At 38.4% G+C, this 576,716-nt stretch overlaps 4 protein-coding genes across 5 annotated transcripts in view; 2 read left to right on the top strand and 2 right to left on the bottom strand.

The window, feature by feature from the left end:
• Nucleotides 1–39,371: 39,371 nt before the first annotated feature.
• HS6ST3 (heparan sulfate 6-O-sulfotransferase 3) lies at nt 39,372–367,072 on the bottom strand. The gene is made up of 2 exons (XM_062575798.1): nt 366,516–367,072; nt 39,372–40,083 (listed from the first exon to the last, which is right to left on the bottom strand). Exons 1-2 carry the CDS (start codon nt 367,070–367,072, stop codon nt 39,372–39,374), a joined length of 1,269 nt encoding a protein of 422 aa, XP_062431782.1.
• An 18,730-nt stretch (nt 367,073–385,802) lies between these two features.
• Nucleotides 385,803–484,318, top strand: UGGT2 (UDP-glucose glycoprotein glucosyltransferase 2). Its single transcript, XM_062575806.1, has 39 exons — nt 385,803–386,003; nt 387,551–387,633; nt 393,817–393,947; nt 395,128–395,240; nt 399,260–399,434; nt 401,806–401,902; nt 402,915–402,993; nt 405,366–405,466; nt 408,128–408,227; nt 413,427–413,487; nt 420,237–420,328; nt 422,680–422,830; nt 423,844–423,963; nt 426,983–427,068; nt 432,069–432,204; nt 433,656–433,787; nt 435,083–435,247; nt 435,692–435,815; nt 435,893–435,991; nt 438,516–438,610; nt 441,200–441,406; nt 442,022–442,153; nt 444,175–444,302; nt 446,659–446,754; nt 448,074–448,176; nt 454,672–454,751; nt 456,377–456,566; nt 457,415–457,573; nt 460,043–460,128; nt 469,173–469,257; nt 471,056–471,141; nt 473,240–473,338; nt 474,286–474,370; nt 474,801–474,983; nt 476,196–476,356; nt 476,645–476,759; nt 480,782–480,898; nt 481,726–481,870; nt 484,122–484,318. Exons 1-39 carry the CDS (start codon nt 385,861–385,863, stop codon nt 484,142–484,144), a joined length of 4,563 nt encoding a protein of 1,520 aa, XP_062431790.1. The 5' UTR covers nt 385,803–385,860; the 3' UTR covers nt 484,145–484,318.
• Nucleotides 484,319–492,997: 8,679 nt separating this feature from the next.
• Nucleotides 492,998–531,713, bottom strand: DNAJC3 (DnaJ heat shock protein family (Hsp40) member C3). The gene is made up of 12 exons (XM_062566845.1): nt 531,483–531,713; nt 525,016–525,126; nt 521,169–521,293; nt 520,391–520,465; nt 507,883–508,035; nt 506,340–506,521; nt 504,241–504,360; nt 503,285–503,390; nt 503,068–503,188; nt 496,677–496,809; nt 495,701–495,849; nt 492,998–493,228 (listed from the first exon to the last, which is right to left on the bottom strand). The coding sequence occupies exons 1-12, from the start codon at nt 531,562–531,564 to the stop codon at nt 493,071–493,073; spliced, it is 1,515 nt and encodes a 504-aa protein (XP_062422829.1). The 5' UTR covers nt 531,565–531,713; the 3' UTR covers nt 492,998–493,070.
• Nucleotides 531,714–540,735: 9,022 nt separating this feature from the next.
• The window catches only part of DZIP1 (DAZ interacting zinc finger protein 1), a 42,426-nt gene continuing 6,445 nt past the window's right edge, over nt 540,736–576,716 (top strand). Inside the window, exons 1-15 of one of the 2 annotated variants that reach the window (XM_062575807.1) lie at nt 540,736–540,865; nt 545,805–545,951; nt 546,031–546,540; nt 551,926–552,010; nt 553,630–553,754; nt 558,503–558,664; nt 559,379–559,516; nt 560,738–560,800; nt 562,076–562,216; nt 563,832–563,880; nt 564,726–564,782; nt 574,867–575,012; nt 575,348–575,543; nt 575,940–576,069; nt 576,274–576,324. In XM_062575807.1, the coding sequence (XP_062431791.1) occupies nt 545,949–545,951; nt 546,031–546,540; nt 551,926–552,010; nt 553,630–553,754; nt 558,503–558,664; nt 559,379–559,516; nt 560,738–560,800; nt 562,076–562,216; nt 563,832–563,880; nt 564,726–564,782; nt 574,867–575,012; nt 575,348–575,543; nt 575,940–576,069; nt 576,274–576,324 (1,856 nt within the window). In that variant the 5' untranslated portion in view covers nt 540,736–540,865; nt 545,805–545,948. Of the gene's footprint in view, nt 540,866–542,685; nt 542,749–545,804; nt 545,952–546,030; nt 546,541–551,925; nt 552,011–553,629; nt 553,755–558,502; nt 558,665–559,378; nt 559,517–560,737; nt 560,801–562,075; nt 562,217–563,831; nt 563,881–564,725; nt 564,783–574,866; nt 575,013–575,347; nt 575,544–575,939; nt 576,070–576,273; nt 576,325–576,716 lie in introns of those variants that run through there. The other variant, XM_062575814.1, reaches the window with a different exon arrangement.

The raw sequence follows: 576,716 nt of genomic DNA on the forward strand, positions 1-576,716 counted from the left end.
AAGCATGACAGTGGCAGATTGTCAAGCCTGTCCCACGTTGCTGCTTGTTAGTGACGTGGGGCTCAGGGACTTCACGACTGAGCCTGTGAAGAAGGGGGCAAGGCTAGTCCTGTCAGGTGTACAACACATGTTCCTCATTTGGTCCTGTCTCTAAGGAGCTAGAAATATCTCTGTTCTTAGGAATGCTTAAAGAGCCCAGCAGAAAGTCTACGCTTGTCAGTTTAAGTAGCCTCAACTGACTCCAGATCCATATGGATTCAGGGGCTGGAGTGCGTGAGGGAGAGTGAAATGGGGAGATGAGGAAACCTGCCTCAGGTTTGACACATAGATTCACGGCTTCCACCTTCTCTGAATGAATATGACCCCCTTTCCTTTTTAACTTTTTTTTTTTTTTTTTAATCTTCTCTGAGAGTTCATGCTTTGGTATCCCATGCAAACCCACAAAGGAGCAGGAGGTATCGGTCTCTGTGCCCAGGCAGCTGTGGGAAGGGAAGACACCACACACAAGGATGTCTGATTTTGTATAGCATCCCACAAAATCAACGCAGCTTGTCACATTTGGTTTAAAAGTATAACCACACCAGGTCAGACATAAAAAATGCTCTTTGGTCTTGGGGAGGGAGGAAAAGCCTCTGCCAATTCATCAGTGATTTCCATTATCAAGGAGTAAATCTGAGCCTCAATTAAACATGTCATCATTATTTAATTACTGCATTTATAAACTATGAATGTCAGTAATATCTCTCTCTGTAAATGTACAAATCCTATACAAATAGCTCTCTAGCATATCCCCACAGATCCATCAGCAGATTTCCACTTCATAAAACCACCTACCCAAACATCAACCTCAGTGACTGTTCATAGGTTTGCATATGCAAACCCTGAGGAGCAGTGACGAGGATGACTAAACCTGCAAGCAAGCACGGTCACTAGGCTTAGAGCCTAAAACTGGGGTTCAAGTGTTAGCCACAAATTACATCGAAATTTTGAACCTTGTATCTAGAGCCTTCCTGAGCTCCTGTGGCACCTTGGGCCTGCATCACTAAAATAAATTATGATTTCGTACAGTAGAAGGAAAAGAGGATATTAGAGATTTCTGAATTTTACTTAAACCTATGAACGGAGGGACCGTGTGCAATCGCATCCATCAGTGGCTTTTGCTGTCGCTACGGCAGACCGCAGTCGCCACAGAGGGTGCAGTTCCTGCATGCTGAACAGAGCAGCTCGCTTAACCTGCTCTTCGGGTCGCTTGGGTAATTCCTCGCCAGGCACAGGGAAACACACGCGTTTTCAGCACCGTGTTTCTCCCCCGCTACCCAAAAAGCGGGGCTGAATTGAGCGCATGAGCAGCGGTGGGCTGCCTCTTCCCAAGACCAGTAGAGCTGATACAAATGCTGAGAACCCCTGTAAGAGTCACCAGAGCAAAACAGAAAATAATTGCAGCAACATGCAAACTCTTCTGAAGCAGTTTTCAAAAGTTTGTGATGACCTGCTGGACTGAATAAGCATGATTACATTTCAGATCTGATTTTCTGCTAAATATTGAATTAGCAAGGTTTTTCTGTAGTTTCCAAGGCCCGTCTCTAAGTGTACTGTTTGGTTTATATTTAGGTTAAGTGGCACCTGGCTACTTAGCTTCTTTTCTGTGCCATGGAAACAAGTTGTATTTGCCTATAGGATAAATGATAATGTTCCGTTCTAAAATGGATTTGGGTGTGTATTCAACTGTGGGGTATTTGCTTGTGTAAATTTTGATGTAAATTTTGGTATTAAGAGCTGATATTTCAAAATGGTTTTGTGGTTCACTTCTGTGCTGCAAAATTAAGTGTCTCCCCCTGTCCAAGCAGTGTAGATTTAGTCACATATTTAAACAGAATACAGGGAGCATATTTATCTGATCTGTTTAAAATGTATAGCTTAAGTTGAGCTGTTTTATCCTGCGAAGGTGACTATTTTGCCTCATGTAATACAAAAAACTGTTTTTTTTTCCTCTGGAAAAAAAACACTCTCAGTCATTACTTTTTATTTTATTTTAATTTTTTTAATTTTTTGTTTTTAATTTGGGGTAAAATTTCTTCAACTAAGTTCATGTAATTTAAAATCCTACCTGTGAGCTAGCTGCCTAGGAGGGGGTTATAGTCAGCAGAGAGAAATGGGAGCTTGGAGGGTCCAGTTAATTCTCTCTAAGGTGCCCAAACTGTGCCTCAGAAGTGCCTGTGTAGGGAGTCAAGGGGGTCCACATTTCTAATGTCCAGGCTTTGATAAGATGAGACTGGTCCGCTGTGTGTCAGCATTAGGCTCATCCTTTTCTTTCCTGTCCTGAAAAGTCTGGCAAAAGTCAGGCATAGGTTTTTGATGATATGATGATTTTTAAAGTGTGTCTACAGGGCACTTCAGCGAATTTTTACCATGTCCTTTGGCTAATCATTATCTTCAGGTAACCCAGCTGAGAGAATGTTTTACATTCATTTGCCCTGCTGAATGAGAGGCTTTTGGGGAAGGAGAACAGTTATGTAGAAAAGCAGAGCTACATTCTGATGAAGTACAAAATGTATAAAAATATATAAGCCCAAGAAAGACCCAGCTCGGATAGAGGGAGAGTGGGAGTGCCCCAGGGTCTCCGCCGCCGTCCCGAGTGTCCCCTCTGGGGGCTGGCCCTCCGTGGGGCAAGGCACCTTGTGCTAACCAGGTGCTGATGGGACCGTGCTGCGGGGGGATGCCAAGGGAAGGGGGCTGATTTTTATGCAGATCTGTGCTGGGGTTTGGGCCTGGGCGCTGAAGAGGGGCGAGAGGGGGACTGGGGGGAATGGAAGGATCCCTGCATAGCACTGGGAAGGAAGAGCTAGCGAGGGACAGCAAAAAGCAAAGAGTGGGAGATTATTTGAGTTTACAGGATTCAGAAAAGGTACAAAAAGTGACAAGCAAAAAATAAATACATAAATAAATAGATAGAAATAAATACAATAAATGGACAGGGAGCCATCATGAAGGAAAAAGGCAGAGACTACAGTGTGTAAACTGGAGGCAGGCACGCACACACGCACACACACAGTGCTTTTAAGAGCCTGAGAAGGTGTTTAGAGGGGTTGCGCATGCCTAAGTCCTACTTGTGCATGTTTGAAGTGTTAAACTCCTTGAGTCTGCTGAAGACCAGAGCTTTCCTGAATGACCCTTAGCAGAGCTTGTCAGAAAAGGACTTTTCATCATGCGCTTTTAATTTGCCATAGCTCTAAGATAGGACACACTGTGACCAAGATCCTAAATGGAGTAGAAAAAATATTAAGGAAGTTCAGAAATCCAACTTACAGGAGATTCCTTCCTGTAATGTGATCAAACTATTAATTTTTTTCATGAAATTTCTGAAGCACACAACTTTCAGCAGCAAAATTGAGGGACTACCAAGTGCATGAGAAATGTAGGTAACATGGAGATTAAAATGAGTAGCAGCCTGCAGGGTGACAGCTGCTGGAGAGATATCTTCACCACCTGTGGACCTACTCTTGAACCGACAAGCACTCATGCTCGTTCCTAACACTCCCTAATCTGGGAGCTACATGTGTAGTTAAGAACTGACACAGCTGAAAATTTCTCTCAGTTGCACCCAAGTAACACCCACATCAAAGGATACAATATAAAAATACATTACATTTGCACAAAGATAATTCTACATAATGGCTTAGGCAAACATTGTAATAAGTGTATGTGGAGGAGAGCTGTTAAGGGATGTGACTTATTTCTCATGTCTTAAAGCCTTTACCATGTCTTGTTGATCCAGCTGTTTTCACACTGCCTATTCAACTTTACCTTTGTCCTTTAAAATTTACAAAGACATACCTACCAATCACAGCAACAAATCAGTAGGAGAATAGAGAGCCCATTACCTACCCGAAGGATCCATTGCCCTAACTCTTCCTAATCTAAGTTTATACAGACACCCAGAAGAGCTCATAAATAAAGGTCACTCTGATAAAACTCCTCATCTCACTCACACTTTTTTTCCCTGAGAGAATTATGCTTTTTCTCCAAGCGGGGGGTTCCTGGGAGATCACAAGGCAAAGAGACACCTCAGTGAGTCCTGTCTCACAAATCATGGAGGTCATGCAACCATGCATTGAAACCCACCTGGTGAGACTAGGACCTAGCTTCTGCCTCCAAGTCCAATGCATCTGTCCCCTCAAAATTCATGTCTCAGTCCCCAGCAGGAGAAAGGCAGCTCCTTTTGAAGGCTGGCGGGGGAAAGGCCTGTGCAATAAGACAAGTTGCTCATGGGTGCGTCTACCCATGCACTTCGAGCTGCTCTGCTGGCACAGTCTTATTCTTCCCCTCATCCCAGCTGCTACAGCCCTTATCTTTGAGCTAGCACCGGGTATCCTGGCACCTTGGGAGCCAAGCTAGCTGAAACCAATTGCATTTTTTCCTCCACATTGTGCTATCATTTTGGGCCGAGCCAGAACCCTGGGTGGCCAAAGAGTGCCAGTGCTGCCAGGAGGAGGACAGGGAGGTGCAGGTGTGAAACGCAACCCAGGTGGCCTAGGCCTCCCTCACCATAACCTTCTGCAGAGCCTCTCCTTCTGCTTGGGGCATCAGGTCCCCTCGAGAGACCTCCCAAACTGCTCCATGGGGCACATGGGCAGCAAGGACACATGCAGGAGAAGTCTGCACCGCTCTCTAGCTACCAACAGCTTTGACCAGTGGCCTAAGCTGGTCTTCTCAGTCCGTCTTCTGGTGAGGGGAACGAGGTTTCCTCCGCAGGCAGCTGGCACTGGACATTTGTTAAGTCTCCTCTCCAGCCTTGCTGTCTGTAAGAGAGACTGGACACCTGTAGGTCACACACCTGCATGCAGATAGCACTGTAGAAACTTCACAAGACTAAATCACTCCCTAAACACACTGAAAAGCCTAGATCTTCCACTCATGCCTAAGTCAACATTTAGTTTTGTGAAATCAAGGGCACTTCTGCCTGAATTTCTCTTGACAGTCCATGCGGAAAGACAGAGTCTGCAGTGTTACGCAGTTATTGCCAGCTGCTGTGACACTGACCAGCCAGGTGCCCATCACGCTCACCATCTGTGCCCTCTCCCCAAAAGGCACACAGCAGGGGACTCTTCGTTTTCCACTGACCCTCTTATTTTCAGGTTTATCTTCACTATTCCCTTGCATTCCTGTGTGATCCCTTTTAACTCCAAGCTGAAGATCTACTTATTATTCAGCTTTAATTTCTGAGACAGTGCTCATTTGTCATAGAGTATGTGTCTATATAAATATGACCTCGTGGCTGTCATCCTCACCTGTCTGGGACTGTGTTTTCTGACACAGACAAATGACACCAGAAGTGGCTAGTGCAGCACCACTACAGGCTCTCATCTCTATGGGTTATCACTGCGATAGCGTGTCTGAGTGTAACTGCTTACTAAGATGCAAGGTCAGTGGGAAAAGGACTGGAACAGTGATGAAAACCAAACTAGGGCAAGTTCCTGCTAGCATAAACTTCTTTGCTCATGCAAACTCCTTCCCTTTAAACAACTTGGCCAGTACTTGTTCTGTTCACATGCTTTTCAATTAAAAGCACTTCCACTATCAGAAGATGGGTTTTTCAGATACATGGAACATACTGTGCCAAAAGCACCCTTCGGAGCCAGAGAATTTATTTACATTATCCTCGGCAGAGAAATGTTTTGTTAAATCTGGCTGCAGCTGTCATATGATAATGAATGTACATATCTTCTATCCGTGACTATTATTTGAATAAGCACCTGTGTCTGCCCCCAAAATTGCACATCAATTACATAGATTTGTCACTGAGAGATAAATGAATCCTATCTTCAGAATTCATGATTCATGTGCTACCCTGGAAAACCAAATGCTAAGTTTAATTAGCTCCTGGACTAATTGCTTAATTCAAAAAATAAAAATTCCTCCAAAGCTTTCCTAGCCCAGCATTTGTAAGACTGCTGCTTGGCTGAATGGTGCTGAATGACGACCAACAGAAGACAGCATCAACTGCAGACCTAGTGACCAGGCAGGTTCCTTCTTGCCCAACATCAAAGTGCCCCTGTCCAGGCCAGGTTACAGGAACAAGTGGTGGAGAAAGGTATTGATTGTTTGGGGGCTTTTTAGTGCCTTCTTGCTGAAGTAAGTCCACCTACTCATACAAAATGCTTCTGCCTGCAGTTGCTTGTGTTCAGAAAACACATGAAAGCCTTCTTTTATCCATTGAAAGCCAAAGGGCTTGTTATTGTATCTTCGGCCCTGTCTGGCACTGACTGAACCTGAAGTTTTCATAGAAGAGATGGAAGCAAGTGAGCAGCTGATATTGGGTTCCCTGGTATGGAACTGAACACTAAGATAAGCATGACTGAGCAGAAGGATACTGTCCAAACAGGAAAATCTGCTGGCTAAACAGAGGCCAAAGATACACTGGAAGAAATACATGGAAGACACCTCATGTTTAAACCTATTCTTAGTTTCACTGTCAGTGAGATGTTTATTTAAGTAAGTAAGTGATGTCCGGGATTGGGATTAGGTAAGTATCTCCATGTATAGAATCATAGAATCAGTAAGGTTGGAAGGGACCTCTGGAGATCATCTAGTCCAACCTCCCTGCTCAAGCAGGGTCACCTAGAGCATGTTAGACAGGGCTGCATCCAGGCAGGCCTTGAATACCTCCAGAGAAGGAGACTCCACAACCTCTCTGGGCAACCTGTGCCAGTGCTCCGTCACTCTCACAGGGAAGAAATTCCCCCTCACGGTCAGGCAGAACTTCCTTTGCTTCAATTTCTGCCCATTGCCTCTTGTCCTGTCACATGACAGCTGAAAAGAGTTTGTCCCCATCCACTTGACACCCTCCCTTCAGGTACTTGTACACATTGATAAGATCCCCCCTCAGTCTTCTCTTCCCCAGGCTAAACAGGCCCAGCTCTTGCAGCCGTTCCTCACAGGGCAGGTGCTCCAGCCCTCTGATCATCTTCATAGCCCTATGCTGGACTCTCTCCAGTAGCTCCATGTCTCTCTCCATGAGATGGACGCAGTACTCAAGATGAGGCCTCCCCAGGGCTGAGGAGAGGGGCAGGATCACCTCCCTCCACCTGCTGGCAACAGTCTTCCTAATGCACCTCAGGAGACCATCGGCCTTCTTGGCCACAAGGGCACACTACTGGCTCATGGTCAACTTGTCATCCACAAGCACTCCCAGGTCCTTCTCTGCAGAGCTGCTCTCCAGCAGGTCAGCCCCCAGCTTGTACTGGTGCCTAGGGTTATTTCTCCCTAGGGGCAGGACTCTGCACTTGTGCTTATTGGACTTCATGAGGTTCCTTTCTGCCCAATTCTTCAGCCTGTCCAGGTCTCTCTCAATGGCAGCACAGCCCTCAGCTGTGTCAGCCACTCCTCTCAGCTTGATATCATCCGCAAACCTGCTGAGGAGGCACTCTGTCCCCTCATCCAGGTCTTTGATGACAAAGTTGAACAGGATGGGACCCAGTACTGGGCCCTGGGGGATGTCACTAGCCACAGGCCTCCGACTAGACTCCACACTGCTGATGATGACCCTCTGAGCTCTGCCTTTCAGCCAGTTCTCAATCTACCTCACTGTCCACTCGTCTAACCCACACTTCTTGAGCTTATCTAGGAGGATGTTATGGGAGACAGTGTCAAAAGCCTTGCTGAAGTCAAGGTACACAACATCCATTGCTCTCCCCTCATCTACCCAGCCACTCATTCCATCACAGAAGGCTATCAGGTTGGTTAAGCAGGATTTCCCCTTGCTGAATCCATGCTGGCTACCTCAATCACCTTCTTTTCCTCCTTATGTCTGGAGATGACATCCAGGAGGAGCTGTTCCATCAGCTCTTCAGGGATGGAGGTGAGGCTGAGCGGCCTATAGTTGCCTGGGTCCTCCTTCTTGCCCTTCTTGAAGGCTGGAGTGACACTGGCTTTCTTCCAGTCCTCAGGCACCTCTCCAGTTCTCCAGGGCCTTTCAAAGATGATGGAGAGCGGCCTGGCAACAGCATCCGCCAGCTTTCTCAGTACCCCTGGGTGCATCCCATCTGGGTCCATGGATTTGTGAACGTCAAGCTTGCCCAGAAGGTCTCTAATCCTATCCTCCTCAACCAAAGGAAAGTCTTCCCTTCTCCAGACTTTCTCCCTTGTCTTCAGGCTCCGGGATTCTTGAGGGCTGCCCTTAGCAGTGAAGACTGAAGCAAAGATAGAAGATACTTACATAGGTAAGAGTTTTAATATCGAGCTTTTACAGCTAGTAATATTTTTCAGATCAATAATTCAGGTAAATTATATTAAATAATGACTAAACAGTAAAGGTAGGACATTTATTGAATGCGCTTTCAGAACAACTCTAACAAAACCTATTGAAAGAGTTGTCAGGGCTCAGTGAACCTGAACACTTAAGCAGTTTTGAAGAGAAAGGAGACTAAAATCAAGTCTGCATGCTCAAACCAGAAGTGATTATCTGAGTATACAAAAAGATATAATATTTATCTGTTATTTTAATTGACTGTAACTTTAATTGGTATTTCAGTGCTCTACAAACTCACAAAATACCATCTCGTACCATTGCAGGCACTTCTTGAGGTGTCAGGCATCTCAGGTGACAACCACAGCTTTTCTTCCTTTTGCCCTGAAGTTTCTGACTGAAACAAGAGCCGTGGCTCTCCCTGGGACTAGAGGACACACACACACACACACACACAAAACCCTTCTCAAAACTCACCTGATGCCAGGAGCTGGAGCTGAGAAGAAACCTATCAACCTCAGGCTCTTGTGATCCGCCTTGCGGCTCCGGGGATTCCCTGTGCTCTGCTCCATGGAAAGGCGCTGGCCAATGCACATGCCAATGCATGTGTACGACCCTAACAGTGAGACACTACACCAGTGGCCTATAGAAAAGCAGGAAATATCATCTACAAGTGTTGTGAAACAAGCTGACCCTAAGGTACAATGACCATCTGTGCAATGTCTAAGGTACACTGCCATTTATATGCCTAATCCAAACTAGCTCTTTTCAGGGCTTACACAAACATCACCCGCAGAGCTGGGCAAAGCCTCAGAGCAAGACATAAGTCTAACAGTTCTCAGCAGCTTTCTTCTTGCAGTCTGTAGCACACATTAAAAAACAAGGAGAGTCAGTGAACCTACGTATACACAACAAAACTCTTGTCTCACTCCTTGCTTGTTTTACCAAGAGGATGTTTGGTCAAGTAATAAGCATTCCTCTAAGGAGTGCAGCTCCGGTCTGAGCTGCATCCCATCCACTCAGACAGTACTGAGGTCTACAAAGTTCAGTTTGCACACGCAACCTCCAGGTAGGCATTTGTTTGCTGTGAGTTGCCTAGCTGTCCAACCTGCACATTGACATCAATACCTAATTCAAAATAAAAAATAATCAGTTATAGATCCCTTTTAAAAACAACCAGGACAGTGAAGCAATGCATAGAAAAAGGCACAGCTCTTTCTAGGTTCCCTATGCCACACTGTGCTCAGGGAGCCCTCAGCCCCTGAAATGCAAGAGTTGTAGAGATTTTGTCCTACGGGGATGTGCAGCTGCAGGTTGGACTCCGCATTTTGTGAATAATCTTCACTTCTCAGCAATTTGGCCTGCGGAATTTATTTAGCTGGCACCTAACTCAGAGCCAGGGGATCTCAACTCAAGGTGCCGTCCTTGCCTGAAAAATGGGAAATATCCTCAAGAAATTACTGAAACAATTAAGAAGCAAACAATGAATTATCACTTGCTTCAGTGCTTCTGACAGTGTGGGGGCTTCATGCCAGCTTCTCATGGTCATTCCCACCCCCTCCCTGTGCTCTTCCTTGTTGTTTCTTTCACTAGCACTCTGAACATATCTTTAGCACAAATACTGAAGGATTGTAGCATAACAACATGAGCAGGAACAACACTATTTTTTCAGCCAATAATTCAGTTTCTTGGATTGTCAGGATAAACTACGTGGCCTTGTAGAGTATTCACCCACTTGGGAATTGGATTACAGCCTCATAAAATAGCACAGCACTCCTATTATCACTTAAATAAAGCTGCCATCATTCTGGAACAAATAGGTGGAAGTAGTCAGTCACTGAGTATCTAGAGTTGAAGAGAAGAATAATAAACTGATATACAGGTCTTAAGAAATACTTCACAAGGAGGCAGATTTAATGCCCTGAAAGCTAGGGTTTTACACACTCAGAAACACACACTCATCTTTTTTATCACTGTCTTATCAAAAGCACTGAGTGCTCTGCAAAGACAGGATCCAGGTGCAATGCTTTCTGAATAGCTGATGATTACAATGCATTCACAATATTATCCTCTGTCATAAGAGGATGCCTGAGAAGTTGCTCAGCATTTATAAGCTAGAAGAGGAGCTGCTTCTGTTGCAGCTGCTTGTGATTGTATCTGGCTCAATACAAAATCCTGGCTGATTAAAAAAACCTGATCTCCTTACACGTTTATGTAGCTTGCCGTTTAAAATGACCTAGTGAAAACCAAATTCTTCTACAGTGTCAGCTGGACCCTGTTCTGACTCCACTGCTGATCCACCGTGGGGCACTGAACAAGTCAGTTTAACTTCTTGGCATATGTATAAAATGGAGCAGACTCATCTTTTTTTTAAAAAAAAGTTGTGCAAGTAACTATGACAATGATCTGTAAGAATGGCATCCTGTCACTATTTGCTCTCCTTTGGATGAGAAGGAAGGAATCATTGATCCTTTGGTTACTTACATTTGCGAAATAAGGATGGACAATCCCCCTAAAACACCTTTTAGCTAAAAGATCAACTCCTTTTTTCTTTTTTCTTTTTTCTTTTTTCTTTATGGAAATGCTCACTCAGTTGTTTCACAAGGATTATCAGATAAGGCTTGTTTCAGGACCATATCATTGTGGAAAAATATTATTATTTAAGGCCTGGCATCAGTGTTTGTGAGATTGTATCCCTAGAACATAGGAGCTTGGGAAGAGGCAGTCTCCATGGTCACGAACCATAAAACCGCTGGAGCACACATGGCTGTAGGGGAGTGCCAGAAGAGGTGCTGTGTTGGTTGGACCATGCGTGGACACCAGAAGGGAAAACTACTGCTCCTGCCAGGGAGGCAGTCCCCACGTTCCCCAATGCTTACCTTGTGCCAGCAGGTGACAGACCCTCTGTGAGCCACTCTCTCTTGCAAAATTGTAGAAAACAAACTAACTCCAGGAGGGAAAACACACACAAACACACATACACACACATGCAAAAGAACCTGTAATTTTCTGCTATTGGAGTCAATTGCAGCAGCTCAGACAGGCAGCAGAATAAGAGCAGGAATTGCCCACGCAGGTAGGGAGTACAGGGAGAAGAGCAGCGATACAAAAGGGATCTGGGAAAGGGAACAAGCATCCCCCCCATCAGCATCGAAAAGCAATGAGGAGTGGTGGGATTGGCCCATCTGCCTGCAAAGTGGCATCTGCAGGAACTCTGCCAGCCCCCAAGTGGTGGGACAGGGATTTTGGCTGAGCGCAAAAAGGTGCTGTAACCCTTGCAAACTGCACTGTTGGGATCAGTATGAGGCAATGACACTCACTCAGGTACCCACACTTTAAGTATTTTTTTAGATACAGGTTTCAAAATACAGTTACAGAGCAAGTACACTGAGAAATCACTGAAGTTCAGCCTATTAAAGAAGAGGTTATATGGGGTTAGTCTCATTTCAGGTGTACCTTCCTGAGGAAATTGCTGATTACAGAAAATTCCAGAGGCAGGAAATAGCTGAGATTCAAAATGAGGTGCATGAATGCCGTCAATTCCCCAGTACTTAAAGTGTTTAAATCAAGGCTGGATGGCTTTCTGAAACTCGAGCAGAAGTTACAGCTTGATGCAGCAACCACTTGATGCAATTGTATGGACTGTAAGTCCCTTCTTGCCTTCGAAATCATGGGAAGACACAACCAAGAGCAAGAGGTGGATCTCTGGCATTAGGCCGATGCTTCTCCTGCGGTGCATTAGGCTCCCACACTGCCATACGCTGTATTTGTGCCAGCATTCACCCAATTCTGCTCTGCAGCCAGGTGTAGGCTGCATTTTTGCAGGCAGTATTTTGCAGGTGTAAAAACACTTCTTTAACCTGATAAAACTATGGAACTGTCTAGACTCCATAGAATATGCTGGACTGCCACTGCTGTGTATAACATAAGCACAGCCCCACACTTTTCCCCAGCCTGGCAGTCTGGGATGTGAAGGGGGTCGGCTGGCCCAAACCTCTGCGCTGGGCTGCCTCCCAGCGAGCACAGGAGGGGAGAGCCTGTTGGTGTTAGCAGGGCCGTGCTGTGGGCACCGAGGGCCCTGCAAGGGAGCAGCCAGGGAAGGAGAGAGCCTGGGCCGATGCCTTCGGTACCACAACGCTCACGTAAAGCTGCTCAGTTCTTATGTTTGGGGCTTGGATTGATTCTCTTGCTTCTTACTGACTTTGCAGACTTTAGGTCTTTTTGGTTCTCACCTGTGAAAGAAATGGCGTTGTGATGTTTGAACTGCTGGAGTTCGCCCCTCGGAGCACCCATCTCTGTGCTTCCTCCTGTCTTTTGGGTGCATGGATGCTATCCCCTTCCCATTCTATGTCCCCAGAAGAGACTCTCTTGTGGTGCTGTTTATACCCTGCTATGAGCACATGACAGGCACTGAGGGGCCTTGCTAGGTCTGGGCACATATGCAGTGTGTGCCTGGGACCTTGTGTGTGTGTGTGTGTGTGTGTGTGCATGTGCATGAGAAGCAGGGGCAAGGGAGTAGAAGAAAGCACATATGAAAAAGCCAAGTGCTGCCTAGGCACAAGGGGCAGGAGAGGAAAACTTCACTGCAGAGCCCTTCTCCCTAAATACCATTGTGAGCATCCTGCACTGTGATAGGAAGTATCTCTCTCCTGGCTTATGCAAACACCTTATGAACTCCAGCCAAGGTAACTGTCCTTCAATGCATCACAGACTTCTCCAGTTGGCATACATAAGGTTTGTTTAAACATTAAAGAAATATTTTACATGTTTGAGCAAGCAAATAAGGTTAGTGGGACTCAAGGCCACAATGGCTACCTGTTACAAGTAAGCGACCTTATGGTCCAAGTTACTATCTAGAAGCCCCCAGATGTCAAAGAGGAGACAGTGAATCATGGAACAAAACGAAGTCCTCCAGCTTTAGGGGACAACTGTTAGGTTCCTGATGGGGACACCTGCTCAGCACTGGGCCACCTCCTCCTTGCAGCAGCCCTTGGGGGTAGCCATTGGCACCTCCAGCTGGGCTTTGTGGCAGGGCAGTCTTGACCCTCCCAACCTTGATAGCCCATAATGCACAAGTAGATTGACTTTTTTCCCCCAGACCTCTAGACCCATTTCTCTGTACATATCCTCACCATTTTTTAAGACTCAAAGTGTTGATCTTACCCTTGCAGCATTTAATAGGGACATAACAAGCTCAATAGCAGCTCAACGTCCTTTCTAATCAGTGGATCGCCTGCCTGACCAATGAGGCTGTGGCAGCATCGCGGGGTGTTATGACCTCCAGTGGTCACATGGTGAATCACCACTTATTTCCAAGTTCCCTTTTCCCAATTAAAAGCCTCCCCCATAGGACTGGAGACTATGTCCTCCTTTGTACTGGAAGGATGTGGAGTTTGTGGTCAGCTTCCAGTAGAAACGCTGCACTCGAAAGAAGTAGGTTTTAGCTAATGCTCAAAACCTGTTTGTTTGCAAACCTATTTAACCAGCAAGGCAATAACTCATTGAGGGGAACAGCTCTCTGCTAATCGTACCTTGGGATGGAGAAGCAATCCAAGGACAACATCAGAAGCAGATGATGTGCTCTCGGAGTATATGGACTTCATCATTTTCCCTCTTTTCTCTCTCTGACTCCAGAATAAGTGCATAAAAACTGAGTATTAACCTGCAAACCAGTCTGCTCAGCAGCTCCTGGGGGTAAGGTCAGAAGGACCCCAGGCCCAGGAGCAACTGGAGTGACTGAAGTGAGTGGCCTCATCGATTCACATGGTTAATTCTAGGGAGAGTGTCTGTGCTTTATTAAGCATAAATAAAAGAAGCACAATTAAAGAAGAAACTTAGGAGAAATGATATAGCTGATCAAGATATAATTAATTTTCCAAAAGGACAGCTAGTGATATAAGCAGAATTATTACTCACTCTTTTCTTTTTTCTCAAATGCACTGTTCTTTTAGAGCCTTTGGGGTGGCGGCTTCTTTCTTGAGTGCTGAGTTTGCTTCACTCCCACTCATGTCAGCACATTGACTCACAGATGGTTTTAAGTCTTTTAGCCAAAATTGCACCTTTTTTTCCTCACAAGTGCTCTTGCTAGGGAGCCTCCCTGAAAACTGCAGCAAGAACTAGATTGCTCAGGTTTACAACAAATTAGGGAAGATGGAGTAAGAGCAGCAAGGCAGCTGCCCCCAACTGAATGTCTCAGTAAGCACTTGCCTGCCAAGGACACCTGAATTTCTCAATATCTTGACAATACTGTGGACCTCAAAAGCCTCTTTCTGGAACTGAAATAATAATTAAGCAGTCATCAGCCGTGGACTATGGTCTTTGCTTTTTATGTGTAGACAGATACTGAAGAATAATGTAATTTCACACAAAAAAATGGAAAGATAAAGCTTTCATTTAAACAGAAGTCCCTGACTCCGGCACAAAACTGGTATTCCTCTATGCTACAGGGCCAGTATTATAAAGTTATCACTTCTGTACATCTGTCATTTTTATATGGCATACCCAAGATACTCTGTTTTTTAAAACTCACTGGCTGTCCGTGTGATTAACCCTCCACCTCCAAGCTGTGCCAACCCTTAGCACCATGGATTGAGATTAGAGGAGAAATGGGCGAGAAAACTCTGCCTCCCATGCACACTGAGAATGCAATGATACGGAGAGGTGCCAAAACTTGGGCTGAGAGGTTGGGTGGCTACTGGGAAATGTAACCCAGCTTTGGAGCTAGTACACCTCACACTTGTGCTGGAAGGAAACATATGGTGCCCTGAGCTTGTGTGTGTAGACTAGGGAAAGAAGAGGGCTGCTGGAAAGATGTCCAGAGGGCTGGTCCAGTCTGCAGAAGAGGAAACAGGAGGCAGCTCTCTCCTGTTAGGATCTACTTTGCTTATCTGTTTTTAAGAAGAGGTGCCTAATGCATCAGGCCTGCCTTCTTTAAAAGACAGGCAGTATAGATAGTTGAGCAGTTACAACTTTGCCAAGAAGAGAGAAGGGTTAACTTGGATTCACCTTGGTTTTAAAAATGCCGGTGTCCTGAACATCTTGGCCTGAGCATCCTGGATTGGGTGGCTCCAGGGCACTCCAGGACCAAGAAAGGGCAAATGTTGGACATCAGGTCCTCAATAAATTAGAGCTGGTCATGGGAGAAGGGACCACCAGGCACGGCAACTAGGCTAAATGCCAGCTCCTTTTTGAATCTGCTCTTTTTATTCTGATTTCCCTTTGTGCTGCTCTGCCAGGCTGCAAGCTGCAGGGGAGGCTTTGCAAGCAGCTCAGATGTCTGTTCCTCACCAGCAGCCACAGCATTTGATGAGTCAGAGGATAAGGAGAATGACCAGAGGTGGTAACAGCTTCAGCTGTCCAATTTTAATCTGCAATTTCAAGGTTGTCAGAACCCCTAATCCCAATTTGGGAAGACTAGATCTCACTTGTAATAAGAAAAGGTAAAAAACAGCTTCCTAAGCTCTCACCTGACTGTGAGTGCTTTTAGCCCATTGCATGGCAGAGTCAGATGTTAACAGTGATTTATGCTAGCTTCTTGGATATTGCATTGAAGCAGACCGGGATCAATGACTGGAGGGCTATAGCACAAAGCTGAGGGCTTTAGGAATCTCTCCCCTGCCTGATGTTGTTACTTCTTCCTCCTGTCAGGCTATATGCTTACTTTCTCTGTTTCAGCACAACAGCCAATGTGCTCATTTAAACGCAATGTACACTGACAGAAGAGGAGCCTTTGTACAATTAGGCACAGCTCAGAGGAGGTTTAAGTACTCTACTGCCTCTCTGCCATTAGTGGCTGCTTCCCAGCTGAGACGTAGGATCTGGTGGTCTGTTAATTTGGATGCAATAATTAAAGGCTGAGAGCTCTGCTGGGCCGGATCCCAGCCACAACATGCAAAGTGTTTCTGTCATTTATGTTAAAAAAAAAGAAAAAAACAAAAAAACAACCAAAAAAAAACTTTGAAAATGCCAGATTGAATTTACACCCTTCATTTCCATCAAGGCTCTCCTTGGTGACAGAAACCATTTGCCCAGATAAGAGTGCCCACTGCTCCCAAATCTGAGGATTTGAGCATTTAAACCTGCATTTGAGGCTGAGATTAAAATCTGGGGACTTTAATAGCTGAGTCACTTTTGAAATAATAATAGTAAAAAGGTCAGTGTAAGAAAACCTGCTGCAAGAACCTAGGGGGAAAAAGGGTATAGAAAGGACATTATAGCCCTACAAAAGCCACCTTAAAAGAGGAAATATGTTAGGGTGCAGCATCAGACTTACTTCACACCTGCAAGGTACAAGTGCAAGCTTGACATCTGGGCAAGGAGAGCAAGGTGGGAAGACCAATGCTACTATTTTGGCATGACCCAGAACCCACCTCTGACCCATGGCCTTCTCTGTGGGCCATGCAAAAGACTGAAACCTCATCTTCTCCAGTATGAGGTAAGCACCCTGACCTCAGGCTTTCCTTGTACTGGGGGTTTGTGCAGGCCTGGCAGGGCCCTCCTGGGTGGCCCGGACCTACTTCCTATCACCACCAGCAACAGCATCCCCTCCACAAGTGGCCTGCAGGTATCCTTAAGAAGTGTCTCCTAGGCTGATCTTCTGGCATGTTATCTTCCCCTCTGATGTGGTGCTTAATCAAGAACATAAATTATAATGTAAATCCTCCCTAGCTCACTGGAAACAGCTTCACCTGATGTCTCTGCTCTTCACCCACCAGCTGTGTGTGATTTTTCCCTTCCCAGCTCCTAGCCAGCTCTCCCAGAGGACATATAGGCTGGTTGTGATTTTTGGTTTAAGCAAGCTTTTGCTAAGAAGAGGTATCTGAGATGTGCATATACTGTTCTTTAATCCTTTACCTCCCACACTTCTTTCTTTTCTTAAACCAAGCTGTTAATAAGAATGCAGATTACTGTAGCCAGAATTTATAGCAAGAATTTGCAGTAACCAAGTATAAATTTAAAAAGCTGGCAGCAGCACGATCAAACCACAGCTCCACTCATAAACATTTCTACAGTGTATTATTTTTCCACAGCTTATCTATCACAGGTTATAGTCACAGATACACCTTTAACTGAGTAGGCCTGTTTTTAATGCTTGCCTGTGTTATGGGCAACAGAGACAGCATATTATATTTCAGTGTATTTAAAACTACAATAACTGAGATGTCCCAATGTGATTACCAAATGTAAACAGTAAAAATGAAAAGAAAGAAGTAAATCACCTCGCAACTCATACTGAAAATAGAGAATGTAAGTTCATCTCTGCGTAGCCGCAGTGCAGGGGAGGAACTGGGGGACTGTGTTCCCCACTGAAACGGCAAGCGCAGCTCAGAGAGGCCTAAAAGGCACACCAGTATCTTCCCTCGTATGAAACTGTATTGAGCTGTATTGAATGCATTTATACGCATTTTTCTTTGTGTTTTATAGCTTGCACCCAGCAAAAAAACTTACAATTAAAAATAGTTTAATGGCGTAATTTAACCTAAATGCACTTGTTACGCCAGAGTATAATGCCATTTTTTCAAAAGGCAGAAACGCAATACCCCAAAGGCCTATGCATTATTAACAATTACGTTACTTGTGCGTATTTAATAGGAAACTTCCAGTAAGCGACAAGGCCGTTGTGTCTCAGTTAAATTCACATGTGCACATTATGCAGATCACACGTCACCTTCGTGGCCTCGTTTACCGCTCACTATAATTTGCTGCATCACAGGACTTCTCATGGTGGTTTGCCCTGCAAGAGGCAAAGTGGAAGGACACCCCAACACCCGCTGATGCCCACAGTGTGTTTGTGCGGCATTTAGCACGTGCACCCTTCTTCAGATTGGGATAGCTGCCATCAGTGGAACTGATAATAAATTAAAATGAGAAAAGTTATTGGCTATGTTTTTGAGGAATAATTTTATGTAAAAATTGTAAGAACATGTTCATGACTAAAAAAGCACAAAAGCAGGAGATGTGACAGTGCATTCATTATTTAAAGACCCGTGTCAGTCAGAGAAAGGCAATGCTTGTAAAAGCACAGAAGATGAAGCACGTTTTAAGCATGTTACGTTTCCCAGTTCACTGCTAGGAGCACAGATCACAGCGTCTGGACAGTCTGTGATAGTAAAAATCAATGGTTTACCAATGGCTTTCCACCACACTTCCAAGTCTCTCCAGATGGGAATGGGGATGTGAACTCTGGAAAATTAGTGCCCCCAGCATGCTCTAGTCAAACTGATTTTGCTGCTGGTCAGAGAGATGCCTGGGAGCTGAAGGAAGCCCACTTCTCTCTCACTTTCCTAATCAGGCTTTTTATGCCATTCTGATCGAACCTCCCCAATAACCTCTGCTCATAGCACCTCCTGCTAAGGTATAGCTGCAGAAACTTCAGGAAGACATCGAAAGCTTAGCCCCAAATGTTGTCCTCATCAGAACATGCACCCACCGTTATGTGATGAACATACATGTTTTGGGGGGGTTTACACAAGGTTGTACACTGTTATCTGTCCAGCTCAGTGTTATTCACACAGCTCCTGAGGGTGCAGCCTCATGTGAGGAGACATGGGAGACCCTCCCAGGCACCCAGGGCCATGAGGGTGAGAGGTCTGCCTGCTCAGCAGCGGGCCCTCTGCTGCGGTGCCACACGTCAAACATGAGTCTCATGATAGCACCCCAGCCTGGGGTGGGAGTGCAGAAGGAGTTGGGTGCAACTCACAGCATCCATCCTTCGTGTGTGCCCTTGCCTTGTGCCTTGCTGCAAGGCAACATCAATGAGAAGAGCTGGCTCCTGCCTCTATCTGCTTGCCTGGAAAAAAAAATAGGCCTTGTCCTTCTCCTGGCTTTATAAAACTACATCTGCCAGGTTCTGCATTTAATAGTTGCATCAATTCTTGCTGTAAACGCAAGCAACAGCCAAAACTGTGCAGCCTATTTCCATGTGCTTCCACAAAGGGGCTGCTGCAACCCCCAGAAGTGTATCAGCCCCAAAATGACGTTTTCCCATAGCATGCTGGAGAGCTGGTAACACCATGTGTTTGAGGCACCTTCAAGATCTAGCCATAGAGGAAGATGTATGAACAGCAACAAGTAGATACTACTGTGCAAATGAAAACAGTAATAACCTGTTTCTTTGCCTTGGGCATCCTAAACTGCCTCTTAGAGAAAATGCTTTCATCAGACAAACTGTACATCAAACCACAAGCCCTGACTTTGAACTCAGATAACTAGTAGTATTCATGGGAAGGGAGAAAAAAAATCTCTCTCACCTTGTCAGGAATCATCAGGAGAAAATGACATACTGTTCACATACCATTAATTATATCAGCAGCTGGCTAACGAATTAAACAGCTAGGCTAACCATCACCACACTCAGGACGCTGATACTAGGAAAGGCCTTTTTAGTTCCTGGGCAACACCTATTCAACAATCGTGTAGTCTGTTGACTATAGACCATAATATATACTGTAGTACAGTGTGTTTGTGTTCACTGCATGATTGCCTGTGACTATCTTATGGCATAAAATGCAGGATATCATATATTATAAACTTGATGTTCTGTTGTTATCCCCTACACGATTCTCTTCCAAAGGGAATTTATGTCTTCAGACTTCTGTTCCCCAAATATGATGTTTATTATTTCTTAAGACAGGCCATATCAATTACAGTAGCTGAAGAATTCAACTTGCCGTAGTTTTCCCAGAACTTCCTTGATATTCATTACTTGCTTGGCAGATTGCATTAATTTGGATGGTGATTTACAGAACAGAGCTTAAAACCAGTGTGATATATGTAGCTGGTTGGAAGATGGAACACGCAGCCCCATTTCCAGTTTTACTGAAAGGAAACATTAAATGTTCAGTTTTATTATAGCAGCTCTGATAAGGACCATGGCAGGCTTAATAACAACTTCTGTATTAGCCCAAATAAAGGGCTAGGAGGTCCCAAACCTAGCAGGTCCTCTACTTTTAATAAAACAGTAATCATAGTAAGATATGTAGATTAAAAAACTCTACATCTCACTTTACCATCCTCTCTTCAAGCCCACAACCTTCTCTATTCTCCACAATCAAACTCCTCCAAACCTCATGTTTTTTTACCCTCATACACATCCTCCTGGGTACGCTGTCAGTAGAGTTTCCAGATGCAGCGCATTTCCAAGCAAGAGGTCCGGCACAACTGCAAATGACCTACCTGGCCAGTACCAGTTCTTGACCTTTCTCAGTGTTAATGATGGACCTGTGGCCTCCTTCAAAGCCATTATTTAGCTGGTGGCTTAGGTTCAGCCAGCAGTAGGTTGCAGAACTACTGTCTCACATGTCTCAGGAGGGACCTCAGAGATGGTGACTCCAACAGATAGCTCCATGCAGTAAATCAGCACATGGAATATGATTTGTGGATATAAGACAAATTGATCCAGATCTTAATGTCTGGCGGGCGGGGGAATCAACCCTTCTCGTATCCAAGCAGATCATCATGGAAAAGAACATTAATGTTTTCTCTGCCATTTTGGAGGCCTGTCACATGTTAGACTGACCCAGCCACAGGCTCTTGTATTTCCTAGTGCTTTAAGGCACATTCTTGGAGATGGAGTGAGTTTTCCAAAATGATGTTGAACTCCAAGGGCCTCTTACAAAACATTGGCCTTGAAATGGCAGCTTATGTGCAAGAAAATATGTCTCTTTGTGCTGGATACTTTTTTCAATTTAAAAACAAACCAAGAGCAGAAATATGATATCTGTGGCAAAAAGATCACAAGCTAAGATCCCTAAAAAGCCTTTCCATATAAGTATGAACTGATCCAAACAAACCACAGACCTTAGCCAGCCACTTTCCCTAGGAAACACAAGTATCCAAACTTCTTTTCTGAGATGACCATCTAAGAGGTCATCTCCTTCACAATTGCCTGGCTGGGTGGAAAATGAAGAGGGGAATGTTGCTTACTTGCTATTCACACTCCTGCTGCTCCTCCAGCTTAACTTTGCCCTCAGTTTAACAGATGGCTATGTCAAGGTCTGGGAAGAAAGGGTCAGTAGATTTGAATCTCCTTGGGCCAGAAGGATTTAGATCTTCAATTTATACATCTCAATCTCGCTTCCTCCTTCAGAAGGAACATGTTGCAAAGAAGAGACAAGCCAGTCATCTAGACCACGTGCATGACATAGGCACCAGAGCACAGGGAACAGTGTTTGGTTCTGCACCCCAACGTGGTAGAACTGCCCTGCTGCAACTGGGTGCTTGGTGCCAAGGTGGAGGGGAAAGTTTGGACATTGTCCCCTCCTGGGCATTTCAGACAGGCTACTCTGGGACTCACTGCTGTGAGGGATCCCTCCTGGAGCACCAATCTCTAAGTCAGCACTTGAATGCCACTCCAGGAGATGACTGCCAACTTTTAAGCATTTCAGTGCTAATATCACAAAACTTGCTTCAGTGGTGGGTACTTACAGAAAATTTCTGCATTTGACCTGGCACACTGTGTTGGCATTGGCCTTTGCAGCAGAGTAGTACTCCTCCTCTACATTTAAGGCACAGAAGTTTACAGAGATCTCAGTGACAAATGACATCTCTCAGTCATACAACTGCAGCCATCACACATCCTGCAGCTAAAATATTGATTTTCATCTTCCTTACAGATGAGATTTTATCAACAAACAATAAAAAAGACCAAAAAAAGTAAGAGCTAACTCTACCGTGGCATATGTCTACAGAAAGCTTGTGAAGCTTACTGTAATTGAAGACGTTTTGTGAATACTTTATCTTGTTTCACTTGTCTCAGACAATACACCAAAGGCAGGAATTGTTGCCCAGAGAGGGATGTTTCCAATTCTCAGAGACAGGAGAAAGGATAACCAGAACAGTTTGTCTTGATCAGTAAAAAGTCTGGAGGGCCTAAGAAATTAAGAAATGAGCCTCTCCCCCCCCAGCACCTGACTGCTTACAGCTGTCACTGCTATCACCTGCACGGCAGCGGCTCGGCTGGCAGCAGCCACCCTGGGAGCCATGTGCAGCCACTCGCCATCGCCCTCTGTATACTTTTCACCTCCGCAAAAGCAAGATGCCCTTTCCCAGCTGGCCTCAGAATGATGAACTGATCATGACCAAACCCTCTTTGAGCTTGCCGTGGGGCCAAAATACAATATAAGGAAATGAAAGAGATGCACAGCAAAATTATCCTCTGCATTCACACATCAGAGGACTCTGTTTTTAATGGACTATAACAAGGCTTTGTTAGAAGAAGAATCAGTAATAAGGGCCAAGTGTGGGAAAGGAGCAGTTTGACACTAACAATGGCAGTCTTTGGTACAGGCAAACCAAACAGGAAAGTGCCTGCCAAATCAGTGCACGCCATAACTCAGCTGCCTTTCCCCATAAATTACTGCCCTGGGCCTATTCACCTTTCTCAGAGCAAGGTCTGCTCACCCATCGGTTTGTTGGTGCAAGAGCACCAGCACACTGGGCTTGGCCGAAAGCATTATTTCCCATCAGTCTGCTACATAGACCAAACAAGTGCAGCAGTTCACTGTCCGACAGCATTGCTAACGCACAAGCACCCCAGGCTATGTTCATGCCAGTAAATACATGGACATGGACAAGGTTAAGTGGCACAGTGTGGCTTTTATCTAAACAAATAAAGGTGTCCTTCGCACTCCCATCCCAAAGCAGGGTGACCTTGTCCAAGCTGCTTTGAGGATACTCTCTGGCCCAGACTGTTTCTCAGCCTGTGCCTGAGCACCATGTGGAAGGTGCCAAGTGGCATGGGCACACCAGGTAGGACACCAGAAAGGACAGACCATGGATGTGCCATGGCCCTGTTTGGTTCAACACTGGAGATACAGTGCCAGATAACAAACTGTCTGATAAAGCCCAAGGCCCAGCAGCCTCTGCTCAGTTGTACTGGCTCTACTAGATCATTAAGACATTTTCCTCAACTTTTGGGTTTGTCTATGAAGGAACATGTTTCTGGTGTAAGTTTTCACATAAACTTATACTGGTGGGACTATAATGAAAAATACATCTAGATGGCTTTGTCTACATCAGGTTAATTTGCCTCACAGGCGAGATTTTGAGGCTACATTGCCCTGAGCTACCTAAAGTGCCATAGATGTTCCCATAGGGTGGCATTCCATGCATGATGTCCTGCTGGGCCATTGCATGGCTAACGAGTTGCTAAAGTTTGAGGGTCTCATCCGTCTACAGTATCGCAAAGTGTTATCATTACCCAAACAGAAAAGACAAACTGGGAGTTCATCAAAGACTTAAACAATTAATAAGATAAATTTCTGTCCCTCCTCACTGAGATCTCAGTGTTGTCAGAAAGGCACCAAGGATTTCTTCTTTGTTTATTGGAATTAATTTACTTGTTCCCCCAAATGGCAACTGTAGCTTGGTTAAAGCAGTCAGTCTCACACTAATTTATTTGTTCAGCAAGTGCCATTCAGATCCCTACAGAAGTTGTGAAATTAAAAATTGTCAGTTTCTGTAATGGCCTGACCTTTTCAAGCTGAAAAAGTTCAAAGTCTGGCCCACTGGGTCTGAAAGTAAAGCTGCCAAGAGCAGCTGCCCACCTTAGAGCATCAATGTAAATGTTCCAACAGGTAAATAGTCACTTGGAGAGCTTAGGAAAATATCTTGCAAGTTGAACAAGAAGATAAGGTGTCATGTATAGAGAAAATTAAAAAGGAAATAGCATTTTAGTGATATATCCTAGGGAAAAAACAGAACTCAGGTTTCTGTCTGATCAAACCTAGACAGTAGAAGTTAATTCGTTTCCATACTCTTAATTCAAACAAAAGAGGAATAACCAAAAATCCAAGCTTGCATGAACAAGAGCTATTAACTCTCTTTTGGCTGGTTTTCCTTTTAATTAGTGTCCTATTCACTCGTTGTCTTCAACAACTTTAGGCTTCAGTAACACTTAGATCCATTGAGGTTTGTTCAGTACAAATGTCCACCTGGAGACCGTCCACGTGCTGGCAGAAATTTCTTCCTTGCTCTGCACTCCCCACACCATCCCCCCACAAGATGCTGCTGAAAGAGGTAACCCCAATCTCCACCTTAGTCCCCCTTTCCCTTAGGGCTGATCAGGTGCTTGTGCAGCCCTAGAGTGAGTTGGACCAGCTTTAAACATTTCTCCAGGTGTCCCACGGCTGTGCCAGAGTTTGCTCCTGCGCCGAGGAGGTGATGGGAACACAGCGGCGCAGGCACGGGACAGCAGCCCTGGCCTCTCCAGAACAGCCCACTACTTGAGTAGGGTCAGTATAATATAAAAATACATCCAAATGCCCCAGTCCTGCTCCACTTGATGTTTGTGAGCAACCCTGCCAGGCTGGAGAGTCTCACACCCCCTTGTGTAGTGGTAGGGTGAAGGCTAGGGATTTTAGTCAAGTGTGGATGAAGAAAATGAATGTGGTGAAGACAGGAGATTAGCAAAAGCAATGCAACAGGGTTCAGTCCCTGGGCTATTTGTTACTGCTTGTTCTAACATGAATCTGTTGAATGAGTTTGGGGTTTTGTTTTCCTGATTTTTTGGTAATCCTTGGAAGTGCTATGTGGGAATCCCATGACTTCTTCAAACAGATGACTTTTAGTGTAAACTTGCTGACACATTGCAGTGTGTAATTTGTTAATGATCTTCCCACTAATGACACAAATTAAAAACAACAGCTGGCAAATCCTTGTCCAGAGGAGAGGGTCACTCTCTTAGAGGCAGCTAGGAACAGTGAGCAAATCTGAAGGAGGAATTCATGAAACAGTCTCTGCCTTCCCTACAACTGTTGCAATGATAGGGTGAATGCACACAGGTGCTTAGGATTTATCTTACATCTTTGATGAGAAGTGAGAAAGAGGGGATTCGCTCTTGCCTTTTCTAAGTCCCTGATAAGTTTCTCAGGGACTAGAGATTAACTTCTGGCCTCTTGGCATGGCAATTACCAGTTTAAATAACATTTGCTCCTTAGGATGCTCTCTGCATTGACAGAAAGCACCTTTGGTGTTTTGGATTTTTTTTTTTAATCAGTCATTCAGTTACATTCAGCCAATAGCTAAGAGCCCAAGTTGAAAGCTACACGGCCACGTGCACTAATTACACTATTTGTAATCACAGCAGGGATCTTAGGAGGTTTGAGTATTTGGACAAAGATTTTGAGTTTTTCAGTTTTTGACGAAAAGCAGAGGGTGTTGAAAATGGAGAATCAGCAATGAGCTTATAGACTAATTACAGCCTAGCAAATAGCATTTTTAGTCCCTGAGGTTACTGTATTTTGATTGATGCACTTCAATCTGAGTCTTTGGTTCTACGGATCTCTCTGTAAACATCTTTCCAGTGGAATTAGGATGTCAATAATTGGTGTTATCAGACCTCCAGAAATTTCTCCTGCCTGCCAGGCTTTCTCTTATGCATGTGGCAGAAAGTGATCAATGTGGTTAGCTTTTTACTTACTACAGATACATTCTTCATGGATAATCTGAATTACCCTGCTTCCTACAGTTTTGTCCTGGTGTCCAGCAAACCCCTCTTGGCTTTCTTCCTCAGAGGTTCATGTCAATGGAAGTTCCTCCCCGAAAATGTGTTTGGCTCCCTTTGGATCCCTCCTCTTGGCCTGTTTTCGGTGTAATGCCAGCAGTAAAGACAAAATAGCAGATAGATGTCCTCTGTGGAAAGTACCTGGTAATTTCATGCATGTATCTTTATGATTAATGGCACATGGCCTGAAGAACTGTTTATTGTACAGGGAATAGCATGAAAAAATGTACCTTCTCATCCATGAAGTTGCAGGGGGGCTAACTTTGTCTTTTTTAGTTCTGAGGTGTTGGATGAATTTTGGGGGTATACTTCAAAAAATCCTAGGTGACTCCCCCAGTAGGTGAAGCATAGGCACAACCTGAGCAAATTTAGGTTTACCCATGCTGCATACCTCGCACACCGCACTGAGACTTCCCCTCCAAGGGGCGAGGGGGTACTCCTGCTTCAGGCAGATCCTCTTGCTCCCTGCTCAGCCTGTTAACAGCCAGCAGCTAACTCCCCACTGAGAACTGAAGTAAGATAAATCGTTGCAGATCTTAAAACATCTGTCAGCCTGCGGTTGCTTCCTGGGCTCTTGGTAAGATCCAAACCACCGCAGCAGCTGCCTGAGGCGACCAGGCTCCGAAATTCCCGTGGGGCAGAACAAGCCCTTCTCCTCACAGCCCCACTCCAGAGCCACCAAAAGCCCGTGGGCAACGTAGCTTTCCTTGCCTGTTTTAAGAGAGAGTGTATCAATATTCGCTATGTGTTTACAGCCTTGGCATGGAAATGCATCTCCAAACGCTGCTATATTATTTATAGGCTAGGCCGAACACCAGGATATTGAAGTAAGGCTGCGAGACATTTTCAGTTTCGGAAGTGGCTCATAAATAAGAAGTTAAGTCTTATATTTTAAGAAGAAATGTTAAGGTTCTTATCCTTGAGCCTTACAAGAAAGAGCTGAAGAAAATACACTCCGCAATACTGGCAAAATCTATTAACCCGATTCTTCTCCAACTCACCTCTGTTGTAAACCAACGTGATCCTGGGGCCATCTTGCCAGCAGAGGGGACCAAGACGGCTGCTGTCTCTGCAACGAAAAGGCTAAAGGAAGGATGATTCCCCCCCAACGAGTCACCCTCCCTCCCCTGCAAGAGCTCCTTTCTCCGGTAATCTTTTGCTCCTCTTCATTTCCTGTCACTCTCTATTAACTGACCTCAAGGAAAGAGACGACTGTTTAATTTTTCAGCTGTTACGTTCTCCTCCTAATCGGGGATCTTTGGCGGACTGGCTTGTGAAACCGGCTTCATTCGTGATGAAGGCTGGCTTGCTTCCCGCAAGTGAGGAGCTAGTGATTTACCTCGAAATGGCTTCGGTATCCTTGGGCATAAACCCTGGCTCATCCGCACAGGTGTTCCTAAAGCACGAGCACCACAAATAGACACGGGGCAGTGGGGTGGTATCTCAGCTGATCCCGCTTTTTATGGCTTCTTGACGGGGAGCCTCCTCGCTCTTGTCTCCCCACTGCAGTCATCCAGAGAAATAAATGAGCCTCAATTTGTGCACACTATTGAAATATAAGTATTAAATCACTGTAATTATACCTTTCTGGCAGCTGCTAGGATGGCAAGTTTGATTTTTGAGCTTCCAAACCAAAACATAATTAATGAAATTTTTGCAAAACTAAAAGCAACCCCTCTCCTCTTGACAATCTCTGCGTGTAGCTAAGCCTTGCTTCCTCCTGCGTGTAAATAATAATGCGGCTATCAAGGCATTTTTTGCTATAATTCCTAAATGCAGTTGCAGCAAATTAAATCAGAACAGAAAGTTTATAGCACTTCACATTTTTCCATATATGGTTTCATGCTGGGTTATACACAGTGTTCATCACATTCTTTGTACCTTATTTGCTGTGAGATATCAGAAATTCTTTGTCTTATCTGATCCATGATTTAAGATTCTGACCTTTTCAGCTTTCTGTAATTTTACTGCCAGCTCACTCAGCATGCCTTTGTTTATAGCCTTACAGCAGAGAGAGGAAGTGAAGACAGGAGCTGCTTATGTGCTGGAAAGGCAGAAGTTTCGATTTGCCAAAATCTGTGTGAAAGAGGGAAACAAAGACATAATTTCAAAAGTTTTCACAAAAAAAAAAAAATCTGTGAATACAGATGAGAAAACAGATTAAACACCCTTCCACTATGAATCTCTGCTAAAAGAAAGAACTACGAAGCGATACCTTTCTGATTATGGTGACCTGTATGAAAAGCAATTTACAACACTAATAAAAACTGATTTTCCACCTGCAAGGCAAAAGCAGCAGAATGGCAGCATACATCTCAGCACTTTTATCAAAATGGTTGGGAAGGCAAATGAAACCTTTATATCTGCTACTGGGATATTATGTCAGCTTGCCTCCAGTTCTGCTCCCTGCTGTCTAGTCAAGTTGCAAAATGAGCTGTGGGGATACTAATCTGGGCTGGAGAATAGTTGCTAAATTATTCAGGGTACTAAAGACAAGGACAGAGCGTGAAATGCAGCAGGCCCTGATGATACAGAGCAATGGTGATAAAATGACTGATGAAACTGAACTTAGATAAATTTAATGTGAGGCATGTGGGGAAAAAAACAATCCTATTTTTTCATACACTGTGATGAGTTTAGAGTTGACTGTTACTACCTGGAAATGAGATCTTGCCATTATAATAGATAATTTTACAAAAATGCCAGCTTTGTGCTCAGTGTTGGTCTGGTCAGAAAACCCCCAAATTCAATTCAAGGAAATATTATGAAAGAAACAGAGAGCAACACAGAGAATATCATTATGTCACCATAAATACTGATGGGGTGTTTGTGTCTTGAATATTGTGGGCAGCCCTCATTCTCCATTTCCAAAGGAAGATGTAGTAGAGCAGAAAAATGGTGCAGACCAGCTCAACAATATACTCAAAGACCTGGACACCTACTGAATTGCCTTGTACACTTTAACCTGGTAAAAAAAATGTGAAGGAGAAGAATTATGACAGAGGACCGTAAAATCAGGAATTGCATGACGATTTGTCAAGCAGAGATTTGTTCAGTGCACCTTCCAATACAGGGCATGCTAAATGAAACTAGGAGGTATCTGACTCAAGGCAACCCAAAGGAGGTAGTTTTCTTTTGTGTTCATAAAATTTTATTGCAGTTAAGCTAAAAGGCTCTCTGTTGAAGATGCTAGAAGTTAAGTTCAAAAAGCAACTGAGCAATTCACAGAAGACGAAAAGTCCATGAACAACTGTTAAATTCAAAGACACTAAATTTGATCAAGAAGTCCTTGCCCTGAAAATGATTGGCAGCTAGGAGAGAACTGAGGGGAAATACATATGCTTTCCTGTTCTTACAGGCTTTCCGAAGAAGCCACTTTGGCTGACATCAGAGAGAGGATGCTGGGCTAGATGGTCCCAGTGAAGCTCTTCTGAAAACTGTTTTTAGAATAAATCTTCGTAATTTTGTTCCAAGGATGTTGTTGGCAGATGGGGAAGCACATAACTTAATTTCTCTGTTACATTAAAGTGGCCACAATAAGCCTGAATTGTACAAGGCTCTTCCAGTGGGCATGACATTGAAGCAGATGAATTAGATTTTAGATTTCTTCAGGTTACCTCCCTTTGTATTATGCAGAAAGAAGAATACAGATTAGTCATAATTTCCTGGGTTAGATAGCTGTCTCAGGAGGTAAATCACCCTCTAACAGTGCCTACATTTCCCAAGCCTGGGGCCAGTGTGATGCTCCTATTTTGCCCAGGAGTACCAGAAATACATATTATTTCCCATATATTCATTTCTCCAAATGCTTATTCCATTTTGTGATTTATTTAAGTAGGTTTAAATATGGCATAAACAATGTTGACAGACAAATTCTGCTCTGAGTTTATAAATAAAGATAATAAAACAAAATCTGGCAAAGACGAGCCTGGCTAAGACCCAAGAGGAACAGTTTATATTCAGTTAGTGATTTGCTGAGCCAGCTACCCAGCTGATCCAAACAGAAGAGGAAACATACTGTGATTGTTTATCTAAATCTCTGATAAACAGTAATTCATTTATTTGCAGTTCAGTTCTCACTTTTTAAGCATAGAGCTGAGTAAACCTATGTTTGTGTAACATATGTGGTCCTATCCCAAAGTCTTGGTCACTACATGAATCCCTGCAGCTGGAGCTCCCTACCAGCCCTTTGGCTGTGGTTTTCCCTGCATGGAGAGCAAGGCACTTGGAGAGGACGAAGGTATGCCTGCATTCGCCCTGATATTCAGCTGAGACCCAGAAGCTGAGGAAAGTTCCCAGTTTATGCATAGCCACAGGAATTAAGGGTTTGTGCAAGTATAATCAGAAGTCAAAGTTACTCACAGAGTGAGGAAGGGCGATCAAGGAAGCTGCAAGATCAGCTAAGGTCCAAAAAAGCTCACTTGAGATAGGGATTTACCCCATGCTTCAGAAAAGCAGCTTGATTCATGGTAGGAAGCATTAGCCCCAAGAGGACATTGACACAAATACTAGAAGATTTGTAGGCCGAAGAACAGTGGAGAACTGGGGAAGGGATTTAGTACTTCTTACTTTACCTTCATCTCTAATGTGAGCATTAGCTGCATTGGGAGTGCTCTGCATAGTCATTTGCTACTGCCAGCTAGTATTTTAAAGGAGCAGAGAAAGAACAGAAAGCTCACAAGACTCAAACGTGTGGAGGGGCACTCTCAAGGTGGTTGGTGATTGCTGAGTTTCTGGCAATATCCCTGGAGGGGAAGGAAAGTTCTCGCTCATAGAAGTTTGTCCCTGGTGGAGGATAAGTTCTCTGCTTCTGCTCCGCAAATAAAAACAACCTCCCACCAAAGCCAGATACTCGGCTGGTCTCTCTGACTGGTGACAGGACCCGTATGGGTTCAGTATGCAGGAAACAACCCAAATGGTAGGTGAGAGGCCAGCAGTGGCATTTTTGCAGATGCAACCACAAGCATCCCCACACACGTATTAACCTTCAGTCGTTCACAAGGACTATTGCCTTCAACCTACCCAGAGACCACGACCGGAGCTGGGCAGCGTTAATACCTTCCATGCTTTTTCAGCAGTATTTTCATGTGATGTCTGCTGAAACTCTGTTCAAACTGGAATATCATGTATCTGCAGGCCAGTTAGTCTGTATTGCTAATTATAATGATAAAATTTTATTTTGGTCTGTTGCTGATGGATTTCACCTAGGGTTATTTTTGTTTTTATTATTTAATATCTAGTTGTTAATTAACATTTATATTCCTGCATCATGTTAGTCACAAACATTTTAACTTCTGTAGCTGTGACATTGTCATTACTGCTTATCATAGCATCACCAGCCCCAGATTTACAATCTCTTGACACAGCAATCCTGACTTTAAACTTGCCATAGACAAAGTGAGACATTGTTTGGTCTCTGCGTGCCTATGTGGTAAGACAAGGCTCCTTGTCACCTGGCTGTATCGCCACTGAAGTGAAATCCCAGAGGGACCAGCCTGCTTTTGGCAGGGCACAGTCTCTATCTGCCTGCAGATCCCATCTCAAGAAGTTTGACCTAAGGATCTATTAAGTACTCGATATAAAATTTTCTGAGTTAAGATGGAAATTCCCCCAAACCTATTCTCCATTATTTCCGTGAAATCTATATAGCTAAGTAGACTTTTTCAGGGGAATCTTCCCATCCACTCTTTCCTTTTGCAGCTGATGCATCGTTGGCTTTCTGATTCTCACACTCCTTCCCACTTCTTTTCTCCTATCTCTTGGTTTCCTCACCCATTCCAGTGGTTTTGATTAGCGTCTTTCTACAGAGGGTTCCCAAATCAGCTTTCAGTCCTTGACTTTTCTCCCTCTGAACTCTGTTGCATCCTAAACGTCCCTAAACCTATCTGCCTAGAGGTCTTACTTCCTTTTCAAACTCAGTCTTTCCAAAACCAAAGACTCCTTGTCCTCTGACATTGCTGAGGCTCTACCTCCTCTAAAGTACACTGGAAGTTTTTTTTTTTTTTTTTTTTTCTGTTTACAAACAACTGGGGAAAAGAGCCAATTCTGCAGTTACATTTTGTTTTCCCCTTTATAAATGTCTAAAGCTGGCCAGATGCTTATGCCCTGAAAGTCTATTTGTCCCCATTGCCTGGGAGGGGCTGGGAGTTGTGTGATGAGGTTGGGTGCTGGCTGAGCTCTAGTTACGTGGAAAAAAATGTCACTCCGTATGTTTCATAAAGACGTGGTAAGCTTCTTACCAAGTGAACAAAATACGGCACTAGCTCGCTTGTCTGAGTAGGGTAGATCTTATTTATTCTCATCATTATATTTTTTTCAGCACTCTGCACTTTTCTAGAATAGTAAGATTTATAATAATCATTTACTTACCTCTCTATTGTATAATCTCATATTCAGAATTTTAGGGGCATACTCACAAATTTCTTAGCAAATGCTGAAAGGTGTCACACCTTGTATAACCTCTGGAGTTAAAATAGAAGTGAATGTGAATAAAATCTTAAAAATCAAAGCCTTTCTCCGGCCATCTGTAATACAGTCCAGCAACGTTCGTTCTCGCTCTTGCTTTTAACTGTGCCGTAAACTACACATTACATACACATTACAATATAGTTTTTTGATGAAATCTTGAAATGCAACCATGTATGTTAAAAAAAGTGTCTGTCTTTTACAAAATCCTTTTCTACTTTTTTTTTTTTTTTTTTTTTTTTTGCTGTACAGTAATACTTATCAGCAACACAGACATTTACTTCATTTACCATCTTGCTGCCCTTGCTTCGTAACTGCTTTCACCAGAGTGCAGGGGTGCAGGGCCTGGAAACGAGACGCTATTCATTCTGCCTTTCCATCTCTCACGCTGCCATGCAGTGCACTTAAGTCTGTGCTCACAACTGATGATCCCTGCAGACTCTCAAGCTTGCATCTAGATTGTCTCTAGTCATGCCTTCAAATGGTACAAACACCACAGAAGCAATGTGGGTTCCTAAATATAGGTCTCAAGGGTCATTTTGGGGATTGGCATCTGCACAGGGCTTACATATATGACACAAGATCGATGCTGAGACCCGCATCCTTCTGGAGCAGTGGCCGGAGGCCAGGGGTAACTTCAGGGTGGCATAAATGCTGCTCGATGATTCTCAGTAGCAGACTGAACTGCTCCCTAGCAGTATGAACTCCCTACTCTGTCCAGCCTTCACCATTAGGATCCAGTCTTCATATTCACTCAGTCAACAGCTTCTGCAGGTCAGGTGACTTCCCAAGGCAGACATCTGTCTCCTAGAAACTAATCTTATTTCACATCAGCAACCAAACATGCAATGCGATACCACCACCACCACAATTAAGAGAAATCTGGAGATTACATACAAAAAGTCCTCTGAGCCTTTTGTTTCACTAAAATATTATGTCCTAACACTGGTACAGGGGGCATGAAAATAAAAACTTGTAATGGTGACTTCACTAATAATAGTCCTTCACTGAAAAGGACTGCAAGAGGGTATCTAATGCACTGCTGTTGCAATACATATGTATAACTATACATACTTCTTAATGATGGTTAATCTGGTCATACGGTCCTCTGATAGTTAAAGACTCCAGATGCATATACATACATCTATTTACAAAGAGTTTAAGAGTAGACCAGGAGCACAGATGAATTCAGAAGTGAATGGAACTAGAAGAATATAAAACTGGGGGAATGGTGTAAGAATACATTTCCAAAATCTACTGATCATAGGCTCACCTCACAATACTTCTGTCAGAAACAATTTAGAAACAAAAACTAACCTGAATCTTTGAGAACTTTCTTTCTTCTGCTGCCCTCATCACATGGTAGTTTCATTGTGTCCCAAGAATTATTTCTGATGTAGACTATGTTATTCCTTTACCATTAATACAGTTTTCCATGGGACTTAGCACAGGTCAGTGGATTCTGATCAAAAATGGGTAGGTGACAGTCACTCCATGACAGCACCCTGCCACAGGGTGTCCTCCCCTTTTAACTAGACTCATACACATATTTACAAAGAGTTAGGAGTAGACCAGGAGCACAGATGAATTCAGAAGTGAATGGAACTAGAAGAATATAAAACTGGGGGAATGGTGTAAGAATACATTTCCAAAATCTACTTCCAAGGTTGTAGCATGTATGCAACATTTGCTGTTGGAAATGAAGTGGTGTGGGGAAGTTTTGATCTGCTAAAATAGTCATAGAGCAAACAGAGGCCAAAAATATTCTCTGAAAGAGCAGACTGAACAGAAGTTACTCTGCAAGACAGAGGTCAGTATTTCCTCCTTGCCCAAGTCTATCCATGCACCTCTGTGTTCCCACCTTGCTCCTAACTCATGGTATTCAATCACTTACATGGCTTAGTAAGGCTGAAAATACACGATCAGTTAGTCCCAAGGTCCATGCCCTCACAGAACACGTAAGGGCATGCATGGTAGGCTAACAGTGCAGTAACAACCTGCAAATTCTCATTTCCTTCCCAACAACAGCTCACTAGATTATCCTGACAGCTCTGTGTGATCATCAGTGACACTGGAATAAAAATGAAGTCCAACGAATTCACTAGCACTATTTCAACTAACTATTTGCATACTTAAGTCTTATTTCACTCTAATTATGCAAATTCTGACACTGGGGTCACTTGAATTAATGCTAGCAGCTATTCAAATCTCAAGTCTCATGTCTTAATTCAATCTGAGATAAAGCCTACTAAAGTCAATTGCAATCATGAGATTAGGGGGGATTGGGCCCCAATATAATTAAATACTAAGTTATATCAAGGTATTTGCTTCCATGGATGGTTTGTTAGAAAAAAATCATAATTATGTGCATGGTGGAGCTTTACTAATGCTTAAAACCAGTCCAATAGACGTGTTCCTATTCATTTTTTATGGTGATGTAGATAAGAGAGAACCTTTAGTGTTTCAAAAATGCAATCAATGTTTATTTGTTGCTCATAAGTAATTCATGGACCTAACAATATTCAACAAAATTTCTTCATTTTTAACATTTTTCATAAAGAGTATCATTTTACAGAAAACCACCAACAAATAAATATATGAAAACAATTGCTTTTGACATCACAATGGTTAAACACATTAAATAATTCATTAAATTGTGCTTTACATTAATGAAAATCCCTAGGTCTACAACCTATCTTTTAATTAGGAATAAAAGTAGATATGGTTACTCACAATACAATCCCTTAGTAGCAGAGTTCACACACATTATTGCACAAACAGAAGGAAAATAAAATAATTTACAATCTATTAACTTACCCTTTCATCTTAAACATGGCAACTGATGAGAACTCCTGACATCTTTTTTCACTTCAAACATTTATTTGAAATCACAGAGCTAGTGAGGTGGCCAAGGACATTTTAGGCTATAGAATCCATTTCTCTCCACAAAATAACAACATAGAAAATAATACAAGAATGAAACTGATAGAAGTATTTTAATGCAAACTGAGTATCTTTTCTGAGTATGCTTTTGCTATGTGTAGGGAGGATGCAGCAGTCTATTCTAGCAGAATGATTCTATTGTAATGACTGTTCATGTCGGGGCCTTGTACAGGGCAATCTTCACCAGCCAGGAAACTGGATATTCCGTATCACAGAGCAAAGAAAGAAAAATTCCATGTAAATCAGGGAACAGCGGTGGAGGAAAAAAACAGTGTCAGTGAGATGACACATTTCATAATATCAGTGCTCAGTACTAAGGCTGCACATGGGAAACAAGAACCCACCAGCGCAGAGGGAAGCATGTGTTAACAAGAAAGTCAGCTTAAGAGAGGCCCCCGTCAACACACACTCACTCAGAGCAATTAATACTTGGGCCTCTTCCAGCACTTGTAGAAACAAAGCCACCCCGGTTGGTAGTGGGCACTGAGTCTGCAGCATTTCCACATTCAAAGGTCACGTGGCCTCTTTGGTATTGCTGAACAGACACGCTGAAGCTAGGAAGTTTGGCTCTGCATCTGACTTCCACCAGCTCTTTTGCTCCGTATTTCTGTTTTTCGCAAACTGCAAGTAACTACCACATATTGGGCAGAAGCCCTAGCAGGGCTATTACAGCCTGATCATTTCTACAACTGCAGTGAAGAACACCAAGCATGAGAACCTACAGGGCTAATTTTCTCCCTCTCTTGGTGAAAAAGTATTTGATTGTTAGCACTGAGGAGAAGGGAAGGGAGGACAAATTTTCATTTCTTAATAAAGTCCGGCCCTATAGGCAATAGTCTGAGTTCTTGGATCAGACATCGAATTATCAGGAACAGGAGCCCCAAGTTTTAACAACACAGCATGTTTCTCTGTCTGCTCCAAGCCTACAGCAAATTATAACTGGGAAAGACAGCCAGCACTGAGGATGTGATGGGAGAGATTAGTAAGTACATCTCCATTACAAAAGAATGAGATTCGTTCAGCACCACAGTAGCAGAAGCCAAATTGCCTTGTTTAAGCAATAAAATAATGCCAGGAAGATGGACAGAAATCCTATAGCGTTGTTGTTCACAAAGGTTTTGAAGGGAACACACTGAGCTCTGATCTTACATAAGCCAGTGTAATTACAGTGAAGTCCGTGCTGTCAGAGCAATGAAAATCTGGAATAACAGAGATATGAACCAGGGCCTTTATTTCGCTTCTGCGTTACATTAGTTTGGGCATGGCGCCCAAGAGGAAAAAACTGCAAGCCCATGTTTTAGAAGAAGTCAACTTGAAAGTATTTCAAAACTGCTTTATTTTGATGTGCCAGGAAATTCTGGTCAGAGTAACAGCCCCGTTGGTGCAGTGAGTTTGCCGGGTCTGCTGCCGTAGCTGCCGGGGGATGGCAAGCTCTCAGCCCCTCAAATACTCCTGCACAAACAGCAGTCTGCGCTACACATGCTCTGGAAAAAAGAAAGAAAGAAAAAAAAAAAAAAACTTCAGTTCTAACTAAATCCCAAGTGTTGCAGCAAATCCTGTAAGCGTGGATGCTACAGCACATTAGCAGCTCTTCAGGACCCTAATCGTGTCTCCTGGGAAATGACTGACTAAAAGGTTAGGCATAGCATTAAGGTATTGCCAAACTATTAAAGCAAATGTAAGCCGCCCAAAGACCGCTCTAATTTTCCTCATTAAGTTTTGTTTTGTGTCACGCAGCAGAAAGAGTCTGGAGAGCTATCGGTGTGCTTAGACAGCTGAAACTGATGCTTACAGTAACCCGTGAGGCTGCAGGGAACAATTTCTCATCTCTCCCTCCTCTGCCCTGAGAAGATAGTACTCCATTTCCAAAACGAGAAACGAGGCCCCTGTTGCTGCGAGCAGTGCAGGGAGGCAGCCCGCAGGGCGCAGAGGCAGAGGAGTGAGGAAAGGGACCCTCCTTGGGCTTTGAAGGGGGGGGGGGGGGGAAAAAAGGAGGGATGCTTTACGAAGAAAGGGTGGGCTGCGACTAGACTTGTTTTTCTTCTTCCTTAATCCAAATTTGCCTCTCTTTTAATGACCTCGCTCTTCCCATGCCCAGGACACACAGAGTGTGATTCAGCTCCGGACTGTAAAAGCTTTGATTTAAATGCCTGAATATCCATATGGGAGTGAGGTGCCTAAGCCCCTATTCCCAGCCAGGGGGATTTAATCAGTACAGTCAGTGGAGGCCAGAGAGCAGCTCAGTGCTTCCCGCGGCAGCTGCAATAACTATCCACATCCCTGCATTTTCCCTTCTCAGTGCAGAGGTGTGAGGAAATGAGTGTGATCCAGCAACAGAACAGACATTAGGGACCAAAAAAATATTGCTACTTATCCAAAAAGTACCATACTGATAATCAGGCATAAACTAGAAAATTACTAATGAACTACATTGATAGTAAGGCATCCCTTTAGCCCTCTTCTCTTCTTAATAGTCTTTACGATATATTACCGTATATTTTGTGTGCACAAACTCAACAGGTCCCAACAAGACCATTGGATCATCTTTTTGACAATGTTGTGCATAGATAAGTAGCAATAGCATTGCTGGAAGAAAAAAAGATACAGCACAAACAAAAAATACAAGATTTAGAAAGGAAGGGACAAATTTGCAAAACCGGCCTCTTTTACTGTAGCACATTAAATTTTTACTGATTGGCTTAAAAATTTGAATTCTGAAAACAAACGAGATGTGCATCCACACTGGGTACTCGGGTATCTCTAATCAGCAAATCTGTAAGGCAAAAGCCATTCATGCGTGCAATAATATACTTTCAGCATTTCGGTTTAGCAGCCATGTTGAGGCACTTAAAGTTTCCTCCTAGTGCTTGAGATTTATGCTAGAAAAAGAAGGAAAAATACTTTCCGAAAAGATCTATGATGCACAGGTTTCTCTTTCTGAAACTCTACTATTACAAATAGAGACAACATAAAATCTTGGAATAAATAGATGCAGTTTAGCCACACGAATGTAACATGTGGAGGAAGAATCTATTCACTTTTTTTTCTAGATAAGGAAAAGAAAAACAGGTACAGATATCTGTGTTCATGAAAACAATACATTTACAAAGAATCTTTATACAGAGTAATAAATATCAAGACTTTTCAGATGTTCATTATCTATCCTGTAAAAATGAAAGCTGATTTTTTTTAGCCACTACTATAGTTAGAGAGAAAACCAATTTAAATTGTATTCTCTTGGCATCAATGTATTTTAAGAGACAATATCATAAACCTGCCTACCTTCACAGATTCTGTGTATCTCCAGGCTTTTATGGCAAATCTGGAAAATGTCACACTAATGTTTAAGCTTTCCGTGCTTTCTTTTTCCTCTTTCCTGTACTTTGCTTGGCCCCTCTTCACCTCTTGTGAATGTGAAGACCGATTTCATCACCTGCAGCCAGATGATCTCTGCAATGTGTGCCCAGCTGCACTGTGGACCTCATCTCTCAGTTTTTGCACTCTGGCTTTCCCTTTGCCACACACAGAGAAAAACAGCTGCTACCTGGCTGGGTCTGGTACTCTTAACATCTGCAGAGGAACAAGCTACATCCCCCATCTCTTCATTTACAAACCAGCCCTGACTGCAGTCTTAAAAAACTGAACAAGCAGTGTACCAATCCCACAATGTTCCTTGGCATTTTTCAATCACCTCAACAAATTCTTTCCTTAATCAAAACACAGCATGTATAAGTTTGAAGAGCAATATGGTTTTCTCCATTTCATTCACTGGAAAGCTATGCCACTACAGTTGCAAGAGACAGTAGGAAATAAGCCAGAGCCATCACAGAGGAACCAAAAAAGATTTTTTTTTTCAACTTTGATTCATGTCTGTACAAGTTGCAGTAGCTCAGATTATATAGGGTACATCTGTTAACGCAAAGGAAAGAGCTCTCTCTCCAACCCATTCTCATAGCTTAGGGCTTTGAAGGAAGTCTGTTTGGATAGGAATCTATTCTACTGCCATTTAATAACACTGATTAATGTCTATTGAGAAAAAAAATACATTCTCCTCACTGACAGAAATCAAGAAAAACTGAGACAACGAAGGGTAGTTGTCAGACTTGTCTCATTTGCTGAAGCAGGAGGCCTTCCTTGGCTGATTTACAGGCAGCCAAGTTGCACAAAATACCAGCCTCTCTGATGCGCTCATCATCTAGACAACAGGAAGGAGCGTCACCATCTTGCAACCTGACTATTGTAATCTTCGGTTACAGCAGCTTGTGCTGCTGACGCCTCTTCCTTTGGCCACTGGCGTGCTCTCTGCTCCCGCAGCAGCCTCCGCTCTTCTCGCCTCTTTAGTCGGTTCTTCTGATGCTCCTCTTGCTTGGAGTACTGGAAGCGCTGCAAGAAGAGGTCTTTCGCATATTCATAGAGCTGCATGTCCAAGAAATTCAGCTCCTCTATCCGTTGCCGCACGTCCTCATCTATGTCCACGTTAGAGGCCCGTGTAACGTTGAACTGGGTGAACGGGGAAATGAATTTCAGGTTGAATGTCCTCTCAAAGAGATACTGTGTTTTCCTCTGAAATTCTGTGAGTCCAAAGAAGGCCATATTTTTCAGATTGTTCTTGGCGCTTTGGAGAAGGATCGTATTTCTTTCACTCTCATTCATAAAAGTCAAGTTGTAACATCCCACCAGGCTGAGGTCTGCCAGCATGCGCACCTGGCGGTTGTTGGCTAAGTTGTAGCTACAATCCATGAATTCCTGTAAACTGACTCCAGACCAGTCTTCTCCCTCATAACAGGTCGGAAGCTCATCTGGTGTTGGGCTTCTTCCATCGCACATATGAAGGGAAGTTTTCCATGTCGCACCTCTCTGGACATGTTTCCACTCGCTCAAGTACCGTGACACCGGATCCCTCAGCATTGTAATGTAATAGAAGTTCCTGAAACACATCATTAAACACCATTTTCAGATTTAGCGGATTTCACTTTATTATTCACCAATAAAATGATTACCAGCCAACACCACCCCCCCCTTCACTTTTCCCAGTGGAATGTAGGCAGTTAGAGTGCCTACTTGTCAGACAGCAAAAACCTTTAAGCTTGGTAGGTACTATGAATAAAATGCCAACTAAATTGGGACAAAGAGAAAGAAATGAAAGGTAATAAGCAGCTAACAGAAAAAGAAATTACTTTGACCTCTCAACTGCTCAGTGGTAGTTACTTCATGTAGAAACCAATTAATTGAACTCTACTCCCCTCTATTTTGAAAATGCTAAAGTGTAGTAATATCAGAAAAAAGTGGCGAAAAATTGGCTACAGCTGAAGGACAACATAGAGAACTGATACAACATGTCCTATCTTCTGTTGGCACTGAGAAGCCCAACAGACCTCGAAAGGACTGCATGGTATTACCATTCTTTGCCACTTCTCTTTGGCAAGATAAATCTTGCCATTTCTCTTTGGACTGAGACATGCAAATACAAGATGATAATCCATATAACAGTTGGTCAGTCTGAGAGGCATGAACAATAGCATAGAGATGCTGAAAGCACTAAAAATAATGCCACATCGAAGACTGGCATGAGCGATCTACGTAAGAAGAACCCTATCATTAAATGGGTTGGAGCGAAGATAACGAGAGGATGAAAATCCATTCACATGACTTAATTTTAACAAGTGCTTGATTAAAATCAGTTATAATCATGTAGTATAAAAGCATTGGTTGATATAAAGGTTACCATTATTCAGCCTCACCTGTCAGGAATACAAAAGAAACACCAAGAAATATTGATTTGAAATAGAGCAAATAACTGCAGAACTCACATTATCAATTCATCTTTAAGCTGCTGAATTGAGAGTTTGTACATCTATTTATGGCAACCTGAAATGAACTGCAACAGAGTATGCTTAAAGTAGGCTTTCACAGTTTCACCCGATAGTTTTTCATTGAAAAATGTTTTATTCAATAACAACTAACCTAAATTACAGGGTGATATCATAAGGATAAACCAAAACCAAAATACTTACGATTTCTGTCAGCTAGAACAACCAGCAGAAGATTCATGACTAAAATTAACACACAGTATGGTACGGAAATAGGCTCATGAGTTTGCATGACTCATCTGACTGCAACCAATGCATTAATAAATCATGAGTCCTAAGATTTCTTCAGAAAGCTCTAATCTCAATATTATTTCTTGAGTCTACATGAGGATGAAGCAAATAAGCAATGATGGAGACAAGTTACCCTATAAACAAGCCAGCACTTGTGAGGGCTATCTTACTCAAGAGCTCACTTTAGCTGAATGAAAAATCTAGAAACTATTAAAAATACATGTCTTTTTCAGATATCATCCATTTTCTATCACTGAAGACTCCCTACAGCTTCTCCAGAAACTTCAGCTTTAATTTGTCATAAAATCAGCCAAACAGAGGATCCCATAACCATTCATGGTCGGATATTTCCAAAATCTGTCTTCACTACTCCTGTAGACTAGGAAGTATCAGAATTCTTCTCATGTGCTCTGCAGCAGAATAGCTCCACTGTGAACAGCACTGTCTTTAAGCACACCAAGTATAGCTTTCCTTTCTCAAATTCAATGTTCTCCTCACCTTGGCTCTACCTTGCATGTATGAGAGCATACTCAGAATTTCTTTCCAATGAGCAGAACAAAAAGTGGACATTTCGCAAGTGCTGTGCAGATAAAGCCACCAAAAAATTGTATCTCCCTCTCAAATGCCCATTTGAACCTGAGACACTGTTACTGCAATATCCAGCGGACACTGATAGAATAGTTATGACTGAGGCTCCAGGCAGCCGAAATAAAGAAATGGACAAAGATTAAGAGATAGTTGCCAACATCTACACCAGCAGAGATGTGGTATTGTTTCAGTCCTTGTATTACTGCCTTTCCTATTTTGGGATAATTTTAGATGTTGATATGTGATAACAGATGTGTTTAAAAGTTGCTCTTCACAATTATTTATACCACTAATAACAGTTCTGTCTTTCTTCACCCACTTCTAGCATTCCCATTCTGGCATGACTCAGGGCAACAACAATTAACAAAAATACCTCCTTTGCATCAATCATTTCCATTTCATTGCCGGATATGTAAATGCACTTAATGTGCAATAAACAAGCCTATGAAGCAAATGCAGGGAAATGAGAAAAGTGTCTCTCTGTATAACTTATGCAGATTTTCTTACGCAGACTGGGCAAGAAACTTTCTGCAATCTGCTACTGTTCCTCCGTATGAGTACCTGGCTTCTACATCTGTTTTTGCTGTCCTGATTGATTTGCTCATGGTCTGTGCATCTTTCAGAGTGTTGCGCCTTTGTGAAAAAGGCTGAACGGCTTTTTCATCTGGAAGGCAATCTTTAACAGCAGCCTGATACATGCTTAGTTTGTGAGGCACTGATAACTAAGAGTCCTGCCATCCTCTCCATGTTCACACTTCACAGTCTTCTGTTTAACCTTCTGTTCGTGACTCTCCATTACCCTTAGCAATCTAAGGTTGGAAGATCTAGATTTCTTCCACCTCATCCTGGGCGCTGTCCAGATGACACTATCACAAGCTACCAGGAGGAATGGGGGATGCTGTATGGCAGTCATGGCACTGGTGTCACAGATTTTTCTTTCAGGGGAAAGGATGTCGTGTCTCTAGAACAAAGATATAAATAAAAATACATTGGTTATGCACATTTGCTTCAGTTGGAAAATTATCAAAATTATCTCAGGAAATTGTTTTCAAATGTTGACAGTTATGGATTAAATATAGCAGCATTTCAGAGCTCTCAGTTCTCAACAGAGTTTTCAGCCCCACTTGGAACTGCTGATGAGTCAGTTCCTAGCAAAGGCAAGAGATAGTTCATAAAAAAGGAAACTAAAGATGGTCTTCAGCTTCCTCATTCTTTACTGTTTGGTAAACGAGTGGCAAGTCAGCCAACTACTGAACGTGCTTGAGCCAATCTGAATACAGACCTGCACTTTTTCTCTTTTGTGTATATGACCTCCCTGCTTCAAGCATGCTCACACTTATGTGGCTATGTTAAACTCCACAGTTACCCACTGCAAAAAATACACAGCAAAGAATTAACTATTAACTTCTGTTACCCTCTTTGACAAAGAGAACGAACTCATCACAGACTTCTCAGCTTCATTTCAAAGGACTAGCACCATTGCTTACTCAAGGCTTCAAGGCTAACCAAGCAGAGATGTTGGTATGTCAATGAGAAGATGTTTTACACAAAACCTTCCAAATGAATTAAAAAACATAAGATGACATATATATAATATATATATATATATATATATATATACACACATATACATATATATATATGCGTGCATGTGCATGTGTGTGTGTGCCTACATAAAAATTTACATGGGAAGCTGACAGCTGTTAATGAAAGAGAAATCACAGTGCGTAGTTCTGCCAATACATCTTGTGAACATGTAGATATGGATGAACAATTTAGATTACATTTCAAACAATCTCTATAACAGTACCAGTCCACTAGTCATGGCATTAGATAGTCTGAAACAAACAAAAAAAAAAAAAAAAAAAAAAAGAAAAGAAAAGAAAAGAGAGAGAAAGAGGAAAAAAACAAATTAAAACTTCATATAACTTTCCTAGAGTAAACAGTCTCTTTTGGAGAATAATACACTGAAGTCAATCGGTTATTGAAGTTGCCACTTTGGAATGGTTTGTTATTGATCACATGATAAACACTATGATGGTCAGACTAAGTCATCCATGCAAGGGCCCAAATAAACATCAGAGTGAAAGCACCATGCAGCCCACACAAGGAGTTATGCTAGCAGACAAAATCCCTGGGATATTAGCGCTGCCGGTGTACCACTGCCCTGTTCCCAGTAGTGTGAGAACTCTGTATTTGAAACGTTACCGTTTACACTAGAACTAAAAAGCAACTGGAAATGCAAAAGGCTCTATCCCAGCAGCATGAAATCCAGTCTCTTCATTAGCATTAGGCAAAAAAAAAAAAAAAAAAAAAAAAAAAATTAATTAATAGAATGGTTAAAATGAGTTTCTAGTTATAACCTAGGAACACGTATTTCTTTCACATTGTAAGGTATTTTAAAATAAATACTCTAATCTTACGTTAATCCTTCCATAGTATTGCTCTGATTTAGAAATTCATTTCAGAGCAACAGACTGATATTAGCGGAGGTGATCCCAAAGCAGGGCATTTTGCCTTCTCTATCACCATGTAACAGACATCCCGGCTGAGAGAGATTTACTAAAGACGTGAAGGATCACTGCAAATCGAGAACAAAAACATCCTGCAGGGCCTCCTGGGAAGAAGGATGAATGACATCTTTGCTGTCACTCTTCTCGTGTGAGCAGCCAGCACACGGGAGAGCTTGCATAGCATTCTCAGAATGGGGAAAATGCAAGCTATCCCTTCTCAGTTCAAGGAGTTAGGACCTTACATACTAAAGGTGATGAGCTTCATAAAAGGAGAACAGCACACTCATAGCAGCAGACGCAGGGATAGAGGAATGGAGGATTATCTGAGGTGGAGGAAAAAAAGAAAACAGAGTCACTGGAGAATATTTTGTAGGGCAGTAGCAGCCAGAAGAAAGAAGAATCTAAATTACTGAAAATCCCAAGTGCATCATAAGAACATCCAGATTCTGGTTCTCCCTGGGATTAAGCAAAATAAAAAGACCTGAAGCGGTTTATGACCCAGGTTGTGACAAGAAGCTTCAGGTTTTAACCCTGGAAGTGAGTTTCCTCCCGTGGAAAGTACTGAGAGACTCAGCAGAAGCCAGCCTGGTGGTACATCTCTGCTGATGACAGAGGCAGTGGCTAAGAAGATCCGGTATTAGGAGAACAAAGGCTTTATGCTTCCCAATTTTATCCAGCAGCCCATTTTCTTACACGTAATAACGGAGTTAACCACTGAGCAGCAATTGCTTGCTCAAGCAAAGTACAGTCAGTATGGGTAATGGGGAATACAGGAGGATAAACAGATGAAACAAAAATCCAGATAATGTAATTCATGAATAATTAGGGAATAAGAGCATACAATGATGATAGTAAGGGAGACGGAAAGCTAAGTAACGTTGCTGGGCTAGTGCTGATCAGAAGGGGTGAAGTCATCCTAGCATAATGCAGATGCACCAGCTCCTGGCTGCCAGCATTACTGTGCTGAACGTCTCTGCATCCGTGCTGTACTTAATTTACAGTTAACCTGCCCAGCATCACAAGAACTGACTGCATACTCCTTATTCCTAACAAAAGTGCTAAAGTGAAAATGCTATCAAACAGGGTACAAAAAATATGCATGTCCATATGGCTGCAGAAAGCATCATACAGTTTATCTATTGAGCCAAATACATACAAGCTAGCTCATAAACGTTTGTGAGGATGATACACTACACACGTTTCTTAAGTTTAGCATCTGCCACAAAATGATAGACCCCTGGGATGCGAATATTCTTCTAAGAGCTACTTTACAGAAGTGAGTGACCTTAATATCATTACCTGTTCATCAGGTTGTCATGGGTTTGTTTATACAAACTTTACTGAGGCAGTGTCATTAAGACACTAGCCACCATTAAGAGGTCAATATTTATCTGTTCTTACCACATACGTTGCCCATTCAACGTGTTGGAAAAAACCTTCACTGGCTGATTTTTCAGAGGCTCTGAGCACCCACTCCTTTTATTGTCTTTAACTGGAATGGTGAACACTGTGCTTGCCTAAAAGAGTGGCTGTCACATCCTATAGCCAGTCCAGTACTCAACATTAAAGGTGAACTTGCCATTTACTCCTGTAGAGCAACTCAGAGAATTAAGCTTTGCATTTTGAGGTGAAAATTTATTATTTTTTTGTTAAGTTTCATTATTCCTCTGACCACTGTTTCTTGATACCACAGGCTTTTGTGGGTGAAGAGGTGAAGGGACTAGACACTGCTCCTGGGGTAAGACATCTAAATGTAGGCATCTATATATAAGCTACATGTCTAAGTGCCCACTAAAGCCAAAGGGAGCTACTCAACACAGTGGTGTCTGGAGAGTGATGCAGCTCACCAAAGGTAGGTGCCAACTCCAGCATGAGTTGTGTCACTCTAGAGGCCCCCAACTCAAAGCATTGCACACACTGACCACAGCGCGAGCCTCAGTACCAGATAACTTGTAGACATCTACATTGGCAGGCTCTACATATAAGCGTCTCAATCTGCAAGGTGAATCCCATGCCAGGAGTCAAAGACCTTGCCTACACAGATCTATTTGCATAGTGCAACCCATGTATTCAGGCAACTTGGAAAACTAACCAGTAACATAGTATTTTGTAATGAGTGAGAAGTAACTATGGAGTTACCCACATTTCATTGCTTTTTGCACTCATTATACATTTCAATCATGCCAGGATTTCTAAGTATGTTTTTAAAGTTGGAACATTCCCAAGAGAAATAAAAACTTTAAAGAAGTTTTGTAGTTTTTCACAGAAATCTACAAAGGGGCAGTTATAAAAGCACTCTACCATAATTTTATTTATCCTTGCTGCTATACATAAGATGGGGGAGGGCTTGGAGTTGGACACTTTGGATTGTATTTCTATTTCTGGAAAGCTGGGGTGATTGCTCAGGAAGTTACTTGTAATGACACAGAGTCTGTTACTGTCAACAGAAATGTTGGGCACTAGGAAGCTCTCAAGAAATGGCAAACCTCACATTTTGTTGCCTATTAGGAGGGATATTCCCTGTCACCAGTTTCAGTTTCTTTTAAAAGAACTTGTAACTTTAGGACTTATTATAAAAATATTCATTTTATTTTTTAAAAATTACAAACATCACTTTATTATTATTATTATTATTATTATTATTTTACAAAATAGTCTCTGAAGGTCCAAACTGAAGTTCTGTATCTCCACTATGAGAAAAACTTGAGGAAAACTTTACAGTACTGCATGGCTGCTTCTCAGATTAGTGTCCCACACCTGATGAAATGTCAGATGAAAAAGAAAGTCTTCAGAGATCACTCACTCTCTGACATCAAACAACATTAAAAGGAGGTGATTTAGTGCAGTCCAGGAAAGTAGAAGAAAGAGAGCTAACCTGTGGTAACACAAATGCTGCATGGGTAACTTAAAGAATTTTTCCACTTAAAGGTTCTAATTTACCTTGAAGTGAAGCTAGGGTAAATTCAATAACAGCGTGAAGTTACATTAATATATGAGAAGAATAAGATGCGTGATAAGTTACTGAACAGGGCATTATCTTGTATTATATATAGAAGATACGACTTCAAAAATCCAGTGCCACATCTGTACCACAACCAACCATAACCAACAGGTTTATGAAGAGTTTATGATCTTTTTTTTTTCTCCTTACATGTTAAATACTTTAGGAATTAAGAGAATTGGCCTGGGGCCATGCAAATTGGTGACTTTCTTTTCAAAGACTGTAAGCTTTTAGAGTTAGGACCTGTGATTTTCTACATGCATCTACTAGATGCAGCACATTTTGAAATTAAGTAATGAATAATCATTGAAATAATAATCATTTTTTCTACATATCAAGTTGCCACAAGCTCTTCAAAATCTTTAGTGAAAATGGAGCTTAGGACCTACTGCTGCAAAAAGAAAATTAAGGGAGTTCAGACTTCTTTTCTTGAAATAGTAGATTATATTTGTGAGAATGCAGATACTAATGCAGTATTTCAAAGACATGTCTAAGACATTGCAGGGGAACAAGAAGATGGAGCCAAGAAGATGGAGCTAGGATCCTCACTGAGGTGCCTGGTGGAGAAATGGAGAGACAGTGGTCATAAATTGAAAAAGGACAGGTTCAAACTCAAAATGTGGAAAAAAAGCTTTCACTGTGAGGATACCTAAGTGCTAGAACAGAGAGAATTTGGCCTCTCCAACTTTGGAGACTTGGAAGATCCAACTGGTCAGAGCCTGAGCAATATGATCTGAATTCAGTGGTCATCCTGCTCTGAGAAGCGGGTTGGACTAGGGACCTCCTGAGGCTCCTTCCCACCTGTGTGATTCTGCAGGACAGTGCACAGTCACTCTGTGACCAAATGTACAGGCCTAGCAAAAAAACCACCAAACTGATCCGCCATCCAGATCATACCTGTCCTCCCTTGTACTCTCCTGACTACCCAAGACACAGTATAGGGAATGTGCTTTGCCTTTTATATGAGATTTTTTTGTAAAGCGTTTTCAATCTGTCTATAGCACTCTGAATCACTACACTCTGAATTAATGAGCAACTCCATGAATATTTATTTCAGTGACACTTCGTTCAATATAGAATCTCTAGAAATTGGAGAGGACAGTGTAACGACCACATGTCCCTGAAGAAATTAATTCTGTTCACAGGTATCAACTCTGGGTCCTGAACAATGCCTAGACTAATGAAATGATCCAGCTACCCGTAGCTTAATCCCAGAATTTTAGAAAAAGCAAATGGCATAGGAATATGTGTAAGTGTTCACAGCTAATATATGATCTTTCTGTGTGCTATTAGGATTTAAGCAATTGCCAAACGCAGTGCGTAATGATGTTAGGCATCTAACTCCACATTTAAGCATGCAGACAAACAGCCTCATCATGAGCGTAGAAAATCCACAATAGTCAATAAGGGCTAAAGATGCTCAAGCACCCAGAAAGCATGGTCTGCTGATTTATTTAGGAAATGGAAGCTCCCAGGTTCATTGGAGTTCCCTTCCGTGCCAGCACAGATAACAGCACTCTATCACGCCCTTCATAAGGCAACCTAGCCCCTTTTGAAATATTCTTTTTACTCCATTGCTGCTACTGGGAAGAGCTTCCAAAGGTTGCTTCTCATGTTTAGGAACATGTTTCTAATTCCCAGACCAAACCTGTTTCTGGCCTACTTGCATCCAGTCGTTCTTCAGTTAACACTGAAAATACATCAAGGGGACTTATAACATCAGAGGAGGAGAAAAGGCATTTAAGTTGGAGAACAGAGAGCAATCACACCTCTCAACCTTCAATTCACTAAGTTGATCTAGTTCTTATAGTCTCCTCTGATGAGACAAGTCACAAGTGACCAGGTTGCAATCCTCTAAGACCCTTTGGTCTCTCTGAGACCTTGGGAAATTCAAGTGTGGTTCTCTTTCCCAGGGTTGCATCACTTAACTGGCAAGGGCGTGCTGCTGCAAAGGCTGTAGCATAACCTGAACTCTTGGTTCTGGGAGGAAGGGAGCTGGCAGGGAAAAGCCAGCCATGCTGACCTTACAGAGTGGCACTGGGACCGCTCGGGATCCCTCCCTTGTCACCTTCCCAACCATTTCACCCCAAGCTTTCCAACACTTTGCCTTTCTGTGCCAGCCTCTGGTAGGAGACTCGCAAGAGTAAGAAATGGTGAATGCACCTGAGGTTGGTTCTGTTTTCTGATCATCCCAAGCAGCCTTTCTTTGCGTCTGGCCTTGCAGCACATCATGTTTCACAGAACATGGCTAGAATTGGGCATATTTAATACGAGGCCTCACAGGTGCCTTGTATGATGCTTCCCTATCCCCACTGGCAATGTATTGTCTGATACACCCTCCTGTTGCATTTACTTTTTACAGGGCCATGTAACTCTGGGAATTCACACTCACTGTGTTATTGTCTAATATACAGAAGTCTTACTGCTCCTCCTTTTTCAGCTGATAAGCATTCAGTTTATAGAGGAAACTGGGTATCATCAGGCCTCAAATGCATGATCTTGCACTTTGTACTACCAAACTCCATCCCATTTCCTTTACTGAAATCCTCAAGGTCATCTAGTAAATTCCATTAACATACTTCGGCTTTTTGTGCCAACATCATTAATGAAAACATGAAATAGGATCAGAGTTAAGACCAGCCCTGAGGAAATTCATTAATAACTTTCCTTTAGCCAGAAAGTTCCTATTTCAGCTCCTCTTGTTCTGTTACCTTCCATCTACCAGCTTCTTATCCATCTGAAATTTATTTTACTCGGCCTTGTCTTGTCTGCCTTGTATAATAATTTCACAGATGTCATTCTATCAAATATTTTACTGAAGTTAAATATCTATTGATTGGTACAGTTATCCTATCAGAGAAAGATGCTGGGTGTTGCATGTCTCAACCCAAGGGCTGAGAACTGTGGTCTCAGTTTTGCTGAGAGGGAGCACACAGGTCAAACAGGGAAATGACAATTTACTTGAGAGTGAAGAGGACTGAAATAGAAATGTACAGATCAGGTAATTTGATGGAAAAACAAATATGCTACTTTCCGTCAAACAACCTTGATACAAATTGTTGTAAATCATTTATTGATGAGACAGAAATCTAGCAAAGTTCCCACTACATATTCTTGTCTTGCCTAAATTATATAGGGCTCAATTGTTCTAAGTGTTTAAAATGCTAAAGGAGTAATGTAGCAAGAGCTTTGTTGAAATAGATATAAATATAAAATGCAATAATGGAATGAAATAATAAGAATTTGGTTATTCTATCAACCAAACGCATATTAAAAATCCTGCATCTTGTAAAAGACTGGTGGACGTACACGGGAGGAAATACCATCCAGAAGCAATAAATACATGTAGTTCCCACACAATTTTTTGAAAATTTTAAAAGCAAGGCCATGCATGCCTTTCTGCCCAAAAGGTTAATACATCCACTGTGGCCAGGAATGAAGAAGAAGGAATCCATCCCTCACATCGCCTTCATTATATCTCAGCCCTGTCATGCACAGATCACTGCAGGAGTCTCGCAAGGACTGCAGAAATCTGGGGAGTATGTGACACCTTCACTCAAGCATGTTACTTCTCTCTGTCCCTGTGCTATGCTGCTGCACAGAATGGAAAAAGAAATAAGGGCGTATTTGCACTACTGTCCTCTGTTCCTTCTGCTCAAGCCGGCCCTAGCCCCAGCACGGGGAGGAAGCACCGATCTTACCTTGCTCAGAGAGATGTTAGGAGCACGGGAGAGTCAAGTTAAGGGGATGGCCCGCAGCATCAAGCAGCAGTAAATAAGCCCTGGCCTCAGAAAGTGGTGGTGGTGACAGGCACGGGGCAGGAGAAATGCAAACCTGGGGACCAGCTGGCAACAGGCATCCACAGTTTTGCCAGCTGCTCATCCGAGGGTTACAAAACCAGGCTTGGAAAGGGACCTTTCCAACCACCAAGCCTGATCTCTGCAATTACAGGTAACAGTTTAGCCCAGAAAGATTCAGGAAATATCTGTTATGTACAGGACAAGCACAAGGACTGTTGTCATGATCAGGCCCCCACCTCTCAGCAACGTAACAGGATTTCCCTGTTTCGGGAGCAGTCTCCCCAGTGCTGGACACAGCGTGAGTGACCGGGTGAACAGGCATCTCCAGCCCTGAGCACACACACCAGCATGGGTGGTGCAAAGAGACGGGGACAAAAAAAAAAATCCCTGCTGATGCGATAACTTAACAACAGTATACGGCCTTTTGTTACAGGAAAAACACGTATTTTGTCACAGAAGTAGGGGAGATCTGTTATCACCGGAGTCCTGACTGCCTGCAAAAATACACCTGATTGATTGGTAAAATTCAACTTCAAATGGACTCTGAAAACAGGGATACTGCCAGGCACAAAAAAAAACATCCAGAACACACAGGCACAAATGGAGAACAAAACTGGGGAAACAGAAGAAAAATAAAAGGCAATCAGATCCTTAAACCTTTTGAGGTTTATATTTTTGTTCAGTCAGATTCTGTTTGAGAAAGAGCAGAAATATTTCTGTTAACTTACATTTATTACGCCTCCTTTTACCCTCTTTCTCCTCTTCGAAGGAGCTGTTACTGTCCCATTTTATTTTCTGGCTAGGCAAGACGAGTAGCGCAAACGTCCCCAGCGCTGTTCTGTAGCTGGCTTGGTTGGAAAGCAAGTTTTGCTGCAAGTGGCGAGCATCCAGCCTCGCTCCTTAACCAAGCGCTCGCTGATCTCCAGCTGATTGATAATTCAAAGACGCTCGCTTCTAAATCAGAGCTGCTCGAATGAGGCTTCTCCGGGATTGTTCACTGCCACGGACTTAGACTCAGCATAGTAATTCCGCCCAATTAATAAAGTAACTAACAATAAAAGACCCAGTAATTGAAATCCCTTTGAAAATACATCAATTTACTCTAAGCTTTGCCTCAAGTCTTTATTAATTCTGACATCAAGCACAACGACCTTACATTTTAACTGAGCATCGCAAAATTCAGACGTAGCAACTGTTTTCTTGCCCTATATGCCGAGTCTTTAGAGCATCTAGGTCTGGCAAAAACCTGTGAGATTTGCTTCCTCAAGGTAAACAGTACGGCAGTATGGATTTTAAGGAATTTCAGGTGATTCTATGAGTGAGAACACTGAAACTGGAACAACTGGCACGCAGAAACTAAGGAAATCGTTCAGCTGTGAGATGAAATGTTAACTGGGCTTCTCAAAAGTTCTCCTAGAAACTCTTCTTCCTGTGACATAGCTGTACGTTTTTTCCCGTAAGACAGTAAGGGCATTTGAATGTAACAATTATAACACAGACCACTGACTCGACCACTGACCCACTTTACGTTGCACTTTGTGTTCTCGCAAAAATACTTGAAAGCATCTAATCAAAATCAGAAATGTTTGTTATGAATAAAACAACTCGAAGCTATAAGCAAAATTGGAATCTTTCCCTTTCCCGTCCATTGACTTCCTAAATTTCTTTCCATGTCGGTTCAGGCTATGTTTATAATCTCCGCAAGGGGGCTCTCTTATCTTCCTCTTGTCTTATATTTGCAAATCTTAGCAAAGGTTTGACTAGATTTCTAAAAAAATCTGTGCTATGATGCTTTCGTCTCCATATCCTACACCATTTTAAGAACAAAGTTTTTAGCAACTACAGTTTAGTTAATGATGGAATTTTATGCAAAACTTTGTAATTTGAAAGCGAATCGAGCTTTATGCTCAATTTCCACTACATACCTGGCATACAGAGGGCTCTGATAGAGATTTCTAAGTTGTACTTGCTGTGTTTGTCCCAAATGAGATCTTTCGTACAGACACACACACACACACACAGAGTCAGCTCACACTGCCACGGGGCGACAGCCTTGGGCTGGTTTTATATTATATTGTGGTTTGTAAGGTAAGGCCAGAGCACTGTTAGTGATTTCAGTTCTGTGTGAATGCACCTAATAGCCACAACAGTTAAGGTACAAATGATATTTAAGCTTTTTATACTGTCTTCTCACTTCCTAACAGGTGCGGAAAACATATCCTTTTTTTGTAGTATCTTCACATTTTCTTTAATATTCTGAATATTTTACAGAGATGGTGTTATACATCCTCATGTTCTCAATTCTAGCTCTGTGGAGTTCTTATTATTTACCATCCCTTTAACCTTGGGCTATGTTACAGAGGTTGAACCATCACTTTCTTCTGACCTCCAGCCTTAAACAAGTCGAGCCCATGAGGCACATGCCAGGCTGTGCACTGTATTGTACCACTATCAGCTGTGGATGCTATGCACTGAGAAAGAAACAAAAGAGGTAATAAGATGAAATAAGGATGCCTAGGCTTATATTCACCAACTTTTATGAGGGCTGCTTTACCTTTCAGGGAAGCTGGTGGGAAAGCAATTACGCGAGTTCAGCCTTGCTGATACAGCGCAAAGCTGCCAATCTGCTAACTCACTCGAGTAAATCTCTGCACCCTGCTCCAAAGTGCAAACTTTAAGCAAAGTTTTCAGGATCATTCAGCAATGCTGCTGTATGAGATGGTCCTGCTTAACCCACATTGATAACAAAGTTCAGTCTACAGCAATATTTATGCATTCAGATAAAATAAAATATCCAAGATATTGATGAGATTCCCTATGAATTAGTTTCTGCAGCAAGTCTCACATGTCTCTAGCCTTCCTTGGGAATGGACAAATCCGAATCAATGAAGCACATCTGTACAGTGGAGGAAAAGCACTTCCCAATCCCTGCAGGCCATGAACTGACTACTTGAAGCATGACATTTGATTAGCCTTATTATCTCAACTCATTTATATATAAATGTTGTTAGGGACCACGAAGCAATCCAACCCTTACTAAAATCCAGCTACAGTCTCTGAGCTGATGTTCCCACTCTTCCTTCTTGTCCATAAAAAGAAGGAAGAATTTCTTCTCTTTTGAGCTGCGGGTTATAATCTATGTAACTTCATTATCGCAAAATAACATTCTCCTCTTACATTAGTGCAGCAGACAGTTGCTGCATCTCCTCACATATGCAAATGGGTCAGGCTTTCTAGTCTTTCCCCACAGAGAGAGCTGACATTGAGGCTCAACATGATCTAGCATCGTTCTGAACTAGAGGCCAGGGGAATAGTATGCAGGACTTTATTATCAAATGTATCTTTCACTGAAATTAATGAACATCTGTGCAGATGCTGAACATGAATGTAGGAAGCAGAAACAAAACCCATCTGAAATGAAGCATAAGATGTAGGAACATCTAACAGTATGGTTCTTTAAAGCTTGTGATTTCTTCTTTTCCCTTTGAAGAGACAGAGCACTTTTCAAGTCACAAACCTCTCTTCGTCTAAAGGAAACAGGATGGTAACAGAGTTACAAAAGATATTACTGCATTAACAAAGATCAAAGTTGCTGACATATACCCTGAGTAACACAGCCATTTGAATATGAAGGATTCCTTAGGATTCCTTTATAGACTTCATAAATTCTCTTTTTTCATAGAGAATATTATAGTCAATACAGTTCGGTACTGGTACAAACCACCTCCCCCCAATTCAGGTAAAAATGTTATTATATCATAAACATTTTCCTATAATTGTAATGATTTAGATGCTACTAACTTTTAACCAATGCAGCAAATTACTTAGACCTTACATTAAAACTGGGTCAGTTTTACTTTTGATACACACATTGAATATTCAATAATTTTACATAGATTAACACTTGTGGACTTCAAAAAGAAATGCCATCATGTTTTCCTGAGGAACCGAAGATACGCTACCTGCCTTACCTGCCTATCTAATAAAAATAGCCAAAAAAAAAGAAAAGGATGCAAATGAATCTGGTTTTGCTTTTTCTGCTTTGATGATGTTCCTTTTTGACTGGCTTTTTCAAAGGTAAAATTTTTGTTTACAATTGTATCACTTTACAGCTATGACAAAACTATGCTTTTCTCATCAAATGCTGTTTAGCACCGGCATCTTCCTCCTCTTGAGACAGAAGCAGCTGTATGTGTAGGCTAATCTAAGACTTTGCCTAGATGAAAAGGAAGTTTGCATGTACACAGACCTTTATTCATGACACTTGAATTTGCTCCGTGGCCTCAATAATAAACACTGACATCAAGCATACTCATGCAAGCCATTTTTCTAAAAATAACTCACTTTAGACGTTTTTTTTCCACGCTGTTTTCAGCAGGTGCACTCTCACCGCTAGGAACAATGATTATCACAAGCAGGCATTTATCATCAAGGAGTCATCCCTGGAAAAGCAGCGGGGGGCTAGCTGAAGGGTTGCCTCAGCAGTCCCTGAGCACTAATGGCAAAAAGCCTGCCCGTGTGGCTGGGCCACTCCAGTGGGCACGGGCGACCCTCCCTATTCTTCACGCCAGCAAACGCGCGGGCTGCGGGTAGCAGGCACCGACCGGCAAATTCTCCCCAAAGTGCCCAAGGCGTTTTGCTTGAGGGCCAGAAATCCTGCCCACCCCTTTCCAGCACTCTTCCACGGCCAAATCTCCCCTGTCCAGGCTTCATGGGCACTCGCAGGTGCCCCCACGCTACCTCGCGGGCCATACTCGCCTTTGCACTTCACTTTGCAAAGAAAAGTGTAACTCTGCCCTAATCTAAGTGCCTTTTTTTTTAAGTCCATCCCAGTAATCTTGACAGAACAAGAAGAAATTTTTACAACAAAATGCTGTGCAAACGGTAACACACAAAGGAACGAGAAAAGAATATACAGGTTAGGTATTCCTGAAAGATTTTTCTCTATTAAATGTAATTTTCTTATTTCACCCCAAAGCATGCTTGTCTTTATTGTAAAAGGAAAGAAACCTGTATTTTCAGAACAAACTAATGCCCTATAGACCTACATAAATCAGAGACTCTGATTAAAAGAAAACAAAATCTTAATCTGACTTTTAAGAAAAATCCATGTTAAATGACTTTGAGCAAAGAATCTGTGTACTAAATTCTCGTATCAGAGACCCCTGAGCACAGTATCAACACTCAAATTGGGAAGACAAAGTTGTTATTTGTCATATTATGAAAAGTACAGTGTTTCTCTCTTACATGCACACCACATATGCCATTCGCTTTCCTTTTTTTTCTCCTCCCAGTGTCTCTCGTACTCTTTTTGGTACCTCCTTTTTCCCTTCTTATTTTTCTCCTCATTATTTGCTCTCTCACACAGCAGTAGCATAATTTTATGCCTGGAGGAGCTGCAGAGGAAACAGAGCCATTCCTTGTGCAATGGACTGCTGGGCTGAAACAGAAGAAAACTGACTTTTCCCAAGCTAGAGTTAAAGCAATTTGCTCCCGCACCAGGTTTCTCTGCACATTGGGCAGGCTGCAGAGGAAAAAGGAGTGCGATGGCATCACTGCAAACACGGTAGCCACAGCACTGTGCTGGCTGCTTGCGGGCTGTCAGAGCAGGGACTTGCTGAGCTACGTGGGGGTATACGCACGGGGCAGCTCTAGTCCACCACAAAAACTGCACTTCTGAGCAATGTGGAAGTAACAAGTGTTGATTTGAAAAGTTCCCATCTTTGAACTAATATCTTTGTTAGTAACCATAATGAACATGATGGCAATATCCTGACACTTGAAGAAATTCCAAGCAAACATGTTCTTTTTAAAGGAAAGAGGGGAGCACTCAAAAGTTTGAAGAAAACCAAATTAAGGCCCATCAGCAGAGCCAGAATCTGCAGTCTTGAGCAAAACTCTTCCTCAGCAGCAGCAGTGAGCGCTGCCCGCTGTGCTACACCTGGTCAGTCTGGTCTTCCAGCTACAGATACACAACTCGGCATTAAGAGATGTATTAGATCTTTGAATTTTTGCTCACTGGAACTGGACCTACCCAGTTCTTGCCTCCCAGATAGGCTCTCCAAAGGTTCAGAGTCTAAACTGACCTACATCACCTACATTATGGTCAGTATGGTCGTCTTAACAAATTTGAAAACCAGAAATGGTTTTGAAAAACCTCAGGGTAACTTCCAATGCTGACTGAAGTCTTACAACTATTACAATCTATAATATTATAACTGAACTTCATTCTCTTAAATCTAGCCTGAAAGTGGCTTCAGCTTTACAAAAAGGCTCTATAAGAATTAGGTTTTGTATAAACAGTTAAACAGAAAATGTCTCAGTAAAAAGGAAGATAAGCTCATCAGGAGCTATTAAACACAGAGACATCACCACGAAGCAGGACATTCTCAAGCCTTGAATTTTTAGACACAGGGAACACACTCAGGGGTGTTATGCCTGGCCTGTTCTTGGCCTCCTCCTTGCACATCAGTTGTTGGCCACTGCCAGAGGCAGGATATTAGGCTAGATGGACCTTTGGCCTGACTCGGCTTGGCCATTTCTATGTTATTAGGGTTTTCTATCACTCTGCCCACATAGTCACACATTTCAGGCTTGCTTTTTTTTAGTAATGCTGATGAGAGAAATATCTCACATGCTGATATGAGATTATTTCAAAGCAAAAAAACAAAGACAAAAGATCTGTTCATTTTGTCGTAAGTATAAAGAAGAAATCAGATGTCACGCTTGTCATTCAGAGAAAATTCTCCCTCACCTACAATAAGAAACCTGTTTTCTATTTTCCTAAAAACCCATCTTGCAATGCAGGTGTCACAAACGGCAATTCTTTCTCTACTGCTGCAAAAAATGAACACCCTGCATTCAAACACTTTCCATTCATTTACAAAAAGACTATCAGGAAGCATGTTATTACCACCGGGTGGTAGGAGACAACATCAAAGAGCCTGTCAGCTCGGAAAGAGGAACGAACCAGAGAAGCAGCGCTGAGCGCAGAAGCTCAGCGCTGAGGGTCACCGCGCGGCAGAGCAACATCCCACGGGGGCAACAGGGCAGAAAGGGAAGCTAAGGAGATGTTCAGGTACGTCGGAGGACAGGCCACCCCTCCCGCGCTGGGTGTTGGAGCCGCGGCTGGGTGGCCGGCCCGGCGACGCAAACGTAAGCCACGGCAAGCGCGGGCGGACAACCGCCGTTCTGCAAAACTAGCAAACGGAGGGGACGTGGTGCCTGCGCCGTCTACACGCGTCTACGTGCGCCAGGAGCGAGGGGACAGACGATACCCGGTGGGGCACGGCGTGACGCAGAGGGAAAACGCCTGCTCCGGCATAAAGCCCTTCGGGCACACAACTGAGCCAGCAGCTTCTCCCGAAAAGCGCCGACGGGCCAAGCGCGGCTGAGCTGGACTCGCACTTCGCATCGTTTGTTCGCGCCGCTTTGAGCAAGCGCTCGGCGACGTGAAGCCAGGTCCACCGTGTTGGCACACGATGGCCTCAGCATCGAGCCTCAGCCCCCCACTGCACTCAGGTTACTTTGAATTTACGAGCAGGCAACCGTACCCAGGAGATGATCCGCTCAATTTTGCTGCCCCACACATTTGGTATATCTGTCCTAACTTAAACGATGTAATTTTTTTTTCTACCCAGCGTATATTTACTCGCTCTAGGGTACTAAAAATATATGAGTGAAAAGCTAGTGAATGGCACTACTGAGATACTACATTCCTAAATGCTAGCTATCACATAAAAACAATTTAAGAGGATATAAAATAACATAAATAACATAGCTTTTGCAGATTTAATTTGGCATTATGACACAATATTTAGTTGCAAGAAAAATCCTTTTTTGCTACTGGTCCCCTGCTTTGATCAGTGCACAGAACAGGCAGTACTCAGCACGTAAGATGACTGCTCAATATTCCTTTTTATCATCACCATACAGTGTGTAGTTCAGTGTTTTATCCATTGCATGTTGCACAGACTCTGCTCAGGGTACGGAATCTCACGCTTCCTTATGGCCTTCACTGTCATACTCATCCTCGCCATGTTTTAGGAATTTTTGTGTATGTGTGCATTATTTGTTACAACTCCTATTAAGAAACTTGAAGTAACAAAAAAAGAGAAAGAAAGAAAAAGAATAAAGAAAGATAAAGGAGCTTCCTTCTGGCAAGCTGGAAGGGGCAGTGCAAGGGGAACCGCTGCTGTGTCTTACTTCAAGGGCTGAGGTTCACCAGTAGGAGCCAGGACATCATTTACGTGCTAATTTCCTGGCCTGATTACTTTGGCTATGGAGTCATATTCTCACACTTTGCTCCACTGAATCTCATTTCCTTTTTTCTTTCTTTTTTTTTTTTTTTTTTTTTTTCTTTCGGGGAGGGGGGAGATGAAAACAAATCGGCATCCAAAAACTGGGGAGAATTTCCTTCCTCAGAGGAGGCAGGAGCCTGGGAGCTGTGACAGTCTTCTGGGCAACTAGATTTTAAAATAGCAGCACCTTGAGGATCAGTAATTTACCTACCCCACAGTCTTACTGTAGGTACTGATTACAAGCGAGTACATCCCAGGAAGATGAGCTGCTTATCAACAGGAAAATACTACTGCTATTAAACAATCTATTTTCTCCCTTTCTCTCACTTTCTGTTTGGAAATGGCTGTCTCTTATTTTTCATTGTATCCTTCACACCGTACAAATCTAAATAAAGAAATGACTGACATTAATAAGGCAATCATGTGGTTTCAGAGCGATCACTTAGTTAGCAGACTCTAACAAGAATAACTAAGATGCTGGTAATGGACAATTAAAAGGAGGATGTTTATGTGGCACTGCTTATTTTGTCCCTGTGTTTCTTGTCAAGAAATACACTCTTGAATGCAATAATTGTCTCCAAATGGTGGATATGGAAAAAATGCCCTCTGTAAAAGGAATATTGGATACATCCATAACTACTACAAACTTCCTTTCCTTTTTTTTTTTTTTTTTTTAACCCAGAGGATATATGGGCTAATATATTGTCAATCAATCAAAAGTAACATTAACAACCTTTAAAAAGAAGTATATCTATGCTACATATAGGAAACCGGATTTTAAAACCAGCCTACTATTTTATACTCACAAATAATGAGCACTGCATTGCAAGCAAAGTTACCTGAAAACAAAAAAGACAATCAGATGAGTTAGGGGGGACCAGCTGGCTATCTTGTCGCCATTACTATTTGTCCAAAGGTAAAGATGGCCCCGTGCATTTTGCTGAACAAAGCCAAGCTTTAACTGCCTTGCTGAACTGAGATTTCAAGTATTCGTGGAAATTAAAAAAGTTATTATCTAATTCATTATGCAGAGAGACAGTTGTGAGCATAGTAAATTAGCTAGATGATAGGTGGACTGGACATGCTCTGAATTAAAGTAATTACTGTTTTATTTTCTCAGGCAGGGATTTATTCAGTCAAAGCACAAATAAATGATGTAAATAAGGATAAACAAATAATTATTGTATAATTGCTTCAGTTGTGGGGATGTTTTACATTCATTTGTGTTTGAAATTTGACCACTTTGGATCACAAAAGCCTATGAGAGGGAGCAGTGTGCAGTGTGCACAGAGAAGCCAGGAGAGGGCAAACTAGAGTGCTTCAAAGAAAACAGACTCTTTCAATTTAATTTCACAGACAAAGTGGATTTTTTCTTTCATTAATAAATGGAAATATAGCCAACATACAATCATATGCATCTCTGTGGGATAAAATATCAATGAATATGAACAAGATTATGACTACATGTCTCTTTTTGAGACAACCAAAGTATTTAGATGCTCTTTGGAGCCAATAATTCAATAAAACCTTTGCTTTCTTGTATTTTCTCTGATTTTTGAAATCTGCTGGACACCAACACACTCCTAAATGTCTCTTTTTTTCTTGAGCCCAGTAAGTCAAAATACTGATTTTTGTGAGATCTCATCTAAATGACCATTGCCTTGACCTATAAACTCTGTTGTCCAAATTTCTTCTCCTTCTTCTCAGTTGTGACCTCAGAATTGTCACGTGTGCGTTTTGCTGTGAAGCACTGAAAAAACTGATCTCTGTAAAGGGTTTGGCTTAAATGTCGTTGCTCTGGAAGCCTTGGAAATACATTCTGCCGGGGCACTGCAGTGCAACATAGAGCTCAGCAATACGAAAACAGCTTTTTCTGATTCTCCTTTCCCTTTTGACATTTTATTTTAATTAAATTATGTGGATAAAAAACTTTCCCCTTGGGAATTTGATACTGGGAAAGGACTAGCATTCATCTAAGAGAGAAAACATAGAACTTTTAGAGATGTCCAAACAAAGCTTTTCTTCTGAGGTTCTCCTTTAAACATTAGCCTCTCCCCATTTCTAATTTGTCTTACAGCAATGAAAATGGTTAGGATAAACACAAATATTCAAAGCATCTTCAGTTTAACATACTGCCTTTTTACTTCTGCTAATACTGACTTCTTCCCACAGGATGTTCAGGTTAAGAATTATTTCACCTGGCCTCAGCCAATGTTAAATATTTAGTCCCATCTAAGCATCTCAGCTCCCTCTGCAGTCAACAGCAAGCAGAGATTATCTCCATCTCCAGAGATAATTTATCCCCTCCAAGACAGCTGTCTAACACACGTGGGATGAATCAGTCTCCAAAGGCGTGCGCTAGTCGAACTCCACGCAGTTATCTTTACCTTTGTTTGCAACTTTCCCTGTCTTCAGTATCACGAGGTTAGATGAAATGCAAGTGAATGACTGACAGCCACCACACTGACTGCTTTGCTGCCTTCACTTGGTAAATGCTCTTTCCATTTCCGTAACCAGTGAGCAACATGGTGATCAGTAATAGTCTCTGATGACCAGCTGGTAAAGCCATTTTCCCCAGATGACTTGCATTACAATATTGGAAAAATGACATAGTTGCACCACTTCTTTTATAAAACATTGACTTTTAAAAGATGATTATCTCTTTGGTATTTAAAAAGTTGAGTGCTCCTTGTTCTGTTTCCTTGTTGTGCCGAGTTCTTCTGCTTTATAATTGTACCTGCTCAGTGATCCATTGAGTTATTGGTTTATTGCCATATCATTCAAAATAAATGATGGTCGAATTCATTTTTAAACTTCTTTTGTGTCTGAGCTTTTGCCAAGACCTGTTCATTGCTGTCACTTGGCAGAGGAAATTATGATGCAGTTTGGAGTGTGCATGGTAAGTGCGGGGTTATTTAGTCCCTTCTATTTCTGATAAGAACCAATAACACTGAGGGATTTCATTAAAGAATGCAGTGATTGGTGGTATGAGCCAACAGCTTGATAAGTGACAGCAATTTTGCCCATAAATTGTAAGCTCAGACAGCAAGATTTTTAGAAACAGGAGACAGAAATTAGGCTTTTAAACCTTTATCTAGATTTCAGCACTAGAAGACTGATTTCCAGAAGTGTGCAGTAGGAACTTCCAAAGATCTCAATCACCACATGGCAGATATTAGAGGAGTGCAATCAATGTGTATGAACTGCTGTAAAATGTTTAATGTTGTCCCATAAAGCCATGAAAAAAATACTAATGTTTCTTAGCTAGTGGCATGTTCATATATACTAGTAATTATATGACAGGGAAAAAATAGAAATTAATATCAAGCCTGGAAATACTGCAAAGAGCAGTTTATAATGGGTGCTACTTTGATTAGTGTTATTGGATGCAGGGTTATCCAGTGTAATTTAATATGGTTAATTACTTTAAAAGAAAAAAATATCAAGTGCACTTACTGATTGTGAAGATGACACTGACTTGGAAGATGCACCAAATAATGGCATGATCAGAACACAATATATTTAGAGAATTCTGGGGGAAAATCAACTTAGATAAATGGATGGAAATACGTGAACGAAAATAATCTGAAACATGGGATGGAAATATTTTAGGAATCAGAAATGTGGAAGAAGATTAGGACAGGAAAGTGCTTTTTACATATACACTTTGGGAAAAAAAGAGAATTTTTGACTTCACACTCAGAGATATCCTATTGTATGGCATGACACTGCTGACTTACAGCATGTGGTCCTGAATGTCTTGACGTAAGAAAAGATGCTGACAATCTGGAGGAAATGGTAGCAAAGTGATGACAGGACAGGTTGAAATCTATGCAGTGTGGCTGTACTAATTTTTTCCTCTGAGCCCTGAGGCTCAGTGGAATTTCTGCTGCATTACAGCATCACAGAAGAGAGGAGGTGAGAAATCACCTCTGGACATCATCCAGTCCATCCCCCTCCTCAAGCAGAATCAGCTACAGCAGGCTGGTCAGCGCTGTGGCCAGTCAGGGTTGGAGTATCTCCAAAGATGGAGACTCCACATCCTCTCTGTGCATACTGTGCCAGTGTCCAGTCACCCTCACAGAAAGAACCTTTTTCTTATGATCAGAAGAAATTTCTTGTGTTTCAGCTTGAGCCCATTGCCCCTTGTCCTGTCACTGGGCACCACTGAAAAGAGTCTGACTGTCTTCTTTAGTGCCTCCAATCAGGTATTTGGTAAGATCCCCTGTGAGCCATCTTTCATCCAAGCTGAATAGTTCCAGCTCTTTCAGCCTCTTCTCGTATGAAAGATGCTCCAGTCCCTTTATCATCTTTTGGGCCCTTCGTGTCACTCTCTCCAGTGCATTCATCTCTCTTGCACTGGGAAGCCCAGCAGCGGACACAGCGCTCCAGATGTGGTCTCACCAGTGCTGAGTAGAAGGGAGGAGTCAGCTGCTTTAACTTCAATGGTTGTAGGACAGGGTCCCTTATGAATGACACAACTTAAGAATGATACAATTTAAATATGTATAATTTAAAGCATCAAAAAGGCAGGGAAAAAAATTATTCAGACAAATGTAAATGGCTAAACAGTAAGGTATTACATGACAATAATCAAACAAAATTGTAAACTGAACAGAAGAAACAAGTACTGGATGTTGGAGTCACTGTTTTCACTGAGAAATTATGACAACTCTACTACTTGAAGTCACTTGGAATTGCACTAAGCATAGCCAGAGCTAAGCACAAGGAACAAAAATGCACAGGCAGAGAGAAAAGCAATGCTAAAAAATGCAATATGTCTCTTCCATTTTTAACTTCCAGGAACATGTGTTCCTTCTCTTCTGAGCGCTAGCAGATGTCAGCAGCCCGCAGACTGGTTTCTCAGTGGAGGAGAAACCAGAGCGGATATGCTCTAAAGGCAAATTGAGTAATTTACATTTAGACACTCATACTGGAGCAGAGATTGTCACAAGTAGCACGCAGGCAATCCCTTCTTTCAAGAATCTCAGCCAAACCCCAATGCCCTGTGCCCAGGGAGCAACTTCAATCAAAGACATAGGCCGAAAACAAACTTTCTGGCCTCTCACACAGTGATACCCTCATCAAAAATGTGTATTAAAATATCAGCAGGAAAGAGATGCCAATCTCTGCATTTCCAAGCAGACAATGACATTTTGAAAGCAGTGCCACCTGGTGACACCTGCCAAGCAACATTCCCCTGCTCAGCGGAGCATATGCTGCCTCAGAAGTACCTCAAAGCAGGATGCAGAATTGAATGAAACAAAAAAAAGTGTAATTACTTTTGTATTTCCTATTATTATTCCTTGTCAAGTTGCCACATGCAAAAACCTGGTTTATTTTTATCTGAACAGTGGTGAAAACAGGCAATGGGTTTAATCATTGGTGCCAGGTCCTGTCCCGCCTGCTGGTACCACAGTTTATCTCAGTAGACTGCAGCCCTCCCCTTCCATAAGCTGCCGTGCTGCCAGGAGCTTTGAATGCTTGTGCGAACAGCGAGTGGGACCCATAACCGACTGCATCCCCATTTAGCACAGAGCAGGTTTTGAAACACGGTGAAGCTGATGTAGGAGTGATCACGCAGCCTTTAAATGCTGCAGACACCCAAACAGCCTGGAGCGGCTTCTCATTCTCGCACAACCAGTGCGTTGGTTTCACGATACCAGCAAATGCGAGAATGAACCGTCTGCAGTAGGCGCGACCCCAGACGTATCTGTGGATTCATCTAGAGGAGGTGGGACAGCTCTCCTCTGGTTCAGAGGAGAGGAAACCCCATTCTCATTCACTGTTTTTCATTCTGCTTTCTGACTAAGCTCACTTCTTTCTCAGCTTCCGTTCCAGATTAAGCTGCAAACTGTAAGTATAAGGGAGCCAAGAACCAGAAGCTCGAGAGGCGAGCCAAAGTAATACCTTTTCCATAAGCATCTCAAATATATGTCAGGGCTGTTACAACCCAAAAGCTATCGCTTTAAATCGCCGTGTCCTTGGCCTACTGCAAAACTAGTCTCTTATCTGTCCTCTGGCTCTGTTTTTACCTGCCAGCTCCCAAGCATCAACATTCAGCCAGTGCGGAGGAGTCTGCTGCTGCTGCCGGTCTGTGTGACTAAAACCCCCCTTAGGTCCAAGGTCTGCCATCCTCTCTGTCCACTGAATGATTGACATTAATTACTTCATGCACAGCATGGACACAAGCCCTGGTGAAAGGCAAAGAGATTAAAACAGAAGCAAATGGAGGAACCACTGAGAACTTTTCTGTGGAAGGGGGCAACACCTACAGACTCAACAGCAGTTTCTGCCGGAGCATTGCACGCCATGAAAATTGATCCCCATGCTAGACCTATCTGGATATTTGTGTGCACCCAGCCATTGCAGCAAAGAATGAATGTGGCATCCCATCCAAGGATATATATCAATATATCAAAGATGATATGTTATCATCTTCACCTTTGGAGAGAGAGATTAAATAATCTCAAAGTCACACTATCAGTCCAAGGAGAGAGGAAAAAAGTATTCAGACTCCCCTTGCCTCTGGTCATTCCTGATCCATCAGCTGGCCTTGCCAGGATCAAATAATCACATATTTCTGGATAAAAAAGCCACTTCCACTTCATAACTTCTTGACTAAAGAAGAGACAGTAGGTGAGTGGACACTGAATATTCATATCCAGCATATTTTCCTTGCACTGTTTGTGGATTGGCATAAACTCAAACAGCCAGGCAGCAGCCCACCTCTTTGTGTTCATATTGTCTGCAGTGTCACATCACATCTGACTGATAAAATTCACATGGCAAGTTTGAAATACAAGAGAAAATTCAACTAGCCTAACCTAGGTCTCCCTGTCCATTAAAGACAAAACTGCAGAAAGGCAGCTTGCTAAACGCTTCAGGTCTATTGACTGTTTTTCTCCAATTTCCAACTTGCAATCAAAAGACTTGATCATAAAAAAAATTAGGAGCAGGCTCTGAAAAACAGAACACATACAGCTCGGTACACATACAGCTAATAAAGCCATCAGAAAGGAAAAATCACTTTTCAAATTTCCTTTAGACTTGTGGTTTTTTGAGAAACAAATGTTAATTGGATCAGATCTGGGAGGTGCTTCTGACACATGCAACCACCCAGCTCCTGAAGACAAGAGTAGGCTGAGAGAAACTAGGGTACAGTCATGAAAGGTTTGAAGCTCTTTAAAAATGAAGATTTTTCTTCCTATTAAATAGCCATTAAAACAAAGAGACAGCTAGTGTCAATCCTTGTTCTGGCTCTAAATATTTTAAAAGGCAAGCAATAACCCTGAAAATATTTAGATGCGTACATTCCACCAAGAGTCATTATACTTTAATATTTTGGTGTCTGGCAAATCATTGAGTGCATCACTATCTACCCTGGAAAGATAATTACGTTTAAAAGTCATAATAAATGTAAAATAAAACATAATGAAACAATCTATAAGCTAGGCACTTATATTTTCCTTGGAATATTTTCTGATTACCCCTTTGCAAACTGTCAGCTACCCAGCCATTGTAAAATTGTTTGAATAATTTTAAGAGAAAAATCAAACACATTAACTTTTAATAATATTTTATGAGACACATAATTCTTTGGGATGTAATAAGCTCTTATTCTACTACAATTAGTCACTTGGATCCATCATGCTGGTCCCCTGGTATTCAAGACAATCTAAATTTTGAGTAATACTGGAAAAGATAATAGAGATCCAAAATTAATACAGTCCTTTGTGCTTGTAATGTTGTCCCTAATGGAAGTTTCTTTTTTTTTTCCTTTAAACTGAACCAGGGAGCAAATTGTGAAGAGCCAAAGGATGACATAATTTGCAGGGGACAACACTGTGATGGGATCCTGGTACAGGGATTTAATTATTATCTTGAATAATCACCGTTCTAATGATAGCTGTTCGAAATGACACTCGACACTGAAACTCCCCACTGTCAAGGCCAGAAGCAAGAAGGAGGAAGACAACAAATCCCTTTTCAGCTTGATGGAGTGCAGGGAAATACCGTGTTAACATCAGCAGCCCACAGCTCGCCAGCTCCACCATCTCTGACTGTGGGAGGTCGTCGGTACTCCGCAGAAGACTGCCGCATTTCTTCTGCACTCCTGTCATGGGCACCACTCACAGTCAGGTTTATCAGTTTAATACCTTGGCTAATTTCACCCCAGAATAATGTTTGTTTACATAAATCTATTCTCCCTGGTAAAATAGCTAACGCCCGAGCGTTTCAAATGTTACTCTATTAACGGAAGACAGGATGGCGAGAGCAGACGTCCTGTAGAAAATCACCACGCTCTCCAGTTGCCTGTGTTAGTCCAGACTGCCGGTAAGTGGTGATTAACACCCCACTGGCTGCAGCTGTACTTCTCAATATAGCTTCTCTGAGTAGGAGGATGCACAGAGAGTACCTCATTACTATGTCTTTAAAGCTATAAAGCAAGGAATAATGCAAAATAAATCCTTTAAACTAAAGGTCATAGACCAGAATATGTCGGCATGAGCACCTGCTCGCACTTCCTTCTGATAAAATCACAAAGATAAGTGACTTATCTGCTTTTCTTCCATTCCCTTTCATTTGCAGGTACGCAGAGGCCGCACAACTGAATATTAGTATTTTGCAGCCACAGCAGTCTGTTTTTATACAACGCCAGAAGAAAAGCTTAGGAGCTTAGTTAACTATCTGTTTTGCAGGCTGCTGGCTGGGACAGCAGAGCTTGCACTAGCTGTTTCCCCTTCCTGCCCCACGCTTTCAATCGCCACGGGCTGTGGGAAAGCAGAGCAGCCACCCTGTTCCTGCTACACCGCTATCACTGAAAGGTTTGACCAGATTTAAGCCCTTCTCATGTGCACATTTAGACTGTGAACTGTCAGAAAATCTGGCCATATTGCTGGCCTCTAAAACCCAGTACCAAAAGACTCAAAATTTTTGCCTGCTAGCGTAAAGGAGTTTGCGTGGTCACCACCTTAGTAGGTTGTGGCCTCTTGGCTGATGATGCTTCTGGAGTCACTGTTCCCTACCCAAGCATGGACTATACAACGTAGTGATGTTCCCGTTGCAGTCAGATCAGCTCGCTTTCTAGTTTGAAACAAGCGCTTTTGCCTGCACTAGCATGTGCCCCTGAACGCTGCTGACAGCGGTAGGAGCCCAGCCCCGACGTGTGGGGGACAGTCTGACCGTGAGGCCAGGTAGTCACAAAGTGATTTCCTGCGGAGCCCAGCACCTCCCCACCCCGTCCCCAGCTTTTACTCCTGAAGCACAAAAATAAAATGGCTAAATATTTGCAGTGAGTACAAAATTATTTGGAGAATCTGGCTGGTTCTTTCAGAAACCTGTGTAGAAGCTGAACTCTTTTGGAAAACCTAGTTCCAAATACGAGCAGTAAGAGTATCTAAAAATACACCCATAAATGAGTAAGTGAGGCACAGTCATCTTGCCTTACTATGTGCTAGAGGCACTATGGAATAGACGCAATTTCTGTCACTCCATCTGCTGCAGAGGTGAAAGTGAGTCTAAGGCAGCCACTAAGCAAAAAGAAAGAAAAAAAAAAGAAAAAAGAAAAGAAAAAGAAAAGAAAGAAAAGAAAACCTGATTGTTGCTGGTGAAAGAAATGCAGACTGATTCAGGAGGACTTGGACGCGAAAGATTTTTATCCAGCTGAGTCACTGCCAAGAAAGAAGCAAAGCTATCAGATCTGCTGCTATCACAGGACCTCAGCAAAGACCCCCTCCAGACCGGAAAGGACTTGTAAGGAAGACATTTAAATTGAGCTATCCCCAGAAGACACCACCTCTCACTGCATAAAATTATCCTCCCATACACAGGGTGCACCCACGTCCAGTATGGCCTTACAGCCTGCCAAGAGCTGTGCCAGAAGGAGAATCAGGAAAACATCCACCTTGCATTTCAGTGATTCAAAGAAACAGGATGATGTAGCCTGAGCAACAGCTCAGAGAGCTCTGCAGAGCTGCGAGATGATTTCTCATGTCCTGGTTGGAGTATTGCAACATTTAGGGGTCAAGAGTTTCCTGAGGTTCCCCACTATTTTGCTGTTCAGCAAAAAAAGATGCCAGTGACATTAGTCCTGTCTGGCTCTGTGATCAACCAGTATCTACCTTCAATCCTAAAACTCATCAGACTACACCCAGAATTTAAGAAATTATCATATTTCTACAAAATTCACAAACCACCGCTCAGTGTACAACCTCCCTCTTCTAGTAGTTTCTCAGTTAATTTGTTCTAAAAACAGGCACAGGTGGTCTGGCTAAGAATCAGGATGATTTTGAGTTGGGCTGATGACTTTTGCTGAGATGAAAGTCCTTCTTTCCGCAACTAAGGAAAATACGACCTGCTGGACTCCTTCAAGAGCCTGCTGCCTCCAAGAGCGCTGCTGATGCTGCATGATGAGCAGTCAGCTAAAGTCAAATCCACGCAAGATGGATGTGTGGGTTGAAAGGAAATAGGCTGCATTCTCAAGGATATGAAACCCTGTAACAACACACTGCATCAAGGGCACCGCTCCTTAATCCCGGCAGATTCAGGACCCCTGGGACCCTCAAGCAGCCACAGAAGCCAGCAGCACCAGGTATAATCAGAGTCTGGAAATTTACTGCCTACCTGTCGTGTTGACTCCTATATGTACAACCTCTTGGCTGGGTTAACGCAGCTCCTATGTAGGTAAGAAGCTGCCTGATAAAAGACATAAGACTAAAAACTTCTAAGATATGATGGAGCCAGCACCTGGGCACATATTCCATGCAAGCCATGCAGTGTGTAGTGTAATTCAAGCTTTCTGAACTGATATTTAATATTTACATTTCCCTCCAGTGTGCATCGGATTATGCCTGGATACCTGACAAGCCACCTTGCACGCTATAATCACAGCTGCCCATTAGGATAAGTAAACTGTCACCTAACAGGGGGAAGCTTATGAGTGCAGGGGACAAACCTGATTAAGAACCATACTTGGGCTATGGAACAATTTATTTATTTATTTACTTACTTACTTATTTACTTATTCTGCAAGAGATAAGAATAGTCATGAAACACTTGCCAAACTAACTACAAAAATTTAGCGCAGCTTTTCCTTGACATGTAATTTATAGAGAGAAGCTCAGAAAACCTCTAAGTCCTAAGAACTCATCACACTTCCACATAGAGAATTAAAAGAAATAGAGTATTTTTGTTTTTAAATACTTGGGAGACACTAAGACATTCTGGTGACATCACAAGGCTTTCAAACAGATTTGACAATGCAAATATGTCAAAATTGCCCAGCTGGAGAAATGCAGTACAACTAAGATTAATAAACAGGTCACCAGCAAAGGCTTATGTACCAGGGTCTGCAAATTTGCAGCTCAATTTTTTGAGGCCTTATTGAAACAAATCCTTATAGAATGAAAACATGATAAAAGTTCAGAAAACAGAGTTCTAACTGCAGTTGTCCTTATGCACACTCAAGTATTTTGACAGGGAAAAAACTGTTTCTCCACATTATTTTAAATCTGAGGAAACCAAATGGGCCCTCTGGGCTGCTCCCAGGCAACAGGGTCTACCTTCACTGGAAACCTGTATCCTTCGGAAAGCAGAAATCTAAAGGAAAAAATTGAAATACAAATGACTTTCATATGCCTTTTTGGCTGAAATGATAAATAAAGCAAGCCCCAAGGCAGCTGCAGAAGCAGCAGTGAACCCCTTCCTTCCCAAAAGTTGAAGAGCAAGATTGGAGCACTGGCACAGGTTGCCCAGAGAGGTTGTGGAGTCTCCTTCTCTGGAGATCTTCAAGGCCCGCCTGGATGCAACCCTGTCTAACATGCTCTAGGTGACCCTGCTGAGCAGGGGTGTTGGACTAGATGATCTCCAGAGGTCCCTTCCGACCTTACTGTTTCTATGATTCTATAGCAGAAGAACCTGAGAAGCAGTCCTGTGTTATCACAAGCAGCCAAGATCATTAGAGGGTCCTGAAGAGAAATTATTATTATCCACGACAACTGGAAGAACATCAGAGTAATCAATCACTGGTCAAGATAAGCCCCTCAAAGCCTCCAGGCTCATATCGCTGTGTTTTAAGCCTGTTTCCTTGCCGTTGCTGTTTCAGGAACTGGCCACTCATCCTCCACCTGAAGTCAGGATCTGTGCCAAAGGAGGGACCACAAGCCATCCTGCACCCAACCAAAATTATGATGGGTAAGAACAACACAGCAGCTACTTTCCTATACCCCACATGCCCTGCTGAGGCACTGGCAGACCAGGCTGCAAAGTGTCCAAACCGACCGCCAAAAAGAGGAGGAGGGCAACGCTCCTACATCTCGGACACACTTTTCAAGGCTGGCTGGAAGTACATGCTGAGGGCCCCATCACTCACATTCAGTTCCCTGGTTCCCTGGCTTTTCTTGCTAGGTTTGGGAGCCAGAAAAACACTTAGTAAAGAAAAGCAGGGATTGCGATGCCATCACAGAGCTCAAGCCTAAACATTTGCCAGAAGGGTGATGCTACAGCTAAAATTACAGCTGCTGAGGACTCGGAATTGAGGATGTGCCACGCAGGCTACATGGAGATCATCTTACCAACTTCTGCTCCATCATGCACATGTGAAATGCCTTTGATTCCCTTAAAACTGATTATTTCTTATTGCATTAAAGACATAGTTTGCCACGAGCCACCAAAAGTCATTACAGATATTATTCCTCGCCTGAGAATGAGCTGCAACACTTAAATCACATCTGAACCATGGCATAATTACTGCTTTTCTCAGCAATGAGAATAATGTTTAATTAATCATTTTTTAACTTTTAAAATCAATTAACTAATTGAAGGTAATGCTTTAACAAATTTTAAAAATATATATTTTCATTTAAGATCTATTATTCAATTTTTAAGTAAAAAAGGGAAAGGCTCACCATTTTTTGAGTGCTTCCATAATTTCAGTTATACTCAAAAAGTAATTAATGATAATGTAGTAAGTTACTTTGGAGTATGAATACAGACTGTCCAAAACAGTTTAACACTTTTTATTTAAGTCTTTTTGCTACTTTCACAGTCAGTAACTATAATTCAGTACTACACTCTTGGGAGCTCCACACCCAATTACCTTTTATATGTAGGTAAAAATTTATTTAAGTATTCATACCAAATGCTTTCTCTTCCGAAAAAATGTGTCTCAAAGCAATACTAATGCAAAATATGCACAAATAAATGTATCTGTGCAGGATTTATAGTGGGTTATTGATGTATTAGAATGAAGACTACCAAAAGTATGAGAAAACCTGACATTTTTCTTAAAAAGAGCTCCCTCCAGAATATATGCATAGTCAATATTCTGCATATACATAGGAGTCAAATAAAAGACTTTCAGGAACTGCTACATTCTTCATTATGGAAGAAACAATATAAAACATTTTGTGTTATCAAACTTCTGGCATGTCCATTAGAATTTTTAGTGTGAATAGAGAAGCATTAAATTGCAGTGTGTGAGTTACCCAGCTACTATAACAAGAAACAGTGCATATCATCCCATTATTTTAATTCTGCAATATGGATTCTTCATGAAGTCACTCTGCATGGTTTTTTTTTGCCATATGAAACACAAAACTTTCAATAAAAGGAACACACTGTTCAGAAATAATTATGGTTTACAAGGCTTAAAATATCCTTTTATCAAATTTTATTTAAATATATGAAACTCTAAAATAGATGTCCATTTGACAAATCATGTTCTGTATCTATTACTAGATGCTGTTCTCACTTGGCAATTGTCTTCAATGACATATCCGCTACTTTGTCACAACGGGATAAGCAGTCAGCTTAATATAGCAAATCAGGCCTGATTAATCCTGTTGATTGATACAGCCGTAATCCTAATGCTTATTTGAGAACAAATATAAAGAGAAAGCATAACTTCTAAGACACTGACTAATTCTACAGAATGAATAAGCTACTTCCCTACTGCTTTTCTAACTAAAATTGCAGAAGCTTTACACAGTTATCATAGCAGATTAATCAGTCCTACCAAAGTTTTCAGCAAGTAAAGAAAGTATCAGAGTAAGTGATTTTTAGCAGCAGTCTGCTTACCAACTAGTGCTGCAGGAAGGGTTGGGTTAAGAGGCTAAAGGAAGGGGGAAGCTCTCGGCGATGGAGTGGTGCTGTGTAATTTATCACTGAGCAGCTACAGGTTATGACTATGGCCCTCGCAGTGAAGAACCTCAAGGCAGCTTGGTAGGGCTCTATGAAGATCAATGATACACCAAAGAATACTATTAAAAGGCACATTCATCTTCCGCTAATCAATAATGGCCTTAAAATGATCTCTGTGACACACTGTTCTTACAAGGATTGCTGCTGGGCTTCTTCATCTCACTTGTCATCCTCTGACTCAATTCTTACTATGGGCAACTACTTCACATGTTCCCCTTAGTCAAGGGATTTGACTTCCACCGAAACTTAAAAAACAGAACAAGGAAATATAAAAGTGGCAACAAACTCAATCAAGATACTGAAGCATGTTCAGTCTGTTCAATAGCTTCTGCCACAAATAGTGCAAGTGGCAAGTAGTTTTTTGTTCCTTTTATCAGACCAAACCAGTCTCTGGTTACATTGTTCATAGATTTTAGCAAGCCATTGTCAAGGGGATTCAGAATTAATGAAAAGCATCTTCTGATCTGAACAACTAGCAATTAAGGAGACAGAAGCAGCAGAGCTTGATTTATCTGTTCATGCAAGCGAGGTGTTATTGTGAATTTGTGTTCCCATCACCCACAAGGGAGTCTCACCCTCCCGGGATGAGCTTCATCCTTTGCATGAGAGGCTGTGGCCTGGCACTGGACAAAGCCATGGACTCAGTCTGTGTTTCCAGGGCACTGGCATCCCATACGGTTCTGGGTCAGCTGGCCAGTGCCAAACTGCCTGCAAGAATGAAAGTTGCTAGTGGCCCATGTCCTTGCAGCTTGGCTGTAAGCAGGGTTCCTCATAGAGAGCTTCATGCTCCCCAAAACTTCCTGGAGAGCAACATGAAGGGTTCCTCTGTGGTCAAGAGAGTACAGAGAATGGTAAAATTTGCTGGCAGTCAGGAAGGGCACTTACTGGGAGACCTTCCTCAATTTTGGGAAAGATAGATAGACTTCCTCCATCCTCCCACCAGGAAAGGATCTGTCTAGGCTATGCAGCAATTCTCTCCCTGAACAAAACACGATGTTTTTTTTTTTCAGCCAAGACAAAAAGTGCTGTTGTTGGCGGTGGGGAGGGGTCTAACACATGAGTTTAAAAATTCCAGATAAAGTCCCTTCATCTTCATTGATCTTTCTACACCTGCTTGCTCAAACTGCTAAATTAAGATATCTTGATCGCTGATGTCAGAGGGACGTTGGCTCATCTTCCCTATAGTGTGTTTGGTCAGTGTTACTTAGCAGGGTTTACCATCACAGTCTTGAGGGGAGTGATTCAAAAAACACTTAAAAGGGCCTCTCACAGTCAGTGTTCACCAGTAATGCTAAGGGACCTCCTGTACATATGCCACACAGTTGTGGGTCTACACAAACCATCTGATACTACCATACCTGACTTACCACTCCATAGAGCTGTGCTGAGCACACATAGGAAGCCCTCTGCTTTACTGTCTCCAGGACTCCTTGAGTTGATGAGAGTTTAGTTTTACTTCACCAAAACATGTCACTTGATTTAAATGAATGAGATTCCACTAGGATCTTGATAGATGCTCACTTGGTAGGGGTCACAATCATGACATTATTTATCTATTTTTTCCTACCCCTAAAACACAGTTCTGCCCAAGCTACACACTTCAGATCTGAACCCATTTTTGTGGGAAACCAAAAAAAATCATGTGCATGTTTCAAATCAAAATTCTGCTTGAGAGGTGTATTGTAATGGACTGCACTGAGAAGCTACATCCGGCCTCTCCAGAGTGCTACAGCCTACCAGCAGCAGGAGCTTTTCAACTGAGCCTTTGCCTGAGATCGCTCTCCACCTGATACCAAAACTTGCAACTGTGATAAGGTTTATATATACTTAAAAAACAATTACAGCTAGTGATGCAGAAATAATTCCCATGCCAAAAATATTTCAGAAATTGGGAGAAAATATAACTCAATTTTGATTATAATTGGGTTTCCTGCAGTTAGTTTAATGTTTTCTCATTTACCCGTCCCTTCCACTAGTGTAATCAACCACCTGGTTCTTCATGAACTACACCATGGTGTATACATAAAAATGGCAGGAGACAGTCTCAGGACCAGCTTCCACAAATGTGATGCCCCTGGCATGAAATGAGCATGGGGCACATACATATTAAGAAAAATAATAATAATAGTAATTAAAGAACACAGCTTAGCTTCACTTTATTACTTAAAACTAATATAGTTATTATACCAAGCGACAGGACTTTTAATTTCTAATTACAGTATTTATTTTCCTAAACAGATTTTGAAGTTGTTGTAAAAACCTGGATAATTGTTTCACATGAACAATTAAATATTAAGGCTAAATAAACAGTATTCATTGGATAATTATGTTGAACTATGTAATTATTTAGGGGAAAAATCATAGTTTGCATTTTCTAGCCTTTGGGGAAGAAACCATTTTTGAAGTTTCTTATTAAAAATGGAAGGATTTTTCATTTGCAGTAAAACTCAAACTTAAGCTAGTTCAGAGAGCTATTTGCAAACTAAATCAGTACATCATAACACTGTAGAAGAAGGCTGAAAACTGGTCACTTTTAGCAGGAGGAGAAAGGCTCTTACTCCTCCTGAAGACTCACAATTGAGGTCTGGTTTAGTGCCCTCCAGGCTGAGGAGGAGCTGGGCATGGCATCAAGGGAAGAAACTGGGCCGACAGACCCTATGCCATGTGGGAACATCTGGATGAAGCAGGGAGTGATTTTCCTTAGTCGAGGAGGATTGGGTTACAGATCATTTAGGAACACATATCCATGGGATGCACCCACAAATGCTGATGGAGCTGACAGATGTTATTGTAGGCCACTCTCCATCCTCTTTGAAAGGTCATGGAGAACTGGAGGGGTGCCTGAGGACTGGAAGAAAGCCAGTGTCACTCCAGTCTTCCAACAAGGCAAGAAGGAGGATCCAGGAAACTATAGGCCAGTCAGCTTCACCTCCATCCCTGGAAAGGTGATGGGACAGCACATCCTAGAAGCACATGGAAGAAGGTGATCAGGAGTAGTCAGCACGGATTCACCAAAGGGAAATCCTGCTTAACCAATCTGATAGCCTTCTATGATGGAACGACTGGCTGGGCAGATGAGGGAGGGCAGTGGATGTTGTGTACCTTGACTTCAGCAAGGCTTCTGACACTGTCTCCCACAACATCCTCCTACGTAAGCTCAGGAAGTGTGGGTTAGACAAGTGGGCAGTGAGGTGGATTGAGAACTGGCTGAAAGGCAGAGCTCAGAGGGTTGTGCTCAGCGGGCGCAGACTAGTTGGAGGCTTGTAGCTAGCAGTGTCCCCCAGGGGCTCAGTACTGGGTCCAGTCTTGTTCAACTTATTCATCAATGACCTGGATGAAGGGACAGAGTGCCTCCTCAGCAAGTTTGCTGATGATTCAAAACGGGGAGGAGTGGCTGATATACCTGGAGGCTGCTGCCATTCAGAGAGATCTGAACAGGCTGGAGACCTGGGCAGAGAGGAACCTCATGAAGTTCAACAAAGGCAACTGCAGGGTTCTACCCATAGGGAGAAATAACCCTATGCACTACTACAGGCTGGGGGCTGACCTGCTGGAAAGCACTGCAGAGAAGGACCTGGAAGTGCTGGTGGACAAAAAGTTAACCATGAACCTGCAAAATGCCTTGTGACCAGGAAGGCAAATAGTATCCTGGGATGCATTGGGAAGAGTGTTGCCAGCAGGTGGAGGGAGGTGATCCTGACCCTCTACTCAGCCCTGGTGAGGCCTCATCTCGAGTCCTGTGTCCAGTTCTGGACTCCCCAGGACAAGAGAGACATGGAGCTACTGCAGTGTAGGGCTACTCAGATGATTAAGGGACTGGAGCATCTCTCCTATGAGCAAAAGCTGAAAGAGCAAGTCTTGTTCAGCCTGGAGAAGAGAAGACTGAGAGGGGATCTTATCAATGTCTACAAATATCTTAAGGGAAGGTGTCAAGCTGATGGGACCAGACTCTTTTCAGTGGTGCCCCGCAACAGGACAAGAGGTAACAGGTATAAACTGAAACACAGCAAGTTCCACCTGAATATGAGGAAAAACTTTTTTACTGTGAGGGTGATAGAGCACTGGCACTGACAGGTTGCCCAGAGAGGTTGTGGACTCTCCTTCTCTGGAGATATTCAAAAGCCATCTCAACACAATCCTGGGCAATGTGTTGTAGGTGACCCTGCTTGAGGAGAGAGGTTGGACTAGATGATCTCCAGAGGTCTCTTCCAAGCTTGACCATTCTGTGATTCTGTGAGTATATGATATGACTCTCGAGCGAGATTTTTTTTCCTTTGAGTATGTGAGTACATTTTTATTGTGTTGGCAGATAGTGAATATTGAAACTTCTCAAAATCATTCTGTATTTGTTTCCATTCCAACTTCCTTGTTTTGCAGGACAAATCAATAAAAACATATTCACACCTTTTAATGAACACAGAAGTTCCAGCCAGTACCTCATTTACCACAAATTGGTATATTAAGATGGATCTGTGAGATTAAGTGGTTGTATATGATCTCACCGAAGCTCATTGGGTTCTGGGTTCCTTAGCACAGCTCTAATTCCAAGATTACTATCTGGGTTTCCACATAAATACTGTTTTTCATCTCTATGCAGTTGCATAAAGCGTAGTATAACATCTATCCTCTCTTTTGGCTACAGTTAACTTTTGCAGTGCAATTTTAGGTGCATTGTCCTATGTCATTTTAAACTTTAAGAACCTGAATACCATCTCAAGTGAAGCGTTTGTTACATCAAGACATCGATCTTTCATTGCTTTTTATCACTTTGAGACTGGAAATAAATAAAAGCTTTTTTTTTTTTTTTTTTTTTTTAATCTTTAATTGTTAGCTGGCAAGAGAATAGCATCACAAAACCATATCAACTATTCCCTAGATAATTATATGTATTTGTGTATCCATGTGTGTTCATCTCAATATATTATCAGGATTAACCAGCTGTTCTCTTTACTAAGTGCAGGAAATACAAGCAGTTCTCTAAATGTTGACATTGTCACATCTAATTACCCCAAATAAACTTGAAAATCTTCTAAGGATAACATAGACATCATTACATCACTGAAGGCTGTCTAGTGAACAGTCAGAAATGGGGCTTGAAATAGTAGAAAACACCAGTGTTCCTGCCTAAGTTTAAAACACAGCACACTTCTTCACAACTAGTAATTATGAAATTTTGAGCCTATAGACACTCCTCTCTCTCAGTGCATATGCAGTTGTAGATGCACAGGAACATAGCCAATGGAGTTGCCTATCTGCTACCTGATGAAGAGGTTTCCAAAGTATTTGAAAATTTAAACATTTAAAAAACACAAAAAAGAACAGAAGCTTAAATACAGTAAATAATGCTCTCTAAATTGAAAATCTGTAATTTTTTCCTGATCTTTTCTCAATTATATAAACAACTTTTTTAATAATGAAACTTGTGTATCCTTTAAAAAGTCCTAGTGTAGAATGTAATATTTATCCAGTAGGACAAAAGAACTGCGATAGCACCCAGATATATTTATCACTTCCTTTTTGTGTCGAGTAAAACTTTGTGTAAAGCAATAATTCCCCAAAAGAGTCTTGTTTGCTTTCACATATTTGCCCAGGTTAAAGAAAAGAAAGACATGCACCCCGAATCTGAGGATCTGATCAAAGGTAACTATTTGTTCAATGAGAAGAACGATATGATCCCACTATATGATCCAACTATCCTTAGGCTGAGTTCTGATTCTAGCAACAATCCACATGCTCAGAATAAAATAAAATAAAATAAAAAAACCCCACAAAACACACATCCTTCTCTCTCTCCCTTTTTTTAAAGAGTTTATTAGAGCAGTGCCAGTAATAAACTCTACATTCACAAACAACTGTTACTGTTATCCAAATACAAAACCCAGTTAAGAGTCCTTAATGCAATCTGCTAAGGAAACTATGATGTCATTAGATTTGAGATACTTTCCTTCACATTTTTACTCATCTTTAAAAGCAGAACAATTCTAAACCAAGCCAAATTTCAAGGAGCTCAGGTATTTGAGTATCTGAGTTTTTCCTTCTTCTTCTTCTTTTTTTTTTTTGGGGGGGGGGGAAGGAGTGAGGGAAAAAAGCAATGCAAAATCTTACAGAAATGGAGGAACACTTCACATGGGAGGCATGCACAATAAAGCATCTCATTTAATAGAAATCCAGACATGTTTTTTAACTAATGTCTTCAAAAAAGGAAGCAAATTTCAGAGCCAGAAACCCGTGAGCACAAACAGTCCTAGACAATTTATAATTCTGTACTGTAAATAGCTGGTCCATAATTCACTGATGGAGAATTAATGAGAATATTTGTTACTAATACCCATAAGAAAGATAAGGGGTGGTATAATGTGGTTTTTACTTTCCTAAAACGCTTTTCAAGGACAACAGAGAAAGCTTCCTGACAGCAAAAAAGCAACAAGAAATATTGCACTGACCTACTGATTTCCTACATTCCCATCAAAGTAATCCATGTGTAGAGACATTAAAGAACAATTTATCCCAACTGACAGTTTCCAAATAACTAGATGCCTTTTAATTGCTGGCATCATTAACCTTAATAGTATAATTGTGTAGCTACAAATAATAATAATAATAATAATAATAATAATAATAATAAAATATCCCCACACTCCCAATTTATTCAGCAAAACTAGAAAAAATGAAGTACAGAATAAATTCTAAGGAAGAGAAAATTTAAAAGGGAGAAGAATTCTGAACAGATAAAACCAGGAACTTTATCAGTTTTATTTGCCACAACTCCCAACATTTAAGGAGTAAGTGTATGCAAGTAAACTTCTTCAGACAAGTAATAAATATTAATAATTGCTAACTGCCTATAGATTTTAAGTGACCTTTTCAAAGAACATGCCAGCTCTCTCCATCTCGTTTAAGCACTGTAGAACATCTTTTAAAATCAGTGTTGCTTTGAATGATTCATTCGTGTGTACATTCAAGGTTCAGCAACACTCCCTGCTAGAATAACCTCTAGTGAAGATATCTTGACATACTCTTTTATTACTAAGTTTAATCATGTGTGCAGTAAAGGAGGTATTTTTGCTTCTTTAGGAAGGAGGGGAATATATGATGAAATGTTTCTTCTCCCTAAACAGCAAGAAAGGCCTATCCCACCTCATCTGAAATTCCCGAGACACCCAAGGAAGGGTACTGGTCACTACAAGTTACTTCTTCACTCAAGGGGGAGGGACAGACACCTCCAAAATGTTCAGATCACCTTCAGATGTTCAGAGATCTGAGTGACCTGACAGATGTAGATGGTTCTGTCAGCACCTAAACACAGATGGGATGCACCTGTGTTAGAAACATCCACAGTGTTTTAAACAGAGCAGCACATGCCAAGGAAAAGGAAAATTCATTTTGCCAGATAAATCTGACTCTATCCTGTCACTGGTATAAATAACCAGCCTATTCTCTCGTTTTTTCCCGCAGTCATCTTACTGAGAAAGAAAGAATCTCGTAGACCTTCGTTCTTCTACGTTAAGGAAGCTAATGTAGCAAATGTCTGATTCAGCATATAAACATCTGGGTAAATTGCACTGGGCTTAATGCGATACAGTTGCTCAATGTTTGAAGTTAACTACATGCTTAAGTGCTCTGTAAGATATAAAACCCATCCTACGCAGTTCTCTGTCAAGAAAAAACACAGGAGGGCTGAAGGATATAATCTGATTATTAACCTTTGAGAGAAAATCTCATTAGAAAGCAAAAACTCACAAAGAATAACCTACTGGGCAAGGCATGAGGTTGGTCCTTGGTCATGTTCCTATTGTGGTCATTGTAATACTCTTCCAGCTGTCCTTTAACAATCTCTTCATCATCTCATGGCCCTTTCCTCACACATAAAACAGAGATAATGACTTTTAGCTCCTTTATGTAGTGCTTGGAGAGCCATTGATAAAAAGCTAATCACTATAATGAGGGTTTCTACGGTAGCTACGATTGGCCTGAAAGACGATACAATATGCAAAGAGGACAGTCCATCAGATTTGAACTGTAAAGTATGTTTTGCAGAAATAATTAGTTAATTAAAGTGTCATTGCCTAAATGTTAAAAATTCAACACGGCAGGAAGTTCATGAAATTTCTGATTCTTGTACCTTCAATTCTGCATTAGGTATACTGATTTTTCAGCAAGGAGCTGTATCAAACAGTAGTGTACATTTCCTTTTTAATCTATATTCTCTGATGAGCAAAACTATACACTGTGTCCTCTGCAAACGTATTTCCAGGGAGGAGGTCAAGCTTTTTTTTGCTTGAAACCCAGAACAATGCCCAAAATATCCAGATACCGCTGGTTTTGGTTTTGGCCTGACTCTTGTTTGGGTTTAAGAAAATGGTCCACCCCATTCTGCTGTACAACTGGAGGTAACAACTGCTTTCCACAAACTTCCTTTTTTCCCTGGAGTATAATATGATTAGTAAAAGGTCCTGGTGTAACCGTGTAACCTCAGGACCAAAAAAAAAAAAAAAAAAAAAAAAAAAAAAAAACAGGACAAAGGCATTTAACTTCAAGCTCAGCTTGGTCACAGATATATTTTATTTCCTAAGCAGAAATGTTATGGAGTAGTCTGAAGACAGGTATATGCACTGTCTCAAATATTTTGATATTTACCAGTTTTGCTAAATACAGCATCTTCTTCCCCATTTTACACTCAGGTGTATCATATTATGGGACAGATCTACCAAAAATTAAGGGAATTTAATTCTTTGATATGGCATTTTCTTAATCTTATTTACATCTAAACATATACATGAATACAAACACACACACACACATATATGATTTGATTAAAAAAACAAACTTGAGTAACAGATGTCCCCATAAAGGCTTAGCTCTAGTAAAATTATCTCCTGTGCCTTATGAATATCCTTGTTAGAAGGTATATTTAAAATACTGTGCTCCCTCGAGCTGCCTGGCTGAGATGTACATACCATGAACATTACAAAGAGAACTCTCAGAAGAAAAGTTGAAAGCTTGAGAGATCCCATAGACAATTGGTAGCAATCATGTCATCAGTCATCTTCAAATTTTATCCAATCCTGTCTCATTAACTGTTATTTAATATGGCTTTGACCGGCTAGAGCTCCTAGGAGAACTCCTGCTTCCAAATAGAAAAAAAAAAAAAAAGACATGTATTGCTAATCTTTCATGCTAAAGAAACAAGACTGAACTAATAAAATACAATTAGCAAATCTGTTCAGTGTTGTGAAATCCAGCCAAGCCTGCTGCTTTAACGTTTTTGTTAATGCCAATTTTTTTCTCTTGCATTCTTATGAGTTCTAATTATTATTATTATTCTTATTATTATTATTATGTAGTTGCATGGTTTAAGCTGTTATATTAAGATAATTGGACATGGGCACTGGGGCATAAACATTCCTTCATGAGAGACTCCGGAAAGGTGGGGCAGACTGCATTTTTTCTGTGCCATTAAAGACCCATTTTGTCTTGATCTTCTCTGTAGATGCCCTTAGGGTTACGAGAAGAAAATCATCAAAAAGAAATATACAGGTTGTCTCTTACAGAATGCTGATATCAGCAAAGCACGGACTTTTTGTATATGGAGCTGGTATTTTCATACATTAATACCTCAACTAAATGTTATTGCTTTTTATCACCTATAAAAGTTATGTCTATTTTTTGGCTGCAGGTTAGCAGTTATGTATTGGAAGATAGTTGCTACATGTTGCACAGCTGTTTGCTGACATTTCTTGGGATCAAGTAACCACACCTACAGAGTCCTGTGTTGTAACGTCTGACACTCAGAGATGTTGTTAATTAAGTTTGGACAGCTATTGTCAAGTCTTTGCTTCAGAATGCATTGCAAAAGTAAAAATATACCAAGATTGAAGGTAAGTTTCTTAAGAAATTACTCTAAATGAAGGTTGCTGCAGAAGAGTTAGCAGAGAAAAAAGTTGGGTTACTAAAATCACCTGAATAATTGTGACCTTCTGTTAAGCTCTCAGGAGAACCAAGTGCAACTAATGAGATTGACTGAGTTACACCCCATAGTTTAATTGCTAGGTTACTGACTGATACTTCTCTTGTCTGTTGCAATTGTAACTATATTTTTATGGATTTTTTCCCTCCTTTTCTTCCGCTTTGGCAAATGGATGTTATTTATACATGCATAGATATATAAATACTTGTGAAGAAGTACACTTTGCATTTTAGTCCTTAATGGATCAAAGCATCCTGTAAGCAGAAGATAAATGTGTTGTAGGCTTCCTTACTTAAGCCTACCAGATGGCCGCATTATCCAACTGGTTGAATTGTTCCTAGGTGACATAGAAAGACAAGACCAATAAAGTGTGATATAGAAAATGATGATGAAAGACGAGCTAAAGAGAAGAAAAAGGGGTTATTGCTTCAAGTTTTCTCTAAGGGAAGGAATTAAATCCGTTTGCCTGCAATCACTTACAGTATTAAACTACACAACTGTGATTTGGCCTGCTAGTCTTATTCTCTTTTGGCATCCTTGTGTTGATTGGAACTTCATCAGGGAAGTTATATCGCTTCCCATGCAAGTCAATGGGCCAGTAAATAGCAAACAGATCATAGTCCCAAGAGGAAGGCCCTCATTTTCAAAATAAGCAGCTCTGTTCCTATGAAAATATTGGAATTTTATTTCCCAGATGACATATTAACCAATTATATTCAGCTAAAAGCTTACTAGATCATCTCAAAATTTTCTTTTCCCTTTGACTTTCATCTAAATGTGTCTAATTCTTTGAAGGTTTTTCAAAAACAACAAGTTGTCTTACTGCAAAAAAAAGTCCCTTCAAACTAAGTCCCTTCAGAAGACCTAGGCAGCCCCCAAAATCACTTGAGGTAAACAGAATGTAGTTAGCATTTAGGCCTCTTTGTGGTCTTCAACCATAAAACTATGAGATGTTTCTTTCTTCAAAGACTATATCATGTTTATAACTAACGTGATAAATTCTAGATCTGAACAATAATGAATTACATTGGAAATCACTGCTTAAGTAGCAGCTGGACTCCTTGAGAAAACTAGTAGGTCTAAAAGCATGCATGAAATGTTGCCTGTCCAACATACAAAGAATTTCTATCAAACTATCTGTCAGCCCTTGGAGGTTGGACCATCATATATACAAATAATGTAAAAGAGGAACAGACTTCCTCTTTTAAAATATAGCTTACACATTTATTGCAATCCGCTCTTTCTACCACCATTTTCCTGCTAGGAAAAATATCTAAGAAAAAGAGGGAAGAATTCACTTTTATGGGCCAGTGTGACCTTGTTTGATTTAAAGGCTTTTTATCTGCAAAAAGCACAGTAACAAAACACACAATGTGGTTCCTGTTTACTTAATGTGCTATTTCCTTCCAAATTCCAGTAGGGTCGTATATGTAATTTTTTCATTTAATTGCTTTCAAGATACTTCCATTTTCAATAACTACAACAGAACTAAGTTGTTTACACAGATTTTGCCCTTTTCCCACTCCATAAACAATTAAGCCTCTATGATGGTAAGCAGTGTCAACATTTTTATGAACGCTGCTCCTGTAATAACTCAGTCTATGCTTCACTTTGTTTTTTTGAAATAGGCCAAAATTAGGCTGTTCAGGGGAGGAATATCTGGCACTTCTGTATATTTTATATATATATATATATATATGCAAAATTATTCTTTCTTTTTTTTAAGGCTACTCTCAGCCTGACAGATGAAGCAGAGAGCCAGTCAGCTTCTGTGCAACCACTCCACTCTCGGGGGGATTGTGGGTCCTTTTGTCACCAAGCTGTGACCAAGGGGCCAAGGCTCATTTGGGAAGCACAGACAAGTAGGTGCTATTTTAGAGGAGTTGCTCCAGATCCCTTTCCCAGGTCTGCTGCTCCTTGGGGAGCTGGCTCAGGAAAGGACACAGCTCCTGCTAGACTCCAGTTTAAGGTGAATCTTAACCAAGACAGTCTCTTGGTTTTGGGATTAGGTTGTCCACTGCCCTTCTAGAAGTAACCTTATGTCATGGTCTGGGGCCCAGCTGTAAGCACCAACCTAGGTCTGAATTCTCCAGTGAGGCCTTGGACTTTGATCTTTCTACCTGTCAGCGGTAAAGGACTAAGCATATTTCTTTTTCATGGGGGTCAAGCATGTCAAAAGGATTTGGTCCAGCTAGATGAGGAAATACCTGTTTCAGGAGCGCACTACCAGGATGCTGACAGTAGCGCTTAGGAGCACTTAGATGGACCTCTGCATTCCCACCACCACAAGGGCAAAAAGCAAGGCAGAAAGCTCGTAACACATCAACGGCAGAGCTCAGCACTGCTGAAGACCTGCATCAAGATGGCTAGGCATAAGTCTAGTTACATCCGAAAGAAATTTAGTAAGTACTACTATTATGACACAACTTTCTTTTATAGTTTGGAGAGCAAAGAGGACATGAATAAGTAATAACAACCATAATTTATTTTTTTAGTCTATCCAGAGGTCATATTGCTACTACATTTACTTTTCATTACTTTTACACAAAGTATTAGAAGTCTTGTTTACTATTATGAATATCTGAAAACAGTATGGCATTTATAATTGTTTATTGACTTGTTCTAGGGAGGAAAATAACTTTTTATGTTTCTCCAACATATTTATATGGCTTTACATCTTCCTATCAAAGCAGAAATTCTTAAATATTATGTCAGTATTCTCAAACCTAGACACACTTCAGATTTCCCCTACCGCTATACAGTGTTTTATCTAAGCAGCTTGCTTCTTAGCAGTAGATATGCTCCTTAGGCCATGATGTACTAAAAAGATTTTTAGTAGAGGACTTACAGTGGAGAATTGTTGTCATTGATTGGCTAACCACACATCCACATTTCCTCCATGACTTCCTCAGATCCAAAAGACCTGCAGGAATGAAGCTCCTGCCAAGGATGGAGCAAAGGGGGATGGGAGACAAAAGATGTCCCTCCAAATGAGTCTAATGGTCCTGAAGATGGCGCAAGGAGAAATGGCTTCTCTTCCAGCTCACAGGCAGAAATACTACTACAAATGTGGCATGAATACAAAGTTTTAAATTCTCATTTAGTTCCCTACATGAAGTCTGCTTATCCTTGACTCAAGAAGAGCAAGATGAATTTCACTCATGGAGAATTTCAGGACAGTATGCATCAGGCTTGATGCATACTGGCTTTATAATTAAAAACACACAACTGAAGAAAAGATGGTCATAAAATGTTGCCTGGGGCTGTATCTAATACATGATGTTGTTTTAGTTTCCTTCTTGCATTATATTTTTATCATCAACGCAGGGAGTTCATTAAATCTGTAAAGCTGTTGAAGTTATCTGACAGCGGATTGTATTACTAGAGAGAACTATTGATCCAGGTTACTCTATCCCATTATAACACGCTACCATAAAGCTTGAGAGAGTGAACAATCTGTTGCTTCTGCACTGACTAGTTATTTCTCATGGCTGGAATAATGAAATGTTTTCTGATGTATAATCATGACAGATTTTATCTGGAATGAGTAAAACGAGTAAAAGCCAGTCATAAAACACAGTATGGCTGGAGTCAAAGGAAGCAAACTCTTCTGCTCTTCCATCAGACTGACAAATAACTGGCGCATTGTACAGCTCTTTGTATATGACATTAAAACTCAATCAGCCGGTTTCTTGCTGTGAGATTAAAATAGAATAATTTATCTTGAATATCAAAGAGAGCACTATATTGTGAACTCTAAACTTCTTGTATGGGTGCAGTGTATTTCCTGATAGACATTGAACAATATCAAATGGACACTCTCATTTCCGAAGATGTAATACATGAAATCTTCACCAGCACAGGGAACCACCAGGTAAATCTTAAAAACAATTACTGAGCTGGACTTATATGTAAAGATTTACATATAGTCTTATGACTGGCTAAAACTCACTGAGAATAACTCAATTTGAACACATTTAAGGTGAAGGACTCACAGGGATATTTCTACCAGGTTTTCTATAATTTAATACATGCTCTAGGTGACCCTGCTGAGCAGGGAGGTTGGACTAGATGATCTCCAGAGGTCCCTTCCAACCTTATTGATTCTATGATTATACATATACTATATTTTTGTTACTATATTGACAGTTGGCAGCCTCACATCCCACTAAAGCACTACCCTACTTTCATCTGATAATTTTAATTACTTACAATTTAATCAAAATTGAATTTTTGAGGCAGAAATTTTCAAAGGCTTGTATGTGTTCCATGTGATTTTTTTTTTTCCTGAATAATTTATCTGTCTTAGAGAAAATTTTGATATTTTCTTCTAATATCCAGTTCATGTAAAAGAATTCCAAATTCAATTCCTGGAAAAGTCTTAATATGATCATGCTTTGGAGCAACAACCATCTTAGCTGCTGCCCTAGTATCAAAACTTACGCACTTTGAGGTGCTGCCCAAATTTGGCCATGTTATAACCCCCCCCCAAAAAAAAAAAAATAAAAGGTTTAGCAGGGGCTTGCTCAAGGCTAACAATCTTCATTGACACACTCCAGTCTCTGAGAGCTCATTTGCTGAAACCTGGACGTGCCATCGCAATGCTCTAAGCTATGGGCTTTTCTTGACGTTGCTTCTCACACTAGTTTGAGGCCTCTGGGGCTGGCAGGATCTTCTCCATTTTGTTCTAAATATTCCCCCTGCTGGGAAGAGGGCTGGGGCACTCCAATTTTTGCGAGAACGTGTCATGCCGACACAGACAGGACTGACCATCTGGCAAAGGGAAGGCAATGCAGAAGAAGGGCAAGGAAAGACTGAGAATCCATGCAGCACATCTCCACCCAAAACTTCCACACTTCCAGCCCAAGAAAGGTCTGGCTTCTGCTCCTATCCACAGTTTATGTGAGACAGTTTATAGCAAGTGTTGAATTCTGAAGTCTTGCCCTGCCACCCACCTGACTCTCTCCCTTCCTATACACACTTTTTGGAATATTAAGAATGAGTTAGAAAGCAAATAAAAAAAAATACTAAGGCTGTACAGTACAGCTGGCGAATGGAGAATTCGGTATTTCACAGGCTTAGCCACTTCATAACATAGTTCTTCGAGCTCTGTCTCACAGTGATGATAGAATAAGCCAGTATTCTCCTGAAAATACCTAATAGGCATCTGTTTATATAACATCTGTACTATAAAGCACACACATGAAAGAACTAAATTACGACAACATTAAACAGTTTTACCTCTGGCATTTTGTGACTTCCATGTGCTTGATTTGGTATTGTTACTGTCTTCTAAGAGCCTTTTTTAATATGCAAATGTATCTACATCTTACATTATTACCAAGTACTTTATACTTCCATTGCATCCTACAAAGGCTTGTTTAATGTTTTGGTATCACTTAGAAGGAAGCACAGTAAAATGCAATTTAATATGGAAAAATGCAATTTAATTTGGAAAAAAGATGCCCTACAGATCACTGTATGAAAGGAAGCAAAATGCAGCACTAGAAGTTACATATGAGGCCATGGCATCAACAAGTAAATAGGAACAGAAGTTGTGCCTCTGAGCGATGGTTCAAGCTCCAGCTGCATCCACTTCTCGTAGTCAGAACATGCAAAACCTTTCCCATGTTCATATTCTGCGATGGGGGACCTACGCTATCGACCTACAAGACAGAGCCTCCCCATCCAGCTGCTTGTCTTTATGAAATGTAGACAAGCAAATTATCTCCAAGACCTTAGCATATAAACTGGAAATACTAATAGCATCCCGAAAAAATGACTTTGATAAATAGTTGTTGAGGGCCCACCAGAATCAGCATTCAGTAACTCAAACCCTACGATTTGACAAGCAAATTGGATTTGAAAGACAGCTGGCTGCAGAGACTCCATGTGTATTGTACATGATGGTCAGTTCTATAATTACAGACGTGTAAAAACATCCTCGGTAGTGGTGTCCTTAGATACTACCAAATTATTTCACAAATGGCGTCTTGATACTTTTGCACAGCAGGCTTTCAGAGGCTAGATCAGACCTTTATTTCTGAAAATCTGACCTTGAACTCTGTAGCTGCTCCCCCCCCCCCCCCCCCCCAGGGTTTAAGAATTAGCTGAAGATGAAGCACAAATAATTCTAGCAGGTCTCCTACTGGCAATAAAGCAAAAGTACAGAACACAGTAGATCTTCTCCTGCAGTTAAAAGTGCCCATTTCTTCCATAATCTCTGGACTGTCACATTAAATTTTTATTTTCTTCTTTGGCATGTAGTTTTGCTATTTACTAGAGGCCTACATAAAAGATATGTAAATTAAGGAGGCACTGTCCCTTCTCTTCTCCACTAGTTAATGATAATGTGTCCCTTTTCTCTCAAAAATGTCAGGGGAGTTGGACTGACAGGAGATGTGAGTCAGAAAACGTGGCAAAGATATCAAATGTGACCCTTGGTTGGATAAATGGAGCAACAACCATGAGAAAGATAACTTAACCTCCAAATACTGTATTGACAGGAGTGATATCAGACTACCACATAGCAGTCTGGCATTTACCTTTTACAAAGAATAAAGAAAAGCTGGAGGACACACGTAACACTTAACTGAGGTCTTGGAAAAATGTGTTGTAGTAAGGGACATGAGCAGTTAAAACTTGAGCTTATCAAAATAAGACCAAGAGGAGATTTGATTAAGCATAGCTGTACCTTTCCAGGGAGAAAATGCCAATATTAAAAGCCTACTTAATCTAATGGAGAATGACATAACAAGAACCAATGACTAGAAGCTGAAGCTAGATAAATGAGAATTAATGCCTCTACTTCTAGCAGAGATGGTGACTAACCTTTGAGACAAACTACCAAAGAAAGTGGTATATATCCCGTTTATTGAAAACTTCAAATTAAGACTGTGTGACTTTCTGGAAAATATCCTTTAGTCAAACATGCCAATGGGCTCCAGCGGGGGAAGTGTTTCTGTGACTCCATTAACAGTGGAATCTACTTTAGCTCTTGAATTAGCTCTTGAATTACAGCACTACAATCTTACATGGCAACAGTTTTAAAAATCTTAGCTTCCTCCAAAGTAAGAACAGCTTCAGTGTATTTTACAAAGAGATGAATGAACCATAGACTAAACTGCTCCTCCTCCCGTCTCTCTCCACAAGTTCGTTAAGGCAAACTAGGATGCAGCTCCCAAGATCTTCCCCGCCAGTGCCTCCAGCTGGATTTCCAAAGCAGGGACCAGCGGCTTCCGCACCGGCCTCGCAGCAGTACCCTGACGAACGGGCACGCGGTGTTGGTGAATCCCCTGCTGCTCTTTGCGTCTGCTTCCGCCCAGCCCCGGTCAGCCATACCCCTCCCGAAAGGGCATATAAACACTACACAGAAACATTATTAGTGCTCTGGAGAGCACCTCGCTGGTCTCGGGTCCTCGGATTGCCCTGTTGCCTCCAAGCGCGCAGCCTCCTGCGGGTGGAAGCGGCTTCGGGAGCAGCGGCGACGCTTATCACACCGAGGGAGGCTGCAGCGCTGATGCAGCACGGGGAGCCTCTCCCCAGCGCCTCTCCCCCAGCACAAGACCCAGAAGGCCAGAGCAGCCGTGAAGTCACAGGTTTTAAAGGACGTTTCATTAAACAAGGTACAGAGAGTTTAACTCTAGCGTCACGCCTGCGTCATATGGTGTGAAAATGTAATGTAAAATTGTAAAATTTGTTTAATGGGAACAAACCGCACCTACAGAGGTTTGATTCATTAAAAGTTCATATGAGGAGAAGAAAAAATTTGTAGGATTGTGCAGTGCTGGCTATTCTTGCTATCTGCTGCTTACTCAGGTGCCTTTTAGAGTAAAAGAAGCAGTATGGGTGGAAGGAGCCAGCACAGGACTGGCAAGAGCAACTCCCCCACCAGCCACATTGCTCCTCTCCAGAAAGATGCTGCACAAGACTCAGCCAGCCCTCATGTATTTTTTCCAAAGATGTCCAGACTCAGCTTGACTTTCTGCTGCATTTAAAAAGCCCACCCCACTCAGTGGGCATTTCTGACTGCAGTGGTATTTCCTGTATGCAAAGGTGGGGGTTGTCATGCCACAAATCATATAAAATATGTTATAAATTAAAAACAAATATATAAAATAAAATAAGTTGAAAACATAAATATAAATAAGATATATGATATATTTATATTATATATTTTAATATATATTTATATTTTAGATTATGTATTATTGTGTTTAAGTATTATGATAATGTATTGTATAACAATACATTATATATATAATATACATATACAAATATTTTATAAAATATTCCACACTGCAAAACCTCAAGTCCACAGTTGTTTATGGTTCCTAGAACATATGTTTAAGTTTCTCTTTGTTTTGTGTATGCTTTTTTGCAGTATGCTTCCCTCTACTTTGGCTCTACTTTTTCAAATTAACCTTGGCTGCCTATACTGACAGTGTTAAAAAACACTTGCCTGATTTGTCAGGGGCATTCTCAAACATAAATCAGCTAAGTTTGCATAAGCAGTTCCCCTCCTGCAATATTTAAGTAGCAGGTGATTCGTGTGTTATGATAAAACTGCCTGATCCTGACAGCTCTGAAGGTTGCAATGCAAAGAGTGTAACTGATGGAAGGAAAATTCCTATAATTAGGTCAAAATGTCTTCTGTAGCTCTAGCATCAGAAAACTGCATTATATTTTATTTTACTACATAAACTAGTAACAGAAATGTAAACTCTAATTTCGCTTCTGACATAGATGTCTGATGACATCTTAGCTCTCCAAGAAAAAAAACACAAAAACCATACCGGGACTGACTAAGTTTTCAAGTTTTCAAGCTGTGGCACTTAGAAAGTTTTCCCTCATTCTCTGAGGTATTTCTGACTGCACTGGTATTCACTGTATGTATAATATATTGCTGGGGAAAAAAATCAAAATTGAATATTTAAGTGTATTAATTTATAAAGCTTACTATGGCTTGACAGAAAAATCAAAAAGTTGCTTGCCTTGTTGTCTAGACTAATTTCTTACAAGCTACCTGAGTATAGCCAAAGAGTAAGTACCAAGCACACCCCTCTTAAATAACCAGAAATTGTGACTGGTGAGCAACAGTTAACCAAAACAGCTCCCCTCTCACCTACATGCCCAAGCCAAAATATGACCGGAAATAAATTTTTATGATGTCTTGTCAGGTCCTTCAAAGCCATGGCTTGACCAGGAAGCTGGCTGAAATTCTCAGATGAAAGAATTCCACCCAAAAATGCCACTGTTAAAATTTTAAATGATTTTGTGGAGCTGTCAATTTTAATGAGACTGCTGAAGGAAATGAAGTATGTTTCTTCGTTTCTTCATTGACCATGAGCCAGCAATGGGCCCTTGTGGCCAAGAAGGCCAATGGTCTCCTGGGGTGCATTAGGAAGAGTGTTGCCAGCAGGTGGAGGGAGGTGATCCTGCCCCTCTCCTCAGCCCTGGGGAGGCCTCATCTCAAGTCCTTTGTCCACTTCTGGGTCCCCAGGACAAGAGAGACATGGAGCTACTGGAGAGAGTCCAGTGTAGGGCTATGAAGATGATCAGAGGGCTGGAGCACCTGCCCTGTGAGGAACGGCTGCGAGAGCTGGGCCTCTTTAGCCTGAGGGGAAGAGAAGACTGAGGGGGGATCTTATCAATGTGTACAAGGACCTGAAGGGAGGGTGTCAAGGGAATGGGGACAAACTCTTTCAGTTGTCCTATGTGACAGGACAAGAGGCAATGGGCAGAAATTGAAGCATAGGAAGTTCTGCGTGACCGTGAGGGGGAATTTCTTCCCGGTGAGAGTGACGGAGCACTGGCACAGGTTGCCCAGAGAGGTTGTGGAGTCTCCTTCTCTGGAGGTATTTAAGGCCTGCCTGGATGCAACTCTGTCTAACATGCTCTAGGTGACCCTGGTTGAGCAGGGAGGTTGGGCTAGATGATCTCCAGAGGTCCCTTCCAACCTTACTGATTTTATGATTCTATGATTCTTACAAAGGCAAACACATCTCCCTCATCTATCTGTAATCACTTGGCAGAAGTTGAGAAACAGTAAAATATTCCTTATTCCTCCTAAAGCAAAGGAGATATTTTGCATTCAATGCTTTATTCACCATATTGCATAAACACTCCTGGACAGAATGTTTGTTTTAAAGCTCTAATTTATAGGGATCTTTGCACAGGGTAATGCTTACATGGGGAACCAAATCCCCCAAACAAGATGGTTGTTTGCTGTCCATATGGCAACAGGAGTTTCCATTTGCAAGTGTCCATGCAATAACGTCTTTAGCCAGATCAGGTGAGTTCAGCTGCTGTTGCTGATTTGTTACATCCGCCAGCCCAAGCTCCTGCATCACCCCCGAGCACAAGCATGGTCCCTCACTATAGACTTAAAGTATTTGCAAAAAAATTCCTATCTATCTCAACTATGCTCAAAAGATGTTCTTACATGACGATTTTGGCACCAGCAGGAATAATTTCCATTGACATTACCTATATATGATCTGCTTAATTTGGCAGAAGGAATGACCTGAGGGAATCTCAAGCAACTAGTCTCCCCACCTAGGATGGTAACCACCACCCTAAGCTACACAAGGAGTGCCTACAATGGGTGTGGACGTGGCAGGAGCTGCCCGGGTCCATCTCAAACTGTGTCTAACTCTTCCCACCTGAAGAGCCCCTGCACCAGTGTGTCAAATGCTTTTCTGTGAAGGTAGCTAGGAGCTCAGTCAATCATCTTGTCTTGGGTTGGTCCATTGTCTCAGACCAGTCTATTGTCTCATTGTGCAGAGAACTAGCTGAGGAGCTCCTGGACCACACAAGAAATTCCTAAAATAAATGCGCTCAGTGTGCACACAGGCAAAGCCCTGATACCCAACTACGCCAGTTATAACTGTGGGACAAACCTGAATTTCATTCTTGCATCTCACTTACAGTTTCAACCTCATAGCTCCTGTCACAATGGCAATCCCTCTCCCCAAAACACAATACTTTTCACCTAATGATATGTGAGCAGTAACTGATACTTAGCTTTTAAAGAGTATGATTTACCAACAGAAATCAGAGGATTAATATTATCCCCTTTTTAGAAAGGGACTTTACGGGTAGCTGTAAAAGGGGAAAGTGACTTCCTCAAAAAACTGACACAGAACTGACACAGAAGTGAGAACATATGTAACAGAGCAGGTAGCAGGTTTAATTACTGTATTTCCAAATACATTTGGAAATCAAAAATAATGGAAAAAAAATGATTACTGACATGATCTCCTCATTTCAGCAACAAGGGCACACCTAGGAGTTGTCATGGGATGTGACTAGGAAACTTGTGGCAGTCACTAACAAGACTCACATTCCTCTTGGCTCTGTGTTACACGATTCATTTTGGGGCAATTTTCTAAATATAAGAAAATATATTTAGGATAAAAAATATACATCCTATCTGCCTGGATATAAGACAGAACCGAAACCAGGTTCTCAGACTGGTAATCTTGCCGTCATTGAAATAAAGGAACTTGAAGACAGAATGCAAGAGAAAATAATGAGACTTTTCCTTAAAGCAAAAAAGCCTCCTCACCTTTAAAATGCATCCATTAGGATGCTCTTCTCCCTTTTAAGTAACAGAAATGGGAACAAAACCCATCATGATTTACAGGAACCATTGATAAATAAATTATACTTCAGTACTACAGTTTTCAGGGTACATGGTTCTTTTATTAAAATCAGCCTTCAAGCACTAAAATGAGAAATCACTGGAAATTAGAACTATGTTTCTACTGCAGTGCAACCAGAAAATACAGAGCACCCCCTGATTTACAACACTGACATTGCAGATTCTGCAAACTTATGACTACCTACAGGCTTTTCTGTTTGCTTGAAATAGTGCTGAACTTTAGCCAGCGCAGGAGTTTGATTATTGAGGCAATCTCTTCTTGCCCTATTCATTATGCTGATAAAACAGCAGCTACCACTTTACATTAGGCAGAACTTCTACTTTAATTACAGGATTTTACTAAAGCTTGTCTTTCAGTGACATTTCAGGAAATGTGGAGTCTGCATCGGCAATGTAAAAACAACTAATTGATTCTGTATCACTGTGCCTGCCCCACTACTTACAATAGATTATGGTTCTTGGTATTCAAAGTGTGGAGAAGCATTATAGTGACATCCACCTCCTGCCTAAGTAAATATTCTGTGTGAAAAAAAGATCTTTTCCTGGCTGGATGCTAATGCAAGCATAGAATTAAGCTCTTTTATTGTATTAGATAAAAGTTTCTCTCACCTATATGAAAGTTTGATTTGAAGAATATTTAGAGAAATGGTTATCTATAGATGACGATAGATTACTGAAGTTTAAAAACTGAGTCAAGAGTGTTGAACTCAATCAATGTGTGATTGCAATGGCAAAATCGGATTCATAGAAGTTATTTGGAAAAACCTGCTAGGAATAAAAAACAATTCTTAACTATCAGCAAGATGCACCTCACACGAATGTCAATCTTCCCAGCTTTAGCAGTGAACATAAAGAAACACAGTTAGCAGCACAACATTGAATAAGTCCTATTGTTCTGCATTCTTTGGGCACCTTAATGAAGGTCACAGGCTACATGGCATTACAAAGACTTCCAACATTAAGTGATTTTTTTTTTCTTTGAAGCAAGCCATTTTCAGGAAGCACTGTTTGGCTTTGCCTCTCCACAGTTCATCACGCCTTCAAGGGATCGTCCTGCCTATTTAAGACATCTGCAAATGCAACCACCTCTAGTCCATTAAGTCACTAGAAATGGGCACTCATGGGTCACAATCATCTAACTCATTTTAGATGCCTAAAGACATTCTTTTAGGATGCAATGAATTGTGCCCCAAGAGAAAGTAGTTCCTTCCCTAGACTCTAAGAGTCTGGACAGCTAACTCAGATGCAGACATCTGCACTCACAGAATCACAGAATGGTTGATGTTTGAAGGGACCTCTGGAGTTCATCTAGCCCAACCTCCCTGCTCAACCAGGGTCACCTGCATGTTAGACAGGGTTGCATCTAGGTAGGTTTTGAATATCTCCAGAGAGGGAGACTCCACAACCTCTCTGTGCAACCTGTGCTAGTGCTCTGTCACCCTCACAGGAAAGAAATTCCTCCTCATATGAGAATATGAGTTTCTGTGTCTCAGTTTGTGTCCATTTCCTCTTGTCCTGTCACTTGGCACCACCGAGAAGAGTCTGGCTCCATCCCCTTGACACCCTCCCTTCAGGTCCTTGTACACATTAATAAGATCCCCTCTCAGTCTTCTCTTCCCCTCAGGCTAAAGAGGCCCAGCTCTTGCAGCAGTTCCTCACAGGGCAAGTGCTCCAGCCCTCTGATCATCTTTGTAGCCCTACGCTGGACTCTCTCCAGTAGCTCCATGTCTCTCTTGTCCTGGGGAGCCCAGAACTGGACACAGTACTCCAGATGAGTATACTCAGTCAGATGAATCCCACTGTTAGCATCCCCACAGAGATTCTACACCCAGGAACCTGGATAAACACTTCCAGTACAAAAAGGATCAATGTTTTCAATGCTTTCAAGTATAAAAGCAAAACTTCTTTATCAATTTCACTATTTGGAAATAATGTAACATAGGTCTGTACCTATGTGTTACATGGGTAAGAAGTGATCTGACACAGTAAAATACATTTGACAATCAAGAGGAGACCCCAAGTAACAGAGATACTGTCTTTCTCCCCTCTTGGGAGGGTCTAAACACATTACAGGAACAGGAACTTGATACCTTTTCCCTTTGGGTTGTACAATATAATCTAATCAATGCCTTAAAGACACTGCCACTTTTCAAGTCTAAGACAGCTCTGTTTGTACTATTGTAATTCTGAGTTTGTTAAAGGACTTAATTTAGCCATCATTCCCTACCTCACCCCTAGAAGGAACACAATCACTTCACTCAACATTTCTAGTAGAAAAAAATACCAATCTTTTCCAGAAAATTACTGATCTATGCATAAATTTCATAAATTAACAGTTCTGTTTACAGAAGTGATCTGCCAGTCATAAATGTAGATATCGAATGCCCTGACATCAATAGCAACACTCAGCACCAGACTATAAATGAGATCTGATGTAATGTACCCTTTCGTGGGGGTGACCCACGTCTGCCCAGCTGCCAGAATGAGTAAAGCTGAAATAGTCTCCGAAGCCTTATGTAGAATAGTCTGTTTGCAGAGCAGGAGGTCAATTAAGTGCTCATTAAAAAAAAAAGCATATTTTTGCAAAATTCTCTGTAAATAGAATAAATAGAAAAAGGCAATATATAGATTTAAAAGTGGTACTTATCTGCCCCCCTCTAGAGCTTGTTCCATGCTTCACTGGGCTCAGTGGTGGCTGCTGCATCACCAGTATGCAGCATGCTGGATCATCATTTGAGTGGGAGCCAGCAAGCCATGGCAAGGATAGACTTATGGGTACTAAAAAGAAAAAAAGTCAATTTTGAGGTAATTACATGTTGAATGCCCTTCTTAGCCTGAAGCTGTTGGGGCCACTCAGCACATATGGTTAAGGTTGATGAAATTTTTAAAGTCTCTGAAATTTATAAGGTTACCTTGGCAGGTCACCCAGCTTGATTTTTTTTTTCTTATGTACAGAAACAGCTGAGAGCGAGACTACACACAGTTATTGACTGTAAGAGGGTAATGCAGTCGTGCTGCATTAGGAACTGCTCAAGGATCAAAAATGAACCAGAACTCTTCAGTGCTCCAGGAAAAATGACTGAGGAAGAAAGGAGGAAGGAGGGAATGATTATTCGTGGCATTCTTTATCAGGTGTAGAATCACAGTCCTGGCTCTATTCATTCCAATTCTCCAGCCTCAAAAGAAATGGAAGCATTTGTAAATAAAGAATTGTAAAGAAGGAATTGTAGAACAACTGTCAAGAATTCCCTTTCCCATTTGTGCAGGACATTTGATGTGGATGGATGTTTCCTGCAGTGCATATGGGAATTCCTTATGGCCCTTAAACTATTTGTTTACTCTGAGGAATCTTGACTTTTTTTTTTTTTTTTTTTTTTTGAATCTTGAATTTCTTGATGAAAAATTCCTTGAGACTGATCACTTTTTTTTTTTTTTTTCCTCTCCCAAAGAAATACAGGACAGGAAGGGATTGACTTATGGATTCTTCACCACTTGCCATTCCCCATACATTTCTATTATACATCTGGAGACACCAGGTGTGTGGCTTCAAATATAGTTGAAGTGAACAGTTTTAGAAAGCCACTATCACCTGAAACAGGCTGCAGTCAGTTGGGGTTTCCATTCTAGTCAGTTCTTCATGCCATTCCTCACTCTTGCACAGCTGAACTTTTGGCTTTAAGAGAAGCCAAGCACTGAAGACCTATCAAGATCCATCAAGCTTTTGTGGCCCTAGTTACACCACTAGAATTCCCCTGTCTTACCTCTCTCCCTCTTCTGCTCTCTGTTAACTAAGGGCCTTCAATCACAGCCTGAACTTAAAGTAGCCATGATCCTGCTCTCAAAAGTTCACTTGTAGAGGAGAAAATATGTTCTACAATTTTTCTTAACTTTCTGAATCAGTCTTTAAACCACTTTTGTTGTGTGTACACCAACAGCTCTCACAAACAGCTGTACAACATAACAATGAGGTGATAGCAGAACTGGGAGTAAGGCACAAAAGAATCTTCTCCTTCACTTTCCAGCTGGGTGATATTGCATATGTAAATGAAGTCAGTTGACTTGAAGGATCTGAAATGTGCTGCCCCTACAAGAGGATGTGGTTCCTTTGCATTTATCACTTTGCATGAGGACTCCAATCTTCAGCCACATAAAACACAAGTTCAGTGCTATTATAGAATATTTCCATGCAAGTAACTTTGGAATTGTGTTGGCATTTTCAGAAAACAAATCATGATAAATGGGTTGCAAGAATTTTTACAGCTTTCTAATGAGTAAAAATGTAGAGCTGGGTGATTTGTAGATGCTGCAAGCTTTGTATTTTCAAAGTTTGCATTACAGGAAATCATAACATTAGGATAACATTACTGAGTCCTTGCCACATATACTCCTTTATATCCTGATACAACAATATATAAATAGAGCTGCTCTTCGGTAATCTTATCCTCTTTTATTGAAATTCCTTGCAAATCCTTGATTACTTAAAACCCTGAACTTCAATGGTGTAAGCAGTAACAGAAGTCTTCACTTGGAGGACCTGGTTAAAACACACAAAATCTTCACTAGAAGCTGCGATTATTGAAGGAGCTCAAGGCAAAAAGAGGATCTCCATATGTGTAGAGAGAAATAAGCAGTTTATCATTAATGAGCACCGGCAGGGAGATAGAGTTTAACTTGGGATACAGAAGAAAGAAACAAAGGAACCACAAGACTGATTCCAGAGGGCAAGATAAGGGAGTAAAAAAGCCAGACAACTCTGTAAGAAAGAACTAACCACAAAGACTGGTTCCAAGGACAAGATAAAGGAGCAAAAGAGCCATCTACAACTACGCAGAAGTGAGACTAAGAAGTAAAGAACGCATCTGGAAACCAAGGAAAGGACCAACTGGGAGCTGGAAGACCCCAAACTCAGAACTACAGAGTGGATACTAGACTGGAAAGGTACAATTACCCAAGGGTTTGTTCAAACACAGTCCCTCTTTGGAGGCACCCAGCTCAAGCTGTTATTACAATGTGTGTGCCATTAAAAGTTATTTTGCTCTGATTTGGCTTCAAACCTCTATCTCAGCAGGAACCTAGGGTTGGACCCTGTTATGGCGGCCAATGAGCCTAATTTTCCATAACAGAATATATGGTATTAATATTGAGGAGTACTTACAGCACACTCAAACACATTCATGTCTACATGCAGTTGGTTCCATTGAATAGTTTCACAGCATTGCGGACAGCTGAACAGCCATATATCAGATCACTGGTAAAACTGGGTAAGTAAAGTATAATAAAATAGATAAGCACACTTATTGCAACCTCAACTTATCTGCATATTTTGACATAACATAGGGCTTGAATGAGCTAAGGGCAGCTTTAAATACAGCAAGTGAAAAATTACGATATAATTGTCTCTTTTGGAAAAATAGACTTAATATTTTAGTGCTGATCAACTTCTACAAACAGACCAATCTAGCAATAGAAGAAGAGCAAAAGGCAGCCACAGTGACAAAGAGAGTCAAACGTCAGCATTTGAATGGAGGTACCAAGACATCTTCAGCTTTAAGAATTGAGATTGAGTTAGAACTTCTGCACAGACAAAACTTTAAAACCTGACAAATATAAGTCATCTACAGAGGACAATGAGGCAGAAGTATCAAATATTAACCAGGAGATGAACGTGAATCACCTTCTGTTAACAGCTTTCCATGTAAACATTATTAGAAACTCTTTATGCTTTGCCCTGGCTGTCAAGAAAGCAGACTAATATAAGTAATTTTGGAAAAGAAGCTATATGAGATTCAAGGTGTGTAAGCCGACTGATGTAGGTTAACCATTCTGGTTGTTCTGCTGTAGAAAGTTTTACTGTAGCTCTGTTCTCTTTAGAAAAAAAGAGAACAGGAAGCCACTGCTGAGACAAAAAGCCACATAGTGGTTTCAGGAGAGTCCTTCCCAGATAAAGCCCACTATTTAAAGACAATTAGTATTCAAGAGCAACGATGGTGTTCTCCAGCCATGTTCCTTAATGCCACATCCTGAAACTCTTCGTGAAGTATAAATTAGCCTACACAATACAAATAGTCTAGCTGGAGCTATTGGTAAAAATTAGAGAGTAGAGTGCTGGCTACCGATGTCTTGTTATTGCACATGATTAAGAAGATTTAAAAAGTAAGTATATAGTCAAGCTCATTTTTAGGCAAATCAGTAGGACTTCCTAAGCTGAATTATATTAACATTATGAGGGACCTTCTCCAGCCTCTGAAGCCAATACAGATCTCCTGACTGGAAGGAAGGCAGTAGAGCTGCTTGTTGCTCCATCCCCTCCTGAATGGAGTGCAGATTTGGTGTTATGTCCCTACGACTTGCTGACTGAAAAGAATGAGAAGAAAGTGAGCTTCTCTTCCACAACCTCCAGGCCAGTACTTTCTTCTTTTGCACAATGCCTTTTAATATATCTGTCTTGAGAGGTGAAAAGCAGAAAGGGGCTTAAGTGAAGAGCCTTCTCTGCTCTCTTGAGTGGAGACAGAGAGCAATGGCATGTCTGTATAGTGGAAAACTAACTATGTTACGAAATGAGAGAAGATAAAAGAATTTTTCCCAAGTTAGGCTTGAAACTGAAGACAGCTGAGCGTCTACCACAGAAAGAATCTCTGCGGAAAAATGAAGAAGACTGCAGAATCAGTGAGGGTGGCAGCAGACTTGCAAGAAGTCAGCCAAGGATTTTGTCTGAGCTAGGGACCAAGACCAAAGAGAAAACAGGCAAAATCAAAGAGAAGACTGACAGGAAACAGACAGTGAGAAAGAATTTCATTCAAATAAACTGCCAGCTAGAGGATATTGAAGCGAGGAAGCTTGCTGGTTCAAACCTGTCTGCCTTCTGTAGCCCCATCACTCAGTGTCAAGCTATCGTGCCCATTTGGCCTAAGCCCTGTGCCCAATATTCAGTATTTCTTACCCACAGAAAAGTCAGATTGCCGTGGGTAGTTTTCTGCAAAGGAAGCAGTTAATGCTAAAAGTAAAGCTAGTTTTAGTTAAAGTTCTCCTGTTGCCTACAGGAGCTAACTGCAGTCATAGAATTCCTCCTTTCCCAAAGCACTAGCAATAGGTAATGGAAACATTTGTCATAATTATCCTTTCTGAAGAAGCACAAATCAAATAAAATCAGCACAACACTAGCTGTCTTGAAAAGGTATCAAGATATCTATTTATAAATGTTGATATATAGCTAGAGACTAAGAGGAAGCATTGCCTGCTCCCACAGTATAGTCCTATTTACTAACCAGACTAGGAATACTGTGAGCATCTTTTCTTTTGAAGAACTGGGCAAAAGGAAATCAGAGAAAGGGAAGTCTGGAAGAACATCAAGTGGTCATCTATGTAGCCCATCTAGCTCCCTACAGTGATCTTACGTAGGAGCACCAGTGTCCTGTGTGAGGCACTTAACGAGACCCATATGTTACTACTATACTCTTAACAATCTTTTAAGTGCTCATACTGCACCGGTAGCGTGGGAAGTGTGTGACAGATACACAGTTTGTGTTTCCAATAGCGACACGGATGAATGACACTCCATTCAAACCGTTCAGACAACAGTGATAAAAATAAAAGGCACAATAGAAGAGAAGGGCAAAGGGGGCAAGGAACTACCTGTAGCTTGAATGATGTAGGAATAATAGCAGCAGAATTCAAACAAATGTCAGGCAAGTTTGAGGCAAACAGGCTCATAATTCCTTTGATCACAGTGCTTTACAGTATTTAGCATGTGGGGGAGGACTTTCACTTGTTTATGGTAAAGAAAGTAAGGTACAGATTATTAATCACTTATTTAACAAGTATTAAAAAAAAAAGTGGCAGGAGGTAGGGAGCAGCAAGTAGTGCAATGGCTGTTTGGAAAGCTTGCCTCCTTAGGAAGGTTTAAAGGAAAATCACATTTAGCCTAAGCCACTAAAAATCTTTTAAAAGATAATGCACATTAGCGATGCCGTTCCAGGGCAATCTCCCCCAAATCCTCCAGTGAAGCAGAAAGAAGGAAATCAGCAGCTCAGCCTGTGCTTTGTCATTCCAGCCGCTGTCCGCAGCAACCGAGGCTTCCTCCTCAACACACAAGAACTCTCCAGTTTGACTCTCTTAGTAAATCATCAGGAAGAATAATCTGCTTTTGCTAGATCAGAATAGGAATAAAGTCTTCAGATCGGCTGAAAAACAGAAGAAGAACTGGCAGAATTGGCTGGCAGAAAGAAGGAACCAACTGGGAGCAAAAGCAAGACAAAAATTAATGCCTCTGTAGCATCCACTCCCTATCAGATCCCTGGGAAGCTTAAATACCTGAGTGAAAAAAAACACAGGTATTTCCTCTGAGGCTGCCCAGAATCTGAGTCTCAAATTCCATGACTGTTAGTCTCAAGAATCAGGCTAAAACTTTTAGTCCATCCATTCGTGATCTGAGAGGCTGACCAGAAAAGCTGTTAGGAGGGAATCGGGTATGAGTGCTGGTCAAGACACCTCATGTACCTCAGGCACTCATTCACTGCTTCCTCCTCTCCCTTACAGCTCAACTGTACTTATGGTACTCCTGACAGATATTTGTCCAGTCTATTCCTAAAGAGCTCTGTGAGCTCCAACCCTTCCTTCATTCTCAAACTGTTACAAAGTTTGCCTAATATAGTTTGCAGCTGGCACAAAATACCAATTCCTTCCCTGCTAGGCAGAGACTGAGCTTGTTGCAAGTCTCCGCAGGTGCACTTAGATTTCTGTGTCTACCTGTATTTTTAGAAGCATGCACACTGCTAAGCATGTGTAAACTAAAATAAGCAATAAGTTAACCATGACTTACATTTTAAGACTCTCTAAATAACAATTCAGACTACCTAAGAACCTAAAGTTGCACTTTAACTACCTATATAGAAAAATCATTTCATCCACCAGTAATAATCAGGCACCACTGGGATGAAACACACCATCTGTTTAACAGAGCTCAGTGACACTATACAACAGTTTATGATAAAAGTGAGATGCCAGGAGGAAAGCAAACTGATTTTAAAAAAATCCTCAGTCTATTACTCAACAGCTCTCCCTGTGCGTAGTTCTAGTAACATCTGCTTCCCTTGGTGTCTAACATCTCCTTTTATTCCTTTTATTTCTACCTAACCAAGACAGTTATGGCAGAGGAAGCACCAGCTCTGGCTCGTACATCATCAACAGAATTGTTAATTAAATTGCAGGGCCAGATTGCACCTTCACTATTCCAACATAATGGAGTATATAACCTTACCTTTGGAGCTCAACAAACCTGAGCTGAAAGCAATGGAAACATAAAACATTTCATGTCTCATTTTTATTTTCATAGGCTTTCTTTAGTGGATAAACCTGCTCTTGTGAAAACTTGTGTGAGTTTTAGCATCAGTTTCAAAAGAATTCATGGTTTTCATCATAAGAACTGCAATTTTCAGCATAAGAATCTGGCAAAGGTATGCAAACCACCTATGGTACAATTTGTAGCACGATCCTCAATTAACAGTTCCAGAAAATCATAGAATCATAAGGTTGGAAGGGACCTCTGGAGATCATCTAGTCCAACCCTCAGCATAGCCCATACAGAGATTGAACCCGCAACCTTGGCATTAGCAGCACCACACTCTAACCAACTGAGCTAAACCTGCCCCCTCAAATGACACTGAAACAGCTTTGGTTTGACCACACATAGAGGTGCAGCAATAAATTTAAGGCAACAAGCTCTCCTTACATGGGTGCTATTCTATATGCATCTAGCTATTTCTCTAAAAATGAAGAAAAACAAACCCTAGTCTGTGTAAAACACCTTTATAGAGATGAGCAGTCATGTTTTTAATCATTAGTGGTTGTTAATATGGTTAACAGGTATTAATTATGGTTAACCATTATGGTTAAGAATTATTAACTACTACCGCTTCCTGAAGCTCCTCAGTTATTTTCCCATCCGAATGCTAACTACAGGTTTACAGGTGATTCTGCCTAGTTAGAAAAGTCTAATGAAGTCATAGTCCACGTTGTTGTAATAGTAATAAAAAGTCAAGAAATGAGGAACTGTGCTACTAAATAAACATCATGAAAACAGTAAATGTGTCAGAGTTTGCAAATGGGCTGGGAAGTATTCTAAAAAGTGAGCATTTTTCTTCCACTTCCAGATCAGCACTTTCTAATTAGGAACAAACTACCAATAACAGACACGTATCTAGAGACATCGGATTTTGTGGGTCTTTCTTGTGTGAGACAGAATTTCTATTGAGGTAAACAATATAGCACACTCCGCAATGCACTCAGATTTAAAACAACACTGCCTACGAGTGCACAAGGTAGATTTCAAGCAGACACTGGCACTTTGTAAGGAAGAAACCAGGATTTTGCTATACTGGTCACTTTTTAAAGAACAACTGAGGGTTGATCTCAAAATCTTTTACAGTCAGATAATAAAAATATTGAGCTCCTTAAGAAAATCTTCCTCAGTAGCTGCAAAATGTATCTGAAGCAGAAAAAATACTTTTAAAAACAGAATGAACAAGTAACTTTTTTTCTTAGAGATTTGTATCTCTTTTTTATATATTAAGAAAAGAGAATGAAAACCTACAATTTTAATAGTGTCCTTGCTTGGGTACATTCTTACAGTTTGCATCTACCTTCCCACACTAGACTGCTAGCTGGTTTCTGGCACCAAGTGGATCAAGCATCACTTATGTCCTCGCCTTGCTGCCAGTTATGCTGTGCTAATCCACTTAGCGCACAGCTATCCATCTGCTGGCCTCAATCTGCCCCATCATGCTTCCTCAAAGGCTGAGATGAAACCTTGTTACACTCACGCAGGTTAATCCTACTTTAATTGTGGAAGCCCTGGAAGGCTGGGTGTTAGTTCCCTGCTCACACCTAAGAAATGTGGACTGTAGCAGGAGAGAAATAATGAGCTCCTGAAGGAGACCAGATAACACTCTTCTCTGATTTACTCAAGGCATGCATTCCCCAACTTTCACATGGGGACTGAACCTTGAGTAGAGGAAATTTCTCCAGCAGAAGCCACTTAACTAACATGAAAAAAAAAATAGCTACAACAGTGCCAGTTTCTATGTGAACAAGTCCTAACAGTGAGATAGTCAACAGAGGTCCAGAAAGCAGTCACTTGCACTGAAAATAACGATCAGCTGCTCTCTCCATCCTTTTTTTCTTCAGCTACTCTCTATTAGCTCACAAGCCTTAATTACCCATCTTGTCAGGGCAGACTTTAAATTAGCTTAAACATTTACAGAGTTATATTCAGCCACCGGAATGTTTCAGTTTAGACAAGCAATGTCATCATCTATAACCAGGATAAAGCTGATTGATGCAAGACATGGGGCCTTCTTCAGAAGCAAGTCCCAGGCTGTGAAATAAGCTCCAGTAACGTCTGTGAATCAACGCAGAGCAGACCACCTTCTGCTCCAGGCGCAAAGCACACATCACTGACGCTACCCTCTGCAACAGAAGCACCGAGCCAGAGCGGAAGAATTATTAAAGAAACCCAAGCCGCAGTGTGCTTTAATTTTCCCTCAGAAAGAAGGAATGTGAAAAGAAGGAGTGACATATGACACAAGTAGCTTGGTGTACTCTAGGAAATACTATGGTACACTGATGAAGTGCCATAACCTTTATGACACTGGAACTTCAACAGAGGGAAAAATGATTCAGTTTGCACAGAACTTAATTTTTCCTTTGCTGTCATGCAATTTCTAGATTATTTGAAGTTGATTTTTTGTATGATTATAGCTTTTATCCTGCCTTCTCAGTCGTTACTCCCTCTCAATACACATATTCCCTATTCTTCTGTTATATAGCGAAGTTTTCAAGGCAATTATGCTGATACTCCGTATGCATAAGTGTTTCCTACAAACTTGACTTGCTTCCTTGTTTCTTCTTCACAGGAATGAATGAATGGTGGCTTTAGATCCACACTCCCAACAGCCTTTCACATTAAGTGGCTCAACTTCTACTCTCCATTCCTCTGAAGGTCCTTGAGGTCATTTTTACATCCAGGATCATGTCCTCTTTTCAATTCTCACAGCTGTTGCAAACTTGAATATTCGGTGCAAGGTCAAAGTATTGTCTTCTGTTGTTTTAAGCTTGACAGAGGAAGCTTTTTGGGGGGGGGCTTTCTGTAAGAGTGGGGCTGTGTGGAAGCTGATCTGAGGCAGCGTGTTTCAAGATTACAGAGCTCTGCAAGCGTCATTCTCAAATTTAACAGCCGTCTTGCCTTGTGGCATCTTTAGACCACTTCACCTCAACCCCTTCACTTGTTTTAACTGGAAGAAGCTTCACTTCCTATTAGCTTTGATCCATTTCATAACAAATCATAATTAACGTAGGCTAAGGAAGCCAAAGAATCAGAAATGCATTTCCAGCATCCTGACACATAGCCTCTAGGGAATTATTAGGCTTAGTCTCCAAGACTACTACAAGGTGCTGAGACTTCACTGGACAAAATGTTATGACCGTAAGTAAAAGAGAACTACTGAAAGAACAGAAGTACTCTGCTGTGATTTAGGTTTAAACAAGGACATAGATATTAGGAAAGGATTTGAATTGTGGCAAACATGAACAGAAATAAAATAGAGTGTGTGGTGCTATTTCACGACTCACTGTGCAAATGTTGCTGTAGGCACCTGTTTTTATTGCTCGTTAGTAAATAATCAAGTTAAAAATAAGATGGTTGGGAAACTGCTGATTGATGAGGAATAAAATAACATGACATAAACATCTGTCTCCCAGTCTAATATGTGTTAGTAGTGGAAGACATTTTTAAGGCACTTGAATGCTCAATGCACTGATGTATTAGTGATTACACTGGAAACAGTGTAAAACAACTAGAGCTGCTGTTCTCTTCCCCACAAGGGGAACATTACAGAAATGTGAATCCTGATTGTTTACTTCTAGAATGTCTTTAATCCCCAAAGATTGCCACATGGTACAAGCTTTCTTTCTATATAATTTTATATGCCCAAGCTAGAGAGCCCCCGGCTTCCAGGCTCTTGAACTGTTTTTACAAATGCTTCTGTGCCACATGAATCCCTCTTTCCCCGGAAAACATTATCCCAGCTACAGAAAGTGACATCCGAAGGACTAGAGGTCCTCAAGCACTGTCAATTCTATTTGCTCTTATGTAGGCAAAGACAGATCTGGGCAGCAAGAAGCTTGGCAAGGCTTAAATGTTCACATTTAAGAAAGATATCCATAGCTCCCACAAGCATCCCTACTTCATTAAAAACTTCCCTGGCAAAGGAGGAGTGAAACACAGACTCTCCCACTGGAGTATCTTTCTCCATGATTTTCTCTGCCAGACCTACAGGAGTGAAATTGGTAGGAGTCGTGTTGCTGAACTTAACAATTAGTTGAAGTGGATAAAAGTTGCATTTTCTCCGGATGCCACCCACTCTCCGTTCTTTCTCCCTGTGTTCATGTAAAGAGAAAAGGCAGCATTTGTACTGATCATCTTTGTATCGTTAAAACTACGATTACTGCATACATATACAAAATAGCCTCACCCTTTTCCTCAAATAAAGATCAGAAGACTGAGTCAACGTCTAGAACAGACAAACAGCCGGTTCTCACAGCTCAAATTGGTGCTTTGTATTTTCCACACAAAAAAAGAAAAAATAAAACATGAGCATGGAAAGCATGGAAACATAAACATTAACAAAATCCCAAAGCCAAGTAAATATATGACAGTATACCAAATAGAAAAAATTTTCAAGATTCTACCATCCACCTCAGTTTATAATACACTAATTCAGCCTCTTTAACAGGCCAAAATTATGAGTAAACAGATACTGTCTTTATATTTAAGCAATCTGTCTGCTTTCCCTCAACACACCACTAAAAATGGAACTGTTTATCTATGCAAGTATTAAAGACAAAACATAAGTTACTACCAAGAATATCAAAATTTGGCTCACAAAGAAGAAATTGGTTTTTTTGCTTTGCTTTTTTTTCTTTTTAAGAAGTTAGACAATCAGTAAGAGAATGAAAAGTGGCAATAGATTTAGAACTAAGTCAGAGTAATAGTGTAGCACCACACAAAACTCTACCTGAAAATGAATGCACACATTGAAAACTCTCTGAAAGAATATGAACAAAGACAGCTAATAGATGCGTGCCCCACACATAATCAAGCTCCACAAAATATCTAGGATCACAGACCTTTTCATACAGCCACAGCCAGCATCGGCAACCCAGGCAAGAGCACTGCTTTTTGATGTCTTTTTTTTGAAGAGGAAACTGCAGGAAGTTTTAGGGAGAATTATGGTATTAGGTTCATAACTACGAAGAAGTGCTGAGGTGCGACTGAGAGGCTGCTGTACGGTTATAATTCCAGCAAGGCCATGAGCTGCAGGAGAAATTTTCTATGAAGCAAAGAGAGCAGAAAACACCCCTCCACACCCTATGCAAGCAGTTAAGTCAGCTCCCAAGGGCACAAGGGGTGCACCATGATGCCATCCTAGGTTTTGGCCCTAAGGCTAAATACTACGTGGTCCTTCCCCTCCCCTAAATGTAGTATTTAGGGACTGATGGCACAGAAATGGCACTGCAGCTGTAACCTGCTCTAGGTAGGTGGCAGCAGGCCCATAAGGAGGCTACAGCACCTCACAGCAGACGCGGTACACTGCAGGTGTGGAGAAGAGGAAGACCATAGTCAAAAGCTTCTGCCAGGTTATCACTGCAACTGGCTAGGGCTCAAGAGTAGGAGACTCTTGACCAGGAGTGGAAGCTCCTGTGGAAGAGACTTCTGCTTCCCTCCAGAGACTGCAGGCCTTTTTGCTAAGCAGCAGGTTACTGCTTGCTACAGGAAGAGCTGGCGGACAAAGCACCTTGGCCAGATGCAATGCCAGAGCTTCAGCACTGGCTGGTGAGTGGTTGTGTCAGCCTATACCACAGAGCCCCTGCCTTGGCAAAGTAGGCTGGGATGACGGGGCATGGTCCTCACAACTGCAGATGTTCTAGATAGTCCATGCTGACATGGTGTTATTAAGTTTAGTTCACAAACAGGAACTAAATTTCAGTTCTCACTGGGGAAGATTCCCAAAGGAATTAGCCATCTATATTCATGAACTAAATGAAATAGCATTCATTGAGCAGCTGATAACAGCACAGTTGCAGAACAGGCCAGTTCTCAAGTCTAGTAGGAAATCTTTGCTTTCTTACTGCAGGTGAAGGATATTACCTATGGGCACAATAGCTTTCCACTCACTTCCCTTTCTCCTTTCTCCAGTATTTCAATCTCTTTCTCAGCATAATTGATATTTTAACTAGTACCACTAGACTAGAGTATGTTTCATGGTAGCACCACGAAAATGTCCAAAGTCCTAAGAGAATTTATTTACAAAATACACATTAGTCACTAGTAAGGCAAAACGCAAACAGCAGGTAGCTTCTGAAAGTCTTGCTGTTTGGACATTTCTGCTGATCCATTTGTGATTGCTTCCAAATCAATCCTTAATCTTTTCCTAAAGTTTTTTGCCCTCTTTATAAGCACGTTCTTTGGTTGGGACAAGGCAGCAGGAACCTAGGGAAGATAGTCCGGGGTGTTGATGGCCCACCACAAGGTGGTAAGGGCACAGTCAAATCCCATGTTTGGTCTTCACATAGGACTTGGCATGCAGAGAGCCCAGTACTCCGTGTGTTGAAAGTGGAGGTTGGGACTGAAAAGCTCTGGCTATGAAGGCCCTCTGGGGTGGGAAGCATTGCATGCCCAGAGGGAGATGGGAAAGGAGAAATTATTCTCTGAACAGAGGGTTTCAGCCCAAAGCCCAGATATAGGACAGATGGGTAGACTCTCCAGAGAGCTGAAAAGGAGGGTTAGGGAGATGGGAAAGCAGCTCTAATCACACTTGGGGAGAAGGAAGGGAAAGTTTTCTCAAGGGTCTCTTTTTCATCCTCCAGGGCCTTATTTGCCAGTTGTATCCCCATCCTCCTTCCTGCCTACTATGTTTCACCTCCCAAGCGGCAGCAGCTGTTCTCATAGTCTTATGTAGCTTGCCTTCCCTCCTACTGTCTCCTGTCAGCTCTTTACTGAGCCACAAATAACTAAAAATAAGGTCCTCCTAACCTTCCCATGCTTCCTTCAGAGCTGAATGCAGGAGGACTAATAAACCATCAGGTGTCCTCTGTGGGCAGTGGCCTTATCTCAGGGTGGGAGAAGTGTCCTGTAACTGGAAACACAGAAGATCTTTGAGAGTCACGCAAAGGAAATCTCTCCAGCTCATACTGAAATCATGAAAGTTCCTCCCTCAGCCTTCTTGCTTGGAGATTTCTACACATTTTAACTTTTCTTACACGTATGAAGAAGCTTGGTCTACACTTGTCAAAAGTGCAGCCACTTTTTTTTTGGGGGGGGGGGAAGGGGGCCAGAAGACTTAAAAGCTTCTTGACACCATTAGATACGATTTTGCAGTGGTCACACCCTGTTATTTTTTGTGACTCTTTCCTTCTGTGATTCACTCTTTCCACATTTTGCATTGCTATGCTGTGTTGATACACTTGATATTCTTCTACTTTCCGATGCAGTGGAATTACACAGTATTCTTTGCCATTCTGTACTTTACCATGCAGAAAAAGGAAAGGAAAGTTATTTATATCTCTTCTGAGATTATCATCTGAAGGTCAGTTTCACAATTTCTCCTGTTGTCAGTCAGCCCTGAATGCACTTATGTGCAATGCTTAACTTTAAGCATGGTAATCATCCCACTGTATAGTAATTTCCATAATGAAGGTAGAGTGAAAACTCTCTCACCAGCTGCCTCAAAATCAAGAGACACGGAAGGTCTCAAATCAACCACCCAAGTACATAAATTCATAACCACTCTCTTTAAAGGCCTCATATTTATTAAAGCAAAGCTACTGCAGTCTTAAGAACCCTATTGTCAGCATCCTTTCCTTCTGAGATTTCCATTTCCCTCCAGTGAATAAAATCAAGCTACCACAAACTGAGCAGAATTCTGCTATTAGTGGTGGTTGTACACATGCTTTATATTAATAGAATCAGTTGCCCAAAGGAATTAGCCATCTATATTCATGAACTAAATGAAATAGCATTCATTGAGCAGCTGATAACAGCACAGTTGCAGAACAGGCCAGTTCTCATGTCTGGTAGGAAATCTTTGCTTTCTTACTGCAGGTGAAGGGTATTACCTATGGGCGCAATAGCTTTCCACCCACTTCCCTTTCTCCTTTCTCCAGTATTTCAATCTCTTTCTCAGCATAACTGATATTTTAACTAGTACCACTAGACTAGAGTATGTTTCATGGTAGCACCATAAAAATGTCCAAAGTCCTAAGAGAATTTATTTACAAAATACACATTAGTCACTAGTAAGGCAAAACGCAAACAGCAGGTAGCTTCTGAAAATACTAGATGTCTTGCGATCTCAAATGTTATCTTCAACTCAGCTTATTGTATCATGATTATATTGTCAACTAGGAGTTCAACACTTCCTTCTCTCAGATACAAGTTTCCATGTCCATTCATAAACTCATTTAAATACAGTGAGGCATTCAATGCACAAAGCAAGAGTAAAAAAGAACAATGAATGGGCACAGAACTGATTTAGCATGATAAAGAAAGGAAGAAAGCAGCACTTACAATCAGGTGCTAAGTTAAGTACAGCTTTTTAATTATCTTTTTAAGATTTTAACTCTTTTCATTTCCATTTTCATCTTTACATCTTTTTCTTTTTTCAGTGACTCTATTACAGTGTGACACGTGAACCAGCTTCTACGGAGAAAGGGGTTCAGAAGTTACCTTCCCTTTATTCCTAAGGCTGACTTCAGGAAAAAAATCTCACAACAGATTAGGGAGACCAAATGAAGGCTGAATTAGAACAGATCTATCTCCAACACACAGATGTACAGTCACTGGATGTCAGTCATGCGTGCCGCCTTGATAGAGGTGTTTCACTTGGAATGTATCCATGCACCAATTCACTAGGCCAATGGGCTCAAGAGCTTTCCCTGGTCTGGGTAAGATCTAGGATTTGGTCTTGCCCTGGCTTTTCTGAAATTTCTCTTGGGCACTGGCTGTTCTCCTATGGTCACTTTACAAAAAAAAATCCATACCTTAGACGATCTGCATCCTCAGGACTTGTGCTGTCCCCCCTTGTCCTTTGCCCAACAATTTTAAATAACCGCAGTTTTCTCCTTTAGTGTGAACCTCATCATCTCTCAACTGAGAGTATAACTTCCATGGGGCCATGTAAAGCTCATTGCATGCACAGACTTGGTGCAGGAGTCTGAAACATATTATACACTTCTGCACTTCCCTCAGTGCTTAGGAACATTTCACCTATAGAAGCGAGCTCACAGCTCCCCCTGTGTCTCCAAATCGTGGTGGAGATTGTTCCCAATTTCTGGTCAGGACAGCACTCTCTGGCAGTGGCTTAATGTTCAGTTAAATTCAGTTAAACAGAATTCCTCCTCACCTCTTCTCCTCGACTTTGTCTGGAGCAAACAGGCTCCTGTTTTATTCTCTCTTGCCCAGAGCTTCGGAGCATTCTCTGCATGTCTCTAGAGTTCATGCTCCCACACACTGTTTTTCTTATTCTGCAATTAGTTATTCACACAGTTCCTAACCCATCCCTGGATATCCTCCTAATACTCCTGTTGCCTGGTCATCATTACAATGATTAAGGTAAACACATCCCCACTACTCCTCATCTAAGCAGTACATGTGGAAGAACTGCAGGAAATTTATGTATGCTAAAGATAATTTCCAATCAAAACAGAATTCACAAATTTTGCACAGCCAGAGATCTCATCTGTAGCAGCTGCAAATGTACAAGAGGTTGCAAGATGATACAAAACTATCTATACTCTACTTCAAGAAATACCACAGAATGCTCTGTCCCCTCAGCCCAAGGAAGCACTGCCCTACTTCCATATCACTCTTTTTTCTATTTTTCTAGAAATGATAAACATACTCCTTTTTTCCTTCCTCTCAGCCCAACACCATGCGCACAGTAATAAAAGAAAAAAAAATCATTTCTTGAATAGTTTCGCAGAAGTTTAGAAAGAAAGAAAATGAAGCAATTTGACTTACCCCAAGCAAATGATTAAGAACTTTTTTTAACTTGACACTGAAGCTTTAAACAAAGTAGAGTACAAAGAATCCTCTATCATGATGGCACCTGCCAGGTAGTTGATGAATATACCTTTTTCCCTCTGAACCCAACTAATATCACTTTCATTTAGCATTTCCCATTTGACAGCTATTATTTTGATAACATTACATCATTATTGATTATTTTGGCTGAATCCAAATGAGTAACTTTAAGATGAAAAGTTATATATCCCATTTGTTTCTCAGTTCTTTGGATAAGCACTTCTGCCTCAAAATCATGCATCAGTTTTGGACATAGAAGCCACAGTTGTTGACAGGCAGAAACAGCGTTCGCTGAGGCGTTGCCAGTGCACTCCTCAGTTTGACTAATTACACACAATCAACCGATTCTCTAACATCAGGATGCTGAATGTTGCCTTAAAATCAATTGCAGATACACTCCTACTTGATAGGAAACTTTCCATTACCTAAAGAGTTGAAAGTGGTTGAGTTAGCAATGAAAACCAGATTCAACTTTTTGAGAGCAATCTCTTGAATGCAGCTACATAGAAACGAAGATCTTTTTAACACTTTTCCCCTCCAGTCTTCCCCAAAAGCCCTCAGCTGTTTTTTTCCCTTTCCTACAAAATTGAATAAATAAAAGACATTAAAACCTAACCACAGAATATGCCAATCTGTGCAATAAAGTGTTGTAAAAACTCTTAACTGATTAAATTTACACTCTAAGACACTGGAAAGTCATTTACTAGAAAACAGCAACAGCAATTCTGTCTCTTTATTCAAGGCACACAATTCCACGCAAAATTCCACAAGCTACTGATAATAATATACTTCTATGTATAATGCAGTAGGGTCATGTTCTAAAATCAGCTGTAACCTTCTCTCTCCATACAGAGAAAATATTTTAGCCCCTACTCTCCCGCTTGGTGTGGGCTACCAAAGACCCAGAACTTTCAGTTACTTTTCAGAGAGACAATGACTATAATCTTATTATCAGTGTCAAAGAGTGTCTTATTTCCCAGGTTCCAAGTGTGTATAGGATGTACAGTGCATCTCATAACACAAAATAGACATGAATTAGCTAAAATATTGCTGGACAAAAGACACCTTGTAACTCTGGCTATAATTAACACAGGGGAACCTTGTAGAGGGAAACTGTTCTTGAGTTTGTAAACTCCTGTAGATATACAATTGCTACGGAAATAGCAAGACCACAAGGCCAAGGAATGCAGAAGACCATAAAATAGACTAAGCTGAAGTTATTGATAACAAGCTTCCTAAAACAAACTGTACAAACTGTACAGCATCATTTCCCAGGCTAAAAATCAAAGAAAGATATTTAAATTTTACAAATCTATAGGATTAGGAAATTTGACCAATGTGGTATCCAGACATTTAATACTGAAACAATGGAAAGGAGAAATGGATGGACTACAGCAGGCTACACCTAAACCACACCAGTTCCCCTGATCTGTTCTTGGTTGTGCTTCCTTACACCAGCCTTGCAAAGGGCCTACAGCAACTATAATGGGACTTCTGGGTAGGTCCAAGACTCAACCTTCAAAACACCCATGTCTTCACATTTTAAGCCATTTAAGGCAACTCCCACCCCCCCCCCCATCAAGTTTGATACTGGCCACTGTACCCAGACCTTCATTTGGATGAGTAGCTCAAACTTTGTCCTTCAGAGTTATGACTCTTCTCTCATTGGTCCTCATCCTTTAACCTGCTGTTCTTTTGAAATGCTTTGTTTCATAAAAGAAAGAAAGAGGGGAGGAACAAACAGCCCCTAAGCCCAAATGAGCCAGTTCCCTATAGTCTGGGGTTGGGTTTAGGCTATAACAAGATTTTGCCATGCATCTGTTTTCAAAGAAGAGCACCTGCGTAAGACTTCAGGAGAGGGTCCAGGAGCATCTTTCAATGGCTCAGAGCTGGCGATTAAACCTCTTCTGGACAGGGTCAGAATTTAAGACGCAGCCTTAACTGCAGCATTCACATTTCTTGACTTAGGCCACTGCCTGGCCAGCTTGCTCTGTACTGTGGATCTCTCATGAGTAAATGTTACAAACAGAATTCAGGCACCGCGGTCACAGTACAGATGCTATTCCGGAGGCCTAAAAGCTGGGCCTAGAAACGTTGCGCGTCATCAAGAAGGTGCTTCACAAATGTAATGCAAATGCACAGGGCATCATCCATGTGGGCAAAGGATTTGGATTTTTCCTGGCATTTCCAAAAGCAGTAAAAAATATAGCACTGACTGCCCTTGTTTCCAGAAGTAGGAAAACAGAGATTCATGAACAGCCTCCGATCTCAGGATCTCAGCTAAGTTCAGGGGAATTGCACTGAAATCACCCCCCAGAAGATAAAACTTTTTCTCTTGGCTATGCATCACTGTAACTGGAAATGGAACTGCCGCTTTGTACTTTAAAGGCCAAATCCCTCCCCTCCCCCCCAAATTAACATTTGAAACACTTGAGAATGCTAATTGGGTTTCACTTCATTCAGACAGGAAATAATGACCTCAAACTAACAGGACAAGTTAACAGTCCCCTGCAGGTAAATTAACACCAGACCAAATGCTTGAAGACCTTGAGGATCACAACTGTTAAAACTTAAGTATACATTCAAAGCAACTCTGAGCATGTAACAAAACAGGTCAAAGATAATAAATCAGAACTAGTGAAAAAAAAAAAGAACCCCTCAAAAAACAAGGAACTGCAGAATGCAGAAGGTTAACTGTAATGCAACCAACGAAAAGATTTTAAGAAAAGCTGAATGTGCAATATATATGGAGAACTGTTTAATGAAGGCACTAACTCATTCCAAAATCAAACAAAAATATTTCAGCAAGCCATCTATCAGAGACAGCTACCTTTCTTTTACAATAACAAAGCATTTTCTTCTTGTAATCACTTTACAGGCTTCCAAATACAAATTTTATATTATCTGTATGAAGATAAAATGCTTACAGAAATCATAATGCTGTTTAAAGTCTCAGCACAAACATTAGGTAACCCATAAACTGAGAAGTGTTATAAAAGTGACCAAAGTATAACAGTCACTCCACAAATCATCTTGATCTCAAGGTGGGCAAAAATGCAGGACCTAAAAATAACCATCAAAAAAACCTCTCTCCAAAATAAATTTGTTGACAATTAAAATGAAAATTTTGACAAAGTACTAAGGTCTAAATTCACAGTTATCTATTAAAATAATATTTTTTAAAAAGTTAACATGATGTCTTGGTGAGTCATATACACATTAAATATTGATTTAAAAATTTATAAAGAGAATTATGAAAATATCCACAATTTGGGTGTTCAAATAGTTTTATAATTATCACAGTGTCTTCTAATCCTTTAAGTTTCTAAATTAATTCAGTGTTTAGAAAGGAGAAAAGCTGCTTTTTTCAATTTTCTAGTTTTTATTTAGGGCTTTTTCCTTAATTACTTTCAGTATCAGTAGAACTAGCAGGTGCCAAGAGCGTATTTTCTTTGCTTCTACAAGTTCATCAGAAGTTGAGAAACCAACAGTTGCAGAAAAGCTTGTTCTCCTCTTCTAATATAAAAATGCAAATGATATGTTAAGATGTGAGATCTAGTAAACTTAAAAACTTGAAGAAAATGCCTCCAGGTATTCATGGGTGTGTGAGGGTACAGGAGGCAAAAGCTGATGGGTCCTTCAGATGCATCTCAGCAGACTCTGTACTTCCATGGCATTATAATCCATGGTTTGTTTGGTGCTGGGAACTTTGTTGAAATCTCTACATTAATAACTGCTTAGACAGCCAGGAAAATCAGTGCAGTAGTGACTAGAAACAATAAAGAAAATTTAGTAAATCTCTCATTTCTAAACGAAGAACAGATATTGATAATACTACAGTAAAAGAGATGAAATAAATGCAACTAGTAAGAATCAGATTCAAAATTCTAGCTTTTTTAGGCTCCCACTTTCCATCCAAATGGGAAGGGCACAAATCTTGACTGAAATAATAAGCAAATATGAAATACCAACAGCATTTTCTGCATAATAAAATTGAACACAATAATCTGATTGAGTGCTTGAAAATGATTAAACTGCTTAAATCAGCATTCTATATATTCAGAGTTTGCAAATAGAAGACTCAAAATTAAGAGTGATTTTTTTTTTCAATTAGAAACAACTGTATTCAGGTGGTTACGGTTTTTTCTTGTCTTTTGGTCTGTCTTCTGGAAACAAATGCAAAATGAGATTAAAACAAACCACTTACTGAAAACCTACTTGCTTATTTTATCACTACTGTCATTACTTTCAGTGATCAGTGAAGACTTGAAATCTCTTCTATTTAAGCCTGCTCATCCTCGTCCCTTCTGTGCTATTATTTCCTGCATAGCTCAGTTCTGTCTTGTAATCATTTTGGTTTAGATCCCTTCTGAACATTATGAGAAGCATATTTGGAACAGATTTTTCCAGTTTTGTCTGCAGTGGTTACATGCATCATAGCAGGACTTTCCCGCATGATACTATTATCTTTCAGTTCTGAACGAAGCTTTGCAATGGAGAGGCTGCATCGTGCCAGTTCAGTGTGAGCCCTCAGGAATCTGAAGTGCCTTCCAGGGGCTTAATACAAGTGTATAGTACAGTATCTGGCCCAAAAAGCAAAAAAAAAAAAAAAAAGCCCTTCAGAATAGAGTTCATATTTATCTCAACATTTTGCTGCAAGTGCCCCAACCTTAATGTGAAAAGCAGTCAGAGCACCCGCCTGCATGCAAGCGCATCCTGGAGCATGAGAACAGCACTGGTACCCTTCCACACATCATTCTAGCTCTAAATTGGCTGGTTGCCTTCTCCTCCCGAACGTCAGTGCCACTTTCTGAGCCCCCAAAAGTCCTGTGTAGCAGCTCACCTGTGTTGCTTTGCAACTTCTTTGAAATGAGAGTTCTGTGCTTTTACAACAAGTATTAGCGTCTATTCCAGTTTCCTAGTACCAAAAAGGGTGAAAATCTATCCTGGCCAAAGAAGCATGTGATTAGAGTATAGTAGGAATAAGCCAGACGAGCTTAATTAGGTTTCTTTTCTACTAAACCAAATGGGTATTTCGATTGCCTTTCAACTGGTTTAACTAAGTTATCTTAATGTTTAGAGCAGGTTTAACTCATCTCAAAGTCTCCCAGACTTCGCATCATCACTCTAAATGCGACTGAATTTCACCACGTTCGCTAGATGTGAAGTTCAAAGATATCTGTGCAGTATTTACAGCATTTTATATTGACATGTACAACACAGTTCTTTCTAGAAGCACCTTCATACATAAACAGATTGTATTAGGAAACATCAGTTTGGTTAAATTATCTAGTACAACTTGTATACAATTCAGTTCCAGATATGATACTCAAATAAGACTTAATTTTTCACCCTGAGGTATCAAGCCAGAGTTGTTCTGATTTATTGATTTATGCCAAAGAACTTCAGATGCTACAGTTCCTTGTTTAGTGAGAGAAGAGAAACTTATCCAACTCCATACAAGTTTTGAAGAATTATGCACAGTTCAAACCAAATTCAATAAAGATTCATATTATTCTTATTTAGATGCACGTATGTAATAGCTGAATTCAAGAACATCAAATATCTGCTTAAAGAATTTCAGTGCCCAATGGGTTCAGTCAACTCGAAAAAATCATCTAGCTGTATGAAAATAGACATTCCATTGTTACAACCATCTTCCATGAAAATGACTGAATTTTAACATTTCCGTATGCACTTTGTCAGATTTCCTTCTGCTGTCATAAACTTCCACAGACAAGCAGAAAGAATTATAAAAATGGTACAAGAATATTTCCTTGTTAAAAAAATGAAATCTCGTTTGTCTTCTTACTGCAAACTCTCATCTTCTTCCTACTACCAGCATCTCTGGCTACCCAGTTGCCTTCTATTTTCTTTCTTTTTAATTTCTTCATTTTTTTAGGCATGGGAAGAATTCACCATGGAAACTGCCAGCTCATAGTGTCTTCCAGTTCCTTCTTTAATAACATCTTCTGTTGTGAGGAACATGTATTACTATTTTGACTTAATTTATGAAAACTGTCCTCTGTTTTCAGTGTCTGTGCCTCTGTCTATATTCTATCCTTTCATTCATGTTGCATAGACAAAATTATCTGAACTTGGGCCAATTTGTGTATTGTTTTATAGTGCTTGTCTGATTCAGGCCTTTAACTGAGATCCAAAGACAGGCTGTACAGAATTAAATAAAAATATTTTAATACAATAATATTTAATAATAGATATATTTTAATAAGATAATTTTAATGGAAGAACACTTTTAATAGGAGCTGGACTGTTACAAAATTTCTTCTACAACCTAAATGTCCAGGGATCAGGCATGCATTGTGCTTTTTCCTATGCATCCTTAGACAGCAGTTTCCTGAGTAACAGTGAGGACCCCAAATACAAGTGGTCAGGAGCCTTAAAGAAGTGTAGCAGTTCTTGAAATCATTTCAGATAATAAAACTCACTAGAGCAAGGGTTGCAAATAGAAATGAGTGGCACTGAGAAATATTTGGAAAAAGAAGGTGCATAGCGTTGTGCATCATTCTGTACTGTCACCTAAGCACTTGCTGCATGATTGATCTCTGTCTCTGGTGTCTACTTCCAACCTGAGAGGACAAAGCCCATAGAAGGCAATTGCTCTTCACCTAGCTTGTTTTCAAGTTGGCCAGCTGAAGACCAAGTAGACAATACTCCTTAATTTTTTTTAAACACACAATTGGTAAATAAGAGTTTTTATTGGTATAAGATAGCTTTTTGTCTCACTAGCAGAAAGTTGTCAGTCCTAGTTAGCTTCTGTGCTTCTTTGGAGATCTACACTTTCTGCATATCCTGAAATGCAGATAATTAATATTTTTACATTAACTTTTACTCTACTGCTATCCAACCTTGGAAAAATATCAATATTCTTGTAAGAAACATAAGAGCTGAATCCAGCTCACCTCATTTACATGCCTAACTTAGTTATGTGGGTCTGAATAGGGGAGCAGGGAATATTCTGTCTGCCCACCACAACTGCCTACATTTCGTCTATGGAGCAAATAAATCCCTCTGAAAGTCCATAAAACTTGAGTATTTCCTTCTTTCTATTAACTCATATGGAACTTGTGCAGTTCCAGAGGGAACTTGAGCCTGCTCAAATTGAGTATTTATTTTCTTCAGTGAGAGTACAGGGAAACAACTGGAAATGTGAGATGCCTTCAGTCACTCAGATGAAGGATTGGATTTAGCTTTTATTAGTAATGGTGCAATGTAAAATACATCCATTTTCTGGGGACCTAAGTGGGGAAGATCAGTTCTACAACCACCCTACCAGCATTCTTCTTACCTGCACTCTTTCTGGAGCCAGCTTCAACAGTACAGAAGGTGAAAGCTCTTGCTGAGGACAGCTCAAGGTCTAGTGGTCAGGACAATCCCCTTACCAGGAGATAAGGTCATTCTCCTTCAGGTTGATCAATGATTGCAACCTGCGTCTGCTGCTCCCTCACTGTCTGCTCTAACCACGAATGATTAGAAGTGCCCACAGCCAAGTTCATTACAGACAGGTCCTTATCATGTTTACCATGCCTCCCCGGAAGATTTCCACATCACTCTCATACCTAACTTAATTAGATAACATCCATAGGGTCTGAACCTTCCCTGGCCATTGGAATTAAGCATGGAGAAACTTTTCAGAATAAGCAATGAGTTCAAAAGCATTCAATTAGGCAACCCTGGCAAGTCATCAGGCTGGATCTCTGTCCAGACTTAATTTGTAGGTACCAAAGTCTTAATACAGCATGATTTAGGAGTCTGATCTCATACCGACTCACTATCATCTATACATCAAAGGAATGGCATGATGAGTACACCCAGGCTTCAGCTGAAGCCAGGGATTCCACAAAAACAGAAAGAAGCTGTACACTATGGCTTGGCATTGCCTATCTCAAGGCCCATCTGTATATATGAAATATTGCAAAAAACTCAAAGTGTGTTTTAAGAGGTCATCTAGCCATTACTATGCACAAATGCCTTCCTGACAGATATTCTTAAAAACATTCATCATTACCTATGAAAAATGTGGAGTCACCTCATGCATTCCAGTGCTTCATTGCCCTTACTGTTAAAAGATATTCCTAATACCAGAACTGAATCTTCTTTGCTTACCTTCCTCTAGGCAGCAGCATTTCATGTATAAAGACTACAATTTTAGATTAAAAAATCATTATACATTTAAAGTCTCTTCTTAAGATTCCTGTCTTAAGAGTCTATCATTGCTGCCAGTGTTATAAATCTCTGCTTCATAAAGCGTAATAGCTGCTTCATTAACTCAGACAGTGTAATTACAGTCATTTCAACAAGTCTGAATTACATTCCATCCAACAAAGTGTAACAGCACGATCAAAAAAAATTCTCCACTGCAATTAGCTACTGTTCTATGTATCTCAAACTACCGTGACCTCTCTGACACCTTCGAGGGTCACTGTTCGGTTCTCAGAACTGATAACCACATTACAGAAAATATCACAGAATATGGTAACCTTTTGGAAGAGACTAAAGGATTGAAGGTCGTTGAAGTTCTCACCCACATGACACACTGTCCAATTTGCTGCTTTATCTGAGTAAAATCTGGAGGTCAGGAACGACAACCAGCACCCTCCCTAAGCCTCGATTAACATTAAACAATTGTGCAAAAGGGGATACTTTCAGAAGAGAGACATTTTCTACTATAACTTTAGGGCAAGAAACATACAGGCTGCAAAAAATCTTATTTCCTCTTATTAGCACGAATCTCTCTCTAATCAGGGCTTCTGATCATTAGACTGTTTTATTTTTATTTATTTTTTGTGAAAAGAATATAGTTCTATATCCTGCACCTAGTGTGCTTCTGCCTTAAATTGGAAAAAAAAAAGCAAAACAAAATATGCATTACAAAAGAGCTACCTATCAACTTAATCAACTCTCACCCTTTGCTCATCCACTTTTCAATAGCTGGGGAAAACAGAATTGAGCTGTAAAATTCCTGGGCAGGAACTTGGCATCTGCTGTAAAGTCAGAGTCCAGAGCAAATTAGTGTCACAAATTTCAAATAAATTGACTTAACTCACATAACTCATAAACATAGCTTTGATTTAAAACATACAGGACTAAATCCTGGCAGGCAGTAACACCTATGCATGTGGCAGGAGGGGTTCTGGCAAAGCCAGAACAAGGGTGAGAAAAGTGCTGTCCCGATGCTGGCTTCATTTCCCAAATGATTTTGCCCTGGTAGAGGGATGGACCTCTTTTTCACTGCTAGTAAGAGATAAAAATAACATTAATCAATCTCTGTGTCTCCCTTGTGAAATATTATTTAATTGAAAGCCTCCAAGTACTGCATTCTTTGATTCCATCCTTTTTGACTAGCAATAGAAGTGTCTCAGATTAAATGTTGGTGGAAGGCCTTTGACTGTGCTCTAGAAATGTTATTTTCACTTATAATTAGAATTAAATAGCAAATATCAGTCCTGTATCTCTCATGCATTTCCCAGTTTAAAAAGGATATAATGGAAGTTAAAATACGATGAACTCTCTATTCTCTAATAGGAAGCCTAAGTAATACAAAAAATTAGAATCACAATTGCACAACTGTACAAGAAATATTTCATAGTCCAGAGAATCCCAAAGATTATCCTACTCTTGGAAAAGTAGAATTGCAAAGAGTAGGACTAAAAAAAGATTCTTCTTTCCTGGTAGATCATCTCTGTATAAACAGTTCTCAGAACAGAGAGAAATACTGAGATTCTTCATAGAAAAAATATCCAAAATTCCAGACAATTTTATTTTTGCTTAAATAAGTATCTAATAATGTCTCAAAGGGTGTTTCATAACATTATAACAATGGAGCATTCACAGAATTTGCAGTAATAAAGAGAAGGTGAAATACCTTCTTATTAGTATGCTTCATCACTTCGTAATCTGAAACACTTCTTTTCAAAACACTTCTATCAGTCATCATAGATTACTTTACATTCTTTAAGGGAGAATTGAATTAATATGGCATTTGCCCTACCTCTCTTCAAAAATGATTCATGCTAGCACAGCTCCTGTCTTCTTATGTTAACTAATACACCTACAGTTAGCTCTGCGTCAAAACTGTATAGTAACTTCTACACAGTGAAAAAAATTCTGGGTTCAGTATTTTTAAGAGTCAGATTTAAGAAGCAGTCAGCACTCAAAAGACTTCATCAAAAAAGGGGCCAGATTTCCACAACAGAATAGATTCCCAAATTAAGTAAACCAGATCTAAAATATTGCTCAGCACTCAATAGCTCAGACAAAAACCACCACTGAAAGCAGTGCTTATTCTATGGCTAAATGTTATTTTGGTAAAAAGACTTGCAGAATAGCATCTTCACCTATTTTCTGAGTTGTTGCCTTCCCCAGAAAGTATGTACAACTTAAATTCTTTTGGTAGAATAATTCACAGCTGAGATTCCCAGTCTCCTCCTTCCCCCTGTTCATCATGGTTTCAGGACAAGAAACAAAACCTCAGGGCAGTTTGAGGGCAGTCATACTACCACCAGTACCTATCCACTGCCTGTCTTGTCCTGGGGAAGCGGTCTCTCTCTCTCTCTCTCTCTCTCTCTCTGTTCAAAGAACGGTTTGTAGGATAGGTCAAGAACGAAGGTAGGACTTGGCTAAGGCAATTTCATCCATGGGAAAGGTATAATGTTTTATTTATAACTCTGTACCAAGCTCAAACGCATTTTAAAGCCCCAAATAGCTTTTTCCATTCATACATGTTTTAAATGCTGCAATTTTAAAAATATTTTCACTACATGGTACAAATTTTGCAAAGCAAGCAACAATGTGCATGATTATCTCCTACAGTTATTTAAAATAGTTCTCATACAATTTCTTTTCTAAATTACTTTACCGGGCTTTATCAGTTCACAGCTCTGGAACCATTACAAACTATCATATTATTCAATTAGCCAGTTTCTTCCAATTCAGATTTGTAATTAACACCTCATTGCTCTTCAACTCAGTGTAATTACTAACAGCTCACTTGAAGTCCAAACCAAACCCAAATCTTTTAATAACCTGCTATTTTGGCAATAGTGCAGAAATGTAATGACTTAATAATTAAGTATTTCTTTGGCTAAACGTACCTATTTCAAATGAAGAACTGGTTCTACAGTCTAGTGGCAGAATACTTTTATACACACTGGGCAAACATAAAAATGAAGTAAAAAGCCCAGGAGTGCAACACTCTCTTTTTCAGAAACGGAAGTAACTGTATAGGAAAAAAAGGGGGAATGTTGTATTCTATGTAAAAAATGCATGGTCTTGCTTGAGGTTCTGGAAGAGGAGAAAGGCAGGACTGCCTCTGGTTGAAGGAACATGGCTAAAGTCGTGGAGGGGAGCTACTGTTTTAAGAAAAGGTGAGTGAGACTCCTTACTCCACAATCAATGGAAATGTTTAGGAGACGGTGCAGGATACGGGGTGTACAGATGCTGACTGTCTGTTCCTTCAAATGAAGAAAGCTTCCAGAGAAGCAAATAATTTAGATTTGATACGGAGTCATGGGAAATAACAGGGGAAACTAATAGTGGAAGCAAGCTGGGTGAAGCTGAGCGTGAAGAAATAGCATATCTGCTATTTTAAGGAAAGGAATCAGTGAGAACAGAAGAAAAGGGCAAAAGTCTTAAAAATTCAGCCTAACCAGGGAACAGGCTGAAAGGGCCTCCTGGGAGAGAAATCTAAAGGATGGAAGCGTCCTAGAGAGCTGAGAGCCTGTATTAAATGCAACGGCAAACAACTATACTATTGCAAAAGGATACAGAGAATAGTGATAAAACAATATGAAAATAAAAGCTGAAAATAAAAAGAAACTATACAGAAAGCAGAAGAAAGGACAGACTTGTCCTTTTAAGGACAACTACAGAGGAATAGCACCAGCATGTGGGAGTAGCACTGGAAAGGTTATGACACAGAATAAGTTATAGTTTCCAAGGGACACGAGAGCCATCGAAACAGGTTCTATAAAGACAGTAGTCAGAAGAAGACAGGGAAATACAGTTTGTTTCGGTAACAGGTAAAGAGAGCACACAACGGATGATGCAGAGAATCCTTATACTCAGTGCCTGCCTGCCTTCATTTATTTATTCTGCCCTGTTCCTCCTGAGGCCGTATTAATTAACCTAGCTTTAGTGGCTGGACAGGAGTGTGAAGGAACCAGCTCAAATATAAGCAGTAAGTTGGAGATTTTCAAGTCAGAATGGCCTTCTGAATTTAAACTCTGTAAGGAAGAAGCTGAAGACATCTCTGGACCTTATCCGCATCCAAATACTCTGTCAGCAATGCAAATTATTTGCTTAAAGGCAAAAGAATAAAGCTGAAATCCCTTCTCTAAGTAAGGCAGAGCAGAGATTTCAGGCCAAGCCTCCTTTCTAGGTAACTATCCTGGACCCACAGATTATGCAGGAGTCTAAACTGGTGTCCTTAATTTTTGTTGGAGCTGTTCCCCTTCACACAAAACACTTAGCTAGCCCACGAAACAGAGAGCAAGAGAAAATCACTCTCTAATTTAGGTGGTAGACTGTCGGGCATCTGGGTGCCAGTCCTTGCTCTGGTGACTGTTCTCTGTTCCCAAGCAGAAACACATCAGAAGGAAAGGCAGAGGATGGGATCTGGTGCTTAGGTGTTTTTAAGATGCCAAAGGTTTGGGATGGCAGAGGCAGAAAGAGGAACTGAATATGGTCCTCTCGCATCAAGGGTGAATGCCCTGATCACCAAATTAGTTATGGGATTAACAAAGGAAAACTTCTTCCAATTAGGCCTTGGAGTTTTTCCAGCCATGATTATTTCATGAATTCAAATACTTTTGAGACTTTAAATCACACTGTTCAGCAAATTTGCTGTTTCTCAGTAAATAAACACACACTCATGGAACCCTAATGATTTTTGCCTGAAGGTGATCAGAGAAGCAAAGTAAAGTTAAAATTAGTTGAACAGGGATACAACTTCCAGGGAAAATGTTCAGCTGCCAGTTGTGGCCCTCAGCCCTGCCATCTCCCTTCGCCCTGGGTGCTTTTGGTGGACAGGCGCGCTGCCAGCTGGAAAAGTGCTGTGCCTCCTGCACAGCCGCGACCCGACTGTAGGGCAGCAGCCAGCTCCCAGGCCCAGCAAGGCTCTTTCAAATGGTGGGGATTGCTACAGCTGCTTCTTCATAACACCATTTACCTTGCATAAACATGGAAAATTAGAGTGTATTTCTCATACAAGATACTTAGGAGCAATATCTGTTGCTGACAGTGTTCTCACCTGGAGTTCTCACTCTTTTGACCCTTTCTCATCTTCACGCATGCAAAAATGATATTGAGTTATTATTCTGCCTTCTTCTTTATATAATGAAGGCATATGTGGAACTCTAATTGGCAAGAAAGGGTGAAAGCAGCATATTAGTTAATTCTTGAAAATCCTTCTTTTTTGAATATGCATCATCTCCTTTTGCCAGGCTTGCATCTGAGTCAGCTGTTTTGCACAGGCATGTTGCAGGAGCAATGCAATATTCAGGTGACAACACTGGCATCCACACTGTCTTCACATTCCATGTGCACAGAGAAAGAGGGGAACGAAGCCAGATTCAACCCCGAGAAAAGGTCTGGCGAAAGCAGCATGACTGCTCAACAGATTTGGGACTTCTTCATCTCCCCTCTTGAGTGCAAACCATCAGCATGTTGCAGGGGATTGAAGCCAACCATTCCAGAACTGCCAGTTTCTCTGCCTTTTTTCTGTGGTTACAAAATACTCGTTATTGAAGCCATCTCCACGTAGTTTTCTTATGAAGCTGGGGAGCTGACAGAATTCGCTGGAGTTAGTTGTTCTCCCCCTTTCTTGCAGCTTCGCATGAGGAAGCCATTGGTAACAAGCTATCATTTTAAACTGTTAAATGCTTTTAAGTTGTGCCTGAAATTTTGTGTATTCTATATATTTAAAGCCAATCATCGGTTTCTGCTATGTGTCAGCTATGTTTTGCCTTGTGTTTCTGATTGCAATAAAACAGTTTAAAAGAGAAAGAGTCTGAATGGTCAAATTTTTACTAAATCATAGGCTGTGAATACACAGCAGTTTCCCTTTTAGCTTTATAAATTTTCTGAAGAGTTTTTGTGGGTTTTTTTCCCCTAGACAATACTCCTAGATTATAGTTTTGAGAAACCTAAATAATACCATTTGAACGTCAACTTAATTACATTATGAAAAATTTTATCGGACCTCCTGTCAAAATCTCTATAGCTATACTTCACTTTTGGAGGAGGTTTATAGCTGTCCTCTACCAGATTAATGGAAAAGAAACTCACCGTGTGACTATAAGACTGTGCAACTATTCTGTGCACAGAACACTGAACTTACTGAACCTCTCATTTTCCACTGCAGGAACAATTACGACAAATGCGTGTTTGCGCTAAGAGAAGTAAGATCCCTTGCACAGCAGATTTAATCCATGTGTATCATCTTGTGTAAGTGTGTAACTGAGCCTTGCAAAAAGGCAGCCTCAATATCCCTCAGGCTCCTAACTGCTAGTCCTTGATGACAAGGAACTGGACAAAACTTGAGAGGTTTTTGAGTGACGTGGCTCACTGAACGCCGAGAACCCAAGCCAAATGCGTGTGCTAGGTATGTGCCTTGTACTTTAATGTCACGCAGTATGCATTGAAAAAATGAATCCAAACAGGAAGAGTGAACATCTGCTCCTGAGTGAAAAAATATTAATATTCACGTGGGAATAGATGTATTTCAAGCATTCCCTATGGAATCTTAACGTCCTTTAGTTGTATTTGTTCAGGATAAGCTGAAGCACTTTAAAGGCACCCTGTGATTAATATCACCTAAGGAAAATTAAAAATTTGCAGCCAGCTGTAATCGTGGTTAATATACTAGAGACAACAATTTGTTTTAATGGAAGTTACTCTCAGCTTTAACTAGCTTGAGAAGACAAAAATAAAAAAACCCTCAGGACACCACACTAGGTGTCCAGAAAAGCACTTCTCAAAGATTTATTGGGAAGAAGCAGGTATTTTGGAAGGCTTTCAGAAGGAGAACCTCTCTGCCTAATTTTAAGCCTTTCTGTTACCAGTCATGTTTGTCCAACATGTTTAAAAAGTTCTAGTTAATCTTCCTTGCTTTCCTACTGGATGCAGTCTTCCTTCTAAGCCTCTGTCACTGAAAAAAAAAATTAAAGACTTGATTTCAGACTTTGGTAGGTGTTAGATTACTGGAAAGTTTCTGCACAGGAAAGGACCTGATAAGAGCAATGGGAGACAGATACAGCAAATTACTTTTGGCAAAATAAATAAAGAAAACAGAGGAAAATTTGATATGCTGGAAAAAATGGTAAATTTGGTATATATAATTTTCTTTTGTTTTATGTGCATATCTGTAGAATACCTCAAGCAAGGAATGCTTATTAATACTGAGAGAAAGAGAACAAGCAAACATTACTGACTGGCTTTAGTTCATTTGTGTAACAAAAATAAACAAGTTACATAAAACTATATTTTCAATTTCATCTTGATATATATGAAAAAAGGGTGCATCTCTGCTGCTCCTAACGTTTTTCCAAAAAAAAAAAAAAAAAAAAAAAGCAGTGTAAAAGTCATTATTAATTATGTAAATCTTGGAAATTTCTGGTAATCTAAAGACTGCGATCACTAATGACTGCAGAGCAGAAAACATGCGCTATAAACCTAGCATGAGAAGCTTCAGCTATCTGAAACACTAATGAGCTGTAAAGGTCCCGCTTCCCCGCACTCTTCCTAATGCCTTCAACTTCTGCCAGTCCGACTTGTTTTCGTTCCTTTTCTCCAGTTTCTGAGGTCTGCGTTCAACCTGGAGCCGTGGTTCATCTTTTCCATTCACAAAAGCCCATTCACCCAAGTCGATCTTCATGCATCTCTTGGAGGCCTCCTTGGCACCATGTGCCCTTGTCAGGCCCCATCAGTGCTCCTCATCACTTGCCCCTGCTTATGTCCTGGTGGCCATAAGCAGGGGCACGCAGGTGGCCAGCTTGTACCCCACTTCCCCCGCATTGAGACCGATGACTTTTTTTCAGAAGATTCAAGTCTTCTCCATTGGAAGAGCTGCTGAAACTTTGCATCTTACAGTCACCCCCATGATCTCGCTGCTGCTCCCTTCACACGGCCCACGCTGCCAAGCCCTGTGCCTGGATCATGCCAATATTTGCTTCCTCCACACCTACCTTCATGCTACAAAGTACCTTTGGATACACTGCCAAGTCTACATTGCAAAACATCACTAGTGAAAAAAACATTCACCACCAGTGATTCACTCACTGTTCCTTTAGGTCAGCCATTTGCTACCTAAACGGTACCTTCATTTTAACTTCATGGCCTCCCACTCCGGCAATGCCAGTCACCTTTCAGATATCTAGGATTCGTTCCTCAAAATGCCCTACCATTCCCTGCCTCTGGTTCTCTCTCCACACAGAATCTTGCTGATTTCTTCCAAAAATATTTAAAGAAATATGACTGTGACCTTTTTCTTCTTCCTCTCGCTCTGGCTTTCCATGGAGAGAAACAGGTCAAACTGGCTCTGCACTGTGTATGACACGAAACTCAGCAACAAATTCAGATGTAGTTGTATAAACTTAAGCAACAAAAATAAAACTCTGGCTTATGTCCCTAACTATCCTGCAGCTGTCAATGCAAGCTCAACATGGCTGAGCAAGTTTTTAATCTTTTCCCTGATGCCTCTTCTTCTGCTTTTTCTGTACACCATCACCACAATACATCCCCTGCAATTTGTACAATTTGTACATCAGACGTTATTCTGATTTTTCCTTTTTTTTTTTTAAGATCTGCATGTTCAGGAGCTATCTAAGCCCTGCACATGCTTTCTATTAAATACAAAACTGCTCTTCCAATCTCTCCCCATAATTTTCCTTTGCCTCCAAATTCAAAAACCTGGGCAGATGTTACTTTGCTCTTGTGTCAAGGTCATCGTTTATCATGCTTACCATACGGACTACTGACTAATACTGCATTGCTTTCTTCCTTGTTATCCTGAGACTGTTCCCTGTCTCTTATCTTAAATTTAGATCATAAATTCCTATGGGCAGAGATTATATTTCTATTCTGCATTTGTCCAGCACTTGTTACAGTGGGTATCATACAATTACATTTTGTTTTTGCTTACAGCTATGCAATTTTGCATGGGCATTAAGCAAAGCAAAAATTAGTCTCTGCATATGCAAATGCTTCTGTGAGACCCCAAAATATTTTGAATATTTCTGTATATTAGAAGTGCCCCACAGCGAAGAGAAGAAAAGTAATAGCAGAATATTAGCAGATTTACCAAAGGACCATACACCACAGATTTATCACTAATTTGTAGGGCTCAGAACAACACTTCTCCATGTTTACTTTCTTCTCTTTTTATTGACTCTGTTTTGGTTTCCTCCTTTTGCAGTAGCTCACATGCTTGATGGACTTGACAGCATCAGAAAAATAAGGCAAGCCTGCAATCAAGACTTTTTCTGAAATCATTCAGCTCTAGGAAAAATATTACAAGAATGCCCTTCTTATTTTGATATTCTGCAATTGTTAACCTTTCAAGGTTTTCAAAAGTAAGGTTTTAAGAGCAATTCCTTCCACTTACCAGAGGTTATTTAGTTATTCCCATCCTTCAGTCAAAAATCAGTAACTGCCTTCTTGAATGACAAGCAAAAGACTAAGCAGAGTTACCATTGTAATCTGAAGTCCTTTAAGCTGTACTAAGCTATTTTGTAATTCTGTTTATTAGTGATGCTACTGTAATGGGATTTTTTTTCTCAAAATAAAATCATTAGATTAATATTGGGGAGGCATGAAGATATGAGGAAGCTTACAACCTTTCATTAGGATATGGAATCATACAGCCTCTTGGCGATATATACATAACAGCAAGCAGTGTCTTTTTTTTCACAGTTTTAATTTGAAGAATTTTTTTCCTTTCTTTAATTATTGTTAGAAATCTGAGTCATAACGTTGCACAGTTCTGTCTTCTAATTACTGCACATTATTAACACAACCAATGGCAGTAATTTTTCACAGCAATATAAATCAACATAAAATAACACTTTCTAATTATTTATTCCTTCACATGTGTAACATAAAATACAGCTGAGGTATATTAGAAATTCATCTGGATTCCAATAATGCAGTTCATATGCAGGCAATAATACTGACCACAGTCAAGGGACAGTTTCACAAGGAAGTAAAGCTTTAACAGCTCCTGCTGGTAAAGCAGGAGGATCCTACTATAAGATTATATTGTAACTTGTTCATCCTTCTGCACTTGTGTAAAATGTTTCAAATAAGTGATAAAATTCATTCTTCAAACCATAAAAGTTGAGGAAAATGATCATCGAGGTACTTTTTCAACCTACTAAAAAAAGTAGTAGTCAAAGCCCAAGCCAGGCAGGACCAACATAAAGCTGTCTGCATAAGCAAGAATCTCTGTCCTGCAGCTGATGATAATGTGAAAAGATTGCTATTCCTACAGATACCTCTTCTGAAGCCTGATAGGAAAAAAGAGAATTTATGACACAGAATTTCTATAGTAATAAAAATAATTACAGTTATGCACACATTACAAAAGCTACTTAACTATGTGCAACTTCCAAATAAAATGAGATTGCAACTCAGAATTTTGCAGAATAATACACTTTTGAAGATTAGCTATTACATGGAAGCAAACACTTCTTAGTATAAAAAAGCCAAATGCAAGGACTTTTTATACAGGTGCCCTGTGCAGGATTGAGTCACTCTTTTCAAATAGCAGAAAAGAAATACAGATCTATTCTATCATGATTACTCTAATGCATCAACTGCTAAAGATCACCTAGATTTACTTTGGGGTGATTTTCTTTTATTTTGCTTTGTTTCTGTTGCCAGCAGATCTACGTCCTTGGGCAGCCCGTGGCCCATGCTCAGTATTCTCCTCCATGCTGCCCTGTGCACTGAAAGGGAAGGAGAAGTCAAACCCGAGAACATAATCAAACCAACCCAAGAATCAGAGACAAGGCTTCAACTGTTTGTAATACCTATTTCCTACTCCATCTCTTTTTATGCCTCGTTCAGGCCACTTCTTCCTTGATGAATAAAGAATTACCTTACACTGCACCCTTCTGCAATGGAATTTCCTTCTCAACCTTCAACTGCCCTAAGGCTCACTACTAAGGCATCTTTACTGCAATTTAACACTTAGTTTGTGAGCTGAGGCTAAGCTGTTGATATCCACTTAAGATAACTGTTCTTTGTACACTGCATATTGTTGAGCAAACCTCTTGGATTGCCAATAAAAAAAGAGAAATAAGAAGCATAAGCATTCAGAAGTCAGCATGATTTTTAAACACATTTTGTGAGATTTTCTTGTCACATTCACCTAGGGGAGTTTTATTTTCCTGAGATGTATATTATTAATCTTTCATTTCTTCTCTCAAGTACTTTCTGCACTCCTTTTAATGATTCCTAACACTGAGAAAACTCTGGAAATGTGACGAAATTCATCAGTCCTGCATTTAACAAACTTCAAGAGGAATAAAAATGCTGTTAAAGCTGCATAAATGACAACTTAATCCCACATCAAATGGAGGTAAACAGAGCAAGGAGCCAAATTAAATGCCATTTCTTTTTCTGCTTTTCTCTTTGGACTGCCACACAACAAACATTTGATATGATCTATGAGGTTTCTGAGATAATAAAGCAAAAAGATGCATTTGACTAATTCTTTTTGTATTTACAGCAAGATAAATTGTCTTGTTTTGAAACACTAAGGCTGAGTAGAGTTGTACAACAGGGTATAAAACTGTCACAGTAGCAGTCTGGGTTTGCATGTAGTCAAATACCACACTCACAGTACCACACTAGCAAATACCAAACTAATAGGAGTTGATTGCACTTTGAACAAATTGTATCTACATGTTGTTATCTGAACTAAACCCCTCATCCATACTTTAAAATTACAAACTTGTGATTTTACCTTGTTTCTAATGTCTACAGATTGATTCAAAATGCAATTGCAAGCCTGGAAGAATATCAGAAAGTTATTTTTACCTATTTTGTGCTGGCTCTGCTCAGATGCTTTAGTATTTACAAAAATGTGTTTTCTGTTTACAATTTTTTTACTGCTTGTTCTTTGAAAAACTGATGTTATAGTAGCTAATGTTTTCAGTGGTAGTGCCTGAAATTAGGCTCCTAGACATAAGCTTAAGATCTCCATAAAAGCAACCATATCTTAAAAGGCACTGGAAACCATCCTGTTTTCATTAAACTGACCAGTAATAATTTGAAAATTTGGCATTTTAATGACCTAGTAAGGCCAGATGCTGACTTGTGATATAGTCCACTTACATGGCACCTGGATCCCCAGAAGTGCCCACCATATTTTGTGTCCATGTAGAGAAATCTCTAGCGTGTTTATAAGTTGTCTTACAGACTCCTGAGGTTGGAGACCCAGCAGCATTTTCCACTGTGTTGTGTAGTTGTACAAAATAGCTAGGATTCAGGTTCTCAGTAGGACTGGTTCATTTAACAGAAGAAAATGAGAACAGAGATGTTGGGTTAGCTAGAGGATCTATACAGCCCAGCATCAAGATGCTGCATAGAGAAAAGTTTAAGTATAGCACGAGCATACACTCCTGGCATGCAGCAACTAGAGATTCATGTACTTTCTAACCCAGAGGTGGCAACTTTCTACTTCAATGGATTTTTCTTTCATTAATTTATCCAATGTCTGTTTGAACCTCTATAAACTCTTAGCATCCATTGTCCCCCGAGGGAAGAAATTCTATAGCTTTACTACATGTTGTGTGAAAAGTATTTTTCTTCCAGAGTTCTGCTCATTTTTATCAGCTACCTCCAGAATTACATCTATTGACAAGACATCCTATCCAAAATGGACCTTAAAATACAAAGACTCCAGTCTTAAAATACAAAGATCCAGTTCTTAAAATCGCTTCTCCACTGAAGTGAGCCACGAAATCTCTGACACTGAACAGCAGCTTATCATTCCTCCTCACTGCACAACAATATAAATCTAATAAGAATGACTGAAAACTTCCCTGCCTACCTGGTGAGGGTACAGAATGTTATTTGATGTCTGTACTCCGTACTGTAAGTGGTCTGAGTGCACAAGATAAAAAATAAAAAGAAAAAAAGAGAGTGAAGCCAATTCAAGGTATAGGAAGAGAAAATGCCCTTCACATACTTAGCAAAAGCCTCATGAATTAATTGCTTGAGGTGATTAGGAAAGCTGACAGAAAATAACAACACCCACAATCTTTCTCTCACCTCTTTGTGGAGACAATATTGATTAGCTTTGTATACAACTGTTACATCAGGCAAAATGAAAACAAGCTTTGTAAAATGATTTTTTGAGCTGGACCTGCTAGATGTCTTATGACAGAACAATCTGTGTGTCTTCACACTGCAGGGCTCCCATTATGCAAGCAGACAGGTACTTATTTGCCCAACACAGAGGCATTCCTATCATATAAACCAATGTATGCAGAACCACAGGTAACATGACCCTACATACGTACCCTTATCTGAGAGATTCTCAAGCAAGAAAAACCCAGGAAGCTGACTGTGGGTCATATGAATTGTAACATTGTGCTGTATGTTGTCCATGGGCTGGACATCTCTCCAAACTCTAGGATATCTGGTTGCAATATTCTGCTGAAGTTGATGAATAGTTATCTTATTTTCTACTAGAGAAATTCTTAAATTCTTAAATTCTTATTTCTAAGTTAAAAATGTTCTGACAAAGGTTAAGAGGTAGAAGTATGAGTGACAGTTACAGAAATGCAGTTTACTATAAAGGGATTCAGAGAACATTATCAGTGGTAGTGGTTCATTGAAGGTACAGACCTTCACGGCAGATGACACTATGTCACTGACAATACTGTTTCCTCTGCTGCTCTCCCCCACAATTAAAGAACATATGTACTAAAGGGGAAGTATATGCCTTTATATACTAACAAAAGCCTTTACCAGTTACTGGATTTTCTGGGACATGCTGGTCACCCTGGCACCTGCAAATGCCACAATCTTTGCAGCAATATAAGGAGCAACAGAGCTTAAGGTAGGTCCAGAAAATAAGGTCTTCCTTGTTCTGCTGCTTTCTAGGAAGCACGTTCATGATAGTAGTTTGACTCTGCCACTCCATCCAACACTTGTCCAAAACTCAAGTGCTTTCTGTAGAGCCTCACTGGACAATTGGTCACTCTCATCTAAAAATGGAAGGGTATTTCATAATTTGACATCTGCAGTTTAGAGTTCTGTTGAACTTGTAGGGTCCAACAGGTAAGATGTTGGCTCACAACTACCCAAACCTCTTTGCAAAAGCTTGGCACTTCCTTTTTGCCTATTTTGGAGTTTGGGGTGGGAGCTAAGGGCCAGCAAGTCAGCATGCATCAGTCATCCCAGCAAGTCCAGCTAGGCTTTCCCTGATTACAGTCATACTTCTGCCCAACACAACAACATACATGATGATTAATGCCAACCCTTGTTTTTCCCTCAAGGGTATTACCAATTATTTCCTTCAGAGTCTCAAGAGTCTGTCTCTTAGTTCCAGATTGCAAGTATTCACATGTGAACTAAGCGATAAAGCTCCCACTATTGATTAAGCTCTCTGCTGATCCTACAGTCAACAGCGGAGCCTAGCATACTTTCAGCTGATCAGAGGTAGCCATTTACTTTACACTCAGCTGAATCCATTCAGACTATCTTTTGAAATGGTTCTGCATATGTCCTGAGAAACAGAAAAAGGAAGTTATCTAACAGAGTCTGAGAAGTTCAAGAATCAAAAAAAAAAAAAAAAAAAAAAAAAAGTAGCCTTCACACTAAAGTACCCTGAGACTTTCTGTAGCAGAGGTTGAATGAATTGTAACCTGTTCCTTGAAGACAGACAGCTTTGTCTTGCTTTTCCAGTAGCACAGACTGCTTTTTCAGTGGTAGTGAAAAACAAAAGGTTAACAGATGAATGGAGGGGGACAAGCATTCTAGAGGATGCCAATTAGTTGCTCCTTGAAGAGTCTCAACTCTTTTGATTCACCTCTAGGATATCTTCTGATTACTTCTTACTACAATAGCTATGATAATGAGGAAGAAGACAAAGAACATATGCCTAGAAAGATGATGAAAAAGTGCAGAGTTCCCTCACTGGAGTGTAATGTTCAAGGTGTGATAAATACCTTTGTCCTGTAGACTCTGCAGAGTCCTGTAGACTCCTCGGCAGAGCTAGGACAGGCAGATCGCTCTCTGGATCACAATGTTTGCTACTTAAGTCAGTACTCCTGGGGTGTCTAAGCCAAAGGGAAAACTCATCTGGTTCTACTAATGGCTTTGGTGTCAAAATAACCTGAACTAGCCAAGTGGTGGCAAGGAGGACCATTCAAAGACATCTGTGGGGAGGGGCACCAAAGCTCCTGGTGCTGCAGACTGCTTGACTGGGCATTGTACTGTCATATTACATGATACAGCGTGATCCTCTTGAGACAACAGGGTTATTAATGTTGGCTTGCTTTTCCCTATCTACAGGCTATCTCTAACATCTATCACATTACTTTCACTTCTCTCTCCAACAAACACTCAGTGTCACCAAACCAGCTTTCCAAAGCAGTGTTCAGACCAGCAGACTGGCACATCAGACTGTCATCCATTTCAGTGACACACTATGGCACAAGCATTTTACAACTGGCTAGATAAATTCAGAGACAACATGCAGGTCAGATCTAGTAGATTTTTATTCACATTAGTGTGCCTATGCTTTGATTCTCTTCAGCTTAAACAGGATTTAAGAAAAATCAATAGCAGCTCTGCATTTAAGCCTTGTTTCCGAGAGCTAAAAGTGACCCTTTAGCCTGCTAATCCATAAATGGCTGTTCCCCCATTCTTTTCTTTTTCTACTTTCATACCTTTGATCCTCTCAAAATCTATTCTCCCCTGGCACTTGTGTCTGTGATTAATTTGGATATTTTGCACTTTGTTGTGTATGGGAGTCAAGTTTACTTACAATCGTAAACGAACTAGGCTATAAATACAGTCATCACTGCACAGTCTGATTCACAGAGCTCCTTTCCTCTTCAGTTTTTTTAAGATATCTACAGCATCTGTGTTACGGGCTGTCAGTTCAAATTAGAAGAGGATCAAGAGGCATAGGGCTAATTTCACCTTGCGTAGTTATTTGCCACCAGACAAAATGAATAGAGAAATGTAGGTATTCTGTTGTGATAAGATTTAAAAACTTGCACCTACAAATCCGGAGCAGCTACCCAGCTATAGCTTCATTATTAATTTTTAAAAAGGAGATGATCATTACATTTTTCCCTTAATAAAGCTGTGTAAAATAATAGAAATTCTTAATCAAAATTTTAATTTATTCTCTGGTGTCCTAAATAGTCACAAATAACGAGATAGGTACAAAACCCTCTCCTCCTCATTGTTTCATTACTAAACAAATTACTGAAAAACTGCATGTTTACTTCCATTTAGTCAAGGATCACTGAGAATCTCACAGTATGTTTCAAACAATTCCAGAGCAGCAAAGCATCCCAAAATGTTTGCAGAGGATAAAGCACTCTGACAATAGACTGCTGTCTGCTCATCCAGTGTAAAAGTAACACAGATGAGAAAGGTAAAAGGCTTAGTAAGAGGCGAATTGTAGAAACTCATCCACTCTTCAAATAATCAGACGAGCTAATAAGAGGTATCATCTCCTCTGTAAATCCACGGATCCCAAGGATTTGGGGAACAGCAAGCCAGTCAGCTTCACCTCGATCTCTGAGAACATGATGGAGCAATTAATCCTGGAAATCCATTTCCAGACACATGAAGGATAAGAAGGTGATTGGGAGGCAGTCAGCATGGATTTGTGAAAGGGAAAACATGCTTAACCAACCTGATAGCCCTCTAAAATGAAATGACTGGCTTGGTGGATGCGGGGAGAGCAGTGGCTGTTGCTTATCTCAACTTGAGTATGGCTTTTGACACTGTATCCCATGTCATCCCCATACACAAGGTGATAAAGTACTGGTTAGACAGGCAGACAAAGAACTGGACTGGAAATTGGCTGAACTGCTGGGCTCAGAGGGTTGTGATCAGCGGCACAATATCCATCTAGAGCACTGTCACTAATGGTGCCCTGAGAGGTCAATACCGTTTAACATCCTCATTAATGACCTGGATGATGGGACCAAACACACCTTCAGCAAGTTCACAGATGGTACAAAACCGGGAGAAGTGGCTAAGGGCTGCACTGCTATTCAAAGGGACCTCAACAGGCTGGAGAAATAAGCTGACAGAAGCCTCATAAAGTTCAGCAAAGGGAAGTTGAGTCGCGCACCTAAGGAGGAATAACCTCACACACCAGTACACACTAGGGAATACAACAGGCTGGAAAGGAGCAGCTTGGCAGAGAAAGACTTGGGGGTCCTGGTGGACAAGAAGTTGAACATGAATCAGCAATGCACCACTGCTGCTAAGAAGGCCAACAGCCTCTTGGGCTGAGCTAGGAGGAGCATAGCCAGCAGGTCAAGAGAGGTTTACTCAGCACTAGTGAGGCCATATCTGGAGTGCTGGGTCCAGTGCTGGGCTGTCCAGTACAAGAAAGACATGGATGCACTACAGCAAGTCCAGTGAAGGGCCACAGAGACGATTAAAGGACTGGAGCATCTCTCATAGGAGGAGAAGCTGAGAAAACTGGGACTGCACTGCCTGGAGAAGAGAAGACTGGGGGGGAGGGGGAACTTATCAGTGTGGATAAATGTCTGATAGGATGGTATAAAAAAGATGGAGCCAGACTCTTCTCAGCAGTGCCCACCGGCAGGACGGGAGGCAACAGGCACAAACTAAAACACAGGAAATTCTGTTTGAATATTTAAAACCTTTTTTTTTTTTTTTTCATTTCTCTCTCTCTCTCCTTCTTCTTCTTCTTCTTCTTTTTTTTTTTTTTTTTTTTTTTTTTTTTTTTTTTTCCCTGATTTTGCCTAGAGAAGCTCTCAGGTCTGTATCCTTGGAGATATTCAAAAGCCATCCGGACAGAGTCCTGGGCAACCTCCTCCAGCTGACTCTGCTTAAGGAAGAAAGCTGGATTAGACAATCTTCTGAGGTTCCTTTCATAGAATCATAGAAGCAGTAAGGTTGGAAGGGACCTCTGGAGATCATCTAGTCCAACCCCCCTGCTCAACCAGGGTCACCTAGAGCATGTTGGACAGGGCTGCATTCAGGTGAGCCTTGAATATCTCCAGAGAAGGAGACTCCACAACCTCTCTGGGCAACCTGTGCCAGAGCTCCGTCACTCTAACAGGGAAGAAATTCCTCCTCGCGTTCAGGCAGAACTTCCTGTGCTTCAATTTCTGCCCATTGCCTCTTGTCCTGTCATGTGGGATAATTGAAAAGAGTTTGTCCCCGTCCCCTTGACACCCTCCCTTCAGGTCCTTGTACACATTGATAAGATCCCCCTCAGTCTTCTCTTCCCCAGGCTAAACAGGCCCAGCTCTCGCAGCCGTTCCTCATAGGGCAGGTGCTCCAGCCCTCGGATCATCTTCATAGCCCTACGCTGGACTCTCTCCAGTAGCTCCACGTCCCTCTTGTCCTGGGGAGCCCAGAGATGGATGCAGTACTCGAGATGAGGCCTCACCAGGGCTGAGGAGAGGGGCAGGATCACCTCCCTCCACCTGCTGACAACACTCTGCCTAATGCACCCCAGGAGACCATTGGCTGCATTGGCCACAAGGGCACACTACTGGCTCATGGTCAATGTGTCATCCACCAGCACTCCCAGGTCCTTTTCTGCAGAGCTGCTCTCCAGCAGGTCAGCCCCCACCTTGTACTGGTGCCTAGGGTTATTTCTCCCTAGGTGCAGGACTCTGCACTTGCCCTTGTTGAACCTCAGGAGGTTCCTCTCTGCCCAACTCTCCAGCCTGTTCAGGGCTCTCTCAATGGCAGCACAGCCCTCTGGTGTGTCAGCCACTCCTCCCAGCTTGGGATCATTGGCAAACCTGCTGAGGAGGCACTCTGTCCCTTCATCCAGGTTGTTGATGACAAAGTTGAACAGGATGGGACCCAATACTGAGCCCTGGGGGATGCCACTAGACACAGGCCTCCAACTAGACTCCACGCCACTGATGACAACCCTCTGAGCTCTGCCTTTCAGCCAGTTCTCAATCCACCTCACTGTCCACTCGTCTAACCCACATGTCCTGAGCTTATGTAGGAGGATGTTACGGGAGACAGAGTCAAAAGCCTTGCTGAAGACAAGGTACGTAATGTCCACTGCTCTCCCCTCATCTACCCAGCCAGTCATTCCATCACAGAAGGCTATCAGATTGGTTAAGCAGCATTTCCCCTTGCTGAATCCATGCTGGCTACCCCTGATCACCTTCTTTTCCTCCATATGTCTGGAGATGACATCCAGGAGGAGCTGTTCCATCACCTTCCCAGGGATGGAGGTGAGGCTGACCGGCCTAGTGTTGCCTGGGTTCTCCTTCTTGCCCTTCTTGAAGGCTGGAGTGACACTGGCTTTCTTCCAGTCCTCAGGCACCTCTCCAGTTCTCCAGGGCCTTTCAAAGATGATGGAGAGAGGCCTGGCAACAACATCTGCCAGCTCCCTCAGTACCCGTGGGTGCATCCCATCTGGGCTCATGGATTTGTGAACGTCAAGCTTGCCCAGAAGGTCTCTAATCCTATCCTCCTCAACCAAAGGAAAGTCTTCCCTTCTCCAGAGAGAAGGGAAGACCTCTTTCAACCTCAACAACTATTCCATGATTCTGTAAACCAAGACTCAAAAACACACACAAAAAATATTCAAATAGCAAATGAAGCCTCTCAGAAAAATGTACCAGAAGGAACAAGCACGGGGAAAACTCAATTCCTCTTTAAAAGATAGTGTATGGCATTATTACATACAAAAGAGATAAATTTAAAAAATTATGAAAAATATCAAAAAAAAAAAAAAAAAAAAAAAAAGAAAGAAAGAAAAGAAAAAGAAAGAAAGATAATTCAAAAGAATCCTTTACATAAACTTCCTCCTGGAAAAACTGATTGGTGAGAACTTCAATAAAATAAATAGAAGCCCCCAGCCCCTCTGGAATGCCTCTGCATTTACAAGTTAAAAAGATTAAAAACATAGAAGCTAGGTTAGGTTGGAAGAGAGGAAACTTTGCTCCATCCTGTCATACTGGATAGAAATGCCCATAATTAGTAATGACTTATGCCTAGAGCATTCTAGGAAAAGCTTGCTTGAAAATTAATTTTAATGCACCTTTAAATACAAAAGATCCATATTGTAAAGACAAATTGACACCCCAGGCAAGCCATTTTCTTCTAATGTAAGAACCAAATGCATGTTTCTTTATGTCCTATTAGGCATTCTAGCATTACTTTTCATTTTGTTTCTATATGCAGTCTTCCGTTCTTAAGATTTTCTGTGAAAGTTTCGTGCATGTTTATATCTGTCCTGGAAACTAACCTAATATTCAGTGTTATTCCAGGACCAAAAGCACTGCAAAGTAGTTCAGTTAGACGTGTATCAGCGTCAGCTATGGGGCTGGAACAGTGTCCACTGCCAGTGGTAAAGTAACTAAAACCATTTAGCTCAGTCAAGCAGTATTAAAACCTGTATGAAAAACTACTTATGATCTATGTTAATTTTTTTTTATTTAAATTTTTTTAATGATTATTTTAAAAAGTCATTCTCTGAACAGTGTAATCTTTCATGGCACTGCCTATAGAACTAGGCCACATAGGAGACTCGTGGCCAATCTGATTTAATATGAGCCAGTAGTGACAAAAGAGAACTAAATTCTAAGGTTTTTTGTTTTTATACACTGTTATAGCCTATCACATCCTATATCCTCAACTGCCACTTAAAGAGAGAAAGAACAGAAGCAATTTATTCACTCATAACCACTCCTTCATATTCCACTATTTTTTGGCTTTAGGTACCACAGTTACAGAAATAGGAGTTGGATTAGGTGTTATTTTTCTGTAGTCACACTTACAATTTCTTGTTGGTATCTATTAAAAATACAAGTATCTTCTAATTGGACATGATTCACAAAAGGAAGGCAAGTATCATAGAATCAGTAAGGTTGGAAGTGACCTCTGGAGATCATCTAGTCTCTTTAAATGTCGGTGACACTTCAGCATACAAGATATATTTAACTAAAAATTTAGACCTCCAAAGCAGGAAGGAGAATTTCTCTCTTGGACATTTTTCACTAAGGTACATTAGTTATGGATATACAATCAGTAAATTATAAACATTTTTATAAAAGAAAGTGAATGGTGTTCTATGTTTTATGAAACAGACAATCCATAATACAACTGTTCTTTCATTTACTGGGTTCAATGTACAGTAAGTGCCATAACAGAATGAAAACATAGGATATTCACAGAAGCAATGAATTATATTTTAGATTATATAAGAAAACAGATAAAATTGTTTTTCACATTATTACAAAAAGACATTTATTTTTCTCATTATCGGGGTAAATTAAGTTATCTATTTTGAAAATTGCACAGACATTATTTTTTTCATTTTTTCATGCAAAATTTCAACATGATCAAGTACCATTTACTCAAAAGTAATGATTCATGAAACCTTATTACGGCTCTGTCACTAATGCTGGTTCTTTCAACAAACCTGCGCTGAGTATACTGATGACAAATAAAACCCTGTCTTATTATTTTAATCACTGTAGTACCGTTCCCAACTTAACACTATGCACTGACATGAGCTAAGGAGTGTTTAAAATACTGAAATGACACACGCTGAGGTTAGCATGCCAGTACTTCATATTAGAAACCCTTCACTTTTCTTCATTTCAGGGCTTTGAAGAGCCATCAAGGACACCAGCACTTGTCATTTTCTGGTTCTTAAAACAGAAATAGCTTTTTACACATGAGGCTCGCAACAAACCAAAGCAAACACACAAAATCACCCAACCAGACCCCATAGCATAACAACATGCCTATTAGGCTGAGAGAAGATTTTCACCTAAATTCTTTTTCTTCACTTTTAGGAACGTGAACACAGGAGCCAGGTGTGAGCAAGCAAGCAGGAAAATGGCTCCATATATCTAAACCCACAGAGCTTGTAGACCCACCACCTGGAACTCCTATTTTTGTCAGAATTTTTACTACATGGGAAAGGTTTCTTAAACTCCAGTTTCTACAGAAAAGTACAGACTCTCAGTCCTCATTTATACACATACACATATATATCCCAATCTATATTTGCTTCACTTTCATGAGATTATCTTTAAATTTGTATGACTACATCAAAACAAGAAGTGAAAAAAAAAGAGATGTGTATTCATCACCAACAAGGCAGAAGTAATGTGGGCTTGAGGGTAAGGGATGGCCACACCACACTGCGACAACAAGCTGGCACGCAGAGCACAGCTGTATTCTTGGCAGCGAAGGCAGATGCCTCATGTGTCCTCACCTCTATAAATCAGATCCCTATGGTCCCCAGTTTTTTCATCAGTTGCATTTTCTTTCTGACCTACATCTGTGTGTGTGGTGCTTCTTACTGTGCACCATGAAAAAGATGGTATAGAGAGCTAAACCACTATAAATTTTCTCTTCACCTCCTCATTTCTCTTAAAACACATCCAACATGTTTCTTGTACCCTCTCTCCATGCCTTTTCAGACAAGTAGTGGCAATACAGTGAACTAAAAGTTTTGTGAACTGGTGAGCAGGAGCAGAAGCAGAGACTTAGAAACCCATTGAGTAATTGACTTAAACTCACAGCTTCCAGCCAACGAGGCCATATGGGAAATCAGCGCTTGTATTTTCCTGGGGAACAGACCCATCCCGCACTTTACTGCTTCCCTAGCAAGTCTGTCTGCAAAATGTAAGAACTAAAACCAAAAACCACTACAAAACCCCAGGGATACAGCTTGGGAAGTTCTCGAAACTGAGCAGATTAGTCATGGACTTGCTGAAAATGATCCTTGCTGGTAAACTTTCAATCATCACACTTCAGAAAAAATCCTCAAGCCTCTTTTTGGAAATATTTGTGTTAATGCTCCTTTTCTCATAGAGGAAAATATGCTGCCAATTAGTCATCTCAAAAAATACCTTTCAATCACTCTTTTATTTCACTGTTTCATTTCTAGGAGTGTAGGTGAGCAGACAGGCTGAGAACATTTGACCTACCCAATACATTTGAGTAAAAACGTCCAGTTACGCTTTGCTTGATTTACTCTCTGCTGAAAAGATTATGTAGCTTTTCAACAGCAAAACTGATGTTTCTCATTTAAATACTTTAACATTTATGTCCTCAAGTGTCTGTCCCCCTTGTGGTCCTCCTGCTTTTACTGACACTTAAGTGGCAGATGGTACAAATGGCTTGACATATGTTTGTTGCCTCAGTGCAAAAAAGAAAATGACACCATTGCTGCAGCCTTGGACATGGCCCTCTGGAGCCAAGACTAGCGGGCTAAAACCAGCAACATTTGAATATTAAGTTCTGAGTGTTTGGATGACTACGTTCTTCATGCTATCTATCATCTCTAACTTCTCAGATCCTTTCTTTTTCCCTTTTCCCTTTTTGCCTCTTCTATACTTACTCATTAAACCTCGCGCTGTTGTATCAGAACATTCCACTATTGATTAAAAGACACCTTGTGAAACAGAACATTATTTCCAACACTTGATTCTAGATTCTTGCAGGAATAGGAGCAAACAACTCATGGCTAATTAACCAAAACCTTCCCTGCTTCAAGTAAGTGTCTTCTGAAATATTTCTTGAACTAAACGGATCTATTTAACTATTGCGTTTAATGCATAAATGCTTCTAGTAACAATTCCACCTACCAGAAGGCAAACTGCCCCTTTTCTTAATTGGGAATACAGGAAAGAGCAGTGAGGTAAAGAGAATCAGTGTCTTTGCTAATTCTGCTTAATAAATTAAGTGGGAAAATCTGATCTAAGCTGCAGCTTCAGAACGGGCTCAAGGAGAATGATTTGGAAAGTAGCACAGATAACTTGGGATTAGCTAGAAAAATCTCATATTGGTTAGCTGGTCAAGAGTTACAAGAGAACTTTTCTGACTAGAAATCTCTTCTCAGTACATTTGCTGTGAACATTGCTTGGAGAACAGGTTTTTGTTGGAAAGTCAGATTCATTGAAATGGAAATACTTTATGGAGACACACTGCCTCAAACTAGCTTCTGAGGAAACACAGAAAGATAGAAAAGTTTCCTCCTAACTCATGCTATGAGTTGCGGAAAAACTCAGACTTCTTGGCGCTTCTGCAACGAAGGGAGGATGCAGGAGCCCAGCTTTCCAGCAGGGTTCCTTGCCATTCTGGAGCCACAGCTAGCACCAGGACTTGCGAGGGGCTCAAGCTCTATACTGGGAACAGGTTAGGAATCGGGTAAACTAGAAGTTATAGAAATTGTGCTGCCAGTGCAAACTTGCATTTTAAATTTTTGGAACTGAATATTTTTGCATTATTTTGAAATCCTTTTTCCTAGAAGTTTTTGTCAACGGAAAAATTTTCAATTTTCCACTCCAATCAGGAAACTGAAATGGAATGGATCATCCAACTATGAAAGCTGGCTATTAACAACAAAAGTTTAAGTAAGTAAACAGATTATATTTTGGCTATGTGGGTGTGCATACTCCACAAACAACCTAAAACAGCTTTCTGTTTCTCGGAGTCCAGTGTTCAGAGATCCTAATTTCTCTGAGATTGTGAGATTTCCAAAACAATTCACAAAAAACAAAGGGAAAGAAATTTAGCCACGCTTACATTTTATCTGAACTTGCAACTAAGCATTGCAGTAGAAGGAAATATCAAGAATACCATCAAGGATACCAAGACAGCAGTTGGATAGTTTGAAATGTGGAAGAGAGAAAAGCATACAGAAATATGTACTCACAGGATACAGCATGTCTACTGTGTCCCACGTTGTGAGCTTATATCTGCATTATGACTGTTTTAGCAAAATCTTGGTAGTTGCATTGGTTTGCAAAGTAAAAGATTTTAGGGAATTAAGTGTCATTTTGTTCCTCCAAGCATTTACATTAATTTTGTATTATGCATACAATCCTGTACTTTCCTATTGAACAGATACATAGTAAACTAATTTAAGGCAATAATATACATTAATAGCCTCCAACTGTATGTTTACCAAGGTATTTTCAAGTACATGATGCATAGCATCAATATTTTACAAACCATTTCATCTCAACATGAAGATCTGGATATTTTCCTGCCAGAATAAAGGCAAGTTTACAATACCAACATCTAACTCATATATACTGAGAGGAAATTCTTTGTTTTCTAAATGCTGTCAGCATTCGTATGCTAGAGGGAATTGTGGGACTAACCAGATCATGTTCTAAAATTTTACCACAATAGCAGAAAAGGCAATGTTATTTTTTCCCTCACCTTCTATGTAAAGGCAAGGCTCCCCTAATAGGCAACCTTTGCCAGAGACTATTTCATTGGAAAATTGCTTCTCAGGTGCAAGCTTTTTCCCATGTGATTGTCTCCAGCAGCAGACTAATATTCTAAGATTACAGACATTTAAGAATTGCTTTACTTCTTCTGATTTCAAATTACATATATTAAGCATTGTTCTGTATTACTCTCTTCAATATTTTCAGTGTATTTTTTCCAGTACTATAACTATCCTGAATCATTACTAGGAATATAAATTCTGTCCAGGTGTATTTTCTCCCAGCTTAGTTATGATTCTCTAAGGCTTTTACATAGTCAACCACTGCAGTAAGAAAGAGCTCCACATAAAGAACATAAAGATGAGCAAAAAAAAGTCTTCTCAATTATTCTAGGAAGAAACAGGCAACTTCTGTGGATGGACAAGAGGTGAGCAGATATCAAATAATATCATAGTCTTTCTAAAATAATAACCAAATAAGCAATTTCTCCAATATGTCAGTATCTTTTCTACTAATCTATGTATCAGCGTATCTGATCTTGCTCAAATGAGGGAACACATTTTGTAGGAGTCCTTGATTAAATTGCACATTACACATCATTGAAACTATTGGTGCTACCTCTGGACGGCATCTCATAATCAAGCTGACATGAAAGTAGATTATCTTTGCCTATGAGGGGCTAGATATTTGCATCTCCCATCACATTTGTATGCATTTTTGTGCAGTGTAAGAGGCATCATTGAGAGAAGCAACTTCTGTTGCAGTGGTAGAATCTATTATTTTCTCAAACAACTCATAACAAGTGCCTACAAGAGTGCATGTGTAGAGTTGCACTTTGCACAAAATAAGCAGCACATATTGCTTATCTCTTAAAGAACAAGAAAGAGTCTAAACAGGAGCTGTTTAATAGAAGCCACTTAAAGAAAGATAAACTCATTTGATTGATAGCATTCAAATTATCACTGCTGAAAACATAAATAAAAAGTTCTTTCAGTACAACTGAAATTTGCCAGTCATTATCACTTTTGCGGAAGACTAAACTATTTGCTGCTTGTCACTGAAGGGAAGAATGTAGACCAAATTTAAGAAGTGGACAAGTTAGATGACAGAAATGAATAAAATTTATGTTCTTATGAACCTAATGGCAAGTAATTATCTCTGAACCAGCAGTACAAATGTGCTTTTTCATCATGAATACCTGACATGTGTATTAGAAATTTTCAGAAGACGTATTATTTATACAGTGAAGCAACAGAGTGGAAAACTTGTTAAATATATGGCTTCTGCATTCAGCATTTAATAGAAAAGTTTAATTGAGTCCTGAACCTTTGAGAAGATTTTATGCCACGTTAAAAGGCAGATGCTAAAAAACAACAACAAAAAAATTCCCCTAAGTCAATATCTTGCGCTTTTTTAACATTTATCTGAGCTTCCAATTTGGTTGCATCATAAGCTCTAGTCACAGACTCCAGCATTAACAAAGGATGTTATAACAGGAACATATGTATGTGTGTCTATGTAACACAACAGAAGATACTTTAAAATATGCTGTAAGAGCACCATTAAAGCTGTCAAGTCATGTGCCCAAAAGTTGTGGAAGTCAGAATTAAGGCAGATAGTCATAGCTTTGCTCTGTCTCATGTGCTTTTATGAACTTACACTCTCATCACATGAGCTGATATTCATACTTTTCTTCTTCATAGGAGTTCTGCCTCATTTGGATGCACAGCTCTCTATTCAGCATTTTGTGTATGAACCTATACCTCATCTAGTAAACAATATTCAGATCCTGCTAGAAAGACTGAATGCTTTATTTCCTTGTAGACTTTACTACATTACTCATCCCTTAAGTACTTAAGTGCTTCACTAATAATTTATCCTCACAATATCCCTGAAAGATGAACAGCTGGCATTATCCAAATTTGCAGATGAGAAAAAGCCCAGAGAAATCAAGGTCAAACATACCTGTTAAATATGGGTGCCTATTCCAAATACCCAGATTATGTTACTGCAGAGGATATAGCATTATTTCAAATCTACCCTGACTATAGCTGTGAAGATTTAAGAATAGCAGGTGACAGGAAAGCTCCATGAGCTCCTTCAACACTGTGCTGAGCCATGCTCAGGCACTGTCAGTGACAGCCTGAGGCCAGGCACTCCAGGATAATTTTCATGGAGTGGCAAGACGCTGCAGAAGCTGCAGGAGATCTATGCCCTTCTGCAGTGGCAGGTATCCTGCGGTGACTCCATGACACTAGATGCCAGCACGTGGGCAACTGCACTGTGCCCATAGGTGGTTTGGGAGTGTAATTTTCTTTGGGGGAAAAAAAAAAAGGTTTCATTTAGTAGTTATGCATAAAAGAAAATCATTTTCATCTTGAGCAATGCCAGAAATTCAAAACATGCCCTGTGTGTTAGCCTCCTGAGAACTTAAATGTGTGTGTCTTAGAGGTTTTAAGGAACAAATATCGGGCCTATACACTATATTTGGTTTTAAAATACTTTTGCATGAATTAAGCATTTTTAATTTACATACTACAAGTTCTACTAGTAAAAAAATTATCTCAAAGAACATCTTATATACAAAACAGGCAGGCGTTGATAACTGATTTCTGGAGTTGATACATGCACAAGTGATGAAGCAAGTACATCTGATACTTTGATAGTGCTCCTTTCATATAATAATACTTCATAAAAATGCCTGAGCCCCACCAAATAGAGGAAGCCGTGTACCAGAACAACGCTTTCAGGGACTACACAAATAGCTCTTCACAGAACTGACAATTCCAAGTGGATATAAAAAACTACATTGGCCAGATTGCCTTGGGCTCTTCAATTAAATAGTAACTGAGTCCTTCCTTCCCAGGAGGAAGGAGGTAGATGAGACTGAAGAGAAGCAGTGCTGAAGAGAACTACAGCTACTTTCATAAGCACTGCTTTATTATTCTTCTCCGGGAGAAGTATCCTGTTCTCTCATTAGTTAGCAGTACATTGCTGCAGGAAGGGGGACCCAGGCTTTCTAATGAAATAGGAACGAAAGAATTGATCACCCACAGTAAACACCCAGTCAAGATGCTAGACAGCAGCAGTAGTCACAGAAAACAGTTATCCTCCCTACACCACAACTGACTGTGATGAGGAGAGGAAGTAACGGCTTTTAAGCACCATTACACTGCCTAAGCAACACAGGTTCTTAAGAACTTTTGAGAAAATGAGGAAAAAATATTTTGAATACATTCCAAGAGTACTTTGATACCACACAATTTTAGCATCACAGGTACATCTTACTGACCTTTGCGGATTTTCTGCAAGGATGTATTAGTTAGACAGGAAGACTTGTATTTTTTTGACTCCTTTTTGACATCTAGAGAAGATGCACATTATCTGCAGTCCTAAGAGTGGGATCAGCCTAGTTCTTCCTAAAGCTTCCAGTAGAGGATGAAGAGCAGACAAGCAGACAGAGAAGCACATGTTCTCTGAGGTTTGGATAAGTGCTCACTAAGTGTATGAGGACAATACACATGATCTTGCATGTACTTCACTTTTTTAAGTGCTACCAATATATGCAACTTTCTCCTTTCCTGCTAGATAAGATATTTTTCACCTAGAAGTTAATATGAAAATTCTGCTCACCAATACCAATTAGTTCTGTCTTACAGTCAAACCTGCTCTACCCATCACAACAACTGAAGATTACTTACAACTATCAAGAAAAAAAAGCTCTTTTCTATCTGCTTTTCTCTAGTCTTTACAACAGTGTTTCCAAATTACATCATAATAAGTCTCTTTTTTATTGGTTAACCCCTTTCAAACTAGAGTTATATTTATATGTCCTTGGCATAGGCTCTGAAGAACTGATCACGACACAGTTTCTCCACAGAATGGAGACATTGCAGTCTGGCAGGACTGATGTTAAGAAGAGCTGTTTCGTAACACTTTAAAACACTGGTGATTGCAGAATTAAATTTTCCAGAGTTCTGCATGTTATTGACCTCGGTAATATTAAAACACCCTTCCCATCAACAAGAGTACAGTAGCAGTGATTTTGTTCTCTTTCATTGGTAGGTAAGCATGTACAATTGTAAAGCAATATTAATTACATATGAAGGCATTGTATATTAAGTTATATTAAATGTTAGCTTACATTACCTGAAACACCAGGAAACACTCATAAAATTGACTATTAATAACATATATTAAGGGTATGGTTGTCCTTAGACTGAAAATATCTAAATTTGAGTTCTTACATGTAGGCATCTTCTTCTCTACAGGTGTCTACACTCCCGTTACAGTCAGTGGAGATCTGTTGTCTACCTACAGGTGTCTAATGCTATTTCAGTGCCCTGCTGTGGCCTGAACAGCCTCCAGCTGCCACTCCAAAATGTCTAGATATGTTTTCTAAAATCAGAAGCCAAACATTATCCTAACAGTCTGTGCATTAGCTTGTAGATTTGAATGCTAGACTTTACACAGAGCTTTTCCAGGTTTCATCATGACATTTCTCACCATCCGTGGTGGGGTTTTATGATTGCAAAATGAAGGGGCACCTAAGTGATGAGGCTCTCTCCTTTCCATAATGTAGCTAACAGTATGGAGAGTCTGAAACCTTCTGAAGTGAGAAGAAGCATTACCTCTGAATTGTTTTCCTTACATGTTAAAAACATCAGTGTGTATAGACACTGGGTAATCAAATAAATTATCTGAAAGACTGTACACCTAAAGCAGTATTACTCTAGGCTCTTCCATATTGTGGGCTAAGAAGAGGATTCTGCTTTGATTTTCTCATTTTTTAAAAATGCTCTCTATCACAGGTAACATTAGTGTGGGGAGCCAGCAGTATACTATTTTTTAGGTGGAATCTCAGAAAGAATAAACATTGCTGTGAGATCAGTTAACTGAAAATAAACTTGGTAAAAGATAATATGATTCAGTAATCAAGGAAGAAAAAAAAAGAGCTTTATCGTACTATTTCAGTCTTTACTGCTTGCTCCATTATCAAAATTTGCTGAACGCTGCTTGAGAGTATCAAACTATATTACCACAGCATTACCAACAACAGTGGTATCAAGAAGGAAATTTTTTTTGAAAAGCAGAAACCTCTCATAGCTTGCTATCTAAAGTTTGCACTCCAGAATAAATGCTTTCCATTTTATCGCATGAAAGTATATTTCTTTCAGGAAGATGCTTTGCTTTCACTGCATTATTTCATGTTATAGAGATAATACTTTTTACTGGCAACAGAACTACAAAGTTTACATCTTTAGCAAGTATAAGGCTGCATTTTATTGTCTGCCACATCCATGAAAGACTGACAGGTATTAAAAAAACCCAGAATTTCTCTTGTATTACTTTTATGTCACAGCAGGACAATAACAGTGAAGAGCTGTAGGGTAACAGAATTAGGCCATGTCCATCTTTCTCCTAATAGAAAAGTAAAATATATTTTCTAAGCAGCTATCTCTCAGCCTGTACCGCACCATTTAGACTGTGGATTCTTTGCTGAGTTTGTTTTTCCACCAGCAGAAGGAGCTATTTATTAAAGGAAAATTATACTCATCAGTTTGTTGGAGGTTTACAGCCTTTTTGGCTCCTCCTAGCCAAAGGTTAAAGACATTAACATACATAGTTTATTTGGAAGAAAAAAACAAAAGAAAAACACATATAAGAAGAGGCAGTATGTTTACACAATCACCTTCTGAAAAATATTTAGTAGTTATAAAACACACATGTGAGAGCTTACCAGGAGGACTGCCAGTAATCTAAGCATGTATAAATGCTACTAAACTAACTATGTGAAGTTGCAGCACAGCACAGAATTAGTTTAGACATAAAATTTTCCCTTAAAAAGTAGAGGTCTTTTAGAAAGAGACCTGATGTCTGCTATTAGGTGTGGGAGTATGGGCAAAAGAAAACTTGAACTAGGCATTGCAAATGCATCTTAGATCTCTGAAAAGCCAAAGGTTCCCTAAAGATTCCTATTACAGTTTCTCAGCAGGCCTATACACGCATTAGCAATTTTGTGCTACCAAGCAAAAATACTCAAGGTTTAAGATCAGGCTCTCTTGTCCTAGGAGGAGAGATAAGATAAAGCTCTAAACAGCAGCTATCTTCAGTTACCTGGAATTACATGAAACTAAGGGAGTCTCTCTTATTTCAAACCCATGCTGGGCAAATAGAGTTATTTTTTAAATCAGAAGACTCTGCTTTATAAGCTTTCTGCAGATAGTGGTAATACATCATTACTGCTGTCATTACAGTAGGTTTTTTCTATTTCCTATAAGAACCATACGCAACCATACAATTTTAGAAAGTTTCTCCATTAGATACAGCTATCTGTTTCTCTTCCATCTATCTTGTCTGAGGGACAATAGGTAAAAGCTCTCATTCAAGTGAATGCGTGATGCTTTCACTTGCTCTGTTTTCAAGTTTCTAGTCTTTTCCTTCTCCTTTTTTTTTTTAAAGCTAATGTGAAATATTGTCACGTTGGTTTCTCTTAAAAATATTTCAAATGACACACTTTTGTTGAGACTGTAACGTTTCAATCATATGCCATGGTCCCAGCCTGTGTAAAGCGGTATAAATTCACTGATTTTAACTTCATGTTTTCAGTGGGATTCATTTCACCTAGCTACACCCGAGAATTTCATGTCTACTTTATAAGACAGAGACATGCCACAAGGCAATTCGTCACAGAAACGTGTGGCAGCTACATGAGGGTGGAACAGGCACACCGTGACAGGATCAGTCCCATCCTTCGCCGCCACAGTCCCAGCAGCGTACAGCTACAAAAGGCCACTTCAAGAGCTTTTTTGACTTGCACCTCCCCATGGCCAAGGTGCTACCTGGCACACTCAGCAAGCCCGCTGCCCCAGACCTGTGGGTCTCATCTCATCCTCCTTTATCTTCCAGACGGTGTGAACCACGTCTGTGCTCTGCTAGCCCTAATGCCTCACTGCACCGTTCCTCTGCAGAGCACATTTTCTCAGGCTGACCCTTACATGGGGAAGGAAGTGCAATCAAAGCCTTTAAATAACGTCCCTGTCCTCCTTCCAGTTCTCCATTAAAATGCATCCACTGTGGCCTCTTACAAAACACAACAGCTTTGCACTGATCAGGTCACTACTAACTCATGCCTACTAATTTATACAAATAAGGTTTCCCTTCCCCTCCGAAACAAAAAGCTCTCTTCCCAAAGCTTCCCAAAGTCACTAAGCAAATGTATTTTATCTACCTGTTGAATCCTTCCACAATCCTAAACTGGAAGCTCACTGGGGAGAAGGTTGTTTTAAACTTTATTACTGTATACTCTACACGTGATAGTTTAAGTCTCTATCCAATGGCTATTGCTATGCACATTATTACAAATAGCCATTGCAGTTGTTCTTTTAATGGAATTTGCCTTTAAAGAGAAGATTTGTTCTTTTAATGGAATTTGCCTTTAAAGAGAAGATTATATTGTCTCTCAGTTTCCCTATAACCTCAAAGGATTTATCAGATACCGAGAAGAACATTTTGTGTTAAAAGTATTAGTAACCTATTTGTAGTGTAGTCACATCCTTTGAGGATTTTACTGCAACTTCAGTATGTTTTTAAAAGTCCTTCTGGAGTTGTAAGTGTTTGCAGTTATCTTTCTTCTCACACAAAAGAAAGAGCTAAGCATCAATTTATCCCACTAAACCTTAATCATTTAACTAAGGTGAACTAATTTAGGACTATAAATATCTCTGAAGAGTGTTTCACATCTCAGCTACCTAGTTTTGAACGGGCCTATCTTTCTCTATTGACTAAAGGGGAACTATAAGCAATTGCATTGCTAATGCAGGTATTTCAGTGAAATGTGTGAAGGTAGGTAAGACAAACATATGCCTCATGACTATGATGTGAAGCTTGGAAACCCAAAGTCTACATGTCTGATTTATAAATGAAAGAAAAAAACCTCAACATTAAGTGTTTTTAAAAATCCTTTCATTTCAAAGACAGTGTAATAGTTCCAGAATCGAATTCATGATTACCAACCCACCACATTTTGGGGAAAAATAACCAGGCGCAGCGCTTTTGCAAAAAGTGTGATGGGATAATTTATGTCTAGGGAGACATGCTGAATGCACATTCTTCTCCATGTCAACTGAGCAAAACTCAGTGTAGTAAATTAAGACAGATGAAGAAAGGAGGTTGTGAGAGTCTCTCGTTTTGTGTGTGAAGCTGAGCTCATTAACCATGCCTGAAAAGTTCCGCTTCCTGAACAGGATTCTAGCCTGGGCTTGCTGTTTGCTTACATTGTAGAAGACGGTAAGTATTACTATTAGGTCAGCCCTTTGGCCTGTTCTTTTTTCTCTCTCAATTTTATTTTGTCACACATGCACATTCCTTAGTAGTCGCTGCCCTCATTTGGACTACACTTTCCCCTCAGCCCGACCTTCAACGAAAAATCGTAGCAGCATCAATAGGCAAATGTACTAGTATCCACCAAGGCATTGAGGAGGTAAAAGCTCTGGTTTCTCTGCCCTGTCATTCATCAAAGACAGACATAACCAAAAGAAAGGGCACGTTCCAGTGCCATGCATCCAACAAATGGGAAACTTGTCACAGCCAGCAGCAGTTTAGCAGTTCTTAATCACAGTACATAGCATTTATACATGTTGCTTACTCTGGCTCCTGGAAATCTGTTCATTTGCCATAATTCCTAGTTAGCATCCACAGTGACCCGAAGACCTAAATTTTGCCCAGTTAGTAGTTGGCTTGCTTATGCCCATCATTTCTCTTTAAGTGGCAAATGAGTAATTTTTTGATGACTGCCAACATTCAAATACACGTTCACTTTCACATGGAAGGAAAAGAGCTTCTCTTCCATCAGAACAGAAAGGAATAAGTGCTGAGTCTGTTGGTGTGACACTGGGTTTTCTCTTTGGGGGATTCGGATGATCTGATTACAGACTCAAAGAAACTCCTTTTTCATCTTTTCTAGTGCACTATCAGCGGTGATAAAGGATGATAAAGGAATGAAGTGGGGAAAAAAAAGGTTACCTTGCCCTATTTAGCACTCCATTGACTTAAGAGGAGAGAAAGGAAAATGTGACATCTCAAACTGGGTGCCCTGCTCAGAAGCAAAACCTCTGTTCTATGCCACCCTGCAGAACCAGGGAATAGATGAACTCAAGTAACTCTGCAGAGCTGCACTCATTAAAAGTACCAGTCTCAAGACAGATGGAGAAAGAACAAGAAGAAAGAACATACAGAATGGTTGAAATGAAAAAACAAACAAACAAACAAAAAAAAACAAACGAGAGCTATTTTTGTGGCTTGCCAAAGAAACAAAGAAAAGATGAGATCTCTTCCTCTCCCCCAGAAAAAGAAAAATGATAACTTTATAGTACCAAAAAAAAGAGCTGGATAAAGGAAGAGAGAACACAGCAGTGAGCTAATAGATGAGAGGTAATCCAAAAGCCAAGATAGGACAAGGTTTAAATTAAAAGATTAAACTAAAGGGTTCTAGAATTAAATGACTGTGCTGGAATAGGCAATTGTGTGACCACAGGTAAGCTGGTTTAGGATTAATCCTGCTGAATAGCTAATTTTCTGGGTTTTTTTTGAAGGAATTGTAGAGGAGAGCTTGGTTATTTTTCGGCCACTTAAGTCCCTATCCTGTACGGCTTCACAAGTGTTCGTGCCAGCACAGTACTGAGATAGGAATGAGCAGGAACTACTTTTTTTGGTGATGAAGCTGGCTGAAACAGCAGGCAGTTTGTACTTAGTGTGGAAAATATTCTCTTTCTGTAGCTGGCAATAGCAGTTGGGATAAAGCAGCTGAGAGAACGTGGGAGCTAATGGCAAAATACTGGTCATGCAGAAAAACTATTTCCCACCATTGTAATTTTAACTTCAAGCATTTAACTTGGTTGCAAACACCTTAAGAATTGCATGACACAAAATCTGCATTTTTTTCCTGCCCCAATTTTAAGTCAGTACGCTTTAAGCGAATGTTCTGTAACACTTCAACAATGACTGCTCCAAATACTCATCTGCCGTTCCTTGTGTACAGCACGCCTGTAAATCTCACACTTTGATTTCATTCAGAGGCCCCTCTGGTTGTTCCTGTGTCTCAAGACATGGTACCAGATGGTTTTGCACATCACGAGGACATAAATTAGAGAGCTCTGAGGCAATATTCCTGAAAAATCGTGAGATCTGCCACTTGATCTTGCTCACCTCCTGGTCGCTGTAGGTCTCAACACCAGTATGCAACAAAGCACAAACTTGCAGATACTAGGATGTGCTATACTGTTATGCCAGCCATCCCCAAACCTAGCTAGCAGAGCAACTAACTGAACTGCCTAGAAAAGTGTTGATGAAGCCAGCTCTGAACCCGAAAGCAGCACAACTAGAGCAGTACGCTGCCCTAGTTAGCCTGAGATGAGGCCTGCTGAGATCACGTACAGTTTCTGTTTGTTTAGTTTTGCCCATCTGTCCATGTTCTCTTAGCCTGGCAAATAATTGATCGTATAATGACTGCAAACATTAGAATGAATGTCAGCTTTCAGATGAAAAGGAAATAAAATGGTAAAAAACATGGTGAAACCACAACAGTTTTGTCTAAGGACAGAGAATCAATCCTTTTGCATCACTAATATTAATCCTCTCTTGGTTTCATAGTTACAAGAAGTAAAAAGGAAGCAAGGGTCCTTGCTTCATATCCGAAGGCAGACCTAAAATTAAATACCTAAAGTAAGACCAAAACATCTAACAAAGCCAACCATAAAAACCTTGTACAGGTGCCCAATGATCTGTTGCTATCTGTATTCAGTTACGGCAACATCTTGACTAAGTTCACAGCTTAGACTCCACGGGAGTCAAAACAAGTTGCTGTTGTGCTTAAATCCACTCAGGGGTCAATCCAGTAAGTGCTCAGATTTTCCTCAGCAAAGGAAAGGCAGCTCTTGGTAGACTCTGATCTAAGAGACCCAACATACTCACAGGTTATGGGATACCTGGGCTCTGTTGGATCCACAGCTCTCACTTCTCATTGCAGAGCCTGGTCACCAGGCTAAAAGCAAAAGGGCAGGGGGTTACCTATGCTCAGACAGATGGGCCATGGTGCAGCTCCAGTCTGCACTTCGCTGCACTGAAGATGGAACAAAGATGTGCAAATCTAATACCAGATTCCATATGCGTTTGTATATTCCATATTATTATTATATTTCTAGATAGGTCAAATTCAATGCCATACTGCTTGACCCTATCTTTTGGTGAAGCACATTATTGACACATTTCTTCTTAGTTCTACACTTCAGTTATCTTCATCTGACTGCCACAGACTTCTTTTCTGTAGTTTTTCTTTGAAACTGTATGGTTGATGTGCAGGACCAGGCGCTCACGCAAGCCTGAAGGAGCAGTGTTTATTAGCTGATTCAGGAAATTGTCCTGGAAGTGAGTAAGGACAAGTCTCTGTGTATGTCTCATATATTGCTAAAAACTAAATTCTCTTTCTCAGGGATAGAAAGCAAATAATCTTTCTATCACCCTACACTTCCCCTGATTATTCCACAGGAAGCTGTTTGCCCATCTAACCCTAAGCACTAGGAAAATCTGTCAATCACTTACCTGACCTCCGAGTAAACTCTTATCCCGAGAACCTTCCTCCTCAGCATTACAGACTGGCAGCACTTGCTGCTTTGCACGTTAGCAATGCCCAGAGACACTGGGACATTTAGCATACCATTCTTTGATCAGAAAGAGAGATTTATTGCCTCTTTTGGACTTGGCAATCAGCTCAAGTACTAGTTCAGATAAAACCAGCAGAAGCAACAAGATGACCCAAATTCATGCTACTGCAGCACTACTCAAACCTATCGTGTAATTTTGGGTGATCTTCACAACAGCAAAGTTCAGGGCTGGTCAGCAACTGACTTGCAAATTGACCAGAGACCTGTAGATCAAATCAAAGATTTTAATTATCTTGTATCTGCATGAAATCACTACATCTCCTATAATCACCACTTGTAATATTATTGTAGGAATAGGGAACTTTATAACCATCTCTGAGGCAGTCAGGCATATTACTCTGCCTCCTCGGTATCATTCATGTCATACATTGCTCAGTATCACTCATGTCTTACATTACTATTAAGCAGCCAGGTCTGACACTTGTCTCTTTAACAAGTGGCAAGACCCACTCCCATAGATAACCACCTAAGCCTCCATGTAAAAGATTAACACTCCCCTCTCGTGAAGCTATACATCTTTGCGCTCAAGTGAGAATAACTGCTTACACTATCGCAAATAATAAAATGTGTCACTCAATCCTTGTAATAAAAGCTTAACATCAAATTGCGAGATGATGTGGGTGTAAGTCAACATGAGCAAGCCAGAGTCAAAGGAAGTTTAACACTATTCATGGGTTTGAAGATGAGTAAATCAGCTCTCCAGGTCTTCATATTTTATTCTCATCTTCAAATTCAAATTTCTACAAATAATAACCTATTACACTCTACAGAGAGCCCCACAGTGATTGTTCCTCTCTGTCTAATCTCCTCTCTTAATTCTGGCACATAAATTATGCCAGCTCTGGTTCACAAGCTAAAATTCAAAGCTAATGTGTAAAACAGTGTAAATAACTCACATTTAACACCCATCAAAAAGCCTACTTTTACAGTCTTGTTTACTGACCAGTACACATAATATCAGGAAGCAGCACAATATTCAAGGAGATATTTACAAATACTCACAGATCTAACAGCAATGTATTTGTATTTCAACCTTTTAACACCGTGGAGGTTTCTAACATGTATAAAGACAAGTATATCACCTTTGGTTGCAGAAATTCAACCCCAAATGACTGAGCTCCAGAGCTGCATGTTTCTCTTAACAGCATCCTATTGTGAGATATTATAAATTAACTTATATTTTAAAATAATCTGATATTATTTAGTTAGAAAACAGTTTATCTTCCTATTACTTCACTCTTCCAGGATAGCACAGTCTGTTTCTGACTTTAAAATTCTGCTCGAGGAATCATGATGCATGACCTTTCTTCCCTTTCACTAGAATAACATGTTTTTAACAGAACCCACACTATATTTTACTCTTTACAACTACTGTTAAAAGTGTTCTTGTTCTTTTCCTGGGATCAAGCAAGCATCCACTAGGGAGAATGCTTAAAGACAGAAGAAATCAAATCTCCCACTCTTAAGCATTCCTGATTCTGGATTCAATGCTAGTGATGACCAGTTCATGTAACTTTGTAATACTGTTTTTTTTTTTTTTTTAAAAAAAAAAAAAAGCCTAAAAGGCCAACAGATAGAAAGGAATCAAGTCATATTGGTAAATTTTCTAAGACAACAAAAGCAAAAGACATTCAGAAAGATAGTCAAGTCTCCCTTTATAGGGAGGAAGCACTGCACCAAAGTGTTTAAAGTCTTACACAGCTACTATTTACACAGATCTTTTTGTGAATACATTCATATAACCTGTAATCTCTAAGCCTTGCCCAACCTACCCAAAAGGTGTTCTAAGGGCTCATATGCCATTTCCATGGGAGATGGAACATTAAAATAAAATATATTCCAGCTCTTTGATTCCCATTGATTTTGTGGGTAATACAATAACCAGAATGAGATAGCTGAAACCAATAAAATCTGATTTATAACATTAAAGGCATTCTTTATAGCACTTATTTATGGTACATTACATCTGAAATCCAATTTCACAGGCTGCTGTTTGAAACTTTCTGTTCAATCATAAATACACTACATACAGCATACCTCAGTGCCATAGAGTCAGATTATACAAATGCCTGTGTTCCCAGAAGGAACTGCACTTCTGCTGCAATTGTGGTAAATGAGTTTGACAGTAATTTTTCCCAACCAACTTCCAACCAAAAAGTTACAGTCAGCACTCAATAAATATAGAATATACAGTTACTACTTTAATCATAATAACCATCTATTTATTCACATACTTCAGTTATTGAAAAGACATTAACCAAAATCATGGAAAACAAACCTGGCAGGTGTTACACGATAAACAACCAAATGTATTAAAGCATGCTAGCAGGGCTCTCATTTCAAAAGTGTGCACAAGAATTCATGTGCACCACTGCCATTTCTGAGCATAGGGACATTAAAATCCTGCTAGTTTAATTTTAGAAGGAGAAAAGAAGGAGCCTCCTAAATGTGTCTCCAGCTGTACACTTCAAAGGAATAGACTATATTCAGGTCACTTACTGTAAGCATTGTCAAGAAAAGGGCAAAAAATCAGATCTGACTTTTACAGAGGCACTGTCATTTGAATCAGGAGCAAGTTCATATTTATTTGAAAAGGCTTTTCCCTGAAAGTAAAATCACCGCAAACTATGTTTGTCAGACTTTATATAAATTCAAGTTGAAAGATGTCTTCTCCCTGCCTGTGATATGAAGGCAGGCCCTGTCTTTGTGTGATGTTTCACTTCTCAGTAATAAGAGATTTTTTTAAAAGATCCAACTACAGTGACGTGTTACAAAAGAGCATACCTGTAGAGGTGATGCTTACAGAAATAATGAAAAAAATCCTATAGTGGCATATTATGTTTTGCTCCTCAAGAGAAACTACTCTCTCTCGAGAGAGAGAAACAGAGACAGTCAAAATTAGTCTCCAAACACACAGGAACATTCTGGGTCTTTGGTGCCTCAAATATAAAGCCACAAACTCCTTTGGGGAACAAAGAATATCAGTAACGTAAAAGCAGACAATGGCTGGAGACCTAGCAAGCACAACCAAAAGTATACGAACTTGGTGCAGATTTGGGAGGTAGAAGGGAGAAAGAGCAAAGGGAACGTATAGCCCAGGCTGCCAACTGAGAACGGACTGGAAGGGACACGTGTAGTAATACAAACCTCTGAGGGATGGGGATGGGGAGAGGGGGAAGTGCGCTTTCAGCAAGGAAAATTTGAGACTGCAAAGCCTCAATCATTTCACATCCAGTCTTTCAACTCCAGAACATCAGTTGAAATCCAGTTCGTGTCGTCTTTGACCCAAACTTATTAACTGGTCCATATGGTGAAATGCTAATGGTAGTCTTACTTTCTAGTGCACACGAGATAAAGCTGGCCACTACCTTTGACATCAACAGCAAAGGGGTGAAGACTACAGCTGTGAAACACTCCTCCAGAAGAGACTCCTCCAGGGCAAGTTGGGGTGGCTCCCAGAAGAGGTACTCACTTGTACTGCAAATAAAAGGAGCTCCAAATCCTGTGACTTACCCAACATTAAAGCAATATTAAAAATAAATTGAAGAGAATTTGTTAGTTTGCAGCATGTATTCTTCCAAAGAAAAATTACTGTATAAACTAGAATCTTTTCGTTTGTTTGTTTGTTTACTTGCTTGCTGTCTGGAGACCCTGCCTTAGAACTTACTCAGCTCAAACTGAAGATCTTAAAGGATCTCAAGGATCCACAAGGATCAAAAGAGGAAGAATGGAAAATAATTGCAGATCACCTTATTCAGTTCCTGATCATAGGCAGAGAAATATTTTTCCATTTTCCATTGGTACCACTGAAAATGAACTGTACTTGAGAAAATATGCAATTGTGTATCATCTTAGAATTTTTCTGGACATGAAGCACAAACAGAGGGGCCTCATAGGAAAAAAAAAAAAAAAAAAACATTTATATATACATGTCCCTGAAATGAAAAGGCACCATAGTGCCTGTTTTGAGCTTTAATGAAGTAAAATTCACTAGGCTTGATCACAAGCTGTCTACATCCACACCAAGGTTTCACCTCAAGACAAGGCATGCCTAAATATGTAAGAGTACAGTATTTCAGAAAGAGATTTTAATAGTATTTTCAGAGCAAAACCCCTTCTGTAGCTTTTTATTTTTAGATAAAATGAGATGCAGAACAATGAAAGAAATATTTTTCCATTTTTCAAGCCTAGTGTTTTGCTTACTATGATTGCAATTGAATTTGTACAAAAACTTGTGAAGAGTCTGCTCAGAATATTAATTCCAAAATGTAATAGCAATTTCACTTTAACGACCTTTCTTACACAAAAACACCTCCAATCAATCGACTAAAAAAGCCATCTGGAGGCATAGAAATTCTGTAATATGGTTATATCATTTAACATATATTGACGATTTCAAGGAGAGATTAACAGAGACAGCAAAATTTGCAAATTACACAAAAAATTCAGTTAGTCAATCAAGACCTTGAAAGACCTGAGATCATCAGAGACACTTAACTCAGCTAGATCAATATACAATATTATTGAAGACAAATGCAAAAAACGATGAGCGCTTAAAAAATTTACTTGAATCATTCATACTTCATGAATTCTTTATTAAACTCCAATAAGAAAAGAGTGAAAGTTATAGTAGATCGTTCAATGACAACCTCTGTTTCATGTAGAGATGCCGTTAAGAAAATGGAACAAATTTGAAAAAGAATAAAATACTAAATCATTATTTTATTTTATAGATAGCAAACATGTTCTGAATTCCTCTCTTCAGTTCCAGTCAAGTCTTTTTCAAAGAACATACAGGTGTCAGAGGGATCCAAAGATACACAATGAAAATGGTAAGAGACATATGAGAACCTCTTTGAGAGGATAAATGACATAAAATGAGAAACTATATGTCTCTATTTACATTCTTACATTCTTACATTCTTCTTTATGACAGATTAAATTCAAAAGTAATACATTTTTAGTCTGATTGAAAGAACCTTTTTTCAAATATAACATATACCGATAACATACTCTGCAAACTCGGCTGTTAAAAATTCAAAAATAGAACTCAAAAACATTTTACTATTTTTTTCTTTTAAATTAAATACATAACTTCTCAGACTATAGAAGATGACAAACACAATGCTGGTGCAGGTGTAATGCTTCACATTGACACGCAACTTTTCTTTGAATATTTGAGCAGGTAACTAACAGCATAGCAGGCACCAAAGTAAACATGGATGGAGCTCACGAAATTAGGTCCATCTGGCTACTCAAAGAAAAGCAACACGGAATCATGAAACAGATTCAGCTGCAGCAGAAATAGAACTTCAGTCTACCATCTTTGGGATAGACTGACAGGTAGAGGCAGTAAGAACCTCTTCAGCGAATGCTTAGCCTCCAGCATCAAGTCAGTTTAAAAATACAAGCGATTTCCCTGTTTATGCATTGTATTCATAATATTTTGAAAAATGATTTGTGCCTGCTGAGTTTAAATATTGAAGGGCCAGGTAAGGGCTCACCACTCCTTAGCCACTGGCTGAAATCGTTCTCCAGCCTTGATCTCGAATAGGTTGACTTATAACCCTGAAGGCGAGTAGCAGGCACTGTCCTCCGGTTCTCAGCCAAAGCGCATCTGAACTTTGTGAAGCAGTTTTTTTGGACAAAGTCTTGTCATTATTCACTTGCATTCAGCACAACAGGACACGGGTCCTTTCATACATTACTATAAGATAAATAAATAACAATTATTTCCATCTGTTTTGGAAAGTTCCTCCAAAAGTCAAAAAAATAACTGAACTGGAAACTTTACCACTGAATAGGATGTCTTGATTCTCAAATGCCGTTACCTCTAGTAGCAACTGCCTCTACTACATGATCCCTCTCATGAGTAGATTAAGCTGTATTTGAAAAAGTCATCATGTATACAATAGCTATACAATCTCATGAATATTAAAGATACGCTCTATGTGAAGACTTAGAACAAAGGAAGTAGGCATATCGCACAAAATTTATACCAAATGACAGCATATAAATCCAAGAGGACACTTTCTTCCAATTGACCTCATAGATGTTTGAAGTTATGCCTGTATTGCAAAAGGAGGACCAAGGTCTGATTCTTGGTCCCACTATTAGCTTCATTCTCTCCTTTGGGCTAGTCTCATCTAGCCCAGACTGGACTAAATAAAATTATTTTTGTGTGTTTCCAAAGCACCTGAAATGGCCATGTTGCAATAAAGTAGAATATTGCCTTATAGGAGAAAATGGGTATATGCACTGTACGCTGTGGTAGGCATGTGGAAGGCATGTGAACATATCCAAGAGTGCAAAGCCTGCTTGGATAGTATCAGGAAACTGTAAGAAATAGAGGAAGACATACCTCATGCACTTTCGTTCATAATCTCATCTGAGAGCAGTCCCTATAATGAACCATCCCCATACCATGCAAATCCATACTTGGTAAAAGCACATGCCTTCAGGAATGTGAAGCATTCCCCAGGCATACGTCGTTGCTAAAAAGGTAATGGGTAACTGCTAAGATGATCTTCTCATCAAAACTAGGTATGTCAGAAGTGTGACAAAAGGTGGAGAGGTAGTCCAGAGTATGGGAAGGGCATCAAAAATATTCTGAGGATTGGTTATTACATACATCAGCCCTGGGTTACACGTTCACAAAATCCACTGCAGAGACAAGGAGAAAAGTCATTCAGACTCTGAAATCATTCTGAAGAGCTCTCTTGCTTCTTGTTCTGAAATCATACAGGTATGGCTACAATCTAATAAACTATTCCCTGGCAAAAAATATTTTTTGGTATTTAGCTCTGATTTGCATGGCAATTTAAAACTTATTATTTTCCCCAAGTTCTAAAAGACAACCAAAGACCATTTCCAATTTTAACCTAGCTGGCATGTGAACAAGATTAAAATCTGAATTCTCAATATTTGCACCTATCATAGAAGATCTTCTTTTACAATAAAATAAACAGATTAGGAAGGATAAGATAGTGCAATATAAAGCAGATTTTAAATGGCATTCCAAATACTGTAGAGCAAACTTGTATTTAATGTACATATTATGCATTTTCCTCATTTTTCCTTTCATTAGAATCTCAGAAACAGACATTTCATTACTGCACAATTCACTGTAATTCAGGCACTGAAAAAAGTATCAGTCTCAGCAATTCAGAGCTAAGATTTAATAGGGTAATGCTGAAGCATGCTATGAAGATTTATAATTATTAAAGCAAGCTATACTATGTGAAACAAATGAACACAAAATACATCTAAAGACTTTATTATGTTTTATTTGCTAATTCATTAAGATTTTAAAATTTGCAAAGAGCTTTCAATTATTGATGTGACTTATACTCCAGAACACTCAACATATTCCTGGCCTGGCCTCATAATCTAAAGCCTTGGGGGTCTTAATTAGTTTATGTAACTCCTGTCCAGTGATTACTAGAGCTGTGCATATATACACAAAAGAATGGAGACACCCCAAACCAGCTATCAACATACTGTATAGGATCTGTGGTAGTTGTTTAACCTTGATTTTTACAGCCTGATGTTAAACACTCTGATGTTAACATTGCTTGGGGAGCTAGCTCAAAAAATGCAACACTTTTCAAAAATGTATTTTCTATTGGATCCAAGCAGGGATGTCTTCAATAATCAGTATTTAAAGGAAAGATGTTATTACGAATGTTTCTGCAAATGCAAATTTTAGAGGAAAGTTTTACTAGGGTTGAAGATAGGATGCAAATGGGTAAAAGAATGATTTCCTTTAAATGAAATCTATATGAATTCTGTGTTTGAATAAATTGGAAAAAGAAGTCAGCTGTCAGAGCCTGATATCCTTTCTCCTTAAAGACAGAAAAAAGCAACCGAAGACAATTACATGAAGTGAGATATTACACATTCACTGCAGGTAGAAATGCTCTCATTAAGTCTACAAAGAACACGGCTTTCGTAAGACGCTTTTTGCTGCTGAATAGGAAGATGGTGAAAAACCCGTACACAGTGGCTGCAAGCATCAATGCCAGCAACGAACATCTAAGGTCTTTAGGAGAGCAAACAGCTTAATAACAATATTTGGGACTCAAGAACAGTGTTTGATGAGTCTGCATTTGATAAATACCCACAGTTCAGGAACTATCTTGACTATATTGAAGGCATGAAAATAAGAGTGATTTTTCTGAATACTCCTGGGAAGCAACTGGATGCAGTATAAATACATCTACCTGTGCCCTTCTCACTCTTTTGTGTTACAAACGTACTGAGGTTTACCCCATCTATGGAGTATCACTGCACAAGCATTCCTACCCGAGTCTGGTGCAAAGAAGCTGTCTCAGTTTGTCTACTCCAGAAATGAACTGTTTCAAGTGAAATGCAGATATGTGTACAACAAGTTCTAGAGTTGTACTGCTTTCTCTTGGTAGGTAGGTAAGTACAAAGCAGATATTTCACACTTCTCTTTGTTCCAAAATAGGAACAGATCCTCAAGAATGCATTTGCTCTTTGCTACACTTGGCTTCCTACAAGCAGGTTGACAGGTGCAGCATGAAACTAGACTCTGTAATCCACATATGTAATCCACTGACCTCTTTGTTCCTAAGCATTCTTGCACACCAGAACATGAAAATGCAGTCCAAAGTGTGCTAGGAAAAAGGAAAAAAAGAAAAAAAGAAAAAAAAAGAAGAAGGAAAAAAAGTTCCAGAAGAACAATCAATTCGAGCAAATGGTTTCTGTGATGATTTTAAGCAATATGAAATAGATAAGTACAAGAGACACATTTCTTTCCAGAAACCACAGGGAGGGTGATATAATAATAACTGGCAAGTGGAGTCATCCCCTAGACACTGAGGTTGGGATACAGCATATTTCCTTTTCTTTCTGGAGTACATGTAACCACAGAGGGCACACTATCACCAGAAATCTATCTTACATATTTGAAGAGCTTCACCCAGTCTTTCTGTAAGCTGTTAGGACCTTTAAGTGAGAGAATCTTTACCAGAGAGTGTTTTTCTTCTTAGCATCTGTGACAGGTAAACAAAATATATTTGCTGAACTATCTTTAAAGATTTCATAGAGCATGTGCCCTATCTTGAACAATTAGAAATTCTCATTTTTAAGTGGCTTTCTCTAATTAATGATTGAAGATGCTTCCTATGTCCTTATGACCATTGTAAATAAAGTCCATGAACCTACTGTAATTGGGAAGGTTACAGCGTGCCAAAACTATCTTGTAATTAGACATTCTAAGCTGATGAATAATTTGTTGACCAAGTAGGCCCAAGACAATTCAACTCATTTCAAGTTAGAAGTATTCTAAAATTGTCTGTTATTAGCCATACCAGAGGGCAACCAACATTGCTCTTTCACGAAGGTTCATAACATTCCTTTCATTAGTCTTTGTGGCTATTGAAATGCAGTATAATATATTTCTAAGCATCTGGGAGGGTTTCTTTGACTGAAAAAACAAGTCACCCCTGCACAGACAGAATATAACCTAATATGTGCAGCCTTACAAACATCTTCAAATGGGGCCAACATTTATTCCACCTTTTTATTAATTTTTTAATATTTTTGTAGTCATTAAGCTCAGATGGGACTGAATGGATAAAAAAAGAAAAAAAATACTCCAAGTGATGACTTGCAGAAATAGGTCAGAGGTATGTATTCTTGCAGCTGAACTCAGCAGTTGAGAAATTAATTGTAGTAATCTGTCAAAGCTTTCTACTGGACAATACAACTATATGAAACGTTCTTGCAATTAAGAAAGCAAGACCATGTTCCTCTGTTACCTGCATGCTTGACTGGTACCACTTTAACTTTAACCATTGGAGCAGCAGGACAGAAGTGATCCAGCAGAAGCTCACTTAGGTCATGCCATTCTGACATGACGAAGTTGTACACCAGCTTCTGCAGTTTGCAATATGTTTGTAGTGAAATTCTCACTGCAAGCACAAACCCTTTGGATAATGATGATGTACTCTCAAAATGCTTCACAAGTTCCCACTCTCAGCTCGGGAGTTTTTTGAGCACAGAGCTGAAGTTGCAACCAGAAGACTAATCTTTGATTTGTGTACGGTGCTGGACAAGTTCCCCACAGCCATTTGCTCTACAATGTTCCTACTGAAGTTCTCTATCAAGGGAGGCCTCACCTTCGACTTTTTGTTTCCCCTAACAGAGGTACGTCCAAGCTACGTGGGCAGGGATAAAAGACCGACATGATGAATACCAAGGGATGAGCATACCCAACCCAGCTTGCTTAAACTGAGCAAATACATTTTGAGGCAAATCATTTTCCTAAACAAAACAAATACTAAATCTGCCCATTATGAACAGGAAATGATCCCATAGCAGGACAGGGAATTTGGGAAGAATTTTAACTTCTGAAGTTTTAAATATTCTTTGCTCCAAAAGAAGAAGGGAGAAAGGCAAAAAGCCCGAGAACCTGCAAGACTAACTGAACTCTGAAGGAGATGCCAATGGATGAGCACTCTAAAATTTCTACGTCAGAAATACATATAAAAGCCAGATGACAAAATAGCTCTAATTGAGCCCAACACTGAGTAGCCAGCAAGCAGACAGGAGCACTGCAGAGCCTGGGGTTTATATTGTGAATTTATGGAACAGCAGAAAGACCTCACGAAACTGAGTGATTAGCCAATAAAATGGCAATTGAAAATCAGTGTAAATAACTGTGATGCATGCGGGGAAAAAAGTAATCTGAACTGTACAGTCAGCGTAGCAATGAATTCTAAATTGGCTGTTTCCACTCAGAAATGAGATCATGAGATGACAAATTTCTATGAAAACATAAGCTCAGGGCTGATCATCTGTGTAAAATCCAGCGTTAGTGGGTCAACCAGACCCAACCCAACCTCAACCAGATGTCTCTCTTTCAAACAATGTATCCAAATGGCTCTCTGCAACACAGTTTTGTTGCAAACATCAGATTCTGAGGCTTCGGCGGTAACTTGCTTTCTGCTTCTGCATTGTTTTCGTCACTACATGGGAATGGTAAAATATTCTATTAGGCCTATATAGGTAAATCCTGCTATTAGGTTTATTAGCTTAGTGTAATACTATGGTAAATCATTCTTCGGCCATCATCTCATCTTAGAAATAACACCACAACATTTAACATCTCTTCCCCTTTTAAAAAATCGTGCTCTTGCCCAGGACTTACCTTTCATGGAATCTGCTTTACCCCACAGCTGGAAATGTTTATTCTTTAAAACAATGCTCCCTACAACATATTACAAAATGAAATTATACTGCTTATTCTAATAGGTAGAGAGTAACATATATTTACAGAAGCCTAACTTTTCTGGTGTTGCAGCAGAACACAAAGCTGAGGGCCAGGCTCACAGAATAAAGAGGCAGTCACACACTAGCTGCTTCTCCAGTGCCGCCTTTGGTATGAGAGAGGAGAAACGGAGAGGAATTAAAAATGTTTTTCATAAACTTCATGCTTCTTTGCCTGCCATCTCTGTTAATCACAGCAAAAGGAAGGGTCAGAGTAGCCTAGGAGCTATCCAAATTTATACCCTGGCAGCAACAACATAGAAAGTCCATCTAGCAGCTGAGAGCAATGAGAATAAACTGCGCCTTCACCCCTCGCTCCCTTACCCCCAGCAGATAGGATTGCCCAGAAGAGGAACGTATAGGATTGCCCAGAAGAGCGAACGCGGGGCAGGCAGCCAGCAGAACGACCAAACAGCCGGTGACAGGAGCCCGCTGTCTATTCGCCCTTTGCAGCTCCACAGCAACATAAAGATGATTGTGTGGAAAACAGCAGCAAGCAGAGGGAGGACTGGTAATCACAGCCAAGGCTAACAGGAAAGGTATATTTTATGCCATTTGTTACACTATATTTCGTTTTTCCTCTCCATCCAAACACTGTCCCCTTCCCACACAGAAAGCAACCCTTTCTCATGATAGGTAGTTTAGTGGTATGAGAACTTTAATGAGCAGATGGAACAGCAATCCATTACCCATTAAAATATTGCAGTAGGTTAATTCAGCAAATAAAATTGCAGAATGAAGCAGATGGCCGTTTATAGTTCTCTTGATTTCTTAAATACTCCTTCTCAGTGCACAGCCATTCTTATATTTAACGTGAAATGCACAGTTCTCACCATGTGCACATTATGCAACCACTCATATGACCTCATAAACATTACACGTTATAGAGCAATTATTTTTTATGCCTTTTTTAAAGGAAACCTGCATCATTTCACGGCAAATTATTCCCAGACCTCAGATTTCTTGAAATAATTTGAAATACCTGCCAACAGCAAATGATAAATCCACCAAATGCAAATGCTTGCTCAAGACACTTTTTGGACGTATCTTAATTTTCTGGATCCAGGAAATAATACAGGAAAAAATATTTTGAAAAGGGATTTGGGTGCAACATTTCAAGTATTTAGTATTATGTCAAACACATGCCAGGACCTATCTGAGCTCCTCTCACAGTGTGATAAACTGGAAACCGCTGTTTCATCAAAGCAACTACAATTCATAGCAAAACAGCAATTGACAGCTATCACTTTGGATTTCACCAAAACACACTCTCTGTCACTAAAAAAAGCATATATAGAACTAAATGATGGCCTCTTACTCATTTGTATACATGACAACCAAGTCCAAAGCTAGTCCATGTTCCTTGAAAAAGGTGACTGTATACTTAAAAATATATTTCCTCTATTCAGAGACCCATGCAAAATTAACATCACTTCTTAAAATAAGTACTATTATTAAGACGCATTAAGACATTAACACATCAAGTGCAAGTAATACATCAGGACTTGTATCTGCTGCATGCATAAGGCCAGTATGAGCCTTATACACCAACTAATCTCCAAGTATTATACCGACAGGTAAAGTGACACCTAAATGGTACACACTTTTTGAAATGGGGCATTGCCTACTACGTTAAAAAAAAGAACCTGAGCTGCCGTCTTTGCAAGCTTTGTAGTTTGTTCTTTTTATTATGTTTTTGGTCAACTATCATATTGTTTTCTACCATGTTACATTTGGATCCAAACTTATTTCAAATTCACATGAACAGTTTCAGTTTCTTGGAAAAGAGATTAAAGAAAGAAGACTTCTGAAGTACTTAAATGCAAGATCCCAAACTCAAAACATTCCTACCACGTACTCATGGCACCGAGGTTTGGTCTGAGCACTACAATTAGAGCCACTTCCATTCATTCAGGTGGAAGATGAAGACTATTCTGCAAAACCATCTCCTTGGCACAGCATTCAGTCCAGATGTGAAGAAGGCAATGGCCTTAGCTGGGTTGGGGGTGAGGAGAAAGGCATCCAGTTCATTCCTCTGCCCTGAAGGCAAGTAGGCACCTCTAAGAGGTCAGCCAGAAAAGAGCCTGAAAGTGAGATGGTGGGATGCAGGGAAGAAACACTGGCATCCGCAGTCCCTTCCGTGCTGGGGCACAGTGTGGGAAAGCCCCCAGGAGAGTACAGGACAAGGTTGCTCTTTCTTCCAGAGATAGAACAAAGCCCTAGATTTCCATGATCCACCACTGGCAGCAAGTCTGTGGGAAGCAGCAGAGGATGAAGCTGCTGGCTACTGAACTGGCTCAGATAACACAGTCAATCTCAGTTTTTCAGCTCTTCTGATGACCCAGGCGAGTGCTGACATATTTTCTGCTTTTTCCCCAAAGAATCATCTAAAACTGCATGAAGAAAATTTCCTTGTGATGATTTTAAGTCAAGTACTTCAGAGATATAATACCAGAAATCGGTTTCCATCTGCAAATTTAATTTATTCTTCCATGCATTCACACTATAATTCAGTCTTCAATTGCCCAGTCTCAGTAGTTCCTGGCAGCTGAATCCAAACTGTGGGATCTATCTGCAGACTGATGCCAAACAAAATCCCACAGCAGCAGTCTGGCTGGAAGTGATGTCTTGGGAGGGAAGATAAGGAGATATTTGCATTTTTAGGCAGACACTACTCACCTGTTGAGAACCACACTGGTCAACTGAAAGCACCATTAGGACAGGTAAAATCATCTAGCCCACAGGCATACCAATGGGACCATGCTGATTACTCGCTCAAATATATCTCTTTTTTATTTACTACACAGAATAGTCTACAAATGAATCTGATGCACAGAGAAGGAAGATGTTGCACAAGCTTGGTGATAATGACAGTGTATGATGAGTGAATAGTGAACAAGGAGTGAAAAGGAAACATCATGGTTATTGTGATTACAAAGAGATCTTACACCTCTAATGTACATATCCAAATAATCTGCTATCAGACAGCATGAATCCAGGCCTGCAATCCATTAATCTGCGTTGATTTCTAGAAATGCTATCACAGTTTTGTCTGAAATACCAAAAGCTCTTTCTTGTAATGCTGAAAAAATGTCACAGCATTACACAATATTTTGCAAAAGACTTTGAAAATCTAGGTCCTACATGCCTGAATACAGTCAACTCAAGCATAATAAATGTCCCCGTAGTCTCACAGCACCTCACTCCATCTGCTCCATAAAACAGGCAAAATACAATTCTCTGATACTCTGACAAAAATAAACATTTGTGAAACAAACAGATCTTACTGTGATGAGGGCCATAAGAAAATAAATTTATCATCACACAGTGAAGTTCGAGAAATATTAGTAACTTCAAATATGGAGAACACGCTGAACAAGAATGAATAAGGACTCCAAAGAGTAAGGAAGACATTCTGCAGGAAAAGAATAATATGAGATCATTTAATTTAACATTTTCACAGGCACAAAGATTGTACATTGCTTTTGGAAGCTTATTATGGCCTTTTAAAAATACTTATTTTTGCAACGATTTTATATTAATATTTACGTTATACACTGAAGTAGGGCAGATGCATTTAAACCGGAAATAAATGGTCTTCTGATGTAGTTATTTATAGTCAGCCTTTTATATTTGTTTCTCTATTTCATATATTTAATTTGCATTTATTTTGGATTATGTAGAATAACTAAAACAGGTATTATGAAGCTGAAGATATTCTCAGAGCATGAAAGATTTTGAGAAGAAAGACTTTTCAAACTGGAGAAAGCATAACTGAATAACAAGAAGAAATTTTAACCATCTAAAAGAATTATATAATTAGAACCCATATCAGAGATGAAAAATTCGCAGTCTAGAGTGGCCATGATGAAAATGGTAAATAAGAGTTGTCATACTTTACTTTAAAAGGAGTGGAAACGGAGTGAAAGCATTTATTGTTAAAATATTCTTAGCACTATAATTATTTTTATTGATTAAAGTAATTATTAATTCATAAACAGCCTCTAAAATGTTGATACTGTAATTTACGAAATGAAAAAAAGAATACGCTATCTCATTTATTCATGAAACTCTTGGAACTCCATAAATAGATCTCTATTAATGTACACTAGTGAAAAAAAAAGCATCCCCCAATCCAAGATAAACTTCTGAAAACATTGCAGCTTCCACAGGGCAGTGCCTCACAGAGCGTAATTTGCCATGAGAGTTGAGCCCACCATTAAGTTACAGCGTTGCTGAATCACGTGCCACATGCGAATAGCTTTTGAGCTGAACCGCCTTCAGTTTTAGCCTGCTGACAAGGAATAACGCCCTGTTTACAAAGCAGGATCTCTCTTATTCCAAATCTGTCCTGTTTTTCCTTCTTGAGTTTTTTGGTCTGGAAAAAGAGAGAACTTGTGTCAGGATTTGCAGACACCAGAAGCTTCCTCCCCTCAGTGAGTTCCAAGTATCGGGGACATTTTGGTCCTACTGTACATACGCAACCTGTTCTGGGCAAGCTGGACTCCCCGAGGAAACGCTACAGCGTGGATGCACACAAGGACTGAAGTCCCCAGCTGTGCCAGGCCTGCCTCCGTCTGCACACAGCCTCCCTGCACAACGTGCGCGCGTGCTTTGTACGTAGCTGCACAGTATTCACCGAACTCCCTGCACACCTGCTGTAGGGCTGGCCTCTCCCAGCGTACTTGATCCAGCACATCCCAGACGGGCGGGTGTAGCTTTCTGCACATCGTCCGTGCACCACGGCTCTCTGAACACGCGGAATTTCTATTTCTTGCCTAGCGAGAGTGCGTCGTAGCATGCAAACCCTCTCGAACTTCTAGTGACGCCAGAGGGTACGTCCCCCACCGTGGAATTACCGGGAGCAGCAAGAAGCCTCCTAACAGCCTGGAAATAACCCCACATTTGGTGGGGGCTGACTGATTTGCAAACGTACAGCCATGGCTGACATTTAAGGTCACGAATTTCCAAGTGGTGTCTGATACGACGAGAGGGGGCTAGTATAAAAGTTGCATCAGCTGACAGCCAGGTGGATACGAATTCTGTGACAGCATGACTGCATGACTGCAAGCAGGATGTCAAAGAGATTTTAATTATGCAACAAGTTAAATGTAAGTAACCAAAAGAAAAAAAAAAAGGAGCCTCATTTTGAGGATGTCAAGAATACTTTCTGTGACAGATTACTACAGTCTTTGTTTAAGATGCTACACAAGGGTCATAAGTGAAAAATAGAAGGGGCATAGTAACTACTGATTTCTTCTTAATACTCACAATTTTTCTTGCAGATTAGCTTTTTACAGGGTGAGAATCCTCCAGGAAAGAAATAGAGGGGAGTTTTACAAAGCATATCATGCTCACATCATCTGTAATCACGTAACTACTTCCATAATACAAGTACCGCTAGCACAAGCAGGGGGGGAAAGACTCAGAAGCTGGGTGATCTTTGAATTTGCCACCGTATTTTAAGAACTGTTTGGCCAACATACTTCTCTGACATTAGACTATAACTCCAGTAATGGAAAATTATGTATATACAAGAAATACAGGCACTGTTCCTTATTCATGTGTCTTTATTGTACATATTTGGGATGCATACCTATACATACCTGTACCTCTGACCTTTAGCATGCACTGAGATAGGCATTTACTGAGTGAGTCCGTACTACACAGCACACTACCCAGTCTACTGGTTTAAAAAACAGTCCATTTTTTTTAAAAAAAGGTGTGCAAAAAGTCCCTGGTGAATTGCAAGAAACAGATGGTCTCTAAAGGAATTTGTTTGCAGATATCACATTTGGACTAGTGAATATTCTAAAAGAGAGGGCCAGCAAGCCACTGAGTGCCCAGCACAATCTTGTCACCCAAGTAAGGGGGAGAAACACGGTGGACAGAGACAGAGCCACCCCAAAATCCTGCCTCTGCCATCTCCTAGTTCTAAAGGATACCATGATAAAAGTTTTAACCTTTGCTATCAGGTGGTAAGATCTGTTTGCCTTCAAAAAAGAGAAGTAGAACAAGGACCAACCCCATAAGCTGCAACTGATCCCGAGCCCCAGCAACACCATGGGAGCAATCCGCACCATCCACGTCAACCAGACGCCGTAAAGTCCTGCAAGACCCCCGCGTGCCATCGTTAATACCCTTGATAACCATTTTGCTGCGTAAGCCCTGTGGAACCCTTTGCGTTTTGAATTAAGTGTCGTCCGGACTGATGGACACCACAGTGGCCTCCGAAACTACAACTGCCATCACTGGCAGGAGAAACTCTCCACTGAAAGCTGCCGTGTGACAAACAGGAAAAATCCATTCATTTCCAAAATTTGCTTTAGTCCTCCGAGGTTTCCACAGACATCATCATCCAGAGATAGGCATCTCTTCCCATCTGCTTTTTCAGGAAATGGAGATAGAGCCTTATTAAAAAGAGATGATTAATCATTTGTAGAAACACTCTCACTTCCAACTATAGAAAAAGAAAAGGACATTAGTTAAAGTCGGGCTCTCTTATCTCTTCCTCACCATGAAAATGCCTACCATAATCAAGAGTCAAAGGGAAGCCTTCTCCTCATGCAAAGGAAGACAGAGATTCATTCTGCTAGAAGTGACGGAAGTAATAAAGAAAGAAAGAAAATTAGAAGTAGTTAATATCCTGGCTACAACCAGGTTTCAGAGTCGTTACTGCAAGAGAGAAGACCTGAAAAGCTGCTTTGCAGAGAGAGGAGAGACGGGCCAGAAAAAAAAATTTTACATCACACATGGCTTTGACTGTCAGATGAATAAATCTCATCCTGTATTGCTGGACTTGTACTTCTGGTGTGAATAATCATTTGTTTTTTCACAGGATTTTTTCTTTTTCTTTTTTTCTTTTCTTTTTTTTTTCACTTACCACTACTATAATCATATATCTGAAACCGTATTTACTTAACCTTGACAAAATTAGATTTGAGTAATTCACCCAAGCAGATGAAAATTTTGAGGAAGAAAAAAGATTTTTTTTAACATGAAATGTCTACATACCCCTTTAAGTTAGTAGAGTATTTATTTTATTTTAAAAGTAAAAGGTAGTTAATTTGCAAACTCCACAGCCAGAAGTGTTATCAAATTTCACAACAAGTAGGACTGCTAGGACTCCAAAGCTGTTTCAAGTTAGGACTTTGCTTGAATCCTCTTATCAGTGCTGAAATTAGACTTGTCTTTAAAGGACAGCAACATCAGGCAAGTGATTCTGAGTTGATCCTACAGAATTAAACACTGCTCTAAAAAGCTGCTGATATTAAAATGCAAAGGTACTGTGATTCCAGACCTGCAAATGTGAGATAGCACTGAATTAGTCTTTGTATCTTATTTTTACAATACACTTAAAACCAAAAACATTTCCTTCTAAAATGCAAAAGTAGATTCCTCTATTGATTGGGGTGTCAACAGAACTGAACTTCTGCTACAACAGAAACAAATTATAAATGTACCATCATTTTATCTGATATTTAAATATGGATAAAGTTCCCTGACTGAAATTAAACATGAAAAAGAAAACTGAATTGCAATCTTGCATGTCTCGAGAGATAAAATAAAGGAAAACTCACAGCCCAAAAGAGAAGAGGGGGAAAAGGGAGGACATTCCCTTCCTCTGTCCCCTTATTAATTACTGAACTACTTTGGGGTACAAACTGTACAATAGGTATAGAACCAAATAAAAGTGCTCTACCACATATTATCGAGAAAAGAAAGCTCATCACTTGCTAAAAGTATGCGTTGGGTTTTTTTAGCACTCAAATGCCCATTATTAGCTAGGATGAGAAAAAATTCAGGGAACTAATTAAAAGAAAAAGCCCAGAATAGCTTACCACTAAAACAGTACCAGTAGAGAAATCCATACAAATTACTTTAAAGTATAACGGCTGTCAAGTTGTGTATTAATTCAAGTTCTGTAGTATTACAGATATCAAGAAAAAGTCTGCAAATAGTTTTGCAAAATTTGCAAGCCCTGGTAGGCAATCACATAGCTCAAGGTGAATCGCCCCAGCTCATAATCTGCCGGTCTTTCAATGAAAAAGAATGTCAGGAGTAACCAAAATAAGGTAAGAGAAAGTATTAAAAACACTTTTATTTTAAAAATCTCAATGTCTTTCACCAAACTGGTACTGAACAACAGATATATTCTTGTTTTCTTACTCTCTGCTAACAGAAAGTTGATGTAGTCATTTTTATGGCATTGATGATAAGTGCTTGTGAGTGTATCTATACAGCAGAATATTCTAATTATTTATTTAAATGTTGTTCTGTTTCCTTTTTATATTATCCTGTTACTAGCCTAAAAGAATCAAATAGAGAAGGAAACATGTACACTCATAATAATTTAAGCTCAACAGCTTAGTAAACCATGCATCTGTTGTGAAATTCTCTGGAGTTCCAAAACAAATAAAATCTAGGTAGACAGTCACTGAAGAGATTTGATTTCTAAGCCCAAAAGACACTCGATTAACACTCTCTGTATCAGAATCCTTACAGACTTATGAGCTGAGCTATTCTACTGAATTTAAGTATCAGAGATGCAATGAAGAGGAAATAAACTGTTCAGTGTTTCATTCTAATTATTCTTTTAGATACTCTACTTTGTAGTCAAATTTATATAGAATACAATTGTAGTTTTGGCATTGCAATTTAAAATTCCAAGCAAAATCAACCAAACCAAAACCAAAACCAAGCAAGATCCTCAGCCTGCTTGAATTGTCATTAAATTTGCAACCAAAACTATATTCAAGGCAGAAAAAAGAACAATGCTCAGATCATGTCCCTTCAACTGCACTTAGGTACATGGTCACAGATACTATTGCCTTACCTAGGATATTTGAGCATGTGCTTTTAATCACTTCTGTTTAGCAAATTAACTAAACAAATACTGAATGCAACTACAAATGACAGTTTTGCCAAATAAGACCACAATATGTAAGATGAAGTGCTTAGAAAATCAGATATTCTCAGTGATCAAGGCGTAGTTCCACTGCACATCCCCTGTACACCAGCCGGTGCCCACCGCCAACAAGAGCGCTTCATTCTCCTCCTCGATGGTGCCTCCTGCTGCAATGAAACGCTACGGCAGCTAAAGTCCTTTCAAACAACGCGCTTTCCCCTACTCAAAAATGCTGGTCCTTCCTATGTTGCCGCTACAAGACTCAGAGAAATTACTTCTCTCAAAAAACAAATGGGATGTGCACAAGAAAGGGAAAAATAAGCAAGCATCTTCCAAACCCTGAGACTAATTCACTCTCACAAGCACCCTCCTTCACTTCCCAACATGCACACTAAATGCAAAATGGTTCTCTCTGGAAACATGTTATTAAGGATTGTCATATATGGACATAAAGAAAAAGCAGAAGAAGATTAAAGCAAAGCAGAGACCCATTACAGCTTTGCAAGTTTTTCTTCATAAAATTTTGCGTTTTCTAGCAAGTATCCTACATATTTTAAACATAAAAATCAAAAAATTTAAAAAAAGTAATCCCACTGTACACCATAATCTATCAGACAGTGGCAATGTCTTAACTACCAATACATTCCACCACTGAGGGGAATTGTTCCATTTTGTATTCATTTTTCTGTCTAGAAAATAACATGTGGAACGAAATAGGAAAACACCTCAGTAGAGCTTCCTCATTCTAGGAATATTTCATTTAGAAGAGCTGACAAAACTCTCCCTTTGAACTGTCTTGTTTAGAAGAACATCATTTTGGAAAACTGCATGAAGTGTGTGTGGGGGGTGGAATCAGTATGCAGGCTCAAGGGAATAATTTTTATTTCCATATAATTTTGAACACACACATAACTTAATTGAAAAGCCTATATTAAAAGCTGATTACATCATTTCTGAACCATTCTGGTCTGCTTCTGAACAACCTCAACTCCCTGCTCACTGTCTAGGAAGCCTAACACAACCACACTTTCAGCTTGGATGCTTAAAGGCAACAGGTATGAATCTTCCACTCTCTCCAGCTCTTAAAGAATCTGCTAAACAAAGTGCAATGATTTTTTTTTAATTTTGTGTTTGAAAGTCATATTTGCAGTTTACAAAGCATCTTTTATTTTCGAAAAAAAAAATAATTCACTAAACCACTGAGGAGTTCATGAGAAGTGAACGAAAGACTCCATGAAAAATAAAACAAGAAACATTCATTTATTCTTCTATGACAGTAAAAAAAAGATATTACTGTTGTGGAAATACTCCAAATTAATTCATACTTGGTTGCCCAAATCACTGCCAAAATACACTTAACTTAAGAAATTGTAAGCGGCTGAAGACTGAAAGAATGATTAGCTAGTCTCACCTGTACCTTGCACTAAAGAACTCACTGAAGTCTATGGGCTTTGCTCAGGACAGTTAGGCACACGTTATCATTTACACAACTCTATCACTACTCTCTGCACTGCAGAAGCTTGACATTTCTCAAAAATAATTACTACTGCATATTAACCAAGCATAGGAAGGAGTGTAGCAAGTACAGAGAACAAAATAAGTGAAATCCTTCAGTGAAATTCCATCCTTAATCGAGCATGTTATTCTTCGGATTGCAGGAAGTATGCAAACAGTGAATAACATATTCCATATAGCACAGTAACTTGGAAAAAGCAATTTAACGGCTTTCATCCTCCATAATGAAGGTTTACCTTTACATTTACTTAGCTGAATTATACTCCTCTTATTCATTTCATGTACTACAATGTTCTACAAAATTTGGTATTCTGGTGGACTTACTTCATGTAGAAGCCTCTTTTGACTGCATAAGAAGTATCAGCTAAGAGCTCTTTTCATAAAGAGTTTTTTGATTGATGAACAGACGCTTTGATGCTAATGATATTTCTGAGGTTACTCTACTCTAAATGAAACTCATACTCAGATTAGCTAATTTTTAGTCTCTAAAGAATCATCTTAAGCAAAGGTCACTGAACTTCTCACTATGCAATTAATAGAGATTCAACTAGTAATTCCTTGATCAAATATTAGTAGTTTTGATTGGTCCCAGAAGAAACACCTTTTTTAATGTAAACTTGGCTCACAAATCAGAGCCACAGCTGTTGCTTGATATAATCAGTGTACAATATTCTAATCCCATGAACTCTGACTCAGCAAGCATCTGCTTTCCAAATAAACTTTATAAAACATTGGGTTTTTTTTAGAGCTAATTCTGTCAGCCAAGGTTTAAATGGAGACAAATCCCCAAACCTTACACAGCAACGCTTCAAAGTCAACCACTACACTTTGACTTCTTTTCAAAAGGCGTTTGCCAGGCTTTCAAATGGTTAAGACACAGTGCTGTGAGTTACAGTGCTTAATTAGTAGAGAGATACTGTTAAGATTTTTACTTAAATTATATTTGGGTTTAGTTAAAGGACCTCTTGGACCCACAATGTTTGATGAGCAGGTTTTAAATCCCAATATTTATTTTATTATACCAAAAGTCCCATGGCTAAAGTAAATTTATAACACCTGCACTCAAGACTCTATGTTGATTATCTGTTTCTAAGTACAGTTAGAAAGCTATAAATAGCCTAGGTCCAGGGCCTGAGATGGCAGCTATCATCCTCTCCTTCTGTCTTATAATTAAAATCACCTACAATCTTCTAGAAAGTTTTTATAATGAGACCTCTCCTACCATCAACAACAACAAAATTACTTTTAGATTCTTTTAGAATTGGACAGTATGTTAATACTTGAATATAGAGATCTTCCAGGTGAGGCATAAAACTGATTTTTCTTATCTTCTTGCATTAATGCATTCCATCTGCAAACAATCCTTGGGATTGGAAACAAACAGTAAGATCATTCTCAATAGCTAGGGAGGAGCTAGAAACAAGTTTATCACAGTAACATCATCTTCTAAAAAGGAAAAGCATAAAAACATAGAAATGGTGGTTGAAAGGGACCTGTGAGGTCCATCTAAGCTTCCACTTGATTCTTTATTATCACCGTTACACCATAAGGTCAGCTGTGGCTTTGTCTAGCCAAGTCTGGAAAAACCTTCAAGAACGCAGACTCTACTACCTCTTTGGGTGTCTTGTTCCAGTGCTGCACTACCTGTCTCGTAAAGGTTTTTCTAATGTGCAGTCTAAACCATCCCCATCCACAATTTCTGACCATTGCTCCTTGCTACATCCTCTGGCACAATAAAGAAGAATTTGTTGACTTTGTAAATGCCATTCAAGAATCTGAAAGCTGCTATTAAGACGGCTACTAGCCTCTGTTTCATGACCAGAAAAGCCCAACTCCCTCAGCTTCTCTCACACAGGACATGCACTGTAGGTCCCTGACCATCACAGCAGCCCTCCACTGGACTTCACCACTTTCTCAAGATGCTTTCTGCACCAGAGAGACCAAACCAGAGTATCCTGGTGCAGCCTCACAGTGTCAAGGAGAAAAGAATAAAAGCTTCTCTCCATCCACTCTTAATGTAGCCTAGGATAGGGTTCATCCTTATCGTGATGAGAGTCCTTACCTTGACTCTATACACCTGTGAAGAATCTCTGAGGAGGGAATTAGATTGCCATTAAGAAATACAAAGGAGTCTTAGCATATTGCACTCCATTCATTACACTGGTAAGTGCACAGTTGAAATGAAATACAGAACACAGTGACTTATGTTCCATTGCTTCCTCTTCCCAACTTAATGCAGATTGAGTTTCCAAACAATTTTGTGCCACCATGAAGAATACGCTTTCTCTTCAGCCATTGTTATTTTTTATTCCCAATATCTTGTCATACAATTTTGGCTAATTATAGCAGGACTTAAATGTATAAAAAAGGCAGAATTATTCAGCAGAGTATTTGTTGTTATATGCACGTTATCTGCTACTTTGTACAAGGAAAGAAGGGTCACTAATCTCCTTCAAAAGAATCTCTAGAAAGTATTTTTAATTCTTTTCAGAAGACTCTGCAGATTTTCAGATTACCCAGAGCTGAAGGAGCCATGGAAAACAAAGAGCCACACCACTGTATTCTTCTCCACTTTGTATAGCATGGACAATTTGTTCTCTGGATGCTCAAATTTGTCTCCTAAGTTCTTTGGCAAGTGGTCTGCTAAATGAGAGATCAGAGGTGAGGTCTATGTGCTCCAGAAGGCCAACAACGGGAGCACAGGCAAATCCTATGAAGGGTATGAATTCCTGCATTGTTGTTCATATTATGATTGCTCAAAAGAGTGCTCATTGCCAATGACACTCACTCAGATTTTACGATTCTGCAGGAACCAAACCTCTTAAACTGAATCCCCGAAACAGGCTATATTGTCCCTACGAAGATCTGCGCTTTGGTATCATCAGTTTTATACTTGTATAGAAGAGTAGTCCAGTCCTTCCTAGAAAAGCAGTTATAGTCCCACTGGTGCTATAAGCTTCCTAGGATGGAATTCATCTCGCTGAATTTTAGTAGTCTAAATATAAGCTGGTCATCAAGGCTGTTTTGACAGTTAATAAATCAGTTGGGATGAATCAATTTTTGGAGCAACCATCTTAGATGGCTGGCTATTTTAGGGTGGATTAATTACCCCCTGAAAGCCTCTCTCTCATTCAAGGAGAAGTGGAGAGAATCTAGGGCTGAGATTCACTTTGCTTCTGTTATAGCTCTACAATACAGGCATTGACAGCTGAACTAGTCATTTAGGGTGGATCCATACAGCACAACATTTTCACAAAGGATTTTTTTTAACCAGAACAAGCATCTCTTTCACAAAAATGTCGCATTATATCCTTGCAGTGACTGACAGGTTTGAAGATACCCTAGTAAAAGATAAGACAACTTACAGTCAAGTTATTGTTATAATTAGTTACATTATTGTTCTCTATCCAACATATTTTACATTAAGAACATTCCATAATCATTCAGTCAATCAATCAATTCATCAAAAATAATGCTCATATTGAGATTATATAAAGTTTCTGGTTCATTTTCTAAAAAAGATTATATTTGCTTGTTTAATAAGCCAGAAAAGATCTATTATAAAATATCTACGCCTTTCTCAACATGTTACACATTTAAAATAATGGTCTATCTTTGACTTGTAGTACTGAACATAAGAATTAGCATAAGAAGCTATCATTAAAGTAAAAATTAGCATAAGAAACATTATTACTCCTTGTTATTTCTAATAATTGCTAATAAGTTGACTATAAAGTATTATATACTAGTTTTATACTAGTAACTTAGACTTTATTTGTATTTGTACTTATACTAGATGAATAATAAAATATGTTTTCCTACTACAAAAATGTAATAATTAAATTAAGTAGAGTGAGGCCTTATAGAATTCAGTTTTGGTATCAAGAGTTGGGAAACTTCAGAGTTCTGAGACCATTTTTTTTTAGCTATCTTGAGTAATATATTCTCATTTTCAAAAAGCTATTTGTACAGGCAAAATTTGATATTTTTTATTAAAAATTTTGTTCACCTCACAATTTAATGCAGTTTTACTGATAGTGATATATGTCATTATTTTTAATCTACCATGCTCTGAAAAGCTTCTGCAGTTCTATAATTGTTAATGACTAGTTTCAGACTTTGTTGAATTAGACCCAGCTAGCAGGTCACAGGCCACGTCGTCATCCTGAGGATTTAAATTTTATCTATGCCCCAAAGGCAGAGCTAAAAGTAGTCCGGAAGTCCATCTTACACACTGCTCTTGGCAAGAAGAAAGGGAATTCACATTCCCAAAATGCCACCTGATGTGGGGAATGGAAGGAACAATCAGGCTGCTTAGACTGCTGGCCTTGAAAATCCCCAGTCTTCATTCAGCTTAAACAGTCTAAAATTGCAGGTGGTGTAGGAGGTGATGTGGCTAGAATATCTGCCTTCAAGATTTGCTCCAGCAGGGAGCCAGAAAAGATGGAGAAGATGCCGACATGGTAAAGAAAACGGAGAGCCTCCAAGGAGTATGCAGGCTGAAAAAGAGGAGTCTGTCCGGGGGAAGTAAGATTTCTCTGGCTATCAAAAGGTGAGTGAATACAGAATAACAAATCTGAAGCAGAATGGATGGAGAAGAAGGAAGAATATCAAAGTGGGATGTCCGTAAAGAAAAAAGGATAAAGAATACCAGGTGCTGACAGGTAAGAAAAAGAGTAACAAGAGGAAGCGGAAAAAAAGTGAGAAACTGGATGAAGCAACAGAGAAATCCAGCACAGAGAAAGCAATACTGAAGTCACAACATTTTATTTATTTCGGATTTATGCATTTCTGTATTCATCCATTGAAGGCAAGATTCCTTTTGAACTATCAATCATTTCTGCAAGATGTGACAAGTAGTTTTTCATCTAGACTCCCTTCTCCCATTTCCTTCTGTATGCCTTTTCAAAGATCGACAGATCACTTCACTAAGCTATCTATCACCACCACTGTATGGCAAGGCAGTAATTTTGGGTGCACATACAAACGCATACACACAGTCTCTCTCAATGATGCAGTTGTTTTGCTGATTCCACCAGTATCTGCAGCTTTATACCAGTATTTTTTTTCTTATATGTCTTTTGAGGCCATTACGCTTAACTCCTGTTCTTTCATGTGCATTGGACACAGCAACTTAATTTTGAATGCATGAGTATCTGATGCTCTGCAGCCAGTCTCCATAAAAGTTATCTTCTGTCAGGGCAGAGCCTACCACCTTTAACTGAAGCTTTTAAGGCCACTACTGTCCTGACAACCTCCTTTAATTCGTTTATCTCAGATTCTGGGCAGAACTAGATCCGTAGAGTGAGACAGAAGACATTGTCAGGGAATTGATGCATGCAAAAGGTTCTTCATTCCTTCTGTTTCAAAACACTATTTATTCTACAATGAAAGGCAGTAGGTTCAGAATTTCTCTAAACAGAGAGAGCTTTACTCAAGTTCACACCATCCGCCAATGGAGCAAGGGTTTTTGGAAGATACAAATAAATTAAACAGGTGGGTTCTCTGCAGACCTCCAACACTGATTGCTCAACTAACCACAGGAAGCAGCCTGGAGCTCTAATACAGAAAGCAAGATACCTGCCACAGGGAGATGTATATTCAGAAGAAGGAAGTTACTAGCTTGGAAACGAGTTAAAAACTGCCAAAGATTCAATTCACTCAGAATACAAAATGAATAGAGAGAAGGTCTGAAAGACTTCATTCTGCTAGAGTAAAAGCACAGAGTTTCAGTGGACCAATCTGTATCGCTATGAGTTAGCTGGTGAGTGAAGAGTATGTTTAGGGGAAAAGAGGAAGTCTGGAGCTAATATCTATCAGCAATTTAGACATGTCCCTGTGTTATAATTGTCTCAGATGGCTCAGACAAAAGACCTCCATGCCATCCATCTCCTAGAAGATGTGATGCATATGGCAAATACATGTTTTTGCAAGCTGGTTGTGATCAGTTTATATACATCCTTTGAAATCTATTAGGACAAAATTTGACCCCTAAAAATAAACAGTTAAGATGTGACAGTCTTCTCATCACAGACGTAGATAACCCATCAATGAATGGAGATGAAAAGCTGACATTCTAATCTTGAAGAATTCATATATTAGATGAAAAATGTCACTGACTTTTTAAGATGGAACAAGTACATTTGTATTCCAATAGAGTTATGCTGTGGCTACGAACCCAGTGCAAAAAATTTCTCAATTTAATAAAGTATTTGCTCCTTTTGGGTTCTTTTCTGCATTTCAGCAAAACACCCTGAACTGCCTGTTTCTTTTCTGATTAAGCTAGCCATTCTGCAAGAATAAGAATAGAGAAACTGACTGTAATACTGAGATATCAGATACTCCTTCCCTAGTGGTAGGTTCATAATCTGTTTTTAGAGTGTGACAAGGTAGAAGAGCTTAACTATTTCATCTGTCTGAGACTATGAAATAATTATTAACATTGCTTTCCTTCAGTACAAGCTTTACTTTGGTATAAGAGGGAATGCAGGAAAAGCTCAAATGCATACGCTTTTTTGCCCTTATATATACATACGTACATACACACACACACACACACACACACACACACATGTGTGTGTATGTGCACGCATGTGTGTGTGTATGTATATACACACGCACATACATATATATACATATAGATAATTATTTTTAGCACAGCTGCATTACCTTCCTTCAAAACAGCCAGTAAGGGAGAGGAAGAGAGGGAGACTGCTCTTCTGGGAAACTAAGCATGCCCAAGAGGACCCTCCAGAGACTGTAGGGCCTGGCAAGAGAAAAGGGAGTCACAGCTCAGACTGAGGGTGCTGCAGCTCCTGTAGGGACCGTACAGAGCCACGAGCAAACAACATAGACCTCAGAGAGATGGAAGGCAACTTCCTCAGGATCAGAGGGGTCTTTGCAGCATTCTCCACTATTCACAATCATTAAACTGACAGCTAGCAAAAAAAGCTTTTGCATGTACACAGTAGGTAAGAGGGATTTTTTTAATATATATATATCAGTAAAAATACCTGTGTACCTTTTATTTTCATTCTGCATTACCTAGCTACTTTGTGTTGTCCAGATTCAAGAAGTTATTTATTCTAGCCGTAACTCAGATAAAATCTGGCTTGAGTTCAAAAACCTATGGTCATCTTTGGAGAGCTTATTGGAGAAAGTACCTCTACTTCAAAGCTCTGAGTCAAGGCTCTATTCATAGTATAAATTAGGGAACCAGTAACAAGGCTCTACCTGGAAAAGACCTTGTTTTGCCATGAACAGAGTCATGTTTAGGATCTCCCAAAATTTTCCTCTGCCACTTTGTGATCCTGATGGAGCATGCTGCTACAGAAGTACGTTGCTAAAGCACGTTCATGTTCCTGGAGAGCATGAAAGTTGGAAATGAACCTCACCTCAATCCAGAAATTCCAGGGAGACTTCTTGACCTGAGGCAGAGCAGTACAGAATACAGCAAAACTATTCAGTGTAGCTCAGTCCAACCCTGACTTCCCAAGTAATATAGAAATGATGACAGTTCTTTTCCAACAGCAGCGTTAGGGAAAGCAGGCTCAGGACCGGCTAATTGGCTGCCCTTGAAAAGAGCAGACACAGGATGTAAGAGAGAAGAAATGACAGAAGTCAGAAACAGGAAGAAGTCTTCTCTGGGATTTGGATTGTCTCAAGCAGTTCACAGCCCACTAGACCTGGATAGATGGATAGTACTGAGGAGGTGTTGCCTCACAAAGCTGACTCAAATATCCTTAGTGTATAGGACACCAGTAAGGGGGACTTCAAGGATATCACTGTGACTTCTCATGTTTAGCAAGAAAAAATTGTCTAGGATGCTTCTGAGTAATATCCTGTATGTAGCTGAGAAGGCTCTATCGTTATGAACTTCTGTGTTTGTAAGAGACAATTTCAGTATCTTCCAAATCTATCGAAATCTTCACTAAAAGAGACTACTTAAAGGCAGAGGTAGAACACTAGGGGCAGTACCAGCTTCATCATACAAAAGTCTTTTGGAAACACAGTGATGTCCAGTATCTCTCCTTTGACTTAAATAACTGAAGAGGAAAGGATGAGCTGAAGCTGATTTTGATTGACTTCAACTGCCAATTCATGGACATACCATGTACCTTACTGATGAAGACCTTTTTTCCTTTTCCTCTGGAGTTCCCTAAGAGAACACAACAGACTACAAGTGAAGATCACTCCAAAATGCAGACAGGACGCTCAAGGATCACTGGCAGCCACAACTAAGAAACAACCAAAGTCTAGAGGTCTGAAATTCAAGGGCCTGATAGCAAAATAAAATTTAAAGAGATTTTTTTTTTCCTTTAGAGACAGAAAATAACACGGGTCCTACTACATTTAGGTCACTAGTTATATTAGAAGTCTTGGTGCTTTCCTGTATAGTGGGACAGGTGTGTGCTTTTATTAGTTTTCCACTTCCCTCCCCGTGCTATAAGAAAAATGACAAAAAACCTTAAACTGACAGAAATAGCAACAGCTTGCGTTCTTAAAAACACAGCCTTCCACAAGTAATCAAGCAGCTATTTTTCCATCCCCCTGAAGCATCTTTTCTTTCAGAAATGTATGTTCTAACTTGGATTTGTTGGAATAATGAAATTGTCACTTGAGCAAAGTAAGATGCCCTGGTCTTTAAAATGCATTTGCACAAGTGGTGGTGATTGATGAGCACTGGCCTGGAAATGTTTCCTGCTGCTTCATGCATTACTCCTCCCTTATTAACCTGCTCTAAAAATACTACATTTAATTTAAAACTTGAGATATGTGTACATACAGAAGCAAAAGTCAAAACAAATTGTGTTGTATTACTGTTGAAATTCTCAAGACCATCTGATTACAGAAAGATCTCTGTGCAATATTAACATAAAATGCTGAAAAAGCCTTTGATTTTCAGTGGAGTGGGATAATATCCTAAGACTCTCCAAATATTGCATTATTCAACTGGGTAAAACTTGGCTTTAGTGACTAAAAGACATGGAGGAAAGAACAGTATTTTCACTGTGCTCAGTACCACATGCGCCTATTCCTTTCTTTTCTGCACTGACCATATACAGCAGTTATCCAATCTAAAACAGCAATTTTTGTTACAGCGATATCTTAGAAAACTGTCACGACATTTTAAATCTTCATGAATTTTACAGTTTCAGGATACTATGTCTGGCAACTTTTCAGTAAAAAATCTTACAAAATGTATTTGCGTTGAAATAAATTGGAATAAAATTATTTACCAATAAAAATCAGCTGCATGATATTTATTTTCCATTATTCAGAAATTTGAAGACAGCTTCTACTTCTTTGCTAGACTGGACAGCTACAATCAAAATGAATTTTCTGCCTCAATTCACCTATTTATTCCAGACATTTCTAATTACACTTTTCTCAGGAATGGAAATGAGTGAAGAATGCAAACGTAAAAGATATTTTCCCTAATGTGAAAGAAACAAAACATATGTGCACAGTCTTACTATCCATCATACCTGGAAAGACAGCAATCCCAAACATAGGTCGATTGCTATTCCAGACACTTAAATTACTATTAACAACCTTCTGCTTAATCTAGATGAAATTCAGTAGATTTTGCATTGAAAAGTTGTTTCAAAATCCAAGAATAGACTTGTTTTCAAAATCTAATAAATTACTTTGCTGGCATGAAATAAGAATACACAAACTGAGCAGTTTCTTCCCACCACTACTAGTTCCTAAAGGAGCAGCCTAACATTCAATTCAGGCATACATAAACAAATGAATTTTCATATTGGGCAAGATTAAGAGGCACACAAATTAGGTCAGCTGTATATGACAGCTACTCTAAGGGGACTGAAAGTTACACTTTTTTGACTACTCCAGTCAATACTTCACCTGTTCTTTACGTAACAGACACCATAGCTACACTTCATCTTACCTAATTCAGGTGTTGAAAATTTAGATTTCTAAATTTTGTGTTACTGTTATCACCTTGAGCGTACCTTTAAGCTATATGACCTATATAGAAGAAGCAGGATCAGCAAGCAAGACCTGATACCTGATGGATACATATCAATCCATACTCAGATAATGGTCAGGCCCAGTGACAAGTAATTATGAATTATGCTGACTGTTAACACAAGAGGCTGTGGTTTGAAAAGGACAATCTGATAACCAGTGTAGGAATAGACTCATCATAAATCATGCAGACCAGCAAATCAGACAGCAGAAAAAGTCATAAATCTTGAACATTTCTCGGCCTTTGGGAAGAAACCTCTTTTGGTGTTGAAAAGTAAGCTATATTCCATCAACTTGATATTTTTCTAAGAAAAATAGAAATAAAACAGTCTGACAGAGTCAAAACTGTTGTATCCTTAGGGACTGATTACTTCTTGTATGCATTCAACTGTCAGTTTACACAAATGTCCCTGATACAGATGTCCAAGTACAGAAAGCAGAAAATTCAGAGTATGTCTTGCGGGCAACTAACTAGGAGAGTAAGGGACAAGCTGGAGCGGATAAGCCTTTATACACACATTTAGCTTGGGTAGCATCAGTACAAATCACAGAATGAGCTCCATGCACGCACACATAATCTCTCACAGCTTTCCCAGCGGTAGGTGTGTGATACGTCTGTACTGTATCAGAGGTGCTAGTGATACATCTGCATCACTGCGCGTATCAGAGAGGCAGCACCTTTGGAGAGTTTCCTCCTCAAACTCCACTCATCACTTAACGTTCCCAGGCAACATCATTCATCCTAGGCACCTTTTAGAGCTGAAAGAGAATTACACCTTCAGAAGGTGATTCTCCCGGCCTATTTTAGATGCCTATCTTAAAATGGGTGAATCACCCTTTGGAAGTGCCTGTTTCTCTCCACTGACTATAAATAAGTGAATCATCTCAGAGGAATTTGCCAGTTGGTTCAGATTAACATGTCTAACTTCAGACTTTTAAATTACATGGAATAAATATGACCATATATCTTAATTAAAAGGCTGGTTTAGATTGATGGAAAAAAGTTTGCATTTTTATTCAGTATCTGTAGGTTATAGATATAGCATAGTAGCTATCTACATAGAGAGAGACATAGATACAGCATATCTATATAAATTTTCTATCACTGAAAATAAATTTGTCTCAAGGAAAGAGGAAAAATTAAAGTATCATATCTCAATAGGAATTACAAAAATTGTGCTGTTATGTTCATGTCCAGAAGAAAAACTTTTGGACTCACAGCTGAGGAGGCATTAACACATCAGATGAAATTTAGCAAGAATAATAGCAATAGACAGTCATGTTACAAAATACACGCTTGGCCATTCCTAAATAGAAGTTGGAGAAAAAAAATAAAATAAATAAAATAAAAAGGTTTTTTTTATTTATTAAAATCTTTGCTCTTTATCCAGAGTAGTTTGTGTTAATGAAAATTTATGAGACAAAAGTTTTTAAAGTAAAACATCTGCAAAACAAAGACAACTTTTTCAATGTTTTATCTAAATTTGAATACTTCAAATGCTGTCTACAATATTGCTTGGGAATGAACAAAGCAGTTGATCTCATCCTTATGTGTCTTCTATATTGCTTCATTCCTTAAATTATCTTTCTAACAATTTATCTTTCAATTTCTAACAAATTATCAATCTAACAATTTCTGAGATTTCTAACAATATGCTGTCAACCTGGTACCCTGTTCTCTGTGAAGGTAGAAAAGATCTGAATTACATTAAAGTATCAGAGAAAAATAGGCAACTGATAGACAGAAATAAATTACAGTACACAGCTGAGCTGGTCACGCAGGTAAAAATAGGCAGCCTGGCAGATATGGGATTCCAGGAGAAAGAGTAGGAAAAGCAGTGCCTGATCCACAAAGACAATATCCAAAAGCCTTTCCCACATCAGGCATAGTGACTCAAAGCCAAATGGAGTAAAACCTTGCTTCCAGATAGAAGGCTGTTGGGGATCACTTTAATAGAGAACACTTAAGTCATCATCTTTGATAGGTGAGACTGCATCATTTATCAAAAATCTATGGTTAAATTTAATTTTCATGTGAGTCAAAGACAGTAGTGGCAGCACTGCTCCTTGTTGCTGATCTGCGCCTGTTGATGCTTTCTGAAGTGGAAATGATGGATGCCACATGTTCGAGCTGTGATTAAATTTGCTTTGACAAAGCAGCATGGAAATCTGATTTTCAATAGACTCTTGCATTTCACCTAGTGCTGAGTAAACAGATACAGAACATAATGCTATATGGTTGTCAAGCTGATGGCTAATTCATTGTGCCAGTCCAATCAATCTATCCATTAAAATATCACCTGTCAATATCAAGTAGGTTCAGTCTGGAAATTATATGGAAACAAGAAGCTGTTTAGAAGTAAACACAGCCAAAGTGGAATGTGTCAAAAGTTATTTCTGCAGATTCTCCCAACAGCTTACATCAGCCCCAGAAACAAGTACTGCAGAAGATCTTTGCTTCAGTGTGCTTGACACTTCTTCAACGTAACTGCCACCATCCAATTACGCTACAAAATGAAGGCACAATATACCAAAGTTCTCCCTACTGTTCAAACAAACTCCGTGTTACTGTTTGAAGAGAATGAAGCAGAAAATCACATTAAAAGTAAAGCTTATCTAAACCCTATTATCCAAATACTTGAAAATACTGTACTTTTAGTGACATCAGAAAGAGAAGTCTTCATACCTTGACTAAACGGGAGTAGGTGTGTGCAAGAGAGGCATCGTTGAGCTCTTCCTCATAGTTGAGGTCTTTGACTGCACTGAGCCCAGTACCCTTCATTTGGATGAAATTCAGATATTACCTGCCTTAGCGGCAGTTCTATAGACATTTCTGTCCTCTGTACAGTGCCTGAGGTCCGCTGTCATAACTACATACGGGGAGCATGTGGCTCTCAATATTACGTCTGCTTTCAGCATTCAGCCCCTAATCACACCACCAATCGCCAAGGCATGGCAAAAGGTATTTACATATACTCTGTAAAAATGTCTAAATCATCAATATAATGACCTTTTTTATTCTTTTCTTGGAAAAGGATGCCTAGAACCAGAGTAGCATGGATGCTACATTGTAAAACAACCCCTAGTCATTTGACAGGCTCAAGTACAGTAGTAATTAGAAAGGGTTATTTTAAGCTTAATTGAATCATGATGAAAAGAAAAAACATGCTAATAAGGACTAACAGTGGCTGCGATTTCTCTCTCCTCTATTCAGACCTTCACTACTTGACAAACCAGTCTGATTTAATACAGTCGTCTTCAGTAGGAGAAAGAGGAAAGGAAAAGATTTAGTTCAAATTAAACCAAGAAAAAGCTGAAAGCTCTTGGCTCAGAGTCACATGATATAACAGGAGTCACATCCAGTACTTGGCTTTATCAGAAAACTACAATGGAATAATGCTATTTTATTTACAAAAAATTAAGAGATACTCCGAGTTCTTTTAAGTTTATGCAGTCAACAAATGACAGAATAAGACCATTACCATTTTCACCGATATTGCCTTCTATTCCTAAGTGTGACTGTATCAACAGTTTGTTGTCCATATTATAAAGCTTAACACACCTGGAACTGGTAGGTTCATTGTCAACAGAAAGGTCAAAGCACTGAAGAACACTGAAAGTTCATACCAAGTGAACTGAGCAATAATTAGCACTTCGAATTTCATCAAGATAAAACATCTACCAGGATGCTTATACAATACTGTTAATACACAGAAAAATTACCAAGTTTAAAACCTGAGTATTACTTTGGACCTTTCAGAAAACTACTGCAAGCTTGAAATAAAGCAACTTTAGCAAGTGTTTATATGGTACATCTAGACACACATCATTTTGAAATATCTGCTTTCCCCTTTATTTGCTGTTGTACTATGTCATATTAATTGAAGTTGAAACAGTAATTTCCACACCAGATCACACCAGAGTCTGCTCACTCAAGCATCTCATCTCTAGTAAGAACAGTGCAAGAAAAAAATTTTACACAGCTATACAAATCTTACAGAAATTTTTAAAAAGATTCTCTAAAGTAAGTTTTATCTTGACCTGAAAAATTACCTTCAGAACTTACAGTGTGATGATTCAGAAAGATGAGCAGATGAACATGAGATTTAAGTCCAAATCCCAAATAGAGAGATTCCTGTCAAAATCTTAATCTGTGAAAAGATGGATGATAAGCATTTACTTTTAATTTTGCTGGTCATGTTTCATGACTTGTTGAAAAAATCCTGGAGAATTAGCTATATTTATAGAACTTGTGCCAAACTTCTCTGAAACTACTTGAAGTCAACTGCTTGAATACCAGGCAATGGATTATAGGATGCAGATGGCTTAAGCCAGCTCTGACCCAAGCTAACACATCCATATGGAGCAGCACTTAGCAGGTTAGAGATAGTAATTTGGGTCCAAAGGAAGGTAGTTTCCTACATATTAAATGTAGGAAAGAACCCAAAGCTGACAAGCTCTGTCTTTTTGCAGTCACAGTTTTCAATTCCATGCTAGTCTTGATTGAAGACTTGCCCAGGGTCATCAAATGATCTTTTCACTTTGGTAAAGACATGTCAGGTCCCCCAGAACCACCTCATGTACCCAGATATACATTCTGGAGGTTTGCTGTCTAATATATGAAGCTATTTTCACACAAAACCTGGCTGAATAGACCTTTTTCTGAAGTGGAAGCAGGGATGGTAGTAGAAATGCACTGTTAGTAGCTTCCTGTGTATGCCTTAGAGTCCTTCTTGTTACTGTTGGTAACTAGAAGACACTTCTTCCTCTCCTAACTGTGGGCATCCTGGTACAGGTGCCTTCTATAAATGTGGCATCTTTTCAATCCACTTTAAGAAATGAGCTGCATAAGTATGGCTTGTATCACAGTGCAAATTTTCCACACATTCTGATTTGGAAACTTGTTTTGTTTTCAGCTAGTTCTCTTGAAATCACTCTTTATTCAAAATAAACCAAGATTAAATACTAATGTAAATCTATTATATTCAAACCAGGCAACACAGCTACAAATATTTATAAGAGACAAAGATGAGGAATTGAAGGAAAAATGTATATTTAGTCTACTTAACCCAAAGATCAAAAGAAAGCACTCTCCTTCAACACACACCACTAAGACTGTCTTTCTGCATACCCTATCCTAACAGATTGCCTCCATTATAGAGAACCCACTCTAGTGGAATGCATGTGTCTGAGCAGGCAATTTCCTCTTTGCAGTCCCCTGCACGTCCAGATAGAATTAACTTTCCCTACTTCAAATGTATTTACTACTCCCTGCTCCTTCCAGTAATTTAATTACTTCCAATTTATTCAGAGGATAGCCTCACCACTCCTTGAAAACAACCTTTTTTTCTTCCTTGGATATGCAAGTCTTAGATTAGGCGTCATCTCTCCAGTAGTTGTAAGCAGCTTCCAGTTTCAGTTACAAGTAGAATTCTTCCAGCCCTCCTCACCTCTATAAACCAATGTATAAGTTTCAATCAGAAGCATCTCCATTCCCTGAAGTCTACATTTTGTATCCATGTACATTAAGAAATGTACCTGGAACAAGCAGGTATTTGGGATAAACGCAAGAAGCTCTCCATTGGCACTTGAGTATGTCCAGGGACAACCATCATTCACTGCTCTGGGAGGGCAGTGAGTTGACCTAAATCTGTCTGGTGAGATAAAGGAAATGATTCCTGCTAACACTGAGCTGGTGGAAGTTACATGGCTTCAAGACAGGTCTTACATGTGTTCAGAGGCCTAATGCTAGACAGACTAATAGGGGAATTTCTTCCCTGTGAGAGTGCTGGACCAGGTTGCCCAGAGAGGTTGTGGAGTCTCCTTCTCTAGAGGTATTCAAGGCCCGCCTGGATGCAACCCTGTGTGACATGCTCTAGGTGACCCTGCTGAGCGGGGAAGTTGGACTAGATGATCTCCGGAGGTCCCTTCCAACCCTACTGATTCTATGATTCTAATAAAACTTTGGAAACCACAAGAATCAAGCGAAAATCTGAGAATCCGGTTTCTCCAGGCCCTTTAGAAGGGATTACACCCTAGATTCTCAACGTCTTATTGCTTTGAAGAGAGGGGAATCAAAACCACCCATCCATCCTTTGATAAGGGTCACTTGGAAGGAGCACTATGTCAACAGATCATTCCTCTCTGGCTTCTTGACTGGATTTTCTGCCTTTTATTATGCCAGAATCCAGAAGACTAGGAACACTGAGCAGCCTGACAGTTACGCTTATATTAAGTATTTGAGTAAGTTCTTTGGTTGATGTTTGAGTTACTGAGAGAAATTCCACGCAAAAATGAAAAGATAATGTATCAAAGTATGTGAAAAGCTTCACCAGGAGAGGTACAGAAGTTGCCAGGTATACACAGCACATGGAACAGTTACAGCATGTTCGATAGTTTATGATTTGAAGCCTTAAAGGATTTTAATGCATTGTCCAATGTTCATGGGGCATGAGAGAAAAATTTTTTTCTCAGACACATTTTATTAAAGGCTGTATTATAACTTAAGTAAAAAAGAAATGACTAAGCCTGAGACAACGCCATACAGGCAAGAAGCTCTGTAACTGGTAGGAAAGGCATAATTCAAACAGCACATAATTTTGCTTCAATATTAAAATACTAAATTTTAATTTAATGACTCCAACTTGTTTTATGTATTTAATAAAGAAGGTCCAAGACTTTGGCTCAATAAATTAGCACTGAAACCTGAGATACCATCACCAGTACTTATGCAACAATATAATATACAATTAAAAGCCCCAATAAAAAAGCTGCACTCTAAAACGTTTCCAAAACAATTTAACTTCTGTCAGCTGTTACAAGTTTCAAAAACACTTTCATAATTAACTGTCTGATCTGCCTAAGTTTCTGCGAGAAAATTGAGCTATAATTGTTGAAAATTATTTTTGAAGAACCAACACCATTGCTAGAGTAGGGGAAACAAATATTAAATTTAAGCTCTGAGTAAATTTACAGCAAATAGGAAAGCATTAATTCAAGTGTCAAAATAGGCTCTGGACAGAAAAAAAAATGAGGCACTAGGAATACTGTTAATCATGTCTTAACCAGAATAGCATTAAAACTATGAGATAAATTAACCACAAGACATGAAGTAGTAGCATTTCCCTCAAAACCAACACAAACAGAACTAGCAAATTTATCTTTGACAAAATAGAAACACCTCCCATAATTAAAGGAAAAACAGGGTAATATTCAATGAAAGCAGAATAAAACACTATCATCACCAGCACAAGGGAGGAAAGAGGGAGAAAAGAAATACAGGTTTAACAAACCACAGAAGAAAAGCACTACGTGAAAAACCTGTAGTTAAAAATTGAAGATAACAAAGAAAAAAATCCAAAGATGTCAGCCCAAAATATTTTCCTTGGGAAATTTTGTAGGAATGAACTCAGTATTTACTCTTTGAAGGCACAATTTTTACAAAATAGAAGTTCTATTGATTTGGTTAGTGGAAAAAAATACAATATTTTAAAAAATAAATTTGGAGTAAGGACAAAGCAATACTTTCTCTATATGAAAAAACTATATCGTGGTTATGTCAGCTGCACTTGCAAATATTGGTGATAGCTGTTTACAAAAATAGGAATATTTTCTATTTTCAAATTATTGCTTCCAATTTAATTCCTGTTTCTCTCAGTGCAGTCAAATTGTTGCAGAAATCCAGATGGTTATAGGACATTTTTACTTTGTAAGAAGGAAATAAAAGGAATCAAAAGTAGCTCGCCAAACAAAAACAGGATTACCCTTCTCTGAAAGAATTACATAGTCTGACAAACATTTTGAGAGTGGAACTTCTTAACATTTTTAAATTTCCCGCAGAATGACAGTTTTGAGCTTCAACTACAAATGACACAAAAGAGTATTTAGGATGCACTTTTGAAGCCTTTCATTTATTATCAGTATGGCCAGATGTCACAAGCAAAATAGTCTTGACTCGGGGAATTTTACTTTACTTTTCCTCCACTGCTCCTTGTTTTACACTGCTCCCCTGCTCCTGCGTGGGTCCCCCAGGGGCCACAGTCCCTTCAGGGGTGTCCCTTCTCTGGCAAGGAGCCTCTCCTTCCAAGAGCCCCTCTCCAGCCATGTCCCCGACAATGTCCCCTTTTGCACGTCTCCCCCATTTCTCCTCTCTTTTCTCCAAATGTGTGACTGGCGAAAGGCAGGCCGTGGCTTCCCACCCCCAGAGATCACCTCGGCCGCCCCCAGCCAAACCCTGCAGCTTACGCCCAATGCCCCAGAATTCCAGTAAGACTCAGAAGATTTCACATTTTCACCGTAACGGCAGGAAAGAAAAACTACACCCAGTGACTGTAGAGGCATCAAGCACCAGAACATGGGAGCGAGAACCTTCCTACTTACCACAGGGTATCAACTACATGAGGGTTGAGGGTGACCCAATCCTAGTAACAGAATAACAGAAGGGTCTTTTTTTCTTGACAGACTCCAGAGTGAATTGACAACATGTTCACCAAACTGAAAATCCGTTCATCCACTGAATATTGCTTTTCTTTAATTTGTGAATAGATGCTTGTTTCCATTTCACTATTCCATATGTAAGGATGCTCCAAATCAAACAAACAAATAAGCCTTCACACTCAAGAACATTTGGCGTGGTTGCTCGTTCTTCATTACACATTATGCATGATTTGTCACCAATTCGTATCCTGCTGCTTCTATCTGGATGGCAGCACTTCACAATCCAGGAAGCCAGCAAAGGCAAACTGGCTCAGGAGTTCAGTTTTAGCAGGGAAGGGAGAGCTACTGCGGGGAGCAGGCCCTTTCAATGTTTTCAGTTTGGAAAAAATAGTCTAATTTTTCAGTCAACATCTTCAGAGTTTTTTACTGTTTTTGACACAGATCAACTGCCACTGGTAGCTGGGGCTATTTCTGCAGCATTGCATACTATTCAGGAGTCAAACAGTGTAACAAATCTGGCGTTATCTAAATTCTAGAAGAGCAAGGATGATGTGTCTCTCTAGGATAGTAATGGACATACTATGGGCTGTATCTTAGGTTTGCCAATGGTATTTTAAGCTTGTTTTGTTTCCATTCTTTGGACTCCACAAGCAACCTATCTGCTCAGCTGGAAAGACCACATACGATTTACCGGTGCTATTGGCTTCTCATGGCACAAATAATTTGTAAGTGTAAATTGCTTTTGTCATTATACAGTGGTAAAATAATGCTTTGAAACCATCTATCAATTCAGAGAGCAGTTTTGCAGCCAAACAAATCCACACGCATGAGTAAAGAGGAATAATTTAATCCAGAACACATGCAGGTTCCCTTTTTTATGAATATTAATTTGATTCTAGGTTATACTCCCTTTGAAAAAAATTAAAATAACTTACAGATTAGCAACAGATTATGAAGGAGAATAAGCCAACATGAATGCATTGCTAGCAATAAGGAAACATGAAATTCTTTACACCATTCTCTACAATAACAAAATAAAATAACTTTTACAGCAACTTTTGCTTTGACCCGTAGTATTTGATAGGTAGCATTAATACATTGGCAATAGCTCAAAGGTTTCACCTGACCACCCAAATCAACAAGAATTTTATTGTTATTCATCCACAGTCAGGGAAAAATGTGTGTAAATATAAATCATAATGCTATCAAAAAAGTCCACAGCAGTGGGAGACTGAATACAAAATTAAAAGAAAAAAAAGTTTTGTGCAAGAACAGTTTATCAGCAATAAATAAACAATATGCCACTGAGGTTTGCTATATAAATCAGGAAAGTACTGGCTAAGACAATATTAGTCTAATTCCTTAGTTAACAGCCTGCATCAGAGACCTGCTCACGTCACTGTCAGTGACCATAACGAAATATTTTATCCTTGTCCCTGGCAAGGTCAGACCCAGCTCTACTGGCCATTAACGACCGCGCCAGAGGCGCAAGGCACATGGAGCAAGGCAGTTGTCACACACATATTGTTACCAACTACTGTATAACCTGCTGCTGACACACATCATTATCTTCTCCATTAAAAGCCTAGGAAGGTTAAACAACATACTGTATAGAGCTTATGCATCACATTGATACACACAGTAACCCATTTAGATATAAGACACATCCTGATAACACTTGGCTATTAATGTTGAGCAAGGTCTAGCAGATCTATAGTCAGGTATCTTGCATACAATTTCCAATCACAGTGAATTAATAGTACATTTTTTAAATCTTATTAGCAGATTAATCTTTTCATTGTCAACTATTAGCTGTCTCTTTCATCTTTAAATTCATGCATGAAATACTAAGGATACAAACAAGCTATAGATATAGTATGTTAATTCCAACGGACATTATTCACTTTTTATGTAAAAAATATGAACAAGTTCATATTTCTTTTCTAGATACATGGTCATCCAGGACACTGAAACCTGAATCCCAATTAACTCAACATTTGCCTTTAAAGTTCATGAGTTAAATTAGATCAAACTCTCTGATTTGTAATATAAGTGAGCACACTTAGGTTTATCTCAATTTTTAAGTGAATTAAGATAAATCAAGTAAAGGCCATCACAATTCTGAACCAGAAAGGTTAAGCAAGGATTTAATCTAATTTAACTAACTTAAATTTGGCTGCTTAGTGAAAGCAAAGAGTTGGAGCCTAATTTAATCAATCTACTTTAAAAATCAATTTGGATTAGTTTTCCTGAATGACCCTGTGTAGACAAACCTCTGCTCTCCCAACACAGATAAAAGTATCATTGTGCTAGCCTGCACAGTTTGATAAGAGAGTATTAGCTTTTAGGTAATAAAAAAGTGCTGGATCAACAAACAAATATCCCAGGTAGCAGCATATTCACGTACCTCTGCTAATCTGACCAAATTACAACGAAGTACTATCAGTGAAACCATGCAGAGAAGCCAGAACTTCCTACAGACTTCCCATGCTCGCTGTCCTGGGATGATTTTGGTACTGAGGCACTGGCTCCTGTCATTGAAGTAGCGATGGAGCAACACCAACCAGCTCTCATCAGCCAAAGCTGCTCCCTTGGTGGCGCTAGCACAAGTCCTCGACAGCATCCAAGCCTCAGCCAAGAGTCGCACAATAAACTCAGGTGAGTTAATGCCAAGAGCAACTGTGCTATGTCATCCTCAGGCGCTAGGTAGAAATCATAGATCTGCATCAGCTCCTATATGCCCTATGCCTATATGCACTGCAGGATTAACCCAGATAGCTGGAAATACTGGAGAGGGAGAGAGAAAGAAGTGTACTCTGCTGTATCTCAGCACTTGCCTTGTAGCATACATTGAGTTTTCAGTGAAGACTAGATTCACAGTTTGTACTCACACCTGCACAGTTTTGTCTGCTGGACTTCAGAGAACTGGGACTTTCTCCTACATTTTTTTACAATACCCAATATTGATTGGAACAATTCTCCAGTTTATCTTATTCATGCTGCAACCCACTTAGGAGAACAGTGATCACCAAAACACTGATTAGAGCAGGAATTTTAAAGCCTTCTGTTGAAATTGTGCTGCTATGCAGAAATAAAAACTTTATTCTGGGTTCAGAGATAGTAAATAAGTAAGACCAGGAAACCACAATTCAGCAGTGAGGATATTTAACTTGTGGGCAGAGAAACTGAAATTCTGGACCTGACTCTCTTAGCTACTGGTCTGCAAAAAGAGTGCTAAGAGCAGAACAGGCTAGATATCCCACCACTGGGATTCACTATTGAGCATTCACTCTGTGGCTACAACTGTCTCTTCCTAATCTGTCTGCGTCAGAAGCAAAAGTGATCTGTACTGCTGTCATAAAAACCACTTCAACGTCCCTCATTTCTCCTATTCACTATATACAGAATAAAGGTACAACTTCAGATACTGAATTCTATCTTGAGGGCCAAATGTCTAAAGCTTAGGTGCTGCAATGCTGAAACCTGTAAGTCTAAGTGCTGTAGCTAGAACATCAAGGCTGATAAACTAAAGAAGCTATCCTAAAGCTGATCGTGAGTTTGATGCTGAGAATATCCACAAGCCTCTGCTTGCTAATGGCCCCTGCAGATCTGCAGAATTTAAGGCAAAATGGAACTAATAACCAGGTATTGCAAGAAAATAGGATCAAAAGAGAAAAAGTTAAAGGACAGAAAATAAATTTTCAGCAGTGGAGACAATTAACCTCTTTTTTTCAGCATCTCTGCCTCATAAGGACGACTGCACCTTAGAGTTTGCTATTTTACCATTGACAAGAGCCTCAGGACTACCAAAAATTTACATAAAAACAAATTAGCGTTTTCATCTGGGAAGAAAGCTTCTGTAGTTCCCAAAACTGCCATAGATTCAGTTCATCCAGCTATTTAAAACTACAAAACTAGCTGCCTACAGCTTGATAGAAGAAGCTGAGAGATTACCAGATACTTGCTGCAGCAGAGTCCTCTAAAGCTTTGTTCTTAGGAGTCACTGCAATAGCGCACAGCAGGGAGCTCCTATCCTCCAGCCACAAATACAAGCAGAGGCTCTACTTTTAACTACAAACAATCTAGCCACTGTATTTTGTTTGTCTTACAGAAGAGGAGCAAATCCCAGAACTTTCATGCAAGCACACTCAAAATCAAACCTGTTAGAACACAGCATCTTCCCTATGAGGAAAGCTTGAGAGACCTGGGGCTGTTCAGCCTGGAGAAGAGAAGGCTGAAGGGAGATCTTAGCGATGTGTGTAAGTATCTGAAGGGAGGGTGTAGAACGGATGGGACCAGACTCTTTTCAGTGGTGCCCAGCAACAGGACAAGAGGCAATGGGCACAAACTGAAACACAAGAAGTTCCACCTGAACATGAGGAAAAGCTTTTTACTGTGAGAGTGACAGACCACTGGTACAAGTTGCCCAGAGAGGTTGTGGAGTCTCCTTCCCTTGGAGATACTCAAAAGCCATCTCAACACAATCCTAGGCAACGTGCTGTAGGTGACCCTGCTTGAACCAGGTGGTTGGACTAGATGACCTCCAGAGGTCCCTTTCAACCCTTCTGTGATTCTGTAATAACGGTGGAGAGGTTTGCAAGGATTGCACTGGCCTGTTTGAGAACAGGAGTGAAAGCTAAGACATTTCCGTTGAGGGGATTCCCATAGAGTGTGGTTCTGTTTCTTTTCTTCTCTCTCTCTCTCTCTCTTTTTTTTTTTTTTTTTTTTTTTTGGGGGGGGTGGGGTGGGGGGGAATTTAACTAAGATACCTGCAAATACACCTTCACTGTTTACTGCCTTCCCAAAGTAGGGCATTCTTGAATTAGTTATGTCTATAGTTCATTGCTATTGATATTTTCTTAAACAAATAGCACAAGTTTAACCCCAGAATGTGGATGTACTGTTTTATTTCAGTGTTTTCTCCTCTCAAACTACTAGCAGCTACTCAACTCCAATTGCTTTCCCCTCCTTGTCACAAAATTGCTTTAAAGCTCACTAGGGAAATGCTTGCTCAGGCCTTTGGGTAATTAACCGAGAACATTCACTACTGTAATATGTATAAACTAGCTCTAACGTATTTGCATCCAAATGCTGATCATTAATTAAATTCATCAATCATTTTTTTAAACAATTAGACTTTAGGATCACTTTCTAGGAGATTCTTGCTGGTTTGCTAATAATTTCTCCCCCAAAAATTTCAGATACAAATATGCCCCCTTATTTAAACTGGTGGCAAGCATTAAGTAACTTGGTGCCCATATACCAGGTCACTCAGAATCATCAGATTTGGACCTTCCACTTTTCCTCTTCTGTTTGGGCATCCAAATTCCTAACAAACATTCTTGACAAAACACAGATGGTATAAACATCTCAAATTTTCTACGTCCTCTCTAAATTCAGTAGATACAAACTACTACAATTAAATAAGTATTTACCAACTAATAAACATTCAACAGTTAAGAATAAAGGGAGTTTATCTTTGGCTTGTGTGCCTTGTGCTTTACACCTACATTATTCTGTATCAAGCCTCACCTGTTGTGCAAAAGGAGAGGAAATATATGTTCTTTCTGTGTGACTATTAAATTAAATATACTTCACAGCTCTAATGCTGTAAGCAAGGGCAGGACAACTGCAAAGCTACATGGAAGCTCCTATACCAAACATTGATGAAAGGGAGTTGGAAAGGTTAGGGGGAAGGAAAAGGGTTGTAGCCTCCTTCACACCCACTCCCACTGGGTCCATAAATCCTGAAAAATCCTGTTTAAAACCTGTGCTATCTTGGCAGCTCACACCATCCATGACTATAGATGTAAAAACACCCTAAGTTTGTACACTACAATGAACCTTTTCAAACAGGCCACTTCTGCATAAACTAGATTCAGAATAGGAGCAAAGGGAATAAGCTGAGGAAAGAAAATACCCAGGTAATGATCTTAAGGCATCAGTCCCCACACTATCATTTTAAATTTCCACATTAACAGTCAGCTTCTTTTTTAACTATCTTTTTATATATCAGAAAACCACCATCCTGTGTGTCAGGCACTGACCATCCCTTCCTTGAAAAAAACTATATAATTTTTTTCACATTAGGCATCTGACCATCTGATGAACATCTGCACACACCACATATTAAAACTTGTTTGATCTAAATATCAAAGTGAAGCATAGACTTTTTACTGCTGCTGCTGAAACTGAAATATTAACAGAACTACGTCCAAATGACTATTTGATTCTTTCACACTGCTTTACAGTATTATAATGACAGTCATCAATTTTGGCATTCAAGGACAGCGGATGATTCATAGCAGACTACCCCCAAACGAATTAAAAGTGTCTTCCAAAAGTGCAAGATGGAAATACTGTGATATGCTCTAAGTAGAGCAGAGGTGAAAATTATGCCAGAGAAATGCTGCAACCAAGTTTCTTACCTGTTAAAACTGACTACATCCTAAGAACAATATTCCCAGTGTTCACACAGAAGATGATGGATTTGCCACTCAGGACAATCGGATCAAAGACGAAATTCAATAAGGAGTTATAAATTCAACACTGGTATCTAAGCTCCCACCTAGCACTTTTCATCAGTAAATATAAAAGCACTTGATTATAATCACAAAAAACTAGTAACTAACTTTTCATTCTATAATCTACCAGGTGTTTTTACAATTCTCTATGCTAAAAGGACTTGTGGACTTCTAATAAGACCAGTGATAGCAAACCTGGACTTTTATCACCATTTTCCAGCAAAGTGAGAGCATAGAACACTGAAGATGCTAATGGCAGTGTGTTTTCCTTTTACTTGATACATTTAAGTTCTGATTTAAGGATTCTCTTCTCTCTGACATAGCAAATTGCTAACTGTTTTTCTTCCAAAAATTTCAGTCCTTCCCAAGTATCATTTGTTGTGATCAGCAGGGGTCATGGCCAAAGGCACCAAGCAGGGTCTTATGCTGGATTTCCAGGAGAAACAAAGAGGAAGGCACACAAACAATATGAACAACAGCGTTTTCTCATGAGCAGCAGCACTGCATAATCAAGCCTGTAATGAAGGAAAAAATATGGCTAATGGTAGAATAGTACTGTATATGCTGCCTAAAACCCCTAGACATGCTCTTGAGACTAAGCAATAGATGTTCCTGATCAGCAGTAGTCTTAAAGATATTTGCAAGAGGTCAGGCAAGACCACTCCATTACTAAGAAACAATCCGGAAGAGAGTATCTAGCAAGGTGTGTGCGTGCAGGGGGGCTTCCCACCACTTGGATTACTGATTTGATTCTTTTTTTTTTTAAACAGATCAACGCTCACATAGCTTTGCAATCGCTCTTTTTGCTAGAGAACGTTGCTGGAGTTCCCAGCTTATCCTGAAACTAGTGTTCTCCAAACAATTTTCTAAAAAAGTCAAAAACCAGAACGTAAAACTCCCCAGCTCTTCTGGTTGATATTTCCTTCGAACACACTTCCAGTGGGCCACAGCTCCACATATAAAGCATGAAACTTGTTTGTGCTCACTTTTTGCATGAGCTTTTGTGCACAGCAGCAGTGCAATTTTTGTTCACTTAAAAATATGACCGAATTCATGCCAAGTATGCTGTTCAGTCTTTCAGGAAATGAACAAAATCTGACTTTTTAATCCAGCTTCATCATTCTGTAAACACCAGAGGGTAATATGGAATAAGAAGTTGGTACTTCCTATCATATCTATCAAAAACAAAGAACCGTAGCAGGTGGCATGCAAAACAAAAAAGCAGACGATTTAAAAAACAGAGGCATTTAAGGTGCCTCATAAGGAACAGAAAGCTGAAAGATTAGAGGAGGCTGTAAGAGAAAAAGGATATATAATAAACTACTGCAGAGATAATAAATTGACTGCTTTCTGTTTACAATCTCAGAAAAGCGAGGGCATAAACAGTGAAATCAAAGGGCAAAAGTAACGTATTTAATATTAATAAAAAGATTTATTTAGTATTTTAAATCATGCATAATTAACCATGGAAGTCATTCCATACACAAATACCACAGACATATGTCTCTATGTTATCCAAAAAGCTTAGAAGGATTTGGAACAAGATTAGATACTTAGAACGATGATGGAAACACGCTATTACAACAGATAAGATAAAAGTAATATAAAAACTTGCAATGCTTCAAAGAGCAGGCTGTGACAGACACTTACTGTGCAGCACTGCCAAATATGGGATACTGGACAGAAGACATTACCGGTTTGCTCCAACACAGCCATTCCTAATTTCCTTCACTGCAAACGCTGAAAAAGGTCAGGGAACAGGCAAGAGATTTACTTGCATGTGTCCCAGTTGAACCTGCTAGTTCTAGTTCTGTGTGAGAACAAGGAAAGTGTTGGTATGGGATGTTTCAATCATTTTTGCTTAGAGTTTGACCTTGGAGTGATCTGATGGTCCTAAATTCTCAAAAATTTTCAGGATCTCATTCTTGTTCCCTGCTCCCTGCTGACACTCTGCTGGGCCAGGCTTGGATCACTGCTTTCTGTGTGAAAAGGGGATGAAAGTCCTGGACTTTGGGGGGAACATCCAAAAGCTGAAAGAGGTTTTGAAACAAATGCAGAAAAGGGTAACACTGTGTTGAAGCACTAAAACCTAAGTTTTTTTTAGAGAACAAGGAGGAACATTTATAAAGACTCTTCAGCATTACAATAATCTACTTCAAGGTTTCAGGCAAAAGGGCACCAACTCACAAGAATGATAGGGATGTTTGGGGATGATCAGACTTCTTCATACACAAGAATGCCTTTCGAGCCAAGCATTTATTATTGAAAACCTGTCAATTAATGGAAAACCTGAAAGGACTGCAAAGAGTTGATGGCAGTCCTTCTCTGTAGAGCTCTGCAAAACAGTTTGATTGGCCCACTGAAGGCTGAGAGGTAGCGCTTACCTCTCAAAGAAACTCTTTCCAGAGGTGCTATCAGCAGAAGAAAGCTGCTTTTGCACCTTTCCGCCCCTCAGTAACACTGTCATCAGAGTTGGGCCAGCGTTAGCCCCCCCCCCCAGGAATCCTGCCAGCTTGTGCCAGCCAAACCCAAAAGCCAAGCAGAGCTCAAGAGCACCAAAGACAAGGGGTGGCCATGGGGCCAGGTGTGAATCTTTGAAAGCCCACCTTGAGCCAAGGATCCCTGCTAAACAAGGCAGATAGCTACAGAAAGTATGTATCATCAGTTGGTGGGAGAGGGGATGCGTGACTATAGTGAAACATCATTTTAGTTGCATTATTTTTTCTCCACAAATTCCTTGGGAAGGAAATACAACTAATGGCAAAAAATCCCAAACAGATCAGAGAAGAGACGTGAAAGGCAAAAATGGGTAAAGGATGAAAAACAGAGATAAATATTAGCAATAAAAAGAGAAGAGAGGTTAACTAAAGAAAACTATTTATTTTAAAGAAATTTACACTTTAAGGGGATTTATGATTAATCAGGCTCCAAAGAAGCTGCAGTGTTACATAGCATTCAAAGTAAGCCACTCACACTTACTCGCACTTACTCCCTGCAATCCCTGCCTGGAACGAGCTGAATCAGCTGTTAAACATGTTCCCAAATGTTTTACACATCAATATATATGCTTGCTAGAACTCACCTACAAACAACTTGTTGAAGTAATACTCCACTCCACAAAAACACTGTGACTCTTAGCATTCTGGGAAGTAATCAAAATCAAAGTAGATTAAATAAATCAATTGATGGCATATTACTATTACAGTCTTTCTAATTACAGGAGGAAAAACTATAAGCAAAATATAATTGCCTCATTAAACTCATATGGAAAAAAATCACTTCTAGAAAAATGAATACACCCATTTCTGCAAAATGGTCTTTTTCCATAGAAGGCCTAGATGCTTATATCTGATTTCTCAATCATAAGAGTCAAGTTCCAATCCTGGAGAAATTTCTATCTTCTCTGAAAAGAAAAACGAACTTCTGTAGTGGTTCAAAATGAGTACCAGCTAGGTACATACAATTTGTCCCTGAGCAGAATCTTCTTTTGCCTCCAGTAGCAAGTTGAGAGAACGCTGATCTGAACATCATGTGAAGCCAAGACACCAAAACAAGAACGTGTTTCAAAAAGGTTTTAAAAAATGTACCTACCAAAGCAATAAACTCATTCTATACAGCCAATCATTCCTGTATAATGCACTCCACAAGGCTTTCAACAACCTTCTCTCCCCACAAGCCACACCACAACAGATAACATTGGCTCCTAACCCTGTTATCTTAGGCAAAGGCCCAACGCAGGCACCCCAGCTACTTTCAGTGTAAGAGGCAGTAAGCTGAATAAAGCTTACTTTATTCAGTAGGGCTAGACAGTAGCTCCCCTTTACAGTCAAAAAAAGAGCAGAGCGCATCAGACGGGCTATTCACAATGAAGAGCCCACATGCCACGCAGCAAACTGTTATGTTTGCCGTAGCCACGAGCATGTTCGAAATATCACCCCTATGTCAAACTTGGACTCCCTATTCCATTAATTAGGTGAGTCCTTAGCCTTGAGATCCAGTCCCTGGGACTCTTCAATATGGCAGGACCCTGTTTAGGATAGGAATGTTAAAGGCTCTTGAGGAGCACGCACTAAGCTCTCCACAGGAGTCTCCCAAATCTCTCCTGCTTCTCTCTTTGACCCCATGGCTTTCATTGGAAAGACCTACCAATTCATCAGTCTTCACCTCCTCCAAAGCAAGCAGTAACCACTGCGGGAGGAAGGGGCATACTTGCACAGACTGCTACTCTCTCTGCCTCCACCTCAGACAAGACCAGTTCCCACAACAGAAAAGCCTGCAGATCTGGTCTGAGATGGGGGCCTGACCTACCAGCAACCTATTGCCAGCTATGTTCTCCCCCAGCAGCCGTGGCTGCCTCTGCTGTTCAGTCAGGAACCCAAACCAGCTGCTCACCCAGAGGTGCCTGGGGACAGAAATGATAGGGATGCTACAGCTGCATGAAATTGTAACCTTCAGCAGTAGTTTTTCTTCCAGTTCAGAATGATGGCCCTGGGAGAGGAAAGACCTTGCAGGCCTTCTCACACATGCTTGCATGCTTGAGAGCTGAAAGCTCTTACGAAAAATATATTTTCTCTTTCACTCAGCTGTAGAGTGCTCCCTCCCTTTCTGCAGATTCATGCCCTGGTTGTGCATCTATCAGGAGGAGTGGTTGATACAATGTTTAAAAAGCCAGAGGCACAGTTTCTCTGCTAAGCCAGTTAGGATAAATTTAACATTTTCTTTTGGAATTGAAGATATCTTCTCTAGTGCTGAATATAATGCATATAACTGAATAGTGCTTCAGACTTCAAAACACAGTGTGGACAGCAAATTCTTCCTGCTTTACTACTGTCTCTATAATATTCTGTGTACAAACCTCTTCTTCAGCTGAACCTTTGTGTCTTTCACCTACACCACATTCACACCACAACTCTCCAGTTCTGCTGTGTACAGAATGCTCTGCCTCTCTTCACAAATACAGACAAGGGCCACTACCTTACCTGGGTCTCAGAGATCTATATTCCTCCATCCTTTGTTTTAAAATACCTTTCAAAAATGCATTTTCTTCTTCTTAAACTTCTTTACTGACTTCTGACAACCAATCTCACATTTCCCCTCCTTTAAATCCTCACTTTGCAGTGGCTATCAAGGGTATGAAACATTAAACTCATTAGAACTTCTCACTAAACTTCCTTTTTCCTCTTCTGCTTTAATCACTTCCCATCTCGTTTCAGATCTCAAAAGACCTTTTTTCCCTCCCTCTCACTTGCTGAAGTTTTCCTTCCTTCTGTTGCTACTATTTCTGTAGTTACGTTATATAGGCCTGCAGAGGTTTTGAGAACATAAAATCCATGGACAATACAAAATATAAGTCCAACAGACTCTACGATCTGTCATGCTGTATTACTGAGGACAATGAAAGGAAGCTTAGACTCATTTCTAGTAATAAAAAAGACAGGCAGGAGATGAAAAGGGTCTGGCCAAAAATCTTTGATGGGTTGGTGTATTATAAAAATCTATTTAGTTGTCCGTTACAACTGAATGAACCTAACTGCACTGCTCTTTTGAACTCCAGCTTCCTACACACAGAAGGGACAGCCAGCTCCATTATAAATGCAAACAAAACACCAGTGTTCATGCTACATCAGGCCACAGGTCATTTAGCCCAGGATCTTCAGTAAAAGAGCAAGCAAATATACAGAGGGATGATCCAGGGATATTGTCCCACCTTCCAGCCATCTGCAGACCAGCAGCTTCCTGAGTCACAGGCATGGCATCTTTGTGCTTAGAGAGAGATTTTTGTCGCTGATTAGTGACTTTTTTTTTTCCATTTTATTCTATTTCACTTTGGTTTTGGGACCCATGTAAAAATTTGTAATGCTCAATATCCTTGACTGCAGGACATGTGCAACATCTCCTTTGCTATGAACTTGCCATCTGTTAGCTTCATTTGATGTCTCTGAGACCTAGTACAAGACAAGTTCTCATATTGCACAAGAACCAGTCACTGTTCACCCTTTCTGATGCTGCTTGTGCTTCTATAGAGCATAATATGTCCAACACTCAATCATCTCTTTCCAAGGCTGAGGAGTCCTGGTTTATGTAAGCTCTACCTGTGCAGGAGCTATTCTATGCCTCTTGTTGTCCCTGTTACTGTTTATTGTACCTTTTCCAGTTCTATAAAATCCTTTTTAAGATGAGGGGTACAGAACGTACACTGTAATCTATATGCAGTCAAATCATGGATTTCTGCAGTTTTTACTCTCCTCATAATCATTCTAAATATTCTGCATCTTCAACTATTGTTGAGCACAGGGGTAATGTTTTCATGGAACTACCTAATGTAACTCCAATATCTCCTTCTTGAATGGGAATTAAAAAGCTCAGAGTTCACTGCTACATATATGAAGTTATGATTGTTACTTCTGCTCCCCCCCATGCCTTTATATTTTATAAAAGTACTAAAGTTCACCTGCCATTTTTCATCCAGTCACTGAGTACTTCTCACCATATAATTATATTTCAAATTAGCATAAAGCTGTATACTTTCTTTTACCTGTTAGTTTATACTAGTGGGCTTGCATAGTTTAGATTTCACTAAGCAAATAATAAACCTTCAACACAAAAAACAAATACTTGTTAGCTTAAGGACTGTTAAATCTCCCCAGTATAAATTTGTTTAGTTCAGTTATTACCTATACATTATTATACAAAGCTCTACTTCCTTGATGTTTCATTATACTGTATGCAATCTCCTTCTAAAATGTCTTGCTCCTACAGTGCAGATTTGCTGTTGAACCACCGCTGATGCCACATGTCAGAATCAGGCTTCACAACATCTCCATGCATGAGACTTCATTTTTAACATTGTGTTTTCTATTAAAGTCATAAACAGGTTATAGTGTACAGTATATTTTTTTCCTAACTATAAAAACATCACATACAAATTTATGGGGTCTATGAATGATCCCCTTTGACCTCTGCCTGCAGTCAACATCAGCAGCCAACATATCAGTAGATCCAGCAAAGGAGGTAGCAAACGTGTAACAGGGAACAAAATACACCAGCGAGAAGATGGATGAGCTGACGTAATAAGTGGTTTTCTTTTCTGTGATCGTCTAACAAGAATCCTCTTCTTTCAAAATGAACATAAATGTAAAATCTGTAACTGACCAAAACTTTCACAGTTTGATTTGTGGACTTTTAACCTTGCCTACATTATTTTCTGCCTTGTCAAAAGCTCGGTGAGCTTTTCTATTTTTTTTTTATTATTATTATTTCCTTCTTCCCACTTGGGAACTCCTGGGGATGTTGCAGGTTTTGAAGTAATCGTCCTGGGCTTCAGGCCATGTCTGAAATCTCAGCGTCCAAAGGCCAAACTGCCAGACACCTCGCTACTGAAGCGCAATTCCTAGAGCTGGGCTAGGTGCCAAGGCTGCTGAAGCAGGGCCGGCAGCAGCCAGAGAGACCTTGCAGTGCCCACACCGGTACAGGGCGATTCTTAAGACTGCCCATAGACAGGAGAAAGCCTCTCAAAGCCTGCCTTTTCCAGGCTCACATCTTGAGAAACTGTAGACTCAGGCTAGTAACTTGGGACTGTGGCAACACCTACATCCCTCAATGGCTGCTCCTCACCTACAGGGATCCCCCTGGCCCACCTGCTTTGGCTTGCAGGAAGCCGGCGGGAGCGCATTCACTGCGGCACTTTCATCTTGACCCAGTCACCGCTGTCCTTTTAATGGGAGGAGAGGTGGGGGAGAAGCAAAGGCCACAAACCCGCTAGGTTTCCAGAAGGAAGCAGAGCAGCTTCTGCCACCACATTTTTTTTCATAAGACAAGGTGGAAATGACTGAAGACTAAAATCAGAGAGCTTGGCCTTCTAGGGACTTGGTAAAATTAAAGCAGAGAAACACAGAATAGCAAAGAAAATGAGCAGGCCTGTGCAGGTTAGAGAAGTTGATTAATTTGGACTGAGAGAAAAATTAACTTGGGAAGCAGTGAACTGATTTATGTGTAGAGTCGATGTACCTGGGCAAGCTGTCCAAGCAACAGGTCAAAGGCCCAGCAAAATGAATTCAAGCTTTTTGTTCTTACATTCGCAAACTGAGCATTATGCAATTTCAGCAGAGCGCCAAAATCTCAAGCCTAAAAGCCTTTTCACAAAGACAAACATCTTTGGTCTGTAAAAGAGGCTTCATGAAGCTCCTTGTCAATTTGAATAGACCAACTTGCAAAATCACAGTCCAAGACTGTCCAGGCAGAACTGAACGCACGACGACATCTTTTTTTTGTCCTCCCCACGCGCACCACCGCAATATAAAAACGTAGAACAACAAGGGAGATGACTGCAAAGGTCTCCTTGATGAACAGCAGCTGGCTGGCACCCATCCAACTGGGAGGCTCTAAGATGCAGATACTTCCTCATGATCTTTTTTTAAGTGCACACACTCTAAAAATATCAATGAGCATTTTTTTAAAATTGCACATTCATGCACTATGGCACATTTTGGCTATTGGACAGAACCCAAACTGCATTGCCACTAGCAGGCTGGGTTAAAATGGAAATCTATCTTACAGATTATTAAAGTATTAAGTCATGCAGTATGTATGCTGTTTGAAGCATTAAAGGGACAGACAACTACTGGTTACAAATAAATACCTCTTACAGTTTGCAAATACATACATCTTTAAATCTAGGTTAAGATTCAGGCTGCCAAATTTAGACACCAAGATTACGTCTCAGCTATCATCCCTCTGTGCATCTCAGTTCCTGAACCCTTGTACCAGGTGACACCCCAGCTCTGCATTCGACCATGCAACAGGACTTGTTTTTCAGTGGGGCCCAGCTTTCACGGAAAGGAAATGCAAGTGAGCACCAAGAGAGGAGCTACGGCACATCCTGTGAGCGTCGCTGGCTAAAACCTTAACGACGCAGTTCTGTAGCAAATGCCTTTACTCACTAGACAGGCAACGGTAATAAGTAGATCCTGTTTAAGTTAGATACCTAAAAATTAGGTGAAAATTGGATGTCTAAAGCTTTTTTCAACGGTTGTCACTAATAGCACTTTTATAATCAGTAGAAATTAAAAGCAATGTAGATATCATACTTCCCCCCCTTTTTTAATGTCAATTTAAATTCCTGCTCCAAAAATAGGTATGAAAAAATACAAATCAGCATTATCCTCTGATCAGTTTTCCATTCTTCATACAGCACAAAACTGTAAAATGTAGGTATTGACCATTGTTTGCTGCTTAGAGCCACATTCAGAGAAATACAAACAACTGCTTTTGATGCACATCTGATCCAAAGTTATTCTTTTAGAAAGATGCCGAAGTTGTTTGGTTCCCTCTTCCTTTTACAGTGGATGAAAGTCTAGACGAGGAGAATGCAACATGTCTGCAGTGCCTCAGTGATTTCTGCATCTGCTGTCCACATTACCTACTGCAATGGATTTAATGCCACCTCCACAATAACTGGGATTTCTTTTTTCTGTTCTTAAAATACTACGCACGGAAAACTAGCCCACTTGCCAGTTCAGTGGGTACATTCACACAAGCAACGTTAGGCATATGCGAAAACATAGCAGAGATGAGGTGCCTAGACGTATGGGTCAGATTCTGCTATGGACTCCCTTTAAAAATATCCACATTCTTGTTATGCTGTAAGCTCCTGGTTCTCACAAAACTTAGTTTAGGGCATCCTCGCACTCATAAATTGAAGCTATCCACTAACTAATACACAAGAACAAACTTACTTCAAAGAAAGTCACTTGTGGCATTTCATGCTAGAGGAAGACGAGTTCTAAAAATCACAACAGCGCTTAACTGTCTGAAATCTGGCTGCCGGTAGATTTGGTAATCTTTTGCTGATTTGTGTAACTTCTTGCTTGCAATATACAAGAAATAATTGTAAAAAAGCAAAACCAAAAAAACACCAAAAGCAGTCCACCCAGAAACGCCACAGGATATCCAGAGATAAAGTATCAAGGAAGATGTATGAAGATTCAGGAAAAATAATTTCCCCTAACACAAGCTTCAGTGGCTCCAGTGTAACCTTAACTTCCTCATAAAAGTGCGCTTTGATTTTAGTGTAGAAGCTCTTTAACAGGCAATGTAAATTAAAAACAAGGAACAATTTTCCCCATAATTATTATTAGATGACCCTTTAAAAATAAAATAAAATAAAACAAAATAGAAGAAAAATAACTGCTTGCAAAAGAAATGGCAAAAAAAGAAACATTAATGGGCCAGAGATACTGAAATATTAGTTAGCTAAAATTGTCTATCCAGAACAATTTATTTCTACTAAGTGCTTCATTTAATGCTCCCCTCCCCCCCCAAAAAAAAAAAGTTTGTCTACATTTTCCAATTTATAAGGCTAAAAGGAAAGCAGTATTGTGCAAGGACTTGTTTACTAGGGCAAGAAACTCCGGGGGCTGGAGTTTAAATTGGCCTGAGCGATGGTAAGCAGGCAGAAGTACCGCCCGGTGAGCCTCGTGCCGCCCTGCGCTTCTTGAGATGGAAACTCTTTTCTCTGCCCTTCCTCTGGTTAATAAATATGTAAATATGTTGTTGTGGCATAGGTATAAAGCGTGGGAATTAAGTGAGCCCCACGGTGAGAGGGGGAGAAGCCTGCTGCCCCGCAGCCAGGCTACGCTGAGAGCCTCCCCTCTCAACAGGTCGGGTGTGCTGCAGAACACGCTGCAATAGAAACCTGCAAAGACAGTCCGTGCAGCCACGACTTCCCTGCTAATGTCCCAGCGTAGATCAAAAAGAAGGATTCAGCTAAGCCAATGATGGAGAAAAACTAATTTCATGGTAAAATAATTCTAAAACGTATTTAAGGTACATTGGCACAGCTACCTTAAAGGGAATCTGCATTACAAAACACATAAGGGAACTGAAGACTATATTGTGATGTTCTCTGTCTGCTAAAAAAAAATGTTATTCTTCATCACTTTCTGACTACGGTATTTTATGTAAACAATTTTTCTGAGAAAAATACTTCTTCCTTCCTTTGCTTTATTGGTTTGGTCTTTATTTTGAAGACAGAATGGGAAGAGCTTCTTGTTCTCTACAGGCCAGCATTTCTTTTTTCTCTTATAGGACCCAGAAAAATAAGATGCAGAGAAACATTTAAAATATTATTACAACAAAAAAGGCAACTGTCTAAATATGAATCCAAATACCAGGTTACAAGAAGTTATTTAGAACAAATATAAAATTCTGGCAGGATCCCAAGTAACTGCTCAAAACTTGTCAAAGCAACTATAACTGAACTTCGCACATTTACAGAGCAAGAAATTCTGCACTCACTGCTGCAGCAAAATTTTTGGAAAAATAGTCAACTTATAGTCAGACAAAAATGGAACAGCTAGGTGGTCAAAACTACGTTAGTTCATAGAGTTCAAGAGCAAAACATTAGAGGTTGGAACAACACCTGGGATCCTCAAATTTGGAGTTATCTTTGACTAGAAGACAGCAGAGTGCCTGAGAATAAGATTAGAGATTGTAGATTACTGTATTGCCAGGCAAAAAAAAAATACAGTCAAGATCAAATTATATATTGGTATTTTAAAGGTAACTGTGACATAATTTTTTCAAAAAGAAGAATTCCAAGTCAGGTAAAAAAAAAGAGCTAAGACTCAACTGAAATGAAATAAAAACACTTCTGAAGAAAAGAATAAACAAAAGCATTGCCATTCAAAAGCCAAATTTCTAGTTAATGTTCATTCAGGTTTAAAATACCAAACCACATTACAAATATTAAGAGACTTTAAAAATATTAGATTTTTCTCTCCATTTGTGCATGCCAGTACTGGAGAGCCAAGTCCTTTGGACAGATGAAGATAATCTAAAAACACATTATTTAAATTACTATACTTTCCTATAATTGCAAAGTTTTTTACAGTTAAATGTGATGCCTCTGGGAAGCATAAGTCAGATGTAACACTGAATCTGCAGACCAGAGCCGAAAAGGCATATTAATTTAATTTCCATAGTTAAAAAAAAAAAAAAGAATAATCAAAATGGATCATACATGGAGATAAACTGGTTCATTTTCATTTCATGTATAATGTGAAATTAAATCGTCAATCAATGAAAGATGAGCACAATATGACACTACCCAGTTATTCTTTCTTTATCAATTCTTACTTATATGCAAGACATATTTTGTAGTATGGATTTTGAAATTAATTATAAGGTCCATGGCCAGTTGCTCTAGAAAGGCTCCAGTGGTAAAAAAATAAAAGAAGAAAAAAAAAAGAAAAAAAAGATTAGTGTACCATTCTCTTTTTATAGGCGCAAGCCTATAAAGGCAACTTTTCCTATTGCTTTCTGCATATCCTTTTTCATATCATCAGATGCTGGAAATAGTTATTAAGGAAGTCTCATAAATGCAGACTTGTACTGCATCTTGATACATGTTACGTGAGCTGCACTGCAAGCAAATCAACCTTCATTTTGTTCTTGACATTGATCTATGCCAACTGCCTGAAGAACTCCAGTGGTCACTACAGCAATACTGCTGAGGACAAGTTTTACTCATGTTTTGAAACAGTAAAATACAATCAGCTCTGCTCTCAGTATCCCCCATTTAGCCATGGACATTTTTCTTCAATGTTTTCTGTGTTTCTCTTAAGAAAACTTTGAGATTATGGTTATTATTAGCTCGCTGGTTTTCCCACACCTAAGGGATTTCGCAGGTGCTAATACACCTCTAGCTCAAGCACTGTCTTAACCTATGAGTTGTGCTCCCACCTTGTATTTTCCACTTCTGTATTCAGCCTTACATCAACTTGCAGTGTAGTCCCTGTTTGTTTTACTAATGGACTTGTTTCCACAGAATGCATAAAGTAATAGTAATATGATCAGGGAATATCAAGTCCCCAAAATGCAATTCAGATGCTTTGGTTTCTACAGTACATTGTTACTATAGCAAGTAAAAAAAGTTTGCAGCTGAGTAAATGCTTAAAGTAAACAAAGAAGCCTGAAAAGCAAAATCAGACACTGCAGCTTGACCATCAGAAATACGTATTAGTGACTCTTTACCTATTTGTATTTATCTTGCCTTTTTTTTAACTGCAGTATTTTATGTTCTGAATTTTAATCACTCACTGCAGATTACAAGAAAATATCACCTGGCTGACACCCTTTAACAATTAGATTGACAGACTACCCTTGCAAAGGACTTCAGTCCTAGATGTTATTGAACTTTACTTTCGGTTCCTGCGACTGAGCTGAACTGTGGCCCTAGGCAAATCAATTCATCTCACTTCATCCCGAATTTCTCCTTAAGAAGTTATACTATTACCCATTTATCTAGTGGACAGAATCTGTGAGTTATGTTGGTAAAAATTCAGAATGTGAAATTTTGCATCAAAGACCTTCCAAATTAAACTTTGGCTCACTAGGGCTGTTTTCAGTTTTCCTTTTGATATAGGAGGAGTGATACATAGCTCTTGCTAAAAACGAATTGGTTTCAGATGAAATGTTTACAAAGAGAGAGAATCATTATACACAGCTAATGAAAGATGGATAAAACATGTCAAAATTAATACTATGAATGAACTAAACTCCTTTTAAAAAAGATCATCAGGGAAAATTCAAAAAACATTGATAGATTTTCATATATTTTACCAAAATGCATTTTATATTCTACCTCAGCAGCATATAATGATGATATTTCCAGAGCTAAATTAACAGCCAACTTTCTGCAACATAAATAGGCTCCTATTGATTAAATTAAGCATGGGGTGAACTTAAGCTGTTTTATCTGACTGTCAGTGAATGTTTTGCTAGCTAGGAATGTCCCCAAAGAGGAACAGAAGTGCATAGAATCAATACTGTCCAATCCAATTTTTTCTCATCGTTATCAAGGACAACTCTGTAATTAAGAAGCAATTCCATTAAACCGTCCACCACATAGTACACAGGAATCGGAGACTAAGACAGATTCTCAGAGATACAGTTTGCACCTTGCCTACTGGATTTGAATAATGTATTACCCAAGCACATTCTTAGGCATATATAAAAGATGGCTTCATTGCAATTAAATTTTATTTGCCAGTTTTAAGATTGTTTTTCATATTTACCTTGGTTTAAACAGATGCTACCCTGAAGAACACAGGGCATATTAAAAACGTTATGAAACATCAAATTGGGCTGAATTTTTAGCTCTGTAATAGCTTTGATATCTAGGAAGTCCCAGCTATATTGCAAAACTACCCAGAAATTTACTGTAGACCATAGAGATAATGCAGCTTATCCATCTCCCTAATAACTGCTGTGACGTTTGACTCAAGGGATTCTGTCTTGCAACACTCCAGCAGTATATTCACTAATTTCATTACAGCAGTGGCTGCGACACATTCTCACAGCATTAAGGTTCTGCCCATGGTCCCATCACAAACCTCCCTTCTGAGACTGCAGGTTTACAGAACATTTCCTGTGCTGGTCTTACTTTTGTACCTTGTCACTACCACTATACTTATATCAAGAGAGGAAACAATTTTCCCTGCCCGCAACTCACGAAATTTTTTTAAAAAAGCCAACCCAACAACCTGAAGTCCTAAGTATGATGAAGAGTTCCTGAAATTATTACTAAATAAAAAAAATGAATCAAACATTTTATATGTAAGTTTACTTTGAATTTCTAAATGAAAAGTTATTCAGTTGAACATCTCCACCTACCTCAGGCTTTTGGGGCTTTTGTTTGTTTGTTTGTTTGTTTTTTAAGCTAGTTTATCCATATGAAACTTTTTAGATCACCTCTAAATTTGGCAGAGTTTGGAGTTACAAGTCATTTTATTACAAATAAGGAAAAATATTGTTCAGCTTTTAATACAGCTCATGAAAACAACTGTACTACAAATGTTTGAATCAAATTTGTTAGAATTAGCACCTGTCTTGACAAAAAGCATTGATTATTTACTAACTCTCAATATTGAATTGTTAGGAACATAGTAAATGGGAAATAAGTTGTGGCATTTTGTCCCTTGCTGAGAAGCTAATTTCATCTTATTAGGTAAATGTAATGCAAAAAAAATATATTTTTTCTAAGACAAATTTACCTGTAAAGTGGTATGTTTTTTTTGCTGTACACCTTAGAACCTGAAAAGGTACAAAGACACGACTTCTCAGAATGAGTAATGAAGTGCAGCAGTTTGGAAGAAATGAAGCACTGTAATTTAGCCTTATTATTCATTAATACTTCAATGCCCTGCAGACCCGCTTCTTCTCACTGATCCAATATTTGAATAATGTGTGGTTCCAGAAGTCCTGCAGCTCCATTATGGAACATCATCAACCTTATAAAAAGGAAAAAGTGGGTAAAAAGGGATTGCTTATGTTAGATGGTGTTTTAAAACCATTTCAGATTTCAGTTATGAGATAGAAAAGGCAAATGAGGGAAAGAAATATTCTTTAATAAAGGAGACTGGAGATCCTGAAATCAGGTATGACCTATATGTTTTTGTCAGGCAAGACATACAAGAGAAAGGAAGCATCAGCTAGACAGCTGTGAAAAAGAACAGAAGACAAAGTTCCCCCAAACTCAGAAAGTATTTTGACGCAGCTCCGTCATTATCCATCAATACTGGATGAGCTGTACCATATGTTCTAGTAAAGTATGGGTACAGAAAAGCAGCAAATAGAAAAACACTAAACCAGTGTGAAAAATCATTTAATATTATGATTTGGCTAAGAACGTATCTAATTTAACTGAAATTACTGAAGTTACTTCTACTCAGTGTGGGGAACAGAGCAATATATATTGAGTTTTTCAGGCTAAGAATGTACACAGCTGTAATTTCAAGAAGATATCAAAACCATAGATCTTAAAGAAAATAGTTTGGGCAGCTCAGTTCTCTTTTTCTAATATTTTTTTTCGCCTTATAGTAAACACTGGACAGAAATTGGAGAGAGACTAGACAAGCTCTACTTGGAGCTGGCAATGCACATGTTGATACAAATGACTTCCTCTACCCTGCAATCCAAAGTCAGCTAAACGAAGGACCAAGGCTATCCCATCTCCAGAATAAAAAATAAAACAACAACAATGCAAAGATACCACAGAAATGCTCAGGATAAAGACTAGTCTACAAGAAAAACACCAGGTGCCTTCTGCTCCCAAAGGCAGAAAGGTACACAAGACAAGGTTCAAGAGAGACAGAGGGAATAAAATTAGGGAGCAGGACTCTGTGGGAGCATGAGGCACTGGCTGGGAAGGAATAGCTTGCAAAGTTCTTGCTCCTGAAATCCAATGGCTACTTCATCAGGGAAAAGAATATGAACAGACTTGGATCAGGAAACTGGACACAACCCCTTCTCGTTTTGAGACTCCTAAGCACTATACTGCTGAGTAAGACCACCGTATTGAGGTGATTCTTTCTTCTCTGCTTCTGAGTAACAACAACACAATACGTCATTCACTCTTTTACGTGTATACAGGGCCATTTGAACATACTTCAAGGGTTCTTCAGATAGGAGGACACATGAAAATATTCAAAATCATGTATGATGGACAGGCCTTTCTGTTAAGACAGCTAGATGCATGCAAAAATAGACTTTCAGCCACCAAAAGAATTTACCTGGAGCTAAATTAGTTAAAGTGCTTGTGGGTTTGGTGTGCGAGAGAAATTTGGCAAAGGTTAGGAGGATACTATTGGACTCTTGCACTTAAATTCCATTCAGGTCCCACTTCAGGTCTATCGGCTGTTCCAAGAGAAGAACAGAATCAACCTAAAATCAGGTTATTATTAAAAGCCAATGCCTATATAGAAGAAGAAACACTCGTTTATTGCAAGCTTAGCGGGATACCTGGGAATGAAAGAGGAACCCTCTGCTCAATATAAAAAGATGCTACTGAACCCTGTAGAGGAGAGTTCATGAACTTCTTGCATTCAATAAAGAAGAATATTTTTAGTCTAACCTAGTAGACCTGAATGTCACAGAGAAATGGATAAAAGTAGCAAAGAACAAATTAGAAGTGTCCTTAGAACAAAGTAAAATTTTGCTGCTCCCAGTTTAGGCTCTTTATTTGAAATAAATGAAAGAAATAGTAGTGACAAAACTTTTGAAGTAATATATGGCACAGATTCAGTGATTATACCCTGGGAACCTGCCACTTCAAACATTCTGATATGGAAATATAAATCAGCAAAAAATGATGTGAAAAGTTCAAGCAAACAAATAATTATTAACCATAAGAATGGCTGGACATTTCCTCCCTGAAATTTAATGCTACTGTTATTACACAGCCCAAGGAAGACACCCAGAGTGTACACACACCTATGCTGTGCAAGACTGAAGCTTAAACACTGTTATCCTGACAGTGTCTAGCCCAGCAGCGGAGGCCTAGAAAAGATGACAAAAATAGGGCAAACTTGTCGTGCTCTTTCCTCAGTATATCTTTCCAATTTCAGTGGAGATTTCAGCTTAGGAATTTCTGAGCCAGAGATAGTATCTCAGTGTTTAACAACCCTCAGTAGATTTTTGTCATGTTAAAAATTAGAAATATGAAATTGGTTAGACAATTGCTGTGTCTTGATTCTGTACCAGTGGTTTATTATTCTGTATATAATCATCAGAAAAGGCAGAAGAGCCACAGCATGACCAGCCTCAGAAGTCCCATCAGAGAGAAAATGATAGTTTTGTTTGCATGGGGAACTTGCACGGAAGGAAGAAAAGCATGCCATGGGTATCACTGCAATTCATTTTTAATTTTTTGTTTACAAGCAAAAAGCGCATATGATTCCTTTTTTGACTAGCATTTATATTTACAGAAACTTGTTGTGACTTTGTTTTAGATAGAAAATCCAGATTTGGTGGGAATCATAGAATTTCTTAAAGTCAGGCTACTCTGGTTAGTTCTGAGAGACTACAAAAATAACATTTGGTAGGAGACCCTATACTGTGTATTACTGTAAAACCACAGCCAAGTGCTAAGCATTTACTATGACCCTAAGTTGTTTTCTGCTTACAATTTCATATAGCAATTTAGGTTTTTGGTTCTAACTGTATTAACATAAATACCAAAAAGTTGATAACCAAAATGTAATATCAAAATAACATACACATCCTCTCTCTACCAACTAATATTTACATCATCTCCCTACTAGCTAATATTTCTGAGAAAAAGGAGAAAAAAGAAGAAAAAAGCTATCTAGGCTACAATTTCTGATGGCTCCGAAGTTCTCAGGTATTAATCAAAGATTTTTTTCTTCTTTTTCCCAGAAATATTACCATCTTTCATCCCTTGATGAATGATAAGAAAATATAAAAGCTTGCAAGGAAAAATGTCAATGAGACTTCCTCAACAATAAAAAGTATTATGCAAATGATGGGCTTCTGCAACATTTCAAGATGTCAAAAATCTTTTTAGATACTTTAAGAACTAAAAACAATTACACTTAGGCAATTTATTTCTCAAACACATTTTTTTTAGTTTAAATGTTCCTCTTTGAATAATGTCTATCTGTTCTACTTGAAGGTGGCAAAGCATTAATTAATCCAGCACAATGAATCATCCACTGCTGCATCACAGAAGTAGCTTGCGTGATCATCTTGTACATGACTAAATGCTTATGTTACTTTTAAAGGAGGAAAAAAAGCACTATCAGAACTTCTAAAATTCTTATTTTGGAAACAAAAAGCAATTATAGCCTGGTTTGCTACTGTTTTCAGTTGAGCCTGAAACCTGAAATTTTGCTTTTGTTCTCAACTCTCATTCTCCTGATAATGGGTCTGGTGCCTGTAAATGCATAATGAATTTTGTATGGTAAAACAAAACACACAATAGGCATTTGCATATACCATAGATTATTGGTAAGCAAACAGATGCTCCTGGAATGATAACCTCAGAATCTCAGAATGAAATGCAGATTGTCCGGGAGTTTCTGACAGTGCCTAAGTATCAAATAGCAAGCCACATGCATGTACTTTTCCAAAGGCTGAATCGCAGATACCGAACATAATAAGCAAATGCAACTCTAGAAAATTTCCTCGACACAGTTAGATGTATTTTGAAACCTGGTTGCTTAACCAGCCTCATACAATCCAGACCCCCCCAAACACAGTCTGAAGTGCACCGAGCAGTCTAAACACTTTGGCTTGGCATGATGTATGGCTTGTGGGGGTAGCGGAGGCAGCTGGCCTCAGTGATCCTGTCTTTGGACTGATAACTGAGCTGACATCTGAGAACACTCTAGACATGAGGCCATTGCTGTGCAGAACACTCTTCAGATCTACCCCTGAAGCTGAGCCCCGTGAAAACAGACATCCAGAAATCAAAGAGTCCAAGAGGAAGGGCAAAAACCTGACTCTCCCTCAGCAGTTTGGAGCACCCTCTGCAGACTGTGCTATCTTCAGCAAACTGAAAGCTCTTCACATACTTGAGTTACCTTTGCAGTCAATGAATAGTAAAGTAAAAAACCTAAGATAGAGTGATATTCCCACAGGGGTCTTCTGTCTTCTGACAGTTCCTACTGACTGCAGAGTGAATTTAGAATTTTGTTAGGGGGCCTGGACTGGTAAGTTGGACCACATTGCTGATACTTCAGTCAGGTAGGATGTCTAAATGCACCTTCAGTTAGATGGGTGGGATTTCATTCCCTTATCCCTTCTGATCTGCAGTGGGAACTGTGTACTTTTACAATTGTTATTGATATTTGCTCAAGTAGCAGAACTGCCTGAGCAGATATTCTCCAATATACATGGAAATTCATAGTGTCAGCATTAAAGAACAGACTGGCAACATTTCTTTTTAGTGTAAAAAATACTGGAGCTAAACTTACTGCTATGAAACCAAGACCATCCATCACTGCAAATCTATGATACAAAGTGAAAAAGAATCAAGTTTTGTATTTGTTCTTCTGATGTGACCATATACTATGTTACTTGTTAGTAATTTGCAATGGGGGGTATTTGGTTTTAGTTCTATCCTTCTTGGTTATTTTTTTCAATTCTATCTACCAGTTTACAAAATAGGGAATAAGCCTCATTCACAAATATAAACGGGTCCTAAGAGAAGATTCTTCATACTCCTCTTCCAATGGACAGCAAACTGCTGGGCCAGGTTTGCCCATTTCTTTGAAAAAGGCTGATAACTTTAGTAGTAGGAAAGTGTTTATTTATTAGGAGCAGAACATCAATATTAGTAGCAGAAATCTATATCTGATAAGCAATTATCCCGCTCCTCATTTGGAGAAATCTTTCTAAACATCAGAATCAAATTATTTTTTTAAAAAAGGCAAAAGCCAGCAGCTCCTATGAACCACAACTGTCAGAGAAAGAATTTAAGATGAAGTCCAATAGAGATGTTCCTCAGTTAAACTGCGAAGCAACAAATACCAGCCATCATCACATGCCTAGAATGGCAACTGCTAAATAAATAAAAAAAAAAGAAAAAGGTTCAATTAACTGATTCAGCTAATTTGTCATTCTTTTCATTATTCAGATCAAGTTTTCTTTTAACTGTTTAAATAATTAGCAACTCCACAAAGCTGCCACTAACTTCCTATAAATTAAACATGATGAATGACTTCAGCAGCTTTTTCTTCTTAAAATACATGGATGCATAAGAATAGGGCAGGAAGGGACCAGAAAGGTCATTTAGTCTACTGCGCTGGCCCAGGATAGGATTGGCTTTCCTTAAAACCCTTCTCCATTCTCATGAGATTATTTTCTAGCTTCTCTTTAAAAAACTTTAGCATGGAATCCACAGTATCCTCTTCACTAGTGCTGTCTGGCATTGGATGCCTAGGGAAAGAATCTACCACCCTATTTCACAGCACAACGTCTCTATCCCCCCGCCCAACTCTCCAGCAACCTTTCATCTTCCAGTAAATTGTGGTTTAGGGATTCATTCACAATTCCCATCACTGTGCTTAAAAGCCCTAGATGGAAGTATCCATCATGAATTTGTCTAATTGCTTTTGAATCCATTCAGACTTCAAGCTTCTGCAACACTCTGCGGCAATGAATCCTGCAATTTAATTATGCACATCATGAGAAAGTACATCACTTCTGTTAGAGCTGCTGCTCCTTGATTTCACTGGATATCCCCTCACTCTTGTCCTATGAGAAAGAGCAAATAATTATTTCTCGTTCATCTTCTCCATGACATTCATGATTTTATATACCTCACTGTTTCCCTTCAGTCATTTCTTTTCTACCTGAAGATATTTTGTTAAACTCTCTTCACACAGAAGTTGTTCCCTCCCTAGATGCAAAATCACTGGACTTACAGAAGAGCATATTTTTCATTTTGTTCTCTCCTCCTTTCCTAATCATTCCTGATACTGTCAAAACCTTCCTACCTTCTTTTCAAGCTGAAACTTGATTATATTTTAATTTTTCTTTGTACAAAATCTGTTCTGTCCCTTAATGCTACTATATCCTGTCTGAGGTTGGGAGACCAGAACCGCACTCAGTATTCAAGAAGCAGGTATAATACACAGTAGCACAGTGGTTTTAAGCTAATGTTATCTGGAATTATCCTATTTTTATCCCAGATCATAAAATCTATACTTTTTCTTCTCCATAAAAGTAGGAAGATGTTGAAATAATATGAGAAACAGCCCAGGCCCAGAGAGAGAGAGAGAGAGAGAGGGAGAGAGAGAAAACATTTAAGCTTTGATCCAACCAATCGACAGCTTTTTAAGCAAGTCTCGAAACAGATTAAAGATGTTCTATGGCGAATATCAGTGGAAAAATTGAAAAATAATAACCCATGCAAAAGGTTCGTGGAAGTTTATAGAAAGTCAAGACCATGCTGCAAAAGCATCTCTGTGTGTGCATCTGTTCATTTATTACTACCAGATGATACTGCAATGGGAGGCTGACAGCATGTTTATCCAGGATAAGGAAGTCGACTACTAGTCTAGCATAAAGCTAGTTCCCCTCATTCTGTTGACTTTGCAGATGTGCAGAACACATAACAGAAACTAGGTTGGTAAACTTTAAGTCTGCACAGACTGTAATTTGAATGACAAAACCTGCATTGCAGCAACATGCCTTAGAACCAAAACATGGCAGTGCTATCCCCACCCCAGCACTCATCCACAGGACGTTGCATTGAGGTTGGGAGTTTCAGAAAGAATTTTTAAAACTCTTGTCTTTCTCTACCGTACCAAACCATGAGAAATTTTAGCGCCTTCACATTTTGGTATGGGGCTGTTCAGCAGGCAGTTATTCTACTACCAAGAACATCTCTTCGGCCACTTACTCCCATTCTTGTATGGGTCTTTGAAAAATTCCTCTTCACAAAGATCAAGGCCAGCCCAGAGCTGAGCAGCTCTATCCTCTGAAGATCCCATGTGCACAGCCTCTCCTGTGTCTGCATTGCAGAGATCACCTTAACAGAAATAAGCAAACTATGCTGAATACATACAGACAGAGTAGATTATTTTGCAATCGCTCCTGCTTGTTGGGAACCACTAACACTTTCCTTTCCTGAAACTGTGAGCAGAAAGACTCTGTATTAGCCCTTGGGGTAGCATGAAAGAAGATAAATAAGCACTTCTAACAACAACTCAAAAGAATGAGAAATGTAAAAGAAAACGAAAGATTTAGGATCCAGAGAACAGAGACGGAAAGGAGAAGAATGAAAAATGGGAGAGGGAAGAGAGTATGAACAAAACTGGAAGAGGGAGCAATGGGATATAAGATGATTGCTTGCAAAAATTGTAGAGAATAGGATAAAAGACATAGACTTCAGCATAAGTGAAGCTGGAACAAAGTGGTAAGTGTCCAGTTCTGGGCTCCCCAATACAAGAGAGACATGGAGCTACTGGAGAGAGTCCAGTGAAGCACTACTAAGATGATGAAGGGACTGGAGCACCTGCCCTATGAGGAACAGCTGCAAGAGCCAGGCCTGTTCAGCCTGGAGAAGAGAAGACCGAGAGAAGATCTTATCAATGTATACAAATATCTTAAGGGAGGGTGCAGAGGATGGGGCTGGACTCTTTTCAGTGGTGCCCAGTGACAGGATGAGAAGCAATGGGCACAAACTGAAACACAGGAAATTCTGCAGGACATGAGAAAAACTTCTTTATTGTGAGAGTGACAGAGCACTGGCACAGGTTGCCCAGAGAGACTGTAGAGTCTCCTTCTCTGGAGATATTCAAAAGCTGTCTCGACACAATCCTGGGCAATGTGCTGTAGGTGACCCTGCTTGAGCAAGGAGGTTGGACTAACTGATCTCCAGAGGTCCCTTCCAACCTCAACCCTTCTGTGATTCTGTGATTTTGTAAATATTGTATAAAGAAAAAAGAAAAGAAACATATAATGATAGTGAGAAAAGCGGGGTAGATTACTGGAGAGCACTTCTTCATAAAGCCTATTCTCTTATTTCTGAATCTTCATATTCTTTGTTGATCCCTCTGGAATAGTCTATCATTCTCCACTATAGTTATTAACTCTAAATTAGGGAAATTCTCCCTAGTCAGCCACAACAGGTAGGTGTCTGAATGGAACCACTATAAACACCTCTCTGGTGTCACATTAGCTCTCAACCATCTTCTAGTAGGAGGTCCATTCTGCTAGTCCTAAGAAGCCTGATAGGGGAGCCTGTCATAAAAACTCAAACACTGTGGATGATCCATGAAGGGGAAGAAAAGGAGGATCCATACCGTTTTAACATTTCTAAATTTTAAAATGTTAGAATGTTAAAACACAAGACAAATGCAAACATTATGAAATCCACCATTCCAAAATCAGGAAATGAGAGAACAAACACTGCTTAAGCAACATGAATTCATCATTTATGTATCAGGATGCAATCTGTAATTACATGATCATGTACTCTTTTCTCCATTAAATTGCATAAAGAACAGACCAATTTGAGAATGTCAGTGATACTTGTCTCTAGAATCAGCCATCTGGCTCTCCTCACTTCTGCTGTTGTCTAAGTTGGAAAGCACATAATAAACAACCAGATAGGAAACTTCAGAAGACAAGCACACCGTATGCTGCAGGTTCTTCTGTTCTCCAAAGATGGAGACCTGTATCCGGTCTCTAAAAATGCACTGTAAGTCCTGTGTGATGTTGGTCAAGACACAGACTACTCTTCCTTCTTACAGATAATCACAAAGACACAAATACTTCCAGCTAGTTGAGCGGAATCTATGTGAGGTATCTACACCAGATGTGTAGCCAGCTTTGGCTCCCTCTACAGTCAGAGGTAGCCAGGTGGGTTGACAGCTCTCTTGTAGAGACTTTCCTCTTTCTCCTCTGCGAACCTGAGGGAGAAGGATGGGCACCCAAAGCTTAATCTAGATGCTTCAGTCATGTAGAACAAATTCAAACCCAGTTGCATTTCCTGCATCCAGTATGAGAGCTTGAGGTCTGATTCATTATGTAATAAATACAAATAGCTATAACTAGTTAGTGTAATCTCTGTGCCTTTTTTCCTCATGTGTGAGCAGGGATTACAGCAGTACCTCATTTGACAGGGATATTCTAAAATTGTTTGTAAAGATCTAAGAGGTTGTTGTAATTAGGGGAAAGAGGGAGGTGGCTTTTTTCCTCTAATGTGCCTTTGATTATCTGACATCCTACAATGAGGGTTACAAAGAACAGCTCAGGGAAATGAAAAGATTTTATCTGCTGTAGGATGTGGCTGTCATACGTTAACTGATGCATAAGCATGCACAATGAACATTAGCAAAAGGCTACTGTAAGTGCTAATTCAGTCAACACTGTTAACTTTCTAGAATGAATGACAGGGCCTTTTGCTAATGAAAGATGCTAGATGATTCTTCATACTTTCCAGAAAATTTTTTTGATTTAGAAGAACAATACAGAGGCATATGTATGCTTCTTAAGTGTTCTTGTAAAAAAAAAAGGTAAAAAGCCAAAGATTCCAGCAGGATTTTGTTTATGATCACACTAGACATAAAATTTCTGACCTATTTGCAGAGGGGAGGGAAAAAATGGGGGGATTTATTAACTTCAGCAAGCTGCTGAAGTTTCCTATCTCCATAGCCCATGGAGGTAGCCCTCCAATTACATAAAGGTATGTTATAAACCAAATGCCCTAAGAATAGCTCATTAAATGAAACAGCACATGGCTTAAATATCTGTACTTGATGAAAATATACTTTCTTTAGTGAATGTAGAATTGTTCTACTATTTGCTGAAAAATGTATGTACAAAACTCAACAAGAGTAAATACACAACACAATGCATCATCTGAACAAATTCTTTAGTGCTAGTTTATAAATTAAGCCTGAGAAGATGTCTGAGTCGGTAGTGCTAGACACTTCAAAAGGAATGTATTCTGCTTATAAATTTTCATTGTTTTGAGTTACTATAAGTGCACCTAGTTTTCCATTTTTGAAAAGCTGTTCCTCAAGTGCCCTCAACCATGTAATCATAGACTATAAATTATATTACAGAAGACCTTAATATTTTCAATACTTTGTCTAAGACACAAAAATAATTGCATATATCTTACAAATAATACTGTGCTAGAGTGGCAAAGGTATAACCAGATACTGCTCATAGACCACAGATCCCAAACATCATATGTTCAAGAATGCTTGTTTTTGTTATTACAAATAATAGCAAAGTAATTTGTTACTACAAATAACAAGAACTATTCAAAGATATCAGCAGTTACCTTCTCATACTCTTTCTGGGAACTGTCAGGATCTTTGAGATCCTAAATTATCCACTACTACCACAATGAAAGTCAAAAATACACTGCCCAACTTTCAGGTCACAGCTTCTTATCTGGAAGTGTGTAATGCCTCCACTACTTTATACAAAAATGAAAAAAAAATAATTAAAGCACAGTTAAAAGCACATACGCCACATGGAGGTAGGTCAGATGGTGATGATTAAATTCTGTCTCAGCTCATTGAGCTGAATTCTAAAGCACGGAGAACAAGATGATAAAATACATTCCCACCCAAGAATGCCACTGCTTTTTCTAACAGCATGTTTACATAGAGTACTAGTACTTCAGTACTAGTGTAAGCAGACTTTGCATAAGACATTTTTAAAACAATCTCTAAGATGGCCTGTATGAAGATTTCGACAAAGTCACAGATTTACTGATATGGTGTGAAAGGTACCTACAAACATTATTAACAAGTAATTTTTCATGTATGATACAAGATACTTGTAATAATACAATAATCCATTGAAGAGTATTAATTATATTCTAATCAAAACTACCTTGTTAATTTTATTCAAAATATTTTAATCAACACCACGTGATAGTTTGTTTCATGTCAAACAGATTGTGCTAATCAAACAGTTTTATCCCTCTGTATCAGGTGATTCTGCTTCAGTGCTTTTGCTTCCCGCAAAGAATTATATAGGAGGCCAGAATAACAGACTTGCCAGATTAGTTTTTACCTATTTCTTTCCAGTTTCCACAAAACGCTATATCATCTAGCATCAGTAATTCACTTTCAGTACCAATTCACTTTTCAGTACCTGAAAAGGTTCAACTCTAGCCATATCCATGACATCATTAATTTCTTAATTTATTCTTATAATAAAAAAAGTTATTTTGTTGATTAGATTTTCTACTAAAGGTGTTCTGATTTCATAAAGCCAAATTTACTAGAATCTAATACATTTTCCTTTAATCTATTAATACATGCTATATGAAAAAATACTCTTATCAATGTCTTATATTACTCTATCAATGTTTTATAATATATAAAAATAGTTCAGAAATGGCATAAAATCCCAGCCATACACTGGAAGAGGAAATTTTGAAGTTGCGCTTGACTTCAGCATAAGCTGAACATGTCTTGCAGAATGTCCACTCCCATTTAATTCCACTCAGTTACTTCAAAAAGGTAGTTATCAGTACAAACTAGTAAAATAATTTAGAGATCTAACAGTACCACTATCACTGAGATAAATTAGTACTAAATAGCAGTGACTAAGACTCCTAGGAGATACTTTATAATTAGAAGAATAAAGGATTGAAGAATTGGAGTATTAACACTTCCTGTATTCTGAAACTCATGCAGTTGTTAATCTACTGCTTTTATACGCAAGTCTCTATTTCCTTGAGAGTAACATAAGATGCATTATATACAGAATAGGAAAATAAGTAGAAATTCTACAGCTGGTAGATGCAAAGGGCATTTAGTGAATTTCTGGTGCTAAAATCCAAAAGTATGATACAACCTCCAGTCTTCATCCTCTCCCTCTAACACACAAGTTTATAAACTTATCGGTCAGTTCTCTTTTAAATGACAGTTCCTTACACCTCTTTAGGGTGCTCATCTGATTACATCTAATACAATCTGAGACCAAGAAACTTCAAAGAGCAATCTCAGAGCTCCCTGAAGAGCCAGTCAAAAGGTACGTTCACAGCATTCTGCTAAATACCAACCAATCACCCCAAAAATAAAACTGTATTTTTTTTTCTTTTAAAAATTAACTTACTGGAAGAACAATTTCACTACTTATTAGCATCCTATGTTCAATTCTATCCATAGAACTAAAATTTATGCATCTTACTACTCTAAACCATTCTGTAACCACGAGGTTAGACTGAGAATGACACCTTTTCCAAGTCTTGTTGAAGCTGGGTTAAGCTGCAAAGAATGCAAGGTTGATGGAGGAATGGGGAAGAACACCTTTAGGATGCTTATCTGGGTTCTGGATGCTGTTTGACTTTGCTTGCAGGGCACCAGGAATGTAAATGTGCAGAAGCCAGAGACATTCCTGTTAGTGGTTGGTAATCGAGGGGGAAAAAAAATCACCTAAGACAAGCAGAGTCCCAAGGTTTTGGTCGCTTCTTGTAGAATTACTCTTAAAGCCAGTTCAGAGTAAATCATAAACAATGTCAGGCAGATATTCACCTGGAGCAGATGAGCCTCTTAAACCTATGAACTACATAAATTGGAAAGGGAAAATATTTCCTTTTGGAACATACTGACCCATATAACAAGACTAAAAGTAATTAAACTCCACAGATGAACCAGGAGATCTCTCTTCCAAGATGCACATCATCATATTCGCTTTCAAAAAAGAGCTTTTAAGCTAAGGTTTTTGGTAAATTTCACATGTAGATGATCAGCATTGTATGTTTAAATCCAGAGTAAGAGGAATATAGCTGGAATAACAGGGTGCCAACATACCAGTCAGAAGCACACAGGCAAATATAAATGGATTATTACTACCAGAATAAGATTTATGGGTTGGTGTCCTGCCCCCTCCTTTTTTTTCTTTAGCAAAAACTGAGAGATTAAACTACACTTACGGAGACTGCAAAGGACACATTAATCCCATATTTTTCATCACTTAGACAAATAACCAAGTGTAACAAAGGTTATAAGCAGCTTAAATCAGAAATACATTTCAGATTACAGTATTTCATAATATCCCAGTTAAGAACCTATATTAAGGAAGCTGAAAAACGATATGAAAAACATTATGTAAAACAAATATATAAACACACACACACACAATATATATATGTGTGTGTGTATATAAAGAGAGACACCATATATGTATATATAAAGAGAGAGAGACACATGTAGGAATGAACAAAGGACAGAAGAATTATTTCACTTTTAGGGGGTAAGCGACATAGGTCAAATGCATGTCAGCAAAATATACACGTAATTTTTATTTTCAAACATCAAGGACTGTAAATAGGAATTTTAAATGAAGACAATTCCAAAACCATTAACAAAAAAAAAGATATACAAGCAGGCACGCCCTTTTAAATTGAGGTAACAAAATCACTCTACTTGGAAAAGTTCTACTTCAGAATCTGAAAAAATAATTAGACATAATACCTTAGGGAGGACAGAACATCTTCAACATTTGAATTAAAAAAAAATAACGACTTATTTTCTGCTGTCAAGAAGAAGAGAAATAACACTGTGATGCTATAGCAGTCTGATCTATAAGAATATAGTTAATTTGAAAACTGGGTGTTCTATAGAATATCATACTTTGCTAATTGTATGAACAAGTGACAGATGACAGAACATTTTTTTTAAATTGGTTTGACAGATGTCCTGAAGTCACAACACCAAATTTCTGTAAGAAGTCTCATCCTTTCTAAATCAAATTGAAAATTCTTGTAATCTCTTTGTCAGTCATGTATTCAGATAATATGAAATACTGCAGCCAACCTGTGGAACAGTGTCACAGGAATTTACTGTGCTGTTATACCGACTAAAATGAAAAGTACTGAGGATATCAATTCCTTACACTTCTTCTCAGCATAGAGTGAATCACCATTTAAGATCCAAAAATAATTTTCCATGTAAGGTGCTGTACACAGAACATTCCACTGAGTTAAATCTCTTTGTAGCTGGCCTTCCAGCATCATCTTTTCCAGCCAAATAACGATTCAGTTAATCAAAAGTTCTTCTCTGACAGGTTTAATACTTCTAGCAAATATCAAGTATTGTGTTCATCTCCACTGTTTTTCTAATATTTCTATATTGTTTTTCTATATTGTCACCTATAGGTCTTCCTTACGCCATCTCCAGGCTTCTTTTCCACACAAATCTTTCTTGTTCAATGTATTTGGGTAGACACCCTGGAGATCTATCTCCATAAACTTCAAGTGTCCCCTCACACTAAGGGAAATCTGCTTCTTAAATGCTAGCAAAGTTCTCAGTAGTCCTTCGGTTGCCAGCCTCCAGCCTTCAATTCCCATTGGACTACACTGAACCATCGGTTCTCTAAATGCTTTTCTGGAACAGCAAAGATATGAGACTGTCTTTAAAAACCCAAAACATAACACTAAACTGGGGTGGGAGATAATTTACCTTGTCCATAGTCATGCAGTTAGCAGTAAAGCTGCAAGAAGAACTCTTTCTGCCTAGAGTTACTCCACTTCCTTGTTTAAATACACTCAGAAATGCTATTACTGCTTTTTAACTGTTTCAAATAACCAGGAATACTACTTTCCAGATTGAAAGACTTTTACATACCTGCCCTATCAGTGTCCAGCTTGGTTACTTTCACACCTCCACAATCTCCCTCCATTTGTGTCCCATCTTCACCGATGCAGACCATAAGGACTTCCCGGTCTGGCCAGAAGACCCACCAGCGCTACCTACACTTGCTGCTACTCCAGCCATTCAGAACAAGGCCAGCTAAGGGTCTGGCTAGGCACTCATTTCTACACATATCCCTCTGTGGTCAAACAGTAACCTACATCTGTTTATAAGCAGCTGACCTGGGTAAAACAAAATGTTATCTAATCAGCCTCCTGTCTCTAAAAGCAGCTGATAAGAGATGCTGAAGAAAATGGCATAAAAATGGGGGGAAGCATGCAACTAAACTCTCCCAACTTTCAGCAACCTGTATTTTAAAGTCTTCCCAAGTCAGAGAATCTGTAAGGTTCACTGTGTTTGTAAGGCTTTGATTTACCCTCCCGGCTTCAGCCCTTTGGTGGACAGTTACATGTTTGTGCTTTGCAAGAAGTCCCACAGAATAATTAGGCACAGTATGAAGAGTATTTCCATAAATTTATTTTAGAGATGCTGCCTGATTATTTCATTGAATATCCTCTGGTTCTAGTGTTATGAGAAAAAGGGAACAATTGTTCCCCACTCAACTTCTCCAAGCCATTTATGATTTTATATATCTCAATCTGTTTCTCCTCAATCATCTCTTTCATAAACTTGAGAGCTCTAGTCTTTGTAATCTCTCCTTTTACAGAAGCTGTTTCTTACCAAAGAAGGTAAGTGCACAGTGGATTTATACAATATGTAACATTTACCATTTTGCTCTCTCTTCCTCTCCTAATCATTTCTAATATTGTTCTGCCACTAAGCACAGTACCAGCATTTTCAGCCTCCTATCACAATAATTCCCAGGCCTTTTTGTTGAGGGCTAATGGATAATTTACAGCCCATTACTATGTAAGGCGCAATAGTTTTCTCCCCTGATGTACTACTTAGAATTTATTGCCACAATTTCAGTTATCGCATTATTGCCCAGTCACCAACTATCATGAGATTCTTTAGTAACTCTTCAGTTTTAGTTTAATGCTTTAATCATTCGATGCTACAGAATTACGTCATTTTGCTATTCATTCTTTTTCCAGATTCTGGAATACGCTGAGCAGTACATATTCCACAAGGTTCTTGTTAGGCAGTGTTGGTAATCTCCCATCATCAGAAAAAAGGGGAAAAAAGAAAAAAAAAGAAAAAAGGAAAAAGGGGGGAAGAAAAGACAAAAAAGGAAAAAAGAGGGAAAAGGAGGAAAAAAGGAAAAAGGGGGAAAAAGAACTGCCCATGCTCTTTATACTGTCTTTAACCAGTCATTAATCTACACCACAAGAAAGCTTTCCGTTGAAGCCTGTTAAAAGGGACCCATGGAAAGCTTTTTGTCCAAGTATGTCCAGGTAAATTATATTAAGCAGCTCTATCACCTTCGCACACATTTTCTTCCCTTCTAAGTATGATGATAGATTTGTGGTAACCTCCCTCTACAAAAACAGTGCAAGAAAGATGAGACAGGACGAGAAGTTAACATGACATTATTCCTAAGCTGAGGGAGATTGCTACCAAAACCAAGCTCCACGGTTAAGCTCCATTCGGCTTTTTTGCCTAATAAAGTAACAAAGCTCCGAAAGCTGCGAAGAGATTAAAGACGGGAAAGATGGACTTCATCGTCCCTGAGACGGAGCGAGGGGGGACAGGGGACGAGCTGCCTCCTTGCGCCCGGGTCCCTCCCATGTCACCCAGCTCCAGGCCACCAGCGGCAGGGGAAAAACACGCCTCCCTGGCAAGGAGCGGTCCCTCTCCTTCCTCCCCTTGCTCACGGCAGAAATAAGAATTTTAACCTCCAGCTTCAGACAAACGTACACATTCAAAAGCAAAAGTTCTTTTAAAAACGGAGTCTTGACTAGGTTACCAGGAAATAAATGAATGTCTTTGAAATCCCATAAATTGATTTCAAAATCATATTTGCAATGACTGCATCAATTTGTCATCCCCAAATTATCATTTATTCCTCTAGGAAATATGAAGATTAATTGCCTGTAAAGTCCCAAAGGTGCTGAATACTAATAATATCACTATTAGTGTATATTTACTTTAATTAAACTGTAAATAAGCCTCCAGTCTTCAGATTTGAATGTCAAATGTCAATTCACTGTTTCAGAAAATCTCTTCTAAGATGTCGTGGTCAGAATATTATTTTGCTATCAATATTAGAAAAATTCTTTGCAGTTATTTAGCATTGATGATTTGTGCATCTCAAAGTGCATTTACAGATATTATACAATCTGACCACAGTAAGCTTCAGAGGGAGGCCAGCTTTATGTTTTCCATTACACAGCAAGGACTTGGGGGGGGGAGGGAGGGAGGGGGAAAGAGAGACTAAATTATTCAAGGAAACAAAGCAGGTCTCAATCTACATACCAATAGAAAATTAATTTCTAGCTCAGTATCTTAAAAGAAATGGCAGGCCTTTTTGCCTTCCTCTGTAAAAGGAACCTGAACTGCTTTATTGCAGTGACTGATTCAATTTAGCGCTTATGGCAAGCGCCTTAACTTTGTGTGTATTTTGGCACCGTGGTGGTGCAAGTTTGCACTGCTTCACCCGCAGCAGCGCGCTACTTCTGCGCTAGCTGCCTGAGAGCGAACGCGGAGCCTGCGGCGTGTAAAGCCTCTGCCGGCAGCGCGGGAAGCGCCGGGTGGGTCATCTGGGATTTTTGTTCTGGAACGATTCGGGCTGCCGTAATGAGAATCACCCGCTCCCTAAGCAAGGCCTCTCTCCTTGAGGGAAGGCGTGCTGCGCACCCCTCTCTTCTCCAGCCGCAACCCTGACACTGGGCACCTCGGGCCCCTTAGGCGCAGCCCCTGTTAGGCGGGATGCAGAAATCTGCTCAGGGCCGCAGTGACTGTGCCCTGAGCTTCCAGAACAGCTGTCCAAGCATCGGCTGCCTGTGGCTACTCCGCGACAGCACTGTATGAATCCCAGCCGGTGGCTGAGACTGCTCCAAGCTATGCCAGTCAAGTAATAACCAAGCCACCCTGCTCTTGACAAGCAGCCTCTAGCACTGCTCAATCTCACAGAAAGGTGCAGTCAATCGTTATTAGATTATTATTAGAGCTTTCCCGACCTTTGGTGCCTTGAAATTAAGCTGCTCAGACACTGAAATAAGCACCTCATTTAGGTGCAGAGTGGTAATCTCATCTTAAAGTCTAATGACTGGAAGCCATTCGGAGGTATTTTCTAAGGTATTTGAAACTGCTACTCAGTAGCTGACGTTTCCAAATTACACCCCTTCTGAACTATTCCACATATTGGCTAAAATGCCATCTAATGTGGTTCCACATGCTATGAACTACGTGGAACTTAACCAAATAACTTTTATGTTACAATACTTTGTTCACACATGAATCAGTCCACCTTCTGAGGAGTTGTAAGCATTCTCCTTAAATATTTACAACAAATATGTTGTACATGACAAGCAAAAGCGTGTAAAATAATAATGATACACCTGCAGAAGCACATGAGGTTCTCTTACCGGCACATGTACAGATTTATTCAAAAGTAATATGTTTTCATCTGTGTTTTCTGCCACACTTCATATTTGCAATAGGTAGCTTTTAGCACCCCAAAGTATCTAGTCATCAGGGTTTTTAGACTCAGCTAATCTGGAAAGAACACTTAGGTTCCCATAATACGCCCATATATATGAATAGCTAAGTGTCAAATAACTGTTTCTCTGACTTCTCTAACTGTTACTGTATTTCCACAGAAACCCTATACCAGCTTTCCCAAAGCCTAGCCATGTGAGTTGAGGAAGATGGGAAGGCGAAAGAATGGTCTGCTGCACCCACAGAGTGACAAAATATTAATTACATTTATGAAACTTCACAAACTACAGAGGGAATAATACTAAACAGTGGTTTACCTGGATGACTTCTTTCTGAATTGAGCTCCTTTTTATCAAAAAGAACAAAGATGTAACCTTCTAAAAAGATGAGCGAGTCCAACAGACGACGAACTGAGAGCGAGGAGTTCATGGCTAAATTTACATCCAACAGGATCAATCCATTTCCCAAGGGTTTTTATGTTTTGATCTATTCATTTTAGGAATTAATTAACAGTAATGTTATTTCAAGTCAAATAATATTGATATCCTTGAATGTACAGACAAGAAGAAGTGCATGGTTAAATATACATGAATGAATACAACAAACATGCTGCCCATCATTTGAAATGGCACTACAACATCTGTTCCATCCTCTGCCTGCTGCTGGAGTGAAGACTGACCCTAGAAGCAGAGTACATGCAGGGTTGGGATGAAAAATACTCATCACTACAATCTTCTTTGTGGAAATTTCCAAGCTGCATCTCTCACTGATAAATCAGTAATGTGTATTGAAGTAGCAACTTAAATATTTCTGCCCAAAGTCTATAAAGCATGACTTTAAGCCAAAGAGACTAGCAAACAGATGTTGCGATAAGCAAATGGTAACAAGTGATAAGGTTAGTTAAGTGTACGTTAATACTGTCATACTCAGTGATCAGCTATGGACTATTGGGCAACACTTCTAAATGCATCGCCTTAACCAAGGTCAAGACACGTCACCACAGGAAGAAAGTAAAGAAATGAAAGCTGCAAAGACAGTGATGAAGTCGGAACTTCAGCCTTTTCCCTGTAAACTACAGATCATTTCTCTATGACCACTAAACAGGAGTCTTCACCTCAATTACTTACGGCTCTTAAGAAACCAATTCTGAAATTTTACACAAGTTCTATAGAAAACTCAGCACTATTCACAGCCATGTTGAGAAGCTGTCACACTTTAAGGTAAAATTGTGATTCTCTTGGATTCCCTCCTCTCTTACCCCAATTTCTTTTTTTGACTACTCTTACATTTGTTCCAAATAAGAACAAACATATGGTCTGTATGCACGGCATAAAGAGGAGTTTATTCTGAATTTGTTATCATGGTACAAGAAAAAAAAATCATAAAAATGGAGGTTTATATTAGCTTCTGTGTTTAAGAATGCTGTAAGCCAACAACCAGCCAATATTTTTGGGTCATATTTTCAAACATTTCTAGGGAATAAAGTAGGAAAAGTATGCCACAAAACAATGATAAGATAATCTTAAAAGTTATCTTTTAACTGCCACTACTTGTATTAATTAGACAACTCTATTACTTAAGATTGTCACATTTTAAACTATTTAGCATTCATTCCGACTACACCACTCATGCACTAGTTTTTTACTGGTGATTAGTTTTATACATGGGTATTAAATGGGTAATTATACATGGGTATTATCTCCTTCTCTGGAGATATTCAAAACCTGCCTGGATGCGATCCTGTCTAACATGCTCTAGACAACCCTGCTTGAGCAGGAGGGTTGGACCAGAGGATCTCCAGAGGTCCCTTCCAACCTCAAGCATTCTGTGATTCTGTAAACAGAACAATTATATTAAGCAACATTTTGCATTTTCTGACCAATAGAAGTTTATCAAACTGCACTTTGTTGAATAAGCATTTCAGTCTAATCTGTACTTAAAAAAACCCATCAAATCACCATATTTGTTAAGTTGAAAAGAATAATTAATACACTATCTTGAGGTAATACTCTCAGACTGAAAAAGAAAAAAAGACACAGAATAAGGTTTAGAGTGATTCCTATCAGAAAATTAAGAAATATGCATGAACTCCTATCATTTATTGCAGAATTAAGCCTTTCTGTTCACAAATATTATAATTACTTTTGTAAATATGCTGCCTTCTTTTTAAGAACAAATGTATCATTAGGTATATGTCATGCTTCTCAGATAACTTTAAAGAATGTTGTGCCCTGAAAATAAGTACTTTAATAAACATGCATCCTTGGATAATTTGCTCAGGGAAAGTGTACTACAGCATGCAAAGAGAAAAAGAAAAGGTAAGTATGTAGGAGAGAAAAGCCTGGGAAGGATAAGAAAATCAGCACTAGTAATTATTTGCAAACATATCTGACATTATTTTATTTGAACAAAAGATAGACCATTCAAAATAGCACAAATGGCAGGTGCTGAGATGGATTAGTGGTAAGTAATCTTCCCAATGCTCTTTTGTAACGGCTGATTAAATCATTTGCAAAATTACAGGAAAGTTGTCCTCTATTTTTCTAAGAAACTCATTGTAATTTACTCTGTAACTGCCCAGCCATACTGGACATCCTATATTTTATTATTCTCATTGGGGCTGTCAGCAACAGAACATCTTAGAAGCAGATCCTTAGCATCCTGATTTCCTCTAGTGAAGGGACTCAGCATTGGAGCAAGTGTGTTTTTCTGGATGGGTCCATGGTACCCAGAAAAAACAAAGATTATAGATATTGCAGAACATACAAGACACTCTGACATGAAATACACTGCTTTCCTACCTGCTTCAGACTAGAAGCAAACTTGCAAGCAAAGGAGCAAGTTTAAGTAGCCCATGTCTTTTTGCAATACAAATCTACAAAAAAAAAAAAAAAAAAAAAAAAAAAAAAACAGGAAGGAACAATGGTTAGATAGCTGTTACATGTACCTAGCTGTATTAGCTCAATACATTTTCCTGCAATTTGACAAACTGATCTTGTTTTCTTCCAGATGCTGGAAATACAAGTTAAATAGAGCTTTTGACACACACAGTGCATAGTTCGCTACTCCCAAAGTTCACAGTGAACTTCTCAGTACATCACTAGAGAAGAAAAACAGAAATGTATAAATTGTACTTAGGCATCCACTCTCAGTAAAGGTGCTTTTACTGCTCTGCCTCTGACTCCAGCCTACCTACAGAGCCTGGCTGCTGACACAACACATTTATCATTCCAAAATGCATTATGGCTAGAAGATACCTGCACACCTACAGGGCTATTCTGAGTTGCCTTCTTGGTGAAATTAGTCCCTCCAGGATTCAGTTTCATGGATTAAAACTTCGTTAGTCTGCATTTGTTCAGAGTTGGCCAAGTTGTGTTGGATGAGTATCTAAAGTTGGATGAATATTTAAAGTTGGATGAATATCTAGCAGTGATTTTTTTTTTTTTTTTTTTTTTTTTGCTAGCCATCATTTTTTAAGGTATAGCATAGCTGTGTAGCTTTAAAATGGGGGTCATGCAGCTTCCATAAAAGTAAGCAGCTTTTCATTTACTATTTTTACTGAAAACCAGTGAAGTTTTTAAAGATAGAGACTAAATGATACTAAGATACTACCTTTTGAGTGATTAAATGTCTTTTCAAAAATGCAAGAAAGAACTGCAACTTTATTTTTTGTAGGTTTGCTCAATCTTCTGCTCCAGCTATGGTGCAAATGCAACAGCAGTTCTTGTTTTGTAAGTGTATGTTATTTATAAATATCCTCCTTGGTTATTAACAGATCTGAAAATATGGGATTTCCCCAGTCTCAGGGGTGCATCCTACAGTGTGTATTATTTTCTTTAAGGTACAGAAAGAAAATTAGTTAGCCATCTCTCCCAACCCCCTTATTTTATATCAACCTTAAGATCTTTCCATCTCTCTAGTAATGAGCCTATAACATTATACTAATTTCTCTTTATCTGACTATAGATTTTAGAATAAAGATGTCACTCCTCCCTATACTTCCTTGCTATAGGTTTTTCCCTAGTTCCCTTCTCTTACTCTTTTTTAAAGAAATTCTCAATTTTCTGTCTATATTTTTCCTCCCGGGCAATTTCACTTAAAATTTTTCTTAGTTCTAGGAAATTAGCCCTTTTGATATAAATCTGTGATTGGATTTGTCCTCTATTTGCCTATATTAAATACAATCAGGTCAGGATTACTGGTCCCTAGGCAACCATCAGCTTCCAGTCCAATGGTTAGTTCATCTTCATCCATGACAATGAAACCTCAAACTGCCTTACCATATATTCGAGGCAATACCTTTTTGCTTTAGAAAATTATACCCAACAATACCTTGTTTTATGTCTAATTGCATAGAACTTCAACTAAATGTCTCGCAAATTGAAGTCCCCCCATAACACCAGTTTTATTAACTGTGAATTACAGAGGTACTTAAAGTTACCCTTCTTTTCTCTAGTAAAATATGATGGTTGGTAACAGATTCCTCCAGTAGCATATTGATCCACATATATTCAAGAACCCATAGTTCTGTTATCAGTAACTCTAAAGAAAGTAATGAAGTGTTTAATATAGAGTGCCACCTGCCTTGTTATTCTCTCTTCTTCTTGCTTTCCTTCATAAAGTGACTGTAATCCAGTTCAAACAGTCCTACCAATTATATCGAGCTTCTTGATCACACCCTCACCTGTCATCTAGATACCTACTGTCACTGAAAAAGGAACTGCAAAATGTTCTCTGTATTATATGCAGCTTCACTGCAGTCTTTCACGACACACCAAATTGCAGTCCGTACATATTTGCCTTCGTTAACAACATCTTACAGTTCTGCTAATTTTAAAACTTCTTTTTTTTTTCCTTTTTTATGTGTGGGGGGAAGAGATCTTCCTTATATTTCTCCCCTGTCTACAGGCTGCAGCCCTGGGTCCCGCAAAACTGCACTTTGGGCTCCACCTGCGCTGGAGTACCTCCTGCTTCATAACAAATGCTTCTGGAGACACAAAAAAGGGAATGCCTAAAAATCTCCAGGCAGGTCAAAATCATCCTGCGAGCTTTTTTGTTTTGTTTTGGGGGAGGGAGGGTCCCTTCCTTTACATAAAGCAGAAATTTCTTTCCTACTTCACTAAACATCACTGACATCAGTGAATAGTCCAGTTGTGGTTTCTTTCTAATTCAATCTGATTGTGTCCATTTTAAAAAGAGGAGATGATAGTTCAAAGTGAACTGATCAGTATAGAAATTCTTTAAAAGGCACAGGATTTCTGATAAATTAATCTTCCCCTTATTTATAGTACTTAAATGAATGTTACAGTGGGACCGAGTAACAAATCCTGTCTTCTCTACTGAACTAATTACAAAACATGTTTTTATTTAAAAGTTATTGTCACATACTGCCTAACATGCATCACACTAAAGGGACATCAATCATTTTCTATCTTAATTCTTGTAAATAAGAGTTACAGTTTTGAAAAGAAAACATCTAGCTTAATTCTCAGCTTTTATCTCCTTTAATTCTCAGCTTTTATCTCCTTGACTTTGCTATTCTCTGAAAGGCAGTTGGCTATTGTCCAGCTTAATTCATGTAACATTTTGCTGCTTATGTTTAACGTAATTGCAAACATGACATGCATTCATAATTAAACCCAAAGGGTATGCTTGAAGCCTGAGGCATACGGGAAACTGCTAAAATAGAGCAGGCAGAGCAGGCAATCTCTGTAAAAGCAAAAAAGGGAAAATATACTACTGCTGAAAATAAAACAATAAAAACCTACTGTAGTTCAAACACACTCCACCGCTGTTTTCCATGAGATCAAAAACCACGTAGGCACGTTGCTAATTAAATTAAATTAAATTATACTAGCTATAAAGGACGTGAGCCTACTTAATGAGTCTGTAAATCTAATCAGAGGAATTTGTGATGGTCTGTTCTGTGTGGACAGACCCGAAAAGCTGGAAGGCTTTCAATACTACACGGCAACACATCTTAAAATCTTGCCCCGTTGCTTCTGATTCTTTCCCCCTCATCCCCTTTTTCCCAACCTGTGGAAATACAGTATCCTACATTACCCCCCAAAGTCCTTCTAAAAAATCCCCGAACGCAGGGATAGCTGTGGAGGGCTCCGCTCAGACCTCCCTTGTCACTACGAGCTTGCCCGAGAGCAACGATATGTGACAGTCCTGACAGCTCTTGGCTGTAAGAAAGGGGAACCACGACAAACCTCAAGCGTGGAAAGAGGGAAATGCGTGCCTGGAGATTAGTGATGGCAGCGTCCAGAAATGACGCTGTACGACGAGCAGCACCCCCGAGTAACGTGAGGAGGTTGCCAGCGGGAGTACAAAACAGGATACAGGGCGAAAGTAGTATTTTGTTGGGTGACTCACATCATGCTTTGGCAAAGAGACTGGTGAGTGGCCTGGCATTGCAGAGCAAACCTGGCAGGCGGAAAACCCTACGAAGACCCCGAGAAGGAGTCGGCAGCCAACCCAGCAACCGGGCAGCAGTGCTGGAGCCTCATGGAGGGAAGTGCTGGAGCCTTTCCCTCAGCGCTGACCCGGGACAAAGTTAGGTGGTGCACCCTGCCCCACACTGTGGTGAGCGGGACCCCGTCCGTGCCAGTGACCTGAGTGCCGGGGGGATGGGGCGCGGGAGCAGGGCTCCCCGGGCAGCCCCGGTGCCGGCAGCGTGACCACGGCAGGCCACGAGCGAGTGAGGGCACGTGGGTTGTGTTATCGTCTGTTACTATTTCCCATAGAGTTTTGCTTGGTATTTCTGCTGTATTAACTTCAGTTATTTCTTTAGTTAATTATAGTTAATAAAATAAACATTCGAATTAAGCAAAGGCTTGTCTATTTGACATTAACTAGCACAACCACAGGCACGGTCACCGATCGAGTGTCACAGCCCGACCGTGACAAAGTTTGGTGCACAGCACCAGGGCAGACGGCGTTAAAGGTCTCAAGAGCTGCAAAGCGATCCTCGCGCTCCAGCCCCACGGCTGCCACGGGACAAACAGGCAGAGCCCGCGGGCGGCATGAGGCTGGCCTCGCAGCAGATGAACGGCCGGCTCCTAACGCAACTAGAAACCCACTGAAACCTCAGGCTTCACTCTGAACGCAGACACGCCACAGCATCAACCACGTATTTATTTCACAAGGGAATGAGATGCTTGTGCCTATTTCCAGTTTTCGACCAGGTTAAGTCTTAGTTTTCTTTCAGAGAACATGAATGACCACAGACATTGTGCTCAGAGGCCCCAGTGACCAGGGACAATAAAAAAACAAAGGAGAAAAAGAATGCAACTCTGTAGCACAATTTGTTCCTATCTGGAAGACACGAAGATATCTTCCTATCTGCCACAAAGGAAGAAAAAAAAATCCCCTACAGGCACCCAGAAGAAAATCTTTGGGTTCCTCATAGAGCCATGGTGGGCTAATTACCAGGAAGACGTCAGCATTTGCTTAGGTAGCACAGTTTACCGCGCCGAGCAAGGCCAGGCTTCTTCCTCACACGGAGGAGCAGAGGAGCACTAAGACGGCAGCGGCTTCGGGAACAAAGCGATCTGCAACGCTGAGTATCTCACAGGATGCAGAAGATGCGGAGCGGCTGGCACTATTACCAACGCGCAAGTCCACTGTGGCAAGAGGCTCAAAAGAAAAAAACTGCCACTCTGAAGGACGAACACACTGCTACGCTCGCTTTTACAAAGCATACTGGTGCGATGCTATAAGCATGATCAGCATCATGGTGGCTTTTTTTTACCCATCTTTTCCAATCATATCTAAACGAAAACCAAAAGCGGAAGGAGATTAATTTTGATGTAGGATAGATTCTGGGGAAGAATCTAATAAAAACTGTTATAAGCAGAGGAAAGACTTGACAGCAATTGTATCAGTTTATCCAGGCAATAATAGGAGAAGAGACCGTAATACTCACATGAGGTCCCTTTTCCCATAACGCGTTTCATTTTTTCCCCACTTCTATAGCTCACGGTCCACAAAAGCTACAGTTTTACAGCAAGAACAAAGGACTTAAGAGCTATTCTGAGACTAAAACGTAGAAGCTGGTAGACTGAAAACAAGACAAAAAAACTCTACAGCTCTCACATGAGAGCACAATCTTTTATATTGTGAAAATGATGAACTCTAAAAAGCACTGGAGCTCAGTAAGACAGCTTGAATTCATTTTTCAGAAGAGTGTAAAGATTTCTGTAATTTAACTATATATTGAAATAGCATTTTGAAAATTAATGCTAAATAGCTCAGCAGTTAAGTAAATGAATAAAACATAAAAGCAACAAAGAAACCAACATTGCCATACTGCCAAAAATGGATAAAATAAATAAAACTAAAACTGCTAGGCACAGCAGAGCAAGAGAGCTGCAACAGAGCTGATTACCCTGGGGACTACATTGACTTAAGCCACTGCACTAGGTTGCCTGAAAAGCAACATGAAACACAACAAAACCAAGAGTCCGTTTGAAGCATTTTACAATATTCCTGCCCTCATGCATAACCCTCCCAACCCCAATAATTTCCAATAAAATGTTTTGTATAAAGCTTTAGGAGGAATCTTCCAGTGTCACTGTCATAGATCTAGACATGGTATATTTTGGGGGGAAAAAAGTCTAATTTACTGAAATGGTGTATGTGTAATTACAAAACTAAGAATAATTTCCTAGTGAGCAGGAATTTTTAGGTTTTGGGAAGAAAGTGAGAAGCCTGACCCTACCTATATGAATACTAGACACTTTCGTAATAGAAATTTTAGAAGATTCTCCTTTATCATGGCAAATCAGACAGACAAGGCCTCTATTAAAAAAGCACATTGACAGCACAATTTGCTTTAAGGAGTTTAAATTAGACTAAAGAAAACATGGAAGGTACTAACATCCTGCATTTCACTGTCCAGTGTGCACTTGCCACTCCGTATCTGCCTACGACATCCAGAAGCAACAAAAGTCACATCTCAAGAATTTTATAACATAAGTAATCATAATACAAGTGAAAAAGGGCAAGGGTACAAGTGAAAAAGGGTAAGAGGAAAAGTAAATGTGACACATCTGCGTATCTTCCTCCCAAGCATGGGAGCCAGGCAATAGCTGTAGGTTTTCTTACAAGAAACATAGTAACTAACAAAAACGGCAATAATACAATTTCACATGAGTACTGTTTGCCTTCTCACGTTCTTAGGTGGCATTTTAAAGTTGTGTGAAAAACAGCAAAATCATAAAACTGTTCCTATAGTTTCTTTTCAAAACATAGAGAACAAGCATACCATTATGTCAATAAGAAAGTATTAAATAAATCAATTAGAAGACAATCTAATGCAAATATAAATATCAAAGCATTTTTCAATCATATTTCAAACCAATGATTAGGAGAGCAACCCAATTCAACCTACCTGTTTAAGAGTCAATGAGCTAAATGGATTAATGTGCCTGATGGTTGTGGAACATGGACAGCTTTGTCCAAGTATCTGTACGAGTTCCATTAATAAACACATTCTTACATGTTAACGTTTCTTCGTGTATTAACATTTCTTTACTGTCACCTGTGAAATGACCCTGAATGTGAGTTAATGAAAGCATTCAACTTGCACTTCTCTCTTGCCTTGCATTATATAGAAACTATAGTAAGGCAAGTAATCTATTTCTAGCAAGCTAATTATTCTTAAGAGGTTGCTCCTTTTTCTTTAGGAGACCAAATAAAATGAGTGAGAGAATATTTAAGTCACACTATTTAAAGTGTAATTGCATAATGATGAGTCTGTAACTAGAAGTACTCCATTCCACAATTACAAGTGATTAGAACCACAAGGATGTTAATAGCTGCTTTAGCTAAAAACACTCACGTGCCTGTCAAAAAAATTTTTTAAACTCATTAAAAACACTAAAAAAATTAGTTGAAAAATATATTGGCACCACATACCACAGTATGTCCTTGAAGGAACTGGAGAAGAAAAGTGATGGCAGACTCCCCCCTCCATCCACTTCTTTTTCTCCTTATGGAAGCCCTACCCTGTCTACCAGATCTCCCAGACGGAAGATGGGAAGAGGAAGGGAATTACCCGCACGTGCTCTCTGACGAAAGAAGGGAAGGTCCGAGCTGCCACAAACCATGCGTCTCAAACCTCCCTTTCAGCAGCGCGCCTGGAATGCCGGGCTCTGTCTCCTCTCCTTTACCTTCCGTCTCAGCCCCATCTACGGGAATCACGGCACTGCTCTGAGCGCACGCTACCACCTGTGGTCACAACTACTACCCTCCAACCATCTGAAGCATGAGGGGTGGTAGAATGGGTAATGAAAGCAACACGTAACAAGTATTGACCCAGACTGCTTCTCTCTAGTTGCATCATCTGATTCATAAGATGATATACTTGTGAGTATATGCACTGTTCAGACAGGTCTAGGTAAAATGTGTTCTACATACACAAAACTGCTGGGTTCCCTCTTTGCCGATTTTCAAACATAAGGGACAAAAACACATCTCAAATTCAGCACAACTTCTTAACATCATAAACCAGAGGACTCAATCTAGGTAACGGTTACAATGGAAATGTAATGCAGATTCCACATGTTTTCCCACCAGGTTTAAAGAAAAAGAGCTATTAGAGTACAGGAGAGGGCAGAACAACAGTTAAGTAACTTCTTCATAATATCCTACAGTACAGCTGTAGAAATGTGATTAAGGCACCACAAGGTCTCATTTTCAAAGCCAAGTTCCAGTAAGTAACTGGCATGTTACAATACAAAATCTGAAACAGTAGCAGCAATTTCAGCATCAAGAACATCTCAAGAAAGACACTGTTTTAAAGTGCACCTGAGTGAAAACACATTTTTTTAAAAAAATCTAGGAACAAGCACTGAGCTTATTTCATGTCTACAGTGATGCTAGGCAATAAATCAATCCAATTTTCATGGCATTCTCTCTAAATTCTAGAACGGATTCCTTATTTTGAGCTTGAATTTTTTTGATATGCTGTCATAACAGCTTTAGAGTACTGCAACACAGCACAAATCCTTACAATAGGATCATGCTTCGGGCATTTTATTTCCAAAGATTTTTTGCTAAAGCTGTATTCATACCTATATTCATTTTCTGTACAAGCAGAATGTACAAGTAGTACAATCAAATTTCAGTAAGATACACATCTGATCTACAGACCAAAATGAAGGTTGTCTCTGTTTTGAATAAGAACACAGATTATATGTTGACTAAAAAATTCAGCAACTCAAGTTTGTAAACCTTTACAAAACCAGTTAAACCAAGAGAACAATAAAGGAAGCTATTTACTATGTTGTGTAATTCAGGATGTGTTGTCCAAGTATCTTGTCATACAATGGATCCAGATCATGCAGACAACTGTGGAGAAAGATTTTTGTCTTTGCACTATAATGTGTAATGTGTATAATGGTATATACCAGGCTCTTCCTTTCGCTCCACAAATGTATCGAAAGCAATGTGTCATTTTTCCCATGATCCCGTTTTTCCCTCTCGCCCCTGGAGCCTGTGTAGGCTATCAGGACTCTCACCAACAGAAGATAAGCACTAAATGTACACTTGGATAATTAATTTTAAATACTTGTAAAAAACTTCCATTGTACACTGTCCTTCACGCTGTGTACTCCTTTATGCTGCAGGTGACTCCAAGTGTGCCACATTCGAACTCTCAGATTCAAACTCTCTCTGGGATACAAAGCTCAGAACCTTTTGGAAAAAGAGCGAATAAGACAACTTCTTCAAGTGGAACAACACTCCTCAATACATTAGCACAGCATTTAATAAAAGAGGTGCCTCAAACTAGTTTTAATTACAAGTGACAAGGATCATAAGAAATAGCTACTTTGTACATATCAGGAATGGGGGTCATTTTTTAATGAAGCCACCAATACACACTGAGCTCTTGTGAAGTATCACTCATTACCAGAAGCAGCTCCAACTTAGGAAGTTGGAAAGGAGTTGGAAAAAGAGTAATTAATATCTTTGTATATTTATCACGATACAGAAGGAACATCTACAACATTGTCTGGAAGGCTTTTGACACCTCCTTATTTGAACCTGGCCTTTGCCATCCAAAGAGATATACATGACTATTCCTCTTGGCCTGAGGCAAACAATTGTCAGAACATTGACAAGGACCAAAACCTGCAAGAAGAGTCCAAAAATTCCTCCACTCCATTAGTCCCAACATTCCAGGCAAGCTTGACATAAGCAAACAACAACAACAACAAAACTGCACATACCCAGAGAGAGGCTGCAGTGACAGGGCATACCTAAATCGTGAAATAAAAAGATGGCCAAGGAAACAGAGTGTAAGACCCACTCACCCATGCTGTTATGGCCTAATGGCTTGATCTGTGGCTCTGTTTTGCAGAAGTCCAATTTGCTCCTTCCAAAACAATGCCTAGACATGGTTGAGCAACCAGTGTAATTCAGAGATCATTCCCAAAAAGGGCAAAAGGAAAAACTGCCCTAGGATCAGGTCCCTCTGCTCTGCACAGTCCTCCAGTATGATCCCAAGTAGACATTGAATCTTTGAAAACCTCTAACGTATTCCAAGCATGCCACGTACTCTTTCAGTTTTATACTAGAAAATGCTGTATTAATGGGCAGCAAACCCTAGGGTATTGTAGGCACAACACACTATGTATAAAACAATCACTTTTTCCCCTTATCCCAATATTATGTCTTCGACTGATGGGGACCCCTCACAGGATTTAGATCACAAAGCACTCGTAATCTGCATGTAGTCTGGTCCTCTCTCTCTTGTTCACCTGTTCAAATGACAGCATTAATACGCCTACAGACTTTCTATGCCTTCCTGTTCAGTTCAGCCTCTATCATTTTATTCTCTCCACCAGTGATTCCTCTTCAGCCCATGATTCCATGGGCATTCATGAAAATCTCTACATGTACTGCTCAAGCTAAGAGTGCTTTCCATCATTTCCAGGACCTGCCCATATGAGGCAAGAGCTGGGCAGACAGGCCAGCAGTCAGAGACAGCAATTTCTTTCATAGCCGGTTCTTCCAGAGGCTTGTTTCCACCCTATCTATATCTATAACTTTCATGAAGAGTGGCACACTCCAAACAGATGCTCAGTTTTGGCAAGAGGGAGCTGGATCCCCGCATGCACAGTGGTGTACGCTGACATAATTAGAAACATAGCCACACAGTCCCTCTTTTAGTGTAGAGGCCATATAGAGCAAAGTCAGTCCTTGCAGAATCTCTCCCTAGCATCTCTGGCAAATTTACAAACCAAATCCAGGCAAACCCTCAGTAGATCTTGTTGTCCTACTTCCATCAACATCAATGAAGCTATGAAAATTTAAGGCAGCAGAGGATCTTGCATCAGACAGACATTAATAAATGTCATCCCACTCAAAATCTTGCACTCTGATCCATATGAAATAAATCAGCTTTGCATACCTCAAATATTGACTCTTCTCTTGTTTTTTATTGTATATATGATACATGATTCCCATTGTATATGACAATGAAAATCAGACAGATCTTTAGGGAGGAAGACAGACCCTCAAGGGATTATTTTTGACGCTCATTCCAAGCTTTAAATGCTTAACAAAACCTGTCAAAATTTCTCACTGCCTAGTAATCTAAGCACAGAACACCTGAAAACATTGTATGAATTTCCACAGCCACTTGTGCCACTGATCAAAGAATAAGATGATCAAAGGAAACAGTCAAAGATCTTAGTTTTATTTATATAGAAACAGACATCAACAGTCCGGATTCTTGGCCAAAGCCTCTTTGAACATTAAGTACTACATCTAGCAAAGAATTTGAGAGTTAACATCACATTAAAGCCTGAGAACCTGTGCTGTGTGCACAGCACAGAAGACGGAATAAAGCTACTTTTTCTATTATGAAACAAAAAATGACCTGTTCTTCTGAAAAGCAAAGGCACACTTTTACAAGTGATTGATAAAAACAAGAAAAAAACAAATCAAAATGACAAAATCAACCAGGAGGACTCACTGTGGACAGCAGTTTTGAAAAGGGAATCGTCACTGATATGCTCAGAAGGGATACCAAAATTATCAATGAAAATGGACTCCAAATGATGGGAAAGAACTCTTCCTGCTTCAACAGATACATCAGCACAGAAAGTTATAAACCCACGCAATATATAAAGCCCATATAATATGGGCCCATCTAACTGATTTCGTATCAGTTTAGTAATTTTTCTTTTCATATTTAGTAAGAAATATCAGTATGAATAGTATGAAAAGAGAGGTATTCACTTCCCTTGTGAAAATACAAGCAGTCAGTGTCAGCGGCACATGCCTGCATGTGTTTTGTTGTGACAGCTGCCTTTTTGGCAGATTGCTTGCATTCTGAGCTTTTGGGGGAGTTTTTTTTTTTTTTTTTTTTTTTTTTTTAAGGTTTTAACAATATTATTTTCTTCCCCACTATCACAATTATCTTAGACTGCTCAGTGAAAAGTAAAATGTTAAAAAGTAAAGACGAATCAACAGAAAAATACCAATTTTATTCAAAAGGAATGATCAAGTTTGAGGAGAGTAAAAACATTCTTCTCTTATAAATCGTCTACTACATATTTGAGACTCTGCGGGTATGAGTCAGCTCCAGATAAAGATACCTAAATATAAGTGTTGGCACTCCTGTAATACTGAGATCTAGTTAATATAGTCAGTGCATCCTAGGGAGCAATTCAGCCCATCTTCAGCACACACATATGGCTGGTCAGTTAAATCACCCTTTAGGCACTGTCACTGTAATGACTTGATCTCCTTTGGTTAGGCCAGGAGGCTTAGGCGCATTGACAAATAACTCAATAGAGCTATTTTCATGCAGGTCTCTTAATGAGGTGTAGGCAGTGAGAAAGATTTACACAATCCAAGTTTTTTACATGTCTTATTCTTTGGCAAGACAACACCTGAGAAGGTGCAAAGTGTCTCTTCTCCACTGAAAACAGAAAACTGAAAGTGCCAGAGCCAAGGCAAGCAGTGCCATTACCAGCTTGCTCAAGGATGGGCACACTATTTGCTGACAGAAACCAGGGAAATGTTTAGACTTTCACAAAACAGTCACATACACACGAATAAAGGATGAGCAACTTGTCAAACAAGGAGCTCTGCTAGACCATGAGTAAGACGCTTTGCCTGGTATGTCCAGATGACACCCTGCCTGCAGAGAGGCAGTCTATTCTGCCAGTCACACCAGACAGAATTACTGAAGGATACCTTCACACTGTTAGATGTTCCCTTCTAGTAAAACATATACATAGCAAGCACGTCTAGCTGATCTCATTTTTCTAGAATCAGAATTTCTTGAGGCCAATGCTACATCCAGTTTGATATAGAACATTTATATCTACAGATTGTAATCATCACTGGAAAGTCTGATGCAACACTCCCAGGAAGCCTTCCCATTTAAGTGGTGATGATGTTATCAAACTTCCATAATGTAAAGGAAGATGAGATACTTGCTCCACTGAGTTTTCAATCTAATTGCAATATAGAAATTGCATCTGTTTTTTTTTTTTTTTTTTTTTAATCAAAAAGGCTTTTCACAAAATGGGAATTTCTCCGGGAAAAAAATCTAATTACTATTATTATTCTAGTTCTAGGTTACTTCCAAGCAAAGATGCTTTTGTTGTTATTACTCCCTCCACCTCAAATAAGAAAAATTACAATAAAAGCTACTTTTCTCTCCCCCACCACATTCCTCAAATCATTTTTCTGAAAAAGAAACTGTTCAAAAGCCAATTGTACAAGGTTAGTTACACCAAACAAGGCAAGCTCCTATGCAAACAGGTCAAAAACCACAAATGAAAACTGTGGCCTTACTATTTGGCTTGCTGAAATGATATTCTTAAATGAAATCAAAGAAAATAGAACCACCTCCTCTCCCCCTTCAACTCCACATAAACATCACTATTTTCTCTGTGCCACCATGTACAGTCTCCTTATCTTCAGAGTATCTTTGGAAATTTTCAGAAATGATTCTGAAATTACATCTTGTCAGACGGATGACTGAAACCTGGCTAAGTCAGTCTTTCCAGCACAGGAAAAAGGCAAGAAGAAAGAGCAGAGCCAGGAGAGAGAACCAGGCTAGCCTGTATCACTGCTGTGACCCAGGGCCTCCTCAGAAGCAGGACGGTCAGCCGTTTTGCCACTCCAGCCCTGTGCTGTTTCGACAACAACCTCACCTACGCCTAGAATCAGTTCTCTCTGTGGACTTCATTTAATATAACCATATTTTTATCCAGGTCTATATTTCTGATGTCAAGTAACACCACTGCTGCTAGCTCTCTTCATACTAGAGTGTGTCTATATAGTAGTAGAGGTGTCTATAATGTCTAGTAGCCCCCAATATTTATTCCAAAAAACTGTCTTTTTAAGAACAGTACTTGTAAGAACTGTGCCAACTTCCATCTATCTGACAGGTATTTTAATGCTTCCATAAGATATCCAAAAGGTGAAATAAAATATTACATATTTTAGTATCACAACTGTAGACTACTAATGTGACAGAACAATATACTAACAGAGATTATAGAACTAGTCAAATGACACATTAAGTACTAAAACAGCAACTTACCAAAGGCCTTTCACACTCAATATTGTTAGTTTTCACATGTTCATGTTGATATTTGTTTTAACAGTAAAAAGTGAAATGGTGATTTCAACTCTATAATCACCAATTAGGTGGCCCAAAAGTAGATTGAGGAGATCATAGAATACAATAATGAGCAAGAACTATGCTGAAAATGTAAACTTTCTGCTTAAGAAAGTACCCTCAAAGAATAAAGCTTGTAATTTAAACAGGTTATGTGGAGATACATTAAAGCAAGGCAATTAACTATTAAGGAGTCCAAAGTGAAGTACTTTAAGGCATACAAGAAACACAGATGACACTCCCTTTTGATATGAATAAATTAGCATGCTATTAGCTTCAGTAGAGTGTCCCATACGGGTTGCCTGAGGTTGATTAAAGAGCTTCTGGCAGTAATGGCAAAGTCCAGTTCCTTTTTTTCCTCTACTTGTCAAGAGACCACGGAGAGTGGTCTGCTCCCACTTATTTAGCTGGCTATAGTATCTTAGAAGTAAAGCACAGTGCAAGTAGAGATAGGGAGGAAGGGAACAACTGAAACACTTGGCGTTTCTCGTCTTCACCCAATTACACCAACACCAGACCCTCACCCAGCACCTACTCCTTCCCATCAAGTATCTCCTGCCAACGCTTGCTCTTGTTTCCTCCTATGACAGTAGGAGAGTAGAACTAAGATCTTTGTGGTCTTGTCAGCAAAGGCTTTGAGAACACCTGATATTCAGTAATAGTCCTGTTAAATATAATTATTTGAGGCAAAAGATTAATCTAGTATCTCAATATACCAAAATTAATTTTCAATTTTCTAAATGAATGCATTATCTTTATTATTCTATTATCATGAACCCATTGAGATATACTATTCAAGCATATGTAAAAATAAATAACATCCCATTTAGACCCTTCTTCAGTTTTTACACAAAATCTTCTCCAGGGTGTTTAATCTCCATCTGCTCTAATAAGACTGGTCACACCTACTCTCTAGGAATCCAATCTCACTCAGGTTACAATCAGTCTGATTACCATATGCTTTCATAACCACTGTTTTCACACTGCAAGGTTTACAATGCAAATGGAATACAGGAAGAAAACAATAAAAAAGGCCAATAAAACAAAACAGTACTTAGGAATGTAATTATCAGTGAAACGTTGCAGTACAAGCTGCTTCTCCTTACTAGATAATCAATAATGCAGTTTCCAGATCTTAATTATGTTACAATTAGCTGTGCAAACTGTACTAGAAGTTTTATACTTTCTTTTATTTGGTTAGTAGGATTTGAAAGTATTTAGAGTAAGTGTAAAGTAGTCCTTCTGCTCATCAGCTGTCCTACACGTAACATTTCTGAACATAAACTGACCATAATGACTCTATTTCCAGAAGCAACCACCCATTAATGCATACTTGTGCTTGATGAATTTTGTTTTACTGCTTTTTCCTCTTATGTTACTCTTGCAATAAGTACTTAGAGATGTGAAAACAGGAAAGTATCCAAAGACATAAGAATGAAGACTAAATTGGGGGTTGGGAGGAGGCAGGGTGTTAATGCTTTTATTCAGACTTTCTGAAATCGCTATAATCCCTGGCTAATTACATACCATTTAGGTTTTTCCTATGCACTGCAGCTAGGTAGAGTGATTCTATTGGGCTAATCAAGCTAGCATTAAACTACCTCAGCTGGATACTCATATGTCTGAAAATTAAGCAATAGACCTAAATTCAGCATCTGAATCTGCTGATACCACTGTATTTCCAATTTGTAACTCAACTCTTATAACCCCAAAGCTAGTGTATACCATATCCGTGCTGCAGTTGGTTCTGACTGTTGGCTGAACTAACCTTTACATAACCAGCAAACTGCTGGTGCCATATCTGTAAAATAGTTTAAGTATCTGAAGGGACAGTGTCAAGGGGATGGGGCCAATCTCTTTTCAGTAGTGCCATGCGATAGGACAAGAGGCAACAGGCACCAACTGAAGCACAGGAAGTTCCACCTGAACGTGAGAGGGAATTTCTTCCCTGTGAGAGTGACGGAGCACTGGCGCAGGTTGCCCAGAGAGGTGGTGGAGTCTCCTTCTCTGGAGATCTTCAAGGCCCACCTGGATGCAACCCTGTCTAACATGCTCTAGGTGACTCTGCTTAAGCAGGGGGGCTGGACTAGATAATCTCCAGAGGTCCCTTCCAACCTTACTGACTCTGTGATTCTGTTTATACATATTAGAGATCTATCTGTGATTGCCATCCTAAACTTCCACAGTGAAAAATATCTAAACTCTAGTATGTTTCTCAGCTCTTCTGGATGCTTACAGATTTTGAACACAACCACTGGCTTCTGTCTCTCATTCAAACCCCACAAGACTCTAACATCACTTTCCGTTACTCTGACCCTAAAGTCCACCAGCCTCTGCAAGGCCTACCAGAAACACTGTTCAGCTTTACCTGTCTGCCTTCACTCATCTTCACAACTTCCAATAATTCAAGCACAAACTCTACATAGCTCCATCCTTAGTTTACTTAATAAATGTCATGGGCAAACTACTTGAACTGAGAACATACATTTTTCTGAGGAAAATTCTGTTTGTAAGGGATCTGTGGACAATGAAACCTGCACATAAATTCCCAAGGACATTTAACGTTAACACTATTAAAATTAACCACCTTTACCTCCACTTGATGCAGGTTAGGGGTCAGATTAGGGATCATTTAAGCAAACCTGACATCCACAAGTCCATGGGCCCTGATGGGATGCACCCTCGAACACTGAGGGAGCTGACTGACATCATTGCAGGGCCACTCTCCATCATCTTTGAAAGGTCATGGAGAACAGGAGAGGTGCCTGAGGACTGGAATAAAGCCACCACTCCACTGGAGACCACTCCAGTCTTCAAAAAGGGCAAGGAGGACTCAGGAAACTACAGGCCAGTCTGCCTCACCTCCATCCCTGGAAAGGTGACAAAGCAGCTCATCCTGGATACCATTTCCAAGTACATGAAGGATAAAAAGGTGATCAAGAGTAGTCAGCATGGATTCACCAAAGGAAAATCATGCTTAACCAACCAGAGAGCCTTCTATAATGAAATGAGTAGCTGGGTTGACGAGAAGAGAGCAGTGGATGTTGTGTACCTTGCCTTCAGCAAGGCTTTTGACACTGTCTCCCACAACATCCTCCTAAGTAAGCTCAAGAAATGTGGGTTAGATGAGTGGATAATGAGGTGGACTGAGAACAGGCTGAAAGGCAGAGCTCAGAGGGTTGTTATTAGCAGTGTAAAGTCTAGCTGGAGGACTGTAGCTAGTTATGTTCCCCAGGGGTCAGTAGTGGGTGCAGTCTTGTTCAACTTACTCATCAATGACCTGGATGAACAGACAGAGTGCATTCTCAGCAGGTTTGCTGATGATACAAAACTGGGAGGAGTGGCTGACACACCAGAGGGCTGTGCTGCCATTCAGAGAGATCTGAACAGGCTGGGGAGTTGGGTGGAGAGGAACCTCATGAAGTTCAACAAAGGCAAGTGCAGAGGCCTGCCCCTGGGGAGGAGTAACCCCAGGCACCAGAACGGGTTGGGGGCTGACCTGTTGGAATGCAACTCTGTGGGGAAGGACCTAGGAGTCCTGGTGGACCACAAGTTGACCATAAGCCTGCAATGTGCCCTCGTGGTCAGGAAGGCAAATGATATCCTGGAGTGCATGTGAAGACTGTTGCCAGCAGGTCGAGGGGGGTGATCCTGCCCCTCTACTCAGCCCTGGGGAGGCCACATCTCAAGTACTGCATCCAGTTCTGGGCTCCCCAGTGCAAGAGAGACATGGAGCTAATGGAGAGAGTCCAGCATAAGGCTATGAAGATGATTAGGGGACTGGAGCATCTCTCCTATGAGGAAAGGCTGCGAGAGCTGGACCTGTTCAGCCTGGAGAAGACAAGACTGAGAAGGGATCTTATCAATGTCTAGAAATATCTTAAGGGAACATGCCAAGGGGATGGGGCCAAGTGCTAAGGGGTGCTAAGTGATACGACAAGAGGCAACAGGCACCAACTGAAACACAGCATGTTCCACCTGAACATGAGGAAAGACTTCTTTCTTGTGAGGGTAAGAGAGCACTGGCCCAGGTTGCCCAGGGAGGTTGTGGAGTCTCCTTCTCCAGAGATATTCAAGGCCCGCCTGGATGCAACCTTGTTTAACATGCTCTAGGTGACCCTGCTTGAGCAGGGGGGGTGGACTGGATGATCTCCAGAGGTCCCTTCCAACTTGAACCACTCTGTGATTCTGTAATGACAGCATAGTGCTTGTTTTTCAAACTCATGCTAGCTTCACTGCATTGCGAAGTAGCATATAGTGTTAACACTCCCTCAGTGTCCATTTTGTCAGTGTCACAGACCAAATGACTACCAGCTTCCAGAACAAAGACCTACATAATAAGAACACAGACATGAATCTACATACAGCACGTAGTTTTCAAAAAAATATGTAGGCCCATGTGTTTGTACATGAATATATTTAATTTTAGGTAAAGGAGACAAAGCCATCAGTTGAAATGCTGTCTCATTTTCAAACAACATACATACTGTTCAAAACTAAGGCAAAGAAACAATGTTTACCAACTTATAGGAACATAGCCCACAATATTCCATATATTGTGCCATACAAACACTTAAGTTTAAGACTTCTGAATCTTCAGACTTCCCATTGCCACACAACCACTGTAGACTTTCAGAGATATTGAGCACCTACTTCTTACTCTTTATAATAAATCCCTGCTTTGCATAGGCAGTCATCTATTGCAGCCGAAAGAACCCAGTGTAAAACATTGTTCTTATGAACACAGTTGTGCACAACACATTAATTAAAAACACCAATAATTATGGGCATCTTTGATGCACCACCTGAGTACTAGCTGGAATCAGAATGGCATTCATAGTAATTAAGGCAGTCTATCAGTCCAATCCCAAGAGAACCACCTGAGGTTTCTCATTTTTCCACCTCCCTCATCAAATATAATTTCTGCAAGCAAATACCTCTTGTCCCTCTCACTCTGCTAGAATGCCAGCTGCATTGCGAAAGGGAAGGAAACGGGAGAATGTTTCAGTTTCATACTACAGAGAGACTTCTTACTCTTAGAGAAACACATTCAAAGGTGAACTTACTACTAAGATTTTGGTTTATTATACACCAGACATCTCAAATTTTATGTTCCTTCAAATACTTTCTATGCACAGATCTAATGATGGGACAATTTTCAAAAGCTGGTCTCTTTTCCTCCCTTCAAAGCCCCATTTCTCCTTGGTGTTCATAGTTCCTCATAAATGGGGCACCAAGCAAACAGCTTGCTCAGCTGTTACAAACTAACTAACTGCAGCTGATTGATTCAGAATTACATGCTGTTGCTGTTATTGTTTGGAAATCAAAATTATCCTTGCTGACAAATCAACTACCTCAGCATTTCATCAGACATTTACAGCAATATGAACACACTTTATATGGCATTTACATATTCTGAAACTCAGCCTGGTTTGTACACCAGTACATTCTAGTTTTAAGAAATAAATACAGATGGTTTCTTAATGACAGGTTGCATTTCCCATCAATAAGATCATAGGCATTATTTTTGGTCTTAAATAATATAAAAGTTCTCTTTATTTTTTTTTAAGTTCATTTATCAAGCATAGTTTTCAGATTCTGAAAAATTAATTCTGTATTTTCCATTTCAGAAGAGAGTTGGTGATCCTCTTATCCTCCCGCCATTTCATTCTCATTCAAGCGTAATGAAGCAACATGAAATCACTTTGCGGAAGTGTCAAAAAATCTCAGTTTTTCATTCTTCAGTGCTTTTTCATAATACTGCTGCAGAGATGACAGAGGCCACAGTAAGGAGCTAACAAATAGGCAGGTATAACTAGAAGGGGCATAGACCAGAAAATAAAACTGTCAGTGTTTTTTTCCCTTCTCATTCTGAGAAAAAGACTTCAACTCAAAGGACTTTAAGGAGTATATTTGGATCTTAGGCAATGCGCTACAGCCCAATGCTCTGCTTCGTAATGATGCAGCCGACTTCAGCAGTGCAACGCTGGAGCTGAATGTAACTCACAGGGTCCAGGAGGCAGCCGTTAACAGTACTCAAAGAACTTGGGTATTTTAAGAATCGTGCTTTCTGCTCAGCTATGCAAAGCACTAGGAAAAAGGTGATCTTTTAACTCATTTCTTATTTTCATTCCTCAAAGCTCAGAAATGTACTTTTTCTTTAGATACTTCACTGTCATTAAATTTGAAGGGATAACATGATAGTACACAATTGGTGTGGGGCACTTCAAGATCTAGCACTGCTGCTTTCTGTAGTCTTCATTTAGTCTAATTTTCACATAGGAAAAAATAAATGCTCAGCTGTAAAAATGTAGCAGAACTGTATTAACAGATGCCTCTAATCTCAGCATTTCCTGATAATTAGGTTATGTGAAAGAACATCTCCATTAATATGAAAGAAATTATACTAATAAAAGCTTTTGAAACACAATGAATAGTGGTGTAACCTGTTGTATTAGTCACATTATAAGGAAAAAACCACCGGAATAATCAAATAATGTAATGCAACAGTATTTAAAGCTTGAGTCTGATATGAAGATCCCAAACACTCAAATAAAGGCTTTCCTGACCATCACTCAGATCCTGTAGACACACACATTTCCACATAGACTAAAATTACTATTCTGCTCAATATCTAACCGAACTATTATTGAGAAACTACAAACTATAAGTCAACTTTTGGATCAGCAGTGGAGGTAAGATTTTTGGAGCTTTTGTTTTTACTAGTGAGAGTAAAATATCCAAAGGTATTATTTCTATTATCACTGGCCATTTACCTCTCGAAAGTCTTACATTATATAAACATTTCACTCCTGTAGTGGAACTATGGTTTCTTGAAAAGGAATCCAGTATTGCCATGCTGAGCTTTATCACAGTAAAAGGCTGGCTCCTAGCTGTGTTCATTTATTGCAGTATTATGAATTTCACTTTCATATTCCAAACCAGACAACTAGAATAGATTTGTGATAGCCAGTAAACTGAGCACTGGGGTGCCTAAACCATCCAACAAGAAACACCAAAGAAAGGGATGTCTGCCTCTCGCAACTTCAGATATCTGCTTCACGGCTGCAGTTAATATCTTTTAGAAGATGTGGCCCAAGTTGCTGTGAACTGAATGTCAATTCACACTGAAATAACTTTCTTTATTGACTGCTTAAAGTATGATTTTCTCTGAAACAGAAAACATGAAAAAGAGGACAAAACCTAAAGCCACATGACTTTTCTCTCCCATCTGAATGCCCTTAACTACCAAAGCTGGAGAGTCTCATTTCCTCTGGCCTGTCCTCTTCCTAATTCTATGAAGTTTGAGTTACTCAGATCCTCTTAAAGAAGGAAAGGAAGATTGACTGCTTTTACTTAAAACATCCCAGAGTCCTATGACCAGGACAGTATTCTAAGATAGGGAAAATATCTGTTCAAACAACAAGTCGCTTAGCTTTCCTGCGAGGTTTACATGCAAAACTAACAAATTTATTTACAAGGAAAGAATGACAGTGTTCTTAAAAAATGCAATAAAAAGAAAAAATCAACTATAAGCTACAGTTCTCACTTCTCCCTCCCCTCCTGGGGATGTATTTTTACATTTTGTCAAATTATGGACCAAGAATATTTCTTTTAGGAAACAGAAGTGAGCCAGATACACACCCGTGTGCATTGTTTCAACCAGCTTAACCGAGTCCCAACTTACCAGGCTGAGAAGAGTTGACATTTTTGCCAAACTAAGCAGGTCTCCACTTTCTGAGCGATTGCTCTACCAAGCCGAACGAGAAGCCTGGCCCTGGCTAACGCCCTGGGCTCTACCAGCGCATGGAGAAACTTTTCGCAGTCAGCTCAGCAAGCACTGGAATGCACTGGGGTAAGCACTCAGGGAAAACTTGCCCAAAACTAAAGTATTTATGCTGTCTCAAGATAGAATTCTTCTAAAATGAGTTTCCGAAATTTTGCCTGAGCAGCACTTTAGTCATCAAAATGGATTATTGATTTCTAACCTATACACACTATAGTATGAACTTTTTTTAAAAAGTAGTAAACTCAGCACTTAAACTAGCTATAGAAACAAATGCTGCATTTAGTAAAAAGAAAAATCCTTCAGTGGAAAAGTCTGTTTTGGACCAATAGTTCACTACTGCGATATTAATCACTTAATTATACAATTAGATCATTGAAATGTTTGTCAATTGTTATGGAAGCAAAACCCCTTATATTTTATGCCTTTGCTTTTCTGATTCTTTGACAAAAAATTAATTACGGTAGAATAATTTAGGGCATAAAAAAACAGGAAAAACAAATATTGCATAATTATTTCCCCATCATAATTGAACATTCAGCTTCATACAGAAAATAAGTACATACCACAATCGTATCAAGACAAAAATGAAATAAGCTACATTTGAAATTTAGTTATTAATAATTGAATCACAAGGACAAAATACAGCCTTACTCAGTTAGAAATTCTTAAGCATCATATCAGTAATCAATGTCTAAAAACAGTGAGAGAGAGAAAGATAAACAGAGAAAATCAGCCTATTTAAACTAAGAATTGGAAATTTTTGTCACAACAGAAATCTGGGATTAGCATTTTGGGTCATGTATCCATTCTCCTCAGGCCCCCAAGATCAATATTTTAAGGCCTTACTTGCTAAGAAGAACATAGGCAAGCTTATAATAACTGTTAGAGAGAAAAGGCAATCTCTTACCTTCTACTGCTGAACCAGAGGAACAGACAAAAGGAGCCAAGTCTTATTTGCATGTTTATAACCTAATGTAACTGAATTGGGGTGAATAAAATTAATGGTGTATCTTTACGACACCTCCAAGGAGGCAAGGCAATGTATTCACCCCCTAAGCAAGCAGTCATCCTAACAAACACCAGGACTGCACACCCTGCTAATGGAATTACCAAACTATCAGTTGTAAATTCAAGTGTGAGAAAATAAGTTTTGCCCAAGTTAACAGAAAAATTCATACGCACTTTTAAAGATGTAGATTAAATTTATTTGTAAACATGACCTATGTGTGACAATGTTTGTAAGCAATAAAGATATTTTATAGGAGCAGATTTTGGGTTGTTTTGAGACTGAAATTAGTGATACTTTAATAGGAAAAAAAATAATGTTCAAAGGAAAAGGTCAACATTCTCAGCACTTTCCCTTCATTTTGGGTGCTTCAAAATTCTCTTCATGACTGAGTAGCCAACTCAAAATAATCTGATACAGGTCTTGAAATATTTTAGTGGATATGCTAACAAGTAAAAACCTTGCAACGTTACTAAATTTTAAACCAAAAAAAAGTTAGTATATAAAACAGCACTATATCCCTCTTCAACAGCAGAGGCATGTTTCACACATCTGCAAGTAGCTAGGACTGTGGTCCTGCTGAAAAATGAGTTTTTAATCTACAGAAGTTAACTTTTTGAGAGAAAAAAACTTCCTTTTCATGACGAAATGCCAACAATCAGGCAACCAGTTACTTTATCTTTTAGACAGATGTTCATGAAATCAAAGAGTTTGTTGACACTGTTGCCTTTAAGAAAGGAAGGGAGACTTCACTCTTAAATACGTTCTCAGAGGAATCCTGGACCATGACCTGGCCGGTTGTGCCACAGAGCAGAATTATGGGAAAAATACCCGCACAGTAGACAGTATAAAATGGACCAAAAATGGTAATCACACACAAAGTATGATGTCCAAATAACACTTGACATATGAACTGGGGGAAGGGGATTTTCCCTACCTTTAGGTGATTATAGCAAGAAGAGTATCTGAACAGATCAAAATCAAGAGTTGATAAGTATTCCAAACTCTTCAGCCAACAAAAAAATGTAAAACATTTTTCAGGCCCCAAAACCTGTATTTTGATCACTGGCTTTGCCTACTGATTGACTATTATCATAGATGACTGTTCATCAACAACATGAACTAGGATTAAATTAATTGAAGAAACACTTTGAAATACTAGACATCTCAAACTTTAGTTATTAGAAGAAAAAAGAGAGTGCAAATGAAAATTTCAAAATGGTGACTAGATAAAGTTAGACAAGAGATGCACCAGTGATGCTTGTCACTTCAGAAAACTCCCATTAGTCCCTAAAGTAACACAACACATAACACAGCATGTAAGGACAACAAAGGCTAAATACCGCCAATAGCCTCTACTAGATCTGAGCTTCTACTTAACCTCAATAGGAAAGGATCACTACTCCTCTTTGGAAACTGCAGGCACATGATTGAATTGTAAGGGCCACTTGGAGAACAGAAATACAGGTATGTTATTCCTAGAGATGAGAACTAGCAGTTTACCAAATCTTTTTTTTTTTTTTTTTTTTTTTTTAAGGCATTCTTCCTTTTGAAGAGGTAAATTTTGCTTTGATTCTTTTCTTATAGACAAAACAGATTTTGACAATGCTTTCAGTGGAAGAAATGGATGAGAGAAAGGAGACATAAATAGAAAGGCACTCATTTACCTAGGAGGAACATTGCTATTGATAAAAACTTTTAGTGACTGATTACTCTCAGGAGGGTGTGCCAAACTGTAATGAAGATGCTCCTAGCGTGGTAATTGTGACTGCTAATGCTCTCAGCCACATCACAAGACTGAAGCAGATCACACAGATACTACCTAAATCACAGCATGAAAGCAAATGAGACCGAAATGCATTCATATACAACTCAAGAACGACTCTTCCTAATTAGGTATACTATCCTCACATTCGGTGAGTGTGTTGCTGGACAGGTCTGTCACTTTTTTAATTTGTAGTTTGTCATAGTATAGCCTAAAGGTAATTTCAGTGAAAAATAGAAACCTATCTCCTATTGCTTGCATTCAGATCTCATCTTCACTCAACACGAAGCAACTCCCCACTGTGACCTCAGTTTTTACACCTGGAGGCACAGCATTTCCAGCAGAGCGCCACCAAATGAGCTGATTGTTCTCCTAGATAAAAACAAATATAAATTGTTTGGAGGCTCACTGTGGAGATGGGTGTTTCGCATACTATGTGCATTACTGATGCACTAGGTGACATTGGATAAGAAGATGAGGGAAAGGAGAACATACATGTTAGCACAGAATGGTACTAAGGTTTTATCAGAATCGTTTTTTGCAGGAGATGTAGTTGTACAAACGGTTAAACCAATTAATTATGTACTCCATCCCATAAGTCTTAATGTAACTCCTAAGTTTATACTGTCTTATGCTCCATACCTACTACATGGTAGAGGTTTTAAACGTAATTAAAAATTATGAAGTTTAATACTCGTATATATACTTTTCATATATTTGGAGAGCAGACCAGAAAACATCTAAGAGTTCCCCCCATCCAAATGACTACCAGTCAGTAGTTCGCAGTATCAGAACAACTTCTTTTGAAGGTGAGGCTGTCAAAGTAGCATGAAAAATGCTATTTCAGAGCAACTGTGTAATTCTAAATGGATATCATTCTCCACAGGACTTTACCACTGTATCTGTAAACAGTTAAGGTCTCCACTAAGAAAGTTGTCTAAAAATATTAAATTTATTTAAAACTGGAAATCTTTTCCATGAAGAAAAAAATGCAAATATTTCCTTTATTCAAAGAATAAATAGATATGCAAATTATCAAAAATTAAGAACAGGAGCTTTCATCCAAATACATTACCTGCTCTAAGCCCATTCTCAGACATTGTTCAGCAACTCCTACAGCCTCCTAAAATAAATAACCCCAATAAAAGACCAGTACCTGTTATAAAAGGCTTGATATTAACAGTGAATATGCCTCTTATGCTACATTACAGGAAATAAAATGTTTCATGACATTAAAAGCCTTTATAGAAGAAACCTTTGCTGTCTCTAAGCAATAAAACCAACAATTTTCCCTCTTACTATTGCTCATACCCAATATAGCGGAAAGACAAGAAATGTACCCAGATGAATGGGTTTTACACTTGACACAACATGAGTGTTCTCAAAGTGGAGTAAATCCCTTAAACAATAATTAAGCACCAAATGAACCATTTAAGAATTCAGTGCTACCATTAGAACAAATTAAATTAAGTCAAGATTAACATATTAAGTTTGTTCAACTCCAAAACAGATTATTTCAAATAGTTCCTGTTTAGTTATGTGTATGCTATTTTTCAAAACATCTAACCGTAAAGACAGGCCAACAAATAAATGTAAAGGAGTAAATGGGTAACTTGCATTCAAAGTATTACAATGAAATTGTGCTTTATTTTTTTCCCCAGCAGTGTTAGATAAGTTGCCCAGTTTCCAGGTTTCTGCTGAAATCAGTTATAATTAACAGTTTTTGTATTCTAACACATTCTGAAATAACATAACCTGATTTATGAAGTTGTCCCACTTTTGATAAGCTTTTTCAATTTACCTGCAGACTACTGGGGGAAAGGGGATGTGAAGGCTATTTCCACAAGACTCCTTAAGTATCTAGAAAGATAGGTTTATTAAAAATTATTTTGTTCATATATGTGTTGTAATTTGTGACATACCTGTGATCTTCATGCTAATGAAGGCAGCAGGATTTGGATAGCTGCAAGAATTCTAGGGCCTTTGTAGATCTTGTTCTGTGCATTATTCAAGCAGAAACTCTCAAACATCAGATCATTATACAGAGCTGTAAGTTAAATTTAGAAGTTTGAGCTACTTGTACAAATAATCCAAACTGCAAGAGGTTTAAGCAAGAAAAAATATTTTCAGACGTATATTTGAGTTCTATAGCTTACGAGCGAGCATAATTTAAGGTTTTGCTCAAGAAGAAGAGCAACGGTTTTCTTCAAAAGATAATTGGTATCTGCTACTCATCAGCGATGATGACAGTGATGAACGGGTAGTTCTTGCCTGCAAGAATATTTACAGGTTCAACACATTTTACACCCAACACTGCTATTTTCTCATTTTTACTATGCCAGCAAGCACATATATTTCCTATAAAACTCTAAATAGGTTCATCCTTTTAAATAGTTACCTAGCAACTAAGAAATACTTAACTGGTGTGTCTTTAACATAACAATCAACATCTAAACAATAAAGATGATAAATTTCATTTTAAATAATTTAGAGAATTAGTTCAAAATTACAACAAAAATACTGATATTAGGGGAAAAAAGAAGATCTAGTTTTCGAAAGCATTTGATTCTGTTCTTCATTTCACTAAAATACAAAATAAGCATCTTAGTAAGAAATTTGTAATGGTTCAAGACATTAGAATGGTTCAAAAGCCATTAGATGACTGTTTAGGGATAGAGAAAAGATGCAAAGTTTTAGAAATAAAAAAAAATGCTTGTGACTAGACAATTTTCAGTACAAGTACTATTTAATTCAATCAGTAAACAGCTTCAGAGTCCTGTATTTAGAACTGCATCCTGAATTCCTTCTTTTCATTCACAATTTCAGTAGAAACCAAGCAAATAAGAACTTAAAGCCTGGCCAAATATGAAGGCTGAAGATTTTAGCACTGAATTGGAACAGTTTATCCTAGTGATGATGGTTGAGGAGTGGTTCCTGATGTGCCTTCTCTACATAGTTATATTCTGAAGAACAGAGAATAGCACAATTGCTCCTGATGCTGCAAACCTGCCAGCACAAATGGACTAAAATGACATTGCAAATAATATGTAAAAATCCCAAAGGCACTGCAAGATGATCTTTTCAAGAAAGTTTGATATGGTATTTTCTTGCAGACTGTCATGGCCTTCACATTTAACATTGCTTATGGTTCTATTTATGCTCTATTTTTCCATTACTCAATCATCAAATCTGAAAGCTATCTAAAATTTGCTGAAAGTTTTAGCTTATTTTCAGTTTAGGGGTTAAGCAAATGCTAGATTAAAAAATGCTTTACATAGTACCTGTAAAATAAAGAATCATATCAATACAGAATCAAAGAATCAGAGAATCACAGAATAGTTGAGGTTGGAAGGGATCTCTGGAGATCATCTAGTCCAACACCCCTCCTCAAGCAAGGTCACCTAGAGCACGTCGCACAGGATTGTGCCCAGGCAGGTTTTGAACATCTCCAGAGAAGGAGACTCCACAACCTCTCTGGGTAACCTGTGCCAGTGTGTGGAATCCCATGTGGATTCATCTAACCCACATTTCCTGAGCTTACCTATGAGGATGTTATGGTAACAATGTTGAAAGCCTTCCTGAAGTCAAGGCAGACAACGTTCACTGCTCTCCCCTCATCTGCTCAGCTAGTCATTCCATCACAGAAGGCTATCAGATTGGTTAAGCAGGATTTCTCCTTGGTGAATCCGTGCTGATCACTCCTGACCACCTTCTTTTGAATGAAGGGCATTTTAAGTATCTGATGAATTTTCTGTTTAATTCTTCATTTATTTGTTAAAGTAGTATAAAGAACAATGCAAGTAGATATCAACATTTATCAAAGCATATTAATATCTGTTTAAGAGACAGGTTGGGGTGGGTTTTTTTGCATTTTCTTTTTACTGCTTCATTGTAGTCTGGAACTCAGAAGCATGGATCTAAAAGGCATAATCATTCTCTCTCTCTATTCTATATGCTGTTGCAAATGCACACTTAACAGCTGTTCTTTAGAAAGATGGTGAAAGGCCAGAAGCAAGCCTATTCTCACTGACTCATACAATGTCTGTAATCACTGACCGAAGTTATAATCTCCTAATCAACATCTCTATTCTGCCACTTGCTCTAAACTCTGTTCTGATGCTGTCTATGCACTCTTCAGAAGACCCATAAGCAGAGGTCATGACGGCTTAAAGACTGTGCTTTAGATAACACCACAACATACTACCATGTTACCATAACCAAGGTTTTTGTTTGCTTTTTTTTATTGTCATTCATGTCTCATATTGCTTTATAAACAATTGCACAATCATCGAAGTGGGTTCAAGTGTCTTTTACTGTTGAAAGCCAAATTCAGTAAGTTACAGATCCCTTTGCTTCTTTGCCTTGCTCTGATCTGTAACGACCTTCCCCTGTCCCTCCCCATTCTTTGGTCTTTTGTTTTTAAAGTTTTTCTAACTACTGGAATTTTTTCTTTGGCTAACTGTAGCATACCATAGATAATGAAAGTTTTATGACTCACTTCACTGGGAGCAGAGTTAGGCCAAGCACATTTGAAATTCCTGCTGATATTATCCAATTTTTTACAATATGCACAGAAGTGATGAACAACCCTTTTTTACTAACTCCTTCATCAAACTGGGCTTTGAGGATTTTCTTCCAACACTCAGGCAAACTATCTCCCATCATTCGAAGAGATGCCTATGCACAGAAGATAAGGTAAGCTGTTACAGATACTCACAAATCACTGTTAACAACATTCATCATGTATCACTATCTTTGCTGACAGCTATTATGCATTATGAAGTTCCTGGGTTTTACCAGAAATGCTCTGTTACATTCCAGCAACTCAAATCATAGCCAAAAATTTTGTTGACAGGACCTGAAAAAGAAATCCAGCATATCTATACTACACAACAATGAATAATGTAAATCTTTGGCAGAGACAGGTCATAAGTATGTCATTATTTTCATTGAAGTAGTTGACAACACATTCATTGCATGGCAAAACCTCCTCCTTGGAAGCAACTGGACTTCTTCATGCCTTTGCAAGGTCAACCACATTTTGATAAAGATCTGATGGACTACAAGTACTCTTGATGTCAAATAGGATAAAATTGAAACAGATGTCCTGTAGCCCATTTCTCTTTCTCCCTCATGAAAAAAACAGTTTCTATTGCTAGAGATTCCTTTTTAATCTCGTCCCCACTCTCAAGCTCACTACATCTTGGTAAATGCTATAAATACCATTGCATGAGTGTAAAATTAAGAGCAATGTCTCAAATTCTAGCTTACAGTTTTGAGGTTATTGAAACAGTAGCCATATTGAAACTCTTTTGATGTTGCAGTACGGAAGCTGCCATGTATCAAAGCTACTGTACAAACTATGCTTTGCAGCAATGCAAGAACATACAAAATATGAGTAAGCCATACAGGCAGTGCGCGCGCATGACAATCATTTTCTTGCCTGGGCGCAGAAGACATGAATGTCCACTATGTGAACAAAAATGGAGATAAAGGAGATCAACCACTGTTACATCTGCTCAAGGTTTCTATGAAAACCTGCCACTACTACTCCCACAGAGTCTAGCACATGCACACTTAGTCAGCCATGACAGCACTCACGCCGATGCCGAAAAGAGCATGTCTAACAGGTTCACACCCCTTTGAGTAAGGGTGTATAAGTGCGCAAGGGCTTGTAGCCTAACGGAGAGTCCATGAGTGGTACAGCAGGGGTAACATGGTGTAAACAGGACTGTGATGTGTCCTTCACTGGGTACCAGAATTCAAAGATTTGGGGACGGAGGGTGATCTCAAGAGAGAGACAAGAAAGAGCAAAAACACAACTGTGACTCAAAAGGCCTTCCTATAGAGCAGCAGAGTTTGAAGTAGAACAGTAACAGGAATTCCTCCCATAAAGCAATAAAAATTGAGGTGAAAACTTAGACTAACAGGTCAGAGAGACAGTGGTCTTGAAAGTAGCTTTTGTACCATTTCCACATCCTGCTCAGCAACTACCGGCTGATGGTGCAGCTGTTGTGAAAGTTATTGCAAAAGAATGACTATGGATGGCACTGATCTTGCCTACATATGAAAATTATTGCAGGAATAAAAAAGCTGAAAACTGAGGAAAGATAACAGATTTTGTACACAACATACAGGAGACCTACAAAAATGCAATATAATTGAGAAAGTTAGTATTAACGTTCAAACTGAAAACTTATGACTTTAACAACTGAAGCCAGTTGTTTAATATAGAGAACAGTATAAGGGCCTGGAAGGACAACAGAGCATAATCAACACAGCTGAGGTTTTTATCACAAAAAAGTAGGCTTAAGAAGTAAGCCAGTTCTTCTAAAGAGATCTTGCAGAAAGAATTTTATGTGCCTAGCAAGCCAAAAAAAGTCAGCTTAAAGGCTTTTACTGATACGTCATCACTTCTTATGACTGTGAGCATCAGGAAACATATTCAAGCACCAGTGGAAGACAAGCAAGCCAGCAGACGTTGCAAAATAGCTCTAAAGCGCAGAGAGTTTTTAAACTGGGACTCAGCCCCACAAATGCCATAGCTGGACAAGCCTAAGTTTATTCAGAAAGCACTAGGGAGAAACAAATGCTTTAGGACCAACAGGAAACCGCAGGTTACATTTTACAGCTATTTTAAAATGTTTAAAATAATTTAAAAGAACTCATAAAGAGAAGTTAATAGTTGATCTACTTAAGAGACGTAGAAAGTAAGACAAGTTCAACCCCTATAAATACAGCTACTGAGGCAAAGAAAAAGCACAAACATTTTCAGAAGAGCTGACAACACAAAAATCAGGAGTGCCAGGGAGGGACAGTCTCTTCTACGGAGAACGGTTAAGGAATTCAGCAAAACAAACAACTCAAAAGGAGGGCTAGAAAGGGAGGAAATTAAATAATTAGCATAGGTGCTAAAAGTGATTATAAAAATGTCTTAGATCATTAGCATACCAACTGCTCTCAAATTTACCCCTAATAGAGTGATGGGAAAAGCACTGAGATGCCTACGAAACAAGAGTGACCCAAGAATAATCCAGCATTGCATCTTGGAGGTGTTGCTTATCTTCACTCAAAAAGAAGCAGTGCAGACCTGTTTTTACAGTCCTCCTTTCTGGCTCAGCACCGCAGTGGCTCCTATCAGCAAGTCTTACAGTATCACGCCACGCACACCTGCAAGGATGCCAGGCTGTGAGAGGCCATGCCTACACACAGAGGCAATTTTGCCATATAAAAAGAAGGCAATGGGAATCTTAGGTCGGGCTCAGTTATTATTTTATATTCAAACACAAGTGATCAAAATTCTCTGGCACGGGCTTCTTAATATTGCAAACATTGAGGTTAAAAACCGTCAATAATCACAGAAATATCAACTGAACTAATAAGTTTACACACTACCTTTCAAAATACCTTGGGTTTTAATCCATGGTAAATATGCTTAACATTAATATATATGAAAAAGACTGCAATGTTCATGAATAAATATTAGTAATAAGCTAATATCCACCGGACAATTTAGACAGTTTAAATGTATTCTATACAGAGAGGAATTAACTGACATTAATTGTTGTGAAATCAGTATTTTTATTATTACAAAGGCAATTCAAATAACTATGTGTCTATATGTTTTACATACTATTTGTTCCTTACGTCTCTAGAAGAAAAATGGAAAATAGCCTGTGAATGAGACAAAAACAGGTTACAACTATGGAGCTTCCAAACAAAAATAACGTTTCTCACATAAAACTGTAAAAACTGAAATGACCTACAACAATGATAGATAAAAAAAACTGTGAGGTAAAGATTATTAAAATGCCTTTAATATATTCAGGTCAACATAGAAAGTTTGCTTTTGTTATGTATTTTGTCTAATAAAGTGAATATTTAAGAAAAGCTTGGGGAAGAAATTGGTGAGAAAGATGTTCCCCACTGGAACAGATTTCAAATTTTAACGCTTTGTATAAATCCAGTTCTACATACAAATAGGGCCATCACAGACATCAGTTTTTTGTTCTTTTCTTTTTCCAATCACAGAATCGCAGGAGGTCTGAGGTTGGAAGGGACCTCCGGAGATCAGCCACTCCAATGCCCCTGCTCGAGCAGCGTCACCGACGGCACGTTTCCAAGGAGCGTATTCGGTCTACTTAGGAACGAAAATGAAGTCAGGTTCTATGAAATTTGTTTTTATTACAGATTCGCTTTGGTAACCAAGAGGGAATACCACAGGAAAGTGTTAGGTATTCACCTAACACAGAAGAGAACAAATTTTCCCTCCTCATCTTCTCCCAGTAACATCTTTTCTTTTCATTTAAAGAGGAGGAGGGAATAACAGTGTAAAAGCATATTCCGAGACTACAGTAGTAATTGAAGTAATCTTTTGAAGATTGAAAGATGTATGTATTACAATAGTGTTTAATAAGAGTTCTTTCCTTTTCACCAGTCTTCCTATAGAGCCTTCAACATCAGTTAATCATTTTCACACTTCCTTTAAGTGAAATCAAGGTCTTCTCAAGACCTGACAGAAGTGATGCCATTCCAAATGAAGCAATTATGTCAGAAATCAAGTCAAACCATTTTCCTTTCTCTTCACTATAACAGCTTGTAAGTGTGATTAATCAACTCAAACTTCCCTCTCCATGTAGAGCTGTAATTGCTAAGTGCAAATTAAAACATATTATATATGAAATACGATACTTACTCTGAAGACAACATTTTAGTAAAGTTTAAGTTGAGCTCTACATGACTTAAAGATACCCACTGAATATATCATAACCTGATACACCTGCCCTACCAGAAAAAGATACTTCACATCATCACAGGCAATCCAATCATCTTACAAACAAAACAAAATCAGTGATGACACATTCGTAAGAATAAATACAAGACCTTTACAGATTTTATCATGCAGTCTAAAAAGAAGTACTACATACATAAATACATACATATAAAATAAAATATATACATAAAATAAAATAAAATACATACATACATAAATACATACATACATAAAAAGAAGAACTACAAGTAGTTCTACATACATTCTGAGATAAAATAAATGGGAACTCAATTCTTCTTCAACATAATGCACAACTACAAACACATATGTCTACATTCACTAGTAGAGTATGCTGATACAACTTCAAAGATTTTAATACCCGTTGACAACTGCTGTGAGTTCACTGCTATCACTGTCCCCTAAACATGGAAAAAATGAATTTAGGGATGAAAGTTGATATTAATTACCCTCAGGTTTCTTCTCCTTTCTTGATTTTGCAGGTATAGATATTCACGACAATGCTTTCTAATGCAATTAAACAAAATTTGTTGTCTTAATGTATCTGTAAGGAACTGTGAACTTATTTTATTAACAAAAGCTGAAACTTAACAAAATTGTCCCAGGAAAGCAAATGGGAAGAGGAGTTGTTGGGCCGGCCTGCAGAACCTCTGAAAAACCTTCACAAGCTCACAGGAAACTCTCCAAAGATTTCAACAACAGGAACAGGATGACAGCAATAGCAAAAAATGCAACTTTTGCACATGGCGTTAGCAACAGAAGCCATCAAAGAAGCTGAACAGTCAAAAGGCATCATCTTAAAGGATGTACAGTTATGAAGAGTTGATAAAAAAACTGCCTAAAAATAACTGAAGAAAGTCTTTTGTCCTATTAATAATCCTCTACAGATAACGTTTTTTCTCCCCTCTGCTTAGAGACTGCATTCTTTAGGTCATAGAACAGTTAGTAACATCTAAATTTATAATGAAATCTTACAATTATTTGTATTTAAACAAAATGATAAGACACTTATTCACTGCTCATGGTTTAATAAATCAGTAAATATAATTAAATCTAGTATCAACCAAAGCAACCATTTCAGCCAGACAGCTAGAGAAAAAAACATTTTTAGAACTCATCATCCTTATATCCTCAGTTCTCTTTAAAAATCCTACCTTATATATAATTCAACTGCTATATATCATAAGAAAAAAAAATGCATAGTATCATAATATGAGCTAATACAATGTTTTCCACCCAACTTGCGTTAGAAACCATCCATTTAGAATCTAAGTGTAAAAATAAAATAATTCATCTTAGTATATGACAATATCATTCCTAATTTAATTTCAAGGCTCTATTCCTTTCAGTCTAATGTGAATTAAGGCAGAATAGAAAGGGCTGTCAATGCCTAAATCAATTCTTGGAAGACTCTTCAGTTTAAGCATAACTCCTATACTGATGATATTCTGTGAGCAGGAAAATCAACAGGATTTGGTCTCCAGCAAATGTGCTCCCTCTGTGTCATAAATGTCCACAGTCCAGTTCCCCCTCCTACAACCTGTGACATCTCCCCTGGACAGGATATTCCGAGTATTGGTGCAGTCTGCCACTGCACAAGCTGTACCTGATCTAGGAGGTGTATATGATGATGGGCCAGCTGGCTGTCACCATGCAGAACAGATAAAGGCTCAATTCCACCTGATCCCTCACTCAGTAGAGGAACTGTGGCTTACTTTCCACTCTCAACAGTCATGTTAACTGGAAACTTAGCACCTTTGGGAATTCTGCCAATTGGTCAATAACTTCAGAAATTATCCAGGAGAAAAAGGAAGAGATATTTGGTAGGTCAGCAAACGGACAGATAGAGAGCTTGAGACTTGCACTTCATGTTAGAAAACGAGGATGCAGTGCAATTTGTGGACAGAGCTCACATAACCTAAGTCTGAATTTGTTCTGTTCTCATTTTTCATTCAATAAAAGCCGGGTTTCCAGTAGAATGGGCATACCTAAACTAGCTACACAATGAAAAATAATGTAGAGACACTTAAGGTAGATTTCAAGAAGCCTGCACTGCTAGAAGCCATCTGGGTGTGAAAGCTCACTGCAGACTAATTTATTCTGCTGAGAAATAGCTAGACTGCCTCTGGTACCTGAAATACCTTTTGAAATTTAACTCAAAGTACTTCTACACTACATTGCAGTTACCACATTTTTGTTGCTTTCTTTTTCCCTTTAACTGTTGAATAGCATTTCTAATTGGTTATCACCATCTTATAATATTGCTACAAAATGGAAACAAGTCTACCAGCTAATTCCATCCACACTGCGTCCTTGTCACTCTCTGGATATATACATTTATCAGTTTAATATTTCATCCCATTTTCCTGGGATTATATTATTTGTCTGAATATTTTAACGGTGTCTCTTTGAAAAACAGCTTATCTTTTTTTTTATTCTACCCCCCTTTTTTAACTCAAGTCAACTTTTATTCTTCTATCTTCTTCAACTTTTATTCTTCTGTTCTTCTTTATTAACAAAAGAGAAGGCCGTATCCACCCTGACCCTCCTCCAAAACTGGCAGACAATTCTGATATTCTAGAAGTGCACTTTCTAGATACTGAAAAAGTTGTGGGGAGGGAAGGATAGCATATGGTAGGATGAAGAAGAGAAATTAAAAAAAGAGGAGGGGGAGAAACAAAAAGGTCCATCTGAGGAAGACGTTTAAGAGATATCCAAGTCTGTATCATGTCAGGAGAGCATTTCATAGTCTAGCATTGGACTCCAGCAGTAAATACAGCTTCACTTCTGAAATCAGGCAATCAGTTTTAAGTGCAGTTTTCCTTCTACAGCACACTTCTGACAGATGCGTATCTGATTGTCTTTACTATCTGTTATGGTTTCTTCCATAAATGCTGACCTCTTTCAGCTCCCCATGGTATTTGAGAAATATTTTGGAATTAATGAGCACTATGGAAGTCACACAGCATCACTCACAGAAGGCAACCTAATAGCTCACCACATCTAGCCAGTGGGTAATGCAGTGCTTCAGTAGCAGTTTTAACCTTAACACATGTCCAGTAACACTGCTGAACTGCTGCAGAATCATTCCTTCATTTCCCCTGTCCAAGCGAGGAAATAGAGGTAATATTTGTCCCCCTACCCAAACCAGGAACAAAAACTTTCAAAGCTTAAACCAAGGCCTTGAAATGCTCTATATTTGTAAGTAAGCTCTTTCTTGAATATCTTTCAACACTGAATGTCATTCAATAAAGGGAAGGTAAGCAAAAAACATTCTTGTCAGGTACTTTTGCCTTCATCTGTAAGGATACTAAAAGCCAAAAAGAGACTGCATCTTTTTAAATTTCATTATTCATGTGCTAACAGTATGGAACAGTGGAATAGCACAACAAATACTATCATGTCTGAAGAACATGTGATCAATTTATGATGAAGAATTATTGGATTAAAGTACAAATCTGAAATAAACCTCCCTAAAAATACCTGCAATTATGCATGAAGAAAAAAGTACCTGATTATAAAATGAGTAATCACACCTTATATGTATACATTGTTTTCATTTGCTTTATATACCTCATTTTCTTAGAAAATTTTCCTTCTATGACACAGTCTACCACAAATACTTGTTTTTCTTCCCAAATTTTTCATGTCAAAAGTATCACTTTTGCCTACATATACATGCTGAGAGGTTTCACGAAACCCTTGCCTATAGAAAGTTCTCTTTGCAGCTGGCTTAATCATAGGAACTTTTTCAAACTAAAAATTGAAGAAAGCAAGGACTCGATTACTAGTAGTTATGACATTAATATTTTTGCTGTAGCTAGCTACTTCACTGGGCATTTAAGACAAACACCTGGGGAGTTTTTCTTCTGTTGAACTGAAATCTATGTACTTGGTAGGAAATTACTTCTACCTCTTTCATCCTCCATTTAGACATAACAGGCGTATTCTCAGGAAATAGAGTATGATAGGAAATATCCTCACTGACTGTAGCGAGCTTTTATAATGCTAAAACAGAAAAGTAAGATCCACAAGTGACAAAGGAACCCAGTACATTTTATTTCAATACAAAGATTTCTCTGACAGAGGGAAAGAATTCTTCTCTTCAGTTCTAAATCAGCAACAAAATTTAGAAAATGAAACTGTCTGCTAAGCTTATCATTAGCACTTAGGAAAGATGTATTTTAACTATTTCTAGCACTACTTTCTTCATGAGAAAGGAGTAAGACCACTCATGCAATACACACTGAACAGCAGACTCCAGCCCTTAACCTTCCAGCACAATTGAACAGCTTCATGCTACATTAGACCGGTAATGCAAAGAGAACCCAAAATAGAGGCATTTTTAACCTGGGCTGTCTAAGCCTCCAAGGAAATGAGGCTTAGGCAGTCCCACATCTGTTCCCTTGTCACACTTAACACTTCTAAACTTGCTGGCCAATTTCAACCAAATTTGATAAAGGGGCTGGAGATTCAAAAAATAATCATGTTCCAGCAAATTCTACAAAAAATAGCGGCTGAGTGCAGAAGAGATATCCACGCAATGCTCTTAGAGAAGGCAAAGGAATTCTGACTGATCTGTTACCCATCGCCGAATCAATGAAATGCTCCATACCATCCCTGTGTTTATGTGCATGTGTGCGCGCGCGCACACACACACACACGCGCACACACACACACTCAAAAGACTTGCAAGCAAGCGCAAAAACCTGAGAGCTTCAGAGAAGCCACACCAAACAGGGATGCTAGTAGAGAAACCTGTGGAGGAAAAGGAAAGAGGATGCTAGCGATGACAAAAGATATACATCCACAGACAACCGAGCTTTAGCAATCATGTTATTAAAGATCTTTTTTTCTTAGTGACTTTCAGAATTTCATCAAAGACTTTTCCCTCCACCATTTATGTGCTATTAGCACGATCATTTCAGAAACCATCTCTACAAACTATGCAGTTGTAATTACACTAGTTTAAAATGTATTTCTGACAGCACAGATCATTATTCTAGTCTTTTATTCTGATGTAAATATACCTATATTAGGGATTGCACAGCTTTAGAAAACAAAATTATTATCCTATTATCTTATCTTCTGGAAATGGTTAAATAAAGAAAAAAAACTATAGGAATGGAGCCTAAAAGTGAAATTTATATTGACTTGAGATTTCTTTTTTTTTCCTTTTTTTGGGGGTGGGGGGGGTATGATACACAAATTTGGAAATAATTCCTAGGAAAAAAGCTGTGAGAATGAGTAAACTGCAGCAAACGGGGAATCCACTGACATGCCCAAATACCTCCAGCCTAACTGAATGCTGCAGAAGAAAAATCTTCTACTAGTAAGACTAAGGGAGGGCAAAGGGACAGGAGTCACATAGCAGGGTGAACCCCATCAAGAAAGCACCACCCGGACACCTCTTGGACATACTGCATGTTTTTCTATAGTAAGGAACAAAACCACGCAGAGGAAGAGAGAGGCACCAGCACTGTGTGGCCAGCTGCCAAGAAATACTAGAGAGGGCACTGTCTGGTGAACAGTAGATCACAGGAGCATGGTTCTGCTTGAGCCCGCAGACAGGCAAAAGCAGGTACCCACCTGTGAACTTGTTACCTAAACTTCTGCTACAATCGATGGGCATCAAATCAATTCATTAATGAAGACTGGAGCAATTTCACCCTTAAAGTCAAGCTATATTAGCAACTAAGCCACATCAACAAATAGGATGGAAGAAGGCTTCAGAAGCCTAAGAAATTCTAGACTCTTGAATTCTGAATTTCTAGGCCTAGATGAGAACTAAGACCTATATGATCTGGGTGTTGGCAGTGACCATAACATGCTAAAGGAGTCAGGAAAGTTAAACAGCTAAAAAACGCAACAGCATTGGCAGACATGAACTCCACACAGAGCAGGTGAACGGCTAGCTGGTGCACAATGCTGGAACAACAAATTTGGATACTGTTCAAATTTGGATATTGGATCTGGAGTCTACATAATGAAAAGCAAATCTTGACTTGGCTTGGATCAGCAGACAGGCCAGGTTCATAAAACCCCTGCAGCCATTCTGGAACAATAACGCATTGAGAACCCATACTTCTGTAGGAGCAACAGTATTTTTTACCATTGTGCTTAATTTCAAAAACAGAAACAACACAAAAAACACATATCTTGCTGGAAAATATTTAAAGAGTAAGCACTTTGTGAGTAAGCTAGACACTATTTAACAGAGTACCATCTACTAAGATAGTTGAGAAAATACAAATGAAAATTACACAGCTGAGCTACAGGATAAAGTAAGCTATTAGAAGTGCTTTTGAAAAATAGGTTTATCAAAATTACCAAAATAAAACAGTAATTCTGACAGGCTCAAAAATAAAAGACAATAAATCATACCAGAAAAGATTTAAGGAACAATCTGGCAAAAACATAAAAACTAATGCTCTTTATTCAACAGATAATGTGGTTACAAAGGAATTGATAAGATAAGGCTGTAGCATGGAATTTGATCATTTCCCTCTTGCGTTTGGAAGGTGGGGGATCTGTGTTCCCTGTGGAGGACACTGAAGATGTTTTCACAGCATAATTCTTCTTTGTAGGTATAAGGATGATGATCTCTCACAAATTGAAATGTTAGTTGAAGACATTAAAGCAAAATTTGTTGCGAGGAATGGTAACAAATTGACAGAACCAGATGATACTCACCCCCAAGTTCCAAAATTGAAGAAAGTAATTATCAAGCTACCACAGTGGTGTATGTGACTTCTCAGTTAAAACTTCGTTACCAGAGGACTGTAGCGTGGCTAAAGTGACATTAGCTTTTGAAAATATTTCCAGAGGAGATCTGGGGAGAGTACAAAGCAGTAAGCCTCATGACTGTATCAGAACAAGTGCGAAAAACTATTCAAAGAACAGATTTAATGGCTGCATGAAGAAACAGGACATATTGGGGAAGAGCTAACAAAGCTTTTCTTAAAATAAAGCATGATCGGCAAACCTTAGAAAGAATGATTATGTGAGCAAAGCAAATTAGACATCCATTCAGGCAGTATTAACAAAAACCTTCTAGTGTTCTTCACAAAAAGCTCTTAAAGACACAGAGCTGCTGCAGGATAAGAGGGAAGTCCTTACGTGGATAAATAACTTTATGAAAGACAAAATAAAGAAAAATAAACGGTCAGTACTTTGACTGGGAAGAGGCTGCCCAGCAGCATTTCATGGGAATTTGTCTGGTCCGCTATATTCAATTAGTTATAGACAATCTAACTATTCAGCAATAGGAGCGGGGAACACCTTATATCATGGTATAAATTAATGGAGCAACTACTTCAGGGATACTTAGTGCACTTCTGATTCCCCTCATCACCAAAAGGGTGCAGCTGGAAAAGCTGCAGAAAAGGACTGCAAGCACCTCTAAATACATGAAATAGATCCATATGAGGAACTGTTAACAAACTTGGACCCTTCATTCTAGAAGACATAACAGTGACATGACAGAAGTTTATAAAATAACAAATGGCATGAAAATGGAGAGAGATTAATTGTTCAGTGCATCTTCCAATGCAAAAACCAGGGAGCATCAAATTAAGATAATACCTGGCACACTCAAAAATAAGAGAAGAGAAGAGAAGAGAAGAGAAGAGAAGAGAAGAGAAGAGAAGAGAAAAGAAAAGAAAAGGAAAAAGAAAAGAAAAGGAAAAAAAACCTCCTCCTCCAATCTATAGAAGGTGAAAAACACCACCTCTTGTTCAGGAAGTCCCTGAGCTGCAAACTGCTATAGATAATTCAAGGGAATATTCTCCATTCTTGTTCTGTTGCCAACAGCATATAATCAATCACCTGGACTTTGGTTCACCCCAGCAGACCCAACTTGTTTATTTAAAGTAAAAAGCACCAAGGCAATGATGAGCCTTAGATACTTTAGCTGACAATGCAAAATCCTCTGATTTTGATGTAACCTTCCTGTAACAATGTATTTAGAACAAGTTAAGAAAAAAACAGATCTGTGCTCAACAAAGAGACAAAGAAATCTTGACTTTCATACACGAATAATTTAAAAGACAGACCTTCTGGTGATTATTTATATCACTCCAGATTTCTATGAAAATCTGTACTTTCCAAATAAGTTTTTATAATAATCTTCTATTACATAATTGGATTGGGTGATAAACTTTAGAAGACATCAAAAGGACTAATCTTAGTTCTTTATGTGAAAACCAACATTTTAATTACAATTCTTAGCCTTAACTTCCAGGGTTGGTAAGAAAGATTTAAAAACATAATTTATGGGTAGCTTCTAAAGTCTGCAGTATTGGAACACTTTTTCCTGTACCATATGCAGCATAGATATAATTTCAGAAAAAGAAATACTTTAAAATCTTCATATATTCTAAACTAAGGAAGTAAGGCAGATAAATGAAAGCCAGATACTGTAATGGTAGCTGGAGGCACAAAGGGGAGAGATGGGAAGGGAGAAGCAAGATATGATAGTATTATACATCCCCAATGATATGAACAAATTATTTTGTTTGCCTTTATCTCATTATATTCTCCTTCCCAAGTTTGAATTTCATTTATCACCATATGTTGGTAAGCTGTCTTGACGTACAGGCAGCACTTTCATATATTTTTATGTAAGAATAATAAAGATTTGATCCTTATTAAGGCTTCTAGTAGCAAAAAAAAAAAAAAAAACAAACAAAAAAAAAACCCACAGTAATTTGTATTATTTCTCTTTTCCATCAAATAAAGATAATATGTTCCACAAAAATAGAATATTCAAAGTTTCCCTAGGAAAAAAAAGGGTAAATTGTTACTAAGACAAACTAGTTGGACAGCAAGTAAACCATAATAGGCTAAACAAATTTTGAGCTGTGAAAAATTGCTGCAAAATGCTTTAAAAGATCAGAGAAAATTTGAAACGAATTCCAAATTCTCTCTTGAGGATAAACACAGGCTGCTATCTGAGATAAAGGTTTTTTCCAGGAATTGATTCTAAATCAGAAAGTATTGACTTTCAAGAGCAAGATCTGGCTACAGAACTGAACAATATCCATAACAGAATTCACAACTTAATTCTGTTGTTTAAAGAGGTTAAGTTAATGGCTTCTGTCCAATATAAAACAATAGCAATAAAATCTGAAAAGTAACTAGGATTCTCTGCATGGTATCTAAGGGTAAAAGAACAAAATCTTTTAAGATTTAAACTTTACAGACTTGATAAAAATAAATGCAAGAGTTTTTATTCCTATACAAAGGCATGTACCATGTATACCCAGGCAACTATAGGCCGATCAGCCTCACCTCATCCCTGGAAACCTGATGGAACAGCTCCTCCTGGATGTCATCTCCAGACACATGGAGGAAAAGAAGGTGATCAGGAGTAGCCAGCATAGATTCAGCAAGGGGAAATCGTGCTTAACCAATCTGATAGCCTTCTAGGATGGAATGACTGGCTGGGTAGACGAGGGGAGAGCAGTGGATGTTGTGCACCTTGACTTCAGCAAGGCTTTTGACACTGTCTCCCACAACATCCTCCTAGAGAAGCTCAGGAAGTGTGGGTTAGACGAGTGGACAGTGAGGTGGATTGAGAAGTGGCTGAAAGGCAGAGCTCAGAGGGTCGTCATCAGTGGCGTGGAGTCTAGTTGGAGGCCTGTGGCTAATGGCATCCCCCAGGGCTCAGTACTGGGTCCCATCCTGTTCAACTTTGTCATCAATGACCTGGATGAAAGGACAGAGTGCCTCCTCAGCAAGTTTGCGGATGATACCAAGCTGGGAGGAGTGGCTGACACACCTGAGGGCTGTGCTGCCATTCAGAGAGACCTGGACAGGTTGGAGAGTTGGGCAGAGAGGAACCTCCTGAGGTTCAACAAGGGCAAGTGCAGAGTCCTGCACCTAGGGAAAAATAACCCTAGGCACCAGTACAAGCTGGGGGCTGACCTGCTGGAGAGCAGCTCTGCAGAGAAGGACCTGGGAGTGCTGGTGGATGACAAGTTGACCACGAGCCAGCAGTGGGCCCTTGTGGCCAAGAAGGCCAATGGTATCCTGGGGTGCATTGGGAACAGTGTTGCCTGCAGGTGGAGGGAGGTGATCCTGCCCCTCTCCTCAGCCCTGGGGAGGCCTCATCTCGAGTACTGTGTCCACTTCTGGGCTCCCCAGGACAAGAGACACATGGAGCTACTGCAGAGAGTCCAGCGTAGAGCTATGAAGATGTTCAGAGGGCTGGAGCACCTGCCCTATGAGGAAAGGCTGCGAGAGCTGGGCCTCTTCAGCCTGGGGAAGAGAAGACTGAGGGGGGATCTTATCAATGTGTATAAACGCCTGAAGGGAGGGTGTCAAGGGGATGGGGACAACCTCTTTTCAGTTGCCCCATGTGACAGGACAAGTGGCAATGGGCAGAAATTGAAGCACAGGAAGTTCCGCCCAGAGAGGTTGTAGAGTCTCCTTCTCTGGAGATATTCAAGGCCCACCTGGATGCAGCCTTGTCTACCATGCTCTAGGTGACCCTGCTGAGCAGGGAGATTGGGCTAGACGATCTCCAGAGGTCCCTTCCAACCTTACTGACTCTATGAATCTATGTATTGAAAAAATGCTGAAAAATTAAAGCCTATTGCGAAACTGTCTTAGAATAAAGAGTGTTCACTGATCACCATCTTAAGATCTGCAGGATAATTGTTAATTATTGTCTAATATTAGAGATACTTTGGTTATTTTTAAAGGACATCTTCAGAAGTAAATCTATACAAGAACATGTACACAGCAAGTATGTTAAATATTACAACAGTGCTATCACCCAGAGTTTTCTTTAATGTGTGTGTCCAGGGAGATCACAATTCAAACAAAAATCAGTTTACAGAGAAAACTGGCCTAGGAAGGATAGGCCCATTTTTTCTTTAAGCAAAATATGATTTTACAAGGCAGTCAAAAAACCACATTTATACAGCTGTATAATATAGATCTCTATATGTATCTTAACAGATTCAGTCAGTTACATATATGAGCATATCTAGATAATCATTTCACTATTCGCAGACTGTATATATTCAAATATTTGACTGGCAAGTAGAAGCTGTGTGCTGAAATTACTACACGCAGACATTCAAATATATGCATTTACCCGAAAGACAGCTTTTAGGTACATTATTGGATTTGCATACTAGGTGGCATACAGGGCTTGTTAGGCAAAGCTCTTGATTTTCAGCTATTACATCTTTTGCCAGTTTTCTTTAGCCCTCAGAAATGCTGTTCTGAGTGGATTTTGATGGCCCGTCATCACTCTTGACTGGACAGTAACATACATATCAACTCCTAGAGATTATATTTCTCTACTTAGAAGATCAATCCAAGAAACTCTGTCACAACACAGCTCATATAGATTTGGAACCTTTCTACACACTGAAAGCAGCCTAAAGAACATGAAACTTCGTTAAGCACCTAAGTCCCAAGACAGAAGTAGGTACATCATGCCTGACCCTTCTTTCAGCTGCTGCCAGTGATACAGCAACTGTTGGGCTGCCGGATGTGGCTGCACCCCCCATTACCCTGTTAGCAGAGGGAACAACCAACCCTTTGATTTGACTTGAAAGTGAAGGAACCTCACCTCTCTACAATGGCAGATGTCTCCAACTTCTAAGCAAGAATCACAGCACAACATCTGACAGCTCCTAGGAACAATAAGCTTATCAAAATTTTGGATCTTACACTAGCAGCCCATAAGGTCATAGCAGTTTCAAAGAGGATACCCATGATGTTACCTAGGTATCTCCATCTTCACTGTTACCAGTCCCATCCACGTAGTAAGATAAGAATTATTTTCCCAAAGCAGACAACAGTTTTGGTACTAATGCCAGGTCGCACAAACTGCTGCTGGTGCCGTGGGAGGGGGTGTAAGAATTAGTCTGAACTGCTTCCGCTCTTTACGCCCTCCAGTAACAACAGGAATTGCTAGAGAACTGCTAACACAGCTCTGACGGCCACAAACTGAAGTACACCGCAAAACAGGGCATAACCTAAGGACACAGTCTGCTCTGATCTAGGCCTGTTCAAAACATCAGGAGATGTCTCTGAAAGACATCTCACAAGGATCCCAGCCAACTGGCCACGGCAGAGAACACACACACCAGATACTCAAGCTTTTCACAGTCCAAACACAGCCCACGAGCTATTTCCATTCCAAGAGAGGCAAAGACACAAAACAGTCATAGGTGCACCTAACGCAACAGAACAGAGTAATCTCTACACATGGAGAATATTTACATCAATTCTCATGCAAACTCAGGTAACTCATGAGCAATTTTATTTCACAATACTGAAGATAAAGCAGAATCTTTGCCACTGCACTGAAAACAACTCCTTCCTGTATTGGAACATTCATATCTGTAGTTGTTTTTAATTGCTCTGATTGACTGATATACCTATTTATTATTTTTTCAGTGGTCTCACATATCAGAGAGCTTGAACACAATGCCCAGGTGACAGGTCAACATTAAGATTACTTCTCTTTTTACTCATGTGGTAAGAAACTAACGACAGACTCTGTGTGTGTGTGTGTGTGTGCGCGCGTGTGCATGCACACGCGCGCATAGATATTTATGTACACATATATAGTATGCATGTATGTATATATATGTATTTTCTTTGCATGCATATAGTGATATAAGTGGTAGTTGTCAAATAGGAAAAAAAAAAGCTCAGAAGAAGCTAGGGCTGTAAAAAGAAACAACAAAACACACACATTCACTTCAAGTCAAAGTGCCAAAGTTAACACATGGCTTTGTAAATAGGCCTCTGGAAAATGATCTATATGAGTGTGTTATCAATTTTAGAAGATATTGTCTTCCAACATTAGTTTCATGCTAAAAAGTTGCACGAATATATATGTGAAGTACGTTTGAAAATTCTGTTGACACACACCACTTCAATATGCAAGCAATTTAGGAATTCCCTCAAACTGATTTTTGCACACTGAAAACTCATTTTTGAAGCTGAAGGTACAAAGATGAAAATGACAAAATGAACTGCATCGGTCACCTGATCTATATTGCATGAAGAGCTCTTATGTATTTTCATCAATGGTTCCTTATTCTGATACAAATAAACCACCGTTCCCTCAAAATTGTTTGGGTGTTGTGACTAATATGTCAGAGTATTTTTAGGTATTTAAAATTGCAGGCATACATCTGTGGATTAGGAAACTGCTAAGTATATTAAAATTAGAGAGAAATGTCAAATAATTAGGGGAAAAAAAGAAAAAAAGTAATAGCCTTCCTAGTTACACCCTTGGTTTTACGTTCTCGGACTATGAAGCACCTGCCACCCTTGGACTGCACTTTAGCAAACTTACTAAAACTACATAATAGATCCAAACATAAAAAACGCCTGTTCTGAAAACAAAAAACTTTCCATTATACAATAAAAAATAAACAAATATATCACTACCAACTACTTTGGAAGGACTTCTAACATACATTTTCTAGGACTGACCTTTCTTTTCCATATAGAGCAATTTTATTTTTGCTCAACTGATGTCTTTTAGGTAAAGTCTTATGAATAAATTATTTAAGACTGCTCTACCTCTAAACAGAGTGCCTTATAACTGACAACTTGGACAACAGCCCCAAAATCCAGATAGAATAATTTCATTCTAAAAAACAATCAAGAGACTTAGAACTTACGACACACCATTTTATTGCAATATGCTGTTCTCACTCCTTGTTGCAAAGATCAAAGAAAAGTTCGGGCTGAATGAAAAAGGAGAACAGTAGAAATTGAATCAACAATATACAAGCAGTATAGGAAATCTGATAAATTAAAATCTTAATTGTCTAATTGTCTGGCCCCATCCCCTTGACACCCTCCCTTAAGGTATTTGTAGACATAGATAAATGTCTACATACATAATTAAAAGTAATTATGCTGAAAGACGTTACATAAATGTTGTCCCCAAGAATCATTGCTCTCTGGCAAAGTGTTGCCAGGCTTTGCTTTGTTTGTTTGTTTGTTTGCTTTTAAGTTAAATATGTTCCATGATTTAGGATTTACTACTCATCATGTAGGATGATCCTCATAATAATGATGATCAATTAATAAGTAAAAGAATACTCAAGTATATGCTTTTATGCAATATTGATCCCCTTCAAAACTTATCCATATAGATCAGCAGCTCCTGAACTGAGCTCTTCCCTGCCAATACAGAAGAGGAACATCTGTTCCTCACAAAATAAGTCAGATAGAGAGGAGTTATTCATTTTAACTGAACTGTCACAAAGATTTCTATAGTTAGCTTCAGTCCACACATTGGTTGCATTTTGTAACTACACACTTACAACCTGTTTTAAAGAAGAGCATATAAAATAATATACACTATGATGCAGTTCTAAACCTAAAATTTATTTAGATAGTCTCCAAAGCGGGATCAAGGATAAGAAAAATTAATAAGCTGTTGGATCAAGTAATCTCCATCAGTAGCCAGATGATCCTAACACATCTAAATTTCTCACATGACTCAATCTTCCTGTAACTTACTCATCAATGACCTGGATGAAAGGACAGAGTGCCTCCTCAGCAAGTTCGTGGATGATACAAAACTGGAAGGAGTGTCTGATACACCAGAGGGCTGTGCTGCCATTGAGAGAGACCTGGACAGGTTGGAGAGTTGGGCAGAGAGGAACCTCCTGAGGTTCAACAAGGGCAAGTGCAGAGTCCTGCACCTAGGGAAAAATAACCCTAGGCACCAGTACAAGCTGGGGGCTGACCTGCTGGAGAGCAGCTCTGCAGAGAAGGACCTGGGAGTGCTGGTGGATGACAAGTTGACCACGAGCCAGCAGTGGGCCCTTATGGCCAGGAAGGCCAATGGTATTCTGGGGTGAGTTAGGGAGAGTGTTGCCAGCAGGTGGAGGGAAGTGATCCTGCCCCTCTCCTCAGCCCTGGGGAGGCCTCATCTCGAGTACTGTGTCCACTTCTGGGCTCCCCAGGACAAGAGACACATGGAGCTACTGCAGGGAGTCCAGCGCAGGGCTATGAAGATGATCCGAAGGCTGGAGCACCTGCCCTATGAGGAACGTCTGCGAGAGCTGGGCCTCTTCAGCCTGGGGAAGAGAAGACTGAAGGGGGATCTTATCTATGTGTACAAATACCTTAAGGGAGGATGTCAAGGGGATGGGGCCAGAAAATTTTCAGTGGTGCCCAGCAACAGGACAAGAGGCAATGGGCACAAACTGAAACACAGCAAGTTCCACCTGAACATGAAGAAAGACTTTTTTCCTGTGAGAGTGACGGAGCCCTGGCACAGGTTGCCCAGAGAGGTTGTGGAGTCTCCTTCTCTGGAGATATTCAAGGCCCGCCTGGATGCAGCCCTGTCTAACATGCTCTAGGTGACCCTGCTGAGCAGAGGGTTTGGACTAGATTACCTCCAGAAGAAGGTCAACTTTTTTTTTTTTCCTTACTGACCTCAACTTTTTTTTTTTTTTAATTTCATTTTGCATACAGAACAAACCCCACAGACCTCCCAGCTTCAGTTTGGTGCTAAGAATAGCCAAGATAGCACAATAAATGTGTGAAAAGCTGGGGGCCAAGAAAAAAAAGTGAAAGGAAGGAGCTATTCCTTTACATAATACAGAGTATCTATGCAGAAATTCTTTTAGGCTTAAATAATTAATCAATTGAGTGGTTGAGATTAAAAAAAATGGCAGTTTACTTTTTTCCCACTGCCCAAATCTAGAATAATCAAATTTAAAGTGCTAAATCCCCAAAGTTTGATAAAAGCCACTGGCACGTACAGATGCCATATTACCCAAGGAAGTTTTCTTTTGCTTCATCCAAAAAATCAAAATCCAAACACAAAACAAAAATAAATCCAAAACATAGAAAGCCTCCAAGTACCAGTAAGAAGAAATAAGTTATAAGGATTGAAAGTAGGTGTTGTAAATGTCAAATGTACACTCTTAGTTTCACTGCGAAAAAGTACCATGACAATAGGAGGCCATAATCAGGGCTTCTTTTTATCAAAAGGAGAATTTCTGTATTAATAGGTATGCAGATTACAAGAGCAAAACAGAATACAATTTTCTATTAATATACAAAATAATTTTGTTAATATGAGACTAGCTAAAGGTATAGAAGGGTGAAGTTTTGAACACAAACAAGGAGACAAACTTAGCAGGAAACAGTAACCCAGAAAATTGACTGAAAGAAAAAACAGTTCTGCCCTACATCAGTTTTGCTGACCTGACTCTCCTAGGAGTATATGATCTTAAAACATAACTTAGTATGCACTCAGTTCTCATCTCTAATAATACACAGTAGCAACATTCTTTTGAAACTTTTACAGAAATACTGTCAAGTTCTTAGTTCCTTCTGAAGAGAAAATATTGAACTACACAAAAGATATATGTTTATATGTCCAAGTTGCTACACGTCATATATACAGATATGTTCTTGACTTTAGGACATGACAAAAAGGCAGGAATAAATAGCCAAACTAAAGAGGAAGTTACATAAAGGGGCACACGCAAGACATAATTGAAAACAAATCAAATAAGCACTAAAAACAACTAAATGCATTCTAATTTCTGCATTTTGCCAGTAACAGATAATAAAATTTGGTAGTGCATTATGTATCAATATTTGACATGATAAAATATGCCCACTGACAAAATTTTAAAAATTGCATCACAGGTAAGCTTACATACATTTAAATATATATTAATACATTACATTCTAAAAACATTTCCAGAATGATCAGTTAATTGTATTTTACGCAATTAAACAATATAGTGCTTTAGAAGATTTTAACAATGCAACCTTGGACAACTCAGTAAGGTCAAAAGATGTTTTGCTCCTAATTTCAATGAACTGACTAATCAGTCAAAATGCAGTAACAAACAAGAAGTATTTGCTACAGTTTACATTCAATTAAAAAAAAATACTCAGTATTCATGTACCAAAGAGTATAGGATGATAAGAAGGTACAGGAATCTTTTTGTTTAATTTAATGTGTCAATAAACAAACAGAACTGGCAACTATTGTTGTTCCTAGTCAACTTATCTTCAAATTCAGGTGTTACAAATTCCACCCACTCTTCCAGTCCTCCCTTGCCATGATGTCAACAGTCTAAGTTGCTATCATGCAAAACTCAGCTTTTCTGTGTAAGTCTTTAGCTGTAACTGTTTTTTTAAAAGACTTTTGCACTACATCTTTTTTCCCTAAGCGGGCCTGAAGCATGACATACCGTAAGAACAGAAGTACACGCGCTACAGAAAAGCACTGTTCACCAAAAACATATAAGCAACCTGACATACCACCTCCAAACAAACACAGATCACATTTGAGCATAATCTTACAGAAAGTGTCTTGGTAGGGTGATGCACAGGAAGCCTTTCCCTGGACACCCATCTGTTGTGCTAAAGCCACTCACGTGGCCAAGATGGCCTAGCTGTGCATAAGAAGATCAACTCTACATCAAATCGTCTGCAAGAAAGAATCCAGGTCGCCGTTTCTCCTTCAGCGTGCTGCCGGCACCTGACAATTTTCAGCAAAGACGGGAGAAAACTGGAAGTTAAGCTGCTGAACAGCCCCTCATCCAGTCAGCACATTTTTTCCCCCACTAGCTTTCTGGGAGATCCTTGGTTTAAGGGCCATGCTGTGCCGGGCAGGGCAAACAGGGTTGTCGACTGCTGCACATGGCTACGAACGTGGCAGCTGCACATTCAGCAGCCCAGGCTACTGAAGAGCACAATGGAGACAGCTCTCCTGTTCTGCAGAAACCACTCTGGGTTGTGCTCAGCCACAGCCCAATAACAGTACAAAGTGATAGCAGAAATTTGTCTTTGCTGCTTTCTATGGCATCTTATATGAGCAAATTATCTGAATCTTTTCCTATTCCTTTTATTGCATCCCAAACTCCATCCCAGATAATGAAGAGCTGACTGTGGAGCTGCCTTGCTATTTCGGTCCTGCAACAGCTGACTGGTGAGAAAATACAGAAGTTGGCTGCTATTACTCAGCTAGGATGAAATTACATCTTACAATTCAAATCATTGTCTTTAAAAAATCAATAGGTTAGAATATCTATTGCCATTTCACTGTCAAAATACTAATCACTGAATAAAAGCAGAAATTTTTAATTAGTTCTCACTACTCGGAAACATTTTAATAAGTGGAAACCAGGATTTCTTTCTCTGCCACATGCTTAAGAAGTGCAACTGCAATGGCAGAAAGGGTAGGTTACATGATCAGCAGTATTTCTCAGGAAACATTCTGAACACACAGCAACGCTTTCTTAAAAAAAAAAGTTTCTGAACAATAGGAGATATCATTTGCACTACAAATTCAATACACAACCATAAAAGTTTAATTAAAAAAGTACTCTCCATGCCCAAGTTGTTGCAGAAATAATAGCGTAAAGAGACTTTGAAGTGTCACCCAGCCGCTGGGTTACATGAAGTCACAGCCCTCCTTCTGGATCATACCTAGAATAGCACTTCTATTAACAGTTCTCCAACAAAGAAACTAAAAGGGAAGGCTATAAGGGTACCATTATATTGTTGGTACTTGTTTCCAACAATACCTGTCCCTTCCCCATAAATTGTGTGTGGTGATGGTAAATTAACATATAAAGTCAGTCAAGGCGAAACAGCTGCCCAGAAGCATCCACTACTGCGACACAGCATCATCTTTCGTTGCACCTGCCTGCGTTGGTAGAATTCCATATAGAGCTTGATCCTGTAGCCTGACCTTCATGGTCTATCTACTGCTCTGCTAGCACAGCCAGCCAAGCCTCCTTGAGTGCTGACATGAGCTCAGTAAGAAATGCCGTATCAATCTATTATTTGGGAAAAAATGATGCTCCTATTCTGTTATGGGTACTACTATGCATATTTATGTAAATATATATATGCATATATATAAATACACACATACATACACACATTGGGGGAAAAAAGAGTCTGTCCTCCCAAGCAAGGAGGAAAGCAAACAAAACAAAACAAAACAAACCCCAAAAGGAAAGAAAAAAAAATCACACACACCTCTGAACTTCCTCTTGGAACGACTTCCTGAAAACAGCACTCTGCTCCTATGGCAGCCCTCTCCAGCATGCCTATGATGTTGAAAGGAATTCTTTCTCCTACAGAGTCACTACTTGCAATATGGCTAGCTAATGAGTAGCCTTCTAAGAGATGCCTTTGAAAACTATGAACATCTACTGGTCATTTAGACATGTTTTATACATAAGGACAGTGAAAAAACATGGAAATATTGTTGAAAGCATGTGCTAAAATCCTGGCCAAAAACCCTGTGGATATAAAAAGCATCCTTCTCGTACAATGATTTTCAATGTCAAAATGAAAAAATCTCCCTATAATGAGTAACCTAACACTTTGATCAAGATTAAGCAATTGGTATGAAACAAAGTTTGTAAAGACCATTGATCTTTCACTTGCAACAATGAATCACACAATTCACAGATTCAATCTTAGTTTTTCCAATTCTGCAATTTTTAATGTTCTAAAGCACTCCTATTTAGGTTCAGACTAACACCTACTTATTGCAACTTGCTTTCAAAATTGCAATATGCCAATAACTTTTCTCAGCTTTGATGATTTGCATAGCACACAGCAAAAAAGATTCTTAAATTATAAAACAATCTAGTTGGGCAGATCCAGCATCTTAGTTCCTGTGAAAATACTGAAAGGCATGAGAAATGAGAGATCTCAGAGTAAAGGCTGTAGCTTGCAATTATAACTGGATCCAAGGAATAAGATTTAGATTTATATGTTATGGTTTTTGTTTTGGTTTTAATGGAAGGACAGATCAGAAGTCTCAAGTTTACTGGCTTGGCAGCCTCTGTGTTGCCACGCAGCCCACAACATGGCCCATTCAGACACTATCACACAATACAGGGAGAATAAGTGTCATGCAAAAATGAAAGCTGGAGTACAAAATCCTCATTTAACTGGTCTTTAGGCAGGTTGCCTAGTACATGTCTAAGCATTGCACAGGAAATTGTGGGTGCTCAGGTTGCAGAAGTGTGTTTTTTTGTTTTTGTAGTTGTTTTTTTAATAAGAAGGAAGCCACTGGCAGTGTTGAGCATTTGACAGCAAAGGAGAAAAAAAGAGGATGCAGGGCTCTTAGCTGGAGAAAAAAATGTAACAGAGCAGAAGACTGCGCACTTTCATCCCTACGAAAAATATAAAGGCCAAGTTTCATACCTCCTTCACTGGAAACAATCTCCAATTAGAGCTGGAAGACAAGGTCAAGAGCAATTGTACTCACACCAACTCCTGTCTCCCACCATCCTAGCAAATGATAAAAAATCACACGCAAGTACAGGCAGCTTGTCTTTGAGACATGTGGACAGTTCTTGACACCCCCAGGAAAAATGGAAAATGATTCTCAGATCTCAAAACATGGACAGTGCCTTCATGGGTGAAAAGAACTATTTTTCTGTTAAGCCAGATGGCCTGACGTATTTGAAAAGTGATCCTTAGTTAGGGTATTAACCTGAAGATGGAGTTACTTATTGTGGCAAGCCAATTCATCTGCTCCAATACCAGAAATGCATACAAACACAGCTTGTCAATATAGGAGCCGTGCATGTGATCTTTGCCTCTGCAGTATCTAGTTTTTCTTTGTATATTACAATCATAGAATCACAGAATCACAGAATCAGTAAGGTTGGAAGGGACCTCTGGAGATCATCTACTCCAAACTCCCTGCTCAGCAGGGTCACCTAGAGCATGGTAGACAGGGCTGCATCCAGGTGGGCCTTGAATATCTCCAGAGAAGGAGACTCTACAACCTCTCTGGGCAACCTGTACCAGTGCTCCGTCACTCTCACAGGGAAGAAATTCCCCCTCACAGTCAGGTGGAACTTCCTGTGCTTCAGTTTGTGCCCATTGCTGCTTGTCCTGTCACATGGGACAACTGAAAAGAGGTTGTCCCCATCCCCTTGACACCCTCCCTTCAGGCGTTTATACACATTGATAAGATCCCCCCTCAGTCTTCTCTTCCCCAGGCTGAAGAGGCCCAGCTCTCGCAGACGTTCCTCATAGGGCAGGTGCTCCAGCCCTCTGATCATCTTCATAGCCCTGCGCTGGACTCCCTGCAGTAGCTCCATGTGTCTCTTGTCCTGGGGAGCCCAGAAGTGGACACAGTACTCGAGATGAGGCCTCCCCAGGGCTGAGAAGAGGGGCAGGATCACCTCCCTCCACCTGCAGGCAACACTGTTCCCAATGCACCTCAGGATACCATTGGCCTTCTTGGCCACAAGGGCCCATTGCTGGCTCATGGTCAATCTGTCATCCACCAGCACTCCCAGGTCCTTCTCTGTAGAGCTGCTCTCCAGCAGGCCAGCCCCCAGCTTGTACTGGTGCCTAGGGTTATTTCTCCCTAGGTGCAGGAGTTCATCTTTAAATGAAGTTATAGATGCCAGACATCTCACAAAACAAAACAAAAAAAAAACATGAAGGAGCAGCACTGCTTGGCAACTATCTTCACTTTTTTTCGAAGAGAAGTGCTTTTTTAATTCACAAATTGTTACATAAACAATCTCCATAGATTTGTTAGCTCAAAATGAAAGAAGATAAATACAGAGTGGGCATAGATTAGAAGTGTATAGAATGTGGTAAATTCTAAGCATCAACATTTTAGTTGTCAAATCTTACTGCAGAAATTCATCTACTAGAATTCGTCTGATTACAATAGGAGCTTCTACATGAACATTTTCATCATCTTACTGAGCTTTTTTCCTTTTTATTTGAAGAGACTTTTTTAGTATTTTTTAGTATTTATGTGCTTTATATGTTTAATGGTGTCAAATTAAAGTACTATGACTATTTAAATTAAGTAGTCATATTTTTCTAGAAACAAGGAATGTTGACAATCACGTACAAGAATACTCAAAATCTGCTATTCTGAACATTCATTGTTTGTTGCTGCAGGGTCCAAAATCCCCAAATAATTATTGGAAAGGCCCATTGCCATCTAGTTGTATAAACACAAATGAGCCCAAGATAACACCCCAAGCACCAAGAGTAATGACAGAGGTGGAAGAGATAGCCTAGTCAGGCATGAAATTGATTTTATAATAGCAAATATCTGTTGCTTTCCATGCTCTAAGTAAATAATTCTAAAGAAGAGAGTAAAGATAATAAAAACAAAATCATTAACTGTTCCTACTAAATCAAATGAAAGAAAGAAACCTGTTCTCACATTGACCCTGAAACCTGTTTAATAGCTAATTAAAGCAATTACTCCAAGCATGACGAAGTCCTTAATCATCAGCACCTTCAGATCCAGAGGAGATCTTTTGTTTCTTCAAAGATAATAGTATTTTATCTAACCACAAAGTTTATGCCAACAGAAGCATTCATCAGTTAGTCAGTACATTGTTAACCACTGACTCAAACTTTGAGTAGCTTGGTTGATAGGAGAAATTCTACATAAATGTTAACAGTTGGACTACTTGGCAAAACTAAAATTACACTATTCAATAATTTCTGTGCTTTTATAAAAAGGATTTATCTAAACCATTTACAGATATTCTTAAAACTGATCTTTTTCCTCACTTTTAGAAGTAAACTTGACAGTCAACTCTAATCACAGCGCTATTGCAATGTGACTACAACGATTACACTGTAGGACTCCATATGCAACATTTAGACTTTTACTCCCTTTTCCATTACCTACTCTTTTGAAATCTACCTCAATCACTTTTCATCTCTTCCTCAGGGTATCTGACATAATCAGTCTTAATACAAATGCCTTGATTTACGCTTCAGTCACAAATGTTTTTAACAGTTTTATATTCAGTAGGGGATTTTTTATGGTCTTTTAACAAAGACTGATATCTAGTATCATATCTAATGGAGCTAAATTAGATTGCAGATTTTAAAATCGATCATTATCAAGTTACTGAACATATTTGCATGGTAACAGATGTTGGTGCACATATCAATACCATGAACTAATGGCTTGAACAGTGTTAAAAGTTTATCTAGTCATTCATTAGATGACTGAAAGGTTGAGCTGATAAAACTAAAAGGCTGAGCTAATGAAAACTTTGCCATTCTGTCTACACTTAAGATCCCCCAAAACCAAAATATTCTTGTGTAGATGATAAAAAGATGGAAAAAAGTATTAAAAACAAAAAGGAGACTCATCCTATCCTGCTTAGGCAAGATTTAGAACAACTATGAATTGGGGTGGACGCTCCCAAATGAATTCAAAGTCTGAACAAATATCAGGCAACTAAAACAAAGGTGTTCAAATTATGCTATGATATCATTGCTCCAAACACATTAAATGAGGGGATTTTCTTGGTAAGAACCAGATATTCCCAAAAACCTGGAGAGTATATTTGGTTAATAAACCAATGCACTTTCCCTTTAACAAACCTGTCTTCCAAGTATTACAGGATCCATCCATCATAAGCATTATGAGTTCCAGCTGGAATTTTCTTCTAGCAGCTGATTTTAATTGATCCTGGTCTTGTTTTTCTTTATACCTGTAAATCGCTTAGCTATGAAAGTATTATTTAGATAAAGCTGACAAGATTCTGCAACCTCCAGTTTATCCCTCTTCTGCCATCCTGACATTTCCTCGCTGATATGCTGCAGATATTTTAACAAGAAGCAAAAACTAAACCCATTCTCCCCGGCCGATGATAAACCCTACGTACCAGGGCTAGATGTGCTAAACAGGGACTTCAAAACCTGTTTATCTCCCCACTAAACAAAAATATTTTCTTAGTCAAAGAAGAAAACAGGCCTATTTCATAAACTTATGTGAAGAGCACTTCACCATAAATATTTGCACTCTGTTCCTGAAAATTACACCAAGTACACTGATACAGCAAAACAACATGCAACTTTCATGCTGGAAAACAGTCAAAAAAGAGAAAAGCACTGCTTCGAAAGATTGTAGATCTATGAGAACTTGTTTTAAAAACAGGTCATTCCATCAACAATAGAACTAACAATAGCTTTGCCTACAAAACTGTGCCGTACAGCCACTTGAGAGTTAAACTAAATTTAATTCAAACAAATAATTTTGGAAAAGAAGGCTCACTTTCACTTCTTCAGTCTAAGTTGTCCTCAGTTATCAATAAACTATTATCCTTGCTCTTCATACACTTCTAAGGGGCTGCTTCTTTCTGGAATTCACCAGGTTATATGAAGTGATAAGCACGCATTTTTATGCATGTTCAGTATCAGAGTTTGTAGGATTTCCCTTAAAAAACAACAACAAAAAAACCCTCCAAAACACTTATAACCTGGCTCCCCACAGAAAAGAAAATATATAAAAATACTGATTGATAACTAGCTCTACCAACAGTTTTGCTCACTGACAAATTTCAATCAAGTTTGACAAAAATAGAGTTCTCAAAGATACCATGTTCCTACATATTTTATTTTAAATAGTATTTTTCAATAGCTTGAAGAAGCAGAAAGGTCCAAAGCACTGGCACTTCTAAAAGAAAGGCAAAGGTGGACCAGCTTTGTTGAACTTTGAGATTTACCATATTGTAAAAAGAATAGGAAAATCTGACCCTATTTTCAGGGGTTTAATATTATGTCCTGGTTATGAGTTGCAGGAAAGAACATAAAGAGTGAAGTACAAAAAAGATCAAGAACAAGAGAACTGAGTTTTTAAATTTTACACTAAAAGAGTTGCAGGGACAGAAAAAGAGAGAGATGAAGCACAAATACATGTGGGTAGAAAGAACGAAGTAGTTGAAATCTATGGAGGCAAACAACAAAATATACATGGAAAGAGTTACTTTGAATTCTATTTGCTTGCATTTCAGCCTCCTTCCTGTCTGCATAGTCTGCAATGATGCAAGTACACTGATTTCAGTGGGATTTTTTCTTTTCATTATGACTCAAATCACACTGGAGCAGAGATTCTAAGTCACAGCATAGAAGCAGTTTCATTACATTTGAGCAGGAAAGTGCTGCATCTAGCCTAATTAAACTATTTTCAATAGTGCCAAAGAAAAAGCTTATAAACACTTCAAAATATAGTAACTCAGGCCAGTAGATGTCCTCAAATACAGCTGTATTTATACATTTTATTTTTCCTGAATGAGTGAAAAACAACTAAAAAAACTCTTTCAAAAAATAGGGCCCGGAGGACTTTTCCTTCCCACTGGAAAATATCAAGGGCCCCTTGTCATACATCTGCTTCCTTCATGCTTGCATTCCTGGTTGCACAACAGCCTGTTTCAACAGAAAGGATGGAGAGTGTTCCTGCTCTCAATACAATCTACTTAATTAAAAGCAAAACAAAAAAATAACAGCTCTATCTGTATCCTGGGAAGTAAGAAAAAACTTTACAGATCTCTTTTTCTGTCTTTCTACAACACCAAGACAAGTGTTTATCATACATAAAGTAAAATTATTTTCTGTAATAATCCAAGTGACCACTTTGTCCTGAAGCTGCTGACCAGAACCCGGGAGGTTCCTGCTGCCATCCTCACTACAGGAGAGAGAATGGTTGCCTACATCCTTCCCCAGACAAATGGGGGAGGAGGCAGGGAAAGAAGGGGATTCTAGAAAAGAGATATATAACCTGTCAGAAAGGCTATTGCTAATTGTTGAAAAGACAGTCAGTCGTGAGCTGTAAGTCATTATTGCTTGTGCACTGTGTTCAGAAGGAAAGAATTTATTTCCAGTCACTGAGCCTATTTTAAAAGGTAAGGTAAGCCGTCACTCTTATAACAAAAAAGCAGCCAAGCATGACACACTTTGTACATGCGGGTATATATATAATATACATGCACAATGCTATACCTTAACAAAGAAGGTTGATTTTTTAACAGAGACTGCTGAAGTAAAGGGAAGTCTTCACCCATTGGCAGTCTGCCTGCCATTTCATTGGCTTTTCACCCTGGAAGAACTCAGGAGGCCATAGTGAAGAGCACAATAAAACACAATCTTGGTAACAAATTTTAGACTCACTTTATTATAATCCAGAAGAGCTCATTTTAGAATGTAAATGCAAATCAAGTTTTCTGAGCCACCCAGGTTTGTCCTTCAGAGGCAAGCTTATTACCAACATCACTGCAAAATTCACCTGATTAGTTTCTGCAACTAATGTTTTCTATAATGGATATCTGTAAATATCAAGTCACAGTAAGTTCAGATTTCTTCCCTCTCTTCTCCTCAGTTTCGGGGTGAGGGAGGGGAGGGTGCCACATAGCATTCCCATGAGTTTCTCCTACACATAAGCTGCTGGTGGTACCACACACCTTCCCAAACACATACAGATGCACTCCAAATACAAGTAAAATCAATACCTTTCATCAAAATACTTCCACAGTTACAGATCAGAAATATTTGTCTTGTAACCTACTCATTTACAGCCATCTGTGCTATTACCTGGAGTACCCCATCTGTTTTAAATGCCAGCAATTCCTATGAAGAACTGCGTATACTTCAAAGTACTACTTCAGCTGCCAGCAAAGGTTGAGATACCACATACAAAGGCACTATAGCTTGTTAGCTATAGTTTAGCTTGTTTCATATAGGATGAAAAATCTCTCATTGCACTGACTGGATGGAATTCTATATACCAGGTCCTGGATGCAAGTATTTGTGCATATTCTGAAGCACTTAAACAACGAAGTGCTTACATTTAGATTTACAAAAAGTTTAAAACTGGTCCTTAGTTTCATTTTGATGCATTAAGAGATCTCCTCTGTGAACTAAAATAATCAGGACCAGAAGACAAGATCACTTTTGCCATGCCCATGAATACATATTAAACAGAATACAAATTAACTGGAGGTCCTATGAGGAACGGCTGCGAGAGCTGGGCCTCTTCAGCCTGGAGAAGAGACGACTGAGAGGGGATATTATCAATGTCTATAAGTAGATCTGAGCTACAAAAACAGTAGAACTAGTCAGATCAAGATACTTCTATATCCTTGCATATTCTGATCACACTGACAGACCATTACATTTGGCTGCCTCAACTCTATATTCCTTCCCAACAGTAGCCTTTTTTTCCCCTCAGAACCACCCAACATACAAACAAAGAGTCAGATTTCAAAAGCAATTATCCTCAACCAGCAATGGCAATGTGGACATGAGCCCAAAAGGAATCTGTTCCAAACCACAGATTTATTTCAGAAGTTGCCATCTGCTAGCTGCTCTGTTCTATAGTTGCCAGCATCAGCATTGGCCGAGGAAGGATCTGGACTCCAGTTCTCTCAGGCATTCTTGCAAGGGGCCATGAAGAACTTCTTCAGGCTTCATGAGAGCTTCCACACCCACAGTCACCCACTCATCTTGAAAAACTACTCCTGCAAAGACCTCTTGTCCCACTCCTCTTCCAAATGCATTCGTCCACATTTAAGTGTCAAAACAAAACCTAAACAGATTCTACTGTGAGGACTGAGTGGGCTGGAAGGAAGAGGGGACAGGGAGTGGTGCTCTGTTCACAGCATTTCCACCTTTATTGTAGAAAAGGATCAAAGTAGGAAATAAAACTTGTTACTGAAACATTTAAGAATGTATTTTTGGAAAAAAAAAAAAAAAAAAAAGGAAAAGATTTCCTTCAGCCAGCTGAAAGAATACCGTCTTCTTTTCTAGACGGAATCGCAAATTACAATGCTGGCATTTCTCTGATGGCCCCAACCGAAACACAGCGCTGCCACAGAACCGAAGTGTCCCCTAGGGAGATGCACAGCAAACCTCGTATCTCTACCTAAAATAATTGTCTCCTGAATTTAGCAGGATCTCCTACACAAGTGTGAGGTCTTGTGAATTGTATAAAACTTTCCTATATTTTAGATGGCAAGACAGATGAGATGCAGAAACTTAAAAGAAATTTTGCAATACACCTTCTGGAACTGGCAAATGGGCAACATGCCAAAACCCGAAGCACTATGCTTCTTGAGGAGGGGTGGAAACCAAGGCATATATCAATAAAATTCATTTATCTTTCAAAAAGAATTAAAAATTCATTTGTAGCAAATAAGCTAACATAGTAACACTTGCATTTTTGTGACTTATTCATATTTGTGTGTATTTCACTAAGCTAGAGGAAGAAATCCTAAATTCGATTATCAACTTAAAATATAGAGGAACTGTTTCTGAAACACTAGACTGGTTAAGTAGCTGAGGCTCCTTGCCACTTGCCCTGTCTCTTTCAAAAGCTATTATACTACTCCAGTAATCAGAAATGAAGGGAACAAAGATAACTTGTTATCCCTTCCTGCAATCAAAAAGAGAATGGAATATATCCATTCTCCACTACCATCTAATAACCACATTTCTACTTCTTCCTATTTCCCTTAAAAGGAAACGTACTAATTTTAACGGAAGGACAGCAACCTCTGCTCAAAATTCTGATTTGTCACATTTGCCATGCATTAACATACAAACACACCACTTCTCTTTTATAAGTACTCAAAAAATACCCAAATCTGGAAGGTAAGTCTGATAACTTTAGTAAAAATAAATAAATAATAGAAACACTGTTAGTTGGTGGTGCTTGTCTTTTTTTAAAGCATCAGCTCCTAGCTACATTCTTACATTGCTCGTGACCATCAAGTAAAAGTTCATCTATTTAAAGAAGAACAAGCACTAAGACATCAGCCAACAAGATAACAAGATTTCATTTTTAATCAAGTACCCCCTGAAAAACTTATAATAATAATTCTAGAGCGTATCCCAACAAAAAAAATGTACAAAGTACACAAGCAACTAACAAGTTAGAAGATTAGTAATGGTATTTATGTTAAACTACATATCATATCTCTATATGTCATTATATATTATATACTATATATTATCTATAACTAGATATAATTAGTTAATGATTAATGATAATTACAATCCCTCCCTGTCCTTGTCTTTACAATTATGTCATTCCTTTGATAATTCCTGTGCTGCCAAGCACTCCTGCCTCAACTTGCAAGAAAAACTAGAATGTATGTTTTTTTCAAAGCATGTCTTATGCATAATAAAACTAGCATCAGGCACAGAATAATACAAGAGAATAGTCTTGTTCTGAGAAACTGTAAGATCATATTCACTCCATATTGTACTCCAGCCACAAATATTATACTGTCAGAGTCATTTCCTTAAGTGCAACATCTAAACATGGAAATTCAGAAAATTTCAGAAAAATGAAAGGCATTTCTAAAGACTATGCACTGGAAAGATTGTGCTATAACAGTTAGAAAATCACCTCTCACAAGCGTCCTTGGCTATAAACAGTTTACATATAAATGCTAAGAGAGCATTTATTTTTTTCCTATCATTTGTATAATTTTTTTTCCTACATTTGCAAAAGGAGGACTGGCAGAATCTTAGCAATCCAAATCTCATTTTTTTCCTATCTATTTCCAAAATGCTTCCATTGATTAACTCCTAGGAGAGACTGTCTGTATGGTAAAGGTTTCCTTTAGGGATGCCCCAACCAAAAAGGAAAGGACAGTAGATGTAAAGAGGCATATGATACATGTAGTACGTGCAATGCTGTAATAGTTTAAATATTACATGAAACAGTGAACACACCGACAGCCAAAAATATAGTCTTCTGAAATGCAAACTCACATTACAACTCTCTTAAAAGATTCTGTAACGTACCCTTACATGTCCAGCTTCCCCATACAAGTCCCTTGTAAACAGTCTCCCTTACAAATCAATGTTTTCTGTTTTTCATACAAATTTAAGTCAACATTCGTGGAAGAGAATAATTTTTACTCAGAACATCACAGAACAACATCTCCCACGAATTGCTGAAGCTTCTTAAGAGCAGCAGAAGGAAGTCAGGGAGGCTCTGGCACCTGTCCACAGGCTGAGCTCTCCTGAAGGCATCTAACCCAAGGAAAGCCACAGAGACTCCGTGAAAAATCTCCTGGAGAGCCCAGAAGCCCAGCCTGCAGGTTCACCTGAGAAGAAAATTCAGAGCAGCTCTATGAAATAGCAACCAGTCTAGCAAATGTTTTCACAGACTAACACTGGTTTATTACTGCTAGCATGCAAGCAGGCATGCACTCGTGCACTCCTCTTAGGCACTAGCTGGTATCTCCAGGAGGTAGGAATGAGGCTCAGAAAAAAACTGAAAGGGATTAACTTCTTACAGAACAGAAGCATCCTCCATGGGCAAAAAATCGACTTTTGAAAAGTTTCTGTGCTAAACACCTTTATTTGGCAACTAAATCCTGTTGCCTTCTCTCCTCTCCTTTAAGGTTGCTACGTTAAGAGTTGATTCAGTATATGCTCTAGTTGTGGGAATGGGAACTTTAAGAGACACATAAATGTTAATCTGAAAGGTATTAAAAAACCCCTTTTTAATCAATTACCAATTTTCATTTTACACTAATCCATTCCTAATGTGCGTCTCAGTTCTCTGATGACAGAGCCCAAAGAGATTTAATTGGTCCCATCAGCTACTTTGTTCCTGCAGCATTATCTAAAAAGACAGTTTATCAAATATATCATTTAAGGAAAAAATATAAATACTTGAAGTTACAAATACTCGTCATTTTATGAGCAAATATAGACAAAACTAAAAAGCAATAGCCACATTTTATAAGCACGGTCCTTCTTTGAAATAGTGCTATCTTATTAGATTTACAGACATAGGTAACTCTTTTCTAAAGTTAATCCCGAACAGATCATTTCAGTGCAACAAATGATTTTAAAGAGCGAGGACAATTCTACTGCCCCTTAAAACATCCTGTGTCAGCTCATCCTACTTTGCAATTTTACTTTTTGTTTCAAATAATTGTCTTAAGAGTTTTTTGTCTGTAAAAAAACACTATTTTGAAAGTTAATGTTGAAGTCAATTTGACTTTGTATCAATAGAAAGATCCTCAGAGCAGAATCAAAGCCCTCCACAATCTCACTTCAGGAATAAATAAATAAATAAATAAAAAGAGCAAATATGCTGTTCATCTTGCTTTAGGCTAGCACGATACCTCTTCATTTTATAACTATTAATGGCAAAGATTTCCTTATACTTCCAATTCAATTTCTTCTACAGAACTATATACTGTAGCTTTTCCTAGGCCAAGGTTTCATGCAAGTCATATCCAAATTAGAGTCCATTCAAAACCAGGTTTTTATCTTACTGTCTTAATAACATTGTACTGATATCATCTGCATAAAATCCTAATGCACTTTCTTTCACAGCAGAAATGAATGCCATCATAGCTACTTTCCTACTACATGAATTTCACTTTAAATTTTTAGTACAGCAATTACATCCACAGGAAGCGAATTATCCCACACTTTTTAACATTTCAAGCCTGATGGCTGTAGTTATGATAAAAATGGATTTTCATGGGAGATTGCAATAACCACATGCCACAAGATTTTCTATTACAGGACATTCTTGATATGATTAAATTGTTTTCATTTTCCATTTATTAAAATGGAGTGATTACCATTTCACCTCCTGCTCATACAAACAGTATCTCAGTCACACAAATCTAATTATTATTAATCTCATGTATACTCCTAGTAAACACTACCTGTCCTCCACAGCAGAGGACCAACCTCAGTAACATTAGGAAACTGACAAATAATCATAGTTCGCAAATAGGACAAAATGCACATTATAGACATATCAGGAGTCCTCTTAAATTCATGCTGTTGAAAATGAAAATGCACATTATAGACATATCAGGAGTCCTCTTAAATTCATGCTGTTGAAAATGAAGACTGTTCTATGCATGAAGTAAAGATGATGCCCCCCTGCACCATCCAAATACAAAATGACAAAAGGGAAGATTCAGACACTGATCAAGACCAAAGAATTAATATTCCTCTTTACCTGTTTGTAATATTCTACAAGAAACTCAGAAAATTTCAAAGAAAGTAAGTTTTCATGGCTAAATGTGGTTGAAATGTTAAGCAAATTTGCTAGTTAGCTGATCTGGCTTTTTCCAGACAATACAAGCCAACTTACTGATGAGATGGAGATGCTACATCACCAACAACTTCGGAAGAAACACTTCTGAACAGAACCCAGGATCAGAGTAAATCTCTCTGAAAATGGCTTATGCAAAGTAGACAGGCATCCTTTCTTAAGCTCACCCCTCTTGATCGACAGAGATGCTTCCACAACATCAATCAATGAGATGGTTCCTCATGAGCAATTTCAAGGAAGTATGTTTTCATGGTAAAACACAGTTTTATGGGTTTTGGATAAACAGGAGGTTAATGCTGTGAGCTGGCACAATGAAAGCTTAGCCCTTATTTGTAGATTTTCTCTGTCTACCCTGTTTATCCAGTAAGAAATCTTTTTCAGAGAGGATTTATAATTTTTTCCAGATACTCTGATTCACTCCCACAATATGGTATCCACAGTTTAGACAAGAAAACAAATTTTAGAAAAAGGAAATGTATTGCCCATGTTTCCATCGCTGCATTTAATCAGGCCTTTAATTTTAAGCCTCTGGTGCCATTCTGGAAGATCATCATGAGGTGAGGTGGATGTGAACCTTCCTCAGCCTTTTCTGGCACTCACACAACAGCTGTGTCATGACATGATGCCTCATATGACGGCAATTGCAAGCTTGTCATCCCTTCAAATTGCTACCCCTCATTACTTAAGAAATAGTAGTTAGAGTCCTAATTCTCACACTGAACAACACCTTAGGAGGTCTACAGTTAACTGATACTAGGGACATTTCAGTCACTTGGGCATGTGTGAAAAGCGATACAACAAGCAAAAGGCTAAGTTCCCTGAAAATAAGGCAAAAAGAGTGGTAAACAAGATATCAGTGTGGAAAATTTATTATCAGGGTAATTCATAAGGTGAAATGAGAGCAATAGCAAAGTCTTTTTTGACAGTTTTGATGCAGATTCATGTGTTGATGGAATAAAGCAAACTGGCAGCATGGGTATCACTTCTTTTAATAGTTTTGTAGGGTGAAGAGGTATTTTGCTGGAGGCTACAAGAACTGAAGAGAAAGAATTAAAAATAAATAGGCCAGAACGAAGCACATTTTCAATTTCAATTGAAAAACCAATGTTAGCAACAAACAATTTTCTCTTTTAGTATGAAAAATAATGCCCACAAATCACAATGTCACCAACACAAAACAATGACTGAACACCACAGAGTTTGCTTGGTTTTTTTTTTGGTTTTTTTTTTTTTTTTTTTTTTTTTTTTTTTGTTATTTCAGGAGCAAACTGTTTGCTAGATTGAAAAGTTCACTTATTTTGGGGTGAAGAGAAAGAGTACAAAACCACAGACATGCAAATCTAATAAAATAATTTCTACATTCAAATTTCTACTGAAATAAAAAATTCACCTTTAGAAATACTTTAACACTTAATTAAAGAAGTCTCAACTCTAAGGCTTACTCTTGCTTCATTTATTTTCAGTCAGTAGGATCTTGTTTACGCATAGTTTAGGATGTGTTCTGAAGTGACTGTACATAGGCCCCCAAAAGTAGTAGTTTAGGTTACGTAAGGTCAAATAAACTTCAAAATCACAGAAACCTATCAAGTATTGGAGACTCTGAACTCTCCAGGCAAAACATTCCAGTGGTAGGCTTCCACTTCTGTTCAGTTCTTCCTAATCCTTAAATAAAAATGTTCCTATTGCAATTTACTGCTGTGACTTCTTGCCAGGTCTATCAGAGATAAGTAGATTTCTTTCCTCTCTGTATTATAATATTTCACCACCCACTATTATTACACATTGCTTCTCAGTTTGTTTTCCTTTTTTCAGTAGGTTACTACCTCTGTTCTTCAGTTCTCCTTTGGAAGTCACACACTCTGGACCCTGAGTATTCTTACTGATCTCTTCTGCACTGTGTTTACCTATTACTTATCTTTCCTAAAATATGGCACTCAAAAACAGTCGGGATATTGCAGCAGAGGCATTACCAATGCTGAACAGAGCAGAAACTTTACTTCATGTGTCCTGCAGATGATGCCCCAGTACAACTTGCCTCTCATCAAAACAGCTTGACATCACTGACTTGCATTCAACTAGTGATCAGCTATAACCTCGTACCCTTTTCTGCAGAACTGACAAGTAAATCAGTTATTCCCATGTTACATCTGTAAGTTAATGTGAGCATCTTTGGCAGGGAGTAGTGCAGAATCTTGAACTTCTCCCTCACTTATTTCAGACCACGTCTCCAAACTGTCAGGCTTGCTTAGAATTCTAAAAGTGTCCCTTCAACATCCCAGCAGATGCTCACAACTGTGTCACAAGCACCCATATCATTAAAACACTAACTACTACTGTCTTCAGAAATACAAGCCTCAGGACTCTGTTCCATATAGTGGTTCCCTGTGAAAGTGGAACGCTGAAAGCTCTGTGCTGGATACAGTTCACAAACCAATTTTGGGCCTGACTTGCATTCCTCTCATCTAAGCTATGCTACCCTTTCTTGCCTTGAGAACATCACATTTCAAGAGCTTCCAGAGCTGACATGGATGACATCTAATGTCTCTTTACACGTTTTCACCAAAAGAAAATACATTGGACTCCATCGATGGGAAGTAAATTTCTGAACAAAGAATTGCAAAATGTTTACATGCACCATTTTCTTTGTAATTTTTACACTCTCTCCACACAATACTCTTGTATTTTTCTCCTTCCTAGTGGCATAAAAGCCTATATAAAAAGGAAAATTATGAAAGTCATTGCAGACTATTGCTATCCAATATACAAACTTAAAAAAGAAGAAAATGATCATCCGATTTCTCTTGCTTATATAATGATTCTAAAATTTCAAATACATCAATCTTAAATTTCCCAGCATTCCCTTATCCGGACTCTGAATGGCAAGGTTACCTTTTGTCTCTGGGTGATTTGAAGAAATGCTACTAATATACTTCATTCCAGTAGAAAAGACAGTTCATGAGAGCTCAAGTACCAGTTTTCCACTCCAGAAACTGAAATGCACAAGCTTGCCTCAAACTAGCTTCAAGTATTTAAAGCTTTATTTACAGTCATTCTTCTGTTACCGTGCGAGAACCATCTAGATAGAGAAAATAAAGTTTGAGGACCTGCTGACTTTTTAAAACGTGTTTGTAAGCAGGCTTAATTTGGTAAGTAGAAGTCAGGATACTCAAATCCCAACTTTGAAATGGGACCATTCCATCACTGGGCTCCTCGCCCTCAGAGGCGACGTTACCTTACTCAGAATGGCCTATGTACTGCTTTGTTCTTTTGGCTGGGTTTTCGCTAGATTTACTCAACCACCCAGTTTATCCTATCCCCCTTTTCAAGATTAAATTCTGATTTACCATGTGAACTGGAGGGCTGATGGGGTCAATCTGACTTCATAGCCTTAAGCATATGAGCCTGAAGACATGAAAGCCAGGTCACAGATGCTGTCCAGACAATACTGTTTAAAAGCTTTTAAGCACATAGCTCATGACGTCCACATATCTAGAATAGGATCCAAACGGTGGTTTTTTTGGTTTTGGGTGTTTTTTTTTTTTTTTTTTTTGAAGGATCATGGCTACTGAAAGAGATACACTCTTCATTTATACTCATGAAAAGTACTCTTCATTGTAAAATAAATATTTTAGCTGTTTGAATTTTAAGTGTTTCATTACTTCAGTAGTACTTCTACAAAAAAAAGAAATGCTTAGTTTGACCTTAGCTGACCTTCAGTAGTTGGAAGATACTTAGGTGCTTAACTCCTAGTGTCATCAGAAGTCATTAATCTGACTAAATACAGCTGGAAAACTGAGCACTGGCCTCTGATTCACACTTCCCATCTGCAAAATGGTGACTAATTTTTCCCTTTTACACCCTGTCATGTGAGGGCAAATATATTAAAGACTTGCACCTAGTCCGGTAAGATTATCCCAAAGAATATTTAAGTATCTGCACTTGTTTAATTCTTGTATTTTAATTTATAAGTATCAGTACTTTTAAAATGTTTGAGTTTCCTCTAACACTACATTTTTATGTGAAATAAGATGAGTACTTACACAGCTTTGATGCTAAAGTAGCACTCTTAATGCTTGCACAAGTGCGGTAGAAACAACAGTAATCAATTTGATTTGGCCTTATGAAACATGTGTCATTCTGACAAATGATCCTAATTAAGTTGATATTTCAAGTAGAAAGTGTATTGACTTAATGTGTTGACAACTCTCTAGTTATAGAAAGACAAGTACAGAAGTTGCCACGGAGCGGTAGTGCATTATTAACTTTGCAGGTCGCTCAGTTTGTTTTCACTCGTTTAATCAAAGCCACGCAATCTAGTGACTGAAAGAAACTGCTGATTTAAAGTTTTAATTATTCACCAACATACACAAGTAGTAGCTCCATGGAATTTTAAAATTGTAGGTCATTCCTTGATGATCTCTATCCAGCATGGAAATGATTAATTAGTCCAGCCACAGCACAGTAGTTTGGGCAGAGAGTCATACTGGTCTAGAAAACTTTGCTCGAACAGCAAAAGACAAAACTTACGTTTTTTCTCTTTTACATAAATCTAATTACAGGATGCCCTGTAAAGGCTAAAAGACATCATACATTTACATAAATTTAATTACAGGATGTCTTGTTAAGGTTCAGAAGACATCATACATTTTTTATGCAGTGCTTTCTTACGCTGTGCCTAAGCCCTGCCTGGTACAGGACATATGGTTGGCAAATACAAGTTTGTTCCATATTTGGCAATGGTAGCAGGTAAAATAACACACTAGTCACCTGTGCTGAAGTCAAAGTGGTGTTATATTTTCTCCATTTATCTACAGAGTCCTCTGTAGCCCTAAACTAATTTATTCTACTTACCAATTCATACAGATTTGCAGCTATACTTATTACTAAAACACAGTTCTCAGAGTGAGGGAGCTGCTTTCTTATCTAGCCTTTCCCATTACAGGCATTAGTAGAGCATCAGCTTGCAGCTCAAGCACCACTAAAAAAGTTATGATATAATCAGACAGATAACCACAAACACTGATGAGACTCCATGTAGTTCTGTCACTACAAACCTTTGCCATTCCAACATAAGCTTGAATCATCATTAAGGCATTAACTTCTGGGAGAAAACAACTGTTTGGAAAGTTAATGAGTAACACTCAGTTTCCTCTCTCAGAAATCACAGGGCTACATGCCACTTCTGGAATCAAAAATCAGCTATTAGCCTAAGATGCAGCAAGGGCAATGTAATCTGAAGGCTTCTTCCCACCCTCAAAACACATCTTTTTTTTTGCAAACATTTTCAGAAGCAAGAGATACTGAAAGGGACAAAGCACTCCCTATCTGCAAAAAATTTCAAATGAGTTTCAAAAACCATGCATGTGACATCTGCTCAAAACCTGGCCCTTTAGAAACTGTCTTTCCTTCTTTCATCAGATTTGGGCTGCTGTAAACAGAAGTATGTGTTGAAAATAATTTCTGATGTTTTCTTGTGCCCAATTATCCACCTCCTCAGGGGTTTGCTTGTGTAAGACAGCTGAAATAAAGAGTTTCTCTTATTTTATTCAAATAAATATTCAAATAAATTCAAAACTCACAGAAGAGTTCTCTGGAGCACAGAAAAGAGAAGATTCTATTCTTGATCTGTCAAAAATCAGGGGTTTCTCCAGTAGGTACTTTCCCCACGTAAGTTATCTTTATGTTAAATCAGTAGATTTTTATGCTGTAGACCATGAGGTAGTGATCAGTCCCCAGGTTCACAACATCTTTCATACTGATATATCATCTAAGCCAGTCTAGAAATGGTACATGAGCATAACAACAGAACATGGCTTCAACCAACCACACTCATGTTAGATTCAGTTAACTCAATTAAAAAAAGAAAAAAAAACACACACACACACACACAAAAAAAGTTGCATACCACATAAAAATATACACCTTTATACAGCAGTGGGAACAGACACAGAAATGACAGACAAAGCAAAAAACGACAAGGAATAAATCTGAAAGTGACAGCAAAATATTTTTTTCTGGTCATTTTAACTGTACATTTAGATATCATTTTTAGGAAACAGAAAAAATTATACAGTTATTTCTTCGATGAAATCAAGGCATTAAAAGAGTTCCAACATTTATGATTTCCATCCCCCAAATAACCATAAGAACACCAAGAAAGTCATTTTTTTAAAAGAAGACATGTAAAGATATGCTTAACTTGTTCAAGATTTTCCCATAAATGTGTGTTCTAAGAAATTTCTGCAACAAAAACAAAGTTTCTAATGCAATAATATTCTGGGCATGAGGGAAAACACATACTGTAACATTTATGATAGAATCACAAGATGACAAAGACAAGAAGTGTGGGCTGTATTGCTAATAAATGCTTGCAGGATTATAGCATGAGAACAACAGTCAGGATACATATTCATCTAGTTGATGGAAAACCTGAAAGTATCCTTCAAATAGGAAGCATCTTTCTAGCAGACACTAGTATTCAACAACTCTTCTGAGGCTTGAAAACCCCTGTCAGGATTTCAACAAGAGGAGCAAATCAAATACATTGAAATAACACAGCTCCATCATGTTATTCACTCACTTCCCACCCCCCCATTTCCCTCCACCTTTTCCCTTCCCCTCCCTCCCCCCTTCAACATTTTTGACTTGTCATTTTGCATATAGTACAGCTATAAATGCAGAAGATGAGCACTGAAAGTCTATAAAATTGCTCAAATGATTTTTCAGGAAGTTTTTTAATTTCACAAAGAGATGAAGATTTCATTTTCTTCACTTCAGCCAGAGAGGCAGAGTACCTAACACTGCCATAAAGCCTTGATGGATGAGTGAGGAATATTAGGAGTCAGAAACATCCCTCCTCCCTCACAACAGATGTTTCAATGTGGACAGCCCTTGTAAGGTGGTGTTTTAAGATCATTAAGTGCTAGCTGAAGAGATCGACTCATCTGTAAGGACATAAGCAGTCCTAGCAAATGATATGGTGCTCTGGTCACTCTGCTGCCTACCCTTTAGCAATCTGTTCGTGCTCATTCTTGCCTTAAGACAGGGAATTGCCAAGAAAAGCAAGAGAGACACACCTTCCAGAAGATACATTTCTAGTTTGCTCAACAGCAAAGAGTTGCAAGCTATACCAGATGAGGTTAGCTATGCTGTTGCTCTAATAAAGATAGAGGCAGGGATTTCTAAGAATCTGATTTACAAAGACAGCTCTACTTGCCAACCTCTGAAATCTCAGAACAAACAATGAACCTTGCCAGCAAAAAAACCCACTTTGTGATAACCAGTATTTTGTACATACCAGGAATATTTCTTAGTGCTTTTCTTAGAGGAACTGATACTGGTCATATGTTTGCTTCCTCCAAGAAGGGATCAATAAAGAGTAGCTTTTGCCAGTGGTTACAGCATCATGGCTAATGCAGAGAATTAAAAAGTTATTATCAACCACAACCAGTCAGCTAACAATATCTGCAACCATAACTTGGAAGAAGTATGTCCAGTACAGAAGCTGAACTGGAGACTGTACCAACACTACAAACCATTTGTACAAGAATAGACTAACAAGCGAACTGTTCCACTGAAGATAAATATTCTGGTTTCTTCCCAGACCAGTAAGGAGCCACATTCACCCTGACACAGAGTTTCATCTGGCTGTGATGCAGAGATAGTGCCAGTCTGTGGTGCTGGAATGGTAGCCTACAGAAAGCAGACATGAGCGGTGACTCTCTGTTCAATGCCACGGATATTTTACTGGGAAAGCTGCCATGTGTTCTGGGCACATTGTCTAGGACACTGGCTGGCCAAAGCTTCAGATAAACAGCATTTTCCTTAAAAGTGAGAAAAAACAGACTCTGACAAATATCTCAGCTTCCCTGTCTTCACTGAGAAGGTCCAAGATGTAAAACTTACAGTCCAACGTGGGAACTGCATTAAGCCAGAACATAACGTTTTCTGTGACTATCAGTGAAAGCAGTTAGAACAGTGTCTACAAGACAAGAAGCACTGGAGTGGAGGGGAGGAAGGTCGACGCCTTTGCTTTGGTGACAACTTGGATATCATGTTTTTAGAGAGACGAGAGGGGAAAGTTTCTTCTGCACAAAGAAAAAAAAATACTAAAGACTAAAGGAGCAGACATCTTTAGATCAGTTGCTGTTGTTCTACCATTCCTCAGCCGCCAGGCCAGCATGATGCCTATGTCCATTGGTGGCACTGCCTGTGGGCACATGGGAGCGCAGCCCAGAATCAGCTGTTCAGCTTCTGACCTTGCACACATCCACATATAACAAAGTACAATTCATAAGGGAAATGCAACAGTGAGAAATGTTTTATTCACTATGGAAATAAAAACTGCTAAACCCCAAAAGACACAGGAAGTGAATCTGAGAATCAGAAGCTAGAAGAGAAAACATTTTGTTCCATGTTACAATCACTTTTTTCCATGTTTATCATGGATATACCTGCCCTAAGTATTCCTTTACACAAACTTGCTGCTTCTATAAAAGGGTCAGAGCACACCACCAATTAAATGTGGTGCCTGAACAATCCAGTTGATTAATTTTACTGTTCTAGTTAATCACATTCACATACATTATTTTACTTGCACTGTATACATAACCAGGACCTGGTAGCTTTATGCAGATTAACGATTTTATTTGAAAACACTTGTTTCCCAAGCTTTCCAAATATTCAAATACCTAAATCACAGCATGGCAAAAACTTACTTGCATCTTTCCCCCTCCATTCGGAAAAGTCATCTCTCATCTCTAAAGCTACACAAGAACCTTCCCCTTTAAAGAGGAAACCTGCTATCTACATCTCAGCCATACGTGCACATGGACACATGGACACACACATACACAAATCTTCTGGTTAAGGCTGAAGCATGCCTCCAGCCCTTAACTCTGTTTCTGTTTTGTAAAAAGCAGGCCTCCTGAGATTCTCTTAGCATTCAACAATACTATTAAAAAAGTAATCAGAAATATTCTCTTTCACCATTTCCACCTATGCACTTATAGCTTCACGATCCTACTTTTGACAGTTCAGTCATCTACTTCTATTATCACTGTCAGTGTTATTACTAATGCAGTTACATTAGTGCTCTGATGTTATAGTTTATGGTATATTACAATTGAGCTTACATTCACTAATTCCTTTTCTTTCAGTATCCCGAATTTCTTGTAAGCATCCATTACTTAACTGTAGACAGGACACAATCTTATGACACTACAATGACACTATGACATCTATTAACATGCCCATCACCATTTTCCACCTCTCCCAGGCTCACATTGCTTTTTCCTCAGACATTGGATAGACCACTACAAAGGATACAGGATGAATATAAGAGAATATAGAGTTTGTGCTAGTCAAAGATTACTTATTCATTTTTATTACTAGTAGCAGCACGGTTCTTTTAGGATAAGAGGTAGATACCTGTGCATGCTGCCAATAAAACTGTAAGCAGCTTCTCCTTCAAAGCTGGGCTAGAAAGTCTTGATTCTAAAGGCTAAGTTGATGGTAGACAGACAAGACCAAAAAGAGGTCAGACTTACAATCAAAAATTAGTGGAAAATAATAGTTTATACTGTACTCAAGCTAAGCCAGGCCTTAAGTTAAACTTGAGTATCCGTGGGCCTAAGTTTCCCAATTCCTACTTATATTTACTGCAGGAGCTAATCAGACCAAAGTAAAGAAACCTGACAAACATGAAGAAACCAAGGTTTCTACAGTGCTTATGAAAATGATGATGTCTTGGCAGCATCAAGATACACAGTACTGGGCTCCATTTTAACTTTTCCATCTTTTGGAATGAGAAGTTTCCTCCTTTTTTACAGGTTTAAATTGCATCTAAATGCAAGCATATTAGTAGACACATAAGAGACAAAAAGCTTATTAGCAAAATATGCATTGCTCTTTTTTAATAAAAGAGAGTGCAACTGTATGCTTCAGCTGGGATTAAGATCATTACATCCTCAGAAAAATCAGCTCTGACCTCAGAAGGCTGACAGCTATAATGACTTGTGCATCAGAACAACTAGCAGGTTAAAAATTCTTTTTTTGAATAATGCTGCAGTTTATCAGTCTCAGAGATGCCAGATTTGTCTATAATAACTGGGAAACAAAATTTAGAATAGAAAGAATATTTGTCAAGTACTTATTTTAGCCCAAAACATAATTATGTTTTTTACTGATGTCACCATATGTCCTCTTCATGACACTGTTCTTTACCTACTAGGATTACTGTCACATTGTACTCTGAAAATATAGAAAACTTCACCAACAATTAAAATGGGTTGCCCAGCAACAACTAGCAAAAAAATTCCCTCAGAACACAATTTACAACTGTTCAAGGCCCCCTCTAAGATGCTTCCTAATGCCAGGCTGTTATTACTAAGACCTTATACACTTTCCCCTTTCTTGATGTAGTGGTCCTAACCAGAAGAATAATGTACTTTCAAGAGTTAGCGATTTGCATAAGCTGACATGACCAGGCTCAGCCCTGTGCTGTGCTGCACATATTAGTTGGCCACTGGATTTAGTCTACTAACTGTAACAGAGAAACCTGTATGTGGCTGCACTTGGCTCCTGACAATTATGCCACCTGCGTGTCGTCTCATCTTAAAGTGACATATTCATGTAACATCCTGTCACTTGACAGTAGAAATGATGAACAGAGCTGATTACTTCTAAGAACATCCTATAAAGGCTCTGAAGACTGCAATGGCAGCAAACCTCAGCACGGATAGGATGTGCACAATGTGCTGTTCCCTAACTAGATGTCCGTGTGATGCTGTATAACTCAGATAATCTTATGTCACAACAGATGCGGAGAACCCTACCCTCTTTCCTTCTTGGGTTCTCTCCAATAAAATGGTTTTTTAATCAATACATTATGGAGTCTGAGTGCCCTTCTCGCTGGGCTCCATACACTTGCACTTATGCATTACACTTGAGGAAGCATATAACATTTTCCATTAACAGAACTGTAACTAGGCAGTAAGAATAATCTGATTTGCAACATATGAAACACATATTGGCCTTATGAGATCTTATCACTTTTCCAAAAGAAGGAGTATTATCTCAGCACTATCACTGAGAACAGTTTTTTTTTAAATGAGGTACTTTACCTACAGGCTTCATCTTCATAAACTTTCTTTTGAAAGTGTTTTTTCCATGACAGGCTGCTCAATCTTCCTGCATTAATAACTGCATTAATAAGAAGTAAGAATATCAAAAGGTTGCAACTCATTTTACTGCACCACCTTGTGGTTAATAGCAGTACCCACACAAAGAATCATCCACATCAGTACTGCAAGGTGTTGAAAAGATTTCCTCACCATGCTTTTGGAGTTAAAACAATATTTTTCAAAGTATTCCATAGAAACCATCTGTTTCATCAGCTCAGTAAGCTACAGTTAATAAATCAACACCTAGTAACTGCTTGAGATTATGCAACAAGTTCCAGATGTCCGCTACCATCTAGCCTTGTCATCTTACTTCCTTAAATCTTTATCCTCCCCCTTCCCACTTCAAACTCCTTGTGGACAGCTATACAGTGTTAGACATTAAAAACATATCAAAACCCACACATGATCAAGTTCAGACATATGAGATTAGAACCTGGACTAAATGGCATATGATATTATAAATGGTTACATCACCTTACACAGAAACTCAGGTCTGAGTTGCTGGATCAATTTTTAAGAAACTTAGAGCATAATGGCTCCTTGAATATTCACACTGAATAGTAGTAGTACAGGATGTTTGCAAATATCCATATACCCTGGATAAAGTTATAGTGATTATGTAATTCCTTGCTAGAAAATTGTGTTTGTACAGGAGGCAAGGACTATCATCCAGGTACTACAGAAGCATGAACACCTACTTAATTTTTTTAAAAAAAATATTTTCCAGTATTCTTAGCACACATTGGAAAACCAAGCAAGCAGCACTCTTACTGCTGCATTTGTAAGTATCTTCATGCTGGTTTTGAGGTTGTACAGTTTTGTTAAAAAACGAATGCAGCTATTTAACTTTATAGGACAGTCACTGGGATAAGGCTAAGTAAACACGCCATTAGATCAATACATTGTATCAGAGATGGGCTTTTATGAGTACTAATGAATATTCAAATAATCATTAATATTTGGAAGACATTTACACTTTGCAAGTAAATGACAAAAAGTTGCCAAAAAGATTAATAATGTATTTTTCAATAAATTCATTTTAAAACATCACAAAGTAGCAATGAAGTACTAACTTTCCAGGAGAGCTATTAAATCATTCCAATTATTGAATTTCAAATGTTCTCATCTCCTTGAAAACCATCAGCCACCAAAATATTTATGCACAAGCTCTTATAAAAGCCACTTTACTAAAACTAGATCATTTTACTATTCAGCAATGACAAATGAAGCAGAACCCAGTATAAATGAAGAAAATAGCTTAAAAGATCACTAGAGGGAACAGGAGGGAGATGTAAATGAAGACCCTTTAATAGCCTAAATTTTAAAGGGCATAATTATTCATGCAAAAGTTACTAACACAATAAATCTGTGTAAATAAATACAAGTGTTCTAATGCTGATTCAGTAATGCTTAGAACCATCACAGCAATTACTAGCTGTTAAATTTGAATAATGAGCTACCATGTAAGCAACAAGTACAAATGAAAGAGAAATACCCAATCTTAAACTGGACAGATTTTTTCTCCTTAAACATCAATGCAAATTAACCAATAGCATTTCAGCTGGGCATTGATGCTTCACCAAACCTTGATACTTTTCTGTTGGCCCACAGACCACATTATCAACTTACTACAGCTAATTCATCTACAATATTCAAACCACTTAACTGAAAACTTTCCTTGCCTTATTGCGTTTAGGCCCTGCACAAGATGAAGAACATCAAACTTGCTCAGAAACGTTGCTATTCCACTTTCACCCTTGCACCAGCACAAGGTTCTGGGATCTGCTCACACCCATAACACCCATATCAAAGACATTTAGAACCTCCTTGTGATAGCAGTATTTGTATTTTTAAGGAAAGCAGTTCAGCACAAAGTTATCATCATTGCTCCATGATAGGCTTTTTCACTTCATAAAACAAATCTATCTCAGGCATTTCTCCTTGGATTTTACATCTACATCCTTGATGTTCTATTACAATGCTTGTACTGTCCAGCAATCTGCAAAAATTCAAGGTGAATAAATTGATTATCTGAAATATATTTAAAATATTGCTTCTAATTAACTGATCTGAAATTATATTTAAAATTACTATGACCTATACTAGGATCTAACCTAAATCGACTATTTTAGAAAGTTTAAACAACATGTTAGAAAACAGCATATATTTTATGCTGAAACTATGAAGTCGCATCAGTGTCTGAGGCACATGGAGCTGCCAATTTCCAAAGCAGTAACCTAGTTTTGCCAGTAGCATCCTCTTCTGCAGGATGAAAGGAGCATTTTCTGCATTTCAGTTTATTCAATTCGTTCCACTCGCTGCCTAGCTCCTTCAAAATTAAGACTCTTGGCAGGGATTTGAAGAGGGAAGAAAACTTTACATAGTTTCACATGAAGAATGAGTATCTCAAGGTGGATGTGACAGTAACCTCTGCACAAACACATGCATACATAAAGAACATCACTTCTATATGAAAACATACGCCCAGTGAGAAACAGTGAAATTACCATAGTGCAGTTTTAAAGAGACTTTCAAAAGATGAGGTAAAGAGGTAATTTCACAAAGAAAAAAAGTGCACCATTCCTAGCATAATACTAGCAGGATCGTTAAGAACATCACATAATGAAACAATCATAAAAGAAAAGATCAGAAAACATTTTTTTTCAAACATGAAAGCACACCTAAGTACAGAGACACAGCAGAAAAGGATGAGATTGTTTCCTAGCAATCTAACAAATCTAACCTGGCAAAGGACAAGACTTCTACCTTAAAAACATCTGCAGATTAATGAGACAGAAGAAAAAAGACTGGTTTAAGTGGGAGAAACACATACATGACAGACTCTAATAAAATGAAAATAAAGGCACTACTTATTTCTACAAAGCTAGACTAAGGAGGGCTTGATTTTATTCTCTAGTAAAGACCATATGTACAATTTTATGTCTTAATATATACACCAGTTTACGTTCAAAATATTGTCTAGCTTTGATGAGGAAGGCATATATTTTGCATTCAAGCTGCAAGTTAATAGGACAAAGTCATTTTATGACAGCCTCTCAATTTAATCAATCCATATTAGGTTCCAATATCGATGTAAAGTCAAGATTTGTTACCCCGACTGCTATTTCTGAAAATACAATTAAAACCTCATTTCACAAAATGCACTTTAAGGCATATATATAGATCTGGTGGACATACAATTAGTAAGTTAGATTTTCAGAGAAGCAGAAGAACTCCTAACATTAAGAAATGCATTTAACATAAAAAAAAACCTTCCAGAACATCAAATAACATGTAAGCATTTTCAATTAAATATCAGAAGGAGCATATCTGAATGTTAGTTTACTTACATAAACTAAAACTAAACAATAACTATAACTAAACAACCCTTCTTGACTCTTGTCTGTCAGTTGCTTGCAAATAATCTTTAAACAATCTCTAAAAAACACTTTGTTTTATGCTTCCAGGTTCTGGATTAAGATGACGAACTTCTATAAACATCTTTAGAGAAGACACACTAACAAATGTAGAACTAGACATCTAAAATAAGGCACTAAAAATACTTTATTTCATAACCCTTCCCTTCACTGCCTGGATTAAGATGGATTTATTATTTTTGTTCTTTTCTAAAATAAATACTGTATTCTATTATTGACATTCAAAGTCCTACTTAAAACAAGCAAAATCCCTAGGCAACACTCACAGATGCATGTTCAAGGCTTCTGAATACAAACTAAGTTCAGAGTTACTTTGATAGAGTAAGTCTGTGGTTTCTTATTACCACATACAGATGCATAAACTTACCTTACTGTCAGTTCCTGACACAATTTTCATTATCAAAGAATTAGATTTACATCTCTGTTTTGTTATGAATTTCATGTATCCTCTTTCTTAATTTTTTTTATCCCACATAAAGAGCATATAACTAAACTCAACATGATATTCATCACAATGTGTTTAGGCAAGCCATTGTCCAGAATTGAATTCTAAAAATAAAAATGCAGCACAGAGAGAATGAAAATGTTTAGAATGGTTTCCATAAATGAGGAATAAAAGCAAGTAAGAACAATCTTATAGTCAGTAAAGTAAGTCAATAAAAAGTCAAAAGAAGAAATGGGAAACAGTAAAAACATTACACGCTATGTGAAAAACCTTCAGAAATTAATGCTGAAGTTGGTCAGTGATGTTAAAACTCAGAAAGGACTGATATTAAAGTATTTAACAAAAAGAAATCTAGACATCGAATTTCTTGTGGCAAAACAGAAGTGAAAAAAAAAAAGCTAGAATAACAATATCTTACATTGACCCTACTTCGGAGTCCTTACTTTTTTTTGTCTTTTTTTAAAGGTCAGCTATTGAACACAGCCACGAAGTATTCAATGAGACAGACCACACATGCAAGAAGATAAGCTTTGCCACTTTTCCACGTGCCAGTGCATATCTTGCTAACAATGACATTATTCACAAACATACTTAGTTCTGCATGTCATAGAACCATAGAATCAGTAAGGTTGGAAGGGACCTCTGGAGATCATCTACTCCAACCTCCCCGCTCAAGCAGGGTCACCTAGAGCACCTAGAGACAAGGCTGCATCCCAGCAGGTGTTGAAGATCTCCAGAGAAGGAGACTCCACAACCTCTCTGGGCAACCTGGTCCAGTGCTCCGTCACTCTCACAGGGAAGAAATTCCCCCTCACATTCAGGCAGAACTTCCTGTGCTTCAATTTCTGCCCATTGCCTCTTGTCCAGTCACATGGGACAACTGAAAAGAGTTTGTCCCCGTGTCCCTGACACCCTCCCTTCAGGTACTTGTACATATTGATAAGATCCCCCCTCAGTCTTCTCTTCCCCAGGCTAAAGAGGCCCAGCTCTCGCAGCCGTTCCTCACAGGGCAGATGCTCCAGCCCTTGGATCATCTTCGTAGCCCTAATATGTGACACTGAAAAGCTCAAATTATAAACTGAATATAATTTGAACCCCTGTTCAAAGCGGGAATGATCAGATGCTCAGGGCTGTGTCCAGCTGTGACTAGTTTCAGAGGCAGAAATTCCACAACTTCTCTGGGCAACCTCCTTCGGTATTTGACCACTCTTGCAATAAACAAACAAACAAACAAACAAAAACACACTCTAAACCACCTAACCGTAGTATCTCCTGTCAGCTTACAGCCTATTTACAGTGCTCTGAGTCACTCTAAACTCTAAACAACTAAATAGCAAGTGAGGCTAGGTCCAGGCAGCAGCTGCCCCAAGGAAGGACTACTTTTTTTTCTTTTACACTCCAGTAGTAATCTTGGGATATAATTAATACGCAGCATTGTTCAAGTAACATATCTTAATGCTGAAAATAAATATGTGGTGGTGCTTCTTAAATCCTTTCACTGGAATTGAAACTGTTGCTCTAAGGAGTGACATACGAATAATATGCAGTTCTCAGTTATCGCCTTTTAACTTCCAAGGAAAAAAAAAGTGTTTTTTGGGGTTTTTTTTTGGTTTGGAATTTTTTGCATTTTTTTGTTTTGCTTGTCTATGTATAGGTCTTAAAATTTTCGTTTAAATTAGTAGTCTGTTGAAAAAAATCAGTCAAAGAATTTTTCTTTTTACAGAAAATTGGCAACAATTATTAAATTATTATTAAAAGCAAATGCCAGAACCAACTTTAATGTGTTAAAACATAGCATTAAATTAAAAGTCATAAAACATACTTTTTCCCATTTCCCACATTGATCCATCTTTCCCTGTTACAGATAAGTCTTCCATGTTGAGTTCCTCTGTATTTCTCAGAACATTTCCAATTTGTGCAGGACAAGAAGGGACCACAGTCTGCTGCTCCCGAAGCGCTGCAGGTACTGTTGAAACCAACAAACAAGCCAGGTTATTTAGAACCGCTTATGGAGGCAGAGAAGACATTGAAATTGTTTGCTGATGAGGGATAGGCAGAAGCAGGAAGGGGAAGAGTAGCATAGGAATCTCTTAGCTCAACTATACATAGTGAGCTAAAAAAACAGAAGTAGTTCTTGTGTACAGGAAGAGGACGGGCATATTTTTACTCAATAGCCAGAAACTCAGAGAGTCTCCACTCACAGAGCAGGATCTTTCCTTTTCTGACAGCTATGAACAAAAGGGTTTTTTTTGGTTTCTTGCTCTAGTATCGCCTCTAGACAGTATTGCTTTCTATCTTAAATATCAATTGCATTTAGTTCTCAGTTGGGTAGATTTTTCAAATCCTGTGTCTGAGTGGTGGGATTGATCCTTGGAGGTGGGAGATAAATGGAGACAGAAGCAGCAGAAAACTGGTAGGACTAAGACGAATAAGGGTGAGGAAGGAATATGACAAAAAAAGCAGTGAGATAGTAAGTGTAAGAAGATAGTGACAGATAAAATCAAGGAAAAGATTCTGTTAATTGCAACTAGAAAGAAGAAAGAGGAGGAGAAAAAATGGAAAAAACAAAAAAATAAAGAGACAGCAATAATCTTTGGGCATAAAGTAAAATAGACATTTTTCCAGTTATCAAGCTTTATTTTCAATACCACCTATTAAACACAGTGAAACCAAATTATTCTCTAGGGTAAAGGACTGCAGCTTTCTTTTTTTTCCTTTTTTTTTTCCTTTTTTTTTTTTTTTTTTTTTTTTGAGTCTATTTCTTCATGTTGAATGAAGAAAATAGTCAGAAATTTTCACAGACAGGAGATTTCTCTAATGCTTTCTGGCTCCTTAGAACTGTATGCCTGATGTGTATGCATGGCTCTCCCCTACTTGAAAATGTTACCTGTAAGAATCAGATTGTGATGGTAAGCACTAAAACATGACAGAAGCACAACTTCTCATCGTATTTGATCTGAGTGTGATCTAAAGCTGTAACTATATTTCTGCACTACTACACTACTTCTACAGCTACTAAGTGACACTGAAGGACTGTGACTTATGGCAGTAATCAAGCTGGCAGAAGAAGCAACTGTCTCAAACAGTATGCACGTATGCAGCTGTAAGAACATAAATACAGCTAATTTTAATTGAGCTAGTTTTCCAAAACCTTCATAGGCTTTGAGAAGGGGGACGGAGGAGAGAGAAAAACAAGCACTGGCATGGTAAACGCAATGAGACAGAGGAATGCAGGACTCTTTTTGAGAGAATGCCAATTTATCCTGGCTTGAAACCTTCTGTAGTTTCATAACCATTTTTAACCAGTTCACAAGAAGACCATCTATGTGAACACATACATGAAGTCCTCTAAGACATTAAAGCTACAAAGGTAAGTTCCACCATAGCATGAACCCTTTCTGAAGATAAAAGTGTAAGGAAAACATCTTGAATGATATGATTTGTCCCAGAATAACCCCAAATCAGCTTCCTTAATTTTAAAAACAATGCAGCATTTCTGTACAATATCACATTTACAGAGACAGCTTTAGATAACTACAGGTGTACTAGAAGTGAAGGCCTATTGCACAGAAGTCAAGTACAAGGATAGCTAACTTCCCATTATCTAGATTGGAAACAAGAGGGGAGGGAACCTGAATAAACCACATCTATGTATAATGCAAAACCTACATGAATGAGATTGTAAGAGCACAATGGGGAGAATAACCATCAGTGATGCTATTCATTAAGGAACACAGAAATTTCCAAGCTAGTGTTAATGCAGATTTCTCACCTGGATTCAGAAATACCAATTTGGATCTAAAAAATTAGAGACCTTCTGGGCAGGCTAGACATCAACAAATCCATAGGCCCAGATGGGATGCACCAATGAGTGCTGAGGGAGCTGGCGGCTCTTCAAGTTGCCAGGCCGCTCTCCATCATCTTTGAAAGGTCCTGGAGAACTGGAGAGGTGCCTGAGGACTGGAAGACAGACAGTGTCACTCCAGTCTTCAAGAAGGGCAAGAAGGAGGACCCAGGCAACTATAGGCCAGTCAGCCTCACCTCCATCCCTGGGAAGGTGATGGAACAGCTCATTCTGGATGTCATCTCCAGACACATGGAGGAAAAGAAGGTGATCAGGATTCACCAAGGAGAAATCATGCTAAGCCAACATGATGGCCTTCTGTGATGGAATGATTGGCTGGGTAGATGAGGGAGAGCAGTGGACGTTGTGTACCTTGCCTTCAGCAAGGCTTCTGACACTATCTCCCATAACATCCTCCTACATAAGCTCAGGAAGTGTGGGTTAGACGAGTGGACAGTAAGGTGGATTGAGAAGTGGCTGAAAGGCAGAGCTCAGAGGGTCGTCACCAGTGGGGTGGAGTCTAGTTGGAGGCCTGTGGCTAATGGCATCCCCCAGGGCCCAGTACTGGGTCCCATCCTGTTCAACTTTTTCATCAACAACCTGGATGAGGGGACGGAGTGCCTCCTCAGCAGGTTTGCCAATGATACCAAGCTGGGAGGAGTGGCTGACACACCTGAGGGCTGTGCTGCCATTCAGAGAGACCTGGACAGGCTGGAGAGCTGGGCAGAGAGGAACCTCCTGAGGTTCAACAAGGGCAAGTGCAGAGTCCTGCACCTAGGGAAAAATAACCCCAGGCACCAGCGGGGCTGACCTGCTGGAGAGCAGCTCTGCAGAGAAGGACCTGGGAGTGCTGGTGGATGACAAATTAACCACGAGCCAGCAATGGGCCCTTGTGGCCAAGAAGGCCAATGGTATCCTGGGTGCATTAGGCAGAGTGTTGCCTGCAGGTCAAGGGAGGTGATCCTGCCCCTCTCCTCAGCCCTGGGGAGGCCTCATCTCGAGTCCTGTGTCCAGTTCTGGGCTCCCCAGGACAAGAGACACATGGAGCTACTGGAGAGAGTCCAGTGTAGGGCTATAAAGATAATCCAAGGGCTGGAGCACCTGCCCTGTGAGGAACGGCTGCGAGAGCTGGGCCTCTTCAGCCTGGGGAAGAGAAGACTGAGGGGGGATCTTATCAATATGTACAAGTACCTGAAGGGAGGGTGTCAAGGGGTTGGGGACAAACTCTTTTCAGTTGTCCCCTGTGACAGGACTAGAGGCAATGGGCAGAAATTGAAGCACAGGAAGTTCCACCTGAATGTGAAGGGGGAATTTCTTCCCTGTGAGAGTGACGGAGCACTGGACCAGGTTGCCCAGAGAGGTTGTGGAGTCTCCTTCTCTGGAGATCTTCAACACCTGCCGGGATGCAACCTTGTCTAACATGCTCTAGGTGACCCTGCTTGAGCGGGGAGGTTGGAGTAGGTGATCTCCAGAGGTCCCTTCCAACCTTACTGATTCTATGACTGTATGAAACCCTACTAGAGCCAGGTTTGTGCAGAACCTGCCTACCAGCACCACTGTACCTCTTTCTGCATCACTTCTCATTCTCAGGTTTGCATGCATGCAGGGAGTCACACTTTTTTCTGCACTGACAGCACATTCAGTCCACACTGGGATAATCCAGATTTGTGACTACAAGCATTTCCATAAGAGAAACAATGATAGACAATAATCAAAACTAGACTGAGGTAACACAGACATATACTAAGAGGAGAGAAGAGCTGACAGAAAATTTAAAGAATAGAGTCCCAATTTTAGGGAAGTATATAGGTTATCATACCCAGGACTTGGGAAAGTCAAGAACACATTGATCTAAGAAAGCAAATAGAGTGCTCACAAGTGCCAGTCTTGAAGAAGTTTTGCCTCAGTGGAAAACCCCTTTTTTCCTACAATCATCAACAGCAAAAGCAACCACAGTGTAGTAATTAAGCAGTTAAATAGCTGGTCCTGCAACCAGCTACCAGTTATTCAAACTCTTCATATTACCATAAAGCAAATCCCATTTTCCCCACAGGGTTTATGACTAAGTTGGTTGAACAAAGTGTTGGCTTTTCCTTTCCTTATTACCACTGCCTTGAACATGCACAGAGACACTGACTGCTTTCCCTGCGTTCCCTCTCATCACTACAGGCTACTGCAAATGAGAGAGGAGTTAGCGGATAGACATTTACTGCTCTTGTGAACCACCCCACTGAAATTTCTAACAGCTCAGAGATAAAAATACTAAGGCTATAGCACAGCAACAGTTAAGTTTGCTCTGTTATCCCAGTGCAGGAAAACAGCGTCAAATAAAACTAAACAGGCTTCTCCTGTGATGCTGTTTCATTATGGAACAAGTCAAACAATGGGATCTTTTCAAAGAAAAGATCTATAACAGCATCCATAACGTTTCAAGGGTCTGAAACAATATTATACCTCTGCTGAAAATTAACACCTTGTAGGACTGAAGTATTAATTGTTAAAGGATATGCAACAGTTTGAGATAAATTATCTAACATAATAAACTGTTGTGGGCTTCAAGGGTTCTGATTAATCTTACTTTCAATAGGCTTATAGATAAAATTAATTTATGATATTTTTTAGAGAGAAGTCTTGCCTGCCAGATTTTAATAATCTGCCTACTAAATATTTTTAAATGGCAAATAATTATTTTAGAAAGCTACACATGGTAAAATGAGAGCAGATGTTAATTAATTTTATCTCTCTCTCAAAAAAAAGCTTTCCTGTACTGCTATTCAGAAAGTAACCTAACTTATTACATGAAAAAGTTACATTATCCAAACAAATCTTCCTAAAATGTCCTTTTTGTCCTACCCACTATAGCTTAAGAGAATAATGCTCAGATCCACATGCAAAAAATAGTTTGTTAGGTTTGGGAAGGTTTTTTTTTTCTTCTTTTGATATTAATTAGAGGATGTTTGCCTTTGGGGTTCTGTCTATCTCTCTCTCTTTTTTTTTTTTTTTTTAGTTAGGAGGTAATTTATATGACATTTTGTAAAGTATTTCAACACACACTACTAAATCAGATACAGAAATTCATATTTCTGTACATTCACACAAATAAACACATGTACCACAGATGATTGCATATGCAAAAATCCCCAAGTAATTCATCTTTGTATATAACCGAATCTTATACAAATAATTACTTGAACTCCAAAGAGCTTTAGAGGTAGACAGAGACACCAGAAGACCAACCCAAAGCAACCTGTGTAACCTGGTTAGTCTCCAAAAGTACATGAAACTTCTAAACTTGTAACAGAGGAAATTCAGAACCTTTTGACAGGTGATCTCCAGAGGTCCCGTCCAACCTGAGGTACTCTATGATATTAACAATCATCCATATAATAAGATTTTTAAAAAGCAAATGAGAATGAACAGAGGTATGAAACTATACTGTGTAGGACACATGTAGAATTTGACTTCTTGAAAAATGCTTAAAAACTTTCATATATCCAAACTGAAAAACGAAATTTGAAGTAACACAGAGTATATATGTCACATACATATTTGTACTTTGTGAATTCTTCCTCAAATAGTTACAGCATGCATTGCACAGACCTGGTAGCTACTTCAAAGTTTAGTTAATATTTTAACAATGGGCTCACAGAAGGACCAACATTACTTAACTTCAGTGTTTTCCTTGGCTTTTTATTTGCTTTATGGCACAAGAAGAGGCACTGACCATCCATTTACAGCACAAATTACCACAATCAGCTTTCATACTCCACCATAAAAGCAGAAGATTAGCTAAGGCATTTCATTAATACGATCTGCAAGTTAACGCACTTGAATCAAAATCACTATTTCTTGAAATTATGGTCGAGCTCTGATTTTGCTTCAGCCTTCAGCACAATACTCAGGTGATAGAAACACAACAGCTATGTAAAACAGATTAATCAGATTGAACAGCTGGAATATCTTCTTAGCCTTCATTCAAAATGCATTTCTTAACTATTAAACTATTTCCAATTTATTGCCCACTCAGTCACTTTACTTCCCACTGAGAAGCTTTTCTAAAACTGACCTCATTCACTAATATCAGTTCCACAGGGAATGGACCTCAATATTGATACAAATATGACCGTTAATACAATTATATATTATTATTTTCATTTTTATTTATAATACTTTATTTACTGTCTAAAATGTAGTAAAGGCAAAATACTTACCACAGATGATTTTTTAAGAATCTTGTATGCAAGCTATATGCCTATGTTTTTACTGATATTTATCATACCTGCCAGAAAATTTGAAGGAAACTTCTAGGAAAACTACAACTTTTTGCTAGTCATTAAAAAGTGTGAAATGAATCAGAAAATACAGTGTCATTGTTAATGAAATTGTATTAACTCCTTGCGAGTTCAGACAAATGATTTTGCTTTAGCATGACTTCTTTAACTTCATGTATATCCCGTTAAAAAAATAAACTTTGATTGTGAACTTCTTTCCTTACAAGAAAATCTTTAAATAAAAATGCAATATCTACCTTATAAATCTAGAAGATTATTTGGTCAAATTGCCTTTCCATCCATTTGATGCAAACAAAGTTCATCTCAAGTACTGATTTAAAATTTAAATTTATTTTAAATTAAAATTTTAAAAATCAACAGTGATAAAAAGAAGAGAATAGTCTTACTGGTCAGATTGAAGAGTCAATGTTTGGAAATATGACTGGGCTACAGAGATGCCTAGGAAAAGAATGGAAGGACTAGATCACAGAATCACAGATGGCTGAGGGTGCAAGGGACCTCTGGAGATCATCTAGTCCAACCTCCCTGCTCAGCAAGGTCACCTACAGCATGGTAGACAGGGCTGCATCCCGGCAGGTGTTGAAGATCTCCAGAGAAGAAGACTCCACAGCCTCTCTGGGCAACCTGTGCCAGTGCCCTGTCACCCTCACAATAAAAATTTTTTTCCTCATATTCAGGTGGAACTTCCTGTATTTCAGTTTATATCTGTTGCCTCTTGTCCTGTCGCTGCGCACCACAGAAGAGTCTGGTCCCATCATCTTAACACCTTCCCTTAAACATTTGTACACATTGATAAGATCCCCCCTCAGTCTTCTCTTCCCTAGGTTGAACAGGTCCAGCTCTCGCAGACGTTCCTCATAGGGCAGATGCTCCAGTCCCCTAAACATCTTTGTAGCCCTACGCTGGACTCTCTCCAGTAGCTCCATGTCTTTCTTGTCCTGGGGAGTGCAGAACTGGATGCACTACATGAGATGTGGCTTCCCCAGGGCTGAGGAGAGGGGCAGGATCACCTCCCTTGACCTGCAGGCAACACTCTGCCTAATGCACCCCAGGAGACCATTGGCCTTCTTGGCCACAAGAGCACATTGCTGGCTCGTGGTCTACATGTTGCCCACCAGCACTCCCAGGTCCTTCTCTGCAGAGCTGCTCTCCAGCAGGTCAGCTCTGAGCCTGTAGTGGTGCCTAGGGTTATTTCTCCCTATGGGCAGCACCCTACACTTGCCCTTGTTGAACCTCAGGAGGTTCCTCTCTGCCCAGCTCTCCAGCCTGTCCAGGTCTCTCTGAATGGCAGCACAGCCCTCAGGTGTGTCAGCCACTCCTCCCAGCTTGGTATCATTGGCAAACCTGCTGAGGAGGCACTCCGTCCCCTCATCCAGGTTGTTGATGAAAAAGTTGAACAGGATGGGACCCAGTACTGGGCCCTGGGGGATGCCACTAGCCACAGGTCTCCTACTAGATTCCACGCCACTGATGACAACCGTCTGAGCTCTGCCTTTCAGCCACTTCTCAATCCACCTCACTGTCCACTCGTCTAACCCACACTTCCTGAGCTTATGTAGGAGAATGTTATGGGAGACAGTGTCAAAAGCCTTGCTGAAGGCAAGGTACACAACGTCCACTGCTCTCCCTCATCTACCCAGCCAATCATTCCATCACAGAAGGCCATCATGTTGGCTTAGCATGATTTCTCCTTGGTGAATCCATGCTCCTGATCACCTTCTTTTCCTCCATATGTCTGGAGATGACATCCAGAATGAGCTGTTCCATCACCTTCCCAGGGATGGAGGTGAGGCTGACTGGCCTATAGTTGCCTGGGTCCTCCTTCTTGCCCTTCTTGAAGACTGGAGTGACACTGTCTGTCTTCCAGTCCTCAGGCACCTCTCCAGTTCTCCAGGACCTTTCAAAGATGATGGAGAGCGGCCTGGCAACTTGAAGAGCCGCCAGCTCCCTCAGCACTCATTGGTGCATCCCATCTGGGCCCATGGATTTGTGGATGTCAGGCTTGCCAGAAGGTCTCTAATCCTATCCTCCTCAACCAAAGGAAAATCTTCCTTTCCCCAGGCTTTCTCCCTTGTCTCCAGGCTCCGGGATTCCCGAGGGCTGGCCTTAGCAGTGAAGACTGAAGCAAAGAAGGTATTCAGTAATTCTGCCTTCTCTGTAGCCTTCATCACCAGGGCCCCCACCCCATTCAGCAGTGGGCCCACAGTTTTCCTAGTCTTCCTTTCACTACTAATGTATCTGAAGAAGCCCTCCTTGTTGTCCTTGACGTCCCTTGCCAGATTGAATTCCAAATGGGCCTTAGCCTTCCTCATCACATTTCTACATACTTTGACAGCATTCTTATAATCCTCCCAATTGGTCTGGCCCCTCTTCCACATTCTGTGTACTTTCTTCTTCTGTCTGACTTTTGTCAGGAGCTCCTTGCTCATCCATGCAGGTCTCCTGCCCCCTTTGTTGGACTTCTTACTTATAGGGGTGCACTGCTCCTGAGCTTGGAGGAAGTGATGTTTGAATACTAGCCAGCTGTCTTGGACCCCCTTCCTTCCAGGGCCATAACCCATGGTATTCCTCCAAGTAGGTCCCTGAAGAGGCCAAAGTCCGCTCTCCTGAAGTCCAGGGTTGCAATCCTGCTTGTTGCCTTACTTCTTTCCTGCAGGATCCTGAACTCCACCATCTCGTGGTCACTGCAGCCAAGGCTGCCCCCAACCTTCACATCTCTAACCAGTCTTTCTTTGTTGGTTAGTACAAAGTCCAGGAGCCCAGCCCTCCTCGTTGGCTCCTCAACCACCTGTGTCAAAAAGTTATCATCAATGCATTGCAGGAGCCTCCTGGACTGTTTGTGCCTAGCTGTGTTATCCTTCCAGCAGATATCAGGGTGGTTGAATTGCCCCATGAGAACCAGAGCCTGTGATCTTGATGCTACTTCCAGTTGTCTATAGAAGGCCTCATCGACTTCCTGGTCAGGTGGCCTGTAGTAGACACCCATAACACTGTCACCCTGGTGTGGATAGTAATACTGTAGCCCCTGAAAACTCTTGGTATACAATGATTCCACCACAGGAGGTGCCTCAGACACATATGACACCTTTGCATTCAACAGCTCTCAAAGAGCTTTGCTTCCATGAATTTGCTTAATCCCTTTTTAGATGCTGATTCCAAAAGGAGTGGCTAAGATACATGACTAAGTTATGGTTGTGATAAAAAGTAAAGATGTAAAAATCAATTTTAAAGCCACAGAAAACATTGTAACAGTACTGAAACAGATTTTTTCTTCCTTTTAGTTACATTGAAGTCTTCATTCAAATTCTAGAAAAGTTTACAGCTGGAAAACACACTTTAAAGAAGGTAAGGGCTATTTCTCTGTCAGATTTCTTTTAGAGTTGAAGAGCTTTCTTCTTTCTTGGAGGGCTATGATGGTATAGGATTATTTTCTACAAAACACATTTGAAAATATTTTGTATCTATTTATAAGCCTTTCCATAATAATTTCATGATACTCTCATATGAATAATAAAACGATGTAAAAATAAGGTGGCTTGATATTGTAAATGATTACTTATATTCCAACGTTTTTTTCAGTCAAGGAATAGGATATATGCTGTTATTCACGCAACTTCTATTCAAACTAAAACAAGAATCTCTTAAGAACTGCTGAAAGCTAAATACCCTTGTCTCGTGACAACTAAATATAAAACTAAGAAATATACAATAGTCTTTAAAATGCAAATAAGCTGATAGATGAAGATTTTGTACTAATTGAATATGATGCTAAATCATCTTTCAAGCACAACCAAGCCTTCAACAGAAGCATGCTTTTCAACTTCACACTGGGGAGAGCATACGCTTTTGCACACACTTCCCACTTATGCACACTTGCAAATAACATACTCTTAGCGAGTCTGTTCACTGCACCGCAACAGCCAACAAGTGGCTAAAACATCAAGAGTGATAGGAGAGCTAGCTAACTGGTATGTACAACATGGTATCTAGAACAGGGAGCTAACGGAATTAACTTCTTGAAAAGAAAAAGAAAATTTTGAAATATTAGTTTGAACAAGACAATGGTTTGCTACATTCAACTCAATATTATCTGGACTGGAGAAAATGGCTCAACCTAGTATTTGTAAGCAAAGAAAAACAATGAGATCTAATTTTAATTTTAAATTGCTGAATTGGCCCATTTCAATAAATATACCTTTAACAGCTTCACTACATGAAAAATATTTTTCTGACATTTCCGAGCTAACTAACTTCTTTCCATTTTTCTAGTTATGCATGAGATAAGCTTTTATTTCGCAGACATTTCAATTAAATTTTTATCCAACTTTGTTTCAGGTATTGACAATACACAAACATATGAATCACTAGCAATTCTTGCAATAACATCTGTCTGGGTCCAAAATTTCCTAATGAAGAGTGTCCCAACTAGAGGTAAACTCATGACCGAAGATGTAATACATATAAAAAGCTCTTTCACATAAAGATATAGATCAGACACTTACTAAAGTAACCATTTGCAATGGTTACTCATTTATTTCAATACTAATTGTTTTCACTCCCCTAAGTAGCTAGTGACAATATTTTTAATGGTATATAATAAAACCAGCAAAGGAATAGCAAAGAGATAAGCCAGCAACAATAGAATCAAATTTCTGAGTTGGCATTGAGACATTCAGAGGAATATCTTACATCTCCAGGATATATATGTCTATTAATTTGGGCCCAAACATCTTAAACACAAATTTCCTCAAGTCTTACATGCAATATCTTATTAGAGGAAAAATAGACTACACAGCATGGCCAAATGGCTCCTATTACACCTTATTATCATCTGTTAATAAGCTTTGTCAAGCTTTGATCTAATAAAGCTGAAATTCCTCTTGCTTACTGTCTGTACTAGACTTATAGGATATTTAGGGAAAGAAAAGTAACAGACCAGAGCAAGAGAGAGAAACATACAGAAAAATAGATGGAAAAAGATTTCTGTAAAACCAATTTAAATTTTTTCCAAAAGGAAAAAAGGAATTAAGGAAAAAAAATAAGGAAAATTATTATTTTATTATTAAGGAAAATTATTATTATAAGGAAAATTAAGGAAAAAATATCTAGCTGTGCTTAGCAACAACAAAAAAGAAATCTCTAAGCTATAAAATGGGAACTTCCATAGGGGATGAACTGGACATCTGGAATATACCTTTTTTTAACCTGAATGAAAATTCATGCAGACATGACAAAGTTTGAAAAACTGGAGCTGGAAGACACTCTAGAAAACTGTTAGTGTCTAGGACTTAAGAGCATCTTCAGATATTTTCAATGAAAAGTTTTATTGAAATAAAGCTCCTGTGATTACTGATTACTCTCTGCCTTGCCTCTTATTTCATTTTGATAGCTGGCATATCAGCACCTCTTGTAGAGCATGCTGTCTATATACCACTACCACAGAAACAAAAAGGTACACTATTCATAGCTCCTTACTTACAACCAGCAATTCTTGTGCTGTCCACAATTCTTTGCTATCCACAAAGGCACTGAACGCAAGATTCACAGTTTCTAAGTCAATCAATGTGAGAGAGGAATGCCAACATAGTTCCACTTCACATGCTTTTCCACATAGGATTTTCCTGTAATTGTTGCTCCAGTTCCACAGAGGCCCAAACTAGTTCACATGCTGTACTCACAGTAACTTTTTACAAGCTGCAAGCTGGAAGAAGTGAACTGATTAGGGACAAAATCTGGACAAAGAAATTTTGCTTAAATAAAAAAAAAAAAATGCAAAATTGTATTAAAACATGGTATTACGATTTCAGACACCTGAGTCCTGCCAATAAGCTTGCCTGTATAAACCTGGATCTGACTCCTGGTGCAACTATACTTTAGGAACATCCTTTGTGATCTTCAAAGAACCCTTGCCCTGGTCACTGATTAGAGAAGATCCACCCTAGTGATAAATCAGAGTTGAACAGGGCAAGAGGTCCCAGCCATGGAATGGAAGGCTTTTACTTCTCTTGCCTCCCTGCTTATAAGCTCCTTTCCTTTCCTTACCCACCTTATTTTATTCTTTTACTTCTTTCTGTCTGTGGTTTAATTGGAGTCTTTTTCAGGAAAAATAAATCTTTTCTTGCAAGCCTGCAACTATTTAGGCAATCAAAAGCAATCCCTTTTAAAAACCAAGGGACAAATTTGGCAGGTCTCCAAGTGGCTAATAAAAGTCTATACTGTGCTAATCCAGGCCAGAAGCTGCAAGGTAAGGTCAAATACCAAAATATATTATTCTTAATCTTCCCTGTTCTTGCTCTCTCCATAATATCCTTTTGTCTCAAAAAAAGAAGTTGAAAAATGTTCGTTGAAGTATTCAAACATTACAGCAATGACCACCACAGAAAAAAAAATCTTTCTTTGTAATAGAGACTAAGCAGCATATAATAAACAAGACTGAACAAAAAAATCAATTAGTTGTTTATGAAGTGGATCCTATCTTCCCTCTTCACTGAATGAGGCAGGACTCACGGTAGGGAAGAAGTGCACAGGTGATTTTGCAACTACAGATTCTATCATGCTGTCTATGCACAAGGGGATGGGAAGGCTAAATTAAAAACCACCAGACCACGTCAGTTACGGGATTTAAGTGAACTATTTAACAGTTTAATATAGTGCTTGCAATTATCTCCATAGGTTTTTTACCCTCAAAATATATTTACAACATGATCAGAAAATTTTTAATTGTCATTTATTATTATACTACTATTACAGCAGGTGAGATACTTCAGAATATTAAACACCATGTCATTCCACTCTATTTTTACAGTCATTTTATGCTTCCATTCAATAAAATACTTTTTTTAAGTATTTTAAAATACTGAGGATTTTAAGAGTTCTGTTTGAATGCATTAGGCTTCAGGTAATTTATATGTGCAAACTATCATAATCATTATTAAAGGAAAAATCAGCATTTTGCCTGAGGAACTTCTAGGTACTTATACATGTGCACACAGCTCAACTAAATACGCCTGCCTTTCTGCTCAGAGACAGATGCAGCTTCTACTTATAATACACTTAGGGTGCAAACAGAAAAACTGATTTCAATATGGTGAAAGACTCAGTACAGCCTCTTAGGCAGTTTCTTGCTTTCTGGCCATATTTCAACTTTCCCAAAATAGATAAAAAAAATATTGCCATTATTAATATACCTACAAATAAAAAAGTGTAATAGAAGCTTACAAAAGATGTGCTATTCTGAATTCTCTTCTCAGATACTATATTTCTGTTCCTGTAATTAAACCACAGTAACATCTTGGTTGTGCACTGTGAGTGTGAAATCCTAAAGTATCAATAATCTCAATATAGACAGTATATAAGCAAAATGTAAATTAATGTAGTCCTAGCAAATTCATAACTACATTTAGTCAAACTTTGGGGGGATGGAATAAAAAGAAATACTACTATTTCTCCACATACGTACATTCGTACTTCTGTAGTATTTAAGGTCAACTTTAGAAGTGGACTTGGACTGTGTGTTAACTCAGCATTCAGTCAAAGCCACTTTAACTTAATCTAGTGATTCTTAGAAGACATTCAGGGCCAAATAAGATTCAGTTGCTTAAATTCAGGCATTTAGTTCTACCTCAGGCACCTCGAAGATACCCTGCCTCGCGTCCAGTTTTTACTCTAAAACATTGCGGGTCTCCGGAAAAATCTGCAACTCATCTAGCAGCCAGCTGCAAGTGCCTATCATACCCTAAGGGAACTATCAGCAAGGGACTAGGTGGGATATCTTTAGATAGTTAAAAAGCCTCTAGACAGCAATGTTTATATAACTGTATCCTGCCCTCAGTCTCTGAAAACTGAGTCCCTTTACCTGTTTGAAGTTAGGCGCTCATAATCTCTAGTCGTTTTGAAAACCCTTACCTAATTAAAATATAAAAATTCCAGTCTTCTACCCCCCTACTGCTCATTTTATCACAAGTTTGTTTTATATTTCCTTCAGTAATCGTTTTTTCCTTTGCTGAGTGTTTTATAGAATTTTTTTTTCTGTCATTGGGTTTCTTCTCTTTTGTTAAGTGATCCTCTTTTCCCCACACCTGAGTTTACCCTACTGTTCTCTCTCCATCCCTTAACCACCTTTACAATTACAAAAAGTTAGGCATGACTAACAGAGACTGTCAGTGAGCAAGTGTGCAAGATTAATTCCAATAGATTTTAAATCCACCAGTCCAAAGCATACTTACCACTTACAGGCATCTGAGCACATGTATATTATAAAGCTGACTTCCTTAGTAGTGACAAACAAGAATAAATAAGCAGTAAAAAGAAAAAAAAAGAAAAAAAAAGTTTAAAATTTTGGCAGCTATACAAACCAGTGTTGATTTCTAAGGGCCATAAATCCTCAGCCTCACTTGAAGCTTTCAGTAAAATCATTTTTTTGACCTCAGTGTAAAATCTGAAGCGTCAGTCAAATCTGAAGATGTCTGCTCATTTCTAGAAACATTTATACTGATAATGATTACCTCTTGAAACTGAAATGCTATTCTGTGTGATTAAAAAGCGTTATTACCATGAATATGAGTTCACTTTTTAAAAAAGAAGTATAATATTTTGCTTTTTACATCCTTCAAAATTACAGATAAACTATGTCATCAGTAAGTATCTCAACACTGATTTACTTCCTACCTTACTCTATAAATAATGTCCAGCAACAGAGAACAAACAGACAATGATCTGATAGCTAGGAGTTTAAAAAATAGAGTAAAAATATTTTCTAGATTTTTTTTTATCTAATAATATTATTACTGCTATTATAACTCATCTAAGCCTTTGAGTAATAGTTTGCAAGCCTTCTTCTGAAAACTGAAGTGGTTCACATGTTAAAAAAAAACTTCTTGTAAAAGCATAAAAGATTTCATGTTGTCTGTGTTTTTCTACAGGAACGCTGTTCCACATTTCACAAGTGTCAGATACAAAAAACAACTTCAGTAACTATAACTACCATTACACTTATTTTCCAATACAACAGAAAGGACAAAGGTCCCTGCTTGCTCACTGTCTTTGTCACTTAAGGAAACTTCCTTAATAGGGGGAGAGCAGATCACGGTGCCATTAGGAGTATACTCAGAAAGCTTATTCTTGGTAGACTTTGAGGGATTGATAATTGCAGAAGACTTTGAAAAAAAACCATCAGAGTTTAAACAAATGCTGCTAAGGCCCTAACTCCCTCGTATTCTTAAAACAGGGCAAAAAGACTGACAAACTTACTCTGCTGCTAGAGTGTACCATCCCCCTGCTAATATTACCCAGGAGTCAATGACGTCTGGGCCACTGACCTTGTTACTGTAGTGCTAAAGCTCAACGCTGCAGAATAGCTGTGCTGAGTAGGTGCTCCTCTCTAGCACCCTGCCACAAGAATTACCTGAAAACATGGAACTGTGAAAACTTAAAATAAACTCAACACCCCCTAGTCAACAGAAAACCACATGGTCAATGAAATGTAGATATAAACAAGCTGTTTCTTGGTCATTTAAGTCCCACTTGGAGAAGATACAGCTGTACAAAACCGCTTATAAAATAACTTGAAGTCTATGTTTCTTAAAAAACACAGCTAAGCACTTCACAGAAGAGAGGGATAAACAGTCCTTATCTTGAGAGTAAGGGGCAAGTTATTTTGACTGACTGGCAAATTAGTTTTTGATCACTATAGACTTTTATCAGAACATGAGTATACCACATGTATCACGAGTACACTACACATCAAAGAAACAAGGTAGCAGCAAACCTCTCTACATTTCTTTGAGATGAGTTTCTTCCCACTGATAACAGCGGTGGAGATCTCAGCGTAGCCTTCGAATCTTCACAGCATAATTTATAAATTTAGCTAGTATGATTTGTTTTAGATGAAGTAGTTGTCTCTAACTACTCTGAAACACTGAGATAAGCGGAAGCAAGCAATAAAGTAGTTAAGATTGCTCAGTGACCTGACTTCTCCATTAATTACTGTTTATCAGTACTAACATAAGCATATGTGAAGACATACTTGAACATTCATTGCATCTGCTGAAACAAGGAAATGCTGCCGGCATTATGATTTTAAATCAAGATTTTTTTTTCTTATCCATTTGTAGGAATTTGAATTCCCTGCTACATGCAAGAAATATAAAAAAACCTCTCTTTCGAGTGAACAATCCCCCCCTCCTTTTCCTCCAATAGCCAGAAGATTCAAATGTAAGATGCATTATTTGATAGCACTGCACAAAGCATATGAGTGAATGGCAAAGATACACATCATAGACATTAATGTAATTGTAAATAAAACAAAAATACAAAAAATAAATAAAACCATTTATCCACTTAGAATGGATAAACTTTTTTACTATGTCTTTAAAAAGGAATAGCCCTTAATTCTCTATCAGTCAAAATTTGTATTTTTGTTGCCTTGTCAGCATTGAAACTATTCTTCTGATAAATCCTGTCTCTTAAAATCCACATCATCATCGTTAGTATTCTAGTAAGCATCTAGATATATTATGTCTATGCCAGTAAGGCTTTTTGTTGTTGTTGTTCTTCATGAGAATGATCCATGATTTTGTGATGTACTTGCACATTCTCCTATCTTTTTCTTGACTCTTATCTGACGAGGAAAGACAAAAATTAGGGGTTTTGCCATTGCTGGATTTGTAAACCACAAAGTAGTGTTAGACATATAGGGGATCAAGTTCAGTATTCTGAACTAACTGTCAATTGATTTCTCTCTTCATTATAGGTTAAAAATGATGCTTCTTTTCTAGACCAGAAACTACAACCCATTAATTGGACTGAACTCCCGAATCTTTTCACATCTTTTCCATATGCCCAAAGCAAGTAACCAGGCTCACTAAGATGGTTATTTTACCTCACTAAGATGGGTATTTTCCCTTTTTACTTGGCAGTCATCTTCCTAAAAGATGTTGCCTAGCTGTTTCTTCAACACCAAACATCAAATAACATTGAGCAAACCTAATCTATGTGAGTATTATAATTCTAAAGTTTAGATGAAATAAAGTCTTAAGTCCCACAATAAAGTGTGCATGTAATTTGTGCATAAATAGATTAGGATGTAAAGAATTTTAAACTCATTAGGCTTCTTCATTAATTGTAAAATTTTTTTCAATTCCTTAAGGAAATTTATGAAAATGAAAGTTGTTGCAATCAGTGGAAACATCAGACATTCACACCATCAACTGCCAGTACAAAGTTTGTTTCCATTTGCACTGAAAGAAAAGATTTCATAATGTTGCTATATACACCTAAATCAATCATTAATGGTGGCAAACACATGTTGTGGTGGAGAAAGAGAAATAAAGCAAGGAATTTCTCACATAAGTTCCTAGGAATCACTAAGAAGCCTTGCGCTATCACCCCAGCTCTGGAGTTGCTTACCCATCTGCCCTTCTTTGGCTCTTCCCCTTGCAGGAAATTCATCTTAGAAGAGACACACAGTACTAAACAATATAAACAGCAGCTGCCGCTCAAAATCTCTCTGAAAAGAGCTTCTAAACATAAAAGCTGCGGTAGGTGGATGTAGCAGCAGCGAAGGGCCTCTGCCCTTTCTCCACACTCCTTTCTATACACTGCGAAGACTCAAACACCTTTATCTAACAACAAAAACAGTAATCCATATTTAGGACAAGGCACTCGTATTTTAACTGGGCCAAAATCAGTATTTGACCTACGAATAACAACAAAAAAAAGTGGAATAAGACATTATTGGCTTAAAATTTCTTCCTATACACTCCTGAAACATTAAGGGCTTTTTTTTTTTTTTTTTTTTTTTAACAACCTCTCCTCCACAAAACACTTCTTCCATCTTCTCTTCCAAAAAATATATAAAAACAGCATACAAAGTGCAACAGAAGATGAGCTGAAACAATCTGAATAAAATAAGACCTGACTACTTTGGTCAAAGTTATAAAGAAGAAAAATATGTTAATTAACAGGTGTGAAAAATGTGAAGCCACTACAGGAATATTGAGAATTAAGTATACACGGTTTTCTTGTGTATATACTGTATACAGAGTTGTGTACAAATGTCTGTGGGCATGAGAAAACAAGAGCATGATAAACTCGCATTTGATACTGCACTAATAGGATAAGAACTTCTGTTCATGCTTTACAAAGTTTGATGTCTGTTATTTCATGAGATAAAGTACTTTTTACAGAACATTATAAAGCTCTTTGCAATTCATAAAATGTCACATGATAAAGCCTAAAACAGTAGTTTCTAATTATCTTCAAAATACTCTCAGGTGAAACAGTACCACAGTTAAGATGGTTATACAGCCTTTGCCTAGATGCACTGTCAAACACCCTTCCGCACCATTTAGCATAGCTACTTTGGTTGGGAGGTGAGGACTGGGAACACATGAGACACTGTATGCTCTGCTGCCTCTACGAAATAACTTTGAAACTGAACGATGAACAAATATATGCCTGAGATTACTGAAAGCATTATCTGCAGGCAATGACCAGCGGCAGGAATGTTACCTTGTTTGTTCTAGTACGAACACTGGTACTTTATGTTACAGAGAGCGAGTTGGTGGGCAGCAGGAAAAAAAACTTCTTCCATAAACACTGAACGCTCGAGGTCACGAAGAACACAAAAAGGAGGCACACAAATGACAGAGGGGGAGAGCAGCAGGTAGGTTAAGACTACAGCATTCTTCGCCTCAGAAAGCAGACCAGTCAAGAATCAAAATGTGATGAACAAGGAGATTTTCTCAGGGACCCAGAGAAGAAAGCTAGAGTTAGAAACATGCAGATTATCTCAGGCTGAGCAAACCACTGGGAGAGAAAAGAATGAGCTGGATGTGGGGTGGGGGGGGAAGGACTAAGGAAAAGCCAACACACTTGAATGACACATGAGGCAAGCAGCAGATTTGTTTTCGAGCCTTATATCTCTCTCCCTCACCCAGAGGTCTTTTTTGTTTGTTTGTTTTTAATCCTGGTCAGATTTATAATGTGTTCTAATACAGTCTTTAGTTTCTGAGATTGAAAAGTTTAGTCTCTTGGCATGCTTGATATAAAAATGGAGATGAGGATGCGCACAGGAAGTAATTCCACCTCAGTATTCTGTTTGATTCAAGGTTCTAAGATACTGTGCTGCATTTCTGAAAAAGTCCCATCACTCCTTAAAAAGCCCTGTAGTTGAAGATTTAAAATTACAGTTTCGAGAGCTAGTGTAGTTTATCTTAAAAGTGCCAAATGAAGGTAAAGGATTTCTTTGCTTTATACATATTTAAGAACTCGTAGGTAGTATTTCTAAGCATTGCTACCATATGTACCTATGCTAACAGCTGTACGACTGAATAAAAAGCTGTCAGAATTTGCAGATTCAGAACTTCAGCTGAATAGGATTTACCATAGCATATGTATCTAAGCACATCTTTTTATGTGCAAGTACTTTTCATACTGACATCTCATCAAGCCAAAAATGCCTTTTCATTATGGAAAGGATTAAAAGGTGTATATACATGCAGCTCACATAACTTCTGCACAAGGTTGATTGTATTCCATAATGATTATCTTGAGTCAATGGATTTATAATCCATCTATTGCAGTGGAGATGTTTGCATAATTCTGACTTTAAGTATGATACGGAGAACCACTGCCAAGAAACTTGAAAGGGATGTGACAAACCAAGCACCTGTAAGGCATGGAAGAATGACAGCACTTAGAATTCTTGTCTCCCTCCCATCCTCAAGAGTATGCATTTACTCTGGGAAGCTACTGGGATTCCTCTGTTGTTTAGCGGCTATTTTTCTATCAAAGTAAGTGCCGCCCAAAAAAAAAAAAAAAAAAAAAAAAAAAAAAAAAAAAAAGATTCTCTTTAAATGTACAAATCTGAGGTGGAGATCTAGGATTTGAGGCTTTTTGAAGACAGGAAGATACAGGAAGGGAGCAAACTGGATTTCCTTCAGTGTAGCCCCTCTGTGTTGAACCATTCCCTAAGAAAAAATTAAATGATGTTAAACCAATTATATTCTACATTTGAATCCTTTTCTTCACATAAATCATAAATTGGCCTCTTCAGTAAATGGTAGAGGGACTTGCTTCTGACACAGTCAAATTGCTGCAGCCAAGAACTAAGATTCTTCATCTGTGGTGTCAGATCAGAAGCCTCGTGTAAGAAGAGAAGCCTTAATTTATAACCAGGATAAGTACTACTCCAGGAAGCCTAGTTGAGGCACTTGGCTTGCCTATATTGCTGCACTAGCAATATATAAGGTTAGTTATCTTAAAATAGAAACTTCTACGTAAGTTACAATTATATCTTTGCAATGCAGTCACTAAGCATCACTCATAATTAAGAATATTATATTGCTGGGAAAGTGCATAGGCCATTAATCTGAATCTAACGGAAAAAATAGGCTAAGTCTGCTCTAACAGTTTTTGCAATAGAAAGATACTGCTGCTGAACTTCTCACTGAAAAGGTTCCTCTACTCACAGCAACATTAGAACTCCAAAAGACTTAAGTTTTCAAGTTAGCTACTAATGCAAAACAACATATTATAAGAGATCCACAATTAAATTTTTAGTTCAGCTTTTCAAATTTTTTCACAAGTCTGACACCAGAAAAATATGCAAAGACAGACTTGGTTACAAGGTTTATTATGAGTTTGAAGAGGCAGCCCACTCAAAAGGGATACTCTGTACTTAAAATCATTTTTGCTTGCACTACTAACCATTTTGTTGTTTCAGAAAATAAGGAAAGAATCAAATTTCTTTCAGTATTTTTGGAAACGATAGGTCACAGTGAAGACAGAACTAACTAAGTACATTTAATGACCTTACTCAAAAACTCAGCTTCCTACAAAGCAGTTCTAATGTGGGAATCACACCTTTCTTCTGATGTGTTCAGGAATACTCTCACTCCAGAAAGGAATTCCCACCCAACTTTCCCCACTCTTATTTCAGTGGACAGCTGGGCTTGGTACTTACTATTGCATTAATAACATATGTGTAATTGAGCTATATTTAGTCACAGTTCTTCTCTAGCAGAATGCTAAGCTACTCAAATAAGGGTTAGTAACAGTCAACAAAGTTAGAGTTGTACTTTTAGAAAATTCAATAATAAATATGAATGGTCATTGTTAGGTTAGGTAATATGAGGCTCATCCTTGTACAACGGAGCACAGAGGCAAAGTGACAGGCAAAAGAACCCCAATACCCCATCGAGAACAACAGCCCCTGTCCAGAGCGAGCTCTTCCTGGGGTTGTCACAGGAGAGTCCAAGTGCAAGATCCATCATGATAAGTCAACAGAAAGGCTCTCCAAAATACCTTTCAGATTGTTGGGGGTCACTACCTCTAGGCATTTAAAAATTACTATGAGATGCCAGGGAAGAGCATTTGGAAATCACACAAGACTTACTACTGCATGTTTAAGGGAGGAATCAAAGGCAGGGAAGGAAAGGTTCAAGTGGATTAGGGAGAAAAAAAGTGTGGTAAAATAGAAGCATAAGAGGATAAAAAGAGCCAGTAGTATGTAAACAGGCTGCTGGTCAGTACACTAGTCTGGCCATACCCTCCACCTGATCAGTGCAGTTTGTCCTGTCTTATTTGACTCAATTTCTAATGATTTTTCTGAATGAGGGTGCTCTCTATTTCTCTATGTATGTGTGTATATAGAGGTCTAACTGCCAGGAAATAAAGTCAGATCCCCCGTCTGCCTGGGCCTGTGCATCTGTGGTGCCAGCAATTGGAGGAAGTGAAAACTGGAAGTGCTAGCAACTGCAGTCACAGCACGGGTTATAGAGGCCCACATGCCTGGGGTGCCAGCAGCTAAAGCAAGGATCTAAGTGTCAACTAGAATGGGAGCCACAGATCACAGGGCCCATGTGCCTAAGGTGCAAACAATTGGACTGAGTGAGCATAAGCATGTCAGTGTGTGATCACTAGTGAGTATCATGCCAGATTAGCCAGTAAGTTAAGTGGCTTAGGAGCCAAGTATTGAAGCAGATGTAAGTCTAGGCCAGATACATGTTTCTCCTTGTAAGACAACTGCAGCAGTTAGCTACTTGAAGGACCAGGAAGTCCAGGCCAACTGCTGGAGAGACTATAAAGTTTGGGGCTCCACCAAGGGGTGTGTGCACCTTTATCAGCAACAGGAGTGGGGCGGCAGGCCTCAAGAGCTCAAATGCCCAGGCACCAGCAACTGGGGAGACCAGGTATCCAGGGTGAAATACTGCAATGGACTGAGTGTTTCAGGCCAGCTATGGGAGGGATCCACAGTGTGCTGGAGGTGGGGAGGATACACGCATGTCCAGTAATCCAATTTTTTCCATTTCTTTCCTAAAAATCTCTAGAATCCAATTTGGGTTTTTTAGATAATCAGCAACTGCTGCACATATTAGCTCATAAAAAACCTACAATTACAAGATCTCAATCTTCAGCATTGATGCTGTCAGAATAAAAAGAAATTTAGGTTAGGAGGAACTTCTGACAGTCACCTAGTACAAACCCCTGCTCAATTCAGTCTACTATAGAGTAGTTTGAAGGAGCAGAAGACATTTGGATATCTTCAAAGACGGAGTGTCAAGGTCCCTGCTAAGGTCAATGTAAACAACATCCACTACTCTACCCTTTTCCATATAGTCAGTCCTCTCATCATGGAAGGCAACTGGGCTGATCTGGCACAGTTCACCCCTGGTAGCTTTGCTCTGGCTTTCCCAGTCTGCTACTTGTTCTTCACATGGCTGGAAACGGCTTCCAGGGGAATTTGCTCCATTACCTGCTGAGATGAGATGGACCAGTCTGTAGTTCTCTGGAAGCTCCCTCTTGCCTTTTTGAAGAAGAGTATGGGCATTTGAGAGCCCATCATGTTTAAATAAAACTAGGATAGTTTGTGTGCATGAGTACACATTTACCTACAACAAATATCAACTGACATTTTAGCAGTAGGTTTAGCACCTACTCATCTAATATTGTAAAGTTCTCCTGCAATTCTTCACAGTCAGCATTTTCTTCACAACCCTTAGCATCAGCAAGCTTCACCTCTATAGTCATCTTCTTTCTAGATGATATCCCTTTACCTTGATTAGTCAATAATTTAGAAAAATGAACATATTTAGTAAAAAATGAACATATTAAAAAGAAAACAGAGGAGGAATCTCCATCTGTGACATGACATTTCCTCCTATCTGATAGAAACTTAGCTTCCTACAGAGCCTTTGATGAAGAGCCTTGCTGAATGTCCTTTGGAAATCCAAGTAGACTACAATCCACTAGATTTCTTTTGTAAACACGTTCTTGACTCCTTTCAAGAATCCTACAAGATAATATAAGCATGATTTCCTTTTACAAAAGCAATGGGGACTTCCCACTGTGTCACAGTAGGCAAGTGTCTACTGATTCTATTCTCTGTAGTGGTTTCCTCCTAGTTTTAGCATTGAAGATGTTAAGCTTACTGTTAAGTATTCCCCTAGAGCTCTTTTTATAAAAATACTTTCAGATTTTCTAAATACCAAGTTTTAAGCAGGAGGTCACAGTCACATTTAGTAGTTTGGTTGTTTAATCCTTTAGCTCTTTTAAACACCATCTGTTTTTGACAACTGGTACCTTTAAATACCATCTGGTTCAAGCCATTTGTTTTGACAAACTTGTTCCATAACTGCTTGTACCAACACTTCAGTCTGAAGAGAGATCCTTTGACACATCCTCCATAATGAAAGGTTCCAGATCAGAACATCTTCAAGCTCAAAATGAATACAGATGCAAAAGATGACACAATACTTTCTTTTTCTGATACAGCCTTATTTCCAATCAGCATAGAGAATGAAAGATCCTCTTTTACCCCTACATGTGCTCTAGCTGGCTTCATGTTCCTAGAGTTTTTCATAAGATTTATTAGTTTCATGCCTTTATTCTGTCAGAATTTCTACTTTGCTCTTACAGACTAAATTTGACCTCAAAAAGAAAAAAAAGAAAGAAAGAAAGAAAGAAAAAAGAAAAAAAATGCTACATCTAATTACCTCTCTTACCCTGTGGTTTAGCTATGCCATGCCAGCTTCTTTTTGGACTTAAAGTCTTTCATAAGTGTATTCATTTGCTCCAAGACTCCTGTATGGTATCTGTAAGTAGTTCCCCTGCCACTTGCAAGGATTTAAGTTTTACAGATTCTCTTTAAAAAGCTTCTTTGTTTTTATGTAGCTTCCTTTAAAAAACAAATCCTGAAAATCAGGGGATTCAGACAGAGGAGGTTGATTCTGCAAGAAATTTAAATACATTATCAAAACTCTTGCAGAACAACTGTTTGACAATAACCCTTTGAATCATATCCTGCACATTGTTCAGAACCATATAAAAATCCTGCTTCTCCTTTTACAGGTTTCCTGACTAACTGCTCCATGAAATAGTCATTAACTGTGTCTATCAATTTAGTCTTCACATCAATCATTGCTGCAGCCACTGTCACTATCCTGCAGTCAACAGGCTGACCAGGCAGCAATACAATTAAGAGGCCAGAAGAGAATAAAAGAAGGGCCTCCAAAGAGGGATGGAAGGAGAGTAGTATGACCACATAATAAAGTCAGTTTCTGTGTATTTATACATTACATTACTCCAGCACCTGAAGTCTCAAAAGTAGACATTTATCTTCTAAGATGAGTTGCTCTTTCTCCTACCGTCTTAACCTCATGATTGCAGAGAAAAACTTTAGAATTCAGACATCAGGTATGAATTCAAGAAGTAGTAGGCAAGACAAGTAGTAGCTCTATTAAAAGAAAGAAGTGTAATGTAACTCCTTAAGTAGCTCTCAGAAATTTTAGAAGAACTCAAATTTGACTACTGAAATTGAACAAGCCACTATCAGCCAAAGCATCTACTGATAATTCACTTGAAATTAACTTGCCTGTTACCTCCATCATAACATCACTTTTCCCTTTGTATATCTCAGGGCTATCTCCCATTCTATTTGTACGTAAGATCATCTCTTCACTATAAGTATTTTCAGTTCCTTTAAACAACTACCTTTCTCCTAAGGTCCAGAAGCATTAGCAACCTTCCTTCCTTCCCTCCCTGTGTGGTAGGAAGACAAATTCAGAACCTACTTACTTTCTTCTGCTTGCTGAAAGGGACTCCTCTCCTTCCCATCCCAGGATAAAACCTGGGGCTTACCCTACAGAACTGGGCCTCAACACTGCTGACCAACCACAGCTGGTGGTATATCAACAGAATTGCCATCATCACTGATCTAAAATAGTGATCTCATGGTGATCTCACCATCTTCTCCAAAACACCATACAAGCAAAAGACTGAGGCACCTAATATAGAGACAACTTTCAATTGTTTAATATCTTCTCCTAGGAGAAACTGAACACAAATCTAAGGGAAAGAATTATAAGCAGGAGCACAAGGGAGCAGATAGAAATACAGCAGAGTTGCAGAGAAAGACATCCTTGCTGTCTCCTCTGAATGTTTAAGGTAGAGCAAAGAGAGCAACTATTTTTCCTTAACAGCTTTTGTGTAATGGTGGGAAAACAGAGAACAATAAACCAAGGAATCTAAGACATATTAAAGTTGTAAATTCAGTTAGCCCTTGCACATCCCTGACCAGCTAAAAATCCAGGAGCCTCTTTGAACCTCAGCAAGGCAGATGAGCTCAACAGAGCTGAACAATTCAAGCCTGTAGTTTCCTAAGCATGCAAAGTATTTGAGTGGGCAGCATAGCAGAGATGGGCACTACTCCAATCAATTCATTCCATATGCAAAGCAAATAGGTACAACACATGGGAAAGAAAAGTAAAACAAGAGGTAGAAAGAGAGGAAGGACAGCAACATGGGAGAATGGTCAACGTCAGGCTGACAAAGAAGGCAGATCAAAAATATAGGATATAAGCTGGATAATGGAAGAAATAGGAGGCATCTTTACAGAAATAACAGAAGACGAGACTGTGGAAGAAAAACTTTCCTTTTTCCATATGTCCCTTTGAGCTCTTCTGTTAACTATACATATATAGTAAAGTGGAATTCCTCTAGTCAAAATGAACCAAATTTAGTTCCTAAAATATGTAACTTGTAATTTTGTTTAAAATAACAACACAAGTATGATGATACACTTGCTAAGAACATTTCCATAATTACTTTTATTTTTAGGTATTTTCATTGGAAACACCTCATAATGAACTAAAATACCAGTAACAGAGCATGAAACAAGAATGGTAAACATCCACCATTCCAACTGCTCTTCTAATCAAAGCTGCAGTTCTGTGTGGCTGTACTTAAGCTTCTCAGTCAACCTGTTCTTAAGAGGCAGCCCATCAATTTTACTGTTACTCTGTACCAATGCCCAGTAGCCTTTTAGGTGCCTGTTAGCGACCCTGATCACAACAGGATTCTTATATTGACCAACATCTGACAATTCAGTCGAAAGGGAAAAGATACATACATTAATGAGAAATAATCTGCAGACATCACCAGCAGTTTTGTAAAACCCATAGCAGTGTACATTTATGTGCTCACTATCCTGCCACCTCTCCACAATGGACGCAAGCAGCAAGGGAACTGAATGAACACTTTTCTGAAGAAGGTACTGTGTTACAGAGAACTTGGGCTTTTAAGAAAAGCTGTTTTCAGTTAATCCATTTATTCAGGCAGCTAAATTCTCTATTTGGAGGAAACTACTTCAGCTGGCATTTTCAGGCCTTAAAACCTTGCCAAAAATGGTACAAGCACTTCAACACAGTTGAACTGTGACACACAATCTTTAACAGGGACTGTAGGCCTTAATTTCACAAAAGCATTCATCTAATAGCAAAACAAAAAAACAAACAAAAAAAAAAACTAATTATTTGATATTTCTTCCTCAGAGCCTAATAAGTAGACAGACTGAAAGGGTTTTAAAGATCATATCTCTATTTTTTTCTACTTGGCATTTTTAAGAATTCATAGTCCACTTAAAAGAAATGAAAGATATAAACATCCACTGTTCACCAGTGTATTTATTCCTCCTTTGCTGATTCTACATTACACATACATAGTCACATTTTTGTATGGAAACTTGTATACAGAAGTTTTGAGCCAAAGTTTACCTGAAAGAATGGACCTATTAATCTAATGACTCAAATTTGAAAAAGAAAATAGAATTTGAAAAAGAAAGTATAGCTATGTTTTTTCCATTTTAAACTCTGGAAAGTTATTTCATGTTAACATACGATAATTAAGATTTTATACTGTCATTTAATTGTGAACAATTTAAGAAAGAAAATTATCATAAAAGAGAGAAGTAAACGAATTCTGAAAGCACTTCTGAAAAATAAATATGGAAAATTATAGAAGTGTTGGATTTCTGACTAAAAATACTTAGGTAGAGAAGCTTGACCCAACACAACCTGGATCTGTGTAAATATAATTAAAAACATGACAGGAATCAAAGTCTTAACAAAACCAAGGCAAATATGTGATCACATTTTAATTACAGAGTTGCTGATAAACATGCTGTTTATCTACTGAGCACAGCTTAAGAGAAAAATGGACACTCCCTGGCACCAGAGAAGGATACCATTCGGTCTAAAAGGAAGTGAAAAGGAATCTGTTTAAAATATATGCCTGAGACTGGCTTAACATTGGATGCCCTCAGTGAATCAGAACACCTTTGAAAAAGTTATTACTTGCAATCAGTGGTTTCTTTAGATAAACTAGAATAATCACACTGAAAAAATACTATGCATCTATCCTTGCTTTATTTAATAATTATAGCTTCTGATCTTGTTAACAGTTCTTAAAAGTTCTTGTAAAGGATTTTCAGGAACAAGGAATAATGAAATAGCTACTTCAGCATGTCTTAGGAACATCTCCTTAAGAATTCTTCTTCTCCATTGTCTCTAAAGGAAAAGAAAATCTCATATCCATCTCCAAGGAGGAAGTTCCAGAGAACTACAGACTGGTCCATCTCCTCTCAGCAGGTAATGGAGCAAACTCCCCTGGAAGCCATTTCCAGCCACATGAAGAACGAGTAGGGGACTGGTGATGAGTGGACTGGCTGTGCAGAACAGGGAAGAACACTGGATGTTGTATACATTGAGCTCAGCAGGGACTTTGACACTCTCTCCCAGTGTCCTTCAAGCTACCCTGGGGAGACAGGACAATATGGTGAGCTAGACCCTTGCACTCAGGGTGCGGAGGGTGGGGGGTGACCACTGGTACAAAGTTCAGCTGGTGGCCAATTACTTGCACTGTCTCTCAGGGACTGATGTGGAGGCCAGTGCTGTTTAAAGTCTGTGTGAATGACCTTGGTGACAGGATAGAGCGTGTTCTCAGCAAGCTCATGTATGACAAGTTGGGGAGAGGGGTCAATACTCTGGAGAGCAGGGCTGCTACTCAGAGTGACCTCAAGAGGCAGGAGAACTGGGCAACAAGAACCTCATGAGGAACAACCAAGACAAGTGTAAAGCCTTGCACCTGCAGTGGAGTAACCCTACGCAACAAGACAGGCTGGGCACTGAGTGGCTGGGAAGCAGCTCTGCAGGAAAGGCACTGCTGGACAGTAAGCTGAACAAAAGTCAGCCATGTGCTCTTGCAGGAAAGCAGGCCAACCACAAGCTGGACTATATTAGCAGAAGCTAGGCAGCAAGCTTTGTTTTTCTTTTCTTCCTTCTCTATCTGGCACTGATGAGACAGCACCTGGAGTGCTGTGTCCAGTTTGGAGGCCTCTGGTACAAGACAGACCTTGACATACTGGGGCAAGTCATGAGGAAATGGGCACAGGTTAGAAAGTGAAGCTAGGTGAAAGGAGAAAACTATTATTTATTTACTTACTTATTTATTTTTATTTATTACCATGGGGGTTGTCAAACACTGGAAAAGGTTGCCCAGAGAGGCTGCAGAGTCTCCATCTTTGAAGATATCCAAAAGTCATCTGGACATGGTATAGAGCAGCCTGATAAAGTAAGACCCTTACTGAGCAGGGGTTTGTACTAGATGACTGCCAGAAATCCCTTCCTACCTACATGATTCTATGATAAATGCAAATGATTATTAACAGAGAGCAAAATAAAATAGTTCATTAGGCTGCTCTTCTCATCTGAAGATTAAGTCAACAAGAGAAGAGATTTGATGTCAATTTGACAGATTTTTCTGGCATAAAAACATAGGGTTTTAGCAGTTAGAGAGAAGCATCTAATTTCTTGTATTTGAAGCCTCTTGGAAAAGAACGGTCTTACTCTCATCACTAACAGCTGAGATCTAGTTAAAGGATGAAAATATTATACGAAAATTATGCAATTACAGGTTTGCAATGCAGCAATAGAAGGTGATTAATTTAACATTTGTGTCTCTTAGTAAAACACCAGTCTGATATCATGACTTGAAAAACTTCTGGGAAAAAAAGATATGCATGACTGGTCTTCAAACCAGCTAACACTTGAATTTCTTCATTACATTTGTACTTTTCTTCCAAGAAATATACAAAGAATGTAAGGAAAGCTTTAAACTCTAAATGAGATTTTATTTTAAAAACAGACTTTCAAAAAGTGTAATTTTTATCCTTCCTTCACTTCTCAAGACTGTAGCTTCATTTCTGCTCCCTGCTCTCTTTTTTGCTGTCTTGCAGATTTTGCTTTCACTTCAGGCTTATGGCTGACTTATATTCTCCCTTTTTTCCTCTCATCCTACCTCTTACTCTGTAGAGTTCCTCAGCCAAACATGATCTATTCCAAACTACTCCATCCACCCCCAAATTTTCATCTTTAGCCCATGTACAAAGACATATGCTAATGAAGGTAAGAATTGAAAGTAACTACCTTTGAGTATGAAAATATAGGAACACTGAGACAGTTTGTTATTTAAACAATAGCCAGTTAAAAAGTAATTTATAAATATGCTACTTTGTTAAAGAAAAAAACCCAAAACTTTTCCACATATTGCTACTACTAAAGTTTCATGCAACATACATTTGGTTCAACTCCAACATATGGATAACAAAGTCTGTGAGAGTCAAGCTTTTCCCATGGGTGTTGTTAGAATTTAAAAGGTGGTAATCTGGGAGAAACTATCTTTTGCAAAACTAAGTAGCTCTACGTAATTCATATCAGTTTATAATTCATTATTTATTGTCAATATAAAATAAAAATAACAGTAATTCCCAAATATATATGTCTATCTATACTTCTTTTTCCAAGCTTTATTGATATATTCTTGAACTGAAAGATGCAATTTGAAGAAAATAGTTTAAACGATGTTTGTCTTGGATACCATATTTACTACAAGTTTTTTTTGAAACTAAGGGGGGTTTTCCCTTAATGAAGGGTAACATGCAACTTAAATGGCAGTAAGCATTTTGGCAGTAAGCATTTTGTGTTATTCATTCATATTAACCAAAAATATTCATGCAACTGTTAGCACAGTTGAAAAAATAAAAGTAACTTGTAAGACATTTACATAGTTGACAATTATGTTGAGATTGCCCAATTTATATAGTTTTTAAGATGCACTAGTTTCAAAGAAATCATTCAGCAGACTACCCAAACAACTGAACATAAGTGAACTTATGAACTACATAAATACCCTAGCAGATACTTAGTACTTATGTAAATCTAGGTTGATCTATATTAGTTCAGTTTTATGAGTGATCAGCTCTGTCATAAAACAGCATTTCCTTTGACAGTGGATTTCCATACTCAGGTTTCCACCTTGAATTAATAATGAACTTACAGAAGCATAACAATAATGAAATCTTTCAAGTTCCAAACACTGTCCTACATAAGCTGTCCTACATAAGTATTTCATACAATACTAGCATTGCATTTTTCTAAGTTATCCATATCACATGTTTAAAGTCTCCAGAAAAGTTCTTTCCAATTATCTAGTTTGGCATCTTTCATACAGGTTTTCTCAAATTTCCCGTTGCTCACCATTTTATGTATGTGGGCCAGTAAACTTCTCTTTTATATCAGTTGCGCTACCACAGAAGATTGTCAGTGAGCAGAATGAAGTATTTTTTCAGCTACTACAGTCACAAAGGTGATCTCTTGTCAAACACTTGACTATGCTGTCCAGGACTTTGGAAACCCTAGTCCCACACCTAAATGACAAATATGTCATTCATGCCTTGCTTATCTGCTAGTAGTTTAGCTGCATTTCATTCAGGTGATGTTTCAACTTCTTTATTATCATTATTTATATATTTTTACATCTTCCGCACTGTTTTTTATTACTCTAGCTTATACTATACAAGTTTTTCCTACTTTTTCATATTTTTGAAGAGTTTGTTGACTAAGTATGTCTCCTTTAGCTTCAAGTTTACTTGTTTGCAGGAAGTAACTAGTCTCACACAGGTCAGGTCCTCCACATAGTCTAACATCCTGAAGAGATTTTTTTCCTTCCTGTACAAACAGCACGAGGAACCATATAAACAGCCTTCCCAAGAATTTCAAATTACTCCATAGAACTGTGGGAGAATACTGTCAAGTCAGTTATGAATATTATATACCAATCCTTCATTATTTTGACTTTGGAAATTGAAGCTGTGTCGGTTCATTGCTTTGTCCATTCCAGTATTACAGTAAATAGAACACTGAAAACTTCTCATTACTAAACCAACATCTTTGACATCTCCATTAGTTTGTAAACATTCACAGAGCAACTCTTCAACCTACGTTAACATACTTTCACCACTGACACATAACAGCACTTATATATTTCCAGTATATCTGAAGCCTGCTTTAGAGCAACCAGTTTTTAACTGGTTTTTAAAGAAAAGAAAGGTTTTAGGACATTAAGTTTAAGTCAGTAATTAAATACAATTCCTCCTCTTCCTTTTTTTTTCTTTTTTTTTTTTTTTCTTTTTTTTTTTCTTTTTTTTTTTTTTCTTTTTATGACTTTAAGCTGCTGGGGAAAAAAAGCTCTTTGCAGAAATATACATGAGGTCAGCTAACAGTAAGTTCAAATCATATCTCCTACTAGTTAAATTGGAACTATATTAACTTTTGTAACAATATTAGACTTCCAGATGCTGCAGGAGTCCTAGAAGTAGTATTCCTATTGCATTTTTAAAAATTGTTCACATATCTCAAATGTTATGTTTTATCATTTGTCAAAACAAGAGAGGAGAGAGAAAGCCCCTTAAAAAACACATTCTCTACCTGCAAGGTATTTTTTCTGAAAAGCTGACTAAAGATTATGTTTACTTACTGACATCTCTGCTCCCTGCAGTCACAGTTTTAATCTGATAAATATCTAACAAGTACAGAATAATCACTTGCTTTCTATTCTAACCCTGTATGTTCCATTGAAATATGACCTTGCATTTCACAGAAACTCAGATAACACTTTCACTGCAGACCTACATATTGGAACAGCATGGGAGTCACAGGACACTGCTAAAAAAAAATAAAAATAAAAAAAAAAATCAAAAAAACAGATATAAGAAGCAAGCAACTTCAGCAACTTCTATAGTTTTGAGTATGTAGCATTTGAGTATTACACCAAGTTACAACACATTAGATTACTTACCCTTGGTTCCCTTCATCTTTGCTTCTCAGCCCAGGCAAGAGAGAGAGAATTTTTCTGAGAACAGTACACTAGGATTTACATGGTATCTCAGTGCATTCATTCACTGCTTTCAAAGAGGAAAACCATCCTAAGCAGAAAACTCACTAGCTTGTTCCTCCTCAACTCCCCAAAATTGATTTTTGACATCCCCAGAACCGTAAGCAAGAAAATGACAGTTTCTAACTATTGTTCCCGTAATTCCCCCTAAAAAGCAAGGTTTCGAGCTGTTGAGAGAGATTCTTCCAGTTTAATCTGTGCACTTGAGCTTCTGAACAAGAATGGTGAATGCTACCGTCACTGCCTTCATACATAGTCATCCAACACATTAAAGAATCTGCTGTGATATAGTGTGTAAGATTCCTTAAAATGCTGTACTCTTGCACAACAGCTAAATACTGCTAGAAATTTAGAATTTCTACTTTATAACAGAACTGAAGCCCTCAGAACTTGAAGATAAAAAGCCATATCCTTATAAGAACCCAATTTATACTTTTTACTCAATAGAAGTTGATGCATCTTCTATCAACCTGTCTTCTCAAGCACTGATCACATAACAGACCAAGAGTGTTTTAATAGCTACTGATACTGCCATTCTGAAATATGTTCTGCAAGAAGATCCATACCGTCTTGAACAAAATCCTAAAGTAGTTTTGCTGTTCATATTTTTTAAATCAGTAGTTGCTTCAAGGCTGAGTCATTTTATCCTATACATAGTCCAAATTAGACCATTTAATCAGCCTCCTCAGTTTTGAAAACCTTGTTCAGCAGTAATAAAGTTTTAGAAGGGCTTTCAGTTACCTTCTATAGAAGCTCAGAACATTAAGACAACTGATTTAATTTAGTGCTTAATCAAGAAATTCTGAGTTTTAATTCTAAATACTTTCAGAGAACAGGCAACAAATTGGATGAGATAAAATGCATTAAAGAACACAGATTCCTTTGCTTTCATCACCTCTTATTCTGCAAAAAGAGAGCAAAGTCTCATTAAAAAAAAAAAATACTAGCTCAACTCATTGCCATGGCTGCACCAAACTCCAAAAGGAAATGCCTTATTTTCATTAACTTAGAAAGTGGCATATGAAAAACTGACAGCACGCCTGAGGGCAGGCAACCATTCAGTTCAACCAATTCTATATACACTGAGCTTCCTGGTGACCACTAGAGAAAGGAATTTTTTGTTGCCCTCCCAAAAGAGTTCCTCAAAATCAGAGCAAGTTTACAGTTTCCCCAATTTTTGCCACTGGTTAATGTCTACAGATCTGATCTCTGTAAGTGTAAGGGGACATCAACTTTTCCCATTCTGCCTCAAACAAACAACTACTACAAAACTATAAATTTGTTATGATCAATATCTTGACTGATATTGAATGGAATGGAAATGACTTTCCAAATTAGGTAGCCAGATAATAAAGACCAGAAAACATCTTGGTTACACATGACAGTCAAAACAGCTACTATGTCTCATAACACTGTATGGTACTACAGGAGGCTACTGACACTTCTATTCTTTTTTTCTTTCCCAGAGATTCTCTGACATGGAGAAGTGAGTACCTCCTTCATTTTAATTAAAAAATTGCTGGAGAGCTTATTTCCCATGAATGAAATATCAGAAGCCAAAAATCCATCCCACTATGATAAAATAAAATAGAGGCAGCAACGTCTGAATGGAAGGAGTAAGAAAATTCACTTGAGTAGATCATTAGAGGTTCTCTTCAAGACCACTAGAAGAACTGTTGCCTAATGATTGTTTTCATAATGAAGTCTCAAAATTTATTAACAAAGGCCCAAAGTTATCTGTAAAGTACAGTGATGGGTAAGGATAGTCAGTTTCTAATCAATCTAGTTGCTGACCAATGTCTTTATCAACACTTAAAATTAGCAGAAAGCATTATTTTGTCACTTCTCTAGTCCTCAGCAAGGCAAACTGGTTCATTTTGTGAAAGTCTACTGCAGCAGTTTAAAAAGCTTAAAGACAAGTTTTATCTTCAGTGCAAAGGTTTTCCAGTGCTGTGACAACCCTGATACTAGAAAGCTCTGTCTCCATCCAACACCTGTCTGCAACTCCTGAGGCTCAAGAGGAGCAGGAGGGGGGAAGAAAACCTCACAGGAGGCCAGTTCAATGCAAAAATGTTAGGAAGAGTTGGTAGTTATCCAAACAAGAGAAAGGAACAAGTATAACCAACACCACAAGAAAGAAAGGATGAGTGATATAGAAAAGCAACTTGACCGCACCATGCCTTTAAACGCAAGACAGAATCAGAAACAAAACTAGATGTGCAAAGAGAATATATAAGGGCTATACATTCAAATAGGAATAAGAGCTAGAAAGAACAAAGACAATATTGAAACAACTACAGAATAAAATACATTATTCTAGAAATATATTCTATAGCTAAATCAAAGAAAGTGTTCATATATTACTTCTTTACACAAGATGGAAGTATTCAGTGTTTTGTTCGCTTAATTCTCCATTAAAAATTCCCACCACTGAAAGCAAGTCTTTATAACAGACAATCTCAAAATAGAAGAGGTCATCAAGTATATAAATTAAATGTTTAGAAATAAACTGGGCTTGGGGGGGAAGAAGGGGGAAAGCTTCATATCCTGGAAAACTTAATCGAATGGGTTGAACCAATCACAAAACTACAACAGCCATGAAAAGATTATAAAAGACATAGCAGAAATTAGAAGACTGAGAAAGTGTCTCTCAGCTGCTTTAAGTTCTAGACAAGCACCTGTAAACACATAGATGACAAGATTAGCAGACAGTGTTATCTTCTCAATCAAGTTGTATCAAATGAATCTAATATCTAATTTCCTCCTAAAATATAGTATAGGCTTCAAAAAGGAAGAACAAGAGGGAAATGTCTTAGCTTTTTTTTTTTTTTTTTTTTTTTTTTTTAAGTAACATTTCCAGTTAGTGTCACAAATCTAGAAAACCATGGTCTAGATAAAACTGTGGTGGGAGCATAATTGCCTGAAAATCTATTCTCAGAGTTATATAGAACAAGAGATGTGTTACAATGGGATTTAGTTCTAATTAATGTTTGCATGAATAACAGGAATGCTGAATATAGAATACATTTATTAAATATGCCGATGATGTGAATTTTAATTTTCTCTTTCCTAGCTTTACATCAACTTTACAAATTAAAGAAAATTACAGAAGAAGAATAAAATCCAATGGGGATATGTGCAAAGCTCTATACTTATGCACGAATAGTTAGTCATATAAATAGACAATAGTAAACATAAGTAGTAGTTTTGAGAAAATTAATTTGATGTAAATCCCACACTGAACGGTAGTCAATGTTAGGCTACTACAAAACTAGTAAATGTAACTAAAGCATACAGCCTGGCACAACCTCCAAAATAAGTGAAGAAATGCTTTCTGCTCCACTTTGTATAACACATCTGCATGAAATACTGTATGCAACTGACATGAATCCAAAGATGAGGAGGAACAGGTGACTGCAAAGTGAAAGGATCCATTTGTTCTCCATGTTCCTGGAAAGATAGGAGAAGATGCAGTGGGCTTAAAATTGAAGTAAAAAAAGATTCATATGAAGTACTGAAAAAAATTCCAATATGAAATACTGGAAGGGATTACCAAAAGTGCTTCTCAAATCTCCAATGCTAGAAGCATTCAAAAGCAAACAAAAGAAACGGACAAAAGCCATCAGCACCAGGATCTCACAAAATTGTTTAATCCTCATTGTTCTTTATAGGTATGGAAAAGAAAAAGAGCTCATTCACTTCAGTACAAAATATCAAGCTATGATAGAGAATGTGTGTTTTATTCAATTTACTCATTCATATTTTTTTTTCTTCTCCATACCACCTTCAGCATACACAGTCTTAGTTTTCAATTAACACTTTTTTTTATGTCAATCTACTTATTATGGCTGTAAAAAAAGGAGTCCATCTTACATTCTCCTATTGACAGAGTTTTAATAATCCCCGAATAGACAAATATAGGACCATATCAAGAGAAAAAAGGAACCTATTAATTTCTATCTAGCTCTTCCAATTCCATGACTCAGGGGTTTACTGCTGAATTTACACTTCCACAGAATAATGGTGCACTCAGCAAATCAAATAGATGTGAAGAAATGGAAAGTATAGTGGAAGTGAATTAATGAAAATCAATAGGCTTAGAATACTAAACTGCACTGATAATAAAGCTCACGTGGTTTATAGAATTATACTGTCTTTATTATTTGATAGAAGAAAAAATTAGAAAGCACTTTCAAAGGAAAAACTTCAATGTAGTATTCTTTCAAGTACGCAGTTTAAGAGATTGTCTTCCTAGTTTAAGCAAACTGGTAATACATGACAATGAATAATTATTACTAACATTACAAACATACCAGCAAAGGAGAGAATTTGCCTTGATTTGGACATTAAAGGTCCCCTCTCCATCCCTCATACATAAAGCACAGTGGCCAAGCAAGCAGCATCTCATACAATGTTTTACCTGGTAACTTCAGAGGCAGACAACCAGTTTTGATCACATACCTGCAGCTTTAGAAGCAGAATTCTTCTCATCTAGTTTTAGACATTAAGTCCAAACTAGCTACTCCAGGCTCCCGCTGCAATTAGCAAAAGGAAGAACTGCCCCTCCAGAAAACAATTCATCAGGTCTTAGACATGTATCTTAGGTCCCTCCAGAGGATGGCTGTATCATTCTATTTTTCTCAGTTGTCTACAGAGGCAGCCCACAGTCACTAGCTCAGGCTTGGGACTGACTTTTTCTTGGCATCTCAAGTTAGATATCTAATGACATTTCTTCTTTCTTTCCATCGGCAACAATGGCTAAGGCTCTGTAATCACAAGTTCCTCAGCATCTCTAAAGGAAAGGAAAGTTCAAGAGCTGGAATTAAACACAAGCATTATCAACTTTGATGACTTCCAAAGAGGGCACAGTGAATAAAGGAAATAATGTTTCCTTAGAAAAACAAAGAAGAGAAAGAACTCTGGCCTAATCAGTATCAGGTACTTTCTATTTTAATAGCCATTTCTGTAAGACACAGAAAATAACCCAAACTGTAAATAAAAGGTAAAGCAGTAAATATCCTGTTAGATTTATGGGACTATGCTACTGATAAGAACTTCTGTGTTAACCTAACTGCATCTTCAGGAAAAGGTTACATTGCTTTAATTACATTATTTTGAACATTGAGCTGAAAACCATGCTAGTAAGATTTTAAATTAAAACTGTATCAACTACATACCCTTCTAAATACCCTCACTATCCAGATAGCAACTTTTATAAAACTGAAAGCTATACATTAATATTAAAAGCTAACAGCCTGACTCTGTGAACACCTAAGTAGGTATTTCAGTGGAACATCTCACATTCTGAAACTTAAAACATATGCAAGTGTTCAAAGAAATAACAACTAAGTTTATTTTTTGTCAAAAATGTAACATTCAGCAGAAGAACTTTGATTCTCAATACCAGAAGAGTTATACCTTTGAAGATTTTTATAATTCTTCAATAGCACCCAATACACACACAATAAACTACTTTTCATAGGAAGCACTTAACTTGGGATGAAGGGACAGGACACTTCATATCCAAGGTATGAAAGTCACAAAGGTAAAGGTCCAGTGGCATCAAAATCATAGCTGATCTTGGAGAATAACAAAGTTCAAATTTTTGGAGCACAGCAATAACTTTTGCCCTGTGTTCATTCTTGGGATCTGAAATGTCAGAACTCAATCATCAAGAATACTGATGAGTCCTTAGCTCTTCCTTTTTCTGATGAGAATTCAGATGTTAAACATCTTTAAACACACCACCTGTGAAAGCCAATTGCTTCCTTCACATTCTGAAACCTGTACAACCACTGTCCATCCCCTCCTTTCCCTACCACCTATCCCCTCTCCCATAAGGATTCTATTTACAGTTTCTTCACCAACTCTTCTGAAGATATAAATTGAAAGGCAGGACTTAATCCAACAGGCTCATAATAAAATGGCAACTCAAATACTTCAGAGACCCACTTGTTTAATCTTTACTTGTGTTAGACTATTATAGTCACTGTAAGAAGCAAGTTTTTAGAACACAGAAATTTACACTCTAAATCCTTTATTATCTTTATGCAATTAAAGCAATTAAAGATAGGCTATGTACATAAAGACCTGATAGAAAAAAAAATGTTAACACTATGCTATTAGAAAAAAAAGCAGAAATTCACTTAAAAATAGTCCTCATTGCATCAAAAATATGGCACAGAAGACCAATCACATTGGTACCAAATTCACAATATGGTCTACCATACTCTCCTCCCAGTTACGAAAAAAAAATCCACTGGTAGAAATTCAACCAAAGACTAGTCTTGTAACTCCAGAGCTGGAAGACAGTAGAAAATGTTAAGCCATTCAGGGAAGTCTAATGCCTCAAACACATTTATTTACTGGACAACTAAAAAAAAAAATCAGTATGCACTACCTCAGAGTCTATATTAGTTGCTTGCTTATTTTAGGCATATACCCTCCTCATTCTCAGTTTTCAATCTAGACATTAAAAAGACCTAGATGTATACCTCAAACAGTACAGTTCTGCAGCAAAGTGTTTTGGGCTTAATTCCAACTTTTCCAGAAGCAGAGACATTCACAGAGACAGTCAGCACTTTAGGGTACCTAGTAATTAACTTCACAAGTAGCTCCTTGAAAATGCAAAGCCAAACTTCATGATCATAAAGAGAAAATAAATCACGACAAAAAGAAGAAAAGTGTCTGTCCACCATAGGATATAATAGAACAAGAAGGAACAAACATTAGACTATCAAAACAAAAAATTATTCAGGGTATTTTCCTTACTTCTGTAATGATGAGTCAAAAAAGTCCAAGCACAATGCCATAGTAACCAAATCAATCCTTAACTAAGCAAAAATTTTTTTTTTTTTAAATCAAATTAATTAAATGGTAAAATATCTTCACTTATTTGTCTCTTCCTTCAATCAAAATGATTAGTAACAATCCACTGAATAACCCCATGATACATTTTATAATTCCACTGTAAGCTTTAAGGTGACTTTATATAATGTTTTCTATTTAAAAGTATTGAAGAAATTACCCCAATTTTACCTCCCATTTGCAGTCTTTGCAATTCAATTTATCATTGAGAAAAAGAGAATGCTAATTGTGGTATATTTATCCTCAGTTATTTCTATGAGTATTATTTCTCATCCCCCCCTCCTTGGTCTACATTACAATACACTGAATATTTGTTAAAGCTGTAGAGTTACTGCCATTTTTTTTTCTTGAAGACATTCACAGCATTTCTCTTCTACTAGCACCCAGAAACATACATTATATGTTTCTCAGCTTAACATTTTTCACAGTTTTCATTATTCTGCATGTCCGGTCCAAGTCCACAAACATCAACATTCATAACATGTCTCCCAAATCACACAACTAGTCACACTCAACAAAATACCAGTCAGGATAATTTGGGTACAATGTTAATATTACAAATAATCTTCATATTTTTTTTTAAAAAAAAACAATTTGCTTGATGAATAAATGCAGTGAAAATGAGTCATAGACTATTCATTGTTAGAAGACAAGATCCAAAAGGCAATGTTTGAGTGGTCCTACTGAAATGTTAGTACATGGATTTGTAAAATGAAGATGGCTAGCAAGATTAGAGAATGTAAATTATCCGAGAAAATACATAACTTAAAAGAAAAAAATAAAAGTAAGGTTTTCCTAAATAATTATACTGTAATGATTATGACAAATACATGTAAAGAGTTTAAGAATAATTCACTCCGTAGTAACTTGTTACTACACATGTTCAACATCTATTGCACAAATATAGAAAGGAAATCTGGATTAATGGTAAATCAGAGCAAAGCCTGAAACTTACTGAGTCACCTAAAGATTATTTCTTGCATTATCTATCAAGAGAGATTACTTACTTCCATTTTAGAATGGAAAAGACCTTTTGCAAGACCAAGCATAATACAAGGTAACAGAAGAAGGCAGGTAGCATTCACACGAAATCCGGAAGTGTAAGGCCATTGTCATTAGATAATCCAAGGAATATCAACACTGCATTTTTTTTTTTTTATTAAAACTATGTTCACTGCATTAAGCCTGGCACACACCCTCTCCTAACTTTTAGCTAGCGCGTATAGCAAGTGCTGACGCACACAATGCAAAGCACAGAACTGTTCCATCTGCTGACTGGAACCAGAAGGAGAGTTTAAGGGCTTCTACATACTTCAGACTACACAAAGTGTTTCAGCAGCAGCAATGCTGTGTTAGATCCTGCAGCGGCACTCTTTCACGCAGAAGAGGTTTTCTTTTTTTTTTTTAAACAAGTTTCAAAAGTACAGATGCTAGAAACTTTTGGATAAAAACAAGTGGAATTTTGTGCAGATTAACTCACGAAAGGAAATAAAAGCAACTGCACATGCACTACATGGAACTGACAAAACCTTGAGAATAAATGAATGCATTACAAGCAACAAACAAGAAAGAAATTACACAAAACTAGACTTTATTCTGAGAAGTAAGCTTTTTGTCTGTCTGCTTTTCAATGATGGTGGCAGAAAATAATTGTTGCCAAGTTACCAGACCGTGGCACTAATTTATAGGCAATCTACCCACTGTCTAAGGAGAACTGAAGTTAAATCTGAGTCGGTAGAAATTAAGTCTAGCATCAGAGACCTTCGAGCACATCTAGCTCTGCAAACTCAAAGACCAAAACCCAGAGTCACGCTGCACTACACAAAACCTACAAACTCCTTTGGCTAAAAACTTGGCATAACGGTCCCGGAAAGAGCGTTTCAAAAGGACGACCGTGAAACTAAGAGCTATCACATCCGTCGGCTTTCTTTCGCACAACCGTAGCATCAGCGCGCCTCGCAACCTGGGGAGAGCCGAGACTCCGACATCACGGCCACCGCACCCCCGCACGTCCAGACTTCGCTGCCTTCTTCTCAGAACGGGCAGAGCCCTGAGTACCACCACACCGGTCTGCTCAACGGTGACCCTTGCCAGCCCGGCGCAGCCCTCGTAGCGGGACCGCCACAGCTCTCCCACCCCCCGCCCCCATCCCGCCCCGCCCCGCGCGCGCCCCGGCGCGGTCCGTTTAACGGACGCAACGGCCGGCACTGACCTGAGGGTGCGGTTGCCGGCGCAGCCGCGCCGCTCCATGGCGGCGGGCACGCAGCTGGTGAGCTCGGTCCAGTCGGCGTGCAGCCCGCAGCTCCAGCCGGTGGAGAAGCGGGAGAAGAGCCAGGTGTCCTTGTCGCCGCCCGGGCGGTGGCAGGCGCACTTCTTTTGCCCGGCGCGGCAGTAGCAGGGCTGCTCCAGGCGGATGTTGCGCACCAGGTGCCGCCCGAAGGTGGTGCCGCCCGTCTTCTGGATGTGCAGGAAGACGATCACGTCGCGGCCCCGCATGTCGAACCGCACCCGCCGGCACAGCTCCCCCTGCGCGAACGGGAACTTGGGCACCAGCCGCGGCAGCGCCGCCGCCTCCTCCGCGGCGCCCTCCGCTGTCTCCCGCTCCCGCTCCGCCGGGTCCTCTCCGCGGCGGGTGGCAGCGGCCGAGGCCGCCGGGCGGCGGGGGCAGGTGGCGCCGGGGCAGGCGGGCGACACGTACTGATAGACGATGAGCAAGAAGAGCAGCGTCAGCAGCGGCGGCAGCAGCCACCTGTTGAACCGTTCGTCCATGGCGATGCGCGGAGCCCCGCGGCGCGGACTCAGGCGGCGGGTGGGCGCCCGTCGCTGGGCGCGGGCAGGACGGCCGTCCCCGTCGGCTGCCGCAGGTGGGCAGCGCACGGCTCCCTCCCCGTCGCGGCCGGCGGCATGGTCCTCGCGGACAGCCACGGCGCCCCTCGGCTCGCTCAGCTCAGCGCTCCGCGCTCCGGCCCGCCCGACGCGGCCATCCTCGCACGCCGGCCGGCGGCGCCAGGCTCCGAGCTCGCCGGCACTCCGCCGCTGAGATGCACACCGCACGTCGGACGGAAGGCGGCAGGGCAGCGCAGGGCACCGCGCCGGGCTGGGCCGGCCCCGCAGCGGCGGCGCCCCGCGCTGTCCCCGCGGCAGCGGCACGCGCTGCCGGGCGGCAGCGGCGCGAGCTCCCGAGTCCGCTCCGCCGGCAACTCTCCAGCCCAAACACACCGCTCTGCCCCTCCAGCGCGGGGCGGGGTGGGGGGGGTTGCCAGCCCGACAGCCAATCGAGGCAAGCCGGCCGCCGGAGTAGCCAATAGGCGGGCCTAGCACGCCGGCTCTAGCACCAATGAGAGTGGACAGTGAGTAATCGTGGGTGGTAGGAGTCGCTCTTCACTCCCTTCCAGGTATCCGGCTGAGGCCAATAGCGCGTGGCGGGCGCTGATATCAGCCAATAAAGCGGCAGGGGTGGAGCGGAAAGTAGCCAATGAGGTTAAAACGGCCGCTCCGCCAGGTGAGGGGGCATTTGTGTGGCCGCCGGCAGGACGTGGCGCTCGCGGGAGGCCTGCGCGGTGCCCACGTGCGCCAACGGCTGCTGTCCGCGCGTCGCTCCCTCCCCCCCCCGCCCGCACACCGCGCATAGGTATGGCGGGGCTTCCCCTTGTGGGATCCCCACTGCGTTTAGGGTTTGCTTTTTGGGGCCTGAGGTGGTCTTCTGCAGTTGGTTTGTCTGTTTTTCTCCTTATGCTGTTTGCTCTGGCAACCTTATATTTGTAACCACAGCGTTTAAATATTTCAGATAATAAGGTCAGGCAACACTGACTACTAAAAAGGTTCACTAATAATTGTGGATTAAATGCCGGATAGTATTGCTGTTTCCTGTGGTCATCTGAAGCCTTCAAAGTGCAGCTAGTCCCATGTGCTCAATGACCATAGGACAGTTCCTCAATTGCTATTTCAAGGCTAAAAAGTTAATCTTTTCAGCCCCTATCTTTGCAAAAATCCTTCATTTGAAACTATGTAGTTTTTTTTTATATTGAAGAAGGTTTTCTGTTGATTTTTTTTTTTCAATAGAAATTAAGGTGTTAAGGGTAACACCTAACTGGAAAGTGTTTTGTAGAAAAATCAACTATTTTGTCTGCAGTTAAGTTGTATTTGTAAAAGTCTGTTACAAACATTTCACATCCAAATGCAAGCCTCATATAACTCCTAGACTATGAAGTGTAATTATTGCAAAACATCTCTTGTTAGAACTGATTTCTCATCGAAGTTTTTAATTATAGAATGTCTTAATTTACTGAGGGATTCGTTAGATATCTGACAGTGCTCAAGTAGCTTTCTTGCTCAACTCTGAGGAATACTTTGCCTCTGGAAGACTGATAACAAGTTACCAGTCTCATCATGGGACTATTTAAAGACTTAAATAATTAGAGCCATGTATTTTAAGCTGAAGACTTTACATAGAAAGCTTATTATACAGAAAGTGTTTGGATTTTTGAAAAAGAATATCAGCTCCTATTAAAGCTTGTCAGAAATAAGAGAAAGTAAGAAAATGGTCCAAACAGAAGGAGTTAAAACTCTAAAATTTGTAAGATACTCCAAAAGCAGCTGCTACTCCAGGAGCAAAGGCATGTTCAACCTTATTTCAAAGAAGGAACATATTTCAAGGATCCACAATGTATTTAAGGTATTCTGCTGATAAAACCTGACACTAGCTGATTCTTGGATCTTGCCAAGACATTGAGAGAGATGCATCTTCTACCTCCAGTGAAGTTTTATAAAAAAGCAAAGCGTGATCTACTGGGGAAGTGACTTTGTATAACCAAGCAGCAACACACTGGAAAGCCAATTACTCTGTTCTATGGCAGAAGGAAATGTGGGGTCTGGTGTCAAGCTAATCACTTTAGTCTTTTTCCCTTAATGAGGAAAATGTTACGCCCAGGTACTCTTACCAAAGCAGAATCTCTCTAAAATTTTTGAAATGTTTTGCTCTTGGAAAATCAGTGTCCTTTGTCAGTAAGAGGAACAGAGCATCCATCTTCTCTCTAGGGATATTTGACTCTCATCTTTGCCTTGCTTGTTACCTTGCATGCCTGCTTTCAAACTATCTATGCTTCTCAAGTGTGGATTTAATGAGGTTGCCTTTTAACCTGTCTGTTTTACTAGGTGATAGGATTTCCCAGAGAAATATAAATATTTATAAATGTAAGATGCAAAAGCATTTTGCTCTCACTTCAACCTGTTCATTACCTAACAAGCAAACATCAATAAAAAGAAGTAACATTATATATAGCGTTGTTTCTGTAACAGAATAGCATTAGTAAGGCTTGTGCTGGTAAATTTGTATTTGGAGTAAAAATACTGCTGAAGGGTTTAGACTGAAGCATTTAAAATTCTTTTTCTTTTAATTGATCAAAACAGGCAATGATCTGTGGAGACTTGCAAAAATCAACATAACTTTTATGGGATAGAAAGAATGTACATGAAAAAAATAAAAATCATTTCTAGTGAGATTTAGATTAAAAACTTGGCTTTTGAAAAACTGTCACCTTTGTGAAACTAGTAAAAATTACGAGTAGGCCCACATGAATAAATATGATCATACAGCTCTCAGACCTTTTCTGATGAATTTTAATATTCTTAATGACAATTTGCAGACCACATTTTATGTACAGTTACAACACAGCATGGCACCATCTATACATCCAAATACCACTCAGTTCTTCAGTTTTATACAGTGTGTGCTGTAAGGCTGAAAGTAGCCCCAGTTTGAATGGTAGGGAGACTGTCCAGAGCCAGTCACATGCCACTGAGCAGGGACTGCAGCCCTACTACACCTACGTGGTAGGATTTTTATGCTCTCTTTATAGAGGTATACGTTACTATGCAAGGTCCTGTGGAATTAAACTTTAATAAAATTAATTAGGTTCTTCAGAAGGCAATGGCTGTTACTCATTAGCCTCAATGAAGGCATGATAAGGGACCACAGTTCCCATTAAATCAATGGGAACGTGACCGGGTTCAAAATGGTTATCAAAAACTGCAAAACAGTTCAGCCCTAACATTTTTACTTTGAAATTTAACTCCTTTTTTAGCTTCCAGTGAGAGTTTAACTGAAAGTAGAATCTAAAGATAGTGACAACCTAATTTTGAGAGAGTTTCTCTCTCATAATTGAGAATCTATCAATGGGATTTCTGTCGATTTCAAAATCAAACAATTGCAAAGATGATGTAGGATTCATTTATATCTTACATAAAAATTCCGCAAGATATTATGTTGTCTGAGTTCACCAACTATTCAAATAAAATAATCCTGAAATGATCTATTCCTCATAACATTTTCAGGTAGAATAACTTCATCTGTTAAAAATTACATGCAAGCTCTACTGTCATTTTTATCACAGAACTGCTGATGTGAATCTCTGCACACAGAATTATTTTAAAATTCAGATATAGTGTATCCCTTCTCCTAGGCACTTCTCAGCTAACATACAACAAATTTCCTGAGTTATTAAGAACAAAAAATTGGCCTAGTTATCATTTATTTTAAAAGTGAATGTAACATTTGCTAGTCTGAAGCAATGGGCACGTGAAACAGTGTCAATGGGTTTGTACAAAATGCATGAGTAAGCAGATGATGCTGTGAAGCAAAGGCACAAAAGTATGATTTCATTTAGCAATTACCTGTCTGACAAGGTTAAGATCTAATAGATCTGATAATGTAAAATTAAAGTGATACTTACCTCACATTGGTTTCTTTAAATTATTTATCACTTCTTGACCTGAGCAGTTTCAAAACTTTTAGCCAGTTGAGATTTCCAATAAACCAATTTTTGACTGAATAGTGACTCCCATAAGTCTCCCTTGTCACAAGGATACAAATTGCAAAACTGTAATAGCAACTTTAATAGAGTCATGCTAACTTTGGTCATCTCTTTGCGATTAATTTATTCCAAGTTTTATAGTATATAAACCTCACATTTTTTGTCATATTAATTTTTAACATTTACTGAATCTTCTGTTCCAATAGCATATTGAATGCGGTATTCTTCCTTTTAAAGTAACTTATGCATTATATAGGCAGTAGTCCATCTTCTTGTACAGTTTCAATTCATTACTGCAGTTACTAATTTTAACTTCTGGTGCTTGTCATTCTTTACTTGCATATAATAATTATATTAAGCCTGTGAGCTTGTTTTTTTTTTTTTTTCCCTTTAGTCAGAACATAAAAATATGGAAGCAATGTTTTCAGTTCAGCAGAAATTACAAAAGATGTAAATTAAAACATGTCCTTCGGTTACCAGGGCTATTTTCATAAAATGTCCTGAAGGTGACATAGTATCAGTTTATTTCTTTAACACCTATACTATATTAATTCTGCATAGTCTTAAATAATGTTTTATTTCTCATCATGCCAGTCCATGTGCAATGGCTTTGGCAAATCATTCATTACACATTGCTGCTTGTTTTCCTCTTGAGAGAAATAATCACCTATAATCTGATGTGAATACTCATAATTCCACATATGTAAGACACTGGCCTTTTTTTAAAAAAAAAAAAAAAAAAAAAAAAAAAAAAACTCTTGAACAGCTTCTAAAATGAAACAGTGCCTGGGATCGTTCCTTGGCATTGCAATTTGATCATCTAGTAGTAAAGAGTACTTTAGCCAGGCTTTGGCACATGTCAGCCAGCACTCTCCCAAACAACTCCTGGGCACAGTTTTAGAGTCCAACCGGTTCTGGAACTGCTTTCAACAGGTGTTCAGTCACCAAGACTGTTGTTGATGCAGGCCAGGCCATTTCATTCTATTTGGCCTCAGCGTCCAGGACGGTTCTTAAGCATGTTTAATTTACTATTGTAGACATCACCAATAAGCATTTGCAAATCTTAAATTTAGGAAGGAAAGCTTGTGTTCTCTCTTGCCTTTTGCACAAAGGCATAGCTAACTATTATGTAGTTCCAGTTAAAGTTCCAGTAAAGTTACACAGAACCTATTTATGGGGCTTCCTGGAGTTTGCCTAGAAAACAAGATGGTCCCAAGGAGGGAACTTTGCTGAGCTATGTTGTCATTGGAACTGCAACAAGGATGATGTGATGGTGACCAGTGGCAGCAAATTAGCCTGATGCCTCTGGCTCCTGTTGTTGTGCAGGACTTGTGCAACTTCACAACATGGCAGGATGGATGTGGCGAGTGGGAAGATATTTGGGTAGAATTACAAATATTCAGCTATTGGAGGCTGCAATACTGACTAGCAGCAAATAGGGTTCTGGGCAACATGCTGTAGGCGGCAGAGGAATTGGACTAGATGATCTCCAGAGATCCCTTCCAACCTCAACAGTTCTGTGAAATGTTGGTAATGCAGCAAAGGGAGAAGGCAAGGAATATGAAATGCAGGGGTTTTTATAATCCCAAAGAAACTCAGTGGATTGTTTTTGTACACTCTCTACAATAGCTGAAATCTGCAATATAAAGACAGCATGAGGAAAGCATACAGCAGGGCAGACACAGCAAATTTCTCTTCCATTTCAGTTTTGCGCACAGAAAATTCTAGACCTGCTTACAAGCATTTCTTATCTTGGAATCCTGCAATATTTTCTATACAAACTCTAGAGTACAGAACAGCTTTTGTGATTTATTACAGATCACATGCATGTAGTCTGCACCTTTTCCACTTCTGTTTATCTAGCCTCAGGTACAAGTAGAAGTGTTAGAGATTCAGTTACTGTGAATCACACAAAGGATATCTCTACTGTATTTGCATATAGTCTTCTCTTTTTCTCAGAAAAGAGCAGCCTAAGAGCATGCAATAAAATCCCTTTCTCTAAGACTAGCACATCCAAATCAAGGTCTGAGTTCTCAGTTTGCAATTTCCTCCCAAGAACTGATTCTGATCAGAGAGACCAATGCAGAGATCTGTCTCTTCTGGAACTGGTATATGCTTTCTTCTGCCTAACAAAAACCTAAGAAGTACCATTACCAGTTTTTCTTCCAAGTCCCAAAACTTTCTTATATGGTAACATATAGGAGTTGGAAGACTGTGTAACAGTGCCACCTGGCGATATGCACTACAACAATACTTTCTTCCTCCAGTGATTACATTTCTTTCCATAGAAATTATTCTGATTTATAAGGACTCAGACAGATCAAATGTGTTGTTCTAAATAGAAATAAAATATTTTTTAAAAATTACTCATCTACATATATGATGAAACACTTTCCTAATAATTCTAAAGTGTCATAGATTACATAAAATACTGTTTTGCTTCATGCCCAGTAGACAAATGTTAGTAATTACAGAAGTCTCGATGGACAGTTTTCACTTTCTCATTAGCAACTGTTCTGCTTTTTGCCTTGCAGTACACTGTAAAAAAAATGAGATTTCCAAAAATATTTACCCTAACACGAAGACCTTGACTGACCTGCTGGAAAGCAGCTCTGCAGAGAAGGACCTGGGAGTGCTGGTGGATGACAGGTTGACCATGAGCCAGCAATGTGCCCTTGTGGCCAATGCAGCAAATGGTCTCCTGGGGTGCATTATGAAGAGTGTTGCCAGCAGGTGGAGGGAGGTGATCCTGCCCCTCTCCTCAGCCCTGGGGAGGCCTCATCTCGAGTACTGTGTCCAGTTCTGGGCTCCCCAGGACAAGAGACACATGGAGCTACTGGAGAGAGTCCAGCATAGGGCTATGAAGATGATCCAAGGGCTGGAGCATCTGCCCTATGAGGAACAGCTGTGAGAGCTGGGCGTGTTCAGCCTGGGGAAGAGAAGACTGAGGGGGGATCTTATCAATGTGTACAAGTACCTGAAGGGAGGGTGTCAAGGGGACGGGGACAAACTCTCTTCAGTTGTCCCGTGTGACAGGACAAGAGGCAATGGGCAGAAACTGAAGCACAGGAAGTTCCGCCTGAACGTGAGGGGGAATTTCTTCCCTGTGAGAGTGACGGAGCTGGCACAGGTTGCCCAGAGAGGTTGTGGAGTCTCCTTCTCTGGAGATCTTCAAGGCCCACCTGGATGCAAGCCTGTCTACCATGCTGTAGGTTACCCTGCTGAGCAGGGAGGTTGGGCTAGATGATCTCCAGAGGTCCCTTCCCACCTTACTGTTTCTATGATTCTGATTCTTTGATTTTGATTCCTTTCGAGTTGCATTAACCTGCAAATCCATATCAAACAAGTTATTTCACTAGCAGTCTATCTTGAGCATCTCTGCTTGTGTATAGAAGCCAAATAGCTCAAGTCTGCAAACTTGTTAATGCCATATCTTGTCTTTTCCTTCAGTATTGACCTTTAAATCAATAACTAAATTGATCCAAACCCCATCACAGCTTTTATGCAATCTAGAAAATTTAGTGTCTTCTGAGAAATAGATCTGAAGTAATACTAGAAATGATCCACTAGACTTTACTTCCCCACTCCCTGCCACTTTTTTTAGTTCATCTTTCCAGCCTTTAGGATGTGATGTAACCTTCCCCCCCGCCTCCCCAAAAAAAGCCCAAACATTAACATCAAAAAAATCTTCTAGGGTGTTCCCCTCTCAAAGCTGGAAAAAATAATTTCTGTAATATTTAATCTCAGATTCTTTCACGTCTTACTTCTGATCTCTGTGGGATACAGATAGAAATGGAGAAAAGCATTGCAAATGATAGGTCAACTTCCAGTACCTCTATCTGGCTTTCACAGCTGTCTACAAGTCTGACCATTTCTTTTATAGCTGACTTTCAGCTCCTTACTGAAAATCATAGCAAATTCCAAACCATTACCACTTTCTAGATTGCCACTCTTTTTCACTAGACCTTTCTTGCATTCATTTCAGTAAGATGACATGGATACTCTGAAGTTCAAATTCAAGAACCACACATTTTTTATGTATGACTCCAGGAGTTTTTAGATAAATTCAGTCCTTTCTGAGAAGGACTCCAGCTCTTGCTTAGGGATCTTTTTTTTTTTAACTCTTTCTCATCTATACTTTTACAAGCACCTCAGTTAGTAACTCCACTTTGGTGCAGTTCTACTGCACTGTAGTACAGTTCTAGAACTTTACTATCATTGTCCTCAAAATCTTTTTTCAAGTGACATGCTTACTCAATAATAAATTCTACAATCTACACACTTAGTGGAGCTACTATTTGAAAACTGCTGCTCATCACAAAGAAGGATTTTAGATTGGTGATAGTTTCCAAGAAGAAAACAATGAATAGGCACATTGACTTAGAGTTTCTATTTTCCTTGGGTTCAGCTTCTCAGTAGAAGTGTATCAAAAGAACAGAAAGATTGCATACTGTTTGTAAGGTGTACAAACAGCTTTTGGACAGTAGCTTTGCTTCTCTTGTCAGTTTATCCTAATGACTTACAGGCATACGATCAGTGATTCTTCTCTTAAAGCATATAAATGTATGAATGGTAATATTCAATTCTCTAAATTTTCTTACCAAGATCTGTGAAATACTGGTCCTGTTATCAGTTACAAGTTCAGCTGGGCTCCTGAACAGTTTGACTGAGAGATATTGAGGTTTACTTATGAAGTGATATAAGTTACTTAACACCTGAGGCTGCAACAGAATTCCCTATATAACCTCCAATCTGGCCAATCTACAGAAGTCACAGTGCAGAAAAGTTACTAATACCTTAAGTGGCAGACTAAATAATCATACTCAGTTTGAAGTCTTTTTGAGACTTCTGTCTCCAGCCTTGATTTATTTCACCTTATGATCTGAGATTGAAGTATGCTGGGAACTGCAATCAGTGGAAGAACTGGGAATTTTAACCTACTATAGCAAATTGGAGCAGGAATGCAGAACTATATGAATAACTCTTCTAATCCTTAATAGAGGGTAGGATCTGTTGTTCTTGAAGTCTGAGATAGGCTAATGACTCAATAAATATTAGAGAGAAGAAAAATTGTTTAACACTGAGACAGATTTGTGCTGAATAGCTGAATTCAGAAGAACTGAGATGAAGACTGGGTGTTAGTTCAGATTAAAAATCAGCAAAAAATGATGGAATAATCCCCAGGCTGGCAGAAAAGGAGATCAAAACACAGGCTGGTCAAAGCAGATGCTTTGGACTGGCGGTCTATGGGCACCTGAAACTAAAATATTCTACTGAGCAGAAGCATGTACATACCAACAACTAACATATTGTACATCCTTCTGAGGTAAAATAAAAAGCTGAAACAGTATAAAAACTACTCTAGTAAGAAAGGACAGAAGTGTCCTATAGCAATGCAGTCACACGGTGGCCTGCAGACCACTGATGGTGATTAAAGTATTCAAACTGAATCTGTAAAACAATTACCATCCCTGCAGAGTTATCCATAGCTATGTGCAAACATAACTGGGAATGAGTTGGCATTAAAACATTTTAAATTAAGAAGTTTATAAAATAAAAATTTACAAGCTGTAAAACAATTTTATTTAAATACAAATATTTCTAACTTCATTATCATCCCCTCTTCCAGCTGCTGAGAAATAGTAGGATACAAGTAGTCCAGGGATTTTATAAATATGTTGCTTTAATTAAGTGTTTGACAACGACAGGCTTATGGCAAAAAATGAGAAGACAGGAACTTACATTTTCTTTTGAAAACATTTTTGGAAACACTTTTTGGGGAAACATTGCAGGGGTCTTCAATAGAAAGGATCTTCTTTTTCTTTCTTCAGTATCACAGGGCAGATCTGTCACTTAAACTTAATCCTTTCAAGATGCCTAAGCATATTAGCTAGCCTAATACAATATAGTAAATTGTTTATGATAACTGTCTGTGATAGAATAAGATTATAGTATGAAGAACAGTCTAACAAATGTGAATGATATTGGTTCAGGCAGCATATTTAGTTAGGCCAAGAAGGTTTTTGATCAAAAAATCCTGGAAAACAGGAATAAAGCCAGTTTTTCTGTCAGAAAACTAGCTTAATCGAATTAACAGATAAATATATTTTTCCTTAGTTTAAGATGCAGTATTAGTTATATTTAATTACCATATACATCAGTATGTTATCTTAGAAGGTAGCCAAATATCTGACCATTTTATATTAGTGATAAAGATGATAAGAGTTCTACAACAAAATAGTGTTCCTCTAGCACTAACCCTGCTGTCTTCTTTTTCTTTCTTCCTAAGTCTTCAGTGTCCCACAATCTGGAATTGCACATCCCTGCTCCATAAGTGGAAAAAAAACATCAAACATATCCCGCTTCCTTTTAACTCACCTCTGAGGTGAGCTTGCATCACTGGGCATCCGTGTACCAACAGAAAGATACAGCAGATGCCATTAGCAGAACCTAGCAGTGTAGAGGTTAAACAATTTGCATTTTGTTAATAACACTTCATTTTTACCTTCAAAGTTTATCTACATTAAAATATTCTAAATGTAGTGTGTTTCTGTAAGTCTAATTGTATGCAATATGTGAAAACATATTTGATAATCACGTTGCCAATTATGTGCAATCACTTCAATACACAGGTGCAAAGCTCCAGAAATATGCATATTTGAATCTCTTCATATACAGATATAAGCTACTACTTATGTGTTCTGTGACCAGTTATTCTGCTGGAACTGTGCTTCTGTGAATTTTTGAGTGGCTAGTGCTACTTGACCCAAAGAATGTGCTAGACTAATACAAATTTAGGATTGAATTCATATGTATATGTTCCAGTGCTAAAAATTGTAATTCTTGACTCTTCCACCTTTTGTGGACATTTTTAATACATTTTATAATTTATCAACTGATACATCATACTGTCTTCAGACCTGTGGGAATCATAGCTTATAATTTTCTTACTTGTGTGAATTTTAATTTTCATAATGTTCCTTAATTTTTGCCTGGAATGTCATATATATGTGTATGTGAATGTGTTTTTTTCCAGTTTGGATTAAACTTAAGGGACCTTCTTAATGGTTTAATAATAGAAGGTAATATGAGACTTGGGCAATAAATCCATTTTCATTATATGTGTAATAGCTTGTGGCTGCACTTTCTGCTTCTCTTTCATTTATGCATAGCTGTTATTTTTTACATTGATTTTTAAAGCTGTCTTCACAATGGATTGTAATTAGCTTTGTGTATAAATCATAAAAATTGAAAATTTTATATACCCAGATTAATTGAAAAGGACATAAAATATTAATTTGCATTATTGAAAAGTAATACTTCTATGTTCCCTCTAAGAATATTAGCTATAAATTATTGGAAGACATTGCTTTAGATAACTTGTCCCTAAGTATTCTTTTCCAAATTCAGGGACTGAGCTGAAACAAGCCCTGCAAGATGAGAAACTATTTACTGGTTTACTAGTAATGTTACCAAAGGGTATAAACATGAAAAAGAGACATAGTAAAAGCTGAAACACAGCATTAGAATTTGTCCAACTGGAAGCAAATCCATTACATTTCACACAATACAGCAGCATGGTATGTTTTATATCACTAGTTACACAAAGCCTAAATTAAAATTATTTGTAGAGTCACAGAGTAATTTAGGTTGGAAGGGTGCACGGGAGGTCATCTTGTCCTACCTCCGCATAAAGTAAGACCAACTTCAAAGTTACATTAGGTTGCTCAGCATCATGTCCAGTCAGGAGTCACAAAGCATGTGAAAGACAGAAGGTGCCATAAACGTGGCACCCTCTGAAACATTTGGGCATCCTGGAGTCCTAGAGTCCAGGCAACAGGGAGTTATCGTGGAAGAAATTACCCTTCGTGGAGCACGTGGCTCCTTGTGTGGCAGTAGTTCCTGGCTCCAGCTGAGCTTTTAATTCAGCAGGAGCCATGAGCAGGAGCTTTCCGCAGGGGCCATTAGAAATGCAGTCTATCCACAAAGCTGCATCAGTGATAACACAATTGCACTTCTGAACCAGTTTGGAAAGGTTGATAGCAGAGTTTCTTCAAAGAAAAATCACACTCATTTTTAAGTAAACTGGTTTCAGTTAAACTGGTGTAGCTTCTGGAATGCACCCCAAAACCCAGTGGTACTGAAAGTAGTATTACTCTGTATATTAATTTCTGATTTTATCCTTTGTATGGGATATAAGAAAACTACCTACAGAATTAGTGGCAGGCGAGTGATATTGAAGTAACGATAAAAGAAACTGAAATTGCTTGAAGATGTAGTGTCCCTCACTCTTTTGTAAGGTCTAAATAACAGTGCGTGACATATGTAAGAAACCCCTATAATCAACAAGACATAAGCTTCCTATACTGAGCTGTCAATATTTCCTACTTCAGAACATTCTTGCATCAATACTTGTATTTTGTTTCAAGAAGTAATTCTATGCCATAGGTTTAGTGAACGTACTTTTGCTGGAAACGTATCTTGGACGAAGTAGCTTCTGATGTGCCTATAAATTAGAACATATTTTCTGTACTATCTCCATGTTATATTTGTTTAATGTCTCCTAGACCCTTTGAGAAAAAGCAGAAGAGGAGTGTTTCAGTGTACAGACTTCAGCTACAATAAGATTAACTGATTTATATCTCAGTTTATGGATACAGTAAGATGGAACACATTCACCAGCCAGCCTGTGTGACTACCGTCGGAATCTGAATGTCTTGAATGACAATTTTTGGCATATAAACTCCCTGTAATGTTAGTAGGATTCATATGCTGTGTTCCTTCGTAGGAGTGGTCTCTATCAAGGAGTTATATTTGTCTGCTTGCTTTAACTGATAACTATGGATAGTGGTGATGCTCCAGAAGAACACTTCCAATAAATGTCACATGCCACGATTCTGCAATCCTCACTCATGTCAAAGGTGATTTGGTTGAGTGCACATGCAGCACTCATTCTCACAGCTAATTTTCCAACTTATGTTTTCTTATAATTTTCCAACTTATGTTTTCTTACATACTTTCCTGCCCAAAGAGGGCACTCACTGAGCTGACTAAAAGTCAGTGATATTCTTCATTGTACAGATATTTTCTCTCTAATTTTTCCACCTTGCATGTAGCAGTAGCATGTACCAGTCAAATACAGCTCCTTTGGAATATACTGTATTTTCTCAGTAAATGCCCCTATACATTCATACTTGAAAGGTTTTTTTGATGCTGCTATTGTTCTATTTCCTGAAGCACTTTACTGTATATATCAGCTTATGAAATAATAGACTACTCAACTGAGAACCTTTTATATATAGTGTGTGTATATATATGTGTATATATATGTATGTGTATATATACATATATATCTGCTGAGATTACAATTTCCCGAAGATGACATGACATACTATATTTAAAATACAAGTATGAGGGTATTATTTCAATCAGTAGCAATGATGCTTTAATAGTCTTATAATAGTACATTTAAGCTAATTTTTGTATCGTGTATCACCTGTGTATCATTTTCAGACCACATATCACCATTAAGAATTGTTGGACTGGAGATGGTAAATACATGGAAAGCATATGTTTCCAGGGCTCCTTTTAATAGGAGGTTAACTTATTTAACAAATTGAAAATCCATGTATCAACTGGAACATTTGCATTGATTTTACATTTTACCAATTGTTCATACTATCTTTGACCTAAACATCAAAAAATCAAACTGAAACAAAAACAAAACCTCCCTTCAGTTATTACAGTTCTTCTTGACTTTCTCACAGTAGTTAGGAGTTAAGTCACTATGCTCAGGCATGAGATATGAGACTTTCTCCTTGAGCTGCATCATGTGCCCAAGGTGAATAAACCCACTCTTACACCGCTTCACTTTATTCTACCTTGTACATGCCTACTCTCTGCACCACAGCTGGAACCACTCAGAGCCTCTCAGATTCAGTTGGTGTGTCTGCTACTTTATCCAAGCATTCAAGTATTTTGTAGAATTCTATCTTTACTAGCTAGGGTAAATATTAAGGTCCCATGCAGACTGTTTTTCCTACATTAAGTTATTCAGTATTATAGCATTATTCACCATTGCAATATTGCCTGAAGGATGTGTGTTATCATCTTTTTTTTTTTTTTTTTTTTTTTAAAAAAAAAGCAGTTGAAGGTCACAGTCCTGTACTCCTGTCAGATTTATTGATAAAGTTTAGACAAACATAAGTATACTATTAAAATGTTATAAAGTATATTGCTGTTTCTGAATGATAAAAATGGAAATGTGGTAAGACACGTCCTAGGGATTACAAACGTGTCGGGAACCATGTAAAAAGGTTTCCACTAAGGCCCCTATGACATACTACAGTACAGTATGTTTCACTGAACTCTCCCTTCTACAGTTCAGACACAAGTTCAGAAGTTACAATTGGAGAAAATAGGAAAAATACTTGTTTTCAACATCTGAGAACCTCATAGGTATCTATAAGCAGGAGAGTAATTATAAGAGTACCCCAGCTGGCAACATCAGAAGTGCCGGCTCATGTTACATGATGGGTTTAATCCAGTAGGCTAAGATTTGGCACCATCAGATTCAAAAAGCCAGTTACGTTAAAGATGCCAGTTAAAGATAATGCTGCTATTTGTATTTAGATTTTATTCATTGGTAATTTGTCTAGATTTGACATGTTTTGAGCTAGTAGAGCTCAGAAAGCAGTACAACCACACTGTCCTGTTGGCACAACAGTGTGATGTGACATCTCTAACGAACCTAGCTGGTGTATCCAAATGGAGCTGCATTCCCCGTTATGGCCAAATTAGAATATTGTGTTCTACTATGCAGTACAGGCATGTCCAGAAATTCATACGGGATCAGCTGATCAGACCCACAAAGTATATGCTTTACTCTCCTGAGCTAGGGCAATTTAAATAAGAAGCTGTTTCTACATTTCTACATTTGCTTTATAAAATAAAATGTTGCTTCAGTTTCTTTTAAGATTAAAATAGTGTTTGAAAGACGCATACTGTACAAGAGCTGTTTACTGTCACCTTAGCTGCAGTTCAGGTATATCAAAACAGCATAAATTCTGATTACAGAAAGTTGCCACTGGACAGCTGCTGTGAGCTGTTGGAAGACACACTTATGCTACTTCTGCATCACTTTTTTTTCTTTCAAATCTTCCCTTCAAATCAAAATGAAGATTATAACATATGTTTTGCATTGTTTATTACATAGTACTACCATACTGAGGTATGCTAACTAAATAATTTGGGCTGGTCTTTATTTCAGATGGAATGGATGAAAAGTGATTCAGTGCGGTGTGCTCAGCCTGTTCAGGGAAAACTCCTCAAATGCCTGTAGTATTTATAATGACATAAGATGGCATTGATGTGTTTTGAAGAGACTGGCATCCAATCTTGCAGTGAGATGAAAGGATGCCAGCACTTATTGCTCAGGAGGCTGTCAGTTAATAACTAGGTAACAGGTATATTTTTTGACTACTCTTCATGATTTATATTACCTCTAAGTTAGGGAGAATCTGAGCCTTTTAGCTAGAGGATACTTCCTGATCTGTAAAAAAAAAAGCGAAGTTTTATTTTCAGCTAGTTGAATATGCTGATGAAGCTCAACTTATTCCCTCTTATTGCTACTACTTCTATTAAATAGATATAGCTCACTATGATTTCTACTATAAAATATTTGTGCCTTATCAAGAAGCCTCCATTAATCACTTCCTCTGTTCACACTGAAACAGCTATGGTAATCAATTCTTATTTGCACAGCTGTGATATGAATAATTACAAAATTTTGCAGTAATTGTTTTTCTGTTCAGCTGAAAAACAGTTTCAGAGAACTAAGGGTATTTCTCACATATATATGAAATGTACCTACAAGAATGTCTAAGTCTGGTATTTAGAATGCTTAATTACATAAAACCGCTGTGGAAATGAAGATTAAGTCTGCTCTCCATCTTCCAGTTTGCACACTGCTCTGAAGATTAAAATCTGTCTTTGCCCAAACATAAAAATTGATTTTTGAAATGTGAATATTGGCTCTTTGTGCCTAGAATTTAGCTAAGGTACCAAAGAAAAGTAAAAATGGATTATCATGCAAATCTTTTACAAGGAAGATGACACACACTCTCTGTTGCAACACTCTATTTCTGAAGAGTGAACAGAACTGCAACTAACTCAAGCAGTGGAGCAGGCCTCTCTGGGATGCTGACCAGGCTCCATCCCTGGAGGTTTTCAAAACCCAACTGAGCAAAGCTCTAAGCAACCTGGTCTGACCTCAAAGCTGACCTTGCTTTGAGCAGCAGGTTGAACTACAGACCTCCTGAGGTCCCTTCCAATTTAATTTATGCTAGCTATGATCCTAAATTTTAGGCATCTAGTAAAACAAATTTTCTAAGTTACCTGTTGGATTGGCTGAAAGACAGAGACATCTTGCCAGGGAGATTCTGGCTCATGGCAGTCTCTGAATTCAGGCAGAGAGGATCTTTGCTCGTAAGAAAAACTAGACCAACTGTATTCTGTAGTTCAGCACAGACTAATTACCTGACCATTGATTCAGAGCTACCAGTTTACATTGCCACTGAATTCACAGATAGCTGTATTTCCATAACCCACGGCAACAAACTTTTATTTATATTTTTGCATAGCAAATAATAAATCATAACAGCATAACAGCTCAAGGTGAGACAAGTGCAAGCTATTAAGAATTCAAATTCAAGCCTCTTCAATATCAACATAAAACACAATATAACAGCCATTTTATATAGAAATGCCATTAATAGATTCAGATAAGATAGACATATCCATTATCACAAATACATAGTATCTTATATAGATATGAAACATGCTTGATGTATGCATATATACAGGAAACATGCCCAGTAAATTTCAATTTTGATTGAAGATACAGCAAAAAGCAACTCATTAGTAATTTCTTTGCCCATTGAAGGTCTGTTACGTTTTTGATACATGGCCAAAACAAAATAGCTAAGCTAAATACATGGAACAGTTTTACCATAAATTCTTCTAAGTCCATCATACACATTTTGAACTTTGCTAGGAAATGACAGAAGCACCTTTTATCAGCTCATTGTATGCATTTTTACTTTCTGTGGAAAGAAAATAATTCAGCTGCTGACACAGTATCTGAATAACAGTCTTTTCCATATAAAGGATTTTCCTATCTTTATTGACCTTACATACAAAGCATTTGGAAATTCTCTTGCGCTTTGAATTATTTCCATGGTGGTATATGAAGCTTTACTAATAGTCTTATGTGAGGTTACTCAAGTCAACTGTTTTACATTAAAGTCATCATCATTGATGTGGTAGAGTGATACCTGAAAATTATTTGAGGCATTGTAACAGCACAGTTTTGTGGGAGTAAGTCAAGAAAAGTCAAACACAAAGGCCCCAGACTGATTTTCCATCTGAACAACCTACAGGGATGTGTTTATTTTACAAAACTGCAGACTTAGCAGTATATGCATGTTAGTTTTTTGCTTGGCCAGAGTTTTTGCACCACAGATTCAGGACCTGGCAAATGGATTCCTTCCATTTGTATATACAATGTTACATTATTTTGACTGACTTTGGAAAAGGCAACATCCCATGTCCTTAATATAGATGGAGAATTTTTCCTCCAATAGTCAGAACTGCTCCATATTCACATCACAATCCTGCTCTAGCACCTACACCAGCTGTCTTAGCTTTGCTATACAGCTAAAGGGAGGGAAAAAAAAAAGGCAGAGCAATTGTGTTGATGAAATAGTAAGATTTCAAATTTATATTAAAAAAATCAGGAGATCATCAGTATGAAAAACCATGAACTAGATGGAGAAGTGGCTCAAACTATAGTATTCTACATTTTTCCATAAAGGATGATGTTTTTCAAAAGTAAAATGATGCTGGTAAGAAACAGAATATATCTCAAAATATATATTGTTTCATAAAGTTTTTCCTTTCAAGGAAAGGAAAATTAAGAACTTCCTCATACCTCCACCCATTTCTATGCAAAGTTAAACATCCTTAGTCAGTTCATAGCTACTGCTTTTAACCTGGAGAAGCACGTGAGGGGCCAAAGCACATTTAGGGTAAAGCATGGGTAAAGCCATCTGAAGGCTTGGAGAGCATCACAGAAATCATCACATTCGTTCAAGTTCCAGAATAACTCCACAGGGCTCCATGCAGTATGAACACTAAAAACACTCTTCAGGACAGCTGGAGGCAGCAGGACAAACCCACCCCCTTCCAGCTGTAAGCAAAACCAGCACTGTCAAAAATACTCCTCGAACAGACCAATCATCCCTAAAGCAAGGGCAGAGCCCCCAAAGGGAAAATATAAAGGCACCTCTCGCAGCCCTCACGCTGATAAAGCGATCCGCGAACACGCGGCCGCTGCCAGGGTCACGACGCACGGCCGCGCCGACCCGCAACGGCTCGCCGCGAGCGAGCAGCCGTTAGCGCCGCCTCCGCGCGTGCGCAGTGGCGCCAACCGCACACCCTCGCAAGGCGCCCGCGCGCCGCGTGTCACCCTAGACGGGCTGTAGCTGGGGCCGTTATTTATGCGGCGTCAGCCGCCGGTTGGTCTCCGGCGCGGCCAATAGGCAGCTAGAGAGGGCACGGCCAAGCCAATGGGGACAAGGCACGGACTCGGGGGGCGGGGCCTGGCGCGCACTCCGAGGCGGGGGATTCCGGCCGGCGCCGCGTGGGGTGGCTGTTGCCTTCGCCCCTCACCGGCTGCTCCTCCTCATGGCGCCGCCGCTGCTTCCCCTTCTTCTCGCCCTCCTGTGCGCGCAGCCGTGCCCGGGCGGCAGGGCTCCAGCCTCCTCCCCGGCCGTGACGGCCCGGCTGGCGGCGAAGTGGCCGGCGACCCCGCTGCTGCTGGAGGCGAGGTGCGTGCGTGCAGCCTCCTCGCTCAACTGCCGCGCGGGGCCGTTAGGCCGGGGAAGGGGAGCGGCGGCGGCGGCAGCGCCCCGTGCTGACCGGGGGGCGGCCCACCCCTCCGAGGGGCAGGAGCAGGGGATGACTCCTTCCGACCCCTCGCCGCGCGGGTTGAGCGGGAAACTGGGCCGAAGCGCTGTGGTCTGTGTAGGCGGGCTGCCCAGCGGGTCTTTACTGCTCCTCGGCCCCGTGCCAGGGTTTTGGCCCTGCTGTCCCCTCCCGGGCTGCCGCCCTGCGCCCCCTGTTCGCCCCTTTCTGCCTCTCGAGGCGCCGTCAGGGCGAGCCGGCACGGGCTGGAGAGCAAGGAGGGGCGGGGGAAGGTGAGCTGTGAGCGGGGGAGGATGGCTGCGTTTCCTCCTCCCCTCCTACTAAATGCGTGTCTGCCCGAGTACTCCTTAGGTATGAGACTTAGTTTGTTTTTCCCTTCGTTTATAAAATGGATGTAGTATGGACTGGCTGTCCCATACCGCTTAAATTATTTTGTATTTATTTATCCTATTCAGACGTCTTGCAAGTTAGGTTGAGGAAGCACAATGAGCCAGCCTACATGAACCCTGTACAGTATTAACAGTGTCTCTTCCTCTCACCCCAGTTAATATATTTCCTCTCATGAATGAAATAATAACGTATAAAAGAGTTAGTAAAGCTGTGCAGCTGTAGTAGTAAAACGTGTCTTTAAAAGGCTACTGTTAACTTGTAATCGTCAAAATATTCAGTGAAAGTGTTTTTCAGTATTACACATGTTCTTGGCTCCTCTGCCAGTTTATCTATTTATTTATTTATTTAATTTAACATTATTTGCTGCTGTATGAAGAACTGCAATGAATGGGAGAATTCAAAGCTTTTGTGATCAAAGGGCTGGAAAACTTTCAAAGATCAGAGAGCAATACAGTTATGTAGCAAGTAGATCTTTTTGGCAGACTAGGGGGGAGAGTGATACTCCATTAATAACAACAAAGTTTAGAAGTGGTACCACTAAACTGTAAAACAGTATTTGAAATAAAGTAAAACCTCTCTAATCTTTTAATGTTGGTAATGATTAACCCATCTTTGAAACTCTTCCAGAGATTGGGGACCTCCCCTGCATATCTAAGCTGTCACTGTCATTCATAGAAATCTATAATTTAATTAAAAATTATAACCTGACAAAGTTTGTGTTCTTATTTGTGTATTTAGTTGCTAATTAAAGAAATTTTTTATGCTTAATTGGTTTTATATATACCTGTATATTGATACACATGTGGAAAAATAAAGTGAAAAATTTACTTGTGTTTATTTGAGTATCAGAGAGTAGTCTACTTGCTTTGCAGCTCTGATTACTGAATTCAGACTAGTAATATCTCGTTCTATTTTTTTATTTCTATTATACTGCAGAGATGTTAGATGATAATTCATGCTTGGTTATTGCTGTTTCTTTGTTTAAAAATCAAAGATTTTACTGTGGTACGTGTTTGGACAAAGTCAATCTATGGCCAATTCATTTTTATTTCTTAAACAGTGAATTTGTTGCAGAAGATGGTAATGAGAAGTTTTGGCAGTTCTTGGAAACTGTACGAGAATTAACAATTTATAAGCAAGGAGGTAAGTTAACAAAAAGTATGCTAATTTTAATTTATTATCTTGCATTGTATGTGACTTTTGAAGTCAAGCTAACACACTAGTTAGTTGTAGCTGAGTAAAGCCTAACTGTTCCACTATTGCTTGCTATGTATTTTTCTTTCACAAAGTTTCAGCATATTTCTTAAGGGATTTCTCTCTGTAGAGGGTTTTAAAAGCAAGGAAGTCAAGACAGGTTGAACTACTATTACAGAATAGAACAGGAGTGTGAAGATTAAAGCTACCTACCCTCTTTCATGATTCAGCAGGAGTTTATACAATATTCAGACGTGATGTTTTCTGCAAAAAGGATGTTTGTAGATGAGACAATCCAAGAAGATTACTACAAATAAATAAAAGGAATGGTGTGAAAATGAGAATGCTAGCTAAGAAAATATGAGAAGTAGGATCAAAAAAAGTTTTTGTATGTGTAGATGACATAAACGCTTATTTTAAAACACCAGCATGCCTTCCAAAAATGGTCTTTATCACCATCGAAATAGGATAAAACCTTGTATGATTAGACAACAGAATATAAAACTTGGTAGAAGTTTGAAAAGGAAATTTGGACAGAAGAACAAAGCATAAAATCCATCAAACTAAACAAGTTACAGTGGGTCACCCCAGAAAACATTTTGGCAGTTAATTGCTGAAGTTGTAATAATAATAATAAAAAAAATTGCAAGTCTGGTAGGCTCTCCAACGGATTGATCAGTCTTTGTCCATCTGTTGGCCTACAAGTAGGTCCAGGAGAAAAAAAGAGCTGCAAGGTAAGGCTGTATCATTTGTGCTTCACTTCAGAATAGCAGAACTCCTTAGGGATGAGCATGAGTAGTGCTCATCCCTAAGTGCAATATACAAATATGTAGAAATAGTGAAAAATTCCCCCAGAGGTGGTTGCTGAACTGGTTCAGCTGCTGATAAAAGGTGATGAATGGTGTTGGTATGGGGGGGAAAGCTAGCAGTTGATAGAAGATTATATTAATAGTCAAAACAAAAATTGAGAATTTCTGGGAGGATCATGCAGGAAGTAGCAGGAATGAATCTGTTACGTACAGAATCTCTGTTGTTATGCACAAGATACTGTGAATGGGATGGATGAAAAGAGATCTTACAAAAAAGCCCGTTTCTACAAACACAGATATGACTGACTAAATATAAGTCAAGAAAAACTGTGATGTCCTTGTGGATAGTCTAATGAAACCATTATTTCAGTGCTCAGCAGTGGCAAAAAAAAAAAAAAAAAAAAAAGAGCAAATAGCCTTAAGGAATTATTGGGATGTGATATTGGGATATAAACAAGAGAACAGTGTGGTAGTCTGTATCTTTTTGCAGTTTATAATTCTGTGATGTACTTTTGAGCTGTGTAAACTATGGTGTTCTAGTTCTGCCTCCCTGCCCTTTTTGTCTCTGCCTCTCTTTTTTTTTAGAAAGGATATCATAGAAGAGGTGCAAAGAACTATATGATAATAGTTACAGGGTAATAATTAGAGAGTTCGCTTCTGTGAACTAATGAAAAGTAGGAATGATCTGTATCATATAAGAAAGAGGAGACAATCACTGAAAATAGTGGGCCTGACTGGTGAATGCTGTTCAGAGCCATTCCACTGAAGTGCATGAGAATGTGTAAAGCAGAAGCAGGCCCTGGAGCCTTGCTAGTGACTGGCTACTGGCATTTGTCAGGGATCAGTACTGTGGGCAATGCTATTGATGTTTTTTTCAATGCCCTGGATGATGGCAGTATTGTGCCCTCCACAAAGTCCTGAAAGACTAGAGGGAGAAGTTGAGAAGCTGGAAGATGAGGCTGCCATTAGAGGAACCTTGACAGACTGGAGAGATGGGCTGACAAAGACAAGGAAGTTCAGAATGTACCTGCAGACTCCTGTGTGTGGACTTGAATAACTTCAGCAACAGTGTGTGCTGGATACTGACCTGCAAGAAAGAGTTTGGGGAGAAACAGCTCTGGGTGTTCTGGTCAACAACGAGTTGCAGCGCACTCTTGTGCCTATGAAGATCAACCACATACTGGGCTGCATTGGCAAGAGTGTAACCAGCAAGTCAGGCAAAGTGGTTGTTCCCGTGTTTGATGCTTGAGACTGCATCTGCAGCCTCAGTCCAGCTTGGGGTTCCCAAGAAAGTTACAAAGGGGCTTACAGTGTCTTTACACTGACATACTAGGAATTGCCACAGTGGCTGGGGGACTGGAGGACATGATTTAAGAAAAGCTGAGAAAGTTAGTTTTTTTTCAATCTGAAGAAGAGAAGAATAAGGGGAGATCTTTCATCTTCAACTGCCTAATAAAGAAGGTGGAGCCAGGCTTTTCTTGAATGTACACACCAATAGGATGAAAAGCAATGTGCACAAGTTGCAATAAGGAAATTTTCATCAATTAATAGGAATAATGTTTTTGCCATGGGAGAAGTAAATATTGGAGTAGGTTCCTCAGGGAGCGTGTGGAATCAACATTTGTGATGGTATCCAAAACTCTGCTGTGCAAGGCCTGGAACAGCCTAATCTAGCATTGAAATTAAAACCACTCTGAGTGAAAGGTTAAACCAGATGACCTCCAGAAGTCCATTTCAACTTAAATTACTCTCTTATTCTGTGAGTGGTTTAGACATAGCTGATCTTGACTTGAGACTAGACTGATGAATTAGATGATCTGCCAGGACTTTTTAATCAGCACTGTCTTCTCTGCTTGCTTGGACCAACTTCCCAAGGAATTTGAAACTTCAGTAACAGTTACTCTTAGTGACATAGATGTCTGTTAAAATTTGCTGTTAGTTACATACTTAATTTACCTAGATAAAATCGGTGTGGTTGAGGATTTGTATAATACCAGCAGGGTAGTCTGTGGGTTTATCTTGATAGTAAAGAATTAGAAAGATGCTGGTAGCAGAGAAGTTTGTGAATATGATAAAATATTATTTTAATCATCCTAAACAGTTGGTATATATATTTATTTATCATTACAGTCAACAAACTCCTGCAGGAGAACTTCAAATTTTGGCACCAAGTATGTCTTTCCTAGAATTCAGTTCATAGTTGAGGTAGTATTATACAAGCAAGCCAATGCTCTTTAAGAATGAAATGGGAAGGAAAGATTCAATTGTAGAGAAAAAGTAGGCGGTTATTTAATAACAAAATCACGTCAGTATTGACTATTTGAACTTAAGGAGGCTGACTTCGTAGTGAAGTCAACATATTAAATGTGAAATAGAAATATTACAGACATAAAATGTATCTAGCAATAGTTAAGCTGCTTTAGTACAGAAGTTTGCATTAGGCATCTAAAATGAAATGGTCAGCTAGAATAAAGAGTATTAGTTGGAGTGGCACAATTACTGAAAGATGTATAGTAGCATATATCTGAGTAGAAACCGTCTTTGGATGTCATATAGCAGTCTCTGCCTTAGCCTGTTACATGTTAAGAAATACTAACATAGAAGAATGTACATGACTTACTAAGGCTGAACAACAGTCTAACTGCTTGAGCAGATTAAAGCAGGTAGCTTAAAAACGGTTAATTGGGGGTAAGTCTATGAAAATATCTTATTAAGGTAACATCTTCAGAATTGTATATTTAGTAACTCTTTATTGTGTCCAGGAGAATGTTATTTGTGGCTGAGTTGAGAGGTACAAAATTTCAGATGGAATTTTTATTTTTGTGGAAATAATGTGAAGAAAATCAAAATTAAAGTTGCTGGAAAGACATTTCAGTCTGGAAGTATTTGCTACTTCCAGAATCTTTGACGTTCACTGCCTGAAACCTGTGAAGCCAAATCTATTTAATTTCAGTTCTGCCAGGGTTATGGTAGCTGTAGAAAACAAAGAACAATTTTTTTTTTTGCCTGGGAATTTAATTTTAGACAGTAATGAATGTATACAATTTATGGGAAGGCAGCTTCCTGGAAATGTAGATTGTGCCCTTTTGTAATCCTAGATTTTTCTGTGGTGAATTACAGCAAACTCAGGCTTTATAAATAATGCATTTTAAAAAGGAGGAAAAGGCAGAAAGGAGACCCTAGGGATTTTAAGAACGAGAGAAGATAAGAGGTTGTAATAAGGAAAGTGAGAGGATAGGAAGTTCTTAATAATGTAAATTATATGCAAAAAGAATTGGCAGTGGTAGGGCAAACAGAAGGAAAAAAAGTACTTCAGTAAACCAATTTGGATACTGCAATACTAGAAAGATGCTTTTAAAAATTTTAAAAATTAGAAGAATTCAGTGGTTTAAAATATTTGAGATTTATGATTTATATAGAGCTTAGAGAAAAAAAAATCCTTGCTAAAACAAAGAAAAAAGATGTGACAGTATTCTACAATACTTCGGAAAGGAAATAAGGTAAGAAGGAAATTGTTTGGCCTGATCTGTGCAATATAAGTAATATTAATGAAATGCCACAAAGAAAGTTCAGGGTACTATAAAAACTGTAATTATTATAATCCCTCTCTTGAATGGGAAGGATAAAAGGCTAGGTTGTCTATGTAGACCAAAAGATGTTTTCTGATGTTTTGACATCTATGGTGAATGTAGTAGGCAAACACATTTATTCTCCAAGGTTTCTTTTATTTCTAAGTTTTGAGGTGATTTTTTGAACCCGTTTTAAGAGATCTTTTTCATGAGAATGTGCTAGGCTTTGGGGTTTATTTACACCTAGGGTGAGGTGTAGTTAAGTGATAGTTGCACAGTTAGGGCCTGCAGGACCACACTGTGTAGTCTAGTATTTGCTGGAAACTAGGCCATGATAAGGGAAAGCTGTTTTGATTGCTGCAGTCATCATGATATCAGTACTTCTGAGATGTACTGTGGGTGAGACAAGTTAAATTTGATGAGTAGGATCATGTGAGATGATTTTCACACTATGTAGGAGTCCAAACTATCAGCCCATGAAGTGTGTCCAACACTGGACTGCTAGAGGGGTTTCCTGCAGGAATGCCTGTTCCATTTTCTCAAGCACCTTTAAAGTAAGGTATAGACCTAAGAACACAGGCGAGTTCAAGCTGGGCAGCTAGAATAGTTCCTTTCCTCAACTCTCTCCTTCGCTGCAAGTTTTCACCTTAGCAGGAGAATACTTGAATTACATACGAAGAAGGTCTTAAATCACTGCAGTTTACAGATACTGTCTATTAATGTAAGTAAAATCTAGGCTGACTACTTAGATGTGCTGGGCCGTAAATTGTCCATTCAGGACTGTTTTGCGTGTGCTTCAGCTGTTGCTGCTGTGGAAGAGCAACCTCTGGAAGAGAGGTGGAGCAGAATGTCTAATATGGTAACAGCTTTGGGTCCTTGACTTTAGATAATTTGTGTTGAAGAGTATCATATTCACTTGTGTATTAGAATTTGTATAGCCTGATTCAAAATTGTGGAAAACATTATTTGTTAAATCCATTAAACAGAATCACGTCTGTTTTACAGCTTGGTAGAACAGTATTACAACTTCTTCTAATTAGGCTCTTTTGCCTCACAGTCTAAGGGAAGTGTGAGAATAGTCACTTGAATTATTCTACTGGAAGAAGAAATGGAGTTCTTTATCGTTCTTAGTCCCCGTCCACCTTTCCTTCCTACATGGAGCCCTAATTTTGGCCTTAGGAAGGTGTTATGTGGGTGTGTGGGGAACCACTTCATGTGTTGTATCCCTTCTCATTCTTTTTTATCATGCATCTTTAGGGAAGAAATAGGATATATAAGAGTAACCCAAAGAATGTTTCCATTAGAATGTTTTTTGCATTACATAAGTGGCATAGTTAGTGTCCCAAGACTAAATGTGAAGAAATCATCTTAAAAATAATGCTAGCTGAAGGTAAAAGCCTTAAAAATATGCATAAAAAGCCTAGCATAAGCATGAAAAATAAAAAGTAATGAATAAACTATATTCACGTCTCTCAGTATGGCGCTGCAGAGAGGCATTATTGTCTTTTTTTCTATTGCTGAAAGTTATATGGATGTTAACAAGCACTATTATGTTCACTTTTGATGCTTTTGTGTTATGTTGACATTAGGCTTTTTAGTAGTAAAGGAAACAATTGACAGTATTCAAAATCTTCAGACTGCCTGTCAGTACTAATATAATGTTTTCTTATTATGTAGCACAGGTAGATGCCACATCGTTTGTGGCTAAATGCTATAAGTTTGTCTTTTTTTTTTTTCTTTTTTTTTTTAAATAGATTCAGAGCACTCTTACTACAATTTAATCTTGAAGAAAGCAGGACAATTTTTATCCAATTTACAGATCAACTTATTGAAGTTTGCACTTTCCATAAGGGCATACTCTCCAACTGTTCAGATGTTTCAACAGGTGTGTATAATATCTGATATATTTGGTGTGTGGGTTTATGTTGCATTCTGGCTTCAGAGTAAATAATTTTCATTATTACAGTTCAGTAAAATATATGCAGACATTCCTCGGCATCAAACCTGATCAATATTATAAAAGATAAAACATGATGTTTTGTTAGCTGTCTTTATTAAGTGTGAAGAACAAATATTCGGATTTAATTGTATGGACAGCTTTATTTTCAGGGTAGGTTTTTGCAGTCCTTTCTTAAAGCTCGCGTTTATTTTTTTGCATTGCTTTAAATATCCTTATGGGAATTTAGACATTTCCAAAGTATGAACTTTCCTGTAGCTTCAAAACAGTTAATTTATTACTTAGTGGAGTTCTTGTTGTTCATATTATTCTAATATTTCATAAGTTGGAAGATAGAATAATCAAATACCTACTTTGCTACTGATGAAAAAGTGGGAGAATGTAAATGCACTGTGCTTCTAGCTGAAAACTGCACTTCCTTTCAGCAATGCAGCCTTCAAGATAAAGAGAAAAATCTGTTTTTGAATGAGGTCTTAAGCTTTGGGAGAGTTAGGGTTTTTTGCAAGTGTTCTCTGGTGGAATATGGTCATCTCAGAATCAAATCTTTTCATTATCATCCTTATTCTGCTTCTGTTTTCTATTATCCTTCTATCTGCTTCTGAGCACAGAGTCATTGCTATGGTTAATAAAAAGAGATGAAGCATCATAGTCAAAACTCTACCTAGGAATGGCTGAACAGGGTTCTAAAAACCAACCTGACAAAAACAATGGAGAGGAGAGGGAGAGAGGATGTGAAATATTTGGGATTTATTGGTTAGTCATATCTTTAATGTAATTGCTGATAGTAACTAAAATAAAAAATCTCTTGAGTGCATTCTGTGATTTTTAGCTTTTGGATGAGATTCCTCAGTCCTGTCTACAAAACGTTAATGGACTTGCATTTTCTGGAATCTGACTACATTTGATAGGCTACAGCTCACTAAAGCTTGTAAGGTCACAATCTTTTGATCTTTTCTATTGCTTTTTTCACATATACCCAATTTTGAATGAGCTTAATTAGAAACACAACTCAGTAGCAGCTGTTGAGTTATTTTAATCAAAGGAATGTATGTTTTAAGTTGAACTGCAATCAGAGCAGTCTGGTTGAATGTAATTGTTGAAATACTAGATTGCAGCTGATGAACCTCCACCAGAAGGCTGCAGTGCATTTGTGGTTATCCATGAGAAGCACACCTGTAAGACTAATGAAATAAAAAAGCTTCTGAAGAAGGCTACTAAAAGGTAAGTGTAATGAAGAGAAAAATAGATAGTATTTTGAATTTGTACTTTCTACATACTTGATCTTACCAAGCCCTTTTCATTTTATATTTAAGGTTCTCCACTTTAAAAATATTTGTTTTTTTTTAAAGAGTTACTCCTGATGTTGATACGTTTTAATCGCTGCTATGAAATTCATCAATTATGAATAAAAATAGCATTTTAAAATAAAGTCATACTGCTTTTCTCCACCAACCACATGCATAGTTTAGCATTTTATTCTTTTTTATTTTTGTATGGGATAGTCGAGTTTAACTTGCAGTACACTTTCTGTACAAACTTTCCACTTCATGCATCTGAGACAGTACTTCCTATGACAGTACTTTCTGCATAGTCAGTGCCACTATATTTGAGCTTTTTTGGATTGTAAGGCTTGACACAGGAATGGAAGAGGAACCTAACTCAGCTTGCATAACCTTTCCTCAGCTTCTGCTAGACTTTGCATCTATCAAGACTGCAAATTTTCTCCTATGGAAACTAGCATCAGTCCAGAATTAATTTGAGCCATAAAACAGAATATGTGAAATCTAGCAAAACAGAGAGTGCTTATCTAAAAATGATGAAAGGAAAATATTTAACCTGTATAAAAAGAGAATCCATATAAAATACTTATATGTAGCATTTTTTTGGTTCTTTTTCCTGCAATGGTCGATGCAGTCGTAATATATACTAGTGTATGTACCCTCAACTAATTCATGGAGCTATGTTTAGCAGAAAGATGCTTTAATAGGATGTATTTCCTAGATTCTGCTTTCTATAAAATATAAACCAGAAAAAGAAAGAAGAATTACTATAATTTTGTCTCTTTGGTGACTGTTGCTTCCAGAAACAATTTCATGTCCTATGTGTGTTCTTTATCTTTTCTAAGTCTACTAACAAAATTACAACCTACTAAGTCATTGTCTTATTCAATATCCAAGGTTTTACAAAAACACTCAATGTCTGGTTTACAATATCCCATTTTTAGCTATTACGTCCAAGCTAAGTGATGTAGAGCAGCTCTGAAACAATCATACCTAAACTCAGATCCAGGAAATCTTGAGCACCTGGGTTCTTCGTTAATGGCACAGCATGATTGTTCCATCCAATTAAAGAAAAAAAGTCTTCTCAAAGCATTGCTGTGCCCTGAAGTGTAGGGATCAGTTCTTTGTGAGGCACTCACAAACAGTGCTACTTCAACTCTGTCTTTTGCTTAAGAGAGATATGTAGAACCCAAATGGATAAGGTCTACATGTCTCAGAGTTTTGCTTTATCCAGTCCTTTATGCAGCAGTTACCATGATTTGGTCTGTTCACCTTCAGCCATGTTGCAATGGACTTCATGGCTCTAGTTATAAGTACCTTGTATGGAGATGTATGGGCTGCTAAAGTGCTCTGGGCATTTCAAAGAAAGAGCCTAAGTGGTAAAAAGGCTGAGACTGCATACTTTGAAAACCAAGATTTTGGGGGCTTTTACTGCCCAGAGCAGGCAGGCAGCAACAGCATCTGATACGGTGGAGGTCAATTTTTGTACAAAACATTGGTGCTGTCAAAGGTTTGTCAGCATGTTGTGGAAGTTGAGACTTGCTGGTCTCCAGAACAGGGTCTGACCCCAGGTTCCCACTGAAACAGTCATTCGAACCAAAATTAGAGTAAAATAAGATTTAATGGCACGTGCAGAAATTACAGCTCGAGCTGGGTGCTTCTGAAGAGGGACCTCAAACAAAGAAATTCCTGGGTATTTAAACTCTTACATTCTAAATTTCCCTGCCCCTCATATGGTGGTTTGGACCAATTGTAAAATTTAGGTCTGTGGTCTTCTCATGTTTCCTGTGTACCTTCATTGCTTCTAAGCAGGCCGTAAAGAATTCCTCTCTTATCCCTGCAGCTTCTCTTGCTAGACAATTAGGCTTCCTTACCTTTCCAGCTTGAACCAGATTTGGGGCCTTCTTTTCCTTAACTAGGTGAAAAGTTCACATCTTGTGGCCCAAGGCTTCAGCAACCTTAGCTACTAATGCTAAGCGAGTTATGCTAAGTGCTAAATGACCAATTCTAGAAAGCTTCAGTCCAATACTGTTTAACACAGCACACCTGATAACTGCTTTCTTCGGTCTCTAACTTTCCTTCTTCATCCCCTTCTGGCAATTATTTATATAAGCATATAGTTGCCTGTACTGCCATAGTAAACAATTAATGGTTGCTGGACTACACATCCATGTATTAATGTTTTATCTTTTTTTGCCTGCCCAACTGCTGTTCCTTCCCTTTCAGGCAGCCTGAAGACAAGAAATTAATTGGTTTTTAGCTTTCAAGGCAAGAGAACCAGTTCCTCCTTACTACTATTTGGTGTCAGAGAGAAACAGAAAAGGGAGGCTCATCTTGGATTTGCAAGAGCTGACGCTAATTCTCAAGTCCGATGTTGTTACGGTAGTCTTATGCACTGTTGTTCCACTGCAGCGCAGAGGAGACTAGCATGCACCTCTTAGCTTTCAGGATGTGTACTTTCACATTGTAGTCTGCCTGTGTCACTGAAACCATGTTAAGGTTTTAGTGAAGTTTGGTCATTACTGGTATGAAATACTTTCTTTGAAACTGTCAAGAAGGTTATAACAGCAATTGATACCACTTCTGAGAAGTCATTCTTCTCCTATACCTAGATGAATATTTAGGAAAAGGGAAGATCTCTTGATTTAGATTTTTAGCTCTCTATAGATGACTGTGGGAGTTTTTGTCTCTCTTGATATGAGAATGAAGTTGCAGAAGTCGCATTGCAGGTGTGTTCTTTCATCAGGGTAAATCTGTATCTGATCTTGCCCAGAGCTTACTCATTCAAGAGTTTCAGACTCCCTGACGACACCTGCTTCTCTGCCCTGTGATGACAGTGAGAGAGCTTGCCTGGTATTTCTGCTGCATGTGGCTTCATGCGCCAAAGATAACTTTCAAATCAGACCCCTCCTCATGTCCTATCTGCCTTACAAACATAGTCTCCACATACCTATCAAGCTTAAGTAGGATGCTGGTGTTACGGCCCTGAGCAACCTGCTTTGAGTAAGGAATTGGAGCGGATGACCTCTAAAGTTCTCTTCCAATTTAAATTATTCTATGATTCTATGATTTTATTTTGAAGATATTCTTAAGACTTGCATCACAGAAACTGTGGATTGTGGAGTTCTGCTTACACCTTTCTCAGACGATTTTTAAACAAGCATCTACCTACAGTATACACATTTCTGCATGTTGGATTAGAATTTCTCAATTTGTCCTGAAGAGGTTTGAAGGGAGGTTACTGATCTTTCAAGTGTAACTATTCAAAGGCCATTTTGAAAAAGAAATGTATTATTGATAATTAGCACTTTATCACCTGCTGCTTTTTACGCTTTCCCAGGGTTTTATTCAGAACATGTTTACCATTATCTAAGAATGTATTGCAGGCGTAGAAAGCATAACTTTTCTACAGTAATGGCTTTGAATGAAGAGGATAAGTAGGCAATCAAAATTAGCAAAATTAGCTAAATTAACGGAGCTTGACAGTGTTGGAGAAGCAAAATCCCATTAATTTTCATGTGTGTTGGCAGCTTTCTCAAACTTCAGTGAATACTCCTGTGCTGCTCTGTTGCTCACTGATTGCTTGGTACTCTAGTCATAATGCATCATATTGAATTAAAAGGTTCTAGCTGTAACAGACTGTTGCACAAAATCTCAATGCTCTGTGCTTTTTATTTTGCTGTTCGTGTTGTGATTTGATAAAATATATTAAAATTATTTATAATTGCTGATTTTTCAGTTTCTTAGACTTTAATTTTGCAATTGATGTTGCAAGATCTTTTGTGAGCAATCATGATAATTTTGTGATGATTGTAACACTGCTTGTATATTCTAACATCTAAATCTTTAATAACTTTTCAGTTGCAAAGTAGAAAAGTGTCACTATTCTAATTTCATTTCTGAATATATAATTTCACTTCTGAATATATAAATATCACAATTATGTGTTTTTAAAACCAGACCCAGGCCATACCTTTTTAAGGGAGACCATAAATTCCCAGCTCTCAAAGAGAATGGTCCGGTGGTTATTCTTTACGCGGAAATGGGTACAAAAGATTTTGTTAAATTCCACAAGATTTTATCTGAAAAGGCTCAAAAGGAGGAAATTGTTTATGTTCTTCGGCATTATGTTCAGGTATGCAATTCAAATTGACATTGATTCAGTAACCTACTAATAGTGTGTCGTTATTTTTCTTGCTTTTTGACAAAACACATCTCTATTTTTGTATTTGTCTTTGTGTAATACATATTCTAATTTTAAAACTTTCAGATGAAATGAATCACCTATTACAAACTTTGAGACTGAGGAAAAAAAATAGTGTCCTGTGTTTTCTACCAAATTTTAAGATATTTCTATTGCTTCTATTCTTATTACTTTTTCATTTTACTAAATTAAAGCTAAATATTATCTAAAAATGCTTGTAGTTGCTTTTTTTTAATGTATATATATATGTGGCAGTGCCACTTTAAGTTCAGAAAAATTGGTAAAGGCTCAAGAAAATGTCTCAGTTAAGAATGTAACCACAAATTTACAGCCCATTGCATAAGCTGCTGCTTAACATTTGGAGTTTTCTAAAAGTTCATTAAACATTGATCTTTGGTGCATTAATTTGTTCTTTTATTTTTAAAAGGTACTTTTTTGTTCATCTGAACAACCAATTTTCCCGTTTCAACCTTTCTTCCTTATTCCTTTCTCCAAATAAATTTTTGTCATTCAGTGCTACAGCAGCTCCTCCCAAACCTACCTGCAAACGTGAGGCATTGCATCACTAGTTGATCTCAGAACACTTCCCTTTGGTCATATGTCTGTTTACTGTACAATGATCTTGGATGAATATTGGTACAGCAGGCTAAATATATCAGTAACAGGAATCAGAAAAAATGAGAGCTAGAATTAGAAAATCAAGGTGAAAAAAATCAGTAATTAATTACACTTGTAATTTTATGTATTGTTGATATAGTCTTGCATGTCACATTAGAGTATGGCTGCATGGGCTGTCAGACTCTACATCACTGGCTAGTTTTTCAGCATTTACATTTTTGCAGAATCATTTTTTTAAACATAATGTTTCTTAATACTTTTCCTAATACATTCTTCTCCCTGAAGCAAAACAAAACATAGCAAAACAAATACCAATACATGGAATTATGCTATCCCTCAATTTTGATTATCAGTACGTTTTTGTAATTTACATTCAAAATAAAGCTTTTAAATGCTGCAGCCAAGATGAGAATGTTCTGATGCAGTGAGCTGTTGCTGTACATCATATAGACCAGGCATTCCAGGGAGACGAGACCCATAGTTTGTTGGTGACTTTCAGAGTTTGTTCACCCTAAAGCCATAGAGAATTTGAGAAAGCTAATCTTAAATTCTGAGTTGTGTAGGGATGTAATTTATACCCATCTTTCTGTTTTTTTTTTTTTTTTTTTTTTTATCTTTTTAGCAGTCTCCATGTTATTATCTGCTTATTCACCATGGTCTCACAAAATGTTTGTCCTCCTCCCTGTATTTTCTTTCTTCAGACTGCTCTTCCTTTCTTTTTCTCCTTCATCACAACCTCCATTTTATTCTTGTGTTTCCCACTGTGACTGCTTTTCTTCTTTTTTTTTTTCATTAAATGCCAGAAGAGGGAGCATTGAGAGAGAAGAGGAATAGTCCTTTTGCTGTCTTTTTGTCTTTGCCAGTACCACTGAGACTGTTTAGAGGATGCACTTTTCACTCTGTGCTGAGATCTGCTTAGAGAACCAATTCTACTGGGTTTTCAGTCTTGAACTCAAGGATTCTCAATGTAGAAAGAGTCTGAGAAATTATAAGCTAAAGCTGAAAGACTTGCAAGAAACTGCTGCTGTGCCTGTGCAAAATGCATTTTAGAAAGGAGGTTCTTGTACATTTTGGACAAATTTGGGTGTGTTTTCTGAAACAAATTTGTCCCAAGTAGTTGTTACCCTTCTGAACATCAAACTTCCACTCCAAATTGAAAACATTTGTTCTTCTTGATAAAGGACTACAAGATGTTTTTAGCAGTGACATTTTAATATGTTTTCTTAATTTTTCTCACAAAAACCACTTAACTGTTTCCTTAAAGCTTTTCAAAAATATCGGCCTGATGCAAAAATAGCAAATTTCCTCCTGAAATACTAAAGTTGGGCAAAGTTACAAAGAAATTAAAAAGATTTTAAAGCAGGAATTATAAGGCATCATTAATTGCATAGGGTACTACCAGCTCTGCCTGTTCTAATCCCTCTTTTAATATTACTGTGGTCCTCAGGAAGTAAAGGATGGCTTTACTTTTCGTCACACACATTCTCAGTGGTATATTGGACTGTCAGTATGACTTACTTGACTCTTCCCATGAATTTGTACCTTGAATCATAAACTGAATGATCAATTTAAGTTACAGTTGTCATAATATTTTAAACTTACTATATTAATGTTGTTAATCTTCTATAAATTACATTTTTTTAAGTTATGTTTTTTATTCTGTTAAAATAATGTCATCAAACAGAAACCAAGTTCCAGAAAAATGTATTTATCTGGATATGGTGTAGAACTTGCAATAAAGAGCACAGAATATAAAGCAGTAGATGACACACAGATTAAAGGTATGTTTTTATTTATTTATGATATCTTATTGGAGATACTATTACAAACATGTTATCATCTTTACAATAAAGTCAATAGTATTTTGAAGGTTATGTTTGATTTCTTTTTATAGGCTTTGTTAAAAACATTAAGAACTAAGTCATCAAAATACATGGGAGCACTTGTGAACAGCTGTGCTTAAGATATAGTTCATTACTTAACTATAGTTATCTGTAGCTTTACTTCAAAATGTAATCCATTCTTCCTTTTCAGTAAGTATAGGATTATGCTTGTTTAATCTCATTCTTCAATTACTTTATTTCAGTTGGCACTGAAATATGTTAACTATGTTAACTAGCACAGTATTTGCACATTACTTTTTTTTTAATTTACATGAAAATACTTTCACGTTCTTCTGTAGAAAAGATTTACTAGAGCATAGAATTTGGCACTACTATCTGCTTATTATTTACTGATGTAAGATATACACTACAGAAAATAGTAGCTGTAGCATTCTGGAATACTATAGAGAATAATTATTTTATGTGGAGATTTGCAAAGCTTAAAGAAGGTTACAGTTAACCCTCATGTTAGTTTTGGTGAGGTTAATGTTCAATAGCTGCTGAGCCACAACAACTTTAATTTTGGGCTTTTTCAAGGAAGAGAAGCTGATCTCTGTCTTGGATCAGATGCTGGCTGGGGATTCAAGAGGTTTAAAGTCAGGAAGTTTTTCAAGCATAAATTTGGTATTACGTGGTTGATAAGTGCTATACTTTATCACTTGATCAAACTGAGAAATGACTATTTTGAGGAGTGAACTATATAACATATAATTTTCATTTATATTGAAAATGTAAACATTAGATGAATTCCATGCAAAATTAATTTCAATGTTGGTTATTTCTGTAGTGATTCATTCTGCTGCCAAAATATGAACATACACATCTAAATCTAATCGAAATTACATCTAGGAATGACAACTTTTGTATTGTACATTTGCATTAACAGTGCATGTTTATGCTGCATGTTTAGGAACAAGTGACTCAACAGAAGAGGAAGATGGTGAGGAAGAAGAGAGTGATGTCCAAGGTTTTCTCTTTGGCAGATTGAAGTGAGTTGACATAAACTAAAGTTTTTGTACCTGAAACAAAAATATATATATATTATATATAAAAGATGATACTTAAATTGGCAATGACTTTGTTTGCCGTTGGTTAAAATTCTGTTTTGTGTGTGTATCTCTTGTGTCTGTAAAGATGGAAACTTAAGTCATTTATTCTATTTCATTTCATTTTACTTTTAGCATTCTAATTCTCTTGGAATGTATGCAATAAACCGTTTTTAAAGTTAAAATTCCCTTTCATCAAGAGTCACAAAAATTTAGATACGAACATGAAAAATATGATGTTCTACGGTAGACAGCTGTTACTTCTTCTGTTTTCAGCTGATTAGAATCAAAACGTTGGGTTTTTAAAATGCAAGTAGTAGCCTAACAAATCCAAACCCACGTGTTGTAGCTAAACAGGGTCTTTTCAAAAGGCAGTGTCATTCATTTCTAAGTGTTAAGGGGTAATATTTCTTGGAAGATATGCCTATTTTAAATGTAATCTTATTTTGGAGGTCGTGAATTTGTGTTCTGTTCTGGCAGGAACTCTTATATCTCTAAGTAACAATCTGTTGGTCCAAGTGATTGATGAAATCAGATGCACCCCTGTTGAGCATAGGCTGCTTCTAGTCCACTACTGGTGGACTCATTTCATAATTGCAATTAGCAAAAGTGCTTCCCTCAGACTGTAACAGATCCATGCAGTGAATCATAAATTTTGACGTTTTCTTCAGCAAGAAACTCAAGAGCGTGAGTCTTCTCTGTCTCTCTCTCTCTCTCTTTCACTTTTAAAGCAGGGAGTAAACTTGTTTGCAGTTACTCTCACCAAGCTGTAAATCTTCGCAGAGTTCGGAGTTGATAATGCTGTCTAAATTCTTGAAGTTCTGAGAGCCTATTCCCTTTCTGCCTTTTTTAAAGTAGACACATTGAAATAGAAGTGCATCCAAATCTGCAGGCTTCCTTATTGTTTCTCCTATCTCTAGCAACCTTCAGCAGCAAGTAATATCAAATGCTTATGTCATACTTTCAATCTGAACTTTTTTCTTCTTGGTTCACGCTAAGCCTAGCTATACTTAGGTTCTTGGTGTCACATGGTGGCTACTTTGTAAAGCTGCCAGATAATTACTTGGACTTTTTGACTGTTCCCAGTCTCTGCTATTTTTTTCTTGTCCTTTTCATTTTGGAAATAAAAGAAATGGTCCAGTAGTCTTAAAATTGTCCCTCAGTTATAGCTGTAGTAAAGCTTTTCTCAACTGAAATAATTACAGATGCAAGCAGAAGACATAAAATCTTAGAGATATAATTTTATTTAGTTATACAGGTTAACATAATTCAATCTCATATCATATTATGTATCCAGCAAGGGGTAGCTTTTTTCAATGTATTTTATGTGTGGCTTGATTTTGACCTTTAACATAAGTGAAAAAGAGAAATGAGACACCAGGGATCAATACTAGATTTTGATAAGGGCTTGCAAATAGCCTTTATTAGTCACTTGTCCTTCATTCACAGAAGAATAGATGGACTGAACAGAAAAAAAATAACATCAAGGTAAATTTGCACAGAAAGCAGTTAAAGCAGTAATTTAAAAGCTCAAAGCTAGTTAAACATTTGCTACTTAACAGAAGAATTTATAAGACTATGAACTGTGATTGTCATTTCTAGGCTAGTGTTAGAAATGAGCAAAAATGGAATTTTCTGTCTCTGCTCCCCTTTTCAGCTGAGCATGCCTTCTTTGAGGTACTTGGATTGCATTTTAATAGAAGAAGCAACAGCTCTGATCTCCATCAGTGATTTACTTCTTTACTTCTTACTTTTAGTAGAAGAGCCTTTAGAACTCTAATGGAGAATGTTTGCGATTGGAGAGCGTCTTGTCACAGGTTGAAGTCTTTGTACTTAAAACCCAAGTTCTGTTTTGGAAAAAAATAGACAAGCTTTTGGGCATCGTGCGCTTTATGTCTGACTAGTGATTTGTGTGATCAGTAGCTTGATTTTGTCAGCAATGTTAATTAGTAAAAGATGTTCTCTCTTCCTACAAACCTTAGCTTGTAGTGGATTATACAACCACAGTGCAACAAACTCTGTATAACTGTACAGTGACAGTTAATATATAATTAACTGTATATTATGCTATATTTAACTCTTCAGCTATCTATACCGTGTGTTAATACTACTGGAATGTAATCCTTCTCAGTATCTTATTATGCACCTTCCATGCACCCCAAATCCTCATCTTTCTTTCAAGAAATGAATTAAAATTTTCACTCTTTTTTGTTACCATAAGGACACAGTATTAGCTGTAATCAGTACTGTGGGTGTAAGCAGACACTGATGGATATCATTGATTTTGTCTTTGTTTTTTGCCTGTTTTGGTGCAGACAAATGCATCCTAATCTGAAAAACAATCTGAAAGAGTTTAAAAAGCATCTCATGGAAACTGCTAACAACATGGAACCTCTGAAGGTCTGGGAACTACAGGGTATGTATTTCTTTTTTTCTGAGTTAGTACCGCATTCTGTTGAAATCTGCTTTGTTATGTTGGTGTATAAATATTATAATAAAGGTTACTTTTTAAAAAAAGATATATAGTTTCATAAAAATACAGTATTATATTAAATATTTTAAAATATATTAGTGTCTTGCCCTATTATTATATGCTAGAAATTAAAGGAACATTGAAGTCATTTTATAAGGTCATAACTAACTTTACTGAGTTTAAAGGCAGAAGTTAAGTTGCCCAGTTTTCTGCCTGAAGTATTATCTCAGGTGCTAAATTCAGTTTAAGATGGTTTTTGACTGAAGGTTGAAAGCATGTAAGCACTGGGACATTGTTTATTCAGTGCCAAGGATACTAGTGCTTACTTCCGTAAAATAAATAGATTCCCTGTCTTTTCAAACAGGGGACCTTCAGCTTCCTGTTTGTATGGTGCAGTTGTTTTGATATTCCTACTCTCGACATGACTGAGTGTTTTCTCTAGCTCATTCTCAATGCCTTATCCTACTGGCTGAGTTAATAACTTGGCAACACTCAGAGTTCCTTTTATTAGCCTCAAGTAAAAAAATTAATGAAGTTCAACCAAAACTACTCCTTCAGCTGTTAGGGCATACTTCTATACTATCTATAATGATCCTAAACACCAACAAAACTTTTCCTGTAAAAAAAGAAGTTTGTTTTTCAGAGCTTCTCTTTTAAGAGTCTTATATTTTAGATAAGTGAGTTACTTAGTACAAGAGTTACTACTTATAACTCTGGAAAATGGTTCAATGCAGTATTCCCCTTAATAATTCATTCTGTGTGTGTGAACCATCACTTCATCCTCGCGATCTCTAGTGCTTCAGAGCATACTTTGTGATCTGCTTTAACCACAGGATCGTCTTTTTCCCAAGATCTACCTATTCTCTCTCAGCTGTGTAATGTACCTCAACTGGGAAGTCTGTAAGTGACAGCCTCAGACTAGCATACCTGTCATCATCCTTTCTGATAAACTTGCATCACATCCTTCTTCCTGTATCTTAACTGATGACAAGTCAGTAAGAATGATTACAAAGAATATCAGACATGCAGGACAGTCAAATTTAAAACCAGGATGAAAGTAATTACAGACTGCTCTGCTTGAGATGGGTGTAGCATTTACAACTGCCACTTACAGAGCAGCTGGAACTGTTACGGTAAGCAGTGTATCTTTCATCAGAGAAAACCAAGAAGTTAAAAAGACAGGTGAGTTTGCTTTAGTGGAACTTGAATATTTGTACACTAAGCTATTTGACATAACATGGAAGAGATTAATTGTTTATGAAGGATTATGTAGCAGACTTTTAAGCATACACCTAAGTGCACTGTAGATAAGGCATCAGGATTTGTAGTAATAGCAGCAACCAGGTATTCCTTCACCCACTGACGATTTATTGGGCTGCCATAAGAGATCTGGAATGTTCTTTTTGAAAACAGTAATCTTTTTACATGAGCTGTTGTTAAAAGTATCAAGAAATTTCTAGTTAACAATCCGTCTCTCAGACCTAACTCTTTTGCAGCCAAGGTCAATCTTGTCAGGCTAAAAATGGAATGCATGCTGTCACCTTTTCTTCTGGCTATTTTTTTAATTCTTGACTTCTTCTAAAGGCTGGTGCAAAGTTCTGTTAGGTAGCGTACTCTATGGCCTTCTGCCTAGGGCTGTTTTACTGTATGTGACGTCAACTTACTTTAAATTGAACAACTTAAGGCCTTCAGTTTCTCATCAAATGTTTGAACTAGCAGCTTCTTAGCAAAAAGTATCATAGCCCTGAGGTAGGTTAGGCAGACTATCCAAAGTAGATGGAGCCACCTACTGTATTGTTTCCTTATAGGGTAAGTGCAAAAATTTGTTTTTTCCCACGCTCATGCCAAATTGTATTACACTCACAATAGGCACCTAATGTAGGCTAATTAGATTACAGTTTTGTTCCCAGTGAGTAAAAAATGAATTATAAGCCATGCTGACATTTGCAAATTTACTTCATTATGAGAAAAGGGTAGATAAAAAAAATCAGTTTCCTAACTGTCTAGCATGTCTCAAAGAAAAGGTTACTAGAATTTTTTTTAAGGGATGTCATGTTTTTAAGTGCTTCATTTTCAGTTCTTCTGAAAATGTTGCAAACTTCTGAAAATAGTGCATCTCACATGCTCAATACAACCTTCTTAAATTTAACATATCTATTCCTTGAAAATCCTGTGAAGTCCTGGAGTTGAAAAGGTATTATTCTTTGTTGCAGTTACAGCTGTGGTGCATTGGTCTGTGTTTAGGCTTAAAGCCTGGTATTCTTGAAGTACTGGTACATGACAATGTGATGTCTGTTTTTTTTTTTTTCTGTTGTTTTTTTTTCCCTAGTGTGCTGGGTTTTTTTAAACTTAGGAATTACATATACAATATGTATACTGAAGATGGCCAAGCAGAACTGGTATGAGAAGCCTGAAATTTGGCATTTCCAACTTTCAAGTGCCTATCTTTTCATCCTTAATAATGTTACTTTGTAAATACATTAATATATGATTGATACAAAATATATCTAATAATGGGAGTGTGTATATGGAACAGTTTTTCTGATTGTAGACAATATTGGTTGAGACTGATATTCCCAGTGACTTTTTTTCTCTGTTTTATAGATCTTAGTTTTCAAGCAGCAGCTCGAATTATGTCTGCCCCTGTTTATGATGCCTTAAGGATAATGAAAGATATAGCTCAGAACTTCCCAATAAGAGCCAGGTATGATACTTGGATTTCAAATGTTGATTTTATGTTTGTGTTTAAATTTCATGACAGTAATACAGATTTATATCCAAATCCTGCAGTCAGATAATCATGTTTTACAGCTTCTGAGATAGATTTCAGACAGTTTCATTGAGTAGAAAATAGTGGCCAAGAAATCTCATGATTGGCCTCTTCAAATATTTCCTGTCTGATGCATGTGATGCTGTGTTTTACCAAGGCATTCTAATGTTTCAGGCACTTAAAACAGAAAGCCTAGATCTTCAGGTATTTAGTGGAGTGGGCATTTTGCCAGGTACAAAATTCTGTTAAAATAATAGCAGATCTACTCACAGTAGTTAGGGGTAAAATTCTGTTTTATAGCAGGTCTACCCATAGTAGCAGATTCTAAGCATAAGGTTGCTAATAAGATTACATCCCAGCTGTTGTATGTTGTTAGATTTCTTACTTGGGAAGATACATGGAATACTCAACAAAAGATAAAAATCAGTATTAAATTTGCCAATGACATTTTTCTTTGTAATAATATTAAAGGTTGCTTTTTCTGTAAGCCAGTTGTATTATAATTGAGAAATGCTTTTCTTTACATTTCATAAATTCTTCATATAATCCTAATCCTATCAAGGATGTTGAGAAGGATGTATTTGTGGCACAATGATGCTATTTACCTACTCTTCAAACAGTTCTTTTTTATTTTTTTGAGTATAGTATATGACTTCAGGGGAATTACAGTTTCTATCCTGTATAATCTATTCTAATATGCTAATCTATAATATTATTTTAACATAAGGGATTACAAATATTTAAATAACTTGAGAAGTTAAAAGGTGTGTATTGACAACAATCCTAAACTAAAGGGGCATTGTGTAAAAAAAACAGTGCACAAAATATTTTTCCCCAGTAATATAATCATGCTTAACCTGGCAAGTCATGAGTATTAGTTTCAAAAATATAATCTAGAATAAAATGGAAATGAAGAGATATTACTTAACCCTTTTAGTTATCTAAAGAGTATTATGACAATAGTCTTTTTAAATTGTTTGCATTTCACTCAGTTTTGATATGAATAGAACCATTTTTTATTTGCGCAAATTTTTTTTACGTTGAAAATACTGTATACAAATCTTTAGAACTATAGTTGTGAAAATAAAATTCCAAGTATTATGTATGTTCCTTAAAAACTAAAGAGTCCCTTAAACCATAAAAAAAATAATATACAGTTCCCCTGGAAGTTTCTTGTGCTTTCTAGATTATAAGCTGCATTTTCATGTCTCAGTATTTCCAGTTGAAAAAGCTAGTCTGAGGTAAGATTTTACAAAATGTCATCAGATACAGAGACAGGATAACAACTAATAAATTTCATCTCAACATTTTGATAATTAATTTCATAAGATATTTTTCATCTTTATTATACATCATGTTATAAATATCTTGCTATTATGTAAGAATGCCATAATAAGAATGATATTTCATTCAGTTTTTCAATTTCTTGCTGGCATTCATAATTCTTGACTATTTTGAACATATGAATAGTTTTCCTTTTTTCAGGATATTCAGCACTACATAGTTACTTATTTTTCCAGATAAGAGTAAGAAAGCATAAAATTATATGATAGATACTATTACAACCTTAAGCTGATACAAAAGCATTGCTAAAACATGGAGAGCCAATAGTATTTGTTATTTTCAGACAGAAAAGTATTTCTGTTTGGTGAGACTTCATCAGTGAAAATTTAGAAAAACAGTGTATAAAATTTGATGAATCACTGAACAAATGACTGAACTCAAACTGAGTAGATGTCTCTCATTTTTGTGTGTGATACTTTTGACCTATGATGTTGAAGATCATCCTTCCTGCTTTCTCTTTAAATCTTTCTATAATCCTGCTGCGAGAAACTGCCGTGCATAGACAAGCAACTAGTTAATGCTTCTTTTATATGTTGCTATCTTATTACAAAAAAAAAAAAAAAAAACAAAAAAACAAAAAAAAAACAGTAAAGCCAACCATTCGTTGATAAGTATTTTTATATCCTTGTTAGTGTTGGCCAGCTTTGTCTTCTCCTTTCTGGCTTTTCATTATTTTCACTTTCATCTTTTATGTTTCTGCCTTTTTACTCTTAAGTTACTTGGAAAAGTTAGATTAGAAAATTAGAACCTTTATAGTACTGCCACATATTTAAATTTCCAGCTTCCTGTTGTGTCTTCTTTTTAATTGGCTCTATTGGTCCTTGTTTGGCTAAGTAAGTTCTCAATAATAATTCCCATCAATTACAGATCTTTTTGATAGAGAAAGTATGATACAATATGATGAAATGTGGTTTTAAATTGGGCTTCAGGTATTCTTTCTGAATTTCTTTGTCACATTTTTCTTTTAATGCTTTTTTACTTTAATCTTGATCAGTTATGTGTCTTTTTAACTAGAAATGTTTCTAGTTCTTGGCCTCCTGTTCTACAATTTTTATTTCAAAGCTAATGAACACAGTAGGTGGTAGAATATAAGGTGTATTTCCTCAGTATTGAATATACCCAGTACATTCTTCATGTTCATGTACTGTATGTAGGCATTAATTTTAAAGGCTTTATGAGAAAGCGTTTTGGATTAGTTGAGCAATTATGAGCCAAGTTATTAAGCTGATCCTCCAGTATCTACCAATAACAATATATCTGAACCATGCTGACTATATTGTAGTATGGTCTTCGACATCACAGTTCGAGTTACACCTTTCACTTGTTTTGACAAATTCCTTGCCATTAAGGTATTTTGTGTTTTTGTTTTAGTTTCACCTGCCTTCCTCTGATCTGATTTCTCCCTCATTCATGTAGAAAAGCAGCATCCATAGCGCTGTCTCACCACCATTTTCTTTTATTAGAAATATGTCCTTTAAAAAGTTTGAATGAATCAAAGATGAATCAGATGTCATTTAAATTTTTTTTTTATTAGAACACAATTTAGCTGAAGGAGATATGTTCTAATATGAAATAAATCTGTTGCGTCAATAGAAGACAAAGAGGAAACAAAGAGGAGTAAACCTCACTTAGAGGAATAAAAGTCGTTTTCAAGCAGATGTGGGGGCAGTGGCAAAACTCGTTTTCAAGGAAATTTGGGGCAATGGCCATCTCTGTCTTTTACTAATGAGCTTATATTTCCCTGAAAATAGTAGAAGAGTTCACTAAGTCTGTCCTCATGGCAAGATTTTAAAAATAGTTTTCTTCTCTTCCTCCCATTCCTTTCCAATTAACTGAAAAGCCTCTGAGAGATTTTTGAGATAATCTTATATACTTCTGCTGCTGTTTCTATGAGTCTTCCTTGAATAGTGATTGTATAGTGTAGAAGTCTTGTTCACATTTATGGAACAAGCCTGTTTACTGAGAGAAAGAAGCCGAGAAAAAGCTATTTCCCATGAAACTAATGTAAACCACAACTATTTCATATAATTCTTTTTTGGCTCCCCTGATTTTGGCTTTTGCTGTTTAATGATGGTAGGTGGGTTTTTGGATGTTGACAACAGCTTCTATTAAAAGCAGGTTTGCTGTGCTCACAAAGATGGCTATTTCTGTGCTGTTACGAGTGTTAGCCAAATTTGAGAGAAAAGATTGCTGTAAAGTTGTTTTGCTTGTTTGATATAGTGCTCTATAGTTTCCAGCAGCTCCCTAACTCCTGTTTATCTCATTAAGCTAGACATTGGTGGCCAATTTTTTAATTTCCTGCCAAAAGAGAAATGTGTCTAGTATTCTATCAAAGACAATATGAAATGCATTTTTAATATGAATTAAAAGAAACAAAAATTTCAGGGAAACTATTAATACATCCTATTTACCAAATATAACATGTACACTGCATGGCAATGCAAACTTTGAGACAAAGGACACCCATCATGTAGGGGTTTGTACATATGTAGCTCCTCCTTGATCCTGTGCTGCCTTGTGGTGTGGTCCAGGAGAGATTCACAATGGCAGTCTACCGTAGTATTTACAGGGAGTGGATGGAAAAAGGAATTTACATAGAGAAGGATTAACTGTGATATATTCTGTAATATTTTAAATGAAGCTTGAAAATCGTATTGATTGAGCATATCAAGTAATCTCTTTGATTGTCTGGAAAGCTCAAATTTTGTTTAAATTGTTCTTATCTCATTTCTTACATACTGTGAAAAATATATGGGATTCTTTAGAAATATATATTCTAAACTAGTTTTCTTTTTTTTTTAATTAGGTCATATTATTAAATAACTGCTTTACTATCCATAAGAGTTAAAGTTGGCTTAGTAGTATCATTCTCTGTTTAATTAACTTTCAGGTTTAAGGCCACCCCAGTTTTTATTGAAACCCCATTCAGAATTGCAAAAATATATGCAATTTTGTTTTGAAAGAAGTTACTTACAGATACAACTACGATATTTATTTTGGAATGTATTGGGAGAATCGGATTTGTGTTAGTATGGTTTGGGATTTCTTAAAACATGGTGAGATTAATTTACCGCCAGGAGTATTTTGTTGTAGCCTATTAGTTATGAACCTCACAAACAATGCATTGTGGTAGGTGACATTAAAAAGTCATCCATGATGTTCTTAACAGGTAAAAAAGGTGAATCAATGAATTATATCCTAAAGTTAAAATTACTAAAGAAAACTGATTTTTGACTGAAACAGTTATTGATACTTTACCTTTTAATATTTAAATTTTTCAAGGATCTCAATTTTTACTTTAATTTGATTTTTTTTTTATCAGCCATTTCAAAAGCAGTTATTCTTTATATACTTTCCTTGCCTTTGTCAATGTCAAACCATAACTTTTGGCCACTTGTACTGTAATGCTGAGCTGCATACAGTTAGTAATGTTAACTTAAAAAATCCAAATATTGCATTTATATTTAGGATGTGTGAGCAACTCCTTTGTTTATAATACACGTTATTTTCTAGAAAAATAAGAGGAAAGATTGAGTATTCTAAAAATATGCCAATACCAGCACTTCAACAAAATTTAGCATAACCTGAACTTAAGTTTACTAGAGTAATACACAATAAAACATTTGTTTGGAAAACAGAACATTTATGACCCTATGCATTACTTTTTTTTTAAGTCTTAATAACTACATTCTTCAGTAACAGTGTATTACATACAGTGTTAATATATTTCACTTAATACATTTTTTAAAAATAAAATGGTTGAGTAATACCAATATTTTATTTTTCCAGATCATTGACCAGGGTGCTGGTAGACAAGCAAATGAGAAATGAAATAGAAGAAAATCAGAAGGTTTGCTTTTATTTCTTAAAGTACACATAGAGATACTATCATATTGCTGCTTGTGGAGATTTCTGTTAGTATAGAAAATTTTACCTCATTTCTATCACACAAAAAATCTTAATAGTTTTAAATATCTTAAGTATCATTAAAATACTTAGTTCATTTTTTTCAGTTTCTGTTTTTCCTGTACTATGATGCTTTTTCCCTTCTATCTTTTCACTTTACAGAATTTTGGCAATGACAAACAACTTTCAGGGAGTGTTGTGTTCAGTCATGATGAAAGCAAAGTAGATATCAGCTGATCTTTTCTATATATATTAGGACTTTGGTGTTGAAGGTAGACCCACCATCAGCACTGGCTAGCTTCGAGCTTTCCAAATTCTTAGAATCATGCATTCAACTCTTCTGCAAGGTATTTTCAGCATTGTCAGTACTAGGTGGTGGTTTTATTTTCACTCTTGATTAGCTGTATCTTTTGTACCTTATATCATATGAAGAATCATTGTTACCATGCTTTTGACTGATCTGAAATGTGTTCCAGGGTCACTTTACATCTGATATCCCTCCTATTTTCTGTCTCAGAGCAGAATTTGAATTGGTTGTTTCAAATTGAGTGTTAAAAATAAATGTTAACCACTATGCTTTTAGAACTGGTCTCATGAAATGGCAGGTCCAATGTCAGCATTCTTGTATGTTTAATGAATTTTGAAAGACCTGTTTGTGTCTATGTCACTAGGCCATATGAACCTTGTCTTTCAGTGGTTAGTACCTCCATAGCACTGTCCTTACTCGTTCTTTAATCACAGAATCACATGATGATTGAGTTTGGAAGGGACCTCTGATGATCATCCAGTCCAACCCTCCTGCTCAAGCAGATTCTCCTAGAGCACGTTGCTCGGGACCTATTCAGCTGGCTTCTGAATATATCTTCAAGGAAGGAGACTCCACAACCTCTCTGGGCAACCTGTGCCAGTGCTCTGTCACCTTCACATTTTCATCATGTTCAGATGGAACTTCCTGTGTTTTTAGTTTGTGCTCGTTGCCTCTTGTCCTGTTGCTTACCACCACTGAAAAGAGTCTTGCCCCATCCTCTTTACACCTTCCTTCAGATACAGATTGGTAAGACTCCTTCTTTGTCTTGTCTTCTCCAGGCTGAAGTGTCCCAGCTCTTGCAGCCTTTCCTCATAGGAGGTGCTCCAGTCCCTTAATTGTTTTAGTAGCCCTCTGCTGGATTCTCTTCAGTAGCTCTCTCTCTCTCTTGTGTTGGGGAGCCCAGAACTGGACACAGTACTCCAGATGTGGTCTCACTAGGGCTGAGTATTAGCTTCCTTGACCTGCTGGCAATGCTCTTCCTAATGCACCCCAGATACTGTTGGCCTTCTTGGCCAGAAGATGAGTGTTCATTTTATAAACTCTTCTTCACCTTCCGAGTTACTCTGACATTTCACAGCACACTTTGAAACAGACTGGCAAATATATTGTAGCATCAAAATTACGGAATCTTTGAGACAGTGTGAGTAAAGATCCAGTCTGTCTTGCAGCCACATCAAAACCCACTCTGCCTTTTTATAATAATTTACTTGATCAGGAGGTGGGAGCTATGCTGTCATTGAGTACTCTAGATCTGGTTCTAATGCGCCCAAGTGGCAGACATTTCTACAGTGGCTGTTTCCTGTCAAAAAGGAAGGGTAGTATGCAAATGCATAAACTGTTTTTGATAAACTTGAATTCTTTTACATACAAGTTAAGTTCTGAGTTTTAACATTTACCAGCATTCTCCTGATTTTCAGAAGGACTGATTTGTGACTCTTGATCTTCAGAACATGTATTTTCGTATAGTATTAAAGCTGACCAGTCACTCTAGTGAAGGGGTGTATATCTTTCTTATGATACTCTTGTACTTTTGCAACTTGTCAATGTATCATTTTGCTTTGCATCTATTCATACCTGTTCCTTTGTCTTGCCAAGACTAATGTCTCCAGGGGAATGCCTTTCCAGTTTTTTCTACCTTCCAGAACCTTGAAAGTGGACAACATCCCTCTTGGATTGTGCAGCCCACTGATGCAACCTTCTTGTAGACCATGCGATCTCCAGTACAGCTAAAATTTCACATTAATGTGTTAGTGCTCTCTACCATATGAAATTAATTTAAGGCTTGCTGATCTTGAGAATGCATGCCCAGATAGTGGCAGACTCAAGTGTTAGGTACTTAGAAAAGGTTATGCAAACAATTGCATGGGCTTTTTTTCAATAGATGTATGTGGGACTGGTGACAACAGGATTCATTAATCACAGCAGTTCACTTTCTTGGCTCCTTCAGCTTTCTTATGAACAAGATGTCAGGGTTGTGTGTTTGATTCTTCAATATGAGATGCACTCCAGTGTTTTAATAAAGAAGTATGACGAGTGGTCTCAGTGTTGTGGAAACCTCTTGATTATTACACTAGGGCTAAGTGCTGTAGCTTTTGCTCAAGAGGGCAAATCAGTACCTGCACCTCTCCCCTCTTCATTGCACTCTGGATGCAACTGAGATACGCATTTTCTTCTACCTCTTTTTTTTGTGCCAGGGTGACTATAGTCAGGGTAAGGCAAAACAAAGCTTTGATGATCCTGATTTCTCCAGACTATCTGAGTGTTAATTATCAGGACCTTCTCTGTTTCTTGGTGAGGTCTTCACAATGTTTAACTCTAATTTCAGCTTTTTTTTTTTCAACATAAAAAACAAACTTCTAAAGCAAAAACTCTCTGCTCCAAAATAGATGCAGATTAAAGGTTTATCTAGAATTAAAATGGCTATGTTTACTAAAAATAAGGATTCTTATATAAGGACAAAGGATGTAAGATTTAGTTTGAGATGAAGGCACTTTCATTTAAGAAGATGTAGTCAATGGACAACAAAAACAATAGCTCACTCTACAGTTGTCATGCAGAGCTTTATTGAGTTGCCTAAACCTGACTTCAGATGTCATTCGTGATGCTGCAGGGTATCCAAGATACCCACTCAGATCTGGCAGACATGACCTTTCCCTTCTGCCTGGCCTCAATTTTCCAGTCCAAGAAGCCTTATCTTGAGACCTTGCGACATCTCAAATGGCATTGGATAGCAGTGTGGTTGGTCAGCTCAATCACTTTCTAAACTCTGTAGATTATACTGAATACATTGACTGTACCAGGACCTTAGGCTCCTGTCACACTAAACATAGGTCTTGCACTAAGTCCTGTCTGAGACTAAAGGCTCTTAGCTAAAAGTTAAACTGTTTAATAAGTGCAGAGAAGCCTCTTGAACACGCTGCTAGAGCACAATAAATTGGCATGTGAGTTCATGAACTGCAGTACATCCATCTAGCAGCAGGAGAGATACGATCTCATGCTGGGTGTAACTAAATGATTCCCACTCAAGATAATGAAAGTTGAATAGGAAATGTAATGGGAGGACATAAAGGTATTAAAAATTGAAAGGCAAGTGATGATTTAGATGTAGTGAGTTGATATCTAACTAAGAAAAGATGAAGAATTGATAAAAGGAAAAAGAAAATCTCATTAAACACAACTTATAACTTCCAGTGTAGTAATTTGCTAATAGTTTAGCAGGAAAATACTACGTATTATCGACATCAAATTCTAGTCTTGGATGCTTAAATATTACTTCCATCAAAGCAGTTAGGGCAAATGAATGCTCTTCTGAACAACCAAAAACCTAGTATCAAAATTATATGAGTCTCAGCTCTGATTCAACCAGTGGCTAAAACTTTTTTGTTTGTTTCTGCATTTAGTTTAGGCAGTGTTAGTTTTTTGTATGACCAAAATCAGCCAACTGCAGTCTTTTGCAGTAGTTCTGTTTATCTGAGCATTCAGGCTTGCAGGAATGAACACTAAGCTTTCAGTAACAGTACAAGAACTATTAACATAAGTGCTGATTTTAGTGCTTCAAGGAGATGGCCTGTTCTAGCCCCTTGGCCTTCCACACAAGCCCTAATGTGTTCCAGCCCTTCAGACTAGAATCTTCTTTATAATTGTTGTTCGGTCCATGAGTCCTGTGCCATCAAGGGGGATTTTTTTTGTGTTCACAGCCCTTTATGGCGCAATTGCAGTGTTGAAACTGGTTGGAGTTGTATTTGCTAACTAAATGAGAGTTTCATTTATATCTTAAACATGGGGTGCTTCTCTGCACAGTGCAGATGTCTCACCACTGTGTCTTAAGATTAGCTGTTTTCTTTTGTCCTTTCTATCCTTTTTACTTGTGTTCTCAAATAAAACATTATGTAGGCAACATGACCAAGCATTCCAGCTGCTGCAAAGGCACTTGGCATTTTTAGGCAGCCTGAAGTTGCACCAAATTTTGACAGCTTGTAAGAGACGTAGAATGACATCCCAGGAGTGCCGCAAGTCATAATGAAGATTTGTCAGCTAATATGTGGCTAGACACAGTATGTTCTACATTGATTTTTTTATTTTTTTATACCCTGGTATCTGGCCTTTTTTTTTGGTTGTACTCTTACTCTGATCAACTAAGAAGTGAATGTTCTAAGATATGATGCCCAGAAGTGGAGGAATCCTGATTATCTCCATAAGCCTTTTCATACTCAAGCCTTCATTTATTCTTAAAGGCAGATCTCTTTTTGTGATACAAATATTTTGCAGTTTACTGGGAAACAAGACTTTCCTCTTTTTTTTCCGGCTTTCTGGGGAGTAACTGTGGGACAGTGTTTTCAACCTTTTATCCTTTTCATCTGTTAGTTTTAAAGTTGTATGCAAGTCAGTCTTGAAGAAAAGTCAGTCTCTGAGAAAAGGCTTTATTGAAATAAGAGTCTATCCAGTCTCATGAGTAGACTGTGTGATTTTTTTCATGTGGTTAGTGAGAGTTTCTCACCTTTCCTTTCTTAAGTTCTGTAGCATAGGCCCTGACTATACATATCCTCATGGTGATACCTTGAGTAAATTCTGTGTGAAAGTGTGGTAGGAAAAATGTAAGTGTAAAACACCAGCTACTTATTCTAGTTTTTGTTTTCATGGTTACATAAAGTTTAACAAAGGTCAGTGTACTTAGGCTGGAGTAATCCCAGCAGCAGTTATAAGGGTGGAAGTCCTCCATCTTCCTTTCATTTTCAGGATTTGTAAATGTTAGCATATTTAGATACTGTTAAAACAAACACAAATAATTATTAGTCTTTTGTAAATCTACAAAGAAAAGTCGTGAAAGCTCTACAAAGTTGGGATTGCACGATTAAAATGATAAAGGCAGGAAAAAAAGAGTTCTCAGTAGGTAGACTTGTATGCATTGTAGCAATTTCTAAAGTTATTTTTCAAATAACAGGACAGGTTTTGGACTCATAGACGTTCCTTTTGTGTTAGGTTCAGGCTTATCCCAGCTGCATTTTTCCTTCATAGACAGCCTTTTCTTTTATATGCTGATATTAGGTGCCATTACATATTTCTGTTTTACACTGTTTTGTGAAAATATTTAAATAGACTAAAGAATACAGTACTTTTCGATGAATGGTTGGTAATATGCACTCAGATTTCAAGGAGCTTGAAGTGAACTGTTGTCTCATTTATGCAGAGTTACAGTTTAATGCCACAAACTGAGTTTACTGACGTGATACTCACTTATATTTAACTGTATGAATAACCACTTTACTTTAAAGGAATAGTATCACTTTCAGTGTTCTCCTGACTTTTCTCTCTTTTTGTTCAGTGACAGTCTCATAAGTGCAGTAGTATATACAGCCTGAGTTGCCAGTTGCTTTCCTTAAGGATGCTTTTGTTTATAGGCAATAAGTAGGAACAAACTGGAAAAACAAATCTTTCTCAGCGTTTTTTTTTTTTCTCCCCCCTTCATTGTTTTGATGCTTTCCCACCCCCGTTGGGAATTTATGTCAGATCCTGGAAACCTGGCCACTTCTTATGGTGTGAGCGGGAAGCGAGTACTGCAGTTGCTCCTGTTGCTTATCTTAGCCCTATCTACACCCACCGTAGACAGTTTGAACAGTGTAGTGCTTCACTGATTCCTGAAAAAAGTGATGAGGCATTCTTTTATTTCTCCCAGTAATACCCATCCAAAGGTTGGATGACCCCTGCTGTTCTCAGAAAGAAGCACCTCACTCCCAAAGTACTTTCTTCCTCTTATGTTTGTTTATTTTATTGTGAATTTCTTTTTTCTTCTTTGTCAAGCAAGGATATTCTATGCCCTTCCGACCTGGCTTTTTTCCAAGGTTCCTTTTGTAGATGAGATCGTGTGCTTCTAGTCTGGTTTTCTTCCCTCCCATCAACAATTGTTACTGTATATCTTTTGATCAGTGAAAGATTTTAAGGTGTTAGGAAAGCTGGCTTCATATGAAGGAGTCACTGACACATATGGAGTCTCCTTTGTCCCTCATTTGGAAGTGAATGAATTTGTAAGAGGAATATTCTAGGGGTGATTTTTCAAAAACTTAAGAGTTAATTTCTATATTTGTGTGTATTTTCTCTTTGGAGACACTGAAAATGTGTCATGGTCTATACATTATGCGGGTAGAGACACTGTAGGCTATTTTTCAACTTTTTTCATTTGTATTAAGCCTTCAAAGTCTGTAAAATAGCATTTATAAAAGTACGTTTTCAATATTTTACCAATAATATTCAGCATAAAGAAAATATTATATTGAACATAATTCATGTGTCTATTTTGTAGAAGAATTACTTAAAGTTCTATATATAGAGATATTTATGTTAATGTTGACATGTATCTAAATAAGCTAGCAATACTTTTTCTTTTTCAGCATTTTTATGAAATACTTGGAATTCAACCTGGGGAAGCACGCTTATTTCTAAATGGCCTTCAAATTGACATGGATTTTCACGATCCATTTAGGTAAGGATACTTTTTGTTTGAAAATTACAAAATTACTAATAACACAGAAAGAGTTGTGCTCATGGTAATAGATAAGATTATCTGTTGCATTTTTCCAGCCAGGAAGTACTCCAATATAGGGAATGTTGGTTTACAGTGGTTTTACTTTGAATATGAACATTATATAAGTAATATAATATTTTCTCTTGGAATGTCTATTTTATATTTGATTTACTATTTTAAACTTACTATGTAAAATTAATTTGCAAATGGAAAGAATCCAGCATGTATATGTTGAAGATGGAAAAAGCACTTCAAAAAAATAAAGTGCCTGCACATCTTTGCTTCTTAAAAATTGCAAAAAAAAATTTAGGTGCCACATTTAAACAAGACATTCTGGATTATTTTGGCTTACTTGTGAGTCTATGTCTACCTGCTTTTTAAAGGGAGTCCTTTTGTTAAGATCTCATACGCTTTTTTATTGTAAGAAATCATTTTGTGGTTTATACAATTATAGTGTACAGTCTCTTTTACATGAAGAATCCAAGTTTTCATCTTTGAGTTCATAAGCACATTTTTAAAGGACTATTTTCTAGAGAAATGATTCAAAATGGCCCTCTATTGGAATAATTTTCTTTTAAATCAGTAGTGCCACAAAAAGATGATCACATTTTTTTTCTTTAAGTACATTGAAATAAATCAGTTTTGCCTCAGGTACTTTCCATTTATTATTTATGGGAACAAGTGCCTGTTTTATGCAAGTGCTCTGTAATTTGTAGACATTTGACCTTGTATTCTTCTGTATGTTTTCGACAGCAGGACCAATATGACTACTTCAGACTCATCTTTGGTGATCTGCAGTCTCTCAGTAAATCTACCAGTGCTAAGACTGCAGGTTTTTTCATGTTTCTATAATTTGCCAAAGATTCTACAGATCTTTTTCTTAAAAAAAAAATCCAAAACTTCTTCACTTGTCTGTTATGGAGATTCTGAATCTTTCTTGCTTTGGGCATGTATAGTTACATATTTTACTTAAATATTTCTTATTATCTTGAATATACACAATGCTTTCCTTGCTGGCTTAAAATCATAGTTCGGGCCTGATTTTTCTTCAGGGTGTGTGTGTGTGTGTCTGTGTGTGTCTGTGTCCACGAATCTTTGTGTAAGATGTAAATCATATAAGTGAATCTGTAGTGTTTTTCTCAAAATAGACATTGCATAATATTTAGAAACGTGAGCTGTTTAGGGTAGCTTACAGGTTTTAGGTCTGACTTCAAACACATGACTATACGTATTTTTCTGAATTGCCTAGAGAGTCATGGCCCCCTCTATAGATAGTGGACAGAGGGCAGGCACCTTGAGAGATACATTCAAGCTATTTAAAATATGACCCCAGTTATATTGACTACAGGTTTTAATTAAACCTTGAAGGATTGTGTTTCTAATTTTAGTTGCAGGTGGCCAAGTTTTAAGTGAGATGAATTGAAGCCTTGATGTGTATCTATAACATAAAAAAGAAAAGTATTTGCAACAAGTACATTTTTAGCTCTAATCTGGATACTTGCATTTCTTACGTTGCCAAAATTCTCGCAGTAACTTAACTATTGCTAAAAGAATCTCCTTCAGATTTCTGCTGCAGCACAGATCAGCTGGCGGTTTGAGACGGAGCAGCTTACATCTTTTCTTTATAATGAGCACCCCAAATATTAAAAAGGATTTTTAATGCTAATGCTAGGTTTGATTTGAATAGAAGACTGTGTCCTAGCATGTGACTCCTTTCCTTTGGTTTCTTTTCCATTCTCATGTTGAATTTTCAGAGTGCAGAAAATGTTACAGAGTGCAGTTGGGGTTGCTGGGAAGCAGTTTTCTTTATGTCACCTTAGAGGTTTAGCTCTGTGTTTCCTCCCTGCTCTTTTCAGAGTTCTCACAGTCACTGCCATGATGCAGACATGTTCCTTGTCTGTCTCCCTCACTTGCTGCCTGCCCTTCTGCCCACTTGAGAAGCTGCCTCTTAGGGAAAGAGCAGCTTCCCCCTCTTCTGGGGTTCTGCCTCAGCCAGGACAATGCAAACAGGCATCCTTCCACTCTGATGTCCAGCCACATCTTATTAAAGATGGATGATGTTTCTTTATATACAAGAAATGTGAATAAACAAAGTGTTGAATAATCCCTTATAGGGATATTTTGAAATAAGTTAAAGCTATATAGGTATTGGGCTATTCATTAATTTTGTTTTAAACATTGGATTGCAGGAGAATATTAGAATTATTTGTAACACTAGAAATAATCGTCACATTAAGTCTTCTGAAATATTTCTTATGTCATGTTGACATTTATATGTAGATGTTATGCATTTTGTATCCCTAAAAAAGTATCTTAGAGACTCTTAAACTGGAAGGAAAAGTGATGCATGGTCTTCATGAACTTGGAATCAAAGAGGAGATCCTGAATAAATTTATGAGATTGCATATACATCCTACAGATGACAGTTATGCACTAGATATTCGTCACTCTTCGATATTAGTGAGTCATTAAGCGATTAGTTTTGAATGTTACGTATATGATTTGCTATGTACAAGACAGTCTGTCTTTTTTGGTAGAGTGTTTTATGTTTTGCAGGATTTTCAATTGCAATAATAGACATAAAAGCCTAAGATATCAGTAAGCAGGGTAAAATACTTCAGAAGATGGTATCTCTATGAGATGGAGGATGTTTAAAAGAAAAAAGGAATGTATTTGTTTTTAAGAGTAGTTGCACAGTTGCAGAACTATCTAAGAATTTGACTTTTTAGCAATTAATTTAGCTGCACACAATATTATGCAGGACTGCTAAATGAAGTTTATAAGGGAGATGATTAATTGTAACTTAAATATCTTCTCTGTAATTGTCCAGTGATTTGACCTACTTGGGAATGAAGCCCATATGTTTGTACTGCTTCTTTGCCTCATCTTTCAAATTTTATACGGTTTCCATTACAGATGTTATATATAAATGAAAACACATAAAATATAAATTATTTTTCACCTGACAGAACCATGTGTCACCCTCTTGTTTAATAACTATAGACATGCTTGCACAGAAAAAGATATAAGAACAGTTCACAGTAATAATGATAATGTGAAAGAAAATGAAAAAGATATACTGATAATACTGTATTTTGTGAGAGTATATGAGAGTCATATACAAATTGGTAGTAATTGGCCATATACTAATTACTTAGGTATATGTGTGAACATTGTTACAGCTTTTGTACTGTAAAATTAGTTTCCACACTTGGAAAATGCTTTTATTTGCATTTCCTTTTCCATCTTAAGTTTCATTATATACTGTAAATAAAAAAGAAAGTAAGTTTGATTGAAAAGAAAAAAAGTACTCATTTTAGAGGCTATTTTTTGTTAGGCATTCAGAAGGAAGATAGGTTGTTTTACTCTTTTGTGGCTTTCTGTGTGCTTTAAAGTAACTTTATTTATACATATGTATTTTACTCATTGATTAATGTTATGTGTTCTTGAAATGACTGGCCTTTCTGTTTTAGTGGGTCAATAATATAGAAAAAGATCACAGCTATAGCACATGGTCTGCAAGCTATCAGGAGCTGCTTAAGCCAGCATTTCCTGGAGTTATACAACAGATTAGGCGCAATTTGTATAATTTGGTAAGTTTGGAGAACTTAATTATTTGCATAGCATGTATTAATGTTGAACAAACAGTTTATTGAAAAATGCTCTATTCACTCATAGATAGGCTAGAATTTCATGCTTTATATTTGGGTCTGCTAATAATAGTGAATTTTTTTTTTGCTGAGTAAGTCATATCTAATTATTAGTCTGATTTCCTGAAGTGTGTTTCCATCTTTTAGCTATAAACTGTACCAGACTTATATTTGGCAAAGTGTTTTATTTCTTTAAAATGTTCCTAGTATTAGTGTTAAATTTTACATTCTATAGGAAGGGCTTCTTGGTACTTTTTTTTCTAATTAGGATGAATATACATATGCTTCATTAATATATCATATTTCCAGTATAACTGGCCATGTAGCAGAAGGATAATAATCGACAAAGACAATGGAAGCATCCAGTACTACATAATCAATTTAAATACTTCAAAATATGTAAGAGTCGGAGGGCAAAAGTGAAGCTGACTTGGAGACCCTGAGATTGGAGTTCATGGACCTTTGCTCATAACAGCTGAATGTTCTTCATAACAATAAGATACTATTTTTTACAGGTGCTTGATTTCTCAGGACAGCTAACTCATGAACATCAAACTCAGATTTATTATTTGACAAATTCTTTATGTTGGGTACTGCCATAATAAGGGCTATTTTAATTCCTTATTTCTTTCTTGATTTTAAAAATCTGAAAGCAAGCTGTTAATCTTTGTATTTATATTAGGCAACATACACAATTACTCTCTCTGTGTTATCTATATATCTATATAGCTACATATATATGTATTTATATATATTTGTAGGTATTTCCTAGTGTGTGTATTTGTGTTTATACTATCAATTAGCCTCTTGGTTTATTGAAATTCTTGATAGAGTTACCATCATAATGTATGAAGTAATGCTGTGAGTAACAGGAGGATGAAAGTTTTGTACCAGCAGGCCACCAACTTGTAGAGGAAAGCAAGATTGTGTAGCCCATTTTAAGAACACGCTGCCGGTTTTATGGAAGATTCACCACTGGCTTGGGTTTCCTTTTCAAGGAACTAGATTGCATTTATGTATCATTGAAGACCGCCAGATTTTACTGGAGATGTAAAATAATGAAAGGTCTGCTTTTGCTGCCCTGACATACAGCTTGGGAGATGCAAACAATGCATAGGTTTAGCACTGAAGAGTGTATAGGAAGGTCAGTTATTCTAGCCTGTAGAGAAAAAAATCTTGTGAAATTCTTCCGATTTATGGGGTAACATTCTCACATTCCTTAATCTTTCTGCCACGGAAATGGTGGAAATAAGGTTCAAAATATAGTATTGTTACAGTTTGACAGAGGAATGTGAACTCCTGTATCTCTTTGAGTAAAGGGGAAAATGAATCATGAGCTAGTTCTACATGATGAGTAAAGCACCCCTGAACTTATTTGCAATTTTTGATGAATGCTAGCATCCAGTGTTTATCTCAGAAAAATGTAGAATACAATTTGTATAAAAAACAATGCAGCAAGAATATTATTCTGGGGAATGAGAGGAAGTTCTGCTTGTGCAACTTTAGTGTCCACTTCTTTGTGCATTATAGTAATACTTTGACCTGTATGACAACACAAACTTCTTTTCCAGAGACATTTTCTGCATTTACTGCAGCGAATAGTGTATACTCGCTGATTGGAAAAATACTAAGTGTTTCATTTTCTCCTCATTTACTTCATGGCTTTCTGCCTTATATACTGTATGATATCTACCTTAGGCTCAGTTTAGAATTACTTGTTTTGTCAGGAGCTTTTCTGTTCCTTTCCATGCTACATATAGCACACCAATAGCAATGAGTTGTACTTAGAATGCTACTGAGGTAGTAGGTAATCATAACCATCCTTATTTTAAAGTTGGTGAACTGTGGTACAAAGAGATAAAGCTGAAAGCTCATACTGATTATGAGTGTTTTGTAGCCTATTTTTTCCTCTATACATAGCATCTTTTTTAACCTAATAAGCTAAGGAAACAGCTGGTACTTATTTAATTTGAAAATGTAATTACAAAAAGTAAGCATACAAAATTCATTACAAAAATTTATTGATACAAAAAGATAACAAATGTTCAAACAATATATAATTAAAATACATGCGTTTATAATGAAACGCTAACGAAGGCTATGTGTAGTATGGGGTGTGTTTATTTGTATTTACAGTTAAATATTCTTATTGATGTATCAAATAACTGTAGTATAAAAACCTACAACAAAAGCATTTATCCGTTATTAGAGGGGTCCAAATTTTTTAAGTTCTCTGCTACATTTCAACTGCTGCACCAAAGTCATGGTAAATTCTAAATGGACTTGCAGTACGAAGATAATAAATAAGGTACCAATGTCATAATTAGATCTGCCTAAATATAATCTAGCCTTGCTAACTCCTCCCAGTTTTAGATTCTGTGCATATCTGAAAGATCTGATTTTACATTTCAGGCTACAAGAATTAAAAGCAATGATTACGAAAATATCAAGAAGAAAGAATTCTTTCCCAATACTCTGTTCTTATTAAAATTTTAAGTCATTAATATATTCAGTTGTGTTTATGTTTTTGTGCTCTGTCGCTCTCATAGTAAAGACATTTTTCCTTGTATTCAGGCAGAACTTCCTGTGTTTCAGTTTGTGCCCATTGCTTCTTGTCCTTTCATTGGGCACCACTGAAAAGAGTCTGGCTCCATCCTCTTGACACCCTCCCTTCAGAGCACATTGATAAGATCTCCCTAAGAAAAAGTGTTACCACTGTTGATTTAAAAATTTTTGAGCTGTTAAATCCTGTTGTTTAGCCTTTGGCCCAAATTCATGAATTCTGAAGTTGTTTTAATTTACACTTGTAATATTTTTCTATGATGAATGTTCTAAGAAATTGAAAATGGTTGGGATGCACAGCTCCTTTGGAAATTTCTCTTATCTTAGATTTTGTCTGAAAAAAAGTAGAAACAGGCATCAGGAATAAATATTGGCTGTATAATACTTTTTCTCTTGTTAGGTACTCTTTATTGATCCCATCCAAGAAGATGCAAATGATTATATGAAACTGGCAGAATTATTCTCTCATCATAATGTACCACTTCGGTAAGGAATTTTTTTTTTTTTACAAAACAAGGCATTTAGGGCTACAGCCTTGAATGAAAGTTGCTTTACTTTTCCTCCTTCATCTGTTCCACTAGGCAAAGAATATATGAATGAAGTTGCATTTGTCCAGAGAAGACATTCTGACAAGCACACTGATCGAGCTACTTGTATTAAGCTTGCTGGGGTATTCAGTATTCTTGAGCAAATAGGTTGCAAGGAATATTATACTGAGAGTATGGAGAATGAACTGAAAACATGTAAGAAATGAAAGAATGTTCTCAAATATTCCCACTGGATGACCATGTGAAGTTGCATTCTAAACAAAGTATTCTGGAAGTATGAAGGCAATTGGTATAATATAGTTTGACAGTGTTTGTGATTTTAATTCTTTGAATTAAGTTTGCTTTATTGGTGTATAATACTTAAAGATCAAAGCATGATGAGCCTCACCAGGTTTTGAATTTCTAAAAATTAGTCATCTGGTTTTGAACTGGTCATCTTAGCAGAGAAATAGGCACTTCTGAAGAAGAATCCAGTCAGTCTTAGACGCCTATTTTAAGAGAAAATGATTTGCCTGTTTATTTCCACACCTTACAAAAGAAAATAAGCGTATTCAACCAAGATACGAAGTTACTGAGATGAATCTCACTATGAATATTTTAAATCTTTCCTTGAAATACCTTTTTTTTCCCTCCAGGGTTTTAAATTTTGAGTTTCCTTTAAAATTTTAGTATCACTATTGTTTTTGTTGGAATATCTAGGAGACATAGCTGCTCCAGTCCTTCAGGAGAGTGTGCTATAGATCCTAAGAGCAACCAGATTGGATTAGGCTAATGGTCCATGTAAGTGAGTCACTCTGCAACAAAGGCCAAAAGGAGGTGCCTAGGTAAGAGTGTAAGAACAGGGGAAGTAGGTACTTTGCCTGAGTATTTTCCGAATCTTTGGGCATTTGGAGATCAAAGAATTCCAGATCTAGATGTGATTTCTAAATATTTAGTAACTCTCAATGGATCTGTTGTCCAGGAACTTTTCTGATTTGCTCTGGAATTTATGTAAAGTTTTAGCATCCTCAGTATCCTTTGCCAAGGATTTTGACAGTCTGAGTGTTGTATAAAGAACTAATTCCTTTGTTTGTTCTGAGCCAGACTTTTAATGGTTTCATTTACTGCCTTTATAGTTCTTGTAATTGGAAAAGAGACTAAATGGTCTCTCTCATGCTCTCAATGTCAATCATTATTTTATAGTATAAAAATAATATTTTTATATACTATATATTTATATTTACTATATATTTATATATTTATTATATATTTATATTTATATTTATTATATTTATTATATATTTATATTTATATATATTATATATTTATATATATTATATATATTTATATATATATTATAATGACTGCATATTCTTCTGCAGTCATTTCTTTATATAGGTTACACACACACACACACACACACACACACACTGGCGTACGTAATTATTCTTTAGCTGTTCTAAATATCCTTTCATTGTTTTTATGGTCCTTCTCTGAACTTTCTTAGTTTTTGTAACTTCTTTGAGATGAGAATATCAAAACTGTACAGAGTATTCAAGAATGGGCTACTGTGGTCTATGCTATTGCATAATTTTTTGTTTCGTTGCATGTTCCTACTGTACCAGATGAAACAAGACTTTAGGAAAAGATATGAGAGATTTCATTTCAATTTCAGACTATCTGATGTGCAATGACTATCCAAATGAAAAGCTGTCTTTTTAAGTCATTGAAGTTGTTGAATTGTTGCTTACAAATATGGAGGTTGTCTGAAGTGGTACTCAGCATTGTAGACCATTATCTCATGTTCTTGTAGTGGCTATGATGAGGCTGTATGTTCTGTGGAAATATTTTCAAGATGCACAGTGGTATGTATAGCCAGCTTTTAGTCACTGTGATACTCCTTTAGATGTCACACCTAGAAAGACTGTGATTCCTCTGGTCTGGCTTATAATTTATCTCTTTGATAGCTGGCATCATTTTGAAGCTTTTAACTGATAGTTGCATATAGAACATTATCCTCTGCTGAGGCAGTCATAAATAGGCAGCAGCTTTTACAGCTATATTTAATAGATAGATGCAGTTGTATAATTCAGCACATCACTGAGTGGTTTTGCTTGCAGTTTGGCAGCTGGAGGATCCCTACCTGTAGCTTTACTAACAATGTAGAGGAGGCTGAAGAAGAAAATGAGAACAAAGTTGGATAATTGCTTCAGTAGGGATTTTTCATGGAACACCTTTTGTTGTGCACTGCTAGTTTTATCTTGAGAGAAGTGATAGTTAATGATAGAGGATTTTGCTGCAGACCTGGTATGAGCAGAAGTAGCAGCAGATATTCAGAATGACTCAAGGACATTTTCTGGAACTTTTCATGAAGTTGATCCCTGATCTTCTGCAGCAGCATATGTCCATCTGTTATTGGCTGTCTTTTTCCTATTCCTCTCTCTCAGGCTTAATGTTGGAGTGCAAGGGATGGGGTCTGTACTGTTAATAAAATGTGTTAATACCAAACAATGGAAGGCTTGCAAGTTGGTTAGAAGGATACTGATGACTCTTCCTCACAAAATTCAAGGTGGCTGGCAGAATCCACCTTCCTATTCCTTGTGCTTAATACAGACAACTGTGTTTATAAATAGGAAGATATTTCTCTTTGTGGGAATCCGTGTATTCAAACTACAGATGTACTGTCACTTGAGCCTGAAAATTTTTCCTTTGAAATTTCCACAGAGGGCTCTTGCTTCGCCTCTCCTGTTGCTTGTGATGTGGCATGCAAGCTGGAGCTTGTCTACTGTCTTTTCTTTTTTCATTGTCAGATACAAGCCTGGTGTTATTCACATCCAGGTGAATTTCTCAGTCCCAGAGATCCCTCAAGAGAAGAATTATTTTATCTTTTTACTATTGCAGCAACGATGCAGAGCTGACTTAGTGTGATGATCAGAAATCCTTGCAAGTAGTGTACTAGAGACCAGAAGGATCCTTAAGTATTCTTCTCAACAGGGAACATAGACTCAAGCATCTTCAGTTTTCACTCTTCTGGGTCTGTGAAGGACTTTGCTTTAGTCGTTGTACCACTTTAACATTTACAGGGCTATTTGACCAGATTGTCTCATTGCTCAAAGCTTTTGGTCTCTGGAGAAAGAGATTCTTGACATCAGTATGTTGGATTTTTGAGCTTTCTGGAATGTGTGCCAAACATTTCAGTGGCATCTTCACGAGTTGCATTTGCAAATAATGATGCTAAGTTCAATCACAACGTGTTATATAGACAAACAAGTGGCTATTAGGTTTGAATTTTCATCCGATGTTGTAGAAGACCAAATCTCTGTTACAATTCATCCTTTATGGATCATCATCATGGACCATCAAGCCAACCTAGTTTTATTCCCCAAACAGTATCAAGATACCACTTTCACTAGGAATTTTATGGATTTTTTTTCCTGTCTAGCCTCGTATTTTAAAGGCTAATCTGTATTTCACATACTTAATGTCAATGCTCATTCTTGATATCTTCTAACAGCCAATTTTTGCTGGAAATTTCTCAGCTTGTCAATTTATGGCAGGTTCAGTGGCTTAACTCTTCCCATGCAATGACTTCTGAAATAAACAGTGGGCTATTTTAAGACTTGCTAAAAGACATTCTATTGGATGGACCAACCTTACACTGGTCAATGTGCGTTATATCTGAACACAAGTTACTTCGGTGGCAATGCTAAAAAAGTATCTTGATTCCAAATCTTAAGGGTAGAGCAGGTTGTCATAACTTTGTCATACGTTATGCTCACTGGAGCTCAGGAAGTTAACATAGTGGTTAATAGAGGGGGTCATCAGTCATTCTGCAGCGCGTTAGACTCTTCCCCACATGGATAGTTGATGCACAGGAACTGCACCAAATGAAGTTGTCAATAATTGAAAGCTTTATGTGGATTTACCTTAAAGAAAGGAAGGTTATTAACCAGTGTTACTGTATTTTGGATAATTGTTTCTATAGTTGAGAACTAATTGAAATCATGGTAGGCATGCTCATCCATCATGTGCCACTTGTGAATTAAGAAGAAGGAAGAAAAGAGAGTAAGCAGTCTAAAATACTGTAGAAGAAAGCTTTCTAATCTTAAATGAGGCACAAGTGTATTCATAGTAAAAATGTATGTATGAGCTTCATATCTTTAGGATTACCAGGTTCTGGTAAGTAAGCTTACTTCCTCTGTTGTATGTCAGGACTTAATTTCAGTTTGCCAGCATGATACATTTGCCAACATGAGGAATACTGGTATTGAATGCTAAAAGTTAACAGTGTCGGATTTTCAAATACCCTTCTTCCTTTTTCTTCCAATGCAAATGTAGAGAACTGTTATAAATCTGTTAAAATTGGTATGACTGGAGGATGAATGGGAATGTATGGATAGGGAAGCTCTAGAAGAGGGAAAAAGAAAAAGGCAAGAAAGGGCTCGCATTTGTTGATGACAGCTAGGTCATAAAGACTCAAGCATATTTACACACTCAGGACAGCCATATCAGGGAAAATAAATGGCAGGCTGTGCCCAACCTGAAACAGAGACTCAAGCCATCACGAGATTATGGCAGGAACATAAAGAATAGGATCACAGCCTTCAGACGCTCAGGTACAGAGACAAAGGGCAGTGAGTAAACCCTGATAACTCACAGAGATCCTAATTACTGTCAGCTTTAAAGGCTATAAAAAGTCATATCCAAAACTCGCATGCAGTTGGTATCCTAAGCATCATCTAGGAGATTTGATGAGGACTGGATAGCTGGCATCCCTTCTTCTCAATGTCACCACAAGAAGTAATGACAAACACCTCCTAGATAAAGAGGTCTTGGTGTCTACTTGCTGGACCAATAACTTGAATGTAAACACCTTGTTATGCTATGTTAATTAACTCTGTTAATGAGTATATGTGAAATTGGTTTTAAAATGTATGATTTCTTTTTGTTTGTTTGTAGAATTGGATTTGTTTTCATTTTAAGTACAAAAGAAGAAATTGATGGAAATGAAGATGCTGGAGTAGCACTTTGGAGAACTTTTAACTACATTGCAGAGGAGACTGACACCTCTCAAGCCTTTACCTCTATAATTAATGTTAGTTCTTTGACAAGATTTTTTTTTAACTCATTACTTTTCTATATAGTTACAATTTTGCTGCTGTGTATTTTCGTGATACATTTGCAGATACTTTACGTGGAAACAAAGTGTTAAAAAGTATATAGCATTACTTTCCTATAGAATGATTTGCAGAAAGATTTTCCTGCTCCCTAAACCAATATAGTTATGTCATTTTCCATATATGCAGGCTTTCCTCAAGAATGTGAAAAGGTAGATGCATATCTTATAGCTGTTAGTATTTTATTGTGGAAAAATGATTCTCTATCATTTGATTCTCTATCATTTGTGTTTGTGGTGTGCCTACCTTTGTCTTCTGTACTGGCATTCCAAAATTGCTTTGGCAGTTCTATAAACTTTGCAAAGTTCTTTTGTAGCGTAGGAAGTGGAACAGACTAAAATAAGTTCTTTTTTTGTTGTTTTTGAGCTATTCATGGATGTAGAAAACATGGAAATATTCCAGGCTCACAAATTAATAGATAAATCTGGTTTTCTGTGTGAGAGAACATGGATTCATATAAAGATAGGAATTTCAGAAACAGAGATAAGTGGAGGGAAATGAAGCAAGTGTTTTATGTGAAGACTCTGAAAGCAAAATTATATCAGTAAATGTTGTATTAATGCAGAACATTTTTTTCTAACATTTTTTTTGTTGTTTTCTGTTACTCTTTTCAGTGCACAAGGATGAGATCATGTACAAATTTAGAGAGCTTAAGATAAAAAGAATTAGAGTATTAGAGAGGAGTACTTTGCAAGAGAAATAGAAATCCGCAGTGTTAAATTCTGGCACACATGCAGGACTGTTATCCATAAATAGTCACAAAATACCAATCTATAGTATGCTCTTTTAAAAATCTTGATGTATTTGGTTATTTAGGATGTTTCATAATACAAAAGGAGAGGATAATAAGTATAATTAAAAGATGACAAAAAACAGAACCAATAAAACACAGGTCTGAGATACTCAGAGCTATAGAGAGATGTACTATATTGTCCTCAATGAAAAGGATATGGATTGAATATTTTTATCACTTCAGATTTCTTTTATATGTTTGAGAGATGAAAGTAATAAAATCGCATGCCATGAAATAAAAAAGCATTGGTAAGGACTTACTTCATTGTAGTATTACTGACTTATTCAGGCTTGGATTTATCCTATGTAGATTCAGATAGCTAAGGGTAGGTAATCTATATTAAGAGTTTAGATTCCTTCATTGATCAGTGGAGAGAAATAACTTCTGGAAAGCTATTCAACTCACATTAAGTGTATTTTCTTCAGTACTTTAGATTTAGGCTAAAGATGAAATAGTAGATTAATCAGAGCAGTGCTGTCATGAAAAATTATGCGTGTGTGTGATGGTGATAATTATTAAAATAATATTAATGAATGGATGAAAGAGATTTTTTTTTCTGTTGCATATTTTTTACAGATGTACCATGAAGTGAAAGATGGAAATGTTCTAACAGTAAATCACGTGAAAAATGTTCTTAGACATGAGTTCCCCTATGCTGATGTTCAGAGTATATTAGGTGTTCATTCTGAATATGATGAAGGGCGGAAGGTATGTTGAGAGCAAAGTAGTAAGATATATTGCCTACTACTTTTCAGGACTGCAAGTTTTTTCTAATAAGTTTGTCAAAGTCTCTCTCTCACACTAAGATACTGTTTACCCAGGTATTCTGGGTAAGGAACAGAAGACTGTCATCTAGGCAAATCATTATTTCCTTTAATAATGCTTTCTGGTTATAGTTTACTTTGGGGAAGACAGCGAGAGAAGAGAGGAGAGGTTTTTTTTTGTTTTTTTGTTTGTTTTTTTTTTTATCTATAATTGATTCTGTAGATAACTTTCTGATAAAATATATAAAAATTCTGTTTTCCTTCATATATCTTCAACCATGCCTATCTATAGAATCTTGCATGTTTCTGACCTATGCCATCTATTTTTTTGGTTTCCTTTTAAAATTTGTTACATAATACATATTATGTTCCTTTGAAAGGATTTGTCTAGGCAGACAGACAAAAAAAAAGTGATACTTGCCTTGCACTGGTTGCTCTTCTGTGTTACGTGTAATCTTCTGGAGGGAAGGGCAGTTTCTATCTGCCTTGGAAAAAACTGAACACAATTAGAGGAGAAAAGCTCACTATATACAATATTAAAGGAAGAAAAATAGGTTGACACTAAGAAGAGGAAGCCTCGTGTACAAGCAGGGCTATAAGATTGCAATGAAGAGCAGCAAGGAGGCAACATACATAGGCCAATGGAATGAAAGAAAGATGGACGTTACTCAGAGATAAACCAACATTCATAGAGTTTGTAGCAATCAGAAAGTTGCATAGAAAGAAAACAAGGAAAAACACATAAAAGGAAGGGCAGGGAATTGTTTGCAGTACCTCTTTATTTCTATTTGTCTTACTGAATTTTCTCTATAACCTGTTCTGCTTCTTGTTGAATAAGCCTTGGCTTATGAGCACAGAAGTCTTTTGAGGTTTTTGGGGGATACTGTCTTTGGGGAACCTACCTCAAACCATAACTGTGTTAAGGATCTTTTCCAGTATTATTTGCTTAATATTTTTTGTAACAAATGTTAAGCATAATAAGGGAATACTTACCAGTAAGGTAATAAAGCAAAGCTTTAAAAATCTATATGTAGATCTGTACAATTTTTTGTCATTCCATTTTGAGAAATGAGTCTAATATGTCCTGTCTGGTTTCTGTTTTGTCCCTGCTACTCCTAAGAATGGGTGACAGTGAATAGTGCTTGGGGATTAGAGTTCATTGTCTCTTGATATTAGATTTATTTCTTGCTTCAGTCAGCCACAGTCTATTTAATCCTGTGATATTTCTGATATGATCAGGCAGGAGCAACCTTTTATAAAAAGACTGGCCTGGGTCCATTGCCTCAAGCTCTGTTTAATGGTGTGCCCTTTAACAGAGAAGAGATGGATGGTACAGAGTTAGAGACAGTTATTCTCCAGAGGATTATTGATGCCACCGGGTTCTTCCAGAGGGCAGTTTTCATGGTATGTTTAACATTTCTAAATGAATGCAAGATGAAATATTTGGCAGTGGATTGTTTGAGTCATGCTTATATTCTATATTTTTAATAATGAGATGGTTTGAAATTAATTGTATGACAACTGAAATTATATTGTTACATTAATTTCCAGTCATGGTTTTGAAAAAATGCATTTCAATTATGTAAGACTTAAGGTTCAGCTAAGCATATACTAATCATTTGGGATTTTTCAGCCAAAAATTGAGACTATATTGTAGTAGTTCATTGAAAAACATGTATTTAATATTTAGAAATACTATCTGGATTATATTTGTACATTTTTCACCTGAAGTTGTCCAGAACTTGGTGTATTTAGAGGATTTAAGCTCAACTGAAAAAGTATGGAAATAATTGGCCTTTTTTATCTTGAAACTATATAGTTACAGAATTTGTTTTTTCTCTTATACAGGGTTTGTTGCATGATCATATAAATGCAATAGATTTTCTTATGGAACAGCCAAATGTAGTTTCTCGTATAAACCCGACCGTTCTTGGAGCAGAAAGAAAATACATACATTTCAGATCCACATCTGGTAATCACCTTTCCTGAGTTGACTATTATTATGATTTTTCTTTTCTTAGTTAACACATTGTCTTTTACATTTTGCAGTTCCTTTTGATGCACAAGATTTCTCTACTTTCTCTTTTTTGGACTCACAAGACAAGAGTGCTGTAATTTCAGATGACATGAAGTATTTAACAAAAAAAGGTATATTAATTTTATATACTTTTTCTATATACTCATATAGAAAAAATATATATACTCATATTTTATACTTGAGTTGGTGTTACAAATAGTTGAAATTTGCCAGTAAAATATCCCAAGTAAAATTTACAAAGGTATTTAGGTTATGTAGCAAATATCAGTATTTATCAAAGTCGGTATTTAGTGAAAGTTTGTTTTAAAACTGTTACATAGAGGTGATTCCTAATATGTGTTATTTGCACTGCCTGCAAGTATATTGAGATTGTGAGCTTGACGAATTAGTTTCAAATTAGTAAAAAGACAGCTCACAAATTTACTGGAACAATACCTATAATGACAGATTAATTAAAATAGCAAGTAATTATGACCAGTTAACTTAATTGTTTCCAACTAGTAATTAAAACATTTTTGTTAGTCTATTTGTCACTTTTAACAGTGTGCTTCAGCTCTAGTTTGTAGACACTTCAGGGAAACATCTGCATGTGATATAAAAGCCTAAGCTTCCGTTGTAAGTGTTGGTCATCTAATCAATGCAGTCAGTGGGATGTGAAAAACAATTCAGCTGGTTTACATGCAGCTGTCTAGATTCTTTTGACTTTATTGATTAAGAATTTGGTTTAGTTGTCTATATAGAAGTTCCTGTAATATGCAAGACTGCATGGAGTCAGCAGGGAAGACTTGGGACCTTCAAGAGACTTGCACTGTTACAGACTGATGACTAAAAAAAGATGTGGCATTCTCAACAGCATCATAAATGACACTGGACACACATGTTTCAGCAACTGAACGCTGCCCTTGACCTCTACTGATGACCTCTTGTTAATGGGAGTGTAGACATTTAACTCACTTTTACTTACTTCTAGACATCTCCTTTCAGGAGCCAAATCATACCTTATATTCTAAAAATGAATGATGACAACATGATAGCCATTTCAGAAATGTTAACTTTGAAATGAGATGGATATCATTATGTCGTTTTAAAAAGCTTGGTACTGAACCATCAGGAATTGAACAAGTTCCAGACATCTAAACACCTCTTTTTGTATGCATGCACGCACACACACATGTACACCCAACCCTTTTTTCCCAGCTTCTGGGTAGTTTTCCCTTCCTGTTCTAAGAAGAAATGTAGCCACTTGTTAATGGGCTGGTTGGTTCTTGTTTAATAGACATGAAATAAATATGTGTAAGGAAGATTTTTGCAACTTCAAAAATGGACACAATTTTTTGACTTTGTTTGACCAGTTGACCTGGTTTTACTTGAGGATATTAAAGAATATGTATATTCAGTTTTCAAGAGACCCTTAGGTGCAGCAATATCAAGTAAAAAATTTACAGTCTTTGTAATACATATATAAATACATATACACCAATATATATACAAAAAAAATGCTTTTCTGCAGTTTGAAGAAAATTATGAATACAACAGTTAGGGACATGCTACTGCACAGAATTTTGCATCAGTCTGTTCATTGCTAATATCTAGTAGTAGACAGTTAGCAAATAACTCATTTACATCAGCCTGTTGATGGACAGAATAATTCTAATAGCAAAGTGCTATTCTTTCCATCATTGTTTATAGTATTAACATAATTTTTACTTATCCCTTTATCAGAAAGAAGTGCCATATACTTATGTTTCTTTAGAATAAAATTATTTGACTCTGACTGTCCTTCAGGAACAAATCAGTTAGTTATCAAATGATTAGATTTCAACCTGTAGGCTCCCTTCTGCGATTCAGATCTCAAAATCTGTATGTGGAGGCTGGAATCCACATTTCAAATTTCTTTCTCCAGTGTGTTTTTCCAGCCCCTATAGAGCATAATCATACCTCTTCCTGGAACTTCACCAAAACCTTCTAAATTCTAGTCAACACGTACTACCTTTCAGGAAACATATGATAGTCCTGAGCAGGTTGATATTCTTCTAGAGATAATTTTGCAGAATTTTTCATATACCATTGCCTTGTGATAGAGAACATGAGGTTATAGACCAATAGGAAAAAAGACAAATTTTTTGAATATACACTTGTGCTGTAGTTTACTTTCTTTGGGATGTATTTGGGTATATTCCTGTTTGTGCCCAGAAGTGGTAGCTTTTAGCCTGCTTTGATTTCAGAGAGTCTCTCTTTGCTGTTGGAAAAAGTGAATGGCCTGACTTCTGCATTTTTATAATGACTTCACTTTCTTTATGTCTGGCTATGTGACCAGCTTCCATCAAACATTCACAAGAGCCTCTGATAAAGCCATTCTTCTTATTCGGAGATAGGTTATTACTTAGGGTCATCATGTTTCAATGGAACAATAATAGTTCAGTAATTTTAGTGATTCTCTCATATTAACAAGATAAAGTACCTGCTAATTTTTTTTTCTTCAGTTCAGAGGGCAAAAGATACTGATGTGGCAGAAATTAGTCTTGCACTGAAAGCAGTCAAACACACACGTGAACTTTAAATCTCAAACAAGATTAATTCATTGTTCATGAAAAGGTCTTTAGAATGTAATGCAGGATTATCTCCGATTTTCAGATGAGGATATATTATATGCTGTTACTATCTGGATTATTGCTGATTTTGATAAGCCAGCAGGAAGACGACTGCTTTCTAATGCCTTGAAACACTTGGTGAGTTTCTAGCAGTTTTTATTAAAATAATTATTTTATTATTTTAACAACACTGTGTAGAGCGCAACTTTTAAAATTATAATTTTAAATTAATGCACAATGATTGTGAATCAACTTCGGACTCACCAGCAGGAAGCTGTTTGCTTTCATTGTGCTCTCTCCTACTACAGCACTGTCTTCACATCTTTTTCCTACCTGTTGCAAAACACTGTGACTTCTCTCTGTTTCATTTGACCCCCATGTGGCAGATGCAGCTTATGGGTTTGCAAACCATCATTTGGTTCATGGTCTCCTGAAGCAGGATGCAAACTATGATACTGTTAAAGAAAACAGTGTATTTCTTCCCAATTACAGACTTCCTCCCAGGAAGTGGCTTGGACTGGGGAAGTTAGGGTAATACCTGTTCATGTGAACCATCATGCTATGTTCTCCTGTGTCAAATGACATAGCTGTGGGCGTGAAATGACAGTTTTCCAACATATTGGATCTTGGTGTGCTTCTAAGACAGACTTAGGATCATCTGCATTTATGACTTGCTTATTTTGAAGTTTTTCAGTAAGATGATAGGGTTTAAAGGATACAAATAAATGCTATCGGTATATAGAAGAAAAAAAAAACAAAGCAAAATCCTCAGTTCTAGGGAGAGTGGAAGAGTAATTATAAGCTGACACTGGGAGAATGTCTAGCTTTACTAATCAGAAGTGAAATAGGAAGCACTCTTAAGAAAATTTTGAAGTAGGTGTGTTACAGGTAGCTTATGATACCAAATGTGTCCTCAGAAGAGACTTGAAAAACTGCAATTTGAATACATGGTACAAATCCCTGTTACAGAAAAGTATTTTGTTTATCTGACTGCTAGATCTATGACTCAAGCTTGATGGATAAATTCCTTCTGTAGCTTCACTATTTTTTCCCTCGTAAGTGGGGAAAATAGACTAGTGTTCCTAACTCTAGGAGGTAAGAACTGTCTGGGACAGTTCTTGAGGAGAAGCTAGAGAAAGAATTAGAAAAGGGCATTCTGAACAAGGTTTGTTGGATCTTCTCCCAAATAGCAGTTTAACTGGTTATTTTCATTCTGAGGTTTGATTTGAGTGAGCCTCATTTCCATAGGTATCACCTGATCCAGTGATTTATAACAAAAAGACCTAGAACATATAATATTTTAAAGTCCATTTATTTGTATATTGGTTCTCTACTCTTTTTCAGTCCCTTTACTCTGCTGGATCAGGGTGTATTAGAATTCCTGATGGGTATAGAACTGGCATAGATGATTCTTGCACATAAGTTGCCATAGCCACTTGAAGAAAAGCTTGTAAGAGGCTGGGGAGCAAAGTGGCCCAAGGGTAATCAATTTTAATTATTCCAGCTAATATATAATGATGTTATCTTGAAAATTGTTGCTAGTATATTTTAACTTGATTTGGAAAAACTGTAGATGTCTTTGCTGGAAGAGACGTCTAGAAGTCATCAAGTTCTGCCTCCTGCTCAGAGCATGACTGTTGCCATTGTTAAATCGGGTCAGCTGTGGCTTTGCCTGAGTGAGTCCTGAAAACTGCCAAGGATAGCGATGCCACCCCCTTCCCGAGGAACCTGCTACAGTGTCGCACTGCTTTCCGAGTGAGGCTTTTCCTAATGCATGCTGAGCCACAGTGTGTGGCCATTATGCCTTGTTGCACAATTTGCTGCCCCCAAGAAGAGTTTGTCTCTATCATCTTTTTAACTCTCCCTTCGTTAGTTGCTGGTTGCTGTTAGGGTTCTCCTTAGCCTCCTCATTACCAGACTGAGCAAGCCCAACTACTTCAGTTCTTCCTTACAGGCTCTTGCCTGTCTTGGTAGCCTTTTGCTGGAGCCTCTTTAGTGTCTCAGCACCTTTACTGTGCTGGGAGGGGCCCAAAGTGCAGCCTCATAGGCATCAAGGAGAGGAGAACTCTTGATAAGCTGGTCACACTTCTCCTAATGTAGCCTAGTATATACAGTTTGTCTTTTCTCAAAGGAGACCGTAAGTCTCAGGCACAGTTTAAAGAATAAGTTTTCAGACTTTTTAAGTAGACTTTCTAGCAAAGATTTTTTTCTAGGGCTTCAGGTTAAAGTTTCTGGTTTAAGTATGTTCAATACCACTGGTTTCATCCCTTAGTTTTTATCCTTTTTTTTTTTTTGCAATAGATTCCATTTACCTTTTCTTCATTTAGTGAGGCTATTAATTTCTGTGCATTTGATCCTATCCTAGAGTAAAGTTTCTCATTAGTCTCTGTAGTAAGGTTTAAGTGTTATCACTGGTTAAAGAGCTTCCTGCAGATTAAGATTTAAACAATATATGAATAAATATGTGTATTTATTTTATGCTATTTAATTAAAAAAACAGAAGAATGTACAAAACCAATTTGTAAATACATTTCTGTATGTTGTATATTAAAAATATTCTTCTGCAGAATGCTCAACGGGAATCATTCTATCACAAAAACATCCTGTTTAAAATATATGCTATCGAATAGCAAGTCCTTTCTAACAGAGTTATAATAAATATGCGCACATTAGGTAACAGGAGGTAGAGCTGTAAAATTGTGTATTATTCTGTATTCTTCTTTGCAGAAAACAAGCAGACATACACGACTTGGGATTTTGAACAATCCTACATCAAAAGTAAAGGAGGATAACACAGCCATTGCAAGAGGAATTTTGACAGCTTTTTTAACCCAAAACAACAGCAGCCTAAAAAGTTTTCTAAGTAAACTCACTAAGGAAGAAACAGCAAAATCCCTTGCTGCTGGGACCAAAATTGTTAAGTTCCTCCTCCCAGTGAGTGAACACTAAATTAGATTACTACTCACTTAATTGTTTTTTAGTTTTATTTATATTTCATTGTAAGCATTGTAAGTAGTTGAAAATAAAGTGTTTGGCTAAATGCTATAAAGTATTAAATTTGGGGACATTCTAACACATATGCAGTTTCGGGGCCAGAGATTTTGATTTTTGACAACTTCTGTGTTATGAAGAACAGAAAATTTCTTTAAAGTAAGGGAATCGAGTGAACATTTTAAAATGACTGTTAGTTATGTTTTGTACATTTTTTCCTGAAGGTGAGATGTAAGCTCAGTTTCTAACAGGCAGTGGTAGATACCTTAGGTGTTTTTAATGCAACTGTATGCTGAATCTTAGAAAAAGTGTTTCAACTCAGGCTCAGCTTTACTGTTATGGTTCTTCACCATTGTTCAAGGGTAAAAAATGCACACTAGCTAGTTGGGAGATTGTGGCTCCACACTTAAAGTCGTATACTTAAACTAAATCTGAAGCTGTTTTAGTTAGATTTTTGATTACCACATAACTTGAAGAAAATCTTTGCTTTCTTTAGCTGTTACAAAATTTGCTCTTTGCTTAATCAGTCTGCTATCTCATTCTTTACGTTTGTTTTAGGGAATGGATGATGATACTTTTGAGAAGAAGTACAACACTTTAGGACTGGATATAATTAAAACTCACCAGATGTTTTGCCAGGAGGTTCTTAAACTGCTTCCTGGGCAAATGGCTGTTATGAGCAATGGTAGGGTAAGTAAGAAATAAATCACGTCTCATTCTTTAGGTAGCTACTTTTTATTTCCTGGAACTTTAGTTTCATGCTAAAGGTAATATATTATATTGATCTCTCACTTTTTCAGCCTGTTAGCAGCGAATTGTGTAAATGTTTGCCTTCCTTTTTTATTTTAATGTCTTCCTAATTTGTTTATTAACTCAATTCCGTTGGAGCTACTATGTACTTCATTCCCACAGCTATTTAAGAGATAATATGAAGCAATAGATAAAATGCTCTAAATAGGTTAAAATCTAATGTATTATTAATCATATTTAAGAATAAATTTTGAACTTGTAGTTACCTGTATTTTACATGGTTGGTATAGGATAAACATGTATAATCAGAATATTTACTATATAATCAAGAATAAATTGCAATGACTAGGTGTAGTATGTTCAAGCTCTTCTGTTTTAGATAAAAAGCAAACAGTTTATAAATATTTAATCGTTATATAAACTTAAATCTTAATATTCGAGTAAAAAATGGTACTTTTGTTCTTTCAATTTCAAGTATGTATTTTTTAAAACAAATAGCTTTTATTACAGTGTGGCTGTAGCTTGAACTGTGGTTAAAAATGTGGTACAGAATTAAGGATTTAGTAACTACTAATGACAGCCAATAGCTTACATTACAAAAAAAAATTATGTAAACTGCTTCTTGAATTAAGTCTTTCCTATTTGTTGCTGCACCATTAGAAAGAAATAGGGATACTATTCTGGAATTTCATTATTGGCAACTCTCTTTAAATGGTATTCTTAGCTATTCTTGTGTATCTTAAGTTGCTTCTGAGATACCCCTGAAATACCACTAAATAAACCACAGAAAACATTTTTGTTGATTCAGCACTAAAGAAGTGTGCTCACTTTTCTGTGATTAAAAAAAACCTAAATATATAATTTTATTTTATAATTGAATGTATATTACTGTTTTCCATGCTTAAAAAAAATGTCAAATAGTAAGTTTTGAGGAAATATTGCCCTGTAAATACTTGAATAAATTTAGTAATGTGTATTTATCCATCTGAAAGTGCAGTTTCAATTTAAAAGCTGACTATTAAAAAAGACATGGGATATGCTTTATTTATATCCTGGTTATTTCAGCATTAAAGTTTTATATTTATCATCAAAAAGACTTTTTTCTAATTCCCACCTCTACAAAATTAGCATGGTATTTCATAATCAAGCTATGGTTCTCTCTATCTTATGCATCATTAATAGTAATAGAAAATTGAAAACTGAATTTAGTAAAATCACCTCATTTCTCAGAAGCAATTGATTTTTGGGAAAGAAGCAGTCAGCAACAGATTTAAATCTTGATATTCTTCCTTCTGGGAGCCTGAAGGCCCTTGAAATTGCCCTGAGTCAGTTTAGCCTAGCAGACTCTGAGTAGGAAATCCACGCCAGCGTCCTTGAAGCTATCTTCTGGGACTTCGAGGTACTTCCTTTTGCTTCATGTATCAAAAGAAAAAAAATAGTTCTTCTCTATCATGTCTCTGAATATCCTACATTCCTTCTCCTTTGCTCTCTGATGAATTCTATTCTGTCCATTCTGCTCCATCTGAGAAGCTTTGAGAAGTAAAGATTGTATTCACAACTAAATTAAAGCACCTGATAGGAAGGTGGTAGTTTGTATTTCAGTTCAAAATAATGTACCTAACCAAGCTTTTTCTTAAGCTTAAATTTGTTATTTCTAAACCATGTAGTCCTTTGCATAGGTACGTATAATGAAAAATACCTTGGATATTTATGATTATTTCCATTATGACTGTTCCTTGAGAGTTATTTGCTGGACTGAGATTTTTTTTCTGATTAGAGATACTTCCTCAGAAGAAGCTGTAAAAACCTAAGTGTTTACAAATTGTGAATCATATATATATATATATTTACTATGTAGTTATTAATATAGATGTGTAAAGGTCCAAGGTTTTGTGTGTTTTTGCTTATGAACAAAACGTCATATTATTATGCTTATTAATATCAGTTGTTCTCTTTTTAAGATACTGGGTCCTTTAGATGAAAACGAATTCTATGCAGAAGACTTTCACTTGTTGGAAAAAATAACATACAGCACCTCAGCAGAGAAGATTAAAACTATTGTCAAAGAGATGGGAATCAGTACTAAAAGGTAAAATATTTGGGGGAGTTGAGGCTTTATTGTCCAAACCCATGAAGTACTGCTTTATTTGTTGCTTATATCTAATTAATAATTGTTTTGAATGTGGGATATGGACGAAAACTCAAAGTCATAATACTCTTTGTGAATATACACTCTATATGCACTTAGTTAAAGTGTTTATTGTTTCTGTGCTATAGCTCTTGCTTCTCATCTGAGTACTTCTGTGGTATACAGTCCTAATTGTACCCTCATTTCCTTTTTAAGATTACCCTTATAGACTTAGCATACTTACCTATTCAAATGTGTGCCCTATTTTCTAGAAAAAAAGATATATCTGCTACATTTTATATCCCTTTTTGCTTGTCCCACTATGCTACGTAACATAGCATACATTTTTCACTACATGTATAAGCTATAGATGTTGATTTTCAACTATACCTGTCATTTACCTGCTGCTGACAACCTGTTTAGTACCACATTGTTCTTGCAAGGCAGACCAGAGAAAAGCACCCTAGGTTACTCAAGAGCCATGCATTGATCATGTATGGCAGAGATCACTGCTTACCCAAGAACCATATCCTCTCCAAAATGCCTCATAACATGTTTATAGCTCTGGTAAATTGCTCCAAATACTTCAGCTACTTTCACTGTAGTTGCAGCCAAGAGAAAAGTTAATCTAACTATAGTCAGTTCCTATTAGCTTTTGATTACTTCATGGTGACTGGGGAAAGGAAACATTGTTGTACACTGTAATTTTTTTTACATATTCTAATCTTGAGAAATTTGAGTTTTGATGAAGACTGTCCTGGGAGGTTGGAATGACTACCTTGGTGAACTAAGGTCTTAAACTGAATCTGCAACAAGGAGATTTTTCTTAAGAGAAATAAGATCTTCTTCAGATAAACTGTTTTTTATTTCATTTTTTTCAAACAAGATGGTATGCTATAGTTCACTGTAATACTATATATTTTTTAATTCATACTTTATAGTGTGCACTGAATGATGCATAAGCATACAGACTTTTTCCTATTTACTTTTTTTATGACATCTTCTGCAATAAATGAAATGAGAGTTCCAAATAAATTTTTTATTAAAAAGAAGTAACTAAGAACTTGAATTTTCAATGTTCTGTTCTGTTGGGAAACCATTATGATAAAGGTAATGTTGATTATCTTTTATTGTGTTACGGAAAGATCTTTACTCAGACATGGCTAATGAGGTGACAGTAGGGATCCTTTGAAAGTATTTGAGAAGGATGTTGTGGGCCCATTAATAGATTCTTTTGGCACTAATTTTAACTTGTGTGCCTTATTGGTCATTCTTTATGTTTCAAAAGAGCACTAAAACGTACAAATCAGGAGCAAATCAAACATTTTCTCTAGAAAGGTAATACATGTAGTTGTTATCTATACCTACAATTCCTAATTAAATAATAATGAAGTAAATAATAAACTTGATAAAATGAAGTGCATCTTAAAAAACTTGGTAATATTTGAGTATTGATTTTTGAAATAAGAAAAGTGTATTGTGTTTGGCAATCGTTAGAAAATGAACCTGTAGGTGCAATGACAAATGCTGTCCACTGACACACTGCTAAAGAACATTTATACAGGCTTAACTGAAGGAGTATAAAGAGGACTACTAGCCAATTTCTATTCTAAGCATCCAATCTACATACAAAGCAGGGGGGGCAAATTGTTATTATTTTTACAAGCCAACTATGAAGAAATTTCTGCTGAGTGTTTTTGTGTGTCTAAGTATCATTTCTGTTATTTGGGAGGACTAGCACAACTGAGAAAATAACTACCAGAAAAACAAGATCAAGAAATTTTTAAAAAAACAGGTAGAATTGTCAAGGAGATAAGTACAGAGACAGGAAGTATGCCTTAACACTTGGTGATACTGAGATAAAACTACCAAAGTTTCTAAGGAAATTCCAGGAAGGAATACAATAAATTTTAAAAATGTGGCCAAATAAACTTAAGCTTTGTTCATTTATGTCTACTTGGACAAGTTGTCACAGAGGATTTTTTTTCAACCAAATAAATTGCAAATAAAAGGTATAAAGAGTTAGAAATATCAGAAGGTTGCACCATGCAAACTGTGAGGCTGAAGGTTAATTCTGCATCTGTTAAATTTAAGAAGCATACAGTTCCCGAGCTATAAGGCACTAGTGGTTCTTGACCATTGCCATGCTAGAAATTAAGTTACAAATCTTGAGGTGATAATCTTTTTAAAGTGTCCAGGCTTGAGAGGTGGGTTTTTAAATAGTGTCTAGTATAGACAGACAGATAGTAAAATATGAATGCTTTATTCCTTTTGTAATGAAAAACATAGCAAATTATGTGTGCCTCATTTAATATAGTGGCAGTGATTTGATTATGAAAATAGATGCCCTACTCTCCTCTTTGCCTAAAACAGAGATGAGACAAGATGCTGAATTACTCAAAGAACAACACAGGTAAGTATTGTCTCTCATGATAATGCATATATAGTACTTTGATATTAAAATTAGAATGTAACTGTAACACTGTAATACTTGTCTAATAGTTTGTGGATTAGCTGTGTCACTCTTTGCTACAGCTCATGTGCTCAGCATAATCATAAAATACGATTAGATTGGATCCTAAGAACTAGATCTGTCTTCAGCTTACAGATTTACAGTTAGAGAATTTTATTAGTGGCATTAACATGCTTATGCATGTTGACTCCTAGAGTTACTAATCCTAGATTTAGAAAGTCAATATGCCACAAATGTCTTCTCTTGATATTGAAAGAGACCCCAAATCCCAAGATTCACATCTGTAACTCTTAATCAGAAGATAAGTTTTGGGGGAGTTCTATCTTCTTGGTAACGGGATACTGGCAGGAGTCATTTTTGGGTTAAACTCTCCCATTTTCTGGGGCAAGGAAAGGTACATCTTCTAAAAGGACATAGTACAGGAATCATGATCAAATTAAAAAAAATGTTGTAATAGTATTTCCAGTTCCTTACTTGTTTTTATTGGCAAAGCTACTCTAGCATACTGTGCATGCTCTAGCAGCCAATGTGCTGGCTCTGTCTCTAATACTAGCTAAAAAGATAAAGTCAGCAGCCCCTTTTAAGTGGTTAAAACCTTTTTCAAGGCTATAATAACACCATGGAGTAAATAATGTTACTGCTTTATTGGAAGAAGTGTGTCGTCACTAATGCTAGTTAAGTTTCTAGATTTTTTTTTTTAATGGAAAACTCCAATTTGTGTATAAATGGACATGATTTTTTCAAAGTGAGGTTTACTACCGTTTCCTTTCTGTGGATCCAGATTCCTTTAAGTGGAGTCTTCTTGACTTCTTTCAACCAAGTTTATCAAGTTACTAAATTCTTTTCTGGAAGGTATAAAGCTAATTCATCCTATCAAATTTCACTTTTTTCAGTTAACATTTTTCCCACTGTTGTTTTAGAATTGTGTCACCAGTGGCGCTTCTAAAATATAGATACAAGTAAAAGAAACTGTAAAGGGTTCTAGACACTGCTCTATGTTTTCCTTTTATTTTATTGAATTAGTAATGCAGTATATATTTAACCAGTAACCCTTATGGAGTTAGGTAAATTAATGATACATTTTAATTGCTGTTGATTTTCTAGTGATATCGCAGGATGAGACAATGATAAATGTCTTTGTGAGCAATAAAATCTAAAGCAGCTCTGATATTACAGATTTGTGCCTGCATATGTTTGTTATTTCCACAAATTTAATTTAGAGTTTTCATGTCACTTATTTATTAACATTTTTTTAACAGCGTAGTAAAAATAGATCCTCAGCAGAATCAACCATTCTATGATGTTATTGCTATTGTTGATCCATTGACAAGAGAAGCACAGAAGATGGCTCATTTATTGATTGTAAGATGGTGGTGATTTCTTTTAATTTGCATATATGTAGTTTAATTTGTATTAAACTTATTTTCTTCTTTTGAAATACAGTGTAGTCTAGCATTTATGGGGTAATCAGAATTTTAATGATTTTAAAAAATATATATTTGATGATTTAAATTTATATTAAAAAGTTGGGAATGATTTAATCCATCATTGTAAGCACCATATTTGCAAGTAAAATTTAGATGTCCTCTGAACCAGTCCTCTTAAAAGTGAGTGCATAAATGTTCTTTATAGTTAATAGATGGAAAGGGAGATTGCCTGCCTAACTTACAGGGAAAGAGTCTTCCATCTTGAAATCTTAAGAGGCATGTGCTTCTTTCCATTAAACAAAAGCACCTGAGTTTTCCAAAGTACCTAAATGAGATGGACTAAATCTGGCCCATAGCACTGTTGCAAGAAGATTGGACCATAAACCTTTCAGCTTGTGGAAAGGTATTTCTCAGTTGATTAATGGTGCCAAGAATATCTAAAAATCTTTCATTGTATATAGCTATTGATCATCTAAAGAGAGACTGTCCTAGAAACACAGCTGCTGAAATGATTTTCGTTCTTCACTAGCTGCGAAATATCACTGTACCTCAAGTTCCTTTATAGTTTCCCATAAAAATGTAAATTTTGTCTTCTCTTTATGGTCTGTTAGAATTTTGAAGTCTGCATCTTGATTCTTGCTACCTCCTGTTTTATCTTTTCTTCACAATAATTATGAAAGTTTCATAAAAACTTCCATTTTCATACCCTTTTCTGTTCTATGTATGGAATGTTAGGCATCCAATTGCTCTTCATAACTAAAAGCTTTAAGCTAAGTAATATGTTTAAAATTTTCATGAAAAATTCTGCTATTGCAATGCTCACTTTTGTTCTGAGATTCTGAAATATTAGCTCTTCTCTATTACTATTCTCAGTTAAAAGGAAAGCCTGATTTTACCAAGTGAAAATCTTTTGATTATGAAACCTGAGAAGTCTCTCCATTCAGCCAAAAGTTCGTGTTATCCTAAGTTGCGTTGAGATCCTTTTAGCTCAGCTCAGAAGTCTCCTTTCTCTCAAAGCAAGTTCTCTGATGAGCAATACACATGTCTAGGCAAATGACTCCTGTAATGTATTAAGTTTATTTATCAAACAGGGATGCTGCATGGTTCATAGGCGCTATAGGCCCTATTCAGGAAGCCAACCCTGAAGAGATAGTAATGAAATGCTATTGAAACTAAACAAATCAGAAATGTTTTAATTCAGATGAAGCCTTTTTCAAATTATTTTTCTTTCTTTTTCCTAATCAACTTAAAATAATATGCACATTTAAAAAAATCTGATTGTCTGAAGAGCAATCTCTATCTGACATACAGACCTTCTAGAAGAATTTTTGACAGAACATGCAGACATCTGCACTGGGGTGGAAAGTGAAAGTTCCTAAATGAATGCCTCTTACATTATCTTGCCATATGTATAGGTGACTTAAATACTGAAAACTTTAAAGACTGGGATATTCTTTTATTTAAAGGAGCTTTTTTAAACAATATAACTGTACTGGTGCCCAGTGTATTATAATGGTAACTGTTCGTGATGCAAAGTTTGTGTAGTGACTACAACAGCAAAGAACATGACTAGTGCCCCAGTCCATCCTGAACGTGCCCACTGTATGATTTTTTTTGCCCTGGTGAAAACATGCTTCACTTCATGTCATTTAATATTACTTCATGTCATTTAATAGTCACTTCAAAGAAGTCTTTTCATAATATTTTTTGAAATTAAAAAAAAATCTATTCATATTAAATAGAATTGAAATTGAGAAGGAGTAAATAGCTCTAGTTAACCTGTATGCTAACTTTACTGCCTAGTTTGAGAAGGCAGCTGTTTGAGGCTTGGGGGAGGTATCAGTGAGACTGAATGTGTTAGAACAAAGCCAAGGCTTTTATCTGTTTTCATCTAGATTTTGTCATAAAAACTTCTCTATATCTTTACTTTTGATTACCAGAGAGACTGGTAATACTTCCCATATAACCCTTGTTTTTGCTCTTCTCAAAAACTTTTGTCTCAGAGTTTAACGTTGAATATTTCCAGACAAGACAACAGTTGTTGTCTACAGCAGATCCTGAGAAACTAACCTTAGCTTGACCAGGGTTTGACCACATTAGTTCTCAGCAGAATACATGGAACAGCTAATAGGCCCTAAAGTTACAAATGTGGTCCCTAAAGTAATGTGAAAATAGGAGAAATCGCTTATTGTAAAGATGAGGACGAAAAGGAAGAGTTCTTTTGCTTATGATTCACCAAAAACGTATGAAAAAAATATTATTCATAGTACCGTTGAACAAACTACCTCCCCCCAGACTTCAGTCAGCAGATTTCCTAGCCTAATTGCTTTGCTCTGGGAATATAAACTGTTTGGACCATGCTGCTCTTTTTCTCTTGTTCCAGTAACTAGGTATTTAAGTCAAAGAGCTCAAAAATGTGAAGAGAAAAATCAAACTTTTTCTTTCTTCCCGTCAATTATCTTTTGCCTTTTTTCCTTGTTTTTTTGTGTTTTCAAGGGAGAAATATCTCTTTACTCTGTTTATAAAGTGAGGAGGAACCTCTGAAGGAGCCCATTTTGATAACCTAGTCTGACTTCCAATGAAACACAGGTCACAGGACATCTTTCTATCAGTATGCATTTGAAGTAGAAATAATTTTTTAAATCTAATCCTAATTTAGATATTGCCAGTGATTGAGTGTGCATCACAGTTCTTAGCTTTTTCCAGCAGTTAATTAACTTCACTGTTAAACCCAGACTTTAAATTGTAAATTTTGTTCTAGCTCCATTCTGCAGGCATTCATCTTCTCATCATTCTGTCAGTTACATTGAAAATTCTATTATAAAAGTTTGTTTGCGATGCGTATGCTTCATATTATGGTGGTATTCCCACTGTTCTCAGTGATTGTTTGAAATACCATGGTTTAGTGAGTTAGTGCTTTTCAGATGAGGTGTGGTAACTGACAGTATACATTTTGCTGAGGCATTGCACATGCAAGCTGAAACTTGGTTTAAAACATTTTCATGCCGTGTGAACTGAAATAATTCAGTCATTTGTAAGAATATGAAATGCTGTCTGAACAAACCTCCCAGGCTCCCCTTGACATTTTCTTGGTTAAAGTAAGCAAACTGAACTGTTGGAATACCTTGCTGTAAAAAAGACTTTCCAATCTTGCAATCATTTTCATGTGTTTGAATACTCTCTGGCTTTTGATGTCCTCATATCTCTAAATGACAGAACTGAATTCAGTATTGCAGAAGCGGTTGTGCTGCCCCACAGAGGTAATACGTTCTCATAGTCTTATTAGAGATTCCCTGTTTCAATTCCTATGAAATTTTAATTAAGAATGACAGTATTATATTAGCTACAATACTGTACTAAATTTCATGATCAGCTAATACCTAGCATGATAACTTAATCCTTTTCAAGGTCACTTTTTCCCAGAAGAAGACTTGTCTAGTACATGGATGTGTGACTTTTCATTTGGCCACAGTTAAGTGCACAATGTTTTGTTGTGTAAGGTAATATTGCACATCAAATTGTTTTAAATGTGTGTGCTGCTGCCTTCATTATTTATCATTTATGATGATCTTTTTAGCATCTTAAGATTATGCGTTCTCCCCATTAAAAACAAAAATCTTTGGGATAGCTATAAAACAGTCCTTTAAGACCCATCTGAAAGCAGAGCCATTTGATAATTATTTTAATGTCTACAACTACATTTTAAGAATTGTTTAAAAAATCAACTTTTCATCTACTTATTGTGTGTTATGTTTCTATCTTCCACTATCTTCTAAACTTATATTAGCTGTTTTTAAAGCATCTACTCAGGTTATTGTTGGCTTAAAGTGTTCATTCCCACTTCTAGCATCTACAGACTTCATTTGTCTTTTTCTCAAAACTGTTACATAAATATTTATTGAACACATTGGCCTTTCATCCTTTTTATTGATAGCCTCATCAAGTAATAAATACCATTTTCTTTGATGCTTTTTGTTTACAACTTTATTTAAAAAATTTTTATCCTTACTTTTACTATCTGTATATTTTGTTTTCCTTAGCAGTTTCCTACAATTTCTATCTTTGCTAATACCAGATTTCCTCTTTTTCATTTATGATTTTCTTGTTTTCTACAGTTGCCTCACTTCACTTCTAAACTGCAATTTTTTTGGGGGGTTGGATTTTCTTAAACCAGCACTTGTTTCCTTCTCAGTGATTGGACATCATTGGTTTGAGCATCTGATAAAAACAATCTTGTGCAGTTTCTAATGTTTATTCATGTTTCTGATTAAACTCTCTCCCTTGTGATTTAGCTTTTTCCAGGTGTGTTAAATTGTCCCTTTTAGATCACCAAGCATACATAAATTATTGATTTGGTCTTCATCCTGCATATAACAAACAATATCATTCCAGATTGTTGAAGTACCACTAACATGGTTCTTACTCGTGGGAGCAGATTTTTGTCTTGAAGCTAAAGGCTAATATAGGTTTCAATTACTTTGGATGTAGCATTTTTATTTGGAAAATTGTTATCTCTAATGTTAAGAATTCAGATTATGTTTTAGTAGATGAAACATGTAACACGTTTTACCAATGCTTTTTATTCTGAATGGTAGATGCTTCAAGAGTTGCTCACTTTGCTTTCTATTTCAATTTTGGTGGTCTGTAGCCAACTTCAAATAACACTCTCCCTCTTTATACTTTATTTATTAGGATATTAATCAGTAAACATTAAAATTACTTTATTTCTGGAAATAAGCAGACTTAAAATGCTACTTATTCTTCCTGGTTTTGTTGAAATGCTCTTGTTTTGCATCATTTGTTATATTTTATCAGTCCAGATACTCACACAACCCAACAGGTTCCAGTAAGCAGCTATTTTGCATTTAGGCTTAAAACTTCTATTTTCCTCTTGCTCATGGTCTCCACAAAAATTATTCTCACTATTTTCAGCTTAATTTTATGATAAAAGTATTATAGATAATAATATGAACTATTAATTTTGGGCTGTGAATATATGGATGAATATGCATATATAGCTATGCCTTTAAAAAGCGCAGATCCGATAACGACTATAATAATTCCTAAACTTTATTCTGCCTTCAAATTGTTCCTCAAGCTTCCTCTGTTTAGGAAAAGATTTACTTGAAACTTTCATACTGTAAGCTACAAGTACTGTATAACTAAATTAATTCTGAAAAAAAAGTGTTAATTCTAAATAAATGTGTTAATCTTATAAGCTTTTGAGGATATGAAAAAAACATTGATTAACAGTGCTGTTCAGATGGATTTATGAGGTCCTCGTTTCTTGCTTCTTCACTTTTTCCCATCCTTACATCACTCCCTTGTCTTTAATTTTTTCTCAATAGTTTTTCACTAATAGTATTTCAGAGTCACAAAGGATGAGAAGGTAGGAGCAGAACAGGTCCCTAGGTCTATGTAAATTTGTTGCACTGTAGTAAAGTATACACGTAGCCATAGGTTAAATTGGGGAAAGAAAAATGCTGGTTATCTTAATAGAGAGATTTAAGGATAATCATTGTCTTGTTTCATTCCTAGTTTACTTACCATTATGTAATTTTAGCCTTACTGATACCATTTTTATATTTATTTTTACTATTATATTTATTTTTCTAATAATAACCATGAAGGTAGACAGAACTGCTTTGTGCTTTCAAATAAGTAGCTTGGATCAGAAATCTCAGAAATGAAGATAACTTGGTAAAGATATTTAAAAGCACTGTAAAAAAACTAATGATTTTGTTAATTCTAAACAAGTTAGATTGCTTACAGAAATAAAAACAAAATGCTGTCCTAACATTATGGTTTCTATGTAACAGCATCAAAAAAACTTGTATTTTAGAAATTAATGTGAACAGATCAAGAAACTGAGAAAAAGTAAACATATTTTAACTTTTTGATACATTTTGAAGTTGATCTAATAGTTTAACACATCATTAATCCATTGCTGACATTATTAAAATAATTCTCTGGACTTTATTACGTTCAACAGTTTACTATATGCAACAATTTAGGAAGAGTACAAGTCACTGTTCTAAGTTCAGTTATTGAATAAAAAGCATGTGCTGTACTTACAAACTTTAAAGAGCTTTAAAGCTAGAAAATAATATGAGGAAGAGGTAGTAATATAATAATTTACTCATGCATTGGAAGATGGGAATAGCTGCTCTTTAAAATACTGTATCACTAGTGAAAAACATTAACATTTTGAATATCAAGAATATTATGTGCTAAATCACACAGTTTTAGAAAAGGTCAAATCTTTATTTGAAGTAACTGACAACAGCCCTTAATATGCAGATATATGTAAAACTTTAAAATGTTTGAAATACCTACTGAAGGTTGAGAAATGACAAAAAGATACATCACCAGAATAACTCTGGCTTATTTTTAAAGTTTGACCATTTTTTACGTGGAATGTTTTTTGTAGGTCCTCAAAGACATTATCAATATGAAACTCAGGTTGTTTCTGAACTGCAGATCTAAGCTGTCAGAAGTGCCACTGAAGAGGTGAGTAGTTTAGAGACGCTCTTAAAGTATGCGATCGGACTTGGTTTAGAAAAAAGCCTTAACAGTATATATTCCCTTAAAAATAAAAATAAACAATGGTTTATATTTCTGGTTTATTTGTTGTACTAGATATTTTCTTAAAATACATGCTGAGTATTACTGAAGCAGTTTGAACTTATCTAGAGAAAAAGACATTCTAATTTAGGTGCATAACTGAAGTACTGCGTCACTAAGATGCTAAGCATTATATCACAGGGAACTGTTCTAGTCCATCAAACATATCTCACTTAAAAATTCCTTATACATGTGTCTCATCCCTGTGAAAACTTTCTGAGGAAGATTGTCTCCCTAATTTAGTCACTTCTTACAATCCCCTCACACTGTAATGAATTTCACAGATTCGATCCACTTAATTTATAGATGAAATCCATCTGACTAAATGTGCAGTCTACGTTTGAGATGTTACCATAAGATCTCATTGTAGTTCATTAAGAACGTAATACCCTAAAAATAGTGCCTTAAATTAAAGTTTCATTAACTGGCTATAAAGACCAGAGATGACTAATTCAGTTATAGACATCTATGCTTAAGTGAACTCCCCAGAGAGGTTTCCTTTCCTTCTAAGAGAAATGTTAGGCACTGCCAGCCCTTTAGTAACTATTTTACCTATTCTTTTCATATGAGAGAGAACTGGTAATAGTGCCCGCCCTTTAAGCAGTAGACTAGAGAATAAACTACTTGCCTACAAAACACAAGGCCTTGGTTTCTGCTCAGTTGTACAGGAGCTGAACCTCATATATTGGATGGCAGTATTGTCATCATCAGTCTTCTGAGTATCCTAGGTGAATACTCTCACAGTCACTTTTGAAGTTAGTCACGTGGCAGATTTTAATGCCTAGTTCTTTCCATGGGCTTGGGAAATGTGAAAGGAAGAAATGGGCACTGACACTTTCTTACTGTTTTACTTTTTTTATATATATATAGCAATTAGATGTTATTTTTCTATATGAAGTACTCATTGTTTTCAGTCTCTCCATCTTCAATACTCTTCTTCCTCTGTTGCAATTCTTCTTATTTTGTTGAATATCAGTAGAGGAAGGAAGGAAAGCATCATTATTTTGTTGCTCCAGAGATCTTTTCCCTGTGGAGAAAGGGAAGATTTGATTAGGAAGAGAGAGACTGCTCCTTTTCTCTGGTCTCTCGTTTTGCTGCTGCTAGTGTCGGGAACTCTGTCCTAAGGACACTTCTTTTAGCGGATTGCTGCTTCTGTTTAGTCTAGCAACAGAGGTTCTTAGAAGCCAAGACTGTCCAAATTCAAGATGTTTAGGTGCCCCTCTTGGGCTTTTACCTTCTCAGACATTGAGAATGCAGGTGGGAGACCTATATTTTCCCAGACAAAATTATCAAAAGTGAATTATTGTTCTGTATTCATCTGCTAGCTCATTTGAGGTGGTATAGGTATTATTTGACAATATTCCTCAGGAACGGGGAACTACCATGCCTCCAAATATCGTTAATTTGGTAAACAGTGTAATTAAAAATGCTTTTGAAAGACTTCATACTTGGAACTCAGCCTTCATAGTTTAATAAATGTATTTTTTTTTGAACATTTCTGTTTTCAACAGCTTCTATCGGTTTGTTCTGGAACCAGAATTAACTTACAGAATCAACAAACAGCTTCCTTCTGAACCTCTGGCAAAATTTCTGGAATTGCCAGAATCGCCCCTTTTGACTCTAAATATGATCACTCCTGAAAGCTGGTTGGTTGAAGTAGTGAACAGTTCCTGTGATCTTGATAACATTCATTTGCAGGACGTAAGTAACATTTTGTAAACATTATAAAACTTATGTTGGATCTTTTACATCAAGAGGAAAAAGGAAATCTTTGGGGATTTTTGTCTCTATTTTCCAGAAATACTTACTAATGTAATTGATTATTTAGTCAGTCTATTTTTAATTTCATCATCTTTCTTCACATTCTTTCTTCTGAAAATAAGTCTCAAAGGAAAGCAATGAAATAATAAATATCAGAAAGCAGAATAGAAGTAACAGCAACTTATCTGCTGTGTTGAGCTTTATATTGTTTATGAAAGTATTCATTTTTTGAGCAATTAAACAAGGGGTACTGTCTGTGCTCTATTTCCTTTTAATTTTTAGTATTTTATATTTTGGTAGTAATAGTGTTGATCTAGGTGTATTTCTAAATAAATCTGAATATATTGCTATTTTTTTATATAAATTAAAATACATTTGACCCTTTTGTAGCTCAGGAATTTTTCTAATATATTTTTAATTTGTCAGCATCAAAGTCACTGAATTTGTTCCAGTCACTGAATATACACAAAATATTAAAAGTATTTAATCCACTAAAACTGTGCATTTAGATAGTGTATTGTAAAATCAAAGGTTGGGATTTACCTTATCAAAGCTGAGAGTCTCAGTGTCCTTTTATAGTCAATGTAGAGAGGGAGGCACTTCTGCAGAGTGGTTGGTCCTCTGTATCTTGGATACCAAACTGGGTGAATTTCCCTCTGAAAGGGCCTTTCTCTTTTTGACAGTTTAAGTTAGTTGAGGTAAATTGTACTCAACATGTCTGTTGTTGTCATATGTTGCTTTTTCACTTATTTAAAACATATTTTAGTGATTAAATGTTCCTTCCACAGATAAAAGGTACTGTTACAGCAGAATATGAGCTAGAATATCTATTACTTGAAGGACATTGCTTTGATGTGACGACCGGACAACCTCCTCGAGGACTGCAGTTCACTTTGGGCACAAAGAATAATCCTGTCATGGTTGATACTATTGTGATGGCCAATCTGGTAAGTATTAAGTACAGAAGTACAAATTGCAGCTCTTCAAGAAAATTCTTTTTGAGATTCTTGTTCTTTAAACTCATTCCTCTGTGTTGCAAATTAGAAATATTAAAAGCAACAGGAGTTATTCCAGAATTGAGATCATCTACAAAAGAGAAAGTACATCTCTAACTCTCCCAGCTTTTTCTCCTGTTCTGATCTAACATAGATTTGAATTTAGCCTAATATTAAATCCTTAACTGAAGGGCCTAAACTAGCGGTCTAGCTGTCTTAAGGTGATGATAGGAGGTATATATCTACAGATGGAGATTCCACCGACAAACATAAGGTATGAATCATGTTCTGATTAAGGTAGCCATTTTTGTCTCACAAGGGTCCAGGCAAAGAAAGCGTCTATTCTGGATGCCTCAGTTAAGTGCTTAAAACAGCAGTGGGACAGATCCACACCTGAGAGTTCCTCTGGTCATCCAAAATAATTGTTTTTGTTGTTAGTAGCCTGATAATTAGTAGGTAATATAGCACAGACAGTAAACTCATGCTTGTGTCTTGTCAAAAGCTCCATTCAAGGAAACCTGAGCGTTTGTGCTAGGTGGCAGTGTGGGATGCTCCAGGTAACATGGAGGTGTGCTACATTTTTCATCAACAAATAATCTGTGTCTAAATTAGGTCTCATAAGTTATGTATTTGTTTCCTTTGTTTTTGTATGAAATTGGGTTTTGTATGAAATGTGTGTTTCTTAGAACTATTGAAAACTACTCTGTTCTTGCGGAAGGTAAAAGATAGGAATTACAAGCAATAGGACAGCATGATTATATAATTTGGGGGGAGAAAAAATTTAAAAATGGGATTCTGAGATAAGAAAGATTTTCAGTGAAAAATACATATGCAGCCCAGTGAGTCAGCTTTTTTGGGGAAAAAAAAAGCATTAATATAAGTGATCACTATCTGCATAATGAATTCTGTCGTAATTACTGCATTTTAGCTATGGTATTTGTGTTGTTTGACCAACCTATCACTGCACCTGCAAAGACTGAAATGCTAGTGAATTGCTTAATAATTAGATATACTTGAAGCAAGACATTCCTTATTTTGAGTTGATTGTCTGTGCTGGTTGCAATTCTGGGCATTCTCCAGTGAATACAAATCTCTGAAAGCATCAATTTTTGAAAGACAAACTTTACTACTTACAGTTACTTTGAAAGTACTGTCTAGTTAGAACCTTCTTTCTGCCTTTAGCTCATGGTCTGGAATGTTTGATTCTGGATAGAAACTTAGACATTGAACCAATATTTTTTGCTTTTATGGATGCTATGCCAAAATATAGTTGAGATACATTCTCCAGTTCTGCTAACAATTCTCTCTTGAAAAGCATAGCTATAGGAAAACACTGTTTCTTGTAAATGCCAATGAATGCTGCCAAGTGCAATTTCTGTAATCTAATTTTAGACATATTAAAGTTAGGAATCTAGTTCAAGCTAATCATCAAGGTTCCTTTTATACTTAATAGAAATCAGCAGACACATCCAGAAAGCAATTACTGTGAAAACATCACACAGATTTATAATATATAATATAATTTTAATCATATTGTCATATCATTTAAAATAATAAAATAATCATATTTAATTTTTAAAAATTAGGGCTATGTTAGTTGTCAGGATACTATGAGGCTGAAAATTAGCGGTCGTAATGACTGATTAAAATGCAACTAAAAACATTAGAATAAAAACGATCTTTTCTTACATAATTTAAATTCTTAGTCTGTTCTTTTTCTCTTTTTCTCTAAAAAAATATTTTCCATTTTAGTACTTGGCTATTGTAACACAGAAGTTCTTGTTACTTCTGAAGTGAAAGGTTAATTTTGTATTGGCTAAGGTAATTTCATAGAGAAAGATTGATTTTGACAATTAGGACTTGTTAGCCATCTGCCATTCTCTGTGAAAATTGTATTATAAGGAATAAAACATTTAACAAAATGTGAATCTTTGGCTTTTAGACAAGTACTGAATACTTTCTCAATACTAGAAGGTGTTTAACATGACAAAGCTCTTTAATGTTCACGTTCCACCCCTTGCTTTGTCTGGTATTCACACAGTGTAGCTGGATGCAGGGATTCTAAATTGGGAAAGAGCTGTATTGACTAGGGAAGTTGTTCCAGACAAAAGTTTGAAGTTTCAAATAAATTTTTCATCCTAGAATTTGTTTAGTAGTTAATTCCTTCACTGCTTGCTTACTTGTTGTTTTACATGGAGATTTTGTATATGTTCAGCTAGAAACAAATGGAGCAATAAGAGACATTAAAATGGGCATAAAGAAAGATGATATTTGGCTGTATCACTTCCAAGGCTAGCATGGCATTAGGTTAATAACTTTAGCTGCAGTACTGAGGGTTGGATAATTGATGTTTGTGTGTGTACGTGATCGATTCTGAAAAGGAAACAGAACTTTCTTTTTTTGGGTCCCTTTTTTTCATAGGGATATTTTCAGCTAAAAGCAAATCCAGGTGCTTGGACACTGAGATTGCGTAAAGGAAGATCTGAAGAGATTTATCATGTTTTCTCGTAAGTAGTAAGCTTCCTTAGAACACATACATATGCCTTATAAACAAGTTGCTTGAAATACATATTTTTAAAAATTCTGAAATTACTGAAGAAAAATGAACAAAGATAACATGAAACAGTAGAACAAGGAGCAAATAATCATTTAAAGTTGATAACAAATGCCTTTATTTTCTAGAAGGGTAAGTGGGAGGAGTTATAAAACCTAAAACTAACATTTAAAGTCTCCTTTTTCAGGAGGATATTTGGTAAAGTAAAGCTCTATAGCTACAAATTTTACTATATTTCTGCACAGCAAAGTGGCAAAATAAAGAAGTGTTCTGTATAATCCCTTTGAGAATGATTTAAAATTGCATGTGTAAATCGAGAGCCTGGAAATAAACCAGGACTCTGACTATATTCTTGATATTCTAAATTTATATTTCTAACTGGAATCATAAACTCTGAAGTTCCAAGAGCAGACTTGATCTATGTGTGAAATTTTACTGATGATTCTGGCCTGATACTGTTTTTAATCAGGTTCTGGTTCTAAGTAGAGATAACTGTCTTTCATTTCAGACTAGTTGTTTTCTGAGGATGTTTTTGTAATATCTAGCTCTTCCAAAAATCATTTAGGCAATATATTTTGTTTAAAAACTTGATCTATTTCAACATCCTTTTAATAATAGTTGCTTTTTATGATTCTCTTCAGCCACTTCTCCATTCTGATTAGACATCTATTTACACTATACTATGTTGTGATTTAAAATTTGAATCACTTTTGTTTCCATAAGTGAAAAATAGCATAAAGCTGAAGCACTAATTATTCACTGGTTTATAGTTTTCAAAGTATTCTCAGAATCAAGAATGGTTGAGATTGGAAGGGACTTCCGAAGATCATCTAGCCCAACCCCCCTGCTCAAGAAGGGTCACCTAGAGCATGTTAGGATCGCGTCCAGGCAGGGTTTGAATATCTCCAGAGAAGGAGACTCCACAACCTCTCTGGACAGCCTGGTCCAGTGCTCTGTCACTCTCACAGGAAAGCTTTTCCTCATATTCAGGTGGAACTTCCTGTGTTTCAGTTTGTGCCTGTTGCCTCTTGTCCTATTGCTTGGCACTGCTGAAAAGAGTCTGGCTCCATCCTCTTGACACCCTCCCTTCAGGTACTTGTACACATTGATAAGATCCCCCCTCAGTCTTCTCTTCCCCAGGCTGAACAGGCCCAGCTCTTTTAGCCTTTCCTCCTAGGGAAGATGCTCCAGTCCTCTCATCATCTTTGTAGCTCTATGCTGGACTCTCTCCAGTAGCTCCATGTCTCTCTTGTCCTGGGGAGCCCAGAACTGGACACAGGACTCGAGATGAGGCCTCCCCAGGGCTGAGGAGAGGGGCAGGACCACCTCCCTTGACTTGCTGGCAGCACTCGTCCTAATGCACCCCAGGATACCATTGGCCTTCCTGGCCACAAGGGCACATTGCTGGCTCATTCGTGGCCACCAGCGCTCCCAGGTCCTTCTCTGCAGAGCTGCTTTCCAGCAAGTCAATTATTTAAAGATGTATTTTATTAAGAAGAAAGAGCTAATACACTCTACATCTGGTTTTCTGTTTGAATTTACATGACATAAATACAGTTATTTCTCTATAATAAATGTGGATGAATTTATGTTTATAATATTATAAACTTCTTATTTTCTTTCAGATTTCTTATTGCTAAAGTGAAAAATCCTAACACAGTCTTTCCTCTTGCAGAGGCTGTCTGTATGTCTAATCATTGTTGCTCTTATCTGTGCATTATCTCATTCTGCCCTGCCCTTTTGAGAGGGGTGACCAGGGGTAAAGACACATTCATGTTGTGGTTGCAGCATGCATTTACACAACAACATTGCTAAATTCCTGATTCTAATAAATACTAGCATCTTTTTTCAATATTGCTGAACACTGAGCTGACATTTGCAGAGAACTATCTACACTTTCCAAGATCTTTCTTGGGAAATAATAGCTAATCAGGTCTACTTATTGTGTAAGTATCATTAGGTTTCTTTTTTCCACATGCATTAATTTGCATATGTTTCTACTACCAACTTCAAAAGTATCTAACTTCCAAGTTAGATCAGGTTACTCAGGACCTTGTCCAGTCACATTTTGAGTATCTATAAGGATGGGAGATTCCACACCTTCTCTGGGTAACTTGTTTCAGTGTTTGACCACCCTCCTTGTGAAACTTTTTTCCTAATGTCTGACCAGAATTTCTCTTATTACAGCTAGTGTCTATTACCTCTTCTGCTTTTGCTGAGAACCTACAAGTTTAGTCTGATTCTGTTTTCTCTATAATCTTCCCTTGGGCAATTGAAGACAACCATAAGATACCATCTTAGTCTTTTCTTGTTAAGACTAAATGAACATAATTTTCTCAGCCTCTCCTTGTATACATTGTTCTTCAACCTAACTGTCTTGTTGGCTCTCTGTCCAGTATGTCAGTGTCTTTTTCATCCTGTCACACCTGCTCAGCTTTCTGCCCACTGGAATGGACCATTCTTGTATGAGGAGGAGGCTGCGCTTGAAGATCAACCAGCTCTCCTCAACCTCTTCACCCTTCAGGACAGTCTCCTAAGGGATTCTGCTAACCCTGGACAGATCCCTGAGCAAGACAAAAGCTGTTCTCCTGAAACGAAAGCTGTAATTCTGCTATTTGCCTTTTTCATCTTTCTCAGGATCTTAAGCTGCACCGTCTCATGGTGAAGCCAAGGCTGCCACTAACCTTCTGTCCTTTCTTCCTTATTTGTATACATCAAGTCCAGCAGAAAGCCTCTCCTACTTTTCTTGTCAATCACCTGTGTCAAGAAACTGTTCTCTACACACTGTGGTATGCCTGTGCCCTGCCGTGTTGCCCTTCCATCAGATCTTGGGATCTGAAGTGCCCCCCCAGGAGCACCAGGGCCTGTAATAGTAAGGCTGCTGCTGGTTTTGTAAAGGCTTTGTTTACTTTCTGTTCCTGACTGGCCTGCTTAAGACACTCACAGGAATGTTGCATTGCTCTCTCTGATCCTTACCTGTAAACTGTTAATGGGGTTGATGCCTGTTTCATAGCAAAGTTCTATGGATTCAACCTACTCCTTAGTGTTGAATGCAAGTCTTTTACTCTTTCTTGACTTTTGTGCCTGTTCTTCCTAAGGGACCTTCATCTGTCCATCAAAGCAGTGTAGTCATGGGAGCTGTCCCACCGTATCTCTGTGTTCCTAATCAGATCATAACCTTTTGGCTGTGAAACTTCTAATTCCTCATTTGTTTCCCAACCAGAGTGCATTCAGGGAAAGGAACTTGAGATGAGCCACCAGTCATGCCACTTTCTCAGGGGAAGTTGGAGAGCTTCCCATACTTAAACACTTTCTTATTGCCCCCATACATCTAATTTTCTTCAGTCTTTGATGACCATTCCCATAACACATTTTAAGGTACAAGTTCTCTGCAGGGTGCCTTACTTGTTTCAGTATGCGCGTACAGGCCACATGCTGAATTCCAAAAAGCGTGCACATTTACACCACAGTGTACCATAGCTTTCCAGTCCTTGGGTCCTGTCACATCTTGATATGGAATCAAGACATGATCAGGGTTGCTGTGGAAAAACAACAGCATATGCTCTGTGAGACGAATTTTTGTCCAACTGGCAGAACTTCTTGCAGTTGACTTTGCATTGTTTTCTACATGTTCCATTTACTGTTTTGGTCTTGGTTTTGAAACCAACAATATCTCACTCCTCTTTGGTATCTTAGAAAATCTGGTAAGATCTTAGGGGGCATGTCTGCCATGGAGAAATAAGCAGTTGTTTGAAAGTTCTGTCTATACCTGAATCCATTTTGATATGTTAATGCTAGTAATAATATGCCTAAGGCACTCAGACATCTAGGTTTGACACTGGCAGAATCTCTTACCACATAGCTACACAGCTACCAGACACTTGCCCTGTTAATTCAGAGCATGGTTAGCATTATCATGCAGCCACCTGCACCAAATTCTGTAGAATTGTCAGTAGCATTTTTCTAGATTAATATCTTGATATTCCTGATGTACCTAATGTGTAGACCCACCAATATGTCTGCCTATAGCATTGCATACCTGCAGTGTCTTTGTGAGCTTGAGCAAGTACCATCAATTTCCCTCTCAGAATTTTTCAGCCTTGAGGGTGCCTTGGAATGCAATATTATTGATGGTAGCATCCCTTTTGAACAAAAGCATTATATTCATTTTAACTCTAGGCATTTTTCTTCAATCAATTCAGCATGACTTTTAGTCATCTAAGAATCACTGTGGTTGCACCTTAATGTAGGGATTTAGAAGCACTCTTCAGTTTCTTGCACTGATTCTGTACCCTGGCTGCATTTTGACTGCACCATCCTTCTCGAAAGAAACGCATGTGCATGGAAAGAAAAGTCATATTGTACTACAGAAACTGGCATTTAGGTGCCTTCTATGGGGCTTACAGATCTGTAATTTCCCTAGTCAGTTTTCACAAGGAACATGTGCTAATTCTCATCCTGATTATTCCTTGGAAGAATCCTTTTTCTCATATTTTAGATGGCAGCATAGATCTGTAATGTATTACGGTTCCTCTTGAAGTTTTGGAACTGGTTCCTTCTAGAAGAACATCATTGCTTTATTTCAGCTTCCGTTCAAATTTTTTTTCCTCTCTGTAATTTTGTGGGCTGAAACAGGTCTATTTCCTTTTATGTTTTTTATTATTACTCAGATTTCAGGAACATACAGATTCATAGGATGTTTAGTTGCCAGCTACTGTTACAAAATGGAAAAAAAAAGATGAATATGTTTGTTGTTTTGATTATTTAATTAATGCATCAATTTCAGTGTTTCAGGAAGTAGTGTTAATGGCATGTTAGGTTCATTCCATTTCTTTGCAATTTTCAATTTATATTTTTCAAGAAACCACTCACACTGTGTTGCAAAAGCAGAAAAAATCGTCTTCATCTTAAGAAGTTCACTTAATCTCCACCAACTGTAGCTGTATCATTTGTCTAGTTTAACATTCAAATCTTGAAGTATATAATGTGGTTTATAGAAGATACCATGGTGGAAAAAAATGTAGCAAGCAAGCTATAGTTGAACAGAAAAATGAAACAAAATTGAACAAAAATGCTTTGCTTTCTAGATTTAATCAAAGGGAACTTAAAACACCTGCAGTTTTTTAAGACTATTGATTTTCTTTAAGAAGTAATACCAATAAGCTTGAAATAAGCTCAGCTAAGTTATATAAAATTAATACTTGATGAAGAATCTAAACAATAATGTTTATTTCATTTGATTATTACAAACCATAGGTTTAGAATGCAACAGCTGAACTATGTTTGGGAGTTGTTGTTAATGATGTCAATATTAGTAATATCAAAACGTTATCAGAACTCAAGCAGCCATTTGATAGCGTGAAGTTTAGCCAAGTTGTATTGCAGGATATAAAGATATTCTCTACTCTTGTATACAAGTAATACCCTCTCATTAAATTTTAAGATGGCATGTGCTCTTTGAGGCGCAGACTTGTACATTGTCTTAGGAGTTTTAGGGGTAAAACAGGATTTTGAAGTTACAGGATGTATCACGCCTCAGGGCATATTTTCACAGAATCATAGAATGGGTAAGGTTGGAAGCGACTCCTGGAGATCATCTAGTCCAACCTCCCTGCCCAAGCAGGGTCACCTACAGCATGGTAGACAGGGCTGCATCCAGGTGGGCCTTGAATGTCTCCAGAGAAGGAGACTCCACCTCCTCTCTGGGGAACCTGGGCCGTCACTCTCACAGGGAAGAAATTCCCCCTCATGTTCAGGCAGAACTTCCTGTGTTTCAGTTTGTGCCCTCATGCCTCTAGCATGGGACAACTGAAGAGTTTAGCCCCATCCCCTTGACACCCTCTCTTAAGGGATTTATAGACATTGATAAGATCCCCCCTCAGTCTTCTCTTCCCCAGGCTGAACAGGCCCAGCTCTTTTAGCCTTTCCTCCTAGGGAAGATGCTCCAGTCCTCTCATCTTTGTAGCTCTATGCTGGACTCTCTCCAGTAGCTCCATGTCTCTAGTGTCCTGGGGAGCCTAGAAGTGGACACAGGACTCGAGATGAGGCCTCCCCAGGGCTGAGGAGAGGGGCAGGATCACCTCCCTCCACCTGCTCTTCCCAATGCACCTAGGAGACCATTGGCCTTCTTGACCACAAGGGCACATTGCTGGCTCATGGTCAACCTGTCATCCACCAGCACTCCCAGGTCCAGTCCTTCTCTGCAGAGCTGCTTTCCAGCAGCTTCTCTCATTTTAGCATATTTTATCTCTCATTTAGCATATTTTGCTTCTCTCATTTTAGCATGTAATACAGAGGTAAGTAATTTGTTTTTTGCCTATGTAAATAGCTTTTGGAAAAAGCATTTCTTTTCAAACACTACTTATAACAAAGATCATTGATTTGAAGTGGTTACCCTTGTAGATGTATTTCTAATTAATAAATCACTCTGAATGCTAGGAATATTAAAATTGGTATACTCTGCAACAGTATTTTAGTCTGAGTGCTACATATTATCTGAGCTTTGACTCTGTAATGTTGGTAGGAAAACTTAGGTTAAGTATTACAAAATCGAGACTTAGCAGAAAATTGTTTATAATAAAAACATATGTATAAGCTCATTTTGAAAAAGAAAGGTGGATATAACTTACAGTTTTATGTTACACAGACTGTATAACTGGAAGTTGTATTTTTTGTAATTTGGGCAAATGTTTTTTTCTTTTTAATTTAAAGAGTTTTCATTTATTGAAATTAAATATTCTTTTCTCCGTGCTGAAAATTAAAATGCATTTATATGAGAAGTATATATGTGTTTTGAAACAGAGCAAAGTTTTGATCTAAATAGTCTGCTAGACATGTTTAGTTTTATACAGCAATTATACAACAATGAAGTCAATATATAAGACTTTTTGCAGGGATTTAAAAAATAAGCTGTGCTTAACTTTAGTGAGTTTACAAACAAAGTAGTTATGCTGACAGCGTTCAAGACTGCTTAAGGTACCTCACTTGTGGACAAAACACAGCGTTTCTTACCAGACTTGTTAATGGAGTTTGTAAATCATGATCCCAGTTCTTGCAAACACCAGCTGACGTTCAGAACCTTACTCACGTAATCACTCATGAAATTTTATCTGTACACAAATAAAATTACAACATCCATAATTTCATTTGAAAAAAAGAAAAGGAGAAGAGCTCCTGTGTAAGATTCAGCACACTGATTTAAGATTAGAGAACAGTATGTTGGACTCGGTTTTCTTTCAGAGAGATACTTGCCTGAAAGCAAGTGAATATCTTAGTTTGTAAGGACCTGTTGAGAATATAGTTGGTTTCAGTAGAAATTGAAATAAAGCGACAGACTTGGTCATGAAAAGCTGTTACCATAGTGTGAAAGTAGGAAGTATAGAAAGATGTGACCGGAGAAACAGATAAATGGGATCTTGAGACCAGGATTAACTATCCAGGGTTACTAATGGTAACTATCATCATCTTCATTACATTGTTCATATTAGGCTGGAGGTTCATCACACTGAGTGAAAACAGTTGGAGTTGAATAAAGATGGAGTTGACAATGAGGGATATATTAAAGAGATTTAAGGAGACAAAGTTAAATTAAATTGTAAAGCTATTAAACTATTAAATTACTAAATTAAACTATTAAATGATTAAATTAATGGCCAAACCAAATCTGTTTAGAGAACATTGTAAGGACTTTGGAAAATTATATTCATCCTTAGAACTGCGGAGCTAGCTACAGAATTCAGAATGTGAAGATTTTGAGGTAACTTAGAGAAGAATAGAAATAAATTGTGGAAAAATGACAAAAATTAAAACACTGAAATTTTGACTGCTAGCTGCTTACCTTGCAAAAAGCAGTTTGTGGTGAGATCTGATTTGTTATCACATAGTTTATTTAGAATAGAGATCTGTGTCCTTTTGTTTTTAGTATTGTATATCTCTTTGATAAAAAGACAGTTTTTGGCCCAGTGTTCATATATGTGATATTTTAAAAGCATGAAAATATGACTAAATCAGAGACTGCAGATGTCAAGATAATGTTGAGCAGGTTCTTTTGTTCCGGAATCAGCCATTTCCACAAAACTTAGAGACTGTAGGCACATTTTACAAAAAACAGTTAAATAGAAGATGTGCTTAAGTATATAAAATCCTGTCATTTTTAGTACCATTTAAGTGCCATGAAACATACTGAAGCAAAATTTGAATCGTTCTCTTCTCTAGGCAAAAATAAGTCAAGACTAAGGGGTAGCAAATTACTTTCTGAAACTAGTATTTTGTACGTTTAGTCTTAGCAAGTAAAAGCTAATACTACTAAAAGAAATAAATTGATTGAAGGGAAAATATATGGGATTTTGATATACAAAAAGTGTGGGATTTGAGAAGTATGTTGTTATACTGCATCAGAGAGAGATGGCAACATTTTTTATACTTCTTTCTCAGTGGGCTGCAGTACAGTTTGGAGATGCCTGAGTAGCTTTAAACTGGCACTCAGTAAGGCGAATATGCATGGGCTGCATTGCTGCAGCCGTGTTGGTAGGGATACAGTTACCAAAGCCAACCAGCTGAAAGCCAGTCTTAATGTTTCCGCACTGTGCTGTAACTTGCCCCAGACTTTAAAGCAGATACATTTTAAAAGTAGATTTAGTGCAGCCATGCAGCAATTTCTGGGATATATGTGGTTTTCATATTTGAAATATAATAGACAGTTTAATATATTTTGTATAATAAATACCTGCATAATGTACAGCGTTAGATGTCTGATTTTCTTGACTGGTTGATAAAATTTCCTGTAAAAATCTAAATTAAAAAATGAGGGCTACAACTGTGGGCAATATCTAGTGATGAATAAAACTCAGGTTCTAAGGTTAAGTTATAATTAGGTGCAAGTGAGGAAATTTTGTTTCAATAAATATCAACAGAGCTAAACCTTGTACTGTAATTAAGCACAAGTGATAAAACGTGTTAATGAGTCAGTATGTTTGCATGGTGTTTTTCCCTTCACAGCCATGAAGGAACAGATTCTGTAGCTGACCTGGCAGATGTTATTGTGGTATTAAACAACTTCAGAAGCAAAATTATCAAAGTCCAAGTACGTAAAGAGATCCTTTCTGTCTGCACTATTTCTTTATATGAAACATGAATAATGCTGACATGTCTTAGGCTGTATTTAATTGGAAGATGCATACGGGAATATATTATTTAGATTTTGTATAATCAAATAGAGATGTGTGAATTAATGTGGTTAATTTAATCCAGTCAGGTTATACTGCTTGCATGGGAAATCATTAAATAGTTGTTAAATACATTCATGTGCATAACATGGAGAGGATTCATCTCATCTAGCTTAAGCTGTGTGTGTCTAAGCTATGACGTGTAGTCTGAACTAGTTGCCTCGAGGTCCATCTGTGGTCAGCGTAAGGAGGTCGACAGTCCAAAGGACTGTTCATCCCATCTCAGTTATGTCCATAGGTAATGCAGTTATGTAAAATAAGGGACACGAACCCCTGTCTAGAGCCACCTAGTTCCCTCCAGTGACGAGGGGGTGGAGATGGGGGTGTTAAATGAATATTTTAGTCTAGATGCTAAAGTTTTGGGAAGCTAAAATCAGATATGTTAAACTAAGTTACCAAAGTTATGTAAATGACATTCTATTGTTTTCATTCTTAATGATACATCAGAAATAGATAATGAAACATAAGTTCTTTTAAGGAGAAAGAACCTCACATGGTATTACATGTTTTCTACTTTTTTTTTGTAAAGATTTGTTTTGTGTAGGTGCACTTGGCACATAATGTCCTATTTGTAGACCTTGAGAGGGAGAGAAAGCAGTGTAAACAAAAATACAAAGAGGAAATTTAAAAAACATACATTTTTTCTGAGTCTCTTCCTTACTTCTGTAACTAAAAGTTTCCAAACCATGAGAAAATTTGTAATTCTTTGTGAGGGGTGCAGAGCCTGCCTTTAGACTGCAGAGAAAAGGTAAAAGGATAAGAAAATAGGAATAGGAATATAGGAAAATTCTTTTAAGCAAAAGATCATGTATGCTAAACTAATAACTAGAATATATACATTATATCATGTCTCATTTCAATTCCGTTGAGCTATAGAATCACTTCAGCCATATCTAGGATATGGCTTCTGAAGCATTAGCTAAAAATGCACATGATTTAGTGTGAATAGAAATCAGTATGCATTAACTTGACAGTATAAAAAAATGAAAATAATATGGGTATAATGGAATACATTCAAACACTTAATACTTTAAAAGCTATTTGAGTTTCAGAAATAATAATCTTTTAATCAAGGAATATAGACAGCCAGCAAATTAATTTGGAACCTTTATTAAGCATCTATGTAAGACAACAGAAATTGCATAGGTTATATGAGACAGTGTGTGGTTCAGTGACAGATTTGTCACTTTCTCCTTATGCAAGGTTATGAGAATCACAATTTCCTTCTTCTAAGTTCCTTGCATGATCCAACACCCTACTACCTTTCCTCTGCCAGCTGATGGCGGATCACAAAATCATGGGTTTTCATCAAGAAAGAAAATGAGCCACAATTCACCATAATTTAAGTTACTGTTTGCATAAGTACAGAGGGCTTGAACATGCTGTTTTATTTGAGATAGGAATCCCAATTTAGTCTTTCATAATTGATTGCTTTGCTTCTCTTTACAGTAAGTTCTGTACAAAATACTTTAAAATGTGAAGTGACATTTTTACAGTTTGTTTTAAGGCAGTTTTGTAATTATTTTATTGAAGTAGGACTTGGTAAGATATTAGTCCAGCTAACCAGTAAGTCCACCATAATTAGATATAAAAATTGAAATACTAATTATCAGCTAACTTTCCAAATTATGTGAATTAATTTATTTTAATGACTAGGTACAGAAAAAGTCAGATAAAATGAATGAAGATCTCCTTACTGATGGAACAACAGAAGAAAAAGGAAAATGGGACTCATTTACAAGGTAATGAATAATTTGCTTATACTTTAACCATGCCAGGAAGTACTTATTACTATGCATAGCATAAGTGTTCCTTAGTTGAAAGTGATAGAAATATGTTAAAAAGCCCCGGGGGATTTATAACAGAAATAAATGTCAAAGAAAGACAAACTGTAATGCCTGGTATATCTCATTGTTTGTTTATTTTTTTGTCCCTCCCTTCCATTTATAGTTCTTGTTCATTTTCTCTATCAACATTACTTCTATTTTGTTGTGGCAGGGAATCAATCTTGGTTTAAAGATCTCAGCCAGTTACGTGGTACTCACGTGTTTTAAATTGACCGTCTAAAAGCAAACTAAGATGCTGCTTGTCTGTTATTAGATATAATTAATGAAAGCTCAAGAAATGCTTTCATGTTTATTATTATAATATTCTATAAGGAGGGAAAACCTTAAAGTAAAAGGTATTTGGTTGATAAACATGTAAAGTATGTTTAAAACATGTAATCACTTGGGGCTAATGACCATGCAATATTGAATGTGTGTTACACCATTGTAAACCTTTGGTTTTAGGTGCTAATAACATTGCTTAGAAATCTGTTGTCTGTTCATGGTATCTGGTTTGGGCTGATTTTTTTTTAATTGGAATTCAAATTTTATTCCCAAAATACAAATTCTCATGAAATTGTTAAATCATTTTTGAGAATGAGGCTATCGCAGAAAAAAAGGATGTTGTATTTTTGTTTTTTAAAAAAATCTGACTTTCTTTTAATAGATTAGTACATCCATGCTGTGGATCAGAACATAGGAGTCTTGTTTTCTGAGACATGTTAATTTTCCTTTGGAGAGCATTTCAGTCAGACAAACTTTGATCGGTATGTTTGAGAATCAGTGGCCTAGATGCTTTCCAAACATTCCATCCTCGTAACTCTTCAGAGACCTTTTGCACAAGAAATATCTTGAAAAGATAATGTTCTCCACTTGCAAGTGGGAGGGCTCGAACTACTGGCTGAATTCCAATTCATTTGTTCTCAATATTTCTTCACACTGAATAAAATTAGTTTGGGTCTTTAATCCAGAATGCTGTTAACATAATAAATTCAACTGTTGTTTCAGTATGACGGTTCTAATGCCTCTTCAGGATCTTCAAGACTGTCTTTTGGCTCTTAATTTGCTAGACCTTGTTTCCACAGACAACTATGGAACTTATGTTCTTATGCTCCAAATAACTTACGTTACAAAGATACTGTCCCAAGACACTGTCCAGTTCGTAGGAAATACTCATGTTTGCCAGTTCCAACACAGCGTTTGTTTCTGCAGTATACTAAGAAATGCTAAGCTCTCATGGCTGTCTATCTTAAAGTTAACTTCAAAGATCTAAAGTAACTATAGAGAGAATAAACAGACAAATTCCTGGAAGAATCCAGCGAGAATTATGAAGAAACTACTTCTTGCACAGGATATGCTTTTAACCACAGGCCACTGAATGTTGTGAGAATATTCTTGGAAATATAGCTGTTGCTTGGCCTTGTCATCTCCTGTTGGCCACTGTAGAGAACAGGGTTATACACTAAATACATGGTTTTACCTGGTGTGGCCATCTGTGTTATGTATAGTCTGTATTTCAGAGTATGTTTTCACCCATCATCATTCAGATCAAACACTACTTGAAACCCTGGTTATAACTACATGGCCATGCAGACATCCTCACGAAAATGCATTGGACTTGTGATAGGAAATCATATAGGTGAAGCTTGAAAAATAATTGTTATTGATTTTAAAATAACTAATTCCTCAAGATATGTTGGCTTTATGTATTTCTGATTTCTGCTTTGTTAAAATGTTGAGTTCTTGTCAATTTGGATTCTGTTTGATAGAAAAAATTGCAGTTGTTCCATATTTTTTCCTGAATAACATACAAGGTGAGATGTTGTTCCCAAAAGATTTCAGTATTATAGGCATGCACAGTGGAAGTGGAATATAATTATATTCAGTTACTGTAGAGTGTTTCTTTTGTGTAGTCTCTGACTATAGTCTCTGACTCTTTACAAGCTGAATAGTAATGTCATAGTATATTGTTTCTGCTGAATGTATACTTGCATATTTTGGGGGTTTTTTTTAGTTTTTCAGAAGAAATTCCAGTAGAAGAGATGGAAAAGAAAAGTGATATTCTTAACATTTTTTCAGTCGCTTCAGGCCATTTATATGAACGTTTTTTAAGGTAAGGAAATGTAAAAGGGAAACAAGAATTTCATAGAGATATAGTAGATGTTCATCCTAAAATTAAGCAGCTTAAAAAAGGTAACTTTGTTAAAAAAGCATAAAGAACAAATTGTTAAAATATAGAAAAGTTGTATACTGGGAGGACCAAATTCAGCTCTTTGAAGACATAATGATACAATGTATCATTAATTAATGTTCAAAAATACCGTTCTTTTTAGAGAAATAAAAATGTTCCTCATGCCTTTCGTAAGTGCACAGACTAAGTGTGAACATAGAGGATAAAGTTCAGCCTCTTTATGAAGATGTAACACCACTGACTTCTTTAGAGTTCTGTCTGCTTCTGTTTAGTCCAAACGGTGGATACTACTATATGCATATACACAACCTTACTTAAATCTCAGTGGGTTATTCAGTACCCAATGATTGCTTTGAAGGAACTCTTACCGTGAAGTCTGATCTATTCACAGTTGTATCTCTATTACTTTTCTGATTTCTGCATTTATGTACAGGTGTCAGATTTAGTGATTTTCAGATTTCTGAAATGGAAATTCTCAATGCTTTCATGCATACTTATTTGGAAAGTAGTATTCTGTATGTTTAATCATTATTTTTTAGTAGATCTGACTAAATATTCATGATTCTTTCCTTCAAGAGTCTTTGATAAACAACTCAAAACAACTTTAGTAGGGGAAAAGCAGATCCACATTTAAGTGTTCCTTCTAATATTGCTTAGCCAGTGTGGATCAAATAAATCTGACTCAAGGTAGCCTTGAACACACACACACACACACACATTTTTTAAAACATTTATTAAAAACAGATAGAATTGCTGTTGAACTGGAATAACACACATTATAATTAGAAAATTTTAGCACCTTTTTAGGTATAGTTGAAATAAAATGACATGTTTATTCGTTTGTTTATTATAGACTTATGTTTTCACAGAATTATGATGCTTTCTGTCCTACGCCATACAAAAACACCAGTTAAATTTTGGTTTCTGAAAAACTATCTCTCCCCAACATTCAAGGTACAATAAATGTCTTCCTTGTATTAATTTTTCTTAATAAGTCTTAATAGATAAATAAAAATTATTACAGTTGAATAATTATGTAATTAAAATTAAATTTTCACAGTTGGAAATGATCTCTGAATGTGTTAAATACTGATAGCCACTTTTAAAACTATCATATTTAAGATTCTTCTTTTCTGAAACCCAAAGTTGAGTAATATATTATAATAATACATTCTTTACTGACAGATTCTTATCAGCTTGAAAGGAATGCTTTTTTATTTATGAAGCTGAGGATACTGTTAGAACTAAAGAAATATTTTAAAAGAATGACTAATGTGATTAATAAGGTCAAAAGAGCTGCAACTGTTTTGCAACATTTCGTCCTTTTCCCTTTAAAGGCTTGCGTGTCGCAATATGCAGTAATATTTTTTGGATCTTCTTCTAGGATGTTATTCCTCACATGGCTAAGAAATATGGATTCAGATATGAGTTAGTACAGTATAAGTGGCCCCGCTGGCTTTATCAACAGACGGAAAAGCAAAGAATTATCTGGGGCTACAAAATTCTTTTTTTGGATGTTCTTTTCCCTTTGGCTGTGGATAAAATAATATTTGTCGATGCTGACCAGGTAGGAAAAAATAATATTGTAAATGTATCAAGAATATTTTTAGGGGGGTTTAAGTTGGTCCAGTTTTTATTCCCTGTGGCAATTTCATCCAAGTGTTGGTGTCATAAGCATATTGTAGTTTTATGAGCAGAATCAGTAGTGATATGTAACATGGAACAAATTCATTTCACCTGTCTTCAGTCATCTAGAAGTTGAATGCCATCGCACCTAGTTGTCCTAAATAGCCTCTAATTTCAGTGAAGAGACAAAGGCACCTGGAGAGGTATGTGCCATCTCAAATGTACCTTTCATCTGAGGTTCTCTGGGTTGTGAAAGGATCTCTCCATTGACGATGGAAAGGGTCTAAGGTGATCAGTTTACACTGGTTGGCCAACTAAAAGTTAGCTAAAATTTTTAAGATTAATCCTGTTTGTTGTTCTTGAATCTGTAGCAGTGTTTCAATGATAAATTTATATCTCATAAAAAACTCAAAACCAAAATGCTGTCTCAAACGGATGAGATATTGAACAGTTAGTCACATGATTATTAAAAATCTCAGAACAAACATTATGTGATTTGGTCCTTTTCCAATACTTGTGACTAAACTAAGCTTAGATTTAGCAATCCAAATTGCAACTTGGAGTCAGTTCGTCTGGATACAGTATTGTTACTGGTCATTTGTCCTAACTGTTGTAAAGGATTTCTGTGTACTCTGAAAAAATATTCTTACTACTGATAAATTAGATTAGTGAGGTTTGAAGGAAGAATGATTAATTAATAAAGGACATTTGTAAAATGTCCTTAGAACCTATTCTTACAAATACGTTTCCACTAGAAGACTTTTTAAAGTGTTAAATTGTTTTGATGCCTTAATTTTTGAGTGACCAAGTTCATGTAACAAGGAAGGGTGTTTTAATAAAAGGGAGATGCTCGGCAGTTTCTGAAAATTAAACTAATGCTTAAAGGAGTTTAATATTGTGCAACCTAAAACACTGTTCTATAAATTAAAAATACTTTTTTATTTAATTTGCTAATTAAATATGATCCACAGATGTCCACAGAATAATGTTTATTTTTTACTGAACGATAATTAGGTAAGTTACATTTTAATGGAATAATGAATAGTTTCTTAGATTTTCAAAAAATTAAAATTAAACTTTGAAAGTTTACTCCTGTCCCATGCCTATCTTAAACATAAATTATAAAAGTAAATACAGATTTTCTTTTACTTAGATTGTGAGAAGTGACTTAAAGGAACTTAGAGATCTAGATCTAAATGGAGCTCCCTATGGATATACTCCTTTCTGTGACAGCCGTACAGAAATGGATGGGTACCGTTTCTGGAAATCAGGATACTGGGCATCACATCTTGGGAAGAGGAAATACCACATTAGGTAGAAAAACTTCTACATTATTTTTTGCAATTTATGACACTATTTAAAATGTTGATATTGGTCACTGAGGCATAGAAAAGGATTGCATTATAGTAGATCTCAAACAGAGGAAAATAAGTTATGGATTCAGATGATAGCTTGACTTCACTTTTATAGTAGCTTTACTTGTTTACTTAAAATCATATTCTTTTAACATATGGAAAGTACTGGTTTTTCATTATTTCTTTTATTGAAGTTACCAAAACACATGAAACTGCACAAATCTTAATTCATTTTTTATTTTTGTAGTGCCTTATATGTTGTGGATCTTAAGAAGTTCAGAAAGATTGCAGCAGGAGACAGGCTTCGTGGCCAATACCAGGCTCTTAGTCAAGATCCAAACAGTCTATCAAATCTAGATCAGGTATATATGAGTTCAGTAAGCAATTTGTTTTCTAGTTTTCTTACCTTTCTCAAGATGCATTGGATTATTTTGTATCACAAAATCTTTGTAATTCTCAAACTAGTAGCCATTTACTGCTGTTTTAGTACGTTTTCAGGTGTGCTTATGAGCACAGTTAGAAAACAGAATACTGAATAATTATTACTTTAAATGATCCTTTTACATGAAGAGCACTGAGGAAAAAGTAGCATGCAGACAAATGTATCCAAACTGTGTTGCACTGCTGTCCTTTAGTTGTAGTTGTTCTTTGTGTATTTGTGCTTTTTTAATGATAATCTTCTATTCTGATAATGATAGTTGTTATTTGGCAAGCTCTTTTCTCTATTTCTTTTTTTCTTTAACATAAATTTAATTTACACACTCTAACTGCTAATGGCACTGTAGTAGTTGTGGTATCTCGCAGAATCACAGAGAAGTTGAAGTTGGAAGGAACCGCTGGAGATCATGTAGTCCAACCTTCCTACTGTCACCTAGGGTGTGGTCACCCTAGAGCATGTTGCGCAGGACCCTGTCCAGATGGCTTCTGAGTATCTCGAGGAAGGGAGATTCCAGACCTCTCTGGGCAACCTGTTCCAGTGCTCTGTCATCCTCACAGTAAAGAAGTTTTTCTTCACGTTCAGATAGAACTTTCTGTGTTTCAGTTTGTGCCTGTTGCTGGGCACTACTGAGAACAATCTGGCTCCATCCTCTTGACACCCTCCCTTCAGATACTTATACACAGTGATAAGATCCCCTCTCAGCCTTCACTTCTCCAAGCTCAAGAGTTTCAGCCTTTCCTCATGTGAGAGATGCTCTAGACCCCTAATCATCTTTGTAGCCCTGCATTGGACAGTAGCTCCCTGTCTTTCTTGTATTGGGGAGCCCAGAACTGGACACAGTACTCGAGATGAGGCCTCCCCAGGGCTGAGTAGAGGGGCAGGATCACCTCCCTCCACCTGCTGGCAACACTCTTGCTAATGCATTCCAGGATACAGTTGGCTGCATTGGCCAGAAGGGCACATTGCTGGCTCATGGTCTACTTGTTGTCCTCCAGGACACCCAGGTCCTCTGCAGAGCTGCTTTCCAGCAAGTCAGCCCCCAACCTGTCCTGGTGTCTGTGGTTATTTCTCCGTAGCTGCAGGATTCTGCACTTCCTTATGTTGAGCTTCATAAGGTTTTTCTCTGCCCATCTCTCCAGCCTGTCAAGGTCCCTCTGAATGGCAGCACAGCCCTTTGGTGTATAATCAGTAAACTTGCTGAGGGTGAACTCTATCTATTCATCCAGGTAATTGATGAATAACTTGAACAAGACTGGATCCCGTATTGACCCCTCGGGGACATCACTAGCTATAGGCCTCCAAGTAGACTTGCATCACTGATCCCAACCCTTAGAGCTCTGCCTTTCAGCCAGTTCTCAATCCACCTCACTGTCCACTCATCTATCCCACAATCCCTGTGCTTGCCTATGATCATATGGGAGACAAAGCCTTACCAAAATCAAGATGAGCAAAATCCACCCCTCTCCCCTGATCTACCTGGCCAGTCATCCCATCACAGAAGGCTATCAGACTGGTTAAGCATGATTTCCCCTTGGTGAATCCATGCTGACTACTGATAACCTCCTTTTCCTCCACATGCTTAGAGATGGTATCCAGGATGAGCTGCTCCATCACCTTTCCAGGGATGGAGGTAAGGCTGGCTGGCCTGTGGTTTACTGAGTCCTCGTTCTTGCCCTTTTTGAAGACTGAAGTGACATTTGCTTCCTTGTAGTTCTCAAGCACCTCTCCTGATCAACATGACCTTTCAAAGATGATTGAGAGTGGCCTGGTAATGACGTCCACCAGCTCCCCTGGGTGCATCCCATCAGGGCCTATGGACTTGTGGCTGTTAAGTTTGCTTAAATGATCTCTAACCTGAACCCCTTGACCAAGGGAAAGCCTTTCTTTCTCCAGACTTTCTCTGTGGTCTCTAGGGTCTGGGATTCCTGAGGGCTGGTCTTAGCAGTAAAGACTGAAGCAAGGAAGGAATTCAGTATCTCGGTCTTTCTGTATCTTTTGTCACCAATGCCCCTGCCCTATTCAGTACTGGGCCCACATTTTCCCTAATCTTCCTTTTGTTGCTGATGTGATTGAAGAAGCCCTTCTTGTTGTCCTTGACACACCTTACGGATTAAGATGAAAAGACTGATATATAACTGCAGCAGTACAAATACAGTATCAGTTCCTAAAGTACAATGACAATACTATACATTTTACAAGACACATAGAGATCATGATAGGGATTCATAATGATACTTTTTTTTTTTTTTTTTTTTTTTTTAGTAATTTGTAATCCAGTTTGCACAGTTTGAACTGTGCAAACTGCTCTTCTCGGAGGATAAACAATCTTCCCTCGCTTCTTTCACAATCTGCCAGCAGGATGTTTGTTATCTTAGCAAGATTGTATTGCCCTTTAAAATGATACAGGTTAACTGACTAAGTGTGAAAACTCTTATGTTGTAAATCATATTGAAGAACAGCCTTTAAATGCTGTTTGTGAAACAACTGAACAAATGAAGTTCTTCATTTCAGATGCTTACATATTTTGAATGAAGAGGAATTTTGGCACGTGCAGCAAAAACAATCTGATTTTACCCTTGTTCATTATTTTTGTGACTCGTGAATATTTCGCTTTGATCTTCTAGATGTATTTTAGTGTTTTTGACATGAAGTCACTTTCTTTTGAAAAACAACTTTAGTCTAGAAATTTTAAATTATTCTAAACATATTTGCTTCTATTTTCTTTAAATCCTAGAGTTAGTAGCTGTTTTTCTACTTTCTATTCCGTATAATAATTTGTAAATTCAAAACTCAGAGTTACTGTACTAACTCAGGAATTGTTTTCATTTAGAAAGCCAGAGAACCACGACAGAAAAAGTCTCTTCTGTCTTGAAACTGAGATGATGATAAACCATTTATTTTTTCCATGTAAAATTCATAGAAGATTTTCAAAAAGAAAAACATTTAAGTCAATGTTTAAACATGTCGGTTCTCAGTTTATTACTATTTGATTTAATTTTTCTATACTAATGTAAAAATAGGTTCAGTAGTTTTATGTCTGTTTTTAAATTAAATTGTATGCTAGTTATAATGCAACTATATATACTGTTTTATTCTGTCATTTAAAAAAATGTGATTTGGCAAAATAAGAGATGACTAGTATATCTTTGGGTGCTGACATTTATTTTTAAAATATAATGTATAAGTGTTGCATATAAAGACCCTTATGAATGAATGTACCAGTTACACCTGTATTATTTTTAGTGGTGATCAGAATGTATACACTGTATGATTGCCTGTAATTTTATTTTTAAATGCTATTTCCTACCTCCAGCATATATGAATATGTCCCATGTTTTCATAAACCTCTCATATATTGAGACTACCTCACTATACGATAAAGATTAAAACCAAGAAAATTTAAATGAGGTAAGGAAGTTAGCCAGAATAGTGATTTAGTGGCTTTTCCTTTTCAGATTTGTATTTCTGGAAACTGTTTTCCTAAAAGAAGACTAAATTTAGAGTAGTGGCATAATCCTGGATTATATGCTTTTGAACTGTTTTTGCAGATTTAAGGAATAGAAAGATGGTTAGGTTTATGCTTTAATAATTTCACACTGTTTAATCCTGCTGACTAGTACTTACGTTAAGATATGCAGTATCTGAACCATACATATTAGACAGTATTATTACTTTTGTCTGTCCTTCCTTAGCTTGACATAAGTGCAAGAAAAAATTACTTTACATGAGAAATAAGAGGTGGAATTGGCCACAAAGTTAGAATTACCAATTTTCAATCTACTTGAGAAAGATCTAGAAGAGCATGTAAAGGAAACTTAAGAACACTTCGCAGAAATGATAATAGATATTCTCTGGAGTCTCTTCTAAGTAACTGTACTGCAGTTCAGCTCTTAATAAGTGAATCAAAATCCAGTGCTAATTTATGATTTTACAAAATTTGTACAGGATCTTCCCAATAATATGATTCATCAAGTAGCTATTAAGTCTCTCCCTCAGGAATGGCTTTGGTGTGAAACCTGGTGTGATGACGAATCCAAGAAAAAGGCTAAAACAATAGACTTGGTGAGCTGATTTTAAGTTAAATGATTTTTATAGATTAAAAAATTGACTACAGTTGCTTTTGAGATTTACATACCATGGAGTCAGCCTCACTGGAACACAAGTTCCATTTAGGTAAATGCATGAATATATGTACATACCTTAAATAGTTTTTTTTCTTTCCTCTGAGATCTTTCCCTCTTGCTGTATGTGACCAAATTTGCTTGTGTTGAAGCTAAAAACTGTACCAAAAAATTAAATGTTATTGGCGGTACTGTACCTCAAATCAGGTTTTTTCACCTTATTTTTTTCTATATTGAACCTCATTAGTAGAACCAGTTCACAGTTTACTGTGAATATTGTGTCTTATCAGTATAAACTGGAGATAAAGCATAGTTAAAGCATAATGTTGAGGAGACTATACACATTAGGGAAGAAGAAAACATTTCTTCTTTGGGGATTGAAACAGAGAGGAAATGTTCTTCTCTGTCATTATTTTGTTGTCTATGCCCTACCCCCTGATTTTTTTTGACAGTTTCCATTCATTGTGGTGTGATACTTTAGAGGCAGAAACTTTGAAGAAAAATAACCATTTAGAATCTGCTACAAAGATTAAGTATATAAACTATTTCTTTTCCCTGTGTCTTTACAATTTTTAAAGCAAGTTTTTTTGTGTCTGATATGTAGGCACTCTTCTAGAAAATGAAAGATTAAAATTAATTATTAGACAATCTTTCATTCCCCTTTATCATGTTCTGCTATTGAAGGCTGAGGAGATCACTTACAGTTTCTTGGAAGGGTGATGTTTTCACATTTGTTTTATTGATACATAATATATTTTAAACTTTCAGTGCAACAATCCCCAAACCAAAGAACCCAAATTACAAGCTGCTGCCAGGATAGTTCCTGAATGGGTGGAATATGACTCTGAGATACGAAAGTTAATAGACAAAATTGAAAAGGAGAATAAAAATCGAACATCATTCTTTCAAAAAGGTAATTTGCAAGCATATTCATCTATTAACTCTTTAACATAAATACTGATATGATTGAAATGAAGACTGTAATCAGTAGATACGTTATTCATGTAATTTTCCCTGCTCTTAGAGAAATTTTTTAAGAGTCATATGATGCTTTTCTACATAGGAGTTACAGTAAGAATGTAAACTCTTTTGTTTTGTGCCAAACTCTAAGTGAAGAAAGTTTTTGTCGTGTTGTATTCTTCGACAACAAACATAACCAATTATTCCATGTGATTTGATGCACAAATATTAAATAAAGCACATTAGGCCTCACAGAATGCAAAGCTAATCTGTTTACAGGACATTTCCGCCTGACCATGAGGGGGAATTTCTTCCCGGTGAGAGTGACGGAGCCCTGGCACAGGTTGCCCAGAGAGATGGTGGAGACTCCTTCTCTGGAGATCTTCAAGGCCTGCCTGGATGCAACCCTGTCTAACATGCTGTAGGTGACCCTGCTGAGCAGGGAGGTTGGACTAGATGATCTCCAGAGGTCCCTTCCAAACTAAGGCATTCTGTGATTCTGTATTTTAACTCAACATAGTCTGCTAAGCAGTAGGTTATGGACTCTCTATTGAAATATAGTAATTCATTAGTTCACAATAACTTTTTCAAAAATGTGAGTCCTCAAAGTAATCTGCATTAATTCGGTAGCAGAGGTCTCCCATATATTCTTTCTGCATGAAATTTGCTTGAAAGCCACTTGTTTAATTCTCTAGTATCAAATTTTGTAGCTTGCTGTTCCTATTCAGATTTCTTAGTCTTGTTGACCCAGTGCATATTCAATTTATAAAGTGTGAGAGATTTTTAAAATAAAAGAAAAAAACTATATTGAAAAGTATGTTAATAAGGCTCTGTCACTCCAAAATTAAGAACTGCCAAATACTGAACCATTAAGATTGAGGTGATAGTTGATATCTGCTGGTTTGGTGGGTACTGTTTGTCTCAGCTTCCCTTCGTCTGTGAGCAGAATTGTCCCCTTTACTTCATAGGTTTATAGTCACAGTCTCCCTGCTCGGACAGTTATGCTCCTTTCAGATGTTACTCATCCTCTCCAGAAATTTCCGTGTCACTGTTCCCCTGTCCAGTACCTTTTCAGGCTTCAAACTGCAGTTCCCAGGTGTCCTCCCCTGTGCCAGTCTCCAGTCCTGTTTTCTTTCCTGTGTCCGCGTGTGCTCTGCTCAGAGCCACCGAAACCCAGGTGCATTTTGGCAGTTTTCCTCTGTGTTGCCCAGACCAGAGCGGGGGAACTGGGAGCACAGAAACTGGGAGCATTTCTAGACTGGAGTCACTGGAAAACCTTGGTGGGAAGTCCTGAGAAGGCTGCTGAGCTTCTCTGAACTGGAATTTTCTAATATGTTATAACATGGCCAAGTTTGGGCAGATTTTCACAGGGGTGGAAATGGGCATACTGGTGCCAGTTCAGTTCTCCACTGCAACACCTGGGAACGCTAGTGCATCTCAGGTTAGAAAACAACCGAATTTTTTCATGGCCAAACTTGTATAACTTTTTCTAACTGCCGATGTCAGAAGTAGCTGGAATTCTCAGAAATAAATGTAATGTGGCAGTAACCTGCCATGAAAACAACTTATATTCAGGACTGACAAAGTTACTGAGAAGTGAAAACACGATCTGGATATGCCTACAGCATGTGGCAGGCAGTTTTCGTAATAACCATACTACAGTGCTTCAGTGCTATGCCGAGTAGTATACTGTTCCTTTAAAAAAAAAAAAAAAAAGAAAGAAAAAAGTGAAATGACAGTATAAATGAGATTTTAGATTACAAATAGTGGGCTTTTTATTATTACTTTCTTAGGGAAATAGTTGTAAACTTGGTTAGTTGTTAGTTAAATGGTACAAGAAGGAAAAACACAAAAAACCTCAGGACTTCTGATAAGGTTTGACTGCTTGGAGTAATATGGTTTGCAAAAGCCTCTTATGTTTTTAAAAAAGAAGTACTCTGCTTTCAATGTTGAATAAAAACTTAGCAGATAAATATTGAAAAGACTCTAAAAGTCAAAAAACAAAGTCAATTTTCATATTAAAGAATTTTTAGTAGTTTCCTTTGTGAAAGCTTATAGCCAGCTTTTATCAAGGTTTTAAAGTGAATTTTGTGTTTAGGAGTAAGTAAAAAGTTAAAAGGGCTTTCTCTGTGTTTTACAAAACTGGCTGGTTATTAAGTCTTTTGTATAATTGTTTTATATGTAATATATTTTTTTGGTTACAGGTTTTAAGCACGATGAACTTTAGCATCACCTGTAAACAGCAACAGTGACGGCTCACTATTCTGTGAAAGACTGAATGGAAGTTGTGAATGTTGCATTGGCGCTATTTTTAATATTCTTCAATGTAAAGTCAAATGTTTTATAACTTATAATGTTATTTAAAAGTTTTAAATGAAAGAAAACTAATAGAAGAGACAAATCCCCAGGTACTTGATTTTTTTTAAAAAAAAAGCAATATAGAATAACTTTCCTAATTTCTTGTTTTTGATTTTTCCTTCTCTAAAGGACAGTTTGCCCAAAGAAATGATATATTCAACTCTTCAAAATTGTATCGGCTTTTGGGGGGAGATTTGGGGAGGGAGGAGGGTTAAATATATACATGAACACTGTTTTATGCCTATTACATGCATTAAGCTCGTGTATTTAAATATAAAGAATTTTGATTGTATGTCTATAATTTGGTCTTTGGAGAAATGGTTTGGTTGCAAGACAAATTCTTAGTGTATCAAAGTTATGATGTAAGTAGTAGCTTGTTAGTGGAATTTAAACCACAGAAATACCACTAAATCAACTTTGAAGCTAACTAAAGCAAGAAATGTGATTTTTAATTTATTATAGAGTTTGCTGCACCCTTATCAATTTACAAGAATAATCTTTGATTCTTAGGCTGGTTTGGATAATTAAATAGTATGTTGTAGGATTGTATTATCTTTTTTGATTAAGATGATTCCAACCAGCATGCGTATCAGAAAGTCAGTATCTACAAGCTATTTCCACTGAGTTTTAATCATTGTCAAAATTCTGTTTAGAATTTGAAATAATAAAATTATTGATTAATTGTGATTGTCAATGGTGTCTACTGCAATTTTGTAAATATATACTCACATATCTATTGATCTGATGGGCCACTGACATTTTAATCTTCCAAAGCTTGGAGGCAAAAAGTTCCTCCAGTATGCATATTTGAAAATAGGTAATTTACTAAACTGAAATTTTGAAAATTTGAGTCTTAAATATTCTGTTCCTTAGGTTTCCTGGTTTTAAAATAGATTGGATTTACCATAAATTCTTTAAAGCAAAACTTAATGCATGCTTTTAATCTGAATGCATATAATTATACAAGATAATATAACTTACACTGAATGAAATCTCCCATCACCCATTCAGTGATCATCAGTTTCATAATATTTGCATCCCAGCAAATAAAGGAATAAGTAGTAAGAAAAATGAAGGATATTTTATATGCACTGTCATTGTTCTCAGGTCTGGGTTATTTAAAATTGTTTACTGTAAGAGCAAATCTTTAGAATCATGCTCTACTGAAAGTTTCCAAGTGTTAGTAACATTAGATACACAAATTCTTTACAAGATTTTATACGTACCTTTGTATTTGTTTATGCATTTTAATAGTCTTAAATTTTGAATAATACAGTTTTAACATGTGGCACATGGATTTTGAAAGGTCTATTTGGTAGGCTTTTTCTTTGTCAGAAGTACCAAATGAAATATTTTCTGTGTAACCCAGCAGTCACAATCAGGTAATACTAACTTCAATCCTCTTAAACTATCCCATTTCACTACAATATTTGTCTTATTACACTTTTTCCTATAACACAATACTTACTTACTTACTTACTTAACAGTATCAAGCAGTGAGTGAAACACTAAACGTATGTTTTAAGTAAGTTGGTATGTTTTATAACATACGGATGGATATATAATGGACTGGGCAGTTATGTGCAGTTACTATAAATTTAATGTATAGCAAGATACAAGATGCAAGATAGCAGCTAATACTTCTATACATAAAGAGGAGAAAAAAGCATTAGTCAGCTGCTTGCAGTGTGTGGGGGGGTTTTATTTTTAACTTACACTTGCATAATTTACAGCACTGTTTCATATTGATCTGTGCTGGAATTTCATACTTAAAGCATATATATATATATATATATATATATATATATATATATATATATATATATATTTTAACTAACTCAGAACTTAAAGGTTCTATATCATTAAGGAACCTTAGTTTTCTTCATGATTATCACTGTGGGAAACTTCTGTTATGCTGTATAAAAGGCGGATAATTTAGGCAGTGGTTTCTCATTCATTTTATCTATCCATCTGCAATATTCTATTTAAAAAATTGGTTCACTTCTACATGCTTTAAAAAGAGCTATATATCCTTAAAAACAATTTCCTTTAGATTATTTAGATAATTAGAATATAATTTATGAAAAAGTAATTTGCTGGAGATACTTCGAAGATTTAAAAGGTTTCATGCCATTTTCTACAGTGTTGTATATGTTTGTAAAAATGTTTAGGTCTTTCTTCTTTTTTTCTGAACAATAATCATTTTCAAGGAAAGTTCTTTTTTAAAAAAGATGTATTATCTTAAAAGTCTTTCTTAAAAAAAAATCTTATAAAAGCTTAAAAAAGGTCCAACAAATATGTTAACTACTTTTCAAAGATCTGTTTAAAGCAGCACTTTGAATAATTAGCATATGATTTTTTAATAATAAAAGAATGGATTGTATATGTTGTGCAAGATATTAAAGATGCTGCTGGAGAAAAATATTTTTTTTGTTCTCATCTTTTATAGTATATAATAAATATTAAATGCTTGGTTAATATACCCAAGGAAAAAAATTACAGCAATTCCTCAAACGTCTTTAGTCTGAAAAAATTGTTTATGCTGGGAAGCAACAGCAATATTCAAAACTAAGAATTTACTGTAGGGTAAGGCCTAAGAGATACAGAGAAAGCTTATTTCTAGTTTCAAATTTGTATGCTCTACCATGTGAAGTAGAATAGGAATACTCCTGAAAACTGAATGTCAATAAAGCAGCATAGTAATTTTGTGTGATGGTAGACTGCAAATTAAGAGATTTATATAATTTGTATTCATTTTCCTATTTCATTCAGAAAATGAAGAAACTAGACAGGAGTGCAGTATTGTTGGAAAGACTGAGTGCCTCTAGTTGAAGTATTTCTCAATAAAGGGCCTTTTAACCTTGTTGTAAATCCAACTCTGCCTTCATCCCAAGACTTCAGCTTCCCAAGCTTGATAGAGGATCTCTTTTTCTAGTTATGCTTTGTCATTTTGATATAATATTCTGAAATCTAGATTTAAGCATACACAGGAAATTTTGAGAGGAGATACTGAAACATCTGTTGACAGGATAACAGTTAATATCTAATTTTATTCCACTGGATCAAATGCTTAATCATCAGCTTAATCTCTCAGAGATTAACATGAGCACTGAAATTGCATAGTGCCGCGTGCAGGTTAACCTGCTTCCCATCATGATTTTACTAACGGTTACAGTGTTAGGAGACGGGGGAGCAGGCGTTGCGATCCAGAACGCCTTGGTTTCTCTGCGATGTGTTCGTGAGCAGCGAGCATGGCCTTAACTCATCAGTTAGTTACGTGCTGCTCCTCGCCGCAGCGCCCTGCACTCGGCCTCTGCTCCCCCACATGTGAGGCGATGGCCAGTCCCAGCCGCAGCCCCTGTGAGCCGCGCCGGCTGCGGCAGGGGGGAGCCACGACCTCCCCTCCCAAGGGGTGGGGTGGGGGTGTCTTCCGCAGGGCAGCAGAGCCCCAGCTACCCACCCGGCTCAGCCTTTTGCACCTGTCTGGAAAATAAACACCACTTTCTTCACTGCTTACATTGAAGCTTTTCTGCCTAGACTTGCTGGGAGGCTTGGCAGCAGCCTCGTGCAGCTGCGCTCTCGAGGTGCCTGGGTTCAGATTCCCCTCAGCTCCGAGGGATTCAGCAACACCTTCAGAGACACAGCACTCCCGCTGAGAATACAAAGGTGGTCCAGTTAGTTAGTTAGTTATACCAGTCTAACTCTTAAATTTGGACTTACACTAGCTCTTCAGTTCTGAATTTTAGACACATCCAATTGAGACAGATGAGAGTCCCTAGCAGCTCGTTTGGATGTATCTCAGTCTAGTGGGTGTTGTAAGCAAGTCTCAAGTTGGTTTGTGAATTCCCCTTTCGAAGGCAGGAAGCCGATAGCTAGTTATGGCCATAATTTCTTCCTAAATTGCTCTCTCTCTCTCTCTCTACTGCTGGTGGTCTCATTTGTTTTTGCATTTGAATCCTCACTCCTTTGAGTGAAACATTCTGGCAGCTTATTGCCGCCCACTGCCAGCAGTCTTGAGAAGCATTTCACATAAATAGCTTCCTCCAGTAACGCTCTTCAGTGTATCACCACATTTGGGCTCTGACACTTGTAAAATATGGATGGGCAGATGGTTTTGAAAGTGCCTTTTATAGAACAGTGAAATTTATTTATAGTGACCTGGTGTTAAAAAAAAAATCTTTTTCCTAAAAACTTTTGCATGGGAAAAGATGCAAATAAAAATCAGACAATTAGCACAATGTTTGCTCAACTTTTATTATCAGATACTGATTTTTCTCCTTTCCCAAAGATCATGGTTTTATAGGGATGAATATAAGTGAAATTGTTCAGTCTCATTTTTATCTAACCCTTGATCCTGAGCTGTAGGACACACAATCATTATTTGAAGTCTTTTTCAGCATTACTTGGACCACCTGCACAGCTGTACTACACACACTCAGCTACCGCCTTCCTCTCCAGCGCTTGTGGGCCAGGGGCTGATGGTGGGAGGAATGGCACTGAGATTCCTCCTTTCCCCATGCAGCACCAGCAACCCAGGAGCCTGCTGTTCCAGAAGATCCACTGCCTTTCTAGCAAGACTTCTGTTTAAAAAAACAAACAAACAAAAAAAAACCCTCCACTCACCACTCTTAACCCAACTGATTGTACAGAGAACTGGTTTCCTCCCGCACCTCTCAAAGAGCAAAGCAGGTACCAGCCTGAGAGACTGTCAAATGCCGTCTTCCACCACCATAAAAACACTTCGCTAGTTCTGTTGCTTGTTCAGCTACAAGAAAGGTCTACTCCAGGATACGGTAATCAGCTATTTCCTGCAAAAACTAGAGGATGAAATATAAACATGCTACTTCACCTTGTATTTTACTTTTTAAAGCCTGTCAACTTTTGCACTAACTGCCTAAGATTAATTTAACCCCAAAGCTAGTGCTCCGACAGCCTTTTACTGCATTCCTGTGCAACTCCAACTTTCAAAACTGTGGAAGAGTGGGATAGAGGGATAGACAAAAAAACACTGCAGTGCATCCTCGTCATCATAAATATCTTTATTGTGAAAAATACCATAAAATAATTCCCACAGTTCTAGAAAAAACAGTTCTTGCTTTTTAGATTTCTTATGATTTTATATAAAGACATTTTATCATTTGAAACATTTGATAAGTCTCTGGCTAACTTTACTTATCCTTCTTAAAACAAACTGCACTGGGCAAAAACAAAAAAAAGATTCTCCCATCTTTTTAAGTTTTATGGATAGAAGTGTGTATTACAGAGCAAACAAATAATACCTTACAATAAGGCACTTTTAAATACAACTAACCCATTATGCTATACTGGTTAATTTCCAGCAAAGCTCCTACAAATCACAGCCCTAAACAGAAAAATTCTTATTCCACAAGTCTGAAAACTGAAATAATAAGCATTTTTTTTTGAGTAAGCTGACACATTTTCTGCTTGTATCACAAGTTCTGAGCTCTTAAGTTTATAATTCATTTTGAATGTTTTAATACTGATTTATTAATACATCAGTATTAAGCACATATCAAGTAAAATGCATCTTCCCACCCACCTCGATTTCAAAACAAGTTGGAAACTAGTTTATAAAAATTGAACTATAGATTTTAACATAGAAAGTTTGCATCTACCTACAGACCGATTATTTTAATGATGCTTCATGCACATTTTAGTTTACAAACAGTCAAGACATTTCAATGTTCAGTGACTGAACATTATTGCACTACAGACATCCATTATAAATAAAAAGGTGAATTCAGCTTCCTTGTATATAGTTTGCACCATTAACACTCTTGAGTTATCAGAGCTTCATTTTCTAAAGCCACATCAGCAAATATATCACTGCATCTGGAAACTGTTGAAATGAAAATGCCTTTGCTTTAACATAACTTTGCTCCTTTCTATTTTCAAAAGTACCTTAAAGCTAAAAGCCAGAATCTGCTCCCTTAAAAACAGCATCTAGAATGGTAACATCTAAAATGCTAACACTTCATACAATCAGTCTGCTTAATATCAGGAAACCTTATCCTCCACTGTCATTGTTTTCATTTTCAAAATAGTCTCCCACAAAAGGAATCAGTGAATAGCATTCAGCATCACTTTTCTTTCTCCACCAACCAGATTTGAGCTTAAAAAAAAAAAAAAATCCTATCCCATTCATCCTCAAAATTGAATATAATCCCTTCTGTTACTGATCACTTCCAATGCACAGCAGAACTGTCCACTTTCCAGAGGAGAAGTAGGCACTGCTTTAACATCAGTGCATGGTATGAATAGTTTACCTAAGACAGACCATCTTTTTCCTTCCCTAAAGACAATAAAAGCAATAACCAGGCAACTGGATTCTCTTCAATACATCCTTTAAAATGGAGATAAGAACAAAAAGGCTGACAAGGGTAGGTCCTTTCAAAGGAAAGGTCACATTTCTAGCACCTCTAGCACACAAAGGTGCCTGTGGCATTTACTGTGACCTCCTGAAACTGAGCACCACTCCTGTACGTACAAACTTACACGCACTGCAAACACTGCTCATCCAACAGCGTTCCAAACCCACCCCCTCCGGCAGTGAACGAGGCTATATACACGTGTTTACGCACAGCACTGGCACACTCACACACACACGTAACTGCACGACACGCAATCCACATATGGGAGCCATTCAGCCTGCAGCAAGTGCAAGTAGCTGGATCTAGCTTATCAGGAAAAAAAAAAAAAAAAAAAGAGGGCTAGTGACAACCGACAGGAGGGCAGCAGAGCTGCCTAATCACCTTGTATTTATTGTGAGCAGAAAGCACAGGCACAGAAGCCCTCTGCCTCAGCTGATGCTGCAGGTACTGGCTTATCGTGCAGCAAGCTCCTACGCCTGAGCCTCAGAGGCCACAAGAGAACCAGACTAACCTAGAAGAGCATGAATGACACCCAGGGTATCTTAGAGCTTAAAGAAAACCTGGTCAAAAATAGATGTCAAATTTCTAGAAAAATCATTCAACTTGGAAAATATCTGACACTGGAGTTTAAAATGCTCCTGGGGTTTTTTGTGCACCAGCACAAATACTACAGGCTGCAGGAAGTGAACAAATACACTCGTCAGCAGGAATATTAGTTTCTGCTTAATGAACACTGGCTTTTAAAATGCTGTCAAAAAAACCCCGTATGTTAGTAAGCCATATGACCTCAAAATTATGTACAGAAGTACCTGGGGCAAGGGAGAAGGGTTATGCTTCAACAGCAATTGCACTTGGAGTAATAAAAATAACTTTCAGATTAAAGGCCTGATCCGTTCATTTTCTCTGTTTTACTGCGGCTGCTTATGCTTTTAAACACAATGAGCTGCAGTGAGGGAAGATTCCTACTCACCGATTATTGTTTTCCAGTTAAAATTCAATTCAAAAACACACCAATGAATTTAATTCTGGCATGCTAAGGAAATGGTTGCTGATGAAAGTCATCAACAACCACTGTTATATATTGAATTACAAGATGAAAAGACTACCTCACTTGACAGCAGCTATAGGCTTGGTAATACCTTACACACACGCACACGCACACACACACGCACACACACACGCACACACACTGCCACCAATACACTAAACCAATTTAACCTGTGTGTGTATAGATAAAAAATAAAATCAGACTTTTTGGCTAAAAGAAAGTTAGTCATTCTTTCTGTACACAAGCAGTTGTTTTTTGCAGTACAGTGACTGTTACACAAAATATACAACATCAAACAATTGCACATAGCATTAATTCACTGTCATGTCACCCAGCAGAAATGAAGTTTTTTTTTTTTTTTTTTTTTTTTTTTAAGGGAGGAAAGACTAGAGTTAATATTATATTCCTACAGTCCATAGTACTCTCACCTCAATTTATGTGTAACAATACAGAGAAGTTGCAAACTGCTGCATGGTTGGGAATTAAGCTGTCCATTAAGCTGTTTTGCTCATATCTCACGCAGATGCTGTGTCAAAAAAAAAAAAATACAAACCACTCAAGAATGATACTTTAGCTTCCCAAATTACACTCCAAAAAAAAGTGATTAGAGAAAACCTCACAAATCAGGTATTTTTTTACTTTCATATTTGACAATTACTGCCGAGAAAACCATCCCAATCAATTAAAAGTTAATGAATAAAGTGAGTAGACATTTTCAAATCCCATTACTTACACACTTACAGTCTTCTTTAGAAGAGACTGTTTGGACTCCTCCTGCGGCAGCCCCCTCACCCTACCTATGGCACTATCAGTAATACGGCAGACGGTCACCAGGATTTCCTCTTAGTAACACCGAGAGATGGATCATTCTGCTGAGCACAAAGACTAACAATTTGTTAACACTGATACTATCATAACTACCCCTTCCACATGTATTATTAGGCCTTGGTTCAAGAAAGTATTTACATGCAGTTTTACCTTTAAGCATATAATTTTAGTCCTAAGGATATATTTAGGTGTTGTCCTAAATAGCCTCTTACTGTTTTTTCATCAATAGGAATAAAGACTTCCTGCATAACAACAGAAAATACGTAAGCAGTAATAAAACCTTTATTCAACCCATCCACCAGTATAAGCCTGTCAAGTTCACCACAAAGCAAACCCTCTGAATACTGGTTTTCTTCTAATACAGAAGATATTTCTGTATTAGAAATACCTGGTTTTCTTCTAATACAGTAAGACTCTGGGTTAAGGACAACATTAGAAATTAAGATTTGGGGTCTTGAATTGAGAAACTTTTATTTTTAAACAGATTAAGTAAAAAACAGCAGCAGCCATCAAAAACAGTCTTGGCTCTAACTGAAGTGGAATTTGAATGTAAATGGTCCTCCTCCTGAGCCAAAGGGGTTGAATCCTTGCCATGTGTTCCAGTTCCTGTGGAAAGGGTTGCCCCCACCCTGCTGGCTCTCTGCATCCAGAGGGTCTTCTCCCGCATCAAACTTCCGCCTCATTTCTGAGGGAAAGGAGAACAAAGTGAAAGCATAGCACAGGGGTTAGGACAATAAAACAAAGCGTCCTTGATGACCAACACTTAATATCATTTCAGAAAGCCCTCAGGGCTAATGACAACTCACAGAAGCAGCATTTGGAGGAATGTGCCTAATTACAGATCCATTGATTTTTTCAAAGTGTCCAGGAGATTGACAGAGGGGAAGAAAGCCTGTGATTCCCTTATAACACTGCAGTAAAATTTAATTCAAGCAAGTTGTTTAGTTTAAACCAGCAAAAGACAGTACCTGCCTATATATGTCCAACAGGACGTATGTGAATTTCCGCAGGGACAGCCATGCTTTGGCCAACAACATTCCACAAATAATTGGGACATTCTGTCCTTGTTGAGTGTATTGGACTTGCTCTCCCACTACCACTTGCACTCAGGATGGGTTAGAAAACACAGCTTCCTTTATCCTCCCAACTTTTCCTCAACCAATGTATTGATCCTTTAGCAATAGTATGAAGGTCAGTGAGCAGAGCCCCAAACTTTCCCGATCTTCTCCATATGCCATTTATGCTGGGAGCTGTCTGAGAGGTAGCACAGAGCCAGGAAACATCTTCCTGAGGTAATTTTGTAGCTGCACAATCCAGACAGGCAAAAGTTGAAAGCCTTCCCCAAGGCCCAAAGACCATAGACAAGTCAGAGTATCCCACTACTCTAGTTTACACCTGGATATAACTTGCAAGTAGTCTGCAGGCACTGCAAATTCTGCAAGGTTTTTGACTGTCTGGCACTTTTCAGGAGACCCATTTCACACACAAGTCAGAGAATGCAGCAGCAGAGTTAGTAAAAGGAGAAATAATGTAACCAGAAGTGGAAAGTATGGAAGATAGCTTCAGGTAAAGTACATCATAGCCCTATGACAATAACCTTGCAAAGAAAAGTTCAAAGATCCTGAGGACCACAGGCTTTGTGGGGTCTCCTTAAATGACACGTTCACTATAGCCAGAAAGTGAGCAGGAAAAAGATTTAGAGGACAGGAAGGGAAAGACATTTCAGTTAAAGAGACAAAACACAATGCAGACAAGCTCATAAAGAAAGCCAAGTACAACCAAGTGTTTTTTTTGCCTGATTGGTTTGACAGGAATGGTAAACGTGACATCAGGAACAATGCCAAGGAGAAAGCAGATGAACATATTCTAGAGATGTTGACAGGGTGAATAGCATCTTAAATGCTACCAACATATAAATCCCCTAACATATATACATAATTATGAGGAAAGTTCACCTTAACATAGAATATGATTTTCTACTAACCAAAAATGTTTGCAATGCAGTTTGGTAATTTTAGCTCTCTCCTTGCCCCAAGAAAGTTTGAGCCCATCTGCTTAATTATCACTTAGCTGACCCTGGACAACTGACGAAGATAAAAAGGATCTTCTCATACCTGCCTCACTCATGTGTTTCTCCTACCAGTGACCGTCTATGAACAGTGCAAGACAGAAACCTAACATGCTGCTCTGGCCGAGGGCTTCCCCCCACACTCCGGGGGGAGCAAGATAACCCCGCCACACTATTTTCTATAAGAATCTTCAGACTAAATGGTCCACTGCTTCAATATATCACTCGGTGGGATGGATCAAAAGTGCTAGGCCCTGCACCATGGAGTCTCCCCAAAAGCACTCTCTCCTTTGGCCCTCCCCAAAAGCTGGCCAGCAAACAACCAGGCCTGACAGGGACCTCCTTGCTCCCAGAGACTGGGCCAGCCCAAGGAGCCAGGCCTTAGCCCAGGCTGAGGGGAACCGAGAACCCCATTCTTGCTCCTAGGGCAGTGCTCAGTCAAGCTATGATACACACACAAAAAGGCTGTTTTTGAGAGATTTTCTGGAGTACTTCAGGGGCTCTCTATCTAAACTTAGTTTGAAACAGAGCTGTACAAAACCAGGAACCTCTGCAAGGTTATATCCTTAAAAAAAAAAAAAAAAAAGGGGGGGGGGGGAGACCTTTAAAATAAATCTGTCTTTAAAGCAAAAGTCACTAAAACACAATAAAAATTCCTGGTTGTTACCAGTCCTTTCTGGTCCTTTAAAACCCACCTCTAGTGACTGAAAATGACCTTGTGCCTTATGGTTTATCTGTGACATAGAAGATACACAACAAAAAGCAAACTCGGAACTGGTTTAAGAGGAGAAGCAATTGACCATCATTTTCAAGATTTAATACTATTCTTGGCCAAAAGGGTGGGATAAAAGTAATGTACAATAACAGACTGATCTTGAAGTGCAGTCCCAAACTGGGGAGAAATCTGTTAAGTTTATCTGATTTCAGGCAACAAATAGTTACATCCAATTCACACATTGCCTTCTCAAAATAGATATGGGGAGAGGAGGGGAAAAAAAAAAGCTGTTAACACTTGTTAAAACCTGTTTGCTGCATGATGTATACACACTGATGTAAAAGATGAAGCCACAGCATATGAACCATGATTACCTGGGTCAGTGAGGACTTCTTTAGCAGCTGCTATATCAATGAACTTTTTCTCTGCTTTCTTCTTTTCTTCCTCACTTTGAAAGTTATCAGGGTGCCACTGGGATGCCAGTTTTCTGTAAGCTTTTATGATTTCTTGCTTTCGAGCATTTCTAGGTGTATAAAATTGTGATAATTTACAAGTTTTCTAGTTGTTCATGTACCACACTACTGAATCTATTGAATAAAACAGAATTAAGGGCTTCGGAAAAAGCAAACAGTTACTAGATAACCTTCTGCAGATGGCACTCAAGACACTTCATATAAAAAACAGAGCAAACAAGTTGCTGCATTAAACAAAAATTACTCTTTCCTCTACCACTTATTTACTTTTTTGGAAAGATGCTATTAGGAGCTGTTATTCAGAACATGGCTCCCAATCTGAAGAATTTACGAAGAGGTGAGACACAAAAAGCAGAAAGAAATTGAATTAGTTCATGGAACTAACAGAACATTAGGGTGGTTATCATTAAAAAGTCATTAGTTTCTCTAGGTTAATAGCAAAAGTATTTGTAGGTACCGCTTTCAATCAGTACTTTTAAACTCACCTAGTCTATCACAGTATTTTCCACATTTTTTTTCAGATTTTTTTTTTGCATTCCATAATTCTTTCCAGCTTTAGTCTTCATTTTTTTCCTCAATTTGTTCACCTTACTGTTCATCACCTCTACTACAAACTGTTGCTGATTTATTTCCTCCCTTCTCAATGGTGCTTTTTCATTAAGTAGCTTTTGTATAAAACTCCTTTAAATCTGAATACTGTTCTCCCTCTTCCCATCCCTGTGCGGCAACAGCTAAGCTAGTACAATAGGAAAGTAAGGGCAGTAGACACACATGAATGAAAAGTAACATGCAGCACAACAAATTCAGATGATCAATCATAGAGGTACTGATTTAATAACTAGCTTTCAGGTAAACACCTCAGATATTAGTATCTCACCTTTTTACTCCTAAAATTTTGTAGTAATCTCTTTTCTGTGATTGCTTCAACATCCTCTGGGCTCGTTCTAGCCCCTCACGAATCTGCTGGTCGTTTTCACTATTGGCTTGAGCAGTTTCATAGTCTTTAATAGCTTTTCAGAAAAAGTGAATGAAAAAAGATTATGTAACTTTTCAATCTAAAGTTTAAGGAATTCAAGCCATCTCCCAAACTGAAGCTTTGCTAAGACAGTTTATAAACAGTACAATTTTCCGACTTTAACTTACTAAAGTTCTCCTCACCCCCACTCAAAAAAGAAAATCCTGTGCAGAGGAAGTTGTATCTTTCACCTGTTCACTAGATACGGGCTTTTTTCCTTTAGATTCATCATACTTTTTGGAAAGGGAGGAAGAAAAGGGAAGTTACTAGCAGGAGGTCAGAACTCTGTTTAGACATTGCTAAGTCATATGGATGAACATAAAAGCCTCTGGAATCTGGATTTAATAGGAATAAAGGAGCAAGTTTCAGTGACCAGTATTTGAAGAGCCAAATTCACAACAGATTAGTCCCAAACACTGCTGTGCAATCGCATTATACAATATTTTTATATAAAAATTTCTTCTCCTACACTGCACTTGATCCATGCAATAGAAATCCTCTCTCTCCAATGCTTTTAAACAGACTTCAGATTATCTGTGTGTTCACTTGCATAATTATGCAGCACTGTTAGTGAAAGACTATTGCTTTTTACGCCTATATATGCAACAGGTAGAGAATGACAATTTTGAAAATAAGAATTGAAATAAGAGTCTTAAATTCTTATTTCAAAGACATGCTCTTCTGCTTTTATTTTAAGAAATACATTTCTCAGGAATAAAAATAAGGGAGATACTGTAATGCTTTTGTGTATTTTGAAGACAGATCTTATTTCTACATATTTTTTGAAGTAAAACATTATTAATACAAATGATAACTGAAGATGAGAGATGCAATTTTAACTATTCTTTGATACCAATATTCATCAAGGGGGGCAACTGTTAAACTCTGTTTAATGAGAATGCTGCTCCTTCACTGTTAGATCTGCAAATGAGGCTTTGAGGATTATAAGTCTCCCAGGTTTCCCGAGTGAGACAAAGCACTTGCATCAGATTATTTCCAAGCAGATGCTATTTCTCAGCAGGTGTTACATTTGTTTTTTCCACTGTTTCTGAGCAAGACAGCAAGAAGTGCTAATGAATTTGTATTATTCAGACATCTGATACCACTGCAACCTTGTTTTGGTTACTGGAAAAAAAAATCCAGAATATACTTCCAATGCCCCAACAATTTTATATGTTATTATAAACAAAATACAAACTTCCTGTTTTCATTTTCACATCACTAAGAACTCTGATTTGTTGCCTGAATAAAGCATTTTGCTTTTTGTGGATATTTTCAACAATTTGTCCAATCATTTAGAAAACAAAAGTCTGTAACAACGCGTGTCTAATATATGCTGCTGAAATCAATAAAAACAATGAAAAAGCAGAGATTTCATTATGCTGCTTTATTGCCTCAATAACTCTAAGCACCAGCATACTTAATCTGCTTCACGTAATAAGGGGAGGTCCCACTGCAAAGTCCTGATGAACATATATCAAATCTGCTCAACTTCACTGAGTATCTAGAGCATGCACCACTGTTGGAAAACAAGCTGCTTTGGGGTTGCATATTTGTATGGACAGCATCAGCTTACTCTTTTTATTAAAAAAAAAAGAAAAAGACTCATTGAAAGACTGCTGCTATGTTAAATATGTGCTAAGGTATGTTTTCCAGTTCTGCTCACCCTCAAAGCAAGCACATCCAGCACGCCTAATGCCAATCACATTTTGCACTTTCTCTCAGTTGGAGAAAATGCAAATTCTGATGGCATTCTCCAATGTCTGAATTTTTTTCCTCTTTCTTCCCCCCAGCAAGGAGACTAGCTTGGGAACAGGTGAAGCTCTCATCCTGCTGCAGATACAATGACCACTAAAAGGTAATTACAAAAGTAAGTGACTTATTACTAACCAAAGGTATGTTAAATCAGTTATTTGGTTCCTTTTAGGCACTACTTCTAAAAGCAGCAAAACCTCACAAGCTAACACACAGCTCGTTGCCTCTTATTGGCTTACTCCTCCTTTCATCCTGTCCCACAGCACTAAAAGTGCAACCACTTTCTGGTATTTGTTCCCCCATTCCATTTGTTCTGGCAACGGGCACAAACAGAGGAAGTTCCATCTGAATACAAGGAAAAGCATCTTTCCTGCAAGGGTGACAGAGCACTGGAATAGGTTGCCCAGAGAGGTTGTGGAGTCTCCTTCCTTGGAAGCATTCAGAAGCTGTCTGGACAGAGTTCTGGACATGTGTTTTAGGGGACCCTGTTCAACAGGGGGATTGACTACTTGATCTCCAGAGGTCCCTTCAAACCTCAACTATTCTGTGATTCTGCGATTCTGTGATTCTTTCCATTATAGGAATCTTCAAAATTTCTGAAATGCAAATTGCAATGTATCTTTAACCATCTCAGCTGGCCTTCCTATCTTGTCTGAATCTTTAAAGTGACCAAGAGTGGCCATTATTCCATATGCAGAATTACTCCTCTATCAAAAATGTCCATGCCCATTCTATAAGAGGAATAACCGAGCCAGTGATGCTCTTATCTCAAATAGAAACTGTCTCCTTCACAGTAGTAAGGGGGGGGGGGAAGAAGAATTTCCTGAGTAATTTTGAAGTGAAGCAAGAAATATGATTTTTTTTTCCTTTGGTAAAACTTGTGTTACCTACTTTATAGGCAGATGTACTCCTGTACTTATGTCATAAGCCAAAAAGTGATTCATTACACATTTGTCTTTGTATACAAAGTCCTAGATCCCACATGATTATAAAGTAATTAAAGTCATTCAATAGGAATCAGAACTCAGCTATACCTTCTAAACTGCATCTTGAACATTTAACAATAATTTTCTTCAAATCTTTGAGTTATAAGTACTTTGAAATTTCCTGTCTTTAAACAGGAAAATAGGTGTCTTCATGTGGAAATTCTCATGAAAGAGAATCAGTTTACCTCTAAATACTATGAAGACTACGATTTTAATGTCTTCACTGTTCTCTACAGCCAAGACAAAAATCAGCCATCATTTTATAGCACTTAACACTGAAGGATAAATGAATACACCTTCAGGCAGATTAGCATTAATGAACCGTAACTTTTTTTATGGAGGCTCTACTGGAAAGTACAGCCATCTCAATATTGTCAAGGGTGGGAAAAAGGCAGGGATACACTGAATAACAGCAACTTGGGAGGAGTTTGTTCCCCACTAGCAGCATCCTTCGCACAGAACCAGGCCGGGCCAAGCACAGCAGGCTCCAATCCCAGAAATAAAGTCTCACTACAAGCCTGTGCCCTCACCATGATTCCTTATATGCCATAATAAGGGGGCATTTGCTCCAGCACAACATTGATTTGGTTCTGTGCATTTACGCTTTACCATGTTATAAAGCTTATTATCTCTAAGTTGCAAAAGTTGCAAGATACTTCTGATTCCTGTACAGTGAGTGTAAATGAGGATTTAACACAAGATAATCTTAAAAATATCCAAATACAGATTCATCAATTTAGAATAAAACAAGCAGATCACTTCTGCTGTTCACTTTGTCACTTGTCACAAGCACAAGATACACCTACTAAGAGGACTCTCAGAGGGCAGCATTGTTTGCCTTTCCCTTCCTGTACCTCTAAGTTGAGGATTCATAAGTCTGAGGGAAAAATTCTTAATTTTGTGTTCTTCTTTTATCAATGCATCTTTTTCTTAAAACAGAACTTTTCACACAAGCTGTAATTTGATGTAGAGTTGTCTTCTGGATCTCAAACTATTTTTAGAGAGGGTTTTTTAATTCATCTGTAAATCCAATTTTCCCAAGAGTGAATGAGTTTATCAAAGTACAGAAGATGGAGAAATGCCTGAAGAGGGCATTAAAACCATGAAGTCCTCTTGAGACTTGCCTTTAGCTTGAGACTGCATTTCTAAATAATCAATAGATGGAAAAGACAAGGAAAAAAGGCTTTTCATTATCCTAAGAAATACAGAGAGACAGTCCTGGTACAGGCTTTCCCCACCCCCAACTCTTTTTTTTTTTTTTTTTTAACTTAAAAAAAGAGGCCATCAGTTGTTCTCAGAAATGCTGTTGTTTTCCACCCTTTCTCTTACAAGGAGGAAGAAGCCTTGCAAGCCTCAGCAGAGGAGGACTATTTCACCACTAGGTCACTTCTCATAAATAGGAGCACCTGAAACATCACCAGCCCCATTTACCTCACTTTCAGGCATGCGAATTAAGAAGGCCTAAGAAGAAAATAGATATCTTTCTTCTGCAGTTCGTTTGAAAAAGGTAAATAGCATCTTTCAGTGATCAGTTTCTCAAAAAGACAAGAAATGTGTGCCATTTATGACGATAGCTTTACAAACGTTTTAAGTTGACAGATTTTTGTTCAGTTGTGAAGCTAAAGATCCATCATCAGAAAACGGTGAAGGAAAGTTGTTCTATATTAAGATTAATGGAACCAGATTTTCAGCAGTTTAAATGCCTGCAAGTCCTATCCCTTATCACATTTGACTGAACAGCCCAAGGCTTCAAAAGTCACCAGATGAGTGAGCACTGGGGGGCAGAACACACAGATTGTCCCATTCTCATTCTTGTCCTGTTTTTCACGGAAACAAGATTCACTATATTAAATTTTGAAGATTCCTACAAGACATTAGCACTTAGTGCTTTTAAAGAGACTACAAAACAATGTAACAGCATACACTCAATTACAACAATTAATCAGCCCTTACTTTCCTAGGCTGTAGATGGGACCAATTAAAAGTCCTGTAGTACCCTGTCTTTTGGGAAATAAGGAATGACCAATAGGTCTGGCATGACCCCGGCAAACATGAGTGACCTTCAGTGAAGTATTTCAGGGTTTTCTTCCCCTCAATATGTTCATCATGCCACTATCTCTGCAGAAAAGAACCTGAGGGTCCCAGTGGACAACAAGCAGACCATGAGCCAGCAATGTGCCCTTGGGGACGAAGGAGGTCAATGCTGTCCCGAGGTGCATTAGGAAGAGTGTTGCCAGCAGATCAGGGGAGGTGATCCTCTATCTCTGCTTAGCCCTGGTGAGGCCTCATCTCAAGTACTGTGTCCAGTTCTGGGCTCCCCAGTGCAAGAGAGACATAAAGAGTCTCTCTTAACCACACTGGAGAGAGTCCAGCATAGGGCTACAAAGATGACTAGGGGACTGGGCAACTCCCCTATGAGGAAAGGTGCAAGTGCTGGGACTCCACAGCCTGGAGAAGAGAAGACTGAGAGGAGATCTTATCACTGCGTATAAGTATCTGAAGGGAGGGAGTCAAGAGGATGGGGCCAGACTCTCAGTGGTGCCCAGAGACAGGACAGGAGGCAATGGGCACAAACAGAGGAAGTTCCATCTGAATACGAGGAAAAGTATCTTTCCTGCGAGGGTGACAAAGCACTGCAATAGGTTGCCCAGAGAGGTTGTGGAGTCTCCTTCTCCGGAGATAGTCCAAATCCACCTGGATGCGATCCTGTGCAACATACTTCAGAGGACCCTGCTTGATCAAGGAGGTTGAACCTCCCCAGAGGCCCCTTCCAACCTCAGCCATTCTATGATTCTGTGACCTTCCTTAGAAAATTCAAAAATTTCGTGACGTTGAGTTTTTAAAACTGCTTACTGTTTTTCTTGCTGTGTTTAAGGCTACTAACTACAGTCCCATGTTAAGTTCTGCCAGTGTGCAGGCACAACAGAATTACAGAGTACATGCTTTATGCAAACCCTGTATGGGAAGTGTAGTCTCAAGAGCAGATTCAGATAATTGCTTCTGGCAGCATTACAGGTATCCAGGAAGGTAAAGCAGTGTCTGATCTCTCCCCCTGCACTGAAAACATGCCAGGGAGAAAACAGTTTTGTTTCATGCTGTTATGCACTTCCATTTCTCCAAGCACTCACCTAATACATCCAAAGGCATTAAAACAGAATCGTCCCAATGGATTTATGACTCTTATTATAATTATCATTTACTTATTAATGCAACTGTCTGATACTGCTAATTATTTAAAATGTATTTAAGTAAGTCTAAGCAAGCTGTATCCTCTCCTAAAAGATACCGGATATAACCCACTATTTTAAGGACAACTTTGCTGTACTAAAACAAGTGCAAACCACAAACTAATCAAAATAAATTTAACAGGAGGTATTTGTGTAAACCTAATCACTAGCACTGACTACAGATGAAAACGTAGCGTAGAATCAAAGTGCCCATTACTAGTTTTTGCGACACTGACTGCATTGTAAAGGCCCCCAGATTTATATAGAAACCGTACATAGCCGTACCTTCCTCATACAGGTCTTCTAACAAATAAGCTTCTGCTCTGTCTTTCAAAGCATTCACATTGGTTGGTTCCAGCTGAAGAACTTCTGTACAAACTTGTATGGCCTCTGTAGCCTGCTGATTCTAAAGAAAAGGGGGAAAGTCCAAATTGTGTTTTCATTTCTTTCTTTTTTCTTTTAAGAAGAACAAACTTACAAAAGGACAGAGAAGTAGAATTACCTTCGATAAGCAGTGGCAGATCCTTTCTTTGGCACGAGTAGCATAAACTGGGACTTCTGGCTCAGTTTTCATTACAGAATCATATTTACTGATAGCATCTTCATATCTGATTAAAACAGAGATGAGCATGGTGTCATGAAGTTCAATAACTATTTCTGAATGCTGTCAGAGAAATTCATATTTTCACATTTTCTAGCTATGTGTCTTAACTATAACAGCCTTAGGGGTCTAATGCAAGGCAGCACTATGAAGAAAACTTTCAGCCACTTGAATTATATTTCCATTCCCTTTTCTGTGCTGTGAGACATAAGAACAGGCACTATACTGCAAACACTGTACTATTTGCTTTTTTTGGACAGGAAAGAAAGATTTCCTGACATCGGCTTGAACCAGGCAGTTGAGTTTTTTCTACCTTTTCCTCAGCAAGTCACATAATAGAATGCATTTTGCTTTGACAGTTTTAAGGCAGCTGAAGTTTAATAGTTAGTAAGAAACACATTAGAAAGTATCACCTAAAAATGTTAGTGTCTGAAGTCATGGGTTGCTACAAACTAGAAAACAACTCACATTTTTAGCTCTGTGATGGCTTCCTGAAAATGTGCCAACACTGGGTTAAATGAAAGACTAGTCTTTAGACTAAAAACAGTAGTAAATTAGCAGTGTCTCTTTAAGGCAAAGGTCTAAAGACACGGTCCTGCAGTATCTGAGAACCGACAAACATTATCCTCACTTCTGTGTTACTGCTTTACCACAAAGTTAAATAAGCACAAGGTAAGACATTGGCATCACAAGGACTCAGAATAGGGTTGTCACTACATGAGTCAGTATTTTCATCGTAATTTGAGAGCTATGTTCACTTCAACTGACAGATGAAAAGAGCATCACTCAAACAGCTCTTCAGTCAACAATGAACTGGTGCCTCAGGAGCTATCCTTCTCTATAGAATGTGCACTTACCTGCCTTCTCTGATGTATTCTTCTGCTGATTCAATCTGCTTATTGAGTTTCTTTACATGTTTATAGAGAGAGAAACATTGCTTATGGTCTTGATCAAGTTTCAGACACTCCCGGACTTCACTTTTCACATGGGGAAGGAAAAACAAGAATAAAAACACCACACATTATGAAATTCAATGTGAAGACACAATGCAGTATCTATAAGCTAACCAGAACAATGACTGACTTCTTTGCACACTTTCTCTCCTTTGTGCAAAAATATCATCCCATGAATTTAAAGTGAGTGAAAAGAAAGTCTTCCTGAACTCAGGAAAAATTTGTTTGTTGTCACTTAATTATTTTGTATTGCCAAGTATTACAGAATTGTGAAAGTTATATTAATATAACAGAGCAAACACTAGAAGAAAAAGATATACTCTGGGAAATAATTTATATCTAACATTTAGCAGATACAATCATTTGTAATTTTCCTGCATGTTTAACTTGGATATATTACAGCAAACTTGCACATAAGTACAGCAAACTTGCACATATTTTACACTGCCTGAAACAGACAAAGTTCAGCTAAGACCCCAAACTCTACTTCATAGAATATCAGCCAAGTCTTAGTCCGATTTCACTCTGAAGACTGTTTAATCAGGCCTTGATTAAGGCAGGTATCCTTTTAAAGGGACAATGGTCTTTAGAAGTCTCCAGAATGCAGTGATTAAGGAATAGAAGTTGTCTATTCATAAAAAATCATTATTACACAACTAAGGTGGTATTCTCAGAAAAAAAAAATGCAATGCTATTCTTAAGCAAGGAAAGAAAAAGTGGAAAATCATTAAGTTTGTAAAGGAAAGAGGAAGAAAATAAGAGAAAGAAAAGACTAATTATCCACTAAAACCAAGAGCTATACAACTTCTACCTTTCTTAGTGCATCTGATGATGCAAAAAGTAGTATCAAAGCAGAATAAAGGAAAGATGCCTATTCTTTCATTCTAACACCATTCTATTATTCAAAGAGCTCTCTCAAGTGCATTTATAAAAAATCCTTAAGTTTAGTTATTAGCACAGGAAGTTCTTCCACGATTTCATAGAACAAAGTGTGCTATAAGCTCCAGAGATGAAATATATTCTAGAAAGGGATCTCTAATGCAACCAAATTGGCTAGGTGCTATTTACTGTGATGAACATATATATTTTTGCCCAAGTATAAACTAAATTCATGTAACTAGAGGCACTGCTATTTGTACCCACTTGCCTTTGCCTCATACTGCCAAGACAAGACAAACTCAAGTTTTTTTAATCACCCTCACCTCCTACTGAACAGGTTCTGTGGCATAAACTATACTGGAAAGAACTCTCTGATGACGCCAGTAATGCATCTGAGACCACGAACTTCATGGAAACTGTTCACATGCAACACAACAGGATTATACCATTTGTCCCAGCTGAGCTCAAGGAATATGAAGTGAACAGGCTGGACTGGGCAAAGATAGTTATCCCACAGGACTGACTAGGGACATAAGGGACTAGCACTTAAATCTAACTGAGGAAGAATAAAAGGATAAGATTACAAACATCATCCAAAGTATCTGAAGCTATCAACAAGAATGAAAGATCTCCAGCTCTTTGAGTTTGGATAAGAAAAGAAAAAAAAAAATGTAATCATTTGTTTCCACTCTTAAAAATAAGAACTTGACCCTAAGACTCACTTTTGCCTGTATAGCAAACTTAGACTGAGTTGAGGTTCAGGAGACTCAAAACAAAAATCTTCTCTACTCAAACATGTTTAGAGAAGCACATTCTTCCAGGAAAGAGGAAAAAAAGAATAGAAATAGTAAACGTAAGCAACTCTGATAGACCTGCACTATGGCATTTACTTGGCAGAACAAGATGCTAGGAATTATTGATGGCCGGTCTACAAAGAACAAGCGTGGTGCCTTCACTGCCAGTTCTCAGCATCTGAAAAAGGTTAAATTCAGACTAGAGTTGCTACTCCATTTGAAAAAAAACAAAAACAAATAAAAACTTCACAGCTTATCATAAACTATGGAGTTTTAACGCATTACATTTTCTGTCTTAATTCTTACAAACTCAAGAAACAGCAAAATTACCTGAGTGATAACTCATGGTCCCCAAGCTGATAATATATTCTGCTGATTTTATAGAAGGCTTCAGTGTTATCATTCTTTAATTTGGCAGCAGCTTTCAAGTCACTAATGGCTTTGCTTGGTTCCCCTTCCTTTATATAGCACTCAGCTCGAAGTTCCCGCAGCTCTGCATCCCAAACACAAACCTTGAGAAATCAAAATGAAAGCTTGACTTTGGTCCATAAACACGTCACGTCTTTCTCCTCCACCAAAGAAAAATCCCATTTAATTTCATTTTGCCAACTGCAATAGCATAAGGTTCAAGTACCATGTGGAGCACATGAAATCAGCATCTCCACTTCCTGGTAGATGCTGTGATGCACCTGGCCAAATAGAAAACAAAGGCCCGAAAAAAATATTAATGATTCAATGAGCTCTTGCAGGGAGACTAATTAAATCCACTGGCATTGATTAAACTGGGACAGTCTGCTAAACCTCAAGAACCATAAATTACTGCATCTTTGCAAAACAGTGAGGGAAATAAACAGCAAGAACCAAGCTGTCAGCTGTCCTCTAGAAAGATGACTGCAGGTAAGCTTTAGCTATACAAGATTTCATCTCAGTATCTGGAGTTTAAAGATTTATACAGAAGTAACCATGTCACTTAATGCCAAGGATAATCATTTGCAACAAAATTGCCTTGCATAATTCATTTTACAGTATTTACTCAGTTTTATCAGTTGTTTTTAAACCATGGTTTTAGAGAACAAGGCTTTTGTCTCCTCCGCTTTTCCCTCTTATGCTTTTCCGTGCTCCTCTCCATAAGGAATCTCTGGCATTTTCTTCACCGAAAGAGAAGTGCATCATAAATCCCAAATCAACAATGCTAATTTGCACGTAAAAAATCATAGCAGTTAACTGTCTTTGAACGTCTATTTCTGTAAGACATAAGATGCTTACATGATTGAGTTATTCATGCTACTATCAGACTACCTTTACTAAATGGGGCTTATCTACAAATACAGATATCCGAGCAACAAGCTAAGAATATGCAGAGTTATATACATTTTAACTTTGAACTATTTTGACTTTTCATTACTTTCTTCTCTTGAGAAGACAAAGTACCCACTCCACAGTAAAGATGTACCTATCAAGTTTGATATTCAGCACATATGAATTGCCTGTGTATAGCCTAAGAAAAACCTCAAGTGTACACCCACGCTTCATTTGGCAAAATTCCCTTGCTTTGAGAGTAGCTTTTCTCCTAACTTCCCCAAGAATACTGAACCACAGAAGAAAAGAAAAGATAATCAAGAAAGTTATCTATAATACAAGTTTAACTGAAATGATACAGTTAACTAACTACAGTGACCTATTATTTTAGCTTAGCTGCAGCTAGTGCTCAGCATTCTCCACTTTCCAACTTCATTACGGACTGCTGGTCCAGCAGAATTGAGCCAGTACTTCAACTGTTTTCACATTGGTGAAGTTGTTCAAATAAAAATACACAGATGTCAGACGGAAGCTCTTATTTCCCTTTCATAGCACCATTTCACTTAACACTTACTGCCAAGATTTCATCAAGAAGAGAAATAGCGCCTTCATAATCCTCTTGCTGGTAGGCAGACAATGCTTGTGCATGCAGGCGCTGTAGCTCATCAGATTTTGTCAGCTGAGACTGGGCTTCTTTTTCCTCATTATTGCTGGGATTGGATTTGAGCTGCAAACATTAACAAGAGAGACTGAACTGCTTGTTCAAGGATCTCTGTCCTATTAATAATGACATCATGGAAATTTGACTGAAGCTGCAAATTAAGCAAAATGAGTTTTAAAATTCCACTGGAAACATTTTCAACTCCAAAATTGAAAGAAAGAAGTTCTTGGCTTCTGTACAAGTTGTCAGAAACCACAGATTTCTTAATTCCTCTCCTCAACCTCCTCAATCATTTACCATTGGATACATGACACAACAACAGGGCTCCTCCTGGAAGTCATGAACCTCCTCAGCTCCAGCCTACTTAATTTATCTCTTTGCAGACAGTTATTAAACATAAGATTTCTCAGTATCATTTACCACATATACCTACACAGCATATCAGGTGCTCCATTTCAAGCAACATACATAAATTCTTTACAACAACGATTGCAAGATGCAACAGCTAGTATTATTGTAAGGCTACATTTATTATGCTTTCCCATAAAGACTGCCTATAGCAAAAAGTAAAGATGCTTCAGATGGGTGAAAGGCTCAGCTAGGATTTCATGCACTTTGTTTCATGTGAGGTCTTATACAAGTCTACGGTTCTGTCTTCAAACGCCTTCCTTTCTCAAAGCCCTCTGACCAAGGAGGAGTGGTTACATTGGAATCACCTCTATCTGCATATGCAGCTTTACATGTTCAAAGAAAGAACAAGTCAAAATTCTCACAGACAACTCTGCTATCACCTAGGAGGACAAATGGGGCCAGGCAGAATCTCATCTATTTCCTTGCAAACCCAGCACATCATTTGTAGAATTAATGTAGCTCAAGTAAGACACTGGCTTCACACTTGCAGCAGATCAGAATGTCTTCCAGAGAGTTTTAAAGGGAGGGATCGGCAGGACTTCAACTCATTTGATTAAACTTGCATGACCTTGCATTTTAAGCACCATTTCTTCTAAAACTACAAAGTCCTCAAAGTCATCCAGTACCTACTCTTTCCTCCTTGACCTTGAAGATGCCTTCCTATATTTTTCTCATCAGCAAGTTCTTCAAATGCTCATAGTAATTCTCTAATGTAGCGTAATACAATAAAATCAACCCTAAAAATTCCTTTAACAAGACTTCCCCTAGTTCTAACACTTAAATATATGAAAGAAAAAGAAAGCTGAGCAAATGCAAGCCTACAGGACTACAAACCTTTTTTGGAAGTTCTGAACTCTAGTTCCAGCTGACTTTAATTTCCTCCCTTGATTTTTCAACTCTTTATTTCAAAAACAAAACAAAACAAAAAACAAACAAAAAAACCCAAGAAGCTTTGCTACAGGTAACTTTATAAACTGAATCAATTCCAAGTGTTATTTTCCATAAATAGTTTTTCTACTAAAGTCAAATACTTATGAAAAAAACCCACTTAAAACAACATCACTCTCCTTCCAGGAAATTCTCATGGACAATCTGTTAGTAAGCAAATCCAAGAATATTAAATCTAATATTACTTTGATAACTTCAGTTTTGTATTTTTATGCCAGTAGTTCTCACTCTGTTTTGAAGGCTCCTTGAACATATTTTCTGACCACAATAACTGAGCCGTCTCTTTAGGAATAATATTATCTACTTACACTAATTTAAATAAAGTATACCTAAGTACTTTCATCCTACTATCTATTCATTCACCACATGGCTGAAGCCTTATTTTCCTGCTTGAATCTTCCCACCAGCTACTGGGATCAGACTACTCAGTCTCCCAAACACCTCAAAAATCTCACATTCAATCATTCTTTCCCTCACCTTGACCATCCTTCACTTATCTCATGAAAACACCGTGCTCCTTGGAATCATAGTATGTTGCTTGCAGCTTATTTGCAGCAAAATCAGTTGACTATGGAAAGCAAATGCTACAGGGGGTTATGAAATAAATTCCTACTGGTAGGCAACAAAGACCCATCTGAGTGAAATATCCTGCATAATTTTAGGTAGCACAAACTGGCCAGTAATAGAACAAAGGGAAAAAAAAATTCAAACCATCATTCAAAGCCCATCAACTGTTTGCATGCTACAGTATGGTGAAAATATACATTCAGCAGAAGCTTTTAATAAGTAATTGGTATTTTGCTGTGACGCTCTAATCTATAATGTTAATGGCGGGGGGGGGGGGGGTTTGTTTATTAAGCTCCCAGAAAAGAGCCAGAACTGTTGTCTGATGTTTTTGTATTGATTTATTTTTATATTGATGTACTTTAAACATTTTCTCCATGCTTTTGCCCAGTGATCAGAGGACTGTCACATCACTACCAATAACTGGACTGCAATTCAATTACTCCTTATTCTCCTTTGGAGCACTAACTTTGAGAATGATAAGTCAAAACTGCTTGCCTCTTTACAGGGCCCAGATAAGTCAGAAAGAACAAGCACCGAGTGTACTAAGCTACTAAGAAAGGAATAAAGGATTAAAATAAATAAAAACTACCTCAGCTGAATTAATACAGATCTAAAGCAAATCTAAAAGTCCTCTATGTGCTTCATCAAGGGCTTCATCAAGGGCCTCAACGCACAAATTAAAGGTGCATACTACTCAGGACTGCTGGATAAGACCATTGCTACTGGTGAACATGTTCCATAATGCAGTGACTACTTTTCAAGACAGTATCTTTTGCTTTCTTTGATGTTTAGTACACATGGATTAGAATGCTACATTAGCACTTTTTCCTTACTTTTAAATAAAGTCAGTACGATTCAGGAGTTAGGCATCTCAGAAGAGAAGTCAGAAATGTTTTGCAATCTATTTCCTTTTGCAGATTATTCATACAGTCAAAGACACCAATACATTTTGAGGACTTTAAAAATAAAGTTAACAAAAGCATTAAATAATTTTAACAGGTAAAAGAGAAGCAAGATACAAAAGCAGGCAGAATCATAGAAGAAATTCCTTCTTATATCCAGGTGGAACTTCCTGTGCTTCAATTTCTGCCCATTGCCTCTTGTCCTGTCACATGGGACAACTGAAAAGAGTTTAGTCCTGTCCCCTTGACACCCTCCCTTCAGGTACACATTGATAAGATCCCCCCTCAGGCTTCTCTTCCCCAGGCTGAACAGACCTAGCTCTCACAGCCGTTCCTTCTAGGGCAGGTGCTCCAGTCCTCTGATCATCTTTGTAGCCCTGTGCAGGGCTCTCTGCAGTAGCTCCATGTCTCTCTTGTCCTGGGGAGCCCAGAACTGGACACAGGACTCGAGATGAGGCCTCCCCAGGGCTGAGGAGAGGGGCAGGATCACCTCCCTCCAGCTGCTGGCAACACTCTTCCCAATGCACCCCAGGAGACCATTGGCCTTCTTGGCTACAAGGGCACCTTGCTGGCTCACGGTCAATCTGTCATCCACCAGCACTCCCAGGTCCTTCTCTGTAGAGCTGCTCTCCAGCAGGTCAGCCCCCAGCTTGTACTGGTGCCGAGGGTTATTTCTCCCTAGGTGCAGGACTCTGCACTTGCCCTTGTTGAACCTCATGAGGTTCCTCTCTGCCCAACTCTCCAGCCTCTCCAGGTCTCTCTGAATGGCAGCACAGCCCTCTGGTGTGTCAGCCACTCCTCCCAGCTTGGTATCATCAACAAACTTGCTGAGGAGGCATGCTGTCCCCTCATCCAAGTCAAAAAAAGTAATGTGACCACTCTCCACCTACCAGAGCAGAGTAATGCAGTAAGCTTGCATGTTGTGCTGAAACTGGAAAGACGTTTCAGCTCCGCATCTTTATTTAATTAATGAAACCATACAAGCAAGCATGCATGCATCCACCAAAACAAAGAACTTGAAACACGTACCATAAAAGCCAGTAGAAATACATAGGTAACCATAGGTGTAATATGCAGTTACTCATATGACCAGGGCGCATTACTTTCTTGTTCAATGAGTTCATATTATAACATTTATAAATACTTAATACTGATTATCATAATAAGTTCTTAGTTCGTCTCCTTTTCAGCTTGCGTTAGCAAAAACTGGAGTGTCAGGACATTAGCAGACTTAACTACAAATACTTTTATTTACAAAAAATCTAATACTGTACTAAAACCTAAACAATTACATATCCTAATGTTTCGCTGCAACTACAGTTTTACTTAAGTATGAAAGTGCCTCACCATGTTCATTATGTCACCAAGGTATGGCCATTAGCATACTTTTACGCTCTCAAAGAACGGCGTAAAAAGCCTCTAGCAGCTAAAACAATTGCCAGTAGTATCCACGGAAAAGCACAGACAGAGCTTTACGCTGACAATCCCACTAAGCTCATACAATACATTTGCATCTCTAGCATCTCCTTTCATCCAAAGGTGGACTAGGTTACATATGGCAGCTAAGAAGCTGTCATGGTAGCTTTTCTAGTTGAGCCAGCACGGACTGGTAACATAGAATGTCAAAGCCAGTACTTAAAAACAGCATATTCCAAGCTTTGCAGGCTTGGAAAACAAGGGAAAAGCTAAAGAACTTTTTTTCCCTCTCCCAAGAAAGCAAAACTATCTCAACTGTGATCTAAAGGCACCAGAGTAGACAGAGACTGCAAGTGTACATACACTGCGTCAAAAAGCAACTAAGCTACAATTGTGGTAAATACTTGCAACTGAATGATGAGTGTACTTGAGGCAGCAGAGAGCAGTGGCTGACCAAGCCAGTCATCTGCAGTCTGACTTAACAAAGCAAAGGAACAGATACCACTTACTGGGAAAAGGCAGAAAAGAAGAGATCTCATCATGCATCCAGATCTCAAGTTATTGAATTTGGTATGTGAATGAAATGTATAGTAAAAACTGAAATCTTACTGCACTACATAGAATATGGTAAATGATTAAAACAAACAGCAAAACTCTAAAACTCCCAAACAAAAAATACCCAGCACGACAGAAAATAAGTCTTAACAAGAGAACATACGGCATCATAGGAATCAAACTTTCCTAAGGAGCAACCTAGCTCAGTTGTTTAGTATTTTCAGTGCTGCACCATCCAGGTCATACTGCATACTGTTTGGCAGGTAGCAAACGCAGCAATGCGCCAGCAGAGAACTCCTAGCAACATCTACCATTGGCTTGAAGAGAGACAAGTGGTTCCAGTTCCCAATAAACATCGGATTTAAACAGACTGCAACAGTTAGTAGCAGCCAGAGAGCAGAGACACGCAGCATCTACCAAAGATGATGGGGCAGATCTCGGAATAACTACAGTGTAGCAGTATTTGAAAGATACAGATCCTGGCACATCATCTTGTTACAGACGTATTTGAGAGATGGGACCAGTAATGCTGGCAAATGCAGCCTGCTAAATGGCAACTTAACAAGTTATTTCCCCAATTCAGAGCAAGTACTTGCAAATAGCTATACACATGACACCACCAGCAAGCTAACTATGTCAAAGTGGTACACAGAACCAATCAAGATCAACCATTACCCTCAAAAAAAGCCTTCTCATTTTTCACTGTAGGAGACATTAAGTCTTTTCCCATGGTCTGGCACAGAACTGAAAAGTCGCATGTATTGTCTCCAATTGAACAAAATGCAAGACTAGAAGCAACACATGCCTTTCAGACATACACATGACAGTACAGAGCAAGAAGCTGCCGTAATCACTACTACCGCTGCTGTGGGTCAACTCACTCTTTTTGACAACAGCCAAGCAAGTTAAACTTGAGAACCCCCTATTTAGATCAGTTTTTGATCAAAATTTCACTCTCTGCAGAAGACAGTGCCCAAATTAGAATATTACAGGTATTTCAAGAGCAGCTATATGCAGACCAAAAGCCTTGGAGATATTTATAGCTGATGCAAAGGACTGTCAAAAAATTTGAACTGTAAGCATTTAGAGTTTGGCAGTTCATGTGCTCTTCCTGTCCAGGAGTACAAAGCAGTTTAAGTTCCAGTAACAAGCACTCGTCATCTTTTACAGCAGCTTTCATTCATTACAAAAAAAGCAAGAAATCCCACTGCTGTTTCCTTCACAGGAAGCAATGAAGGCCAATATCAGGGGATGTCTTTACTACTAAAAGAGTAATTCTCTATCACAGATTTACTACTGTAAATGCTGCTTTATTTTTAATTTACAGTCTAATCTCAGTATATGGGGCGAACATTCTAGAGCAAGCAAAAACTCCCCACTTTTTCTGCAAGCGAGCAAGATTAAAGAGAACAAAGTCATGATCCTCATTCTATTCATCAAACGCAGCTTTAGAAGCATTTGAATTTGTATTTTTCTCTTCTTCACTACCAGTGAGGAAAGCTGGCTTCTTCCACAGAACTTTCTAACTTAAGGACTTGACACAAAACACACTTTCCAACATTTACCTTGCTGCACCCAGGACATCTGCAAAAAGACATTAGTAATTCAATTCATGAAAAACAGCAGTTTTTGGCACCGAGAAAGTGCTTAGTTTATTTCTACTTGAAGTAATGAAAACCACATGTACGACAGGCTTGTAAATGCTGGATATTTGACTGCAAATACAAGTTTTCTGCTGAGAAAAGCATTTTAACAAACTGAATGATTAATGCTGTTATTTGAGAAACCACTTATATAATTAGTACAGCAGGATCGAGAATTTTATTTTCATAACTTGGTCAACATGTCAGCCATATACAAAAAAATTACAACAGCCACACACAAAGCTATAAAGATAAATATAATGCAGTAATATTACTGCTTCAGAAACACTTAAATGGTATATTTGCAGTGATAAATAAATTGAATCTAGACTAACAGTAGACAAACTATATGGGATCTATTTTCATTTTGTGTGTCAAATGCAGCTACCCTGAAGACACCACGTGCCAGTTTGAATTAATTCAATTATTTATTGCAATGTGTTGCACCCACATGTAATTTACAATTGTATTCTTTGGATCAGCAATAAGTTCTTTTATTTAACAAGGCTTTACAATGATCTCCATTAACATCTTAAAGAAGGGATCCTCAAATACAGAAAACTTGTTACAGAACACACCACTGGAAAACATGAACACAGAGCACATGACTGTGTGCTAAGGTTTGTCAGGACTTTCTGCCTCAGAATCCCTCCCCTTCCTCCCTCTCCTCTTGAAGTTTACGGAAGAGTTACAAAATATGAGTAAGCTAACTGGCTTGCCACAGACTTGCCTTGTTTCCAGCTATATAGTTCTACATCTTCCTTTCCACTCGCTCTGAATATCTAGCTTTTCATTAATAACACAGCAAAAAGCTTTGCATTTAACATGGGAATCGTCAGGAAGAATAATAGTAGGTATCTTCACAAAAAAAAAAAAAAAAAAAAAAAAAAAAAAAAAAACACACTCATAACCTGTATGCTCAAGCCTAGATTAAAGATGTACAGGCAATTCAGCTGTAGCATTACGTACCACAGTACATAATATACACAGATACTAACATCACAAACATCCTTAAATATTGTTGCTTAAAATATTAAGAAACTTCACAGTGCAGTTCTCCAATAAATATACTTTTAAAAATAATTTAGCTTGCTTACAGTGAGGCAATGTTACTAATGTGGGCAGATACCTACAAATTCTGGAGTTTTGTTCTTTTATTTTTTATAGTGCACAGATAACAAAAGTTAATTGATTGCGAAAAACATTGAGGGGAATTGAAGGAAATCTCATAGCTTGTGCTATTTAAGATGCAAACATTCCTAACCTCAGAAATATAGCATAAAGGAAAATTCTGTACTGGCATAGCAGTGTATTAGGGTAGCACAGCTATAATTTTAGACAGATGGAAGAAAGAAAAAAAACTTACATACCTTTTTTTTTTTTTTTTTTTTTTTTTACCTTTTCCTCCCATTTAAAAAAAAAAAAAAAAAAAAAAAAAAAGGAAGCATCAGATGATCACACCACCACAGAGGAAACTATGAAGCAATCTAACACTAACTGTAATCTGAATCTCCTAAGACCACCTGACAGTATAAGAGAACTTCAAGATATCCAATCTGACCTTGCTTAATACCTTACTGTACAGTACTGCAAGATCTAACTTGAGAAGATGGTGTCCCTCACCTACATCCAAAATAGTGTTATTACACATACTAAGCAACTATGGAAAAATATTGTTCAGTTCATTTTGCAGCAACAGAAGGCTTTCACATACTAAAAAACAAGTATCGTTTTTTTAACTCTGTAACACTCAGTCACTTAGTCTTGGCTGACATCTAGTGGAGTAAGAAATGACACTTTTAATTTCTAACTTCTAAATGATTATACAATTCTTTCTCCCTTGAAAGTCTATTTAGGACATCTCAGTTTACACTGTGTTGTCATGAACTGCACCTGTTAACACTATAGTGAATCTAAAAAAGAATTTAGAAGAAATATGGCAACTTGGCCCTTTCCACACTTTTCCTGTGGCACAGACAGAAGTCTTATGCTAACGCCCGTTGGATTTTCATGCTTTCTACAGAATTCAGTAGCTATCATTCTGCCACTTTCTCCAATACTACTTTTATAAAGCCCTCCCTCACAAGTGGGGCCACAGGCAATAGCAGAAGGCACACAACAGGAGGCAGACAGGACTTGCATCACTTGCCTCCTTTTCAGAGGGCCTTTGTCAAGCAAAGCACACCAGGAACCCTTTAAATACATGATTTTTAGTAAAAATAAAAGATAAATAAAGGCTTTCTTGGATTGAGGCCTTAGATGTTAATGTTGACAAGTCCTCAAATCTGCCCTGTTGACTTCTGTTATTTAGAAACTATTAATGAGAACAGGAAGAACTTGAATTAAAGCACACGAACAGCTGACCAAAGTTGTAGCAGAGAAGTAAATACTATCCCTCCACTGTGATCAAGAATTTCTAAAACCAATGAAGGATGTTTGCTTAACCCCCACTCCATGCAGGGTTTTCCAGAGACAAGGATTAGACCCCTTTACTGACATCTGTTAAAAGTTTTTTCATCCTCTAGGTTTTAGATTTGAAAATACCTTTTCCTTTGCAAATCGAGTGTGCGTTTTTTCCACAAGCGAGGAGTAGTGGTGGGTGGGTGGGCATGCACGCACGTGTAGAAGGAAGGAAAAGTGGCCAACGTAGGAACTTCATCAGTGCAGTACAACTGTTAAGCAGAACTGCGTTTTCTTAAATCTCTCATTTTTGCTAACACATCAAGGGGTAAATCTGAGTCACTCCCCTTTACTCAAGTGTCCTAATCATTCATTTCAGCTAACAGGGTATACAAAAGGGTTCGACAGACCTCTACAACACAAAGAGAAAATATCTTTTACAGACTGCTCATTACCCTAGTCACTCTGGAGTTTCAGAGGGTATTATCAATTACACTGACTCCTCTACTGCAAGCAGCACACAAGGAACACCAAATGGCCTCACTCCTACCTCTCTATCCTTGAGTGGTCCAAGTAGAACTATTACACTTAATTTCCCCATCCTAATTTGGTTTCCCCAGCGCAGAAGCGGGGAAGATTCTAAAATTTGATCTCTTCCCTTAAAATCAACACCTGACAAATAGAAAAAGATGTCCAGTGAAGCCACACAAGAGAGTACACATCCAGTACCCTCCAAAGGCATACAATCTACTTCAGGAACGACTGGCCTCAACAAGTCCATCTCCTCTACACAGTTATTTTTTTCAGGGAAGGATTTAACACAAAGTAAAAGCTGTCATATTAAAACAACAACAAAAAAGCCCTCTCCTTCATTCTTGTGGGCCTATGATATCCTCAAAACTACCTATTCTAGATAAGGTCCAAACTGAAAACATGCGCTCTAAGTAAATGGATGATTTTTCTTCAAAATAAGGAGACTTCCTTTACAGTTAAAAATTTCTTTCCATCAATATTTTCTTTAAATACAGCATCTTTTAATGATATTTGACTTTAAAGGTTCAAATATATGCCTAGTGACTGACCTTGACACTGTTCATAGAATTAGAACATACACACAACACATACTGAACAGCCAAAGCCTTACTATAATTTAGCTCCAGATCTGGATACGTACATTTGTTTGCCTGCTAGGTGTTTAATCTCTCCTTCTAGTCAGTGGATATCCTGCCAGCACAGTCAGAATCTGGACAACTATTCAGATCCTCATCTACACTTACTCAGCTGAAAAGCAGAACTAGAGGTTACATGCCCACATCACAAATACATGACTTCAGGTATCCAAATCCAAAATTAAATTCTGTAAATTTTTGATATCTCACTGGCATTTCTTTGAGCTGTATCAGTCCAAATAGTAGAAAAAAAAATATTTCAAGGTATAGCTTATTTCTTCTGACATCTCACCAACTGATTTACAACACAAGTCAAAGCTTCCTGGTAATGAGTGGCCACTAGTTACCCTGCCCTCGTTGTTTCTGGTAGCAAAGATGCACAGTCTGGATGTACAACTTTTGGAAATCATTTAGAAAGCCATTTTACCCCTAATAGCCATCTTCCCCCTCCCTGCTCTCATATACAAACCAACGGCAACAAAGAACAACAGAAAAACACTTAAAGAAACAGAATGTTACTACATTTCACAGCACTGTGAACCTTACTTCCGCATGCCTTGAAATTACACTTAAGTATGAAATTACATTTAAATGGGTTGAAAGAGTACAACTAGGTTTTTTTTAGACAAAAAGCACTGGTAGAACAACCAAACAATCTATCCACAAGATTTAGAGGGAAACAAGGGAAATTTGCTCAGTAGTCACTGAAATAAATACCTATTTACCTATAGGTATTCTACGTAAAGACGCAAGACATGTAGGATCACCTAAAAAAAAACCCCACAAATTAATATGTTAACCTATTATAAAGGATTCTTTTAAATATTGTCTTATTTTGCTTGAATAGACTGCATTTAACTGAAGATTGTGCCCTTATCAAAGAATACAGCAAACAATGTATTTTTAAAGTACAATTGTTCATAGAACCAAAGAAAATGGAACTCTGATTTAGGACCAATGCCGTATTTTTGTATTAGTCATCCTCTGAAAAGAAACTCTGCTCTCCTTTAGCAGATTTAAGGCTTGGCTAAATCAAGCCTTGAAGTTGGACTGAAACCATTTGACTGACTGAAGGCAGCAATCCACAAATTTCTGCAGCCGGTTTGGGAAGAAAAAGCAAACTACTTGATAGTTGATTGGAGAAGCATTTCCATGTGTGGTATCAAACAACAAATTCTCAGAGAAACTGTAATTGCAAAGAGATGCACACAAACTCAGAACCGACACCAATATCGTGTAATTGCTACTGCAGCGACTACGTCCTCAGTTAATCAGAGCTGACCAAAAATTCTCCTACATTTGCAAACAGCAGGGCTGCACTGCAACCAGATGTGCAGCTGCAGTTTGCACACTCACTCCTAAGTAACTCACTGAAGAAGGAGCAAGCAGAGCTACTGCAGTATGGATTTCAAAATAAGCTACTGCAGGTTTACTGCCAATGTAAAGACTATTGGGTGCATCTATACCTGCAAGTGCCCTGCAGCTATACCTCCCAACTGCACTGCAGATGTATCTTGGAGGATTGTAAACCACTCTGTTTTCATCTTTCATACTCGTAAGATTTCCATCAGACATCAATAACCTGCATCACAGAACTGCTTTCTTGCTCACACACTTCAAAGTAAGCCAATAAGACAGCATATAGTTACACTTGGCATACAAGACAAGCAAGCTGTTCAACAAACCAGCAACTCTTGAAGAATGAACAAATATAAGAATGAATACTCTGAGTAATATCCAATCATACTTGTATGAAAGCTCTAGACACTTCCTGATCACAGAAAGAAAATATTGATACTTCCATGCCCACTGGGGAATGACTTTGCAGATGAGAAGAGATGCACATGCATGCCATTTGGATTCATCCACTTTATCTTAGGCACTTAATCACAGTAACTGAACTAAGAGCCCCAGAATCCTTCTGTACTCAGTGGAAAAATACAAGAATCTTCAAAAGTTGATCCAGGTGGTCCCCACTTATCTCCCAGTGGGGCCCGCATATGGCGACGTAAAGTTGGGTTCAATTACATACTTTGAGTCCCGTGTCACTACAATGGTATTCTTATTACCCTTTTTTGCTGCAAGACGACTGTTCCCTAGTAAAGATGTCACGAAGCACAGATCACAAAGTGCTTGACAAAAAAAGACTTTTCATTCAAAGTGCTGTTACCTTATGCAATACCTTTTTGATTTCATCTTCATTACTCCACTGAAATATTATCAGTCATTTATTTATACAAGGTGGCTTATCTATAGCACCTTTAAAGGCAAGCTCAAACTCAGGTGCATGTATGTATGTGTATACTATACTTACATATATACACCCACATTACACACACATTCTCTAAGGGTTGGCTTAGAACTTAAATTTAAAAGCACTGATGTAGTTCAACTTAGCCCTCCAACTTACCACATTTTTAAAGTCATCCTCAGCTTCATCAAATTTTCCTTGTTTGAGTAGCAAGTGCCCTCTCTGTAATCTTGCCTGAAATGAAGAGAAAGATAACTTTGATTTGCAAATTGGAACACTGAAAAGCATGAAAATAAGTTTCACTTCCCTTTAATAGAAAAAGATGTTTACTTTTACTACAGCTAACAAGCTGAATCATAGATGACATCACCTTTTCTTCACCTTATCAATTTGACAATGTTCTTATTAGGCCTCTTTGTATGCTGAACAGAACATGCCACTGCAAATGGATATAAGAGGCAAAAAAACTGATGGAAAGGACTCTAGCATCAACCTCCAACTAGTGAAGCAATCCCTCCCTATGTGATGAGCAGAAATGAACAAAAGGGAAGTCAGAAATCCCAACAGTCTCATAAGGAGGCTAGAACAGGTCATATGGAGAATAGGTGTCTCAAAGCAAATACCAATTAAGACAAAAGAAAGCAGAGGCACTTGCTCCTCCCTTTCTCTGAGGGTACAGCCTTGGCAACTGAGAGTACAAAGCTGCAAGTGAGAGTACTAGAATGTTCAGTAAAAATCTACGGGAAACAGGAACTCAAAATTATTATTGTTATTCGAATAACTGGCTAGACCATGCTCAGAGTTCATGCACATACCATTGCTATTATTTTTCCTATTTAAAGCCCCCTGTACTTTGTTTCAAAGAAAGGTGTTTTTCAGATTTTGCTAAACAATTTTTTTTTATGCTTGAACAATTTTCAATTCCAGTAATACTTACTGATGTGAAGTCCTGCTTTAATTCAACCACTTTACTTAAATCACGAATTGCTGCTTTAGATTTGCCCATGGCTAAGTACACTGTGGCTCTTCTGTAATAGGCAATGTAGTTATCTGAGTCTCCCTCTGCAAGTGAATGAACAGTAATCAGAACACTGTCTCAAAGCAATTGAACTTTTGGGTACAGCTGAACTGTAATGACTAAAAACACATTACTTGAGTTTTAAGCCACCGGGAAAAAAGTATTTATCAATAAAACATAACGTTTGTTCCAAGTAATGTTTCCAATACAGTTTGATTGCAACAATACAGATAATAGAAACACAGTAAATTCCAAATAATAAGAGTTTTGAAGGGTACAGGTGGGGGGAGTCACTGCATACTAAGCCTTTATCTCAAACTGCAGGCCTACTTTTGAAAGCATCTTAATTCATCATTCTCCTTCCTAGTCCCTGTCCATCATACAGGATGCAAGCAATCCCAAAACAACCGATCTATCTCAGTCCAGTATGGTTGCTCCTCCCTTTCTCTGAGGGTACAGCCTTGGCAACTGAGAGTGCAAAAACCCTTTACTTCATTTAGATAGAAGCAACTTCTTTATTTAATATTAGAGTGGCACCAAAATCCCGTATTAACGGCAGACAAAAGCACGAAGAATATCTAAACTGGAAGGCCAATTTCAAAGCTAACACATTCCATGTTGCTCCCTGGCGGAACTTCAAAATTCAGCAATTTTCATACTTTCTAGGCCAGTACATAGGGATATAGAATCATAGAACTGGTAAGGTTGGAAGGGACCTCTGGAGATCATCTAGTCCAACCCTCTAAAGAGTGGCCTGCAAGGGGATCGAACCCACGACCTTGTCATTATTAGCATTACACTCTAATCAACTGAGCTAAACCTAAGACCCATAAGGTCAGCAGGACTTCTTTACACTGATTCAACACCAGCCAAGCCAATCCACACCGTCTCTGCAGAAAGCTAATAGAGTGTCTCTGTACCAAGATGTCCAGCACTACTGACTTGAATCACAGAATCAGTAAGGTTGGAAGGGACCTCTGGAGATCATCTAGTCCAGCCTCCTGCTGCTGGTTCCACTGAGGCGTGAACCCAGCACCTTCAGCAAGTAAAGCAGATATGATAACCACTACACTATCCCTCTACCCCAATTATACCCTTACAGGAAGCAAACATGAGCCTCTGAACCCAAAATTCAGACCACTAAAAGGATTTTCTGAATACTCCCCTCTACGCTGTATTTCAAAATACAGCATATTTCATAATACAGCAATACTGAGGGGGGAATCTTATCAATGTGTAGAAGTATCTGAAGGGAAGGTGTCAAGGGGATGGGGACAAACTCTTTTCAGTTGTCCCATGTGAGAGGACAAGAGGCAATGAGCAGAAACTGAACCACAAGAAGTTCTGCCTGAACACGAGGAGGAATTTCTTCCCTGTGAGAGTGATGGAGCACTGGACCAGGCTGCCCAGAGAGGTTGTGGAGTCTCCTTCTCTGGAGATATTCAAGGCCCGCCTGGATGCAACCCTGTCTACCATGCTCTAGGTGACCTTCTTCAGGAAGGAGGTTGGACTAGATGATCTCCAGAGGTCCCTTCCAACCTTATACATTCTGTGATTCTGTGAAAAAAAGCAAGTGACAAGTTACCATGAGCTCTCAAAAGAAAAAAGAAAGAAAGAAATTGAGCTACCCAAACACACACACAGTACATCTACAAGACAGTAAGGTTTTTCCTATGCTATTAAAATCAATATAGAGTTTGCAGAGACCACCCTTACCTAAGGAAAAAAAAATAGTATTTCTCTTCCTCACTTTATTTGAGGTTAAAGCTCAACTTCAAAATAAATGGAAAAATAGCATTGCCAAATATCTTACGACAGATAACTGAGCTTCTTAGCTAGTCATCTTTATAACCAACACATTAGTTCAAGTCACACTATAAAAAAATACCCACTTTCTTCATCTACAATCTTTTGGCTATCAAAGTTCAGTAAAAGCCCTCAAAGTACATGCCACCTTGTATACTAGCATTGTGGATATCAGCTAAATTCAAATACTACCATCTTCAAAATAAAGAAGTTGGTACTGAGTCCTACAGTGTATACTTAAAGGTGTACACTAAGCACAAATCAATAGCTGAAAATGAGGAACTTAATGCACACAGGTTGAGAGAAGATAGGAAAGAGCTAACCCAAAAAGCATGTTCCAGCATCAGGAATGATGACCTGACAGCCAGAACAGTTTTGACTCAGAGTTCCCCAATAACAGTACTGAATAGGAATTCATATTTAACCCAGAGAGAAGTCATAAACCATCAACTTGATGGGACTGAAGAAAATGTTAAAAATAAAACTGCAAAGAGAAGAAAACTAGACACTAGCTTCATTTTAGATATTTGCGAAAAAGAAAAAAGGCTGGGTGAGGCCAGACATGAAAAGATCTATTTACCTCACACATGCTCTGATCCCACACAGGCAAAATTAAACTTCTCTCCTCTTCTACAGACACAGTACATAACCTATGCTTAAAATCTTTCTGAAAAGGCAAAGTATAAAAAGTAGTCTGATGAAAGTTTAGGCTATTAAACTCAAAACAACATTGTACTAAAAATCCCAGCAAAGTAAGAAGGGAGGCAATCACACCGTAGTGCCAACCAGCTGCTTGAGCACTGCTAGCACAAGAGCGGGGTTCATCCCTTACAGGCACCTCACAGCTCATCCTACCTCACACCACTTCGCCCTTTGCAACAACACCAGCATTCACATGGTTCCATGCTAAACTGGACTGTTCATCAAATCCAAATTAAAGCTTCCCAAACAAAAATAATGAAATACATTAACACCACTCAGACCACACAGGAATTTTTGCCAGCAACACAAGGAGCAAAGGGAGTAAGAAACCATCCCCACAGAGAGAATATTCCTGTAGCACAGAGAAAGGGGAGATTCCCCTGTCCACTCCCCTTTTATAAGGGAAGTTGATATTAGCGAGCTCAAAGGAAATACTAATAGTTCAGCTATTTCATTTGCTTTTCACTTTTAGAACATGGCCCAAACAGAAAAGTCTCAATGGTATGACTAATTACTTCTTAACACCTTGGTATGTAGATACTGCACTTACAAAGTCTATCAAATAAAAACACAAGTAATTGTCAAATTGAAGTATTAACGGCCATTGCTCCTCACTGGTGCCACTGTCCACTTCTGCGTTTCAATTCAAAGACTTGACACGGCAAAACTGCTTTAAAATTTATACAAGCGCACATTTAACTCAGTTTGTTGAAAACTCAAACCACCTGAACTCATTCACTTGCTGAATACGTAAGGGACAGTTAATTGCAGAACATGCTCTTCACTATTAGTTTAACATCTCAAACTTGTACATCATTTTAATTGACGTCATCGCCCACTGAAAAATTTTTAAAAAGTAAGGTTATATTTTTAATATTTTCCATAGTGTTAGAAAAGAAGAAAGCACGGACAAACTCCATTATGAAATTTTCCAGACTTTGCTTATGAATAAAGATTAAATTTGATCTTAACACAGGGAGCAACTCATCAGATGGTAACACTAAGTCTAACTGCTTCCAGACAACCAGCTTGAAACAAGGTGTTCACACATCACATAGCTTATTTAACAGTTTATTTTATCAAAAGCAAAGTATAAATACACTACTGCCTCTCTGTTTGTGCCTGTTCAAGATCAAACTGCTGCATGAAGGTGCCTCAGTTTGAGAGTCATACAATTTGTAAGAAAGGCTACTTAACGAAGCAAATATAGGAAATGAAAGGTATTTCAGTGCAAAAGTTACTTTCCTCAAATACATACCTATAGCTGCATGAAAGTGAGATAAAGCATCTGCTAGCTGTCCAGCAGCCAATAACTTCTTTCCCATTTCAAGTTGTTTTTCTACTTCTGCATTTACTCCACATTCAGCTCCTTAAAGAAAAAGGAAACGATCAATACTTTGATTGATGAGTTCAATTATACCAAAAGCCATGATTTTTTTTTTTTTTTAAAGGCACATTTTCTCTTATTACAACAACCTGCAGCCTAATAAACTTTCAATATAATTTTCCTCTCCCTGAAGAGGATATCAAAGTAAGTGGATAAACATTGTGATGCACCTCTTTACAAGAAGTAACAGAGTATGTACATCCAGCCCCATTCTATACATTCGGCACCATTTTGCATATCAGGCTTTATGTATCAACTATAGAAACAGCTTAGCAAAATGTATTTCTATGTGAGCCTTCATTTTCAGAAGAATCTGTAAATTCTTCTGAATATACCCATAATGCACACATAACAAACAAATAAAGGTTTTAAGTCAAATTTCATGACCCTCCCAATAACTTCGCACTCAGCTGAGAACTGTTAGCTACTTCAGAGGCTGGCTTATCTACTGCACACACTCTTGTCTTATCTTTATCATTTCCACATCAAACTGTTTTCAGAGCACAAACTTCAATATATACAATTAAAATTCTTACTCTTTTTATTTAAGTGAGTACAAAAACCATATCAAAGTGGTATGTTTCAGAAGTGCTAGGATTTGGAAACTACTGAGTTGCTGCCTCTCAATCGCTAAGGGAAGACAGACTGTTGAGGGGGAAAAAAATAGTAGTAGAGGACTACAAATACATGCTGACATGTTTGAAACTACGAATTCTGCCATGGAGGTCTTTAATTGGTATTGCTTCTAGCACTTTTTTTTTATTCTTAGTTTAGACTTCAATTAAAATTTGTCAGGTTGCAACTAGTAAACTTCCACTGCATAAACTGCTTTCTTTTACTGAGAGCATGTACTCCACACGCATTTAAGCAAGTTAATACATTAAAATCCAGAATAAACACACTATATTAGAAAATAATGAATCAGAAGGTACCAATTTCTTTTACTCAGGTTTCATAATGAGCTAATTTGGACAGAAATTATAATTCATCTAACACAAAAATTCAAGAGCATTCTGAGAACTCTGTTTCTCAGAGTTCAAATACAACGTTACACTGTGCTGCTATATTAAAAGAGAGCTTACCAAATCTTCTCACACTACAAGCTGATTACACAAAAATAAAATACCTGTAATGAAAAAATAGTTATTTCTGACCACCAAATCATCAAGATTTTAGAACTAGCAGTTTTCAACAGCTGGTATCTTTTATTTCTCCTTCCCACTCCTTAATACAGTTCATAGTTTTTTCAATTCCACATCATATATAAAAAAAAAATCATTGGGCTGTCTATATTAAAATGAAGAAAACACTTGAATCCACTGGAAAAAAAAAGTTCTCTCTCTTGAATATTGTTAATAATTCAACAAACTCTGGATTCAAAGGGTTTCAGTTCAATTGTTTGCTTTAGAAGGAGAACAGCAAACTAAACTAATCTCACCCACCTTTTTTTGTTTTTAAGTTGATGCAAATGACTTTACAAATATGCACAGTAAGTCAATAAAGTTTTTGTTTAAATAGATTAAGACAGTAGTATTACTCACATACTCTTCTTGCAAATCTTATTAAAATGGATTTTGAAACCCATAGTTTAAGTGCAAACAGCTCTGAATAAAATAAAAACAACTCCACTGATAGCAGTACAGAAGTATTTCTTGACAGCACATTTCTTGAATACAGTAATATTGTCAGGTAGCTTTTACATGAATAACTGATTTTCAGAAAAGATGACTTTCTTATTTGTCACTTTATTTTTTGCTTCTGTTCTGGCTTAGTTTTGATCACAGAGTAGACCAAGGTCAGCCTGCCAATCTCTTATAATGACAAAAAAGCTGAAAAAAAGTGACCGAAAAATTCTTTGGGGGGATGGGGGAAGAAAGAAAAGAAAAGAACCAAATTTCACTGGCTTTGGAGGTTACTAAGAACAAAACAAGTATCAAGCCGTAAACAGACCAGTGTTTAACATGAACTAAATGAAACAACAACAAAAAGTTAAAAGCTTCAATCCCTGCTCTCCCTCCCCAGATACTCATATTTGAAATTTTTCAAAACTCAATTTGAATTGCCCATTTAGTCCTCCCATCCTGAAACCGGGCTTTAAATTACTTTTTGAGGAAGGAGAAAATACAAAGCTATTAAAAGGGCACCTTTCATCCACAAAAACATGGCATTCAAGTCTCTCAGAGTCCGAGTCTCCAAAGGAGCTTCCTTGTTTTACGTTTAGTCACAAGAGAATAGCTTTAAGAACAGAGTTTGCACAATAAGATGTACCAGTATTATTCAATGCCTTTCACATGCATTATTTTCAATATCGCTTTACAGTTACATAATACATTAGGCAAGAGAGACATTTTTACCTTGAAAATACTGACGATAACAGTGGCAAATAAGAGAGATGAGAAATGTGACCATTAACAGCAACTCAGTAAGTAAAGCATAGGATTAACCCGGTAAGTAGAGTATAAGAAAAGAGCAGCAACATGTACAGAGCAATGAGGAACCCCATGAAGGACTGCAGGTTCCCCAATTCCTGCAGAACAAGGCTAATTACTGAACATATCCCTGAAACGTGACCCTGAAAGTTGCTGAGCATCACAGAACAACATGGGATCTCCAGAAATGGCCTAGTAGTCAGTGCAACCATGATGGAAAGTGACCTATACCACAACCCTTCAGGAACACTGTACACTGATCTAATTATTGGGCTGTTTATTCCGTTTCTATGTAAGAGTATTGCTTATTCAGCTTTAACAATGCTTCTAATTAAACACCCCACCATAGACATGTAAAGCTTGTTAATGGACAGAGGAACCAGTACTACCAGCTTTAGGAATCAAGTTCTGGGTAACCTATTTGGGACTCTACTCATTTCCAGGTCTGGTAAAGGGTACAAGGACTCCAGCTCAATGGTGGGGAAGGGGAGGGAAAGAAAACTTGAAGCTTCTCAAAACACAGAACTTTTTCCAGCAGACAGACAGTGATTAAAGTGCCAAATACCAAAGACTCAGCAGTACAGATGAAGCTATGTATGCTCCAGTGAGATGAGAAACTTAGTTTATGCAAAAAAAAAAAAAAAAAAAAAGAAAGAAAAAAAAAAGCAAGTATAAACATTTTTAAAACTTCCAAATATTTTATTTGAATAGTACTAACAGCTATGATTTTTATTATTTCTAAAAGCTGCTATTTTCAGCATTGGCATCAGACCACCACATACTCTTGTATGCCCCAGGTGTCAATTCAAGTCAGATTCTCTGAAAAAATTCCAAGTCCAAGCCTGATGCAAGAATGGAACAGTACTGTGAGATAAGAAAAGGTACCAGCCCTGACACCTGAAAAGAAGCCTGTCAGAAGGCACAGTAAAGACACACAGGTGCAGCTAACCTGTTTTTCCAGTTAAATAGACTCACCACAAATAAAACCAAAACCTATCAGAAAGTTATAATTTATTAGAATAACTGTTGCTAAAATACTTGTATATAAGTATATGAACTCTAACTATATCCTTACATAATAGTCAAACCAACAACACTAAAAACTTGAAGAAAACACTGCAATTTCAACAGACTTTCAAGTTTCACATTTGGCTACACATTCCTCTCATGTTTCCTATAGAAATCTCCCCTACAAAATACTCTTTTTTAAAAAAAATCTTGTCCCTGAGCTAGGTAAGAAGTCTCTGTAAACAAGCAAAAGAAATAACTGCATACCAGAAAGACTCAACACAGAGTCACAAAGGAGAAATATATGCTGTTATTAATTACAGCCATTTAGATTTCCTTCCTATGCCCTCCCCTTTTTTTCAACCTGGAAATTGAACTATTATTTTATAATTTTATCATGGGGGAGAAGGGTCTTGAGACTTTTTGACTAGGATTATCCTGCACTTAGCTTCAGTTGTAAGATTGCAGCTATTTTAAAATAGATTTGGGCTTTCCTTTTGTGTATGCATGCACCCATTTTAAGACCAACACCAAACAAAACAAGAAGTATATAAACAATCACAAAGTTTCAGGAGTAGTATGAAAGGGCTCATAAGAGGCAGCTTCCTTCCCTGTCCCCTGATCCAATTAAGTTGCATATAATTTCAGTCCAGAAAGTTTTTACTCCTTCAGTTCTCAAAGAAAGTTAATACACATTACAAATATTGACAAACCAAAAAATCATGCCACAAACATACCTTCTCCTTCTAAGAAGACTACTTTTTATCCATTGCAGTTTGGGGTGATTTGGTGGGAAACTCCCCCCCCCCCCAACATATCTATATATCCCCAAAACTCAAGCAGAAAGATTAAAGAAAAAAAAAGGAACATTTCAAATAAGGTTGGTGTTCTGACAATAAACAAGTTGACCTTTGTACACCAAAAGCTCATTTCTCTTTCCTCTTATTGTATGGGAAGGAGAGGGGGGAGACAAACCACACTCTTCTTTCCTCCTCAGGCATCTCTTTCTGTTGCAATAAGGCTGGACAGTCATCCACAAAGGCAGAATCTCCCCAAGAGACAATCAATGTTAAATGAAAGCTTACTCAGCAGGTGGATGTCAGGGTTTTCCAGGAGGAGAAATTCAGGACATAAAAACAGTAAAGGGCAAACTACAACTTGCCACACCAACAAGTATTCCAAAGCTTTTTACTGAACTCATCCACTAGCCACATATAAATTAGTTTTCATAAATGTTTACTCTAAGACTCAAAGCTAGTAGACTCACTTGTCCCACTGATTCATCATGGTGCAATGAAGACTTCTACAATTGAGACAGCAAGACATAAACCTTAAAATTCCCACTTATATTTGAGTTTAAACCAGTAATGCTGGAAAAAAAAAATCTACATAGCTGAAATAACATAAGAAAATCTACACTTCTTAACTGAATTTCCTGGGAAGCGGCCTCATGAAATAAGAGGATAACAAGTAAATAATGTCAAGTACCATCACCTCACATTCTATTACTCTCTCTCAAAACACATTTATTAAACTATCAGAGTTAATTTAAGAAAATGTACACCAAATCAGAAAGTGTGGCTTTGGTAATTCTACAAAGCCATGAAACTGCTCATTTACAGAGAATATACTTGGAATAGGTCAGCACTTCTGAGTAAAGAATCCTTAGTAGGGGGAAAAAAACAATGATGTTTTGTAAGCATACTTTGACCTTGATTAGGTCTTTTTCTTTCAAGAACGGCAGAATATAAATCCAAAAAAGCAATTCAACACCCCACCATGTAGTCACATATACAGAGCATCTTTGCTAAACTGTGTTCCTGTTGCCACTTGGCCAGCTGAAGCTTTCTTTCATTTAGCACATCTTTCAACTGAACTTCTACTATCAAGTCAGGTTAGCTGCAAGTCCAGACACTTATTCTGAGCACTGACAGTTTCAGCTCCATCTCAGTTTACCCCTCACAGGGACAGGATGTTCCTCACCTGCAACCGCATTTCTGAACAACTGTGCAAATGACCAAGCTATAAACTTAACAGGAGCTTGTGAGTATAAGCTTGACTATACAGGTGTTGCTGACAGCATACTTGAAAAGCAAAGTGGTTGCACGAGGTTCAGATAAACTGCTTCACCAAACTTCAAATATTCATGGTGACACACACACACACGAAAAAAAAAAAACCATGAACAAATGAAATGCACTGTCAATAAATTTGCAGGTCAGGCACTAACAACAGCTGAAGGTTACAGACAGCCCCCTCCCCCCCAAAAAAATCCAACGCCTTTTAATTTGAAAGCTGCATAGAGCTGACACAGAAGCGTTAAGTTTGAAGCCAGTACAGAACCACTCGATGCTGCTGCACAGTTGTGCCGTAAGCCACCACCACATTTCCAGTTAGCTACCTATCAGCAGGCCACGGAAAGCGAAACGCACACGCGACGACCTGAAGCAGCGCTGACTCAAGTTTCAGCGAAACGCAGCAGGTTACAGGCAGTGACCGTGGCCCTCACCACACGCGCCCCTTGCAGTAGCTCTGATGAGGTGGCGCTTGTGCAACGCCTTTTTCCTCCGACACGAAAACAGAAAAACATTTTCTTTCCGGACACCTCGCAAGCGCTGCCGCGACGCGTGCCGCCGCCGACCGGACCCCGCCAGCCGCCTCGGGGGAGGCCGCCGCTGCGCTCCGCTCCGGCCCTCGGCCCGGCCATGGCGGCTGCCCGCGGGCCGCGTGGGGGGAAGCGCAGCAGCCCGGGCACCCTCGGCCGCCACGACCGTTAACGGCGGCCCGCAGGGACCAAAAGCGGCAGCCAAACGGCGGCTCCCTCCCTCCCTCCCTCCTGCGGCGCCGCGGAGGGCGCCCGCCGCCCCCCGCCGTCGCTGCGGCCCCTTTCCCCGCTCTCACCCTGGTACTGCAGGTCGAAGAGCACCAGCAGGAAGGGCAGCGCGGAGCCCAGGCGGCCGGCGGAGGCCGCGGGAGACACCATCTCCGCCGCGGCCCCCCCCCCGACGCCCTCAGCGACACTGGCGGCCCCGGCGCCGACGAGCTCCAACTTGTCCGGGATGGGTCGTGGGCGCCTCCGATTGGCTGCGCCGCGCCGCGCCCGCCCGCCCCCCTCGCGCTCGGAAACGTGGAGGCAGCGCCGGGGCCCGCACCGCACCGAGAGCTGACGCCACCACGGCGCCTGCGCGGGCAGGGGACCAGGAAGCCGCTGCCGCCACTGCGCCTGCGCAGGTGGGTGGGCGGGCGGCCGCTCGGCGCCTGCGCAGGAAGGCTGAGGAAGCCGCCGCCCGGCGGGCTTTGCCCTCACTGGGGACAGCGGCGGGGGATGGTGTGGGAGGAGCAGGAATGAGTAGGGCAGCGCCGCCTTCGGGCGGGCAGGGAAGTGCTGAGGGGGCCCGTGCGGCCCCTTCTCGGCTGCCTGTCCGCCTGTTGGCCGGCTTTTGGGTGTCCGCGGGCTAAGTCCAGGCGATCAGTATGCCCTGAGCCGCCTGCGGCCCGCCAGGCAGGCGGGAGCCGTGCTAGGGATGTACCCGGCTGGTACGTGTCTGGCTTGGCAGAGCCCAGCATTTCCGTGCGGTAACCCGAGAGCAAAGCTTGGCTGAGATAGCCTGCCTGGCACCTAGCGAACATCCGTGCGGAAGTATCTTTCCCTTTCTTTCTTTCTTTTTTTTTTTCATAACGCAAATATAATGCGTTCTCGGTTACCACAGAAAAGGTAAGGTTGTATGTGCCTTGTTTGTTGTTTTAAATCGTCTGCTTTATATTGTTGGATAAATCATTGACATTAGGGGCCTATTATGTAAAGTTATACTCCATCTTTTTTTTTATTATTATTATTTTATCTTGTTCTGATGAGAATTCTGGCTAGCAGTAACAAACTTGAGGCTAGAAATCTGATTTGATGACCACAGATTTTTTTTTTCCCCACATTCTGAAGATCTGGTCACATTGCCTTTTTAGGACAAGCTTTTCTTGAAAGAGCAGCCTAGCAAATAAAACTGTACGTTACCCCTCTTGAGTATTTCCTGTGGAAGATGGTGCTTCAAAAGGATCACCTTGAAATTTCAGCTGCAGAAGATATTCACAGTAAGAACTTGAATAATATAAGTGGTAGATGTGAAATGAATAATTGATGGCATTCTGAAGATGTCAGCGTGAGGAAGAACATGACATCTCTGTAACACTATGGGCAAGACCAAATATGAAAGCCTAAAACTGAACCTGAGCAGAATGCAATCACTGTTACAATAAATGAATACTTATGATTTTACGTCAGCAAAAAAACATTTTAGACCAAAGCCAAATAAAGTGAATGTGATAGAGAAAATTACACCTGCAATAGTGTAATTACCTGATAGTAAAGATAGCAATCTACTTAATGGACCTTTAATAACAGGATTAGGAGAAAACAATCTGGAATCTGAAGAAAGCACAAACAGTAGCTGATACTGGAATACCAACCTAAACAGACTGCCCAAGCATAACAGTCCAAGCATCATATTCCTTGAAACAAAATACAAGCATTCAGATGAAAGTGGCCAAATACCATTCTAGGTATATGCTTAATAAAGAGTCAATATTTAATAAGGGAGATCGGTATTTCAGTATGCCCATAGTAGTATATAAAAACAGTGTGTAATGCGAACAGTGCAAAAGGCTGTGCTCAACGAGAAATAATTTTTCATTGTCACTCTGTGTTCAAGATGTCATCAGGTACATTGATGCCTACATAGTAGTTCTTGAAAGAAACCATAAACCATGGAGAACATTCTTGGTGATCGTAACTCCTAAAAGGTATAATTTAGAGATTAAATATAAGCCTGGGAGAAGAAAACATGTTAACACATCTTCCCTTGTGCAATTTCAGAAGCAGACAAGATGCAGAAGAAAGACTTAAAAGAACAAATGCATATGACATGCCAACATTGTTTTTTTTTTTTTGAAATAATTTCAGAAATAGCAAGCCAACACAGCTATAATGCAGTAAGTCTTTCGAAATGGTCAATAAAAATTTAGCTGTCTGGGGCCAGAAACAAGTTTTCTCAGCAGCCTTGAGTTTCGGAGTGAAAGAGTTGATGTCAAAGACTACACTAATGTTCGAAGTGGTCAAATGAGAAAAAGCCAAAGAATTTTCTGAGTTATTGCTTGTAATATACATAGTAACAGCAGATGGCATTAGTTAGCAATGAATGACTTTTTAAGCTCCTCATTGGTTCTGATAGAGATGGTGACTTGAATATAGTGACAGATGTGGATTTAGTTAAATCTGTAGTTTCTATTCATTAACTGAGAAGCCTACTCAAATATAATATGGTGTGGTGAGAGGTCTGGATTAAGCTTGAAAAGACACAAGGTCCTGAGAAGGACCCTGCCTAGTACCTGTGAGCTAGTATTCTGGGCAATACATTTTAATTAACAATCTCTTTTCCAAAAAAAAAAAAAAAAAAAGAAAAAAAAAAGAAAATACAGGAGGAGATCATCCACATGTATTGCCCCTCCTCACAATCACAATTTTGCTCCAAGTGATCCTTTATATCATTAAATGTAGCAATCTATAGGTAAGTTCTATACTTACTGCAGAGTGGATAGTACGCCTATTAACTCTTCATTTCTTTGTTTTCAGAAATTTCAGAGTTTTGCTGAGTTCAGGATTTTGAAAAGAGAGACCTGGACAGGCTGGAGAGCTGGGCAGAGAGGAACCTCATGAGGTTCAACAAGGGCAAGTGCAGAGTCCTGCACCTAGGGAGAAATAACCCTAGGCACCAGTACAAGCTGGGGGCTGACCTGCTGGAAAGCAGCTCTGCAGAAACAGACCTGGGGGTGCTGGTGGATGACAGGTTGACCATGAGTCAGCAATGTGCTCTTGTCGCCAAGAAGGCCATTGGTCTCCCGGTGTGCATTGGGAAGAGTGTTGCCAGCAGGTGGAGGGAGGTGATCCCGCCCCTCTCCTCAGCCCTGGGGAGGCCTCATCTCGAGTCCTGTGTCCAGTTCTGGGCTCCCCAGGACAAGAGAGACATGGAGCTACTGGGAGAGTCCAGTGTAGGGCTGCGAAGATGATCAGAGGGCTGGAGCATCTGCTCTAGGAGGATTGGCTGTGAGAGCTGGGGCTGTTTAGCCTGGGGAAGAGAAGACTGAGGGGGAATCTTATCAATGTGTACAAGTACCTGAAGGGAGGGTGTCAAGGAGATGGGGACAACCTCTTTTCAGTTGTCCCATGTGACAGGACAAGAGGCAATGGGCAGAAATTGAAGCACAGGAAGTTCCACCTGAACGTGAGGGGAAATTTCTTCCCTGTGAGAGTGACGGAGCACTGGCACAGGTTGCCCAGAAGTTGTGGAGTCTCCTTCTCTAGAGATCTTCAAGGCCCACCTGGATGCAAGCCTGTGTAACATGCTCTAGGTGACCCTGCTTGAGCGGGGAGGTTGGAGTAGATGATCTCCAGAGGTCCCTTCAAACCTTACTGATTCTATGATTCTATGACTGATTCTATGAAAAGTTCTAATGGGCACTTTGGGCCCTTAGATTTCTGAGTACTTAAAATGACAAAATTTGAAAAAATAAAAGAGGAAAGAGAGTAATACATTCCCTTGCATGCTTTTCAGCTGAGGTTCTAAGGCTGAGAGAGGATACTTTTTCCCTTTTTAATACAATTTGTTTCTTACCTATAAAAATGGTTAACTGTCCCAGTCAGTGTAAAACTGTAACCTAGCTGGCTAGAAAATCATGCAACAATCTAATGCACACAATTAAAAAATCACAGAGATTTCCAAGCATTATAAAGTAGGTCCTTGATTTATTTTTAGTGTTTATTGATCTGTTTATTGTTCCAATTATATCAACAATTTCTAAATGTAAGTTAAATACCTTAAAAGTCAGATAATAGACAACAGTGCAAATCTGAACTTCACAGAGCAGAGATCATTGACTGAAACCCATGCATTGGAGCAGAGATATCCAACCTGTCTTGAGGTGCAGAGAGCCTGAAAGTGGTCCAGATATGTTTCTTGCTTTTGAGTTGTGTCCCCAGATCGGTTGCTGGACTCTGTGCTGATGATTAGCAGTGGGTCAGGCTGAAACTATGCTTGATGCACTTGATGCATCCCCAGAGGCTTCCAGGCAAACTCCACTGCACACAGGAATGGCAGGGTGTGAGGGGAATCATAGTCTTTCTGCCTCTGATCCCTGCCTGCAGCTTGCTGCCTCCTCAGCTCAGAGGTACGTATGGCCCCTCAGATGCTTGGCCATATGCATATTTTGACAGGATAAGAAAGGGGTTTGAAAGGTCAAAAAAGTATCCCTAGGATAAAATTATGGTGCACTTTTTGTTTTAAATACCTAAAATTCTTTTATTCTTGAGATACTGAAAGAAGTTACTGGGAAGCAAAAAGTCATCAGATATGAGACAGTGATTTTAGATTTCATACACATGGATGAGAAGTGAAAAAGCTTCATAATCCTGTTCTCAGCACAATTTTTGTGTTCACTGCAAATAAAAGAGGAAGCTATTACAGTAATACCTATGTGTTAAGTAAATAAAACTCTCAATCTGTATGTTTGCAGACATTTCTGAAGAGTTAAATTGAATTCCTACCATGTCTAGGAGAAAGGAACATAAATGAATTGTACTGTTGATGCAGTAAAATCAGCTAGACTCATTAGCTGAAGACAAACCCTTAAAAGAGACTATGTTATCTGAAGAAAAGAAGAAGATTTCGTTGTGGAAAGGTCTAAAGTACCCAACTTGAAAATTAAATTTATTAAACTACTTGAGGCACTGTCTCTTCAGACTGATTATTCGTAGTTGGTGCTGGCATGTTAGAACTAACAAGGAGGCACAGAGGAAACTTGGGAGAGTTGCTCATTACACCTTTCTTTGAAAATGCTTTATTACTTTCTGATAAAAATGTATATTTTAATAATTTTCTCATGTAAAATAAGTGATGGAAAGATTGAAAGAATGAATGACTACAGGCATTAAAATGTAAAAAAATGTGCAGTAGAGGGAGTTGACAGGAAGGAAAAGATTAAATAACCGTAGAATCTGACTAGACTCATTATTATACCTGTAGCATGTTAAGTCAACTTTTCACTGGAGTTAATGATTACTGGTGTGCGTCACTGTAAGATTACTGTAAGATTTCAAGAGAAAGATTACTGAAGGGTCTGTTTTTCAGTTCCTAAGGAAACATTTCCCCTGTCCTCTCAGATTAAAACATCTAGGAGAAAATGTATTGCATACCCCTCCATTCTACAAAACGTGCAGATAATTATTTCAGTTAATGCATTATGGATGCAAAAAATGCCTTCTGTCAGGTCCTTGGGGGCACCCCCAGCCCTGGCCCCAGTCCAGCCTGGGACCATCAATCCTTGCCCCTGCCCGGCCATGGGTCTCCTAGACCCTCAGCCCAGTCCTGGTGCCAGCCTGCAGCAGTGACCAATGCCCAAATGAGCTGGGGCTGCCCCATCTGCCCCTGGGCTTTGGCAGACCCACCAACACCTTCCTCCGCTACCTAGGACACTTCCCAAATAAGCATTACTCAATGTTGTCGTACTCCCCCCACCAACAATATTCTTTTTGCTTTGTCCTCTCCAGTTGTAGCTACCCTCTATAAGCCTCACAAATACCTTGCTCCAATCGCAAAATCCTAGGTTTTCTGCTTGTACTTTAAATCACTTAGCCCATTTTGATTCTTCATTTCTTAGCTTTCCTCACCAATTTTCCGAACAAGAAACTTTCTACTTCCTACAAACCTCATTTCTTCCCTTTTCCTTTTTACTGAATTATTAAGAAAAAAAACATCACTGGGTCAACAGAATACATAAAATTTGCCATAATGCAGACAAACTACTCCGAGAGGGCTCTGTTAACTACTTAGTCTACGTTATTTGAAAAATTTGGACCACAAATTTGGAATGATTTTTACAGAAACCATTCGCTGTAGTAGGCCAGCAACAAAGAGATATACTGGCTAGAACAGGAAAAACGTAAAATAGCTAGGGTTTTCACACCTCACGAAAGAAGCTGGGAATAAAGCTATGAAAATGGAAGAAGAAAAAGCTTAGGGTTAGGACTGCACAAAGTCTTAAGTGCCTCAGCTTAAAGTTGAACTTCCCCAAATTCCATTCAGATATCATCTATTACTGTAAAAGAAGGTTAGAAGCTACCTAAAGGAGTTGAAATTTCACGGTTTCCTAAGCACCTGAAATTCTGTAACTGAAAATACCCAGAGCACCCAGTCTGCAAGAAAGCAGCTGCTTCAAGTCTTTCTTTTTCAGTGCTTCATGGTGTTCATAGACTAGGCGTATCCCTAAACTAGTTCATCTGAGCAGTACTATCCCATATGTATTCTCGCTATACACCTGCTAAAGTGCCTGGCAGAAAATATAATGGTTACTTCAAAAGAAAGCCAATGGAGCAAGTTTACCTCCTTGTTAGACAGTATTTCAGAGGCTACATCACCCATTCAGATGGGTATCAACTGAAACCTGTATTTCCAACCTTCTTGGCAGGTGCAGATGTATTCTTGACCTCTGTCAGAAGTGAGAAGAGAAGAGGAGGAAGTGGAAAGAAACAGCACAGTAGTGAACGCATTTTGTAATATGGGAATTTAGAAGATTTTGCTCCAGGAAATATTTAGTGGGAATAAAAAGTTACGGGCATCAGGCAGTGTATGCGTAATGAAAGGAAGAAACTTAAGTACTGCTCAATGGCCAAAATATGCAGATTAATTGCACGGTAGATGTGAAATGTTCTGGTTGTGTTGGATTTATGATGATTGCACTCCACTATCTGCTTGTGCATAAACAATAATCACCTGTCTGCTCTGAGCAGACTGCTAGCTGTCCTAAACTTCCAGGTAATGTCCAAACACATTACCTCAAAATATGTGGATGGGGAAAAGCAGAAGGATGCTAAAAAACTCTTGGTCCTCTCCTAGTAAATCCACACCTGTATTTGGGGAATACCTTCTTCACCAAGCTATATAATATAAGGTGAGGAAACAGGGTGAGGGTAAAGAATACCTATATTGCCAGTTGAGTCTGTACCACTTGCAGCAAATAATTAACCGGGCTTTGGCAAGAAATAAGAGGAAGCCAATGAGACTTCATCTAGCAGGATGATGTCCTACTTTCACAGAAGAAAGGACTTGGTTCCAGCTCTTGTCCCAAGGGCTGTTCACGTATTTTATATTAAACTGGTATTAGAGTAAGTGACCAAGACACAAGTTTTCCTTCTCACTTCATACACATCTCCCCTAATCATTTGACAAGAGTCTTGAAAGTTGGCTCACCCAATCAGTATTTATTTTTGTATATAAAACAGGTTTGGCAAGAGTCTGAACAGACACACAGAACAGTGTGGTTGCTAGGGCATTAAGAGAAGGACACATGGGTATAAAACTTCTCAGAAACAGAGGGGATTAAACTTGCACATCTCCCTGAGTGTCTGCTCCAACCATTTGCATAATGGGCTCATCAACTTGTATTACATACTTGCCTCCAGGCCTGATCCATAGAGGCTGTGGTTGTTAAATTGCCTAGCCACAGAGGAAGAATGAAGTTATAACAACTGCCGCTTTTAGTTTTCAAAGTCCTTGCTTCAGTTTTAGTGTTAATTAAGGTTTATCACACTAGGGCCATGATATCCCCATGTTCCTCTGGCAATGCCTGCTTTAGCAATGAGTAACCCAAAGGGAGTGATCTGTAGAAACAGAACAGAGTAGAGTTCCTGTCTTCCAATTTTACATGTGTTCAGGTTTTACTGCAGGCTAGTTCTAGTCCTATCCTATGGATTGAATGTCCACTAGCAGCTTGAGCTCATTGAGACATAGCCTTAGGACATTATAAACTGAGGCATTCAAATCACTATTTTTCATAAAAACATCATGTGTATGCCGCATGCGTGTCCACATCAGTGCTATCTCATAACAATTTCACACATTTCAGGAAGGAAAGATAGTATCTTGGCAAGCCTCTGGGTATGCATGTTAAGCACCAAAATTTTTTCCAGAACTTGTTGCCTACATATTCCAGAAAAAAAAAAAAAAAAGTGGTGTCTCCTTGAAAAAGTGGAACTTCTGAATGAAGATTAGGTGTAGTAAAAAAAAATTTGCAAGTCATTTCCTCTACTGAATTTGCAAGGGTACTTTATATTAAAATATAAAATATTTGAAATTGTCCTTCTTGCCACAAAGACTGCAAAAGAATTAAATCTAGTTAATCGCATTTATTTTAACAGGCACAATTTAAAATCCTACGGGGAAAAGGAAGAAAACTAGGAGGTTCTGAGGTAATCTATGAACAAATTTATCTGTTACATGGATTTTACTTGTACTCTACAATATTTGAACTCAGTTTCTTAATGTGATTCAGAGCGCAGTTCAGGTATCATCAGGATATCACTGCCTATGCCGCAAGAGGATGCTCTCACTGGAGCTGGTGTCCTCTTACTTTGGGACACTTCAGGAAAACACTTAAAAAAGAACAACCTGCCTTATAATCACCTTAAGCCTTTTGAGGTCTTCATGGACAGGAGTAATCGTGCCTCCATGTCCTACTTACATGGAACAGGATATCGGGATTCTCCCTGTCATGACAGGATGCCTTCTCCAACCATGGCAGACTAGCGGCCTCACAGAAGACTATGCTGTATGGCAAGTTTAAATGTATTAGTGCTAGTGACTAAATGATTAAAAAGTGCCTTTAATTACAAAAGACAACCTTCCAAAAGCTTCTCTTGACTTGTTTTTAATAAAAAAAAAAATCATTCTAGTCAGCGCAACTGAGATGCCGTGCCCGGGCTAGGACCAAGACAAAGAAAATCCGGGCGATGCGAAAGCATGTGCCGGGCAGTTTGGAGAGCTGGGGCGCGGGACTCTCCGCCCGCGCTCCGCAGACCCAGCGCGGGGCCGGGCTGAGGCGGGGGGGGGGGGGGGGGGGGAACCGGGGGCCCAGCCGGGACGGCCCCGCTCGGCAGCCGGCGCGGGCCGCCGCTGCGCCTCGCCCTGCCGCCCGCCCCTAGCGGCGCCGGCCGCCGCCGCGGCAGCTGCTCCTGCCCCGACTCCTCGGCGGCAGCCCGGGGGGGAGCGGGCGGCGCTGGGGCGGGGGGGGGGGGGGGGGAGGCGGGCGGCGCGGAGGAGGGGATGAAGGAGGCAGCGCGGCGCAGGGGGAGCTGCCGCCCCTCTGTGACACGCACCAGTAACCGACCGGCGCGGGGGCGCGGAGCAGCCGCAGCCTCGGCGCCCCTCAGCGCCCCGCCAACCGCCGCCGAGCAGCAGCGCGAGGTGAGTTGGGGGGGGGGGGCGGGGCGCGCGGACCCGGCTCCTGTGGCGCCCGCCGCGGCTCTGACCCCCCCTTCCCCCCTCCCCCCCCCGCCCTAACCGCCATCAACGGCGCTGACGGGGCCGCACGTGCCGGCCGCGCCGGTGTCGCGCCTGGGGGCCGCGCGGCGATGCCGTTGGGGCGCGCGCCCCTCCGTGCGCGGTGGGGGCGGGGAGGGGAGGGCTCGGCGAAGCTCGGCGAGGCCTCTCCTCACGGGAAGGCGGGAGGGAGGGGAGGGAGAGAAGGAGGCCGCTCTCTGAAGCGGCGCCGGGGATTTTTTGGCTGGGAGATGGGAGGCCGAGCAAGGGCCTCCCGCAGGCCCGGCCCCGCCGGAGTCTGTGCGGCCTCAGCCGCCTCCCGCCCCGTCAACGCAGGCGGGCTGAGAAGCCGCTTTCCCCCTCGTTGCCTAAGGCTGCCGTGTTTGGGAGCGAGCAGGCGAGCGTGCCTGCTGGCTCCGGGCCTCCGCTGTGCAAAAACTCCGAGTTAGGGTGCTCCCACACCTCGAAAAGAGCGTGCTCGAGTCAGGTTTCAAAATCTGCTGCCGTGGGTGAGAGCAGGACTCCGGCATCCAAATAGCTGGCTGTATTTCAAGTATGGAACGTGTCTCAGCAGGCGTTACATTTGCTTACTGAAAAATTAATTCTTTGGGCCTGGCCTTTTCAATCACTGTGTTGGTCTTGAGTGAACTCAGCTAAAAATGGCTATTTTCTCCTATCCCTTTGATCTACTCCCCACTATCCTTCCACTGCCACCTCCCCTCTCCACCTGAGTGACGTAAGGAAGCACCGTGGACAGATGCCGTAACAGCTTTTCTGTCTCCTCTGTGTTTCGTGATGCACCGCTTCAACATTACATTCAGTTTAAAAAGATTTAATTAAAACGGTATGAAACTCTGCAAGGATATTCCTAGTTAAATAGGTCACTTGAGGAAGTTAAGCATGTCCATAAGTCTAGTGTGACTTTGCTGGTGTTAAGCAAACTTTTTTTAAAAAAAGTGTGCATCTGTGAATTAAAATATTTCATGCATTCTTTTTCAGGCTCTTTTTGCATGATACAGTGAAGAAAAATACAAAATGCATGTTTTCTGTGTATAGAAATTTCTCCTATATATATTAAAGATCTTGTGTAAGGCTCAGAGATCTCTGGGAGATAGATTTCGTTATGTACTACTTCATAGTTCCTTGATGAATCAAAACATCCTAATTTACATTTTCCAAGATGTTTGAAGGAATTCAATTTTGGACAGTTGCTATTTTTATTAAATATTTGAGCATTAACTGTTTATAAATGCAAGTATATTTATACATTGTAAATGGAATAGAGTCTGCAGTATCATACAGATAGTTGTAAAGGAAATTAGCAGAATATTTTCTATTTCAGGTGTCAGAGCAATGCAAAGTTCAGTGATAACCCAGGCAGATCTGTATTTGATATATAGCAAAAATACTAAATAAATTTCTTCAGAGATAACAATTGCTAGAGGCCCTGTTCATGGAAAAAAATAGGTGGCAGAAAGTGCTTCCTTGTAGCAGAAGACTGCAGTGTTGCACTGCAGTATTACAAACACCACACAGCTCAGAAGAAAGACGAAAAGTGATTCTCAATGTATTTACATATGCATGTCTGTGCATATAAATTCTGTTTGTGCTGGATAGTGGTGAGTTGAAAATCAGATCACAGAATTTCCTCATTTCTGATTGATTTACCTCTTTCTTGAGACTGACATTGCATTTTGCTAAAATTTTGTTTTTATAGCCCTCTGCAGATATTTTTCTGAATTAAAAAAAGTCGTGGCAAGTGATGGAAGATGCTGGGGTAACTTCCTGGGGCATTGCCTGAGCTTTAGGTATTGCAATAAAGTGTGGCTCGTACACTGAAGGCTAAAGATTTGAAAAAATGAATTTATTGCCGAATGTTTTGGAAGATTGCCTTCTAGGGTGGGTTGAGTCAAAAAGCAGGAGGGCTCAGTATCCTTTGCTAGTGTTACTGACCTAACTGTTTAAACTTCTGGTATCCTAAAGTTCATTTGGTAGATTAGTGAAACCCCCTACTGTGCCTGAATATATTCTTGGGAAGACTCATCTTTTGTACAAAAGTGGGGAAATAGGAGAAAAAGCAAGTGAGACATTCTCCTGGTTTTCCTTGGCTATTGGAAAAGGAGTTTCTTTCAGTTTTTCCCATGTACATGAGTAGAAATGGGTCTGAAGGATGAGAGAGACTGGTAATATTTGGGACCTTAAGTTGCTGAAGTGAGTGTTTAACCATTCCCGAGATGGATTTGGGTTTTTCTTATGTGGGATGTGGTAAGGGTTTTGATAGATATCTGAGGGTTAAAGGAAATGCATGGGTCTCCATGGCAATCTGTGCTGTGAAACAGAGGTGTGCTGCAGTGTGTGGCCATGGTTGTAGGGTGTGTGTGCTTGTCATTTGTGAGGGAAGCTGTCCTTACACTAGTGCATATGACAATGGCTGTTGCTTGCATTGAAGTAGATGCGTGTGGTGTACTCATTGTGGTCATGTTACAGTTTGTGTTGGAAGGACAATATAAGATACGCAGATGCAAGGTGAGGTTCCCTGGGAGTTGTGTGTGGAGTGTTTCTAGGAGATGACTGAAGAAGTGAGGAATCTTTTATTAAGGGGGACCTGAGGAACGTGGAGAAACTGGAGGGGGAGGCTAGCGAGATGGTTGGGAGTCTACAGCACATGACCTTCAAAGAGAAGTTGAGGAAAATGGGCTTATTCAGTCTGATGAAGAGAAGGTAAAGACGCGCTCTTAATAGTAGCCTACAACTCTCTGAAGGGTTGCTACAAGCATGTTGGAGCCAAATTTTTCTTGGTAGTAGCAGATAATGTAACATGAGGCAGTGGCCACAAATTGCTACTGGGTGGGATATTAGGAAAAATGTTTTAATGAGAAGGATAGTGCAGCCATCCAACAGGTTGCCCAGAGAGATCATGCTGCATCCCTCCTGAGGGGGTTTCAAGATTCAGCCGTACAAAAGGCACAGATGACCTGATACAGTGTCAGTGATAGTCCTGTTCTGGGCAGAAGGTTGGGCTAGATCATCACCTGAGGCCCATTTCACCCAATATTTCTATGAATCTGTGGTATAGCCTGTAGAACAACCTGTGGAATGGAGTGTGTTGTCAAGTATGTGTTATATGAATTCTCCTGGAGAGGTGTGTATATAGGAATGACTGGAGGCATGAGAAACTGAAGTGTGTAGGGAAGGGACTGAAAGTGTAGATGTAAATATGGAACATGGGTCATATGGCAGAGGCAATATGGAGGACTGAAATACTAGGACGTGGTTGCAGAAAAAGAAGGTTTTGGAGAAGAGTAGTAAGGATGAATGAGGGAACAGGATAATGGTGGAGAGAAAAGATATTTGTTCCTGAGGATAATGTTTGAAGCCACTGAGGAAGAACAAGGAAATGGGAACACCAAGGCGGGAAGCCCTGGAAATTGTGGTAAGGCAGGGAGATAGGCACCAATTGTTGGATGCCTTTGAAGGAAATCATTTGGGGATGAGGTGGTGAAATTGGTGTGTATACGCAGGCCATGAGATGCTTTGTGGTGTTTGAGGATGTTGGAAATGAAGCAGGAATGACAGGCTGATGTGAGACAGTAGGGTTATGCAGTTACAAGAGACAGCTTGTGTATTGGTGTGAGGAGTGAGGAAAGCGTGGAGAAACATCACGCCAAAGGAGTATAAATGTGTTAGGGTGAGAAGGTTATGTGAAAGAAATGATGGAAGTACCAGGTGGTGGTACTGATTGTGGGGAGGTGGCAGATTTACGTGGAGATCTGATCTAGGAGATGAATAGCTGAGGCTGGAGAAGGGTGTAAGATAGCGTGTGGGTAGTGGAGTGTAATGTGGCAGAGTGAGACAGGTTTATGAGTCATGAGCGACAAGGAGGAGTGACAAAGTAGCAGGGGGGAGATGTATTGATGCAGTTAACTCAATTAGGTCTGTATCACATACAGACTTTTGATGAAGCGGGGTAAAGGGAGTATGGAGAAGTAAGGCATATGGTGTATAGCTATGGTAAGAGTTTGTATATAGCAGAGTGTAGTTGAAGGTGTATTTATTAATGATACTGCGAGGAGATGCTAACACATGTGCAGAGTTCAAAGCCAAAGGAGCACTGGGGTGCAAGACAGAGGGTTAATTGGTATGATGATGCCAACGATGCTGTGGAGAAACTGGGGGAGGAAGATACCAGGATAGGGAAATACAGAAGATTGCTCTCTGGGGTAGGTGGGCGTATGCAGCATCGGGCACACATTCATGCGGGGAGGTCTGGAATGAGGGGCACAGCAGTGGTGAGCTCTTTGCATGCTCCAGAATAGTGCAGCTGCAGCAGCTGGGGTGGTGAGGGGCCGGGCACGCGCCAAGCATTGCCGAGCTGATGCTTCAGGGCAGTGGGGAGGATCATGGCTGATTTGGCCAAGGAAGGGGCTGTACCAAAGCCCCAAGCGAAGAGTGCCTTTGAAGGGAGTTTGAAGGGAGAAATTTGGGAATAGGGGTGGGGCAGCAGTTGTGTTGGATTGTACAGAGACCTGGCAAGCAGACTAAGGTGTTTCGGTGCAAAGCAGGGAGGCAGTGCGGATGTCTAAAGGTTAGGAAGTGGGCATATGCCTGGGAGGAGGGATGAAGCAGGGAGTGCAGCAAGGGGGGTATGCAAAGCCCCTGAGTGGGGCATGCATGAGTGCGTTCAGGGTGAGCGGTGCCTGCACCAAGGAGCCACCAGAGAGGTGGGGGAGGTATGCGATGAGGACGAGCGTGGCGGGGGGAGCGAAGGGGGCCAGAGGAGGCCCCCTGAGGGAGGCCGAGGTGCATGGCTAGAGCGGGAAGCGGGTGGGCTCTGCCGAAGTCCTCACTGCTGCTGTTCCCGCAGGGGCGGCTGGGCTGCAGCTGCCATAGCAACACGGAGGACAACTTGGAGCACAACGTGGCGGACGCTGGCACTCAGGAGCTTGAGGGAGCACAACGCGGAGGACGCTGGCACGCAGGAGCCTGAGGGAGCCCCGGCACACCGGACATGGTAAGCACCGGGGTGGTGGCGGCTGGCGGCGTGGTGCAGCAGGCCCCCGGCTGAGCAGTGGTTTCTCTCCCTCCCACAGCCCTTCACCGAGCGTGCCTACTATCCAGCGGCAGCAGCAGCCGCGGCGGCAGCGGGGGGAGCGGGGCCGGTGCCTTTTCCCACCTTCCAGTTTCGCGGGCGCCACGAGAGCCCAGACTGGCGGCGGCTGAGCGCTGTGGACGTGGGCCGAGTGTCACGAGAGGGCGACGTGGCGACCCTGCAGGAGCACCTGGGCCATGTCACCTTCTGCAGCGCTGAGCGAGAGCACTGCCCCCACTGCCAGGGCCCTGCCGACCCGCTGCTACTCAAGCTGCTGCGCCTGGCCCAGCTCTGCACCGAGTACCTGCTGCACTCGCAGGAGTACCTCAGCGCCCAGCTCAGCAGCCTGGAGGAGGCTCTGCAGGCAGCGCAGGCGCAGCGTGACCAGCTGGGCCAGGAGCTGGCCCGCAGCTCCCAGGAGATCAAGGGGCTCAAGGAGGAGTGCCGTCGGAGGAAAAAGATGATCAGCACCCAGCAGATGATGCTGGAGGCCCGTGCCAGCTACCACCAGGTGAGAAGAGAGGTCCTGGCAGCCTGGTCATGCTCGTGCCTTGGCCTCGCCAGTGCTGTGCATGCTGAGGATGAGCATCAGAGCAGCCCCTCTCAGGGCATGGTTGCATATTGGGTGGGAGGCTTGTGCTGCAGAGATGGGGGACATCCTGAAAAGGGGAGCCTCGCTCTGGATGTTTTGCTTCACCTCTGTGTTTCACAAGCTTTTGGCTGGTATCTCAAATTTTTGAGAGTGCTACATCTGATTTTACAAATCATCTGCTTAGTAACTGTTCTATAGATTCACTTTTGATATGTCTAAAGTGTCCGATATGCGCGCATGCATACTCAACCTGTGATAAATGTGTTACAGCTTTCTGTTGCTATCTTTTTTTGTCTATTTACTGCATAGTCATAAAATATGTGGCAGATGTAGCAGAATTAGTAATCAGCAGTAACCTGTTTGTATGCTAGTCTTCACTTTCATGTAGTATTCTTCCCCAGGCACTAAGTTTCTGCCTCTGTGCATGACTTTGAAGTGACTCAGGTGTACAGGAATAAGCCCTGGAAGGTTAGCTCATCCCTAACTCCACAGCAGTCTGTTCTGTAAGCATCTTGCCTGAGAGGCTTAGTACATTGGTGTCCAGACTCTATGGCTTGTTCTTTTTTTATTTCAATTCAGTTCTTTCAATTTCAGATTGAAATGCCTGAAATCTGAAAAGCATACTGGACACCAACTTGACACAGTATTTCAGGCCAAATTTGTGTCTTTGTGTCTACAAGCTTAAAGTCATTTCTCTGTTTTTGGTAGTTCTTGAGATACTAGCAGTCCCGATTGTCAAAATTCTCCTTAATCATGGAATAGTTACAGCATAAAACCAATACAAGTTTTCTTAACAGTTTGTACGACCTTATACCCACAGTATAATATAAATGTCAGCAGACTGGCAAGGTTTTACTGTTATGACATTCTGAGCAGACACCTCCCAAAGCAACTTCCATTATCCCATAAGAAAACAGTATCTCTCTTCCCTTCAAAAAAAAAAAAAAACCCTATATATTTAAAAGCAAGTTAAGGCAGTCATCATTTTGGAGGTTCTTAGGGATGTCTGCATAGCTGCTTCCAAGCTCTGCAACAGAGCTGTGCGCACTGTGGGAAGCAGAGCTACTTAGAGAGAGCTGGGATTTTTGCAACTTTCTGCTTGCAGTAGACAAGTTGGCTTAAGTGTTTCTGCAAGGAAATGCATACTTTCTGCCTGCTGTGTAGAGTTGTACATTTGGTAGGCTTTATGGGAACCCTGTCTTAATGTATGCATTTGAGTATTAGAGTCAGGACAAGGGCTTGATGTAGCTTCCTTTTAAAGAGCCTTTATATGTCTTACGGAGCAATGTGTCTGTCCTGTGTTGCAAACTGATCATGTGCATCATTTTACCTGTAAACTTAAATAGGCAGCTAAATATGTGATAGCCAGGTAAATATTGCAAAGCTCTTCCAAAGTACTTGTAGGCTGCAGCTATCTCAGTGGAAGCAGAGGAGGAGTGTGGTAGTGAGCTTGGCTTATCACTAATCTTTTTCTGCTTGATGGCATTTTAAGAAGGCCAAGATGGAAAGCTACTTCTCTTTTTTATTTCATTTCATATAAAGTAAGTCCCTGCCCCTCCCCTACTCTCACTCCATCCTTTTTCCCGTCTCTGTTAGTAAAATCTTATCTCTACAAGTTACTTAGATTCATGTAGGATGAGTGAGTTCAGAGAGTGTCATTGAATAATTCCTACAAATTCTACAGTGATTCAGGATTCTGAATCTGAATGCAAGAGTTAAATTAAACTCTTTCTAGGATTTGTAAATACATTTCAACAGTGTGTTCAGTAAGCAATAATCATTTATTATTATCTATGCCTTGATTTTCTGCTGACCTGCAGTGCCTAATAATAGGATTTTTTCTGGTGTTGCTCTGAGAGAGTAGTAGGTTCCCTTGAAGTCACAGCTGTTCTGCAAACAAGCCCATAAATAGTTATTTGCCTGTTTTAGTGGGGATACACTTTAATGAGAGGCCCAGTAACCATGTTTTGGAATTCAAGCTAAATGTCTTTAATCCACCACCAATGTGAGTTCAACTGATTAAATACTACTATAAAATGATACTGTTACCCACATGTCACATATTTAAAACTCTTTTGCTTGGTACCTTCATCTTAGTAATAAACCTCAGTTTTAAATATTAATTTTTCACTTTTTGATACCTTATACATAAATCTATATGCAAGTATGGTGCATGTGCCTATAAGTGCACGTTGCATCTAACACTGAAAAGTAGTTGCAAGAATAATGTCATGTGATTCAAAACATAAATATTCCCTGTCTCCTGCAATAAGAGCTTTCTTCTACTACCAGCAAGTCAAACTGACATAAAGTTTGTGCTTGAATGGATAACATTATTTCACAGCCAATTTAATTCCATAAATCATGTGCAATCTGTTACACTGTAAGTTCCCTTCTGGTTCTTTGCTACATACTGTATTTCTTAGCTTCAGTTTTATGTTAGCACTTTCTTGCATTTATCCAACAAAATCTGTCTTAATAATTCATGGGTTTAGTGTTTGTTTTAAGATATCTATATTTAATAGCCTACTGGCTATCAGTAGCAGTATTTTAAATATTAGATGACATCTGGGAATTTGATTATAATGACATAACCTTGAATCTGTTAAATCAGCTTTTAAATGTTAAATTCTTATCAGAATGAGGAAAATGGACTCAGCTGAGTAGCTGTGGCTTGTTATCATATTTATTTGAAAAAATGAGAGACAGATAGTGAGCTACCCTACTTAAAGCAATTAGGAGTTTTATAGTCAGACCAGTGCATTCCACAATCTGCAGATGTGGTTCAGGTTTTATAATATTCAGCTGCTTTTAATGTTCTATAAATTAGTGGAATGTATTCTCAAGATGGACTGAATCTTTTGAAGTGGCAAAGGATCTAAATTTCACTTAAAATGTGGTTGTAAAGAAGAAACTGTCATATATACCATTAGAATGCAGGACAAGCAATAATGAACAGATACATTTTTCTGCTGTATTTATTTGAAATTAAGTTTGCAATAAAGGAACTTGGTGAAGCATCTGAAGCATTTTCCTGAAAATTCCTTATACCTTGTTAGGTTTTGAATCTTGATAACATAAGCATGTATCAACAAATTATCATGTCAATTTATAAACATTCAGCTTTCTACTTGTATTATCCACATGGCTGTCACAGATTCTTCCTTTTTTTTTTTTTTTTTTTTTTTTTTTTTTTTTTTTTAATCCGATTCCCTTTGTGGATGTCTGGGAAGGTAAAAATGCGAGAATTCAGTCTTTCTGCAAATTAAATACAAATTTTTAATGTAAAATGAAAAAAGACAATTTGGGGCCTGTGAGAACAGAATAAAGGGAAAAGAAGCAGATTAGCTCTTTTTTGTTTAAAAATAGCTTTGTAGTATGGTTTTCATTTCTAGCCATTTTATTAACAGAAAAATGATGAAAATGTTGAAATGAAGACAGGAACTAGAGAGACTTTGGAGAGAGAAAAAGGTGGATTTATGAGAAGATATTAGGGATCCCATCTTATGCGATTACCTACTACAATTTATGTGTCTCCTCATGTATTTAACAGAACTTAATGGGAGATTAAGAGTATTAAAGACATGGTTTGACTTGGTCATGAATAGGTATGTATGATAGAAGAATTCATAGCATAATGGAAAGATACTAGCTAGGGGTAATAGAATTAAGTAAAAAAAATAAAAATTGACATGAGATACTAATGAAAGGCTTTCAGATAGTAAGCTTTATTAACAAAAAGAGTAATTTTTCAGAAAAAGTGGAAGTAATTTATAAAAAAAAGTAACCCATGTTGATGCATTTTCAAAGCAGTAATAAAACAATCTATAGGATTAGCTAGTGGCCTACTAGCTGTTTTCTGTCTCTAAGTTTGTTACACTATAATTTAGTCATTTTCCTGATTCCTAAATTAACCTAGTGAAATAGAGATTTTTAGATTTGTTCAGCCATTATCAACTTATGTGGGTTCAAGGAAGAAGCAAAAGTTTGGTAACACTCTTTTACAGTGGGAAAAGATTCATATTATTTTTTCTTTTTTAATTCCTAATTATGACATAATTTTTCTTTAAATTTTGTTTTAACCAACCACAGAATACATGAACTCAAATAGTGTTGTAATTTTAAAAATATTGAGTAAATAATAAGACCAGTAATTTAAACAGCTTTATGCTTTAAAAGATGGCTGATAAATAGCATACAAATGGGTATATATATCTTTTCTTACAAAATTATCTACTGTTACTGTCTTTGGCCTGAAATAGTCGATCTTTTTACATATGTATGATTTTTCTAGTATTTTTATCTTTCAACTCATTAATGTTTGTACTCAAACCCAGCTTCAGTGGTTGTTCAAACTATATGTGCCCTCCTTTGCTGTGATACTCTGAGGTATCTTAAGAATACTTGGGCTGCTGGCTGGACTCAATTTTTTGCTGAACAATGTTGTCTTAATTTTTCCTTATACTCCTCTACCTGCCTATTCATCTTATCTATAGTTTATATCCGAATTTGAACTTACCAGATCAGAGCCTTTTATGTTCAAAAGTTTGTGCAATGTCTAACACAGTGGGATTCTTATCATGGAATCACAGAATCAGTAAGGTTGGAAGGGATCTCTGGAGATCATCTAGCCCATCCCCACTACTCAAGAAGGGTCACCTAGAGCATGTTAGACAGCATTGCATCCAGGTGGGCTTTGAATATCTCCAGCCCAGTTCTCGCAGCTGTTCCTCAGAGGGCAGGTGCTCCAGCCCTCTGATCATCTTTGTAGCCCTATGCTGCATTCCCTCCAGTAGCTCCATGTTTCTCTTGGACTGGGGAGCCCAGAACTGGATGCAGTACTTGAGATGAGGCCTCACCAGGGCTGAGGAGAGGGGCAGGATCACCTCCCTCCAGCTGCTGGCAACACTCTTCCCAATGCACCCCAGGAGACCATTGGCCTTCTTGGCGACAAGGGCACATTGCTTGCTCATGATCAACCTGTCATCCACCAGCACTCCCAGGTCTTTCTCTGCAGAGCTGCTCTCCAGCAGGTCAACCCCCAGCTTGTACTGGTGCCTGGGGTTATTTATCCATGATCATGACTGACAGACATTAAATAACAGAAATATATTATTTTTTTTAATGTAAAACTGGCACTGTGAGAATTCTAGTCATCAATCTTTTGAAATGGGATTTATTAAAGTTGCCTATTTTTGACATTGTCTGGAGAAAATATCATAACCTGTTAAAAACACTAACTACTTTGTTTACCAAACACAGATATTACTAATGATAATATTTTTATCTGTTTTTTTTTTCTAGTGTCAATTTTGTGAAAAGGCTTTTATGAACTACTCATTTTTACAAAGTCACATGCAAAGGCGTCATCCAGAAGAATCTCATGTTGGTATGTGCTTTTGTATTATAAAGAAAATTAATATAATAGTGTAGAAAAGTGTAAATGTATCAAGACTATGCAGTCTGTGATTTTGCATAGCTGGGGAAAATGATTTTGACATTCCATTTTTAGGTGGCAGGTATCAATTTCTATGATTGTAAGCAACATGGACTGACAAAATGTATTGGGCAAAATATGTTTCAGTCCTGGAAAGTAGTTAACAAAAACTTGTATGCTGTGTTTTCAGTACTAATTTCCCTGCTGAATAGTTTTTTCAGTGGCAAAGTTCAGAACACGGTTTTTATGTAGGTAATCAAGCCTAATGTGCTGTAAATATGTGGGTAAAATGAACAAGTTGCACTAAGGAAAATGTATGTTTTTATATGCAAAATAATCCAGCTCTCCTGAATGCAGTTTGAATAGGATCAAGCTCTCCTAAACTAAGCTGGCTGTATAATGTAGTAAGAAAAAAAACCTGTGAAGTATAATCCAACTTCATATATCTATGATAGTCTTGGTTGCTGTTTCACTATTATATATACTTTTGTCTCTGTTCCTTGATAAATGTTTAAGTTGAAAGACATTGCTCTCAATGTTTCTTTCGTTCATCCTGATTTTTTCCCTTCCTGTTAGGCTGCATGTTTATGATTTATTGCTAAGAACTAATAAATAGTGACCAAGGATAGTGATTAGGAAAGAGTTAGGAAGAAAAAGCGTTTGAGGGGAGAAAGAGTAAGAAGAATCTAGTGAGGTTTGAACTGTAGTTGTCGGTCAAATAAAAGAGCAGGAACAGTGAAGGGAGTTTTCAATAAGCGTCTGAGAAAGCATTAATATATCAACAGAAAAAAGAAGCTGTTGTGCACTTGTACAAAAAAGATAGTGGAAGGAGCTGCAGAATCGCTTGAACTAATTATCAGATTAAAAATTTGTCTGAAATTGCTGTATGAAGGAAATGCTCCTTGCAGTTATATCTGAAATAATTTATTCCAAAATAATATTTGGCATTGTGCTCAGATTGCCAAATGATGAGCAGCCTAGTAAATCCTTGGTAAACTGATAACATGTTTCAAGATTAAAGATGTTTGTAATTTTTGCTTATCTCTAAACTGTTTTTTACTGTGATACTCCATGTGAAACTTAGGGAACAGAAGTTCTGCCTGACTCATTACAAATAAATGAAAAGTTGTATTTCAAATGGAGTTATTACAAAAATTGATTAGAATAGGTTAAATTAGATGTTAATAGAATCGTATAATTGAGATTCATTTTATCCTTCATCTGTCCTTTTTTGACAGAGCCTATGTTGCTTATATTTCTATAATACACATTGAAATTAGATGATACTTTCCCCAATACTTGCCCAATACTTTTTTTTCTGCATCTTTCATAAGCTATTTCACAAGTCACCAATACTGTTATTTTTTGGTCTTTGAGAATAAAGTTAGCAGTCCAGAGGATATACCTATTTAAAGGTGTCTGTGGAAAATCTTGTTGGAGGAGAGATGGTGTTTGAGGGTCACACCTGATGCAGATGTTACTGAAATATTATAGAAAAGCATTTGCTGTAAGTATCACATTTCCAAAAATTACAACACACTTTTTTAAAAATCTGTGTTTCTTTCAAACAGTACAAAAGAAGAATGCAAAGACAGACAAATTGCAGGAAGAAATCGATAAACTGAAGGAGCAGTTACAGCTCACCAAGTCCCAGTTAGAGGCTGAACAACATGCTAATATGGTTAGGTTTTCTAAGGTAATATGTATGAAGTAATGTGAATCTCTCAATAGAATTAGTACTTTGGACTCTTTGTTTGTTTTGTAACTAGAATAGAATGAAAATTTACAACTTGCCTGCTTGGCAGCAGTGTTGCTTGGGCATTAGAGTATAGCCATCCCAGTAGTTTTAAATATCCCTTTTCTCCTTATTTCCACCACAGCAGAGGTGGAAAAAAATTAAAAAGTGGGGATTTATGATACACTTTGAGAAACAAATTTTTGGCATAAGAGACATCTTATTTCTAATGAGTAAGTTGAAAATCAATCTTGATACTGCAATTTGCTCCTTCTTAGTCTTGTATCATGCTTGAAAGCTGTGCTAAATTGTTTTAAACATAACCTGTTAGAACCTTCTTTTGATACATCACCCAATATTCAGAGCTTCTAAATGGCTTTCTTTGTATAGTTTAAGGACCTTCAAATATAACTTTAAACATTAGGTTTGGAAAGAAACACTAAATTTTGAATTTAACAGGAATAAACCAAACAATGCTTTGACTAATTATTTTTTTCTTTATTTCCAGAGGAAAAAAACAATCTTCTGTAAAACACAGTTTTTACTTTCCTGAACACAGTCTCCATTTCTTTCTTTCCTTTCTTCAGTCCTTTTTCTCTTCTCTCAAGGCCATTGAACTTTGGTTTTGTTTTTTTTTTCCGTTTCCAAAAGCATTAAATTTTGAAAATGAAGAGCTGAGGTAGAGTTTCACTTAGCATTGTGAGTAGCTATATTTTTAATCACACAACAGCAGATTTTTTTCATGTCAGTTCAACAATATCTTTTTATACAGTATAATTAACCTTTATCCTGCAACATCATCATATAATATATTCAGATTAGCCCAGTATTTCTTTCATACTGTCTGTTTATTTTATAAATTTTATTATATATTTTTTCACTGGTTTTGAATTTTTCTTATATCTTCCAACTGTAATTCTGTAGACCATAGCCATAACATTTTTCCAACTTCTGTTCGAAATTTCATTCTAAAAACACCACTTTCACATTCAAGAGGCACTGCAGAGACACCAAGAGAAGAGCTGCTAACTCTGAAACAAACAAGCAACCAAACAAGCAACTTTATTTCCTGTAGAAGAACCAAGAGAATAAGTGCCCATGGCTGTAAAAACAGCATAGCTACTTGTTTCCAAGAGTCCTCTCTGGGTAGAAAGCGTTCATTGATGGCCACAGCCAGTGGATTGTCCCCTGCTGTCATTTACAGTGTCTGAGCTTTTCCTGGCGGTGCCTTTACACCGATGTGTTTCTCATCCTTCTCTTCTTTCTAGCAATGTAGTGAAATAAGTATAGTAGATGCTTAGATATCCATGCAGTTTAGATAGTTTTATCTATGCTTAGTTATGCTATCCAGCTACCCATAGCTGGATCTAAGTCTTGTGACGCTCTAAATGTTGTGCTTCTTGGTTCCCTGCACTGGCCTCATGAAGTCTGTAATTTACAGATCTATGAAACTACATCTTTAAAGTTTATAACTTGGTGTGTAACTGTATATTGAACTCACACTTTAGATAGACATTAAAAAATATTATGATTAAAGTAACTTTGGTGGAAACCCTTTGTTCCATGAGGAGCTTCCTTTACTGGAAGCAAATATAGACTGATCTCTAACTTCTACTGTGTGCCAGTTGCCAACTTTTTCTTTGCACTAATGTGGGTCAGTGAAGGCAGCTAGAAATGAGACAATGCCTCAGCTTTATTCAGAAGTATTTCAGTGAAGATCTGCATGAGGGAGCCAGAGCCCCCTTTTTTTTTGCATTAAAAGCTCAGATAGATAGTTTCATATTCCTGGAAGCTGAAGCTTTCATCTAAGGTTGTGTCAGAGTAATGGGCCTGGATCTACATGGGCAACTGCTAGATATCCTACTCATTCTTTCTATACCTCACTTTTCAGAGGTACATCTGTAAACACGTAAAGAAAGTGCCTAAAGCAGTGTTCTTGTCATGATATAGAAACCAGGGTGTTCTTAACAGGGCAGCATGGATCTTTTGGTGCCTTAGGAGGCTATTCTGAAGCCAGTTGTCTTAGCTGAGACTAAGGGGACTGCCTTCAATATCCTGAAACTATTACCTTCAGTGTTATGCAACAGGAGGCTTTTGTAGCTTCTGTGTTTTGGGGGGGTGTAGGAGAAGATAGGAATCTGAAATGTAACTAGTTGGGGCTTGTCTGCTCTGACTGACGTCCGCTGTCAATTTAAGTATCCCTTTGTCCAGGAGAGAATGGAAACAGTCTTTCTCCCTATTTTTTCAGGCATTCCGCTACGGGAGAGGGTTCAGATGGAGACTTTACTGCTTCCAGCTGTTCGTCCCTTCTCCTTTGAGCTGATAGGATACTGAAGATCCTGTGTTTCTTAAGTGTTCAGATACTGGAATGACTGCTTTTTATAGATAGCAGGAAAATAAATTCAGAGTGAATGCCTTGAAGGAAAGGAGTAGGGGTTACCAAAAATGTGTATATATTCTGGGCAGTGAAAATGCAGGATTTTTTTCTGAGAAAGGGTTAAAGGCAGAGAAGGAGTGGGCAGCTGTGCTTGATAAGACTCCCTTTTCTAGGTACTGTAACACTGGAGCATGCCTGGTCTTGCTCTCCTTTTGCCTCTTCCTGTTTTCCCCATTCTCCTGATAAGTGGAGGAAAAATGTGCACTCAAAACTTGAAAACAATGCTCATTATAATATAAAAATAAACAATATTTAAAGAAAAAATATTTTTTATAACAATGGGGATGAGAAAATATGATGGCAGGAAAGAGGAAAAACAAGATTGATGTGCACTGCTGGAAAAGTGAAGTGGATTTAGAGAAATCTGTTATATTTTACTCTTTAAAGCTTGATCATTATATATTTTTGCCCAGGAAGGGACCTACACTGTCAATTCTGAACAACTTGCCAATAAACTAACAGTATGGGCAGCTGGGCAAGTGCAGAGAGTCTCATGCTACTTTCAAATTTTGCTTTCAAATTTGCTTTTGAGGTTTTTGGTCTATGACAACAAAACATTTCAGACTGATGTGCAGACTTCTTCTGAAATGTCATACGCACACACACACACATACACACACACACATATATATATACACACATATATATACACACAGACTTTTGGGAACTCTTAAGTAGGCCATGAATCATGAACCGGAAATGACTAAGGAAAGCTCATAGCAGAGGTAGTCATTCTGGTTGTAGCTTTATTGTTTTTGTCCATTTGCAATTGAATTCCATATCCAGAAGTTAATAATTTTTCCTCAAATATAAACCACATATGAAAAAAGAAGTTTTTATTCAGCATCACTGACATTATTGAACTTTTTATCCACTCAGTTTCTTTTATCTTGTTCCTTTAGCTCTGTGTTCTGTATAATGTAGAATTCTGTAGTGAAGGTACAAAATTATATTCCATAAATTGTTTGTGAAGACTGAGTTCTTAAGAAGAAATAGATAGATTCTGAGGCCTGAGATACAGTAGGATTAGTTCAACCTGGGCTTCATAATAGATTTCCTGAGGGGGTCCTCGGATTAATTCAGGGATCCATTCAAAAACCTGTTCAACATATTCATGCACAACTTAGAAAAGAGAGTAAGCAGTGAGGCAGCAAAGTTTGCTGATGATACTAAGTCATTCATACTCCTAAGAAGAAAGGCTAAGTGTTCAGATCCACAGAAGGACTTTACAGAAATGAGAGACTGAGTAATGGGCAGTAAATTAAATTTAACAGCTAAAATAGGATAAGTCCATGTGGAAGAAAAACAGTCTGGTCATCTACAAAGTGATGGGGTTCTAAGCTGAGCATTGTTATGAAAGGCAAGATCTTAAGGTTATGATAGATGGTTTCATGGAAATGTCAGTCTAGCACTTAGTAGCCATCAGAAAAGCAAAGCAAATACTATAAATAGTTAAGAAAGATCACTGCATAAATCTGTGGTTTAGCTACAGCTTAAATACTGTGTGTAAGTCTGGTCCCTACATCTCTAAAAGGATACAGTAGAATGAAAGAAAATCAGAGAAGGGCTCAAGGATAATCAAAGTCTGGAAAGCCTCTATATTTAGAATAACTGAGTAGGCTAAGAATTGTCAGTCTGAGAAAGAAACAACAGCTTGGTTGTAGTGGGGAATATGTGAATTACACAGGTAGAGTAAGTATCAGTTCTTCAAAATTTGTTCAAAATTGTTCAGTCTAAAAGTAGTTGGTACTTCGTGTGACTTGTGGAGTTCATAGGCAAAAAACATTGCAGCTGCTAAAAGTTGATAGAGCTTCAAGAGGAAACTGAAAAGCATATGAGGAGAAATCTGCTGAAGGCTACTAAGTTTACAGAACCACATCTGGCTTAAGAAGTCCTCTGAGCTGAAAACAGTTGGCAGCTGGGAGACTGTTATAAAGAACATTCATATTTGTTACTATACCTGTCTTTTCCCAGGTATCTACTGACAGCCTCTTTGGGAAGCAGGATGCTGAACTAAGTAGACTTTTGATACAACCAACTAAGGTCATATAATGAACTTCTGAGAATTCCTAAGGCTTGCTTGTTTTGATAGCAAAGTGTTTAATGTGTAATTCTGTGTTTTTTGAGAAACTAATGTTTTTTATGTTTTTGATGTCAAAGTGTTACCAATTGAAAGTGACTGTTTGCCACACATAGTTTGACAATTTGGATGCTTGAATTAGTATTGTATGTGAGGAAAAAATTACAAATAATGTTTTTTAAATAATATCAGGAGTGTGAACAGCAAAAATCAAAAGAAGAAGAAATTCTACAATCATTTCATAAATGGAAAGAGGAGGAAAAAGAGAAATTGGCTGATGAAATAGAAAAAGTGAAAGAGATGTTTATGAAAGAGCTTAAAGAGTTATCTTCAAGAAATTCAACATTAGAAGATGTAAGTGGTTTAAATTTTTCAACATTTTAAGGCATAAATATCTTACAGTAGAAAGTAGGGAAATTGACATATTTGAAACATGATGTAATCATCTGAAGGGCCTTCTTATGAAATTTTAAAAACATAGTTGAACGATAGCCGTAATTGTATTCTTGTATTCTGTTATTTTATCCACAGAATAATCCACATTATTTTGGTTGAAGGAGTTATGTTATCAGAAAGCTTGTCAGTATTTTCTTACTCCTGAGCCACTGAGTTCTTGTTTATGTACTAGTAAACATTGTTATTATTACTGTCTATTAGACATCTCTCATATCAACACTCTACTGAGTGACATAGAGGAGATTAATACTCCTGACAGCAGAACTACGTGTGTTTTCCATACAGTCAATGAAGTGCTTTTCAGAGTTTTATCTAGAAAGAGATTTGTGAAAGAACAGCTAGATCAAAAAGCAAACACGTGTGGCTTGATTGAAGCAGCTTATATTTTGTAGCTGGTAGTTCCTGTTTATATTTACATGACATATTCATATAAAATGTACATATTAATATTACATGAAATTGATAAATGCTGACCTCAAAGAAAATATGTGAGGAAAGTCTGATACAAGTCTTTGTACAGTTACCTTTAAAGTAAATTTCATATTAAATTATAGTTTCATAAAATCCATATACATGTTCTGACCTTAAATTGCTTTTTTCATTTCCTCTTAGCAACTGTTAGCATTACAAAAGTCTAATATGCAACTAAAATCCAACTTAGGGACTTTAAAAGACAGCCAAGAATTTGTAGAAGAGAAATCTCAGAATCCTCAGGATTATCACAATGTGGTTAAACTTCTTGAAAACCAGGTAACATGGTAACTTAAAGTATTACTTCTGACAGATTGCTGATTTTTTTAATGTTTACATCTGTGAATAGGATTTTAAATTCATCAGTAAAATTTTCACCCTTCTGTCTAAAATAGCTAGATTTTTAAATTTACTACTATTTAGTACAGTCTCTGTAATGGAAATAAGGGAGTTATTTCTCTTATGCTTTATAATTAAATTTATTGTTATTCATTTATTAATATTCCCTTATTATTTTTATTAAAAGTGTCTAGCCATACCAAATACGCTCCAGTTGCAGTTCAGTGCCCAAAGGTTCTAATAATCCATTTACGTTTGTTGATCTATGAGGCTGCTTTATAAAAATAATGATAAAATTAGAATTCTCCATTTTCTATTATCAAAAAACTACTAAGAAGTTTTCAGGCAAGATTTCCCAACGTATGACTTTTAAATTATCTGAAGCTTTTGAACTCGTCAGGTGCAACTTCTGTACTGGAACTCTATCATCTGTCCAGCACAGATGCTGGTGCTAATGCAAAGTTTTTGGCCAGTACTAAGTCCTGTCTGTCAGAAAGATTGAGTTAGAAAGGGCCACTGAGGCCCTGATTGTTGCATTGCACTGAGACTCACCTGTATGTCCAGGCTGTTCCTCTCAAAAATTTGAGTTGCGAGGCTGCTGGCACCCAGGAGCCTCTTCTCCTTGACTCTTTGAGATGTGCATTATATATCTCATGGTTCTTGGGATATGCTGCTATCATCAGGAAGTTTGGTCACCCATGCTCAAAGACAGAAAAAACTTAATGAATTTTACTTTACACTTTCAATTAAAAAAATCATCTCACTTTAAAATTCAGATATTAAGATTGTTTCTTATCATCACAGTATGCAAAATACATTGTTAATGAGTGTTTGAAATAACACTTGGTTAAAAGAAAGACTCTTATCACTCCTTACTGTTAGTAAACAGAGATGTATCAAAATGCTTTATATTTCAGTCACTACATATGCAGATCAAAGCCTTTCATGAATAAATATAGTTTACATACTGTTGGTAACAACAGTATACTTACGTATGTGAAACATGGTGATGACTGTTCTACGTCCTCAATATGAGGTTAGCAAAGTTTCGTGTCATCAATAACCTTCTCAGTACATATATTTTATTTTAAAAACTACGGTATGTTGAAGTAAATGTTAATGTGTAATTAGGAAGAATTAACGTCGTTTTCCATTATACAGGAAGGTAAATGGACATCTAGAATACAAGCCCTTCATCAGGAACATGAGACAGAAAAGAGTCTGGTAAGCTGCACAGCAAACCACTTATACCAGAGGGAGATATTTTCTTATTTTCTTACTCTTGCAGTAGCTCTTGATGTGTTATAGTAAGTACATCTCTTAGATTAGAAAGCCTATGTCACAAGAATTTAGTAGGTGTGTTTTTTTAGAAGTATTTATTATTTTTGAATTTCTGTTATGCTAGGATCTTGAAGTTTCAGTGACCAGAGCTAAAATGGAATTTATCATTTAAGAATCTGAAAAACAACTGAAACTATACCTCTGTTTTGAAGAGCTCACAACTGTACTGTTCTGAGAAAACTGTTTTATACAGCATTTTCTTTTATGTGGTTGCGCTGAATATTTAAGATAAAACTTGCCAATATGCAGCTTTCATCTACCTGATACCTTTAGCTACTGTGGGCCTATGGCACGTCTCAATCTTTTTTCTCTTTTCTTCCACTTCTCTGTTTCTTTTCTTGCTGTGGCTATCTAACTCAGAATCTGTTGAGTTTTTCCAGGAAAGGGCACCATAGCATTTCATTTGGCATCTGTTTATATATTTTACTATACAAAGTTTTATTCCTCTGTTTTTTTTTTTTTTTATGTGCCTGAATTTCTTTTTAATGTCTTTCCTACTGTGTTTCTGTTGCCTCCTTTCCTTTCATTTTCTTTCGTCTGCATGACCATGTAAGAACTAAACAGGTCGTAACGGTCTGGCCAATACTTCTCCGCCTCTGCAAGAGAGCGGTGGGGAAGAACCGTGGAATATTCCCCAAAAAGATGTAGTTAATCATACACCCACATACAATGCAAAAATAAAATAAGGGAGGAGTAATGTAAGTATTTCTTTTGAGATGGTGCACCTAAAGCACTGTTCCTCTTCTATATTTAGGGCTAATGTATTAGGTTTATCATGCAAATTCACATCTTGTTTCCTTAAGATATTTAAGATACAGTGAGACTGTTCATAATCAAAACATTTTTATACAGTCATATGCTTTTTCCTGTAATCTTATTTTTAGGCAATCTCAGCAATGTGTTCGCATGTCCTTTTCTTTATTTTGAGATTTAGGTAGTTCTCCCAGTGTAAATAAAAAATGATTCAGGCAGCAGTTTTGTAATATATGCAATGTCACACATGTGACATTGCAGCCGCCGTAAAAAAAAAAAAAAAAAAAAAAAAAAAAAAAAAAAAACTTAAAAGAAATATTTAAACATGACTCTTGCTTGTTTAAACCCTGTAGTATTGAATAACTATATATAAAATTTGGTTACTTTTCTGCTGTTTGTTTCTAGCTGCTGTCACAGATTGAGAAGCTTAAATCATCAGTGAGAGAAGACCTGAACAAAAGTAACACTTTTTACAAGAAAAGAATAGAAGAGTTGGGGCAGAGGCTTCAGGAACAGAATGATCTAATTATTACTCAGAAGAAACAGGTCAGTTTTTATGAAGCATTCTGGGTTTCAGGGAGCATAGGGCACAGAGAAGCATTTTCCTGATGTTCAGTCACTGATGTATCTCCAATTGCATGGGTAGTATTCCCAATTGGTAAGAATGTTACCAGAGTATTTTGGTTGTATTTCAGAAATGACGTGGGTAAATAGGAAAAGACCTGGAAAAGAGACACAGGAATTAAAGCACGATTTAGAGTGAAAGATTTAACAAACAAGATGTTTTTAAGAAGTTTAACGGAAGTTAAAAGATTATTAGATCACCATCTCCAAAGACCAAACATGAAAATTTCTGATAGTATACAGGATTTAATCTTTAAGTCACAAAATAATCATAATGAGATCTAGTATTTGACGTCTGAAACTACATGATTTCACACTAGAAATAAAGTATAATTTTTATAATTGTGAGACTAATGAATGAAATGATTCCTTTGAAAATGTTTTGATTTTTCAAATATTTTTAAAAATATTATTATTTAAATTTAATTTTTAAATTAATTTAAAATATTATTCAAATGTAACAATGAATTTTTTTGAGGTGATCACTGGGTGAAGATCTTTGTTAGTCTGGAGTTTAGCGTGTGACATGATTATGTTATGCTAACAGTCTATTCTTTTATATGTTCGTTACAAAACACACACAAAATTTTACATATTTTTGTGAGATTAATGATAGGCCTGTAAATATGTAGGTATTTACAGATTTGGAAGGACAACAGTTTTTATGTCTCCACCTTAGCAGATTTGATAGCTGTTCAGTGAAGGTGTAGTAGAAGAGGACTTAGTCCTGCACAAATTACTTGAAGTGACCCTTTTAAAAAAAGCAGTATTATCACAGATGTAAAATAGGTTCAGAGGAATCCAAGTTGCTATTTGTGAAATGTAATTATGAAGATCTGCATTCTCAATACTCTAAAACTGGAAGGGCTTTAGAATTAGCTAACACTTCAACAGGCCATGAATTGAGGCACTGCAGGCTGGGTCTAAAGTGCTGAACAAAAGGCCAGGGTCCATATCTTTGTGCCAGCACTAAATGGTACTGACTGTGTCTTTACTGTTTGGGATTAGCTTCTGGATTCACCAGTTTCCTGTTTTCTTCAGACTGAATTACAATCAGCTTGCTTCCTCTAGGCTCTCAGCATTGTTCAGTACGTATTTTGAGTAGCGAATAGGCAGAGGTGTAGAGCACACAGGAGAGGTGTTCCTGCAGCTAAAACCCACTGTGTGTTTAAATGTTTTCCTGGAGTGGAGCGAACTTGCAAAACTGAACATGAACTGCTGAAGTAGAAGATATTGAAGCTGTACGTGTGAAAGTGGCCTCCAAGACCACTGTCATTTCACTTTAAAGCCTGTATTATAAATGATGTACACAGCATGAAGTCACTTAAGACAGCAAACAGACTAAATCTTAAACATTCATTAAGCGTGAGTGAAGTATGCATTAGGTAATTGCGTAAAGGAGGAGAATAATAGTTTTCTCCTCAAATCATTGAAGAATAGTTTCTGCCACGGAGTAGTATTTCATATTAAATATGGATTTCTAGATATTGCTAGTTTGCATTTCTAACTATTCATGTTCCTATCTTTTTTATTTTAGATAAAAGAATTGTCCACAAGATCAGTTACAAGTATTAAACCATATGATGGTAAGTGCAAGATATAACAAAAAGCAGTTTTTATTTTCGATTTTAAGAGTTTGAAGCATTATAATTTATTTAAAAATATATATATCAATCTTATTAGTTAAATATTGCAATCAAATCAATACTTGCAATTTATTTGTGTTTCTCAGAAAACCTTCTTGTAATATCGTGCTTCCATGCCTTTGTATTGATTCCCATAGTTCATATTTTGCAGTTGTAAGGTCTTGTGTTGTACAAAATTTATCTCTTGAGTAGTGAAAAGATAGGAAATATGGTAGCTATATTTTGTATTATGTAAACAACCTTTGATTTTGCTTTATAAATATAAATTGATTTTTTTTCATATTTGACTGTCATTAGGCTGTAGAATTCATAAAAGGGTAAATATTGAAAGAATAGAAAAAATTGTTTACTATATCAGTTAAGACAGATTTTTAAGAAGTTTAAGGATTCTAAAGATGATTTATCTGTGCCATGACTTTCACCATTTCATTGACACTTCACCAAGTCCGCTCATTTCCAATATTTCACTGAGTCCATTACAAATAGCTAAACCTAGTAATACTTGTGTTTCAGGATGCAGTCCTAGACAATAGGTACCCTTTGATGTTGCGGTTGCAGTGACTTGAAACAGGTTTACTGCAACAGATGATGACAGGAAGATTAAGACTTAATTCCAATGTGGGAAACATCTTGCTCTGTTAGCAGAGTGTTGGCTCAAACTGAATCTAAAGCAAGGCGTAGATTAGTTTGAGGATAACACTAATTAATCTGTATATAGCTGTGACTTTTTTTTATAACATTTACCATAATACATTAACATTATTTTTTGCTTTTATCTATTTTAGCAAACACTTCTGTACAGCCTCTTGTAGAATATAAATCAAGTCTACCAGTGATGCATGGTAAGTTTTTGTGATAGGTTCAGATTCGGTACTTGCAGATCTAACACCCTGTCTTCTGAAATGTGTTACTTGCTGAATCATAACTGTAAGAATAGTTACACTGAAAGAACGTAATTCGAATGGCTCTTCTGTTTGTCTGTATTGAGAATTCCTGTGGAATAATTGTAAAAGGGACAGTGTTGAAATGTGTGACACTGTTTGGATATGATACAAATAGAAAATAATTTCAGAGTATTTCCTAGGAGATGGATATTACTGGAGCACTTTATATTCAATGAAACTAACTGTGAAAGGGAAATAAAATGATTTCTTTAGAAAATGTGTTTATTTTGTGATATTTGCATATACTGGAATTTGCATAGAAAAAAATATGAAGGTGTTTGTTTATAGTGAGTCTTGAAATACTGTATTTTTCATGTGATTTCAAATGTCAAGGAAGAAAAATACAGCAGAAATAAGCAAAATAGACAGTCATCCAGTCTATACAGTTTTAATAAAGTAGAGCTTTATTCACCTGTAGATCACTATTTAGTTATTTTATCCAGTGGCATTGTGGTAATACGTAGTAGTAAGGAGAAAGGAGAAATCTACCTTCATATTGTTCTGTGTTTTGTGAAAGTACCTTTCATTTTTTGTGAGTATGAAAAGTATTAAGAATATTGTTTTAAGACCAGTATTCTGTGTTCAATTAATTCTTTATTTTCATTTCCGTCAGGAAAATAATATAAAAATGAACTTGGAGCAAATAAAATGGTTAAATCTTTAAAATAACGGTTTATTAATTATTTGAATTATTAAATAATGAATTATTATTTCTTTTAGTGTTAAAATCTGCCAAGAAGAGAGAAATGTGATTTGTCTAAGAGAAATGTACAGAATTTTTCATTTTCAACAAATTTAGAATTTTTTAAAATGGCATGGGACGAAAAGAAGGGGTAATATACAACAGAAGCTTTAGATAACTTGAGTAGGAATGAAAAACTGAGGAAAATGAAGTGTTGATGTCAAAATATTTGATATGAGAAATATTAAACTAAGGAAAATAGATTTTTTTTAATATGGTAAAATTATTTGAATAATACAGAGATTTCTTAGTAGCCTTTGTGAGGTAGCTGTTCATTGACAGAGACATTTTAAGTGAAACTGTATATAGATAGAATGTTTTTATGTAATGAAAAGTAATAATGTATTAATAATGTTACTGATAATACCATTTAAAATAGTCCTCTTATTTTTCATTCAAACAGCTTTCATTGCACCAAGACAGCAGTGGTTGTTCTTATTAAGATACCTCACAGCAAGTAGCTTAGCTGTTGCCCTGAATTTAAAAATCTAGGTTTATGAAGAATTGTACTTCTAAGGGGCTTACATGCTAAATTTGTCAAGAATTTTTTTTTTTAGTCCGTCTCCTTTCATTTGGACAGAGTGGGAGAACACTTCTGTGAACACCAGTATTTTTTGTACTATGACAATTTAAGTCAACTCATTCAGATTTTTGTTTGTTTCTCACTGCTCCAAATATGAAGTTTGTGACAACTTAAGAAACTTCTGAGATAGAAAAGGCTGTTCCCACCATTGATGTAAAAAAAGATTCATTATCAGTTTATTACGAAACATTAGAGAAGGTGTCTCCTTCGGATTCCTTTGCTGATGATTATTTTATTTATCTCTGCAGGTCTCTCTGTCCCCTTTCTTCCCTTCCTCATGGATTTTTAAAAAACTTATCCTACCTAATTTCTGGATATAAAGGTTAGCAGAAATTCTAGTGTCTTTCCCAAAATTTTAGGGATTGAGTTACATGCTGAATTAAGATACCTAATGGTTCTATCTGATGCCATTAGGAAAATGAAAGTACCTGCTGGTAACTTCCAAACACAAATTTATTTAGCACAGAGTATCTCTGACCTCAGAATATCTGTAGTTTTCCTATCAAAATATTCCTGATTTCTTAGGATAACTAGTGATGTGTCTGGAATGCCATCCTAGCATGACTGTTCCCTGAGTTTCTGAGCTAGCTGATCTGTGTTGCATAGATATAACTTAAGACTTATTTTCAAAGATGACCTCAGTCTCATAAAAAGGCTACAGATGAATTACAAATTTTTAAATGGTCTTAGGCTCTTGTATCATTCTTGAAATACTGATACTTGCTCAATTTTTAATCTTTCTTAGATTGATAGCATTAGGTAGAATTGAAGACAGTAGTTAAAAGGCAAAGATATTAATGAAATTGGGCATTGAAACATAAAACTCTGTCTTCAAACTTGCTGTGGACTAAAACTGAGCTATCATTGGCAACTTAACTGAAGCATCTGAGGAAAATCCAGTCATAGCAGTCTTCCAGGACAGTTAATGGAGGAAAGGGGCACCTTCGGATTTTGGTTCAGCTCAACTAAGATCTAGATTTCTCCCTGAAGTTGCCTGTGTCTTTTCATTGACTGTGGAAGGAATCTGAGATGACTAGGCTCCTAACTTAGATGCCTCAGGAAAGTGTCTAAAATTTGTCATATTTAAGGATACTGGTTTAAAAATTAATGTTATTAGAAACATATATTTAGGCTGCTTATGTGCAAGATATAGCTTTCTGTTGATTAGTTAGAAGGAAAGTGTATGAAGCCCATTGATTCAAAAATTACAGTCGAAATGATGAGTATCACAAATTAAGTCTGGCAGCTCTTTGGATGTGAAATCTGAGTGTAAATCAGAAGAAACTTAAAGAAGTAGATTGTGTTTATTACCATGGCTTACATTTCTTACATCCTTATGAAGAGCAGCAAATTACAACAAACAAATCTTTAATTTTATCTTAGTTTCCATATTGCAAGTGCAAAATGCTTACTTTAGGCACTACTGCACTAGAGATAATTATAACATTTCTGTTCAGGCTGAAGGCATTTTATATTTAATGGTAAATAGACAGGATTTCTGCTTCACATATTGGTCAAGAGACTGCTTTTCTAATAGTACTGTCACTATATTAGTTTTTTTTTTAAAAAAAAAAAAACTACAGTTCTAGATAAGAAAGGCTAGTAATACATAATATGTTTGAAATATACATAACCTGAATTTATTAAATATATTTTCCTATTCCACCTGCAAGGAAATTATCTTCAGATACCATTTAAAACAGCTATTTAATGATTTAGCAAATTATGCTAGGGGCATTTTTTAAAGCAGTATAATTACCCACTGAAGAAATTAAGGCAACCTGTACTTTTGGTATGTCTTATCTATCTGACCACAGGTGTTAGCTGGCAGAGACGTATTCTGGAGGATTTGGGAAAACAGCTACATCATTGTGAAGGTCGTCCTCAGGTTGCTGGGCTTAGCTAGGGCTAGTATTAATATGACTGGATTCAGGGTAGCAGCAGCCAGTTGAATCATACATCATATGAATTCATACATCATATGAATATGATGGTATCCACCAGCCTTCATAAAGACTGTGCCAGCAGCTACCATTGAGCTAGGTTTAAGTCTGAAGCTGACAGGAATAGTTCTTGTAAAGATAAAGCTGGAATTAGTTTTAGGACTGAGGCTGGCTGAAGACACACAGTGAGGGCTCTAGAATTTGCCGTTGGGCTTGGTATAGGGTTTAGCAGTGGTAGCAACACGAGCCATTTGGCTAGAGTGAGATGTGGGACTGTTGTGGAGCACCAAATAAAATTAGGTTAGAAGTTAATATAGTTCAGACCAGCAGAAGCTGGTTTACGGAAAGGTCAGTTTTACCAGGAGACATCTAGCTATTGCTGAATTGTATTGTTTTCTGTATTGTTATTGTTACCGTATTGGTTTTACAGGAATCAGTAAGTTTGGGTTGGAATTAGGTTTAGGCAGATATTGATTGGCAAAGGAGAGTTATAGTTGAGTTAAGGATCAATTAAGCCAGCAGGGCCTGCCTGAATAAGTTTGAGGTTGGTATTTATCATGATTTTATAGCCAGGAAAGGAGTGGAGATCAGAGTCAGGGAATAAAGTATAAATAAGATTTAATTTGAATTACAAGACAGATGTAATCTCTGTTCTCTCTAGTTCCCTGATAGTCCAAAGTGGCTGATCTGTGCAACATATCCTACCTCCTTCCTTGCCTCAGCTTCATGAAGTCCATTTCCAGTAAGGCAAGGAAACATCTAGGGTGCTCATTAGATGTGTTCATCTGGAGCAAGGAACCATCTTGGAGCAAATGATTCAGATGTAGGTGTGAGTCCAGAAAGGAAGGTAATTGTTTGTCTAGTTTGACATTCAGGCTAGGACTAAAGCAAGGAATAAGATTCTGGACCACAAGGTCTGATGTTGAAGATGCTGATGTAGAGCAGAGTCTGCCAGGGTCAGCCAAACTAGATTTAGAGCAGGTAATTGACAGAAAGGCAAATGCCGATAGTTGTATTTAAATGATTCCTAAAAATAAGTTCGTTAATATTAAAATGTTATCTATAGATGCTGCTGATTTCAAGGATGGATAAGTGCACTAAGCCAAGAACAAAGAGATCTGGTCACTTGTAAGAGGTAGCCAGAAGAAGCAGGTCACTGACAAAAAAAGCGAGACGCTCCTAAGGAGCTTATCTCCCCATCCATCTATATTACAGTGGAGTGGTGAACCAAGCTGCTTTTTCTTACATTGGATTCCAAACCGACAGTTAATAAATTTCTCTTAATATATGTGCACAGTAGGAAGAAAGAAAAGGCCTACTTGCATTGGCATAATTGGTGCTTCTAGATGTTCCACTCCCCCATGTCTCAGGATTTGATCTTGTCTGTCATCAGGCAGTGAGCAATGATATTATACGCAGCGGTAGTACATTTTCAGCTTTTGATACTGTAACTCTTCTTTTACTGATTTTAAATTCCTCTGTTTCTAGTATACTGAGGAAGAGAAACACTTACCTTTCTGACATCAGCAGACTGTTTTCAGGTCTGAATTCTGGGGACTGGGCTTTTCCTGTTACCATTAAGCTACCTGTCAAGAGCTTGTGCTGAGATGAGTCAGCTGCTTTTGATCTGAGTCAGGTACAGGTAGAATGTATATCGATTAAATCCAATTACATAGTAACTGACTAACTCTGTAGCAGTTCCAGCCAACAAACTCTGAGGCTATGCTCATTCAACTAAATTAAATTTCCCCAGGAACATCCTCATCTGTGCTAGAAGCTCTGTTCTTCAAAACAGGCTGGATGTAGTCTTTTGGGAATGTTCCCAAACTGTGCCTGTTTATTGCCCGGGAGAATGTTAGTTGTCACAGGACAACAGCATGTCCAGAACAGCTTTAGGAGTTCACAGTGCGGAGATCATATTCCAGTACCCAGGAGTGCTCTGGCAGCTGTTTTATTTACTGCCTTAGTGACTGAAAGACTAGAAGGCCATATGTCAGTCAGTCTCTCAGAGTTTTTTTAAGAGTTGCCATAAAATATACTGATTTTTACATCTTGTTAGAATCTTTTGATGATACAAGAAGCTTTTTTTTTTTTTCCAAACTTGAGTTTAGTGCAAATTATATAGGAAAAATTCTTAAATCTTGTAACCTGCCTGAAAAAGCAGGTCAGAGGATGGATGTAAGTGCAAGCATGGAAGGCACGGAGAGAGCAGTTACTATATTGAAGCTTTTACAGTAGACTTTAGTCCCTTCACATTGGGAATATTAGAGGTGTGACAGTAAATGTTACTTAGCTTCAGGTGCTCATTTCACTCTAACCCACCACAATGCATCCATATTTGTACCATATCGTACAAAAAGCACTGAAGAGCGGGCGTATTTGCTGTACTGCCAGTTCCACTTCTTCCACCAATAGAATATAACAATCATTTGTAGTGCCATAGGATTTTTATGAAGGCTGGGGCAGACGTGCAAGTCTGATTAATAGAGCTTTTTAAAGTACTAGCCAATAAATTGTTTTTCTATACACTGCCAGTAGTTGAATGATGAAGGTAGCATTTGTACATTCTTCTGTTTTTTTCATAAACCCTCGAAAAAAACTCAGGTTCTAATTTTCATTGAAATAAATTCATTTATGCAAAGTGAATATTAACATTTAAAACCTTCATTTTTATTAATCTACATAAAAGCATTATCATTCATCTCCTCTTACATCTGGTTTTCTAGTCTATAAAATTGTAAAGAAATTGTACTCTGACTTCATTTGTATAAAACCAGTTGTGCCTGATGGCTTATAGAATAATAATTCCAGTGTGCTTAGAAAGTTCTTTTCAACAGAAGACATTTCAAGATCTTTTTAAAGCACGTGACAATATTGAAATTCACTATAGTGGAGTCACTGAAGATTTTTTAAATTGATCTTATTGGAAAAAAATTTAACTCTACTTCCTATAAATTGATAGGCTTTCTCTCTGTCTTACACATATGGACTTTCTACTTAATAATTCTCTAAATTCATAATTTAACTTGTATTTCTTATTTCTCAAGAATTCTATCCATTATAATATTATATCCATCCATTTGGCTTTTGCAAACTTCTAATATCAAATTGCACATAAACAATATCTTAAAAACACATTTTAAAGTTAAATTACATTTTATAAGAATTGAATGACAATGTTCATTTACTTAATCTGAGGTGGCCTTGTCATCTTAGATGACTAAAAATATCCCACCTAGCCTCTGGGTGCTATTCCAGAAGGTCATAGGTTTTCTATAGGTTCTGTATCTTATCAGCCAGCCTTGTGCAGATGACTTAAACACTCTGCTATATCTCAGATGATACTAGATACCCGTGTTTAGGTGCCTGAATCACTCCCAAAGTGATATTAGGGTCTCCCCTAGAAAAGTTTTCCACCAAGGTAGTACTTACGACAGTGAAGTCATGTGCATTGGGTTTGTGATTGTTAAGCAGGATGTCAGCAACCAGGAAGACTGACATCAGTGTGTTATTTTGCTCAAATTTCCCACTCTGGACCTTGACCTTCTTCTGTCCTGTTTGTCTGGTGTTCCTGTTCTTCCTCGTTATTAGAGCAGGCACCCTTGGTACATATGCTGGAGCCCATAGAGGAGCTTTCAGAAGAGGAAAAAGGTAATGGTTGATTCAGATCAAAATGTAGTGGCATGTTTTTCTTGAAAATAAAAGTGTAAATATTATTTGATGTCTACCTTATTTTTCACTGTGTTTGAGTATGCTTATCTGATTTGGGTAAGAAAAGTCCTTATATATGTTAATTTACAGTTTGTTATTGGTGCTTGTAAATATTATGATTTCCCTATCCAAGTTAAATATTTTTATGGAAATATGAAAAAAAAATAAGCAAGCGTATTATGAATGTGTAAAGGCCCTTCAGATAAGCAGAACAAAAATAATTGATGGAGAATACCCCCTTAGTAGGAAATTCTATGGTGTAATCTAGTGGTGGTGGTGCTTTTGCCGTGTATGCTCACTTCTTTTTCAAACTCAGCATAAGAGGGTAAAGAGTTCTGGTAGGGGAAGGAAGTTTATGGTGAAGTGGAGCTCAAAGCTGTCCAATTGTCTACTTCAGTAGATGCATCAAAGGTACTTTTACAAGTAATCTAAGTTGTGACTACCTCAAAGCAGCCATAACTTTAGCCAGAGTTGTGCAATTCTGAATGGAATTCTGTAACCCAGCGTTTGCAGCTGTTCCTCAGCTTCATTTGTGGAAAACTTGGACAAGGCCGTATTTACAGTGACAGAACAAAAAGTGTTGGTTAATGTCGAATGATATTCTTCTCTTCGAAGCAACTAAAAGCTAATATTTTAGATAAAACGCCAAAAATCTGAATACCATAATGAGCTATGTAGAGATATATGTAGAAATAAAAATCCTTCTCAAACCTTATAGCCAGCGAGTTTAAATATTGAAGAAATAATGATGCTGCTGTTTTGAAAACAAAAGTGTCATTTGAAGACATCTGTGTTTACAGGAGAAATTTTCCCAGGGAAAATCTGGTGACTATACAATCTGAAATAAGGACTGTTCACATTTTTGTCGTTCTTTCTGATATTTCTCTTGCTTGCTATGTTCTTTCTTGATGGATTGTCTTTGATTCTTATGCTATGCCTAAGGGCATGCCCTGCAGTACAACAGAAAGAAAGAATGCAGTCTGAAAAGATAGACCAAGATGTTTTTGTTTTCAGTGACAGCCATTTGTAAGGGAGAGTGTGAAAATTCTTGATTTGGCAGAATATTTCATAAGCTTATGTAGAAACTGAGACAGTGGACCAAACTCAAGGTCTCCAAAGGTGAAAAATCTATTTTTTTTTTTTTTTAAGAGAAATTAGTAAGAAAACAGTTCTGTACATAGGACTGTCCTGCAAAGAGGATTTGGCTTAAGTTAATTAGCAGGAATTAATATTGTCATTAATTAGGATAATGCTGAATAGCCTTGTTATCCATATAAGTATGTAGTAATTATGAACTGAACAGTGATTTTAGATGGATCTGTTTTATTGCAAGGCTTAATGTATGAAAGGAACAGGATTTTCAGAAAGCTCTTTGGAGCTTTCCGTGAAAAACAAGATGTCTCAGATTGGGCTCTTTGGGAGGATTTCATACTACCTAATGCACCTCTGTGATTGGGGATAGCTTCATAGATTATACCTCTGCTGCTCCATACCTTCCAGTAGTCTGCCTCTTCCAGGACTCATCGCTCCAGCTAAGTCACTTTTAATCCCGACTCTGTCACGAAATGAGTTGCCCACACAGTTTCCAAAGCCAGATAAAGTTTCAGGCAAATACTATCTTCATCAAGTCCATATCTCTTAGCACCATAGCTGGACTCTTTCAGTTTTCATTTCCTACAGTTCTTTCCAGGATCCCGCAAGAGCCATATCTTGAAAACAATGTAGATGTCCTTTATGTATTTCAGACCTTTTTTGGGTCATCTTTTTTCTTTTCAGTAAATTAAATGGAACTGCTTTTAAAGTAATCATTGTTTAAAAACGGGGAAAATGGCACATTTGTTTTGAAAGAAAACATTTGAAAGTCACAATATAGAATTATTCCTTCAGTTGTTTCTTTATCTGAGGGGTGGCAAACAACTCTGCTACTCTGTAGGGCATGTTTGAAAGAGATAAGCTCCTGACCTTTATGTTGGGGGGAAAGGTGGGAGTGTGGTTTATAGTATGCATGCTGGGATATTGCATGTCTCTCTATGTATGATTTAAAGCCTTTGCTGACCACTACAGAACAGAAGCGGTTACCATGGTCCCAGAGGTTCTGGGTTCAGTTGGTATAAGGCGTATCCAGTAATGCTGCCATCTTGCCAGAGACTCTTTCCAGGCAGGTTCCAAGTGACAGTGTTTTGCTTCCTTACTCCTCTGTATGACTGTACATTATTTAGGCCTTACTTAGAGGTGAATCTTTAATTTAGGTGTAAGGATCTGTCTAGATGATTATTTCTTGTGTAAGAGGTCATGTCCTTATTGAAACTTAAAAAAAAAAAAAGAAAAAAGAAAAAAAAAAGTGAAAGAGATAGAAACTTCCTCCTCTGCTTTTAAGTATGCATGGACCTGCATAGATGAAAACATGACCCTGAACTTTGTATTTGGAAGAGTTTTAAAGATAAGTAGTATCAGTCATGTATATTCTGTGAAATTATCTGCCTCCAAGTAAGGATTTGTCCTACTAACATTTTTGAAAATATTATATAACTTTCTGAAGACTTGATCTCAATAGGCATTTTCATTAGAGAACATTGTATTGAGGCAATTTGGGGAACAAGTCTGTTGTATTCATGTTTAATTTCTACTAGAATTTAGCTTTGATTTGAAATACTACTTTTAGAGAATTTTATTATCGAAGATAGTCTTTCTTTATCAGAAGTTCCAAAGTACAGTTCTAAAAGTAGATCTTTGTTGTTAAATATTCAGGTGTATATCTTTACAATGATTCTGTAACACGAAAAAGTCACTTATGATGGTGAGTACTAGGTGCTGAATTAGAGATTCTAAGTAAGCTGACTTTTCTAAACTGACCCCAGATTTTAAAAAGAATACAACTCTGGATAGACAAAAAGTACACACATATGTCTATGGTGTTTCTAAGAATTGCATGTTTCAATGCAGTCTCACGTACTGTGGATTTTTCAAATGTATTTTAAAAGTAATCTTCCATTCTTGTTTCAGAAATTGAGAAAGGTGATCATAAGATAGGTAGAAGTAACCAGCATTTAATAAATGCTTTGAAGACTGATCCGTCTTTAACTAAAGAATTGCGAGTTGTTTTAGAGCAAGCCCTGGAGGAGAAGCTGGAATCCTTGGGAATTAAAGCAGTAAGTTTATTTTGAATTATTCAGAAGAGGGGAATTTTTGCCTCGCTTTGTTGCTGTTCTCTTTCATTTCTGTACTGCACTCCTCAAGCTAGAAAATCCAGATTTAAGTTTCCAGCCACTACAAATCAGTGGAATTCATTAACCTGAGAGGTTTTCCATCAAATTACTGCAGTGGAGGATATGGCTTAACCTAGGAGCAGTGTTATCAGCTTGTGTGATTTTGTCATGAGCTTTCTAATTGAATTCTTGTGGTTACTGTAAGAGCGTATTTGTTTGTAGAATACAAATCCCACCTATATTAACCCCTTTGCTTACCACACAATTTGTTTCTTTAGGGTGTTCGTGGTATCCCAAATGATCGCTTAAATAGAATTTTACATGCAATTGAATCTGCTAGAGAACACAAACAGAAGCAAGAGCCTGACATTCAACGAATTCGAGAGCATCTTGAACGCCAAGTCAGCTTTAGGATTGAAGAGAAATCATCATCTTGTAATAGATTTGTTTCCTGTCCTCATCTTCCTTCAGAAGGTTAAAAAAAAAAATTAATTTTTAGTTCTCAGGGTTTTTTAAACCCTTTGTAAGTCTGTGATGTAGCTATCACACTTAACAGATTTTTAGATATATTTCTGGGTAGCTGCTTTCGTATTTTTTCACATAAATATTCTTTATAGTTCTGACCAACTAAACTATTTTCTTTAAAGATTTCTTGATGTTTTGTTTAACTGCAGAATGTTGGCTCTTATAATTGGCAAGATCCACAGTTGCTTTGAACTACTATGATGAAAAAATTACTTTTTTTCCTTCTTTTTTTGTAACACTATAATCTGCAGCAGTGACATCTTTCATTTTAGAAAGAAATCAGATTCTAATATAAAAGATACCAATCATTTTTTCTAATACTGAGGCAGATAACTTCTCTTGTAGATAAACAAAAGTTCAGTCAATTGAGAATTTCTTCATCTGCAATACCACAAAAAACAGTAAAACGGTCTTCAACAGCTGTCCGCCCAGGTGGACAAAGAACAACCATTCCTGAGAATACATCTACACCAAAGTAAGAGATACTATTTCTCCTAGTATTCCTGCAACAGGTAACAATCTTATGGATTTGTTTTTCTTCTCTTGCCTTATCATGAAAAAGGGAACTGATGTGAATATTTCCTGCTAATATAAGAATTGAGCAAAAAATTCACACTACTTCTTTATAAACTTGCTGCTTATGTAGTTGACTACCAATCTCTTGTCTTACTGTTTTTAGATCCAGGAAGCTTTTTGGAGATGGAGTTTCCAGAAAGACATCTAGTATCACGTATGTTTTGTTCCTTTATGGTCTAGAAGAAATCATTTTTGATGATTGGATATTGATATGCTTGCAACATAAAAAAATAGTTTAAATTATAAACACTTTCTGTATATTTCATATTTTGTTTTAAAATACTATTCCATGTGAGTCTATTATAATCCCTGAAAGATAACACATACTCATTTCAACAGATACATTCTTGTGAACCAGACAGGGACAAAATCAGGTAGTATCACTACTTATAGTCTCTCCCACATGCTTTGTCTGAGTCAATTAAAAGTATTTGAAGACTTTGACCTATTTTTCACAGGATAATTGTCTTACTATAACTAGAATTAACACAATATTCCAGAGTCCAGTCACATCAGATATACTACTTTGTAATTTTTGGCACTATG

Source organism: Rhea pennata, chromosome 1, assembly GCF_028389875.1.
Source record: "Rhea pennata isolate bPtePen1 chromosome 1, bPtePen1.pri, whole genome shotgun sequence".
Lineage (NCBI taxonomy): Eukaryota > Metazoa > Chordata > Aves > Rheiformes > Rheidae > Rhea > Rhea pennata.

What these genes read in the sequence shown, in the direction of transcription:
- HS6ST3 (XM_062575798.1), bottom strand. Translation starts at nt 367,072, where the DNA reads ATGGACGAACGGTTCAACAGGTGGCTGCTGCCGCCGCTGCTGACGCTG. An exon ending in GCCGGCAACCGCACCCTCAG is followed by an intron (nt 40,084 to 366,515) that starts GTCAGTGCCGGC and finishes GATGTGTTTCAG; the next exon opens with GAACTTCTATTACATTACAA.
- UGGT2 (XM_062575806.1), top strand. Translation starts at nt 385,861, where the DNA reads ATGGCGCCGCCGCTGCTTCCCCTTCTTCTCGCCCTCCTGTGCGCGCAG. An exon ending in AACAATTTATAAGCAAGGAG is followed by an intron (nt 387,634 to 393,816) that starts GTAAGTTAACAA and finishes TTTTTTAAATAG; the next exon opens with ATTCAGAGCACTCTTACTAC. An exon ending in ATCTCTCCCCAACATTCAAG is followed by an intron (nt 474,371 to 474,800) that starts GTACAATAAATG and finishes ATCTTCTTCTAG; the next exon opens with GATGTTATTCCTCACATGGC.
- DNAJC3 (XM_062566845.1), bottom strand. Translation starts at nt 531,564, where the DNA reads ATGGTGTCTCCCGCGGCCTCCGCCGGCCGCCTGGGCTCCGCGCTGCCC. An exon ending in TCACTTTCATGCAGCTATAG is followed by an intron (nt 521,294 to 525,015) that starts GTATGTATTTGA and finishes ATTCACTTGCAG; the next exon opens with AGGGAGACTCAGATAACTAC. An exon ending in AGAAGACCTGTATGAGGAAG is followed by an intron (nt 496,810 to 503,067) that starts GTACGGCTATGT and finishes TTTTCTGAAAAG; the next exon opens with CTATTAAAGACTATGAAACT.